We start from the raw sequence: 453,716 nt of genomic DNA, 5'->3' as shown, positions 1-453,716 counted from the left end.
AGTTCTTCTCTTTCTACCATGGAAGAAAGTGGTCAGTCAGAAACTCCACATACTTTGCAGAGGTCATTTTCACACCTTCAGGGACCCAAAAGAGGCCAACGAGCTCTCTCCCCGTGATTCCGGCTCAAAACATGACTCCACCACGTCCTTGCTGACGTTGCAGCCCTGTTGAGACATGGTGGCTGTCCACCAACCATCCACCACTGCATCCATCTGGACCATCAAGGGTTGCATTGCACTCATCAGCAGAGGTGTGGACTCGAGTCACATGACTTGGACTCGAGTCAGACTCGAGTCATTAATTTTATGACTTTAGACTTGACTTGAAAAAATGTTCTAAGACTTGTGACTTGACTTGGACTTTTACACCAATGACCTGGGACTTGAATTGGACTTGAACCGGTTTACTTGAAAAGACTTGATATTTCACCCCAAATATAAAATTTAACACGCATATTATATAGAGATTGAAAATGTGACGTCATTCAGGGGTAAAACCGCAAAGGATTCTGGGAACTCGTGGCAAGAGGTACTAGCACACGCAGGCTTTCAATTAAAATCAGTTATACAGCGATAAAAAGAAACACAAAAATGTCAAGAAGCTGTTGTATTATTAACTGCAATAGCCGGTCGCATGACAGCCACGGGAAGCCGACGGGTAAAGAGATCGGTTGTTATCGGATTACGTCGTTGAAGAGAAATTGTTCGAGCCATGTTTCCGAAGTAACAAAGAGGCGACTGGATTGCAGCCATTCAAAGACCAAATATAACGTCCCAGAACCCTCCAGCTCATAGGTTAGTCTGCTCCAAGCATTTACACGAAGGTCAGTCTGCTGTTGTAGTTAATGCGTCATTTTTCTTAACATAATTGGTGATATAGGTTACAAGCAAGTCTGGCGCTGAACAGAAATTGTCGCGCTATGCTCCTTTATTTATTGTGCATAAATAGTGAATTGTCCTGACACAATATTGCGTTTCGCTTCTGTTATTATGGTACATTGACAAAAACATATACTTTTATTCACAGGATAAAACAGGTTTTTTGTATCACTAATTGCCCAGTACGATTACAGCATACAGTATTATTGTCACTGCTACATTTCTGTGATGGGTACCAGAAATTATTTCCACTACTAATTAATTACCGTTGAGCTCAAAGGTCCTATTAATAAACGGTTAATGAATGTGTATTTATGAAGACAATTTGTGAGACTGGTAAACTTATGATAGGTACGATGGTCTTTCGTTCTACACGGTGCATTTCAAGGGTCTGTACCCATCCGTCGGTAAACTGTACCTGGGCTTGTTGCAGTGACCTGAAGTTACTAAACTTCATGAGTGTATGCACTCACTCCAAGAACCGTATGATTATAAATATGCATATAAACATGCTACGATGAGATAGCTGACTTCATCTAACTAGCAAATGTTGTCCAGGCTACGTTGGTGATGCAGTTTTTTTAATATGTATGATATTTTTGTCATGCGATTTTAAAGCTGGTCCTACAACCGCATCCAAGAATAACATGCGGCTTATCTCAGAACTGTCGGTGAAAATTATTCTTGGAGCTAGGTTTAATTGAGCTGCATTTTAAAGAGGTGGAATTTCACAATTTGTGTATATTTTCTAAGTTCACTATTTTGTCATGTGTTGAGAAAAACACAGATTTAAAAATTACATGGTCTAATATTTACATTTAGCATATAACTGCAACATTATTTTTTCATTTTTTTTTTTTAAAGACTCGAAAGGACTTGAAATTCAAAAACTGAAAATTGAAAATTTCAGACTTGTGACTTTACTCGGACTTTTACACCAGTGACTTGAGACTCGACTCTGACTTGCCTGACATTACTTGAGACTTGACTTGAGACTTGAGGATAAAGACTTGAGACTTACTTGAGACTTGCAAAACAATGACTTGGTCCCACCTCTGCTCATCAGTGAACAGGACTGTTTGAAAATTAGTCTTCATGTAGTTCTGGGCCCACTGCAGCCATTTCTGCTTGTGAGCATTGGTTAGAGGTGGCCAGATATAAGGTTTATGCACAACTGCAAGTCTCTGGAGGATCCTACACCTTGATGTTCGCAGGGCTCCAGAGGCACCAGCAGCTTCAAATATGTGTTTGCTGCTTTGTTATGGCCTTTTAGCAGCTGCTCTCTTAGTCTGATGCATTTGTCTGGCAGAAACCTTCATCATTGTGCCTTTATCTGCATGAACCCATGTGTGCTCTGACTGAGCCACAAATTTCTTACATTACGGTGATCACGCTTAAGTTTTCGTGAAATATGAGGTTTTCATTACGTGTCCAAGGCATTCAACTATTTCACGCTTTTCAGCAGCAGAGAGATCATGTTTCTTTCCTATATTGCTTGAAAATGGTGGTCTGCTTAATAATGTGGAACATCCTTCTTTAGTAGTTTTTCCTTTAATTGGGCTCACCTGGCAAACTAATGATCACAGGTGTCCAAGACTGAGTTTAGTCATCCAAAGAGCCCTGAGACACAATTTCATCCATGGGTTTAATTGAAAAACAACTTATTTAATCTTCATGACACTTAAACACAATTTGCATAATAATTTGGAACGCGGTGTAATGTGGTGTTTGTGTCTCCTGTAGTTTGTGCTTCTTTCACTCCCTCTCTTCCTGCAGGTATTTCAGCATCCAAAGCTGCTGCTAAAAGGCTTCTATTTCTTGTAATATTTGCTTTATTTGCTTACTTGAAGCAAATTGTTGGGTTTTTCTTTGTATTCTAGGGTTTTAGCATTCTGATGTAAAGTGGTTTAAGATTGCTTATGCTGTAATTGGCCAATAACAAGTAGCTTTAAACTGATTTATGCCTTTGGCATTTGCACCATGTGGACTGGGAACGTAGATGTATAGTAGGCACATGGTTGCCAGCAGGTAGAAGGTTATTTTTCTTTTGTAAATCGCATGAATGATTCATTTTGTATTAAACTAGTTCAAGGTCTTGATGTACTAAAGCTATTTTGAAATGCCGCATGCATTTCCATTAGAGATTCACTTCTTCTTAATAGCAAGACAGTCCATAAACCAGTGCCTTTATAAAGTAACTGATGTGTGTGTGTGTGTGTGGTCCAGGTTTTTCTTATGATGCGGGGACCTTACTCTGATTTCACTGTAATATATCAGGGACTATCTTCCTTATGGGGACTAAAACGTACATCAGTAAGTTTTAAATGTTTTAAACGTTTTAAAGGGCACTGTGCTGGTGTCTGAAGCCACTGTTTGTGTACTCCATGTCATTGTGAGGACCTATGGGATTCTCTGATGCTGAGTTTGAGGACATTTGGTGTTTGATGATTATGAATTATTTTCCTCAGTCACTCAAAGGGTTGTTTGAAGTTTTCTGCCTTTTCCACACAGTTACTACAGTCCTGAACCTTTCTAGACACAACCTGATTAATCATCAGAATCAGAATCAGAATCAGAATACTTTATTGATCCCTGGGGGAAATTATTTTTTGTTACAGTGCTCCATTTTAAACCAACATTAAGACAAGACAGACAATACGCTAACTAAGAATAGTACAATATATACATACATACATACATAAGTCACTCATAAATAAATAGTTGGAAAAGAAACATGTGTAGTTGTAGCAGCAAACAGTGTGTTAAGTGGATGCGTTGTACAGGGAGATGGCCACAGGCAGGAATGATTTCCTGTGTCGTTCAGTGGTGCTTTTCGGTAATCTCAGATTAAGCTGCATGATGAAAAGCAAATGTCCACAGCATATTCAACAGGCTTTAACTCAGCAGCTCTAAAAGCTACTGTGAAAAACTCACCAGAGAAACTGATTATTTAATGTTGTTTATTTGCTTCTTTAGGAAATGGATGGGATTACTTGATAATCAAAGTTTGAGGTAAAATACAATGACAGAGAGTACGAGTACATGAGCACAATAATTACAACCTGTCCCTGTATACATTTATACAAGTACTCCGTGTATAAATACGCATATTTGACCAACAGTTTCATCAAAACTGTGACTGTTTGGTGCAGTGACTCCCTACATATTAGACAGTCGAGTATGAAAATTCAAACCAAAGACATCTCAAATGAAATTCCAATAAAAAATAAAAAAAAAACATACTTCCTTCTAAACATAAAAGATTGAACTCCTAGAGCGACCTCCTCTCTGAAAGTAGATTTCCCGAAGTGCATTAAAAACCAGCTTAAGCATTAAATCCTGCGACAAGCTATTTGGAAACCTCAGATGTGTGACAGTAAAACCCTCACCGACACTCTGTGTACCAGCTGTGACGTGTGCGCATGATGAGACATTGATGAGATAAATCTATGTAATTATTTACTTTTCAAAGACAAGTGGTTAATGAAGGTTTTAACATTTAATCAGCGTGGCAGCTGGTGATTTTGTGCTAAAACACTCACCCCAGTTTTAGCTTTTTAATTTCAAAGGTCATTTTGTGGCATTTCACATAAACAGCTTTTTATCATTGCAGGAACATTTCTCTCTCTGTGAGCTGCACGTGGAAAAGCCGTAGCTCTCTTTTATAACCTGCAGGTTGGACAGAATACAGTAATCGGCTGCAGTTCATCCATAAATCTCCACAATTAGTCAGAAACATATTCATTTATAATTTTAAAGTTTAGTAATTATTCTACAAATAGCCGTAATCTCTTCACAAGACTATCGAGAAATGCTCAACAGTATTTAAACAAAAGAAAGCCTCATAAACTCCTCTGTCTATTCTCTTATCTGCTCCAATACAAAAATAAAAAGAGTCCATGGTGCTCATTTCAGTCTTTATGTTGTGAGTCTCTGGAGCAGCCTTCCACAAGATCTAAGAACAGTAGAAGATACTCCTATCTTTAAAAATCCAGCGGTTAAGCCTGGCTTCTATGGGGCATCTTTTAATTTATTAAATGTTCTTATTGATTAAATGTATCAGTGGATACACTGTTGCAACTGTTTTTGCACAAAGTATCCTAAAACTACCTTATTGAACTGAAAGAGAGATAAAATTATATGTTATGCATTCATTTATTTATTAGGTACAAACATTCAGCGCCCACCTCCTATCAACATTTAGGCTGCTGGTGGCGTAAGGGTGTGGAGGATATCTTCTTGGCACACTTTGGTCCCCTTAATACAAAGTGAGCATCATTTAAACACCACAGTCTGAGTATCGTTGCTGGTCGTAACAGAAATTTGTGACCACAGCATATCCATCTTCTAATGGATGTCACAGAGCTCCGGTGATCTCAAACTGGTTTCATGAAAATAACAATGAATTCACTGAACTAAAATGCTCTCCACAGTCACCAGATCTCAATCAAACAGATCACTTTTAGCATGCGGTGGAATAGGAAATTCAGCTTTGCAGCTGACAAATCTGCAAACTGTGAGATACTTTCATGTCAACATCATCCACAATCTCCGAGGATTGTTTTCAGCACTTTGTTGAATCTGTGCTGTGAAGAATTAAGTCAGTTCTCAAGGAAGACGGGGTCCAACCTCATATGAGCAAGGTGTACCTGATGACCTGTGAGCGTGTATTTATTGTCTTTATTATTATTATTATTATTATTTCTCATATCCTCTTTCACTGTTGTATTACTCAAGTAAATATTTTAAAATGAGTTTTCATTATTATTATTTGCATTTTGAATTTCATTAACTTTAGAAGTCTGGCTTCGTTGTTATTTTATTTTTCGACGTCGTGCATGGTTGTACAAACATAACCCCACAGTGGATTGGATTCATTCTGAAAATATTGCTCTTTTTGTGGCTTGCAATTATGGTCAGGTCACTAATGGCTAATCAAAACAATATTCACAATATCATATCTTCAGCTTATTAGCATATAAACTGGGTAACAAAGTTTATTGAGGTCAACAAGAAATATCGTTTTCTTTGTTTAAATCTCTAAGTCATAGCTCTTGTAAAAAACAAACAAATTTATAAATAGATAATAATAATAAATAATAATAAATATAAATAAATAACCCGATAAATGCTACAAATGCAGAGTCCTCAGAGGGACCAGTCAACTTTTTTGGAAAGTGCTGATCTCATGGACTGTTTTGGAAGATGGGCTGTTTTGTTGTTTTGAGTGTGTCGGATGAATTTTAGGAACCATTTTAAACGAATTTTAGGAAGTTTATTTACTTATTGACTTACTTCCTCCCACCGCAGAAACATCCAGCCTGACGTGGACTGAACGCGTTTTGCACTGACACATTTTGGTTCACTTGGAGTTTTATCTTTTCGATAAAAGCTGGAATTGTACAAATTCAACAGATGATTTTCACCAGAGTAAATAAAACTATATTTATAAAACTAAACAAACACCCTTAGTCTTTGCTCACTCTCCCTCTGCCCAACTTCGTGCTGTTTATTTAGTTCCTTTGGCCTGGTTATTCTAGGTTACACCACCTTACATGTTAATTTAGGGGCTTTTGGCTGATAAATTTGTATCTTTTGTTACGGCTTCGTCTCTCCGCCTCCCATCATTAGCCATGACTAATGATAAATTTAAGTGGAGGGGTTAAACAATGCTCTAGGCCAGAATTAATTACTGCTATTTTTATACACAGCCCCCTGTTCTTAAAGGTGTAAAAGTAATGGGACATTTTCCTCACAGAGAGCTTTTCTTTCTCACTTCTATATAAATTCAGCAGGTAAAAAGGTTTTGGAGAGGATTCCATGTGTGGCACTTGCATTTGGATCCATTTGCTGTGATCGCACACAGGAGCTTTTAATGCTTGGTGAAAATAGCCATCATTAGACTTCCAAAGCAAAGCAAGTCCATCAAAATAGATCTGGACCATTAGGAACGGCCAAATCAAGAAAAGCAGCACAGACAGCAGCACACACTGGTAATTTAAAGGAAAAAAAGTTAGAAAAGGCATTGAGAAAACAACAGTGGTGGAGGATTGTGGGATCCTTTTCAAACCTTTACATAATAACCAGGAGAAAGACATCTTGATGCATTCTCAATCATCCAGGAAAGTATCTCCAAAAAGTTGATTCTGTTCATCTGGACGTAGCGTTTTGTCACTCATCCAAGTGACTTCTTCCACGCTACGCTATGTCCAGATGAACAGAATCAACTTTCTGGAGACAGGAGAAAGACACTTTCCAGAAGGAGACGGTTCACCGTGAGATGCAAACGAATAATCTATAAAATATTATGGTTTGAGTTTGTTTTGGAAAATCTTAGGTAATAGGAAAATAGGTGAAGTGACACCACCCGTCACCTCCCTATGAGCAGGATGTCTGGAGATCTTCAAGTCTACAATGTGCCCTCTGTGAAGGTGCAATAACACTTGTGATAACATTCTACATGCATGCATACAACTGGTGTCAGGAGCGACCTTGCTATACTAAAATGATATGATTAAAATATGTGATTAATACATGAGAAAAGAAATTGCCACCACATTAGCCTTAGTGTTGTGTTTGGGTCACATTTTGCCTGATTTATAAGTTTTACTTCAGAAAAATGCAGTTTGTGTCTAATTTGTGTGTTTTATTCAACATACTTTTGGTATTCCAAGTCAAACATAATTGGTCATTAAAAATGAACGGGGGGAATACAGTAATTACCCTAAACAACATGCATGTGTGTGCACACACACATGCGTACAGCTTGGGTTCATTGGCAACCACTACAAAAACTTTTGCCCAGTAGAGTTTCTTCTCCATGAGAACCATTCCTGTGTTGGCATTTCTCATAGACAGTTACAAAATTGTTTCAATAACTCTGAACTTTTCTCATAGCTTTGTTGTATCATGCTTTTTTTAAAGCCTTGCTCACAGGTCACTGCGTGGCAGCTATCACTTCTACCTCTTCTTAAAGTCAATAAAGAGTTCTTTTACTGATGGCATGAAGTTGGCTTTAATGTTAGTTGTAAGATCTTGGGGTTGTTACAGCTTCACCTTGATCACAAACTACGCCACCGTCGAACTAAAACATAACATAAAATCCAATGAGATAGTAAGACGAGTGAATTAAAGACATAAAATGATCTATATAACATACAAACATACCTCGCTGGCTGACCCATGCTTTGAGGCAGAAATGAGCACTTTACAGATACTTTTAAGAAACAACTTTCTCTGAATTAAATTGGCTTCTCTTGCTTCAACTTGCCATGCTCACACATCAACATGGGCGTGCATCTCCCTCAGGTGCACCAGTGGAACCAAAATGCAGTACAATAGTTCCTACATGAGAATTTTCACAATAAATGACCTAATGGCATATAAAATATGCATAGTGCAAAACAAAATACATTAACTGAAAGTAAGGCAGTAAAACTCCCACCAAATCACAAAACTATTGTGATTTCTACTTAAACATTATAATAGGAACATGTTTACAATTTAGCATTTATTCTGCTTCTAGCAATAACACAGTTTTGTGTACTGGCCTATCAAGGTACACTGGTTTGACAGTCCTTTTGCCATCCTTATCCAAGGTTGAATCACTGAGCAAAAGCTTAACCTTTCTAATTCTTCCATCTGCACTTGGATATATCTCTGTTACTCTTGCCAATTTCCACTTGTTCCTTGGAGAATTGTCCTCTTGGAGAATAACAATGTCATTCACCTTTGCATTCCTTTTATCTCTTTGCCAGATTTGTCTCTGTTGAAGATTGAGAATGTATTCCTTTTTCCACCTAGTCCAGAATTCATTGGCCAAAAACTGAACTTGGCGCCATCTCCTTCTTAGGTACAGGTCCTGGCTCACAAATTCACCAGGAGGAGGTAGAATAACACTGGACTTCATCATGAGAATATGATTCGGTGTAAGAGGCTCTAAATTTGGATCATTTAGGTTCTCTACTGTTAATGGCCTGCTATTCACAATAGCCATGACTTCATAAAGAAATGTTCTGAGTGAGGAATTGTCAAGTCTCTTAGAAGTGTGATCCAAAATAGAAGTTAAAACACTTCTAATAGTTCTAATTTGCCTCTCCCAAACACCTCCCATGTGACTTGAAGAGGGGGTGTTCAGAACAAACTCACATCCATATTGTTTCAACTGTTCTTTGTCAAAATCCTTTAGTGCATTCAAAAACTCTCCCTTAGCACCAACAAAATTAGTACCTTGGTCACACCTAATTTGTCTTACATGTCCACGAATAGAAATAAAACAACGTAATGCATTCATAAAGGCATCAGTGGTAAGGTCATCCAGCATTTCAATATGTATTGCCCTAGAACACATACATGTAAAAAGAAGACCATACCTTTTAAGTTCTTTTCTACCCTCTTTTACATAAAAAGGTCCAAAACAGTCAATGCCACAGTAGGAGAATGGGGGTGTTGCTTCCATTCTATCCTCTGGCAGATCGGACATCCGTTGATCTTGAGTATGTCTCCTGTACTTTCTGCAGGTTGTGCACTTGTAGATGTGAGAAGCAACTGCATTGCTGCATCCTGTGATCCATAGTCCATTGGAGCGCAGCTCGTTGACAGTTATTCCTCTTCCTTGATGTTGCACCTTTTCGTGGTAGTGTTTAATAAGTAAAGACGACACATGACTTGATTTGGGAATAATGGCAGGATGTTTGATATATGGGTGCAGAGTTGCTCTTGTTAAACGTCCTCCCACCCTGAGCACTCCCTGCTCATCAACAAATGGACTTAGGCTGTACAGCTTGTGTGTCTTATCCTTCAGTTGAATGTCCTTTCCTCTAGTTAAGTCCTTGATTTCTTTGCTGAATGTGTTTTCTTGTGCAAGTTTTATTATGAACAGTTCTGCCCTTTGTCTGTCCTCAACACTTGTGTTTTCACCCTTTGTTTGGGTGAGTCCTTTAAAATCCTTCACAAATTTCTGTAGACGAGCAATAGCTTTAACCGCTCTTCTCCAGTCTGAGAATTTGGTGAGACGGTCTAGTATTGTTCTCCTTTCTTCTACTTTGGTGTTGAACACATGTACTGTTTTTAGCTCTGGATCATTGGGCTTGACTTCCGTAAACTTGCCATTTTCAACAGGTAGCTCGCTTTGCCACAAAAACTCTGGACCTTTAAACCAGTTAGAGTTGAGTAGCTGTTGGACACTGAGTCCTCTTGATGCATGGTCTGCAGGATTACTTTCAGATGGTACATGATGCCACTGTCGTGGGTCTGTGAGTGACCGTATCCTTTGAATCCTATTTGCCACAAACACGTGAAATCTCTTTGCATCATTATTCACGTATCCCAACACTACCTTGGAATCTGTCCAGAAGTGTTCTTCAAGATCACTTATCTCCAGTTCATTTCTTAACATTGCACGTGTTCTTGCGGCAACTACTGCAGCCGTTAATTCAAGTCTAGGGACAGTAGTGACCTTGGTTGGGGCTACACGTGCCTTTCCCAGGACTAGGGCACAATGAACATCACCCTTTGATGTTACTGTTCTTAAATAACTGCACTCTCCGTAGCCTGTCACACTAGTGTCTGAAAAATGGTGTAATTCACACTGTGCAATGTCTGTGTTTGCAGGTAAGACATGTCTTTGAACTTTCACCTTTGACAGGTTTTGAAGATCTAGGAGCCAGGATTCCCACTGTGTGCTGAGATCATTTGAGAGTGGCTCGTCCCATCCAACTTTCTCTTGACATAACTGTTGCAGGATTTGCTTTCCTCTTAGGATGAACGGTACCACAAATCCCAGTGGGTCATACACTGATGCTATTGTGCGCAGAATTCCTCTTCTTGTCATTGGGTGCTCTTTTACAGTTATTCTGAACTGAAATTCATCAGCAGAAACGCACCACTGAACACCAAGAGCCCTTTCCATTAATGGCTCTCCAAGTGCCAAATCTAAATCCTTAATACTTTCTGCACACTCTTCTCTCGGCAATGACTTTATCACATTTTCACTGTTTGATATGAACTTGTGTAATCTTAGTTTACCTGTGCTACACAGTTCTCTTGCCTCTTGGACTAGTTTTATGGCTTCTGACTCTGACATAACACTAACAAGTCCATCATCTACATAAAAGTTCCTTTGAATGAACCTTGCAGTGTTTGGAGTGAACTTTCCCTCACCTTGCGTGGCTAGATGTTTTAACCCAAAGTTGGCACAGCCAGGAGAAGAAGCAGCGCCAAAGAGATGAACCTTCATTCGAAAGACTGAGGGTGGAACGCTTAGGTCACCATGCTCCCACCACAGGAAGCGTAAGTAGTCCTGGTCTTGAGGTGTTACATGAAACTGGTGAAACATGCGTTCCACGTCACACATTACAGCAACGGAGCCCTTCCTGAACCTACAGAGCACTCCCACCAAAGTGTTTGTGAGGTCAGGCCCTGTAAGCAGGTGCATGTTCAGCGAAGTGTCTTGATATTGTGCAGAGCAGTCAAAGACTACACGTATCTTGCCGGGCTTCTGAGGGTGGTATACCCCATGGTGGGGGATATACCAAACAGGTGTATTACAGAGTTCTTTCTCCGGCACTTTCTCTGCGTCACCACATGCTATCATGTTCGCCATAAAATTTGCATAGTCTGTGTAGTACCTTTGGTCCCTTTTGAATCTGCGTTCGAGACTACTTAAACGTTGCATTGCACTTGGCATGTTATTGGGAAGATCTGGCCTGTCGCCCTTGAAAGGCAGTGGCATTTCATAGTGTCCATCTAGCTTTTGCTTTATTCCTTCTTGTAGCTTTGTAATAAAGCGGACATCTTCTTGCGAAATGCTTGTCTCTTCCACTGCTCTCTCTGTAAAGTCTGATTCAAGTGCTTTGATTACATCTGGAAATGTTACTTCCTTTACTTGTGTCTTGCAGATGTAATGAACCTTATTCTTTAGTTTTGTGGGTGACTCAGTCTCTGGTATAACTTGTTTTACAATGATGCGGTGACTTACTCCAATTACATCATTACCTGTATCACATGAATCACAGTAGCTGATGATGCTCCAACCCAAATCTGTTCTCTGAGCGTATGGCTGGTTTTCTTCACCACATACGACCTCTCTGGGCATTAAGGCTTGTGTGCAGTTGTACCCTAAAAGGAGTCCTATATCACAGTCCAAAGGGGGTGCAATATGTTCAGTGAGATGCTCCAAATGTGACCATGCCCTTGCAGTGTCTGGAGTAGGAATATGACTACGATTAGCGGGTATAAAGTCTCGTGTGTAAACAACTGGTACAGTGAGTTTCTTCTTGGAAAACAGTCCTCTTATTTGCAGAGCTTCAAGTTTTGTGCATGGTACAGTAGTTTTCTTGGATGACATTGTAGATAGATTGAGCTTAACTTGAGTTTTGGTTGTGTCCAAGTTATTTGCTACTTCATTAAGAATAAATGAAGAATCACTCTGTGTGTCCAGCAGAGCGTAGATCAGTACTTCTTTACTTGGCTCATTTTGTGTGGATACGTAGACTGGGACTATTGCGGATGTCTGTGTGTTTTTACTTTCATGAGTCACTCTATTAGATGTGGTCTCATTGACTATGTCTTGTGACTGTGTTACCTGATGCTGGGTTTCCTTCAGTTCACTTACTTGTTGCTCTTTAGGTGGTTCTTTCTTTGCCTCTTGTCTTTGTCTTTCTTCATGCAGGCATGTAGGATGCCGTTTTGAGCATGTGTTGCATGTCATCTTGTTGCTGCAGTTCTTGGAGAGATGGCCACTATTTAAACAGCCAAAACATAATTTTTCACCTTGAATGAATTTGACTCTCTCAGCGACAGGTTTCTCAGTGAACTTACGACACTTGTGTAAGCCGTGTCCTGCTCTTTTACAAAACACACAAGAGACCATGCTTCTTTCAGTAGAGTTAGTTGTGAAGATTTTCACTGTATCTTGTCTCTTAGGAATGGGTGTAGGTTGAGGTTTTGTCTTTGGTTGGTCAAAGTCACTTTGTCTTATGGCTTGGTATGATGTAATGGGATTACATGCGATACTTGCCTCCATTGACAGGAATGTTACAAAGTAACTGAAACGTGGGAATCTTTTGTGCTCCAGCTGGTACTCTGTAGCCTTTCGGTTCCACCTGTTACTTAACCAATCTGGTAGTTTAGCAGCAAGTCTTTGATTCTCAATGCCATCATTGAGAATGTTCAGATTCTCATTATTAGTCATTGCAGATTGGCAGCTTTGTAAAAAGTCCACAAACTTTCTTAGCTCTGCACTATCCTTTCCTGTGACCTTTGGCCAGGTGTGTAACTTGTCTCTAAAGGCCTTAGCAATGACAAAAGGCTCTCCATAACGTTCATTGAGCATATTCCATGCTGCCTCATATGAGTCTTCAGAGCCAATCAGAAAATAGCCATCTAAGGCTTCCTTAACACAGCCACCAACATACTTCTGTAGAAAAAATATCTTTTCGGCAGTGGGAATGTTCTTTCTCTCTATTAGAGTCTGAAAGGACGCCTTCCAATGCTTAAACTTAAGTGGATCCCCACTAAATACCGAGGGCTCTGGAATAGGCAGTCTATTAGCTGACATAGCTTCTGCCAAAACCTTTACAAGCTCACCTGTGCTCTCATAAGTGACATTTAACTCTCTTCGTGGTTGTAAGGGTTGATTAGCAGTATTCTTGGACTCTGTTACCTGTAAGTTTGCAGGGTTTAGAGTGACTCTTTCTTGCTTTACTGAAATGTAGTCTTCCTCATAAACTTGTAGTTTTGCCTGTGCTGCCTTGAGTCCTTTCAGATTTTCCAATCTTTCAATTTCTCTTCTTAAGTCCTCAACTGACCTTCTCCTCGCAGCACTTTCCTCTTGTTGTCTCTTTATCAGGGCCGCTTTCTCCTTTTCTCTTTGTAGCTTGCGCTCAGTTTCCTCCTTTTCCTCTAGGAGACGTTGTGACATTGCAGCAGCTGCTTGCTCTGCGAATATGCGTTTGTCTTCTTCTTCAAGCATTTGCATTCTTTCTCTGTACTTCTCTTGTTCTGTCATTATCTGAAGCACAGCCTTTGTGGCTTCATACTCTGCTGCAGCTTCTTGTCTTTTGGAGGAGGAACCATTAGAAAGAACTGTATTGGCTTTAAATGGACTATGAACTGAGACACTAACAGAGCTAGAGGATGTAAATATAGAGCCTGCATCAGGCCATACAATCTCCTCTTGAGTTTCTCCTTTAATGTGACATTTGATCTTTTGCAAAACTACTGTAGTCACTGATGTGCATTTGTCTAGCTTGGAACGCATATCATGAGGTGGTCCATCCATTGCTCTGTATTCATCATAAATATCATTAAGCTCGGCTGCTTCTCTTTGTACAACGTTCATGTGACCTTCAAGAATGTCAGGTGGATCTCCTTTTATAACAGATTTTTTTGCCACCTTGATTAATGCTTTCCATCTGTCATAAATACTGTCAAAGCGACGTTGCAACCCTTGTAACCTTTGATTATGGAATTCTTTTCCCTTTTCTGTGAGCATGCGAGACCTTTCACTTCTACGTTGCTCTATTTGCACTGTTTGCTCTAAAGAGGTTTCATCCACTTGCCTTGCAGCTTGTTCTGCACTGGGAGCTTCAATTTCTGTCTCATTTGTGTCTGACATTTTGTTTTTCTTGTAATGCATTTATTTGTTGATGCAAAATCTCCCTTTAACTTGACTTGAGTAATGAATTGTGAACTTGGGTGCATTAATTCCCTTCTTGCTAACTTGTGATGCTGTTGTTGTCAGGCTTAACACAGTTCCTTATTGTTTCTCCTTCCTTGTGTCATCTTTCCAAACATAAACTTTAATGTCTGGCTTCTGGACATCTTTATGAAGAAGCAACTGTGAACCTGTGTGTCCATTAACATTTGCAGCAGCTTGGTCCTTGGTGCACTGGCACGATGTTGCCACCAGGGGGCCGGGAATCATGCAGGTCCGAGTTCGACTATCACTTCTACCTCTTCTTAAAGTCAATAAAGAGTTCTTTTACTGATGGCATGAAGTTGGCTTTAATGTTAGTTGTAAGATCTTGGGGTTGTTACAGCTTCACCTTGATCACAAACTACGCCACCGTCGAACTAAAACATAACATAAAATCCAATGAGATAGTAAGACGAGTGAATTAAAGACATAAAATGATCTATATAACATACAAACATACCTCGCTGGCTGACCCATGCTTTGAGGCAGAAATGAGCACTTTACAGATACTTTTAAGAAACAACTTTCTCTGAATTAAATTGGCTTCTCTTGCTTCAACTTGCCATGCTCACACATCAACATGGGCGTGCATCTCCCTCAGGTGCACCAGTGGAACCAAAATGCAGTACAATAGTTCCTACATGAGAATTTTCACAATAAATGACCTAATGGCATATAAAATATACATAGTGCAAAACAAAATACATTAACTGAAAGTAAGGCAGTAAAAGCAGCACCATGGCAGGTCGATATACAGTGGGCCAAAAAAGTATTTAGTCAGCCACCGATTGTGCAAGTTCCCCCACCTAAAATGATGACAGAGGTCAGTAATTTGCACCAGAGGTACACTTCAACTGTGAGAGACAGAATGTGAAAAAAAAAAAAATCCATGAATCCACATGGTAGGATTTGTAAAGAATTTATTCGTAAATCAGGGTGGAAAATAAGTATTTGGTCAATAATAAAAATACAACTCAATACTTTGTAACATAACCTTTGTTGGCAATAACAGAGGTCAAACATTTACTATAGGTCTTTACCAGGTTTGCACACACAGTAGCTGGTATTTTGGCCCATTCCTCCATGCAGATCTTCTCGAGAGCAGTGATGTTTTGGGGCTGTCGCTGAGCAACACGGACTTTCAACTCCCGCCACAGATTTTCTATGGGGTTGAGGTCTGGAGACTGGCTAGGCCACTCCAGGACTTTCAAATGCTTCTTACGGAGCCACTCCTTTGTTGCCCGGGCGGTGTGTTTTGGATCATTGTCATGTTGGAAGACCCAGCCTCGTTTCATCTTCAAAGTTCTCACTGATGGAAGGAGGTTTTGGCTCAAAATCTCACGATACATGGCCCCATTCATTCTGTCCTTAACACGGATCAGTCGTCCTGTCCCCTTGGCAGAAAAACAGCCCCATAGCATGATGTTTCCACCCCCATGCTTCACAGTAGGTATGGTGTTCTTGGGATGCAACTCAGTATTCTTCTTCCTCCAAACACGACAAGTTGAGTTTATACCAAAAAGTTCTACTTTGGTTTCATCTGACCACATGACATTCTCCCAATCCTCTGCTGTATCATCCATGTGCTCTCTGGCAAACTTCAGACGGGCCTGGACATGCACTGGCTTCAGCAGCGGAACATGTCTGGCACTGCGGGATTTGATTCCCTGCCGTTGTAGTGTGTTACTGATGGTGACCTTTGTTACTTTGGTCCCAGCTCTCTGCAGGTCATTCACCAGGTCCCCCCGTGTGGTTCTGGGATCTTTGCTCACCGTTCTCATGATCATTTTGACCCCACGGGATGAGATCTTGCGTGGAGCCCCAGATCGAGGGAGATTATCAGTGGTCTTGTATGTCTTCCATTTTCTGATGATTGCTCCCACAGTTGATTTTTTTACACCAAGCTGCTTGCCTATTGTAGATTCACTCTTCCCAGTCTGGTGCAGGTCTACAATACTTTTCCTGGTGTCCTTCGAAAGCTCTTTGGTCTTGGCCATGGCGGAGTTTGGAGTCTGACTGTTTGAGGCTGTGGACAGGTGTCTTTTATACAGATGATGAGTTCAAACAGGTGCCATTCATACAGGTAACGAGTGGGGGACAGAAAAGCTTCTTACAGAAGACGTTACAGGTCTGTGAGAGCCAGAGATTTTCCTTGTTTGAGGTGACCAAATACTTATTTTCCACCCTGATTTACGAATAAATTCTTTACAAATCCTACCATGTGAATTCATGGATTTTTTTTTTTCACATTCTGTCTCTCACAGTTGAAGTGTACCTCTGGTGCAAATTACTGACCTCTGTCATCATTTTAAGTGGGGGAACTTGCACAATCGGTGGCTGACTCTGTTACACTGCGTCCGCACCTACACAGGTATTTTTGAAAACGCAGCTGTTTCGTCCACATGTAAACGACGTTTCGAATCACCGAAAACAGATTTTTTTTAAAACTCCTTTTTTGCGTTTACGTGTGGACGAGGAATACAGAGTTCGTCACTCAACGTCAAAGGTATGTGCCTTTTTTCACATCACGCTGTGCGCTACGTTATTGTTTACATGAGATGAATTGCAGAATGGCAGATAGAGACAAAATACTGTTAATCTGACTATCTGCAGGTTTTACACGCAGTTACTGTCCCTCCATTTAGAAAGGCAGAGACCTCACAATGTGATTATTTTACGTGTAGTTGTTTTTTTCCTGTGTAATAATGTTCAACATTGCTATCAATACATTTTTCAAAAAATGCCTCTGTGCAAAATAGGTTTAAAAACATCAACAGCTGTGGGATACTGTTTGAACCGAGGGAACAAATCGCGGCAGGATCAGCCTGATGTTATTTGTATCCAGCTGTAACTTTACTGTATGTCAGGAGTAGTTGGTCATTACAAGAAGTGTTTGTGAACTAAAAATCAAGAATGTGGGATACTGTTTGTCCGTGATTTAAACAGCCCAGCGCTGCTCCCGAGTCGACGAAGGGAAAAGCAATTCTGCAGGGGAGACCTACCTTGGCACTTGTGCAGGTGAAACCAAAGGGCAGATATGCTTCACCATATTTTCTAGTCTTTGGCTTAGAATGAAGTTGGTTTGGAAGCATATTCAGCGATGCTTCATCTCCTGCTTTGCATTTCTGTAGGCGGCCATGCTAGCAGTGTCCAAGCGTTTTGTCCCCCCCCCCCCCTTTTCATCCCGTGCCCCCCCTGCCATGACTCTGCACCTCCCCTAGGGGGCTGGCCCCACTCTTTGGGAAGGTCTGGATTAGAGGAGGAAGCGTCGGAGCTAAAGACGGCACGGAATAAAATTAGTGCAATCCAGACCAAGAAATGACTGGTGGGGAGGAATTCAGTGATGAAGAGGACGGCCAAAGAAGAATCAAGTTGGGCTTTCAATTGAAAATATCATCAGGATGATGCAGGGGCAACAAAATGTGCCATATCCTGAATTGATGACATCAGATCCTGCTTTGAACACTTCCTCAGTCTATTAAAACCATAGCAGTAAACATGATCGACTCGGAGAGGAAAAAGACTTACAAGGACAGCTGGAAGGTGGTAACCCAGAAAGACATCAAGCAAATCAGATCAAAGCAGATCAAGAAATTAATCTACCAACAGTTTATGGGATGCAGAGTCTGGTCAGAAAATATTTCAGGCCATCAACTCACTCAAGAAATTTTATTACGCTGTTACGGTGATTCGCTTTGACAATGGAGATACAAGACCAGGTTGCCATCAACAATACAAATTGGCAGTGATCAAATAGGTTTGTGGAGCAGCTACTCATCTGTATCCCAAGTCCAAAATCACAGTCGATGAGCATCTGTCAATCTAAAAATGGTACAAAGATATGGGTAACATATGATGCCAGAACAAGTTATGTCTGGAGCATGCAGATTTATACTGGGAGACCCACCAGTGTAGTTTTGGGATAATTTCCCTAATACACAAATAAAATCTTCCTAGTCAAACGTGACTGGGAACACTACAGGAGTTATTTTTTGTGAAAAGTTTGTGATCAGCAGTACAATATATTTCATCCAAGTATTTCTTAAAGTTGGAAATTCTTTTTTTAGAACTCAAATTCAAAGCATATAAACTCAGATTAATGAGACATACGGGCCACAAATACCAAACAGAAGTTTGAAAATTGTAATGTTCACAAGAACTTAAGCAGATAAAAAGATCTAGAGCAACAAGTAGTGATAGCATATCAATAATTATAGTTTTTATGATGAGTCTTAATGAGACGGTCATTTTTGACAGGAACACAAAGTTGTTTGACATGAAATGAACACAGACAGAAAGGCCCACAAACAATATGATAAGAAGTGAAACATAAAAGCACTGATAGGTTGATTTTTGATTTTATTTTTACTTAGAGTAGCACAAATGTCATCATTAAAGACAAAAAAATTTCTCAACAGGCTTTTAGCATGAAACAAACCAATGTACTGTTAGAAAACTGCAAACTACATTTAGCAGTCTTGTGAACTGTAGGGTTACTTTCTTTGTCAAATTATACTTTGCAATACAAGCTTTAAAAGTTAGTTTTTGCTGTAATGTTGGAAAAAAACAAAAAAACAACAACAAACAAACAGTGGCACAGCCTTCCAAGGGGGCAAGACACTCTGTTCTCAAGCAATGGAAAACATGTTTATTAAATATGTAGAATACCAAAAAAAGACAACTATGATTGTGCTCGGGTCCAACCCTGAGGCCAACACATCTGCAAGTTGTTAAAGCTGTAATTTGATGGAGTTATTCTAGCACATTGTATTTGCAGAGGGAACGCGTAAGTGGTGATAATAATTCATTAACTTCAGGACATTTTCTTTTTACGCTGAACTGTAGCAAAGCAGGGCTGCAGACGAACACGGTGTGCCGGATCGAGGCTAATGAGTTTTCACAACATCACAGCCAAGAAAATATATAATTTAAAATCAAATGCACTCAAACTGCAGGTATGATAATTATGACCGATTAAGCAAGGGGGGGGGAAATCATTCTTACACATGCAAATTTGGGCAATTTTCACAGTGTGAGGAAAAAGAGGACTAGGTGAATAAAAGAGCATTACACAAAAAGCTGCTTAAATGCTAGTAGGAATAGAAGTCATTAGAGCGCCGAGAATGAGCAACAAAACCAAAAAGATTGGGCTTATAACCCTCTGTAGAGCCATATGGGAAGCCCCTATAACGTTAATTGCATCAGATGATCACAAACCGGCTCAGAGGATGTCACTGAAGAGCCCATTGAGAAATAAAGTGATAATAAAGTTAAAAATATTACTAATGCAAGCGGCGTGCTGATGTGTGCATGCGTGCTGAGGAGCAAAAGAAGTCAGATCCCTGGAGGATGGACAGCGAGACATGGTGGAGCTTTGATGGCCCAGAGAACCGAGCTGAGTGCACGAGATGATGACCCTTATGCTGGCCGAGGTCTCCTGCACAGCAACAGCGGGGTCGCGGGCAGTGTTGGTCAAGTTACTTGAAAAAAGTAATCAGTAACTAATTACTTCCCAAAAAGAGTAGTCCAGTTACTTGACTGATTACTTATTTTCAAAAGTAATTAATTACTTAGTTACTTAGTTACTTTTTAAAAACACAATTTACAACCTGAATAGGTGATAAAGCGATAGATCTTTCAGCCCAATTCTACTTTTTCTACATAATCCATCATACAAAATGTAATCAAATGGAAAAGTCTCTTTTTAAAACTTGTTTTATTAGTTTTAATCTTTTAACTTTAAACATCAAGCAAAAATTTAATTATATGCACCATTCTCTGACTTGAATAAATTAGTTTAACATTTAAACCTATTTTCTGCACATTCCAGCACATAAAATAAAATATTTTTTGTGTTTACACTCAGTCTTTCAAATAGATGCAAGTAAAACACAGCAGAAAATAAATAAAGTCAAAGACTCAGCGGTCCTTTTGCTCTATTTTCACCTGTAAAGCAGGAGTGGGGTAGGCGGAGGTTTACCCTGGTGCAGGTGTGCCGCGGCGGTCAGTGGAAGAATCCGCGAGTTTCTCTATGAGTTTCCCATTAAGTCGTTGCGCACTCGGTGCTTGTTTGGAAGTTTAGGGGGTTTTTTCGCTGTAAAAAGAAGTTTTCTTCCCACGCACAACGGACACTAATGTTTTTGTCACTTTTTATGGAATCAAACTCAAAGTAAGGTCAGTACTTCCACGCTTTAAACGCTGCACGCTCATACTCTCTCCCACAATCGATATGTGATCCATTGTTGATCTGCACACAGCTGTTGTCACGAACGTCGCACTCGCTTACGTCACTATCATGAGACATTCTCACAAAAAAAAAATCACGGTTTTAGTAACGCAGTAACGCAGCGTTCCTACGGGAAAGTAATGGTAATCTAATTACCATTTTTGCAATAGTAATCCCTTACTTTACTCGTTACTTGAAAAAAGTAATCGGATTACAGTAACGTCTTACGCGTTACTGCCCATCTCTGGTCGCGAGTTAATGTATTATTCAAGGTAATGTATCCAATATTTATCAGGGTGGTGGAGGTCTGTTAAACGCACAGCCAAGATTCACTTTACCAGGCACGTGCAGAGGGGGGGGCTAGAGGGGCTTGAGCACCCGCCCCTTTCCAGATGGGTGCCCAAAGTGCCCTTTTGATAAGGCAACTTTTTAAAAAAAAAATATTTATTTTTTTATGTGTGTGCGCGTGCGGAGTCCTGTCTGTGCCCCTCAACAATAATATTTAACTATTAATCACAGTTTTGCTAAATAAAAGGATCTGGCTTGCATCAGTCACATGATCGCATTTAACCAATGATCGCCCTCGACGGCAGAACGCGCTGGTTACGAGCCGGGAACGAGCTCACAAAGAGCACGCGCATTTTTAGCGGTCCGGAGCTGTAGGAGAAACACAAGTTAACTCAGAGACACAGACTGATGCGACAAAACCAGTAAGTAGGTGTACAGCATACACTGTAGTGTATAGCACCCAGAGTATTGGCTTATTACGTACACGTTGGTAAGCTGTCTTGTTGCAACTGACGAACTGAAACAAACGAGCGTGCTGTGTGTGCAACAGCGCGACAAACATTACCTGTCCTTTTATTAACTGCACAAGTAGTGCTGGTCACAGCTGCTGGCTACCTGGCTGTCATGGGTCTGTAGCTCTGTCACCGTTTTAGGGAACATATTTAGTTTTAAAGTAAGTTACAGGGCTTTTCCTGCCTTTCTGGAGGGATTATATTTCACTAAAAAACGATCTAATATGCATGTCCACATAATTATTATAATTATAATATATTAAAAACACACGCTGTATTTTAAAGAACATACATTAAGAAGCAGATTATATTAGATTTATATTTTAAATAAGACAAATTTGGATTTTACAGCAGTAAAATGATTGTATCTCTACAGTTTAAAAATGTAATAAGCTTTGCCCCTGCACAGAGTGGATAGTGAAACAAATGGAATCATCATAAATACATTATTTCATATTTATTACTTCCCCCTCCTCATTGCTTTATTATTGTAGCTCTAGTAATAAATAATAATGTAAGGATTCTGGATCAGCACAGTGATGCCCATAGTATATGCAGTATTCTGAAGAAGGTCTAAAATGTCCCTGTGTGTGCATGTGTGTGTTTTATTTAGATGGATTTTTAAAAAAACTATTACTCATGATATAACATTGTCCAGACATGGCTGGTAAGGACATGAGGAGGAAACAGCAGGAGCTGTGTGAGGCTACTAAAGGCAGGGCTATAACATTTTTATGTCATCATTTTATTACAGATTAAGTGCAAGAGTTGTTAGGTGTGGATAATTAGATTATAGTTTATTGCAATAGCAAGTTGTGCCTTGTTCTCACATAGACAGCAAGTGGAGAGTGATATATGAAATGATGGGATGGAAGGAAGAAGAGAAGCAAAGAGTGATTCACAGGCAGAGCCTAAGCGCTGTCACCAATCTTTGAATTTTGTTATTATCTCATGACACTTGTTTAATCAGCTACCATCTCTCCTATGGACTTTTTAATGTCTACAGTCTCAGATCAACACAGCCCTGCCCTTCCCATATTAGATTCTTGATGAATGTGTGTTGTTGTTATTCAGCCTGGTTCAATGTGCCCCTTTTAACTTTGAGCACCCGCCCCTTTAAACCTCTCTGCACGGCCCTGCACTTTACCAATACTTTTTTTTATTTAAACAAATACAAATAAACTAAGAGTACTGAGTCCTGGTTAAAAGAAACAAAAAGGCGGTCCAGAAGAAAGGAAGACCTTCGCAAATGGCTGAAGATGTTTGAGGGTTGAGAGAAAAACCGGGAGATAGTGGTTTCTCCACTTCAACACACCTGCGGATCAGAGCACTGAAAGAACACGAGCAGAGAGAAACAGGGGAGCAATGAGCATGTATGACAGTCTGCCTGAATTAAGTTTGTTTATGAAAAATGTAAATGAACACATGCGGTGGTCGACCGAACAACTTTTGTCCGGCACCTGCAGCTGTTCAAATTTTTTTTTTTTTTTTTTTGCGTAATCAGGAGCACCGTAGAGCTGTAGAGTTACACGATTCACAGCTGTGTAAAGAAATGTAAATTATTCAGACAGATCTGTATGTTTAAAAGAGAGAAAAGGTCTATAGGTGACTGGTGCTTTGCAAATATTTTTATGCTTAAATGAGGATAAAACTCATCTCAATTCCTCTCCTCTTCAGAAATCCTCATCTTCTACCAGTTTTTAATATGAATGTGTATTGCACATCCATGTTTATGTTTGAATCGCCTAGACAAGACTTCTGTTGCCAAAAGTATTCACTCACCCATCCAAATCAGTGACTTCTGTGTATAAATTGAAGCACGTAGGCATGCAGACAGTTTCTGTCAACATTTGTGAATGAATGGGTCGCTCTCAGGTCCACAAAGACATGGATGAGTCAGTTTGGTGTGGAAGAACTTGACTGGCCTGCACAGAGTCCTGACCTCAATCCGACTGAGCACCTTTGGGATGAACCAGGCCGTGTCATCGCTGTGTGTGGGCAGGCAGGAAGAGAGGACCCAAATTGCAGGACTCAAGGACGCGGAAAAAACTCAAAATACACAGCTTTATTGCTGGGATGAAGCAGAAAAACACTAACTAAACTGGGAGTACCGAATAACTGGACAGGTTGGCAGGCTGGCAAACAGAACACACAGAGGGAGTGAGGGCAGAAGACGTTAACGACACGACGCTGAACACTGGAGGATACGCGCTATAAATACTGAGGCAGGAACAAGAAGGAACGAGGAACAGGTGGGAACACAACCGAGACGCGGGGAGCAAAGCTAGACACACAGACATAAGACAGGAACATGAACCTCCAAAGTAAAGCAGGAAACAAGACACACTTTTCCAGGACACGGACTGACAGAGTGAGACAGACAAGACACTGAACTAAACCTGCAATAACAACGAAATACAACCCGAACATTAATCCTAATACAGAAACACACCAGAATAACAGAAACATAGATTCATAATAATAAAAATCAAAGCACCATAGAAACATAAAGAACAATCCATCTTTCAAAAATAAACCAAAACACAAGGAACTCAAAATGCTGGGTCGAACCGACCCAGAACCATGACAGGCCGTCTCGTCCCAGTGTTCAACTTCATAAATCCGCTTCTGAAAGAATGGACATTAAGATGTCACTCAAGTTCACAGGCGTGTGAAGGCAGACCAACCCATTCTTTTGGCAGTATGCTGTATTTACACTCAAGACTTGCCCAGTGCTTTCCAGAATTTGTTTAAGCTCTATACAGAAATTAATTCATGCTTCGGGCTTTCTAAGGACTTCCATCTTTGTTACACTTTCCTTAATAAACAAACGTCAACATATAGAGGAACAATTGACCTCTAGCTGTAAAATGTTCTAAAATTTTTTGTCTTTCAGCTTCTCTTCCATGTAACTGTCATTCTTTCATCCTATAATCTGCATTTTTATTAAGCTGCATTTTTCATGTATTTTGAGGTGACAAATCTTCTGACTGGAGGATGAAGCCCTCCACAGTTAGGGAGATGTGGCTTCATTTCAGCCTAAACCCAACAACACGTTAGAAACTGCTCTCCATTACTCTCTATAAAACAGCAAATGATCTAATCTGGTGTCCCGACACGTACTAAAACACTTTTTCTTGACTTTTCTTTTAATCATCTGCCCCTCATTTGAAGATGGATATTAATATGACCCGTCGGCAATATAAATATCCAATCCCAATTTAATTTCAAATGGAGGAAGGCCTTTCCTCAGGAGAGGGAAAGTTTATTACATGTGCAAGAAAGTAAGCTATATTAAAAACATGTTAGAGCCGACGCTGAGCAGAAAGCATCACTGCACCTCAGACGCTGTTTATGCAGACGGCTCACTCCTCCAGACGGTGATTCACACACCTGTGACTCATCTTATATGTAGCGGGTTTGGATATTGTTGAAATGGCACTGAAACAAAGTTTTGCATTTAAAGTAGCTTATTAAATCTAGGATAATCTAAGACTCTGATATTACTATGAACAATGCTCTGTAATGAATTATAATAGCTTTAAAAGCACTAAAGGCTGACACATTATGCACAACAAACTACTGCTAATGTGTTAATTAGCGACCGTGGCTCAGGGGGTTGGGAAGTGTATCTGTAACCGGAAGGTCGCCGATTCGATCCCCGGGCTCTCTGTCCTAGTCGTTGTGTCCTTGGGCAAGACACTTTACCTTACCGCCTACTGGTGTTGGCCAGAGGGGCCGATGGCGCGATATGGCAGTCCCCAGGGCAGCTGTGGCTACAACTGTAGCTGCCTCTACCAGTGTGTGAATGCGAGAGTGAATGAATTGTGGAATTGTAAAGTCCTTTGGGTGCCTTGAAGAGCGCTATATAAATCCAATCCATTATTAATTAAAATAACATAATAAAGTCATTGGTAAAATGTCCATTTCCCACTGCTACATTTACTACATGTGGTGCTAACACAACTGAAGAATGGTTAATTAACACATTGAGGAGTGTCCGACTGCATTTGCTTTCTGAGGATATATCAGATGTTCTCGGAGCCCTTATCAAACGTAGGAAAACAGATGAGCCTACTTGTGCTTTTCAGTCTTGTTGTGTATTAAACAGTAGAGTTAGATTTTGTCATAAAACCTTCACTTCTGGCATTCGGTGCTTTAAACAACACTGGAGGTGGCAAGAATTATTTTCAGAGCCAGGAGGATGAGTGGAGTGATGAAGCGGAGCCACTCTGAAGCTCCAGGGACCAGACAAGAGAAGTCTCACTGAAGGCTGGCCCTGACGGACAAAACACACGTTGTCAAATTGTCTGGCTCACTGAGCCGTGCACCACATACCTTTAAGGGAATGACCAAACAAACAGGCAATTTCTGTTCCACCAGCTGAGCAATAAAAGCTTTTTGTAAGCATTAAATGCCTGTTTGTTGTTAGTATTTTATCAGCAGTACCAATATGGAGCCAGCAATAATCATAAACAGCAGTTAAATGAAGACAGATAAATGTCTAGTTAAATGCTAAGGTTCAAATTATAATGAAAATCATAAATTATCAGCAACTGGGAAAAGGCTCCCCAAGAAATAACTCTGCAGGAAATAAGTAATAACAAGGAAATAAAAACAGGAAACACAAATAACTGTATGTTCACAGCAGTGCACGCAAATAGACATTTATCGATGTAACTGAAAAATGAAACGAGATCAGACAAATGAAACTATTAACACTAGCAATAAAATGATAGTCTAATATAGTTGTTATTTTTCATTTTATTTAACCTTTATTTATACAAGTAGTCCCATTGAGACCCAATGTCTCATTTACAAGAGAGAACTGTTCCAGACAAACATAGTAAAATTATAACAATAACATATTAAGTTTAAAAATGTATCACAAAATCTACTTTTTTTAAACTGGACTTCTCACAATTCTCTTTAAAGAACTTAAATATCAGTTTGGATACATACGTTTTAATGTGCATGATACATTTGTGCAATTCATTTAGTTGTTTTTTTTTTTTTAAAGAAAAAGCCCACTGATTATATATAGCTCTCAAAAACTCAAATCATATCATTATTATTGTCATATACAGGAAATGATGGCATATCACTATCGGCAATGAAATTCTTAGTCTCGGAGTCTCCTCAATATTGCATAGAAGCAAATATTGCACATAAAGTAACACCTAGATAAAATATAAAGAAAATACATATTTAAACAAACAAGAATATAAGGATACCGTTATGGCCCGTTTAGGGGTGACCAGACCACAGGGTGATCCATCCTTGTCAGCCAGACCTCATCAGCCACATCACACAGTTGTTACAGTTTGATAATGATTTATTTACAATATGTTAGTTTGTTAGGTTATTTGACACTAAGAATGAGCTGCTTATAGCTTCAGAGTGGACTTAACGCCAAAACAACAAACAAAAGGAGCCTAACTCGAGGATTTACCAAGTTTACCTCATCAAAAGAATCAAAGCAAATCCCAACAACTTGCCTCCTTAACTAAAAAAAACCACAGAAAACTATAAAGCAAAAAGGCAGTCCATCCCTACAAACACCTGTATATAATTAACCGCATTGGGCATGTTTGCAGAGGTCTGCTGGTTGGGATGAGCCAAGGATGAATGAATAGCAGTCTATGGCGGTGCCATCATATAAGTCATTTCCAACTAGTTAGCCAGTCTGTATGGTCCGGCCTCTGGATCCACCAATCACGGAAAGGCACCTGCATACTGAGATTTGCATATTAGAAAGAGTATATTCTCGAGCATCTCACACTTCTGATAATCAGTTGTCTGCTTGACGTTTATTCAGCTGTGTAAAAACAGGATTCATACGCCTTTTTCAGGGTCAAATTCAAGCACCTTTTAAGCACTTTCAAGGTCCCTTTTCAAGCTTTTCTAGCACCCCCCCAAAAAAAAGAAAAGAAAAAAAAGAATGCCTGTTTCATTCGCATCACCTCAGTAAGACCATGTGAAAAGACACCTTTGCTCCCCTTCTGTTAAGACATAGAAAAACGCACCACACAAAAATACTGCAAAAGGAAACAGTTGCCTTATATAGGTAGTGTATAAACTCAAAATGCACATTTCATTTAAAAATTAAGATGTGAAAATGTGAACAAATCAACTTGTTGGAGATATTCTTCTCCTGTTGAAAAAAACAAAAAAACCAAAAAAGAAATAAATAAGTCTTCTCATCAGATATTGATGCTTCTTTCCTGTGTAACAAAAAATAGGAGACAGATGTTTGTTTGTTGTTTGTTTTTTAAGTTAATTCCCAATAAAACTGTTTTATTGCTAACTGCATTGCTGTCTGTATTATTGCTGAAGTCCTAAATGATCACCTTTAAAGTGTTTGTGCTAATAACATCATGTCAGACAGGCATGGAGAACAGCACTGACTGTTTAAGTAGTTTAATGTGCAGGTGCTGACCATAAACACATTTTGAATTAAAGCCGGGGACCTTGGTAGCACAGAAACAAGTGGCTATTCTTTGTGACCATATGGATCGGTCCCTCATATTACCATTATTTCACCCAAAGGCACCAAGTTAATACTTAAAAAAGCTGCAGCAATACACACAAATATAAACGGTACTTGGTGACAACTTTGCTTTTAGCCTTTAACCCTCTGGGGTCCAGGGTATAACTGGCCGTTTTTGACTACTTTTGATTTGGCCTCTATATTTCACCTTTAAAAACTGTTTATCTTGCCAATCTGTTATTTACTCATTTTGACATAATGTGTCAGCACAATTTATCTAAATTCAGACAAAATTTAAAATACGAGTAGAAAGTGATATTTTTTGACTGTAAAAACCACAAGCATGTTTAACGAATCATTTTCATAACTTGAAATGCAAATAGAAATTGTAAATTTTTTTTAAAAATATGCACAAGTTTTGCAAACAACAAAGTTACATGGTACTATTTACCTAAAAATGCAGCCAAGGATCAGACGTTTTTTATATAACCATTTAAAACTATTTACAGAACAATCAGGTGTTCTGCATCAAATAAGAAGGCACACAAATTATTTATGCAACTCCACAAAATTGTTTGTGTCCACTATAACACAGATGAGAACAGCACAGGGATAATCCTGCAGGTCTGACAGCAGGTGTGTCACTCAGTGTTTACACTGCAATCTGCCTTCGGTGGCTTTTTTGCAGCAACTGTGACATTCACTAGTAGAACTGACATACAAAACAAAACGACGACTACACTACACACTAACTACACAAGACAACACACTAACTTGAGACTCCAAACACGGTAAACGTCACAAATCTCTCACGTATCAAAACTCTCTCTCTCTCTCTCCGGCCACTCCTAAAACTCCCCTCTCTTCCCAAACAACCAAATGCCACATGTTGCCATATCATTTTTTGATTGGTCGAAGTGGTACATTTTTCCACAAATAAGGAAGGAGTGTTTTTTCTTTCTCTTTTTTCACTCACAAGCAAAGTGTGTTTGCTAGCGCTCTCCTTAGAAAACGCCGTTTTTACCGTTTCTTCCCAGAGTAAACGCCACTGTCTTATTCAAAAAACATCGGTTTTACATGGCCTATCAACACAATTTTAAAACTGGTATATAGTTTGAAGTCCGCATGTTCGACCCAAGTTGAAATGGAGACTCTGGGTCCGTCGACCCCAGAGGGTTAATCAGAAAGCCTTGTTGGCTAGTTATGTATCGGCTAATGTTTAAAGCTTTCACTTGAGTAAATTAACTAACATTACTTAGCAGTGATATGAGTCAAGTTCACAGCATATTCCATAATAGCGCTGCCATACTGCCATCATTTCTCCAGCGAGTTTGATAGCTAGCAAAATAATAATCATAATTTTAAAAAATAGCATGTGTAACGTACACGTAATGAAAAATTGTTTACTAGGACTTACCTATCATGCGACTGGAGAGCGCAAACTCCGCCATTGTCGTTTTCCATCAACACTAAAACAGCAAGCTACAGGTATGTTAGCGCACTCATCCCCGACTATCCGAGGGGGGGGGACACATTGAAACAGACAGAGGCCCAAAATGTAAAAACAAAAAGGAAATTTTGTTTTTACATTTTGCGACCCATTTTAGTTCTCTATCTGATAAAAAAAAAAAATTCAATCAGATAGTTATTTATTGTGAATGAAATACAGTTATATTTTCAAGCACTTTTAAGCACCACATCTGAAATTCAAGCACTTTCCAAACCTTGAAAAGACAACATTAACATTCAAGCATTTTCAAGGAGTTCAAGCACCCATACGAACCCTGTAAAAACTATAACTTTAATCTCAGCCAAACCGATTTACTCAGGAACAAATAAAATACAAAAAAAAAGCCAAACAATAACATTTTTAAGTTATCTAAGTCAGCAGTCCCCAATCTTTTTTGTGCCACGGACCGGTTTATGCCCGACAATATTTTCACGGACCGGCCTTTAAGGTGTCGCGGATAAATACAACAAATAAAACTAGTACCGGTACCGAAAAAAAGAAGATTTATTCATAACACACGTGAAAAGACCCAGGAAAACCGAGTTAACGATAAAAACGATAACAAAATAACGATGAAAACCGATAAAAACCCTGAAAATCATACATTTCACACCTGAGCCTCAACTCTCGCGGCCCGCTACCAAACAACTTACGGACCGGTACCGGTCCGAGGCCCGGGGGTTGGGGACCGCTGATCTAAGTATCTTATATATATTTAACCTGAGTAGCGAAAGACGACGGTGGGTTTGAAAACGATTTGCCGGGAGTCCGGTGTTCTCACGGGCTCTAGTAAGCCTTGCCCCCGGCTAGCTATCGAGCTGGTGGGTAACAGACGTCTCCAAAAACGTCGGAGCGCTTTTGAAAATATGTGGTGTCTTGATAAACTGAGCAGATATTTGAGGTTTACACAGTTACATTCTCGCCTGAAAATATGTTTAACGTTTGTTTTATGGTAAATGGCCTGTATTTGTATAGTGCTTTCCTAGTCCCTAAGGACCCCAAAGCGCTTTACACATCTAGTCATCCACCCATTCACGCACACATTCACACACTGGTGATGGCAAGCTACATTGTAGCCACAGCCACCCTGGGGCGCACTGACAGAGGCGAGGCTGCCGGACACTGGCGCCACCGGACCCTCTGACCACCACCAGTAGGCAACGGGTGAAGTGTCTTGCCCAAGGACACAACGACCGAGACTGTCCGAGCCGGGGCTCGAACCGGCAACCTTCCAATTACAAGGTGAACTCCCAACTCTTGAGCCACGATCTCCCCATTTTATGACCCAGAAAGAATAATAAGAGTAATATTAAAACTAACTAGCTGCTGCCATTGTTGGAAACTGAGCTGGGCTGCGCTATGAATTCTGGGACAGAGCTACTTCTTCTTCTTCTTCGGGGTTTAATGGCAGCTGGCATCCTTGTACATGCAGTGCTGCCATCTTCTGTTTCAGTCCGTTATTACACTCTTAAATCCTCCTGTGTCCTTCAAATGACGCGTCGACTATTAAATCAGTTGTCGACGATTTTGATAGTCGACGTAATCGTGACTAGTCGACTAATTGTGGCAGCCCTAGTGCAATATATTTATCAGCCAAAATTCTTCATTTATCACCCAAAATACATTTTTGTGAATGGGCTCCTGTCTACTAGTGGTTTGAAATCTATCAGATGAATAAAATTAAAATGAAAGCATTTCATTTTAATTTCTACTGATATGTTAAAAAGATGAAATGTATTATTTAAGTAAATAAAAAAAGTTCAGAATCATTTTTAAAGGTTTACCTATAGATATTTGTTTTTCTTTGTAGTGCATCCAGAAAGTATTCACAGCGCTTCATTTGTTGCACGTTTTGTCATATAAAATGGATTCAATTCATTTTTCACCTCCAGAGCGCTCTGTGGCAGGTTATCATCAAGGATGTTTCTTTACATTGCTGCGTTCATCTTTCCCTCTAACCTGACTAGTCTGCCTGTTGATGCTGAAAAAACATCGCTATAGAATTGATACTGCCTCCACCATGCTTCACTCTGGGGATGGTATTTGCCAGGTGATGAGCAGTGCCTGGTTTCCTCCAGACATGAGACCAGAGAATTTTTGTTTGGCAAACTGCAGATGGGCTGTCATGTGACTTTTACTGAAAAGTGGCTTCTGTTTGGCCACTCTATCATACAGGCCTGATTGGTGTAGTGCTGCAGAAATGGCTGTCCTTCTAGAACTTTCACTTCTTTCCACAGAGCCACACTAGAGCTCTGTCAGAGTGGCCAGTGGGTTCTTGGTCACCTCCCTGACTAAGGGCCTTCTGTCCTGATTGCTCAGATTGGCCTGGCAGCAGGCTACAGGAATAGTCCTGCTGGTTTCAAACTTCTTCCTTTACCAAATGATGGAGGGCACTGTGCTCACTGGGACAATGCTACAGATTTTTTTCTGCATCTTTTTCTGTATGTATCTATCAGATCTGTGCATTGATATGATCTTGTCTCAGTTGCTGGACAATTCCCTGGCCTGGTTTGTGTTCTGACATGACGTGTCAACTTTAACTTTGCCCAATCAACTGAAAGTAATGCAGTTGGACCCCTATCATGTAGTGATCAGGGGAAAACGTATCATGACAAAGGCTGTGAATACTACATCTTTGGTTTTTGGTTTTAAAGAATTTGTTAACTTTCATTGTTATCTGGTATTGTGTGTAGGATTTTGAGATGAATAAATTAATGTCATCCTTTTTGGAATAAGGTTGTAACATGACACAATGTGGAAAAAGTGAAGAACAAGTGAATACATTTAATATATTTTGTCCTATGTTTTTATTAAACATTTAGTTTTCTGCACCAAAAGTGTAAGTTTGTGCATGATAAAGTGCAGCGATTAAAGTGTGGTATAAATATGTGTGTGAACATGTGAATGAGGAATGCAGAGGCTCTTTGAGTGCTCAGTAAGAGAAAAAAAGTGCTGTAAATATGTGCACAGCCTTGACATGGATCTATGCTTTCAAAGCCTTCATATATATTTCACAGCAGGCAGCATACCTTTCAAATAATCTGCTTCATCCTGCACCTCACGTCCTATATATTTCTTTACCTACTTGCCTTGCTCTGCAGCTTCCTCGTGGCGAGGATTGAAGCAGGACCCTGGACAGCAACAAATCCAAACAAAATCCATACCACAAGAACAAATGCAGGCAGCCTGATGTGTTACTGTCCTGAATAGATAACGTGACAAGCCTGCTAACAAAAGCCCCCACTTTTCCCGATGAGGTTCAAACACAATGTTCTTGTGATTGCAATGAAAAAGTGGTTTACACACTATAGGTATAATGTGCAGAGAGAGTACTTTAAAGAAGGAATGGTTTTCATTTGACAGCTGACAGACTGGATTGGACACGAGGTCAGTAGTTGCCTCTAACCATTGATGATCTGCCCAGTCCCCTCGATGGGAACACGCTTTTGATCTTTGAATTCAGATTTCAAAACACACCGTTTGAAAATCGTCCTGCTGGTGGTGAACTGAATGTGTAGCTTCCACATGAGAGATAAAACAAGATCAGATAAGTCAACTGCACTTTTACTGCATGACAGACATGTTTTCCATAATTAGAAAAGGGATGAACAGAGGAATTAAAACACTTGTTTACAAGGAACGATGACTTCTTCAGGGGTTTAACAATGATTTTACTTTGATTTTGGAATTGGCTTCAGATTTTCCACTCATGCTCAGTATTTTCACAGGATCAATGACTTTGGGGACCTTCAAAGGTTTTTTTTGTTTGTTTGTTTTTAATCCTACCTGAAAATGATTCATATTTTTAAAATTTGAATACAAAAATTTTGCACATTTAATTTTGCAAGTTTGCTTGAAACATAACGTGCACATATTTGTTATTATGTACTTTGTCCAAGCAGCAACCTCCAGCGTTGGACTATCCCAGCTGCCACAGGGCAAGAGGAAGGGTGTACTGTGTGCAGGTCACCAATCAATCAGGGCTAACACAAAGAGACAGACAACCAATCACACTCACATGATGAATGATCAATTAGACTAACTTCATGCATTTCTTTCGACTCTGGATGCCAAAGTACTCTCGCGAACACTCACTGAAGTTAGTTATAATTTTGTACTTCTAGTTTCCGTGTCTTTGTTTTTTTGTTGGTTGGTTGTTTTGTTATATTTTTGTATATTTTTGCTTTGATTTGCTTTAATTGATGTCTAAAATTGCCTGAAATTGCCATTTTCTTTATTTAGTGGTGATATGACTGATATTAGAAATCCAGTACGTTTTCTGTCAAAGGAACCAGGGAAACTATATCATTAGCATAGGGGTTTTGCACATGCCCTGGGGGTCCAGTCCAGTCCCAAAAGGTCACTGTGTCCATTCACCTGAACTGTACTGACATATTTTTACAAGTAAAATTAAGTCATAAGATTTAGTAATAAGAATATTAAATACTCACCTGTTTTTGTAGCAGAAACCAAGCATAATGTTGATGATTAGATTTTTTTAAAATGAAATAACAAAGTAAATTAATTTTCTGCTGGACCATTCTGATGGCATCATTATGGTGAACACTGTTTAACATTCAGATATGCGGTACATTGGTACACCAAAGCAAGCTCTAGTGCTAAGCCATACTCCAGACTCCATCATGTGAGCATGCTGCATTTAGCATAGTGTTCATGAACGTTACAGGATGCTATAAAAGATCCAGAAATCAAAGCCTTACCTGCAATTACTATAAGTACTAACATTGTAGAAGTACTTGTCCTCTGTGACTACTTCAAACGTAAGACAGGAACAGTGGTTTCGACTTTGAGTCCCTCTTCTGCACAATGCATGAAAATTGGCAAGTATTACGATATTAGAAGCTACAGACCTGCAGTCTGGTCTGTGTGCAGACAGAATATTTTGTCTATTTACTACCATTTCCTGGAAAAAAAAAAAAGGCAAAACGGCGACTCGCCCTGCATTTTAAAAATTGTCTACATGCTGTTGCAAAATGCAAACACAGAGGTGTAGCATAGATATTCCAATCACTGTAAACTACATTAATTTAACAGATTTCTGCACGCCCAAATCGGTTCGAGGTCAGTAAGCACAACCAGAATTCATACATAAGGCGCACTCTCGATTTTTGAGAAAATGAAAGGATTTTAAGTGTGCTTTATAGCGTGGAAAATACGTTGTGGAAAAGAATATATCACGATATATATCGTTACCGCGCATGCTTCAAATTATATCACATTAACACATAGTGAGTGAGAAAGGTGACTAGAAAGGAAAAACTCAATGCATCATGGGAATCCCCAGCAGCCTATGTCTATTGCAGCATAACAAAGGGAGGATTCAGGGTCACCTGGTCCAGCCCTAACTATATGCTTTAGCAAAAAGGAAAGTTTTAAGCCTAATCTTAAAAGTAGAGATAGTGTCTGTCTCCCGAATCCAAACTGGAAGCTGGTTCCACAGAAGAGGGGCCTGAAAACTGAAGGCTCTGCCTCCCATTCTACTTTTAAATACTCTAAGAACAACAAGTAGGCCTGGAGTGCGAGAGCAAAGTGCTCTAATAGGGTGATATGGCACTACAAGGTCATTAAGATAAGATAAGGGCTGATTATTTAAGACCTTGAATGTGAGGAGCAGGATTTTGAATTCAATTCTAGATTTAACAGGGAGCCAATGCAGGGAAGCCAATACAGGAGAAATCTGCTCTCTCTTTCTAGTCCCTGTCAGGACTCTTGCTGCAGCATTTTGGATAACTGAAGGCTTTTCAGGGAGTTTCTAGGACTTCCCGATAGTAATGAATTACAGTAGTCCAGCCTAGAAGTAATAAATGCATGAACTAGTTCAGCGTCACTCTGAGACAGGATATTTCTAATTTTAGAGATGTTGCCCAAATGGAAGAAAGCAGTCCTACATATTTGTTTAATATGTGCATTGACGGACATGTCTTGCTCAGAGAGGGGCAGCCATCTGCTGTGAGCGGTTGTGGTTGAGGGGAAGAATTCTTTGAATTTGATATTTCGGTGTGTTTTGATTAGCTGTAACCTCCCCTGTGTTTCTATGACTAGTTGAGTGTTAGTCTCTTGTCTCTGTGTGTAATTAGTTCAGTTTCTGTTTTCAGTTTTTTGTCTCTTGTACTTTGCCTTTAGTTTTATTTTCAATTGCTCTATTATTTAGATTGAGCTCAGCTGTGTCTTCTTGCACTTATTCAATTTCAAGTCACTTTTATTAATGTAGCGCCAACATCACAACAACGTTTGCCTCCTATGCACTTTATATTGAAAGGTAAAGACCTGACAATAATGCAAAGGAAAGAAAGAAAAGCCCATGTCACAAACTGGAAATGAGAGTGCAGTTGGACCTAAGAGCAGACTCAATCACTTGAAATATTTACAAGATTTATTCATGAGAGGAATCAACTTAAACAGGAGCACGGTCATTAACAGAAACTCTGCACAGGTGACGTGGGAAACCAGGGGGCAGAGAAACAGTCGGGCATGCGGAACACAGGAAGAGCACGGGCTGGAACTTCTGCAACAGAGGAGAGAGGCGTGACTGGACTGGGAAACGAGTGAGAGAAGGCAGAGTGAGAGAGACAAGGCCAACTTTTACAGACAGGTAAGAGAGCGCAGACGGTCATTAGCATCACAGTGGATTCTTTTGTCACACATTAGGTGATCAGTCAAACAGCTCTATTAAATTTATGGAATTCACATTGAGTATAGATGGATATTAAGAAATATGGCTGGGTATCGTCACTGATTTCTAGAATCGATTCGATTCCGATTCACAAGGTCCCGAATCGATTCGATCCACGATTTGATTTGTTTCGATTCGATTTGAATCAGGGAAATTTTGCCTCAGACAGTCAGAAATATTATAATTCTGATCACTTATCAGTACATATCTATATTTTTATATCTATAAAAAGAAAGCTGACGCTTGCGAGACTTGGTCTGGGTTTTTATACCAGATGACATTAAAAATATTGTGCAGTCAAAAACGAAGTGAAGCAGAGCAAAGTTACAGAGGTTTGATTAGAGACACAGCTAAGCGTACGTGCCGGCGGGTGAGAAAGCCACATCTCAGTGATTCTGATCCGTCGGGTCCGCGTTTTGTGTTTACATCTTTGTGCATAATCCGTGTACCTGCTCTCATTTACTGTTTTAGCGGTTTGGTGGTTGTAGAAATTTTGTGAGGTTTAACCTGAGATTCTGGCGTTTCGGGCAAAATAAATTTATTTAAAAATCGATTCAGGTTTTAATGAATCGATATCACGTTATCCAAGCCAGAATCGATTTTAATCGATAAATTGATCATCAAAACCCACCCCTATTAAGAAATATAAAATTTTCACTACTGAATGGACATTAATGATTCAATTCAACCTTAACTATAGCAACAAGTCACATCTGTTGTCTAGAGGCACTTTACATTGGAAGGCAGAGACCCTATACTATTAGAAAATGAATCCCACCAATCAGAGAGCCCACTATGAGCAAACAATCAGCAACAGTGGGAAGGAAAAACTGTTGCAACCTCTGTTAGATCCAGGAAATCTGTTGAGACGCATTAGAGGTTAGGGCAACAGATGCGAGTCTTCAGAGCAGTGACAGTGTGACTTTCGTTGTGCATACTTTAACCTGATTGAGTTTTCAGTTTTCTTACTTGTCAAAATGCATCATGAGTAAAAAACAATCCTTGACATGGTAATGAAAGAGTATTCTCAGCAAAGTTGAGTTAAACAAGTTTTAATGGAAGTTTAAGTTAAATCTTTTGATTTTTACTAATTTTGATTACATCAACGTAATTTTATTACATTAACCTAATCAAATAAGGCCAATTTTGATGAAGCTCCTGACCCAGCCCAAGCTCTCTATGAAGACGAGGAAAAACTCCCCGGGGGGCCAGAATGATGGGAAGAAACCTCGGGAAAGCCAATTCAAAGAGAGATCCCCTTTCCTGGGATGGCTGGGGGGGTTACAGGAATTTCAGGATAGCAAAATTTAGAATTGGCCAAAAAAACCCAAAAAACAACCTTTTCCTGTTAAAAAAAAACCAAAAAAATGAAAGAAAGACAAAAAAAGAAAGTTAGGTCACGTATCACACTTATATGATAATATATGAAATGTGTGTGTGTGAGAGATGGGTTTATCTGAGCCAGGGGTGACGCTGGAGGTCCCCCAGCGTTGGGCGCTTCTCCGGGACATCGGTTAAACACGCATCCAGGAAATTCCGGCAGTCTGGAAAGAAAGAAAGAAAGAAAGGAGAGAAAAGATGAAGATAATAGTTCCAGTGATCCAAGCCATCAGTGAATCTTGAAGTGTGATGTTTTCTTACGTGGGGACAGATGCTCGTTGAATTTCAGTTTGTTTTCAATGAACGTCATGATATTAAAGTCCCCCACATGAAGCGCTTCGTACAGCACCACTCCCATTTGCCACACCGTGGTGGGTCCAGGCCTGTATTTTTTGCCCCAGTAACATTCGGGAGGGCTGTGGATAGGTGTACCTAATAAACAGACACAATTACAATTTCTTCTAAAACAAAAGGCACAAATTGCTACATCTGTGAAGAGCAGGAGCTGAATATGTTACCATAGAAGAAGCAGAACTGCGATTGCTCCGTAGCAAAGCAGCTCAGGCCAAAGTCAATGATACGAACTCGAGGCACATCTGAGCCGGTCTCAATCAGAATGTTCTCACTCTTGATGTCCCGGTGAAAGATGTCTTTCTCTTCCAGGTCCTTTGCTGCATCAACCAGTTGCTTCAGAATTACCTGGAAAAGATGAAAAAGACAGTAATGAGTCAACAGGTTGATGCTTCTCTGATACTCTGTGCTTTCAGTGCTGTACAGTCTAAGGCTCTTCCAGTCAACTTACCTTGGCCTTTCCTTCTGGTAAACATCCTCCATTTTCTCTTATGTATTCAAACAGGTCCACCGCGGGGACAGGTCTCTCCTGCACCAGGATCAGCTCTGTGCCAAAGTCAAACCAGTCCAACAGAGACACAGGAGCCGACGTTCCCACTGATCCATCTGCTTCAGCTGCAAGCTTCAGCAAAATGGCCACTTCCACTGAGACTTCCTTCCCGTTTTCATCCTGATATATTACAACAAAGTGGATGATGAGGAACAGATGTTTCACAGGTGAACGCTGCACTCAGTCCAGGAATGTAAAAACAGTTCAAGTGTTGCACACTTACCGTCACTTTGATGGGGATTCTGTTCTTGGGAACGTGTTTGATGGCTACCTAAAAGACACAGAGCATTGGTGAGCATTTCCTCAGTATGACATCATTAAAGGTGTAAAACGGCACCTTTAATGCTCAGCTGACGATATTATCCGTTATCTGCATTACTGCCTGTCTTACTCCCACCATCTGAACACTTACTGGGAAATGATCTGTTATCCTGTAGCCAGCAAACACTGCTCCACAGCCGCCATTTCCTAGATGGTGCTCCTGCACATATCTGGCTTGGTATTCCCCTGAAAAGACCCAAATGTTGTTTTACTACAGCTGTGACACAAATTACTCTCTGCTGTACCCTAAATGTTCATTTTGCTCTTCACCTGAGTATAAAAGCCAAGCTGCTTGCTACTTACGTTGCTGGTCGGCTGCTGGATTTTGGACGACGTTTTTGGTTTTGTCCTTTTTCTTTTTCTTGGGTGACTCTTTGCTGTCTCCCGCAGACTTGTTTCTGCCATTTTTTGTGCACCCCTTTGTGTTTTGACTGCAGTCTGCAGATGTGGAAAACACCAAAAGCACATCAGCGTATTAGATCATACACACAAATATCTCCCAAACACTAATATCTTAAACCGAGCAACCAGCTGTGCACTTAATCTACCCCTCACTCAACTAATTAGCCTACCTTTACCAGTGTCCACGGAGGAAGACGCTTGCTCCCTGTCTTCACTCGTAGGCTCAGCAAGTTTAATCTTCTTCGGTGCACTGGTTGTGCCCGCTCCATCTTGCTGGGCCTTACGCTTCACTGCTTTGACCTGGTGTGTATCTGAGCTGGTGGAAGGAGCAGCCTGCTCAGTGACCCTCCTTCTTTTTACGGGGGTCTTCTTTTCAGGACTGGCCTTTCTTTTAGCCATCCTGCTCTTAGAGTCTATAAACAACAACAACAACACAGTAGTGAAAAAGAGTGCTCGACATCAGGACCGGAAGGATTTTGATGCCATTTTAGGAAGTATTGGTTAAATTATAATAACAAGTTTATCCTTTTGATAAAAACAGAGCAACACGAGTCCATACTAGGTCTACTAAGACTTAGATCTTCATGACACTTGTTGATCTGTTTTTACTGCTGAGTCCAAGAATAAACTTGTCACATTATTTTACCAAAAGACAAAGTGCCCCATTAACCTTTCTTTGATTAGACGTGTTGTAATTATGTTGTTTTCAGTCAAACATACCCATATGGAAAAGAAATGGTACAAATTTATAAAAGACTTGCATAAGATGTGGCCTACTTCATGCAGTGAATCATATCAGGCTTATATGATTTACTCATGAAAGTGGCCACTTTCTCATTACTTTCATATATTGTTTTAGTAAGTATCCAAAACATACAAGTTTCACACAAGACAGATACAAACTTTATAAGATTTATATATATCTTTTCCATATGGGTAGGATTCAAATGTTTCATTTTATACACAGACTGTCAACATTTTTAGAAAAGTAGATTCTGTTATTTGAGGGATTTTACCCAGATTTGATGTATTTGTTTACTTACTTTGATCTCCTGGATCTTTCTTTTCTCCTGAATTTGTATTTTTTCTCGTTTCCTTTTTCATGTTAATTTTTGAGACCGTTTAAAAGTGAAAATGTCACCGTGATGAGGGAATACTTCTTCAAATGTGTGCGCTTGTCTTTCCTAAGCTGTTTAAGCGAGTTCCGTAAGTGAGCTTTCAAAATAAACTCAGGAGTAGGGATGGGTATCGTTTCGGTTTTATCCGATACCGGTGCCAAACCGGTACTTTTGAAACGGTGCCGGTGCTCAAACGGTGCTCAAACCGGTGCTTAAAGAATGGAGAGCACAAAATTGGTCCAAAAACCTCTCATGTTCAGCTGTTTTTTGTAAAAAGATAACAATGTTAGCCTTTTCTGCAGCTATGGGGCATATATGGCATCACTCTTGGCTGGAAGCAGTGCTTAAACAATGGAAAAAACACAAACTTTGTCCTAAACCTCTCATGTTTAACTGTTTTCCACTTTTTCTTTGGTCTTTTTAGCCTTTTTGGCCAGGGTGAAGCGAGTATCTGCCATCAAACAAGAGGACAGCTGCATGTAGCTATGATGATGTTTGCTAGTTCACCTTACATGCATTAATGTAATAACGTAGTTAGCCTACTCAACGTAAATTACACACGAACAACATTAAGCTACTCACGCAGAGAAGAACGGCTGCTGCTGCATCATCATCCGTCATCATTTCTGCTACACTGGCAGGGCTAGGGGCCAGGACTCTCCTCTTCGTGTTTTTGGGGGATGTTGCATAACAGGCAACCCACCCGCAGTAGATGTGCTCGGTGTGAGGTCTCGCAGCAAGCTATCAAATACGGCGCATTTCTCGGCTTTAAAAAAAACGCTATGCGTCGCTAGGTGTTTCGTCGGATTCGAGGTGTTACCTCCTTTGACAGTATCACAGTATCAGCTTAAAGCACTTGTTGCAGGCTGCTGAGTTTGCATATTTTGCTGTGAAGTACAGCCAGACTTTTGACCGCTTCGCCTTGGACATTTTTAATCTGTAGCTCTGCTCTAAAAGAACGCACGTACCTGGACCCGCCTACTATCCTCGGAAACGTAAAATGATTGGCTAGAAGTTTATCACAGCTCAGGAAAAAAAAGCACCGAAATAAAGCACCGAAATGTGCGCTGCTTTTCGGTCTGGTTACTACCGTTTATGTCAGAACCGACACCGGTACCCATCCCTACTCAGGAGACTATGGCATCAGAACCTTGCCTTTCAGTGACATCACCGACTGCCAGTAAAAGTGCTCCTAAGTAGTTTAAAGAAAAACACTATGGCAGACAAAGCCATAATAATTCATATAATTTAATGAGAAGTCGATATACCTACCTATAAATTTTGTTTTTTAAATTGTGCATTTATTTTTTTATATAGTGTAACTACTGGACCTTATTTCTCTTTTTAAATCTAGAGACAACCACGTTTTTGAGGTTGTATCACCTTTCCCATAGCTATTCATTTGTGTGAATAGCTATGGGTTAACTAGCTATTGGTGTTAATTTACTGATTAACTTATAAAACACATGCTCAACTTACTGAAAAAGTCCCACAGTGGCTTCCATCCTTATGTTGGTTTGTCCAGTTTACGGCAGAACACATCAAACCTGGGGCCCATGTCAGCCCTACTTGCGGCCGTATATTTAAGTGAAGAAATATAAAGCAATTTGGCACTTGAAGAGCCTTTTTTGTTAGCGGGGGATTTATTTATTTTTGAGTCCAATGTTAAAATGCGTTCTTAAAAAAGTTTTAAAAAAAAATTAATATGAAGGTCTAACCCAGGAGTCAGCAACCTTTCTGATGATAAGTGCCATCTAAAATTTCCTTAGAAGTCAACGTGCCATATGATTGCAGTAGCAATAAATTTAATAACGCTCTATATCAACAGTTACACACTATATAGACCAACTTTATAGAATTATATTTGTTCGCAGATGTTGGCATAGAGCAGATCAGCTATTTTGAAACAAAAAATACACTTTTTTTCATTAGTAACAAGAACTCCATAACAGCAAATGAACTGTACAACAGAAAAATATCTCCCAAACACTAATATCTTAAACCGAGCAACCAGCTGTGCACTTAATCTACCCCTCACTCAACTAATTAGCCTACCTTTACCAGTGTCCACGGAGGAAGACGCTTGCTCCCTGTCTTCACTCGTAGGCTCAGCAAGTTTAATCTTCTTCGGTGCACTGGTTGTGCCCGCTCCATCTTGCTGGGCCTTACGCTTCACTGCTTTGACCTGGTGTGTATCTGAGCTGGTGGAAGGAGCAGCCTGCTCAGTGACCCTCCCTCTTTTTACGGGGGTCTTCTTTTCAGGACTGGCCTTTCTTTTAGCCATCCTGCTCTTAGAGTCTATAAACAACAACAACAACACAGTAGTGAAAAAGAGTGCTCGACATCAGGACTGGAAGGATTTTGATGCCATTTTAGGAAGTATTGGTTAAATTATAATAACAAGTTTATCCTTTTGATAAAAAAACAGAGCAACACGAGTCCATACTAGGTCTACTAAGACTTAGATCTTCATGACACTTGTTGATCTGTTTTTACTGCTGAGTCCAAGAATAAACTTGTCACATTATTTTACCAAAAGACAAAGTGCCCCATTAACCTTTCTTTGATTAGACGTGTTGTAATTATGCTATTTTCAGTCAAACATACCCATATGGAAAAGAAATAGTACAAATTTATAAAAGACTTGCGTAAGATGTGGCCTACTTCATACAGTGAATCATATCAGGCTTATATGATTTACTCATGAAAGTGGCCACTTTCTCATTACTTTCATATATTGTTTTAGTAAGTATCCAAAACATACAAGTTTCACACAAGACAGATACAAACTTTATAAGATTTATATATATCTTTTCCATATGGGTAGGATTCAAATGTTTCATTTTATACACAGACTGTCAACATTTTTAGAAAAGTAGATTCTGTTATTTGAGGGATTTTACCCAGATTTGATGTATTTGTTTACTTACTTTGATCTCCTGGATCTTTATTTTCTCCTGAATTTGTATTTTTTCTCGTTTCCTTTTTCATGTTAATTTTTGAGACCGTTTAAAAGTGAAAATGTCACCGTGATGAGGGAATACTTCTTCATATGTGTGCGCTTGTCTTTCCTAAGCTGTTTAAGCGAGTTCCGTAAGTTAGCTTTCAAAATAAACTCAGGAGACTATGGCAACAGAACCTTGCCTTTCAGTGACATCACCGACTGCCAGTAAAAGTGTTCCTAAGTAGTTTAAAGAAAAACACTATGGCAGACAAAGCCATAATAATTCATATAATTTAATGAGAAGTCGATATACCTACCTATAAATTTTGTTTTTCAAATTGTGCATTTATTTTTTATATAGTGTAACTACTGGACTTTTTTTCTCTTTTTAAATCTAGAGACAACCACGTTTTTGAGGTTGTATCACCTTTCCCATAGCTATTCATTTGTGTGAATAGCTATGGGTTAACTAGCTATTGGTGTTAATTTACTGATTAACTTATAAAACACATGCTCAACTTACTGAAAAAGTCCCACAGTGGCTTCCATCCTTATGTTGGTTTGTCCAGTTTACGGCAGAACACATCAAACCTGGGGCCCATGTCAGCCCTACTTGCGGCCGTATATTTAAGTGAAGAAATATAAAGCAATTTGGCACTTGAAGAGCCTTTTTTGTTAGCGGGGGATTTATTTATTTTTGAGTCCAATGTTAAAATGCGTTCTTAAAAAAGTTTTAAAAAAAAATTAATATGAAGGTCTAACCCAGGAGTCAGCAACCTTTCTGATGATAAGTGCCATCTAAAATTTCCTTAGAAGTCAACGTGCCATATGATTGCATTAGCAATAAATTTAATAACGCTCTATATCAGGGGTGTCAAACTCAAATACACAGTGGGCCAAAATTCAAAACTGGAACAAAGTCGCGGGCTAACAGTAATATTTATTGAAATATATTTATTGCTCCAGATATAAGAATGAATCTTTTCTTATAGACTCAAAAACGTTTTGCTGAAAAACTGAATATGGAACAAGCAAAGCCTAATACTAGACAATATATATATTAGCTGTATAATACCAGTAGGCCAGCTCTGATAGTAATTTGGTATGGCTTCGCGGGCCAAATGTAATTAGTCTGCGGGCCAAATTTGGCCCGCGGGCCAGAGTTTGACACCTATGCTCTATATCAACAGTTACACACTATATAGACCAACTTTATAGAATTATATTTGTTCGCAGATGTTGGCATAGAGCAGATCAGCTATTTTGAAACAAAAAAATACACTTTTTTTTTTATCAGTAACAAGAACTCCATAACAGCAAATGAACTGTACAACAGAAAAGTATCTCCCAAACACTAATATCTTAAACCGAGCAACCAGCTGTGCACTTAATCTACCCCTCACTCAACTAATTAGCCTACCTTTACCAGTGTCCACGGAGGAAGACGCTTGCTCCCTGTCTCCATTCGTAGGCTCAGCAAGTTTAATCTTCTTCGGTGCACTGGTTGTGCCCGCTCCATCTTGCTGGGCCTTACTCTTCACTGCTTTGACCTGGTGTGTATCTGAGCTGGTGGAAGGAGCAGCCTGCTCAGTGACCCTCCCTCTTTTTACGGGGGTCTTCTTTTCAGGACTGGCCTTTCTTTTAGCCATCCTGCTCTTAGAGTCTATAAACAACAACAACAACAACAACACAGTAGTGAAAAAGAGTGCTCGACATCAGGACTGGAAGGATTTTGATGCCATTTTAGGAAGTATTGGTTAAATTATAATAACAAGTTTATCCTTTTGATAAAAAACAGAGCAACACGAGTCCATACTAGGTCTACTAAGACTTAGATCTTCATGACACTTGTTGATCTTTTTTTACTGCTGAGTCCAAGAATAAACTAATAATAAAGATTTGAAATAAAGATTTAAATAAAGAAATAAAGATTTCAACTAATTCTTCTTCAGTCATATGGGTATACACACTATATAGACCACCTTTATAGAATTATATTTTTTTCGCAGATGTTGGCATAGAACAGATCAGCTATTTTGAAAAAAAAAAAGACACTTTTTATTAAGAACAAGAACTCCATAACAGCAAATGAACTGTACAACGGAAAATGCAAATGCCATTTATGGTCTCCTCAAAACAATGATAAGAGACATAGGTCTCCGAGTGTCCAGCATGCAGACGGCTACCTGAGGACACTCTTCGTGTGAGAGAAAATCTGCTCACACAGATATGTAGAGCCAAATACTGTCAATAAGGCCTCTGCAATGTTCTGAAGACAGTTAAACTTGTCAGGTAGTGATGTCCAGCAGGTGAAAATGCAAGCTCCATGAACAGGCACACCTATGGATTCCAGCTGTGTTCGTAGTTCTGCAAACTTTGACCCCCACAGAGTCAACCTTTTCAGTTCAGTCAGCTGCATTTCAATGTCATCTGTGTCCAGCCAGATTCCATACCCAAATCCACTTGCTCATTAAAGCTTTCTGGTTTGATCATAAAAGAAAACATTGGTCCATACACCTAAAAGCCCCGAAAACGCATTGTGAATTCTGCTCGAGTCTACGGATGTATCCGTGTATTTCCGCGGTGCTGATGCTGCGCTGAGCGGAGAGCTCCTGAAGCCCTTGAAGTGTCGGAATGTGGAAATTTCAACATCGCTTGAAAAAACTACCAGCTAGCAAAGTCCCTCTCACTGGTAGGCTACGTTATTTTTAGCCAACTACAAGTTGAATCTGGTACATGGGGTTGTTAGTTTAGATACCGTCATTAAGAAGCAGTACAACTAATGTGTCTACGCGAGTTAATTTGCAATGTGCTCCGCTGGCACGGCCATTAATTTTTTAATACACCTTCTCAGATTAATTCACTGGGTGTCGTGCCATCAGTTAACCCTTCGCGTGCCAGCTGCGTGGCAGGAGTGCCCAGGATTGCCGACCCCTGGTCTAACCCATGCAAAATACAGGGCTGCAAATTCCCCTCTTGTCATCTAAAACGATTGCCTATTATTGTCACAAGGGGGCGCTTTGATGCAGTCTTGCTGCGTTACGACCTTGCGTCTTGTGCGCAGGAAGCATTGGCTGTCTCTTCCTATGAGAGCTTCGCAATAATGGCGGTCAAGTGTTTTTTCAACAAAGTATGCAGTGCTGCAAACTAGATAATGAGACCAAATTGTTTTTTTTACATATCAATGCTAATAAGCTACTCTTTTATTAGGCCCCGAACTCTGACCACAAAGGGAATAACGTGTGTCGAGTTATTTGTCCCGGTGAGTCACTCGCTTTCGTTAGCTACCTGTTAAGTTTAGACAATGTATTTTTCTCGCCGATTAAGCTCAGAAACATTTGAAAAAAAATAAACAAAACACCAATACAATCGGGAACTGTGAGAATGTAGTGTGTTGTTTTACTTATCTTGTTGTTCCTTACAGTAAGTACTAGGGGTGCAACGATACACAAAATTCACGGTTCGGTTCGGTTCGATACTTTGGTGTCACGGTTCGATATTTTTTCGATACAAAAAAAATGTTCATGCCTTTTTAATTTGTCATTTATTAAAATTATAAATATATATTTTAACTCAAAAGTACAGTTTTTAAATTTAACCCTAACCCTTGTGCACGTTTTTTATTTTGACAGCGAATGCGCACCTGCGGACCACTTATGTGCAGCCCTGGTTATTTAGCTCGTCATATTGCAGCCACAGAAATTCTTTTGTCCATGAAACCATGAAGCTGCACTTTCTTTTTGCCTTGTAGTCTGATTTGTCATAACTTCTCCGTTTTGTGGTAAGCTTTTCTTTGGCTGTCACTTCTTCACCCTGACCTGTCTTATTTGGCTCAGAAGAAATGAAATATATATCCTCCTGCTTTTACACACGCACTCACATAAGCTCAGCGATTCTCTGCGCGATCAACCTCTCACATGTTTAAGCTGCGGGAGATTTCACTTGTCATGTTTGCATAGTGAGCTAACGATTAATAAGACGATGTCAGAGGAATTGGTGCACAAATTTTCATCACTCACAGATCAGTGCTGTCGCTCTCTATACACAGTTCGCGCGATTGCAAAGTGAAAGCAAAAAAACAAGCGCAAATTCAAACGCGATTTCAATATGTCACATATTGACAGTGGCTCACCGATGCCAATGACATAATTACCCAGCTACATTTCTGAAAGAATGCAAAAGCATTGACATATATTTTTCTTCCTACAATAGCCCGACAGGCAGGGCAGAGATAGATTTTGGTAGCCCGACTGAAAAAAATCGCTAGCCCCAGGACGTCGGGCTAGCGATATTGCAAGCCCTGTATCTGATTGAGGAATCACTCATCTTTGGAAAAGAGAGTTTATTACAGAGAAATGTCTCTTTCCAAAATAAAAGCTATACTATCCGCTTCTTCCGGGCTATATTCTCAGCAGCATAAGGAGAATCATGTGCTAACAGCTGTCTAAATGACTCGGCTAAAGTTAGTAGCATGCTTGTTGTTTTTGTCTTTGCACTAGGATGATGTCGGCGTAAATGTGCAGTCATATTCGTTGTGTTCCCACTAGTGATTTCAGGTTAATCTCGTTGAAATGACCTTAACGCCACAACACGGCAAATCTCCGTTAACGAGCTACCGCCGATCGCCCCGTGCATGGGGCTAGACGGCCAACACGTTAACGAGCTAACTGCGCTAACACACTAGTTCCCACCCATGTAATTGAGCATTGCACGGCACATCCAACATACTGTTTTACTTTAGTCCATGACTCGCTTACCTTCAGGGTCATACGTCACATGAAAACCAAAATAATTCCAAACGCCAGATCTGGAGAGCTTAACTTCTGTCTCGCTAGCTTGCCCTGCGCTCTTCCTTCTGACTATGCTGTCTGTGTTGAGCACTCAGTGGATCTGCGCTCGACAGTGCAGCCTAGGCGGAGTAGTCGAACGCAGATTCACTGAGCGCTCAACACAGACAGCATCGTCAGAAGGAAAGTTGATAAAATAAATTACAAATGTTGTATTGTTCGATACATATGCGTACCGAACCGAAAGCACTGTATCGAACGGTTCAATATCGATACGAATATCGTTGCACCCCTAGTAAGTACAATAAGTGTTTAATGTTCTAAGCTACAGATGGTACTGCCGATGCTAGGTGTGATGCTATAGCTGCTATGTGCGGTTACTCAGGACTCAGGGAGGGGCGGCCCTCTGCTGCTACCGGTTGGTGTGAGAGAAGGAAAACGGGATAAAGACATGCTGTGGAAGAGAGACAGAGATTAATAACAGGTACGATTCAATGCAGAGAGGTCTATTAACTAGGGTTTTGCGATAGAAACGATATACGATAGAGATTTTGACTATACCGCTCTATCACGATAGCGAATGTTGATGATGTCATCAAGCTGCGCCTGTTTTGGTCGAAAGCATCGTAGTGGCTACAACCATTATCATCTGCAAATTATGCTCACAGTCATAGCAAAGAGATGAAGCACTTTTGAAATATGGGGAAAGCCAAAAACTGCGCTTCCTCCACTTCCGTAACATTGATACATTAATGTTGAATTCTCTCGCAGCTGCTCTATTCCCATGTTGTTGCAGTATATTAATAACTAACCTCGTATTGTGGATGAATAATCTCAGTTGTTCTCCTGACTGAAGTTTGCCCCGTGTATAGCATCCTGCTATGCGATTGCATTTGTCCCTGACCACCAGAATCCCTCACGTTAACCTTTATTAACACTTAAGTTGGCTTTATTAAACATTAGATCTCTAGCTGGGAAAACATTTTTAATTAATGATTTAATCACTGAGCACAGCCTTGATTTTATGTTTTTAACTGAAACTTGGTTGGACCAAAGTAACAGTGGAGCTGTTCTCATCGAGACGACCCCTCCTAACTACAGTTTTATCAGTGAGGTCAGGGCGAGCAGGAGAGGAGGAGGGGTTGCTGTCTTATTTAATGAATCATTTCAATGTAAGCAGCTATCTCCTGGAAGTTTTCAGTCTTTTGAATATGTGGCTTTACAGCTGAAGGCTCCATCCAAAGTTGTGTTTCTTAATGTTTACAGGCCTCCCAAATACTGCACAGACTTTTTTAATGACCTCAGTGAACTGCTGTCTGTGATCTGTGTTGATTTTGACTGTGTAATTATTGCTGGGGATTTTAACATTCATGTGGACGACCCTCAGGACAAAGGGACTAAAGACCTGAGTAACACTCTGGGCAACTTTGGGCTGACTCAGCATGTAACAGAGGCCACACATAATAGAGGACACACTCTTGACCTACTGATCTCCAAAGGCCTGAGCATTTCAAAGGTTACTGTGTCTGATGTGGGCCTGTCTGATCATTACTGTGTTTTCTTTGAAAGTAAAATCTCAGCCCACACAAATATATCAACAACAGTGATCACAAAACGGTGTATAACTGAACACAGTAGTGCAATTTTTAACCAGGTCTTCCCATTAACACCTGACCTGTCCAGAGGGTCAGTCAATGAGCTCGTCAATAGCTTCAATGCTAACATGTTAAATGTAATGGACACTATTGCTCCCATTAAGGTGAAGGTTATCTCTGGAAGGAAAAAGTCTCCATGGAGAAACTCCACACTGGTGAAAAATGAAAAAAGAGAGTGTAGGAAAGCTGAGCGCAGATGGAGAAAAACAAACCTCCAGGTTCATTATGACATTTATAAAGAGGAACTTCACAATTATAATTTACAACTGAGGAATGCAAGGAGGTCCTACTTCTCTGACATCATCACTAAAAACAGCCATAATGCTCGGGTCTTATTTTCTACAGTTGACAGGCTAACAAACCCCCCTGTGTCAGTGGCAGCTGAACTTCATTCAACCATGGCCTGCAATGACTTTGCCAAATTCTTCACTGAAAAAATCCAAAAAATTAGACAAGCAATTGGTACATCAACAGCAGATCCAGGATATGTACTGTGTCCACCAAAAAACTGTTTAAACACCATGAAACAGTTTCAACCTATTAACAGCAAAGACCTGGAGGACATCTTAGGTCAACTGAACTCCTCCTCCTGCTGTTTAGATGTCCTGCCAACAAGTTTTTTCAAAAAGGTCTCAAAGACTTTAGAGTCAGACCTGTTACAGATCGTCAACTTTTCTTTATTATCAGGTGTGTTTCCAGAATCACTAAAAACTGCTGTAATCAAACCTATACTGAAAAAGGACAATCTTGACAAGACACAAATGAACAACTACAGGCCGATCTCAAATCTCCCGTTTTTAAGTAAGATCATTGAAAAAGCAGTTTCTCAACAGCTCAGTTACTTCTTAAAACAGAATAATTGCTACGATGCCTTCCAGTCAGGTTTTAGACAGAACCACAGCACTGAAACCGCTCTGACCAAAGTGTTTAATGACATATGTCTGAATACAGACAGTGGAAAAATGTCAGTCCTAGTTTTACTGGATCTCAGTGCAGCATTTGATACAGTTGACCACAACATATTACTCAAACGACTGGAGAACTGGACAGGTCTTTCAGGAACTGTACTAAACTGGTTCAAAACATACGTAGAAAACAGGAAATACTTTGTATCAATAGGTAACTTCACATCTGAGCAGACAAGTATCACATGTGGAGTTCCCCAAGGTTCCATCTTGGGACCCCTTCTGTTTAACATCTACATGCTCCCACTGGCACAGATTATAAACAACAACAAAATAAACTATCACAGCTATGCAGATGACACACAAATATATATCACAATGTCACCAGGAGACCGAGGCCCTGTACAGGCTCTTGGTAAATGCATTGAGGAAATCAATGACTGGTTGTGCCACAATTTTCTCCAGCTAAACAAAAACAAAACTGAGGTAATAGTCTTTGGCGCCAAAGAAAAACGATTACAGGTCACCAGAGAACTTCAATCTATACATCTAAAAACCACAAACCAGGCGAGAAATTTGGGTGTAGTGATGGATGCAGACCTAAACTTAGAAAAACACATTAAGACAATAACAAAGTCAGCTTACTATCACCTCAAGAATATATCAAGGATAAAAGATCTGATGTCTCAACAGGACCTGGAAAAACTAGTCCATGCATTCATCTTTAGTAGGCTTGATTACTGTAACAGCATCTTTACAGGTCTACCTAAAAAAATCAGTCAGACAACTACAGCTCATTCAGAACTCTGCTGCTCGAGTCCTCACTAAGACCAAAAAAGTGGACCACATCAGTCCAGCTCTGAGGTCCTTACACTGGCTGCCTGTCCGTCAGAGGATAGACTTTAAAGTTCTGATGCTGGCCTATAAAGCTCTGAATGGTTTAGGACCAAAATACATCAATGACCTCCTGACCCAGTATGAACCATCCAGATCCCTCAGGTCATCTGGATCCGGTCTTTTATCAGTTCCCAGAGTCAGAACCAGACACGGAGAAGCTGCATTCAGCTTTTATGCTCCTTATATCTGGAACAAACTCCCAGAAAGCCTCAGATCAGCTGAAACACTCAGTTTATTTAAATCCAGGTTGAAGACTCACCTGTTCTCAGCTGCATTTGAATAAAGCACCAAATCCACACTTTAAGCTTAAATGTCAAAACTTACATTTAACTACTGATTTTATCTACTGTTCTGATTTTATCTGTTTTGATTTTATATACTGTTGTTTGTTTGTTTGTTTGTTAATTAGTTAGTTAGTTTATTTGCTTGTTTTAATAAATTTTAAATCATGCTTTTTATTTGTTCTTGTTTCTAATGTCTCTGTAAAGCACTTTGAATCACCTTGTTGTTGAATTGTGCTATACAAATAAACTTGCCTTGCCTTGCCTTGCCTTTATCGAGTGGGAAAAAAAGTTGGCGTTCATCCTCCAGCTTCACTGTGCTAATGTTATGCTAACATAGCTGTGTGGCTAGGAATCGCGTAGCACAACATTATATTCCAGGTAGTCCAACTTCAGTAACCATACAAACACCACTGCTGTTTAGTTTTCTGTCTTCATTTATGTCGGAAGTGGTGGCAGAGCTGTACGTTTTAGTTAGTTTCAAAAATCTCTCAGTCAGAACATGGTATGTCATGTTTAGGTGGAAAGTAGCGAGCTTAACTTCCTGCTAACTTCTAACTCCGTTAAATTTAATAACTTCTGTTTTCATGGATGCCTGGACGTTAAACTTAATTATTACACCTGGTAAAGCAGCAACGATGATGATTTTATTAAAGATTAAAGAATTTAGACCGTTTTTAACTCTGTGTTCGTTTGACTTTGGGACCTGAAATGGACGGCATTTTGGACCCAGAGTATTCCGCGAAGCTCCTACTACGGCAGCCGTAATTCTCTGACAACCCAGCAGTGCAGCTTACCAAAGTTGTACTAAAACATTTTTTAAGATGAAGCTCCTTTGAAAGCGTTTAAAGAAGAGGCAGACTCAGATCTCTTGAACAGGAAAAATCCTCAAGAATGCATTTTTTTTTGCCTCCAACACAGCATTCATATTTAAATTATTTTAGTTTAGTTTAGTCCAATGATAATCAGATTCAGTGAGACACTCACAAGAACAGATCTCTATTTGATGCAGCTATTGTGGTTGTTTGTCGGTGCTAATTGTGTTGACAACCTTTTGGGTAAGAGCATATTCTAATCATTAAAGTAAATCCCAGAAAACAGGAGCAGATAACAACAGAGTTCTTCAACTAAATCTTGGAAACCAGGCGTCCGCAGAAAGCATTATTCAGCACCCAGTATGAGGCTCTAAAGAGCTTGTTGTGAGGAGGTAATAAGTGTTATATTCAAAAGGCACAGAGGAAATGGAAGATCTCAAGACATGAGGGACACAGCACCCTAATTACTTTCCAGCAGCCAGTTTCAGGGAAGATTGTAAGAATAAAACCTGGTACACCTGGTTTGGTACACTCTGGAGAGCACCAAAAATGTCCCTTTCTTTCTTTCTTTCTTATGTATATATCAGTACAAATAACAAGTAGCATAATTGTGAGAGACACACTTCGTTGCACCAAAAGCTCCAAAAGGAGCTGTAAAAATTAATTAACCAAATGTGCATGAAGCATTACTGTGCAGCAGTGTTGTGAGTGTGAAGAACAATGCTTTCTCATCTTGCTGTCATCATTGTTTGAAGGTTTTACAGATCAGATAAAAATCTCTCTCTCCTCCAGTTTTGATCAAGATGTCTCTGTAACCACTGGGGTTGAAATCTTATTCTGTGTTTGGACATAGAAAATATGTTAAGACTGAAGCTAGTGATTTATGTTTATAAAATTTGGTTCAGTGCATGAAGATCATTTCTATGTAATGTGTTGGCCCAGCTGTTAAATAAGCATCTGGATTTGGAACAATTTTATACAAAATCCTTTATCATAATTCAATTAAAAAAATATAAACAGTGGATGTCAAGTGGTGAAAAGCTTTTACTTTTTAATAGTCATTCCAGCTCACAGCTTGACTGCATCATGTCATGCTGTAGCAGATTGATCAGAAAGCGGCTTTAGTCTCTGCTGCCCTCTAGTGCTCAGAATGGTTTCTCCAGACCGTGACTGAGAATAGTTGACAGCACTGATGGGTGAGTGCAGTATATTTTATTTCATTTTATTTTCATTGAATTCATAGTTACCATGTACAAAAGGGAACACAAATTCTTTGGTGGATGTTTGACGGGATTTGCAATCTTTGTCTTGAAAATGTACGCTGAAGTCTTTTGCCCATCCGAAGCCTTGCACTCATCAGATTTTCTAAAAGTGGGGAAAAAAACAAAACAAATGCAAGCAGCCTTATCCCAATACCTTTGCAATAGGCAAAAATGTCCTCCCTCTTGACCCAGCATGGTATCTGGATCTAGATTATGCCAAGAAACTGTGTGCCAGTTTGTCTTGTTTCAAATTCTTATTTTCTTTGGACATAACACATTCTTGTTTATCTCCACCACCTCCTTTAAACCCATTGATTTTACACAACTGAAATTTCAGATGCATGCTGTCATTGTTTGTGTAGCAGCAGTCGCAAACTTTTTCATGACTCCATATCTCTGAATGCTCTTTCTCTGCAGATCCATTTTCAAATTCCATAGTGCATTATGCTGACATTGAATTTACCATAAATATATATTGAAAAGAAACAAATGATTTGGATATGAATATTATAGATACGTTTGTTTTTTAGTTAAAAGCTAAACATATTGGTGGCAGTAATATATTCTCTGTGTTTTGATGCATATTTGTAACAACTTAATCAAAGGCTGTTGGTACTCCCACAAACACATTTTAAGACCAGAGGAGATCTTTTAGAGTTGTAGCCCCCAGGTTGTGGAATTCTTTGCCTTCATTGCATTTATTCTTTTAAACATCAGCTTAAGACTCATTTATTTAGACTGGCTTTTAACTAGATTTTTGCTGTATCTTCGATTGTGCTGTTTTGTGTATATCTGTTTTATATTATTGTGAAGCACTTTGCGGTTCTTATCCTGTGAAGAGTGTAATTACTTTACTGCAAGTATTGTAATTTACTGTGGTGTTCTGGGTAAGCAAAGCAGGCTGTGCTTGTCCTGTGAAATCGAAAAATAGATATAATTTAAAATCTACCAAAGCAAACATGATCTCTTTCTCTGTGTGCATCTCTCTCTGTTGCCTGTTTGCAACCACCCAGTAAATTAGTTCCATCTTGTGGCCACAGTTGAATATTGTCTTCAGGAGCAGGTTTCTATTGTCACTGTCTCTGGCATTGTCATTTCTTTATGGGTGTGTCTGTTTCACATTAACCAAGGCTTGAGTTGAGCAAGGTGAGGGGCCACCAGCTGATCCTGGTTATTTGCACATATAAAATGGTAAATGGCCTGTATTTATATAGCGCTTTACTAGTCCCTAAGGACCCCAAAGCGCTTTACATATCCAGTCATCCACCCATTCACACACTGGTGATGGCAAGCTACATTGTAACCACAGCCACCCTGGGGCGCACTGACAGAGGCGAGGCTGCCGGACACTGGCGCCACCGGGCCCTCTGACCACCACCAGTAGGCAACAGGTGAAGTGTCTTGCCCAAGGACACAACGACCGAGACTGTCCAAGCCGGGGCTCGAACCGGCAACCTTCCGATTACAAGGCGAACTCCTAACTCTTGAGCCACGATCGCCCCACATGCACATTTTGGATAAACATCTGGACTTCAATGGAAATTTGACAGGAAATCAGAGTGGTAGCTGAGCTGCTGCTGGCTCTGTTTTCACTGCTCTGAGATCAGTTGTCATCTGTGTGTTATTGCACACATGCACAGATATGTGTAGCATTAGCAAGTAACTGAGAATAATGTGATTTATCATCCTAAGAAAAAAGTTTTCTCTTACTAACCACCTTGGCTAACATGTGTGATGCTTTGTTTTTTGTTTTTTTGTTTATGAAAGGGTCTGATGGTTGTCTTTGGAAAAGGTGGAATTTAAAAAAAAACCCAGGAAGGTTTATTTTTCTTATCAACAAAGACACACAAAAAATAAGGAAAGGTTGTTTTTTATTGTTACCCAGTCTAATAATGAAAAAGTTTTTAAAATCTCATGGATTAAATGTGCAGTTTATATAGGTGGGAAGTAATGAAGAATAAATACTTGAGTACAGGAACGAAGTATAAATACTGTACTTAAGTAGAATTTTCAGATATCTGTACTTTACTTGAGTATTTATTTTTCTGACAACTTTTTACTTTTACTTCCTACAGTTTAACACAAATATCTGTATTTTCTGCTTCTTACATTTTCATTACTTTAGGTTTAGCACTATCATTAATGGCGTTTGTGCGGGTTAAAGTGTGCCGAGGCGAGTGCGGCTGTCTGTATGTTGTAGACAGCATCTAACTAGCGCTACAGAAGAGGAATGAGCATAAAGGCAGTGATGTTTCTACACAACATAACGTTTCTATCAGCTCGAAAAATAATCAGCGAACACACAAATTGTTCCTGTGCAGTTTGTGGCAGTGTGTTGCTAGCTAAAGCTCCATGGAGGAAAAAAAGTGTGAGCTAACTTCACTCAGAGATGGAGAAAGGCGTAAGAAAAGAGGAGAGAAAAAGGAGAGGTTGGATTTAAAGGTAATGGTAGAATTGTCTTTCAGGAAGCTACTTTTTACTTTCTTAATTTGATTGATTTCAGAGACTGTACTTTCTGACGATTTCTTGAGTATTGGGTGTTTTTTAACACAACGTGCAAAATGTCTGTACTTTTGTCACCTTTGTTAGTTTATCTGCTTTCTAGGCCACCTCTACAGCATAAACTTGTAAAATAAGACATCATATTTCAGCTTCACAACCACATCTTTAGTGTGTGCATCTCTTGGTTGTATGTTCGTTTTACCGTTTATGGTTTATGGAGCAACATCCCCATCTAGTGGCTTTAATAGTGAAGTGCATGTGGTGTTTTATGGGATAGAAGGGGATTAATGAAAAAAACAAAACACACCATACAGCATAATAACAGCAGGCACAGCCAGACCAGCTTCAGGGATTTTGGCCCATGTTGACATGATAGAATAACACATTTGTTGCAGATTTGTAGGCTGCACATCTGTAATCTAAATTTCCTATTCCAGTACATCTCAAAGATGCTTTATTGGACTGATATCGGGTGACCGACAAGCCTATTTGAGTACAGACAGCTCATTTTCTTGTTTATAAACAGTTTGAGAGCTTCTGAGCTTTGTGACATGACGTGTTCCCATGTTAGATACAGCCATCAGAGGATCGGTACACTGTGTCCATGGAGGGATGGGCACAGTCAGCAACAATTCTCAGGTAGGCTGTGGAATTTAAACAGTGCTCCGGCACGGTTGCCCCTCCGTTGGTCTTCCTTGGTCTCTTGTGCGCTGAGGGTCTCTGGATGTCTGGGGCTTGGATCTCCTCCATACCTGCTTCATGCCCTGGAGGACGGGGCTGTGGCTCCCCACACCCTCTAGCAGATCATTACATGAAGGAACCTTTTAAAAACCAGCGCGTCCATGCTCACAGGTGTACACACAGGTGCTCACACACACAAACTACACCCTTTTTGGTTCCTACCTCAAAGCACACTGTGCGCTGTCCATCCAACGTGTGGCACAATAATATTCAATATTTAGTATTCACATAGATCATCGCGATGATTGCTGTTTTTTTTTGCTTTTTTTCTCTTTCTCAACAGGTGATCCAGGTGATTGATATATGTATTTTTTGTCTGTTTGTTTTGTTGGTTTTTGTTTTTTGCCCTTTATCACCGTTCCTCTTCCCCACTGTTTTTCTTTCCCACTTTCTTTCTCCCTTTTCTTTCCCCCAGTCATATCTGTCCCGTGTGTAGCAAGCGAAAATAAAATAAACAATAAAAGCAAGGATGAATCAAATTTGGGAAAGTAAATCTGTTGGGCATCTTTCTTTACTTTTAGACAATAATTCTGATGGCAAAAGAACCAAACGGAACAGGCGAAAAATAAATAAATAAAAATAAACAGTGCTCTGTTTACACCAGATTCTGACCCTACCATCTGAATGTCACAGCAGAACCTCAAACTCATCAGACGAGGCAACGTTTTTCCAGCTTTTCAGAAAACTAACGTCATACCAACAGTTAAAAACCTTTGGAGCGGCCTAGTCAAAGTCCTGACCTGAAACCAATTGAGTTGCTGTGGCATGACCTTATAAAGGCAGTTCATTGCCAATGACTCATTGCCAGTTATCACAAACTCTTGATTATAGTTGTTGCTGCTAAGGGCGGCCCAACCAGTTATTAGGTTTCACACAGGCCCAAGTAGGTTTGGATCCCCCCCCCCCCCCCCCCCCATAATTATAAACACCTTCTTGTGTTATCTTTGTGTAATATTTAAATTCATTTCATCTGAAACATTTGAGTGTGACAAACATGGAAAACAATAGGAACTTAGGAAGGGTGCAATCACTTTTTCACACTACTGTGCTTTAGTGGCCTGTAAGTGTAGGTGTTTCATTGAGTTAAGACCCGGTGACATTAGTGTTTCTAGTGTTTCTTTTCCAACAGAATAAAACACTTCAGCTTTTTAAATAACCACAACACAAATCGTAGATCTTTAAGTTTTTATAAGACTTATAAAAAAGAAAAAACATAACACAATAACCAAGGCATGTCATACATTGTGTTTTTTCTTTGTTTCTCTGTAGAGTATTTACAAAACTGCCTTATGTACAGATAGCAACACCTTGTAAATGGAGAAAGCTACATAATGCCTAGCACAAACAACCAGTTAGCTCAATGATAATATATTTGTTATGTACAATGTAACTGGCAAGGCTAGAGCGAGATAAGGTCAAAGATTCTGCAAAAGGTTTAAATTACTTCAAGTATCCATTTTGAGGTTTTATGGAGGTTTTACTCTGATGGACACAGATTTCCAGCAACACTGAAAAATAAAAATCTGGTCGAGCTGCAAACTGTGTAGTGTGGCTGGGAAAGGACAGAGAAAGAGGAGGAGGAGCTCTAGCCATTGAAAAGGACAAGACAGACAATGCAACAAAAGTGGCGCCACAGAACAATCACTCCTCTGATAAATGCCCATTTTTTAAGTAACTTTTAACACAACCAAGGGAAATCTCCTCTCCACACATAAAGTGATATCCAGCTTATTGGCCTATAGCACCTTTTTTTACTGCTTTGAATGAAAATGTGCAATGGGCAGAAAGACACAAAATCATAGCTAAAACATAAGAGTTGCTCAGGGCAAAATATTTATCCGTATCAGTTGACGTGAAAGACAACAGGCTTCACAACAGCTCTTTGTGATTTAACTAAACATCTTAGGTATCCAAATAGAACTTCACAACATTCACAGGCCGTTTAATTGTCGCTGCCATGAAACCCATTGTCTCCATCACAATGAAGATTCATTTCAATTAATTAAAAAAAAAACTTTATAGTAGCTTCAAGAGCATAACTCATTCATCGTCTAGTACCTCACATGGAAATTAAGGTCCAAATATTATGCGAACAGAATTGCACAGTCAGTTGTATGAAAAAAAAAAACGCAGTTGTTTGAGGACAGATCTGGCTATTCTCTTCTCAGTTAGCAGAAGTTAGGTCTATTCTAATTATAAAGCCGCTATGAAGGAAAGTGTGGCCCCCGAGTGCGGGCCATTTGTCCTATTAACGTCTCCGAGTGCAGAAAACACTAATGCTACTTCACAACGTTCATATAACAACACTGTAGGGATTGGTTTCCTCCTGTGTTTACATTTCAGTTTAGTGTATCCATGTAAGAAGAAGGGAAAAAAATGTCCATGTACAACACAGCACAGGCTGTGGTCTCTCACGGCACGTCTCAAACGGCACCCGAGTCCAAGCGCACTGCTTTTTAACAAGACTTCCACTGTAACCGTCAAAACCAGGACCACCACGAATACTCGAGTGTAATTTTAAGACCTTGAAATGGAGCGGCACAAATTTTTCTTTTTGTATAGCTCAAAATGAAATGCCATCAGGTGCCAAATTAGAAGCCACGTCAAAAACAAACCGCACTGCCAGAGAGCGGTGTTAAATTTAGGACCGTCCTCTCAAAATTAGTGCATTTTGTGGGCAGCAGGTACCATTTGAGATTCTGCTCTGATCAGCTGCACCGAAATAAACATCCTACGGGCTCCCAACCCACCCAAAACCCGCCCCCTCAGCAGACAGTGAGGGGCTGGGGTTCGCTTTCACGCCGCTGATTCTTCTTCAGTAGCTGAATGCGGTTGTGGCAGTAGAACTTGATGGCTCGCCAGTCGCGGTGATTGTTGACCAGCAGGGGGCACTGCTGCAGGCAGCGCTCACAGTCAGCCTTGGCAGGAACGCGAAGCTCATTGATGTTCTGGGTCAGGTGCTCCTCGACTGCAGCGCGCTCAGCCTCTGACCAGGGACGCTTCAGGACCCCTCGCTTTCCTGCAGTGAACAAAAGAGGAACAGAGTTAGAGGTTAAATGATTTTTTAGAGCTCGTACTCTGAATCAAAGCTTATGGCTGAACTGGAGAAAATACAGAGCTGAGAGCGTTTACATTTCTGTTTTTCTGACATTTCTTTTCCATGTTAGCATAAAAACTGAGGTCCAGTCTGATAAAGATAAAGATCTGGTGATGAAACTCAGGAAGATCCACAGATTTCTGAACTATATGACTAAAAGTAAACTTAATACGACTGTAAATTTACTGCCAGTACAGTTAAATTACAATGTGCTGTAAATTAACTAAAAGAGAATAATCTCACAACTAATTTTTTGGCAAGAGACAAAATATTTCTTTATCAACTGCACACATAACAGACAACACACTGTTTAATGAGGAGTGATGCAACTGAAACACTTCATTACCACTTAAGTCAGCTCTAGAGAAGGAAGCACTTCTATCAGAAAAATAACAAACAAATCAAACTTGGAGAGAAAAAAATGACTGTGGTGACAAACTGAGAGAAACATTTTGTGCCCATCAGATTCCACAACTGCTGTTTATTGAGATCGCTCTTTATTTGGAGCTATTAACTAAGACACTACTGATTTCTATGTAAAAAATTATGTCCTGAAAAGGGACAGCTTGGTGTGTTTTTTGCATCCTTTGTGCAGCGATACCAACCATGTCCACTTGTGCTACGTGCTACCAGGCCACCTTTGACAGTCTCTGAGGTTGTTTGCAGTCAGTCCAAGTCAGACTGTGACTGTTTGCAGAAAGGTCTCCTCCTATCAGGTGACCTGTGCAAACGCCTTGTGAACAAAAATGGTTTTGGGTGTCCACCACTCTCAAGCTCTGGGCAACCAATCAGTCACCACAAACTGCGATTGGTCCCAGAATGTGGAAAAAGAAAACATCAATACATTTACCAGGCAGCTGTTGATTTTCTTTTATGTATTTTTTTGTAGATGCAAGGAGGTTACATCCTATTTTTCCTCATGTAACTGCTTTATTAGTTTACTCTAAATGAGGAGATAGCTTTGTCACGCTAAGTGTGTTGAGTGTTGGATGCCCTCTTGGTTATAGTATTCCCAGAGAATTTTTATTATTTTAATAAAGTAGCAATATTTGGTGTCGGTATTGTTACAATATTTGCAATACTATGCTTTATCATTCCCCAAACCCCTAAATATATCCATTACTTTCCAATAAAACTGAACTAAAGATACTTCAAATACGAAACATCTTAATTTTAAATCATGCTTTTTATTTGTTCTTGTTTCTAATGTCTCTGTAAAGCACTTTGAATCACCTTGTTGTTGAATTGTGCTATACAAATAAACTTGCCTTGCCTTAATTATTTGCACCTCCTAAACCTTCAACTTCTTGAGGCTTCTTTGGTACATCAAATGTTTGTGACTTCAACATTGAGCTTTTATTTCCTGTAACTCAACCAGTGAATATTCCCTACTGGGATAAAGATGCACCAGTTCACCTTGGGCTTCACTTTCTCTGACAAACAAAACAGCTTGAACCATTCATGTTGTGAAGTTTCTTTCCCTCCTTTTTTCTTCCTCATTTCACCTTTTCATATTCTAATAATGGTGTTATAAATGCATTCGGCTTCAATTTTCTTGTTAGGTGTGAGTGTTTTTATTTTTAAATCGTATACACACAACTATCTCATTGCATTGTGCAAATGCACATAACACTCGACACACAAATAAACCTGATTTAGGCTGACCTGTGCCTCTCCTGCGGTTTGCGGGTGGAGGGTCAAGAGGAAGCGGAGGGGGTGGCTGGTTGTTCTTGAGCTTCTTGGGTCGTCCGACCCTCCCGTTGTTCTTGCCCTTCCTGACATACAGCAGGGTGGGTGTAGGATTCAGAGCCGGAGCAGGGGCGTGCACCTCAGGCTTCTCCTTCACATTCTCCCCTTCAGATTCTCCCTCCGAGTACGAGTCTGCAGAGTTTCCTGACATGACTGAAAAGAGCAAAGAAGAGAACTTCATCAGTCTGATGTTAAAAATGTTTGTTTCCAATAAACTGCAGTCACACTCAATCATTGACAAAAAACTGAAAGAAAAGTTACAATCCAAGGACAAAACATCACTCATTCACGAGCGGTCCATCCATCTCACCATCCAGTTCCAGACAGATGTGGTTCAGGCTCATTCCTCTGAACAGTACTCCATCCCTCTCTCCACACAGCACGACCCGGCCCACTCTGCCCATCAGGCCTGGGTCCTGGCCAATACCAGCACAATTCTGCGTCACGTGGTACTCCCTCTCAAGGAAGTGTTCGAGCCTCTCCACAGCGCTGCCTCCAAGCTGTCCGGGCTCCTCTCCTTCCCCGAGAAGCAGCAGCTGAGTTAGGATCGCTACCTGTCGACGAACCCTGGTCTGGGTCAGGGCGCGGGGATTGCGGGTACCGCTGGAGCGAGCGAGGCTGCGCAGCAGATCGGTGCCACGCAGTGGCGTGGCAGGAGAGTGGTAGGGTCGAGCAAAAACGTATGGGTTTGCAGGGTCAACTCCTACATCCTGCCGTGTCTGCAGGAGAAGCTCCAGACAGGGCTCACAGTGAGGAGGTAGGATGAGGGGTTGGACACGTCCTCGTTTACCCTGGACTCCGACTCTGGGGAGGTGAGGAAGCACCATGCGCTCAAAGGGCGACAGGGAGGCCTCTAATGGGGTAAGAGCTGGAGGGGCACCAGGTGGAACAGGAACAGGGCATTGAGGAGTAACACGGGCCCGATATTCACTGATGGACAGCTTAGAGACCTCACACTCACGCCGCCGGTTATACAGGATAAGGAGCGCCAGGCTGGAGTGGCAGAGGAGGCGCCAGGCCTCGGCAGACTGCAGCTGGCGAGAGAGAGACAAGAAGGCCGAGTGCTGCAGCCGGCGGAGGTACAGCACCAGAGAGGACAACGAGGAGAGCAGGGGCAGCATGTGGTGACGCCCCGAACCACTGCAAAAAAAAGGGAGTAGGTAGGTAAAAAAAATAATAATCTATACAGCATAGTGTGGCGATACTGTATCAATACAGGAAACCAAATATTGACTTGGACTGACTGCAGTCACTCTCATAAATATTCTTGAAGGTTTGCAGGTAACTTATTTGTTCTTTAATTTATAAATGCAGAAAGGCTCCCACTATAGCATCAGCCTGAATGAGCCTTTGTCAATGAGGACTACTTGAGGGGACTCAACTCAGCTGGCTGCCATATGGTTGTACCCTGCTTATATTAATATAAAACAGGAAGGTGGCTGAGCACAAATGTAAAGTTCTAGTGAATACAAATATCTTTCTGCGTAGAGTGCAACAGACACATGATTGTTTTCTTTTATATTTATAGATTTATAGAAATCCTAGGAAAAAAATGAAGTTAATTGCTATGTTAGCTGCCGTATATGGCTGAGATCAGACTGACTCCTCTTGTGGTAACATTGTGGCAGGTTTTAGTGACAGTGTTGGTACATTTGAAAATCTCAGTTATTTTTTTTTATAAATAATGAAAGTAAATGAAAAATTTAATTAAAAACGGAGGCCGGTGTTATCAGACAACATAATTAATATTTGTTATTATCAGTGTAGTTAGGTGGCATCAGAGGCAAATAGTTTGGAGTTTGTTGTGAGTTCATCATCGCTTCATGTCAGCTTCTGAATTTTGTTTACGCAATGCGTTCAGTGTGTAACGCCCTTAACTTTTACAACTCATTCACTGACTAAGTTACCTCAGCAAGTCCTTTTCCTTATCTTCTGTCCCACTTTCATCTTCTACCTCCATCACCCCATTTTCCTCCTCCTCTTCCTCCTCTTCCTCATCCTCCTCTTCTTTTGGTGGCTGTATCTCTTTGGCCAACTTGGTGCTGAAGGACTGAGGGCACACCAGCTCTACTTCATCCTCGTCTATTGGTCTCTTCACCTCCACAACCTCCACATCCTCTTCATCTTCATCCATGCCTTCCTCCTCCTCTTCCACCTGCCTTTCTTTCTTAAGCTTCCTCATCGCTCCCTTCTTGGACTGCGTCAGAGCCACAGGAGGCGGGCTCCTCTTAAGCACTGACACCGGCACTGCATTCTGTCCTCGTGGAGGAGTCAGAACAGGAGGGGTGGAGTTTCTACTGCAGGGAGCAGGGGATTGGTTACCTGACATGAGAGTGGGCGGAGACATGGAGAGATCCTGAACGCTGCCTGGTGATAGATCTGAACCGCGGCTCTGTCCTGTAGCATGTGACAATTTCGAGCGTTGCTGGGTGTGCGTGTGAGCTGAGGCCGGGTTCGAGTTCTGTGCCTGCAGACGGGGCATCTGCGTGTAGCGCTCGACGAGTGCGGAGCAAACATCGGGCTGATGAGCATGGTGTTTATCTAAGTGGCGGCCCAGGGAGCGGAAGTGGCGTCCACAGTACTCGCAGGTTTGGCGCATGGAGTCTATGGAAACTCCTCCTCTGGAGACATTCGCGGTGACACTGCATGTAGTGTTGGAAGCCAAAGGACCTGGAGGTTTGAACACAGGCTTGGCTGAGGACACAGAAGTGGATGAAGACGAGCAGGGTGGGGAAGACTGCGCTGAAGAATGGGATGAAGGAAACAGACGGTTGTGATGAGGACCGCTCGATGGGGAGACTTGCGGCGGCCTCCCCGGTGGGGTCCGATGGGGGGTCTTTTTCTTTGAAGGAGTGCCTCGACGTTTCTTTCGCCGGCGTATCGCACGCCCACGCGGGCTAGAGTTGTCCTCATCTCCAGCATCTGAGTCACTAGCATCAGAATGGGAGATGGGCGAGGATGACGGGGAGAGGGACCACGACGGGGTGACATATTCCTGCTGCTGTTGTTGCCGCTGCTGCTGCTGGGTGGTCAGGGAGAGTGGTTCCTCCTCCTGCACGTGAAAAACAACAACAAGTGTTAGCCTGCGTTTTTTTTAACAGTAGTAATAAAATTACCACAAAAGTTGTCCACTTTCAAATAACTGAAGTCTTCTGAAGTTCATAACCTTTGTTATTTCCTTCCTGAACCCTTTTTCTTTTCCCTTTAGACATATGTGTTGTACAGATCTGCAAAAATATTCCTAACTTTTATCCTATCCACTTTGAATAAGTGCATTATAGTCAACAGAATTTTTAATAGGCAAGACTGATAAAACCTTGAGGATCAATATGTGCAGGAAAAAAACAAAACAAAACAAAACTACAAGTTGCCAAGCTGAGATGCTTTTAGTTCATGACTGCAGCTCTTGTTTAACTGCTGTAAAACACTGAGAGCTACCAAGTCACAGCTGTTTTCCAAAGCTGTCCACTATATCACTTATTGGCAGAATTACTGTTAGAGATCATACCAATGAAACTGAAATGTCACTGCTCACATAAATATATCCCAACTAAAGGCATGTTTAACTTTTGTTAGTCTGATTAGTGAAACGCTGTCATGGCACAACAGCCTCTTTTCCACTAGTTTTACTCACTTGACTCTACTCAGTTTTTAGAGTTCCCCATTAACTGGTAGTACCTGGTACTGTTTTAGTACCTTCTCATTCGGGGTTCCAAGTGAGCTAAGTTGAGCCAAAACTGTGACGTCAGTGAATGAGTTATAAGAGTGACTTCTTTACAAAAATCAAACCTGCCATTTTTTAAATCCAGCAATGAGAGGAAGTTGTTACACACGAACTAAAACAGTGGTCCAACGTAGAGCTACAGAGGTTTAGCAGCAGGTGTACCATCAACTTGATGTCCACCACTGTTGCCTTTGCGTTGCATACAAATGACGTCACTGGACTTATTGGCCGTGTTGCTATAACAACCCCACCCACACTGAAATGTTCCTCTATTGCAATGGAAAACAACTTGGGCAGGATGCTGAACCTCAAATTGCCACTGGAGTGAGAGTATGAGATTCATAGAAAAAAGCACCTTAAGGCATAAAATAATGCTCTTTATGAATCAGTGAATGGGTAAATGTGGCTTGTAGTAAAAAATGTTTTTTATTTATCAGTTACCATACACTCCACTATGCTCTTATCTTACTTATCTTACTGTGTTTTTGCAGAAAATGCTATTATAGCAATGAAAGTAAAACATGTGAACATCAAGGAGTAATACGACATTGCCAGTTTATTAATTTATGAGATGAAAATATAAAAAATACCCATTTTGCTTTCGTTTAATACTTACAATGTATAGAGAAAACTTTATAAGCCTAATTTAACAAAAAAATTTCATTCATATTTAGAAAGTAATTTAGGGATATGTGAAAAGACAACCAAGAAATTACTCTAATGCAGGGGTGGGCAATCTCAGTCCACGAGGGCCGGTGTCCCTGCAGGTTTTAGATGTGTCCTCGAACCAACACAGCTGATTTAAATGGCTAAATTAGCTCCTCAACATGTCCTGAAGTTCTCCAGAGGCCTGGTAACGAACTAATCATGTGATTCAGGTGTGTTGACCCAAGGTGAGATCTAAAACCTGCAGGACACCGGCCCTCGTGGACTGAGATTGCCCACCCCTACTCTAATGTAATGATCCTCTGGTTTTAATGTCATTTTTAAATCTTTTGTTCCTGGCAAATCACATTTTCTCTGCCCTTTATATGGGTGTGGCTGACAGATCTAAATACTACACTACCCACAAGTCCCTGGTGCCTTTGTATGGAGGAAAAGGAGATTTTAACTTTTAACTGTTGCTAAACTGCAGAATGACATCACCTAGAATTCAACATAGAATTTAAAAGTTTATTCATGCTGACTAGTTTTGCCACAACAACTTGTTTTGTTTACTTATTGATCTAAAAGTTCAATAAGTAAACTTAAGGGATGATTTTATGAAGACAAGCTCTGGCTTTTAAGCACCTTCTAAAGCACCTTCATATTTTGTAATGCTTGAAGTTACGATTGAACAGAGATTTTCATGTTGGGATATGTGCTCAAAAAGTGTCTATTTAAAAAAATTAATGTTGCTTTTCCTTTGTAGACTTCAAAAACAGCCCCTCCTACCCAGTAACTACATGTGCTGCGCAAAGTCTACTTGTCACATCTTTAAAAATTACAACGCTGCGGGGGTTTTTGTTTTGTTTTTTACATCACTGTTTGTGCTTTTAGGAACCAAGTGGTGTTTTTCTTTTACCTTTTTGATATTGTTGGTCTCGGTGTCAGAGCTGCAGTCATGTTGCGCGGGAGAAACAGTACCACGAAAACCCTGCGGGACACAGACCACTCACATTAAAACAGCCAGCACGCTGCACATTAATGTTTGCCATCACAATCAGACTCAGCTGTCACTCAGAGAGCACAAGGATAGCCCTCCACAGTTGGCCCAAGGCGCAAAGGTTGATTATGACGCCAAAAGTCTCAATAACGAGCCAAGCAAAAAGAAGTTCAAATAGACTTGCATTCAAACACTGTCAGCTTCTCATAAGAAATTAAAATGGGATTATCAATCATGCTGGAATGCCGGGTACAGAGCAAATCAATTAACCAATAACAAAAGTCTAACAGAACGTGAGCCGCCTTGGCTCCACTGCAGCCACTGATGTCAATTTCTCCATTTTTGTCAATTTAATCTTCCTAAATGGATTCTGGTATCATCATCCTGTTGAATAAATTGATCTGATCTAATGAGATCCATTAAAAGAACAGATGTCATGCAATAACCATGGCGACTGTTGCTTAAGCACTATAGGTAGAAAGCGAGCTGGAGCTCAACCATCACCATGGTAACCCCATGCCTTGCTTAGCTTGTGTGTGTAACATTAATGTGTGAGCAGTGTGTGTGTGTGTGTGTGTGAAACAGGGATACGTGTTTGAAGCTGATCCAAGAATGTGAGTACATATGGTTGCCTATCTGAAGCCATCAGTGATATTCAGAGTGTGAATGGCTTTCCTTGACCTATCCTCGACCAGCGGTTGGGTTTGGATTAAAAACTGATTTTCCACCTGAGCTTAAAAGGAAGTTTCAGCCAAAGAGTGTATATAAAAGATGGCTGTGGTCTCCACAGCTGAAAAGAAAATGTGCGGTATATCTGCGTTATTTCTTATGGTCAGCAGGGGGAGTCACTTTTCCAGTTGCGAAAATAAGTCCAGTACTTCTAAGTACTTCTCATTCGATCCATAACCTCAGTAAACATTATCTTGATAAATTTGTGGTCTCGCTAGTTTCAGGTCTTATTAAGATGAACATGATGGCTCATGTTCTATATTATGGTCTATCTGACATTTGATTGACAAGACGCAGCTGCATGAGTGTGCAGTGTCCGTAGTTTCTCAGTCAGATCCACCCCTCACTCATTACGCACATAGCTGAGCTCGAGGCTTTAAAACAGTGACTATAAACCAAACAAATAGGTGATGTCACAGAGGCTCAGTCCATCCTTTACATACAGTGTGAAGCTTTTTCCTAGCAAAAAATGGGCTCTTTGGGGGTGACTACGTGTAAGAAAGAGGATTGGCCCATATATAATAAGTCTGTGTTACCTTATTTAAATGAAGTCTGCCATGCCTGACCACTAGATAAATACAAATCTATTCCATTCTTAACTAAATTACTTTTTTAATGTGGTGGTTTTCCTTTGGGGTGAGCCCAGATCTTTTTTTGGGGGGAGTTTTCTTTTATGTAGGCATAAAAACACTGTTTTGTTATAGGTTTGGCTAAGTAGATGATTGAGCTGTAAAGAGAAAGCAAACATGAGCAGCTACGTTCAATCAAAACAAAATGTCCTGTGGCTGCACTGTGCTGTGGTCTATCCTGGCTACTATTGACGAGGAGACCTTTTTAAAACTAATTTCTCCCTGAGCGACTGATAAACACTGGAAAAAAGCAGTCAATCCTTGAACCAAATTTTGGCAACAAGCGCTAACATTTCATCAGGTTTTCTGCATTGTTAGACTGTCTATAGGATCCCTAACATAAGCAAGCACTAATGTGAGGTTAAGGATGAGAAAAAGTCTCGATGTAATATGTGCCATGACACTGACCAGGTTCTCGCCCCACTCGGTTAGGCTGTAGTCCACAGTGATCTCCTCGCCCTTGGTGATGTCTCGAATGGCAATAACCACCAGTCGCACCTGGTTGCCGCAGTGGACCTCTCGGATACGGCAGTTAGGGGAGGGAGGGAAAGAGCTGGCTGTCGGAGCCGGAGCGGAGGCTGTTGGAGCAGCTGGAGCTGTGGACGCAGGGGTCAGAGAGGGGGCCTGAGCTGAAGCAGCGGAGGCTGGGGCGGGGGCGGGGACAGGCGTTGGTGTTGCAGCTGAGGAAGCAGCTGGAGACAGAGCTGGTGTAGAGGATGAGCAGGAGCCGTGCTTGAGTCCGGGGGAGACCTTGTCATGAGCCTGCTCCGATGGACCACTGATGAAGGAGGTGGAGGATTGGAAGTAAAATTCACCTTTATTAAAATAATATTGTTTTTATTATTCTGTTCTGTCCTTATGCTTTTTCCTACTTTCTTAGGACTGGAAAGATGTTGTGTTTCTGCTTTTCTAGCTGTGTTTCAGAATCAGAATCAGAATACTTTATTAATCCTGAAGGAAATTAGGGTTACAGCAGGCAGCACGCTAATGGCGCATGCGCACTTACAAAGGAACCTTCTGACCAACTTTACACAAACATCACATTGGGGAGACATGTCAGAAAGGTAGGCTGGTAGGAAAAAACAACGAAAATACATAACATGAGGTAAGAGGAGGAGAAAAAAAACTCCACTCAGACTGAGCTCCTAGTGCTGAAACAAGTAGCTGCTTTACAGAAAATGAATATACAGTAATTATTATAATTCATCAGTCATTTGAGTCATGTATAAAGTTAAAAAAAAATACAAAAAACAGTAAATATGCCAGGAGTTCATCCACCCAGGGTTTACAGATGCTGCTGCTCTGATTGGTGAATTCTGAGTTGAATTAAAGAAGGTTAGTCACCATTTATTTTGTCTAGAAGATGGAAAGGAAGTACTATTTAATTTACACTCACCAGGGATGAGGAGTAGGCTCTGAATTGTAGAAAGGACTGTCCAGCATGGGACGTTTATTCTCTCCTGCCTCCTTTCGTTCACCTGAGAGCACAGAAACTGTCAGTATAAAAGGATTACAAACATGTGCACAGGGAAACACATGGGCACACACACAGGGCATCACCCCATCTCCTGGAGCAGCACATACACAAGTGCACATAGCAGCACATACACAGTCAAGCACACAGACACATACACAAAACTAGGTCACATGCTCTGCACCCACACCAGTCACAAACACACACCAACAGATGCAGATACATATATCACACACAAACATGAACATGCACAGGTCATTGCTGTAAGAATAATAATACACACACACACACCTGGGCTGAACCTGTGTTCAGACACGCTCTCCTCCTCAGTGGGCGTTACAAAGACTTTCATGGGCGTCCCTTTTCTCTTCCTCCCACAGCCGCGTCTGCAGAAAACAAACAGACCCACAAAAGCACACAATTATCATTTAATCAATTGGCCTACTGGCCAAACTTCACATCAATCAGATATGATCAATAAACTGATAGCCACCTAATGAATCAATGCAGACCACATTGGAGGGCTAACTCCAATATCAGCAAACAAAAATGCACAGTAAGTAGAACATGGTTATTTAAACAGCTCTTCACCGTGTTTGACTGGAACAACAGGAAAATCTAGTAGAGTTTAGGATTTTACACGATCTGCACCGACTGACTAAGGAAGTCGCTCAGTCCAAGTCCAACAAAACTCTTGGCAAAGAGGATATAATCGTCTTTTTCTCACAATTCAGGTTCAGAAATTAAAGAGGGCTCAGGGAGCAACAAATATGTTTTAATTAAGAGGCAAATACATCCCCAGTAATTAGCAGCTAGCCATCCTTATATTATATTCATTATACTTCACTGACCTTCACAGCTTTCCAGATACTGGTTGGTATACATGTTGTGCCTGTGTGCTGTCACTAGGGGGCAGTGTCAAAAATATGTGGCTTACCCCTGTTTGTGCAGCCCTTGGAGAAGACCACAGACAGTGTGAAAGACTAATTAGTAATTAACCAATGAGCACGAAGGTTCACAGTCAGACTTGCACCTCTCTCGTCACATGCAGGTTCAAAACATTGAACTGGTGATGACGAGAACAATCAATGACATCACATCCAGCTTTCATACTTTCAATGGAGAAGACTTCAGTCACAACATACAAAGAGCTCTCTGTAGTTCAGTGAAACTTAGTGCTGAAAACAATGAAAACTGTCCACTGCGGCAAATGGATGTGTTTCTAATGCTGCTTTTTCAATCTTTGATTCTTCTGTAGTGGAAGGGGGCCACAAAGACAAAAAGTAACACGTACAAAACGTATCTCATGCAAACTGTAAATTATTAGACCCTGCATTAATCACTACGGTCTTGTTGTTGTTCTTGGCTCATTAGCACCACCTGTTGATCAGTGGATTAGTCTGATGCCAGCACTGGGATTGTCCCATCATGTGCACAGCATGCACATTACCACGCACCCAGAACTGCACCAACAGCACTTTTAGGATTCAAAAACTTTAGGGCATACTTCATATCAGAAACAGAGTGAAAAACTAACCACAAATTACAGATGTAAGCCACTTTCACACATGAACGTAGGACACTTTCTCATGTGTAACACACAACAGCAGATAGTCTTCACTGGACTGTTTCTCACTACTTGAAATAATCAATAATCAATCACTTGCCACATGCGGGAAGAAGGACATATTACTCCCATTCCACAATCCTATAATTCAAAGTGTGTGAATGGCATTAAAATAAAAAAATGGTAAATGGCCTGTATTTATATAGCGCTTTACTAGTCCCTAAGGACCCCAAAGTGCTTTACATATCCAGTCATCCACCCATTCACACACTGGTGATGGCAGCTACATTGTAGCCACAGCCACCCTGGGGCGCACTGACAGAGGCGAGGCTGCCGGACACTGGCGCCACCAGGCCCTCTGACCACCACCAGTAGGCAACAGGTGAAGTGTCTTGCCCAAGGACACAACGACCGAGACTGTCCAAGCCGGGGCTCGAACTGGCAACCTTCCGATTACAAGGCGAACTCCCAACTTTTGAGCCACGATCGCATTAGTATTATCCGAGACATTGTTCTGTGTGTTATCAGACATAACGCAGAGTCTATAGTAGAAAGCTATCGAGACTGCTGCATTCTTACATGCACCTCCATCTGGGCTGCACTGCATGTGTGAAAACATGAAAATTTACCAAATTTAAGTCACAAATTTTCACAAATGAACTTGCAACACTTTCAAATATGGTCAGGGTATTTTAACCAGCCGTCCTTTCTCACGTGCAGCAGGAAACAGACGCATTCACACTACTGATAATACGCTGTGTGGTTTTAGGTGAGGCGGCATGGAGCATGCAATAGGCAGCACACAACGCCTGCTCATTGGGGGTAAACGGCTGCAGACTGAGACAATGTTCGAATAATCCGGCTACACATAAGACTTTGTAGTAAGGAGCTACTAGGTTAAAGACCCGCCAGTGTCTGATCCCAGTGCCTCTGACATTTGCGTTCTCACATTCACCCTGTCTGATAAATCTGCGTTCAGGGCTGCATTGCATGTGTGAAAATGGCTGTAGCATGGGATGTGTGGTTTATTATTGTTTAAAGTAAAGGAAAAAATCCCACTGGTCAAAGTGATATTTAATTTGAATAAAACTTGCCATTAAATGAGAAAATACCACATTATCCTAATCAGCCCGCCACTTTCCTCCCCCAGAAAGAGATTCAGTAAATAAATAAATACAGTTTAAGTACTGTTGAGTGTCAAGGAGCCATAATAAACTAAACTGAGACAAATCAACATACAACACATAATGACTGTATCAATCATAGTAAGAGCCTGCCATCTTGTGAGTGTTTGGACTCGAGACACCCGGATCAAAACTAAAGAGAGTGCCATTACCCCCATGGAGCCTGAATGCCGCCACCTGTGAGAGCCCAGTATGGCCGTGTGAGATTTTCTTCTTCAGTGTAAATCCAACGCCAAAACAGCCAAACTCACAAGAGCCAAACTGATTCTGCCTCTGCAGAATCTGGGCTAGTTCTGTTACCACACATCTCAATATTGTTTTCCGTCAGTCTATTTTTCACTCACATGACATTGGAGGCTTTTAAAACTAGGCCATAGGAAGATCGTGCTTTGGATTTTGAAGTGTTCATTACTGTCAGTGCGTGCATGTGTGTGTGTGTGTGTGTGTGTGTGTGGGTCTGTGTGTGTGTGTGTTTGCATGCAGACAAGAGAGTGAAATAAAAAAACAGAAGAGGAAGGGGAAAAGGGCTAGAAAGGAAAAAACTGAAGCAGTAGGAAACAGAGAGGGAGAAAAGTAGGAAAAGGGAGCAAATGAGAAAAATAATACAGAGACAGAACAGAGGGAGGGGAGGACAGTCACTGAGGAGATATCAACCAGACCCACTGTCTTTCTATTGATCCACTCCACTCCCATCTCATGATACTGTGTGCACATGTCTGTGTGTTTATGATAGTGTAAAACAAGACTGAGCGCCTTCATTTGCACTCACATATGTAGATTTTCTCCCCTCCTCTTGTTAAGCTTCCCTGTGCCTGTGCCAAACAAACACACAAACCCTGATTTGCAAATAAATCTGAAAAAGAAGAGAAACAACCCGGTAATCACCAACAAATCACAATAGAGCGTTTCAACGTGCATGAAAGCCGAAACGTCTCCTCCACAACAGTTGTGCTCTTCAACTTATCACAGAATTTAAAAAGCCACATGACCGTGCGGCCGACCAGTCGTTACAATAATAACATCCTCTGTGAAAACCAGCAACCCACACGCGCTTTGTGACAACACTCTGCTGTGTTATGTCGCACACTGACAATTAATACACTTAGCTTAATAACCAAATATTCAAAATTTGAGCCAGACAAACATGTTCTCAAAACATATTCGATCAATCGGACATAGCGTAAAAAACTAGCTAGGCTTTTCATATCATAAGAAAGAGTAAATAAATGATCTAGGTACACTGTATGAATAGCACCTGTACTCTCAGTATAACAGAGTTACAAATTTAAGACTTTTCTGTTTTTTTGTAAGCATGAGAACTCGGCCATCTGCTTTAATCTGAATACATTTTACAGGAATTGCTATGCTTGAAATCAGAGTGCGCTAGGATTGTGCAATCAATTAAACTGTTCATTCATGAAAGCAATATAAGTGAGATAAAACGACTATTGTGGCGCTTTGCCATCTTCTTTACTTGTACCAGCAAATTCATTCCTTGGCTGCAGCAGTTTAGCTCGCTTACATTATAGTTGAAATTTGAACAAATCCACTATTTATTCAAAGTCAGTGAGAACTCCTAAATAATTCCATTGATCTTAATACTGACCAAAATAATTGTGATTGTGATTAAATTAAGGAGCCACAATACATTATACTGCACTGACCTGTATTATAGTATTCATCTTACAACATCAAGCCCCTTAAGGCAACTGTTGTTGTGATTTCGCGTTAAATAAATAAAACTGAATTTAAAAAATTGCAGAACACTTGCAGGTTATGGATGTACAGAAGGGTTAATTTTTTTGTTAAAATGGGGAGTGAGTTAACACATAATAAAAAAATGAGTAGAAATCGCACTTTATGTGCCCAGCTGTGATGGCTAACTCTGCGTTCACGCTGTAGTTGACAAACAGCCAGTATTTAAAAAAAAACAAAAAACAGGTTGTGCGCTCCCAAAAAAAAAAACTTCAATCTGGCCTCACGTGGTGCAGTTTCAGACAGCAATTATGTGGATCGCAGGGCGCGCTGAAGCAAACAAAGTCAAAGAAGCAAATATCGTTACACCCCTGATACTTGGTAACTAAACCGGATGATTAAATAACAACGTGAGAATAACAACAGCATGATGAAGTTATAGCTTATCAGAATATGACTGCAGTCATGGGGGACTCTGCAGTGATGCCTACATACTGCCAGAAACCACTCGGGACAGACAGGTTTAGCTTCCCAACAGGTTAGCAGCTTATTTCCAGAAAACCAAAGTTTTTCTCCATTTATATTTTGCTGGATTATTTTGGGTCTTCTGAGCGTCTGCCTGTGTATTCGGTTCTGGTTCACTGAGTTTCTGGGAACTTTCTCGCCAACCAAATCTGTCTCACCTCCACTTCTTCGGCGAGTTGACCCTTCGATATCTCCCTCCATTCCTGTCTCACCCTCTCAATCGATTCTCTCATTCTTCTCTCCCTCCTTCACTCCCAACACACACACACACACACACACACCTCTCGCCAACCCACATGCATGCACAAGTACACAAACAAGTCCATACTCAAGACCCACATATGCGTGAGCACACATACAGACACAGAGCTCATAGAGTCCACATGTGCGCGGACACACACACACACACATACACACACTCATCCCTCCCCCTCCCTAGTCCACATGAATGCACAAACACACACACCCACACACATACGCAAACAGGCGCTCACACACACGCACTCACACACACACACCCCTCCCTCTCAGGCTTACAGGCACGCAAACACACTCACTCTCTGACACACACACACACACATACACACAAAGTGCACACAAATATCCTCTCTCTCTAGCCAAGCTCACATGCACGCACACACACATACCCCTCCCCCTCTCGCCAAAGCTCACATGTGTACACACACACACACACACACACATAGAAAAGCTCAGTGAAGCACACACACACTCTCTCTCTCTCTCTCCCCAGCGCTCAGTTTCTCTCAAATAACCAAACCCACAGTCTCATGTTCCATCTCTGACACACACACACTTTTTCCCTCATTTACACACACACAAAAGCAAGCACGCACACATTCAATCTGTACATTACAGATTCTCAAACTCATGCATATCTGCTACAATTTATTTTCTCCTCCACTGTACGGCACGCATACACACATGTTCCATCAGACCCATTATTCTTTCTCAGCCACAAACAAACAAATACTACGTGTGCTGGCAGATGCAAAGACACACAACCTCTTGTCACGCAACTGTTTCTGCGCTCCACATACATTTGGATTATGCACAATCTCACACACACTCATGCACAAACTCACTCAATAAAGCCTCACATATACTCTGTCCTTCATGCAGAATATTTCCTCTCTCTCTCCAACACACACTCACACACACAGAATCCTCAATAATAAAAGAGATACAAACACACACACTCCTCCCCCTTCTCACATATACCATACCACCCACACAAGGCACACACACACACACACACACACACACACACACATCAACATACTTTTCCTTTGAGCATGCACGCACATACACACACTGTCCTTTCCTCTTTCATAAACAAAGTAGATGCATAAACACTCTCCTTCCCTCTGTATGACACACACAAACATACTGCCCTTGTCTAGGAGCTACACACACATACAGACACACACACAAACCTTGTGTCTGTCTCCCCCTTGACACACACCCCTCCCTTTCTTACTGACTGCAGAACAAACACACACACTCACAGACGGACGAACACACACACACACACACACACACACACACACACACACCTCCTACCAGAACAAATACACAAACACAGAAAACGCACACACGCAGCATATGCAGCTACCAAGCCTTCTTTTTCAGTTTCCAAGACACACACATACACAGCACACACTTAAACTCACCCTCCCCTGCTGTTTCAAAAGCTTGCACGCATGCAAGTGAATGCGCACACACACACATATACACACACGCATGCACATCCTCACCCTGTCACACACCCTCCCTTCTCTTTTCCTCTCTCTCTCTCTCTCTCTCTCTCTCTCTCTCCTGCTCTCTCTCTCTTAAACACACACACACACACTCACTCACTGTGTGCTGTCTCTCTGTGTGCAACACACACCCTCCATCTTCTCTAGCTTTCTCCTCTTTGACACACACACACTCTCCCTCTCTAACCCCCATCCCACCCCCCCACCCTCTGCTCATCACCAACACACACACCTCAGTTTCTTAAAGACACACACTTTCTCTCCCTCACTACTTTCTGCACCATCTCTGACACACACCTCCCAAAAATAATGTTTACTCTTAAGACAACATGCACAATTAACACAATCCTAAACAACTAGCCAACACACACACTCTTTACCAGTCACACATGTGATTGTTATCCCTACTAAAAACACACTGAAACCCACACACTCCTTGGTTTCACATAAACACAGTCCTTCGTGCTTGCTCTCTCTCTCTCTCACACACACTTCCCTACACTGTCTCACACACACACACACACACACACACACACACACACACACACACATGAACACACAAACAAACACTCACATTCCCTCCCCCACTCTCCTAACACACACGTATGCGCAAACACACTCTCCCCTCCCCTTCTCTGTGCCTCTAACACACTTCCCCTCTATCTCTGTCTCTCTCTCTTTCACACACACACACACAGTTACACACCAAAACACACACATACACTTTTTATATGCTCCTCTCACGTACACACTCACACACACATGTCCTTCACAGTCTCACAATCCTTTCTGTCTCTGTCCCTCTCTTGTGCCTCACCGTAGACACACCTTTCATGCCCCACTCTCTATTTACCCCCCCCCCCCCCATCACACACACACAAATTAGTTTCTATTTTTCTATTTCAGTTGCACACACACTCACAAACAACTAGACACACAAAGCACACACACACACACTCTGAAAAACACATTTAAAACACATTCTCTCTTCTTTCAAACACACCCCTGTCTTCCCAACATACACACACTTACTCATTCCCTCAACCACCAAACACACACACACACACTCCTGTTCTCTTTGTCACACACTCCTTGCACACTGTGCTCCCCCTCCCACTCCTCATCTCTGTCTCACTCTCTCTCTCACACACACACACACACACACACTGTCACGCACACACTCTCTCCCCCTCCCATCCCTCACACACACATTCCCTCCTCCTTCCTCTGCTCTAACACACACACACACACACACACACACACACACACACACACACACACAGAGCTGCTCCTTTCTCTCTCACGCTCTCTCCCCTCCCTATGCGTGTGTGTGTGTGTGTCTTTCTCTCACACAATCACACACACACACGAGAGCGCGCCCTACACACAGGCGCGGGCGCGCACTTACACAGAGAGATACACACAGGGCAGCTTTGACAGTACACTAATTCCAGCATTTTTATAACTTTGTGACAGTGAGCAGTGGGATTGTGGTGCTGAAAACTTTTGTTATGTACACTAACACAGAACGTACTATTAACCTCCATCTTTCCCCGCGTACCTGGAAAAGTAACAAGTGTGTGGTGCATGCGTTGTTACTGTAGCTGAAACTGTGTGTCTGTGCTAATTATTCTTCACTCTGTCACTTATCGCACACACACACACACACACACACACATACACACACAGCTTCTTCAGTGGGTAAATTCACTGTCAGACACAACAGTCGCACGCTCGCTCACGCACGCGCGCACACCCCTTTTTGGAGCCGCTTTGTAAGGTGGAATTAACGGTGGAAAAAACAAGGTAACAACGAAACAAACACGCGAGTTTCTCGTGTAATTTCTCTCAAGTGGACGTTCACTCACTGACAAACTCGACGAATGAACTGTAATTGTAACTTTACTTGCATCAAAACACCCTCACGCGTACATGCGCGCACACACCCACCCGACTCTAGCTGTCACGGGTAGGAAAACAGTATGTTAAAGCAGTTTCTTTTTTAAACTATTAAAAGCCTGTATTTCATAGTTAACGGGCTCTCTCACCCCCGTGGTGCTGGTGCTGGTTTCACTCCCTCTCCGTCGCTATCCAGGCTGTGCGGGTCCCGGTACTCGAAGAGTGAGCGTACAGTCTCCGCCATGTTCACGCCAGCAATCGCTGATCTTCGGCCGCCTCACCGTTCAGTCTCTCGCTCTCTTCTCCAGCCTCTCAACTGGCTCACACCAAGGTTATTCCAGACGCTCCCACAGCAACTCGGTGAAGGGGTGCGACGGATGCTAAAACACGACCTGCTGTGGTCTGTCACGGCTCCCCAGTCGGCAAACATCGCACCAAGACACGACTTCACTAAACTAGTGTTTAAATTTCCTCACAACAAGAAAATGTTAAATATCGTATCGCTCACTAAATAGGGTGATGTGGGCCACCCCTACGGGAAAATGGATGCGCCCAGCAAGCAGATGAAAAAGTAGACCGTTTCTCAGAAGCGTGATTAGCTCTTGAAACGAGAGAATTGCAAAATAAATTAAAAGAAAAATATAGTTTCATGTTATTTATTCAAACAAAAGAAAATACAACATACTTATGAGACTGTTTTACTCACTTTTACACTCCCTTTTTATCTACGGGTTTACAAAAGAAACTATACCGCAAAGTGACCAACTTCTGAATGGATTAATAATAATGCTACTACTACTATTACGAATAATAATAATAACAACAATAATAATATGACCTTTAAAATTTAAGTGGTATTTATTATATTTATAAAGAAATTATTAAATATAATTATTAGGACAATAATGCTATAATCTCAGCAGAAAAAAAGGTGATTGCTAAGAATTTATTATGATATAATCCCATCTTGTCTGCTGGGGTTTCACACACCATCATCTCTGAATCCATGCTTTGGCATTCAACTAAATTTTTAACTTGGCTTCTGTATCTGTGCATTTACTTATTTATTTATTTATTTATTTATTTATTTATTTATTTATTTGACAAACCACCATGTATACGTCCTGTGTAAAATAATTAATAATTATATATTTAGTATATTTGGGGGAAAGTAATATAAATCTAATATATATAGATAGATGTTTGGATACTTCCTTTACTCTGATTTCAGTTGGACGACCTTCACATCATAATAAAACAATACATTGTCCACAAAGTTCATAAATAATGGAAACACAATGCTGCGAGTCAGTCATAATTAGGTAAATAATTGAAGAAGGAGTCATCCATTTTAATTTAACATGATTTCTTTCAAAATAACAACCAAATAGCATATATTTGAACTGAGTTATTACAACACTGATAATTACATGGACATTGCATAGCTATTGCAACACAGAGACACATTACTGTGTGAGACTCATAGCTTGATTAGCAGATAGCACTTTAAGTACTGCTAAAATGTGTGTTGTTATATTAACATAATCTGTATTCCACTGTAAATGAACCATCTGAAAACTAAATAAACAACATTTTTATTGGTTCTCAGTTTTCTTGAGCTTCTTTTATTAATATTTTATATTAATATTTTGGACAAATTTGATCAAAGATGCAATTTTTGTCCTGTGTGACATTCATTTAAAGTATTAGTGCTGTCTCAATAACAGATGAAGAGGCAAGATGTAGACAAAGACAGCTTTCATTTCTGTGCAAACTAAATAAAAACATAATGCAGCACATTTTAAATCACTTTAAAAAATGTCAAACCTTTACAGGATTCAAGACCTCTCCGAGGTGTGTACTGCTTTACTCCCTATGATATCTGAGAGAATCCCTCCTTTCTCCGTGCCCAATGGTTAAACATTAACAAAAATGTATGGATGGATCCATGATGCTAGAAACTCATTTTTAAAAGTTTGAACAGTGGCATGTTGTGTTGCATCAACTCTTTTAGCAACAAATTCCAAGCGTTTGATTTATATTTATCTTAGTTGTTTAATAGCTGTGGGACTAACTTCTCTTTTCCATGTTATAACATTCCAGATGTTTTCACTGGGTGACCCATCTGGACTGCAGACCATTTTACCACACTTTTAATAGATGACAGCATATGTTGCTCAAAAAATTGTATGCACTATTTATAATTAATGGTACACCACACCCTCACTGTGTCCACTGATGCAAACTTTCATAGTCTCAGTATCAACACCTTATTTAATGTTTTTCCATTTAAAAACAGCTTTTGGTTGATTTGTTTATTATTTACATTTTACAAAATGTCTTCTTTTTTTCAGAAACAGAGCTGTAGCTATTGAAACAATTTATTAATGTGCCAAATAGTAAGTAAGTAAAATGGAAGAAAAAGGTTTTATAACATTCATACATGTTGCTCAATAAGATCAATAATATGGATTATGTTATTATCTTAAGTCTTTATGAGGATCGTTGTATTCTGATGCCAGATCACCCGTTACTTCCTTTCAAGCATACATGGGGGAGGGATTGCCTGATAGATGGAAACGGCATGGTGATAGTAAACTCAGAGGTCCATTCAACTGAGCCCAATCAAACAAAATAAGTGTAAAACTATTCCTCATTATTTTTGTCTTTGTAACATACTGTGCATATGATGCTCGTTGACAACAAGGTAGCTTTTCTTTGCTTTCTTGTCGACTTTTTAAAAATTATGATTATTTGCTTGTTTTACCATTTATGAGCTTATTGTGTTGTCAGTATTTTACAGGCTAATCTCTGTGCTTCAGTGTCCCACAGCAGTCTTTACTGGTTGACCCACCCTTAATCATACAGATAATAACAAATTAAATATTAAAACCTCTGATTTCATATTATTATAGAGAATAATTCAATATTCTAGCTCATTTTAATAGTTAATTAATTGGCATTTAGACCCATGTGGTGGACCAAAGTATTAATGTGGATTATTTTTGCCTGCCATAAGCACTAGCAAAGTTCACAGGGTGAGCAGCAATCATTATTTTGGAGCTGTGAAGATATTTTCCAAAACTGCACAACGAACTGTCAGTGTGATTTGCATCAGTTGTGGGTATGCAAAAATATCAGCACATCTGGTAGATGAAATAAAAAGGGACAAAGAGAAAGCTTGTAAGTTTTAAAAAGAGTTTTGTGACCTGATTTTTGACTAATACGATGCTGTTTTTCTATTCTCAATGATTTAAAGCAATATAAATAGGTTTTTGTACAACATTTCCTAACATAGGCCTATCTCAGTCCATTGAGGTTAGCTGTTAAGCCTTTTTTAATTTATTGCTCTTCATCATATGTCTCATCAATTCAATCAAGACAGACATAAAAACACAATTTTTCCCTTCTAACTACCACAATGAGCTATCATCACCTACTGAAACCACTCACTGGGTACATGAAATGAAACGTGTGCCACCTCATGTCTTGTTCCAAGTAAATTTGTGAGCGATAACAGTTAGAGAGGAATTTGGAGAACATTTGGAGAATATTTTTCTCAGAAAATAAAGCCAAAGCAAAAGCAAATGCTTTTTGTCCTGTGATTGAAAACTCAGCATGAAAATGGAGGAGGGAACTGTGAAAAATCTGTGGGAAAACCTACCTGGCACTGCCACACCCCAGGAGGAAAAGAGGATGTGCTCAAATTATTTCACGTAAGCCATTCTTCGTATTCGCATTTGTTCATCTTCTTCCGCAGCAGATCGCAAAAAGGCATCTTGCGTGACATGACGTTACTATTAACCTTTGTTATGGACAGGTTTGTCTTTAAGCAGCTCCTGACACCTAACCTCACCTGGAGGACACAGAGCTGAGAGGCAAAGAGCTGCTTGTGATGAAGGCTTTGAACACGAAGCCGGTGTTGATTCAGTCTAACTGCTTCAATGGCAGATTAGATGGTTGTGCTTTCGCTCTGCAACTCTGAGTTTGTGTGTCTGTGTATGTGTCATCGCTCCAAACTGTGGTCCTGGGATTACATACTCTAGCAGAGACTGCCACAAAGGCTGTTTTGAGTACTTTGGCGGGTGTTTAGATTTTTGTCTGTCTGTAGACAGATTTTATTATGATTGCGTCACAGTTGTGCAAGATGCAGTCATGAGCCTTGGCAAGTGCATAACTGAGACTGACGTGTGTCTGTAAAACAAACTACAGCAATGTTTATTTATCCAAGAATTTCTATGTTAAGAAAACTGAAGATATTAAATAAACAACTCTTCAATGGGAATGTACCTTTAAAACTAGCAGCTTCTCCTACTTTGAAGCTCTCTCTGCGATATATAGCAGTAATCAATTAGCAAACCGATACAGTTTATCTCATGTGCTTGGCCATTTAATAGGTTCAATTAGACCAGAGTACTTAAACGAGATGTGATGAGTGTATGAATTCACAAATAATTATTTTTATTCTCTAATATAGAAGAAAGATCTGCATGCATCATCTGGACTCTACAATAAGGCAGGTATTTTAACCAACCTCTTCACCACCACCAACACATAATGGTCAATGTTAAAAAAGTTCAAAAGCTATGCTATTTAGCACCTATTTGAACGTTTCTCTGAGGAAATTAAATAGAACTATAAAAGGCAGCCGCAATTATGCAATAAAAATTAGAGTTCTACTACTAATTACCCACTCAGAAAACTAAAGTGAGACAAACCACTGTAAAATAACAACACCCTCAGGTTTATGGGTATCCCTTAAAGACAACAGGTCAGACTGTTTGTAATGCAACACACCCAAAAAGCCATCACTAAATTTGGGAGAGAAAACATACAACATACAAAAGAAAAGCTGGATATCTAACATATAACACAATAAATGCTGTCACAAAAACAGACTCCAGACCCACCAGATGGCATTACAGCTCTACCACAGAGATGTGCACATCATAACAAAATCGAAAAACAATATACACAGGAACAACACAACCCACTGACCTTAATCACAAACAACAGTCAAAACTATATCCAGGATAACCTCAGGATTTAAAACAATCCAGACTTCCTTAAAAATAGTTAGGATAGGTGTAGATGAAGCCTATCAGTCACCTCAGTCAGGCTGAGATCTGAATTTTGACTGAATCACTTGCCTCAATGCTTTGCTGCTATGTTTGGGATCATTGTCCTGTGTCATGATCCAGTTTGGACCAAGCTTTAGCTGTGGGACAGATGGCCTCTCATCTGACTCTAGAATGTTTTAGTATACAGAGGAATTTATGGTTGACTCAGTGACCGCAAGGTGCCTAAAACAAGCCCAAATTATCATCCTTCCACCACTTTACGGTTGATATGAGATGTATATGGTGATATGACGTTTTTAGTTTTCTCCAAACGTGGTGCTGTGCATTCTGACCAAACATCTCCACCTTGGTCTGGTCTGTCCAAAGCACATTGTTCCAGAAGTCTTGACGTTATTTGTTCAGATGCATCTTTGCAAGCCCAAGCTGTACTGACACAGCCTTTTTCTAATGTACTGCCATTAACTTTAACATGCTAACTATAGAATCTGAGTATACAGGGAGTGCAGAATTATTAGGCAAATGAGTATTTTGTCCACATCATCCTCTTCATGCATGTTGTCTTACTCCAAGCTGTATAGGCTCGAAAGCCTACTACCAATTAAGCATATTAGGTGATGTGCATCTCTGTAATGAGAAGGGGTGTGGTCTAATGACATCAACACCCTATATCAGGTGTGCATAATTATTAGGCAACGTCCTTTCCTTTGGCAAAATGGATCAAAAGAAGGACTTGACAGGCTCAGAAAAGTCAAAAATAGTGAGATATCTTGCAGAGGGATGCAGCAGTCTCAAAATTGCAAAGCTTCTGAAGCGTGATCATCGAACAATCAAGCGTTTCATTCAAAATAGTCAACAGGGTCGCAAGAAGCGTGTGGAAAAACCAAGGCGCAAAATAACTGCCCATGAACCGAGAAAAGTCAAGCGTGCAGCTGCCAAGATGCCACTTGCCACCAGTTTGGCCATATTTCAGAGCTGCAACATCACTGGAGTGCCCAAAAGCACAAGGTGTGCAATACTCAGAGACATGGCCAAGGTAAGAAAGGCTGAAAGACGACCACCACTGAACAAGACACACAAGCTGAAACGTCAAGACTGGGCCAAGAAATATCTCAAGACTGGTTTTTCTAAGGTTTTATGGACTGATGAAATGAGAGTGAGTCTTGATGGGCCAGATGGATGGGCCCGTGGCTGGATTGGTAAAGGGCAGAGAGCTCCAGTCCGACTCAGACGCCAGCAAGGTGGAGGTGGAGTACTGGTTTGGGCTGGTATCATCAAAGATGAGCTTGTGGGGCCTTTTCGGGTTGAGGATGGAGTCAAGCTCAACTCCCAGTCCTACTGCCAGTTTCTGGAAGACACCTTCTTCAAGCAGTGGTACAGGAAGAAGTCTGCATCCTTCAAGAAAAACATGATTTTCATGCAGGACAATGCTCCATCACACGCGTCCAAGTACTCCACAGCGTGGCTGCAAGAAAGGGTATAAAAGAAGAAAAACTAATGACATGGCCACCTTGTTCACCTGATCTGAACCCCATTGAGAACCTGTGGTCCATCATCAAATGAGAGATTTACAAGGAGGGAAAACAGTACACCTCTCTGAACAGTGTCTGGGAGGCTGTGGTTGCTGCTGCACGCAATGTTGATGGTGAACAGATCAAAACACTGACAGAATCCATGGATGGCAGGCTTTTGAGTGTCCTTGCAAAGAAAGGTGGCTATATTGGTCGCTGATTTGTTTTTGTTTTGTTTTTGAATGTCAGAAATGTATATTTGTGAATGTGGAGATGTTATATTGGTGTCACTGGTAAAAATAAATAATTGAAATGGGTATATATTTGTTTTTTGTTAAGTTGCCTAATAATTATGCACAGTAATAGTCACCTGCACACACAGATATCCCCCTAAAATAGCTAAAACTAAAAACAAACTAAAAACTACTTCCAAAAACATTCAGCTTTGATATTAATGAGTTTTTTGGGTTCGTTGAGAACATGGTTGTTGTTCAATAATAAAATTATTCCTCAAAAATACAACTTGCCTAATAATTCTGCACTCCCTGTAGAGTCTGAGAGGTTTTTTGTTTGGGTTTTTTTTGCAGTTTTTGCAGTTTCTCTGAACATTGTACACTTTGTACTTGGGGTGAATTTATTGGGATATTCGTTCCTGGGAAGACTGGCAACTGTCTTAAGTGTTTTTTCAACTTTTAGATAATCATTCCTACTGCAAAATGTTGAACTTTAAATTGTTTACAAATGGATTTATAACCCTTTGTATACTAATGGACATCAACACTTAATTCTCTATGATCATAAGATCATGCTATGCGCACACTCTTAATTCTTGTAAAAGCAGTAATCATGTACTTAGTTTTTCACGCATTTCTTCTGCATTTTGGATTTTTGTTAACATGTCATATTTATTGTTGTATTTACCTAAAAAGATCTGCTAAGGAATGTATGTCAATTTCTTTGGATACGAGAATGTGTAAAGTAAAATTTTAAGTCTTGTAATTGTCTTTTTAACTCAGCAATAGAAAAACATTGAGGAAGACTTTGTGGATGATCCTCCATTTTTGCCAAACACCAGCTTAAACATGTAAAAAGGAAGTAGATCAGACCTAGCTCTTAAATTATGTTTTCATTAAATATATGAAAATTTAATGGAATATTAATGATGCTGATTTATGCATTTGAGCCAAGTCTAGTCGGGCTTCCTGCACTGCTCACTACGGAAGTCTTTTCCCTTGTGACACACAAGACACACAGGTGAAATGTACACATCCTGGTGGGAGCAGGACACTGCAAATAACTGCTCCGTCTGTATTTAAAAGTGGCAGTATACTAAAGTAACATCGCTTTAAAATGTGGCTCTGAAACAAGGATGTTTCATATTTTGACATGTCTGCTACCAGAAATCCTCATGGTTCTTCTTGTAGTATTGTAGGTGGGAGGGATGGTGACACAAGGAGGGGAGCTGAGGAAAGGGTTCAAGCTTCTGGCTTAGTTCAACAAAAAGAGGTCAGCTAGATGTAAAGAGATCACTGCAAATCTCAGAAGCACAAATCAAGCAAATGCAGTTTTAGTGAAAAGAATAATGTGCAGATGCTTGGCAGTAAAAGTGTAAATGGGGACACTTGGAGGTAGAGACAAGCCAAATGAGAAAGCTGTATATATAAAGCTTTGTTATTTGATATTTTATTTCATATGGTTCATGAAAGCTGTAGAGTCATGCATATGTGGTGTAAACTTATATGAGTGAAAGATCCATCCATCCATCCATTTGCTTCCGCTTATCCTTTTCAGGGTCGCGGGGGGCGCTGGAGCCTATCCCAGCTGTCATAGGGCGAGAGGCGGGGTACACCCTGGACAGGTCGCCAGTCTGTCGCAGGGCCAACACACAGGGACAGACAACCATTCACACTCACATTCATTCGCACATTCACACAGATGTCTTATAATTTTAATTCAATTAAAAAAACATATTTTGCATACCTTTTAGGTGCTGTCTGGGTTTATCTTGATTTGTATCTGTTAAACTGGTGTTTGATTTAACCTCCAGGACCTCATTTAGATCAAAATACTCAATTTTGCTCTACAAGGGCCTGATTTCCACTTATGAGGACATTATGCTGCTACTGTTCTATCAAAATTTTAAATGAATATTCTCATATGTGGCTCTTATTTTTCTTAAAAACAAAAATAAGGTTAAAAAAAATCTGGTAATTCTTTGTTTTTACATTCATCCGGCCCCAATATGCCCAAATATCAAAGAGAAATTAAAAATGCATGCCGTGGAAGAGTTCGGGTCTTAGGAGGTTAAAGAAAACGTAGATCACTGAATCAACAGAGAAGCTAAAGTAAAGTGTGACAGTGAGTATGCAACACAGTATGAAAAATATGACTAAATATGGCATGACACGAATCAACTTTCTTAACAAATAAATGGACACTTGAAGAATTCATGATAGTGTTTAACAAGGTACTGGAAACATTCCTCATAGATTTTTTCGTGTGAATTGTAGCCTCAGTTTCCTGTTCTTAATTCAGTTCAATTTAGCTCCCCTTAAGGTGCTTTATATTGTAAGATAAAGGCCCTACAGTAAAACAGAAATGTTGACAAGAGTTGCACCTGGTGTGATCTTCTGCTGCTGTAGAACATCATCTTCAAAGTTTGATATGAAGTGCATTCTCTGATATTCTTCAGGATATTTTGGTTGTCATGAGAGGTTAATTGAATTACTGTTGCCATGCTATCAACTTGACGCAGTCTGGCCATTCTCTTCTGACCACTGACAAAAAATAAATAAAAATAAAATCACCCAGAGGACTGCCACTCACTGGATATTTTCTCTTTTTCAGACCATTCTCTGTAAACCCAAGAGATGGTTGTGTGGGAAAATCCCAGGGGATCAGCAGTTTCTGAGATACTCAGACCAGCCCGTCTGGCACCACTTAAATGACCTCTCCGCCTCATTCTGATGCTCAGTCCAGCAGGTCGTCTTGACCATCTCTACATGACTAAATGCATTAAGCTGCTGCCATGTGCACACACACAAACACTTAGATTTTTGCGTTAAGGTGCAGGTGAAGAGGTGTACCTAATAAAGTGGTCAGTCATCTCTGAATCTGTTTCAGCCACATGGTCGATTGTGTAACAGGTTTTTTGTTTTTAATTTGTGAGTTTATTAAACTGATGTTACGTTACAGTGCAGCAGTTGCTACTGGAGACGGTGCGGTTATGGCCTTCTATCCATCATCATGCTAAGTAACCATGACTTACTTCAACACCTGTGAAGACAAACTGAAAGTTCCAAAGTAAACTACCCCCTAACTCAGAGTGCTAAACTAGTCGTTAGCCGTATGCATGGTGATTTGCATAGTGCCTGATGAGGAAGATTGCCTGTTTTAAGCTGAGACAGTTAACAGTTCATTTCTATAAACCCCGCTGAGCTTTGGTGGTTTGTGTTAGATGGGATTTGCATTCAGCTGTTATTTTTATAATTTAATATTATATTTGCATCTAAAAGATAATCAATACTGATTAAACTCCGTACCGACATGGGCTTTCATGCTGATGATACAAATATAATATCCTCTATGAGTGCACCTGTGCCATGGGATGCATTGTTTTTAATCACTTAATTTATCCGCTTAATAAGCCCCCTTCAATATATTACATGTGTGAACGGGAGCTTGTCTGCTTCTTTGCCTTGTTGTTGGTGTTTTGGGTCTCTTGCCAATCATAGAGCTGACTGTATGTGGTCTGCGTCGGCACTATTACTGCCATATCGCCCCTTTCTTGTGGAAAACATATCATGTTAGCCTAGCTAAATAGGAGGGGAAAAGTTAGTCCTGCATACAAATTCCCCAGTGGTCTGAGCCAAGTAGCTTAATTTTTGAATACTTAAAATGCCCGTTTGTAAGTTGTACAAGCACACTGGCAATTTATTACCCCCATGCTGTGTGAAGATCCTTGGTTGCTTGTAAAATGAAAACTCGTCTCTGCTAGAGACTGAAAACTCTGTTGTTTTGATGTCCAGTGCTTTGATTGTTTTGTTTTTGAGGTTTCATGTGACTGAAATTCAAAAGCCCACCACTTTGTTTAAGTTCAAGGTTCAAACACATTGTGGCAGGGAATAAGCAAAAATCATGCCAAAAATTCAGGCACAAAAAAAGATCAAATTAGAGTACAAACATTATCAACTCAGAACTGGGGACATAACCTCCAGTAGGAAATCACTGGGAAAAAAACAAGGAATGGCTGGATGTTTGCACTGTCTATAAACACAAAAGGAAGCTGATTCCTGTTTTATAGAGCACGATTTGGGAATATCCATGTAACTTCACTCTTAACTTGGGGTTAAAGCTAAAGGCTGTTCACTTCTTACATATGCCAAACATCACCATGGTAACTTACCCTGTAGACCTAACCTACTCTGGAGCAGATTGCTTGAGATTAGAGATCAACAGGTATGATCAACATCACCTCCTAAACAAGCAATTTTCCAGAAAATAGCATCATCATTTCTGGAGGGCCCCTCGGATTCATTGAGCAGGCAGCAGGGGGTTCCACCTTTTTATTGTTCTATAAGCATTAATATATGATCCTAAATCCATGTTTATATCAAGTTTTCATGTAGAATAAGCCTCTTTTCTCTCACTCTGCCAAGACTGCAGCTCAGAGAACAAAACCTGAAACATCTACAGCACATCTAAACATTTGACTTAATGGAATAATTCTCCTGAGCACTGATATTCTGTTAACTTGCACAGTTAGCGTTTTCAACAACTCTCTTTGTTAGCTTCAGATTTTTTGCAATTTATTAATAAAGCGGCTCTTTTGCAGTCTTACTGAGCAAAGCACTTAAAGCACTCACACATTCATATAGCACTCTTAATACTATACTACTGCACAGTGCTTTTCCTGTTACAGGCATTCATACCATTGGTTTGTTTGTTTGCAGCAGCTGTGTTGCTTTCAATCTGTATTATGTGTGTAACCTCATCATGTTTTTCTAAGAAAATGGCGGATGGATTTAAAATCAGATGTGTTGCTCCCAGTGACTGGCCACATACTGCCAAAACCACCCGTTATTGAACATGCTCGAAGCTAGGTGGATGAACCCTGGGTTGCTTTATCAAGGTCAAAACCACCTTCATGTGACCGCTTAGCCTGGTGCTAACATTAGCGAATTCAGTTGATTGAGAACATGTGAACCTGACGAGGGACAAGGAAGGAAAAGCATTAAATATGGGAAGTAAAAATGTAAGGAATGTACAGGAATTGATGATTTCAAAATGAATTTTCCCTTTGCATAGTTTATTGAAAAGCATGATTTAATCTGAAATAGTTGGTACTGTCATCAGCTACAGCTGTTTAACAAGAAGCCTAATCCAAGGGTGTCAAACACAAAGCCCGTGGCCCTGAACCAGCCCATCAACCGGTCCAATCTGGCCCAGTTGATGTCTTTAGAAAATGTGAAAATTTCAAAGACTAATTTCTGATCTTTACCTCTTTTTTTCTCACTTTTACTCTCTTATTTTTCACAAAGACCTAATCCATGACCTGTCATATGACAAAGTAAGAAGGTAAGAGCAAAATCTTTTTTTATTGTTAGTATTAGTTTCCTTTTCCCCCCAATATTTAAAATAGAATTTAACTTTTTTACACAGTAAAGAACAGAGACACTGTCTGTGAATTCACAGATATTTTTTTTTTTTGTAATTACAGGATAAAATACTTCATGTCCTTGAATAGATAAGCCCAATGAAACATGCTGCGCCGTTTCTTCGATTTACTTTCTTTACAGTGTGTGAAAATTAAGAGGTATTTTAAAATGTATGGTTTCTGGGGTCATACTGGATGTGATACAACCACCGGTTGCTAGGGAAGCATGTATTCCCTGGCTGGTTGGAGTGGTTGATGGAGGTGGGGGGAAATTGTTTGAAAGGTGCTGCATTAGAAACCACCTAGTGTTGGCATTGGTTGCTACCAGATTTCAACTGCCTTTTTTATGTTTGTCTGCGAGTACTAGCTAACTTTTAGCCGACTGGTAGTAAACTTTGAAATGAATGCAACGTCAATTGGAAATGGAAAGGACTATGTCCAAGTGCTGCAGCTAATGTGTTTGAAAAAGTGCAACTTTTACTTTAAAGGCAAACGGTTTCCATTCCCAGCTTGTGTCACACTTTTCACAGTTTCACTACAGCTCAGAGAGTAGCTGGTGAGGGGCTGTAGACAACACCATCACTTTCATTTAAACTGCAACATGCTGACAACCAAAGCAATCACAAGGAGCATTTTGCCAAACAGTTGGAGGACACACGTTTTTTCTAGCAACAGGTGGTTGCAAGAGGGTTGCTGACCAGTCTGCAGGCCTGCGTGACTGACTGAGGCCCAAAATGAGTTAATGTCATGTTTTTAATGGTCACATGTCTGCAAAAGCTCAGCAACTGCGCTCGCCGCCTTTATCGGCGACATGCGGTTGCATCTCTAGGGAAGTTCAGGTGTAGGGTTTCAGGAGGGTTCACAGTGTCAACATACCCACAGTGTAGATTTAACACAGAAGTAAAAATCCAGTGTTACCAGTCAGTCTACATTCCCACTCTCACCTATCCTCATGAGCTCATGGATACAAGCAACAGAAATGAGGTTCCTCCAAAGGGTGGCTGGGCTCCCACTCCACATCAAAAGGAGGCAGTTAAGGTAGTCTGAGTTTGATCAAGATATGTCATATGCACCTCCTAGTTAAGGTGTTTTCACTTGGATAAGCAGCAGAAGATGAATGGATGGATGGATGGATGGATGAGTGGACATGTCAGGAATTGGGTGTGTAGTTAAACGTCTTTTCGCAAAAAAAATAAAATGTTATTAGCCAATAGCTTTAGTTGAGATGAAATTAGGCTGTATGTGCTCCACGAGTTGGCACTGTGGGCTAATCAGCTGATAATACATGATCCCTTATCCACAATTGCCGTACAGAACCAAAGCTGACATCACAAACAAATTTAACAAATATGAGAAGTTAACACAAACAAGCCAGCTGCGCCTCTGCACCTGTTAACCTGCACGAGCACCTCCGGTGAACACTGATGAAAACATTTTTTTAAAGCAGACTTACTATAAAAGTTTGTTCTAGAAAAAATGAAAAGTGCCACTTCCCAGTATTTACAGACAGTGATGAAGATCCCGCACAGTTAGAGTATAATTCCTGAGACACACGGGAGGATTTAACAGTCATCAAGAGGCTAGAAGATGATGCAGAGCTGAGATAAGATAAGAAGAAGAAGAAGGATGTGAGAGGAAATGTATGGAGATCTGGGAGCTGCTGAATGAGTTGGGTTTAATTGTAATTCTGCTCTGTTTGCGTGTGCACACTATCATGAACACTTCATCACCCGCACCAATACCTCCAATAAGTGTGCGTGTGTTCACGTACACACAAACATGCGAGCACACACATATGTACTCACGCTGACACACACAGCTACACAATCCTTACTAAAGACAAACATTCACAACCACGTGCAAGCTGTGCACATGTACAGCAACACACAGTTATACAGCCCTTATAAACTACACACAGACACACACACACACACACACACACACAGAGCTCCAATAAAGGACACACACCCTCTTCCACAGCACACACACTGCATTCATTTCCCTTTCATTCAGCACAGGCACATATTGTGCTGCTGTAACACACACACACACACACACACACACACACACACACACACTCACATGCAGACACACACAGACACACAAACACCATTTGCAGAGCTTGCTCCTAGCTCTCCCCGCACACACCCCTCCCCCTCCGTCTCTGTCAGACACACACACATACACATGCACACACACATCACACACAAGCATGCACACACACAATCACACAAACACACACAAGTGCACGCACATTCCCTCCTACGCAGCCGTACTCACACACACACACACACACACACACACACACACACATTCCCTCTTTCCTTTCACACAAACACACACATGTACACGTCTCCCTTATACACCCCTCCCCCATTCTTTCTGTCACACACACACACACACACACACACACACACACACACACACACACACACATGCACACACACGTACATATCCACACTCACTCACTCACTCACTCACTCACTCAGTCACTCACTCACTCTCTCACATAAACACACACACATTCCCTCTCTTGCTCTGCTTCTCTCACTCACACATAGCCACACACACATACACAACTGCACACACAGGCATACACACACTACTGCACACACATTCACAAGCACACACCCATACACACATTCTGTCTCTCCCCTCCCTCTCTGTCTCTCTGTCTGTCTCCCTGTCTGTGTCTCTTGCTCTCTCTCTCTCTCACACACACACACACACACACACACACACACACACACACACACACTTGCTCTCTCTCTCTCTCTCTCTCCTGCCCTCTCCTCTTCTCTTTTTTCATCACACTGTCTCTCTCAGACACACATACACCCAAATGCACACGGATGTGCAAGTACACACAGACATGCGCACAAGTACAGACACACACACACACACACATTTTCCTATCTCAGACTCATTCTATCTCTCCCTGTAACACACACACACTCTAACACACACTCTAACACACACAGACACGCACACACACTAACACACACACACATACTCTAACACTGGCACATACTTTCTCCCTTGCTTTCTGCACACACACACATATGCATATGCACACACGCACACTCACGCACACGCACGCACACACACACACGCACACACCCCTTCCACAGGCATCCTGGCTGCCACTCCTTCCCTAACAACCACACACACACAAACGAGCAGATGAACACATACACACACATGCACATATGCATAAACACATATAAACAAAAACACACCCTTTTGCTCAAACGCACGTCCTGTTTTTTCTCACAGTCAAACATCGACACACACACGCACCGAAAATCTCGCTAATAATGTTCACATTCAAAATGCAAAATAGCAGACATTTTCTTCGTTGTCTTCTTGCACACACACACACACACTGCTCATCACCAACATTTGTGCACCAATCTGTTGTTAAGTAGCACGAATAAAAGAAATAACTGAAATTTTAGCCAAGATCAATTTACTGCAGCCCACGCACACACCCTCACAAATCCGATCAGTAACTTAAAAAAAAAATGTAGTTTTTACACCAAACTATAAACAAAATGATGCAACTGCTGTAAAGCAGTCATGGCGGCCCTAACTGGGAGCTAAACAGTACTGAGTTTGTCAAATTAGAGTTCCTGTTGTCCGACTGGTACTGTAAATTTTCATTCAAACTCCCACTGTGAGGAGGTCTGGTTTCTATTAAGCTGTTTAAAGCCCCTTTTAGACATAAAATAGTGTAAATGATGTGAGTTTACTGTAGCTCAAATTGAAATAAATGGTATGGAAAATGTATTTTATGCATCATTTCATTCTATGTAAACTCAGTGTAAAAAGAAAAAAAGACATCCATCCATCCACACTCCTGACCACCTATCCAGTTAGGGTTGTGGGAGGGCGTTGCTGGAGCCCACAGCATGTGACACCATCTTGGAAAGGCTGCCAGTCCAATACAGGGCTAACACACTGAGAAGCAACTGTTCATGCTTACGCACGACCAATTTAGAATCACTAATTAACCGAGCACTGGCAAACTCCAGATTATAGTGTTCTTACACATAATCCTGGGTTGTTATGTTTGACATACTCAGGCACAAGGCTCGGCAGAGACTTCTGGAGGCTGCTTTTGGCAAACTTGTAAGACATTGGTGCAAACCTGAAAGAGATCATGGTAACAAACCTGGTGAGGCAAACTTTGACTCATCTGTCAGATGGTTCCTCCCCTGGGATTTCACTTCGGGCTTATTGAGACTTACTGTTTAGATGATGTACAGTCAGCATCCATTTCATCAAACCCTGCTAGTACCAGGCGGGATGCCCTTTTTGCCTTCAGAACCACCCTAACTCGTCACAGTATAGATTAAACAAGATGCTGGACATTCAGAGTCCTCAGAGTTTTTGGTCCATGTTAACATGATAGCATCACACAATTTCTGCAGATTTTTCAGCTGCGTATCAATAACGAGAACCTTCTGTTCCACCAAAGCTGCTATTTGATTGAGATCTGATCTGACAGTGGGGGCCTTTTGAATACAGTGAACTCACTGTCATGTTCAGGAAACCAGTCCGAGATGATCTGAGCTTTCTGACAGGGTGTGTTATCCTGTAGAAATAGCAATGAGAAGATGAGTACACGCTGTCCATAAAAGGACAGACGTGGTCAGCAATAGACCACCAGCCTGGACCATTGATATGAGGCAGGATGGATGCATGCTTTCATGTTGTTGTTTACTCCAAATTCTGACCAGACCATCCAAGAGAAACTGAGAGTCAAAGAATAATCTCTATAATCTCTGATGCACTTTTGGTGCGCCTGTGTGAAGTTTCCTGTTAGTACCTGATAGAAGTGGCACCAAATTCATACTCATCTTCTTCTTCTTCCTGCTCCTTTTAGGGGTCGCCACAGCGGATCATCTGCTTCTATCTCACCATATCCCCAACATCCTCTCCCGTCACGCCAACCCTCTGCGACTCCTTGTTCACTAAATATTTTTCAAGGTCATCCTCGTTTTCTCCTACCTGGTAACTCCATCTTCAACATCCTTTGTCAATGTCCAAACATCCCTGGATTATTTCTTTAACTTATCCCTCGACCTAAACTGACCCTGCGATGTACTCACTTCTAATCCAGTCGATTCTGTTCAATCCCCAGGAAAATCTTAGCATCTGGAAATCTGGTCTTTTTTTTTTTTTTTTTTCAAGAAATTTTTTTTTTTTAAATGTTCTAAATAGTTGAAAAAGTAGGCCTGTGAATATATGCAGCACTCTAAGATAGAGCACTGGATTTTGGAATAAAAGAATCATTAATAAAAGATGAAGAAAGTATCCCTTAACTACAGCCCTCCCTATCATCCTTTAATATGTCACTTTCTGTTTACAGTGTTAAAGCAGTGTGTTCAAACTAACTTGTTTCCCAGCTGCTGTTGGCTGACCAGAAATGTAAATGTCAATAACATTAAAGAAAGTGATGAGTACGGTACATCAATTCATTTCATAGACCATCAGAGATAAAGGAAGTTGCTCATGCATTGTTTAAATGCATGCGCATTAATCCAGCTAATGAAATCCCAGGAAGTTTTTCAGTGTGAAAAAACGTTTCATCACTCATCCAGGTGACTTCTTCCAACCACATAAACAGTACAGCTGCATTAATGATTAAAAGCTGTCCCACTACATGACACATACACAGACTCTCATGACCACTGATCAGCGTCCATGTGAACCCTTCACAAAGAGTCGGGGAATGGCTCCCTGCAGGATGGTTTTATAGAAACGGCCTCCTTGACTCCCCACTCAAACAGCGGTGCTTGTTTTGACCATTATGCAACTGAACAGAGTCAACTTTCTGGAATTAATCATACATTCTTTATTACTACAATCTTTACAGCATGCACTATAGCTACAGTGTGTTTGCTGTGTATGAAGCCGTGATGGTAAACCGATCCTCCCTTTGTGTTTTAACCCATTTGTCTGTAGCTCAGTTGGTCTCCCCCAGAGGTTAAAAAAAAAAAAAAAAAGAAGAAAGACAGCGCCTTGTGGTGTGACAAACTGTATTTGTAAAGATCAAACACTGATAAAAGTGTAAAACCGAAAATCAGTCAATCTTAAGAATACACAAAAACAAAATAATTGGTGTGCAAGGAATGTAACCACGGTGCTTTCCATGAAAATGTTAGCAAAGGAAAGACTAAATGTAGTGGTACGTCAGTCCATATCAGACAGATTATTAGGAACGGCACAGACAGAATAAAAGTTTTAAATATGAAGCCATTGAATCTTGAAGTCAGTGTAATACTTTCTAAAATGTGCTGCCTAAACTGACTATTTCCCTTTCAGATATCAAGGCACAGGGCACACAGTCATTGCCACCAACCTTAACTAGAGCCTTCTTTCACTGTGAAAAGCCAGCAGTCAGCTTTTGCAATTACTCAGTTTCTTATACTGGATTATAAAGAATTATTCGCAAGGACTGCGTTATTTAAACTGGACTCTAACTTTTAAATTACATCCCGTTCTTTAGTTTTTGGCCAAATTTGATATACCTCTTCTAACCTCTAATAGCTCTTGGTCTACTTCAAACCAAACCTCTAAAATTTAAAGAACTGAGAACGGAAGACAAGAGAATAAATGAAAAGAAAAGTCAGCCTTGTGAGCTCCAGCAGCAGTAATGACAGAGTAATGAGCAAGAGGAAACATAAACTACATCTCCAACCCATACAGTGTACACAGCAGCCATATTTCATTAACAGTGAATCACATAAAAACACTGCTGAAACTCCAAAGCAGATAATCAGAATGATTTTGTGCTGTGTGGTGTGCGGGTAACAGATGAAGCCAATAGGTTGAGTAAGTCTCATTTTCTCAGGGCCAACATTTCATCTCCGAAATTAATCAGATTTCAAATGACCAAATGCATTTAGGTCTCCTTCCGGTGCAAAAATGTAGTTGGAAAAAAAGCCCGTGAACAGTCGAGGTGCCCCGAACATCACACGGTCTTGTTTACTCCCAGTGCACCTGCCGTCAGTTAACCAGCCCACAGATGCTAAACACAGCAAGCACAGAGCCAAGCGAAGAAAACCTTTATAAAAAGTTGAAATATAAATGGTGCCCTTGTCGTTAGAATAAAAAGAGTGCTTTTGTAAAATACCTGCTAAAACTCTTCCATCAGCCTTTCTGTCTAATTTATCCTCCACATCATTATGGATAAGTGCCTATCTAGGCAAGACTTCCCTATAAAGGATCCCATTTACTTTATCTTCTCTGTTTCTTACCCCGAGCCTTCATACATCTTTAAAGACAATCTGAGTCTTCGGCTAATTTAATTAGCAGCCTCATCCAGGTTAGGCAGACAGGTAAGGTAGGATTTGGGCATCGCTTCTGACTCTGATACTATCTGATACGTGATCAATTTAACCAGTTACTGTGTATGTGACTGCAGACGCAGTCATAAAGAGCCATGTGCCTGTTGTAAAGTACAACTGATGCATGTAGATCATGTAAAACAGCTACTTTTGCATTAAAACAAATAAAAGTTGCACCTCAAATGATCTGTATTAAGGTTTTAAGGCCTTGTTTCTTTTTATAGCACGAGTTTGCAAACTTTTGGCTTTTAGGAGTATAGAACATTTATGCTATACTCCTGCTTTAGAGCCCGAGTCATTGATGAGGTTAGACTGATTTATTTCATTGCTAATAAAGTGCTAAAAAAAACCCACAAACGTAATATTAAATTAAGATACTTAACATCAGAGGAAATTAAGAAAGAAAAGGAGGACTCCAAGCAGTTGCACTATGTAAACACTAGAGGGTGCTGCTAACATATTTTTTCTTTCATGCACTCAACATCTCCAAGAAATGATCTGCATGTTATGATAGCCCCAGTGTTTACAGCTAATATAAATTAAATGTGCCCATTGCTGATCACATGTTTCGTGTGCTGCAGGGCATCCAAAGGAAATCGTTTCAGTTGTATCAAAGGAGACATGTAAGCAAGAAAGAAAGCAAGCAAGAAAGCAAGAAAGCAAGAATAGAGATGTGCTACACTCTGCCATAAATGTCACAGCATGGTGTTTTCCTCTCTCTCATTCATATACATATATGAATGAACAGTAACCCAGTTTTCTCATCTCCCTGTCAGTAGTAATCGGTCTCTTGCAGCTGGCTGTTTCTATTTCTGTTCCCCGTCTTTTACTTTGTTCCTGACGTTGACTGGACCCCTTGCTCTGCAACTACCTTCTCAATACCTTCACCAATCTCCGCCATTTATCTCCCTAATCTTTTTCCTTCCTCATCGACCCTTCCCACATCTCCATCTCATCTCCGAGTGCTTCTCCTGTTCCTGGCCCGCGTGGTCCTTGCTCCTTCCTTGACGATGACCGAGGGCAGTTCTTTCAAGGTGTTGGCAGCCGTCTTGCTCCAGTAGTTGACCTCTTTGTAGACCCGGTACACCCAAAGCTTCAGGTCAAGCAGACCGGTTGGGACATTTACCTGCCAATGACAAGAGGAGACAACCGTAAACCATGCTTTAGTTTCAGTCCAACACTTTCACCTTTACCACCTCAGGACCTACCTCCAAGCCCTCCACACTAGGAGTCAGGGAAGTCGTGCCTTCAGCAGCTTTGAGGAGTTCTCCAGTGCTAAGTATGAGCAGCGGCAACCTTTCTTTCACCAGCTTCCTCTTGTTCTCATACTTGCCCTTCTTCCCACCACCCAGCTCCTCCTCCTCTTTGGCAACAGCTTTCTCTAGCAACTTTTGGCATTGTAGCAACGCCGAGTGGATGCGCCAGAGTTTGTCTCTGGTATCCAGCTGGGAAGAAGGAGGAGGGACAGACACCAGACGACGGTCAGTCACATCCTCGGTGAAGTTCTCCTTCTTTCTCTTGGGGAAGAAAAAGAGAAACGCAAGACAAACGTGTCAGACTTTGTAACAAAAGTGAGGGTTTTTTTGAAAGAATATCAATCAGAGAGAGAGAGATAGAAATAGAAGAAGGGGAAACTGGAACGTAGTATAAGTGGAGGTCTGTTTTCAGCAAGTCATTACATTACTTTCAACTGCAATTTGGCCTTTACAGAGGACCACTGACAATGAGGCAACAGGGACTTCCTCCTAATGCAAAAGGAATTTGCTTGGGATCATTTACTAAGGGCTGTCACATTATAGTGGAATTTTCACTTAGTAAGTCTTTACTGGAACTGGACTAAGTAAACAAGTAAAAGGTTCAAATAACAGACGCACCATAGAAGCAATGGCAAGGTCTTGAATAATCAGGCCCCATATTATCTCACTGACATGGTATCACCCCATTAAAGCACTTCACTCTCAGACTGCAGGCTTCTTTGTGGTTCCTGTTACTTTTCTTCATTCATAATTCTATTGACTTTGACAACATCTCCGACACCACTGGTTGATATGCGGCCCCGAACCATAACAGAGCCTCTACCATGATTTGCAGATGGCTGTAGACACTTGGCCATCTGTAAAACACACAAATGGCTGAGTTGTGCCCCTTTCCCCAATTACCTTTAATACAATACTGACAGTTTTACCAAAAATTTCAAATTCAGATTCATCACTTCATGAGACCTGTTGTCACTAATTTTAAGTCAAGTTCTTGCATAATTTTCCATTGAGAACATTTCAGAGGAGGCTTTGACAAATGGCACGTGGATCAGCTGAAGAGCTAGGTGCATCTCTCAGGTCCTGCGCCAGGTCTTTGCTGAGCTGTTTTGTATTTCATAAGGACATGACTTTCAGTTACTGTTCATCTACTGTAGACAGTCTTTTAGGCCTGATACCTCTTCTTTTCTCCCCCACTTGTCCAGTCAAATTGTGAGGATACACTGCACGCTGTGCAAAGATGTACCGAGTGTTCAGCCAATAGCTCTTTGGGAATCACCTTTTGTGACAGGCTAGTAGTAACAAAATGCCTAGACATGCAATGCAAGTTATCTGCTTAAGACTGCCTTTAAAATAAAATTTAAAAAAAATTACAAGAAGGTTTGGCTCCTTGAAAAGAAAATTGGAAAAATCTTTCTGCCATTCTGCTGAGGCATTAATGTGTAACCCTGCAAGTCAGAACTAGCCTGACACAGCGGCCTGAATGTGGCCTGTGTGCTTCGAAAGTCAGCAAAGGAAATTTATATTTACTCCTGGCGTGAGTCAGGCAGTTATGGATACACCAAGAATTGTTTTCAAAGCCAGAAACAGTGCACTTATGGAGTATTAGGAGTTCTGATAAGCTCTGGAAATGGCTTAAGTGGTTTTCAAGAGGAAATTGATGTTGCAAACCTGGGTTTTCCCACCCAGTATGCAAAAGAGTGGGGCAGCGTGCCTGGAGACAATAACACGATAAAAAATAATCTTCAATAGTGTGCATTTGATTCACTGACACTTGCGTGCCAAAGATTTGGAAGAAGATCTGTTTCAGTGTCAGTGCTTTCCAGGTGTGGTATAAAACAAAAATGCAGATGAATATACACAAATTTCTGTGTGACAAGCTAAGACAAGTCCAACTCGTACATAACATGTTCACTGGAAGGTAACCTGCAAACTGTGAGGGGTGGGGGGAAAAAGGAGAAAAGGGGGTAAATTTGGATATTGGTGATAAAGGGAGTCACATGGATGGAAGTAAAGCAGTGTGCCCGGCCACTCCCTTGCTCCTAGCAAGGCCACATGAAAGGAAGGATGGATAAGGCAAACTGGCAGGAAACCAAGAAGTTGTAATAAACAGTCGCTCTCACACCTTTTGGCAAAGTGAGGCAAGCTGGTGGAAAAGAGATGAAGGCTTTGTGCCCAAGCATTGATGACTGTGTGCCAAAAACACCCACCTATGTCATTCCAAACACTTCACCCCCTCTCTGCTCTGCATTCCTACCCCCTGCTGTCCTAGACATAATTTCCTTCTATTTCAAACACAAACACACACACACTCTCTCTCTCTCTCTCTCTCTCTCCCTTCTTATCTTGCACTTGCACACATCCCTTTCATCATCCTTTTGTACTCTCTCTTACATACATACATACATACACACACTTTGACAGTGTAGCTCCTTGGAAACACACACACACACACACACACACACACACACACACACACACACACAGAATATCTATTAATTTTCCTTTTAACCTTGGCCCATTTCTCTCTGTCACGCACACACTCTTCCTCAGACTTTCTCTCTCTCGCTCACTCTAAAAGCAAACTGTGACCTGCTGGCAGGCTGCAGCCAGTGTGTGTGTGTGTGTGTGTGTGTGTGTGTGGGGGGGGGGGGGGATAAGTTCTTATACTCACAAAGAGTTCCAGTAAGGTGGAGCACTCATAGTGCAGCAGATCGGCTAGAGCAGCGGCCCTTGCCGGCGCGGTTCTGCTCCCATTCGAGCCGTTTATGCCTCTGGTCGACCTCCCTGCCATTGAACCTCAACTTGAAGACGCGCTCACTTGTGGTAGCAGCAGAGCAGACCAGCCCCTAATATACTCCCGGTTACGCCTGCTTCATCCCGATATCATCGGATTCCCGGCTCATTTCAGCCTGCCCATCAGCTCCCACTCAGCGCTGCGTTAATTAGAGCCACAGAGTCAGTCTTGTCTGAGGTTTCCGTAAAACCACTTCGGTTTGTCCGACCTCCTCTGCTTACAGTTCGGTACTTGTATTACAGAGTTTAAGGCCAAATCTCCGCCCTTTCCCCGGGGAACTTGATGCCTGACTGGAGGAATTTAACTGGACAAGCGGGGGCGGAGGAGAGGAGTGAGGAGGAGCTCATCAACTTATTCATGAGCAGCTTATCCGATTTACTGGTAGTGACCGAGCCGAGATAGTCTAAATTTAAGTAGTGTGTGTGTGTGTGTTCCCCAATGATAACAAATAAGAGACCAAAAAAAAAAAAAAAAATCAACAGCTGAAACTAGAAGTTGCCATCATCGCTATGGAGACTGACCTCCTAACCACAGCGCTCGAGGACAGGAGCTCACTCCAAATTAGGCCACTTCCGGCTCGTCACATCATCAGGTGGAACTTTAATGATGTAATCACTTGTGTCTAACAGGAGGATTACCTAATTACGCAAGAAATATAGCGTCGTCTTTGTTAGCGCAGTCATAGAAAGCAAATCATATTTTTAAAGGAAAAACAAATCAGAGAAAATATTTTTTCCACAACCTAAATATTAAATTCTAAGAGCAAAAATAAGTGGAATAGTTTTCAGGAGAACTTCCACAGAAAGGGCAGGTCACAGCTAAAGATTTAAATGTGATCTGCCCTGGGATCTAACTTTCTATATAGAATGGACACTTTATCAGGTATGCCTTACTAATGCCGGATTGACACCGAAAATCATACCACGTTAAAAGTTTAAATCACCTTTTTTCCCCTCCATTCTAATGCTCTTCAGCAGGTTTTCTTGACCGTGCTAAAATGCCTAAATGGACTGGGTTGCTACCTTGTGATTGGCTGATTAGATAGTGGTGTTGAAACCTAGTTAAACAAGTGTACCTAACAAAGTGTGCATAGGCCTAACATTGACATTTTCTCAAACTGGTGCCTTGTTTTGCGAGGAATGTAACTACAGTTATTATTCTCCACAAGAAAATGAAATGAAAATGGACAGTCAAGTGGATTTTTAACTACTAAAAAGAAAATGATAACCAAATTATTTATACAGCACATTTAATGCAAGTAGTCAACAATGAACACTGAATGATAAACAATAAAAAGCGTATATACACTTTAAAAACGGAACTAAGAGAGAATTACAAAATAAGATAACCACTCTAACGTGATTAAAAAAAGGATACATTTTAGAATGATTTTAGGTGATTTGTGACAGTGCAAGGGAAGGTTTACAAGATGGTAGTGATACTTGCTATGATGTATGATTTCGAGACGGAGGCACTGACAAAAAGACAGGAGGCAGAGGTGAAGAGAGACAGCAGTTAGAAGATAAAGTTATAGAGCAAAGTCTGAAGTGGTTTGGACATGTGCAGAGGAGGGATAGTACATTGGACAAATGGTGCTGAAGATGGACCTAGCAGGCAAAGGAAAAGAAGATAATCCACAAAGGGCTGGTGTAATAGAGGAGCATGCCAGAAACAGAGTGACATGAAAGCAGATGATCCGCTGTGACGACCCCCAAAGAGAGCAGCTGGAAGAAGAAAAAGAAGCAGCTTATCTGTGTTGGTCAACTGTCATTTGTGGGTTAGTGGCGTCACAGTTGCAGTACCACTCCTGTCCTGCAGGTGGCAGTGCAGTCTAAACGGGAACGCTGAGCGACGGCTAATGACAGCAGCTAACCTTACAGCAATTTCCCTTGTTTTGTTTATTAAAGAAGGAAAATGGACAACTCTCTTGCCTCTTATATTCACAGGTACACCGTTATCGCTTTTTAATCGGGAGGCAGAGCTCTAACTCCGGTTACAGGTATGAACTCTCTGGTTGGATACGGAGTGTCCTCCGACTCCGACAGCGATGGCGCTGCAGAGGATGTAAACAGTGGCAAAGCTGGGTGAGTAAAAATAAAAATGTATCGCAAACACCACTCGGCTAGCCTGGAATAATAATAACTTCTCTTCGTTCTGTTATTGTGTCGTTTTGAAGCTGTGGGAAAACTTGTGAAGAGGAAGCGCCTTTTAAAAAGACCCGCAACTTTTTGCTGGAGTCTGGTTCCGCTTCCAGTGAATCGGAGGCAGAGGACGAGGATCCAGAGCCCTCACCACCACCTACGTCGGCAGCCCGCCCTTCCAAACTGCCTACTCCTTCACTGGACTCCATCACCTCTAAAAAACTGCCCTCTCCAGCGCTAAATGCGTCATCTGACAGCAGCGTGTTTGCCAACCCATTTAAGGCTCAAGCAGACCAGAAGCTCAGCGCCCTGCAGAAGCACGTCCCCCTCACCATGCAGGCCAAACCCTCCCAGATAGGAGGTAAAAGGATATGCATGTCCTACAGGAAAGATGGAAGGTGCAGGTTTGGGATCAAATGTAAATTTGCTCATGACAGTGACCTCCAGAAGCCAGTCATCTCCACTGACTGTCATCCACCTGAGAGTGAAGAGACACCAGAAACTGGAGGCGGTTCATCTGGCGGAAGGTCCCAGAGGGAAACAAAGGAGGAAGAGCCAGAAGGGCAGCATGTGAAGAAGAAGAGGGTCGGACTGAGTGACAGCTTGATTCCTCCTAAAAGAGCTATGAAGCAATATACGATGCAAAGGAACAGAGAGCGAGCCAATATGTCCTGACTCACTTCTAGTTACATTACGTCTTCCAGACACTTTGATTCAATACTACTTATATCCCACATACAGAGTAGGAGCCTGCCTAATAAAATTTAAACACTCTGATGCAAAGAGTTGGGGTTTGAACCACCAACCACACTGCTAATGGCTCTAACAACTGGACTGCTGCTCCTGTTGAAAAGAGGAAACTGGAGGGCTTTCAGAGCACATTCAATAAAAAACACTTTGGATAAATGTTAAGATGTTTATTTACAACTTTTAAGTGGACTGTTTGCTCTAACACAAATCTAATGTGAGAGATCAGAGAGATGCCGCTGACACATAAAGTTTCTACATAGCTTTGCTTATCAAATTACATTAAACAAATCTTATTGACAAATCAGTGCTTGCTGTTATTTGATAGGCTTACATTTGAGTCGCAGTGTTCAAGGGTACATTTCAGCTCCTAAAAGTCTTGTAGAGTTAAACTATAGGGGTTATCATTTCCTTCAAAGCTGCACTAATGTCATTAAAAAAAGAGACAAAATCTGGAATATGCACAATCTGTAAATTTTGGTGTCTTTTCCAAGTTTTGAAATGTCTTTTTTTGTAGATTTAGCTGATTTCTAACCTTGTTAAATAAAAAGTGTCACAGGAAAGCTGGACAATAAATGAGTGTTTCCACACACACACACACACACACACACACTGAGGGAGTTTATAACTTTCTCATGTGTTTCATGATATAAATTAAACCGATGTAGGAACTTTGATGCTGCACATTACACATTAGATGTGCTGTATATTACTAAGAGGTATGCTATGTTATTGCATAATAGCAACAGCTGTGCAACAAGACCTCATCAATATACACACACACACACACACACACACACACACACACACACACACACACACACACACACACACACACACACACACACACACACACTCATAAGTGGCTAGTTACAGGACTGTTAGGTACAAAGGCAACAACATACACATACAAACGCATATCTTTCCCTGATACGAAGTCTAAAAATCTACCAAATGTGACGATGAGTGAGCATTACATAATATACCAGTGAGCCTACATTTACCTCAAACGTGGTGAAACAGTATGACAGGTCACTGGTAACATAAACTGCCTCTAGATTACGTTCTGTTGGCATCCTTTTTGTTTTACATGAGGGTCTGCTGCATGTGTCTCCCAGTGCCATCAGCTAGGACCTCCCCCTGCCCGGCCTGCTCCCAGATTACACCATCCTCCCCCACCACTTCTGTCTGCTGAAGAGAGGTGGCTGAGGGAGAGGAGGAAGAGAGCACTGGATTGTCCAACATAAAGCTGTCCCCGCTGGTGGAGACGGGAACCTGGCTCTGGGTTTGCGAAGTGGACATTAGAGGAGGGCTCGGGGATGCTGTCTGCAGAGGCTGGAGCTGCTGAGAGGCTGCTAGAATGGGGATCTGCTGGATGTGGGTCTGGGACTGGCTGACAGGCTGGAAGGTCATCTGCAGGATTTGTGTCTGGCCCTGGCTCTGCTGCTGGGAAGTGTATGACTGAAGAGGCTGGAGCTGCGGTTGATGCTGGGTCACCACTGAGTTGGAATGGAGGGTCAGCTGTTGGATTTGGGGCTGCTGGGGCTGCTGGGCAGTCTGCACAAACTGGACGGGCATCTGAAGCTGGAGCTGGGTCTGCTGCTGGTTCTCGGCCGGTGATGGGGGGTCGATAGGGGACAGAGCAATTGTCACAGGCACCTGCATGGTGTGGAGGCTCTGATCTTGTCCCAGCAAAACCACCTGGTGACTCACCTGCTGGGTCACATGACCCATCTGGGAGACCTGAGGCACATGCTGCCCATCCTGGCCCAGCTGGTCCACCTGGCCATCTTGCCCAACTTGGTTCGCATCCAAGCCAGTGACCTCTGCTTGCGCAGGATTTCCCGGGAGCTCCAAGAGAGAGGCAGGGGTTGTGATGAGAGCGCCGGCATTTGCTGCCAGCGCCTCAGCAATTAGCACCTCCGGGTGGCTCTTGGCCTTGTGTGCCACCACGCAGTCCTTCTTCTCAAACTTCTTTCCACAAATAGAGCAGGAGAACTGATAGGTAGCATCAGCATCGTGCTTCTTCATGTGCCAGTTGAGAGATGCCTTCTGGCGACAAGTGAAGCCACAGATCTCACACCTATTCACACCAGGAAGCAAGAAATTTAATGAACCACTGAGCTGAAAATAAACTGAGAAAACAAAACGTGTGAACAGAGAAGTACTGACTGTAGGGGCTTTTCTCCAGTGTGTATCATGCGGTGCACGGCCAGATTGTGGGAACTCTTGAAGGCGCGAGCACAAAACTCACAGATGTAGTCCCTCTGGTCTAGTTCCCAAAAAAAGACTCAATTACAGATGGATTATCCATGTAATTTCATTGATTAGAACTAAAAATAAGCACAGAAACTAATGCATTGTTTTATACCATCATGAGCAGACGTTTACATGCACTCATCATGGACATGAATATTCTGGTAATTTGAGCTTTTTAATGATTTTTCCTTGAACTGTTCTTTTTCCAGGGTGGAATGATTGTACAGCACACATCTTTAATTACTTTAAAAAAACAAGACTTGGGTGCACAAGTTTGAATTTATTTTGGATTTTCTCAAATTCACACAGGGTCAAATATATACATACACCCTGACTAACATTTTGTTAAATGTCCCTTAACAAGTTAAACACATTTGGTAGCCACCAACAAGCCTAATAGCTGGTTATTTGATATATTTCTTAGAAGAATTAGCAGAGGTCATTTAAATAGCTGGTTTCCTGGTACAGACCCAGTTTAGTCCACAAATATTTGGGTTAAAGTTGGGGCTTAGAGAAGACCATTCCAGAAGCTTAATGTTAGCCTGCTTTATCGATCCCAAAACCAGTTTTGATGTGGGTTTCACATCATTGTCCTGTTGGAACACCCAACTGTGTCCAAGTTTCATCTGTTTAGCTGATGACTTAAAGTGGAAGAATGTGGCAGTAGTCCTCCTTCATTATTACATCCACTTTGTGCAACGTACCAGTACCACTGACAGCAAAACAGCCACAGAGCATGCTGCTACCACCACCATGCTTGACAGTTGGTACAGTATTCTCAGGTTTCAAAGCCTCAACTTCACTCCTCCAAATGTCTAACTATAAAACATTTCTCCTGAAGCCATTTGGCTTGCCCATGTAGGCAGCTGCAAATTTCAGCCACATTTCAAGGTGTCAAATTTGGAGCAGGGGCTGCTTCTTTTCTTGGTCAGCGGCACCCTCTTGCCAGCATAAAAAGTATATCTGTTGTACTCAATTAGAATAACCAATGAAACGATAATAGGCCTTGGACTTGTCAAGTTGAAATACACTGTAGAACCTTCAGCAACACTTATTAAAAGATTTGAGTGTTGTGATGGCATCAGCCACACAGGGGTAAATTAGTCCATTTTTCACTCGATTAGTTTTCTTTGCAGTTTTCTTCATTAATATAATTCATTAATCATTTGGTTAAACCTAACACTGGTATTATGAGGCGCGCACATAGTAACATTGTGTGGTTTTTCTAAAATGTTTTGTTATATTAATTATGTTTCTCTTTCTTTGAGTTACCTGGGTTTGGGCGGTGGCTGTTTCCTGTCTGGGCAAAAGGCGTGGCTGAGGACTCTGGGGACAAAATGCCTGCTCAGCAGGACCAACCATGGGCTTACCAGGAGCAGGGGTGTTTTAGGTTTAGTTAGGTTATTCTGTGCTTAGTTAATATGAGTGTGTGTTTTTGTTTCCCCCCCCTATTGTGTTCAAATGGTTTGGCCAAATCATTATAAAAGCTACCCTCATGTGTCTTTGTAATTAGGTCAGTTTGTGAGTCAAGTTGTGTCTCACTTTGTTTTGTTTAAGTTTCTGGAAATTACTTTTTGTAGAGTTATATTTAGTTGACCTGTTTTATGGGCCTGCTAAGTATGGTTTTGAATTTTGTTAATTTTGGACTTTTTGAGGGTTAAAATAAAGAAAACCCTTTTTGAAGATTTTTTTTGCCTGTGTCCTCTTTGCTTTGGCTGCTTGGTCCCTCACAGTGTATGCTTATATTTGAGCCTGTTTTTTAACCTGTGTGGATCAAAGAAAATCCAAAATAAAGTCAAACTTTCGCAGTCAGTTTTTGTTTTTTTAAAGTCATTAAAGTTGTATGCTGTACAATCACTCCACCCTGGAAAAAAATAGAAAAAATTTCAAAGAAATCATCAAAAGCCCAAAATTATAATGACACCCGTGCCCATGATAAGTGGATGTAAACCTCTGAAAACAAATGTACATGCGTACCTGTGTGGTGCTTTGCATGACGCAGCAGCTGCTTCTGTAGGCGGAAAAGCCTCCCACAAGAAGGATGAGGACAAACATACTTCTTCTTGAGTAAGTGCTGGTACTTTATATGGTGCTGGAGTTTAAAGCAAAGAACAGATTAGTTACTGCTGCTTTGTGTTTGTGTGTGTGCGTGTGTGTGCGGCAAACCTGTAAGTAGCGAGGATGAGCCAGCACTGTCCCACATCCTTCCATTTCGCAGCGCACATACTGAACTGGGGGCTTCTTCCTGTGTGAGCGAAGCCAGTTACTATCTTATACTTAACCACCTATGTCTATACAAAGTTCATGACTGATTTCAGATAACGAAGCACCAACACAGACATCAACTTCACCTTCTCTTTGGCAGCCGTGGGGTTTTGTCGTCTTTTTTCCGCCGACCTCTCCTAACACAGCCAAGACAAAAAAATGTAAAAAATGACATAATTGTGTATACCGGGAAATCAAAGCCATGCTCTGCTATATGTGAACACAAAGCCATTGTGAAGTGAGGTACGTTTAAATAAGCACATGTTAAATTTAGAAGGAGGAGCAGCTGGTTAGTATTTTAAAACAGGCAGACTGAATGACTCCGTGTCTTATTGATGACATTTCCAATCACATATGTTTTCGTTCTATATTGAGTACACAATGCAGCTGCACTTACAAAGCATGTATTGTTTGCTGATGCAGTATGCATACAAATGGACCACACTACTTGAAAATCACTGCACTTTGTATTTTGACCCTTGTCATCACTCAGGCTGTAGTGCAACAAAGCAAACAAAAAAACAAAGTCTGAAATTTTTAAATGGTTGCATCAGTACTGAAAGCATTTGACTATGCTTTCTTGTGCACTGCGCCAAGCACTGTGGGTCAAAAGGGCTTGAGAAGCATGTTTACCCTTCTTTCAGAATGTAAACAAATGCTCTCCCTGTGTGCTAAGTCATTACTTTTTGCCTACTCTCTGCCATAGTTTGTTTTGATCCTGTCTCTCTATACTCCCCCTCCTCAGTAGCAGCAGATGGCTGCCTCTGCCTGAGCCTGGTTCTGCTGGAAGTTTCCTTCTGTTAAATGGGAGTTTTTTCTTCCCAGTGTTGCCAAGTGCTTGCTCATAGGAATTTGCCTGATCTGATTGTTGGGGGTTTCTCTCCAATATTGTCACTGGTATTGTTGGCATACCATATTTCTACACTATGTACCTAATCCTTTTTCTGGGATACTAAATGCTGCAGCTTGCCTTAGTCCAGACCTTTGAATCCATCCACTTGAATGAGTTTACAGATTCATCTAGCATCAGATCAATGAACACTGCAGGAGGACTTAAAAAAAAATAAAAAAATAGCGACTACTGCTAATGTCAAGCGGTGCTCCATGATGGCGATATTCTATGAGGCGAGCGCTCCTTTGTTTTTTGCACCCAAAATCCAAAACTCCTCCAATGACAAACAGATGAGCATGTCTGGCAAAACCAGTATGTTGCCATGGCTACACATTAGCATTAACTTAAAACAGTGTTGGGTTTAATTGGATAAATTGGACTTCAGTGATTGGTTAACAAAAGCTGATTAGGAATGGAGGATGTGTAGATGCGTTTGCAGTTCTGTCTGGTTTCAGCTCATGGCACTCACAGTCTGGTACTGCACTTACTTCCTGGGTCCATCCGGATCTTCCACTACTTCCTCTTCAAGCTTTACTTCCTCCTGCATGCTCTCTACATTGTCTGAACCTTCCACTTTTATCTCAGCAACCTCCTTCTCTTTCTTCAGTGGTTTCTCCTTTTCTTTCTTCTCCTTGGGTCTAGGAGGAACTCTGCGCTTTGGTTTAGGAGCATCCCTAAAAAATAAAACAGGAGAAAAAAATTCCAATCAAAAAACAGTAATTACATATGAACAACCCAATCCCTCTCATACAAAACCACAAACCTTTCAACCTTCGGGTCGTAGCTTTGATCATTTAAGTCGTCTCTAAAGGGAACATCTTCCTCGCTGCTAAGGACCTCTTCTTCTTCTACACTGCTGAAAGCGAAACAATAAATTGCAAACTGTTTTTTTTTTTTCTAAAAACGTTCTGCACTGGGTCAAATGATGCATTTGACATAAGCGCACCTCTGACTCTGTGGCTGGTAGTTGAGATTGTCTGGGTCATCCTGAAAAGAAGGATCTTCATCATCCAAGCCTGGTTCAGCAGCGCCGGTGTTTTCCTCCTCTTTCTTTTCACTGTAATTAAAAACACAGACCAAACTCTCCTTAGTTACACATTTGACTCTTTTTTTTTTTACATACATTTTAAACTGAGGGAACAAACCCAGAGTCAAGCTGAGTAAATACGGTGTGTCAGGCTGATTTCTTCTGTTGCTGCTTTTATACTTAGCCTCAGACTGCAAATGTACCAGTAGCAAAACAACATAATCATTAGAAAAACATATTTTCCTACATAAAGAACCTGAGATCATGTGCACAACGAGATACGAGCAATAAATGTGACTTTTTAAAAACTCAGATACAAACGCTATTCTACACAGTAATTCATGACCCATGGAAAGCTAATTCGCCCTTTCAACCTGTTCTCTGTGGAAGTCCCTTTCTGATGACTTGCACACCTGCACTGAGAGCTGGACCCATTCAACCTCAGTTTAATTCTGGAGGAAGAGGACAAAGTAACAGGGAGCAAGATGTGGTGTGGTCACAGTTTGGCTTCTTTATTCTCTCTCTGACAGGACAAGGAGTTACAGTGCAACTATAATTTGACAATATGACCCCAGGTGGTCACTTCAAAGTGCACAGCCTCCCAAATGTTCAAAGGTTGCCCCTTCACTGCAGGCTCTTCCTCTGAAGACCGTCATTTGGTTCGGAGCCAGACACTCCGCTTAGTGATTTTCCTTGATATGAAAGACAGTTCAGCTTGTCACTGAATTTCACAGTTTACTCTCTGCTCAAGTTTTAAGCCCACAATTAAGTGGCCAGAACAGGACTTCCAGGGAGCAAGAAGGCAGTATTAGGAGGAAGTGGCCAAAATTAAGCCATTAAAGCCTGCAAGAATCACATCGTGGGTCACCAAAAGTATACTTACATTTCATACTTGTCTTTATCATCTACAGCTCCTTCCACAGCTGCATGACAGAGAGAGACACCAAAAGCGCTTTCAGCCACTAGGAACGTCATACAAACAACATTTATAAAACAGTAATTTAACTGCAAAAAATAAAAAAATAAAAAAATTGCATTCTAGATCAATTATTTGGAAGCATTATAATGAGCCAGAAACGACAGAATCCAGATGTTTCCCCCCACAAGGAATCAATAACCAGAGATACATGTTCCCAGATGTTTTTGCAAGTTCTATACAAAACAAACAGCGATTGCCCAGATGTTTTTGGTTCTTGTGTGTCTGCATGATTTGGTCTCCGAGTTAAAAAGGCCCCCACGCTAAAGCAGAGCAGCTCACTGTCAACAGGTTGCTCACCAGCTGGATTCTCCATTCCAGGTTCAGTCTTACACATGGGCTTGGCAGAGCTGTGGACAGCCCTGCCAGATGGGGTCTTGGCATGAGTCTGGGCTGAGGGGCGTCTGGAGGGAAGGGCTGGAGTGAGAGAGAGCAGTAGCATGCAGTGAGAGTGTAGAAAAGTGTCATAAAGTGTGACACGGGCCTGACATTAGTGAACACATCAGCGCTATCTGAATCAAAGACATAACTACAGGTAAATAGCATGTGCTTATACTTAAATGTAAAGTGAACAAGGAGGATATAAAGCGGCTTTTATGCAGTTGATTACCTTGGGCATCTGTGGCAGGTTTCTTGGCGTCCTCTTGTCTGCAGAAAGAAGGAAAAACATTGACTTGACGCATTTTCCTGCACAGCACCACAACATCAACATGTTTAACAAGATAATGCATTTCTGTGTTGTAGCACTTTGTAAAATATAGCCCCCTTTAAAATCAGGTAAGTTTTACTCCACCCTTCCCATACAGACAGCAGAAAGGGGACGAGCCACGATGAAGGCGTGCTTTTGACAGGAACCGACTTCACCGACACAATGTGCAAGTAAGGCGGGCTCCTTATAATCAAATGTGGTGGCCAAGTTGAAATAGGGATACTCGTTAAAGAAACAAACAAAGAAAAAACAAAAACGTACTCTGTGCCTTGAAGGCTGTATCCCTCAGCCGAACCTGCAGTATCTGAATTTTTCTTCCGCCTGGAGTTGGAAACTTTCCTCCGCTTGGTCGCACCGGCGTCCGAGCTAGGTTCGTCCTCGTCGTCGTCGCTGCTTTTGGTGTCTTTCAGCCAGGCTGGTACTGCCCTCGTTGACCTATCTCTTAAAACCCGTCCCGAAGTCTGCGGGCTCGACGTACCGCCGTTAACGTCCGCTACAGAAGCGGTGACGCCAGACCTAGGGCGGCCCGCTCCCCGGTCCCTCAGCGCCCTCCGTGGCGTACCAGCTGTACTGGTGCCCGGGGTCTCTTCTGCGGCCTTGTCCTCCGTCGGATCTTCACCTTTATTTACATTCCCGGTTCGGTCACCGGCTGGTTCCATCACCGTGAGGACACTTAGGACCACCTCAGATTCCACTTAAAGTCAGGCAGGTTTACTTGCAAACTGAGGAAAAACGGACCACATCTGCTTTAAAGCCGTTTTGATTGCAGGCGGCCTTTATCCAACAGTAGTGCATTTTCAGTTGGTTTCGTCGCAAATTAAATACATATATATATTGATTAGAAACTACAAAGTTTTCTTAATTATCTATTCAGCAATAAACCAATATAATTTTAAAGAAGCAGACACTATTTTCTTCTTCTTAAAGCTATAGTAAACCTACTTATTCGCCCGGGCCTTGAGCACAACCATTTTGTGCGCTTTGTTGCGTCTCCTTTAAGCCAAATATAAACCGAGGCTACGTTCAAGAGCGGCAGCGCTTTTCAGCAGCTGCCACAACCATCTGGATGGGCTTAACCGCCCGTTACAGATCAACTGAGCGTAACTGCTGTGTTTACAAATCTGCGAAAGCAGCCGCAGCAGCCGCGCGACAGCAGCGTGAGGACGTAGGCTGCCACTGCATCCTGGGAACTGTAGTAAAAAGAAAATAAACGCAGTTTGGATGCTATTTAAGTGTGCTCCTTTTTTTTTTGACGCGATTTTTATCGGTTTTGGCTTAAATATTGACATAAGTATAAGACATAATTAATTTGAAACGACACATACTATAAAATTAATAGAAAATTGGCATAATATTTATTCCCGTCCTTCCACCTAAAATGACAATACAATTTGAAATAGGCCTAGCCTGGGGTATTTTGTGTAACATTCTCAATTAAGTAATAAATTGCCTGTTTGAGCTAAATTATTACAATTTATTTATATTTGTGTATAATGTTTCTTTGTTTTCTTCATTGCTAATGTCCACAATAATCTGCGTTAATAATAACTAAAGCTAACATGGCTGCCACTGAAAACCTGCACTGACTGGTCTGAACAGAAAATGATGGAGAGCAGTTACCACCAGATGGCAACATCATAACACACAAGCTTGACTTTCTTTTGCCTTTATCTACAACGATAAAGCAGGTGACGCTGTCATGTGCTTGCTAAAGTGGTGTGCTGGAGATATTATTATTGGGAAATAATAAGTCACTTAAACTTTTATTGATACACTAGCCTTGAATGCAAGCTACAGTGTGGGGCTGGAGCTGGTGGGAAAACTGTATTTCTTTTCAGTACCAAATCAATAATTTGGTACACTAAAAGTGTCATTATTTATTAAACTGGTGCAGGAAGCTGCTACTGCATGTATTATTAATGCCAGTGTAAAGTCATGATAAAGACTGCAAAGGTTTGTAAATGGCAGTCATAGTAATTAAAATAAGATTGTCTTAAATTTAGGTAATGTAACTTTAGACAAACTATAAAACATAGCATATTACACTGCGAGTGAACAGTGCACCCTTAGCGCTTACAGAGAAATTAAAAGGATAAGTAGCAGCCAAGTGCTACTAATCAAATTCACTGTACTGACTGATCATCAGCAAGTGTGAGCACCATCATTAAAGCAGAGGTTTTGGCAGTTTGCTGGTCTGGAGCATTAAGGTGTGTGTCATCATAATGCCACAACCCTCACAAGAGTTAAGTGCCTCGGTTAGCATGTTAAATGTTAAAGTTCATGATGTTACAATTACAAAAAGACTAAACAAGTAGCCCTTTTTTAAGTGCCGCCAGAAGAAAGCCTCTTCACTCTAAAAAGTACATGGCAGCAAAGCTTATGTTTGCAAAGTTGCATCTGAACAAACATCTAATACCAGCTGTCAAGCACGGCGGTGGAGGGGTGATGATTTGGGTTTCTTACAGCCACAGGACCTGGGACCTGCACTCCGAAGTGACATGAAGAGTGTGGTGCTGGCAGCAAAGCAGCTGATTTTACAAAGAAATTACACTATTGAAAAATATAAAGAGGTTAAACATAATACAGACAGCAATGAATACAGCAGTGTGTGAGCAAACACTGCAGCATGATGTAGTTTTAAAAATGTGCTCCTTAAGTGATTTGGTCATTAAGAGTGTTAATAAAGTTCAGCCTTTATGAAGTCTGGAATTAAAGCTGGTGAAAAGTTAACATACATTAATATCACAACTGATTGACAACAATCAAGTATTTTATTGAGTTAATGTTTAAAATACAGTTAAATTTTGTATTCTTTCAGCTGCAGCCTCAGGCGTTTTTAAGAGTGGGAATAAATATAAAATTATAATTCAATCAAAGGCTTTGTCTACATGCAAGTTTGATACAGTGTTAGCAAGTACAACTAGGCGTCCGGCTTAAGGATCATATATTAATGCTTCCAGAACAATAAAACTGTTGTAAAACTGTTTGCAGCCTACAGAAAAAAAGAATAAAGTTGTGTCTAAGAATCTCCATATTATATTACTGAAGTTTGTAAGGGAAAGGCAAAGACATTAGACACTATTAAAAAAGTTTAAATGATGACACAGTGTAAGATATCGTGTTTTTGTTTGAGGTTGTAATCATCTAATTTTAAGACTTGCTAAAAACCAAATGATTAATTTCTATGTCCTGATAGTAAACCTTATATTGTTTTTCAGATGATATGCTGTGTGTCACTGGAAAGAAAGAAATAAGTGAATTAGGTTCACATTGATCTATACTTATCGGAATTATTTTTAAGGAAATGTGGGTTATTTTAAAATGCTGGGTTTGAGATAGTATTTTGGATAGAGTTCAATGAGTTTTGACTGCTGTTTGGGATTAAGGTGAGCGGTTTGTGTTGTTTATGTGTAAATTGTTTATTTGAGTTGTGCAGATCTCTGTGGTAGAGCTGTAATACCATCTGGTGGGTCTGGAGCCTGTTTTTGTGACAGCTTACATTTTAGAAGTCAAACTTCCTTTTTAGGATGTAAAAGTGTTTCCTCTCCAAGACTCAGTGATAGATATATATAGTTTTCTGTTTTGTTAATTTAGTGGTAGAGCATTAAAAAGCTCTTACTTTTATCACATCTTTAAAATGGCCTCTAATTGTGGTTAGTTAATAAATGATTCAAGTTAATATCCTTGGAGTAAAATAAATACAAAATAGTGCAACTTCAACTTGTTGGGCATTGATCGTTATGGTGTTGATGTAATGGTGTTGAAGACGTTAGTCAAAAGTGAAAATGATCCAAATTAGGGCTGCCACGATTAGTCGACTAGTCACGATTACGTCGACTATCAAAATCGTCGACGACTGATTTAATAGTCGACGGCTCGTTTGAAGCTTAGATCACAAAAGACGCAGGAATAAGTAGTAGAATTTAAGATTGTAATAACGGACTGAAACAGAAGATGGTAGCACTGCATGTACAAGAATGCCAGCTGCCGTTAAACCCCAAAGAAGAAGTAGCTCTGTCCAGTGTTGCCAACTTAGCGTCTTTGTAACTCTCAACAAGCAGCGGGTGCTGTAACGCAGTCAGTTCTTCTTTTACTCTTTTACTCTTATGCTGTTTTGTGGATCACAAGGTTTAAAACTACTTATAAACATACACACACAAAGTAACTCCACCAGAGTGCCTATTTCGGGTCACTTTTGCCGGTCCAAGCCCGGGTAAAGGAGCAGGGTTGGAATTGTGACATTAAAAAAAACAATAATTGCTAAAAGAAATTTATTTTGTAGTTCTAAATAAACTCTAAATGCATTTAGGACGTTTTTTACTCACTTTATGTCTCTTCCATGATGTTATTTCTCTCTCCAACAACATAGGTTACAATTACATTAGCATGACCAATTATGCTAATTGGTGATGACGTCATTTAGCGACTTCTAGCGACTTTTAGGACAACCAATAGCGATTTTCCTTACTGAGGAGTTGGCAACACTGGCTCTGTCCCAGAATTCATAGCGCAGCCCAGCTCAGTTTCCAACAATGGCGGCAGCTAGTTAGTTTTAATATTACTCTTATTATTCTTTCTGGGTCATAAAACAAACGTTTAACATATTTTCAGGCGAGAATGTAGCTGTGTAAACCTCAAATATCTGCTCAGTTTATCAAGACCACATATTTTCAAAAGCGCTCCGACGTTTTCGGAGACATCTGTTACCCACCAGCTCGATAACTAGCCGGGGGCAAGGCTCACTAGAGCCGTGAGAACACCGGACTCCCGGCAAATCGTTTTCAAACCCACCACCGTCTTTCGCTACTCAGGTTAAACATATATAAGTCACTTAGATAACTTAAAAATGTTAATGTTTGGCTTTTTTTTAGTATTTTATTTGTTCCTGAGTAAATCGGTTTGGCTGAGATTAAAGTTATAGTTTTTACACAGCTGAATAAATGTCAAGCAGACAACTGATTATCAGAAGTGTGAGATGCTCGAGAATATACTCCGGTGTCCTGTTATATTTTAGATAGCAAGGAGTTTATTAAACTTCACCGAAACAATCTGCAAATTTCATTAAAATTTAATAAACTAGCATCTTGTCCTTATTTTTAGTTAGCACAGACCTTAAACACTTAAAGCTTAAACACTAATGATAGTTATATAAGAGCAGATGCAGGCTGGTGCAATAAGCTGTACTTTTACGTCCAAATGGATGCACGATCTGATAATCGGTGACTAGTCGACTATCAAAATAATCGTTTGTGGCAGCCCTAATCCAAATACAACTGAAACGCTGCAGTGGGACCTTAAGAGAGCTGTGAATGTGAATGCCCTCAAACCTCAGTGAACTGAAGCAACACTTGTCATGCAAATCAGTTCAGTTTTGTTTATACAGCGCCAAATCTAAACAGCAGGTGCTTCAAGGCGCTTTATAATGTAAGGTAAAGATCCTACAATAATAGAGATAAAACTCAAATATAATCAAATAACCCCCTTTAAGCAATCACTAGGAGACTGTGGGAGGGAAAAACTCCCCTTTAACAGGAAGAAACCTCCAGCAGAACCAGGCTCAGGGAGGTGCAGCCATCTGCTGCGCCCGGTTGGGGGAAGACGGGGCAGAAAACACACTCCTTTAACTTATTGCTGCTAAACGTGGTTCTGAATTGCTCAGGATTTTCTACGAGTCTGTTGTGGCCAGTGCGATCCTCTATGCTGTTGCATGCTGGGGGAGCAGGCTGAGGGTAGCAGATGCCAACAGACTCGATAAACTGATTTGTAAGGCCAGTAATGTTGTGGGGATGGAACTGGACTCCCTCAAGGTGATGTCGGACAGGCGGATGTTGTCCAAGATAAAGACAATGTTGGATAACACCTCCCACCCACTCCATGACATGCTGGTCAGTCACAGGAGCACGTTCAGTGAAAGACAGAGTACCGAAAAGCACCACTGAACGACACAGGAAATCATTCCTGCCTGTGGCTATCTCCCTGTACAACTCATCCACTTAACACACTGTTTACTGCAACAGCTACACCCTTTTTGCACATGTTCTTTTTCAGCTATTTATTAATAAGTGACTTTTATGTATATATATATATGCCTGTATCAATAAAGTATTCTGATTCTGAATCATGGGGTCTACTTCTGCTTCTGCATTTTAGCTCAGTTTGTTGTCAAATAAACAATGACACACTGTAATATGTCAAGTGCTGTTTGTATTTACTTAATTTTAAGATCTGATGAAAAAAATCTGACAAAGGCTTCATTCACTGTTTTTACTGTCTCCATGATCTGCCTGACATTAAGCATTTCTTCACTCTGCTTTTTCTTGGTTACTTTAACAGATATGAGCTAAAATAAACCCTCTTTAGCAGTGTTAAATAAATGTGTAAATCCTCTCCAGTGAGAAGTTGTGCTTGTGTGCGTAACAGCAGCTGGTGAGAGTTCACAGGCCATGTTCATGTGTCCAGAGCGTGATCTTGCTTGAAATGGATTCACTGCTGGCGTTGCTGCCGTCCGACACAGGCCCGATACTCAGGCGTTTTTACACTTTATTCAATTTTAGTAGTTAAACATGTGACCATTTGGCTGAAATCTGAGCCTGCTGAAAAAAAACTTACCTTTTCCTGAGCATACTGTACCACACCACGTGATCTAAATCCTCCTGCTGGGGTACAGCGTGTTTCTAGATTAAAGTTGAGGTGCCACAGAGGAGTTTATGAAACACTGTGCTCCTCCTGTGACATTGCTTAATAATAGTTGATGTATGAGGTCAGACATGGGTTTCCATTCACAGAAGTCGGCGCTGAAGTCCCCTTTTCAGCACTTGCAACCTTTGCCAACTTTAATCCAAGGCTAATGTTTAACAAAGAAAACCAAGTAGACAAAACGATGGACGGCAAGAGTGCATCCTTTCAAAAATGCTTTATTTATCTACTATATCACTATAAATATACCAATGCTGAACAAGGAAACGGGGCCTTCTGATAGAAAAGAGTCTGCATAGGTCTACAAAGGGCACATGTTGGCAATAAAGGCACACACTACGAAGAGTTAAAGATGCTAAACCCGAACATCTAAGTTAAACCAGGCACGCGCAGCTCCATACTGACACAGGAAGATCGTCCTGCTGCCGCTGCTGCATTGTGGGTGAAATGCAGGTGATGGAAAGTAAAGCAGGTGCTGTGAGTGGAAGGGAGAATGCAGTTTTCTGTTGTTAAAACCACGTGAAATTTTGGTGAAGGTTAAATCATTGCCCCATCCACCCATCATTAGATCTTTTAATTATTTAGCCAAAAAAAGTTGCAACACATTGAGCCGGAGGTGCCAATGGGTCGTAACGCCTCGGCGGGCCAGGTTTAACCTTTGATATCGATAACGGGGAGAACTTGGCGTTCCCACTCTAAACACCGCGTCCAGTTCCAAATAGCAAACACAACGTTACACCTAACAAAAGCACAATAACCTCCAATGTTTAACAAACTATTGGACACTTTGGGGGAAAAAAAGAATCTACTTTTGTTAGTCTGACTTTTATACCTAAACAAGGTGTAAATAAAGAAAACAAATAGGTTTTACAATATATTATGCCTTTTCTTCTCACTTCATAAACAACACACGTAATGCATATATTAAATATATCCCGACTTATTGTCATCGTACAAGATCATAATAAGAGCCGTTAACAGCAGTTTGTTTTCTACATTAAATCCAGTTTCAAAGGAGAGAGAGAAGCAGTAAAATGCAGAATACAGAGTGAGATTACACAACTATGGACTAGTTAAGCAGTCTTTTCACTCACACTCTTGGGCCTAAACTTAAAAGCCAGGGAGCCCTCATATTAGCAAATAAAATACCATCGAATGCGGTGAAGGAGAATAATAATAATACAAAAGAAAAAAGAGCTGGTTTACAAATAAAAGGACACTCAAATGTTTGGCATTTTTCATAAAGGATGGCTCTTGTGGAGTGTGACTTCATGATCAGCAGCTGTTTGAATTCGAGTGTTACAATACTTGCATATTCCAGTGGGATGTATTGCTCCCAGTTATTCCCAGTCCACAAGTACACTTGTGTAGATGCACTGCAGAGTTTTCAAAGCGCCCGCTGAGCATTGAGGAGCTGCAGGCTTTATATGAGAAGAAGCACAAACTTTGCTCCAGTTCACACGTTTGATATCTCTTCATCTGAAAGTGGCAACTTCTCGCCTTTTATAAATACATTTACGTGCACCTCGGAAGAGGATGGAGGCAACCTTGGCACATCTGGCTACAAAAGCTGAAACCTCAATACAGTAATACCACAAATCTGCATCATGGGATATACAAATTCTTCTTTGTGCCAAAACACGCGGGCTTGGTTTTCTTACAAAAAGGCACAGTGAAAAGCAGGCAGTTGCATAAACAGCGTGTAGGTGTAAGGCACTGTAGTCAGGAGTCTTTCTAAAGTCCTCAGACTGAAGTGGATGTTAAGGTTTTTGGTCAGCACTGGCAAAAAGTACGAGCTGTTCAAGTGATAGAGTGCTCCAGTCCAGATAGAAAAATGTCTCTCATTTCTGTCCGTAGTTGTTCACAATTAAAAACATCAGAAAAAAACATACATAACTGAGTAAGAACAAAAAACAGCTAACATCTATTCAGTCTTAATCCCCTATTACCGCCGTTTCTTTAAATGTGGAACATTTTCCATGTCAGCTGAACATCATTCAAAAAGCTTTCCAGTTTTCTTTCTTAATTATTTGTTCCCAACAGGAATCTGTCAAAATAACAAATATTTAGCAGGCAACATTTCTTCAAAGAAAACCAACAAATGTGTTTCAATGTATCAAAGAGGAGATAGAGAAACAACCTTGCAAAGCAAAAAAAAAGAGCAAAAATGAGCTAATTATAGGTAAATAAATGCAACCTAGAAAACCTAGAACCTTCATGTAAAACAACCAAAAACACAATAAAAACTACAATAACCAAAAAGTACCAAACAGGCGTGTTCAAAGCATTCAACCAGCATGGACGGACAGCATCACCTACAGCATGTAAAATTGGCTAAAATACTATATAATGATGGGGGGGAAAAAAGGCATTAGTATATCTGAAGACAGCAGTCTTCAGCGGTATTTATCAGTAGTTCCTGTTGTAGTTTTTCTTCCTTACGATTAACTCGTCTCTCTTTTTTATTGTTACTCTGAAAATAGTTTCAAATCTAGAACAAATACCACGGCAACATGGAAAGAGAGAGCGACAAAGAATAGACACCTTAAATATATATCTTCTCTTCATAAATACTTGAACGTACCTTCGGTGTTCCCGTGGTGGGATTCGGAGAGAAACAAAAAAGGCAGAGGGGTGTTATTGGGAGTTGTCGTTTGTTACATTTGTTACATTATTCAGTAGAAAACAGTGATGCTGCCTAATTAGAAACACTATGTTCACCTTGGGTTGAGGACATACCGAGGCCGATAGGAGACGTCAGGCTGTTTGTCACTGTGTGTGCTTTTAATATTTGCTACAAATTCCTTTCGAGCTCAAGTTTGAGATGTTTCTACGTGATGGGACAGACAATGCTGAGATGTAGTTCAGTCACAGGCAGGATCTGAGCCTCTTAATCAGTATGTCTGGTAGACATCATGGATGGGCAGCTGGAAGGCTGTGGCGGGGAAGGCCTGGGGCACCGCGTAGCCGGCGTAACCTCCGTATGCTGCAGCCGCCACGGCTGCGTTTTTCTGCAGAGCTGCCAGAGCTGCTGTGTTGGCAGTGTAGTTTGTGATGGGGACATACCCAGGTCCATACAGACCACCAGCTGCTGGGATGCGCTGTACGTTGTGGGCCACGGCATAGACTGGAGTGATTGGACGGCCCTGCGTAGGGAAAGAAAGTGAATTAGAAAAAGGAGATTTTTAAAGCGTGCCCACAATGCCTGTATTTAATTTACATAAGAAGGGTGGCCATAGCTTCCTTTTACATAGAATTTAAGCCAGTGTGACTTAAACCTGAATTCCTTCTATTGACCAGAAGGGGGAAGCAACTCTGCACAAAGAAATGCAAAAGTTTATGGAAACATGACCCCAATACTCACTTGATCCATGACCTCAGTAAACACTTTGCTGATAGGTTTATGGTCTTAATGACTACTTTCAAGTCTTACTGAATGCAGCATGATGTTTATTTTGTTAAGTATGGTCCCCATTAGAGCCGTAAAGAATAATAAAGCACAGTTTTGTTTTGTTTTTTTTGGGGGGGGGGGGCTTATGTAGCAATGGGGCAGGCTGCTACAGAATGAGTGCGGACCATCTCTTTCTCAGTCAGACCAGCCCATCCCTAATCACAACTGGTTTCAAAACAGCCAGATAGAGCCGTAAAAATCTCAAGTCACGGCTTCACAGTCGCTAAGTTAATCTTTTCTTTAAGGTCTGAATCACACATGGGCTAAGTATGGGCCCTGGGCTTCAACCTGGGCCCCAGCGTCCTTAAAGGGAAACTAAAGACTCCCCAGCCTCCTGTCAATAAATGAAATAAAAGCATTGCTATTGGTGCTTAACGTGAATGATTATAATAAGTCTCTACTGCACCTTCCCTCTACAGCTCCACAGGATAATAGCTCACACATCTGGATGCCCAGTGAAAGATCTCCAGTTCGATTCCAGGGAGAGACATAAATCCTTTTGGGGTTGCAATAGAGGGCATCCGTTATAACAATCTGTCTAACACAGTGTGTTTTGGCAGGTGAGGGAACCTTGAGACGTGGTTATAGAGGTGCAGCGTGGGGAAAAGAACTCCTTAAGAAATAATCCACATAATAACTTGCTTTGCAAGGCTGCGATCAGCTGACCTGTGCTGCTACTCTATTGTTCACTGCTCTTTGTGGATTTGGCCAGCCAAATTCAGCAAGATATAATGAGATGTTTCATGAGCTGTATGGTTCATTTTCAAACCCCCAGACACCATAAAATGAGTAAAAAGAGAGTGAATCTAGTCAGCATCATCACGTTAAGTATCAGTTGATGTGTGATGTAACTTAACGTCACAAAACTGCAAACTCACCAGTTTAGCCTGAACTAACGTCTACCAACCAGCTCAGTAGACCTAAAGTATTTTCATGCAAAGTTTGAATAAGGGAATTTGTATACTTCAAGTATGAGTTCAGATCATGCATCGGTCTCAAAAATGATTGAAAAACTTTGGAAAATAATCTCTCATCGTCTTTCTTACATCTTTCTCCGTTTCCCAGTCCTGCACATTAACGTTTGCTTCTCTTCCTCTCTCTCTCTTAGCTCACACACACATTTAGGAACAAACTGTGCAGAAACAGCTGTTCTGTTCTGAGATATTTGTCAAGCTGCTTGAAAAGTTGACCATGAAGTTACCCTCCTATTTAAAAAAACATCACTCAGTTTATGCTTGCGCTTCTTTTGTAGTGGTATGCAGGTGCTGAATTACAGCCACTGCAACTTTACATGGTAAATGGCCTGTATTTGTATAGCACTTTACTAGTCCCTAAGGACCCCAAAGCGCTTTACACATCCAGTCATCCACCCATTCACACACTGGTGATGGCAAGCTACATTGTAGCCACAGCCAGCCGGGGCTCGAACCGGCAACCTTCCGATTACAAGGCGACCTCTCAACTCTTGAGCCACGATCGCCCCTGCCATCTGCACCATGAACGCATCACAGGGATGAGAAGAAAAAAAAGGATATGATGAGGGTGTAAGTGGGCTGTTGGATGTCATAGCTTTCTTATTACTGAGAAAGTATATCCGTAGTGTTACCAGGAGCAACGGCAGCCACACAAATCTAAAAAATTGAATTAATATAACCGTAATATGCACTGACCTGCCAATCCCACTAAATTGCTCATTATCTGAATGTCATTCCGACTCCCTTTGACCCCGTGAATAATACCCACCTGGAAGGGTGGAGGGGTAGAGACCGCAGGTAGGACGGTGGCAGCAGCAGCAGCAGTAGCAGCAGCAGCAGCGGGGGAGTGTTCGGGGTGCTGCATGGCCAGAGGGTTGATAAGATGCTCCACTGTGTGCACCTTCCCCTCCTCCATCAGCTTGGCTGCAGGAGTGGCGCTGAACACTGGGTACTGCCCACCCAGAGTCTGTAATGCCACTGCACATAGAGAGACACACAAATGAGAGCTTGGATAACAGACTGGAGACAACAGAGCATCATCCAAATATTAACACTACTCAGGAAATAACAGATAAGCGCACACATGCATCCAATCATTTATAGAGATAAAACACTACAGAGGCGAAGAGAGAACAGCACAAACAGGGTGAAGGGTTCAATTTCAGCAAGAAGTGGAAATAAATAAGTTACACAAATTGGCGTTGTGGTGTGATTCAGCTTATGATGGTGCTCAGCTGGGGATTAACCCTAGCACTTCAACACACACACACACACACAGAGCAAACACAACATCAGTCATTGTTTCAGATCCACAAAAGTCTTTTCAATCCTGTGATTCCACACAGACCGGCACCGACACTGAGCTGCAGATTGAGGTCAAATCCTTAAACAAGGAAACATCAGTAACGTCGACTCTACTGAACGGATCTCTGATCACCAAACACACGACACTGACACACACATGCAGTAAATGGTTAGTAAGGTTTAATCAATATGTTGATAAAACAATTAGGCTTAGTAGCTTTAGTCGAAGAATTTGAAGGCTGAAGAATAATTCCAGTGTTTTAAATTTTCCATATCAACATCTTTAAAAAAAAAAATCACTTCAGTTTCTATCTTTCATTCTTGAAAAAAGAAACGTACAGGATTTAGATGATCCACCAACATTAAAATAAACTCAGTTTCATTCCCCCTGCCTGCTTTCAGGAAATAAGGCAGAATGAAAGAAATTGAATTTTTCCACCAGGAAAATGATCCTTTGAAAACAAGACACTTACAACGTTTCTCTCTTAGCTGGGAGAGCAGTTGCTGTAGATGTAGATGTGCTACAACTCTTCATAACACTGGAATCATCCTTCAAGTGATCAGAATAGAGTGGACACAACAGTCTTTAGTTTGTGCTTTTACATTTGCATTTCAGCTCCGATTATGGCTTAAACTGTCATAACGCTCACAAAGCTACAGATAAGACTCAGTGTGACTAGAGAAAAAGCTACCTTCGTTATGTTCGAGCACTTATTAAAATAGAAAGACAAAAAAAGATCATCCATCTGTCAAGTCAAAGTTGGAGACGACTGCATATAAACTGCCTCGAAAAAACTACAACCGTATAAAAAGCTATGTATGATATGGCTGCTGACTAAACCTCTGCACTCCAGAGATTTGGTAACACTTTATTATTCTTATTGATGATTATTATAAAGAAGTGTAGCTATGGTTAATTGATTTTTAGTTAGCTAATAGTTACTGCTAAAGAAATACATAGCAATGTTAAACAGTGGTTCTACAGTGTAGGGTTTATATTTTGACCTAACAAGTGACTGATCCCTGCTTCGATTCTGGGATGTGATGCAAATCTCTAGAATTGCATCAAGACGGGCATCTGGCTTAAAAATGTACAGAATCTAAACCTGGGGAGCTACCCGCTGTGGTGACACCCTACCAAAAAGAAAGCACCCAAAAGCAGGATTGACAGGTTTACAATAACCCTGCAGATAATGTTCACAGATTATGGATAGGTAGGTATTTTTACTGTATATAGTACCATTTGTACATAACACAAAATACTCTTTTTGTAGGGATTTATTAATTCTGCTTTTTTAGTGCTTTTGAGTTTTTGTTTACTTTCTAATATTTCTCCACTTCACGTTTTCTTTTTCACTCTTGTGCTGCTGTAACAAGTGAATTTCCCCAGTGTGTGTTTAATAAAGTCGATCTCTATCTGAAGGAGGGGCGGTGGCGTAATTCACGAGCTCGTGAAATCTTGTCCGGTTTCTCTCACTGCCTAGTTTGTCTTTAATTTGTAGTTTTTTAAAATTGTTTCTATTATAAAAACTGCATAAATTGTAATTTTAGGCCTATTAATATTTTGGAAACATTAATGCTTCTTATTTTATTGCTTGTTAGCAGGGGGTTGCATGTTTTCTCATGTTTCTCATGTTCAAGGAGACACACCATTGGTGTGAACCATTTCTCGTAAATATCAGCTTAAATGGGCTCCAACTGTCAGCATAAAGTGTTACCTGAAGAAGCTCGTAACGGTGTTTTAAAATCACCCTGTGGTGTGTCTGAAACAACCCTTACAGTCATGGCTTTTGTGTTTTAGGTTTCAGTTCACCGCTCATTTAAACAAGCACTGATCAGCACAGTTTGAACCTGAATAACCAGAAAGACAAATTTCTGTTGTGTAAGGAAAAGGAAAGAATGAGGAATGAAGTATAGCCGTTACCTTCAGGTCATGTTGGAAAGGACTGACTACAATGTTGTTATTCTTTACTGTAAATGAAAGAAAGGCCGTCCTTTTGCGCATGACCGTCCAGAAATGACTAGAAAGCTGATTCACAAAAAATGCTCCTCAAATCACACAGGAGAAAAAACTGCGGGCTGGAAGATTTAGTAAAAGCCTTTTTGAGATGGGCAAGAACAGGTCGGGGTTTGTCTATCTCACTGACTTGTGCCATGTTTGATGCCAACTGGGTTGACGGAAGCAGCGAGCTCCAGACTGGGCATCAGCTCATAGGACTTTTCAGGCTGCTTGGTCTTGCCCTCGTGGTAGCGGCTGTAGATGCCACGACCGGCAGAGTAACCTCCGAGGTACGACCCCCGTGGCCCAGGGGTACGATTACCTGCAGTAGCACGACCACGACCTCTCACAGTACCTGCTTAAAATACAATTAAGGGGATATGATGACAGGGGTTGTGGTTTAGGGCAGCAGGGGCAATTTTGGCAAGATGAGTTTTGAAAGTTTCTCAAGACATCAGAACTTGCACACGACTAATTTAACTCATATTTTAGCTAATATTCTGCACATAGAGAAATATTGCTACTGAATTTTTGCTCCGACTTGGAGGTGTTTGGGTTTAGTGTGGCCTCTGTCTCTTATATTAGGTCTATTATGTAACTCCATAATGTTGTCGACTTGTATTCCAAGAGTTTTGCCACTTGGTGGTGAGCTCTCTAATAACCCAGCATGAAATGGGAGGTGACAGCACAGCAGGAAAAAGATGGTGTTAGAAAATGTATAGTTTGTCACATGGCAAGAAGGCTCATTGTTCATCAGAGTAACAAGTAGGAATAAGGATGTGAGAGATTACCATTGTTCTGTATCATTGGGGATCCTTTGGAGAGAAAACCAAAACACAATGATTGCTCAAAGTTAGATTTTCCTGTTATCACCCAAGACCATATTTAAAATCAATCATTAAAGGTGATGGGATTAGCATTCATTGATCCATCAGCTGGTTTTGTATTTCCCTTTTACAACACCAGTTCCAAAAGAAAGTTGGGACGCTGTGTGAAATGTAAATTAAAACAGAAGGCAAAGATATGCAAATCTCACAAACACATGTTTTATTCAAAGCATAGAACAAAGAAAATGTACGAAAACTTCAAACTAAGGAAATGTATTTAAAGAAAGAATCTGATCACGTTGAATTTAATGGCAGCATCGCTTCTCAAAAAGTTGTGACAGGCCCATGTTCACCACTGTAGTATCCATTACGCTCTGAACAACACTCCGTAAACTTCTGGGAACTGAAAAAGACCTGAGAATTTCGATTCCCCTAACCACAGAACAGTTTTCTGTTCTGTCTCAATCCATTTTTAAATGAGTCTTAATCCAACAACAATTCACATAAGGCTTTAACCTGAATTTGTAGATGGTGCATTGAACTGTGTTCACAGACTGTGATTTCTGGAAGTCTTCCTGAGCACATGCAGTGATTTCCATGACAGAATAACGCCTGTAGCGCCGCCGGAGGGCCCAAAGATCACGCCTTCATTCAAAATGAGCTAATTTTTGTCTTTAAAGAAAAAGGTCTTAGTTAAACATTTGATATGCTTCTTCCGATGTCTTCCATTGTGACTAAAATATGGGTTTGTCAGATTTGTAAATCATTGTGTTCTTTTTTTTTATTCACATTTTACACAGTGTCCCAACTTGTTTGGAATTGTGGTTGTAACATAAAAGTGATTTTAAGCCACAAACCCTCATCAAGTTAAAGATTTCTTTAAAATTTCTCATCAAATGAATCTTTAAATGATCATATTGTCCTTTTGAACGTCTGAAAATTTCTTACAGTAAATACTGTTTTCATATCACGAGATCCTAAAATGTTTTGGAGCTTTGGCTCCAACCAAGAGGGTTTTTCATGAAACACTGAATTTTGCAACAGATTATTACTGATTGAAAAAAAAATCATTCTAACCTTTGACGAAGTACTCTCTGTTGGGTCCAATGAGGGTGTTGTAAGGATAACCATAGTATGCCAATGTGTAGGGATCACACTGATAAACGTAGTTCTGCTGAGTAGCCTCTGAAGTGGCAGGAGCTCCCCCCTTTGAAGCCTTCTGGCGTGAGTACTGCTCTTTATCGACAGGTTTGGCGAGTGTCACCTCGATGCAGGACCCTTCTACCTCTGTGCCATTGAGGTTGTCCATAGCCAACACAGCATCATCCCGGGAGGTAAAGTGGACAAAGGCGTAGTCACGGATTTTCTTTACACGCTCTACACATCCAGGGTTAAACTGGCTGAAAATCTAAAGACAAAGGATGGGAGAAATTAAAATCGTGTCAGAAATGTTTTGCATGCTCGAACCCAAATAGCCAGTCGGTCCTCACCTGTCTGATCGTCTCTTCGCTGGTTTCCATCATTAGATTCCTGACATACAAGATCTTCACTGTTTCCATCACGTCTTCGTCTACATCAATCTCTGGCTCTGCCCAGTCCACTGCAATCTGGTGGCCCCACAGCTGAATGCGTCCAGGCATCAGCTTCCTACGAGCCATGGCTGCTGCACGATGTGACTCATACTCTACGAAGGCAAAGCCACGGTTCTTCATCTTGTCTGCAGCGCTGGCATAAACTATCACATCTAATACGCCTTCTGTCACCTTGGAGACCTCTTCCAGGATCTCCTCACGTTTCTTGGTCTTGGGAATGCCACCAATGAAAAGACGGCAGTTGTCCACTGAGGAGCAGACACCCAGCAGCCGCCCAGGCCGCACTTCATAGTTATTCAGCTCCCGCACGGCTCTCTTGGCCTCGTGTTTCTCTGTGTACATTACAAAAGCGTACCCTCGATTTTTCCCATCAAAGTCCATCATCAGGCGCATCTCATAGATGCGTCCTACGGACTCAAACACTGGGACCAACTCATCTTCATAAACATCCCGCGGAATCTTTCCGACAAAGATCTCACAGCCTCGAGGAGGAGATGCACCATTCCAACCGGGAGGGGGACCGTACTTTCGCTGACCATTTTCCTGGACCATACTGTAGCCAGTACGCTCCATCAGGGCCACCAGTGAGGCCTCATTAGGTGCACCAGCAACACCCTCAGGGATGTTGAGCTGTCCATGGTGAGAGTGATGGGCACCAGAGGATTTGGAGGGGGCAACGTTGTTACTCATGGTCGAAGAAGAAGCAGGATCTTCAGCTGTCATTCTGACAAAACCATCCAATCAGATCAGGGCCTGAAGGAGGATAAGAGAGAGATCTGTCAAATTATACTGAATTAAATGGCTGCTGTAAAGACAGAGAAAAAAAATACAGCGGGAAGAAAATAGGCTGATGATCAGAAGACATCATTTAAACAACAGTGACTGATTGCTGACTTTGAGCACAATTTGCATGCATGCAAGATTACCTGACTAAAACAAACCAGCACACATTACGAGGCCTGAACACCACAGTGGAAATACAGCATCCATAAATCCTCAGGGCGCCTTCCCCTATCAGTGGTTTTACAACCTTGTTTTGTTGAGTAACTCAGATCGCTTGCTGACCTCTGACCCCTATCAGACAGATTGAAGGGCTGTAAACCCTGAAACCTCCAGCTCAAGGTTCACCAAGTATGACTAGGTCACATGCTCAGTGCATGTGTGTTTGTGGTGCGCTTGTGTGTAAAAAGTCAGCGAGGACTTAAGCTATATAAGGAATTTTGTGTAACATAAACCCTGTTATGTGACAAAAGGCTGCACACATTCATCTTTGCTACACACAAGCCTCCTGTGTGCACGCTCACCACGTGGCGGTGTTGGATTTTCCATCTCCTTATCAATATGAATGCCATACAGAGTGTGGGTGCAGCTATTAGTGTGTGCACATGTGTGTTTCAGTGTGTCCTCATTAAGTAGTGCAGCCCTAAAAAAGGAACAGAGAACAATCAGAAATCGGCTTCCCGAACATAAACCTCTTACTCTGTTATTTTCCAACACAGCCGGCATTCAGAATGGAAAAATCCACAGGTTTTTAAATCCCCCAAATCATGCTGCATAAAATAGTAAGCAACCAATCAGAACAGACTATAACACTAATTTGATGTGACTCGGTATCACGTAAAAACATATAGACCAAAAAAACAAATACTCGCTACTTAGGCTTTGCTTGGGTTTCTTTGTGCAGCACAAGATTGCCTGGACTAGGATGGAGATAGGTGAGGCAGTCAACAAAGGCAAAACACTAAAAAGCCAAGCAACCATGGTAACCTGCACACTGATCTGACCTGACCCAACATCCCACTCTCCTACAAACAAACCTGTTCACATGTCACTTTGTCCAAGGCTGAATGAGGGGCTTAGAATGACTAGTTCAAACATGGATGATAGTACAAAAAAGGAAGGAAGCTTTAAATGTCTTTTTTAAACAAAGCACAAACTCCCAAACGGTTAGGAAAAGGAAAAGGAAATCACCAAGTGTGGGGAAAAAAAAAAAAATTTCCTCCTTTATCTTTTGCCAGTAGTTCACCACTGGTTGCTGAATCCCGACGAAGGTCAAGATGACATTCATTTATATCTGCTTTTCCAAAATAGTTTTCCAAGAATGGGTCATGGACCTGTTCTTGGGTAAAACTAAGGACAATGTGTGTATTCTAGCTCAGGAAGCAAAACCTTTGAGCATTTAACTGGCCTGCCTATCAGCACACGGGTCTTACTAAGAAATCATGCCGAAGCCTTCCGGGTTGTATCCACAGGTTCAAATTTTTCTGCGGTGCGTGGATTGTCTGAGGTTAATGTTAGAATTCGTATGTCGTGCAAATTCAATGGAAGGTTTCTAGGAGCTGTTGTTGTTGGGAGGTGCTTTTTAAACTAGGCTGCCAAACAGACACTGTCACCTTCAAACTAACTCATACTTGGAAGTATGTCTCTGCTTCCAGTTTGAGACACACTTTTTCAAGTTTTCCTACCACTCAGCTAGCAGCTCTTTGGGGTTGGGGTCCTCTATGCAAAAACTACAAGTAGCTGCAATCTGCTAAAGACCAAAGCAATCACAACTAGGTTTTTTGGTGCAGCACCATGTTTTTGACCAGTATGACTTACTGACAGCTAACAGCCACTCACCGTGTGGGGAATACACATTTTTCCAAGTTTGACCAAGTTGTAACACATCAAATGTGGCGAACAACTGTCCAGCAATGTATGTGTGACCTCAGTAAGACCCCTCTATAGGCTAATGTTAGTCTATAGAAGACAACTTTTTTGTTTAAATATATTTTTTCCTGTGAAGATCAACAGGAAAGCAGAGGGAAAAAGGGCCACGGGTCAGACCCGAACTCCAGCCAGCCGCTTTCAGTATTGTGGCATATGGTTGCCTGCTCATCCAACTGAGCTAAACTGGCACCCGTATCAAAAGCAACCCTAACCCTTCACCTTAAGAAATAAAATCTTCTGCCAGTTGTAGACAAATTATTTTTTTAAGAAAAAAGGGGGATATAAAAATTAATCAGAAAGATGCCTTGTGGGTACATTACACCTGTGTTAATGTACGAAAAATAAAAGTGTCCTAAAATAGTTGCACATATCAGTACATATTTTATGAGGTGGTGAAAACTTGTGATAGTGTATTTTATATGCTTGGACACACTAACCACTACCTTACAGCTTCCTTTGCATGTAGTCTTGTGTTTTTAATCAGTGCAAAGTAATTATAAGGAGACGACAGACGTAAAATCACCCTCGGTAAATATGATTATTGATGGAATGTTCCTTTATGACAAAAAACCCCTAAATGTCTTACATGGTTTGTTGCACTTTATCAGTATTTTTTGTCACTTCACGTCCCTTTTTAGGGCTGCCACTGAAAACATTTATGAAAGTAGTTTGTTTTGGCATGCAAACAAACTATGCAGCATATTCGTCATCTCTGCAGCTCATGACATTTTAATCTCTTCTATTTTTTTGCTTCAGTGTGGTTTTCTTTGTCTGCCCTCCCTCTGTTCCTTCTACCGTGTGAAGTGCTAACATGACTCGACCTCATATCAGCCTTATCTTACCAGGCTGATGACAAAAGGAGGACAATATTCACACTGGGAGTTCTGCTGGATGATAAAATGAAGCTTTGTAACACAGTGAGCTTGACACTTTGTGCACTGAAGCAGTTAGTATTAAAAAAACAACAAATTTAAATCATTCTTCCTGCTTTTCACCACTTCCTAGACATTCCTAACTTCCTCAGTGCTGACCGTGTCAGGAGTGAAGTGAAACTCTGTTGTAAAAATATGAGAATAATTTGCATGAATTTGAGATCCTTTGTGTAGCACATGTACAACACAGCATATTAAATGACAAAAAGCAGCTTGGGGAACATCTTCAGCATTCAATCCTGCATGTGTATAAGTGACAGAGAAAGGCAGAGTGGGGAGGAGGAGGAAACCTGAGGCTGAAACAGGTAGATAATTAACCAAGGTGAACACAAATCACAGCCTTTATTCACAGAGAGCATAAAGATTTACAGATGGTGTCTCATCCAGTAAAGACAAGGAGTTTGAAAAGTTATGACCACTTAGGTGTGGCTCACGTCTTCAGATTTGAGCCTCTTTGTTGGGGCATAACAGGAACAGCTAGTTACTTCGTTAAAAATAATCTACCTTGACATTAAGAGCTCAGAGTTCGCCTGGTCAAAGGTTACGAACTCAGAGCGGCGCAAGATAGAACGACTGGCAAGCGAACAAGCGAAGGAAGTTCAAGAGCGGGAATTTGTTTAGTTAACAGAGCCGAGCTATTCCCGTGAGATTGCTTGCTACGTTACGTTTATGATTGATAGAAGCACCTGATTCTCTGCATATTAACAGCGTGTTACTGGGGACTGAGTTGTTTTATGAGCGGACAGAGAGGCTTTTACAGAGTTCTTCAGGTCGTCATAAACACAGATTGACTTGCAAAATCCATCTTTTTTCTCAAAAGAGCAAGTGAGCATATAACATTATGAATCTGTAGTCAGCTATGAAAAGGAAGGATATTGTATTATTTATGACTTTAGGATTTCTCTTATCACAGGAATATGCATGTACAGAGGTCTGTACAGCGATCCAGAGCACTGATGAAATAGGCCTAAGAAGGCTGCCATCTTTAGCCACACACTCATGTAGACACGTGGAGGAAATTGATTCACAGTCCCCCCAGCAGCCCCCTAACAACAGCGTCGCAAGGCAGCAGAACAGGATCGTGGAAGCACCAACGTTTAAATAAGCCTGAGTCCTGCTGCTTTATACATGCAACACAAACACCAGCCAGATAACAACAGATGTGGTCTGTTAAGGTAAGTTTGAGGTAAGTCCTAAATAACTCAAATACTATTTAAACCATCCTTCAAAGACAGGTCCGTAGAGATAACTGCAACAACAATAATCAACGCATAGTCTCAAGTCACAAAAAGTTGTCATTCAAGGACAGCGAGCGCCTATCCAATCAAAGGGAGCTAGAGATACGGGGAAGTGAGAGTAAAACAGAGTAGAAATCTTGAGAAAGATCGTAGCAGAGGGATGGTGGTGGAAAAGAGAAGAGGAAGTAGAAGCAGAGAGTGGTCAGAGAGGAGGATATCTACCCCTGTTGCTTCACAGCGCTCCGCTGCTTGGCCGCCTGCTCTGGGAGTGTTAGTCCACCTCCATGAGAGACAGGTACAGCAGGGCACTGAGCACAGAGTCCAGCCTCCTCTACACTAAGACACACACACACACACACACTGACCCAAAGCTGCAAGCATGAGAGCTGATGAGGGTGGAGCTAAAACAGGTACTTGAGTTTGTGTGTATCTGTGTGTACATGTGGATGAATCTCATCTTTACTTTTACTGTTATTTCATACACACACAAGCACGTTAACAAAATTTACTCATACATAGAGCAGTATTTATATTTCACACACATATACTGACACTGTGGAAAATATAATTGATGCTGTAATCTCCTTTTCAGACTTTCCATGTACAAATGACATGATTGAACCAGTAATTTTAATTTATCTGCTTACTTAAAGACAAATAAACTGTCAGTGTTCACCAGCCAAGAGAAGCATGCCACTAAGTGACATTACAACCAAGGCCTCGGTCACCCAGACCTAGAGACCTGTTTGCAACCACCTGGCAACCATTGGTCACTAGGGAAAAATATATTGCCAAACCGGTTGGCAAGTGGTTGCTGCCAATCGTCAGGTGAAAGTGGTCACAAAGAGGTGCACAGTCCTGCTCCAAAGCCTCTTTGTGATTGCTCTGGTTACTAGCAGATGGCATGAAAAATGCCAACTTCTCTGCAAACAGTCGCTGACAGTGGCAAAACTGAAAGGTGCTGATGGTTTCACTACCACTCACTGAGTACTTGGCTGGTGTTTACTTGGAAGGCGCCGGCTTGTTTGAAAAATCTGCTAGTGATCACCAAAGCAATCACAAGGAGCTTTTAGGTGGAGCTTCCTCTGCACGATCAAGCTTTCCAGCATCCATTCACCCAGCTGTCCGGGAATATGCAACCCATTTTCTAGCACTTCCTTTAGTGAAAGATAGTGGTTTAGTTCAACAGAAAGAAAAACATTCTTACATATATCCAAGCAGACCTAACAGAGTACTTCTGCACTACTTTTATCTTTATAGTACTTTTACTGCATTTAGGAATACAGCTATATGTTTTCACTGATCCAACGCAGCTGTAGAAAAAAAAACACAAGTCAACAAGTCTTTGTTCCCTGACAAGTGAAAGCAGGTAATGCAGAGAGGAGTATGATGGGAAATTGAGTTTTAATGGGTTTTGAGGGTTTTCTGCTTAGATTTGCAGAAAAGGGAAAAATGTTCAGGAAACGTTCAAACTGGGGTTTGAATACTTCCTCATGTTTGTGCTGCAGTGAAGGGACATCTGAAAATTCTGACTGGAAGCTACCGCTGGAGTGATTTCTGTCATATCAGCACAAAACTGTGACTGTATACAAGTGTGTGCGTGTGCATTCAGGCATTCACGTGTGTTTTTTTTGTACATAACAACGGTGAACGTGTTCCTAGCACAGCTTAACCTAAGCAAACAGCACACACCTACCTGGGCAGTCAAAAGAGCAGATCAAGATATGAGAGAGAGGACGGAGAAAAAAAGTCACACGCTTTCAGATTTTGTTCAAAACAAAGAAAAAAAACGTTCCCTGTGTCTTCTGAAAGGAGCGAGAAAAGAGAGTGTTTGGGGAGACATGAGAGTTACAGTCTGGTGAAAAGCACACTAAGTTTTAGTTGCTAGTGAAACCGACCTCACTCTTTAACGACTGAGTAAACAGGCAAGAAGACAGGGTGTGAAGTATAAAGGCCAAAGAATAATGGACGGACAAAGACTAAAGATTAAATGATAGTGAGATACAAACGGGCTTTTCTGTCTATGAATTTACTTTACAATCACATCAGAAAGAGCTCGCTCAGTACAAATGACACCAAAACAGTGTCTGTAAAGATACCCAGGTCAAAGTATGAATGTAAAGGTGTGTGTGTACATAAAGAAAAGAAGAAGTAGAAGGTGCGGGGGGCTGAGTGTAAAGTAAAACCGGGGTTTCTTCTAAGCCGAGGGGGGTCGGTTTAAATTAAATCATTAACTGTGACTCATTAGTGGGAGCCAATCAGAGCTCAGGCACGCCTCAGAGATTTCAGGTGTTCTGGTGACTGCACAGTTAATCGTTTAGGAGGTCAAGTCAACAGTTTATCGTTTAACTCCACGGGAAGAACTGAGAGACGGCCGAAAAACGCTGACTGTCTCCTCAATGATTGGACACGCTCACTAAATCATTATTCAGGCACCGTTCACACCACGCAGTCATTCGTGTGAGACGACATGTTTTGGAGCGCAGAAAACAATGATTTACAAAGAATTATGAAATAAATCTGCGATCCTGCATATTTTATGATAGTCAACGATTCCCGCGAAAAGCCAAATGACAGAATCATCCATCACATTTGTTTAGCTGCAGCTGATTTGGGAAAACAAATCTTTTGAAATTTGGATATTGCGACTTTGACTAAGAGAAAATTAAGTGAAAATAAATTCTTATGAGCGAAGAACGATCATTGCTGGACTTTCATGTTCATCTGCTGAGAGGACGTATGATCAGTTAAATACATGCATTCACTGATTGGTTTTTGATGTCAGACTAAACTGCTTTTTAAACGTAACACTGCATGGCTGAAACTGACGTTGTGTTTAAGTAAAGCAATTACTTAGAACTAAATCAATCACAGTAATCAGTGGAGAGAAAGAACTTATAGAGCTGTCTTAGACTTTGTAGGATATTTATGATAAGCTGGCTCCCTATTAAGGCCAGGATTAAAAGACACACACACACACAGGAATCTGTTACATAGGCAAAACAATGAATAAGCTGAAATAAAAATCAGCCATAAAACAGTCCTGGTAATCAGTATCTCAGCTAGAAAGGCTGACTGATTATTACATGCGCCGTCTATATAAGTAAATGAGTAGCGTGTCACAAGACCAGAGGTCCCGCTGTTCATTTCTGCGGAGTGATACGACCTGTAGGAGTGCACCACACTGTTCAGGCCACACTGTTTTCCTGGAAGAAAACAGTGTGGCCTATCAGCCACAGAAACTGCTGTAGAAATACATAAAAAAAAAAACATTTCCTGGTGTGATTTTCATCACGTCAAACTGCTTCCAAGTTTCAGGTGGCTCTCACAACTCAACTCTCTCACAGATTTCAGCACACATATTGTTTTTAACTTTGACAAGGCCGAGCGGGATGGTGTCTTTTGATTAGAATGGCACCAAATACAAAGGAGGCATCGTGGTGTCTCTGGCCGCTGTACGGTGCATTATCTGAGCCACAGCACAGCACAGGGAAACAATCAACTTGACAAAAGAGAAGTGAGCACTGCGGCTGACCTCTTAAGACACATGATGTTCTCATGTTGACGCAGCTCAGCTGTCAACATGCTGACGCCAACAGGACGACAGAGAAACGAAGAAAAAAAAAAAAACAGTCGTGAGGCTGAGACAAAGAAATCTGCATTATCTTAAAATGTTTATATTACATTAGCTAAACTCCTGAGAGGCTTTGCTTCTGTCCCTGCGTCCGCTCCCTTATGCCTCCTTCTCCTCCTTCTCTGCACTTTTCCTTCCTCCCATCCATGTACCTGTCACCCTCATTCCTCTGGTTCACCCAAGCTCAAAGACGAGCAGCAGGGAGGGGGAGGAAGGAATGAAAGAGAGGAGGCAAGGAGATGCAGGAAAAAGGGGAAGATTAGAAGAAAAGGGAAGAGAGTCTGAGTGGGGATCTGAGGAGGAATAGACCAGATGGAGAGGAGCGAGGGAGGTTAACGAAAAAAGAGAGGGGGGGGGGGCGCGAATGTGCAGGCCTCCCTCAGTGCTAGAAAGCCCTTCAAAGTGAAACTGGCCTGAAGAATTTCAGGTCAGACGGAGTGCGTAAGTGACCACCTCCAGCTCGGAGTAACTCCACTACAGAGGAAAGATTCCAGCTCATTTACTCCGAGAGCCCCCCTCCACCTCCAGGACCTTCACATTTGTCTCAAATGTCACTCAAAACAGCACAATTTGCGTCCAGCATGAGAATCTAACCCAACATAACAAAGATCCTCAAAGAAAAGCTAAGTCTTGTTATAAAGTATCACAATATACAGATCCTTCATACAGCAACAAAGTCATTACTAATCAGAAGAGCTGCTTTAGCACTCGCAGAAAGGAGCTTTGCCTCTTCAGACAAACACATTCCTCCGGCTAATCAGCTAGCCCGCTCAAGGCCATAGCAGACATTGTTTCAAGCAATTACTACTGATGCTGGCGGTGTCACACTCGTGACACGGGCTCCTTCAGAGTGTGTGTGAGTGTGTGTTTGAGGTTTAGCACAGGTATTTGGTCATGCTTGACACCGAGCAACATGACTTTATTTTGGGATTTTGTTTTTTTTCCCCCAGTGTTTTTCCCATTCACACATACTTCACACACTTAAAAATGAGCTAATCTTCACGTACTCTTGGGCCTACCCAAACACACCGAGAGAGTCAATTCTCCCACAACAGCACGCTTACAGAAGACGGAAACAACAGCGATGTCATTACAAACAGCTGTTTTTTTAGCTTTTCCATCACAAAGTGAACCCATTCATCAACCAAACTTCTGTTATTGTCATTTCTGGTAGTACTTTTAGCACAGAGTATACCCTCAGTGAATGAATGAAGCAGCATGTCTCTCTCTTATGCACACACACACACAAAGCAAACACCTCACCTCACTGGGGTAAAAGTCCACGCATTATATGATGAAGAACCCGGAAGTCTATGGGTAATAATACCAGCTTCTCTGTGTAGCCACTGAAGCATTTTTATCCCCCACCCTGAACACACACACACACACACAGTGGTGTGCCATGCCACTCCACTGGTTCCACTGTAGGGATACCTTGATCTCCATTCCAACCTCTGATTGGAATAAAGACAGCAAAGGCACTTAAACCAATCAGTTTGACTGTGATAAAGTGGTGAAACAGGCCCCTCTGGTAAAATGATCAAGCAAAACTTGACGGATTTCTATTTAAATCGAAACGCAAACAGCTGTCTAACCAGAAACGTCTCCATCAGAAGCTGTCCTGTTAGGAACGTCTTTGAGGCAAAGGCTTCTAGAAATTATTGAGGTCGTCTTTCATGAAGATACCCGTCTGTAACGAGCATGCTTTAAGGAGACTCAAGCAAATTAGATTTTTAAAACAGACAGAAACAACCTTCGGGGTCAGTTTTAAGATGTTACCTGTTTTCCAGACTCAGATGTTGTCGATCAGGCCGAGGAGATGCAGTCTGTGTTGACGGGGTATCTTTTCACACCTATCTAAAACTCTCTCCCTGCGTCCATTCACACTCCTTTGGTGTTGACAGGCTGCAGGAGTTTAGCCAGTCTCCTTGAGTGCCTGAGTCTGTGTGTTTGAGTGCCGAGGTAAGCAAAGGTGGTTTAGTGTTTACTCATTCTCAATGGCCAGAGGAGAGAGGTGGGGCCACTTAGGGCAGGTAACCCCCTCCCTCACCCACCTTTTCTCCCTCCTTCAATCTCTCGCTCTCTCTCTTGCTAAGCAGATAAGGAGTCAGAGGAAAGGGAATGCAATGGATGAAAGGGCAAAGGGTGTGACTGACATCAGAGAAAAGTCATGAGCTTGCGTAGGATTCAGAACAATACACTCCTGATTACATTAAATGAATAAAACCAAAAAAACCTGACGTGGAGTAGAATGATGATCGAGGAAGTAATTACTGGAATTTGCAGGAAAATTTTCCAAATGCCAGCCTTTTTGTCTAAGAGGACAACAAACTTTCACAGTCCCAAAACAAAGCAATCAGCGAATGTTTATTCTACCTACAGACCTTTGTGAAACAGATAAACACACTCTAGCACTCACACAATAAAAGCTCTTCTTTCTTCTTGTTAGGCAACAAAAAACCAACAAAAGATCTCGCTGATCACATCAGCTCGTTCCAAAACCACAGATAGAAAATAAATATGTGAAATATATCAAAATCAGATGATGTTTAAACACCAGTTTTTAATAAATGTAACAGACTGGCAGAGCTAGAAACAACTAAAAAGTGAGGGAACGCCTCTCATTAAAAATAAAAACGTGAGGCTAGAGGCCTTTCTGTGGCTTTGTGAGCTAAATTTCTTTCACACGCTAACATATACTTTAGTGATTGACAGGTTTATTTTATTTTTAATTATCATTGCTAATTAAATGTTTACATTAAATGTAAATGTAATTAAATATCTCAACAAGCTAACTTTCAAGTTAAGCCAAGTTAAGCTATCAGAAGTTAAGCTAAATCATTTAAGCTAAGCTCAGCATGTTAGCTTGGACAAACAAGCTAACTTTGTTTATTTTAATCAGTCCTCACTATTGGGAGCAGTTAGCAGCAGTCACGGAGCTTCAGTCCAGTCTCAAGGCGGTTTGTGGAAAATTCACCAAAAAATGTTTTTTTGTGTGTGTGTTTTTGCGCCGGTAAAAACAAGTTTGCCATATTTTTCACCAGCTAGTAGAGCTATGTTTGTAATTTGTTGGACAAAGATACAGTTTCTGTGCACCTGACAGCTACTTCAGTCAATCAAGCTGTGAGTGGCATGCAGACCTTTAGCTAAGGGGTTTAACAGTGTTCCCTTTTTCTATATCTTCAGGCGTATTTCAGTCAAAGGTCTGTACAGATTATTAACCTAGTGCGGTACTGTAAATCAGAAGAGATTACTTTAGGCTGGAGGCATTTTCAGTTGTATTGAAAGACACAAACCCTTTGTCAAAGTGATATATCCTTGATTTATAGCTCAGGTTCAATCAAGTCAGTATTACAAAAAGTCTGTTAGATATTTCTGGTTTTGCCACAGTGTGTGCACAATGACATTTTTCTGGCCACTCCCAGCGAGTATCATGATTAAGTTTCACCTGACTCTTTTGTTCATGTTGAATTAAATATGAACTGAAAGTCACTTTGGTGGTAACATATTAAAGACAAAGTAAATGGAAATCAAAGCAAAGCAGTCACATTCCAGTCATATTTACCAAAAACACGAGGAAGGTGACAGAGAATAAGAACTGACAATTTACATAACTACATAACACGTAAAGAGAACAGTGCCCTATAATCTTATCAGATGGGATACAGTTACTACAGGGGGAGGTTTGTGCATGTGTGTGTGTGTGTTAGTGCCATTGTACAAGTGACACATTAACCAGTGGCTCTGTTAATGAAGGACAGGCAATCACTGGTTCTTTTGGCAGTACACACTCTCATTATATGCAGATACCCAGTTCAAAGTTTAAAATGGAGAAATCTATTCTCTCTCCAGTGGGGTGTAAAAGGGTTGCTGTGATGGCTATACAGAGTCATAAATTTATTTTAAAGTAGGAGAGCGCGTGACTCAAACACCAAGATGACTTTATGGCTCACGCACTGCCTCTCAAACTTTAAGTAAGCATCTCTAAGGTGCCTTCCTGATCTCACATCAACGATTCATGACCCAGGTGATATTTATACTATGATAATATTATCTCTAATAACTCAAATACACAAATAATCTTTTAAAAATTTAAATAAGAACAAAACATAAGTAGGTTTAGAGATCATTAATTAAGGTTGTATATTTTTTTCAACTATCTCTACAAGAGGAGCTATAGTTAATAGATATATGAATTTGAAAAATCATGGCCGGCGCCAATTGTCCCTAAGTAAGAATCACTTCCTCCAAAAGCTAAAGTGGGAAGCTACTACGGTTTAAACCAACAGCAAGAACAGGGTCTCTCAAATAAAAGTGCAAAACAGCGTGAATGAAATGCAATACAAGCAAAGAGTCACAGCCGAATGAAGAGGAGACACAAACAGAGAGAAAGAGATATGGGACCGGCCCTGCAGGTCTGACATGAACCATTGGAAGCAGTACACAAACGACTTTTCCAACGGACAGTGTGATGTTCAAGTCTGTAGAAAAGCCAGATGTCTTGTTTCTAAATCAAAGTGAGAGCAGCAGATACCAAAAATTCAACACCCCAAAAGACCAACATCAGCTGATATCACTGAGCTGGAAGTTTACTGTGTAAATGTGGTTACACACAGAAAACAAGAATTTAAACAGTTTTATTGGCAGTTTTATTTTAATGTACATCTGACTTTTCTCAGCTCAAGGTTAACCGGTCTGTGCGTTCTGTAACGTTTTTTTCAAATAAAGTCAGTGTTAATTGAGCATGACGTTCGTTCAGGCAGGACAATGCCAGCCCTCATGAGCTGATGGCTCAGGTGATACCTGTGCAAACATCCAAACTGAAAATCTCATACAGTCAGTGCACATATACACACCACTTTGCAACCCTGACTGAATCTGACTGAATCAGTGCTATATCCATTATCATTGACACCTGCGCTGCTCTTTCTGCTTCTGTCCGCACCTCCAGCTTTCAATAACTTGCACATGAAACTAAGTCATACCACCAGATATTTAAATGTTAAGGTTTAGATACTGGCATTGACTTCAGACCAGTGCAAACACTCCAGATGCTCAAACATATGCTGATATGATACAGCCTGTGCACATTTCCATTTGCCTTTGCTAACCTTTAAGAACAATTATTCCGTTTAATGAATCGATCATAAAAACTTCTGCAAAATCATTTAAAAGTATCTGCTGCATTCAATTTGAGAAGTATGATCAGCGCTGCATTTTAGAGCGTTTGAAATTCACGTATAAAGTCAAACATCATCAGCGGGTTTGCAACGAGATCTCGTTGGGGTGGCGTTTAGGTTTTGTGTTGAATGTAAACTTCAGTGTCTTTACTACAGTTAATGCATAAACATTACAGAAATGCCCTGACATGTGTCTCAGCACCGCAAGGTGTCCGTTTCTCATGAAAAGATTTCCACCAGGCAGCAGATCACCCCACTGTCAGAGGCAGCAACTCAACCCGCTTTAAAAATAAAAAAATAAAAATAAAGACAGACTCTGGGGTTTCAGTGTGATGTTATCCATGTTTATCTGTCAGCATGTACCAGTCAGCTCTGACCTAATAACTGTAAAATATAAAATGTTTAGTAGTAGTAAAAAGTACCAGTAAAACTATCCAGTATTGCTTCACATACAGTAGATAAGATCTACTAAAAATCTAAAACCAAAACAGAAACAAAAATATACACAAAAATGCAAAAAACAAAAACAGCATCTCCAGTCCTCCTTCTCCTTTATCACATACAGTTTTGCAACATGCTCTATTTTAGGGTCAGTATCACACCATTAAGTATTTTGTATTACTAAGTATTTTGTCACCCATGCCTTTTGTAGGACACAAGTGTCCTTGTGAAATGTAGCGAATCATAACTGGATGGGAACGGTTTCACTTCAGCATTCTCGTCATCATCACCCCAACAGAGGGAGCAAACAGCACAGGGTGTCAAACACTTGCATATATGTGATTGCACAAAGCTTGTAGCGTGCACGGAGAGAGAAAGATTAAACCTGTCCAGCATAAAGAGGGGGGAAAAATGCTGTTCAGCTTAAAAATGCTCAGATAATAAGACTGCACTGAAGCCAAACAGGAAAAGTCTGGTTCTACTCAGTCTAACACTTCCTCATTCAAAGGGTCACCTCGCATCCTGTAACTGCTGTCAGCCAATCTGCATGTCCCACTTATCGTGAACAAAAATGACTCAGCACAAAAAGAAAGCCTTTTTGGCCTCCTACCGCACAACCGCGCGCTCACAGGACGTTAAAGTCCTGATCTTTTTTTTTTTCTTCCATTGTGATGAAAGAAGTTTTCCCTTTTGCCTAGAATTTGTCAGCTGACACGTTGGTCATGTGGCTTATCGCTAACCAGTGAAAGAGCAGCAGCAGTGTGTGTGTGTTTGTGTGCTTAGCTGCTACAATCACTGCCAAGGTCAAGGAGACCATGAAAGAAGGATAAAGAACTATGAGTAAAAGACCTGAAGGAGCTCAAAAACATGCGGACACCACAGAAATAAAGAAATAGTCATCCTTATGACTGTTAACCGCACTGTAGCCACCTATTATCTGGCCAACAACCAGCAACCGCTGTAACGTCAATGTGGATGAGTGTCCTCCACCAACACGAGAAACAAAACTAACAATCATGTGACGGAGCATGAGCAGCAAGGGCGTGAAATAAGAGACAGACCAGAGGAGATGGGCCAGTTGTACAGGATTAAAGCTGCACTTGTTAAATCACCACTTCAGCTAAAATTCACGCAGTATTGTGCAAAAGTTTTAAGCCACCCCTCATTTCCTTACATTTTGCCTCTAAGGAGCCAGACTTTCTTGGAACATTTCAAAGCAGTCTTGAGCAAGGCCTTAAGATCTTTCAGTGATTTTCTTTGGACATTGGCTCCTTTTCCCACTAATTTCCAGTCCTGTCCCTGTCCCCAGTACCTGACCATCTTCAGAGGAATGTTTTTTCTGTTTGTTGAGCCACTCAGCCCTGACACATTACTCATTCATAAATAAATAAGGCACCTGACTCAAGGGATGAACCAGTGTTGCGTCTACAGACTACTTAGCTTTACCAGCATTGGTACAAAACCACATCATTTGTTCCCATTTCTTTTGTTGAATCTATGAACTATGCCACATATATCACAGCCTGACAGACACAAAATCGTATATTTGCACTACCAAGATGATTCTCAAAGCTGTTAGCTGGAAACTTGGCATATCTCAGCATGCTGCAGAGCGTGTCCTTAAAAATTTGAGGAAACAAAGACAAAGGGAAGACGAAAGAAGAAGTGGCAGGCCTAAAAGCTATCCACAACAGATGAACAGTATCTAAAAGTCATGTCCTTATGAAGAAGGAAAAAAAATCCAATCCTGACAAAGGACCCGAGTGATGTGTCTGGCCCTACACATCTACTGTGCGGGATCATCCAGACAGCAAGAACAAAGAGAGCTTTGAATGTCCTTCAAGAAGCCTGGAGAACTGCTCCTAAAGAAATGACAAGAAAGCTTCCCTAAGAGATTTCAGTCTGTGTTGTAGACTGAAGAAGAATTGTCATTCTGAATGTCTTCTTACCCATTTTGTAGTGTAAAGAAATGAGAGGAGGCTCAAGACTTTTAAATTAAACCACAATAAAGGACACACAGCACTTACTGCAAATAATTCTAACTGATAAAAGAAATCTTGCGAAACTAGATGCACTTTCCTAAAAAGAAAAAAAGAAAAAGAAGTCCAGTAAGGACAACCGGCCAGTGTTTGTGAAGGACACTGAGCGCACAGACATTCAATGTCAAGGATGTCAGCAAACCTTTTATTCTGGAACCGTTTTCCAAACGTGACGCAGCGTTTTTAATGGCTGCTCAAACAGCAGTTCAGCGTCAAAATGTTTGCCCTGGTAATCGTCAGCAGTCACCAGTTAACTTTGTGAATATTTGCATTAACAGGGCAGCAATTTTGATATGTTCACTGTAGTACAAACGCGTGGTTAACAGTCAGAGCCTCTGATTGGTTGTCTTATCATATACCAGCAGTAGTAAGCATCACATGTCTTTATGAATGGAGCATCACCTATAATCAGTCCACTTCCATAAATGTACTGTATGTCATGCTTTAGCATACAAGTAATGCATCTTTTGTCTTTTGGCATCATCCCTTACTTCCTGGAAAGACTGAACAATCTCTAGCTAGCACACCTAAAGAAATGAAAACACACACACACACACTCGGTAAAGTGAGAAGGGAAGGTAGGCAGATAAGAACAGAATGAACAGAATGAAAAGCGGATGGAATTCATCGCTGTTCTCGACAGCTAACGCACAATAGCTGTTCTGCTAAACAGTGTCATGCACACCGCCCCGAAACAGAGGCTTAATGACGTGAAAAATACAAAGACATCACCCTGAGAAACTAAAGCAGTGTGAATTCCACCTGTTCACCTGCTCCCGTACTGAAACCCCTAATACAACAAAGGGGAGGGAAGAAGGGGGGGTGTGGGAACATAAGAGAGAGGGAAGATCAGAGAGAGAAAGAGCCCGACTGTCTGCATATAAAGAGTGTGTGTGTGTGTGTGTGTGTGTGTGTGTGTGTGTGTGTGTGTGTGTGTGTGTGTGTGTGAGAGAGTGCTTCAGTGTGGATACTTTGTCAGTTTTGTGCATCAGTTCAGATTCAACCTACGGAACATTCCATTCTGGCACAGTGTGAGTCTGCGTGTGCACATGTTTGTGGTCGTGGTTTAGATTTGAAGAATACCGGAAAGTAGTGGTTAAATTATCTGTTCTTAACATATATGTAAATGACTTTACTGTCCTCTTAAGTGATGGAAATTCAGCCCTGTGTGTCTGCGTTTGGCCTTATCAGGAGATCCAGTGCAGAGCCGTGTGTAGCTTCTTTCCCTGCAACAGACTCACTTACACACAAAACACACCCCTCAACAACATCCACATTTACTCGCCCTCCCTGCCAGTATCAAACCACCCTCTGCACACACACACACCTTGCCTCTTGGCCTGCTGTCCAGACAACTAACCCATTGTGTGTAGCAACAGGTATGCAGAGAAGAGTCTGTTTGAGTACATGCAACAAGAAACTTGGTGTGTGTGTGTATGTGTGTGTGTGTCTGTGAACAAGCTAAAAGGATACCTTGGCATTTTTTCCCCAAGTCTGTTTCATAATGATTCCAGCATGAGCTTATGCACTTTACTTTTGTTTTGTAATCTCTGCAGCTCCTCTACGAAAGCACCTGAAGTTTAACTGTCTGTTGGGACAAACGTAGGGTTTGTCCTACGTCCCTTACATTAGAAACCGGTTATGCCACTGCTAATATGGACAAATACAGAAGACAAAGCATCATACATACGTTTGTGAACCTGTCTTATAACATGTCTCCGACCTCACTCGTTTAACCCGAAAGGGCGCAAGAGGAGGATTTAGGAAACAAGCAGTGAAATGAAGCACGATAACAGCATTAGTGTACGAGCAGGTTTGGGGGACAGAAGAGGGAAGGGAGGGAGGCGAGCAGGATAGGAGGAGAGGATGGAGGGTTCAGCGGTGTCACCGCACTGGGGGGGTGGAGGGGTTACTCGTGGGTCAAAGGTTGAACAGCACAAAGGCAGAGGGAGAGAGGGGAAAGGGGGGAAGAGGAGTGTTGATCCAGCCTTCGCAGTGAGTGGAAGTCACCTGTTTACACACTCGACAGTTCCGCCACGCTCACAGAAGGAAGGCAGTTGCACAATATCACATCTCAAAGGCACAGTCTAATTACAAAGAGGGGAAAAAAAGACTTTTTCACATTTAAATGTTGTGAAATCAGTCTACACAGACAGATAATCCGAGTTTTGAAATAACTGTCTCCTTATCGTGGTTGACAGCGTTCATGTGGTCAAAGAATGAAATATAAATGATCCCTTTGAACACTAATCTTCAGTGCTGTTCAGTGGAAGCACTACATATTATTAACTATATCTAGGAGGTGAACACAAGAGTACACAGTGTAAGAAGCTAAGTGGTGGTGGCTGGGGTAGATAGTGGAATTAAGAGTTTGGACAGTCTGACACTACGATTTATATTTGAAGTCCTACTTGCATGTTGATTTAGGCAAAAAAAAGTATGGTTAATTAAAGTGGCAATAAAATCAATGCAGATATCTTTCAATTATAAAAAGTGTACCAATGCTTTAGTTGAGTTGAGAGTAAATAAACTGTCAGCAACCAGTGAACAGGTGACCTATCTAACTGTATTTTGGAGAAAGAATTTTTTTAATTTAATGAAGACACAACTTGCATATTCTGCTACGTATCTACAGAGCAGATTTAACACATATGTATAATCCTGCTACTAGACTTCAGAGGTTTCAACTCCTGATAATGTGGTTTTTTCACACACAGCACAGCATTTTCCTCAAAATCTACTTCCGCAAACAGGATTAGTCCGTTAACTGTTCTGGACAGACATGTTGGTGCTGAATTTCTTAAGTAAAATAATCACCACAAACTGGTTGTTTGTGCTGTCTTTGCAGCACAGCAGGTTTCACCAGTACAAAACCACTCAGAAATAACTGAATGCGGAATCATTACATGGTAATAGTTCTCCAAGCTTTCATAAATATGTTTCAAGGAAATGATTTTATCCTCAAAAGTTCCTGCTTGAGAACATTTCAGATCTACAAAAGGGTTTGATTCACAGCTGAACATTTCTGATTGGTTTAGTAATTGAGGGATAACTTTTGTAGTAGCACAACAAGAGCTGCTCGCTTTTACCAAAAGAGAGACAATCTAGAGAATTTGTCGATCCTTTAGTTATTGATAAACAAGGCTGGAAAGAGCATGTTCATCATGATAAATGTCAGAGGACACCTTGCAGAGTAGGTAGTTTAGCAGCAACTTGCTTTGTTGCTTGTAAAGTTGGCTGGCAGACTTTGCGTTATATCTGTCCATGCAGAATACATTTTTTTAGCTTTCTCTGGGTACTTAGCAAAAAAGAGCACACACAGAAGGCTTATTTTTGCATCTCGCACCACTCTTTCAAGAAACAGTTGCCTTTGAGCTGACTGAACTGTGGTGATGATCTCTGCCTGGAGGTCAGAGAGCCATCAGAGGAAAGAAGGTAAAAGAAGAAGAGTGAGAACAATACAGAGACCTGGGGTTTTCTTGACCTGGTCATGGGCGTAGCCATCCTTGGATAAAGCTAAAGTTACAGGAAGTGCTTGGATGAAATATCCGATTTACATAATGGTTCATCTTTCACAGCAAAAATTCACTTTAAATCACCCAGTGATTATCTGTGAAGTTTCAGTTGTACAAACAGACCCTTTGACCATAGCATTTCACTCAATGCGTAATCTATAACTGAAGAGTACATTTGTCGGCTTATCCACGTTTGTAACATCTGAACAGTTTGTTAAGCAACTGGACATCTGCTGACGTTACTTTTTATCCTGGCTGTGCGAAAACAGCCGTCATGTTACCAAAGATAAAATATAGATAAACAACAACGTGTCTGTGTCGTGTTTGTTGTCTGACAGTATGGTGATGTCCTAATCTCTGGATAAGGACAATCTCTGCGAGGTCCTGTGCTTGTGATGTTACTAAGTGCAACCCTGGTTTTCATCCAAGTGTAACTTTAAAGTGTGAAGGAGGTGTCTATCCAATCAGAATCCAGGATGGCTGGATTATAGATTTTGCTCCTGATTACAGCTAGCACCCATCGTCCTCTCAGTACAGATGCCGTTAGTTATGAAAATAATGTCCTGAGCTCTCGAGCATCACTGCCCAGGGTTGTAACGCTTTAGTGACTGTTGTCACTGTCTCATTATGGCTATGGCTAACGCCACACTGGTAAGAGCTGGTGTGGTTATCTACAAAGTTCACTTGTGGGTCATATAGTTTCTCTACTCCTTCCACTGCATAAATACAGAGTTGGCGAACCTGACAGTTAAGCTCAGTGTCTCTGTGCAGCTTTTGCTGTGTTTTGAAGGTGATCGTCTGTGGTCATGAAGCTATTTAATGCTTCAGTTTTGAAGCTAGCGGTCCTACGTTTCAGTGCCGACTTGAGTCGGGGGTTCCAGATTGAGTGAGTGAGGGGTTACTTTGATGCCCCCTAAGAGCCACATGAATGCTTGACTCATAGGTGTTACTTTCTCCAGTCGTCTCAATCAAAATATTCGACGGCCTTAGCTAAAAGCTCAAACACTTCAAAACAGTAACTCTAAAGTCCTTTCTGGTAAAAATGAGACTACTTTAGCATTACTAAGGATCTGTGCATGACACGCTACAGTTCTCTCAGATTAAGAGGCAGGAACTAAACAGCTGTTATCACTGTTTTAGCTTGGACGGGAGGCTGAAGGGTTTAACCCCTCATACCCCTTATTTGGAGGGATGAGCACAGATGAATGTGTTGTGCATCTCAGACTGAGAAGAGCCTGTAGCAGAACATTTTGCAGATAATAAATGGCTCATAGCAGAGAGATGGCAAGTCAGAGTTGTTACCGCTCTCCCTCAGTGGAGGATGAGGGGCTGATGTCATTGCTGCAGACAGAATTGGTCGGGAACTGTTCTCATCTTCTGAGGGGGGGAGCGGGTTTAAACCTTTTGCTAAGGAAAGAGTAACAGGAGCAACAATAGCTGAAGGAGTTTGATGGGAGAAAACAGAACTAATGACACTCCATAGGGCTTTTCCAATATCCTACGTACACTTAACTGAAACAGAGCCGTAAGAAGAGTACGCTGTGGAGGACACCTCTGCCCAGAGGTTAAAAAAAATAAAAGTTAAGAGCAGAAGAGGGAGGACAATAAGGGAGCTGGGGTTTTCTTGACCTGGTCAGAGGTTTAGTCCCAGTGATATCAAATCACAGCTACGGTTACAGGAAGTGATTAGAGGAGGGATCCAACCATTTACCTGGGTCGTGTTTCAAAGTAGTTTTTATTTTTTAAATCAGCTAATTAGTTCAAGATTGATCTTCAGACTACATTTATGAGATTCAATGCTTTATGGAAAAATACACGCTCACTCTTACACCCTACAGCCAATTCAGAATCGGTGATTAACCCAACAGGCATGTGTTTGAACTGTGGGAGGAAGCCATGCAGGTGCAAGGTGCAGGGAGAACATGCAGACTCCACACAGAAAGACTCCCGGTGGATTCAAATCCAGGATTTTATTATATAATATTATATAATAATAATTATATTTCATTAAATCTCAACAAGCCGTTTGCTAAAGCAGGGATGTTAAAGTCATTTTACATAAAGGGCCACATAAAGTTTAAGTGGGCCAAACGAGTGAAGCTCTCTCTTTCTGTCAGTGTAAAGAAGTTTAACATTAAATCCCTCAGATAAGAAAAAGTTTCAAGTTGCAGTTTCAACAGCTCATCTCACTTTTTCTACACAATAAAGAAATGTGCCTGTAGTAAATCAAAGACATCTGTCAGCCTGATTCATTCAGCTTAAATTGTAAAAACCAGAAAAAGATCTGGTAGCTCATCGCCCAGACCATCCTGTAATTATGAAACAGGACGTTTATTTTAATTCACAAAAAATCTTTCTTTTTCTTTCATGTTTCTTACTGTGGAATCATTGCAAAACAACACAAAACAGGAATTTCTATTGTAGAAAATGAAAACAGAAACTATCTTTTACATAATTACTTGGGTGTAGTGTGAATGGCCACGGGGGAGGGCTTTTTTTGGTAGCAAATACTGTAAAACTTGTGAAAATACAGATGCAAGCCCATGATTTAAGTCCTCCTTCACATTTTTCCAAAACCATCAGTGGGCCAGATTGGAGTCCTCGCCAGGCCGATTCTGGCCCTCGGGCTTTATATTTCACATCGCTGCTCTAAAGTGAAACAAACCCTAACCAAAGCGCTTGAGGCGTGTATTATAAAACTAATTCTTTCAACAAATGTTTTTTTCAATGGTTTTTAAAAACATCATCACTTTTGTTCTGTTTGATAGACTTTCAGAAAATCTGATTTCATGAATTGAGGAACTGGCCCTTTAAAACTCCTGATGACTACTGTTCCTCCAAATTTATTTGTCATCCTCTCTGACAATCTTCTAACATTTCTTTTCCGCCACGTTTCTCATTCTCAACCCTTATTTTCCATCTTTGTTACAAGAGGAAGAGACAAGCACATTATAAATCATATGTTCCTCTCCCTTTTTTTCCACCTGTACTTGTTACCCTATTTTTTTAAGCTCGGTTCAACTTCCCTTCAGCTCACTGCTGTTCGGTGTTTGGCCCGATCAGAGGGGAGCTGAAGAGGGAGGTGGGGGGTTGATAAAGGGGAAGAATGTGGCCATTGTGCTTTCCCGGTATGTGTGTATTTGCGACAAACAGAAAGAAAGAAAGGGAGAGAGAGGAGAGCAAGGCTGATCAGATCTTGTTACAGGTGTTTCATAAACAACACAATAGCACTAACAGGTTTCCTTCTGCCTCTCCGCTGCACTCGTTACTCTGCAGCTCTAGATCTCTGCCTATGTGCTGGTGGATTAGGCTTACGGTTTTGTCGCGTACACACCACACTGAATCTGTGCTTCCCCATCATGAGCATAAGATGATCATGTGACAGACATGTGACATGATCATGGTGCACGCTTGTGTCTGTGTGAGTGTGCAGTTTATGCTGTTTCTCTTCCTTATGCTTGAGGTTTGCTGAATAATAAAGTCCAATCGGTTTCTTGCTTTAAAAAAACTGATATGTTAATTAAATAAAAGATCTCTTCCTGTTGCCTTCTGGTTTAAGAAATCTGTCTTTTCTTCCTGAAACTAGACAGGGCCAAAACACAGCAAAAATAAATTCAAACTAGGACAAACATCGAGATATAAATGTATGTCTTAGATGACGTCTGCTTCTGTGCTTTCCACTTGTGGAATGTGATACAGCGAGTTGAGAGATAAGCGCCACTCGGAAAAATGGTTCACCTATTGAACTTGGTTACACAATCAGTAACGAAGCCACAGCTACTGTCCGAGACGGCGACACAGACAAACGCAAAGCCCCGATTGAATAACCCCTTCCATATGCTAACCATTCAACTGGTTTCTATTTTTGGCTTCGGTTTTTACATCAGAATGTCTAAAGAAGCCACGTGTCACCACTTCATCAGGTCTGACCAGCACTTCAACACACACACACACCTTTGAAACACCTTACAGGTCCAGGTATTTACAGTATTCACACGGAAGCTGGCCATCTGTACACAAACATTTCGTCTTGTTTCCATCACTTCAGAAGGCAGCAAACTGACTTATGCTTATTTCCTGAAGACATACCCTCATGCTAACCTTAAACTGGCTCTAACCTGAACCCAAACCTGAACTGAGGTCACTGAAGTTAACTGAAACTAAGCTAAAGAGTAAACTAGTGAGAAAAAGAACAATTCAATTAACTGAGATAAAATAAACTTCTGACAAATAAAACAAACGTACATGGTAGTTGTCTTTAGTTTTTGTCAGTTTGGTCAAATTTGCTCAGATAGTAAACGCGAGGTCTGTGCAAATGTTTACCGAGACTGGATGTCTACAAGGCTGTGAGTGACAGTGGTGTGTTTGTATTGTAGAAGCTAATCTGATCTAATCCCTGACAACGACCTCCAATATTATAGAGAAAAATAATACTGAAAAAAGCAAAAACCAGACGCTCTCATTGGATCTCAGAGAGTGAGCAGAGTCTAGCCTGGTTAGTACTTTGGCTGTAAGCTTCGTGTGGGACTATGGTGCAGTGGTTAGCACTGTTCCAGGTTTGAACCCCAGCTTATCTACCCCACATGGACGTGAAGTAGATGTAGACAAGTGTAGACAAGTAGATAAGTGTATAGAATAAAGTACAGTATGGATGTATGGTTAAAATGTGACTTCTAGTCTAAAAGCACTTTAATAATCTAACTTAAAATTTTCCACCCCAAAAAAATGATGAAGGAATAACTTGGTCAACCGGCCCCATACTGCATGCCAAACTGGTTACCAGGAAACAGAAACTAAAGTTAACTTCAATGCAAGTACAACTTAAATTACTGTAAACTGGCATATGACTTACTGTCATTTTTACACTCTGATTTCCTTTCAACTGACATTTAAAAGTCACACATAGTATATTATTGTACTTTGAATGCTTGCTTGAATGAGCTTTAGCATAAATAAGATTTGAGGCATCACTTACTGCATTTCCTTATGTGGAGAAACACGTGAATATTTCCAGAAACTACAGCTGGACAAATGACAGCTTGGCAAATTTGAGCGGATACCCTCTGTGTCAGTGAGACAGTTGTTCTTGAAAAGATCAGCTGGATGTAAACTGTCACACACACACAAAAACACACAGACACACGGGTACACACACGCACAAACTACTCTGCTTTCATATGCACACATATATACTCGAGCAGCTAAGTCTCGTTTGCACAACAACAGGACACCCAAGGCTAACTGGCGCCCTGCTCGACCAGTTTCTGAAACCCACACACACACACACACAGAAGATGACAAGACAAGAACACATAGAACACACACACACACACACACACACACACACACACACACACACACACACACACACACACAAATAAACATTCAGTACTCGCTCCGTAACCTTGCAGTGAAGGTTACAGCAGTCAGTTGGGTCAATGTGAACACTGGACCAGCTGAAGAAATGTCCTTCCAGATTACCCACTGTGTGAGTGTGTGTGCATGTGTGTGTCTGTGTGTGAGTGTGTGCTGTTAAACCTCCAGGTGAGAAAACACACCATTGCTCTCAGCTACATTTACAACATAACTGTTCAGACTGAAATGAGAGAGAATTTCTGAAAAAGAAAAAAAAAAAAAAAAAAGGGGGGGGGGGGGGTGCACACACGATGAGTTCCCAGCCAACCTGTAGGATGATGGGACGTGTAGTCACGGCGTCGGCGTCAAAAGGCAACGATCCGGCTTGTCACTTTCTCATCTTCCCCTCCTGCCTTCTATCTTCCTTTGTACAGACAGTCAGGTTCTCTCCGGCTCCGTGTTCGCTGTCAGGGCACTTCCTGTCTTCAATGACAAGTCCCCCAAAGCACAATGAGAAGAGATCTCAGACACTTCTGTCAAACACACTGCACACACACACACTGCACACACACACACACACACACACACACACAGAGGAGAGGACGACTCAAAGTTTCTCTTCTCCTTTTGGTGTTTTTTTGGATTCTGACTCAGATCCTCTCTGTTTGTCCTCTCCTCTGCTCCAGTCACGACAGCGTTCGTAGACGTAACAGCGGGAGACGGGAGAAGGAGGCCGGTGCACAAGGTCTCGAAGTGGAGGAGAGAACAGGAGGTGACAGAGTTGAAGGAAAGCATTAGAGAGAGAGAGGGAGGGAAAGAGGGAGGGAGCGAGGGAGGCCACTGGTAATTAGTGAGTCTGTACCTGACTCTCACTGACATAAGCCCCACATTCCTCAGAAGCGAGAAGGGGGGAGAGATGAGGAGGGAGAGAGGAAAAGGGGAAAAAGTTTGGAACACACACTAATCATCCCAGGACACACATCAGAGAGGACCCTCTTCATCCCAACATACACACAACCACACACACACACACACACACACAAATCTGTCTTCCTTACAGCACAGCATAACTGTCACGGCGCTCAAGTCAAGCCTGCATGATGTTCAGCGAAGGTGCTGCCGCTCCTGAAGCTTCGCCGTCTGTCACCTAAACGCTCCACACACCTGCTTTTAGTCCCCTTTCTTTCTTCTACCTCTCTCTCAGCTCGTCTTTCCCTTTCTGTTTCTCTCTTTCGCTATGTGTATGGTGTACACACTGCCAGCTCCTAAAACTCACCAAACCAGAATCTGACTGCCCATACCCCCAGCACACCTCCTCCCTGCCTCCTCCTTCCTATCATTCCGGATAGGAAACGCTATCCTCCTGTGGCCCTGTCCAATCCAAGTGTGTGTGTGTGTGTGTGTTTGAGTGAGTTAGTGCGATCAGCCAGACCTGAGAGAGGAGATTCAGCAGCAATCCTCTAAAGGAGTTTCCTGCACACCTACCACATGATCGCTCTCATCCACCGCTTGCTTATTAGTGATGATCACACACGCTCATTCACAAATACACACATACACCCCTGAGGTCACGATGACATGCTGTCTTTACACTGTAGTGTTCACCTCTCTGACGTGCGTGCTGCAGATCCCTCTGTAATGACACCTTTGTGTAATAACAACCCACTCGGGCACTCTCTCAGGTTTCTTGTGTTTGAATTGTCAGCATGAGCGTGACAAAAAGCATGACTGACAGCTGAAAGGGAAATCCAAACCTTTAAATGTCCAATATAAACAGTTTCTCACTTCTGTTAAGGAGGGTTATGCCGTAAAGCTGAACAGAAAGTAAAAACTGTTTTTTCTTTCTACTCCTTCACACAGTCCTTCCTCGTCTCATGCACTTTATCCTCTTTTCTGATCTTTTCAGAAAATGTCATACTTGTTTGATCATGTTATTGAGGTTCAGCAACCCTCAGTCACAGTATTCACTTCTCATTCAAGACTGCGTAAAGTGTATTCCTGTATCTCTGTGTGTGTGTGTGTGTGTGTGTGTTGGTTACCCTACCTGAATTCCTTGGAGAGTTTGGCGTAGGCGGGACCAAGCGCTTCCTTCTTCCTGATCTCAGGTACGTGGCGAGCGCGACGTCTTTGTGACAGCCAGTTGTCATGGAGACAAGGAGAGAGCGCTGTGCTGAACAGGAGTGTCCGCGGTCAGCCAACCAGCAGACTGAGAACAGAAGAGAGAAGTGAGGACGCTGGATTTCTGTTTAGTGTAACAACACACACACACAGAAACACACACACACAAACAGTAGGGAACTTGCGAGCATGTGTGTGTGTGTGTGAGTGTGTATAGGAAACTGAGATTGAGTCAGATGTGCTCACACAGAGAAATAACGTTTCAACACAGCGGCTGAACTCTAGCAGGGAGGCGGCCGGGCCGTTGATTAAGTTGCTCAATACTTTTTGACTTTAATGCTTACTTAACAGATTTCACACAATCCTTAAAAAAACTGCAAATACAAAAGCATATACACGGCAATAAGTCAGGCTTCTGTAACTGCAGCAGGCTGTGCAGTTCACCCCAAGTAATCTAAATACATCACGATACAGGTTTCACGGCTGATTGTTTCCTACTCTACTAACATAAGAGGAAGCGGTGAAGAAGCACAGATTAAACAAGTTTTAGCCACCATTGCCCGATTCTAGAGTAAAAGTAGATAAAACCCACCTACACCCTGGAACAGGGTTGCACCAGCCAAGCGTAAGCCTAGTCTTAACTACACCCAGTCCCAGTGATTCACATTAATTGCTGGGGTGGATTTTTAATGATTTTCTGGTGTCTCACTAACTTATAATTTTGGCTTTTGCAAGCAAATAAAATGGAATAAAAGAAGAGGTGATTTCACCACTTCAACACTGGAAAAGCAAAATTACTAAAGCTGTGCAAGAACGCACAGGTGCAGAGTCTAGTTTGGTAAGAAGAAGAAACAACTCGGAAATCTGTTCAGAAAACAGTGGAAGGAAAAAGTGGAAAGATGTTCAGCTGCCGTGTTGAGGTCCAGTCGCAGCTCTTCAGTAGCTCTTTCCTTAGAGAATCGAAACAGCTCCCCAGTGCTGTATCTGTCCATCCCTCACAGCTCTCTACTCTCTAAAAGTCTTATTGTGGAGTCGGTGTCATAAAAAAGCTGATATTTTAACTTCACGTGTGCTCCTCTGCAGGTTCACGATTCACACCACGCCCAGAAGAACGCATAATCCTATATTGCACAACAGTTAAAACTCTTATGTCAGACTTAAGATGCTAAGATAAAACTGATTACGCTTAAGACCTGTTGTAAGCTCTGCTGTTACGACCAGCCCGCTGTGCCTGAAGTTTGGTGGTTTAAAAAAAGTAAAATAAATGGACAGACGCAAGTTCATCGTAATGCTTTGTGGAAAAGGCACCCACACACGAGCGCACATTTTGTATATTCTTTGCATCTTTCTGCCTTTGGTCCGGTCCTTATTTATTCTCAGTCAGAATGTGATCAGGTGACTGACTCTGCCATTTTAGGATCTTTCACCTATTTATTCTTTAAAGCTTTAGTAATGTGCTGGGCGTCTGCCAGTAGAGAATCAATCGAACAATCAATGCCAGAGTACCTGTTCGACTGGTGACCTGCTTGTGTTTTTTCTCTGCATATTTGGATAAAGGCTGATCTTTGTTTCGTCGTTCCACAGACATTTGCCCCACATCTTTACCCGTTTCTTGTTTTGCAAATTCCAACCTGCCTAATAACCTGCTTATAGGGCTTACCTGGGGTTTGTGTCTCGTGATGAATCATCTGACCTTTCTTGCCTACGTACCAGGAAGCATTCTTGACTTATTTTGCTGTCTCAATATATTTAGAGGGTTTTTTTCTCCACCATCACGTAAAATTATTTTTCCAGTCATCCACACTGACTGGAGTTCCTCAGGCTTTAATATAATATGACTTTGATAAAGCTTAGAATTTAAGGTAGCATCTGTAATTTCACATGCGAAGACCAAAAAAAGCCCAAATATTTATGGTCTGTGTCGTATAAGGCATGCATATCCGGGGAGTGGGGTGGGGGGGGAATTTCCATAATTTTATTATCCAGCAAATCGCTTTTACTCGTTTCCTAAATAAACCTGTGTTTTTTCCAACCACAACCATTTTCTTTACAGGGTGAACATCCGCCTGCACAGACTTGCTTTAGTTAAGTGTTACGTCACAGTGAGTGGAAGATCATAGCTGCTTTTGAGTACCATTATTGATGTGTGTTGATACAGGACAGGCTTTTGAAAGTTATAAATCCCCACTGACAATATAATAACTCTGACACGAGATGAACGAGTTTATGGTTTAAAGACCATCAGCTTTTGCAAGACCAGACTTTATGAGGTGGATAAAGTTTCACCGGCATGGTCTGTGCACGTGAGGTGAAAATTAAAACATTAAAATATATTTGTTGCATGTAGTTTGTTCTGTAAAAATCAGTCTGGTATGTAGGACTACAATAATTATTCATTTCAGATAAATATGTAAAATGTGTTTTGTTTATGGCTTGTGCACACTCTGTCAGTCAATTTTCATACACAAATCATGCTGTTTACGCCAGAAATAGATCAAAGTGCTCCAACAGAAGTTTTAAAAAGTCATTATGAGGACTGAAGTCTTACTGCGTGACACTGATCCGGCCTCCTATAGCAATGCTTTCTGTGACGGGGAGGAAATCATTACCGATGGATGTCATTTTCACAGATAAAGGCAGATCTATTGAGTGCAAGGGTTGGCATTGTTTAAAAGTTTACAGTGCTCATATCATGTTTAACGGTTGGAGGCTTCCAATAAAGAGTAGTCGTTCATAGGTCACGGGGAGATAAAAGTGTGATCATATACAGTTCACTGTGTCAAAGGAGGGAGGGCGGCTTAAACTGAGAAAGCTCCATTTGGCTTTTTCCCATTTAAAATGGCATAAAACACAACATGAAGCTGATTACAGTATAAGTTAAGCTGAAAAATCTGTTAAACATACATTTTCTTGTTTACAAAAGGAAAGAAAAGGAAATCCTTTAAGTGGCATCTGTAAACAAACCAGAGTTGAAGGATAATCGAGGTTAATTACCACCTGAACTATTTCCGTATTTAAGGTTATGCTTTATAGCTTCTCCTCACTTAACAAGACAGATTACGACAAAAAAAATAGGAAAACAAATGAGAAGAGTCGTTATTTTAACGAAGTCTCACACTCACTGGTCACTTTATTAGGTACACCTTACTAGTGCTTGGTTGGACCCCCGTTTTTGCCTTCAGAGCTTCCTTAACTCTTCATGGCACAGACTCGACATTCCTCAAATTTTAGTCCATACTGACATGATAGCATCACAGTTACTGCAGATTTTTTGGCTGCACATCCATCATGTGAATCACTCATGTCATCACAGCCCAAATGTGCACTGTTGATTTGGGATCTGGTGACTATGAAGGCCATCTGAGTACAATGAACTCACTGTCGCGTCCAAGAAACCACGTTAATGATCTGCGCTTTGTGACATGGAGTGTTCATGGTCAGCAACAATACTCAGGCAGGGTGTGGTGTTTAAATGGGGCACAGAATACCCCCCCCCACACACACACACACACACAGACACACACACAGACACTATTACACTAACACCAGACCCCTGAACCATTCACAGAAGGTTGGACGGACCCATGGTTTAATGCTGTTTACGCAAATTTCTAACCGTGCTATTCAAATGTTGCAGCAGAAATCGACACTCATCATACTAGGCAATGTTTTTGCAATCTTCTATTGTCCAGTTTCGGTGAGCCTGTGTGATTTGTAGCCTCAGTTTTCTGTTCAGTATTCTGCTGTTGTATCCCATCGTCTGTCTTCAGAGATGACCATCTGCCTTAGCTGTAACGAGTTTAATCGTTTAAACAAATTTAAACAATGCCAACTCTTGCACTCAATAGAACTGCCTTTATCTGTGAAAATGACATCCATCGGTAATGATTTCCTCCCCGTCACAGAAAGCATTGATATAGGAGGCCAAAGTCAGGAGGCCAAATGTTAAATCTCCCCACTCTCCTCCAACATTTGACATCAATAAAGCATTTTCACCCATAGACTGCCGCTTGACCAGCCCGAACGTCTCTGTAAACACTAGAGATGCTTGTGTGGGAAAATCCCAGCAGGTCAGCAGTTCCTGAAATACTCAGAACGGCTTGTCAGGCAACAACCAAAGTCAACAACCAAAGTCACCTGAATCACCTTTCTTCCCCATTCTGATGTCCAGTTTGAACTTCAGCGAGTCCTCTCGGCCATGTCTACATGCATTTAGTTTCTGCAATGTGATTGGCTGATTAGATATTTGTGTTAACAAGCAGCTGAACAGGTGCACCTAACAAACTGGCTGGCGAGTAGTCATTTCAGCAGATTATTTTTGGCACTTTAAGTTATTTAAGAAAACTAGAAAAAGAGAACACCTCAAAATCCTGCACCCTTCATTAAACTTGTAATTTACAGGCACAGAGACTTGCACATGTGCACACAAGAAAGCACACACTCCCCATAATAAAAACCTCAGACCATGCCCTCGTTCCTACTTAATAGAAAGAGAGATCTGAGACACTGAGAGGAAGCTTCCAGCTCTCCTGATACTCTTATGACGCCTCACAATGGCGCACAAAGGGATGAGGCAGTTTAGTTATTCACCCCCAACAAAGTGGGTCCAATCAAGTTGTCACGCACACAACAAGGAGAACGGAGAAAGGTGGAAAACTTGGATCATGTTACTAATGTGAACTGGATTTACGAAGTCTATCAAAAGACCGTAAGTGCTGCGACTGCAGTTCGCGTCTCTCTTCAAGACCATAATTCTAGTTAACAGATTTTGACGCAAAGACTTTGTTTTAAAGTCAGGTAAGTGCGATAAGAGTTAGATTTGAACAAGCTTCCAGGAAATTAATCTAAGCCAGTGTAATGTTGCCTGAAGCTATATAAACACTAATATGCACAAATATCCTTGAAAAATGTGTCAAGTGTTTAGCAGTGGGTAAAACTAAAAAGCTCTCCTTCAAATATTACCGCCTGCATCGTGGGGTAGTTAAACAAGAACTAACAAGGAAGCATTATGATGGGAAGCAACAGCATCAGACCTGGAACCACTTGTGTGCACATTTTATTTACACAATGTGTGAATGTGTGCGCAGCTACAAAGCGTATCTCTGATGTCTCATAAGTATGTGAAAGCCAATAAATGCATAATGGTAGGTATTGTGTGTGCAGGGAGATATTAGAGATCGGGTAAAAACAACTTGCTCTCCCTTATTGTGTTTGATGCTGAAGAACAGTGAATGAGACAAGCAGCCGTCACAACTGTACACCAGGCGTGGGCAGCATTGTTTCTGAGGCTGACACGGGCTCAGCAGAGTTCATCGTGAACTGAAGCTGCTAAATGTGGTTCATGTTTCTGCAAGAAGCTGAAACAAGAGCTGGACTCGACACATGAAGAGACAGCTGAAATGTCTTCCATTGTTTGTCTCATAGTATAACTACCAAGCTCTACAGCTTTTATATTTTTTCAGAGGTTTAGTTTTTCTTTTATGACATCGGAGCCATAACTTGTGTGCTACAGACTGTATATAAAATATTGACATAAACACAGAGATGTGCAGTCCGGTTTTGGTGTCTTGGAGGCCGATTTAATGAACCAGCCGTAGAACAGATTGAGATACCAAAGGACCGTTTCAGATGATCACAGCTTAAAGTGCAACCTTCCTTTTAATTCTTTTTAAGCCCGATGTGGAGGATCGTTTTTAAAAAATGAACATCATGTTGTCTTCAATAAGACTTGAACTCGGCAGTTGAGTCCATTAGCATATCAGTGAAATGTCTGCTGCCGCATTAGTGCGAAATGTGTCTTTTTCTAAGCTTTTATACAGTTTGACTTCTTTTTCCAACCAGAAGAGTTACCTCAAACTGATTCTGTCTGGCCTCTATTTTCAGACCCTGAAGCCATGCTCATCCTTTTTATATTTTAAAAAAATAATAAAACAAGAAACAGAATAACTTGAAAAAGCTACTTTTTTCAGAACTTAATCCAGAAAGGTAAACTTTCGTGGTTATGGCTTACAGCTCGTGAAAAATCAGCTATAATTCTGAAGATCAATCAAAAAGGTTTCAACAGAAATGTCAGAATAATGAAAATTCAGTACAAGGTTCGAGCTCCTTTCTGTAAGTGTCTCCATCGATGCAGCGTGGCAGCGTGGCACTTCGGCTGAGGCGTTACTGAAGTCCAGGTTGTTTCATAGTGGCCTTCAGCTGGTCTGTGATTATTCGGTCAGGTGTTTCTCATCTCTCTCTTGACAATACCTCGTAGATTCTCTGAGTTCCGATCAGGAGAGTTGGCACAGCATCAGCATGTTCAGCAAATCATTTGTAGTAGGTTTTGGCTCAGTGGGCAGGTACTAAGTCCTCTTGGAAAAGGAAGTCTGCATCTCCATAAACCCAGTCATCAGAGGGAAGCATGAAGTGCTCTTAAATCTGTGTTGACTTTGGACTTGATACAGTGGACATACCACCAACAACAGCAGCAGATGACATGGAAACCCAAACCATCACAGAGAACGCAAACTTCACCCTGGTCTTCTAAAACCTTGTATTTTGTGCCTCTGCACTCTTCCTCCAGGATCTAGATTTAATTTCTATTCATGGTAAATGGTAAATGGCCTGCATTTGTATAGCGCTTTACTCAGTCCCTAAGGACCCCAAAGCGCTTTACACTACATTCACACACACACATTCACACACTGGCAATGGCAAGCTACATTGTAGCCACAGCTGCCCTGGGGCGCACTGACAGAGGCTCATAGTTTTATTTTTCACAGTTTAACAGGACTTTGGAGCAAACAGCCCAGTTCTTTCTCTCCTTAGCTCTTGTAAGATGTTTCTGACACTGTCTCTGGCTCAAGAGTGGCTTGGTATTAGCTGCTCCTGTACTGAAGATGCCTGCGCGTGGTGGCGCTTACTGCACTGACACCAGCATTAGTGCACTCCTTGTGAAGCTCTCCAAAGTTACTGACGTCATGTTTTTAACGTGCAGTCATCCGTGTTGCTTGTGCACCTTTTCCAACCACACCTTTCCCTTCTATTAATATGCTGTGATGCAGCATTCTGTGAACAGCCAGCTTTTTCAGCAATGACCTGCGTTTTCCCCTCATTGTGGAGGATGTCAAAGATCATCATCAGGACAACTTTCAAATCAGCAGTTTTCCCACTGACTGTGCACTTTATGTGTAATAACTATAGAATATGAACGTCCAACTTATTAAAATTGAATTAGGAAAAAATAAACTTTCTCAATGATGATCTAAGATTTTCTAAAGTTGTTTTTGATTGTTTTGATTTCTTTAGTACGCTCCGCGGTTATGATTCTGCTGGGGTTTCATGACAGACGAGGGCATTCTTCAGCCCTGAGCTGACTCACCTTTAAACTGAGCTATGACAGCATTAAATTGTCTTGAACACGATCTCTAAATAAATAGAAGACACAGCCGTCTTCTATCAGGATGGAATCTGCCACAGCCGGCCCTACCGGCTTAAAAGGAAGTTTCATTTGAATTCCTTGGTCATCCCCGCTCGACTAATGCCACGAGACTTACGAGAAGTCTTTGATTTTGTCAGGAAACAATTACAGCTATTTAACTGATTACACAGCCCTGTGTCGTCTTCTCACCCGGCAGGTGCTCTGACATATCTAGGAACTCGCTGTTGTTGGCTCCTCGGCACAAAGTTGCCTATGTTCACGAGCTTTGCCGGTTGCGCTACAACATGACGAGGCATGTGTGTGCACATGTGAGTTAAACTTGTTTAACAGCAGAGCAGTGTGGCGGGTCTCTAGGAAAATGATAAGCATTGCGTGTGAGTGTGTAGCGCTAACAGTTTCTAATTGTGTCTTGATGAGTGACAGAGATCAAGCCCAGCCTAATTAGCACCACTGAAATTCTCTCTCACACACACACACACTCTCATATACACAATGAATACACTGTGTAGCCAAAAGTATGTAGACAGCCTTGTACAGGAGAACACAGGAATCCTGGATATGTGTAAATGAAATACATTGTGCCTTCCTCCCCCTCTAAAGACCACAGATAAAGTATTTGCCAAAAAACGTGTCAAAATGTTTAACAATGAGATGTCAGACTTGTTTTTCATGATAACCAGGAGCCACCTGCCTGGTTGCAACCTCACAGTGAGGACACACGTTGAGGAAGTCATCCTTCAGCAAATAATAGTCCCACGTAATGTGGTAAGGACATTTCTTGCTAAAAAATAGAAAATATTTAAACAAAAATTTGAGACGTTCAAGTGACGTTAGAACCAGGCCAGCTGTTTATCTCCCGTTGTCCACCACCTGCCTCGAGCTCCAAAACGAACGCTTAGATAAAAAGCACCACTTGTCTTCTCGTAAATCTCAGCATCTAAAAATGCCAAACCACTTGTTTAAGAAAAACGTAGCTATATTTAGAGACTCGTCTGATTCAACAAGGCCATGAATCAGGGGTTAAACCGCAGCCTTCACCTTTCAGACAAAGCTCATATCCTATAGAAAGCACTCTCCAAGGAGTGACTGCTTGTGTATTCATGCCCACAGTCCCAAAACAAGAGATTCCAAAATAATATGTGAGTAATGTTTATATGTCCACAAAAATGGGCCATAGAGAGAGAAACATACAAGGCTGTCGCTCGCTGTAGATCAACTCAAGGTCACTGAATTCAACCACACAAAAGAGCGTGAATGCTAGATCTGAGTGAATAACACCGGTTACGTTGATTAAAAAGGGGAAAAAAACAACAACCATGGGGGAAAGAAACTCCTCCGGCACTGTACAGCTTCCTGTAAAGATTAGACCTTTATTGAGAAAATTCCAGGTCGGCTTATGGCCGCACAACCCGCCGTCTCCAACTGGGCCGATTATTGAATTTAATACACACACAAGCATCCTCGCGCGCACGCACACACAAAACATACAATGTAACTAGAGCCCTGTTGTGAGGCGACATCGATGACGCGTGTTGGATGGGATTATCCCTCCAGCTGTACTCTCACCCGCAGAGAAGTGAGGCTCATTTGGCCCCACAAAGCTCACTGTGGTTTTTCCACACACTGATAAATCCCACCCCTGCTTTTTTCCAGCATCTTCTCCGGCTTACAAGGTTAGCCTCAATGATTTATCATGTGTCATCTTGGTTTATCTCTGCTTGCATCGGGGCTGACTAGCCCGATTTATTTTTTGAAAATAAAAAATATGACTTTGATTCATAACTTGTTAAGGGCCAGAAGCCAAAAAGTGGCTTTGAAATAAATCACTCACTCCAGCAGTAATTGTGCACCGTGGCTCAATAATCCAAGAAAATGTCTCCCTCTGTTGGTCTGACACAAATATTACAATCATAGCGAGATAAATGACTTTTTATGACTGTTAGCAACTTGCTTATAATAAGGTGTCATTTAAGCATTTAGAATGCAAACTGCAAGAGTAAAAATAAAATTCATCGTCAGAAGACAATGCTATGGATAGGGTGGAGGCACGTAATTCACTGTGGTCACCCTTAAAGCGAGCAGCTGAAGGAGGAAGGCAGAGAAGAAGAATCTCTACTGATTTTTATGCTAATCTTTGGATTCTCTTGTTTAATTTAAAGTACATCTTTGATTCAGCTGAAAATTTACATTAATTGTGTGAAAATAAACCGAGTCCAGTGTTATTTTAGCTAACACTAGTACAAGCCCTTCAGTATTGTTTGGTTTCTTTGGTCTGCTGGTGCTGTTCGCCATGAAATCACAGACACACAATCCTTTTTAAAGTTGTTGTAGATGCATAGCTATATATTCAAAGGAAAGGGGAGCATTTCGGTCACTTGCTAGGTGGTTATTAGGCAACATGATGACACAATATATCGAATTCAACTCTTGGTAATCTAAATAAGATTTTGCCATCACGATTAAAATGATGTGATCCTTGTATTAGGTGCTGCGGAGCCATAAAAGGGAAAAAAAACCAGGTAATTTAAGCCTGTTGCTAGGTGGTTGCCAGGCAATATGATGACATCACAATATCTGACATCGATGGCAATCATAGACCATGAAAAGTCAATGACACATTGTGACTGCAAGGGACTACAGGGCAAAACAAAAGTGGGTGAAGTGAGCGGGATAAACTTTTCTCACCTTAGAGGTGACTGAAATGAACACTGATGAGACTACAGCGTGGTTACTACTGGACACTCCACGTTGCAGTTGCCTAGGTAACCCTCCAATGTATTTACGCAGGTGTAGCAATGGATGTATGGAAAAAAAAAAAAAGAAGGGCCAGTAAGTACACGGGGCGTAGGTTTTTGTGCTTTAACACGCAGCATATTTTGCAGCCATGGCAGTTTTACTTATATAGTAAACTCGCTGTGCTTGTAAATAGCTTTAGTGTGGTAAATATACCTGTTTGACCTTTATGGCTGACAACACTGTGCTTGTGATGAATTACAGAACAAAGAACATGTGGCATAACTAGACTTCCTAGCCTCCCAGCATGAAAAGACATGCTGAGGTGTGAAGGGTTTAGTGAAATCTCCAAGACACTGAGACTGAGTGAAACCTGTCAGGCCCTTTGAATACTCATTCTCAATACGTGACTCACCATTTAAAGCACCGTGTCTGTTTGGTTTTGTGCGTTTCTTGGTTGTTTTTGCATAATCCATCAATTAAAAATTATAAAAAGAAAAGCCTTACCTGCTGACATGTGCTTGATGACTTGGGGACGAGGATTTTATAATAACACATGGCAGGAGTAAAGGTTATTTCAATAAGAGCGTGTTTCCTCATGCAACACTTGGCTGATGTAAAATACTTTGTGAGGGAAAGAAAATGAGGAACATGGTAGAAGTCAGTTTCATTTAAACTCTGTGAAGTTCCACAAACCTGCTTTTTTTTTTTTTCAATAGGAGTGACACCTCTGAAGTCTGATTGTATAGAAGCCAATGTGAAAACAACTCATAGCTTCCTTAATCTGTAACTTTAGTAAACACTTCCCTGATGAGTTAATGGCCTGAGATTTACGTTTTAATTAATTGATTTATGGGCTTTGGGCTTTTAATTGTTTCTTTGAGATGAAATTGACAGAGAAAGAAGCCCCTGCTCCAAAATCAACAACTTCAAGTTCCACTGAAATCTGCAGCTGTCTACATAAACAAGCCAAATGCCTTCTGGAGAAAGGATTTATGGATAGACGAGACAAAGATAGAGCTATCTGACCACCATGACAAGATGTATGTTTGAAGGAGTAAAGATGAGGTTTTCAAACCTAAGAACATTGTATTGGTGGTCACGCATGGTGGTGGTAGCCTCATGCTCTGGGGCTGTTTAGCTCTCAGTGGTCTTGAACACAGTTGGGTGTTACATCAGGTCAAAGATGAGAAACACTTTTAAGAAAACGATCTTGGAATGGGTAAAACAGGCTAACATGAAGTCTCTGGAATGATGTTCCCAAACCCTACTGAAAACTTGAACTATGCTTAAAAGCTGGGTCCATGCCAGGAAACCAACAAATTTAGATAAACTTTACCAGTTCTGCCATGAAGACTGGTGAAATATCTAGCCAGAACTATAGCAGAAGCTTGCTGATGGCTACCAAAAGCATCTGGTTGAGGTGCATCTAATTATATATTAATAGGGTATGCATGCATATATTTCAGCTTGTATTTACAATTTTGAACCTGTGTAGATTAGAAAAAAATCCAGTAAATCCAACCCTGATGCTGTCCATCCAACAGATGCATGCTGTATAATCATGTCACTCTGCAAAAATACCAAACCAAAGAAATCATTAAAAACCCAAAATTACGAGGACATTCATATCCATAATGAGTGTATGCAAACTTATGACCACAACTGTATGCAAAGGTATCGACTGTGAGGTCACCAGGTGGTTGACATTGGCATTTTGGAGCTTACCATCAGCTAACATTATTGAGCTGCACTGCAGTCATAAAATGCAAAGACACATATCGGCTAGTTGATGCTAAGCAAACACAAAAAACAAAAACAAACAAAACTATAATTTCACTCACGACAGCTGAAGTAGAAACTTCTCAGATGGTCCATACCTCACAGAAATTCATGGCACTAATTAAATAATCCATTATAAAGAGTCTCCGACAGCAGGCATAGGGTGCTTCCACTGGATTAGCCTAGCAGTCGGCTCGGGTCAATTAACATGGCCACGCCCCTAACACGTTTAGCCAGGCAGATGAGTGAACAAAAAAAGCAAAAAAACAGTCGTTATGAAAGGGGAAGCTAAAGAACGTTTCTGCTTCCAGGACTTAACAAGTTTAAAATAGCATCCTTATATGTTCTCTTTTCGCTCTGAAATATTGGAACAAAAGCTCATTAGCCTGCTCTCTGCGGGGTCTGCATACTGCTGAGTTCCTTATTAACAAATCACTCAAATTCAGCACTGTTGGAAATGACACGTTCGTGTACTTAAATGAACCTGCAAAAGTCTGACCTAGTGTTGAATTTACAATCCCGATTGTTTAAATACATTCTTCGTAAATCTGTGAAGATAAGACGTGCTTATACATCTTATCTCTGCTTTTGCTAACCTTGAAGTTCAGAAAGCAAGCACGTCCGTACAACACAGATATACTCGGCAGGCTATACGTGCACTGAATGACACAGGAACCCAACACTGACTGCAAACGCAGGTGGACATTGTCACTATGCTGTGACATCAACCCCTGCAATGTGTTTTAGACATGGAATAAATTAATGAATATGTTGGGTTATGGAGCCTCAGATGAACATATCTGACCTAGAGAGTGGAGACTGATGAAGTGCAACACAGACACACATTTCAGCTAATTAAATAATAAAATATCACCAATCAAAAAATGAAGTTCTCCGATGGTCTGTAATACACAGCAAGCTGTAATATTTGTCAGATGATTCTATTATCCGATTTCAATTCTGATACCCAATTTTGCTGTGCAAGAAACTGCACAATGACAATAAAAAGCTCTAAGTCTATTAAAAATGCTTTAACAGCAGCACATACCTGTCAGTCAAAGCAGCCACATGTTAACATGCTTTTTAATGCTGTGAGGTTGGACATTTAACAGGTGAGTCTGTGGGGATTTACTCAGTTCTGAGCCCAGCCCTAAAGAGCCATTAGAGAAACTGGCGTTTTTAGCACTTCTGCATTTAGCTTCAATTTTTCAGCCCCACAGACTGCAGCCCGGCGCCCTTTTGCATCCTGTTTAAAGCATCTCTAAGCTGCCTTCAAGCACCTATGTGAGCTTCAACCATGAAACCTAGTAAAACGTTACAGCTTGCAAATCAAAAGGTAAATGGAATATACTTCTTTTTTTTTTTTTTTTACTTAACTTGAGACTTAAAGGTGTTTTCTTACTACAAGCCTCAGTCACCTATTCACTCAAATACTTTTTCTATGCCTAAGCATATAAAATTCACAGACACACACTGATGGGTGCATCAGGGGCAACTCGGGGTTCAGCATCTTTCCCAAGGAAGCTTAGCCACAGGCTCAATAATACCAATCAGAGGGAATTCCAAGTGTCTATTAATGTGCATGAAAATATATCCAAGGATTATGTCCATCCTTTATATACAGTCTATGGCATTAGCATCACATCCTGTTTTATTACCAAATGAAAAAATATTGTACTAGTATGTTGTAAGTCACAAACAGCTTCCCCAGCTTTGCCTTATGCTGCACTGCACTTCTGTGCTCAGTAGGAGGCAGTGACATCAGATACCTGTGAAGCCCCCCCCCCCCCCCCCCAACGCTGTCACTTATTAACAGGTAGTACAGTATGAAGGAAGTGTCCAGCTGCCCTGGACACATTCCTGTGTGTAATGGTATCCAAGATAGTTTCTCATATTTGCCAGCAAACACAGACACTCAGCTTTGTGGTCTGTGGTTCACTTTGATCATTTTTTAAAATATATTTAACATGATTTAATAAATGTGTGACTAATGTAACAGTGAAAATCCAGGATGATAAAGTATTTTATGTTTTGTATGTTATACAAAGTATGTTATGTATTATACTGTATAGCTATCTCAGAGGGGGGTCAGGCCTCCTTCATTATCATATTGTTGCCATGGCATTTCAAACTCTCTCCAGAGGGAAGCCGTGGATGACAAAGAGGTGATGAGAGGAGTGAAGTTCTCCAATTCACTGGGACAGCATATAATAGCCGGGGAAGAGTAAAGAGCACACAGGCAGATCCAGGATACTCGCTCAGAAGATGAGCGTTGTTCCCATGAGGAGAGTCCTGAATGACAACGGTAAGACCTGCTATGCAATTTTAAACAGCCCATCATCCTGTATGCAGATTACACTAAGCCGCTGTAGCCTTTTCTTCCAGTGCTGCTCTTCTTAAGTGGACTTAGGGTTTTTCTTCTGCAGGAAACTGCTTGACACTCATTAAATCACTGCTGTTTGATATTCATTAATTTATTCCATTTGCACTGACATGGCCTTATTGGACACGTTTCTGGTCAATTCCGGCTCTGTGTTTAAACATTCATGAGTGCCGTAAAAGCCGATTACACTGTGTCTGTGTTTCTCTCTATTAATCCAGTTTAATTAGAGCCAAGTGGTCCCTGAACTTTTGGATGTTAAGTCTCAAAGAAAGTGATGTCACCCAACACTAAACACTGATTAAAACTATTGGGTTAGCTAATGTGTGCCTCTTTTCTATCATTTCATTACATTTTAGACAGAAGAATCTAGGTTTAAGGTCAGAGTAAAGGTTAGAGGTCATTCAAGTAGTTGTTAAAGTTAGAATAACTCTGCAGGAAAATAGATGGAGGTCAATGTAATGTCCCCTGAAGCGATGGAAACACAACTGAGTGCATGTGTGTTGGTGAAGCAGCTGCACACAGATGGTTTTAGAGGGTCAGTCAGAGGTGGACCTTTGTGCAGGGTCAGGCAGCGGTCCATTATTTATTCATGCCGACGTATCCGAAAGGCCGCCTAATTGCACCAGGAGGAGCCCAATTACGCACAGGGGCCTGCGGCCGCTCTGTCTCACATTCACAGGAAAGTGGGAGGTGGATCACATGTCAGCTATGACCGATGCTGTGCGTCTTATTTACATTTGCAGAGCTCGGGTTCAGCTCTGTAAACACACAGTGTTTGTGTGTGTTTATATGCTCGCTGGAACAGCAGATGCTGGCAGGAGTGCCAAACAAGAAAAGACAAATGTTGTCAGATAGACTGGAAATTGCTTACAGAACCTCTTGACAAGTGTTTGTTTTTTCTCTGATCATGACAGGCAAAGGTAAGGTGTTTACGGTGCTGCTGGTTGTGTATTTGTGTAACATGAGCACACATACATAGTCTTTGTGTTACAGTGGGCTCCGGCGAGGATGTGAATACGAGCTCTGGGACGGAGAAGGTGATCAGCAAGGAGCCTTTCTGCTCCCTGCTCCCTCGACTGCATTCATCTTCTCAGTCTACAGGTGATATCCAGTCTTAAAACTTGCACTACTTATCTCATATTGTATTTACCAAACTGCAAGTTGCAAGAGAAAACTACAATTTTTGCAGAACTTTCATCTTGTGAAAAATTAAGCATACAGCATTTTTGCTTTCATGGTAATTTAGAGGGTAAGTGGCAGGAAAATGCTGCTAATTAAATACTCAATTAACTGACTGGTCATCAGTGAGTGACAGCGCCTATATAAAAACAGAGGTTTTGGCAGTTTGCAGGTCAGTATTAACACATGCCAAGGAGAAAAAACATTTGCAATGATTTTAAAGAAGCAATTGTTCCTGCCATCAGTCTGGGAAACCCAACATTGTACAGTGAGATTATTCACAAGTGGAAAACATTCAAGACAGTCACCAGTCTTCCCAGGACTGGACATCCCAGCAAATTCACCCAAGGTCAGACCGGGCAAAGCACAGAGAAGCTCCAAAAGACCCCCAAAGCAACATCTCAGGCTCTAAAGGCCACAGTTAGCATGTTAAACATCAGTGTTGATAACAGTACAATAAGAAAACGCCTGAACAAGTAAGGCTTGTTTTGAAGAGTTGCAAGGAGAAAGCCTCTTCTCCCTGAAAAAGAACACGAAAGCAGATGCAACTTTGTAAAGTTACATTTTTACATGTTTGAATACAGAGCAAAGGAAATCTTTAATGTTATTATTAATACCTGCTTTTAAAAAACAGCTGCCAACAGAAACTAACAATATCTAACAAACCCGACACTTTTCTCTCTATTCAGATAATCAGCACCGTTCTTGTATCGTCTCTCCAACTTCCTCCCTCCACCTCTCTCGTGCCGCCTTTGTTTTTCCTCAGCCTATCATCTATCTGATCAGGTTTACCTACAGGCTGCAGATATTTTCCAGCAGCTGTGTAGAGACAAGCCAGCCAGCCAACATCAGCGTCTACATTATGGAAAAAAGACGGAAACATCGCTGCTCAAGAGCGGGGACAAAACCATGGAGAAGCATGTGTTCCAGCTTGCCTTTAACACACTTAAATGTAAGATTACAGTGAACTTCTACAGTGAACGATTTAGAATAGCGCACCATACTTTAACCATATTTAGTTTTATGAATGCAGATGAACTGTACTGTATATCCAGCATGGCGGGAGCCCACTGGTGGTTAAACATAAAGTCAGGGGGAAATTAATTTGATCCCCTCTACTGCCACCTCTGAGGACTTTACCCAACTCCTAGGGATAAGGTAGCCTTATCTCTATAATGAATAACAGAGGAGAGCAGCATATGTCAGCTCCAATATTCACTTTCTGAATAGCATCTTCAACTGCAGGCAGCAGATTAAATAATATATAGTCATACATTTCATTTCTCCACGTGACTGCAAATTGCTTGAGTGGAAGTGCAGTAGATGTCTGTTTGGGAGGTGATAAGAGAGTGCATGTCATGGGCAGACACACACGCACACACATATAAATTCACTTTAAAAAGCCACAAGTGCGCATATAGTGAAAAACACAACGTTTTACATACATTATTTGACCATTTAGGTGGCAGCAAGTTTTTCCAGATACCTGTCTTTTCTTTTTGGTTGTCCACAGCCACCTACAATGTAGGTAAACAGAATTTCTTCTGAATACTAAAGCGCAGCATTTTCTATTTTTGCAATAAACAGTTTGTAAAACACGCATCATTGATTCTCTATGACAAAACAAGAAATAATCATCCTGATTTTGAACATAAGACAGCATAGTGACTAAGTGTCACTACCTATTTAAATGTTCTGTAAAGTTCCTTATATAGGTTCATCCTTCACTTTAACTCGTGATATATCTAGAGACCAACATTGTGCAGTCGTTTGATACTATGTGAATCTGTTCCCATGTCACCATTTCCAGTCACGAGGTGTGTCAGTGTCACTATGACAGAACCAGCTAACCTTAAAAGGCTTGTTTCTTATGGGTAAAACATGGTTACATTTGACTGGCAACTTGTTTGGTTATAGAATGATTCTGGGTAGACATCCGCATCTAAATGATAAATCTCCTATACTGTGTAGCATTTAGGCTACTTTAGCCTTCCCACTATTGGTGCACATCTGCAAGCCACTTTACACCCCACCTCCACTCCTAGATCCCCCTTTTCTTCCAGACTTTATCAGTCACATCTGTTGTCATCTCTGTACCACTGGCAATATCATGACTACAGCAGCCTCGACTGAAACACATTTATGACAATGTATCTGCATGTAAAGGGAATTCCTGTTTTAGTGTGTATTGCATAGTGAACTTGCACAGGTCTCTGGACCGCTACAGAGCATAGCAAACACCCCCCTTCAGTTCTTGCCCAGCAACACGAGTAAAGGAAGGGAAGGGGCAAACAGATAGGGTTGGCGAGCTGCTTTTGAAGTGTTGCTGCATGTTGCATTTTTCATTCACTGGATAGAATTCTTTGTCATGAAAATTGCATGAATATCTATGAATGGAATATAATATTTAAAAAAAAAAAGGTTTTTCAATATAAAAAAAAATGAATACTGAAATCCTACAGAAACCAGTTCCAGATGCCTGCCACACACACACACACACACACACACACACACACACACACACACACACACACACACACCAACATGCAACATACTCACTCTAAATTTGGGTATTGGCCTGGTTATTGCCACACAGAGCTGGTAACCATAACAGAGCATTTGGCAGCTAATGAGGCAGATATTCTCTCAGGAGGAGGTAGAGACAAAATTAGAATTAAAAGAGGTGAATTTGGACTTACATTTGTCAGCTTATCAGAGGCACGACAACAGCTGAACACTAAACTTTCTGCATTCATTTTTTTAACCACCTGGTACCGTCTTGCTGACAGAGCTCAACAGTGACTGAACACTGTTTTAATGGCTCCAGTTCCAAAAGTGATTTTCTGGAATAAGCATTTACTCCACTGACAATGTCTAAAGTCCTTATAGAAAGACTTTTAAGCCTTGAACCAACCAGTTATGACTCATGGCAGTGAAAGAGATAATTTAGATCAAAAAATAAAATGAGGCAAAAGTTACAAGACATGTCTACATAATTACTGTCTGCATAATTGTCTACATAACTACCCAACCTATAAGCAAAACTATGCCAGATTTCACAGGAAATGAATTCCAGCCTTGTCAGATTTAATCCTTTTTGTGTTGTTTAATAGCTTTTGTTGTTTGTGTGCACTGAAGTGTACACAGACTTACACATTTCCATGGTAACAGCAATCACAAATGTCACTGTTTCAGTTCAGTACTTCTTTCATGTGAAAGCGCAAATAAAATGCAAACACAGGCTTGTGGTTTCCACAGGAGCTCGCAGTAAGTCTACTTTGGATGCTCACAAAATTATGGCTCATAAACAGGTTTTTTCCTTCGTTTTACCACCGGAACCTTTCTGTTGAGCTCTCATTGAGTTCCATTTGCCATAACCTCATGATACTTTAGCACTATTGTGTTTTCTGCTGAACAGGAACACTCGTTTCCAGAAATAATTTTCTCGTTACTCTGAGTAATTTCTTGGCAGCAGGGACAGACTGACAAGATAATTCAGGCTGGTTATTTGACTCCATCCCAGGCCACTTAAACTGACACTATGTGTTATTTAATACTGCCTCCATATCATAATTTCTGCTGCGTCTGTTATCCCTGTATTGTTGTTGTTGTTCCTGCATCATCGTATGTAGCAATGTTGCAACTGACCAATCACATTGCTGTGATGTCATAGCTTTGCAATGTGGTCGGGGGAGTGAACAGCATTTCTTTTTTTAGAAAATTAGTTTCAAGTGTTTTATATATATATCTATATGTATATTTCAATAATAACTATATTATTAATGAAATGAAGCTGCACCAATCAGATGTTCTAACATCTCCATCACCACTGGTTGAAATGCAACCACAAACAATAACAGAGGCTGTTATCGTTCTGTTTTTAAATATTACTTCAACTGGATATATGGGAATGATTCCTGTTATTGCAGCATTCTGCTAGAAACAAAGTGCCTTGAGACACAAGTTAAAATCAGTGCAGTGCTGGCTTCTTGGAAGCAAAATTAAAAGAAGTGAGGGGTGGCTCCACATGTGATTAAAGTGTTTTCAGTAAACTGTTTTTCCATGTTTAGCAACAAAATTGTGTCCAAAATAAAAGTGAATACGTGTGTAGACAGTTGTCTGCATCCATAAGTGTACAAAAGGAATAACTGAACAGTTTTTAGGTTATTATACATGTTATTATATGTGTTATTACTCCCCTCAGGCTCAAATTCATGTTGGTCTGAAAGTTATTTGGATTAAAAATGCAAAGCTTTGGGACAAAGAGCCTCTGAACCTGAGTTTTCAAGGTTCTGGCTGCAGGTGAACCCTCAAAAACCCTCTAGGAATACACTAATCAATGCACATACTAATTTATAAAGGGACCCAGTGACTTACAAAACAAATAGCCTGCCTGTTTTAAACAGAGATACGCAGTAAGCTCAAGGATTTTTGTTTAGCTCTTTTCATTTTTAATTAACTCTGATGGGCACTTTAGCATTTCTTCTTCATTCTTCCCCCCTCTTGCTCTCTCCCTCCTGGAACTTTTTATTCCCAAATTCATTATACCAAAAGTTTTTTTTTACTTTATGTGTAAAGTAGCAAGTAGAGATTGAATGACTCATACTGAGTCTTTTTAGAGGTCCTTCTACTCATTCCTGCGCTCTACTAATGCTGCTCAAATTCACCGTCAGGGCACAGGGAAATATCCCAGCGTCCAACATTGACTGGCAGCGACTTTGCAGGCTCTGGCATCTGTAGTTCTGACTCTGAATCAGAAATGATTGTGTATTAACTAGAATAATAACCAAAACACAGTTGCTGTTAGCATATCAAAAAGACACATGACCTTGGTTCAGCTGAAGACAGAGCTTCAAGATATCAGCAAATAGAGCCAAACTGTCTATATGACTAAACAAGTGACAGAGTATGATTATCCTCCGCTTTGATGGACACTACGATTCAAATTTCTCTTAATTCATTAAAATTCAGCCGATGTTTTTTTTCCCTTTGTTCATTAACAACTTTGTTTTCCTCCTAGATCAAGATTTACTTGAGGACATCATCTCCGACAGCTGCTTCCATACTTCGCAGCATATTGTGAGTCCCACCAGATTTGACATTTGGGTGTTTACAGACTCAAATCCAATGGTTTTTTTTAAAAAGAAAAAAAGAAATACGCTCACACACTGAGTGTGTGAAACAGTCTGGGAGTTATCTGTCTTCAAATGAAGTGTTTGTGGCCGTATGAGCGCGATTCATCCGAATATTGCGGAATGATAGCGAGGGAGGCAGGGACGCAGTTAAAGGCCATTTGTATTCAGACGTGTACATGGTCTGGCTGGTTATAGGTGGCAAGTGATACACACAAGGGAGAGGCAGACACACTCTCTCTGACTGGGAACCATAAATTATGCTGTGAAACACTGCGCTATGACACATACATGGATAAGAGACTCGCTCCGCTCGTGTGTGGCTCTGTGTGGGAATGATAAGTCGAGGGAAACGCAGAGAATGGGCTGAGGCCGTTAGTCTGCGAGTGCGACTATAAAACCACCACACAGCTCTTTATAATTCAACACACATCCTTACTGCAACATACATATTCTGCCTCCCGCACACACACACACACACACACACACACACACACACGCACAACCTGACAAAAAGAGTGCATGTACACAGCCATAAGGAAGAGTGCAGACGGACGTGCTCATCATTTTTACTTTACTCTTTGGTGATCATATATTCCTGTTTTGAAGAATGAAGGGAACCCTTAACTTCAGCTTTTGTGAACATTTCACTGCCTTCTAACTCCTTTGTTTGGTTTTCTGGTTTGAAACGTCACCGTTTTGACTCAGTGTGACACAGCGTTTGGATTAAAGGGAGGCTCAGACCTCTCAGTAGAGAGCTGAGCTTCCCCTCAAGCTACAACATTTTGAGTCAAAGGGCTAAAACAAGAGAAATAAATAGCCCAGAATGTTTTTAAAAGAGGGCAGGATGTTACACAGTGGTGAACAAGGCCCTGTCCAATTTTTTTGAGATGCATTGCTGCCAGTAATTCAAAATGTGCTGATATTTTTCTTAAAATAGCACATTTTCTCAGTTTACTCATTCGAAAACATATTTTTAAAATATAAAATACGGTTTTATAACATTTGCCCAGGTTTTGTTTTTTTGCCCATTTTTGCACAGCAGTCCAATTGTTTCAGGACTCAGTCAGTAATAAAGCCCTGCAATGTTTTTCAGTCTGACGACTTGCTGCCTTTGGCGATGGTGATGCTGTTCGACTTTCAGGACAAAAAGTTTTCTCCGTGTGAACGTCCAACGATAGAAGGGCAAGAACCCATCCAGGAAGTCAGGAACCTGGAGAAAAGTCTGCACAGGTGTGTGTGCGAGTGTAAAAGTCACATGCGAACAACAGAAGTTTATTTATGCATAACCAAATAACCAAAACTGAATCAAAGAAACATGAAAATGGGCTCTGCTGTGTTTTTACAGATGTAAGACCAAGCTGGCTGCCTCTCTAGCTCGCTGCAGAGTGAAGCAGAATCTGCAGAGTGTTTCCTGCTTCCTGTCCGACAGCGTCAGGACCAAACAGCACCGAGCAAGAGGTCTGCCACAGTGCGCATGGATCGACACTCTCAAGATCAGGTAGGTGCTAGTTTCAGCATGATTTTTTTTTTTTTTGGCTTAATGCAGCATGTGTTTAATGCCTGGTAAAGTTTACTGGTGGTTAAAGCAGAATACTGACATGCAGCTAATCGGAGGGCACTGGTGTCTCTGTATTACAATCTAGTCTCCTGTATCTGTACCTGGTGATGTGTGTCTCTGACAGCATGTTTTGTCCTCTCCCTGTAGTCTTGACGAGATGTGTGAAGCGTTACAAAGCGCCGGTTTGTGTCAAGCGGAGAACGAGACTGAACTCGCGGAGTTCACGTTCTGCAGGGACCCCCTCTGTCCCGACACACTCATCTTCTCGCAGCATCTTCAAGCTTGGCTCCAGCACAGCAGCCTCACCGCCACACGTGTGCTGAACATACAGGTAGAAATCTGGGTGTGCCTATATTTGAGTCTTAAGAGCTTAAAAAGAAGGTGAGAAGACTTCGTCAGAGCTTTTCGGAAGACATGTCACCTTTCATCCAAGAGTTTTCTTCAGTATTAAAAATTAAAGGTGGAGAGTCTCAGGTATTAGTCCCTTAGGAGGTGGCTGTTGACTCGCCATTAATGTGTAGCTGAGTCTCCAGAGTGTACTTGCACTTAAAGGTCAAAGGTCACTCTTTCAGGGATGGCAAAATGGCTTGAAAGAGGAATATAAGTGACCATCATCGAACAGAGGTGGTGGCTTAGGACACCTGCTGTCACCCACCTACAATTTATGTCTTGAGATCCCTTACCAGACCTCAACCCCCACTCACACTACGCGTCAGGTGACATAAATAGCTCACATGATTGGGTAGGGCATGGTCTGACAGTGCTTTCCCCCAAAACCTCTGGTGATAATGACCCCTGCCTTTTTTCACCCCTTGTGGGGTGGGTTTCCTTCCTTTCAAGCTCTTAAGGCCACCATGACCAGGATAACTGAGAACCTGTTTTCTCTGGGGTGAGCACTTGAACATAACCTTAGCAAACTAGAGCAAAGAGCGGGGAAGAGTGCTGGACTCATGAGGTGTTCTCACACGTAAACTCAAGACAACATCAGGAGAGTCAGGTCAGAACAAAGTAGCACACAGCAGGCGATCTTTGGGATTGGGCACATTCTCACCACTGGAAGTCTTTAGTTTAGGTGAAGATGCTGCCTGAGACGTGGGAGGTGTGGATGCCACAAATCAGACAGTTTGTAGTAGAGAGCTGGTAGATTAAAGCCCCTCAAGTGACTCGACCAGGATTTATGTTTTCAAGCAGTGGTGCTTATTGGAAAATGCATACAGACTAAATCAAGAGGAGTGAAGCCATTGCAGATGTCCTTTAAATCTGCATTCTTTCTAATGATCAGCAGCGGGAACTTGCTCTGGAAGCAGAAGTATGTCAGATTGCATAAAAGTCTATGAGATTAAAGCTATCCCTTACTTGATTTACCTGGGTAAATGCTTTCTTGATGGATGTACGGTCTCAGAAAAACCTTCTGGTATTATTTATTACTGCCTGATGGGAGTCCTTAGTTTCTCAGTCAGTTCTAGTCATAACTGTGAAGTCTGGTTTCAAAGAACAAGATGGTGATCACCAACAGCTGACGTCATTCTTAGAGGGGACTAGAGATCTGCTTGTAAATCTGAAAGATTTAAAGTGAAAGCTGAAGGTAAGAGTTAAAAGTGAAAAAGGATTCAGCGAGAGATAAAAATCACTGCATATATTCAGTTTAAAGAACAGCAACAGTGGAAATCCAGCTCACTCACTGTTTTTGTCAGCTTTTCTACTGACGGTCATTTTAGGTCCAGATTTTTCAGATCATTAGCAACACGTGCATTTAGCGTGAGCGCTGCGTGCTCCTCTATAAAATACTTAAATTAAGAAGGAAAAGGTTACAGGAATCGAAATCAGCAGAAAGAAACACACTCAGTCTGTATGAAGGCTGCCTAATAGTCTTTTTCTAGGTGGAAAGCATTTCACCGCTGTGCGATAAAGTGCAAGTTTTGGCCTTTGATCCAGGCTGACTTCCTGTTGTGATGTGAAGTCTGAAGTCTTGAGTTGAATGACTTGAATTCGATTAGCTGCACAGCGGTCCGTAAGTCCGGAGGGGCCAGCTTCTTTAAGGAGAAAGTAGTCCACCGATCTTGTGTGAATAGCAGACACACCTGTCTGTCTGTCTTTGTAGGACAGGAGCGTGTGCGTGGCAACAAGTGTGTTACGCCCCCTGCTGTTTGATAAAAACGACGTCCTGCTAGTGGGGGCCTTCTCGGCCATGACCGTGGCACACGTGGCTGTTGTGGCTGCTGCCCGCTCGGTCCGAGTGCTGGTGTGTGGCGCTGATCACAACCCCTCACACAAAGAGGAGATCCAGGAACTGCTCACACAGATGGACTTAAAAAGTGAGTCACAAACACTTCAGATTTACTGATCTGTCCCTGTTGCTGCTGATGTCGCTGTATTTGTCCTTTAAGCTTTAACATTCATGAACCCTAACCCTGAGTTTTGAATATTACATATGATGGCAGCACAGTGCCAACACTAATCCGATCACTCACATGTTGCTCTACATCCTGATGTAGACGTTCGTGTCCTGTCACAAGCGTTTTACGGTCTGGATGACGTAGATGCCACCGTCCAGCGAGTAAAGGTCATCATGGTGCTGCCTCAGTGCTCGTCTTCTGCCCTCAATGACCCGGTGCCCGCTATCCACAGTGAACATGGAGGTAGGGAAATATAAGAGACCCCAACCTCCTGTTTCAATGAGTAAACATAATATATGTCGTTTTGTTTAACATTTGAATATTATGCAGTCATGTCCAAGTAGAGTTAAACAAGGGCAGACGTTAAACAGGTTCTCCTCTGCTGACAGACTGGGGTCTGCTGCCAGATTTGTCCCATGGTTCTGTTTCCAAGAGAAAAATAAACTCTCTGACCGCCCAGCAGGCGAAACTGCTGGCACACGCTCTCACCTGTGAGTAAATACCAAGCACACACACTTTTCACCAACCGAGCTACAACTTAAACACGTTATGTATTTTTGTTCCTGTTGGTAAAAAATTCATTTATTTCCTTCATTCATCAGTCCCAAAGGTTCAGACTGTGGTCTACTGCACACGCTCAGTGTATCCCGAGGAAAACGAACAGCTGGTGAAGAGAGTGTTAGAGAAAACACACACTCACCCCAAACTGCTGCCCTACAGGTACAACAAACACACTCGGCTGCATCTTTATACAGTTGTCTGCTTAATAGGCATTTAATCCTTTTAGTCATATATAAATATAAAGTACTTTTTTAATCCACAGGCTTAAACAAACACAAGCGTAATGAGGAACCTACAGGGCAGTGTAGCAGGAAACAGGAAGCACTTAAACCATCTCAGATACTTTCTGTTTAATTTGATGGTCCTTTTTTTTCGTTTTATCTTTTGGCATCATTCGTTAATTTCCACAGCAAATAGAAATGGGAGCAACGAGCAGCCCATCTTCTTTTCTAGGGCTCAGCTCACCGTGCAATAACCACAGAAACCAAATGTCATTTTAGCTTTTTTAAAGCTAAACTGTTCGTTTTCTCTTATTGCAGCTGGATTATTATCTCTGAGTCCAAACACAGATGGTAGGACAAACCCTTGCATGGGGCTCATGTGAGCAAAAACTCACAAAAGCTATCAGATAAAGCATGCTGACATTGATAAATTCACTTTATAAGCTTGGAAAGCATGTGATTCCAGCGGATACGGCGGTTTGGGTCACCATTCCCGTGCACGGATTTCTAAATAACCTATTATTTTTACCTTTCTATAAGAGAGTGTGTGTGTAAGAGAGAGAGAGAGTCTGTCAGCAGGCTGATGACAGTGTAAAGGATCAGCTGCTGTTACTGGTGGGCCTGAGATTAATCCCGCAGTCGGGGTAAACGGGGCGGAGAAGATTTCAGAGTCTGTTTCATGCCTGCTGCTCCACAAAAGTCATTTCCTGCCATCCGTCCGCTTAAAGGAATCCAAATGTTATTAAATCAGCTCACATAAGCTCTTTTATCAACTTGCGTTAGGATTTTAGGCACATGTTTGATCTCTGTGTTTCCAGTATCTGTTCTGTGAAGACACAGATGTTTCAGTTGTTTTTACAAGGGATGACAGTGCACTGCAAACACCACTGCACTTCAGCGAAGTTTGGAGGAAGGAAGTAGCGATCAGTACATAGCCAGGTTTTTGACACGGTTTTTGTATGTTTGCCTCCACAGTGGATTTGAAATCAAATGGTAAATGTGTGATTGAAGCACTGACTTTCAGCAACTTGCATTAACTGTTTAGGAATGACCGGCACATTTATACACAGTCCACAGAGGCTCGAATGTACTTAGACAAGGGACGAGCAGTTTCATTGCCAGGTGATGTCTGTTCCCCTGGTATTTCATGACAGTGTTGAACTTTGTATTTTATATGAGGCCCATAGAGATGTCAGTGCAAGTGGGGGAAGCCGTCATTAGGCTGAAAAGCCATAATAAATCTATCACAGAGAGCAAAAACATCAACAGAGGCCACAACCTGGTATGTTCTTAAAAACAAGGAAATTCCTTTAGCCGGCTCAGCAACACCAAAAATTCCTGAAAGACCACAGAAGTCAAACAAAGTGGGATGATGACAGAATTACAAACAACTCAAGAACACTGAGGGAGGCAGGTGAGTCCTTGTCAGGATCTACAATCAAGAGATGTCTCCATACAGACGGTTTATAACAAAGTGCAAATCACTGGTTACACTGAAGGACTGGACGACCTGATTAGACTTCAGCAGAAAACATCTAAAAGAGCCCACACAGTTCTAGGAAAACAGATTATTTGGACAGATGAAACCAAGATGAACTAGAAGAGAAATATAGAAAAGGAGGGGAACTGCTTTTTTCCCCAGATAATGATCAGATTATCAGCATATTGACATGTGCATGTATGGCTGCCAGTGAAACTGGGTCATTAGTGTTTATTGATGCTGTGACTGCTGTGATAGAAGTAGCAGGATTTATTCAGGGCAGCATGGTGGCGCAGTGGTTAGCGCCGTTGCCTCATAGCATCACGGCCCTGGGTGTTTGCCATAGGTGCGAATGGTTGTCTGTCTCTGTGTTAGCACTGCAGGAAACTGGCGATCTGTCCAGGGTGCACCCTGCCTCCCGCCCTATGGTAGCTTGGATAGGCTCTGCCCTTCTCATTTAAAATTAAATTTGTCCAGTTAATGCAATACTTTTGTTAAACCCTCCAAATTAAAGCTAAAAGTCTGCACTTCAGTCACATCTTTACTGTTAGATTTAAAAATCCTCTGTGTTGGTGCACGGAGGCAAAACTGCAAAAACCTGGATCAATATCAGCCGAACTGTACATTCTGCTTCCACACATGTGACTCCAGTCATGTAACTTAACATGTGAGCTCACAACCCATTATAAAAGCACGAGCGTAGTTTTATCTTAATAGCTTTTAGTGGAGATGAAAAGTTGCCCCACCAAAAATCTGACTGTGTGTGTAAACACTCGACATAAAGAGCACCCTGCTTTCACAATCAGCATTGCATTGAGAATTTTAATGCGAACGAAGGTCACATCTGCACATCGTCTCCATATTTCAGCAAGATTTAGACAGCGCTTGGTCCGCTGAGATTTCTCATTCAACATTTCCTAAAATATTGAATCCTGAAGGGAACTTGGACCAGAAGTATGGCCTGACAGCAACAGCTGCGAGGCCCATAAACAAGACTGTCCTTAGGCTGTGAACAGGACAATCTGTCAAGAGACACCACCCACTCCCATCCACTTACATACAGGAAACCTTTGTGCCTGGAAACTACTGCACTGACACTGAACTGCAGGATGCCCACGTACTGTTTCATGTGACTGCTGTTGCTTGTATATCAAGTAAAACTGCTAGCAACATTGTTTTTCAAGAACTTCGCCACGGCGCTAGAAAGTTTGAAGAAAAGCTGAGGCCGATTAAACAAATCCTGTTTTCTTTATTTGGTTGTCAAAATAATTTATTTCTCTTTGGTTCAATTTCCAGAAGCGGGCAGTTCTTGTGCGCGTTACACAACCATTTACTCACAGCAGGGGAGCTCCGAGTTCTGACGACCAAGTGCCAATTTAGGAAATTTGTTTGTGACTGAGGGCCGCACAGGAAAAATACATCAAAACCATTTAGCATTCGTACAGTCTCTGTTCAGAGAACTGCGATTTATGTTGGTATTTTTTACTATGGTTTACAGCCTTGGTGGTATTTTTATGACCCCTGCTTTGTCAGTAGCTCTTAGGAGGTTTTAGTTGGCATCATGGCTGAAACAGAAGAAAAACACCCCTATGGTTTCATATTTGATGAACTGTGTAGTGATCATCTTTCACTGGCTCATGAGCCACACACACTGTTCCCAAGGACCACAACTATGCATCCTGAGCTTACAGTAATCCTCTTCTAAATAAATGCATGTGATGATGACGAATCAGTGTGAAAATGTTTTCTTTTTCTTCCCGTTCTGTACCGCTCCCTCAGGGTGAATGGTCCAATTTTCCCGGACGACTCCTCATCAGGAGGCGAAACGGACTCGCACAAGTTTTTCAGGCTCGAACCATCGAAGGTCACCAACGGCTGCTTCGTCGCCAGACTGTCCCGACAGGTGAGACGCATGGGAGGAGAAAGCGTAAGATGAAAGTAAGAAGAGAATAAAGGACAAGGCTGCTTTTAAAGGACTGAGATTTTGTGATGTGTGTAGAGTATTTACACGTGTGCGCGCATGCAATTGCTTTGCAACAGGACCTTCTAGTAGTGCTGAGGCTGCACTTCTTTGCTGTCTGACTGCAGGGAGGTCAGTCAGCTCTGTGAGCCTGCGCACGCACGCACGCACACACAGTAGGTAGATGTGTGTGTGTGTGTGTGTGTGTGTACCATTGCTCTGTAAAAACACTGCAGCAATATTCCATAAAAACGAGACAAGCTAAAGATGAAATGCCTGTGAGCCAGTGAAACATTTCAGTACTCCAGAGCCAAGATGAATGGATAATTCTCTGTGTCGCTCTTTCAGCTTTTCCTCCAAGCCCTCAAGCCTTGTTGCATCACCTCATTTGCCCCCTCCCCTTTCTTGCCTCTTGCTGCACTCATAAAAAGAGGGAAAAATACAACAGAAGGAGCTGCTGCTCCTTCGATCACCTGCAGCTCGAAAAATGCTGCAGTGAGGTCCATACAGCCACAACAAAAACTATTCAATCATGTTGGGTTTATAATGGTTTACTCATGTATAAAAATGCATTTATAGGAGTTGAAAGTAATATTTAGTAAGTCCCTAGTAACGCTGATCCTTTAAATCTATTGTCATAAAAGAATGTTGCAAAAGACAAAGAAGCTTTAAAAAATTTGCTTCTGCAGTGATGCAGATCTACATGCTAAATGTTCACATCTGGAAGTAAACATGGAAAAGATAAAGTAGCATCTTGAAAGCTGAAGGATGAAACGAGTTTAAAACTCCTCGACACCTTTGAGTGCTGAAGAAAAAACAAGAAAGTGCCTTTAAGTGAAATCAGACATTTGACAAGAAGAAAAATGACTCTTTATGGAGGCAGAAACGTAAATTGACATGCATGTACAAGTACACAACAAACCTGTTTGTGCAGACAGTAAACTCAAACGCTGGATGCTGTAGGACAAATGAGAGTGAGAAGCAGAGCAAACACCACCCGTGTAGTCTGCTTGTAGGTACTTGTCAGTGTGAACAAGCCAATTCCTTCAGCAGAGAAGCACTGATTTGAGACATGGCTGAAGGATCGGTTAATAGAATAACAGTTGAAATATAGCACATCCTGCACTCTGTGAACAAAGAGGACATAAAAGTTACCAGGAATCATTCTTAAATTGGTCTTTCTTCCTGGATTTGTCCCACAGACACACACACAGAGTGTAGCAAGAGGCACAAATAAGATATTTGTAAGATATTTGTGTGTGTACATATATATATACACATACATAATAAAGACCAGGTGATTGATGTGCAGGAAAGGGTTTCATTTAAACGTTCTCATGCAGAATGTGCTGCTGGTTAAAGAATCATTTCTAATGCAAATCGTATCTTTCTAACACAAATGGGCACGCTGCTGCAGACACCTCTGTCCTGTCCAGCTCGCTGCGGTAATTTAAAATCTAATGATCACGTCTAATTGGATTGACGACCACTACAGCGACTACAATGAACACAGAGCTGGGGCTGCAGATTTTGTTACACTGAAGAGATACCTCATCGATGCGTGCAGATACACAGAAATTAAGAAATGAGAACCCGTCCTCATAGACGAGGGGACAAACTGCACCTGTTCCACATCTGGGAGGTTGTTGAGCTCTATTCCCCTCTCAAGTATCTCCAGTATTTCCTCACAAATTGTAGATTTAGCATTTTAATTTAAAAATGTAAGGGTGTACACACGACTCAAGGAGCCGAGCTGGAAGCTCTGTGTGGTTATCAGTGCTGCTTTGAGCTAATAGCTGAATAACAATGAAGCTTTTGAAGTGGTCACATTTTCCTGCTCAATCAATCAACCGGATAGGTGAGATATTTCGGCCTGGACCAAAGTGGTAGACCAATGATCTTGTCACTGAGACTTAAAGTAGACATTTTAATTAGAAAATGATTCATCAGCCTGAAACCTGAAATATTTTATCTGTTAAACACGTGTGACGGGCTGCAATCAGTCATACCGCTCTCCAGTAAACTGTAGTCTTCTGCATTTTACCACCACATTGGCAGCGCAATTAAAGTTCTGAGGCTTATAAATGACTCAAAGCGTACAATGCTGTCAAAGTAAGAAAAATGGAAAACTGCAGAGACAGATTAAACTCTCAGGGGTGAATAGAAAATGCATTTGTAATATTTTTAAGCAGCTTTCATAAAAGAAGAGAAAGTAAATGATGATTCAGAGAGACTGTGACAGAAAACAGACAGACCGAAGGTTCGGGAAAATTTAATGGGATTTCTTGTTTCTGCACTGCCGATGACAACCTTTCACTTCTATCCATATAACACTCAGGCTGTAACGTACAAAGTTCATTTGCAGTCCTGTGAAACACTGAGCACGTCCTTTTAGCAGCCAAGTGCTGATAATCAAATGCATTTGATTGAGTGATCATCAGTGATTGTGAGCGCCTCTGTAAAAGCAGAAGTTTGCATAATGTGCTGGTTTTGAGCATTCAGGTGTGTGTTTATGTGGATTTACTTTGAAGCCACAGGACCTGGGCACCTTGCAGTCATGGATTTTACCATGAGCTCCTCTGCACACTGACGTATTCTAGAGTCAAAAGTGAGACCATCTGTCCAACAGCTAAAAGATGGCCTAAATCGGGCCACGCAACAGGGCAGTGACCTCAAACACAGCAGCAAAGCTACACCAGCATGACCGAATGCCCGCAAATCTCAGTGAACTGAAGCAGCGTTGTAAATAAGAGTGGACTAGAATTCCCCCACAATGGCACGAGAGAGAAAACCTTTACTTAATCATTACTTTGGTTATTGCTGCTAAAGGTGGTTCAGTACATGACTGAATCGTGGAGTGTACTTAGATTCGCACGAGACTGCAGAGTCTCTGTGCAAACTTTCTTTTCCACAGGGTTATTTGTGTTTCAGTGTGATGGGGAGTTATACATTAAAATGAATGTTGCCAAGGTGACTTCATGAAGTAGTTTTGATTACATCATTTTTAGACAAGAGTTATTAACTAACACCAACAAGCTTGGTTAGCAAGCTGCACAGAGTATAAATACACACAGAGATAAATACGATCTAATTTGCACAAAGTAACAAGAACTGAGCACAGACTTCTTCAGACCGCAAGACAAATTTACAAAACTTACAACATGATAAAGATGCCCCCGAACTCAGAGTTGGTTGCCCATTTGTTTTATACTGAGCTTCTAATCTGTGCATTTCCTCTGTAACATGAGTCTGTGGCACTAACACACCTTCTAAAGCCAGTCTGGAGTGGCAGTGTGGGGAAGCTACACTATGACAATTTTCAGCCCGAGGGCTTGTCAACAAAATTCATCTACCCCGAATTTATCGCTTATCTTCCCTCACCTTTTATTTATGTATTTGACTGGATTAATGGCCCTGAAGCTTTAACGCTGGATGATTTTTCGATTGGTCCTGTGTTTTCTGTCCAGATTAAAAATAGTTTCTCTACTATCCACACGGGATAATCTGTAATTAATTTGGCAATGCTCGTACATCTGATAGGATAAACCGAGATAAATTTCAGAGAACTTCTGAGTGCAGGTTGGTTATTCAGTACTTAAAGAAGAAAAACTGAAGTTTTACTTTGAGGGCTGGCAAACATTACAAACACATTAGCATTTTTGTTGTAAGCAGGGTATCATTGTGATGATAGCATTCAGTCCAAAACCAGCTGTTTTCTCACATGGGCATAGAGAGGAAACATAAGTGGTTGTAGACTGTGATCATCCTGGTGCCTTTCAGATGATATTCTTTATTTGCTGCCATGATGCGGTGTAAAAGCCTCCTCCCCCTCCTCTGCAAGTTCGCCTTATGGCTGTAGCTCATTTCCACACCATTGTGTTTTTATTGTGTAGATGTCCCCTGTGCTACATTTTAATGCATTGTGGCTTCACATTAAATCTTCAAACTGCTCTTTCTTCTTCAGGCAGATCCTACTAAGGTGGAAACAGTCCAAGATGTGCTGGCAAGGGCGGCGGCAAAGGGCCTCCTGGGCGGAATGATTCCCGAACAATCAAAAGCTGCTAAAAAGGGGAAAAGCAAGAAGAATCGAGCAGCATCACCCAGCAGCAAACCTTCATCCTCCTCCAGCCTTGAGAGGGAGACGGGAGGAGAGCTGCCAAATGGACGAGATCCAGTCACACCTTCAGGAGATGAAGAGGAGAAAGGCGAGGGAGATGATGAGGAGGAAAAAGTGGGCGAGACAGAGAAAGAGGGGGAAAAGAAGAGGAGGGGGCATAAAGGGCGTAAGCGAAAAGGCCATTCAAAGCAAAGCAAGAACACTACTGTCTCCACGCATGAACCTAAAGGCCACAAGAAGAAACAGACAAAGAAAAAAGTCAACCAATCACATCACAAGAGGCGTCGGACGAAAAGCAAACCGAGACGAATACCTCGCCTTACACTAGCTTTAATGTCCTCTGCAAAACCCTCCAACCACTTGTCTCCAATCACAGCTCTGGCACAGAGGATGAGCATCAATCCAGCGTTTAAATCACAGCAGACATTACTCAGCACGCCTTCCCCCGCTGGAAAGCATCCTTCAACCGCTCTTCCTGCCATACCCGCTCCCCACACCGCCTCCACGGGACTAAACACACAGCCTGAAAGAGCACAGGAAACATCGAACGACGCTGCTAAACCAGCAAAAGAGGCGGTCAGAGCTGACAATGTGGGGCTGCCACCAATCTCTCTGCGCAGCAGGAGTGGCAGTTCTGGCTACAGGCCTCTGTCTGGGACCCTCAACTCCCAGCAAGGCAACATGTCTACGTCTTCATCCTCAATCTCTCTGCCTGATGTATAAAAAAAAAGTATTCTCACGGATGTACTAACTGGAATGTACTAACGCCACATCAAGTGCTTTTTAATTATTACAATATTTAAATTATTTTGTAGCCATTTCTGCTGCTTAGATTTGTTTTTTAAATATATGTGGCTCACTCATAAACTAGATCTTCTAGTAATTTATGTTGACTAATACACAAATAAATTACTAATTGGGCCACAGTGAAGTTCAGTGAAGAGCAGGTTGCAGTATTTGTCAGGCACAAAGTGTAACTACTGACCTGATTGGTACCCATCTATCAGTCAAGGTGGCCACACAACTGAAAAATGCAGAACTTGACATGATTTAGATGGTTTATCATGTCAAAATTAAGTGCTTGGTATAGCTGTCATGGAGGCCTGGCTTAAAGGTGACATATGCTCATTTCAGGCCCATATTTTCCTTTGTGGGATCTCACGGTTGTTTTACATTCACAGTTTAGAACTGTTACATCACTACATTTTCATTTTTGCTTTTTTCCTCCAGTAAAATGATGCACATCTCTTTAATCTTCAGTGATACAAAAACAAAAAGTTTCATGGGAATAAATAACTCTTAATGACTCACGAGCTGCAGACAGCTGGACTCTGATTAAGCAAGAGACCGATCACAAAAATAGCTGCAAACACACACGCGCACGCACAGGTTTTATAATGCTGTTTATTCTCACAATTGGTTACATTGATAAAGTGTACAAATCAGTGAGCAGCAAACGGAAGCAGACACATCCATCAGTGGGAAATGGATAGTGTATATATGTGTGTGTGTGGGCGTTGTTTATGTGCAAGACTGACAAGAGATGCAAGGAGTCCACTGCTGCTACAATCCTCCTCCTCACCCTCCGGTCAGCGGTTCAGACGGAGCAGTGGACTCCCAGCTCTCGGTACACTGTACAAGGTGAAGATATAATCCATAACCTGCTGTGTTCTGCAAAGCGGAGCTTGTTGTAGCGTTGTGACTAAACCGGGGACTGAGACGATGACAGTCATGAGACTTTACTTGCCCCAACTAATAAAAATCAGTATATACCTTTTATAAAATAGAATAAATAAAATAAAAAATATTTCTGTTCAATACATACAGTCTCTCTCTCTCTCTCTCTCTCACAACCGTCCCAGAGCGTGCGAGGCTTTTCATGACTTTCCGTTTCTCCAGATCAAAAGAATGCATAGATAATTGCTAAGTTAAATTCAGCATCAACTTAACTGCCAACTGTGAGCGCTTCCGATCGCCTCCGTGTTCATTATCTGCTCTCGTATTTTTCTTTATCTACAATGTATATCAGTATTTTACACTTTGGCCATTTGGTGAATTTTCAAAAAATAGAAAAGAAAAAAAAAAAGGCATTTCATTAGAGGAAAATAACAGGCAAAGAAACACATTAAAGAAAAACATAGCTTATAACGATGATTAATGCCAAATGTTACATGAAATCAGTATTATGTACAGAAAGTTTTTGTCATCTCGTTCACATTTCAGCATCCTTGTGACAAAAGAAGAAATCATCTCCGTTACTAAAATAGTTTCTTTAGGTTCCCCCGTGGAGCCAACAGACGAAGTGCAAGACAACATGCTGACCGTTAGCTAAGCCCCCCCCCCTCAAGTTACTGCCTCAGCCCCTGTCAAGCATTTCTTTGTTTTTTTAGGCCACTTATTTATCACAGAAATGTGACGCAGCACAAACAAAAACAGGCAAAGACGAAGACCGGGAATCTCACAAGTCAAGGAAAATACCCGTGACTTCAACTCAGCCTCCTAGTAGATGTGCCTAGTTTGAAACTCCTATGTCGCCTCGTTCTCAAGTTTCTGAAAACTTGACCTCTGACCTTGACGTCAAAGTGACTGATATTCAAACTTGTCCAAGACTTTTAGTAGATGCAGCTATCGCATCAAATCCTACGTCACCTTGTTCTCGAGTTATCGCCCTCACAAACTTAGGTGTCCAGGCCTCACAGCTACGAGGGGAAACCCTCCGCTCTGCACAGCTGCACCCACCCGGAGGACTGACCTGGACGTTCAACCAGAAAAGTTTGGTGACTTCTGCATTGGGTCTCCATAAGGTAAACTTTTTTACGAATGTGCTACAATTGTTACTGCTCCCTTATTCACAGCAGGTAGCTTCATGTGTTTGATTTGGAAGATTTGTTTGTTTTTATCTTTTCCAACTATGGGATGTCATTCCAGACACGAAGGCATCTCGTCCTGGGAACTTGTGCATAGTTACTGAACCACAAACAATTCAAGGGACGGCTGCAGCTCGACATCTTCAAAATCTTCATCTTAAAAAAAGAAATCATGGAATTGTGCAGTATTAATCTGGAAGTTTTGAAATTTTAGTTAAAGCAAAAATAATGAATTTTGGACTTTAGATTTTTAAATGCTGCGTCACATATCTGCAGTAACTCTTGAAAGCGTATTACGCGCAGACTAGCATCTCCTGCTAACAGCAAATGTTCAATTTTGGACCCTAACAATGATGAACGTCTTGAACAGACTTTATATGTTTTATGAAGAGTTGGACCATATTTTTTTAATCCGGCTGTTGTTTTAACATTAGGCAGTCATTTTGAACCAGCTGCTAGCAATATGATGCTAAATGTCAGAGGCCAGGCTACTCCTTCTGGCATAAAAGTTGGTGTCCTCAGTAGAAAGTGAGCCATGATCCATTCTGCACCGACCTTCTTAGTCCCAGGATAACCAATCAGGTACACACAGTGAAAAATGTACCACCATACTGCAGCAGGTTGAAATACAAACACAGATTACAATTATGCTTTAGTGTTTCCATTTCTTTAAAAGGAGCCTATAAAGAGAGGACAGAGCTCTGATGTAGCAGCATCGTCTGGAAAAGAAGCCGAGAGTGAACCCAAAGCTTGACAGGCTCTAATCAGGGGGTTTAGCAAAGGGTCGCCTAACAGAGTATTAATCTGCTGCCCCACACCCAGGAGGGAGATGCGTTGTTGTGAGGATCTTATGTGATTTTTAGGTGACATAAAGGACTTCATTAGTTATTACCATACATCCAAGCTTGTCAGATATGTGATAATAAGGAGCTAGCAGGTGAAACTGGAACTCTGCACAACACAGACACAGAGCGAGCGGTTTCATTACACTGATGAAATCAGACGTACAGTGAGTAAGGAAACACAAGGCGCGTTCAGCTGAACACAATCCTGGAGACAGACCGATATAGAGTCCATTAAAGTCCGTCAGTCTGGGTCAACACGTCTCTCTGCTGGCTTTCCTCTAGAAAACATCCACAGCTAAAGAGAAAATTGTCCTCTCTCTTTCTCAAATCACAGTTCACATCAGCTGTGGACTAAAAATCATCACAACCACACCCAGGTATAAAAACGCATTCCTCAAGTGTTCCTCCAGGCTTGTTTGTGTTTTTTAATGCCACCCATGATCTTTATTAGTTTAAATGAAGTCTGATGACCGATACTGAGGTGGGATTTAAAGGAATAATCCGTCAAACTTCCTCCAACATGTGTATTAAAGAGCAGCAGCATGCTGAAGGTCTCCTGTGTTTGGAGCAGCACTGTACTAGAGAGAGAGAGGGTCAGCGCCACCCGCCCCCATCTCGTTCTCCGTTATGGCTATCTTCTGTCATTTCCTAGAGGGATGAGAAAAGAATAACAACGTAAACAAGGAAATGCGCGAAGTATGTTTCGGGTGAAAGGTCACCACTCGTTCAGACACGGGGCTGACTCTCGCACAGCTGATGAGAAAGAACGAATAAGACAGGATAAACGAACCGTGCGACTTCTGATTTCTCACCCTCGAGTCTCTGAAAGCAGCAGCAGTGTATTGATATTGTATAGAATGATTCACATTTAGATAAAAAGCTCATGCAGGGTCAAGTGGTTGGAGGGTGTAGACTGAAACAAATCTCTTTATCTTCCAATGATCATCCGCTGATATGAAACTTTTCATCTCCTTACGGTTACAGTCTACTGAAGATGATGAGCAAGAGAGCTCGGGGGGGGAGGACAACCCGGTGGATGAGGTTGGAGGAGGAGTGTGGCCAGGTGTGAAAGGTCATGCTGTCAGCACAGGCACAGACACAAATGCACAAAGAGCACGGAGAGATCAGCAGCAGCAGCACACAGGATCACTTCCTGCCCTCTTCTCCTCTGCTGCTGTGAGCTGAGGGGAATGAGACCTACTTCTATGTACACCATCGCCTGCATGGCCGGCACTCAGGTGGTCCTCTTCAGACGTGGGGTTGGTGCCTTTTTAATTCTCACTTATTTGGAAGAAACAGACTTGAATTGCGGCTCAAGAGCCAGTTAACTCTTGAGGTGAAATTCCAATTTGCTTCCAAACCAGTGAAGGAGTTGTGACAGGTTAAACCCCCCACCTCCAAAAAACCCAAGGGTTTTACTGCGTTTCCATGGCTACTGGGGTCTGTGGTGGTGACGGGTTTTGGCAGCGATGCGTCGAGTTACTATGGTGACTTGGGGCCGTGGTCGAAAGCCGGTAGTGTTTCACCACGGTTACTGTGGCAACTCTGTGACAGGTCTCTTCTGTTTGAGGGTGTCGATGAGAGACAGGACGCCTCGCTTCACACTGGTCGACACCCGGCGGGACACCGAGTCGCCGGGAGGCAACGAACCGCAGGCCTTCTGGGAGGGCGGTCGAGCCACCAAACACTTCTGATACCGCAGCTGTAAGAGAGCGAGGGAGAGAGAGAGAGAGCATAAATTATGGAGAGTTACAACTGCTGAGGATACGACTGTGGAAGGGGCAAGTGTGTGTGTGTGTGTGTGTGTGTGTGTGTGTGTCCGTCCTTGTGGGGATCAACAGCCCTTTTAGGGAGCGGTCCCCAATACCTGGGCCTCGGACCGGTACCGGTCCGTGAGTCGTTTGGTAGCGGGCCGCGACGAGAGTTGAGGCTCGGGTGTGAAATGTATAGTTTTCAGGGTTTTTATCAGTTTTCAGAGTTATTTTGTTATCGTTTTTATCGTTAACTCGGTTTTCCTCGGTCTTTTCACGTGTGTTATAAATAAATCTTCTTTTTTTCGGTACCGGTACTAGTTTTATTTTGTTGTATTTATCCGCGACACCTTAAAGGCCGGTCCGTGAAAATATTGTCGGGCATAAACCGGTCCGTGGCACAAAAAAAAAAAAAAAAAAAAAAAAAAGTTTGGGGACCGCTGGTTTAGGGGAACAAAATCCCAGTCCCCACAAGTTTGAAGGCATTTTTGAGACTTAAAATGTGGTTTTAGTGTCAGGCTTATAATTGGTTTATGGTTAGGTATAGGGTAAGGGTTGGGTAATCATTTAAAAAAAAAAAAAAAAGCATTATGTCAATTAGATGTCCCCACAAGATATGACCCAATGTGTGTGTGTGCATTTGGAGGGTTGACTGCACCAGTCAGACTGCACCTCTGCTAGCTGTGATCAATAGTAATGACTAATGATTCTTGTCACCATCAATCTGTGTGTGTGTGTGTGTGTGTGTGTGTGTGTGTGTGTGTGTGTGTGTGTGTGTGTGTGTGTCTCTCCATATATCCAAAGTTCTGATGTGTGATCAATAGTGCAGTCAGCAGTCGACCACAGCAGAGGAGGGCGAGTAACCTCCACTAATGGGATGCATCGCAGCATAAACAACGCAGATGGGACTCTGGGTTTGTGATCACATTATACTGATGAAATGGAAACACTGTGAAGGTATTACGGCTTTAACACAACTGTTATTACTTCAAATCCATATACAGTACATCCTGTTTGAGAAGTTTTCAGCAGAGCAGGAAACACCGCTGTGTGCAATCTAAAGCATTTACCATTTAAACAGAAAATCTATAGCGGATAACCTGCAAGGGCATCCACTGCAATTTAACTGCTTTATCCTGATCTAAATGCATGTTTCAAACCAGCAACGCTTTGACATGGGGTCCCACTGCAACTTGAGCAAATCGTACTGGTTAGAGCATCTGTCAAGACTGAACAATCAAACCCCAACTACACTACCGCCAAGGACATCCACCTTCAGAGAGAGGGAGGCTCTAAAGATCTTCCCGTCTGTAAAACCTCTGCATCAGCAGCATTAACATCAGCTGGTAAATAACTTAACAAGCTCTTTGTTAAGTGCAATCAAGAGTTCAGAGATTTAATTAAGCTACAGAAAAAAATGCAAACGGCTCAAAGTTTCTCTTCTTTTACCCATTTAAAGTTCTTTTACATCTAACTCTTAATCCATGTACGGACCACAGAGCTGAATTTCAGCTTGTGTGACTCACCATACAAGCTGCCTGTACGGCCTCAGACACGCTCCCAGCATTGGGCTCACACCAGAAGATGTGACAGTCGAAACGATGGCCGCCAGCGTCCATGATGAAGGCAAACGTGTGCACGTCACGCCCAACGCCCATGAAGGACAGGAAGCGAACACGACACTCTACCAGCACATCCTCTTCATCCTGCGGACAGAAAGTCTGAACTCTTTAGGCATTAGGTATTAAAGAGCTCACTCTCATCAGTAATTTATTTAAACAGCTACAAACAGCAGCTGGGCTGTTCAAGCTGAACGCCGTGACTTCTTCACACACACGGGAGTGGAGTTTCTGTGTGAGCTGCGATTCATCGCTCGGGTCAGCGGCTTATTTTCTCTCGCTCCAGAATGCAAGGTGTGTGTTTTTTTCAGCATTTTTCTAGAGTAACACATTGAAATAAACAGTAATCTTTCTGATGAGGTCTGAAAAGGTTGTGCTCATTGGAGCCCTTCCTGGAGAGCAGTCTCTTCTATATGTGTCTCCAGAGGTCAGGAGACCAGTCGGGGCTCTTTTATAGGATCAAATAATAATAATAATGAAACCAAATGTAAAGCAAAGTTTCACACAGTGTGATTACAAACTGCTGCTTATGCAACGAGGCGCGGTATATCAGCCTTGGCCAACACCGACAGAGGCAAATCCAGGTTTGCATGAGTTAAAATATTTCGACTTTGGTGGCAGCTTAGCTTCATGCTGCTGTTGGTTCTTCAGTCAATCCTGGAGAAAAGCAAAGTGAAGTCAAGTGTGAAAAGTGTCCACCATTATGGGGTTTTTCTGTTTCTCATGTAAGTCATGAATGCAAAAGACGCCTTTTCCTGTTCCGACCAGCAACCAATCAGCAGTCCACATACACACACACCGTCACTCATTTTGATCTGTGTTGGTTTGTGGAGGATGGTGTATGTGTAGGTTGCACACCCCGTTTGCATATGCTCTACATAATCAAATATGCACGCAAACACGATACTATAAATCAAACATTAGGGGGGAATATTCGCGAGTTTCCAACCGACTTCACGCGAGTAAAACGAGGCAAAACTTTGCTTGGTGTTTGGTGTGACTGCATCATAAGAGCTCAACAACATCAGACCTGTCTGACCTCGTCTTTGCTGATGGTGACCGTAGCGTCGGCTACATTGAGGGCCACCGGAGTCCAGTCGTCTCTGCTGGAAGAACCGATCAGACTGTCTATAGCTCCATTCAGTATATCCATGCCTGATGTAGAAGGTGATAAAACAAAACATTTGAATTAAATAAACATTCAGAATCAACATTAACATTTCATCACTCTGTGTGTATGTGTCACACCAACCTATCGGTCTGGCCACAGGCATCATCCCAAGATAGAGCACCTGAAACTTCTGAACCAGCTCCGTCTTTGGTGTGGGGAACTCTGCTGAGGAGAATTCAACACACATTTGAATTGGTGCTCATAAGAATACATAACATAAAGTACACTGAACTGCACCACAATTTTACAATAGAGGGTGTATTAAAATTAAAAAAATAAAATAAAAAATCATTTTAAAAGGCTATTTTTTAAATTTTAAATATACATTGCCTAAATTATACATTTTACATATGAATCTTCATCCAGATGTACGGCATGTGTCCATATGATGGTCGGACTTGCCTCATGCGAGCATGTTGTTATGCTACATACCAGCAACAATGTGAAACTCACGAATCGCCTCTTTCTCACAGTACATGTTTCGATCGTTACCGGTGAACGACTGTGGAATTAAAGAGTGCTCGCGCTTTAATATTTGAACTGGTATCTTTGAGTGTTTGCTGCCATCATAAATAAATAATCTCCAAATGTAGTGTTAAATATTTTAAACAAGACTTCTGTTGAAATATGTCACAGTAGACTAGAAACACATGTTTTCTTACATCGTAAAAGTTATTGTCAGTAACCACAGCGGTTCTATTTGAGAAGCTGACATGAGCAGACCAGTCAGAGAGAGAGAGAGTGTGTGTGTGTGTGTGTGTGTGTGTGTGTGTGTGTGTGTGTGTGTGTGTGTGTGTACACACAGTGATTAGTTCAGCACAGCTAACGTCGTCTCTCTTAGAAAGACTGACAGGTGACAGGAAATAACAGAGTGAGTTATGACAGGAAGCGGATGCTCGTCGTCACATCTCTCATTAAACTGACTGAAAAACAGAGGCACAGAGTCTATTTTTACCATCTGTCGGACATTTAAAAAATTTTTTTTAAACTTCCTCCTTTTTTGTAAATCTAAAGGTGAGATGATGAACTGCACTGGACCACAAACCTCTAAATCTGTCAAGTGGAAAGAACTGCTAGGCAACCTGTGGCGTTTTTGATCGTTACTATCACACTTGGTGCAGGTTTCTCTCTAGTGCACTGATTGAAAGTTGGTAGGCGTGAAGCATGAGGAGCAGTAGCAGCACTGGTCGAATGATGGAGAAGGAGGCAGCAAATTTTATGAAAAAGAAAACGCATTAAACCCCTGTCAAAATTCAAGGCTGCAATAATAAATCTCTCCTAAATCATCTTGTTATAAATTCTCATTAACTAAAAAGGACATTACGATAAAAAGCCAGCTATTTTCTGACACATTCAGTCTCCCAAATGGCCAGTTTGGACGCATCTTCAGTGCCACAGAAATGATAACTCCCCGTGCGTCTATTGACGCAAGACAGTTGTCACATTTACTCCCTCTTACACACACAGACAGACAAGGAGTTGCTTTGTGTAATGTATGAAGCCTACCTTGTAAAGGGAGATCGAGTCCTGCCTGCATCCTGTCATGGAGGGAGCCTCCTGCCATCGCTTTGGCATTCTTTCTCTCTGTCATTATCTGGAGGAGAGGCAGGGAGGGTTAGAGAGGGAAGCAAAAAGAAGATACAGAAGTATGAGGAAATGGCATGTAAAAGAAAAAAAAGCCAAAGTGATATGCCGTGACAGAGACACAGGGGAGGAGAGCGAAGAGACAAAGCCGAAAAACAACAGAACGTGTGAGAGTGCAGGAGGATGGGTGAGAGAGGGAGATGAAAGCATAAACACGAAACCCTGGAAATGCTTCACCCTTGATACTGTCATGCTGTCTTCTCATTTCACCTGAAGAGCACAGAAGTGCACTCACACAGACACACACAAATTAAGCAGGTCACACTCCTCTCTCCAACACAGTGATAGCCTTTTCTCCCGAGCAACACACACGACGCTCACGAAGCAAGTAAACTGCTTCACCCATTGCTTTCACAAACCCCACTTAAAAACATCAAACGTATGTTGTCGTTTTTTTTTTTTTTATGCTGGATTAACAGGGTTCTTACACATTTTTCAGGTACTTTTTAAGCACTTTCAAAGTCCATTTTTAAGCTTTTCCAGCACATTACCAAAAATAATAAAAAAATAAAATAAAATAATGCATGTTTCACTTTGCATCACCTCAGTAAGACCATGTAAAAATTAAAACAAATAATCTCAGGTCGACTTAAATGTCCTTTGTTCCCCTTTTGTAAAAACAGAAAAATGCACCACACAAAAATACTGAATAAGGAAATGGTTGCCTTATATGCGTATAGTGCAGAAACTCAAAAAAGACATCAAGTTGTTAGAGATATTCATCTCCACTTGAAAAAAAAAAACAACCTCACAAAACAAGAAAACTGCACCAAACGTCACAATAATACACAGCAATTGTAATTGCAGAGAAATACTGCATTTATTTTGGTCATTTCATTTTCAAGCAAGAAGCTCACCCTTTTTGAACGGAAAGACAAAACAAGTGAACTGGAAGGGGAAAAGGAGAAAAGGAAAAACGATGCTGACAGATGCAGAAAAGGATCGATCAAATGGCGAGAAACAACTCAGAGCTCATTAAGGGAATGTTGTTGGAATTCAATAACTTTAAGCGTAAAAAAACTGAAATGCAGGCACAAAAGCAACAAGACAAAATACATGAAGACCTGCAGCTCCAAGAAATCCAGAGTAGAAATACGCAGTTAGAAGACAAGCACAAAGAAGTACAACAGAGAAATGCAGACATGCACAAGGACAAGCTGATACACGAGGCAGCATCCAAACAACTCAAAGACAAGCTTGAAGAAAAACAAGCAACATTAGAACAGGTGGAACAAAGATGCAACAAACTTGAGAAGCAAAGCACCGAAACAATCGATGAGTTGAGAACCCTCATCCTGGAGAAAAAAAGCGCTCGGGGAAAAGTGCATGGAAAAGAAGAAAAAAATGCTTCGGCTTGTTCCGGAGGAAGGACGCTACTGCTTCCTCACCTGATGCAGCCTCGTCTTGCTCCACCTCTGTTCACCCCCCCAACCAGTCCCGGCAGTTGACTGCCCCCTCCTGAGCCTGGTGCTGCCGGAGGTTTCTGCCCGTTTAAAGGCAGTTTTTCCTCCCCACTGTCACCTAGTGCGTGCTCAGAGGGGATTGTTGGGGTTTTCTCTCCTCTACCTTGTTTCCTGATTTACTTGTTAACTTTTCGTTCTTACCTCGTTTTAGCTTGTTTCTTTATTTACTTGTTTAACTTTTTCTTTATTGACTTGCTTGTTTAACTTTTTTTAAACTTGTGTAACAAAATAATAAACCAATTGCATTAATCCTTCGAGTATTTTTCATCTAATCTTGACAGAATTTTTCCAAAACATTTTCAAACATTCAGATCTGTCTTTTATTTTCTTCTAAATGGTGAACTAAAAACTCTGGAACAAGGTTTGAAACACTGAAACTGTTTCAGCTGAAACCGGCAAAGTCATGCGTGTGTGTGTGAGACTCACAGAGGACACTGTGTCACTAGTTAGGTCATCATGTTTGGGCTCAATCACTCCAAAATTATTTAGGCCAAATCTTTAAAACGGTGTCATTGCATACACATTTGCAATTCATTCAATCGCACAAATGCAGAAATTATTATTTGCAGTATCTCATCTGATTTATTGTGAGAATGTCATGCCCAAAAATGGGGACAAAAGCGTTTAATCGTTTATAAGAAGAGGTCAGAAATATAAGTGCTGACATCAGTAGTGTCCACAGGAACCTCTCAATCTCAGCTAAAAGCTCATGTAAACCATTTCTGCAACCACCAAACAAAGCAAAGACACCAAACAGTTAAAAGAGCAGTTACCTCACCATGAAAGGTAAGGTAAGATCCATCTTTTGATTTATGATTTTCTGGAATTAAATGTGAACTGAAATTTTTTTTTTAAAGGTGTTATATGCTATAAAATACTTTTAAATAAATTAGGTGAGGAAAATTAAAGATCCAATTTTTCTATGTTTGAGTCACAGTAACTTAGAGTTACTACAGTTTCAAGCACCACATCTGACATTCAAGCACTTTTCAAACCTTGAAAGGACAATATTACAATTCAAGCGTATTCAAGGATTTCAAGCACCCGTACGAACCCTGGATTAAAGACTTCAATCAAAATAAATCTTTATTAGCAACCAATTCTTCTTTTCTTATCAGTTTTCTATAAAACAGACCGACTAGGGGGAAAATAAAATGTTGTTGTTAGATGTTGTTAGATCGGGTGTGATGAATATGGAGGGGGAGGAATGGCTCCTCTACATTTTCAGCTAAAAACACTTCAGAGGCGAGCATTAGTTAAACCTTCTGAAAAATAAAATATTTTCATCTCGACTGCATATAAATGAAGAAATCATTCGAAGGTCTTTTCAGACGCTGAATATAAAGTTCGCCTTTTAATGAGGACAGTCCATTAACTAAACGTTCAAAGCAGACAACAAACACGCAGTCTGAATACTGCCCTTTCAGCCCTGTTTGAATTCACCTGTATTCATCAAACACAGCAGAGAAAGCTTGCTGGTAACTGTGTTTGGGAGTGTGCTTTGACTGTGTGATGGATGTTAAATAAGATAAAGCACTGCAGCATTTCTTCAGCACCATGACTACAGATTAATTTTTTTGCTTTATGGGTTTTAAGATGAGCTTGCGTGCTGAATAATTTTGTGCTTTTAAAAACATAATAAAAAAATTAAAATCCATCAACACTACATTTTCTTCTCTGTGAGCCTTTATGTTGAGTGGGAGGGAAAACATTTGTCCAACTACTTGGCTAGCTTCATCACATCCGTCTGCCAAAATCCCAAAGTTAGCCTCCTGTGTCTGGAACCTCCTCCGGCCTGAACAACTCACCCGGGAGCAGATCTCGTGCAGGCTGGTGGCGATGGCTTTGGCTGGTGTGTCACAGCGGAACACATGACATTTCAGGATCCTGGTGTTTTTATCCCTCGCCACATATGCAAAGTCCCTGAGAAGAGGAAAACACAGAGTTGCTTTACAAAAAAAACAAACACACAGTCACAAATGGAGATGAGGTTTGCTGGACGAGTTTGGTGCTACTTGGAGAAATTTTAAAACAAAAATGTGTGTGTCTACTTTTGAGACTGACAGGTCTTTGAGACAGATGAGAGATGAAGTGACCTTTTGTAGCGGGATGAATATAGGACGGACACATGCACACACACGCAGAGACGACAATGGACCCCAAAGATCAATAGAGCAGCGTGATGCAAGAGGGAGTTGAATAGAGTAACAGCAGGAAAGAACTTTCCCCTGGGCCCACTGGAGCCGAAAACAATTTAACTCAGCTGAACAGAAGGAACGGAGAATAAAAAGGAGGAGGGAAAGAGATGGGATGGAGAGAGGGATGAAGACACAGGATACTTTAAAAAGAAATGTAGCTGCAGCAAATTAAACCAGAGCATCACACACACACAGACACACACAAAGACATAAGCCAATGTAAATAACTCCCTTCAGGCTGTGTTTCAATATGAGATGTAATAGTCAAACAAGGCCTGAGGGCAGATTCTCAGGGACGTTCTCCACGAGACATTCCTATTTACGTACGTGTGTGTGTGTGTGTGTGTGTGTGTGTGTGTGTGTGTAACAAAGTTAAAAAAAAAAAAAATACTTGTAGACAGACAAGGACAGGGGATGTGACCTTCATTTCCTCCATGTCTGAATGCATGCACGCAGTGGTACAGAGTACATCAAGAGCCACTTTCAAGATGAAAGAAAATGAGACGGAGAGAGGAAATTAAACAATAAAATGATGTAGAGGTACTCTACAGGAGGAGCATTGCAGACTGAAAAGGAAGGAATGCGTTTACCTCTCTCTGTATCCAAGGAAGCAAAGAAGGAAAGGAAGACAGGTTAGTGGGAGGGAAAAAAAAGGGGGAGAGAAAAAAAATCCATCGCACCAGTGAGCGTTATTGCCGGGTGACAAAAGGTTGCAAAGAGATGCACTTTCACATAGAAAATTAACCTTGAGTGACATATTCACTTCTCCTGCCGTCGCCTTCTCTAACAGAGTTTTAGTGGCGGTACGGTAAAATGCACGTATATATGCACACAGATCTCAGCAGCACTGCAGGTGATCTTAAATGCAGAGTTACTCTGAGCTAAAATTATATATGGAATATAAAGGAAAAGAGAGAAAATGGATGAAGAGAGGGACTCAGGGTGACGGAGAAGTCAGGTTGTGAACAGTTAGCCTGCTGAAGGCTTGCATATCCTTAAAAGACATAACGAAAGAAGCTTTTTTTAAGCCACATAAAAAAATTAATTAAAAAATTAAAAAAAAAAAAAACCTAGAGCAAGAGAGTGGGTGACTCGAAAAAGGAAGGAGAGAAAATTGGAAGTGAATTGTAACAATGTACAAGATAAAGATAAAAGCCTAAAGACGAGAGCAGAATAAAAGACCCCGAGATGAGAAGAACATAAAAGTCAAAGGAGGATTGGAGAGAGAGGGGGCGGGAGAGAGAGTGGGAATGATGTCTCATTTCTAATATAATCTTATCATCATGCCAACGCCCCTGAAAATGTCAAGGTTGCTGTGAGGATGTGTAATCGGTGGTGATAATGAGTTTCGCAGCACATGAAGAGAGGGCTCTGGGGGCTACGGTTCCAGTGCTGACACAACCACTTCACAGGGGTGTGTGACACAGAGAGAGGCAGAGAGAGGGGAAAATCCCAGCTCTGTGCAGGTTTCAATACAATCCACATGCTCACAGACCGTGACTCGTACAAACAAAAGAAAAACTGGGCTAAAAAACAACAACAACAAAAAACAACTTGCATAAACTTACACCAGCATGTAGTCGTTAATTTAAAATCTAAACTGGAGTTCATTTTTGCTGACACACTGAAAAAATTCTTATCTTGCATTTTTAATCAAACACGAATTACACTGTTTGGAGCTTCTCGCTGTTTTTTAAAAATCCATTTTAACACGAAATAAAAGCTTCTTAATTAAACTTCTGCACCTAAACAGACCCTTAACAAGACGAGCCTCACCTGTAATCACCTCCATTACATGTCAGAAGGGCTCTTTTGAAAGAGCGTGAGAGTAAACAAGTATTTTTCCTTAAAAAAAACAAAAAAACAAACTGTAGTGATAAGCACCTCCAATTACACACATCTCACAAAAAAGAAAAAAGAAAAAAAACACCCTCCAAAAGGCCTCTCATCTGTGGTTTCTCCTCCTTTTCTTTGTACTTTAAACATAAGAGCAGGAGTGATGCTTCCAAAAGTGAGGATGAGGTGTTTAAATGTACTTACAGGGTCTGTCGTCCTATCCTGGCAGGTAATCCTGTGACCGGCAGGCGTATTTACAGACTCACACCATCAATTTCTGGTGATACCGAACTGCAATGCACGCGCGCTCTCCTCAACCTGTCTGCTCCACACCCTGTGAGCACTAACCATGCCTCCCCCTCTGGCAGCCTCATTCCCCTCTCCCTCTCTCCTGCCAGATCCCCCTCCCTCTGACCACCTCCTCTTCTCCTCCTCCCTTTGCTGCAGCCCACTGTTCAGACTATCCAGCCATATGTGACAGATCCCAATAAAGTATTTGGAGAGGGGGAAAAATTGCTTGTGGTCCATGTGGTGGAGGGATTTTCAGCTTCATTATACGGAATAACATCGACACCTGCGCGATTACGACTGCGTGGTTGTGAATGAAAGAAGAGAGACGCACCCTCAAGGCAACAGGATTGTGAGGTTCTGCATATTCCAAAAAGCTTTTAGCCTCATCCCGTCTCCTGAGTACACTCGTCATCGCGCGCACGTGTGTGCCAGCTCTTATTATACAGTAAGCACCAACTGTTTCAGTCCCCAGTCACCCGGCTGTGCCTCATAACCTACATTCTGCAGTGTGCATGCTGCAGCAGTGCACAGCGTCCTCTGCTGGTTGCCCATGGCTTAATTTTAACCTTCATATGCCCAGAAAAAGGCTCCTTTTCTTTTAATATTTATCTCATTCTTACTTCGGGAAGCTCAAACCAAGAAGCTGCCGGGTACAGTGACAGCATGATGTCAGTGAAGCCCAGCCAAGCTGCGGTGAAAGCGAGGGACAGACAGTCAGGTGGGGATTTGTGGTGAAAGAGAATAAAGGCCACTCTCTGTGTCATCCTCGACTTTGTAGTGATGAATTAATCTGACATTAGCTCCCCTTCATCAATCACCAACTCCCCCTCTTCTCCACGTTAACTCTGCCACCTGTCTGCTTGCCCTCATTTGTTCCCATGACCTTTCACTGAGCGAGTGTTTTAAATTCGCCATCGACTTATAAGCCGAAGCGTTGAAACGCTAAACAACAAAAGGATGCTGACATCAATGAGTCAGGACCCAGATTACCGCTAAATATACAGAAATCTCTCTGAACATTTACAATCCAGGGAATTGATTTTGAGCACAGTGTGAGACGTGCTTTTATACACACTGTAAATTATTCACGGAGACGAGAAAAAGAAAGTCAAATTTAAGGGAAAAATAAAAACAAACAAAAAACCCACTAACCTGCCATTGTCCCGGCCAACGCCCCAAACTCGGATGCTCGCGATTGGCTGAGAATGAAGCACGCTGCGGTCCATGGGGTCGACTAGGTTCAACATATTATTCTCCAGCATGAGGTACATGTCCTTCCCCTGGGCACACAAACACACACAAATCCTTCAGAGCTCATCATAAAAATATGCAATCCTTATTTCCTGCAGCGAGAGTCACAGCAAAAATATAAAAAAAAAACTAAACAACAGTCCTTTAAATGCCAGCGGCTTTCAGTACAACTGTTGCATATATTTATTTATCCGTGTGTACATGTGTGTCCCTGTGAGCTCTCTAGCTTTGAAGGTCTCTAAATAAATTATAAAACCCTAGAAAGAGGGTGCTGGGAGATGAAAGGTTATTAAAAGAGGGATCGAGCCCTCTCTGTCCATTCTGTCGCTTCATATTAAATAAAAGCGCACCGCAGAGAATTGATAGCACTGCTCTACTTCCCCATATTTCAGGAGGCATTTATCCACGCTAACTGATGCTGCTCCTTTCTTTCTTTTACGCTTTTCTTCCGATTCATCTTCCTAAGCATTCCCCTCCTCTCCTTCTAATAGCTGCAAACACGATGCTCTTTATTTTAAACAGGAGAGTCTTCATCACCTCTCCCCAGATGCCAACGGTGTCCCGGATGTCGTTCTTGCAGTAGGACAGCTGTCGGATGCAGTTGTTAACAGCGACGCTGCTCTTTCCAGGAGCCAAGTCCTCCTCGGCCATCTCCACCCAACCCAGAGAGCGCACGGCGAAACACTGAAAGAAATGCACACAACAGATGATCACACCATCATACACAACAAATACAAAGAAAACAAGGAAGTGGAAGAGCATCCAAGATTTGAAGGACTAAAAAGTTGAAATTTCTTTTAGGAATCACGGATCCCTTGGCAGCTCCGAACCGTGACGCTCACACGTGTTGGGTATATTCTCCTTCCAGCAATGTCATTCCTTATTAATGCCGTTTTGTCACTATGGGGCATAAGGTTTACAAAGTTTTAGAGCTACCAGCAGCTGGTTTGCTGTTACTTTTTTTTCTTACCTCCTCTCAACACTAGTGCTGAATGTCCTGTATTTGTACAGGACACAGTTTGTTCTACATCTTGCATCACTTTAATATATTTTCTAAGCTCCTCTAAGCTTGCTGTAATGGACAATGAATGGTTCAGGTGTATGGATCATTCTCAAGAGCAGGCTCTGTTGGTAAATACGCTGCGCTTGCCTTTAGCAGTTGTGGCTTGTGTGGAAGAGTGAGCCATGCAGGGTTAGTCTCAGGGTCAGTCTTCTGCCTGTCCACATGTTGATGCAATCTGCTGCTACTCTGTCTTACCAGTTGATTTTGAATCAGAGAAAAGAGGGAAAAAAGCACTCTGAAGAACAACTGAGACTAAAAGCTATTAAGTGAAGAGCATTAATTTAATAGCAAAAAAGTAAAGTAACTTTTTTGTACACAGACAGCAAGTTTAAAGGTCATATGTCCCTGTTACCTTTAACGGTAGCGTCACTTTGTTTAAAACGACACATGAGATTGGAAACTTGTAACCTCTTAAAGATGAAACCAAACAAACAAACAACAGAAAAGATGAAGAAAACAGAAGAAAGTTAAAGACAAAGAGAGGAGTGAGACCAGTCCCTCTGCTCTCATAAAGTATTCATTTGATTTCTGCAGTCCGTTCAGAAAGCACTCTGCACTCTATATAGGTCAGGGAGGGAGATGGAGACCGTCACAGTTAAACTGACTCGTGGCAAGTTTGTTCTAATGCAGTCATGTTTCCACTCATGCTAGGCTGAAACTGCTTTAGAGTGAGATCTAATACGTAATTAACTTCTTCTTTTGTAGGCAGAAAAATGATCACTCCAATCTTAAAAGAGCAATGGCTGATTTGCTTCTCTGTAACATGTGAGTGTGCGAGCGTGTTGCCATATCAAAAGCCTGAGCTGCAGGCATGTGTTTGTGTCTGGTCTTCATCACAGTGTCACTGCTGCCTAAGGACTGAAGGCTGGGACACCAACCAACCCACTGAGTTTTAACTCTGATGAGCCAAACACATCTCGAACCTTTTTCAGAACTTTAACAATTAATAATAATATTACTACTACTATTAATAATAATAGTAATAATACCACCACCATCAGGGGAATCAGAAGCAACAGTGGGTACAAAAAAAGACCAAATGAGGAAAAAAGTTGGGAACTAAAACAAAATTTAAATCCTCCTACATCTTAGTCTGCTGACGGTTCTCATCTATGACCGGTTTCATGATGTCACCAAGATGCCTAGCAAAGCTAAAATGACCCATTTGTTGTATTTATGCACATGTAACACTTTGTAAAAGTATCGTATCATTTTCATTTCACTACTGTAAAATCTAATTTATCAAATCTTTTGATATATCCAATTTATATTGATATTTGTAGGTTCAATATTACATTACAACACATCACTTCACACATGACCTTAAGAAGGGACTATATCAAAAGTTCAATGATAAATAACTCCATAAATGTACATAAGGCAATGTATCTTGGGCATGTATCAGTGTGTTTAATTCATGGCAAATTATTAAACAACCAATCACCTGCAAGAAAAGTGCTCATAAAATTAAATGAAATTTTCTTCTCTCAATCTATCAAAATAAGGGATGATATGTAAAAACTGTCATATGTCTTATAAATACCTCACGAAACTGGGTGGGAAATGAAAAAAAAACAAAACAAAACAAAAAAAACTTATACAGTATATATATATGATAGTGTGCAAATACCAACATGCATAGGTACATGCATAAATGTAATGAATGTGTACAAGTTTTTGTGCTTTGTTGTCCGTACATTTTGTGGTTGTTGTGGATTGTGTTCATTTATTTTAGTCTCACTGGAATTTGCTGCAGCTTATGACAGAATGCAGTGGGTGTGAGTAACACTGCAATTTAAAATTTAACTTATGGCCCAAGGTGACCTTTTGCAAATGAATGCCACCCTCCACAGTAGTAAGTTTTACTGAGCCTGAGACTCCTTAAAGGCTTAAATGTCTCATTTGAATTTCTGGTTTGGATGCTTAAAGAGGGTCCACCACTGCACACTTGTATTTTCCTCTTCCACCACTGGGGGGCAAGCTTTCTCTTCTTTCAACAACAGCAGCAGATCATGAGTGCTGGAAAGCCGAGTGTAACTTTAACCATTTAAAGGAACTTTAGACACTGAAAAAATTGAAGTACTTTTATAAAAAGTAGCGTGTTTGGCACTTAAATTCTAAAATGATCTTTTAACCTACTTCATACCATTTTTTTTTTTTTTTTTTAAATATAGAGGCAACAGCTACATAACAACCTCACCTGATTCAGCCTGTCCTGTGTCTAAGACCACACATTATAAAGACATTCGAAGGCCAGTGCGTAATGCTGACCTTCATGTATATAAAGTTTAGAAAAAGGGTTTTACCTTTGCCTCGGGGTCACTGTTAATACTGCTGGATTCTTCTTCTTCTGCTGCTGGACGGCTCCTGAAAATAGTTTAAACATAAGAGAACTATTAGCTGCTTTGTTAGCAAGGTTTCTGTCTGATGTGTGAATTTACAGAAGCTACAAGCAGGCGATACACTAGCAGAACATGGACCCTTTTCCTGAAGAGAGGATCTAACTGGCTGCTTTGGCTGAACCTGTTACACTTTAATTAAATACAATCTCCAAGAAACAAAGAAGAGATTAAAATACAGGACAATCTGTTTAATAACTGCAGCTCTGGAGGCTTTCAGAGATTCATGCACAGAAGCTGGATGGATTTGTGTGTCTTCTGTATTTTACCTTAGCTTGAGTGACGCGTAGCGAAGCGTAGCACCCTCAAACTCTTTCAGACTGGGGTCCGGGTTCACTGTGGCTGCCTGCAGGTCCTGATGCACATATGTGAAAATCATAGCAAAATAAGCCTCTGTATCCAGCAGGGGTTCCACCCTAGAGCATCTTTTACACATGCAACCTGGAATACTGTATGAGAATATAAACCGATTGTGTCTTCTGTCACTGAAACACTCTCCTGAATTAAAAAAACAAAACAAAACTGAATGATCCAACAGGAGTAAGTGCAGCCAGATAAGATCCTGATGAAGACATCCAGATTTAACAACAAGAAGATGAGCTGGCATTATCCTTTTAATGTTAATATGGATGTTCCTTATGGATTCCTACTGTTTTTATAAAAACAAAAAAAAAAAAAAAAAAAAATTACTCTATCTTCTCGTGTGGTTGTATTTCTTCCTCAGTCCTCCTAAAAAAAAGATCATTTTCACAGGCTTGCTGGTCATTTTGCTCCAGCGAGATATGTGGCAATGTCCAAAAATATTACCGCTATAAACTGAAACACCTATGTGTACCCGTCATAAAATTCATGGGGTACAAGCTCCTGTGGTAGAGGCGCTACAAGACACGAAATAGATGTAAATTCTGACCCTTCAGCGTGAATGCCAGCATGCATCCAAGTGTGGAGCGAATGCTGCTGCCGGATGGATAAATGGCATTGGTGTGTTATGTGTAATGGGGCATGCTGCATTCAGAAAGAAAAAGGTTTATGTGGTATGTACACACACTGGTGTGTGTGACTACGCAGTCAGATCTGTGCCACCAGAACAGAAAGATGAAAATATATTACTGGCGTATGTAAAGAAAGAAACAACCTAATGTGTCGCTGGAGTGGAGTAAACAGACATGTTCTTACACATCAGGCATGATCAGAGGCTGCGGTTTGTGCAGATATTTTTATGTTAAAGCATCAGCCACGCATGCTTTTTGCCCAGGCAGTGAACTTTAGCACAGGATGTATAAATGCACACACTCAAATAGCTGGTGAGGTTAGACCAAGAACAAGACTCACTGACACCGAGTGCATTATACTTGCCTTCCACATTTCACTATCAATTTTTCCGCCAAATTCACTCCACACCTGTTTCTATATTTGGCGTTAAGACACAAACACACACACACACAGTGGCGGGTCAAGGATTGAGAGTCAAAGGTTGGGTGGAGAGGGGGGCAAGGGGATAAAGACAGAACAATGTTGTTAGCTAACCAGCTTACTCTACACTCAGACGGTGTTGCAATAACGAGCAAAGCAGCAAAACGTTTCCTAAATAAAAGTAAAAGGGCCAAGAAGAGTCCAACGGGACTTTCCGGGTTTTCCCCGATTTGTTTTGCTCCCATTGAACATTCACCTCGCTACTGAGAATCTGTCGATTCTTGATTAGTAGAATGTAAGCGACACAAACATACAGGACCCATCAGCAAGTGTTTAGACCGTGACACCATTTCTGTTGTTTTCAAGCTTTACTACAGCACAAAGATACAGTAATTACACTGAAAGTGTGCAAAGAGATGACAAAAAGTAGAAAAAGACATCAATATAACTAGAAAATCATTATAAAAGTCACACTACTAAAAGCTATAATACTAGATGTTATAGTGACTGCAGCTGATGTCCAATGACCATTACACTTGTTCCCAGTCTTTGCCCCTTGAAAGCTTACTAGGAGCTCTCTTCTGAACTGAGGGGTGAGTCTCTGGTTGTCAAATGTTGTCTTTATGGGGGAAAGCATGCTGAAGTACAAGGTTAAATCAGTGTCAGAGTCCAAACACTTATTGACTGCTCTATATATGATACAAGGAGTCAAATACAGTAATATACACGTACGGGTGCAGAGGAATTATTTACAGAACTAAGAAAAAAGTGAAAAAAGATGCTACAAGTCTGAGGGCAGATTGGGACTCCTACCTTTTCCTCATCTTCGTGACGCTGAGAGCAACACTCTTGATCCACACCCTGCAGAGACGTGGAGCGCGGCTAAAGAGACATCAGAGAGAGAAATGATGAGAGTCTGTTTAGTGACATCCTGCTGCACCATGTTGGTCCGTCTGCCATTTTAGCTTTTGTGCAGCTGGGTGATACTCGAGCAGTCTGGAGGTCGATCGCATCAGATGGATGTGCCAGAATCAGATTGAGGCACATCCATCTGTCAACATCAGTCCATTCTCACTGGATCGATATTTTATCTACATGGGGCCGCTCTCTATCCATCTCCTTTCCTCTCTACATTTCCACCTATCATTCTACATGATTGACTGATTGATCGGCTCAGTGTTCTTGTATTCTGCTACCAGACTGGAGTGTTAACAGTGCTCTCCCTCTCACTCCCTTTGCCCAGCTGCCTACATTTAAATAAAACTATATTGAAACCCAGACAAATGCACTGCGCCGTTTAAAACTGGCACATGGAAGCGTGAAAATAACTCTTGCAAACCGCGATGAACATCACAGACTCCTGTGAAGTACAATGTAACACAAAAACGACGGTGGCTTACAAAGTAACAGCTGTTCACAAATCCACATGTGGGGAGTGTGGGCTCGTGAGTGGACAGAGGCTCCACTGAGCTGTCAGAGGTGGTGCTGCCCGAGCGAGTCGACCCCCTGAAGAAGATCTCGGCCTGGCATGACTGTAAGCGCATGGAAACACAGAGGTATTAAAAAAATAAAGACACACTGTTTAATCCATATTTATTGGAGTCAACAATGATTAATGGATTCAAGAAATCCATTTTTTCCCATCTTGTTTAGGGAAATGCTCGTCATTTGCACTTGACAGAATTACTGTCGGCAGCACCGACTGGTCCTCATGTCAGTTGCATAAATACAAATTGTAAAAATACCTGTTCATGAAAACTCACAGCAGCATTAAGTACAAGTCATGTACATATTATTCTGAGAACAGCAGCACAGAGTGCTTAATTCACTTCCAACACAGGTGTTATTACAGTTTTCCTCATAATTATTCTGTGCTGTGAGCGCTTTTGTTGATTTATGCTAATCCAAAGCTCAAAATAAACATTTTCATTTTAACCGCTGTGACATTTCCAGTTTTATTAATGCTTAGCTGTTATTAAGAGTTGAGGAGTTTCATTAGCAACTAAATTGCATTGTAGCCAGTAATAGATACACTACCTTCACTGCATTAAAGTTTGACTTTATTACTTTGTTTTTAAATCAAATTGTTTGACTGCATTACTTTCCCTTCATCTCTTCATGTATGCTGTGAGCTGATTGCCTTCGTCAGAATCTATTCTCAACTACAAAAAGAAAGGTGTGCTGTGGTATCTGGCACCAAGATGTTAGCAACACATCCTTTAAGTCCTGTAAGTTGTGTGAGGTGGGGCATCTGTGGATCGGACTCATTTCTCAAGCAAATCCTACAGATGCTAAATTAGATTGAAATCTGGGGAATTTGAAGGCGGGGTCAACACTTTAGACTCGTTGTTGTGCTTCTCAAACCATTCCTGAATCATTTTTGCTGAAAGAGGCCATAGCCATCAGGAAAGACCGTTTCCATGAGAGTGTGCACATGGTCTGCAGTAACGATTAGGTAGGTGGTACGTGTCAAATTAACATCCACAGTGGTCATAATGTGAAGTCTGATGCATGTCCCTCACCTCGTGGTCTGGAGTGGGTGAGGGGCTGAGTGAGCCCAGGGAAGGTTTACGTGGTGTTGAGGCTGAGTGGTCACCCAGGGCCGTGGACTCCATCTGTCCAGGGGGTTGTGGATGAGTGGCGGGCCGTTCCCACTGAGTGGTGCCTGTAGGAATGTGCCAGTAGTAGATACCAGCCATGTCTGTAATCTTTTTCCATCCTGGAGGCAGGTCGGGGTCTGTCTGGAATGACTGCTCGCTCCAAATATCTGGTGGAAGAAAATTGTGAATGGATGGATGTAGGGCCATCATTCTCCTGCTCCGTTTCCCCCAAAACTTCCCGTCTCTGTGGCTGTTTTTGCACCATACAGTTAATTCAAAGTGAACCCACATTGAGCTACGTCAACAGCTGAGCTGGATTACCGGCATCTGCTGCACCTGTCCCTTTTAACCAACCATATCTCCATGTGCACAAGAACGCCTGTAAAGCACTTCTGTAGCATTTGTTAAACAAAGCCCTACACACTTTTTAAATGAAAGATATCACACGGGCAAAAAAAAAAGAAAAGAAAAAAATATCAAACACAGATATCAGGATTTCTCTTACATCTAAAGCAGCTGAGACACTTTCTCAATGAGCGACCCACTCAGTACTTAAAACATATTACAGTTTATTCAGCGTGACACAAATGAGGAATTGTTCTTCACTGGCCCTGGTAATTGTGTTAGCTTCTTCACTGAACCCTGTTTTAGAGAAATGTGCCGCTTGATTTCCATGGGTGTGTGATCCGTTGTTCTTCAATTTAACCTTAAACTCCTTGTAGTACCAAATTATCCTACCTATGGTATCTTGGAGCTTCTAACAGTAGAATGGGAGGCAGAGCCTTCCGTTATCAGGCTTGTGGACCATCTACCAGTCTAAATTCAGAGACAGCCTCTTTTCAACTCAAAACTTTCAGGTGACCCCGATCTCTCAGTTATGCTGTTATAGGCTCCCAAAGCAATAGGACTTCCTGCGAGCATTTCCTCTCCACCCACCATTAAATTGTGTCTCATCTCTCCCATAGTGGTGACGTTTTCCCCTTCACATTTTTATACATTGGAAAGCTATAGGTTAAATATGATCAAAGCAACATAGTAGTTAAACTTCATACACAAAGCTGTTCATTGTTCGATATACAGCCTAATGAAGTGGAAAGAAGAGGGGCAATACTCAGTAACAGTAAAGTGCATAGAATTAAATACTCATGAAACCCTGTGGAGAAGGCAGGATTAGGACCCAGACGCAGGACTCATGAGACAAGAAATGACCTCAAAACAGCTTTAATGGTTGAGTCTTCCTTAAATACCCCAAAAAAAACCCCAAAACCCCTAAACAGGAGCCAAGAATACAAATCCAGGACTATAAGGAAGCACACACACAAAAAAAAAAGAGAGCACACAGTATAGGGGACGACAATAAATACACACATGGTAATGAGAGAAAAGGAAACAGGTGGGAAATACAGCAGCAACAAATCAAGAATAACGAGACAGGGGAAGTAAAACTAGAGACAAGAGACAAAAGACTACCAAAGTAAGACAAGGACTAACAGATGGCAGACTCACACATGTGAAAATGACATAGAAATACCAGAAATATGGACAGAAGACTGAAGAAACAGAATGAGAACAGAAACAGGGATTAACAAACTAGTGAAGGAACTAAAGACACAGATAACAAGAATTTCATGAGAACCTAAAAAAAGCAGAATTACCATCATAAACAGAAGGCTACAGAGCTTGACGGCTACAGAGCTTAAGGACTTGAACTGGAACAAAGAAGTAACACGAAAGGGAACTCGTATCAGCAATAAGGAAAAAAAAGAACCATAAACCTTTAGAAATACCAGAAAGCCAGATTATCAACAATACAGAACAAAGAACTCTAATACACAGAAAACCTTAACATCAAAATCCCAGGTCCCAGACATAAGATAACACAGAGTCCATATTGACTGATCATGGTTATGCGTGCACCATCACCACAAATGTCTCTTTGTCTAATTTCAACCAGAAATAAACTTTTCTGAGTGCTGTACGGGCTTAGTAAAGTTAATTTGTTTTTTTAAATGAGCTTATAAATAAAGTGCTGTACTAATAAAATGAATAAATCAGAGCAAGAAAATACAGAAAAAAGTAAGACAAGGAAAAAAAAAAGTAAAAAAAAGTGTCAAAAGCTCAAAGGATGTGTTTTACAGGGGGCTTTAAACATGTCAAGTGTTGGTGAGGTCCTAATGGTGAAGAGGCGACTGTTCCAAAGTTGAGATGCAACTACAGCAAACGTCTCATCTGTGCTTTAGTCTGCTTCTCAGAATGTATGCATGTGCAGATTTATGTGAAAATTAAACTTTCCTCCACCAACAGAACACAACATCAGCAAACAGAGCAGATGTCTGTTAGCATAATTTATTGGGCAGTGATATATTTAGAGGAGCTACAGCTGTTACCTTGAAAACACATGTGCGCACACAAACACACACTCTGTGGAGATGGAGTACTTAAATTAATTTTTCTTCACTCTTGGACTAAAAGTCATCTCATGTGAAGGTTGCAGTTTCCTGGCAGCATGCACATGCACACACGCACGCACGCACACACACACACACACACACACACACACACACACTGAAGTATTGATGGGATCTTTGTGTTCCTGTGTGGAGATGATGTCGTGGCAGACGTAGTAAAGACGATCCCAAACTCTGTTGGGGGTGTAGCAACTCATAAAAGTGATATAAGCTCCAAGGGGCCGGTCAGCTGGTGCTGCATGTATTTATGTACGTTTGTGTGATTGCAAGGCGTTCTTGAACTGCTGACCATGCTGATGAAACGCAGCGAGTGGGCCCGTTGCCACGACAGCAGGCCATATGTCATTGTGACAACGGGGTCGGGCCAGACTGTGATGGCACTCAGACACACATGCGTGCACACACAAGTTATTAAGACTCTCAAAGAGCATAAATCATAGAAAATATAGAAAAACGCACTCGCTGGGAGATAAGGACATCCTTTAGGGTGGTGCACTGACTGCTGGGAGTTGGAGTCTTTTGAGAATGAAAAATAGGTCAGAGCAAATAAAACTACAAGAGAGAGAATCTGAGCGTCTCCATCTGCTTTGAGCGAGAGGAAAGATGGTGACTTAGAATGGGTGCCAGCATGAGATGACTACTGGATGTGGATTAATGCATCTGCATAAACAAAATTAGAGAGAAAGACTGAAAGAGAAAAGAGAGGAGATCTCTGGCTGGAAAGGTCTGAGGGCTACACAATGACTCAAAGTTATCAGTGTCACTCTCGGCAACGGATGTGGCAAGTAAGGAAACGGCATTAGGAGACTTGGTGTGCTTGCACTGATGCTGTTAAAGTGCACCTACGCAGCTGGTGGAAATGGGGACCTACGTAGCAGTTAGCCTGTGATAGCCTCGGTTAGCATGCAGCTGCATGCCAGAGTACAGTTGAGCAGGGGGAGGGGGAGAGCTGCAAGCTTCTGGAGCAAAACACATACAGACACACACTTTCTCAGCAGATAACACCACACATGCACACCAGCATTGACATATTAACACAGCATGAACCAACCAGACTGTTTCTGCAGATGATGTCATTACAGAAATAAACTTCATCCCCATGTAGGAAGACACAGACACATGCATGCTCAGACAGCATTGAAACTCAAAGACAACAGTCCAGCTTCCGGCCAACTCTGTAAAAATGCACCTACCCTCGTAATTGACAATCACAATGGCCAGCATGTAGTCTTTTCCCAGCATCATAGTTAGCTAGCTGCCTCTCATACAGCAAAACCCAATGCTGTAACCAAAGAGAGAAGCCCAGACAGAGATGGAAAGAGAGAGAAGGAAGCAGAGATCAGAGTGAGGGGGACACCGCAGCAGAGGGGGTGAGGAGACCAAGAAGGGAGGGAGAGAGAGAGGAAGGGAAAGAGAGAGAAAGAGAAAGAGAGAGGAGGGGGGACAAATCAAGGCAGAGAGGTAGAGAAAACATGACGTGACGAGAGAGGCAGTAGGAAAAAAAAAAATGGGGAGAAAGAGTGAATGAGAGGAGGAACAAAAAAAAAAAAAAAGGATGGAGAGCCTGCGACTGAGGAAAACAGGAGTGAAAGACAAACATTTATACGGGGGGGGGGCTGTTTCCCCCTGCAGGCGAGCTGTGTTTGCTGCTTGTCTCTCCCCTCTCTATCTAGAGCATCAGCCACATCAACAAGAAGACAAAACAAAACAAAAAAAGCTCTACCCTCCCTTTCCTGTTCAAAACCAAACATGCAGCCGGGGCACATGGAAGGAGGCTAAAATGTGGCACAGTCATCCTTATCGAATTTCTAGGTTGATTATTTTCTCCCTCTTTTTCAGCCTCTCTTGGTTGTCCTGGCAACCTCCAAATCGGCTTTTATTCAGCATCTCATCCAGTGGAGGTGCGAGGACGAGGTGGGTCAGAGAGGTAGAAAGACATGTAACTGTCTCAAACACACTTTGAGCATCACGCGTTGCTTTTTGGCACTAATCACCATTCAGTTATACTGTGCTTGAGTTAAGGGACCAACCTGGCCGAACACTGGTGTACATGTAGTTGTCCCCTGTCACCACAGCCAGTAACTGTTTCCTACAATGGTTGGGCAATGGTTGTTGGTCCTTTAGCTTAGCTACTAGCTTGAGTCAGAACAGAGCAGGAACTTTAATTTTGTTTGCTCTTTGTGGTGAACTCCACTGTTCTCCACTGCTGCTCTAATCAGCATTGGTTTTTGGACAGACTACACAGTTGCATGTCCCAAAATACTTCAACTACCTACACAAACTATCATGAATGCTGTACCATGAAATCTGTTTTACAGCACAGGATGTTATGTGATAATGTTAGACTTCTATAAATAGGGCTTGAAGGACCCTCTTAGACTCTGTATGCAGAGTGTGTGTGTGTTTTGACACCTTTGTGGGAAAACAGGGTCATACCAACCCTCTAGCCCACAATCCCCACAGAGGAATCTATCACACTGCTGGGAAAACAACACAGATTTGTCAACGTGAGTTTGACAAAAGCAGATAGGGGGCACTACAGTATGGGCAACTAGGAGTTGGATAGATACACTATACTGCCAAAAGTACTCTCTCATCTGCCTTCACACGCACATGAACTTGAGTGAAATCCCATTCTTAAATCATAGGGTTTAATATGACGTCAGCTCACCCTTTGCAGCTATAACAGCTTCAACTCTTCTGGGAAGGCTTTCCGGAGGTTTAGGAGTGTATTTCCGGGAATCTTTTCACTATTCTTCCAGAAGCACATTTGTGACACTGAGAAGGCCTGGCTCGCAGTCTCTATTCTAATTCATCCCAAAGGTGTTCTATCAGGTTGAGGTCAGGTCTCTTTGCAGGGCAGTCAGACTCGCTCATCCATGTATTTATGGACCTTGCTTTGTGCACTGGTGTGCAGTCATGTTGGAACAGGAAGGGATCATCATCAAACTGTTCCCACAAATTTTGGAGCATGAAATTGTCCTAATGCAGTCAGGGAAGTACCGTTTTCCTGGAAATAGCTAAACCCAGAGTCATGCGTCAGATTGTCAGACAGAGAAGCATGATTCGTCAGTCTAGCAAACACGTCTCCACTGCTCTACAGTGCAGTGGTCGCATGCTTTACACCACTGCTTGGTGATGTAAGGCTCGGATGCAGCTGCTCATTCATGGAAACTCATTCAATGAAGCTGTCTAGTCACTGTATTTCAGCCAAGCTGAAGCCCACATGAAGTTTAGTGGTCCTGCGACCTCTGCACACTATATGCTTCAGCATCCGCTGACTCCAGTCTGGGATTTTACGTGGCCTACCCCTCGTGGCCGAGTTGCTGTCGTTCCTAATCGCTTTCACTTTGTTATAATACCACTAACAGCTGACAGTGGAATATTTAGTAGCAAGGAAATGTCACAACCAGACTTGTTGCACAGGTGGCATCCTGTCATGATACCATCCTGGAATTCATGTAGCGCCTGAGACCGACCCATTCTTTCACAATGTTTGTATAAGCAGTCTGCATGCCAAGGTGCTTGATTATATAGGCCTGCGGGGATGAAAGTGACATATACAATTTAACTAGTCATTTGCTTCCTTACTGAGCTCCTCACTACACACATCATGGTCCTGGTTCTCTTTTTTAAATGACATTGCAAATAAGCAAAGATGGATCTGAAAGACTGTTACTTTCGTTTATTAATTTTCTGTATAGAAACAGGTATGTAATATGAACAGTGCCATACACGCCAGCATTTATAGCCTTAGCTAATTTGCGATGCACATCCCTAGATGGGCTTTTATACACAATGAAATCCTGGACAAATGAACACATGAAAATGTAATCCTGAAATCCAGACAACACGACAGTAAAACTGTAAAAATGCAAGCTGCTGGTATTCCAACTTGTAGAGAAATGAGTTACACAGATGCTCAGAGCTTTCAACTTGAGACTGTGAGTCATCAGAAAGCCAAAAAAAAAAAAAAAAAAAAAAAGCAGCAGTACAACTCACAGACTCAGAAAGACGGCACTGTTTACAGCCGAGACCACAGCCTCTTCTTTCTGTTAATCTGGAGGCTTTGTTTATATGACAAGCTATGAGGAACACTAAAGTGCCCATATGGTTATGTTGCAGGACCGGCTGCTGTTCTGCAGGAGCACGGATGTGTTTTGCTCGTCTTACACTAAACCACAAGTTTTAAGTGCCCAGAGGAAAATCTCCATACCCAGATTTTAACATAACGCTGGCAAAGAACAACAGTGAACTGAAGAGACCTGCAGACGTAGCCAACATGCAAATGCAAGAAAGCAAGAGACCCGCAACAGATGGAGACTCTCAAACTCTAAATATCACGCAAAAGTTTATCCTCACAGCTTTGTAACAATGAATAATAACAATATTAATAATAGTTCATTAGATGGCAAAACTGAGTAGCTGTTTGCAATCTAAACAATACCATTTTTCCCAGATATTTTATATCTAAAGGTTTAAACAGAGAAATTATCTACAAAGTAACCAAAGACAGAGAAGAAACATACAGATGTAAAGTAGGGCTACATCTGATTTCTTTTCTATGTCTATATATTAAATATTAGTCAGCGTCATCATTATGCCCATCATTACAGGATGAGAGGAACAGAAATTGAACAACTAAGAATATCTCAGTCACTCTGTGTCTCAGGGATATTACTTTTTCTGTATTTTAATTAGTTTTTAAGTCAACTTCTAGAGTTGCGCTTCTTTCAGTTACATTTTTATTTAAAATTGTTCAGTATTAGTCTTAATTAGTTTTCATTTTTAAAGTTCAGGATTTGCACACATAGGGAAGGTAATTATTGTAGTTGTTAAAACTAAAACTATGTTAGACTAACAGCAGACTACAGCTTTTCTCTTGACCCAGCTTACAGGTTCTTATGGAAAGGTTATCCATTATCTAATATTTGCAGAGACCAGATGCTCGTATTCACAGATATATAATAGAGATGAAGCTCAAGGTAGCTGATCAATACAGACGAATACAAGTGCAACAGGGGAGAGGAAAGCAGCTCCATTCTGTGGAGCTTTAAGATGAGGGGGGAAAAAAAACATCTAACACACCAAGATATTGGCAGCTAGTTTATGCATTAAGTTAAGCCTGGTTCACACACATATGATCAGGATGAAGCTGGAAACAGGACACAGCTGATCTGGCACACCAACCCCCATGAGGTTACAAGGGCACTTCCTGTGCCTGAGGGATTCTGGGAGATTTACTGGAGGCTGGAGTTTTTGTTATTCTTTTTAAGCAATGCTTGAGCTCTGCATATCCATGAATGGACACACACACTCTCAGATGTGCACGCACACACACTCTGGGTAAATGGAAAAATGTCATCAGTAGAGAGGACGGTGAAACCGCTAAACAGCAGGAGGGGGAAAACCCCCCAAAACAAAACATACCACAGTAGCTGACATAAGACTCACATAAAAACTACACTGAATATTTGTAAATATCAGTAACGTTTGCTGCATTAAGGCTTCATGGGCTCTGTGTGTGTCTGTCCGTGTGCGTACCTGTCTCCTCTGGCGAGTTGCTCTCCTGGGACAAGGTAGTCCAGCTCAACTCTTCGTCACTGGGGTTCAGATTCTGGATGCGGTTCAAAGCACAGTCTGTCTTTGCGCCAGTTCTTCTGTCCTTCTTCGTCTCTGGAGAGGAGGATGAGGAGGAAGAGGAGGGGCAGGAGACCATGGAGAGCAGGGGAGTGTCTTCTGGACTGGCTTGCTTGGGTGGGGAAGGAGGAGGGGGTACTGGAGAGTTCTTGCCAGATTTGAGGAGCTTGAGGTTGGAGTGGAGGTCAGAGATGAGCTCCAGGCCTGGAGAAACTTTGTGGTTCTTCACAGGGGGTTCACTGTCTACTGTCAGTAAAGGCTTCGTCTCCTCATCTTCCTCTCCCCCCACCATCTCATCTTCCTCGATCTTCATCTTTAACATCATTTCCTTCTCAGACAAGATGCTGATGTCATTGGTGTCCTCTGAGTCAAAGTCCAAATCAGCCGTGCTGCTGCTCAGTTTGAGCTCCACAGTAGTGTTTATGTTACAGTCCAAGTCAGGCTCTGTCGTCTGCTCAGCCTCTACATCACTGTGAGTATCTGGGTGAAGGTTGGCATCTTCCTCTCGATCATTATTAGTAAGAGTGCGACTGTCTTGTTCCTCTGCCACGTTGACATTAAGGTCATCTGCTATTATTTCTGAATCCATCAAATCAGGGTCAGTTGTGTTTTTGTTGTGGTCCTGGCCAGCTTTACGAAGCTGGTTCACCCCATTCTTTGCTAGTTTGGGATTGTTGGGAGTGGAGGACTGTGACGGGGATGACGATGGAGATGATGATGCCGATGAGGGCGGCACCACTTCACCGAGGCCCATGGCGGCCTGGATGCTGGTAAGCGCATACTTCTTCCGACATTTGGGAGGAGTGGCGGAGCCTTGTTTGATGACATCGCTGGTGAGGAGCTGGTTGTGTGAAGAGCGAAGGCTGAGTGAGGTGGGGGGCGTGGCGGCAGGGCCGTTACGATTGGTCACGTCTACTGACATCATCGTTGCACCAGACAGATCACCTGAAGCAGAAAAAAATAAATAGTGAATTTAAAAACCTAAATATCCACGTGTTAATACACAGACAACGCACAGGTGAGACATCACTGTCAATAACATCTATATGTTTGTTAAAAAAAAAAAAAATTACTATTTCATTTTCTTACATATTATGTTAATTTATTCATGCTGCTGCCAATATCGACTGTTAGGTTCTCCATTTGCATTCGCTGCGTGTGTCAGACTCATAGTACGTCGCCTAAACTTTTTCGAATTTTGTTCAACTAACCACCAAATACAGAATGAACAATTTGAGAAAGCACTGCAGGTCCCTAGTTGTGTTATGTAATTTTATTACGTGCCATCCTAAGATGTTATGGCGCCATTCGCCACTAGCCTAGGGCGCTGCAAGGAAGAAGGTTCCTGTTACTAGCAATGCTAATGTTAGCACTTGTGGGAATAACGTGTGGCACTGCATGTGTGTCTTCAACCTCATCCATTAGCGTGGACTTAATTTTGCCAATATTTTTACTTGTTTTTATCCCAGAAACTAGCAAAACCAGGAACATTGCTGCTGTACATCCACACAATGGATTTGAAATGGAAAAAATCAAGACGTGAATGAGCAGGTGGACTTTCAGCTGAAATTCAAGCTTTTTAAACAGGCACGCTTAGTTGAGCTAAGGTCGGACCCATGGGTTGCTTTTGTAGTGCGTTTTGAGTTATTATTGATCTGTAATATAGATAACCATAGCTTTTGTGGGATCTGGGCAGATACTTCAAGCAGCAGTCATATCACGATAGACTCAGATGCATAACATGCCCGCGCCATAACACCACCTTACCACGATGGACAGATGTGGTACGCCTCCAGTCTTCTAAATACTGTTCTGTTGCCACCGTTTTCATACACATTCCAGTTGATTTAATCCTTTCAAACAGTATTTTGATCTTTTCTCTGATCTAAACTCTGATCTCATGTTTCTATTTAAGCGTCAGTGGTTTGCATCTTGAGGTAAACTCTCCGTATTTACATTCATGAAGACGACTGTTGATTGCAGACTTTGGACTATGACACCTTATCGCCTACAAGAATGCTCTTGGCTTGGCCAAATGGTGCAAAGGGATTTTGTTTACTCCACTTTAATTATCTTCTGTCGTCTTTGAGGCCTTTTGCTGTTGCTGAGCTGGCCAGTGCATTCCTTCTTTTTGAGAATGCTCCAAGAGTGGTGGTTAAATCAACAATTAAGTTTCTGCTATCTCTCTGATAGGACTGTTTTGTTTCAAGTCTAATGAAGCCCTCCATCGCTTGCATCAACACCTCTTTGACAGTTCTCATTAAGAGTTATCAAATACAAATTAAACACTTTGATCGTGCTGAATAATGAGGAAACAAAAGACAAGTGGCTATAAAAAGGCTTATCAAACAACTAGCTGATTTTTTTTTTTTTAGCCTGTAAAAAAAAATGGACATATGGTTTAAAAAAAAAAAAAAAAAAAAAAAAAAAAAAAAGCGGAAAAAGATCAACAACAATTGTGATTCTTAAACTGGCAATGCAATAGTTTTTCGCGCATCTTAAATTTAAGCCAAAAGTATATCCTTTGATTACAGTCTCATTTCAAATCAATTGTGCTGGTGAGAAGAAATAACATTTTAAAAATGGTTTAAAGTCAGGTCCATAATAATAAGTGATGTGCATGTAACAAATTATTAAAAATATATGTCATTTAAAGATTAATAAGAAAAAGGTCAGCCATCTTCAGCAGTGAATAAAGTCCAGTGACTTTAAGAAAAATACATTCTGTTCTGTTAACTTTTACAGTTTGAGCTGCTACAACATGTCTTTTATTTTTACTCATTAATGCATAAACGCGCTGCTACCAGCAGCTTTTAAAGTGGAATGTGGAGTCACATAAATCCACAGAAGTAAGTAGAAAGTTCTGCAGGTGACCTAATAATACCAAAGCACTAATTTATTAGCACAAAGATGGCGGTTTACTTCATTCTACCGACAACAGCACAAATAATAGCAGGTCAACAACGAGCAGCCTTTTTGAAGAGTCGAGTAATCCACCAAATATTAAAGCCTAAGCGCAGGTTTTACGGGTGTTCGAGAGGCAGCTGAAGGAGAACTGATGTGTTTTGATATAAGGGTGAACTCATCTGTTGAAAATTGATGGGGGCCGTTTAGTCTTGTTGAGACAGCTGTTCATGAGAGATAGTTGAAGTGCAGGATTTATCAGGGGAAAGGCTGCTTTATTAGAAAGACGTTTGCTGTATAAACCTGAGATTTGAATACTGAAATCTGGAAAATTTGGATTTCTGAACACTTGGATACAGGAGAACACAAAACATCTATGCCAGCGGTCCCCAACCTTTTTTGCGCCACGGACCGGTTTATGCCCGACAATATTTTCATGGACCGGACTTTAAGGTGTCGCGGATAAATACAACAAAATAAAACTAGTACCGGTACCGTAAAAAAGAAAATTTATTCATAACACACGTGAAAAGACCCAGGAAAACCGAGTAAACGATAAAAACGATAACAAAATAATACTGAAAACCGATAAAAACCCTGAAAACTATACATTTCACACCTGAGCCTCAACTCTCGTGGCCTGGTACCAAACGACTCACGGACCGGTACCGGTCCGAGGCCCGGGGATTGGGGACCGCTGATCTATGCACAATTACGAGCATAAATATGCACATTTCTATTGTCTCTGCATGCCAATGTGATCTTGCAGAATTTGTTAATGTACAGAGGTGCACTCCTGCTACATGGTCGACTCTGGATCTACTGTAGACTCAGGATCTCTGACTGGAAGTGTGACTAAAACCCTGAAACACTGCAAACGCACCAGAGCTCACTGTAAAAATGACTTTGCTCCTTATCTTATCCTTGCGATTCTCCTCCTCCCTCCAGCACCCCACACCCAGCTCTGCTTCATTAAAATACCAGCATTACTTAGAACCCAGGATTTGTGGGTCTCTGCTCTAAAACAGAGACTCGGCAAAGAGTCAGAGGTCAGAGCTGAAGCTTTGGTACCCTGCTCACAGCTTTGAGCCATCCAGCCATGCCAAGTACACTCTGATAACATCCTACCCTCTAATCTCAAATAAATGAATACTCCTAACAGCAAGTATCACAGCCACATCTGTCTGTGATACCGTCAGTGTTAAATTCAGAAGAAATTTGCAGTAAACTGCATGCTTCAAACCTTAGTAAGACATGACTGCATGAGTCATTGAAATACTTCACTCCAGAAATGCCTAAAAATACATAAGAACAACCTCTAGATTTCAATTTGACCACAACTCTCGTTTATGACGTTTGAATTGTCACCAGATTAGGTGAATGTGGTCACTTTATTTCTTCACTTTGACAAAAAAAAAAAGCGGGGTTGCTCGGTTGCACCCCAGAACATGTATAGTAACATATTTTAATATTAAAATATGAGGCCATCTGTCTAAAGCTCTGTCTGAAGCTTAAATGAAACTGGGTCGTTTAACAGGACAATGATCCCGAGCACGTCAGCAAATCTACAAAAGAATGGCTGAAAGAGAAAATAATGAAAGTGTTGCAATGACTCGCAGTACAGACCTCAACCTGATTGAAATGCTGCGGTGGGAACTGGGAGAGGTGTGCAAAAATGACTGCTTCAGTTTATCGAGGTTTGCAGGCAATAAGTAAAGATGACCAGACCAAAATTCCTCCATAATAAATGTGAGAGACTGATAAAGTTGCTCAGAATACAAGTTACAGTCGCTGTAGGTGGTTCAACAAGCTACTGAATCATGTGCTTAGTTTTTCACAGGACTGAATGACTGTACTGTATCAAGAGAATGTTTTTAAGTACTCCAAATTATTTGTTTTTGTGACCCAATAATAAACAGACTGAAGGTGTGTGTGTACGTACCTGACAGGTCTGTCATACACTGGCTGTGGTCACTGTTCAGAGTTATGTGGACTCAGATCTGAGGGGGGGGAAAAAAAGAACAAAATGATCAGAAGAAGAATGAAAAGAATTACGAGAAGTTGTTGGATTGCCCACAGAGACCGCATTCATCCATGTGAAACCCACTGACAGCTGGTTTCTATGGAGACAACACAACACTGTGATAAAGCAAGGATGCTGGCCACAGAAATCAAAATGATTAAACGGAGACTATGAATCAAACATGGAGGAATCAAAGAAGAAATCAGTCGATAGGGATCTCAGACGTCTTCCATACTGTGTCCCTCACACACACGGACCTGAGTACGTCTGATTCTGCATGTATAATACAGTAATAAGGGAGACGGAAGAGGTTTCTGAGACAGCAGAAACTAAAGTGGATATCCAAAGCATTTCTGAATAATTAAACAAAACACACATAATGATAGAGCTGCGGTCAGGGGTATAGAAGTTATGTTAGCAATGCTAATCTACTGTTGCTGTAAACACTAAGATAGTCCAACAATGCTTCCTTCCTATCATAAAGCTAAGGTGGTATCTTAAAGGTGGGAGGAACCTGGAAATGATCGTTTTCTTATCAGGTTTGAAGTCAATCCAAACACTGAAGCAGTCCACCTGAGTCACTCCAAGGAAAATCTGTCAGTGCATTTTTGATGAAGACTAGCACAATTATATATTTCAGCGGCCTACCCAATTTTGACCTACCATAACGGTAGGTCAAAATAGGGAACTTTTGAGGTCGTCTTATCACTAAAAGTTATTTAGACAATAATTCTGATACAGGAATCACAGCTCTAAGGCAAGCCTGAAAACGTAGGTTAAAGGTGAGACATGTGCTATCCAGTAAAAAGAATCTCTATATAATATTATTCCTACATTATTTCAGTTCAACAGCTAAATCACATGCAAGACTTTAAAAAAAATAAAAAACAGAAACAGGCCTTTATTTTCAGTCACTACTACAAGAAAAACAGAAAAGCACTTAAAAAAAAAATAGCTGTTGCATACCTGAGAGCTAAGGATGGTGGAAAACTCCAGGATGGAGCAGGTCCATACTGGTAGTCAATGGTTCTTTCTTCATCCAATCATGGCTTTACTGAAGCAGCAGCAGCAGCAGCAGCAGCGTCCTGAGGGAGAGAAACATGAAATAGGATTAATGAGAGAGACTGAGGGACGGGTGAGCAGAAAGAGCGAGAGGTCTGAAGGGCACAAGAGGGACAAATAATAAAGACATCAATTATTCACAACCTCAATCAAACAGGAATACACAAGATGGGTGTGTATGTTTGGATATATATATGTGCATGTGTGTGAGAGAACATAAGGTTCATTTTGTAGAGAGCTCATATTTCTCTCTTTGGTGCAGTCGGGCCAAACCTTTGCTGACTGGAACCATCATAAACTTAATGCCGCCGGAGGCTTGTAAACTCTCCTCTGCTTTCCAACACACACGCGCACGCACACACAGCAGACTTTTGGACAGTTCTTATTAACACACAACTATGAGAAGCAGAGAGAAAGATAATGAGTATAGTTAGAATGGACCATAAAAAATCCCACTTACATCTGGCTGAAGGGCTGGGAAGACCCTTGGACTGATTTTAGGGTAGGGCTGTTCGATATAACGATATATATCGGATGACGATATAAAAACGTCTATAGTTTCATTTTAGGCTATCGTTTGTTTCGTGGTGTCGCAAAATAAAGTGTTTACGGCAATATTTTTTCATCGTTTTGATGGTCACTGTAGTGGCTATATTAATTTCTTAAAGTTCTCTCTTTCTCTTATATTTAATATAACCACACTACAAGCGCCTGTTTTTATGCGTTGTTGTTAGCAACAACGACGGTAACAGCATCGCGTGTTCGCTTGTTTATTTTCCACATAAACCTTTCACAATAAAGCTCAAGATCCTGTTGAGACTTCAAAATAAACTGAATCATGTGAAAGAGTATGCAGAGTATTTATGGATGAAAAGCAAAAAAGAGCTGTCAGGTGCTAAAAAATAAACCTTAGACTCAAACGTTAGAACAGGCTTTTCCCCGCAGCACGCTGTGTAATAAATACTCAAAGAAAACTGCGGCCGTTACAACTTATGTCTAAAAATGTATCGTTTCATGCATCAGTTAAAACACTCGTCTCCAGGTACACGACGCACAGCTGGAAACACTTCACGCAAATCGAACAGCCTGAGATTCACAGAATTTACAGAAAATGTAAAATTTGTGATTTATATCGTTATCGGACGATAGATGTCTTATATCGGGATATGAGATTTTGGTCATATCGCACAGCCCTATTTTAGGGTGTAAAAATTGTAATAACTTCAGAAACTGTTTACCTCATAGCACGGTTATGTTTAAAAATCATCAAAGTGGCTTACGGCAAAAGATAACTTGGAAATCAGCCCACCTAAAAGATGTTATTGCATCATTGGATAAACAAAAAATCAATTTTTTAATGGTTGCTAATTTCAGAACAAGAATAAGGGATTCACGACCAAAATGAGGGTCCCAGCCCTGTGATGGGTCATGAAAGTACTACAATTTGGCCACGATAAACCATATATAGTATTAATGTATTCAAAAAAAAGTCTTTTGTAAATTATCTTTAAATTTGAGTTAAAGATTTAAATCTTCAAAAAAAAAAAAATACATAAGAGAACTAAAAATCACCTTCAACAAGTAAATCGCCAGAAGATCAAAACCTACTTGATGAAAACACAGATTAAATATTTCATTTTAGGCTTCTGTAACGTTATCATTAAAGATTTGAGTGGTACACCAAAGATTTTTGGATTTCCAAATTAGAGATTTGTCTCTAATAATGGTAACAAACTGCTGTTCTGTGGATTAATCTGTTGGGTTCGGCGTCGTTCTGCGTTTGCTGCCACGAGGCAGAAGCAGCTATTGGGAGAGCTAATGTAGCATTTCACACCTACAATGCCAGCAGCTTTACTTTGCAAGTTTCTTACTTGACTGCAAAACTGTAGGCGAGTGAGTTCACGCAACACTCGCAACACAAAGATGTTTTGGCTTCTTTCTTGTGCTCCTCATTCGTCTTACCGAACCACTCGGAGGGAGGCTGGTTCAGAAAAACCTGTTGGAAAGCTTTTATAAACACTCATGGCAACATAACCCTGTGTTGTGAGTGTGATTAATATCATGTCACGTCATTTGTCTCCTATTAGCAACACATGCAATGCGTGTCTGAGTGTGCAAAAGAACAAAAATCTAACTAGCCTAAAGCTTCACTTTGAGCTGAAATGTGACCAGTGAAAATAAATGCAATACAAATTCAGTGAATTCTTCTTCTTCTATGTATCAGATAAAGTTGCATTGTTGGTTCATGTTCAAAACGAGCCACGGCTAAATGCCAATTTCAGGACATGTGCTAAAGTGGAAATAAAGGAACCAAAGCAACAGAGCTGCAAAACATCCCATAAACAACAAAAGGTCTCCAAGCTCACATCATTTTTCTACAGGTTTACATAACTGAGCAGTGTTATGAAGTTCACATACATCCATGAATGTGATTGTCAATATTATTTAAAACTTGAAACATTGACACCAATCTGAGTATCAACTTACATAACAGTCAAACATCTGGTTTGTCTAAGTGTTACAGCAACTGTGATAAAACACTCACACATCTGAGGAGAAGCTGTATAATTTTCACCAGCTGCACATACTCTAATGCTTTTTTCATTTTAATGGTTTATGTTGGGACACGCAAGATCGAATGGACTACACTATCTGCCATATCAGGTGTAAGGGTTTAAAAACTCCTGGGAACAGCAACACTTTAGGAATCACACCGTGAGCAGGCACAGATGCGTTTTGAAGGCAACTCAATTTTCATGCATAATCTGAAAATAGAAAAAGAAAAGTTCAGACAAAGAAAGAGGGTTGGTGTTTAAAAAAAATTGAAATGTTGCATTCTGGGATTAAAATTACAAGGCATGCTTGGTTACTTGGATCCTGCTGCAACAAGTCTGCATACCAGAGAATATGTGAGACTTTGTGGGTATTTGCACAAAAGGGTGTCCACACTGAAAACAAATGGATAGCTTGCTGCAGAGTCTGGCAGTTTGGATATTTGCCTTAAACCTAAGCAGCATTTGCAGTTCATCCTTACGCCTATGATTTGGGAGAAGGCTTGAGGAGAAAGGAGGCCATAGCAGTCTAATCTCAATTTTTCTTAGTTTGTTAATACACACAACCAGATCTATTATTATTATTATTATTATTATTAATAATAACAATAATAATGATGATAAAGTAATCTGCACCAACCACCACCTCACTGGAAATCAAGTCTGCACTTCCTCTAATGGCCTTTTGAGCCAGGCTTCACAATCGAGTCAATGCACACAGACTCTAATGTCAAAATGCCCAGCTCTTACAACACCTGGAACCCTCCCGTGTCCTCCTAATGTACTCTTGTTTTCACACATCACTATATATCAATAAAAATGTGGTTTGACAACTAATAGAAAGGGTAGGCAGAGACCACCCTCATTAACTTCTGATGCATGCCCAGTCCTTTTGTCCTAAAAGCAGGCCTGAAATATGACAGAAACTATTCAGTTCAGAAGAGATCATGAAATGCTTATTCCTAGAAGGCTTTAAAGGGGTAAATAGAGTACAAAAAAAAATAACCCTTTTTAATATTATGGGGGAAATAAAAGAACTTCTGGTCCTATGAATGTCTATGGGGAAAACAGTCCTCAGCTTTGACCTCTGTAAGCCCTTTCCCAATGAGTTTATGGGCTCAGGCACTCATTACGGATCATAGAGAATAAAACACCAAATCCATTTTGTGAATTTGGATTATTCTAATATTTAAATAAAAGAAAAAAAAAAAAAAAAAAAGGATTACCCAGGATATGTTCGTATAGGCATGCAGTTTCAAGAGTCAGATCCACCCCACGGTTGGGGTATCTGGTTTCAAACCCTGAAAATGCTCATTTCATTAAAAAGAAAGCAGTAGGCGACTTCATGATGGCTACATCCATCTTTTGTGCTCACTACGATCCAGACACAGGGCTCCACCTCTACCAACTGGAGTCACTTAACTCGACTGCGCTGAAAAAAACAAAAAACAAATACAGGGTGCTGTTTGGTGCAGACCATTTAAATTTGGTCTAAACACTTTGATGCATAAAACTGGAGGAGTTTGCCTTTAAAGTTTCAAGTTAGCACTTAAAAATCGGTCTTTTCATTTTAAGTCCAGCGAGCTAAAGTAGTAAAAGACAACAAAAAAACATCACTGTCCAAACACTAAATACAGACTGCACCGAAGATGCCATATCATTATGATGTTTTTAAAAAAATAAAAAAAATAAAAAAAAAAAAAAAAAGAGGAGCTGGAGCTACAGTTCAGGAATGCACTAAAACGATAAGTCTGAATACCAACTACATCTGGATCTGGGCTGCATCGGAGCGTCAGCACCTTTGAAGCACTCCTTGCAGTCCTCTGTTGTGGATGGTGGTGGTGGGGGGGCTATACATAATTAGAGGGCCTATCTGCAGGCAGGGCAGCAGTGGTACTGATACATATAGGGACAGACGTTCAAGCTGAGACACAGACATTTAGACAAAACACTCACCGGGAGGGAGGGGAGGGGTTGGTAATAAGATCTAGGATGTGTCACAGTCTGGCACTGACCTTTAACTTCTGACCTACAGGCCAGCCCACTGAGTGTGTGCTGTTTTTTGTGTGTGTGCATGCACTTAGTGTCGTCTGTATGTCGGAGTGTCCAGATCCTAAAAGAATGAAGGAAGCAGCTGCAAACACTCCATCGCTCTCCGTGTCTCTGTTTCTTTTTACGTGCGTGCTGTTTCCAACCACCGACACTCTGGACTGAGATTGCTTTTAAATTCATACGCCAGATGGAAGCCTGCCAGCAGTTTGATGGGCTTCATCCCTCCTTCCTGCACCTCCCTCTCAAAGTTTCTCACCATTCTAGTTCCCCTGCTAATCCCACTTGACTTTTACCTTTCCCCCCCTCTATCCTATTTTCTTGTCCAATTCCCTCTCTTTTCCGGGCTTCCACCTCATTCATCCTCTACCTTTCAACCCCTCACTCTTCTCTTTGTCAAGAAGAGAAATGCTGTCTTTTCCTCAATAAAAGTGAAGGGGGTCTGTAAACTCACATAAAACCACCCATTTCTCGCTATAACGCTGATTTACAGCCCCCTCCCCTCTCTTCTCCCCCACGGCTCGTGAGAAATCCCATCTGTTACCGAAAAAGACTCACAAGAAAGCAAAACTGTCGCAGTCAGAGGCCAGGCCGCCGGAAACAAAACGGATGGGTTCAAGCCAGCAAGACAAGCCGAGCTATGCAGAAACAGAAAATGCAGCGGGGTGTTTTTCTGACTTTTTGGATTAGGACGTGAAACTGTAAGGCAGCTGCACAATAGCAGGCAAACTTCCCAGATCTTTCTTGGCTTTGTTTTCATTGGCTGCAGAAAAGCCCAGGCCTTCAACACGTAGCTGCAAACTACTTCCACGACAAGCTGACAACACTACTGCCCAAAACACATGCTGTCAAAGGTGCAGAGCTCCTCACGGCCCAACCACCCGTGTCCTAGGGCTGCTCGATTATGGCAAAAATGATAATCACGATTATTTTTACTGAAATTGAGATCTCGATTATTTGACGATATTTATTTAACCCTTTAAGACCTACTATAGAACCAAGTCCGCCAGAGATTTTTTTTTTTTTTTTACATGTTGTAGTGCCATTTGTGGGAGCATTTCAAGTTGCTATACAACTGTTATAGCCCATATTTTAATAATATGTATGCATTAAGTCCATAGTAACTACATTAATTGCAAAAAAGTGCAATAAACTACAAAAAAATTGAAAATCGTTTTTGTTTTTTTTACATATACTTTTACTTGGAGAAATTTAAGAGGTTTATCCCTCAAAACTTTAAATACAAAAAAGTTGCACAAAATAGTTTACAACAACAGGAAACTTATTTTGAGTGTCTTCATAGTTTTATTTTGGAGATACACCAATTTTTATACACTGCAGGAAAAACAAAAAAAAACAATCCTATGATGCAAATTTGCAAAGAAAACAGCATGTGCATCAAAATAAACTATTTCCAGCAGTGAAGTTTGAGTTCTAAGCATCCCAGCAACTATTCAGAAAAGTCAAACATGACCAGTATAGGCTTTTAAGGCCTACAAGTAAAAAAACTACATTTCCGCGAAAATGACGTCACTTCCGGTTTCGGCCAGGAAATGGCGGACATGTGATAGTTCGCGCTGACGTCTGTTTCAATGTGGGAAGTGTTACGAACAGCTGATCAGATCGGCAAAGCGTGTTTCTGGAATATTATGTTTTTGTTCCTGCAAGCGCTTTTTATGCAATTTTTGCAAAGCTATATGTGGAAGGAAACCGTGACCGAGAGCTGATGGCATCAGATGTAAGTACAACTCCTCCGGATTCATATGCAAAACAAATTATTGCACTAGCTTACACGGTTCAGGTTCTACAGGGATTTAAAAATAGTTACACAACACGGAGCATGCTGCTCTGACCGGCTTTAAAGGGTTAACAATGACTTTAAAAAATAATATAAAATAGTGTGCAACACCACTGAAGTTTTTTTTACCTCTCTTTTCAACCAACGGCAGTCACTCTTCTCTCCAAATAACTTCTGCTTAGCTTTCCGAGCTTCCCTCGGGTCCTCTTAATCAGCGGTCTCCAACCTTTTTTGCGCCACGGACCGGTTTATGCCCGACAATATTTTCACGGACCGGCCTTTAAGGTGTCGCGGATAAATTAGGGAGGGGCTAATAATCGGCTCAGTCATTTTTAATGATCGTTGAAAGCCCAGATCGTAATCGTGATTAAAATTCGATTAATTGAGCAGCCCTACCGTGTCCCATTTAATGTTGCCTACTACATAGCCTACATCTAAACTACAATGATGCACTGTTGAGCTGTTCTACTTTTTCAAGAGGCTGAGGAGAAACAAAATGAGGAAGAAAATGTAATAATAATAACAACAACAACAATATGCAGATGATGACGACTTAGACGAAGAAGAGGAAAAAAAGCAGGTGGAAGAGGAGAAGTAGTAGTCGAAGAAGAAAAAGGAGGAAACTGACAACTGCTAGATGAAGGAGTAAAGGGAGATGAAGTAGAAGAAAAGAGGGAGATCAGAAGAAGAAGATTAAGAAGGAGGGAGAGGAGATGAGGAAACGGGGGGGAAAATGAGAGGAAAACAAGCTGTAGTAGCAGAAGACCTGAAGAGGAGGAGAAAAGAAAGAAGAAGTGGACGAGGATAGGTAGAAGATGAAGGAGGAGAAGGAAGAGTGGAAGTAATGCATGCAGATGAAGATAGAAGGAGAAAGAGAAGAAGCAGTAGATGAAGAAAAGGAAAGACGAGGACGATAACACGAAGAAGAGCTAACTTGGTTAGTTTTTGCTAGATGTATTTTACGCTTCTTCCTTAGAGATCATTATTTATGATTTATTGAAGATGCTCTTTGTAATCTCATTTGGAAAGCATCGTCATGGTGTGTGTGTGTGTGTGTGTGTGTGTGTGTGTGTGTGTGTGTGTGTGTGTGTGTGTGTGTGTGTGTGTGTGTGCGTAAAAACAATAAAGAAAACATTAACCATTTACAAAATCTGGTTCCACAGCTGCAATCGAAGCTAGACGTCACTGTGCGTGTGTGTGTGTGTGTGTGTGTGTGTGTGTGTGTGTATCCTTGAATTGTCAAAGCGGGAAATAACAGAGACAAAGTAACACTTTGAATGGTACTGCAGCCTAAACAAACAACCTTATGTACACACAAACACACACATACACACACAAACAAAGCTTGCAAACAGAGCTCCAAGTTGTGAGCATGCTCACACGGCCGTGCTTCGTCTAAGCAGCAGTGATGTATAGAGAGTGAAGGACGGACACAAATAGCTCGATGTTTAAGGCACAATTAAAGACTTACAGCATCTGTGTGTGTGTGTGTGTGTGTGTGTGTGTGTGTGTGTGTGTGTGTGTGTGTAGCTATATCATTTTCCGTGTGTAGCTATATCATTTTCCGTCCGGTGTGGTTTCCATGGGCGGGACGGTGAGAGGGGGGGAAAAAAAAAAAAAAATTACCACAAAAGAAAGGGAAGGAGGGGGGAATTTTCAGGGTGTGCCAAAGAATCTAAGGCATGTGAGGGTGGGTGGGCCAGGGCCACTGTGAGGTGGGGGGCAAAAAAAAAAAAAAAAAAAAAAGACTAATTAGTCAACAGGAGGAGCAGACAAAACACAAAAGCTACATGCCTCAAGAATGAAGGTAAGTAATGAGCATTTGTGAGCACATGTGTGTACACATCCCCCTCACTGACCCAGAGCAAACTGAGCTCTTCAACACTGCCGGTGACAGTGAATGCCCTCTGTATGTATACTTGAAAGTAAATGGGTCAGCTGTGACAGAAAACACATATAGAGTTACTTATTTAACCATAACTCTCTCAACACGTCAGCCAGTCAAAGGCGCAGGACTCCAGAGACACACACACACACACTGCTCCTGATGAAACGAGCCCAGATAAAGTCAGGAAGCAGCTGGGGGTGACAGGGGGTTAAAGAATTATATAACACACTTAGAAAATGAGCCCAGAAAACATTCTGCAGGGTTTGAAATCTTTTGATGTAGGAGTGAAAAAAACCGTTTCAGAAACAAAGCCAAGAGACCATTTCCTGGATTTGGGAAACTTGGGACCGAGTGTGCACCAACCCCTCCCCCATTACCAGACCCCTCTTTCCTGTGGGTGAGCACGGAGGTCGAGGGAGGGGGAGAAAGGGTGCACCACGAATACAGTGACACTGAGCGAAACGCAGTAACGCAGATGAGCCGGTCCTGCAGCCAGAAAGACTTTGACGTAATGAGACCACAGCTCTTTCCTGGACCCAGCGCTGACGGCAACAAGTAGTGCCAGGAGTGTGACAACAACACGTTTATAGTGCAGCCTGTCATGTGCCTGCAGCTCGGGGTAATCGTTTTCCATTTCATGGTTACAGGATTATATTACAATATCACTTTTTTCCTCATTTTCAAATACCTTTTCTTGTTTTTTTATGTTAAGTACTCTGTATTATTAGTGATCATAACATCTGTTGAATGCCTAAAGTACTATTCACTCAAAGAGTCAGTGTTACGTTACTCAACCAAAGTCTGATATGATGACACCCCACTTTAAAAATGGGTTAAAGAGGAGACACTCTGGTGTGATTCTGAATCCAGCCCTCAAAGTGTTGGTATTGTTGGTTTCCACTGGCCATTGTCATCTCCTTCTCTTCTCAGCAAATTTTACAATCTATATAAGTAAACTTGAATAAGCTTGAATACTTAAATCCTGAAGAGTCGATGTGTGATTTAAACCTCGTTGTGAATTTTTCTGAGCTGTATATTTTAACAACAGAAGATTCTCCTCTGGGTGAAGGCCAAAACGTAACATTTGAGAGCAAGTGCCTACTGCTTTTTTTTTATATGCCTGAAGACCTCAGACAGTGTCCTTGCAATAATAATGTGGTTAGAAAGTTTTTAAAATCCCAGCAGAGCATCCTCTTTGCTGTCCTCCTTGTTTAGGGCTGTTGTTAATAACCAGTATGGAACTGGCACTGGTAGCTAGGTATTGATAAGCAGCTAGATAAGCAACGCTGTTATGAATACAGTGGGGCAAAAAAGTATTTAGTCAGCCACCGATTGTGCAAGTTCCCCCACCTAAAATGATGACAGAGGTCAGTAATTTGCACCAGAGGTACACTTCAACTGTGAGAGACAGAATGTGAAAAAAAAAAAATCAATGAAGTCACATGGTAGGATTTGTAAAGAATTTATTCGTAAATCAGGGTGGAAAATAAGTATTTGGTCAATAACAAAAATACAACTCAATACTTTGTAACATAACCTTTGTTGGCAATAACAGAGGTCAAACGTTTACTATAGGTCTTTACCAGGTTTGCACACACAGTAGCTGGTATTTTGGCCCATTCCTCCATGCAGATCTTCTCGAGAGCAGTGATGTTTTGGGGCTGTCACCGAGCAACACGGACTTTCAACTCCCGCCACAGATTTTCTATGGGGTTGAGGTCTGGAGACTGGCTAGGCCACTCCAGGACTTTCAAATGCTTCTTACGGAGCCACTCCTTTGTTGCCCGGGCGGTGTGTTTTGGATCATTGTCATGTTGGAAGACCCAGCCTCGTTTCATCTTCAAAGTTCTCACTGATGGAAGGAGGTTTTGGCTCAAAATCTCACGATACATGGCCCCATTCATTCTGTCCTTAACACGGATCAGTCGTCCTGTCCCCTTGGCAGAAAAACAACCCCATAGCATGATGTTTCCACCCCCATGCTTCACAGTAGGTATGGTGTTCTTGGGATGCAACTCAGTATTCTTCTTCCTCCAAACACGACGAGTTGAGTTTATACCAAAAAGTTCTACTTTGGCTTCATCTGACCACATGACATTCTCCCAATCCTCTGCTGTATCATCCATGTGCTCTCTGGCAAACTTCAGACGGGCCTGGACATGCACTGGCTTCAGCAGCGGAACACGTCTGGCACTGCGGGATTTGATTCCCTGCCGTTGTAGTGTGTTACTGATGGTGACCTTTGTTACTTTGGTCCCAGCTCTCTGCAGGTCATTCACCAGGTCCCCCCGTGTGGTTCTGGGATCTTTGCTCACCGTTCTCATGATCATTTTGACCCCACGGGATGAGATCTTGCGTGGAGCCCCAGATCGAGGGAGATTATCAGTGGTCTTGTATGTCTTCCATTTTCTGATGATTGCTCCCACAGTTGATTTTTTCACACCAAGCTGCTTGCCTATTGTAGATTCACTCTTCCCAGTCTGGTGCAGGTCTACAATACTTTTCCTGGTGTCCTTCGAAAGCTCTTTGGTCTTGGCCATGGCGGAGTTTGGAGTCTGACTGTTTGAGGCTGTGGACAGGTGTCTTTTATACAGATGATGAGTTCAAACAGGTGCCATTCATACAGGTAACGAGTGGGGGACAGAAAAGCTTCTTACAGAAGACGTTACAGGTCTGTGAGAGCCAGAGATTTTCCTTGTTTGAGGTGACCAAATACTTATTTTCCACCCTGATTTACGAATAAATTCTTTACAAATCCTACCATGTGAATTCATGGATTTTTTTTCACATTCTGTCTCTCACAGTTGAAGTGTACCTCTGGTGCAAATTACTGACCTCTGTCATCATTTTAGGTGGGGGAACTTGCACAATCGGTGGCTGACTAAATACTTTTTTGCCCCACTGTAGTTATGCAAAATGGGCAGTCCTGCACATTCAAGAGTCGTCGCACTTTACTACACTTAATATAACTAGAGAAATGGTCTGCATCACTGAACTTTCTTTCTTTTTTAATGCTCCACTACCACGGTTTGTCAACTACCACTAAACAACAGAAATAGAAGAACATGCTAAGGTCCATCCAGTACTTTCATTACAGTCATTTGAGAGCAGTGTGGGGTGGGGGTCATCTTTGGTCATCAAATAGTTCACAATTAAAACTGAATACTCGTTTGACTCACGTTGCTAGGCACCCAAACCAAAGAGTTCATCACTCAAAGTCACCACGGGAACAGCATCTATAGCTCAAATATCAAGACTGAATCTGAGGCTACAGCAGCAGGAAAAGGTGCTGCGAGTCACTTACTGGCACGATGAGCTGTGTCATGAATCCACAGGAGTTACTGCTCTCAAATTTAACTGGTGGATTAACAGGTGCTGTTTGGTATTCACCAGCTGTCAACCGTATGAGCTCGATCACTAACGAGCCTATGGCCACTCATCTACCTGAACAACATGATGCAGTTCCCAATACCGCAGAGAACATCGCAGATAAACATTAAAAAGACAGAGTTCACCTCCCCATTGTATTAAACAATCACACTCTGTGCCTTTTACCACATTTCTTACACTTTACACATAGTGCAAATTCAACACTGTCTGACACACTCATTGAATTAACATCCGTTAGTTACAGCTGAGTAAATCTGTTGGCGTCATGTGTCAGCAAGCGTCTCAACATCCACCTGGCCAGGACACCCCATCTAATGTTTTGGTTAAGTTTTGTTTCAGCTACATACTTAAAATGAGGGAAAATGTGCAGAAAATAGAGAGGTTCCATTTCAACCAAAGTCTCATACATTAATTTGTTCAAACACTAACATCCACCAGATCATTGGAGACCTGCTTAAGCAGCGATCACACCCTGCTATGGACATAGACAGCTGTAGATATCATGGACCATTAAGTCCACTAGAACAGGAATGACTAAAGTCCACTTTAACTAAAGGGTGCACAGTTGGTGCACTGTATGTCTCCATAGATAAGGCTGTTTTGATCCAAAAAGCTGTCCAGCATGCAGATGTCCTCCCATGTATATAACTATAACATGCCTCTTAGGGGTAGTGTTAGGTTCTACTTTAGCCATGTGCTAAACAAAAGCCTGAAGATTACACCTTTCCAATCAAGTCCTGTTAATCCATTTTGGCTTTACAAGTCATCTGCTATAATATTTCCATTTGGGTGTGCCAAATGGAAGGAAATGCCATTAAAAAGGAGCAGATGCGAAGCCAACTCTAGCCCAAACCAGGTCACTGGTCACCTGGTGGAAACTAACCCAGAGAGGTTAACCCAGTAAAAATCACAGGTTACCAAATATAATATATATATATATATATATATATATATATATATATATAATATAAAAGTTCCAGGTAAAAATGGGACGCTGAACTAAAATTCTGACTCGCTCATTCACTCTTTCATCTCACTAAATACCGAAAATATCTCTTTGCAGACCAAAAGGAGAATAAATAAAGTGTTCTCCATATTTTTATTTCTGACTCAGGTTATATTTATACTATCAAACCTCATGCTCCTGTCATTTCTTTTATCAATATGAGTCAGCAAAAAGCAAGCACTTCGATCATTAGAGCTTCTTACTACTTCTCACTTGACTGCAAACATTACAGCTGCTTCATATTCTTTTGTTTGGTAGAAAGAGAGGATATTGGCTATTGGAAAGCCACACCTTTCCCCTCTGAAGAAACACATAGAGGGGCGGACAGACATGGCTGTGCACAAAAGGCCTGTCAGATCCAAGGCCAGGGCAGAAGCAGTGGAGAGACTGCGTATCCTATATATAGCCGAAATGTGACAGGACATCCGAGAGGACAGGGAAGTCTAGACACAAATGGCACAGCACTTAATCAAACTGTGTGTGTGTGTCTTCAGCACAGTCTTGTTATCTCACCTTTCATTAGACAGCCTGTGTCAAGCTGTTGCATGATAATGCCACAAGATTGTATTAATATCACAGCCTTGTGTGATCAAAATGGCTGGAGGCTCGGCCTTTATTTGCCAAATTAAAGGGGGGGGAAAGGAAGGAAGGGAGACAGAAAGACTCAGAAAATGAGAGAGAAAGCAACGGGGTACTAGCGTCAAAGATGTGAGGAGAGTTGGTGGATCAGAGCGAGTGACTCATCAGAAAAGGAATGTCCCATCACTGCCAACGAAACTACAGACACCGTTGCAATGATTGCTCCATCGCCAATACTTTAAATCACCCCATCTCTGGCTCTTGTCACCTCTTCCTCCTACACAAAGCCTGTCTCTTTCTCCCTCTGTCTCTGTACTGCTTATCGTTGTCGTTTCCCAGCTTAAGCAGGCCATTCTTCTCCTGCTAGATATTGCTTTTGGATGGGGATGACAAAGCTAGCTAAACCACAACTAGTGGACCAGCTCTGCACCACCCCTGTTAGGAGCAAACAGAGGTCGAGGCCGCCAATTCGTTTATTCTAACGAGTGAGTGCAAAGCCAATAAGCAAATTCCAGCACTGTGTGGTTAATCAAAGCGACACTAGTCAATTAATTTAAATTTTAATCCCCAATACAAAGTTGTTTTAAATGCAACTGCGGTTTTATGAATCACAGTAAAGATATGGAGATGAGGCTGGCACCGCATCACATCCTTACCACAGATGTTCGGTTATTTATACTCCCACCACAGGATATGATGTAGGCATAAAAAACAAAAAGAACACCACCACAATGACTGCACACATGATTCAACTTTTAGATCACCTGTCATCCTGTGCATTCACCACACAGGAATTTACAGGCTCTGCCCTTCCACATCAAGATGGAAGAAAGGGTTCGTGGCAGTTTTACCATTTCTTCTGTGGGATTTTAAACCAGCCGAAAAACCCCTACAGATAAAAAATAAACAAAAAACAAAATCAGTGTTGCCTTCTGCTGCTGATCTTGGCACACAGCTGATGTAGAAAAGACCTAATATTTGGCTAAAACTAGTTTTCTCATACACTTTCAGGGATCAAGTGACCTGCATTATCGAGTGGCATCAGAGAAATAGTTTTCAATTAAAGCATCAGTGGGAAGGTGATGAAGCAGGCCTCGACTATGATCTACGATAAGTCAATTTTTTCAAGAGGCATCCTGTGTCTATTTTACATTTACTATTATGTTATACATTCACTGTGCATATCAGTGTCACTACTGAACACTGAAAACAGCAGCGTCAAACATACACTGCCTGGTCCAAAAAAAAAAAAAAAGTCACACTAATATTTTGTTGGACTGTGTTAGCTTTGATGACAGCACACATCCACTGTTCCATTATAAGCTTATGCAATGTTACAACACTTATTTCCATCTAGACTTGCACTTTTTCACCAACATCTTGCACTGATGATGAGAGTTAGACCGATACATTAAGTCTTCTTCAGCAAATCCCGGTTCTTCAATGAGATTAAGGTCTTGACTCATTGGTGGCCAATCCATGTGTGAAAATGCTCTCTGAACCACTCTTTGACAGTTAGAGCCCAACGAATACTGGCGCTGTCAAATATAATTAAAATATCCCTGTGCCACAAATGGATGGAAAAAGCTGGGCTCTCAGTATATTCAGGTAGTCAGCTGACCTTGTTTTCTGAACACAGACCACCTAAAAATTACAATGAAAATTGCAACCACAGGCTTGCATGGTAGGTACTAGGGATGGTCGATGCACCACCACTCTGGAACAGGGCAAATCTGGACTCATAAGACCACGTGATCCTTTTTTCATTCCTCCACAGTCCAATCTTTATGCTCCTTGGCAAACTGAAACCTGTTTTCCCAGTTAGCCTCATTGATAAGTGTTTTCTTCTGGCTACAGAGCTGTTTGTTCTATCGTTAAATTTTTACAATTTGATTTCACCAAACATATAAATGATCTCCAATCATTTTCAAGATTTGTGCCAATTTGCAAGGGAAACAGTAAGGGCTTAACATATTTTTGCACAAATGTTGTTCTTTATATGTGAATGTTTGGTTCTTTATCGTATCTCCTGGCTAAATGCTTAAAGCACTAATTTCAGCTCTGCTTGCTATTATTAGTGCACTGCAAATATTTTGCTTGGCAAGCCCTTCAGGTTTTTCCCCCCACTCCTAAAAATTCTTTATGAAATCCAATTACCTGCTAACAGAGGAACACCTGTCCATTTACCCAAGTGGTCCTTGAGACATGGAGTCCAGACTCTCACTTCTATCACTTCTTAATCCTTGTTTAGAGACAGCCCAAATCCTTGAACTTTTTTTAAGTAGGCCAATTTACAGTAGCACCTGGGGCTCTGGCCTTTATAGCCACTTTCATATCATATGACTGTGTGTGTGCACGTGTGTTTGTTTAAAAGCCAAAAGGAGGCGAGAGGAGGGAGAAGGGAACGCCAGACCAAAAGCCAGAAGAAGAAAAAACCCTTATGCAGCTGAACTGAAACTGATGGGTGTATACAGGGGAAAGTGCAGCCATGTGGAAAAGACAACATCAGAAACAGAAACATATAAACAGGAGAGTCGCAGAAAAAGCCCCCCCCCCCTTTCAAAAGTAGAAATCCTGTCCATCCTCGCCTCATCCTCAGGTAATTTGGAGGCAGAATAACGTGCATACTGATGACCCGATCCCAGAGCGCTCTGACAGCAAGGAGACAGTCCATCGGCGAGGCTGCCAGGAGCCGACACGCTACACAAACAGAAAAACACACAAAAAAAAAAGAAAAGAAAACAAAGCGGAAAAAAGTGGAGGGGGGAAAAGGCGGCGATGAGGAGCAAGCATGCGGGCGAAAAGCTGTCAAAAAACAGGCGAGACAGACGGACAGATGGAAAGATGAGAAAAAAAAGGGGCCCTATCATCTGGCTTCACACCCCGCAGGATGAACAGGGCCTCTGTGCTCCTTCCCTGTTCAAACACACCTCACGGCTGTCTGCTCCCTGCAACAACAATGCGCGCACACACACGCATGCACGCACACACACACTGCAGCCTGCCTAACAGTGGGCACAATAACCCTATTGAGAGGCATCGATAGGGGGCTGAAAGTGAAGAGAATGAGATGCTGAAAAAAGATTGACAACTCACACATACAGTCTCCCGGACCCAGCAGCACACATAAATCCACACAAACAAATCGTAGCGTGGTTATCCTGCCAGCATGACAGCCTGGGATGAATCTACTCTCTGCTGTCCTTAATTCATCATTCATCTGTCCAATCTGGTCACACACACCACACACACACACGACTAAAAATCACACACACAAACAGTTGTTTGGTCAGGGGCGGACCAGAAGTATTGTTACACAAGGGAAGAAGGGTGGTGGTAGCGGATCTCCGAACTCTTTATCTGATTGCTCACACACACCCACGCAGAAACGCTCAGTCACACAAGCATGTACACACACGCACACTTTCACCACGCTTTCTCGTCAGCTGCTGTGCATGACCCCGACCACACACAGACTAACGAGTTGGTGCTGCAAGGCAAGAAAGTCCCGGGATCGTTCACATGCAGGTTTATCGTCTTTCCAACAACTGCACCCATTCTGCTGAGGACTGTGGCTAGCGCGGCTATTGAAACATATTTTAGGCTGTGCTCAAAGCTTTGCAAGGTGACAGCCTGGATTAGGGTCAATCAACCAAATGTGACAAAAATGCCCACCTGAGCCCCTCCATCACACGATTCAAGTATTTTTAATGAAGGCATGCAAAACTTTATCTACATACTAGGTCCTCAAATTTTGCTCTTTTTAAAAATCTTTTTTTTGTTGTTGCATTTTTAGCCCTTATAATCCCAAAAGTACAACAACTAGCCACATAAAGGGCTAAAAACAAACAGACCGTCTCTGATGTCCATGCATGTTCACTTTATGACGATTCTGAAAAGCTTCTTCAGCACCTAAAGCCATTTGATCAGCTATTATATGGAATATCTGAACACTCTTTCACAGATACCAGTCATTAACAAAAAAAAATGACTATCTCAGAAATCATTTTCACACAGCTTAAGGATGAGCCTGGTATTAAAATACAGGTTAAAATCGAGACCTTTGGGAGGTGGTTTAGCTCCCTGGGTTGAGTGGGATACCAATATGCCGCAAGGCCACCACAGATCATTTCCTGCATGCTTTTCACCTTACTCCATCTTCCCGTCCTTTCCTATCTGCCTCACAGAAAAGCAGAACTTCCACAGGCTAAAGCTTAATTTGACCCAAGTGCAACTTTGCCAGTGCAACAATGATATATGCTGCAGAACTGATGCTCGAATCAAAAAATACAAAATAAAAATAAATTTGCCTTCAGAATATAACGCTAAGATTTTACCTCACCCTTACACTGCAGTAAAACTGATTTGAAACCAACATTTCATGAAATTATTAAGGGTCAGAAATGCTGAAAAGGTTTTGACATTCATCTCATGTTCTTTGACTGTAAAACTGCTAAACTTCTAAAATCCTGATTCTTCAGGGGTCAGGTGCCATGTGTTGATTCATTTCATATAAAAACGAGACATTACCGACTTGCGCTTGCATTCTGTGCATGTGTCCAAATCGTGCAGCAGCACGCCTTCCTTTGAGGATGAGTTGGCATCTTGAAAGCGAGGAGCTCATACCAAATATTACCAGAGCTAAAACAAAGACGCACTCAGGAACAGTCTGCAGTGCTTGGCCCAAAACTCGACCCATAAATGTCCGAGTCACTTTTTCCACACTCAGCAACTCCTGATTGCTGTATAGAAATGCTACAAGAGGGAGGGAGGGAGGGCAAAGGAGCGAGAGAGAGAAAATGACGAGGGAAAAGAAGGATGAAGCGACGACAGAGGCTGGCAACACAGAGAGGAGCAGAATATAAACCAACTTAACCCAAACCCAAAAGCCCTGAGCAATTAGCAATGACATCATGTACACGCATGCACGCACGCACGCACGCACGCACACACACTGCAGAGAAGGGCTAGGTTTGAATGAAAAGCAAGACAGCAGGGTATAGAGGCTGCAAGGATAGCGAGGGAGGCGAGGCAGAGGATGACAGTGCACCATTTCTACTATGGTGGTACAGCCAGTGACACATTCAGTTTTGCAATTGCACAAATGAACTCACCAAACCGACACCGCCACAACCACAGCTTAAAATAGAGAGCACAAGCTGTTTACCAACAAAGTGCTTATAAAAAATAAAAAAAGGAAGCAAAGGCAGGAAAAGGGAGAACTGGGAAGATATTTAGATCAGACTCAAAGCATGCTTTACTCATGAGGCTTTTTAACATGACTGCACCTTTGAAACAGATACACCAGTAAGTAAGTACCAGTGCAAATGTGATGCAAAACAAATACAGCAGAGCCAGGAGAGAAAGGCTGGCAGTGAAACCTCAGTGGTGCACTCTAAAAGAAGAAATCGGGTCCTCTGACAATTGGTGTTATTGTCAACAACTTCAGCACTCCTTCTCCTCATAGGCTGCAATATATTACATGAACTGTGTCCCGAGCGTTTACAGTCTTACCACAAGAGTCAACAGTGACGCTCCCTCTAGGTGTTTATGCACAATCATTACATATCCCAAACTCTCACTCTCTCCCCTCTCTCTTTCTCCTCCCTACCTCTAAGAAAATTAAAACAGGAAAGCTATTCACGTCCTCCTCTAGATTCTTTATATCGCAAAAACATAAACATGCAATTAAGTGGCTCCATGTTTGCATAAAACAAACAGCCGTATCTTCTCAGGGAGCTCTGGCAGAAACAACCAGAGGAAGGCTGGAAATGATTAGCTAGCCACAACCAACCAGGACCAAGCACCACTGCAAGTCCCTGACTGGGCTCCCAGGGGTTTCTGATGGCCTACAGCCCCACACACTATTCAATGTAATATGCCTAAGTGAAGAGAATACCCCCTTTATGCCTGTTTGTTTCACAATGAGCCTTTTTATTACTTAAATTGTTGCTGTAAACAGAGCACGACATGGGAATGTTTCCAACCTCTGGATGGAAACCACAGGACAGAAAACTGGCACAGGCTGAATTAATCTGTCAGCTAATTAGTTCCAAACAGAAAATTAATAATTGATTAAAGGTTTAAGCCACTGTTGGAGTGACAGACTGATACTTGTTGGATCAATCATCTTAAATTTAAATGATTTACTATACAACTGAAGATGTGAGGAAGGTCACATTGTTGCCTGATCCACGAATAACTGATAAAAACACCAATCTAGGCTTTACTCAAAATTTTCTGATTTTTTTTTTTTTATTTTGGTCACTTGCCGAAATGAATATTATATCTTACTGACTTAGCTTAATGCACCAAACTGGCTAGTTGCCTCATATGAAGGTATTTAGGGGTGTGAAGCATAAAAAAAGCCTTGTTTTTGTCTTGAGGTTGGCCAAGTTTGGATGATTGGACAGTTTCCCCCGTCTCTTACCTGAGCCTAGGCCCTCTGCATGAAGACGACACACGTTTAAGAGCCGTTAGGTGCCACAAAGGTTATTTTACACGTATGTTGTGTCCACCGTCGGACGGTTCTCCTGTTTTTCGGTCCCCTCGACACAGCGGCTGAGTTAAAAAGTCAAGCTGGAGTCAGCGGCAGCTGCCTTGCCCGCGACCGTGCTCCGTTTACGGCTGCGCATTGAACGTGTGACTCCCTGAACGCTGTGAGAGCTCGTCCACGGACACCGGGAAAATACGTGACAATAAAGTGAAAGAAGCATACCCTGGGTCCCGTAAATGCCCCCTCCCCTCATCTGCCGCCCCAGCCTATCCTCCTATACCACCACCACCTTCGCCAACCGTGTGTAACACAGCGGGCCCCTCAGATGCCAATCACTGCGTCGCCCGGGGAAGATTACGGGAAAAGTTAACTCCCGTTTTTCATTTGAACGAGACGTAAAACGACCGCAAGTCCCTGCGTTGAAGCGAAATTTATCGGCATACCACATCACTCACCTCTTCTCCTGCGGGTTCACGTACTCCTCGCAGAGCTCCTGTCTTTTTTCTCTCTCTCCACCCCTCCGTTCTCGGATTGTTTCCCTTTTCTCCTCCCTCCCAGATGCCGCTGGTCTCCGGCAGGGGGAACCGGGGGACGCTGCTCCGGAAGCAAACGCTCCTCTGTTTTTACTGCCTACGCAGAGAGCGGCTCAATATTAGCGCTTTAATCTGTGATGCCTGCTGGCAGCTTTAAATCAAGAGGTTTCAGTAGCAAAGATGAACTGTTGGTTAGGAAAGCATTGTCCAAAAAAAAAGTGACAATGAAAATGTCGACAGAAAGCATGATTATTCCTAACACACGAGATGGGAAGGAATAACTGCAGAGAATAGGTTAAAATGTATAATATAATAATAAGCAAGCATAATGTGGAAATTACTGTATAAGCAGTACTGTGCAAAAGTCTCGAGACATCTTAATTTCTTTCTGAAGATCTTCCAGAGTTTTCCTTTGGACATAGGTTGCTTTTTCACTATTTTTTCAGTTCAGATCTTGCACCTCAAATTTTTCAGAGTTTGTTTGTTTGTTTGTTTGTTTGTTAAGACACTTAACACATCTTTAGGTACACACAATTTGTTCTCATATCTTTAGTTGAAGTCATATAAAATGCCAATTGGGGCTTTATATAGCTTTATTTTTCAGCACGAGAAGCATCCCAAATACACCGCGAATGCAATAAAAGCACACTCGGATAGAAAAACACATCCAATGAAACTATCAGTCAAGGTTTGGCCTCCCCAGAGCAAAGACCTAAACACTATTAAAGTGTTGTGGGATCATGTTGACAGAGAACAGAACAAAAGGCAGACAACATCCAAAGACAAGCTTTGAATGTCCTTCAAGAAGCCTGGAGAACTAAGACTACCTAAAGAAATGACAAGAAAGCTGCCTGAAAGAGTTGAGGCTGTGCTGAAGAATAAAGGTGTCATACCAATTATTGACTATTGACAAGCTTATTTAAATTGTTCAAACTCTGTTTTTGCCATATATACTGAATTTTTATGTACGTTTGCACATGTTGGCATCAGAAGCTGGTTTTCCTTACATGCACAAACAACCAGCACTTCAACGGCATCTAAGTCTGGACCTTTGCTTTCGACTATACCATTTTATAACATCAGTTTCTTCTATGTGGAAATGATAATTGTTTGAATGAAGCTATCAGCAATTTCCCTTAGACATCTGCAAGCACTGTTAGATATGATCCGCGCTTAATAGTAGGTATTAGAGTCTTCTCTTTATAAAGCTCAAAAATGTCTACTGCTGCTGTGGCCTCCCTCTTTGATTTGTCTGTCTGTTTTCACTAGCAAACTACAGATTTGCTCTAATGCTCTGTGAACAGTGAAGACTTTCTCCTTGCAGGTCAAATTAGTGGCAAATCCATGTTATTGTAGATTCTTTTCATTTTTACTAGATACAAACACTTTTAAGCCTCAAGCAGTCTGCTCTTGGGCTGAATTTTATAGGTGTTTGAAATCCTCAGCTCTTGGAAATTTTTGTTTGTTTATATTTTAAATCCTTTCCCAGATTCACACACTAGCTTTATGGTTTTAAGGTATGATAAAGTTAGGGGTGTACTTACCTTTTCTATGTGACTAAACTGTTATTTCATTCTTTTCAACTGTGAAAATAGTACAAAATGTCTATGTGTCTTTGATCCCCTTATCCAAGCACTGGTGCAGAAAAAAAATCTAATATTTGCTTGTTCAAGTATGTTCAAAAGGTTAACTATTACTGCAAGTACAGTGTAAATAAACCTGTTTTTGTAGCCGTTTGTACTGATAATAAGCAAAACTGTGCAACAGTTGAGCCACAAACAAAAACTGACTGTGTGAAATGAACATACTTATACGTAGGCTATACCATTTTGGTTTTGGCAAATTTTAAGATACATTTCATAATATACACAAATGAATGCCATATAAGATCTGGCAACAGTGCATATTTAGTTAAGGCTGAAAAATATAATACATAAGCACATACACAAATTTAAAAAGAAAAATCAGTTCAATTCAATAAAAGTTAAGTGGGCATAATCCAGTTTAGGCTGGAGCCACGCTGGGTCTATTAAATGTGGAGTTTAATGTATGCTGGAGTTTATCTTTGAGTCAACACGTGTAGTGAAACATTTCTGTATTTAGAGGATTTAACAGGTTGCTTTTGACTTTTCCTCTGCTGCTATCCATTGGTCATGATAACATTTACAAATTAAACATTTCTATGAGTTGTAGTTTGCAGTGAGCGCTTTATGTTGCCCCCTTAATATGAATAATACAAATAAAGACAAAACTTTATTTTATTTATTTAATCATAAAATTAATATGGTGTCATTCAGCATAGACCAAATTTGGGGAATATTCTTTTAAAATTATGACACCTGGTGGTGAAATCTACTTACTACACTGTGTGACGTGGTACTTAGGCATTTTGAATTAGTCCAAACTAAATCACATAAATGGGTCTTTATTCTAAAGTTATTTTGTGACACACTGTGTCAAGTATTTATAACTGATCATTTGATTTCACAAAGAAAGTAACGCTTACATGGTTAACAATAAAATAAAGTAATGTTGGCGATTTTACTAAAAAAAAAATCTAAACAAACAAACAAACATCAAAGTGGAAAAACGGAAATATTATTTATTTACTTTAGCAAATATTTATGCTAAAAAAATCTACTGTCAGCTTTGAGGATTAATAAACAGAGGCAATACGTTTTCCAACTACCTGTTGTTGGAGCAGTAACTAACTAACTACCCAACAGCAACATTTAACTATTTGGGTGCAAATGATGATATATATATATTTTTTTCTTTAATTAAAAACCCCAGTTGGAACTGCTGGCATGGGCTCCAAATCTCCAGTAGCCTCCATTACATGAAATGTAGTAAGTGTATTTAAGTAATGTAAATCTAACTAATCTAAGGAAAATGTTTACTTTCAAGATGAAACACGGGTGAATCTGTGAATCATATCTTACACATATCTCTCATGAGTGATATCACATCATTCCTGTCACAAGATAGAAGCTACATTCAGTTTTTGCAAAGTTTTTTTATATATACTATATTTATATATTTAAGTTTCACTGAAATTAAAATGTTTTTTTCCACCGGAAACCTGGCCAAGAGGACAGCAAAAAGGAAAAATTGCAACTAATATAAACGCCTGCTGCTATTACTCCAATCCTCCAGGGGGCGCTGTGATAAAGCCACCGAACAGTTGCAGACCAATCACCGTTTTCCAGCAGTTTGAACAAGAAGCGGGTTGGATTATTCCGATTTCTAGCAAGACAAGAAAAAGATAAAGCTAGCAACCATGGATACAGGCTAAAACTGTTATTACGCTTGAGTTAGTTGAGAATTAGTTCTTCGGTTACGCTTTATTAAAATCATTGTAGTGGTTTGGTGGTTTTGCACAGTCAACGGTCGATATATAAACCTGTCAGACTGTGGCTTACTCCTGTGTGCTCCAGCCGCGGTAAATCTCCAGTTGTAGTTTATAAAAGTTTTACCTTTTGGCACGGTTGTTGCTGGGAAGTCAAACATGAAGCCAGTAAAGCCGCTATATCTGAAGACGTACGGGAAACAGAGGCGGAAGGTGTCCGCCTGGATCTCACCTGAAGACCGCAAGCAGGCCTTCGACAGCACCCCGTCCTCCTCGGATGTCTCCGTCTTTGAGCCGTCCAAACCTCAGAGGATAAGGTATGTTTATAATTTTCTTTACTAAACCGTCTTTTCAGTATTTTCTCTACATTATGGATCACAAAAACTGTGCAGCTACTTTTTAGTTTTAGCTTATAAGAAATATATTATTGGTGTGTATGGAAGCCACAGAAATGCCAGTCCATACAGTCACATATCTGAAGTCTTTAGTTATTAATATATTTATAAAGGATTCGTTTTATTATATTTTTACTATATGAAAATATAGTTAAATATCTTAAATACACCAAACTGTAGCTAATTAAAACAGTGGCAAAAATGTAGAGTAAATCAACAGTTTGTACATACATAACAACCCCCTGTGGACGTGTGCAAAGTACAGTTTAGTTGTCAATCAGAGTTTCCTGCTCTGATTGTGAGCCTGACTATCTTCTTTGCTTCATCTGCTTTTCATTTAACAGGGAGAAGAGCACCAACGCCTTGACTGGAAGAACCGTTCGTCCTGCCAAGAAGAAAGCAATGCTTTGTCTGACTGAGAAGAGTGTGGATGAAGAGGACATGAGCAATGAGGAGAAGGCACCTCCTCTCCCTCCACCTGCTCAGCAGAGCAGGACAGCCAGGTCTGTGAATATTGTAATAAATGGTAAATAGCATTGCAGTCAGTATTACTGCATTTGAATTATTAGATTATCTTAGGCTAGAAAAATATCCTTGAAGTAGTTTGCTTTTTTTTTGTTGTATTGTATGTGTGAGTGGTGCACACCATTTCTTTCCCTTCCTTAGAAAGAAGAAGAGTAGTGTGGCCAGTCGTAGAGCAGTGCGTCCTGCCAAAAGAAAGACCATACGTTGTATAATGGAGACTAGCAGCGATGAGGAGAACAGCAGGATGCTCGCTCCACCTCCTCCTTCTGTATTAACTCAGCAGAGCAAAACAACCAGGTCTGGGCATTTAAAAACAACAAAGCAACAACACATTACTAAAATGACAACGCATGTTGAGAGTTTTGGGGTTCTATTAAATATAACCACAACTGTGAATGTAAGCAGAGGTTTGACATTTCTGGCAAACTGAAGGCTGATCAAACAGTTTTCAGCAGTTTCTGTGAAATGTATTCCAAAAGCTGCAGTTTGCAGAGTCAGCTCTTGAGCTGCTTGTCTAAATCAATATCAAATGTAAAAAAATATACTGACAATTGCACTTTGGCTGCTCTCAGAGTTTAAACAGATGTCTCAAGTGAAACTTACTTTTGCCAGAGCAGTCCCAAAACAAACTCAAATTTATAATCATGCAGAGGAAAAACATCTTTACATTTGAGATGCTGGAACTACTTTTTAAATTATTAAAAATGAGTTGTGAGTTTTCTATCAGCAGGCTTTTTGATACAAAATGTTTTGCATTACTTTGACTTGTTTCTGCCTAACTTCTCTCTTTTTACTCTCTTTACTCTCTCTCTCTCTATTTTACTCTCTACCTCAGCACTTTCAGCGTTTGGTTTGCAGTGAGTGACTATTGTTAGCCATTCACAACTTTTAAAGCATCTCTTTTGCATTTATTTGTCTGTTTGTGAAATGATTTGTGTCTTTTCCCGTTATCAGGACGAGCCGGCTTGTGTCTGGACACAGAGTTTTGATGAAGCGGAGGGGCCAGCAGGTTCCTGTCACCACGGAGAGTGAGGAAGAAACGTCTGCACTAAAAGGCCACCGAAATTCAGATAAAATGAGGACAAACTCAAAGTGAGCATTCATGTCTTTAAGAGCTCTGTTAAAAGCCTGAACAGAAATGTCATCATTATTTGCAGTAACCTTTAGCTCTCATCCTCTCTTCTCCTGCTTTCTAGTGTTTATCCATCTTCTGCAGGCCGCTTTGTAACCCAACGTAGACGAGCCGCTGTGATTAAACCCAAAGTCCCCAAAGCATCTGTCAGTATACTCAGCTCCTCAGATGACTTCACTTCTACAGCCTTTCCTTACAGCAGGTCTTCCAGGAAAAGAAAACTGCCTCCGGCATTGGGGCCGTCAAGTGCAGAGAACTCTATGAGCGCTCCCTTCCGAGAGATATCTCTCAACGAGTTGGCAGATTGCAGTCTTGGACCCTGCCCCAGGAAACCCATCTTCTGCTCTACACCGTCAGCAGGATCCTTCAGCAAACGCGGGAAGCTTAAACCATTTTCAGTCAACAATCTGTCCTGCACTCCTCCATCCATGTCAGTAGACGGCATAGTCTCCCCACCAGATTGTTCGCTTCACTGCCAGCAGACAGACACAGACCTACCTGACCACATAGAACCATCTATTGATTTATTTTCAGAGCCCAAGAGAAGAAGTGAATCAAAGTCTAAAAATGAAGGCAAATTACAGAGTGCAAATCTGCTGTCTGCAGACAGTGGCAGCAGCAGTCAGTTTGTATCTGCAGCAGCAGGAGGGTTAGATTGGCTGATCGAGACGCTGAAGGAGAAATGTTTGTCCACACGCTGCACCGTGCCGCTGGAGAGATTAGACTTGTTCGCTGAGCTGAGCTGTGAAACAACCTACTCATCCTGTCTGGGACATTCAAACTCACTGCACAGCCGACAAACAAACAAACAGCCTGTGGACAGCAGTGAAGCGGTCGATCTGTCAGAGTCTTTAAAAGCATCGTTTTGTCTTCATTCATCAGGTACAGTCAATGATATCCGTAATAGTTTTGACCAAGAAGCTTCAGTGAGTCGGAGTTGCAACACTAACATTTCTCCATTAGTTAACTCTAAGCAGTCAGCCGAACACTCGGCCGCATCACCTATGGAGCAGTCAGAATCGGTATTTTATATTCAGTCTATTCATCACACAGACAGCAGCTCTGAGATTATAATGAGCACACATTTGGAGTCCAGCAGCACCGTGCAGACAGTGGAAGGCGAGGCTATAGTGGCAAAGAGTAAAAGTCTTACTAAGAGGTGTTCAGTCCAGATGAAGAACCTGGTTTTGTCACAAGAGCAACTAAAAGGCTTCTCAAAGCAGACAGAGGAAGATTTGGGTAAGACACAATCAGCCAAGACAGAATGTGCAGCAGATCTCACAGCAGGGCTGAAGGAGAAATGTCTAACAGATAACATTATTGTTGGGATAAAGAGAGTAAATTTGTCACTGTTGAAAGAAATTATGAGTCCCAAAGGTGCTCTGCTAAAACCAGCCGGAGATGTGCCCGACTCAGCTAGTGACGACCAGACAAAGACGGACCACTTGTCGGAGAGCGATGACAGTAAAGAGACGACTGCCTCGAAAGCCAGCGTGAAGAACGGACGTTTGACTACTTCTGAGGATGAGAACGCCTCAGACAGAGAAGTTGTAAAGAAGAGAAAAAAGATGCCCGTGGTTCAGAAGGAAAAGAAACAGCGGAGCGCATCCACAGACCGCCCTGGGACGACGAGGAAGGCGTGCGTAAGCGGCATGAGCGTGAGCCGCTGGAAAAACAAAGGCAACGCCAGCATGCACATGATCAGGAGCAGGGCTGTGGACTGTAGCATCAATGAGATGATCCCCTCACAGCACAAGCAACCAAAGGTAAGAATCAAATTCAGAGTGACAGCTGAAACAGTAGGCTCGCATGTTCAGCAGCGCTGGATGGATAATGAAGGTGATGGTTAATGGGTTCATTGTTGAAGTTACCATTTAAGTTGATGCTTTTGCTTTTCTGTAAATCCCTCCAGTCAACAAATGATGCTGACTATTAGAGTATTAATCAGATGCAGCTGCACTAATTAACCTGCACATTTGGTTTCCCGATGTCTTGATGGTAACAAGTATTTGTTACTGAGCCACAAGAGTTGAGGCTCGGGTGTGAAATTTATGGTTTTTAGGGTTATTTTTTTTAGCCATATTTTTTTTATCATTAACTCGGTTTCCCTGGGTCTTTTCCTGTGTGTTATGAAAAATCTTGTTTTTTTGGTACCAGCACTGGTTTTATTATGTTGTATTTATCCAGAGTAATAGTGGATGTACTGGACAAAGGATGTTTAATATGGAGCTTCCAGGTAGGAGGAAAAGAGGAAGACCTCAGTGAAGGTTAATGGATGTAGTGAAAGAGGACATGCAGAGGGTTAGTGTGACTGAGGAGTGGAGATGGAATGAGATGGAAGCAGGTGATCGACTGTGGGAGAAGAAGCCAACTCTGACTGAGTTTAGAGGGGGACTTTTTGACCCCATCTTATTTTACACACACACACACACACACACACACACACACACACACACACACACACACCACTCAATACCACTACAAGAGATAGAGGGGGTGTCTGCTCTCTCAGCCTGTACCAGAGTTGAGTTAAAACATGCCAACGAAGCTAGTGACCAGATAATTATTCTTGATGTTGAACATGTGGTGTGACAAAAGATTCTAATTGGCTTCCAAGTTTTCCAGCTTACCAGTATCTCCTATTTTTGCACTCATTGCTGCATTTATAAAGAAATCCTGCATCTCACCAACATCACATTTCTGGTGATGGGTAAGCATATAATGTTTAGGTGCTCTCACACTGTAGCGAGCACAAGCTTCCATGTAGCTGCAATGTAGTTTGGTTGTATTCAAAGGAAGGCAAATGTCCATGCAGCCAAAATCTCCAAAACTGGGCAAATTAGCATGAAAATAATCTATCTATATACAATTTGTGGATGAATTGTCCCTTTAGTGCCACAAATGATTACTTCATTTGATCTCCAAACCTCATAAAAACTATTAAGCTATTGACTCTTCCCGTAAGTGAAGAAGCAGAATATTTCTGATCACAGAGCAGATCTGTGTTAACTCTTAAGTTTTTCTGTCACGATCCACCGAGCACTAATCAAACATTTAAAGGCTTTTAAGTCATTTAACCTAAAGCCTGTTGTATGTGCTATATGTAGGAGTTTTTGGGCTCTACCATGAATTTCTCCACCCCGGTGAAAGCAATTCGGCTCAACCTCTCATCCCTGCTGGCTGATTTCACACCAAACACAAAAACCTGGAGCCGGATCAAAGCCGCCCTCTCTGTTCATCGCAAAGGCTTGGGTAATGATGTACACTCTGGTGTTTGGATTTTAAGCTTTTAGTTTGACTTTGAGAGTCCTTACACTCTCTCTCTCTGCCCCCCACCCCCTCATTCCCTCTCCTTAGTGCTGCTCACTCCGAGGAGTTTACGTCTATCAGCGTCAGGCTCTCCTGGGAGGACGGACACTGCTGATCTCAGTCGGGATCTCTTTACCACACCCTTACGGACGCCACTCCCCAAGCGGCTCCGGTCACAGCTGCTGGGCCAGCATTCCCTGGTATTAAACGCACATAAGTTATATATTCAGACTTTCTGTTGGTTTCTCTGCACTTTGCATTTGGGTCGTTAGACCTGATGGCGTGACATCCAGGCTGTGGATGCACGTAACCTCCTCCCACTTGTCTGTTGTTGAAGGTTTGTGAAGACGCAGACCTGTCAGACGCAGAGAAGGTGTATGCTGAATGTGGCCAGCAGCGGCCTCTGCCCTGGGAAGAGTGCATTCTCCCCCAGCGTATGAAGCAGTGTCTGAAGATTGGAGAGGGCACCTTTGGGGAAGTCTTCTCCACCAACAACGAATCAGGAGACACCGTCGCCCTCAAAGTAAGCACATTTGAGTGTATGTGAACAACATGTTTTAGAAGTGTAGCGTTGACTGAGCTCTGTTAGAGAGTTACAGATGTGAGTTGTATCAAAGAAGGTAAATATTGTGCATTGTTTTTCCTTTTCTGGCCCTTTTCTGATCCTGAGCTGGTCTTGTAGTTTTTAAGTAGTAGAAAAGAACGAAAAGGGAGCAAAGATACTTCAACATGAAGCTCAGGAGGCCAAAATGAATCAATGAAAACACAAAGGGGGCATTGATGATGGCTCAGAACTAAAAGGGCAGGGAACAGGCCTGTAATTTGTAGTATAAACCAATTGAGTTATAATGTGCTTCAAAAATAAAACCACTAATGTTACTGAAAAAACTGCAAACGTTCAACACAAGAAGTCCCACCCTGGATTGTATTTTCAGATCATTCCAGTAGAGGGGAGTGAGAAGGTGAACGGAGAGGACCAGAAGACCTTTGGAGAGATTCTCCATGAAATTATTATCTCTAAGTAAGTAACCGCAGGTACACACTGCTCACTATATGCAGTCCATTTGCTGTAATGCTAGAGCTTATAAGGTCTGTATGTTTCAGTACAGTGATACCTAATGGTGAACCACATCAAAGTACTCCAGCTGAACAGCTCTAATGAGCAGTGTTTGTGTGTTTTGTTTTGTTTTCTTCTACCAGGGAGCTGAGCAGCCTCAAAGAGAAGCAGCACAACCAGACCCATGGTTTTATTGGACTCAAAGAGTAAGTATTTTCTTTGGTCTTTTTTTCTGTTAGTGCCTCAGTAGTTTTGAGTCTTAATGTGACTTTGTGTCTATTTTTCTCCCCATAGTCTTCACTGTGTTCAAGGCTGCTACCCTGCAGATTTCCTGAAAGCGTGGGACACATTTGACCAACAGAAAGGCTCAGAGAACGACAGACCAGGTCAGTGAGACAGAGCTCATTATAATTTATTCACAAGAACATGTTTTGTGTATTTCTTAGGGTTAGGGGTTAACTTACTTCTATATTAACTTCTCTCTAACTAAGATTCAACTTAATTTAATTATTAATGTTAAAAAAGTTCTTGCCCAACTTGCTGTTTTTTGTTGTTGTTGTTGTTGTTGTTGTTGTTGTTGTTTTTGTTTGTTTGTTTGTTTTCTTTATGACCAGCTGTACATTTATAGATTTTAATTTTTTTTTAGTCACACCTTAATTGTGGCACAGATTCACCAAAATGCTGGAAACTTTCCTCAGAGATTTTGGCCGTATCCACATGCCATCATTGCATGGATGCTGGAGATTTATCAACTGCACATCCATGATGGAAATCTGGTTTTACCCCATCCCAAACATCATCTATTAAATTCAAATACGGTGACTTTAGAGGCTGTTTCAGTTCAGTGAACTCATTGTTGTGTTTAAAAAACAAAAACAAAAAACAGTTTGAGATGATTTGAGCTTTGTGACATAGTGTGTATCCTACTGGAAGCAGCCATCAAAGATGGGTACACTGGTCAAAAAGGGATGGATGTGGTCAGTGGTGTTTAAATGATGCTTGGTAGATATTAAGTGGCCCAAAGTGGCCCTAAAAAAATGCCCCCCACATCATTAGATCAGTGCTCCCCAAATCACACAACACACCACCAAATAAAAATGTCACAAAAAGCATATTGATAATTTCCCCCCTGCACACCAGTCATAGTGGAATTGGGTCAGTTTTTCCCCAGTGTCCTTTTTTTTTTTTTTTTTGCTTTTTTCTGACCACTACTCGTGCTAGGGCCTTCATCAGGGTTGGGTTTTTCTGCAGGACCCAGGTCAGATCGACTTGGCTGTTAATTAATTTCTTCTTTGTCTTCTTCTGTTTTCCTGGCAGTTGGTACCCATTTAATTAGAGCAGGTAGTTGTACTGCCCTCTAGTGTAAGAGGATGTAATTGTTCTGCCTGTTGTTAAAAATCTATTTGTCATAGATTTTTAACAAAACAAAAACAAATTTTTGATTAAGAAAATAATATAAAGCCATTAAAAAATATTTTAGACTTTCTTTCTAAAATGGGGTCATAAATGAACCCACTCGGTCCCTAAAATACGCAAATCATGTGATTTGGGTTTCTCTTTTTGTGTCTTTGCTCAGATTTCTTTGAAAATGACCAAATGTTCCTAATCCTGGAGTTTGAGTTTGGCGGCATCGACTTGGAGAACAGCAACGGAACGGTAGGGATCAAAGCTTTCCCCGTGTCTTTGTGGAAATGTTGAGCTTTTATCTGCCACCTCAGTGACTGTTCAGAGATACAGAAGGTAAAGCTGGTAGCTTGGAGATAAAACTACTTTTACATTGGCTGAATGTAGAAAGTACACAAGCTGAAAGTGTGTGTGGTCAGTTAAAGCGCTTTGTATTCAAATTGTCATTACTGAAGATTAAGCTAAAAAGAAGCCTTTGCTTATTTCACGTTCACACTCTCAGTAAAAATGTTTTTAAATTTTAATGACGAGAGCGGCTGCATAAAAATAGCAAGTTCTTGAGTCGAGTCATTACAGCTTAATGTCAGCCAGACCATAAATTACTGCACGCTGGAGGTAATGAGAGAAGATGATGAACATCTTAAAGAAATTATTTGCTTCTGAAAATTCTTGCGGACTAGTGTTATCTTTGGCACGGCTGGACTTTTTCTGGCTTCTAGAAACTTAAATTGCTGTTACACAACATTCACATCTCATCTCCCTGCAAGGTTTTATGAATATTTTCTGACTTGAGGTCTTACACACGCTGAGCACCTTCTTCCTGACTCTGACGTCTGAATGTGTCGACATGAAGACGACACATTCAGGAAGAAGGTGCTCAGTGTGTGTGGCACAGGTGCTCGGACCTCATGACCTGTTTTGTTTTTTGCACTTTTTCTCACTGCACTGATTATCGGGTGAATTTGCAGGGATGTTTACTCGTGGGGAAATTGGATGCCTTGAATGTTGCACTTAAATAGTCTAAAAGACTTTGTCTAATTTATACTCTTGTTGTGTTTTCAAGTTGGCATCTTTAGCGGTGGCGAAGAGCATCCTTCACCAGGTTACTGCTGCCTTGGCTGTTGCTGAGCAGGAGCTTCACTTTGAACACAGGTACTGACACACATTGATAAATTACAGCACCGACTGACAGTTTCCCAAGAAGACTCGTACAGATGCAGTTTGTTCCCCGCTAACAAAACAAAACCCTCTAGTGTTTAGAAGGAAACTAACAAATGTTCAGCTGGAACTCTACTCTAACAGTTTAACCCTACACACTGTTTATTGCAGGGACCTGCACTGGGGAAATGTGCTGGTCAAAACAACCAAGCAGAAGACGGGGAGCTTCCTCATCAATGGAACCACCCACTCTCTGGAAACCAGAGGGGTGCTGGTCCGCATCATTGACTATTCTCTCTCCAGACTAGAAATCGGTCAGATATTTTTCTACTTGCTTACTGTCATACTTTGAATGGATTGTGTTATACACATAGTGAATATTACGTAGTGGTTCTAAAATGTTGCTTTTGTGTTGTAGATGATTTGACTGTGTCCTGTGACATCTCAAATGATGAAGAGCTCTTCATGGGACAGGGAGACTACCAGTTTGAGATCTACAGACTCATGAGACAGGAAAACGGGTCAGTCCATTAAGTGATCAAGCATCTATGTGCCATGTAACAGGAGTCTCTGTGTAGTAAAGGCTTAAAGTCTTTATCTCACTCTATGTCTCTGTATCTTTCTATAGCTGTATCTCTATACATCTATCACTGTGCACCTACTAAACAAAACAAACTAGAATAAAAATATACAGTAAATATTTTTAGTTTTTGTCCAGGTCAGTTTCATCATACTTTTCAATTAAACCAGAAAGAACGAGTGATTTGTTCATTTGTCTGAGACTGAGATGATGACATGGAGTCAGTTCTTTGTGTCCTGAAATGACGAATACCACCAACATTATAAATAAACTTAACTGAAATGAGGAAACAAACCTGGAAACAAAATGAAACCAGTGATACTGTTAAACTTGAACTGGTTACGTTCTAGTAAATTATAATTTTTCTTTGCTATTATGTAGGATTTCTTTTTCTTTGATACGCTCATAAAAACATGTTTGGAATTATGTCAAATTTAAAAAGAAAAAAAAAGAAGGAAAAAAAGCAGTGAGGCGAGGTTGCATAATTCCCTGTGAATCAGGAGGTCAGGACATTCCCTGCCGTTGGCCTTTTCTCCAGAGCACAAATGTCAACCTGATTTTACGTCGTGGGCCACAGACAGCCCACTTTAATCCTAAGTGGGTCAGACTGCCCTGTCTGTCACTGTACAGAAGTTTAACTGCACATTTAATCTCAGAGTGATCTCAATATAAGGGAAATGATGAGAATATTCTGTTGAGTTTCTTTAGACTCAAATTGTGAGAAATGCTTAAAATTACAACAAAAAACCAAACAATTCTGGTAGCTCATTGCCCACACAGTCCTGTAATTATAAGACTAAAAGTTTTTGTTAATTCACAGAAAAGCTGTGGAGAAAAAAAAATCCCTCACATTTTATAAAGCAGTGCAGCGGGCCAGACTATTAGGTCGGACTGGCCCCTGTGCCCTATGTTTGACAGCACTGCTTTAGAGTGTGGGTTCACACTGATGATGTAGCCGTCTCAGAAATTCACGTGTCAAATATGACACTCTTGGCATTGTTAAAGTTCATGACAGCACAGTGAGAAATGCAGCATTGTTGTTGATTTATTGATCCTCTCATGCTGTTTGTGTCTTTTATCAGGAATAACTGGGCTGCTTACCACCCTCATACCAACATACTGTGGCTCCACTACCTTTGCTCCAAGCTGCTTTCTATGAAGTACCGCGGCTCAGGGGGGAGGACTGCCAAGGACATGCGAGAGGAGCTGACTGGTTTCTATGACAATGTCCTCCAGTACAGTTCAGCCACAGAGGCGTTGCAGAGCTGCCCCATGTTCCAGTAGCACGAGGATTCAACGCAAAGTGTGAGGAAACTCACACAGACCATTTTTAGCACGAAGGGGGTGCACTGTTTCTTCCCGTTCGTCCTCTGTTAAGACAGTGTTCCCAGTGGACGCGCCGGCACAGGAGAGTTACTTAGAGTGTAATGCAGACAATGCTGTCATAAAACAAGGCTCATTAAAATGACTGAAGATTATATATTGGTGGTCAGTGGCGCTTCTTTATGTTGTTATTCTAATAAATCCATTCACTTGTTTTTTTTTGCATCCTAAGTATAAAATTTGAAAAAGATTATCATGATAAATTTTTCTTTCTTAATCTTGTAGCAATGTGGTTCAGTGTTTGCAGTCTGCATTGCTTCTTAATCTGTTACTTGGTGTAAATTAATCACTACCTTCTACATGGCCAGGTTTCAGCTTTTCTTTCATTTTTTTTTCTCTGGTTAATGATGAAACGGTTCACAAACATGTGATGTGATTTCATTTGAAAAGCAGAAGGGGTAACAAGGGGAAATAGAAGATTAGATCTCAAAACTATGCTATGTAAATGTAGTGTAAACGGGACATTTAACAGGTAAATCTGGCAGAGGATTCACTTCTGTGTGAAGCATTATAATCAATAAATGCTCATTTTAAGAGTTCTGAATGTTTTTATATAAAATAAAAGTCTGTAAGAAGATGTAAGAAAAAAATGAAGCATGTTAAGTTGTTATTACTGTGTACCAGGGTATTTAGATTTATAATTGTTTTAGTATGGTCGTATATAATAGTAATCAGAACTGTCACCTCACAGCAAGACGGTTCTGGGTCTGTCAGCGTTTGTACGTACTCCCTGTGTTAGTTTTCTCCAGGTGTTCCTTCCATAGTCCAAAAACATCCATCTTAGCTTAACTGATTATCCTAAATTGGCCGTGAGTGTGAATGTTAGTCAATGGTCATCTGTCTCTGTGAATGTCCTGTGATATTCTGGGGACCTGCCCAGGTCCCGCGTCCTCCTGTGTACCCCCTCCTCTCCCTCTAAAAGAGCTGGGATAGGCTCTGCACTCCCGTGACTCTGAATTTGATAAGCAGTTAGACAAAGGAATGGGCTGAAGAAGGGCTCCCTTTATTAAACTGATAGGGAATGTATTGTACTGCATTAAAATGCCAGCAGAAGGAAATCTAGTGGATTATTCGGAGCCCAGTAAGCTGTGAAACATGTCTCCAAGTAGTAAACAAAGTATAACTAAACTGCCTTGAAGTAGTTTGGGTTTATTCCTGTGGATAACCATCAAGAAGAAAGCTTGGTACACTATTTCCCTCCAGAAAGGTGAGATGTCTCCAAAACAAAAATGTATATTATCTTTGAGTTAATAACTTTTAAGTCCTGAGATGACAAAAATAAGTCAGTGGTCAGATTAACAGCAGTCTATAAATCATTTTAACTAATACCTGAAAGGTGATTATGGTCGTCTTTGGAACAGCGAGTTAAAATCGTTTGATATGTCGACTATTTAATTTGATAAATTGGTCAGTAACAGATTTTTCTGGGTAATTTATCAACAGAACTTACAACTAATTATAAATCATCCTGGTAAAGAATTTCAGCTACTTCAACATTATAAATCCACCTACTGTGCAGTACTTGCAGCGGGTGGAGTACACTGCACGTTGTCATACAAACGACACATGATGTGAATCTTTTTAGTGATACCCTGAACCACGGAGAAGCATCTGAGCTTAAGCTCAAAGAATGTGATACACAGAAAAAAGACGCACATACAAAAACAAAATAGTTTATTCAATTTCATCATTAAGATTATTATACATTTTTGCATTGAAACAAGCTTCATTTTGGTATGGTGAGTCGTGTGTGTCCATTTTGATGTGGATCTTGATTGAATATGTTCAATGCTTCCATACGCAAAGAGACACTTGGTTGCTGTTTTTTTTTTTTTTCTTAATGAACACCTGCCTGGAATCGTTACACGATGGGATTAGGGCAACAGTTGCATTAAAAAAGGAAGACGTCCTTTAAAAAAAACAACATATGGCGACATTCCAAACTATACAAACAAGATCCGGCAGGCCAATGTCTGAGAAGAGGTCAGGCATGTGTTTGAGAAGCACTTTTTGGTTGAGCTTTGAGGCAATGTTTGAAATGGCCTTGCTGGTGATGAGCCCATATGTCTGTTGATGTGTTTGTCTGTTTTCAAGGTTCTCTGTTTGTGTGTGTGTGTGTGTGTGTGTGTGCTTGAGTCTGGGAAGCAAACAGATGTGTATAAGAAGCAATGAAGTGGATATGAAATGTACCTGCAGCTGTTGTATGTGTATGTGTGTGTCTGTATGCTTGTATGCATTTGTGCTCAGAAGGAGAAGTATTTGGTGAACCACTCCTGCTTCAGCCCTTCTGTCCCCCTCTGCTCCAGGTATGGCCCCCTGCACCACACAAGACGCAGACAGGTTTAGTGTTTTAATCACAACTAATTCAGAAACATGACAGGAAGAAAAACATTCGTAACATTTTATAACACGTCCCACGACTAATAATTCCCCTGTAATTAAAACAAATCTCAAAGGATTTTATTTGAAATTAAAATGTTATTATATCCGCATACTACTACTTTAAGGTAGGTACACTAGAATAAAGTTGGTAAGAAGTCAGAGGTTTTTACAGGGATTTAAACTACAGCGTAAGCAAAAAGGTAAATAATAGAATATCCATCATGTACATCTACTTAATGAATATTGAATAAAAAAAGTAAAAAGACAAAATTAAGGCAATTTGTGCCCTGAAAAGTACAGTGTGCGATGTAAGATGGGAACACATTGTTTTTATTCCAAATTAGTTACCTCATACTTAAAATTACTTATGGAGTCCTAAATTTACATAGTAATAATGCTAATAATAATAAGTAATTACAGTATAATTACTTCCTTGTTCCTGTAAAAACTCGACTTACCCCCTTATGGTAGTGTGTCTACGTTTAAGTATTTGTATGCAAATATAATTACATTACAATTTTGAATTAAATGACATTTATTACAGGTTAATTACACCTTTAGTTGTTATGCTAAGGTGTTCAATTGCAGTCAGAAAAGAGAGAAAGGAAAGCAGCAGGACCATGACTGTTTCAGCTTATAAAGACTGACATTTACTGAATACCTTCTTTAGGACAAGACGTCACCTCACTGGTATTTACACTATATTACAGCTGTTAGACCTTTGGTACATCTGTGGTTCATGAGGAAGAGTGGGCTGTGTACCAATTGGAAGGTCTGTGGCTCAAGCTCCAGCATGTTCAGGTGTTTTTAAAGAATAAAGTGTTGCATGAGTGAAAATGATCAGCCGATAAAATGGCAGCAACTCAATGCCTTTAGGTATGTAGACATGGTCAAGACCACCTCCTGAAGTTCAAATTGAGCATCAGAATGGGGAAGAAAGGTGATTTAAGTTACTTTAAATTTGGTATGGTAGTTGGTGCTTGAAAGGCTGAAGCGTCTGATCTGCTGGGACTCTCCTTTTATTTTACAGAGAATGGTTTGAAAAAGAGACAATATCCAGTGAGCGGCAGCTCTCTGTTAGAAAATGTCTCGTTGATGACAAAGGTCAGAGGAGAAAACTACAGTAACAGGAGGCGTGCTACAGCAGCTAAGAACAAGAAACTGAGGCTACAGTTGGGGAAGGCTCATCAAAACTGGACAATAAAATATTGTACTGAACATGACTTTGAGTTCACTGAACTCAAATGGCCTCCACAGTCACCAACAGAGAACCACTTGGATGTGTTAATAGGGGCGAGTCACGTTATGGATGTGCAGCCGACAAATCTGACAGTTCTGAAGACAAGACGGGATCAAACCTGGCATTAGCAAGGTGAACCTTGGATCGTTTTATTTAATGTCGTCACTAAGAATTATTGTTGTATTTGTATGCATAAATCCTCAGTAGTCATAAACTGATTATTACATGATCACACAGCAATGAGTACACAAGGTCAGGATAACATCCCTCTTCAAAATGTCTGTCTTAATTAGACTTTTTGTGACTGCATTGTTTCATCTGTCTTGATCCACGACCTCCGTAAACCCTGTTCTGATTAATTCATGGACTCATGGACCATGAAAGGTTTGTCTGTAAATTATGATCCACATTAGAGTCACAAACCGCTGAGCTAACAAAAACACAAAGCCGACAGACCAACATGTGACATCACAGAGTCTATGTGCTATCTTTTATATACAGTCTATGTTTGCAGCAATGGTTTGCACTGTTGCCTCATTTGCATGTTCGCCACGTGTTTGCGTGAGTTCTCTTCGGGTACTGTGACTTCCTCCCACAGTCCTAAGACATGCAGTTAGTGGGGTTAGGTTAATTGGTGATTCTAAATTGCCCATGAGTGTGAATAGTTGTTTGTCTCTCTGTGTGTTAGCCCTGTGAGAGACTGGCCATCTGTCCTGGGTGTACCCTGCCTCTCGCCCTATGGTAACTGGGATAGGCTCCAGCCCCCATGTGACACTGATTAAGGTTGGCAGTAAATGTCAAAGTAAGATCCACATGAATAGGAAGGTTGTAAAACATGATTCTGTAGCGGGATGATCGGCGTTATTTATTAATCATGATGTAGTTAATTACTTATTCAGTACTTAAAGTTGCATTTGTAGTAGTACTTGCAAGAATGAGACCAAATTTTGCCACCATGACAGACACAAAGAGTCACAAATGTGGAAACATCACCAGCCACGCTGTCATGGAAAGTGATGACTGCTGGTAGGGCAGGTTTCCATCAAGAGATCTGCAGCGGACAGCTACAGCTGGCTCATCTTGAACTAAGCGCTGAGATTAACACAGACTGACAGCTGATTAATCCCGACATCCAGTTCATGCCAGCGATCTGAGTCCTTGTTGTAACAGTTTGATTAATGTCATCACTAAGAATTATTGTTGTATTGCTCCCTCTACTTTTTATCATATTTTCATATCTTTATATAAAGTTCAAAAGGTTGTTAATACAACTTGTTGAACATGTGATATCCCTGGTAAGGATTAAGTCGAAAAGTAAAAAAATATTAAAAATAAGTTTGATTTTTGGTTTCTTATCTCACCCTGAGGAAGTCAGCTGGCTGAATCAAAACATTCATACCTGATTGAGTGGGCCTGCAGGTGTACGTGTGGGTCCAGGCAGGAGGGGGACACGTATCGGATGCCCGTCTGAGGCGAGGGGCAGACGGGGAGAGGTGCCGTCGGCGCCGGCGTCGGTGGGATGCAGGAGGTCCGGGTTCTGGCGGAGCGAGAGAGGGAGGGCGAGGAATGCTGGGTGAGGGGGAGGGACGTGTGTTTGTGTGGGAGAGAGGAGGTGGAGTAGTGGGGCGAGGTTTGAGGGTGGGAGGAGGACTGGTGGGGGAGGGTTGAGGAGGAGTGCTGATGGACGGAGGGGGAGGAGGAAGACGAGGAGGAGGAGGAGTGGGGCACAAAGATGCTCCTGTTGTAAGTGCCGGCCGTGGAGATGCTGGTGACACGAGGAGGCGACTCGGCACGTTTCCTCTGTGGAAAAAAATAAATAAATAAAAATTGACACATAGGTTAGAGTTTAAAAAAAAAAAGGATCAGTTTTTCAGAGCGCTCAGTATAACCAGCAGAAATCTGGACCCACTGGTTGCGATTTATGACTAATGGGGCAAAATCAGTCTCTCTTTTGTTGCTCAAACAAATGATTGGTTAGTTGCACTCAGACTACAAGTGGCCTGTAAGCTAGAAAATCTCCTACTTGCAAATTGTGCATATTTACAAGCACATATCTGTTTAAAGGAGGCTTCGCTCTCACATCCAGGCCCACATATTTTATTCTTGGACAGCTTTGCATGACTGACAGTTCAAAACAGTGCTTATCCATTATTATTATTATTATTATTATTATTATTATATTTAGCTTTTACTGGGTGTTGGTGCAGAGCCTTGGTTCATCTTCTGTCTGAAACAAGCTGTTGAAGCTCCTCTCTCTTTAAGGTCAGCCAACTTTCTTCTGATTGGCTGCTACTCAAAAGCAAAAGATCCAAACAGCAGGTGGCCAAGGTGTCTGTGCTCACAGCCAGAGCTGCCTCGCAGATCCAAGAGGAGAAAAAAGCAAAACTGAGAATTTAGAGCAGTCTGAAGCTTGAGCTTCTGGCTTGAATTTGGCTGTTTAGACAACCGACCTATATTTAAAAAAATGTACAATGTTGTGTAAATGTCGTGAGTGGCCCTTCATTTCTTTATTTTTTGCAAGAAAAATGGGAAATAGGTGCATTGATTTATAGAAACGCGCAAACAAGAATAGAGATAACAGAGGTTGCAGAAGTCTAATAAGCTTGAAAGTCAATATTTGGTTTGACCACCTTTATTCTTCAACACAGCTGAACTCTATTAGACAAGCGTTCTTGTTATTCCTTTAAGTGGTCCTCAAGAATAGTTTAGGACATTCAAAGCTCTTCTTTGGATGTTGGCTGCCTTTTCCTTCATTCTCTGTCATGATGAAAAATGAAACTGTTGCCAGTCTGATTCTTTCCAGATGGTGGATCAAAATCTCACGGCACTTTTTTGCATTCATAATCAATTTTGACAAGCTCTCCAAAACCACCGGCCAACTATGACAGACCCTCCATCATGTTTTCTAGATGTCTGTAGAGACTCACTGTTGTGCCTCTCTCCTGACCTCATGCATACATACTGACAAAAGTTTGAAGCAAAATGTTTAAATTTGGAGTAATTATTTGATGAGATATGTTGCCACAGATTTTCAGTCCATTTCTTGTTTCATTTGGCATAACTCAGCCTTTTCAACCTATTTCCCTTCCTTAAGAATGGCTTCTTGACAGCCACCCTTCAACTGGGACCACTTGTGATGAGGATTCAGTGAAACATAGACGGATCTACTGAAGGGCCAGGAGCATCTTTCAGGTGCCGTATCAAGTCTTTGCTGTATTTTTTTCCCTATTTCTTAAAGATATAACTTTCAGATAATGTTCGTCTGCTGTAGATGGGTTTACTGAGATATAGGCTTTTGGCTTACTGTGGTATCTTTGGTAGTTTTCATAGACTCAAATAAAGAACTTGAATAAATGTTTTTGCAAAAGTCTCCTAAATTTAAAACGAGTTCTTTGTGTAGTCAGGACACTGGTTCATCCAATGCCATTTGAACAAACAACAAACAAAGAAAAACAAACATCCATCTGAGCGTGAAAACTCGGGTACATTGGACTGAAAAATGAAAATGAAAAAAAGCTGCAAATGTTCAAAGAAAGACTAAGAGACCTTCAGAAAACCTGGAGAACTACTACGCAAGACCACTCTTAAAATTAGTTTATGTTAGTGTTATGTTGGTAAGTTTATGTTGCAAAGCAAGTGCCCACTAGTCAATTTAGTGAAATGAGTGAAATTAGTAAAGCCACACGTGTTCAGTTATTATGAAGGCCACCATAGTTCATTTTCAGCCACATATTCTGTCCTGTAAATACTACACATGTATTAAATCATACTCTGAAAATAGTCCCCAGCTAAATGCACATTTTATCTTTAAGTAGTAAGTTTGATTAAATCGGCAGTTAAGGAAAATGTTTTATGTCCTTTATGATTTATATTAAAACGAAACAGCAGAGTCTGAAGTGTTCAGTGTTTCGGCGTTACAGGAGAAGAAGACACATCCCGAAATAAGTGTAGTTTTACTGAAACTTCTCAGTAACAAATGCATGGACATAAATACAAAAGTTGGTGGCCCGCAGCCATCATAGGAGCCTGTCGACAGGCTGCAGGTGATGATGCGTGTCAGCATTTTTAAATGTACCACGCCAGATGGTCGGTAAGCACAAATCCACGACTGACACCAAACAAGTGCAAGTGAAGGCACACAGAATCCTGCACTTTACAGCAGCCTCGATTTATTAGTCACACTCCTGAGAAGCTTTGATTAAAGACGCGAACGCCTCAAAATCGATTTCATCATGTTTGCACGTCAGCTGATAACAGGTCAAACTAAAAAAAAAAGAAAAAAAGAGCTGCATAATATAAGTTCCCACATCTTTCACACATCTGCGTCTTTAGTTGCCAAATGCAATGTTAGTAAAAGCCGAGTGATGATGGAGTTATTGCAGGGAGGGCAGGCACACTGGTGACGTGGTGAGTGGGCGAACTTCTGCGTTTCACTGTTTCGTGCCCCAGAAACCGAAGCCGGCTTCGGCCCAGCGAGCCCTTCTGGTTGGATGGAGGCTCACTCTCACGCGCGTGAGCCGAACACACAAACTCACCATCGTGGTTGGCGTGATGCTCCCGGGGCGGGACTTGCTGTCACGGAGCCCGAGGCTACTGTTGTCCCCGGCAACAGGAGGGTAGAGCTGCAGCTGATGCCTCTCTTCCTGGAGGCAAGGAGGACAAGGAAGGACTTTCACTGGCCTTATTCACAATTGTTTCTGTTGTTGTTCTTGTTGTAGGGTTGGAGTTGTGTCTGGAGGGTGTAAATGTTTGCTAAGCTGCCTCACGTCACACAGATGGTAGATGCAGCACTCAGTCAGAGGACACTGAAAAATGTAGTTTTCTCCTACGCACACATGACCGCTGATGATTAATGAAGGCACTGTTCCACTGGGTTTAGTCTGAGTCATTTAAATATTTATGGTTTGGGAAAAATGCTCATTTATGCAGCCAGATTTTTAACTCCCAGTCTCAACACACTGTGTGATTTTGATTTTTAGCTTGCTACTGTTAGAGTTTGGATCAGAGCAGCTGCTATAATCAGTCTGTCTGTGTTTAAAAGATTATTTTTTTGGTATATTTTTTTCTTTAGAGAGTGAGTTTTAGCAACTAAACACTTTGAAGGAAATCAAACCAGGGATGCTGCAGTCAGATGGGACCTTGGACCACCTCAGTCTCCAGAGGAAAACAAAGCAACTGCTAAGAAATCAATACAAGGCAACATTATGCTAAAGATACGTCAAGAGGAATCACTGCAGTGAGTCTGTGCTACACCGCGTGTTTTAATGCTGACCCATACAGTTGTGTATATCAGACAACGGGCAAGATGTAAGTTAATTTAAGTGTTCATGTAACTTTTTTAACACATCTTTTATGTTGGTTATACTTTTACTGTAGCCAGTTAATCAAGTTATCCAACACGTGGACCTTTGCTCATTTTGTTCAAGTCCTCTGCTAAAGAAAAATGGAAGGTCATGGAAGCCATGAAGTTCCTGGTGCTCGGGCCAAACCTCAGCGCAGATTCTGCAAGGGTGTCATCAGGTTTTAGTGCAGTAACTAAAGCACTACTGTAGTGCTTCCAAAATCAATGATTGATCAATGCAATGATTACCTTTTTAACCAAAAAGAAAATTATGAAAGAAAAGTAGTAATGCACATGGGCAGGTTGTAGGGCACAGGCTCATCTAAGCAAATCTTATCTTTAACCTCCAGAAAACTTGCTTATATTTTTTTCCATTGTGGTGTTCCCAAAGATGAAGAAAAGCCCATCAGCGGATCAGTAAGATAAGATAAAAGTACTGTACATCACCACCTATACATTCCACTTACAGGTGGAGCTTGGCCATGGAAGCCCATATCAAGAAGCTCCTGGCGCACAATGTTTGTGCCGATTTTAATGACAGAGCAAGTTTGGAGCGCTGCAGTTATTCAGTCAGCAGAGCATTGGTGGCTTTTACGCCTCGGTGGCAATGGGGCCGAAAACACAGGGGTGGTCCAATATATTTGTCCATGTAGTGTATTAATACTTAGCTATATTAGCTGTATTGCTTTGGGGGGGAAAAGTTTACACACATACTTCTTTTAGCTGCATCTGTCTCTCATCTAAAGAGACAATACAAACATTTAAAGATTCATTTTGTTAGCAAATCCATTAAAAAGCCTCAACTAGCCAACTTTGACAGGCCAGCTGTGGCAGTCAGCACTATTTTTAAAAAAAGGCCACAATTATAAAGTCTTATTGTTTAAAAGACTGACTCATTTCCTAAAACTAATGGGCACTGTAGTTTTCAGCAATCATTATTCAAACAGGAGTAAATAGGGTAATTAATGAGGACTATTTTCTGCCGAGTATTTATACATATTTGCTGTGTGTGTGTGTGTGTGTGTGTGTGTGTGTGTGTGTGTGTGTGTGTGTGTGTGTGTGTGTGTGTGTGTGTGTGTGTGTGTCTGCAAGTGCAACAATGGAGTTCTATGGCACAGATGATGAATAAATAATAAACATCAGACTCTTTTACTTTTTTCCTTTTGCGAGTCACACTGTGTCTCTGTTAGTTTTACTTCCTGTCTCTGTCTTCTTCGCTCCACTGTGATTTTCTTCTTCACTCTTATTGGTTTTACATGTGCTTAATCAGTCATTTAGTTCTCCGTTTCGCAGTCCTCGCCTTCTCCCGGTTGTATTTCAGTCTGTCTATTTCCAGCCCGTGTTTCTCGGCTGTGATCCTGACAGGTTACCATTTCCTGTTTGTGCTCGGTTTAGTTTCTGCTCTCTTTGTAGTATTTTTGGATTCTTTTGAAAACCAGTAGAGCTTTAGTCTTCTGTCTTGGATTTATTTTTTATTATTTTTTGTAGCATCTTTTTGTTATTTGGTTCCTTTTGCCCCTTTTTTTCTCCTTTATTTAAACTACTGTTGTGATGTTTCGTGAGTTTGTCGACTTCTACTTCTCCTGAAACTTTTCATATTATTTTATTTCTAACACAAATTGGCCCATTGGCATGGCAAGAGCAACGGAAAGTTGTGTGTAGTTTTTTACAAACCAGTAAATAAATTAGATGTATGTTGTTAAGCATTATGGGTGAAATGGTTGTAATTTTCCAACACTAACTATCACATTTAGGTTAGAAGAACAAACCCCAAAATTGCACAAAAAATGTTTTTTATATTCTCTGAGGTCTCTCATACAGGAAAGAAAATTCTTTTTACTATAAAAGCGGTTAAATTACTAAATATTGTAGTAAATGAAAATAAAAAGGTACAAAATAAAGCAGAGTTTTACTTATGTGATTTCATAATGAAAGCTCTGATTCTAGGTGTGACACTGCACAGCGTGTTCCTCTACATGTCTGAAAAAACTGAATGTGTTTGATCATCCCAAATCGGATATTTTCAGATGTATGCAAACTCATTCCCATTCTTTTACAACAAACCACCAAAACTGATCACAGATACTTCATTTTTTTGTCTGATGTCACCTGTTTTTTCTGGCACCATTTGGGTTTAGGGTGGCAACCTTAGAATTGTGAAATAATCGGTATATATTGGTTCAGTTTGTGCTCTTGCTGCTGATACAAAGACTTTTTCTGTTGAATTGAAAGCAAAACAAACCACCGACCCAGCTAACCCTGCTGAGAGATGTAACTAACTACTTACAGCTGGAAAAGGGAAAATTGGGACTTATTCTTTGGGATATCACAACCCTTTATTGACAACTTTAACAAATCCAAGGCATGAAAAATCTGTCTGTATTATGTTCTTTAACATCCTTTTTCTCCTACTGTTGTTGTTGTTTGATCTTCTGTAATATCTATGCTCATATCGTCAATAAAGAAAGTTCAAAAACCAAAAAACCTAAACTAAATCTGACTGTCTCGATGCAATTAGGGAATACAGCCCTAAAGACAGGCACGATGGGCGGAAATTTTAGATTTGAAGTTTTTTGATGAATGGATTCATATACTTTTTAACAGTTCTTGTCAGGGTTAGTTGGAACAGTCAGACTGTGCTGAAATCAACAACATATCTTGTGGGACTGTATCAGGTATACTCACTGTTTTACATTAAAAAGTGTCTGATGTTGTCCAAGTAAAATCTATCTATAAGTATTTTTGCAGTGAAGCATGCCTAACATATCCAGAGTACAGGGATGCACTGCTGCAGAAGCCCTGATGCTAACCATAGAAAACTATACTTATAATATCTGCCACAGATAAATATAAGTAGATAAAAAACAAGTTGAACTATTCAAAAAAAAAAGTGCTTCTGTTTAAATAACAGGATCATAAACCACCCCACTCGGTCATTTTTGGATCTTTGAGGGTTAAAAAAGTCATAGGTTTTGCGTTAATGTGATGGTTTTTGTGTGTGCTCTCACCACTAATCGTTTGATGAGCTGGTCTCTCTCCGTCAGCCTCTCCTGGAGTCTCCCCAGCTGCAGGTCGTCACATCGAGGCTCCCTCCGCCTGCAGCGTTCCTCCCGCTCTCGCAGCCTGCAGTTAAATCATATACAGAAACACACACCTTTCTCACATACCTGCACACCTTTTCACCCCCATACATGCACACACACACCCCCGACCCCTCCAGCCCTCCGGGTGTCTTATCTCCTCGGGTCTCTCCTCTACTCACTCATTCTCCAAGGCCACGATTCGCGCCTGCAGGTGACTCTGCGCGTTGCTGTATTCGGACACCAAACTCTGCATCTCCCGCTTGTGCTCCCTCCTGATCTCCTCCACCTCCTCTCGCCTCTTCTCCTCCTCCCGCTCCTTTCTCTTTTCCTCGTCCAGCTCCTCCTCTTTGATGTCGTCCTCTTTTCTCTCGTCCCAGTGCTTCTGCGACTCCTCGAGTTTCTCCATTTCCACTCTCAGCTTCTCCACCTCCTCCTTCAGACGTTGTGCTTCTTCCTCCAGCTGGGCGTCCCTGTTCTTCCTTATTTCTGCGCTTTCCTCTTCTTTCTCTTCGGCCTCTGAATTCTTTTGCACTGAGCTAAGAAGGACACAGCAGAGGAAAAAAGTGGAAACAATGGCGCATGTGGCATCTTTAATACAAAATAAGAGGTGTTTGCTGGTTGCTAAAAATCTACACAAAAAGAAGACGTACACGATACCTCTGCACTATTTTGCCATATACTACAGTACATTTTCAGTAATGTTGTCTACCAGCCAAATAACTGCATAACTATAGTCTAATATAATCCATTTGCATCAGCTAACTAAACTTTGAATGATGTGCTGTAAAGACAGATGTGTCTCCAGTAACAGATGTTGCTTAGATAGTTTTGCCAAGCTTAGCTTCACAACTGATATCTGGAGCTATGAAGTGTGTCCAGACAAATGTATTATTCACAGCTTAGCTGTTGAAGCGAGGGAAAAGACAGCATCAGATTGGTATCAGTGGATACTCATGGTTGTGATGTCAGTGTCAAAGTATTTACCCGAGAGGTGAGGGTGCATACAACGTGCCCTGAACACCAAATTCTCAGGTTTATCCAGACCAAAGGTGTCAATTTTTCTTTTCTGTCTATATCAGAGGGACAGTATGGAGACACAGTAAAAGAGACGAAGCTGAGATGGTTTGTGCAGAGGAGGGATAGAGAATATTTTGGACAAAGGATGCTGAAGACGGAGCTGTCAACAGGAGGAAGAGCTCAGATAAGATTTGTGGATGAGTGAAGGGTCAGTGTCACAGACGAGGATGCTAGGGATACAGTGAGATGGAGACAGATGATCAACCGCGGCAACCCCAAAAGGGATCAGCCGAAAGGAGGAGAAGAATAAGAAGAGGACTGAAGTAAAAGGATATCCACACAGGAAGTTACCAGCGACAATCCGAGACCACAGAAAGTCTGTGACGTTCAGCAACTGCAGGAATAATGAACGAAATAACTGGTGATGCAAACTGGGTGGGTCCTGAGTTAAACCTTTCTCAAAATCTTTGATTAACGTATGACAGAGTAGTAGATACATTAGAGAGTTACGTAGGCAACCAAGCACCAGCTACAAAGCGATGTGTGAAGAGTGAAACGTTTCCTGTGTGGACAACCCTTAAGATATGTACTGGTCAGAGTCTGAAAGAGGGACTTCTCTTTTTTTAATAACTGTAACGTTCTGTTTGTTAAACTACAGGACAAAGTCTGAGTGATGAGCTGCCGGTTCATTTCTCAAATTTATGTCTTAGAAAGTGGTTAAGCCGACGGAGCAGGGCTGACAGATTTCTTTAATAATGTGGAAAAACTCAGAGGTGCTGTTTAAATTGCACTCATTTTTCTTGAGACATCCCAGGCTTTTCATCATCACTTTCATAAAAGGATGGCAATTAAATGTGAATGTATTTAAAATGCATTTACACTAAAGGAAAGGGGAAAAGATTTGGAGGTCTTCCTTGGGCAACATTTTTTTAATGGACCAGCCCGCTTAAGATTATACCAGCTGTATGCGGCCAACAAACTAAAATGGGTTTGACACCGCTCTTCTAGATCATGTGCTGGATGTCATGGCAGATGGCTGCCCCTCCCTGAGCCTGACTCTGGTTCTGCTGGAGATTTCTTCCTGTTAAAGGGGAGTTTTTCTTTCCCACTGTCGCCAAGTGCTTGCTCACAGGTTGTCGTCTAATTTGGGGTTTTTCTCTGTTTTACTGTAGGGGCCTTCCTGCTTTTCACCCCTCAACTTCATTGTGGTGAATAGTAAAGTGAGGCCTTGCGAAACAAACACTGAAACATTCGAGGCAACGCTGTCTGAACTGTATCGAAGTTTGGAAGCAATCACCTCTTTCCACAGCAACAGCTACATCCTAGTTTTTTCTATCATATATTGTGAAAGAATGTCACAGGAAAGCTACATATTACACCAGACTCTCAATAATTATGATAAATAATTATGATCACCATGTGTTTTGGAGAAATCCGCAAACAAGCGAAAAAAAATTAAAAACTGGGATCATTGACGATAGCGAGCTGTGTCGCTAATGAAGTGTTTCAGCAAATATTAATGTAACCCTGTTGTTTTGACACACGTGAGGCTGCTTCAGCTGCTTATTAAATCAGTGTGGTGCAGGAAAAAACATGTTATAAGATAAAAGTCTGCTGTGCTTCTTGTGGTAGCCACACAGGAGATACTTGTGGGAGATGTTTCGTCCACAGTGGAATGAAGTGTTAAACAATGTAGCTCACGATGCTTACAGAAGATGAATATTATTGTTACACTATCACATGACTAATGTTATTATTTAACTCTTTTGTTACTATTTATAGTAACAAATATTTTTTACTTTTTCCAAGTCCAAATGCAGCACCAAGACCTTTTGGGTCTCAATTTGTTGTGGTCATGTGACTTGAGTGTTTAGAAACATTTGTAAGACTGGTGGGTTTTTGGGTTTTTTGGGGGATTTTGACTTTATTCTGTCTCCTTCGTCCTCTTCCTCTGCAGCTGTCACAGGTTTGGGTTCGGGTGTGGGACTTCATTTCCAACATCCTGGTCTGTGTTCAGAGCTCCAAGGAAAAGTTTAGCAAACTTCCTCCAAACTTGGATGAGATGACGGGTAAACGCGAAGCTCCAGGGAGGAGCTTTGGCTGGCTTAACATAGAGACTGTGAGAAGCTGGGAACAGCTAGTGCAGTTAAAAATATACAAGCTCACCAGTTTGTTCGCTCTTGGTGTTATCTTCCTCCCCTGTCTCTGTCATCATGTTTGGTTTTAGTCTTCATGTCTTTTAGTTGTTTTCTCTTTTACTTTGAACATTAGTTTGCTCAAGCAATTTGTTGCAGTTTTGCTTCATTTTTCATGTTTTCCTTTCTTTTTTGCCCTCCTTTGTTACTGTCTGCCCGCCCTCATTAGCTCCGTGTCTGGATCGAACCGCAGTCTCATCCTCAGTCAGCTCTCTGTGTGTGGGTTTGTGTGTGTCTTGTCTGTTGTGTTTTGGTATCCGTTCACCTTCAGTTCCTACCTGCTTGTTAACACAGTAATCAGCTTTTTAAAATAAAGTTTGTTTGATTTTTGTTCCATTTGCTCAGTTTTTTATGAACTCGTTTTAAGTCTAGAGGTGATAGATCTTTTAGAGCGGTGGCCCCCAGGTTGTGGAATGCTCTCCCTCCATCATTACGTTGCCTTGATTGTATTTATTCTTTTAAAAAGCAGCTTAAGACTCTTTTATTTAGATTGGCTTTTAATTAGATTTGTGCTGTGTGTTTTATTATTAATGTATTTTATGTATTTCTGTTTTATATTACTGTGAAGCACTTTGTGGTTTTTATCCTGTGAAAAGTGTTATATAAATAAATTGATTTGATGTTGATTTGATTTAATCTGCATTTGGGTCCATGTCTGATTCTGGCACAATTAACACATTCGATTTACTTTAGCTGCCATGTTTTTGCTTGGTTCGCTAAGCTAAGTCATTCATGATTTCTTATTTTACGTTGCTGCTTCCAGTGTGCCATTCACTGCAAATTCATTTAGTTGTCACTTTGGTCCCAGTTGCAAAACAATTCCATCAAACTATTTAAACTGACAAGAAATTAGGTGGAAAGTACTTTTGTGAATGCCAAACATTCATAGTTTCTCTGTAAAATCGATGGCTTTCGCCTTGACTGATGGACTCAGTGTTACCGTCCCTACCTTTCCTTTAACTGCTTCTTCAGTGCTGCGTTTTCTCTCTGCAGCTCCAGCATGGCGCAGCGACTCTCGTCCAGCTGCCGCTCAAACACCTGATACTGGTTCTGCTGCTTCAAATCCTTCACACACACACACACACACGAATAAAGTAGTAGACAACAGAAGTTGACTTGCTGGAGTTACAGGCAATGAATCACAGGTATTGAGGCCAAGAGGTGTGTGTTTGTGCGCACACGGTGTGGGTGATTTACCTGTTGCAGAGCCATCATTTGTGTGTGCGCCTGTAGTTGAGCCTGTAGGTCTTCTATCTGCTGCATGTGTCTCTGGGTCATCTGTCTGCTCCACTCCGTGTGCTGCTGGGTCAGCTCTGCTCGCTGCTTATCTGCACACACACACACACACACACAAAACCACATACCGAAAACAAAATCAATGGGCCCCACTGTTACAGGTACCCTTCTGCTGTTGCCATGGTGAAGTGTATCCATGGCAATGGCAACTTCACTGTTGAATTTATAATCTCAATGCAATGTGTATATCGTTGTGCATGTGTGTGTGTGTGCTTGCTTATTTTGCTCATGTAGCTGTGTACATGCTATCCAGAGTGTGTTAATGCCTGCATGTGCTTATGCTAATGCTAATGGGTGTGTGTGTGTGTGTGTGTGTGTGTGTGTGTGTGTGTGTGTGTGTGTGTGTGTGTGTGTGTGTGTGTTACCCAGCTCCAGGTGGTGCATTGTCTGAAGTCTGTTCCTCTCAGACAGCAGCTCTTCTTTTGCCCGTCTCTCTAACGCCTGCAGCGCCATAGCATGACTGTGTCTCTCTTCGGCTAGCGACTGCGTTTGGGGCTCCTCCAACAAATGAACACATTTTTTTTTAGAACCACAGCAGCAATTCTTCTTAAGCTCACAAAAACCCATTGTTGCAGTAAACGCGCACACACACTCACAGACCAACATAATGTTGCCTATTCACTGCGGCACTTTCATCAAAGCTGCTAAATTATTCATCACAGAGAAAATCTATGAACGGGCGCGCGTAGGATTTTTAAAAATGACTGTGCATCATGTGCGTACCTGCAGCAGCTCCCTCAGTTTCTTGTTTATCTCCTTTGTGTCTTGGACCTCCTTCCTCAGCTTGTCAATTTCAGGATTCACGTGGCAATCATCTCCCTGGCCTGCCTTCTTTTTCTCTGCCTGCATTGGTGACAAATTGGGAGCAAAGGATTTTTAAGGCTCTCCATGCTGTCAAAGTAATCCTGAGATAATGGGTCTGCAGCAAGAATTAAATGGAGATGCCACTTTTGTTTTAGGATGTGCATACTCAAACAGAATAAATAAGCAGGCTTATGGAACAAATTAGAAGAGCCCTCCAACAATTTAGCATCGCACGCCCAAAAAGTTGAACGGATTACATGAAACATCCCGACTTTAACTTTCTAGAGCGCATCCAGAGCTGTTGTTTCCTACACTTAAAATACAATAAGAGAGACTCTTTTTGCCTCGTAAACACCCACATCTTTTAAAGTCCTCATTCAAGTTTGAAATGCAGGATTTCTGCCATACAGAAAGCTACAAGACAAAGCAAAGGCGTGATGGACACAAAGTCAGGGTCGTGTTCTCAGACTTGGCAAAGATTAGAGTTTACACAACTGTTTTTAGAGGCTACAAAGCACTTAACACAGCTAATAAACTGACCTGGATATGTATCAGGTAAATTTGTATTATGTAAATTTAAAATTTAGCATGTGTGTGACTTTTTACCCAGGCCATCTAACCTCTTCTGGAAGCCAACAACTCCGACATACCCCTTGTGCCAAGGGAAGAGAAGCATGGCCTAAGCTTGGCAAAGGGCTGCTGTCCCTGATGCATCCATCTGAGTGAGTGTGTGTGTGATGGTTAAAAAGCGCTTTAAGGCACAGAAGAATAATGTGGCCTGAAGTAAAAATTGCTTTGAGCGCTCCGTTAGAGTAAATAAATACCATGGCAGAGCGTGTACAAACCATCGCTTGGATTATGTGTCACATTTATTAAAGCAGGAAAATCTACAAATGCCTCCTAGGAACAGCACGTTAGTGGGAGATAAAAATGGGCTTGGGAAACCGAGTCAAATTTCCTAAAAACATTGCAGAGACCACTCTGGAACCTGGAAGGACTGGATGGGCCAGTGATAGGAAAAAGGGGGAAATACAAACTGGTGAAGAAGCAAGTGTTCAAATTGGGAGATTAATGTGAATTGCTTTGCAAAGCCTACAGCTTCTGGGTTATCACGTAAAAAGAAAAGCCATCAACAGAGTGTGAGCAGCAGTGAAGAAATCCTCAAATGACTTCAGATCACTACAGACAAGCCAGAACCAATATAGGACTAATATCTCATGGATACAGGCTCAGAGAACAGGATGTAAAACAAGGGTCCCCAATCCCAGTCCCAGTTTAGATGTGTCCTTGATCCATCACAGCTGATTTAAATGGATAAATTACCTTCTCAACGTGTCTTGAAGTTCTCCAGAGGCCTGGTAATGAACTAATCATGTGATTCAGGTGTGTTGACCAAGGGTGAGATCTAAAACCTGCAGGGACACCGGCCCTCGTGGACTGGGATTGGGGACCCCTGATGTAAAAGACCCAAAACAACCGATGACCCTGCTGAGGATGCAAGTGATGCTTTTCTCCATCATTTAGGATGGAAAGCTGAATATTTTTTTGGGTCATTGGTCTGTCAAAACAGGATGATGACATCATCTTTGCCTCAGGAGGGGAAAAAAATATTCAACTCAACTATGAACATTGCAGCAGTTCCATTAAGAGTTAGTCTAGGGCTGTCAAACCGATTTAACTCATGCACAACATTCAGCCCAATTTGATCCCAAGAGGGCTCGACCACTAAAATCATTACATAATAATAACCTAAAAGAAAAGTCATGAAAATTACACTGTCCATATTTACAAAACAGAGATTTACAAAGGGGAAAATATGTATGTATGTTTCAACAACATGTCTCCCTTTGTCTCAGTTTGCTGTCGTTACAAAGACACCAATTCATCATCAATTGAACAAACGCGTCAGCACGCCTCTTCAGCCAAGCTGGTGTGGCAGGTCGTGGGTTTTCAGCAAGAGCTGCAAAGCTGACAATGATTCAGACCTCTGGCTCAGATGAAAAGAACAGTTTGGACAGCCACTCCCATGATCCCCAGCTTCCATAACGGCACTTCCAGCGGCCGAAATCCCACCGTATTTATTTTAACGCTGGATCCCAGCGCTGCTCTGAGAACATGAGTCACGCAGCTCTTTTGCAGTGAATGAACCTTAATTGCACGTCTCTGTTTTTAAATAAATATGCCTGATTCAATATATCAGCTATGCTGCCAACCCGCCTGATTATTTTTCATCTGTTCAGGCAAAATTTGAATAATGAAGCCAAAGCAGAATGGCAAAACAGCCTGATTACGTTTCTAAAGAGACAATCAGGGCCAAGCATCACAAATGGGTTTCTATAATTCGATTTGCAGAGGGCTCACCTGCGACTCTAGCTCGGTGAGCTGACCCTGCAGCTCAGAGATCTGAGCCTGCAGCTCCTCCTCCCGGCTCTGCCATCTCTGTTCGCTCTCGGCGACGGCGGCGTTCATCTCTATCCTGAACTCTGCTCTGAGACGATCCTCGCACTCCGCCCTGGAGGCATGCATCAGAACAAAGAGTGAGACACAGCTAACCTACATGCAAAATGACTTGTTAAAATGTCTTCTGGTTATATGCCATCTAACATTGCAAAGCAGTTCCTATTTATTTTTTGCAGCAAACATGCAGAGGAGCATCCAATTCCATAAAGCACATAAATATAAAATCTGAGTTTTATATTAATGCATTGCCATATTAAGATAATAAGATAACCTGTTATACCGTCAGCTGACAGGTCGGTTTTTAATGGGTGTGTTTGAATGAGGGGGAAAAAAAGGACATGTATTGAAGGGGGAACTGCGTGTAAACTGATAGTTTCGAGTGATCAAACACATTTTAAAATAAATGCAGAGGGCTGGTTTTTGTTTGCGCATATGCTCTAATTGCTGTCGGCACATGGTGAAAAACAGGCTAATAAAATACATCTGTCGGGGAGGGCAGACTAATTGGTGATATTGATTTAATTTTCATTAATGTGCCGACACCGTTTGCCAGCTCACACAGAATTTTTTCTGCTGCTACATCTAATTCCTTGGCGTGCGTTAGCTCTGTTACAACACGGTCCAAGTCAATAAAGTTTATTCAAACTTGAAACGAGCTTCAATTCGAGTGATTTCCTTCCTGACTCTGATGTTTCCCAAAGATCATTTAGGTGAGCGGGGGGGCTGATTACAAGCAGACTTTGTAATGGAAGCCTGAGCAGCTTTGGAAGGTCTGTGTTTGATCTGCTACCTGATCCGGTCCTCTGTGTGCTTCTGGTTTTGCTCTAGAAGACTCCTCTCCGTGTTCATCCGGCTCTGCTCCAGGACTTTTTCCTCCAGCCGATGCCTGTCAGCTTTCAGGGATGCGATCTCTCTCTGGTGCCTGTCCCGCTGCCTCTCGGCCTCGTCCTGAATGCGAGCCAGTCGACTCCGAGCCTGATGGAGCTCTTCCTCCAGACGGGAGCACTGCGGTCCACCCGAGGATGGAGCATCGGGGGTCGCCTTGTCTTTCTTGTCTTTATGGTGGATCAGTGACTCCAACCTACAGATCTGAGATCACAGGAACATATCTCTTTCTCTTCACATGTCACAGGAACTACAGCTGATGTTTTACTCTCAGTTAGCGTAACCTGACTTCTAACCTCACTGGTGGCATCTTTCAGTTTCGTCCTCAGCTCCTCTCTTTCCTTCTCCATCCTGCTGCGTAGCTCCTCAGCAGCTCTCCTCTCCTCTTCCAAACGCACGCACACCTTCATAAAAACATTCATCCTCATCAAAACTATTATTACATTAGCAAAGAATCTCCTTTTTAACACTCGACCCTACCCTTCTGTCATCTTCTTACAAGTGAGCCTAATTAATAATTAGTAATAATGAAGTGAACATGATAAGAGGGCTCAAAGGGTAGGCAATTATATGATAAAATCTTTAAATTTCTACATTTACTGGGAGCAAAAAACGTCTATTAAATTTCTCTTTTGGTTCAATCTGGGGGCGAGAACTCTCCCTAGGGGGGTCACAAGAGAATTAACTGGATCAAAGGAAAGCATTTTTGCTACACAAACATAATCGTTCACAGATTTTTTCCCACAATCCCTTTCTTTCAAATTACTCTGAAGATATTCAGGTTAAAAAAAGAGGAAACTTTTGTTCAACATCGTCAGTTGCTGACAAGCGACGCAAGCCCAAAATATTTAGAAGCTCTGTTTTAATTAGGCAGTACCCCCGCTGAGGCTCGACTGTGCAACTCAGGCGCTGCGTTTCTGTGAACTTCAGTAACCTGGTTACTGTCGACGCTCCTCGGTGGCCCGAGCCGCGCAAACTTTTTCTCAGGTTTGTGGATTAAATGGGTGAACTTTTGCCTCGACCCTCATGGCTTACGGTATGTGGTTGACTTCAGGCAGGGAGATTTTTACTGTGTTGGCAACGGTTTGTGCTCATATCAAAAATAATTACATCCAAAGAGTGACTGAAACTAAAAATAATGAAGGCTGTGTTTTTCGGATTCCACAGCAGGACGTTTTTAAATTTGAGATGCAAGCAGTGCACATTATAAAGAATCTGTGTCTGGTCCTAATACAGAGCCAGTCTCCTCTTACTTCTTAGCACCATCTCACTGGGTTCCAGTGCAAAATTACTAATGCTCATTTATGATATATAGCCTCAGTTTTTAAATATAGTAGCCAAACAGGTCAGGTCACTAAGTGGTATCAAAAATGCAGCTTCTTTCTCCAGTTTTCCTCTCTAACCTGATTTCTCCTGTTATGATCACTGATGATGTCTGTTAAAGTTAAATGCAGAGAACTCTTTGTGTGCCGACACATGCTGACCTCTTGGTTGGTTTTCTTCTCAGAGCTCAGAGCTTCTTGGACGCCGTTTAATTCAGCCGCGTGTCTCCTCATCACCTCCTCTATCGCCTTCCGCACCTGCTCCTTCAGTCGCTTCCTGTCCTCCTCGGCCTTCTCCGCCAGCCTCTTCTTCTCCTCCTCCAGCTTCAGCTGCACGCCGGCTCTCTCCGCCTCGACCTGTTCGATGTTCTTGTCGAGCTGGGAACGAATGCGGACCCTCTCCACTTCCAGCTCTTTGCGCAGGCGGTCCACCTCTTCCTCCTTCTCTCTCCTCACACGATCCTTGACCTCTTCCAGCTGTCTGTGGTGCGCTTCCTTTTCCTCGTCTCTTTCTCGCCGTATTCGGTTCCTTTCCTTCTCGAACTGATCCCTCTCCTGCTCCCGCTCCCTCCGCAGGCTCTCTCGTTCTTTTTCGATCTCCTTCTGCAGTTTGTCCCGCTCGTCGTCCGCGTGCTTCTGAATGCGACGCAGCTCTTCTGTCTGGGCTCTCACCATCTCTGAGCGCAAACTGGACAGTGCTTCAGCATGCTATAAACACACAACACAGCACACTCATTCATGCTGTGCTTATATTTTTGTCCACATTGCAGTTTTACCATATGTGCATGTGTATGCGTGCTTACCTGGCGTATCTGCCTGGCGTGGTCGCTGTTGCGGCCGCTGCTCTGCAGCTCCAGCTCTCTGTTCCTACTCTGCAGACGACTCACCTGGCTCCTCAGCTCCTCCATTTCAGTGCACACACACACCTCACAGCCTCCTCGATTCAGCAGCTCCTCTAACACACAAAAGTGATTGATTGATCGTCTATAGCAGAAGCAGAATGGATCATCTGACCAGTTCTGACTGAGGAAGGGTTTGAATTAAAACCCATTACTGTGCAATAAATAAAACTCAGAGTTTTGTGCTGACGGGGTGAGATGCCAGTTTGATGAAACTGTTTGCCTTTGAGCAGGAATGAATAATTTGTTACATTTTCTCTACATATTATGGCAGCGTGAGTGGAAAACTTAATTAACGGCGGGTTTGAATGAGGAATGGGGACGTGCACCTGGCACAGCTTCAGTTTTTGCAAGCTCGCTTCGAGCAGGGCAGGTAAGATTGACAGGTGCGAGAGGCAGACTACCTGCTCTGCTCTGCAGCTCGTCTTCCTGCAGCAGCAGCCGCTCCTTGGCTACAGCGAGCTCCTCTTCAGCCCGCTTGGCCACGCCCTCGGCCTCAGACACACGCCTGCGATCCAGCTCCAGCTCTTCCTCCAAGTCCTGCAAGGGAGGGATAAAGGCCAGGAAGGAGTTTAGCATGAGGGCAATTAAGGTCAGGCGATGCGGAATAGTACTGCATGTTGACAAAAGGCCACGAGGGAATAGAAAAGGAAAAAGAAACAGACGAGAAAGAGAGAGAGAGAGGCTGACAGCAAATTTGACACAGATGAGGGAGGAGGGAGTGAACACAATCAGACAAACAGAAAAAAAAATGAGGGATGAAATGTGGTGAGTCAGGGTGCTGTCTTGCCCAGCTGCGAGCCTTTAATGGTCTGCTGTGAGGACTTACTGCATGTCAGCTCCATGCCAGCTCTCACAGGGCTTCTTAATGCTCATGCGTGAGGTGGTGCAGCGAATCTATCCTGCTCCTCATTAGCAGCTAGTTGGCAGTGGGAATAACACTCAGGGAAGGCAGCTTGTGGTTAGACAAGCAAGATGCCTCCCCCACCCCCGCTCACCCTCCACCCCCCAGCTCTGCTTCTACTTCAGTCCCTTCTTTCCCATCAACACTATTAGCTGGGCGCATCAGAGACAGGAAGCTGCAACATTTCAATTTCCCTTCCCAGCGTTGGATTATGCACGCAGGGACGAGAGAAAAGGCGCGTACCTGTATTCGCTCTTGCAGCTTCACTGTGTTTCTCTTGCTCTCGGCTAGCCTCTCCAGGTGACTCTCCACCTCTGCCTCGGCCCTCTTCACCCTCTCCCGCAGAGCGCTGTGCATCCCTTTCTTCTCCTCCTCTTCCCTCTCCTCCCACCTCTGCCGCTCTTCCCTCCACTCCGCCTCTATCTTCTTCCTCATTTCCTCTCCCTCCTCGTTTAGATCGTTCACCTTTCGCTCCCATTGCTCCCTCTCCTCCTTCACGGCTCGCCTCTTCTCCTCCTCCGCTCGACCCCTCTCCTCCTTTAGTGCCTTTAGCTCCTCCAGGAGGGCTTTAATCCTTTCCTCACACTGCTCCATTTTCCTCTCCTCCTCCTCCTTCTTCTTTTCCTCCTCATCTTCTCTTTGCCTATCCTCCTCCTTCCTGTTTTTCTCCTCATCAACGACTGTTTTCTGGAGCTCCTCGCACTTGGCATCCAGTTGCTGGATCTGCTCCTCAGCATTCTCCAGTTCTTTGCTCAGTCTCAGGTTTTCCTCCTGGGCAACACTGATCTGGGCCTTGGCCTCCTGCAGGTTTTCCTGCGCACCCTGGAGCTTTTCCTCAAACTCTTTTCTTAGCTCTGCTTCCGTTTCACGCTCCCTCTCCTCCGCCTGGATGCGGAAGAACTCAAAGTCCGCCTGCACCTGGAGCCACAGAGGACGAGAGAATAACTCACACATATAAACCTTTGGTAGTGACAACTTTCCCTAAAAAGCACCTAATTTTTCTCCAACAACTCTCGGAAAAGCCTTTCACACTTTGTTCCATGCTACAATGACACTTATGCAATAACAAATGCATGCTTGTTCAAAGGTGTTTCACTGTGCTGAGATCTGGGAACTGTACAGACGGCTGGAGCGAACAGTGTGGACACAGACTATACAAAACATTTGTAAAAGGCCAGACTGGCCAATTAGTAGTAACGCTGTGACATTCACACAATACTCAGTATGTGGCAACACATCATTACCAGCCTGCAATGTCGAGCTCAGGCAACTCAGAGCCGCAAAAAACTTCTTCAAAAGTCACAAAACCAGAAATCAGAAAGAAGCCTCAACATGCAGCAAGCTGCAAACATTATAAACCAAGGGGGGAGACACTGTGTGGGTTTCTTTGACATAGCTCCATATTAGTTATATTAGCTATACAGTTATATAACTATGACTTCTTTTTTTTTTTGCAAAATAAGCCTTATTTGAACCCAAAGATTTGCCGTTTTCTGGCATTTATGGAACCCTTATTCTTAATAGTTAGATCTGCAGTAATGTGTGTTGACACTGTTCGATACTGTGATAACAAATAAACAAATACTATATGCTTATTAGCTATCCATTCACTGCTAACATAGACTCCAGGCACCACTGCTTTTACTGAAAAAATGTTCACATGCTAGGAGTTTATAAGGAATAAAATTATTATTTTCCAGAGGTGAATTTCAGGAATTCTTCTGTAACATTGTAATATTTATGCAAAAACAAATATACACTGCAACACTGCTCACTCAGCAGCCACTTTGTTAGCTGTACCTAAAGAGTGCTGTGAAAATATCCCAAACAACATTACACCATCAGCAGCCTGAACCGCTTATACACGGCAGAAGGGAGCCATGCTTTCATGTTTTCGATGCCAAATTCGGACACTATCGCCTCAATGTCACGGCAGAAATCGAGACTCATTAGATCAGGCAACATTTTTCTAATCTTCTGTTGTGCAGTTTTGGGGAGCTCATGCAAACCATAGCCTCAGTTTCCTGTTCTTATCTGACAGTAGTTGCACCTAATGTGGTCTTCTGTTGCTGTCGTCCTTTGTGTGTGTTCAGAGATGCTCTTCTGCATAGCACCTTCTTAACAAGTGGACATTTAAGAAGTTACTGTTGCCTTTCTATTAGCTTGCAGCAGTCCTGCCATTCATTTCTGACCACTGACATCATGAACAAGGCATTTTAACTTCACCTCACTGGATATTTTCTGTTTTTTGGCCCATTTTGTGTAAGGCTTAGAGGCGGTTGTGCGGAAGATCTCAGCAGCAGTAGTCTGATTTAAAAAGTGCCAAAACAAGATAATACTACGAAACTAAAGATGTTAGAGACAAATTTTACTAGCATAAGTGTTATGTTTGTGATTATATAGATGTTATGTCATTTATGCTCATAGGTACCTGTGAGAGATATCATGCAGTGTTTTGACACACTCACATTCTCATAGTTTTTGCACCAGTGGCGCTACGACACTCGTCTGCTCTAAAGGCGATAAGGCTTTCTTTTACTGGCGCATTAATCCTGTTCCAGGTTGTTTGATGTGTGCCACTTATCGTTGTCTGTAGCCTGTTTCACTTAAAAACACATCCCTGTGGTTCATACGTTGAAAGCCTGTCTACGTGAGTCTGGTAGGTTTGTACAGGTGTTTTCTTGTATCAGACCCGCGCTGATCTACATGCTTTGACTCGAGAAAATGACAGTAGGACATGAAAAAACATGACAGATGCCAGACATGCCAGACAGATAACAAGGAAAAACATTTCAAAATAAAAGTTTTAGGTCCCTGTGTGCATTTTTTATGTATTTAGTTGTTAAGACGCTTTTTTGTTTCCCCCCGCGGACTCGATAGGAAAGCCATGTGGGTGTTTACGATTCATGTTGATGTTTTATTGTGGTGCACAGCATATAAATTATGAAGACTGGGTAAAGTAACGGGCTTTCTGAGCGAGGCTGGCTGCCGTAGGTCATGTTAGGGCCAGGTTTGATTTGCTGCCCTCACTGGGAGGTTAGACATTAAATTACATAGACACAACAAGGACCCCGACCCCCAACCCCATAAACAAGGACTCACACATGCACACACCTGGGCCCCGACTCGCTGCTGCTCATCCAGAGATTCCTGCAGCTCCAGGAGGCGTGTCCTCAGGGCTGACCCCTCCCCTTCGTGGCACGTCTCCATCAGGATCCGGTGCAGCTCGTCGTGGTGGGCGTTGCTCAACGCCTGCAGGGCCGCCTCCTGCTCCTCATTCTTCATGTTCAGAGAATAAATCACCTGGAGCATCAGCAACAAGAGGGCAAAGATTCAAGAGCTGTGCACATTTAAGCCTTCAAGACACAAACACTAAAAATTAGAAAGATATTAATCTATGTTTGCTTGTTTGTGTCTTCTTGCCTCCCTGCATTATTTTTCCACTTGAGTGTTGTGTATATAAGGTGGAGGAAGAAGGGCATCTTCTAAAAAGTGATGTGAAAAACATTTTTTTTAAAATGTTCAACTGTTTTGTTTTGTTTCACTGTATTTTTTCCTCTATTAAATGTGCGAGCCATTGTTAAATAAGCATTTTGACTACAGATTATAAAAAAACATTCACTAAAGCTCGTGTCCATTAAAAGCAGCAGCTTATCCTCTCTTTAAGGGATACATGACACTTTATCTTTGCAGATAAATGCGAACTAATCACCACTCATGGATGTTTTTAATGTTAATGCATTGCTTATGCTCATCGCAGTGTGTTGAGTTCATGCTTCAAACTGCATGCCTTTGACTCCCTCAGTCTTGGAAAGTTAATACCAGACTTCTTTGTGATTATTTTGAGGTGTCTTTTTTTCACTTGCTGAATGGTGCTTGAAAAGTCCACATTTGTATCCACTCTACAGATACGTGATATTAGATCACTTACCTCCATAAATAAACCACCAAGTCTAATATTTTTTGACTTGCTTGGTTAACTCCCCTTTTTTTAATCCACCAAAATCTGATGACTTCAGAATCCATCAAGCAACGCAGCAGAGATCCCAAAGGTCAAGAGACTGAAAAAAATGCCCTTTTGTGTAGCACTTTTATTAGTTTTGCAACCAAATGCAGAATATTTGAAACCTGAATGGTGAGTCATTGTTGAGAGATATGGAGCAAATAATGAATTTCCACAATTTGATATGAAAAGATTAAAAATGACCTTGGCCACCTTGTTAAAAATATGCACGTATTGAGAGTAAAACTTCAATATTTTATGAGGGTTTTCAGTCTCATATGAGCAAACCTGGTTATATCCTTATGGCAGCTTTATGCTAACAAATATTACAGCAATACAGTGTTTTATCACGTATATCCTGTTACAGTGATAGAGTCACATATTAAACAGGGGCTGTAATGAGGGCAGGATGTGTATAAACAATCACCTGTGAGCTAAAAGCTAATGTTTCAGTCTGCTTTCAGAAACTATTTCTTCTCCTGGATCTCATCAATATGATGCGGCACCATTGTGATGCCTCACAGCTGGGTTTGAATCCTCTGACCGGCTAGGACCTTTCTGTGTGGAGTGTCGCATGTTCTCTTTCTCCCAGACTCAAAAGGCATGCATGTTAATTTCTAATATAGTGCCATGGCTGTAGCCTGCCTCTCATTCTATGACAGCTATAAGAAATATAAGAATATAAGAAAATTGATGGATGGAAAGTTTTAATAATGTCAGAGGGAGAATATATCCTGATCATCTTGGGCACACAAGGTTGCACAAACCGTCTGTTTGTGAAAGACAGCCAATCAAAAGAGAGTTGGATTAAAGAGAGAGGAGTTCAAACTGGCTGCACCAAGAACCAGCTAAAAAAAAAAACAATTTTGTACTGTGAATTATGCAAATGTACCATAGCGGAGACCAAAACTAAAACTATAGAAAAGATGGGAAGGGGAGACAGATCTCCAGCCGTTGCTAACACAAAGACCCAGACAGCCATTTACACCTAGATTTGCTAATTAGCCTAAACATGGATGTCTTTGGACTTTTGGTGGAAGCTGGAGCGCTCAGAGAGAACATGCCAACTCCTCACAGAAAGCCCAGAGGATTCAACCCCAGGACCTCCTCGCTGTAAGGCAACAGTGCTCTCCACCAGTCAAAATAATATTCGACTTTAAATAGTAACACTGACAAACTGTGTGTCTGAGCCACGGACAGTCAGGCTTTATGCAGCGATGCCTGTCAGCATGTATGGAGCCTCCCTTCAACCTCTCCATATAGAGCGCTACTAACCTATGAAATACGGCCTGTTTCTCCCCACTATTCACTTTACCCCCTGCGCCATGTCATCATCTCCTCCTGGTGACCCTGACGTCTCACTTATCCACTTGCAGAGGTGTGTGCGTGTGTTTGTGTGGACTCACACGCATGCGCGTACTGTATCCGGGAGACACATGGGCTCATATTTTACTCAGACGCCTCTCTGTCTGCAGCTGGTACAGGCCTGCCGGACATTCCCTGTGTCCCTGTCTCTGCCCAATGTGTGTGTGTGTGTGTGTGTGTGTGTGTGCGTGCGTGCATGTCATTAATCCTCTCTCACACACATTTACATTACCTCGACACTGTCAGTCTCCAGTAATCTGTTATGTATTTATTGTAAAGCAGGTTTTGGTATTGGTGTCAAATGTGAGATTTCTCTATCTCCTGTCCATCAGACGCTGGTGGAGTATGTCACACCGATGTGCAAACTTTAGCAAACAGTGACTCATGACAGGGAGGAATGAAGAGGACTCTGAAACGGGGACAGGCTCTAAGGGGGAGGACGTTCTTTGCTGTCCTCTTTGGCTGGTTTGAAAGTGAGAGCATAGAGAAAAAAAGAGATTTAATGAAGGTTATTAGATAATACCTATTAATAATGCAGACCAGTGGTTCCCATCCTTGGGTTTGGACCCCTGAGGGGTTACAAAGTACACCTGCAGACACCTGAACTTTACACCCAACTCTGTTCGTTAACATGCTGTCGAAACAGCCTGCACTCTTCTGGGAAAAGTTTCCAAATCAGAATCAGAATTTCCACAACATTTTGGGGTCTGACTGCCGGGATTTGCTCCCATTGAACTAAAACAGCACACGTGAGGTCATCTACAAATGGTACATGATACAGCCTAGCCTGCAGTCTGCATGGCAATTTATCCCAGAGGTGCTGGACGGTGTCGAGGTCGAGGCTCTGGAATTTTTCAGCACCAAGCTCATAAGCTAAAAGATGTGAAGACTGATGTCTTGGAAACAGGATCTAAAATGGTTACCACACATTCAGATAGATTTAAGAGGGACCTATTAGTAACTTTGCATATTTGCCATATCGAGTACATCTGAAGTATTGACCTACGAGAGTCACCTTTTCATTCCTCTGAAAATTAATCACATGACCTAATCTAAGAAGGAAAAGTGATCAGCCCAAGCTCACTCAGCGATGTATTAAGCAGCTATCGCTGCTTTATCTTTAGAGTTACAGGACAGGTAGGAAACCGCTGATCTAAATCTGTATGACATGTTTTATCTTTATCATAAAAGCAGTGACATCTATGCACTTGAAAAATCCACTCTTGTTCTATTTCATGCACTCGGGTGGGGGTTGGAGGAGGCTTGCTGCTACTCTAGAAGTTTGCTGCCTTACCTATTTAAAGTATAGGTAGGATATTTATATGTCACTAGCATGAATGAGTCACTTAAGCGGCTCCGTTTGTCTGCTACCGCTGCGCTTACCATTATCTGTTCATTTTTATTCACGCAGACAGTGGCTGCTGTTTAGCGTCAGCTCACTTTAAGGTCAGATTTAAGGAAACCCGCTTTCACACAGTTAAGTAAAACTACTACATGCCATCACGAACAGTATTTATCGGATTTATTTTAGGAGGTGGGATTAAAGACAGCTTCACACTTTGATTCAGCTCTCTGGGTTTAAATCTTTGGCAGTTTGGCCAGAGAGCGGCGAGAGCCCGCCACTGCAAATTCTGCCTCGAGATCCCCTTATCGATCCTGCCGGTCGATAATGTTATTCATGTGGCCTCACAAGCCAGTGCCCGTGCTCATTGACAGTAACTTCATAGTCAGCAAAGCATGAAATTAATATTCTGTCTACAGTGTAAAGGAGAGCAAGAGACAAGGCAGCTGAAACTGGAGTGAGACGTAGACTTGACTCGCTCGGTGCACAGAGGAGAGGTTAGGCAAAGAGACAAAGCAAGCGTGCACACAAACACACACTCTCTTACATCAGCCGCCCTCTCCCACTCTCACACATACCTCCACACATATCAAAGAGGGTACTGGGTGTGCTGGATTACAAAGCAGGGAACACAGCGCCTAGTGTACACTCGATAGGGTAAGTGCAGGAAATCCAAAGACAGAATTAGAGCCACCAGTCTGACGTGTAGGTGTGCACATAAGCACACACTTTAATATGCTACTGTTGATCTCTGTGAGTCATGCAGAGACACTACTCCTCTCTCTGTAGTCGCGTTTGTGTGTGTGTGTGTGTGTGTGTGTGTGTGTGTGTGCATGCAACCTTATGTGAACATTCACAACAGCTGGCCTGACACGGTCAGCTCTCAATTCCTTCCCATTGGCTTCTTTTGCCATGTAAACACACTCCGACGTGCTGCTGTTTTATCTTTAGCAGCACCCATTCAGCCAGGGCAGACTGCTCTCACTGATGGGGGGAGAGGTGTGTGTGTGTGGGGGGAATCGTGCAAGTCGGGATGGGTGAGTGGAAGAGAGAGGCAGACGTGAGGAGGTGTGTTAAGTAGAAGCCCATATGTGCGGGTGTGTTTGTGCGTGTGTGCCTCCATGCACACAGAATATGGGTTATTAAATATATAAGGTTACCACAGCTGACCCATTTCCTACTTCCTCTCCTCTGCTCTCCACCCCCCAAACAACTCAAATAAACCATGTGCCACATGCCCAGCATCCCAAAGCTCAGGGGAAACCAAACACACCAAATATGTGTATCGATGATTCTTATATTTCAGCCGCGCTCCGGGTTTCATTTACTGTGGTCGCCCCAGAGCTAAAGCGGGGCTGGCATGGCATGCCATGAAGTTTCAGAGGAGACAAAAACAAGTCCTGGCTTCTGTGGAGGGAGATCAGGGTGGAAAGGAACAGAGGGGCCACAAGAGGCTGAAGGACGGGGCTGGCGAATTCTCCTAACAAGCACAGACACAAGTGCTGACCCCTCATCTGTGTCATCTTTGTTTGCCTGGGCCTGTGTGCATGATAGGAAGTCCTTTTTTTAAAGACACAGAGGTGCATCCACAAGGGAAGATGAGAAGTGCACAGTCATCAGTAACTGTCATAGCTCAACAAGCCATGGGTCATGCCCTGCTTCTGTGAGCATTATTGTGAAGATACAGAGAGGGTGAATCCTCACATGCAGCTGCTGCAGCTGTTAAACTCCCTGATAAACACAGAGAAATGCCATGTTGGTGTACCAAGCTGTTAATTAACTGTGGGGATTCATCTGTTTCACACCACAGTTAATTGATAGCACACCTTTGGAGTCGTTTTTCTCTCTGTTGGTCAGACAAAGAAGCATCACCCTGGGCTCTGGCCCAGCGAGCTGTGGAATTGTTTTAATATCCTAAACGCCCAGATTATAAATTGATGCACGGTGAAGGTAATCCATAAATCTACTGATTGATTAAAATTGCATCAGCTCTAATTGCTGCCTGATGTCTGGTGCTCGGGATCTGCAGCTGTCAGTCACGAAGCTGATCCAAGTTTTCCCGTCGTTATCCCGAGAATGTAAAACGTGTAGACCTATGTACCGACTTTATAGCTTCTATTACCAGCCTGCTCCTTTTTAATTACTATTTATTTATTTATTTTAAACTACGGATTTCATGTGTATTTTCATTTATTTTGACGCGCCGTCCGTGTCTGAGTGTGAGGCAGCCAGCGGATCATCAGTCAGCCTGACAGGAGTGACATCCGGGCGGCGCGCCTCCCTCCCTCTCTCGGTGTCACCGGCGGGTCTTACCTTGGTGAGCTGAGCGATCTTCTTGCACATCTTGCTGTGCATTTGATAGTCGTACAGCTCCTGCTCGATGTTGGAGAACTCTGCCGCAGTCCCGTTAACGGCGGAGCCCGGCCCGGGGGGCTGTGCAGCCTTGCCTGAAGCCATAACGAAGCCCCCCAGGGGAACTTCCCAGCCCGGAGGATAGTCAGAAATGATCCCGCCGCCTCGCAGATGAAAATCCCCACCAGAAATCGTGTCAACTTTTTTACTTGCGCATCTCATTCCCCCGTCGGCACACCCTCTCCCGCGAACGGCATCTCGAGTAATCCGCTGCAAAACATTTGGGAGTAAATCGCCGGGGCTCTCCTCGTGCGTTCCCGTTGTTGCCCCCCTCTCCTGCTGCCCGCCCGGTGATCGCCGAGGTCACACGCTGGAAGTCCATCGGGGACGCGCTCGCGCCGACCGACCCTTTCCCTGTTGTCAACGGATTTTTTCCCCTCCTTCTTAGTCTACAGGGAGCGCTGGAGGATGAAGGCGTACAGTCCGACCACCTGTCTCGCGGCAGGGGCGGAGCGGGGCGTGCGTATCCTATGGAACATTACCGGAGACAGCTCGAGAGGCGCACTGCTGCAGTGCTGCCCCGCCCCTACCGGAGCTGCTGTATCAATGCCGATCAGCGCGCGGATGGGAGGTGGAGGAGGAGGAGGGGGTCTCTGGGGTCCAGTCGTGTGATTTTACTCCATCAGTCAGATAAAAGGGAAGCACTGAGGGCAGTGTCAGTTGCTGTGGACTACGAGCACACGATAAACCACATGCTTTGACTGTGGACTGATTTCATTGAAAAAAAAGAACAACTACTAGCACTCACTATAAAGGGTGGATTAGCACAGATGAAGGAACTTCCCACACAGTCATTTGTTTCTTAAACACACTACTTTCCAAGTACACATGCACACCTCGTTGTCTCAAAGAAAACCCTTGCAAGCAAATGAGAGCGCAGTGACTCACTATACGAGTGGACTCCATTTACTAAATATTCATTTCTCCACCTTAAAGGTGTAGCCTGCTCCAGAAATGTGTTGCTGCGGTTTTTCATAGCGTTTGGTGGACTGACAGAGACAGGTTGAAAAAAAATGCAGCAGAGTGTCAGGATGTAATGAGAGGATCCAAATGCAGGGACATTAACATGATTTTTTTTTTCAAGGGTTATAACCGACCAGAGGGAGCTCATGGGAAATCAGAATATGCTTTCAGAACTAAAAATCACTTGAAACTGGTTGAAAATCTAGTGAATTGTAATGATTTTAATGTGCACAAAGGTAACTACTGACAAAAATACAGTGGACTCTTCTTTTTTTAAAGAAATTAAGGAAAGGTACGTGAGAGGATGTCCATCGTTCAAAACCAGGCTTTTAAACCAATAGATTTTACTGCATGTAATATTATTTAACATTATGCAGATATACATTTTCAGTGATGTGTTGACGGGGAGAAAACAGTTTTTCCGGTTGTAATTTATCTGCAATTTTTGTCTGTTATTGCATGGATATAATAGCACAATATGTTTGGAGGTGGGGATCAAATTTCAATGTGGTGGGTGCCTCACCCCTTCCCAAAGTGGGCAGGGCTATATATACACACAGAAGACAGAATGAATGACAAAACACAAGGGTCCAAGGTGGAAAGGACATGGAGAGGGCAGGCAGTCACAACGTAGGATAAATGTGATAATCTGAAGTGTCTAGTTTTTGTAATTGTGTTTAAGGATAGATCATTTTTGGTCCTTGCATCCTTTTTATAAATGCAATGAATTTACAGATAAAGTTGAGCCTGTGAGGCACGTTATCTGTTAAAGTGCTTGAGTTAATTATTGAACACTGTCTTTTAAGTTCAAATCTTCAATTTCTAATGCAAGATTTTCTTGGCCTTTAAGCTGATGCTGAAGTAAACCCTGATATGATAGGATCAACTCAAATGTGTGTGGTTATTCTGGAGAAGGGTGAGATATGATACCGGAGATAATATGGCACTTTTTCAGATCGGCAGAAAACCTTTGGCTTTAGCTGTTTGCATAAAAAGTGTCACAAATAAGCAACAATAAAAATGAGAAAAATATACAATTCAATTAAACTATCCCTTCACAAAAAAAGCAGTTTTCTCAAGGCGTTTTATATTGCGAGGTAAAGACTACAATATTAGACAAACTTAACAAGCAGATGGTCCTCCTATGAGCACACCCTCGACAATGATGAGAAGAACATCTCCTTAATTAGAGGAGACCTCCAGCAAAACCAAGTTCAGGAAGAGGCAGAAATTGACCATTGCTAGTTTGTGGGTGAGCATGGAAAATCTCATTTTTGTTCCCTATTTCCACAGTGCCAGTGAATTATGGCACAAAGTGTACATGATATCAGAAATATACAAAACCAACTTAACCATTATAACATCCTCCTTGTTTAGGCTGCTTGCATCAACCCTTTCACATCCGAGTGTTATTCAAGCACAGACATATACAAACATTTATGACAGAGCAGTTTGGCAGGATAATACCTGCTTTGGCCAGACCTTCTGTGCCACTTACGTTTTTCTGATAATTTTGTTGGACACAGTTGACTCGCACCGTCTTGGGCCTAAATCTCTCAGTTTCTGAAACATTCCTCTTAAACATTTTTCTAAATGTTCCCCAGGAGAGTGTGTGTGTTGCTGTGCCACCTTTATAAATCCAGTTTTGATCTAATGACAGCCCAGTTTATTTGAAACAAACTGATTATTGGGCCACATTCTTTGGTGGTTCACATTATGTAACAAACAGGAGAAACTAGGAGCAGCTAACCAAGCCTTTAAATATGTAGACCTAAATGATAAGTCATTGTGTTTATTACCTTACAGTTAATTCAGAGTTTGAATCTCAAACAATTTCTTGTCACCTTTGCAGGATTTACAGACATACACAGGGGTATTTTTCATCCCTCTGGCTTCTGATGCTGTAGCTATGTGGTCTAATGCAGGGATAGTTTGTCCCCGTATTGTATAAATATTTAATAAGATAATACACCTTCATGATAATCCCCGGCCTACATGCACACAGGTCTAAAGCAAACAGTCTGACAGAGTGCCATCTATATTAAATTAATTTCCAAAAATAGATGCCATAAAATAAGGAGCCCTCTCTGCCTGTGCAGAAGCATGTTTCTGCCCTCCTTATGGGTGAGCTGTCCCCTCCACAGCTGTCCAGCAGCTGTGGCCCTGGACACTGGCTGCATGATAATGACAAATATATTACACATATGGGTTAAATTATAAACATCAGTACAACAGAAATTCATCCACATGATTACCTAATGTATTTATATAGTTTTAAGGAGAATAAGTTTTCAGTTGTTATAAAGTAAAAGAGATGCTTTCATAAAAGTGGTTAGTCACCTCAGTTAGTTCCTTGCAGGAAACCAAGCTAAATAAAGTTTAAAAAAAGGTAAGGGTTAGCAAAACAAACAAACACAAGAACTCAACTAATAATTATTAGTCTAATGCCATTTTGAAGTATAAACATAATGCAGAGGAAATCAAAAAATACCCTTAAATTACATTTTTGCATATCTACAAAATCTGTTAAATATTTCAAAACCGTGAAAAAAACCATCAGTGTTTTCTCAGTGGGTTTGATCTATAGAATAAAACCTCCAAATATCTTAATCACACTATCTTTTAATATTTCCCCAGTAAAACATTAATATGACATCCAGCATAATTCAGTAGCCATCTTATTTGACAATGGGTTGATTGAATTCAACAAACTGATAATGATATTTGACTAATATATTAGGCATATATACATTCTGGCATCCATAAGTCAAACTTTTGGGCTAGTATTTCAAAATTTAAATTTATTTACTCAGAATTTTGAGTTAGAAAGCCGGATTGCATTTTAAATTTTTTTTAAATTAATTATTATTATTTTTAGTGGCAGAAACAAGCTCTTTTTAATTAAAACATTTGAGAAGCTTTTATTATGTTGTTTTCTCATTAAAACAATTATTGTAATATGGCAGCGACAAGAGGTCAAATATCCATTGTTCGATTATCAGATTAAATAAATAAATAAAAATAAATAAATAAAATTTTTTGTCTGCTATATCCTCCAGAGAATCGCTTACCCGCTTGGCATACACAGGGATAAACCATACACGTGACGCACGTACGTACGCAAACATCTCAGTTCTCGCGAGAGTAAAATTCAAAAACAGGCGGTTGTTCGTTGAGAAGAAAACTAACCAAGAGGTACGTTTTAAAGCTCACGCGTTAAGCTTTTGGCTTTAATACTACTTTTCATGTCTGATAATTATAAAACGCCTCTCTAGGGACTTCGTCGTGCGTGACTTAATTACGTTGCGTTGTGTTTTTTTCTCGGCTCGTTTCACTGGTAATTCTCTCGAGGTGGGTTTAGGAAGCTAATGAGACACCAGAGACCATCAGGCGGCTTCCTTTACTGCTAGCTAATAGAGACATTTCTGACAGAGTTTACTCTAGGTAAGCCTGCTTCGGCTCATTGTATCGCTGTCTGTATTAGTTTAGGTTTCTGCGAAGGAAAGATGACGGCGGACAACGAAATAGACATCAAGGAGGCGTTTCAGCGAGCTCAGAAGGGCCACAATAACAAGGCAAAGCTGGTGGCGAGCCTCAAGAGCCGCTATAACAAGGTACGAGATGATGCTTTCTTATCAGTCTCTTCCTAAATGTCTTTCACATTATCCTGGATTAATGAGTGCATCGTTTAATATGATAAAATAACTCGGTTTATACGAGAATGTATAAATGCGCTTTCTTCTTAGAAGAAATACAGTAAAGTGAAATTAAAGCTTGTACACAGGTTTTCATTCTCCGTCACATCTATCGGTACTCTCTGTATATCCTCTTTTACTACGTGCTTGAATCTTCTCTGTGGTCTTCCTCTTTTTCTCCTGTCTGGCAGCTCCATCTTTCTTCTTTCTTGCTTAAGTTTCTGGAAGTTTGAAGTGCTTGTAAGGTGTTTGTATTAAACTGTTTGACAGAAAGCATACTAATCTCAGATTAACTGAGATGTCTGGATTGTTAAATAAGTCTTTCAGATGACCTGGGTTCTTATTATTGATCTCATAAGCACGGACCCTTCTTTCCTCTGTCTCTTCCTTCAGCTTGAGGATAAATCACTGTTCCATGAGGAGTTTGCGCACTACCTGAAGTATGCAATGATTGTCTACAAGCGTGAACCTGCAGTTGAAAACGTCATCGAGTTCGTTGCAAGGTTTGCTTCAAGTTTCCAGTCTCCACCTAAAACAAACGAGGAGGGGGAGCAGCAACAAGAGGAAGAAGAAGAAGATGATGATGCTGAGGACGATCATCCATTTCTGAGTTTCATCTTCAACTTTCTGTTGGAGGTATGAACATTATAATGCTAGTTTATGCCTGTGAGCACTGTTTTCTGGTGTTGTTAATGAACTGACAAGCAAATTCTTGACCTATTGATGATGATTTGTTAAAAATGTATCATTTTTTTTCTTTTTTAAACAAATCTGTTAACCACAAAAATTAAAACTTGTTCATTTCTGATTTTGCTCTGACTTTTTGAACACAAAGGCTTTGATGTGATTCTTGTCTATACTGCCTCTCAATTTTATTTTGTGGTTTCCCATATGACTTCTTTCTATTCCTTATGTATTCACATCTGTTTTTCCTCATACACTTATCCTGATCCAATCCATGTTCACAACTACTCTTGTATCTCTGCCTTTTCCCTCCCAATCTGAGTTTTGTGCGTTTCGCTCTTATTCTAATGACCGTCTCATCTCGTTTCCTGCCTTTCTTTCTTCTCAGTCCCACAAAGCCAATAGTCATGCAGTACGTTTCAGAGCGTGTCAGCTGATCAACAAATTGCTGGGCAGTATGGCTGAGAATGCACAGATTGACGATGATCTCTTTGATCGCATCCACCAAGCCATGCTGGTCCGTGTCACTGACAAATTCCCCAATGTGAGGATTCAGGCTGCTTTGGCCATGACCCGCCTTCAGCAGCCAACAGATCCAGACTGTCCGACCATCAATGGTTTGTTTTTTTAAATGCTGAAATCTGTGACTTATTATCTAAAATTATGTGTTGAATCCCCATCCTCTACATGGTCTTAAATTCTTAATCTTCTCTTGAATCTCACTTCTTAGAAAGTAATTATTGTCACGTGGTTGTTTGTTTTTGTGTTTGTGTATCTTTGTTACTGTCACTCTAACTGCGGAATTATTTTCTATTTCTAGCGTTTATGTTGATTCTGGAAAACGATACTAATGCCGAGGTGCGACGTGCCGTTCTGTCCTGTATTGCAATGTCCCCTCGGACCCTCCTCAAAGTACTCAAGCGCACTCGAGACATCAAAGAAAATGTTCGCAAATTGGCGTATCAGGTACCTATGAATGTAAAAATATGTATCCACTGCAAGGGCTGGTTGATTACGGAGATTTGCACTAAAACTTCCATGTGTGTTTCTATTTAAGGTTCTGGCTGACAAAGTTCACATTAAAGCCCTTAGCATTGCACAGAGAGTAAGCCTACTGCAGCAAGGCCTCCATGACACCTCAGGTAACACTGATTTTTGTGGTTAAATAATACTACTTTTATAAAGATGCATTTTTAACTTCAAAATTTGCACTTAAAGTAACGCAAAACCCTAATCAAAGCTGCTTCTTATTGTTTTAATTATTAATACACAAGTTATTTTTTCTTCATTGTCAAAAATGTTTGTTTATACAGCAAAAAGCTCTTTGGAATAATGAGTGATCTAAAATTTAAAGAGATTTCTTTACCAAATATAAAATGAAAAACACACTGGAGAAGTTGAGCCCTTTTTTACCCCTCGGCTTTTAAAGGCTGATGGGGTATTGAACTTTGACATCCAAGTTTGTGAATTCGATAACTCGACATCAAAGCAACGTGGGGCTTTCAAAATGATACCAGAAGTGTATCTACCTCACAATTTGAATCTGTGACCTTGACCTCGAGGTCAGGTTTTCTGAGAATCTTGTGAAGGCAATAACTCGAGAAGGAAGTTGCCTTGGATTTTGAAATTGGTAACATAAGTGAATTTACTAAAAATCTCGGACGAGTTTAAATCTCAGTGATCTTGACCAGAAGGTCAGAGGTCAAGTTTTCCGAAAATCTTGTAAATGTGATAACTTGAGAATAAAGTGACGTAAGAGTTTCAAATTGATACCGTCGGTGTATCAACTAGTGTGCTGAACTGGGCACCGCTAGTATTTTTGTTCGATTGATAGGAATGGTCCTGCTGTATATGTGTCTGATAGCCTGTGTGCTTTTCAGAAGCGGTAAGGGAGGTGGTTTGTTCTCGTTTGTTACCGGCCTGGCTGCTTCGGCTGGATGGGAACATCATTGAACTGCTCCATAGGCTGGATGTGGAAAACTGCGCAGAAACGGCTCTGGAGACCCTGAAAGCGATCTTCAAAAACATCCCGACTGAAGAGCTGCTGCAGAACCAAGTAGAGCTCGACAACAGGTACTCCCACTTCTCCCTCTGTCTAACAAATAATAAATAAAATGTCTGAAGTTAGAGATCATCGTGTGTGTTTTTTAACAGGAGGCTGATCCCAAAGGACAGTCTGACCTGTGAAAATGTGCTTTACTGGAGAGCCCTGTGTGAGTTCATCAGGAGTAAAGGAGATGATGGTGATGAAATGCTGGAGCAAGTATTGCCAGATGCAGCCACTTATGCCGACTACCTCTGTGGGTAAGAAGAGCCACTGTTATTGGATTATAAATTGTGGTTTTCTTGCTTATTGCTGTGCTGTGTAAATTCTGGACCAAGTAACTTTTCATATTGGTGGAATTTATGGAATATTTTATTGGGCACTTAATGTGCTTTTAGTTACTTTGTGGTGCTTTATTTGGGAAAAAAAATACAGTTGCCATAATGATTGTGTTGTAACTCTAGGTATCTGAAGGCAGGTCCGGTGTTCTCAGAGGAGCTCGTTCTGTATGTAACTGTGTGGCTAACTCAAAGCTTATATAACAGCGAGGCTAACTGACTGCTTTTTGTTAAACTTCACCTGGCTATTATAAAATATAGTTTTACATCCAGACAAGTTAACCTGCTTTGCTCATGGTCAGTGCACATAAAAATGGGTGTGTTACAAGAGTAAAACGTGATACTTTAAAAACAGTAGTAATCAGTTTAACACGCCCTTAGTGTGCAGCAGGTCAAGTACAATCCAATCCAGGTATGTACCAATCCAACTTTTTCCAGTTGTGAGAAAGAGTTCATTAGGACTTTTTAGTCATAGCAGCTGAAATGTCCACAATTTGCAGTTAAATTAAATTAAACAAATCACAAATAAAAGTAGTTAGTGTAGCTTGAGTGAAACACCTCCATGCTGTTGTTGCGTTGCCATTAGCTCTCCCACTCTCCACAGATCGTCATGTTGTCACCGACATCCGACCAAATATCGGATCGATATCTGGAGCTCATGTTTAGAGCAGCCTGAAGCCTGAGCTTGCATGGACTTCAAAACACTCACACTGAACCCATTAGTTGAAACTTTTGCCATGTTTAATTTGAACATGCACCAGTGGAACAATAAAGAAAAGCACGACATATCCACCTTCATGTTTATTTTTTTAAATAATGTTATTTGCTTTTGATGGGTACCATTATCCTTCGCAGTCCTTGTTAAATTGACGTTTTCTGTGTCTTTTGTTTATTAACAAGTTAATTATACAGATAAGTTATCTCATTTGCAGCAGCAGGTTTCTTTTTGTAATCCTCTAGACTTTTATCTTTTATAGTAACAGTTGTGGTTTTCAGCAAATATGAAAACCAGACAATTATTGCACCGCATTATTTTTGTAATGATGTTGTTGTTTGGTTTTGTTGCCTAAATTGGTATCGTGGTGCTTTATGCCCCTAACTCTCTGCCAAGCTGTGTAAGCCAAAGCTTTTTATTTCTTTTTTTATTTGAGTGATATCTATAGTCCAAAGAAATCCACTTTATAAAGTTCTATTTTTTCCAAAGTCTGTGGGTAATCACGATCTCAGTAGTGATCCAAGTGATCATAGCTGATTTTTGCCATACTCAAGCAGACTGACAGCTCATCTGCTACCCTTGCTGTGCACTGACAGAGCTGTTTTATCACCAGTCTAGTGCTTGTGTATGTAAGTGTGTGAAATACTGACGTGTGATATGCTCTGCAAATGAATTTGATTTAACTAATTGGCAAATCTAACATTTGTCTGCTCGTAAAATGGGTTTATTAATTTGAGTGAGGTGACAAGTAGCTGGTTGGTTAAAAGTCACTCCACCGCTGACTGATAACTGGCTCTGCTGCGTGACATTTGGGAGAAGCGTTAATTTTGTTTATGCTGTCAGGGTAGCGGAATTATTCTAAATGAATGGGCTCTGAGAGCTGCTGTTGTCTGACTCTGACTGTTGTAGATATCTGAAGGCCGTGCCTGTGCTGTCCGAGGAGCAGAGGGCCGACTTTAACCAAGTGGAGCTTGTCATGACCAAAGAGTTCATCTCGCAACATCTCATCCATCTCATTGGTTGTCTGGACACCAACGAGGAGGGTGGCAGGTAAGATGAGAACAAGGTTGAGGAATGTGAATCGGATGCAAAATACCTTAAAATGCATGTGGAAATCAGCTGGGAAAGAGGAAGGATGTTTTTGGAGGGTGATGCAAACAGTCTGGTATTTCATTAATCAGCATGTCCTAACAAATATGGCCCAAAATGGTATATAAGTCTTTTAGAGCCCCCTTCTGATGTTTCCTACCCAAACAGCAGGTCAGAAATAAGAAACAAGTGTATGAGATCTTCATATTGACAAAACTCATACAAGAAAGTATTGTCTTTTCTTTGTTTGAGAAATGACTGCAAGTAAAGATTATTTTCTGACAGGCAGCTAATAGATAAATTAATGAATAAATTTCAGACCCAGATTAGCTGCTGTGACAGGTTAGACAGTGAGCTGACTGTTTGGTTAAATATTAAATTAAATATTGTTTTGATTTGTTTGCCTGTCTGTTTATCTGGATAGCTCAGGAGGCTTTGGTCAGATTTGCGTGAAATTTTACTTTTGGGTTTCATCCCTCGGAAGTAATAAACCTGTGCAGTCAGTCTAGCTTTGGAACTAGATTCTGGTTCGTAGTGGCAGCTTGAGGCTTAGGGTGTAGAGCGGGTCATCTAATAATGTGAAGGTCACTGGCTTTATCTTCGACTCCTCCATTCTGTGTGAATGGTGTGAGTGTGTCTGTGAACGCTAGTAGTTTTTAGGCTTGTGACTCTGAGACTGCTCTTGTTTATATATAAGACTTAATTAATTTGGTAGGAGATTCATAATGTTAGTTTTTTGAAGTCTGTTTATTCATTTAACGGTTGAGCTGTGCATGTTCGTAGGAAGCGTGTACTGGCTGTCCTGCAGGACATGTTGGCTCTTCCTCAGACTCCCTCCTCTCTGGTCTTCCTCCTCACTGAGAAGCTCCTCAACCTCATCTCCGATGACCACAGACGCATCCAAACTGTAAGTTAGGCTTAAACATGAACTTCACTGTATAGTCAGTTGTCATGTTATCTAAACTCCCCTTTTGCACACGAGGGGAAATATAAATGTCACTGCCCTTTATGAATCCAGCTGACAGACCAATTAGTCAGAAATGAAATGATAAAGGCTGTAGTTATTTATCAGTGGTTCCAGATGGACACACACCGGGGTCTTTTTGTTTGACGTGTCAGAAAATATAGCAGGTTTCCTCTCAGCTGTGGCATCATTGACCCTCAGATTGATGTTTAAATGAGCTGGCTTTGTGTCGCACAGGTGGCAGAAATCATCTCCGACGTGAGGGAGCCCATCACAGGGGCCAGTCAGCCAGTGGATGAGAACGAGAGACGCCGGCAGCAGGTCCAGGTGGGTGACACTCTGCCAAATGAAAACGCCCAGAAGCAATTTGATTCTGGAAACCCGTCCAGTTGTCTCACTGTGATTAAATAGAAGAGCTAAACAGCGTCTTTGCACAATTCTACTTTATAGAAGTTAAAAGTGAGAAGGTGACAAAAAAAAAATCCCTTTCCATTAAAGGACACCATGTAGACTGACGACCAGATTACAGTCTAATAATTTCTTAATTAGTTGGATTTTTGCCTTTTTTTTTTTTGCTCTCTGCTCCATTTATATTCCTTCCCTTTCTGTTTCTTTGTCCTGCTCTACATCCAGCTGGCAGATGGTTTATATTTAAGGCCAAGCCCACTTAAACTAGCGGGGTGGATGGTGAATGTCATGTACGCTAAACGTATCTTTGCCTGGTAAATCCTGGTTCATTAGCTCTCCCTTCTTTGCTTCATTCCCTTTGCTTAAGCTCCATGCACACGTACGCTCTGAGGGAATTACTCTCAGTTGTGACTGTACCTTAGTTTCCTCACTAAATACTGAAATCTGTTGGATTCAAAATGGCTGTTGAGAAAGTTAATCCTAGCCCAGGTGTTCACTTACTCTGTCCGCTCTGTGCACCTGGTCTCTCCCATCTTTTTATTCTTCAGTGAGTAAAGGCAAAGAAGGCTCCAGAGGGCTGTAGCCTCTCCAGAGCATCAGCTGTTGTTTTTCCTGTTTGCGGAGGTGCAGTTTTCCATCTCAACAGTCCTCTCTTGAGCGTGCTTCAGCTGAAGAATGACCCTCCCCTCTTATTTTTATTGTCTGACCTGTTTGTGTTTTTTTTTTTTTTTTTTTTTTTTCTTTCCCTCTTTTCGCTCCCAGCTTGCAGAAGTGAAGGTGCGTATCTTAGAGGCTAAACAAACTCTGGAGGACTGCATCTCCGCCCAGGAGTTCAGCCAGGCGGCAGAGCTGAAGAACTCCATCACAGATCTGGAAAATCGCAGGAACCAGATTCTCCAGGACATTGCTGAAAGCAACCAAGTGGCTGACAAGGAGGTCCGCACAGAGAAGGTATTAAGCTACACAGAAACATCACCTCTGCATTTAAATGTACAGTTTTTGCTCAGCTCTAGCTCCATTCATGGACCTCTCCTTTTAAGGCAACCCCCTGTTTATGCCAGCTCTGATTTGTTACCCCTTGTAAGCTGAAGGTTTCCCAAGCAGACAGGAGGTATGGGGGCTTGCTTCTGCCACTGGAGGGAAAAATGCCAACCCTAAGTCAAGATTTCTGGATATTATCTCAATATTTTGACACAATCACTCAAACTTCTGAGAAAATAACTTAAAATGGAGAAAATGGCCTGAAGTTTTGATTCATGAAGTCGCGATTAAAAACCAAATATTTCTACATATTGGTGCCAAGTTTCCATGGGGTGGAGTTAGTGAGCTCAGGGCCAGAGCTGCATGATGGCTACCCCAAATCGCTGTCAGCGTGAATCTCATTGAAATGACATTAATGCCATAACCGCATTAACTTGGTAAATCTCCGTTAGCGAGCTAGTGCCGATTGCCCCGTGCGTGGGGCTGCACGGTGCTAACGTTTTAAAGAGCTAACGTGTTGACACCGTGCAGCCCCACGCACAGGGCGAGCCGCGCTAACTTGCTGATGAAGATTTGCAGCGTTAGCGTCATTTTAACGAGATTAAAGCTTACAGCACTAGTTACACAGTTTATAATAATTTCAGTATTTTTAGATCCCAACAAGCTGAGTCATAAAGACAACTTTTGTCCTCGTTGTTTTGTTTTTTTAATAAACCGTCATACAGGCTTCACATGTGGAGATTTTGGCTTTTCATTGAATTTGTCCCTGTTTTTATACATCATAGGGTGTGATGCAATAGTTTTACTAGTGCATCCCCGTGGAGATCAGATCTGTCTGTATGTGACCCATGAACTGAAATTACTATGACCTGACCTGGTTTAGAGAAGCTTGAGCTTTTTGCTCACTCACCTCATTATTTGAAACCTTGTTCGTATGACCATCCATCTCCATATGAGCCAAACGCATCCATATGACAGAAAATAAATGCGTTTTAATAAAATGAAATGGTGAATATGGTATGTGTTTGTTTGCTTTGCAGAATGATCCAGATACTCTTTTGAGGTGTCTAACGATGTGTGCTGAGCTGCTGAAGCAAATGAACATCAAGACCCGGATTGGTCCAACCACAAGCGCCTTAATGTCTTCACTGGTAAAAACAAAACAAGCACTTGAGTTTGTGTCGTAACTAAACATGCAGATCTATAGTAAAGGCAGCAGGATCGCCTTTTCAGATCTGAGTTTGTACATCTGTTTTTCCAGAAACCTTCAGTTTCTTTCATGCTAGTGTTGAGCCGACGCCACCCTGTAGAAAACAAGCATTTAAAAATATCCCTTTTTTAGGACACGAGCATGAGCTGTATATGAAAGTTTATTGAGGTCACAGATGAAGGGAGCCAGAGGGTGGTTTTCCCAAAGACTTCAATGCACATAACCAAACAGCTGATGATGGTTCAGAGCTGGCAGATTCTCTGAGTCTTCAAACTTTGCTTCAGTTAGATGCTCATTCAGACGATTTATACTTGGTGGGTGTTGAAACAAACTGATAGCTGCAAAGCAGAGGCGGGCTATGACGAGATACCACCGTAGTTCCAGATTGAAATTTCAGCCGTTAAAAATGTGATGCAGAAAAAGCAATTAAGGGGAACTGAGGGCGCCAGAAAAAGATCTGTGAGACCAAGATAAGTTAGTGTTGAATAAAGAGCTTCATGACTGGCGGGCAGGAAGGCAAAATAAATGTCAGCTATCACAGATGATATGTGGCACAGGATACTCTGCACAGATAGAAGAAGAAGAAGAAGAAGAAGAAGAAGAAGAAGAAGAAGAAGAAGAAGAATGGATTACCCGACCTATCATCAAATGCCCTCTTTGAGGAGAACTTAAACATCCTGTTTGTACAAAACTGCCTGAAGACATTTCAGAACTGCATCTCTCCAAACAAGGGACACTAAATCCACAGAGCGGGCGTAACAATATGACCACTGATGGCTGAAGTGAGTAGCACTGATTATCTCTTCATCATGGCACCTGTTAGTCGGTGGGATATATTAGGGAGTGAGTAAACATTTTGTTCTCAAAGTTGATGTGTTAGAAGCAGGAGAAATGGGCAAGTGTAAGGATTTGAGTGAGTCTGGCGAAGGCCAAATATTGATGGCCAGACGACTGGGGCAGAGCATCTCCAAAACTGCAGCTGTTGTCGGGGTATTCCCGATCTGCAGTGGTGAACCAGCAACAGGGTCAGGGGCAGCCAAGGCTCACTGATGCATGTTGGGAGTGAAGGCTGAACCAACAGACAAGCTACTCTAGCTCAAATTGCTGAAAAGGTTCATGCTTGTTCTGATAGAAAGGTGTCTGAATACACTGAGGATCGCAGGTTATTGCTGTTTGGGCAGCAAAAGGGGGAACAGTATTAGGCCATTATGTTATGTCTGATCGGTGCATACAGACTGGCCAAACATTTTCATTTTTCTTAATATTTATCACATAAAAAGTATCAGGGGATTTCACAAGAAAAATAACAGACTGTTTTTGCTGCTGATAAAACTCAAGACCACAAAGTCCAAAAGCTGAAGATTTTCATATCAAGTTGTTTACAAAAAAAACGAAGAAAGAAACTGTCATCTGTCACCAATCAACAAATAAATAATTCTGTATTCGATACTGAGGTTAGATGGAAGTTTTTGACCAATGAATTCATGTGTTATTTCTTCTGTTTTACAAATGTGTTTTTCTCATAGACCCTATTTGTTTTATTCTCAGAAGTGTGTCACGTATGGAACGCCAGGACTGCCATAATGAATTAATTAAATACACCATTAAATAATTAATTAAATGTGGCAATAATTAATTAAAATTGGAATTAATTAATTAAATAAATAGTTATGACACATGTAATTAATTAATTATTGACACATTTAATTAATTATTTATGTGTTTCACATTTTAATTAATTATTGACACATTTAATTAATTAATTATTGACACATTTAATTAATTATTTATGTATTTCACATTTTAATTAATTATTGACACATTTCATTAATTATTGACACATTTAATTAATTATTTAATGATATATTTATTTATTTCATTTTGGCAGTCCTGACGCCTGGCTCTCGTCATGAAATAATTTTATCTGTCAGCCTCACCCATCAAACTCAGGGGGCGGGGTTAACGCTGCCCATGCAGCTTCTCTAACATTTGATTGGTTGCCATGCAAAGTAAGTCAAAACAAGTCGATCCTAGAAAATCGATTGCTTGTGTAGACTTGGGGCAGCCAGTTATCCCAGAATGCAGATCAAATCACAGGCAGCAATGGTGGTGGTGTAGTTTTAAAATACCCCGTTTTTCTGTCACCAGCTACACTTTTAACAGTGTTTTAGCCGCGAATGTCACGCCGTATGTCTGGTCAGGTTGTCAATATAGAACATGTTTGCAAAAGTGCTCAGATGTTTTCAGAGATTTCACTAGCTCTGCTAACAGTTAGCATGCAGAGTGCACCGAGGGGGTTACGTTAACCGGTTTGTTTACATATTCCACTCTCCGTGTTCCACATGTTGCATTCGCAGATTCTCATTTTCACCGAACGATCGTCTCTTTCCGCCTGGTCTTGTGTCTCTGTGCTTCTGTAACATAAAGAACGAGCTGACATTTTTCTCACGAAACCAGCGATCAGCTCAACAGACCCTCAGTTTACCTGCATGCATCCTCCTCCTCATCTGTCAGCTGTTTAACACCTGCTGCTAATTCAAGAAACACGCCTACGTTACCTGGTGATAGTCACAGTTTAACTGGGCAGCCGGTGCTCGATATAACGCAATGTCAGCGCATTTTTCTGCACAAGATAAGTAAATATAGTGTTTTCCCCGAGCGCAGAGCTGCTGGAGCTCGTTTCCTTACAGAGCACTTGTGGTGGGGCGTGGTCTGCGGGGCCGTGCGGACGCACCTGCACGGCATCCGCAATCACGCCCGCCGTGTTAAAACACGGGGACTCAGGGGTTGGTGGTGGTGTGGTGTGACGTGAATCAAATAAAGTTGGCTCTGAACGTCGCTCCGTGGTCCCGCCGTGCCTTATTCATGCCACATTGGTGCCGAAACCCAGGAGACGGCATGGCGGGTACCTACCAGAGCCAGGAAAGGAAAGAGCTGGCCGAGAGGGTGGCCGAAATAGCGGCCACCCAGCGGAAGCAGGCGGCGGAGGTGCGTCGCCAACAGGAAGAGCTGCGGAAGGAGAGCGAACGCCACCTGGGGAAGATGGCAGAGCTGGCAGCGCTGCTCTGGGCCTGGGCGCCACCCCCACAAGTGTGTCCCGAGGACAGTGAAGCGGTGGAGGAGCCGTGTGGGTCACCTCGGCAGCCGGAGGTGGTGGACGAGCCACGCGGGGGTCCGAGCCTGCCGGAGGAGGAGGAGCAGCCGGGTGAAGGGCTGCTCCTGCCGGGAGCGGTGGAGGAGCCGCTCCAATCGGAGGCCGAGGACGAGGCGGGCGAGGGTCTACACCTGCCGGAGGCAGAGGAGTCGCTCCACCCAGAGGTGGGCGAGGGGCTGTGCCTGCTGGGGGCGGAGGCGCAGTGCGGGGAGCCGCTCCAAACGGGAGTGGCGGAGGCGGTGGCGGAGCAGCTGTGCGGGGAGACGGAGGTCCCTGCTCCAGGGCAGCCTGTGCAGCCGGAGTTGGAGGCAGAGGAGCGGGACAGCCCCGCTAGGCCGGGGATCGGCGGGCTGGCTAGCCCAGCCTCGCTGCCACCAGTCGATTCTGCGCGCCTGACGTCTGCCCAGCCGCCTGTGTGCAGGAGCGCACGGCCATGCCTGTGGGGCCGTGTCCGCTTGCTACGCGGCCGACCTCCGGACCAGCTTCGCCGTTGCCGCTGGATGCGCGGGCGGCCACCAGAACGGACGCGTCCCCGTCGCTTGGTCAGGGGCTGGGGCGCCGATGTGTAGGGGCCGAGTCTCGCCCCAGTTCGCGGGGGGGGGGGGGGGGAGTAGGTTCGGCCAGATTGCTCCCCGGCCTCAATCGGGCGATGGGGGTATGTGGTGGGGCGTGGTCTGCGGGGCCGTGCGGACGCACCTGCACGGCATCCGCAATCACGCCCGCCGTGTTAAAACACGGACTCAGGGGTTGGTGGTGGTGTGGTGTGACGTGAATCAAATAAAGTTGGCTCTGAACGTCGCTCCGTGGTCCCGCCGTGCCTTATTCATGCCACAGCACTTTATAGGCGAACAGCTTTATCAGCGGCTGATGTCCAATCACCGGCACACAGCTTTCAAACCTCAGCTGAGTTTTAGCTCTCAGTGGTTAAACGCTGGACTTCATTCACTCAGGTTCTGTCTGTCGGGTCACGTTTACTTCGCTGTTTTATTTACAACTGAGCAAATCGGTTTGGCTGAGGTTAAAGTTACGTTTCATAACTGCATAGTTTCACAGACGTTTAATGGTTCACTGGCACATGTGTTAGACTGAACTATCATCTAAATATCATCTGTTTTTTAATAGTTATTCAACTGTATTCTAAGCACCAGCTGTCTGTTAGAATGTGATTTTTTTTTTTTTTTTTTTTTTTTCTCTCTCTGTTGGCAGAGGTATAAAAATGCGCAGGAAAATCTGACGTGCATGGCAAACTTCACCGACGATATTTAGGGAGGAATAAACACACATCAAACATAAATGAACCATTTGTCTGTCTCCATAATTGAGAGAATTTTCTCTTCTTATGTCAACACTCTCTCTTTTTTTTTTTTTTTGCTTTTTCGGTCATGTTATGTTTACCTGTCAAAGGCTTGTTACAAACTATGAAACACATCGTGCAGACTTCTGGATGTTAGAAGAAAACTAATACTGCTCATGAATGAGACTAAAGGCAGGAAGGTGTCCTTTAAAACTAAACATGTTAATAGGACATCCCTGTTTATATCATAGTTTATGATATAGCATGTGTATTTCAGTAATAGCCTGCTGAGGCCACTATACGTGCTGGCCTCATATCAAATGTGAAGGCAGACTGAGTCTATGTTTGACGTTTTTTATATCTAATCTTCCTTTTCAAACATTTAAACAGCAGCGAGTCTGCAGCTGAGGGAATACAAATTCAAATTGTCGGAACAGGTTTGCTCGTTTCTTGGATTCATTTGGTGATTTATTAAATGTATAACTGTTATTCTAATCTGCTGCTGAGTCTCTTACACTTTTCTTTATGCTGTATATTTTCACGTCTCTGGAATAGTTGGCAGTTAGATAGTCAGCTGGGAAACTTTGTGTTAACTCATGGAGCTGAGGATATCGTGGATATGCTGACCTCGCTGCGTGGTGTACAGAGCGAGGTCAGCATGATTAATATTCACAATAAAAATATTAGCCGAACATCATGAAGTCTGTGTTTCATAGTGTCGAACAACCTTTGTACAGTTAAAGCCAGCAGTTACTACATGACGGAAACACCAACGTTATCTCTTTTATGTGTTTATACACAGGTCACGCTGATTACTGAACAAAAACCCAAAGATCAGATGTTAAACAGATTTATTTGCTCTCTCTCCTCCTTAAACATGTTTTTAATGTTAGTTATAATTCAGAATTGGCGACTGAAACACGTAGGACACATAAGAACATCAGGAAATAAAACATCGATAAATATAACCTCAGTAAAAGAAGTCAGCGGGGGTTACTACAGCTGTGTACCGGGGCCTGCGCTTTGTCGGTGGGATTGCTTGCGAGGCGAGCGGGTCTATCCCACGCTTTGCCGTGAGACTGGGACGACATCTCCGAAATCATCGAAACACTTTTGCAAAGAGGCTGTATCTTGACAAACCGACCAGACACATGAAGATTAAACCACTACATTCTCGGCTAAAAAAATATTAAAACGGTATTTGGTGACACACAAACAGGGTTTTTCAAAGCTCAGTTCTGTTAGTTTCAACATGCCGGTTGTTGTGTGCTAGAAACAATGGCCACCAGGCCAAAGCAATGGTTTTGACTCGATCAGCGTTAACCCCGCCCCCTGAGTTTGATGGGTGAGGCTGACAGATAAAATTATTTCATGATGAGAGCCAGGCGTCAGGACTGCCAAAATGAAATAAATAAATATATCATTAAATAATTAATTAAATGTGTCAATAATTAATTAAATGTGTCAATAATTAATGAAATGTGTCAATAATTAATTAAAATGTGAAATACATAAATAATTAATTAAATGTGTCAATAATTAATTACTTAAATGTGTCAATAATTAATTAAAATGTGAAATACATAAATAATTAATTAAATGTGTCAATAATTAATTAATTACATGTGTCATAACTATTTATTTAATTAATTAATTCCAATTTTAATTAATTATTGCCACATTTAATTAATTATTTAATGGTGTATTTAATTAATTCATTATGGCAGTCCTGGCGTTCCATAGTCACGTACCATTTCTCAGCTTTTAAAATTTCATACAGTCATAACTTATTTTGATGAGGGGAATAAAACACAGACTTTTTAGGTACTGACACGCTGGCTCGCACTCTCAGAAATGCCCATAGTAGTGACAATATTTTCATATCACGTTTAAATGTACACTGTACTATGGATGTCATGATGAGGCACATCTGCAGTATTTGTTCTAATAGCGGTTAACAGAGGTTAAAGTGGTTTGAATCGGGTCATGCTGTTTCACTCACTCGGTTCTCCTGAATTCGCAGCTTTCTTTGTTAGTGATGCTGAACTGTTGGTGGTTCAGTCAATAAAACCGGCCCCTGCTGGTACTGTCCATGAATCAGTTGGGCAAGAACTGTCCGAAGTTTAAGGTGTGGAGCGAAACATCGTACATGTGCTGACAAGTCAGGTAGTCTGTGAGCTTGTGCAGAATATTGTGTGTGAATCCTGATGACTTGGAGCACTATTTGCTGTTGCTCCCGTAGGGAAGTTGAAATGTCAAAAAATGTCATTTAACCCTTTGCCTTGGTTAAATGGGTTATAAAGGAACTGTGGTCAGTATTAGGACCCTACATTCTGTTTCTTTTAAATACTTCATTGACGACTGGAGTCTTTCCTGAATGTTTTAAATCAGCTGTGGTAGTGCCGATCTTGAAAAAGCCTGGACTGGATGTTGACATGGTTGCAAACTATAGACCCATCTCACATCTGTCTTTTTTGTCTAAGGTCTTTGAAAAAGTGGTTTTTAAGCAGCTCACTGAGTATTTGTCAACAAGCAATCTGTTTGAACCATTTCAGTCTGCTTTTAGACCAAATCACTCCACAGAAACAGCTTTAGTAAAAGTGGTAAATGATCTACTGGTAAATGCAGACAATGATCGCACTTCAGTTTTATTACTGCTGGATCTAAGTGCTGCGTTTGACACTGTGGATCACTGCATTTTATTGGATAGGCTTGAACATTTTATTGGAATTACAGGAAATGTTTTATCATGGCTGAGATCTTACCTGTCTGGGAGGTCTCAGACTGTTAGTTTTAAAAATGATCTGTCCGAGACCTGTGCAGTGAGGCATGGGGTCCCTCAGGGCTCCGTACTTGGACCATTGCTGTTTTCTATGTACCTGCTACCTCTTGGTGTTCTTTTACGTTCTTGTAACCTTTCATTGTTACGCTGATGACCTGCAGCTTTATGTTCCTTTAACCATTGGAACTGTGCTGAAGTCTCTAAACTAGAATGTTGTTTATCTGCAATTAAGGGCTGGTTATCGGATAATTTCTTGCTTCTTTTCTTGAAAAGAAAGAGTTGATGGTCATTGGGCCACACAAATTTCAGCACTTGTCCCAAAATTTCATCTTGAAAATTGATGACAGTGCCATAAATTGCAGGAACAAGGTAAAAAACTTGGGTGTGTGGTTCAACATGGTGCTCTCCTTTGAATCTCATGTGAAAGAGATAACAAAGACTGCCTTTTATCATTTGAGGAACATGAGCCAGAATCAGACAAGTTTTGTCAAGCGACACTGCAGAGGTTCTTGTCCATGCATTTGTGTCTTCCCGTATTGACTATTGCAATGCTCTTCTTTCTGGCCTACCAAAGAAAAGTTTTAGAGGTCTACAGATGGTGCAAAATGCAGCTGACCTTTTACACCTTTATGCTCCATCTCGTGCTCTCCGATCTCAGGACTCTGGCCTTCTAAAAGTTCCTAAAAAAGACAATTGGAGAGCGTGCTTTTTCTTTTCGTGCCCCGTTTCTGTGGAACAACCTCCCTCAAGATATTCGGCAGGCATGCTCTGTGGAGGTTTTTAAAACTAAGTTGAAGACACATTTGTTCACCTTATCCTATATGTCTTAATTCTATGGCTTTTAGTTTTTAAATTTTTATTGTTTTTAACTTTATTGTGTCTCTTACCTGTATCGCTTTTATTTTATTTATCCCTTTAGTTGTACAGCACTTTGTTTGAAAGCGCTTTATAAATAAAATTATTATTATTATTTCACACCCATTCATCAGTAATAAGCCTATATTACAAAACGTATGTAAATAAATAACAGCTGTTATCATTTATTCTTATCTGTTACTAACAATGCACAGTTTATTAACAATGGTTAAGTGTTAACCTTATTGATTGCTTTCACTGTTTTTTCCTGCATCTCAGATCCTGCCCAGCATAGCAAGCGCACACCCTGCTGTCCGCAACATGGCTGTGGTGTGTTTAGGAACATGTGCTCTGCACAGCAAGGAGCTAGCCAAAACCCACATGGTCCTGCTGCTACAGGTAACTTCTTATAGATGTGTTTCAGATACCTGAAACACTTTGTTTATATGTGTAAGGATGCTACACGATGAACAGAAAGTTAAGCCTTAATATCATTTCCACACTTAAATTGCTGCTTCCCTTCTAATCGGATTAAATGATTATTAACCTCGTAAGTCCCAAACTCTTTCATGGCATGCATTTTTAATTTCTCTTTGCTATTTGGGCTGATTGGAACCTGATGAATGTAAAAACAAAGAATTACATGATTTTTTTTTTTTTTTCACCTGATTTTTGTTTCTGAGAAAAATGAGATTTACATATGAGGGCATTCGTTTTAACTTTCGATAGAACAGTGACAGTATAATGTCCTCGTAAGTGGATATCAGAGCAAAATTTAGTATTTTGGTCTAGAGAACCCAAATGATGTCCACATATGTGAACGCCAGGTCCTAAGAGGTTAATGACATTAATAATTCAGTTACTGTCAGTCTTTCTGCAAAATAAAATAATTGCTAATTAATCTCTTTAAAAAAAAAACATGTAATAAACTAAACATGACGCCTTTAGCTTAAGAGCTGTGCTCAAACTAATCCTCAGTTATTTTGTAAATGTAGCTAATTGCAAAATAAACAACATTATGCAGGCTGGAGGGGAGTCGGGGGGGTGATTCTAGTCATTTTTGTTCACTGACAGAAAACGCACATGTATTAAAGGCTTTCTTGATTCAAAGTGCTCTGTGTGTATCTGTGTGTTTCCAGATAGCTCAGCTGGATGAGGTAAAGATCCGTATCAGTGCTCTGCGGGACATCATCGACCTGCTGCTGCTGTTTGGCTTCCAGCTTCTCTCTGAAACAGCTGCCACTGAAGCGGCCCCGCCCTCCCAATCCTCACCAGAGAACCAGGACGATGACATGGCGGTTGCAACTGATGAGAAGGCGGACGTACCAGAGGACACCGCACAGAGTATCCTTGTGATGCTGTCAGAGTTCCTGGACAGTGAGGTGAGGCTGAGATATTTTACTCCAGAAACTACAGTATGCATGTGGGTGTTTATAGATGTCTGATACACGTGCTGGGAACATCCTTCAGGTGTCCGACCTGCGGACAGAGACAGCGGAGGGCCTGGCCAAACTCATGTACACGGGCCGCATCTCCAGCGCCAAGATGCTGTCCCGTCTGGTGCTGTTGTGGTACAATCCCGTCACAGAGGACGACATACGCCTGAGACACTGCCTCGGCGTCTTCTTCCAGCTCTACGCCCGCGAGAGCAGGTCACTAATGTGCATGTTGAGTGATGTGGTCACTTTTATTTGGCATGGAATCTCCCCCAGCTGATCATGTGACATGAAAATGGTGTTTTTATGCTTCAGGGCTCACCAGGAAGTCGTGGAGGAGAGTTTCTTGCTGACCGTTCGGACTCTGATGAACGCTCCGGCGACGTCTCCGCTCGCTGAGGTGGACATCAACAATGTAGTCGAGCTTTTTGTTGAGCTGACTCGCCCGGGAGCTCTCATTAAACCTTCAACTAACACTGAGGTGAGAAACATCGGAGACTGAGGAAGAGACTCAGGAAGATTTTAAATTAAACCCAAATTCCAACAAGCTATTTATAATCTTATTATATTAGGAGTGTGGATTTACTGTTGGGTCTGTGGCTCTGTTCAAGGAAAACACCAAGGATGTTTTTATTGCCTCACTGAGCTTTTCGTTATACATCTTCCCTGAAATACCAGCTAACAGTCTGCAAAATGTTTCACACGATTACTGCAGGTCAAGTAAGCGTGAGCAGAACAGTGTTATTATTAATCTCTGAATAATTGTATTTGTATACCTGTGTATGTCTCAGGAGGTGTGTGTCCATGACTACATGGCTGTGCGTATCTGTGGCGAGATGCTGAAGGACCCCACAGCCCCCGAGGTGCGCCTCTATGCAAAGACTCTGAGCAACCTAGAGCTCAGCAGAGACGAGACCGTCAGGGAGGACCTGCAGACGCTGCTGCAGCAGCTTGTACAAGTGAGCCTACTGCTATCGCACCACTGTAACGTAGTCCACGTGATATTGGCAACAAGTTCACCATATCAACAAAAAACGAAATGAAGGCCTGGAAGAAACAAAAGGTGGAAGGAGACTGAGGGAGCCACACAATGGGCTGGAGGACAACCCTTAACGAGGTTGTATAAATAAAAAGCTAAACTAAGGTACTGCCAAAAAACAGCAGACTGCTAAAACTTGACAAAGAAAAGGAAAAAGAACATAAAGGAGGGACCTATAGATGCTCAGGAGCTGCTTGGTCTGGGAGAGACCGCAAAAGCTTTCTCTGAGCTAACTTTAAACAGAGGTAGAAATTCGTTAGTTACTCCACCCAAAAAGAGAAGATGCAAACACGAGTGAGAACTAATCACAAATTATAGCTAAAGCTGTGAAAATTGCAATTAAAAAAGCTCTTTGGGTTTTTTGTTGTTGTTGTGTTTGTTTGTTTGTTTTCAACCAAAAAAAACAAAATCAAAGTATTGAACATGTTCTGTTCATTTCAAGCTCCATATTTTATATCCTGGGACTGATTCACAGTTTAAAATAATCCTTATTTACCTTATACTAAGACTTTGTGCAGCTACTCGGTTTATCTGAAATAAGCTCTTTTAGCTCTTCTTCCTTTAAGCCAACTTCTGCTGATTTGTTTTGTCCTTGCAAACAGAACGTTTAAACAGCAAGTGGGTGGAGCTGTTGTGGTCACATTTAGAGTGCGACTGTGAGCACCACTGTCTCAAATGAAGATATTAAAGCAGTGTGATGCCTTTGACTTTGATTGTGAACATAGCATTAGCCACTGTAACGGGACACATGAACGACATCATAGGTCCATGTTGTGTTTTTAAAAACAGTTGAAAATTTTCCAGAATTAACTACACCTCTCATTAGAATAAAGTGGAGAAAACAGCAGCTCCGACTTTATGAACAAAATGTGTTTTCTGTGGAGTTGAAGGTCAGCTAAACTGGGCTGTATTATAATGTAATACCAGCTTGTACCACAAGGTGGATTGAGTCAGTTTAATCTTCATTTAAACAAAGTCAACGAGAACGTATTCCTCTTTACCTTTTGCCAGGACACCGTTGTAAAGTTTCTTGAGGAATAGTTAAAAGGACGGGAGGAAAATGGCACTATAAGTCCAAAAACATTTTAACATGCTTCCCCCCCCTAGTGGTGAAAGTGTCACGTGTGTGAATGTCAAAAGACAGAAATCATCAAGATATATAGAAAAACCTTCACAGCAGTCCATCAAACCGAGCTCATGTAGTGTGGAGCACAGAGCTGTACCTGCATATCTGTCTGTTAAAAGGCCCATTGTTTAAGTTCACCCCTTTCCCTCCTCCTTTCTTTCAGGTGGTGAAGGATCGTGTCTGTCTCCGTGCTCTGGAGAAGATGATTTATCAGCTGGCGGACTCAAAAGAACAGGCTGAGCTCCTCAGCACCACTGCGTTACAACCCCTGGATGTCAATGCAGATGGTACGTATGCAAACACAGACTTTAAATAGGAATGGCCATCTGATATCCCATGGAGCATCTCCAACTTATGTTACCTCCTGAGTGTGTGTCTAAATAGATTTAAAATGCTAATTTGTGACAAGCGCTCCTGCAAAAGGATTACATGACTTTACCAGCATGTTGCTAAGTAGATTAAAAATGACTCGCTCCGTCCCATTCGGTGTTTGTTTAGATAAAAATGCAGCAGGCTGAGGGCGGAAATGCAGAAAAATGAGTTCTCTGTTTGCTGTTTCCACAGAGGCTGCGGCAGATGATCCATCAAAATCTGCCAAGAGACCCAAAAGAGGTAATGCAGGGGTTTTTATATGCTCGTCTAAAACCGCAGTCCTTCAGTGCCACTATATTTTTAGAGCTCCTCCTCTCCTGCCCGAGGCAAGAAGTTGAGTCAGCACTGGGAGGTAACCCGAGTCTTTGTTTTCACAGGTCAGAGGAAAGCGTGCACAGCCAAAGGTGGCAGAAAGCCGAACAGGAGGGCAGAGTCGTCAGAGGAGAGGCGAGTTTGCTGATTTAAGCAAAATAGAAAACACCCATTCAGTAACATATTCATCACAAGTGCATTTACTCATTTTCTCGTCTCACCGTCTCTCTTTGGCTACAGCGATGGAGAAAATGTCCCAGAGTCGGCCTCCATGGTGCGTCCGTCACGGAGGGCCAAGACTGCAGCTCTGGAGAAGACGAAGCTGGACCTCAACCCTCTTATCAACCAGGAGGCCAATGTGTCCTGAATAAAGAGATTTACCTTTCTGTATCGACTCAAGTGTTCAGGCAATGAGTCATATTTACCCTTAAGTTACATTTTTGTTGTTTAAAGTTTTGTCATTTTAATCATTAAATAAATGTATCAAAGTTAACAAAGCTTGTTCTCTTTTTAAAAATTTAGTGCAAACATATCCTGATAACTTTTAACAGGGAAAAAAGCAAATCACCATTTCACACAAGAAGCAAAGACAAAATGTTTCTTTTGTGTTCATGTTTTAATGCCCTGAATAACCATGTGACCTTTCTAGATTCCCTTACCAGTTCCCTCTCTACCAGTACATAATTAAACCATGTTAATCACCACGAATGTGAAGAATTCAGAGAGGTCTGATCTCAATCATTGAAATCTTACAGAATAAAAATGGAAATGGTATTTCAGTTTTGCTTGAAGTTACATACATTTTCTATAAATTCTTAAAGGGAGAGTAACAAGTCAGGTTTTTACGGTAAACAAATAATTATACTGTAAGTAAAGTGTAAGCAATTTTAAGTATTTCATGGTAATTTTATGGTATTAGAATAATGTTTTCCCAGCACGTTGTAAGTATGCTGTACTTTTGGACTGGATTAATCTTGCATTTTTATATATTTATTTACTTTTACATTTTAATTTAATATTCATGATGGTTTTTTTTTTTTTTTTTTTTCCCCCACCCCCCCCTCCCCCCACTCTATAGTAATCATATAGTAGGGATTTAGAACAGTTTATTGTTTATGTATTTCTAAATTGTGTTTGAACTGTAAAAGGAAAAGTAATGAGTTGGACTTAATCACAACAAACTGATAGCCTTTATTGTGGGCCACGAGTGTCAAAATGAATTAAATACCAAATTAAATAATTGTGTTTTAAATGAAATTACATGTAATTAAGTTTAAACAGTTTTAATTTAACAAATTTAATGATGTATTAAATCATTTTGGCACTCAAGGCCCTCCACACCGCGAGTATGTTAAATGTGTGGTGTATAGTTATTTGTGGGAACTTTATTTTTGTTTTTTTTCACTTTGTTTTCTATTTACATTAATACATGTAGACACCCTGTAGGGTGTTGCGGGTTCAAATATTGAGGGTGAGCACAAAAACAACAATGGTCCAGGAGAGTCGGTCAAACAATGATTTTTAATGAACACACGCGTGGGGAGATGAACACTGCGCACAGACAGCATCGATCTCCGGCCAGTGATACACAAGTAGTTGTTTTTATAACATCAGGGTATTATTTATGACGCCCCCTCATGCGCCAAAGCAGATACAATACAATAAATGTTGACGACTTTTGACACATTTAAAAGGACATCTTCTCCGTCTCGAGGCCAGGCGCTTCCTGTTAATCTTCTGACTCTCACTTATCTCCTGGAGCAAACTGTCCCTTAGGCAGACACAATTTTGCAGTCACAAGCTTTTGCAAACTATTATTTGAACTCTTACCTAAACATGAGTCTAACTACTGTTTGTGTGTGTGTGTGTGTATGTGTGTGTCTCGACCTCCAACGCACTCAGCCTCACCCCGCCCGTTGACGCTTCTGGCCTTTTACCAGACAGAAGCTCTCTGTGATAGGTGTAATAATCTTAACTAAGAACATGTGTAATCTATTGAATAAATGCTTTGATGAAATGATAATTAATGTAATGGTAATGATGGTTATGAATAGTAGCAGTAAAAATATTGCCCTGATCTCCACAACGGTGTTTACAGTGACTGCAAGGATAACCACACTACTGGTTGAAGAACTTATTTACTATGACCCTGGGGTCCGTTCTTCGTACCTCGCTAAGTAAGTTAGCTGGATTTGATTGTTGACGATTTCGCGTGATCCTGGATCGTTCGGTTCCCCGAAGCTCATCCGGGACTTGCTGTCATAGCAACAGATCCGTAAGCGTAAACCTGCTCGGGAGCAGGCTTACTTTATGTAAACAGGATTAGATCGCGGCCACTCAGGTATGTCCGCTTCATGTATACGAAAGCAACAGCGATATTTTACCACTGTTTTACCAAAAATAAATATTATCAATGTAACTAAAGATAATGCAGTACTTGATCCTTTTATTGATGTCACACAGATACATACAGGTCATTTCCTAAAAAAGGGAAATGTACTATTAATCATTCTATTTCATGTATGTGATTATTACAGATGTAATTCATATTCTAGAGTTGTAATTGTAAATTACTTCGTGTAATCAAGATGAGAAACCAAGGCTATAAAAGCGAAGGTGGATTTGGGAAGTCTGTCGCAGCCATGTCCTGTCCGTTTACGCGAGCCACCCATTGCGGAAGGTGCAAGATTGATAAGGAGAGTCCTCAGAATTCAGCGTATATTGCGGGATAGACAGGATCCTTTAGCTCAGCGCGACAGTGTGCTCATAGAGAGATATCGATCTTCCCGTGAGGATATTATTTACTTAACCAACTTGTTGACGAGGGGGTGCAGGACCACCACCTGTCTTTTTTTGCTCTGCCCTTTTCTTGGTTGCTGTTATAAACAAACAGATTATTTCAGGGTCTCTTTTCAAGAGACTAAAAGCAATATAAGTGATAAATATTACCATTCTGTAGAATATTCTTATATTTCACTTTTACTTGTTCCCATGTTCTAGTGGCTCCACAACAACAAATGAATGAATAACTCACACCTCTCTCTGGTTATCTCAAAAGACTCTTTATTGGTTCAGTCACAGACACCTGTTTGTTGCATCTGTATTGGACAGTATAAAAACACATGATAAAGAAAATATACAACAGATGTATAGCACCAGGTTCTTCAACAAACAAAGGGCTGATGGTTATTTATCAAATGACAGAGACTTGCCCACCTCCTTTATGTTGAAACGGCAACCATAGTGACATGCATACAACGGTAGTCGGGCACAACACACCCTAAAGGGTGAAGTTTTTGACCTACAGCTGGACACCTTGGATCTGCCGGTCTCTGGACAGATGGCAGAAAAACAATGACATTGATCCAAGATTAGTGTTACCCCATCAACTCTCAGGCCTAGTCCTAGCTGAGCTCCTGTGGAGGTCGGCGTCCCTTGCTGCAACTTAAGAAAATAACAGAAAATCCAGGGAAACAGTGACAACTCAACATTTAAAAAGTAAATAATGCTATTACGTGTAAGAGGAAAAAAAAAAAAATTCTTATATTTTTGTTTCTCTGATGAGACCAACGCAGGTGGGCAAACATAGTTTGTATAGCAGAATCCTTTAAGATCACATTACATGGCTATGGAAACAACTGAAGTAACATCCCAGGCCACTGGTACTCATGTACATCCATTCGTCTGTCAGCAATAAAATAATTACTACATACTGATAAATCATCTGGATTTGTATTGCACCAAACAGATTCTAGTTTTACAGTAAGGGGGGGGGGGAGTGGTAGTGGGAGATGGGATGTGCAAAATATGGGAGGAGGAATCTGCGTAGTGGGATTAATCTCAAATATAGAGCCCCTTTCAGACGTGCACTCTTCGCCTTTGATCTGACAGCATGAAAACACGTAGGTTTCATGTGCGAAGGAAGACCCCGGTCACTCTTCTGTGAAAGCCACGACGGCAAAGCTTTTACTAATGTTGAACTTGCAACATTAGTGTATCAACTTCTACACTGCATGCGTCGCATTGCAACTTAAAAGGAACTTGCGAGATTAGGACAGCGACCGTATCGCGTGGACCTGCGAGTTGTTGAGCTCTCAAGTGAAAGACCTGAACAGAAATACCAGGTACACAATGAGATTTTATCTCGCCAACTCTGTTTCGAAACAACAGCAAACATCTCTCTGAGCCTGTGCAGGCGAGGCAGGGTACAGCTCTCTCAGCAGGATACATGCAGTAATGGGTGCGTTCCACTTCCCACGTAGGCAAGTCTGAGTGATGTAAATTGCATCAGCAGATGGTGTGCAAGACATCTGCATGCCTGCCAATTTGCAGTGATGGCATAGACTTGCCCGCTGAGATGCTGCAGTTTACAAACAACATGTGCAGAAAGTAACAGGAAATGCTACTCGTCAGTGGTGTCTGCAGCTACAGACACACACACGCTTAAGAAAAATACCCTGTTCATAGTGACAACAGCAGAAATTAATAGTTAAACAGCTGGTCAGGGAAAACTCATTTTTCCCCAGTAACTGGTGGTTGCCAACCTGTCTCTAGGATCGTGCCTAAATCTATGAGACAAACGCCCACACCCTCTTCACAGCTCAGTTTTTCAGATGATTTTGTGGTCCCAGTCGTCGGTTTCACATCATACTGAATAAAACGTAAAAATTCTAGTCATTCAAAGTTGGGAGGTCACTGGCTAAATATTTGTGAACAACAAGCGCAAAAAAAAAAAAAAAAAAAAAATCACAGATTAAATACGAGTAAATTGTGAGAAACAATGTAAAAGCACCCTACGTCTGACTGACAGGATGTCAGCACTTTAACGAAAAGCCAGCGGTGCATATATCACGTCTGAAAGGGGCTCAATAGTGCAAAAAGTCGATCTGACAGCAACATACAGTATATGCTTTGGGTGAAAATAATACGTTCTTAGAAAGATAACTGAATAAAAACAAGAAAGATCCCACAAACCATGAAATTAACCAGAAGCTATGTTCTACAACTGCATAATGCCATTTCTGTCACTTCACAGACACCTCTGCATTTTGTGGGGAATTGACAACTGAAAATGCTCTTGAAAAAGAACTCATGACATCAAATATTTGGTTTTAGTACAGGCCAATTAGTGCATTTCAAGACACACTCTTACAGCTGTGGCCTTTTCACAGATAGCTACTGGAGTTAAGATTGGGTGTTAAGTGAACTGAAAGATTCCTTCATTAAAAGCCTGTTTTGGCTACTTGTTTGCGACAGCAGTAGAGAAAACAAAAGGCTCGGATTAAGAGAAAGTTTCAAATCAAATTCCAATATACTTTAAGCAAACCTAAAATACAAAAGCAAATATTAAATTACAAATTAAACATTCAAAACAGTGCCAAAGTACGAGTCACTATAAATAAAATAAGTGGGGGTTTTAGAGCTGGCATTGTGGCTTAAAGTAGTAAAAATTATGATAAATGTCAGGTTAAGATATACAGTAAGGGCTCATTTCCGAGAAGAAGTGTTGGTCTTAGTATCAGTAAAGGTACATTTTTAGGGAGATGGCAGTCGAGCTTTCATTCCTCTATGACCACTCTGACAGGGTTCACGGTATAAGCACTCTTTCCATTAAAACTCTGAAGTAACTATTATATTGATCTACTATACACCTTCAGAAAGACAAAGGCAAGATGACAAAATGTACATACATATCCATGGATAAAAATAGTGCAACATCAAGCTTTTAAGTTAGACTGCTACATAGCTGCTGATTGTAAGACTGAACCATACTGAGATGGCCAGTCTACGTGGTCAGCACAAAGTCCAAAGGCACCACGTTAAACCACAGTCCCTTTCCCAGGAAGAGGAGGCCTCATGCTTCAGTTAGCTTTCTGTCAGGAAAAGATAAAAGAACAAACGTTTATTGGGTAACTTTTGCATGGGCAAAGTCAATGCCTTCAATTCAAAGAAAAGAAAGAAAAGTAGTTACCAAGGACAAAGTCACGCCATCTCGGCCCAGTCAGGCCCCTCATTCGCGATTGTCTCAAGATTTTCGCTGGTGGTGGTTGTGGTGGTTCAGTAGACGCAACCCTGGGACTCTTGAATTTTCTTTTCTGCCTCCCTGCTGGCTTTGCTTCCTGCTCCTGGACTGATTTTGATGCAGAATCTGCCAACTCTTTCGAGGCAGTCCTCCTATTAATGCTCCTTTTTCTTTCAGTTTTCACAGCTTTAACGAATCTTACCAGTTGCCTGTCCTGTTCTGCAAAGAGGTATGCAGAAGGTGACCCTTCCAGTGTCACAGTACAAGAGTCCCACTCTTCCTCAGCCGATTCGCTATCAGGAGAGTTGATCTTCCTTAGAAACACCCGGCATTCTTTCAGCGTTTCAGGACCCCAGGCTTTGGAGCAAAGGTTCTGCTCTTTGTGTACATCCACGAGTTCCCGAGTTTGGCTAACCGAAGAGGCGGCAGAACCGTTTTCCAAACCAACAGAGTGCCGATCGTTTGTGGATGTGTATAATGCTTTACGTTTAGATTGTAGTCCAGTTACTATACGTTCATTTCTACAACATGATACTGCTTTTATGTTTCTCCTGTCCCTAGCCCCATTTTGCCACCTATCCCTTTCTTTCCGGGTTAGAAAACGTGTCCTTGCTCTAACCAGAGTGGCTTGATATATACTAAATGCTTTGCCTCTCAACGGCTGGACTTGGCGAGTGCGCTTGCTTGCAATGCTTAAAGTAAAAAGTTGTCGTCTGTGTGTTGACACAGCTGCTTTGTTTCTCTTCCTCAGCCGTCTCTGAGCCTTCTGATGCTGTAAAGGGCTTTTTGGCACCATTTTGGCAAACTTCTTGATGTGTTTGCGGAGTCGCTCTGCCTGAGGACTGTGGCAAACACTTTTTGCATTAGCAGAACGAGGGAAGTGCATAAGTTCGTAACGATTACGGGAGCTTGCCTTCTTGACAATGGCCAGAGATTGTGTCTCGGTGGTCTCCATAAACCAGGAGCAGATCTGCTGCATGCTACAGGACCTTGGTTTGTTGGGCGAACAGTCAAACAGTGTTCGGACCACAGAGGAATGATTTGAATTCTTGGCAAATAAACTGCTGTCTTTAGTGCCTAGTTTAGAATCGAGGGCCAATTCTTTTTCTTGGTTGTCCACAGCGTCTGAGACCCAAGTGTCAGAGATGACTCTTATTCGTCTGGCGAGCTCCTGGTTCATTGTCTTTTCCTCAGCTGATGCTGCCCACCACCTTAATGTCTCTTTAGACCTAAAGATCGAATCAACAGATACCCCTGCCAATCTGCTTACGTCTAGAGAAACGCCCTTCTTCTGTGGTCCACATGACTTTCTCTTCTCACCTGAAGTTTCGAAACTACTTTGCTGCTCATCCTGTCTCCTTTCACTGTTTGCCTTGTTTAAAAGAAGTTGTTTAGAGCGTCGTACCAGCGCATTGCTGCGGCTGTATGATGTAGAGGTGGCAACAGCATGCAAAAAGTGTATTGATGGCTTTCTCACTCTCTTGGAGTGTCGTACTACAGGCTGATTGGGGAGTTCATCTTTACTACCATCCTCTGTTTCTTTCCCTTCTTCTTTTTGACCCCTTTTGCTCATTAACTGATGACTGATTGTCCTGGGCTCTTTGGCAGACATGAAGTCTTGTAGAAGTACTTTCCTAGGAGCCAGCATTTCAGGAGACTGCCTATTCTCTTTATTGATTTGAATTTTACGTTGACGAGGTGACACTGTGGTCACTGTGACTGAGATTCCAGAGATTTTAACCTTTGCAGGTCTACCTGGTTTCCTTGAGCGAACAGAATCATCATGCTTTTGACATTTGATGTTACTGCCAGATTGAGGAGCAGGCCTTTTCGCTGGTCTGACAAAATCCAACTCCTCTGAGGTTGTTTTAATACTACCTGAGCTGGTCTTAGAGTTGTGCAATAGATTTACGGCTCGCCAAGCGTCATGAAATTCTGTTTGCAGCTGGTCAAAGCCCTCTGACACCAATCGTTTGTTTCTCCTCGAACGGCCATATACGACTGTTATCTTGAGGTTTTTAGTTGTATTCTCCTCAATATTAGGTGCCAACTGACATTTACCATTTACCATTTTAACATTTTTAGGTTCGGAATCCAAAGTCTTCTGCTTACGGGGTCGGCCAATTGGCCTTTTTGCTTTTTGCTCCAGCTGTGGTCCCAGTTTCTTCGGACGCCCAGGACGCCTTTTTGGTGGAGTGGTTTCATGAAAAGAAGTCGAGTTACCTGATAATCCCTGGCTGTCAGCTCCAGCTACGCGCTTAGTTGGAGTACCTTCACCTGATCCTCTGGAAGCATCTTTAGGTGATGAGGAAGGGGACCTGGGCAAAGAAGGAGACTTGCGTGGTGAAGAACCGTACTTGGGTGTTGAGGAACCAGATTTGGCGGGTGACAAAGCACACTTGGGTGTTGAAGAACCAGACTTGGATGGTGAATTAGCAGACCTGCGTGTTAAGGAAGCAGATTTGCTTGGTGAGGAAGAGGACTTCGATACTGAAGAATCAGACTTGTATGGTGAATAAAGAGACTTGGGTGTTGAGGAACCAGATTTGGCAGGTGACAAATCACACTTGGGTGTTGAAGAACCAGACCTGCGTGTTGAGGAAACAGACTTGGCTGGTGATGAAGGAGACTTGGGTGTTGAGGAACCAGATTTGGCAGGTGAAGAAGCAGACCTGCGTGTTGAGGAACCAGACTTGGCTGGTGAAGAAGATGACTTGGTTGGGGAACAAGAAGACCGTATGCATGAGGCAGAAGATTTTAGTGGTGAGACAACTGATTTTACTTGTGATATTGCAGGCTTTTTGCTCTGGATTGTGTGCTTCTGATGTGTCCCTGACCATGAAGACTCTTCACAGGGATCAAAATGTTCTGTTTGTGAGCCAGAACCAGAGCCTGCTGATTTGAGACTGTATTTAACTCCCTCTTTATCCTTTACTGGTGATACAAACATAAGTTTAATTGGACTAGTGTACTGGACTTGGGAATTTTTAAGACTCTCAAGACAAGTATCAGAATTTATAGGGACATCCATATTTGATGAGTCCTGTACTCTTTTTGATGATGCTGATCGTAACCGTCCTAAGAGAGGGACAACACTGTCACTACTATTGTTCTCTTTGCCTGAGCGATGTTTTTTAGGACTTTGGTCTTTCGCAGTCACAATCTGTGGAGTGACCTGGCTTTGACTTTTCACTTCCATGTGAGATAGTTCATGTCCTTTTTCTGCTGACTGAAAGGCAAGCTTCCCTGTGTTCACACATGAGGACAAAGAAACGTCATTTCTGGATTCTACGTTGGCATCCTTAGCATCTGGATCTTTTGATGACATATGATTGGTGCTAGATGAAGCCTTGTCCTTTTGTGCTTTCTGATTGAAGATAGGTTCAGAGAAACACGCAACAAAGAACATACGTCTGGGCTCTGTGACATAGGAGGAGAACCGCGGTGGAGGGACTATATTTCTCCTTGATCTTCTTGCACCCTCAGAAATGTTAAGCAGATGACACACTCTCCCTTTAATAGCACAAGCTTTCCTTTTACCTGATCTTTCAGCCTCAGTGGTTTCACTTGATGGGGATCCCTTGTGGCTTTTGTCATTTGTAGAACTGCAACCCTCACCACCTTCTTTGCAGGACAAAACACACTGTTTAGCTGAGCTTGTAGCCACTGTATTCACCTGTTTTTGTACACTTGAACTTTGTTGGTCATTGTTGTTCTGTATCTCAGGGGTGCATTTAGGTTTTTCAACATTCTGGCGATGACGGGATCTAGTAACGGGTGACTTGGATTCTTTGTCTTGGCGACTAAACAGCTCACTCAAGCTGTAATCACTGGGACTGCTTGTGCGAAGCACTGTGGTGATGATCTCAGTGACATGGGCATCAGCACGAAAAGGCAGGTTGTAGCTGGTTGAGGGAGATAACGGCTGCTCCTTTTCAGAAACATAGATAGCCGTAGAAACCAGAGTAGGGTCCTTGTCTAGAGGTGTTATTGTCTCCAGTTTCTCACTAAAACGATCCATGACATCCTGCAGTGAAGTCCCACTTGGATTCTTATCAGCCTGACTTCTTTCAGCGATCTTACTTTCAGCATCTTCTGTAGTTGCATTGACATCTGAGGCTTCGTAGCTTGCAGTTACAAAACTCTGTACCATGAGATTAACATCCTCCTCTTGGTGAAGCAGAGAGGGTGGGTTTTCATCACATTTCTTACCGAAATCTGATGGGATTGGGGAAAGAGGGGGAGGAGAGGGACTCTGCTCTCTCTTCAGAACAGGACAAGGAGGGTCTCCATCTCCTACCTCTCCATCTGTTGTTTTCTTGATTTGGAAGCTGCGTTTCTCACAACATATGGAAGAGGACAAGCATAAATTAGAAGAGGGTGTGCAAGGCGAATGGAACGATGCAGGAGAGGCTGCAACAAGACTCTGACACGAAGTGCAATGCAGCTTCTTGGAACATAAAACAGTGTCCCTTTCGTTCCTGAGCATCTCTTTTTCATGGCAAGCATACTTGAGGATTTGGTAGATTAAGGATTGGTGAGCTGGGCAGAGAGAACTCAGAACATCATCCAATGTGGAACATTGACCAAACTTAGTCCCTCGCTGTTGCTGACCTGCCTTGTCTTCTGTGAAAGATGGCACCGGGGAGCTAGAGGTAAAAGGTAAAAACTGGAGTTAGAATGTTTTACTCACAAAGTTTCAAATGAGAAAAAAAAAAAAGAAGAGCATGCACACAAAATAATGAAGACTAAAAATTTCAGCAGCAAGCACATTTAAGTTGCATTTGTTCCATAACAGCACTGCCTGAAAGTTTGTCATTTCTGACTTCCATATATTTTATAGATGAGACTGGAGTTCGTGCTGGTTGCAAGACTGCACCCGCATTATTAGAGTTAATGTAAAAATGTGATATGCAGCTTAAGATGTAGGCAACATATTGTGATGAAATGATGGTAATGTATCCTTACAGAAATCAATGTTTGAAATAAGCTTAAGAAGAAAAAAAGTTACACAGTAAATTTTTTTGGCAGTAGACTTGCTAGCCATCAATAATGAAATAAAATGAACTCTGAATGGTACAAAACTTTCAGCTTAAATAATAACATTTGGAAAAAAAAAAGTGGAATGTAGCTTGTAGTGCAAGATGTTTTTGTGGTTTATTACACCAGGAAAACGATATTGTAAATGCAGCCTATTTAGCAGCGTTTGCCGTGTAGTTTTTCCCCCAAATGCACTTTAATTTTTGGAGTGCCACTATAATGTTGATGTATTGCAGAAGGAAGTGACATGATGCATTGCTCTACATTGTGTGAATGTGTGTGTGAATGGGTGGATGACAGGTTGTGTAAAGCGCTTTGGGGTCCTTAGGAACTAGAAAAGTGCTATACAAATACAGGCCATTTACCATTTTACCATTTACTGGATTCTAGCCCTTGTAAAAAGTTGTAAAACCTTTGATCTGCAGTACAACTCTCTGATAACTGTAAAGCAAACCATTATTCTAGAAAAAAAATAACAACAGGCGATTGATTAAAGAACTGTTTTATTGATTAGTTGCTGAAGGCAAATGATAACATTCTGCTAACAGCAGAAGGAATGATTGAAGAAACGCTCAACTTAACTTTTTTTTTTTTTTTAAACCAACAGCACTTTCATCAACAAACCAACAGTTCAAAAAGCCCTCTAATTTTCATAACAGCCAGCAGGTCCAAGAAGTAAGATATTTAATTATAGAATCAAGTAACTGATTTAATATCAACCTATTTTCAAGTTTTTACTTTTTCTCTCCAGCAATTTAAGTACTGTTTGCGGCCAAACCATGTCAGGTTTCAAGAGGCCAGGTTTAAGTGTTACATTCTGTAGTGTTGAGTCAAGTTTCCACTGCAGGAACTTTTCACTGAAGGAACCAGGGTACAATTACAATTCTGGGGTGTACCTCCAAGAGAGTCCTTGCTCAGGAGGTAGAACAGCAACTTTGGTGGTGGGGTTCAAGCTAAACTTTTCTGACCGACTTGTTAAATAATTTCTTCCAACTACTGGGCAGTTTGCTGTATTGTTGTGTTTAATTTAAAAGCGGTGGTGGTGGGTCTCGAACAGCCATTGCTGTTTCATACATGAGCAGTTTACAGCAATTTCATGTTCTTTGTCTTGTTTGACAGGTTGCTAATTTTCAAAAATAGTGCTTATTCAACATTTAACCTAACAGCATTGAGCCCCACTTGAAGCTTTTCTGGGCAGGAATATCTACCCTCACAAATTAGTCCTACAACTGGAACATATACAAAGGTGTATATGTTGCAAAACCACCTGCCCATCTCCGCCTAGTTTCTGCGGTGGAAACTTTCCAAGTACTTTAGGTGTTACAGAGGCTATATTGTTGAGTTTGTTATGACAAATTATTCTTTAAAATCATTAAAATAATTTAATAGTAACAAAATCACTAAACAATCACAATAGTCAGCAGTATAATTTCTGGACTAAATAAATTATATGAGCTAACATTTAAAAGCATTCATGCAATTGTAGCAATACACATTTCACAATGCATCAAAGTGCCCCGTTACAAATCAAGAACTACCACAATATTTAAAAAAATAAAAAAATAAATCACAGTTCTGAAGCGCAATCAATAAATAAATATGCCATAACAACACAAAACAAGTTTCTAGAAAAAAACAATTTTGTTTTATAAATCATAGTGCAATAATTGATTTATGCATAAATAGCAGAATTACGTTGCCTCAAAGATTTGCCAGCAGTTCAATCAAAAATTAAAAAGCCCTAATCTCAAAGCCCAAGTGTGTTCCCAGAATTAGCTGCAATTAAACAAATACAATGATGTCCTTTTTCAATTTCTCAGGGCGTGTTCGGAGTCATTTTGATATAAATAGTAGATAACTCCCAAAATAGAGACATGCTGTGCTGAGCTGTCGCCATAGAGTACCATGTACCGCAATAAGAACAGACATTCAGAAGTGGAGACAACATTTGCACAGCTGGAGGAATTACAAAGGTTGAAATGCCACAATTTTGTGACTGAAGAACTTTTAAAAACCGACATTAATAACAAAAAAAAAATAAAAATCTGTAAATGCCGCAAGACAGAATTTCAACCTTAAAGGAAAAAAAGAAAAAAAAAAAGATTTTACACGCCACATGGCTAGTTTTTTTTTAAAGTTTAAGTGTTGTTGATAGCAGTGAATTTACATTTCGCTGTTTCTTGAGAGATAAAGAACTCATACAGATTTTAAGCTTGATTTGAAACCTAACACTGGGCTATAGGCAGAGAATGTTCAGAGGTATATATGGCAACAGGTTAAAGACGGTGAGAGAGAGGGGGGGGGCTGACATTGCAGCAAATCCAAAGTAAAGCAGCTTTGTGTGGGTAACCCTGAAATGCTGCTTTGGTAGTAGCACTGTTAATGGAAAAAAGCCCATTCTAGAGGCAGACATGAGTGTAGACGAAACTTTTAGCATTTTTACAGACGCAGACAAAGAAGCCTTAAAAGCCTGACACTGAATAGCCGCGTGGTCGCCGTTTAAACATTTCACTAAAAACCTAAACTACCGAAACCTCCAGTAGCTGACACAGTCGACCATCTATAACATTAAGACTACCCATAAAACAAATATTAATATTAGGCTTAACGGTATTACTGTTAAAACGTTAACTGAAATGAGTTTTTCTTGTAGCTACGCATCCATGTGCCAGGAAAACAGTCCCGTAAAAGTTAAGCAGCGGTCATGGTATGAGGTTTGCAGTAATACAGCTACAGTAGCAGAATTAGTAAATATCTGTGATAATAAAAGAACATCTTTCACAAACGGTACAAATACACAATAATATACAGTTCCCAAGCTTATCAGTGCACATTTAAAACATGCTGCACGTTTGCATTCCAACTACACTCAATACAGTGTTTAGATTAGCTTGTACAGAATGAAAGGAAATATGTGGACACAAAATGGCTTTTTTAAGCTAATCTCTTGTACAAAAACTCATAATCAAGATGTAGCCACCACAGCATATATACTGTACAAGCTCCCTGTTTGTAGAGGTCTCTAACAATAGAAATGAGTTTTTAAATAGTTTTAATGGCTCTAAGTCACTTGAAAAGCCTAGGTATACATACCCAGAGAGATAGAAAGCTGCAAATCACAATCATCAATGCTCCATTACCAAGGAGCTTTAAGAATTGAATTAAACCTGAATAACCTAATAACCTAACAGCTAACAAATATGACAGTCACACTTTATTTTTCAGCCTTAAAAGGTCTGCAACTGTGTTTCTCATACTTGAGTCTTGAGCAATCTTTTTGGGCAGCCATCATTGTTTGTTTTTCCTCCTTGAGAAAAGGATGTACAACACAGTACAACTACCCTGAAGGTAAAATAATTTGATTCTATATCACCAACAGATTCTCGTTTTAAAAAAGCCTTTGTTTTTAATTCTGTTGATCAATCGTGGTAGTAAAAATTACTAAGTGATCTAATGTTAAACTATGAATACGTTACATTTTGTTGAACATTAACTTATCGATGATTTAATTAGATGTAATCACATACTGGTATCTTAATAACCAAGCCACGAAACTCCACAGCAGTCCCAAACGGAAAAAAACAAACAAACAAAAAATAGAAAAACAGTATTCTGACAATAGTACAGTGAAACGAAAGGAGATGGTGAATTAAGAGGTTCAGTACCTCAGGCTCTGATCCGAATTCATTTACCACGTTGGTCTATCCATAAACAAAGTAAACGATCTAAATCATTCGTCTAGATCAAGATGAGCAGGACTTCTACCTGAATAAAACAGTACTGTTTATGGCTGCTTTAACCAAAGGACTCAGAACGAAGCAGGAGAAATACAGCTTTAAGTATGACTATCACATCACAGACAGAGTTAAAAGACCTGAATATTAATATCAGTGTAGTTTGTAAAGGCATGTGTTGTGTTTTAACAAGTGTCTCCAGAAAACATTTATCTTGTAGGAGGTGATGTGTTCAAGTGTTGAGGTGTTTTTGAGGCGTTTGTGGTCTAGAACCTCTTTGCGTCAGCAGCTGAGGCAAGACTCCCTGAGTTAGTGGAACTGGTCGTGCTACCAGAACCAGACGAGTGAGAACTGGACAAACAGAAGTTGGCAGATTTCTTCTTAGGTGGGTTCTTCAGTGTTCCAGTACGCTCTTTCACTTTGTATTCTAGTGTGCTATGGGGCACCCCATAAACCCCCTGGGCTTTAGACACACTCATGCGACCAGCCATCACCATGGTGATGGCCTCCTCCATCAGTTCGTGGTCATACTGGCGGTACCTCCCACGCTTCTTTCTAGGTTGCTTGTCTTTATCCCGGCAACCTGCCCCATCTTCTGACTCATCCAGTGAGGATCCACGTGGTCCCAGGCGATGAGGTGACTGGCTGGCACTGCCTGGACATCCTTGTGCCAAGAGTGGAGGTCTGAGTTTGAAGAGAGATGAAGGTCTGGCAGCTGCTGTTGATGAACTGGCAGTACCTTCGCTTGATGAGGTACGTTGATGTAGGTTTTCAGCTATGCTGCAATTCTCAGCTGACACTGACCTTTTGTGGTCAGACGCACAACGAACCTGAGGAATACGCAGGGGTGTGGGTGGCTCCAGACTGGGGGTGGGGCTTGGAGGGGGCTGGAGAGCATCCCTGAGCTGGGGAAAACAGTGAGGGAGGGTCTTCTGTAAACTACCCGGCTGATAAAAGGCAAGAACAGATGAAGGGAAACTAAAGTCCCCATGCTCCTCGACAGCACCTCCAATTTCTGCTCGCTCTGCCCATGCTGCCACTTTCTGCAAAACAAGGCGTGCTTCGCCACCCAGCATTGTTGACATCACATTGCATGATGTCACTTCATCCCTGATATCTCTGCTTCCTGCTTTAAGCTGATGCAGCACTCCCAGCCTCCCTTCAGCCCAGCCATCCAGACCCTGTCTCAGGGTTTGAAGGGGTATTCCATAAAGCAACGCAGCCCGCTGCTCCTGCAGCCTTCCTGATCGTATATCCTTCAAGGCCTTGGACAGCAATCCCTCAGACAGCTCCCAGCTCCTCTCAGTGTATTCCTTCTGCCTGCACTGCCTCCTAGGGATGTGAGGACCAAACAGCAGGGTCAGGATGGAGGTGATGGAGGTGGTTTGATTTGTGGCATAGGGGACAAGGGGGTGCAGAGCGAGGGGTCCACTCCTTTATGCCTTGTGTTGGTAACATCACTGCGACTGTTAGTTTCATGTCTGTATGTTCTCAGTCTGTTTGTGGGCCCTCACACGCACGCACACACACTGCTGCTGTGTGTCTCTCACACACAGCAGCAAAGCCTCTTCACGTCCAGGTGGGACAGTCTGTGAATGGCTGGGGTTACTTTGGTGCTCACATAAAACCCCTGTAGTTTTGGGATATCCAGTGAAAGTCCTACATGCTTGAAGATTGGATAATCAAACTCATCATTAATGTATTAGTAAAAACGGACGTAAAATGGTTGTGAAGTACTGAAATGCTCTCCTCATTATACAATCCTGAGCTGCTGGCAAATGTTATAATACGGCCATTGCTGTGACGTTACCGCTCAAGAGATAAAAGAGTAAACCCCATAGAACCACAACACCAAACACAAGCTAGCTCCTCACAATTTATTACAATTACTTGAACCAAAGCACTGCTAAAACAGGAATGTGTGTATTTCAGGCTGAACAGGTGCTATTTAGCTGAGCAGTGAGCATGACAGTAATAAACACAGTGCTCATGCTAACCTCTTAATCTTTGGCATGCTATATAGCTGTTGTTGTACCACACTCTGAAATGTGGATTTGCTGCAAACCAAAGTGATTTTTCTAGTCATAGGATATGGGCCATAGTTATGTAAACGGCATTCTTGTTTTTGTGAAGAAGACCCAGATTTAACTAAGAGTAGGGATAAGTCAATAGGCCAGACACATTAAAATGCAGTCAGAGAACTACAAAAACTTACCCTGATCCCCTGTGATTCTCTGATGATGACGAAGTTGTTGAGCAGGCAGAGTTCCGGTTGGAGAGGTCCAGCACACCATCTGTTACAAGACAAGTGGTCAGAGTCTGAGTGCCAGTTGTTTGGTTCCTTCAGGAGGATGCCCATGTTACAGTCAGACATAACATTAAATTTTATATGCGTGCACTAAATGCGTTCTCTACCTTCGATCGTGTTCTCCTCCTGAGTTCGGTTCACTGTGAGGTCCAGAGGGGCGTCAGATGCTTCGGACGCGTCAGACAAGGGTGATGAGGTCCTTGTGACACCATTTGTATTGGTGTGGAGCAGGCACTTGGATGCATACTCCTTAGCAAATGTGGTTATCATCTTCTTCATCAGCTCCTGAGCAATCTGAGGTATGTTGGAATCACTGCTCAGGTGCACATCTAACAGGAGGAGAAAGAAAAAAAATACAATTAAAATCACTGGTTTCAATTTTAACATGCATTATTTAAAGGACTAGAAAACTGATCTGAAAAACTGATCTAGAAAACAGTGTTTAAACAGCGTTTTTAATGAGATATTGAAATTAAATCCACTGTAACAAAAAATGTCTTCTGATGTTACCACACTAGAAACAAGTCTCAAAAGCATCCTAAATCTTTGGGAACACTTAGTGGGTCATGAATAGCAGAGATTTGACATGCCAATTACACCACAGTAACCGCAATGTGTATTAGGTCAATAATGTAATTCAGTTCATTGTGTACATCAGTAGACAGGAACTGTGAGATACTCCTCTCTGGTTATTCCCCACATTAATATTTATGTCAACTTTGGCAGCTGTTTTCAGTATAGGAGCTCTTAGTATATTAACAGTTCTACATAACAACGAGGTTGTCCAAATCCACCTGACTCACCTTTCTTGTGGAACACAGCTTGGAGGAACTTGTGTGCTGATTGGGTGCTCTCAGAGATGGTTGGGGCCCGACAAGGTGAGTAATCAGAGGGGGAGGAGAGGGGCGACGTGGCTGCAGGTGCTTGATCCTAGAGAGGATGATAAAGAGGAAAAAGAAGAAGATACAGAGACAGAAAGGTGATTACTTATTTAGAATTATTTTTTACTCTAGGGTGCAGAGAAAAGAAAGACAACCTCTCTGAGGCTTATCAAAACTAAAGTCCTTACACTAGATTTGTCCAGGAGCACGTTGCAGAAAGAGCACGGAGAGCAGTTTGATTCTGGAGACCAGTCATCTACCTCTTCCGGTTCACAGTCTGAAAGACACAATATCGCATAACCATGTATTACAGTACTGCTGATGGATCAAACCAAAACTGACAACAGGCAGCAGGGGTTTCTATTCTGTTTCCTTATACCAGCCACTTCAAATGCTGCTGACACAATACTAATCTCATTATGAGCCACGCTATCATATATAGACAATACACACGGAAGAATGACTAGAGTTTTTCCATAAGTGGCATCTAAAAATCAATTAGCTGCTAATGTTGATTTCAATAGAATGGTTTTGATTAACAGTTTATCATGCTTGTCTTTTTTATAACCAGTTAAAGTGACCGTCACTCCTGCCTCAATGAACTCTACATAACTGTTTAACACCCCCCTTTTTTAAGGCGACAAAATACACTGAACAAGAACTGCTTTTACAGCTACTCTCAACCAGAACGTTTGTTGCAGTAGCTCATCTATTGCAGATCAGTGCCTGTAAAATGACAAATGTGACCCTGAACACAAACTGTGTGAAGCCCACAATCAGTTTGATTTAATTCCAACTAATACTGTAGAAGGTGTAGTGAATCGTGTGAATGCGGACAGCAGAGGTGGGTAGTAACGAGTTACATTTACTCCGTACCTTTTTTGCACAATACTTTTTACTTTTACTTGAGTACATTTGTGAAGAAGAAACTGTACTTTTACTCCACTACATTTGCAAAATTCGACTCGTTACTTTTTAAAAAAATACTTAGTTTAACACATTAGATAACATGCCGCCAGTGGAGTTTCCAGTAAATTTTTTACCAATCAGATGTGGCCATGCAGTCACATGACCAGTTTGAAACTGTGGCGGGCAGAGCGGCCCGAGCGTTTCAAAGTAGCGGACACACGGAAAGAAGAAACACATGAAAACATGGCAGAGCCAACTGTCTACGCTAGAGCTGAAGAGGATGAACACCCTTGGCCTCATATACAAAGAATGTTTTGCTTAAAAGCAATACTATATATATATATATATATATATATATATATATATATATATATATATATATAAATATTATATTGCACGAACGTGATAATTATATTGTATGAACATGATAATTATGTATACTGTAATAACGTGATATTATATTGTTCAAACGTGAAAGGTATATTGCACTAACATGAAAAGTATATTGTTAGAACAATAAACTTTTCAGGTTATAACGTGATATAGCTGTATTTTTCTTTTGCCTGGGTGGCAGCTCTACGCTTACGTACTCGGATGAGCTTGCCACAGTTCTACAAGTTGTGCCTCCATCTCGTGTCCATATCAAACGCTGCTCCGCCTTTTCACTTTCATTTCTGTGTTTGTGCATGCGCAGTTTGAGAGGGTGCGTTGAGGGGCAACAGGATTTCAAACAGGTTTGATGTTCTTGCGACCATACGATTGATGATTGGGAGCTGGTCGTGAGATCTTAATTGCTTTTCGTTACCCCATGTATACTACACGATGCACAACACACGGTTAAGGCGAAACTCGGGCCGATCCCCAAAACGGTTGCGCGACTGAAAAATCGGCTCAAAATGGGCCAAAAAAATTTGCACAGTGTATGCCCAGCTTTTGAAAGCTAGCTTCATCCGTCTCCCTCCCCTGTGGTTGGAAGGGGCGGGTTTTTATCTTTTTGCAGCCAGACTGAGGTGTTTGCCTTCTCAAGACAGCCATGGAGAGATTAGAGGCTACATCGTAGCTCCAGTCACGGCTTCCATCACTGTCTTTCTCGTCTTTCCCAGAGTAACAGCCAAACAGGAGGATCTAATGGCTAGCACTGCTTAGCCTTGCACGCGTTCTTATTTTAAACTTAATCTGGAATTCATTGCAAAGTGTTTGTGCGGGATATGAATGACAAGATTTTGTTTTTCAACAAGAGTTGGTAAAAAAACATCTCCAGTGTGATCAAATTTTCTTGCCAAACATCCGCAGCTTGGCAGTGTATACAGCACTATAATGACCAGAGCTAATTCTTTTGAAAACCATACATCATACAGGTCTCAACTTCATCAGACATAACCTAGACACAGAGCTGGATGATGCCAGTACAAACAGCGGCCTAACCGACGAAGATGATGGATCCATGGGGGCAGGAAAGCCAGAAGCAGGGGAGCTGGAGAGGTACCTTTCATGTCCATTCACTGGAGGTGTGGATCTATTGCATGGCTTTCCTCACATTAAAAAGCTGTCAATCAAAATCAATACAGCTCTTCCTGCATCTGGAGCTTGTGAAGGACTTCTCAGTCATGCAGGACTCCTGTTCATTGCTTAATAGTTACAGCTTCACAGAAAGAACCTTGAGAGCAAACTGCTGCTGAAGCTTAACCATCACTTCACTGAGTGAAGAAATGGCACATTTTTGCTAAATATCCAGAAAATGCACACCCATACAACTTATGGTAAACTGAGCTGCCTTGTATGTACATATGTTGAAGATGCCTCGTTCTAATGTTTTCTCTGAGGCTGCTGTGCCATTTGGAGCAAAAATGAATATAAAGTTTACAGCATATCTTGTCACTGGAAATTGTTTGCACTGTTTATATATTTATATTATTTACTGTAGGTATTGGTGGAAAAAAGCTTTATGTTGTGAAAAACTGAAATCAGAATTGTGCCTTATTTTGTTGATGTTTTTACATATATTCCTTTTGAAAATACTAAAATTTGTATATTTATTTATTTTTGTTTGTCTGATAACATTTATTTATAAAATAAACCGGACATTTCAAACAGTTACTCACTACTTGAGTAGTCTTTTCACCAAGTACTTTTTTACTCTTACTTGAGTAACTTTTTTGACGACTACTTTTCACTTTTACTTGAGTAATAATATTTTAAAGTAATGCTACTCTTACTTGAGTACAATTTTTGGATACTCTACCCACCTCTGGCAGACAGACACATGATGCCTCATCATGGTATATGCACAACTCACCTCTTGTCTGATTAGATGACATAGCATTAAAAAGAATACTGAAAATATAATTTTCCAACCTTATACATTGAGCTGTAAATGTATAACAGAATAAAATGTCCTATAAATTATATATTTTATATTATCTGCATATGACCCATTACCCCAAATTGTTTTAGATACATTTTAAGTAACCATCTTGCTCTAATCCAAGTGTATATTACATGAATACATCACTGATTGAAGAAGTGATTAAAATCAGACTTTAGATATGATGCTGCATTAAATGTAAATGCCTACAGTTGCCAGTAATTTTACTGTTGCCAATAGTGTGCTGCACGCTTGTATTTAAAAAGCGGCATCAGCTGCCACTGCATTTGACTTTTTGAGCTAAAATGTTTCTGAGGTTGGATGTACCTACACCCATCAGCAGTTTACTTCATATCATGGAAAGCCTTGCTATGATTTTCTTAAAGGTACATGTAATATCAGTTTTCCAGAATAATTTTAGACCGATGCCTAAAATACTATGAATTAAAGTGTAAAGGATATTTTGGTACTTTGAAGGCACAATTTATATGAATTAAGTATATTTTAATTTCATATTGTTAGTACCGTATTTTTTTGGACCATAAAGCGCATTAAGCGAAACAAGCATTAGCATTTATCCTCCAGCTTCACTGTTTATGTTATGCTAACATAGCTATGTTGCTAGCGATCACATAGCACAGCATTATATACCAGCTAGTCCAACTTCAGTAACCCTACAAAAGTCACTGCTGTTTACTTTTCTGTCTTCATTTATGTTGGAAGTGATAGCAGAGCTGTATGTTTATATTTTTCACAAATCACTCACTCAAAACGTGGTATACCATGTTTAGGTGGAAACTAGCGAGCTAACTTCCTGCTAACTTCTAACTCCATTAAATTTAAGAAATTCTGTTTTCATGGATACCTGGATGTTAAACTTAATTGTCACACCTGGTAAAGCAGCAACGCTGCTCATTTTATTAAAGATGAAAGAATTTAGACAGTCTGTAACTCTCAGTGATGCCGCAGTGTTCGTTTGACTTTGAGACCTGAAGCAGACGCAGCTTTGGACCCAGATTACTCCGCGAGGCCCTTGACTACGGTACCCGTAATCCTCCGACAATACATCAAGCGGTGCGACTTCGTAGCTAAAGTTGTACTAAAAGATTTTTTGTCAGATTTTTGAGCGCTGTGTACCACATAAAATTGGTTCAAGGTCAGTAAGCACAACCGGAATTAATAATTAAGGCACACTGAGGATCTTTGAGAAAATTAAAGGATTTTAAGTATGCCTTATAGTGTGGAAAATAAATTATTAAGGGTGGCAGTAAAAAAAATGTTGCACAGTGGTGTTGCGCTGTCTTATCATTCATTTAAGATAGATTTTTTTTCCCACCCTGATCTTGTCTCAAATGAATGCCTCACTGAACAAATCATCCACCCAGCCAGGAGTCTATCACGTCATCTGACTAGGTTCCAGTGTAGCCTAACTCAAACTCCAGATGACACTGCAGACTTCAATGAGATCCCAGACAGTGTCAAGCAAGCTGTATGTTTTGGCTGCTGGTGTCCACAGAGTGCTAGAGGGATGTGAAGGCATGATCGAAGCTAATAAAGGCATCAGAGAGACAGAAAGTAAGACTTTCTTTAGTTTTTTCAGGGATCTACCAAATTCTGGTGTTTTAGGTTAGATTTATTTGACTTCCAGGTTCGATATTGTGCTCCTTCCTGATATAAGTACAAAGGGTAGTGGCACCATGGGTATGTTTTATGGTGTAACTGCATGCTTTATATACTGCAAATATTTTGTGAAGACCTTTGTTCTTGTGAGGCTGACATACTGGTGGTGCCTTGGAGCACACCGTAAAGAGTGACGGAAGTTTCCAGGGCGTGGGGGCTTTTGTGACGCTGAGGTTGTTATGTGACTGCAGAATTTTAGTAGGTGAGAAATGGGTCACACATAAACACATGGCAAAGGCAAAGAAGATTAAATTTCAGCTGATACATTACAGTTTACTCAACATGGTTTTGGGAGCTCTGGAGACTCTACTTTTCAGCATACTGTACAGTCATCTGACACAGAAATGGACTCTATCTCCTCAGGGCTCAGTTTTAGGCTTTTGAAAATCTAGTCCCTGATTACTCCTACCACAGCTTTAGGTCTAACAAAATATTGAAATTAGAATACCAGAAAATATTTAGACTTGCCTCTAGGATCAGTGAAACTGTATCATAATTTGTTAACAATGGTTGTTAAATAATCTAATAATGCAATCTGCTGTGCTTTCTCTCGAGGTAGCATAGAGCATATATATGTAAAATTATGAGTTAAAGAGGAAGTGGACTGCTTTTAAATGAGCAGGAAAAGAATCGTTTTTGCTATTTTTGAGTCCTACTTAAAAACAATATACGGTTAAAATTACAGTCAAATGGGAAGTACAAGTATGAATCATACTGAATACGTAGTTTCTGATTCAACTACTTAAATAACGTAATGAATACCAATCAATAGCTAAGTAAATCCCACAACAAATGCTAATCGTTTTTGGTTTAAAAGCCTTAATATTGGTGACACATGTTTGAGGTCTGATATTATAAGAATAGATATGGGACAGCGTTGGGAAGACAAAAGGCATGGCAAGAATAATGATTTGTTTGTTTGGCAATATCATCGCTTATGCTGAAAATAAATGTACAGTCCTCTTATAGTCACAAGCCAATGGTAAAGAGCATATACAACCAACAACCCACCATGAAATAAATTGAGGTCTCTCGGCAGCGGGCCATAAATTCCCTCCAGAATGCTTTCAAACCCTGCAAGACAAAAATGGGAGCAATCCATCAGTGCTGATACGAACAAGTGCATGGTTTAGGGCTCCAAGATCTGAGAAAAATCTGCTCTCAAAACTGTTTACTATGTTGTCATTTTCAGGAAGACAGAACAATTTAGATGTTTACAATGAACTCTTTATAAACCTTGAAAAACACACATACATGATTACATGTAGGATGCCATTGTCACAACAGTTTAGATCAGAGGTGTCAAACATGCAGTGTGAATATTACCGTGAAGTTGTTATTACTCCCATTTAAAATTTCCTGGTGTGGTGTTAACAGCATTATTTCACAGGAATTAAAATGTAACTGTAGATACAGGCAATTTATTTAAATCACAAAAACAAATGTAAAGGTTTATTTTGTGCCTTTTTAACTGTGATACATACAATACCAGACGATGCAAAGAACATCGAGAAATGCTGAAACTACATCAATCATCATATTTGCAAAATGACCAAAATAATTTGATGTCTGACAAAATTTTACGGGAGTCTTCTATATTTTGGGTGATGTCAGTTTTTTGCTTTGTTTAAAAATAAAAAATAAAAAAAAGATCGAGTTTTTTTGTGACCAAATGGACAGTGGTCTTATAAATCCGGCCGACTTGAGACCGGACTGGACCGTATATGGTTCATTAGCTAAAACGAGTTTGACACCCCTTGTTTAGACGTTATACACAGTAGGAAACTGACTTACGAATAGGTGCGCCAGCCTTATGCTAACATCACCAGCTGCTGTAGCATTAAAAACTACGTTCAAATTAGAAGAGAGCCCGAGAAAAACCGTTACCGGACACCACTGAAATGAATGCTTTCCTGGCATTGCACTGACATTAGCTTACTTAACGTAACAACAACATCCTCCCGAAATAACAACAGCTTTTAGCTAAGCACTGCTATAGCATAGCCATCGAACAATAAACAATTATAACTGTATGTTACTAATATAACTGATTGTGTTATGGTACACCGATAGATAAAATTACATATCTTGGTTGGGCATATGCATTATATCTTATTGGTTACAATCCAATTTAAGACAGAAATGAAACGACCCAAGAAAGCGCTAACGCCGGCGAAGGGCTAGCAAGCGCAGACAAAAGGAGCTAGCTAAGCAGCTGTCTTGGCTTAACTGAACACTAAAAGCAGCCACATCAGTAGCTGCTAGTTAGCTAGGAACCAACACAGCTCGGGTAGCGATCCCTCTGTTGCCGGACAAAACCATTCACTACATGTTTTATTTTTTACAAAATACTAAACTGCATATGAACCATACCGACGCAGTGTATCAATTTGTAACGCCAAGAATCAAGTTCCCGCCGAAACAACTTCTTTTCTGCCATGCATCTACACTGCAGCGTCGTCATTCTTCGTCCTCTGCCCCTCTTTCTCCCCTGTTTGCGTTACAGCCGCTGTGTATTGTAACCGCTGCGGTGCATTTGTCGCCGCTACCCGATCCGTACCTGAAACCCAATCCGACCACGCATGCGCGAACCTTACCTCACTTCCTCTCTTTGCCAACATTTCCTGGAGCACGATTAAAAAAACAAAATTTAAAAATGACCGTTGTTGTAACGCAAACAAATTACCAACATGATCAGTGCAAGCAGACTAGATGATTCATAGAATTATGAAATTACTAACGGCAAATTTATATATGAAAGACTCTGTCCCAACCCTTTACGATCCAAGGTTTCCACTGTATCCATGCAGCCTACTGTGGAGGTCACAAAATATGGCGCTCCAGAGCGGCTGCAGCCAGACCCTTCTCAACATTTTCTGAAGAGTTGGTTCCCTTTCTTCTTGAGTATTTTGCAGAAAGCATAGGAAACCAACAACTTCCCAGTACAATGCATCAAGGTTTGACCAGGTTGATTCCAAAGCCTAATAAGGAACTATTAATATTGATAATTGGAGACCAACTAGCTTATTAAATAACGATTATAAAGCATTTGCTCTAATTTTAGCTAGTAGACTTAAGATGGTTCTTGACTCGGTTATTGATGAAACACAATCTGGCTTCCTGCCCAAAAGACACATAACTATATCAGATTGGTTTTAGATATTCTGGATTATTCTGACCTAATAAATAGCAATGGATTCATATTATTTTTAGAATTCCACAAGGCCTTCAATACAGTGGAGCATGAATTTATATTTCAAGCTCGAGATAAATATGGTTTTGGTACTTACTTCTCTTCAGTGATTATACAATAACAGTAACAACAGTATTAAATTAACAAATGGTACTTCACCCAGATTTAACATAGAAAGAGGGATAAGACAAGGCTGTCCCATTTCTCCATACCTTTTTTTGTTAATTGCCCAACTGTTGTCTAGTCATATGAAGTCAAGCAATATAGAAGGTATATGCTAATTGGCAAAGATTTACTCATAACACAGTTAGCAGATGACACCACATTATTCCTAAAAGATGAACATCAAATATCTATTGCTGTTGAAACAATCTCCACGTTTCCCAAAGCTTCTGGACTGTACTTGAATATTCCTAAATGTGAACTTATGGCAATAAAAGAATGTTCGAAAACAGCTTTGTGTAACATTCCAATAAAACAAGAAGTTCGCTATTTAGGTATTCTAATAACCAAAAACCAGGAAAGAAGAATTACTCAAAATTTCTATCCTATTCTAGAGAAACTCAAAAACAGATTTACTCAGTGACTCTTAAGAGATTTATCATTAAAAGGTAGAGTATTAATAACTAAAGTAGAAGGCATCTCTCGTCTTACATACGCAACATTGGCATTGCACCTCGATAATAAACTCATAAAAGAGTATTGATAAGTTACTCTTCAACTTTATTTGGGCGGGTGCATTACCACCACCTATTGGAAGTATGAATGAGGTGTGCGTTGAAGATCCTGTGGACCGGGGCCTCTGCCACTCGTTCACAGCACACCCTCACTATACATTTAGGTGCACCAGGTCTGTCCAGCATCCTCCTCTGCAATCTGATCCAACTCACCACCAGGTGGTGAGTTGAGAGGTCAGCCCCTCTCTTTACCCGAGTCTCCAGAAAATGTGGAGTGGTAGTATGCAGAGGAATGAGAGGTCACAGAGGTCACATATCATTCAACCAGGCAAATGATTGTTTGTTCAATTGAACAAATTGTTTACAGTGGCAAACATATGTAGGCATTTATAGATAGAAACTTTATCGAGAGTCTCTCTTGCATTAAAAAACACTAAGGGACAATCACAATGTGATTACAATATTTCAAACCACTTATTTAAGTGTCATTTACTTTATCATGTACTTAGCTAAACAAAAAGTATTTAAAACTGTGTTTCGCAAATCAGTTAAAAATGCAGACCAGATGATTGTCTACTGACCAATCAGTTCTCTGGAAAATAGAGTCACCATTTTCTGAAAGATCCCTCAGACCTCTGTATGCCGATGCTGCCACTGTCACCCCTTTCCTGTCCAACACGGTGTGGGATTGCGTGACTGCTTATCCCGACGTCCAGTGTTAGGGTAAATTAATCCAGAAATTAATCCAGAACGATACCCTGGATATGCTGAACTTGTGTCATAGTAAAGGCTTCAGGATATAGAGTGACAAAACAAAAAGTGAACTTAATTTAAAGTAAAAAAAAACAAAAGGAGAAAGAATGCAAAGGTTCAACAATGACACAAACAACCCATGCACAGGAATATAGTACACATACACAAGGAGCATTCGAGGAACAACAGAAAACCAACAAAGCAAAGAGGGGGAGAGAGGGCTGACCAAGGAAGTGATAACCGAAAGGGACATAATGTACATAATCAAGACAATCACGAGGGAGAAGTAAAACTCAAGGCACAAGCAGCTGTAAAGATCCAAGTAAAACCAGAAACAACAAGATAAAATACACAGACAAGAAAATCACAGTGATAAATACAAAGGACCATTAAGAAGTCTCAAAACCATGAGGCAGTGATGTCCCAACATGGAAATGCACTACTACAATACTGAAACCACAGCAGTGACAGAAGATAAAACCACACAAAAATCTACACCAAAACACAATAATCGATACCTGACATGTAAGAAGACAGAAACTCCCTAAAAGAATGTGAAACTCAGACACGACAAGTCAGACACAAGCTTAAAAGCATGCCCGATATCAGGCACCACACAATTCTGTTAAGTAAGCAAACACAGACTCCTTGCCTGAACTACATGTGGACCATTTGTGCTTATAAGAATAATCAGCTCACAACAGCCCCACTCTGAGCAGGAAAACCCCTGACATTAAAACATTTGATGTGCCACAGTCAAAGGTCAGATATGTGATTTTTGATTTAGTGAGAGTAAAAAAGGAATACGTGGCATACTTGACTATTTTAAAAGTCTATTTAAACTCCTAAAATTAAACTCAAATCATTGAATTAATAGCTTGTGATTTCATAAATATATTCGCTGTGATGTTTTTTGTTTTTTTAAATATCGGAACAATTCTGCACACAGCATCTGGTGTTTGGCATGACTAAGAAGGATGCGCGACACACCACAGAGTAGTTTTTGTGCAGATTTGACATAAAATGCAGACCAAAGCTGTGTGGTTACTTACTCACAGCACATTTAATGGAGACATTGTTAATGCTAAAATATACCTAACATTGAGTGTTATGCAGCTGTACTGTATAATGCAGCGCTATTGCAAGGGAGTAAATATTACCCTTGAAAGAGGAAGAAAATGAAACTACACACCACCTGTTTTATCTGAGTTACATATCACATATCTGTACAAAATGAGATCGTATATAAGGATTTAACCACTGCCAAACAGCAGCTTGACACTTTCACAGTTTCACTTTAACAGCAGTGAAACTGCAGCAGCGACTGTAGAGTTGCGCACTGTTAAAGTTCACCTCATTGAGCACAGAAGATGCACAGGTCCTGTTGGGGGCCTGGACTCAAGCCCAGGTGGTCTGTGTGTGATTGGATCTATTGCTTAAGCCAATGAAATAAAAATAAAAAAAATCAAGCAACTCAACATAAAAGTGCATCATTAGTTATTATTACTTTCTAGCTCTATTTTTCGTCTTGTCTCCCTCCACTCACTCCTATCTGGTTGTGGCAGATGGCTGCCCTCCCTGAGCCTGGTTCTGCTGGAGATTTGTTCCTGCTAAAAAAGAGTTTTTCATTCCCACCATGACCGAGTGCTTGTCATAGGGTGTTGTCTGATTGTTGGGGTTTTCTCTGTTTTATTGTAGGGTCTTAATCTTTCGATAGGGTTAGATAGGGTTAAATCCCTTGAGGTATCTGCTGCTGTAATTTAGTGTTACATGAATAAAACTATACTGAGCTGAATCAAACTGTTTAAAAACTGTAATTTCTCATGCTGTGATCTGGTTGAAGACATTACCAGTTGTATAACAAACACAGCTGGTGGAGAGAGAGAGTCTATAGCTGCCGTGTGAATATGAAGCAGACTTATAACCTTGATTTTGAAGCTAAAGTATAACAACACAGATGGGAAATGCTGAATCATAATTGAATGGAAATTAATGTATATTGCATTGATTACTTATTCTATGAAGCTCGTGATCATTGCTTCTGTTTAATATCCTGTTATAAGGTAGTTTTTTAAAAAATATTCTCTTCCATGAATTTCAATAACATCTGAATGAGAACGGCTTACTTTGTTTTGTGTTTATGTTTTCTGAACATTGATTGCATGTATATGTGCGACCGCAAAGGTAGCTGCTAATGGGGATTGTAATAAAGCAGAAAATCCAAACAAATGCAAATATTCTCACTATCCTCAGTGTCATCACACTCGTCACAGTCAGAGTGACCGCATGAGGGCAGCAGAGCGCTTTCAGGATGTGAGGGTTAGGCGCACTGTACACAGGACATGTTTGGATTAGCAGAGTCGAGTGAATTCACCATTATTACTCATCGTGATTACAGAATTCTATTATCTGACACTTTATAAATATAGTTTATTTATTTACATCCAGCTGCGGCTGTTCTGTCAACAGGGGAATCAAGCTGCGGACGTTAAAGAGGCCCAAAAGCCCCAGTTTCACTGTGTCACTTTTGAAAATTGTAATTAATTGCAAATCTGATGGGATTACATGCCACTAAGGCACATCGTGCTCCTAAATCACTGACTTAAAGGTATATTTGTACAGTCTGAGGGGATGAAGGATGTATGCAATAAAAATAAATAAATAAAGGATTTTGCTTTTTTTCTGTGTGTTTCTCCATCTACACTGTCTTAAGTAATGCGCAAAGAATGCAGGGTCTGCCTTTGCTGAAACCTTTTGCTTCTCTCAGGGTCCCCTGATAGGTTAATCCAAACCAATAATGGGGAACCCCAGAAGGTATGTGAACAACAAGGGCAATCAAATGGGCTCGTGGAAAGAGACTGTGGCGGGGACAGAGCGGGGAGGCCGACTAGAGGACATATGAAATAGTTATGAAGAGCGATGGAGGGCTGTAGAGCAAACGGGGAGACGTGATTGAATGGTGAGCGTGGAGGAGGCACAAGTGTCACAAGCCCAGGTGGAATTCGTTGTCACGGTGACTTAGGGCGCTGTTGCTGTGGAGATGGCGATGAAAGACGGCAGTCTGGTGAATGGCATTTCTGGGCCGGAGCGTGACCAACAGCATACAGCCCCGTGTGCCCTGAGGGGGGGCGGCAGAGATGATCGTGTGCAGGGTCACCACATTGCTGTGGCTATGTGCGCTTTACTTTCAAGCATCCATGCATCACAGTGCGTGCACGTGAGTGTGTGTTTTAATGCCGGCGTGTATGTTGTGTGTCAGTGTAGTACACTGTATCTCCAACATGTATTGAGCGATCAGGGAAAGAGCAGCAGCTTCCCACCTCAGTGGTGGGCCCTCTGCTGCCTCTGCAGCCACCCCGAGGACCTTTTAACACCTCAGTTGTCACTATATCTCATTACGACAATGCACACAGCCGTAACTGCGGATAGGCCCTCTCAGAGGTGTGGGCCTGTGAGAATAACTGTGTAAGTGCACACCTGGGTCTTGTTATTAAGTTCAGAAGAGGGGCACAGTAGCACTACATTTTAATTTCCCTCAGTTGAACCAGCTCTCAAAGTCCAAACACAACTACCCGATTAAATATAACCACAGGATGAATAAATCCCAAGAACTCATTACAACCAAGAACAAAGCATATCCTTTAAAATAACCACGGAAAGATGACAACCAAATTATCCATCTTATTTCCCCTAACTCCTTCCTCATTTACACTTTTTCTGCCCAGATCTCATCCTGCTGGTTTCCCTGCTCTAATTCTCTCTGTTCCCTGAAGAGGGCAGTGCGAATGATGCATTTTAGGATGTTTCAAGTGAATTTAATTTACAGGTGCATTTCCATGTGCCCATAGACTTTTTAAGGATGATTAGAACCAGTTCTCCATATGCCGTAAAAGAAACACCTCCCATGTTTAATATAAGCAAGATTTACCTGGTATTAGTAGGGTTTTATTGTTCACACTAACAAATAAATTGGCTCGGCATGTTTGCCTGGTATGAACTCACTCTCTTCGCCCTGTGTGCCCTAGAACTGACTGTGACGCATGTTTTTCCATGCTTTTTTCTTGTTTCATCCTTCTTAATTCTTGGCGTCTTGTTGAGTTTACCAAATTGCAAGTGAAGTCACAGGGGGTGCACAGTTCTGTGACCATTAACCTCCTCCTCCTCCTCCTCCCCACATTCAGACCAGTGGGGGATGCTTAGTTTTAAAAATTTAGATGAATTAGAGAAACACTCAGAAGCTTTGTGTCTGAAAGCACAGGCTTTGTGTCAGTTTAAAGGCTGAGGATGCAATTTGTGCTAATACCTGGATCAAACATATTTAATCCTTTGTGAAAAAATCAAAACAAGCCATTTAGCGGGGTGGGTGTCACCCCGCTAAATGGCTTGACTTTTTCATTACATTTTTATTTTAGTTACTTTTGCAAGTACACAAAAGAAGAAGAAAAGGAAGTCGATTTTCAGATAACCATGTTGCTCTTTCTCCCACCTAGCTTGAGCTTTTTGTTAAATTTTAGTTAACCATGACCAAATTCCATTTAAGTTGAGGGAGTCCAGGGATGTGTTTCTGACGTTGCACAGATGCACGCCGTACTTTTAGGAGAGGCCTTTAAACGAGTTTTCAAAAATCATTCATATAACCTTCGAAAGCTTTGGCATTGTTTTTATGAACGCATATGAAGGAGACAGGAATATAAATGCAAAGAAAACAGGTATGGAAATAATTACCTAGGTGTTTTCTGAGTGCACGTGCTTGTGCAGTGCGTATGGATGTGTGCATGAGTCCTGAGGGAGGGGTAGTATTATGGTTGGAGCATGGCCATTGTGATTATTACAGAGATGCCGTATTCCGTTCCCTACAGAGTCCAGTGTGAACCCTCACATCAGCTTCCCATGTCCAAACAGACAGGCGTACTCACTGTTGAGCAAGTGAATGCATGAAGACATCTGTTTAGAATTCCTGGCTTTAAGTGAGGTACGGTGGTCACTGTATGGGATGGTAATGTTTATTTGTGATAGAGCCTTTCTTTGCATTCCTTCACAAAGGTCCTCGAATACATTTTTGACCACCCAATATATATATATAGCCTACATTTCTGAAGCTATGCTCTTGATTTGGGCAATTGGAAAAAATGGATAAGAAAGGCAAACAGAAAGAGGAAGGAAGGTCAAAGAGTTTGAAAAGAAGTTTTTAATTTGAGTTGGAGATGGTGTGTAGACATGCATGCAGAGACCTGGAGAGCTTTACCGCTGTGCAGGGAGACACCAAACCGCTGTCGATTTCAAGAAGTCTTTCATAACTTCTGTTCGGTCCAACTGGTTTCAACTGACCCCCATCTCTCTCCCTGCCTGTCTGAGCTGTCTGTCTTTTGTGCTTCTGGGCAGCTCTATAGGTAAGACGGGGCTCAGCGAGACGTGTGTTTTTCTGGAGGTAAAAGGTAAAAGGCAGCTCAAGGGGCTTATGCAGCACAGGAGCACTACGAAGGATTATCATTAATTCTGCACACAATGAGGCACTTGACTTTGAAGACAAATGCACACGCACACACATACACACACACACACGCTAACCATTTGAGCTGGGTAAAGGTGGACTGCGGAGGGGGCAGGAAGGTGGAGGGTCATTTTAAGTGGAGGTGCACAGGGGCAGACCTTGCCCCAGGGATGAGGGTAGAAGGAGGTGGAGGGGAGAGGAAACAGCCAAAGTAAAAACACATGCAAGGTCAAGTGTTCTCCTTCATTTAGCATATAATGGAGGAACAAGCTAAAAAAGAACCACATTGCTGTCAGACTTATCAGTCTAGTTTTTTCCCCCCATCTGCTCCTTCACTTGCCTGAATTATATACGGATTAGGTCTGTTAATCTGTGAAGATTTTTTCTCTTCTAAATTGTGGCCGAGAGAGTTTCGATTTAATTGTGTAGATAAGAACTGGGTCTCTTTTATACAGGTTAGGTATGTGTTGCTTTTTAACCAAAGCTTGACTTTAGACGAGCATGTCGAGTGTTTGATGTGCTTCTTTTCTCTCTCCAATAGCAATGTATCGCCAACTGGTTTTATTCTGGTTATATATGTTAAAGCAAAGCTCCTGATTGTCTGTGCCATTTTGCTGATAAATCACTGTCCAGCAGCAGCTACGTCACTATTAGTGCAGTTTCTTTCTCACATCTTCCAAGTTCTGTTTGGACTCTGAATGCAAGTGGTTATTGTGAATTTCAGTTAATGTAGACGTCAATCGACTTTTGATTTTTTCTTGCCTATTAACCACAGTTAACTGCAATATATACCCCACCGAAAGAAGTTTTATTGCCATCCTGATGCACCTAAAGATAACAGATTTTCTCCCCATCTTCAAAGTAACCATTTCAAAGGCGAGATCACCTATAGGCAATAATTTTGACTAAGCAACGTTCACCAGTGTTTTCAAGCAAGAATGCTGAGTGTTGTCTTTGCAGTTAAATGAATGCTCACACCATTAATATTTGTAATTTGTACATTGTAAAATCTAAACTGACTATACAGACATAAAAATCGGAGTAGTTTGCAGTTTGGAATCACATCTGCACCTTATTCTTAGAATTGGTGATATTTTAAACGATGTCCACTGAATGTAGCTATAACAGGACTGAACACATTGGACAAGCAGCTCGAGGTAGTTTGTTGCTTGTTTAGATTTTGTTTTTCTATTTTAAATGTCATATTGTACACGCTAAAAAGATGTTATTGTAAAACTTGTGACATGAAATCTGGGACTGTGGTAGTGGGACCATATATAAATATATAAACTTGCCTTTTTTTAATATCAAATGTGTAAGTTCCTGCTTTATTATTTCTCTTATTTGTTTTACGCATCACAGTTTTCTTGTAACCTTTATTTACCAGAAAGTGAATTTTTTTTTAAAGAATATCTTTTGCAACAGTCTTCTGGGTTAAGTTAGCGAGCATTAACTGAGCATGCTTTTAATTTGCCAAGAAGTCAGAATTCCCAGAGAAAACCTTCACAAGCAAACTCAACACAGAAGGGCCCCTCCCAGGTTTTAAACCCAGGACCTTGTTGTTGGTGCTAAATACTGAGCCACCGTGCTGCCAGTTGTTTTGTGGGAGTCAATGATTTGTAAAGCGCTGATTTATGCCTGTATACAACTAACCAGATTCTCAAGCATCAGCTGGCAGTGTTATTTACAATCATTTATGGAAGCAACTATAAACAGCTGTGGCTTAGACCAGATACTGAGCTCTCCTGCGTCAATGGCAGACTCAAAAAAGACTGTTTGTGAGGTCTGAGAGTGATCCAGGCGTGTCTGTGAGACTCGGGATATGAACATGTTATTGTGGAGGAAGATGGGAACAAAAAGAGTCACCTCCATGTGCGATGTTTGCCCTGTTAGGGAAATGAAATAGTTATTTGATATTTGAAGATGTCAGTGCTCATAGACTGCCCATAAATCCAGACAGCTGTGTGTGTGAATCTGTGTGTGTGTGTTTGTGTTTTATGTAATGCAGTTATGAAGATTCTGTTGGACTCATGTTTCTGATAAGAGCTGTGACTTACTGATAAGAGGGAAATACAAGACAGCAATGGGGTTGTTTCTCTCTGCCTCTCTCTGCCCACTAGCTTGTATGCATATCATTCTCTTTAGCTGGCTTTAGGAGCGCTTGGACCTTATTTTAACAAATAATTACCCTTATTGATTCTAAATGTTATCTTTTTAGCTTTATGTAACGTGTTTACTGTGAGCAGCAGTAATATCTTATAACTATTGTTTGTACAGATTCAGACGTCTCCATCCAGTTCTAATCTTTAGTGAGCTATTCCTCATTCATAATCTGGTTTACTCAAATACAGGTTTCATGATGATACTGCTACAAAAAAGCAAAACACCAGTAAAGTCAATCCATTTTCCAGGATACGTCTATCAAGGTTTACAAGAGCCTTCACAGGACGAGTCCTTTTGGTGTCACCAAAAGTAAATATAACAGTCAGTGGATCACCAAAGTCATTTTACTTTATCCTCAGAGCAGCATGGATATACCTGTAATGCATTTAGAAGTTGCTAAAAATAAAATATGTATGGTGATATCCATCACCTTTGTTTGCTTTTACACCCAAAACTCCACACCACACCTGAAACACACTGCACTTCAGTGCAGCGTTATCAAACCCAGTTTGTGCCACGTCTCATATTAATGTTAGACCAGAACATCTATAAACTGACCACAGGCAGTATAAAAGCCCAGATGAAGCTATAGATGGTTGGTCATACATCAAATTATCAGTAAAGGCGACGGTGAGAAATGTCACCATATTTGACACCACTAACAACTCGGCCCACCAATACTAGATCCATAAAACAGATGATAACTATAGACTGCACATAACAGATGTATGTAGCCACCATGATATCATCCATCGATTTATGGACTCCAGAATTTGCAAATTAAAGATTAATCTCATAAGTCATGGCGCACTGATCTTCCCTATATAAGCTGCCTATATAAGTTAAGAGTATCACTGTCTGTATTGGTATCAATAATATAACACTTGGTGCCGGATCAATACAGAAATTTGCAGTATCACACCTGAGTACTCTCTTGTCTTCATTTGTCGGCCCTCATAAGTTACGGTTCTTCAAATGTGTCCTTCTGTGTACAAGCTTCCGTTCGGATGTGGAGGGGATTCCCACGCACAGGCCTGGGCAGTCCTTAAGATCCTGACTGTGCATCCTGGAAGTTGAAGACACTGGCTTCCACTGAACGTTGACTGGTTGACAAGTGGGCCAGAACAGAGAGGGGAGCGACAGCAGAGTTCATCTAGAACAGGAGAACTGTGAAAAGGTGAAAGATTTTAGTGGTTTCACTTAACTCATCTGTGTGGCTGATTGGATAACCAACAACACTTTAGAGATAACAGCTTCCTAAATCCACAACTAGGATTAGTTAGTCAGTTAGTGTGATGATCAGATCTATTCAGCAACCATCATATAACTGATAATAATTACGTGATAATCTGTGAAATGTACCTCAGTTTAGGTGCTTGCAATGATTGTTTGGCTAGTTTAACCATTAAATCTGCAAATGGAGCTTCAGACAGATGTGCATGAGCAAATGCCAGAATGTGCCAACCTTGAACACAGGTTTGATATGATAGTTCTCCACACCAGCAAAATGTTGGAAAGAAGAAGTTATATGGAAATCACCTAGTAGGCAGAAAAAAAGTCTGGTCACACCGTTATCCATGAACACTGATAAGGAGAATCTGGAATGCACACAAACCGATGTCCTCCTTCAGTCTGTGTACACAAGCAACCAGGAGACGCCCTTTGCAGAAGCTGAGGACAGCTTGGACACCATTCAAAAGCCAAGCACAAACATGGCCCTGAAGCATGATTGGCAGCAACACCAGAAGTCACCACTGTAGAGGTCAGTGAATCTAAGCTGCAATCACCAGAGCTCGTCACAGTCGAGAACATTACACATTACAGTGGACACGGTTCACTCTCTGAGCTGATTAAATGCAGTTTTTGTAGATCTAGACTTGGAGTACCTTTAGTACTGAATAACCCTTATCAAAGCAAAAGAGTGGCCAACAGTGGGCACAGATCTGGTACAATGACTCTCTAAGTCATCAAAACGTTAGAAAAAGGCAGTAAAAAGACAAACGTTAGAGCAAAGCTGAACCACGCAGGCAGGATAAAATCCGCTCACCCCTTACCTACAGAAACAGGCAAGGAACATCTGCAATCATCCCAGACTCATCATGCTCTCCTTTAGTATGTGAACCCAGGATGTGCAGGAGACAAACTTAGAGAAGACAAGAGTATCATGGTTGAAAAATGAGAAGCTGAAGAGGAGAATAATAGCTAGCATTATCAGTATTTATCATTTTCTATTGCTGCCGGTGCCAGAAACCTGAGTAATGTTTCAGAGAAAGAAGATAAAGTGATAAAGTATAAGATTCTTGTAACAGTAATATCTAAGTAAGCTTCCATGTCATAGTGGGTTTCACTCTCCAAATCACTCCATTTTCATTGCCACCTTTTGTTCTTTCGTGCATGACTCCCAGAATAATAACTCCTCTCAACTTTCATTTATTGGCATCAATCACTGGGTTCAATTAGACAGAGTTATAAATGCCACTTGCAGTTAAAGTGAGTGGACTCATGTGGGGCTTCCTTCTGTTTAATTTACTGATGCTTAGGCGCCCAGGCTGTTGCTGTCATGGTCCTGAGTCTGAGGACTCAGTGTTTTTGTCATGGTCCTGAGTCTGAGGACTCAGTGTTTTGTGTTTCCTTATGCTTTTGTTCATTCCGAGTGTGTATTCTGTTGTGATTTTGCCATTTGTTAGGTTTCTGTTCTTTGCCTGCCTGCTCCCACTTCTCTGTGTTCCCTCTGTCTGTCCATGGTGTTATTGTGTCTGCTCATGAGTCTGCCTGTCAAGTTCAGTGTCCTGTCTGATTCTGTGTCTGTTAGTTTCCTGTTTTATTCTGAAAGTTCATGTCTCATGTCAGTGTGTTCAGTTTTACCTCTCCCCTGTCTCGTTAGCCTTATTGCTCCCAGCTGTGTCTCCCTCCTGTGGCCCATTCCCTGATTACTCCCCGTGTATTTAAGCCCTGTGTTTTCCTGTGCTCTCTGTCGTGTTGTCTGTTTAGTTCCATGTCAGTCTGCATTATTCTGTTACCTGGTATTCAGTCTGCGGCTCTCTGCCATCTCTCTTTGTGCATTTCGCTCCTCCTCCCGTGAGTGTTTGGTTTAAGTTCTGTTCTTTAGTTTTCCCAGTTTAGGTTTGTTTACTCCCCGCTCTGCTCTTCCTGTTTTGTCACCTTCTCACCGCTGTAAATAAACACTCACTCGCACCCCAGCCGGTACCTGCATTTTGGATCCTTTTTTTCAATACACCACACGACTGCTGTGCAGCCGTGACAGTTGCTTCTGGTTGGTTCCTAAAGACTTCGACTTTGCAATGGTGGCATCCTGTTACAGCATCACGCTCAAATTCAGTCGAGCTTAGTGTCTAGCAACAGCTTTGGCTGTTACCAATCAAAACATCTTAACCAACCAAAAACAACAGAGCAGTTATAATATTAAAAAATATAGAGAAAATGCTCCAAGTAGAGTTTTGTGCATGAAAGGTGACTGTCACAAATGACAAATGGTGACTGTAGCAATGTCAGTTAAAGTGTAGCTAAAGTGGGACTGTCTGGCTGATACCAGCAACAGATGTTTAAGTAAACTCAAGTGTCTGTATTCATAACGTTCTGGGGTCAACAGCAAGGATTCAGTGGTGCTTTTTATGTTCTCATGCAGACATTGTGCTGTTGCAGTTCGGCAAGGTGAGCGCATGTTTGCTCCAGTATCACCACAGACCCAGATGGCACTGTCAAGACGCACGCAATGCGATGCAGCAAGGCAGTCACCACGTGTGCTGACGCAGCCGTCACCTCTGACCTCGCAGAACACACAAAAAAGTGCACACACTCCCACACCGCTCACACTCAGAGAGTCCGAGCCTCACACATAAATTTTTAAAGCTGAAAATGATGTCAATCATGACGCGCGTTAATGTCGAGCAAATGGGCGTCAGCTGTGATATATAGCTGGACTGCTGCAGACACAGGCAGCGGCGAGATAAGGGAAGGTGGAGCGGAACGGCAGTGTAACAGTTGCCATTGTACATCATTTACACTTCTAAAGCAGAAAATGTGAGCTGCTTCTGCATATCTGACTTTGTGTGTTTTTGTCTTACAGCCCTTTTTGTGTCTGTGTGTGCTTGCTTTAATGCTTTGTCTCTGTGGTGCAATTCGTTAAAGGGGTGAGTTTCTCACATGCTGCACTTTCACTGATGACCTTCTGTCTCTAGTGTCTTTAGTGGAAACTTTTCAACGCCTCTGTGTCTCAGTTATATTCCTTTCTGTTAGATATATTAGTGAGAACCCTCAAAACCTCCTCCCTTTCTTTCTGTCGCTGTAATAGAAAAAGGTTTATAAGGCTCGGCAGGCCTGGCTAATCTAACCCACATGCCAAAAGTGCGGTGCCCATTCTCTCTCCCGCACTAATGAAGCTAACACAGACCCTGAAATTTACGCTCGTGTGTGTGTGTGTGTGTGTGTGGATGGGAATGGCAGATCTGGCAAAAGAAGCTCCACCTCAGTGTGGGCCAACAGTGACACAGCAGGGAGGGAAAGTAGGAAAGTAGAAAGTTTCTCACTTTAAATCAATTATGATTTACACCCACCCACACACGTATATGTACACACATGAGCACACGAGTTCATCCACTCGCAGATGTTTCAGTTAATTGATTGCGAATGTGCGGCGCGTAGACTCATTACTAGTGATTGGCTCTAACTGTGTGGTGTGTTTCTGGCTGACGCTAACAGACCACACAGCAGTGCTTGCCTGCTTCCCCGCCCACACAGACATAATTCAATCAAGAATTTATTCTAATGCAACTATGGTGTACTGCTTTATATCGTATCTTTTCTTTGCATGTGTGCCATGCGATGCTGGGAATGTACGTGCGATTGTTATGCGTGCCAGTGTTGCACTGGAGAGCACACGCTGTTGTATAATGCTGGATATGTCTGTCAGTGACTGAGTGTGTGTGTGTGAGAGAGTGTTGACTGATGGAGTGTGTGTGAGAGTGACTAATACCGGCCAAGTCATCTCACACATTCACAATTCCCAGCTTGCCACCATGACATCCAGAAAGGACTTCAGGAAACTAGGATGGGATGTCTTTGTGTAGATGTGTATGTGAGACATTATAAGCGGGACACGTTTTATGGGTTTTTTTTATAGTGGAGGAAGTGAGGAAAAGGGAATTTGTGGAGATTACACCAAGTATGTTGAGTATGTGTGTGTGTGCTCTATGAATGCACATGTGTGAAGAGTGAGGGTGTGACAACTGTTCCATATGTTCGGACCACAGTTGGTGGGACATCCTGTGGAGCTTGGTAACACAGCAGTAGACCGTGTACCCTTTTGACACATGTATGCCTGTGCGTGTGTGAGTATATACTGTGTCTGTGCCCGTGTGTGTGGGTACATGCGTGCGCTGACAGGATTTACTATTCGTCAGTCCATCTCGTCACCACCTCGTAAGTCCTAGGCCGACTGAGATCCTGAAACAGGCTAAAAGATTCACATTCACTGATACTGCAACTGTAGCGGCACTTTGTACAAATGTCTGTTGTGAGTGATCCTTGTCACCAAATAATATAAAGTTGTGGTGAGAAGTTTACGTCCAGTCATCATGAGCATGAATGTTATGGTAATTTTAGGTTTTTAATGATTTCTTTGAACTGTTCTTTTTCCAGGGTTTCCAGGGCTTTAATGACTTGAAGAACTGGGTGCACAGTTTTGAACATAATTTGAATTTTCTGTAATCCACACCGGGCAATCATGAATCACAGGTGTAAAATGACGCTCCAGTCTTCATCAACAGGGACAGATGGGCGCATGTATCAAGACTCAGGTTCATGGGGATGTTCATCTCCATGGACAGCCAACACCACAGTGCTGTTGCAGCAATGCATGTTTTCTTAAGAATGGTAAAAAAAAAAGCTGGCCTTCCCTAATGAGTATTGCTGATCTACTACCGCTGCACCACAGAAAACCTTGTAACCTACTGTATTTGTATGCGCAAATAAACATCTGCAAGAACCCTACACACCCATGCCACAGAATATGTGAACTTCTTTCATCCAGCAAATGTGAAAGATCTTTTCATGCATGAACAACTTCATCCCAAGAATTGTAAATAAGTAAATTAAGTGCCCCTAGTAGAATTGTTTGCAGTCACAATTAAAAATACCTCTCTGCAAACCTTGAATGAGAATTTACATATTAGAAAAGCCGTTCTTTTTTTTTTTTACCAGTTTCCCCTCTAATGACAGCTGCTGTATCTACTGTGTGTGAGGGGAGGTATGCACAAATACAGCACACAATCATGTTTGTTTGGCCTTTGGGAGGGAACAAATTTCCCACGTGTGGGACTAATAAAGGTTATCTTATCTTATCTTATCTTAACTAACTAACATTAATACCAATAGAAAGTCTCTTAGCCTCATACCTCTATGATAAATAGCTATTTAGGGGTCATCTGTAAATTAGTAGAAGTGAGAGAGTGAATGGGTGGGTGAAAAGTATGATGCTGGAAATGCTGAATGGGGTTACCCAAACAAAGATGCATTTGTGCAAGGCCCCAGTCACATAGATTGGTTGGCAACTGCCTGGCAACCACTGGTTTCCAGGGAAAAACAAGTACTCCCCAACCAACTGCGAGTGGTTGCTCTGGCAGTTACTGTGAAACTGATTGCTAAAGCCCAAGTCATGCAGGCCTACAGACTGGAAATCCTGGAAATCACTGGTGACTAGGGAAAAATCTGTATTTCGCAACTGTTTGGCTAATGACTGAAAAGTTGTGGGCATTTTCTGGCTGCAAAGAGGTATATAGTGCTGCACAGAAAACCTTCTTGCAATAGTTTTGTTGATAGCAGATTGTGATAGTTGTGTGCTGTTTTTAAGGAAGATGCTGACTTATGACCTTATCTGCAAATACTTGCCATTTACTGGCTAAAAGTGTGATGCAAACCAGAAACAATGTTAACCTTCAAAGTAAAAGTTGTGCCTTCTTAAATATGTGTGGTGCAGTGGTAAGGCAAAACTTTTACTATGAAGGTTACGGTTTGTGTCGTACTTTTTCAAGTTTCACCACTACTCGGTAGTTAGTTAGCAACTGTTTGGAGACAAGTTGTCTTCCATGTAAACTACTGTCTGCCTGCTGAGGACCAAAGCAAGGTTTTTGGTGCAGCACCCTCTTTGCAACTTATTCCACCCAGCCCCAGCTCACCAACCGGTCGGGGACTAAACTATTGACTTCACATGCTGGATTTGGATATTTTGGATATTTTCCTGTAGCATCCTTTTGTTTATACACATTTTTAAACAATTAAAGGAATGTAAAAATCCATGTTCATCCTTAACATTACAGTGGACAAGCAATGATTTAGAAAGTTCAAAGTTAAATGAATAACCCTTAACAGTTGTCACCAACTGAAGCTCAAAGAAAAGTCTAACAGCCTAAAACCAAGCACCATATTTTCTCTACAGCAACTGAGGTGCACAGTTATTTTAGAAGTACCAGAAAAGGCAAAGCACACAATTACATTTCTCTAAGCAATTTGTGCAGCATAATTTAGTGAAATTCAATTATTGCAGTCCAATTGGCCACAGCTTCTTCAGTCTGTAACATCAATGCTGGTTGAAGAGGAGCTCGTATAGAGTCGTTACTGGCACCAGGGTGAATACGTAAAGAGACAGATAGTAGATAACCGATACTCATTTCAGTGTTAATTGTTGAACAGATTGAAAAAAACAACAACCTCAGATACAAAATAGCTGCACTATTTTGAGGACTAATTTACCTTGTGGGTGTTTCTATTTTTCTCTTACTAAAGGCATTAGAAACAGGGATAAAAGATAAAGTGCTCATATCTTGCATTTAAATGTTGAAAACCCATTCATAAATGCATTAAACTCAAATAGTATTAATACAATAATGTGTAAAAGTCACCCCTCATTTCTTTACATTTTGCTTCCAAGGATCCAGACTTTATTGTAATTTTTAAAGTGACCTTGAGCAATAGTTCTCCTGGCTTTCTGGAGGTCTTTCAATGTCTTCTTGTTGGACGTTGGCTACTTTTTCAACAACAGGGTGATCCCCAAAGTGTCTTATTAACCAAAAAGTTGGCATATCTCGGTATGATGTCTATTGTGTCATTAAAATGAATTGAGAAAACTGGACAGGTGGAGGACAAAAGAAGGAGTAGCAGGCCTAAAGAAATACCTACAGCATATGAACAGTCTGAAAGTCATAAAACAAAATCCAGTAAAGACCTGTCACAGAAGATAGCCTTCAGCTGAGCCATCTAAACCAAAATCTCATCAGAAATTGTCTCAATGGAAGCGTGGCTGTCAAAAAGCCATGCTTAAAGAAGGGAAACAGGGAGAAAAGACCGAGGCAAGCCAAATCACACAAGAACTGGGCTGAAAATCACTGGCAGCTTGTCTCATGGAGTGATGAATCCAAATTTGAAATTTCTGGTTCAGTAATTGCCAATATGTATGGAGGAGGTCAGCAGAAAGGTACAACAGTGTCTGCAGTCATTTGCATAGCACTGTGGAGTCTCTGTCCTGGTTTGGGGCTGCGTTTGAGCCAGTGGTGTTCGAGATCTCGTCAAAATTGATGGAATTATGAATGCACAAAAGTACCAGTAGATTTTGATCCAACATGCAGTACGATCTGGAAAGCCTCGGATTGGCAACAAATTCATTTTTTCAGGATGAAAATAATCCCAAACACTCTGCCAACACATACCTGGATAGAAAAACCCACAATTGAACACTGTCAGTCATGGATTGGCTTCCCCAGAGCCTGAACCTCAACATTATTAAAGCAGTGAGCGATCATCTTGACAGAGAACAGAACAAAAAGCAGACAACATCCAAAAAGTGCCTTGAATGTCACTCAAGATGCCTGGAGAACTATTCCCGAAGACTGATTAAAGAAATGATAAAAAATCTGCTTAACAAAGTTCAGGCTGTGCTGAAGAACAAAGGTGGTCCTACCAAATATTGACCTTCAAGCTTGTTATTGCCTTGCCTATGGTATTTCCATTAACGTTTCAATCACTGCACCCATTTCCTATTTTCCTAGCAAAATGTAAAGAAATGACAGTGCATAACTCCAGAGTTATGCACAGAACTGTATGTTCAAAGGTTGGTCAAAACCTTTGGCCCTTTGGCAAAAGCTGTTATTATCTTTTGTCATTTCACTAACAACCCCAGTGTAACCTACAAATGTCATGCTGTATAACATAGAGAGTGGAAATTTTTTTGTGTGTTTGCCAATAAATGTGTGTGTATGAGGGCTTTATGGATCAGGATGACTTTCCCAGCTCCTTCCCTGCCTGTTGATGCAGTCATGATGTGAATACAGCATCACCCTGCAGAGAGAGAGAGAGAGACAGGAGTGTCTGGAGCTTGTCAGTCACACAGTCAGACAGACAGACTGACAGTCAGGGCTGTCACACTGGCCCGCTCCCCTTGGGAGGTGATGTTGTATTCTGTGGTGATGTTGGCCTAAGCTGCAGTTAATCCCCCGAATTTCACCTACTGCATATATTACACAAGGACAGATCTGTAGCCATTTATTATTTCCCTCTTCATCAAGTTTACTGCACTTCTTCATCAAGTTTGCCCCAAAGGCCATATAATCAACATTTTTATGTTAACAATAAATCATATGACCTGAACTCAAATAACCATGCCAGTAATAGTGTTTCTGTGAGCTCAGTGTTTGCTCTCCAGCCCTCAGCTTAATTGCTTTGCTTCACTCTCGCTGCAGTTTGTACCCTTCACATTAGAGCCATCTGGTGAATGTGGTGAACATTTAGCTGCAAAAGAATATTTATTCCTCTCGCCATGTGGTTGGAAAAAAGAATCAAACGATTCAGGTTTGAGATCACATTCACACTTTGTGTTGTTGACCTTTTGGCAATAAAACAGCCTAGATTTTTAATTTCTCAAAAGTCTTATTTATAATAGAAGCAAATATAACCAGACATCCAGATTATTATTTCAGTTGTTTTTTAATCACATACCATCCCACTTCATCTCATCCTTTGTCTTGCTCATAGTGCGTAGATCAAACAGTGTCCAGATGCTCACAGATGGAGGGCTTCTTTGTCCAAAAGGGGAAGCGATAACTGGAGAACCTCTTTGTGTTCTGATGGGGGAATCGATAGAGCTTTAGCAGGCCTGATTCAAACACATGGTTCCACTATTGTCCATCTGGAACTCATCTCAATATTATCTGCATGCTTTGGTCTTAAAAATAGTAGGGAGAGAAGTTTCAAAGTGTTGACATGGTCCACAATCATGTCTACAACCTCAAGAATTAACATTGAAATCTTCCTCTGTTTTTTCTGCGTAAGCACGCTTTCACGGGTATTTATATGTGTATGCCTTTGCATATGTATGCTTGCAGCGGGGTTATTGATTTGCAAGGGTGAATGCATGCTGAAATTCAAGGTGGGCTTTCTGTCTCGTCTGTTCCCCTTGGCTGACAGAGCTCCCTGTAGATCTGCATGTACTCCACACACCCTCTGTTCTCTAATTCATTAGTTTCAGTCTCACACAACTATCAAACACCATCATCTGGCATGGAAGTAGCTGCTGAAGCTAGTCTGCAATTTCACCTTTGGGGAGGGGAAATGCAGAGCGCAGCATACTAAATGCCCTACAGATGTACAAAGTGTAGCTTCCACTTTTTTCTCATTTGAACCGTAAACTCATGCTGCACTGCTGATGCTTAGGAAAGAAAATGTCTCAAAAGCTGTGGTTGTGTTTTGCAATACTATTTATTTCAGTTCATATTTCAGTCATATTTAAAAGGTGTTTATACTATAAAATATGGTTGTATACATTATATTGAGTTGTATACATTAGTTGTATATAGCAGTATACTGAGTTATACTAAGCTGTACAGGAAAGTCATGCCCTGTGTTTTGAAATTCCTTTGTTATTTGATTATTTTGACTTAGAACCAAAGTTGAGAAATTACACAACCGTCATTTATTTATTGGCTCAGCCCCAATTTCATTCAAATTTCTACCAGTTTGGATCAGCTAAAACAAATAAAGGTCACACCTATTTTCCACCGACCTGTTTTGAATAATAATCAATTCTGAATAATTAGGTTTAGAAACCTCATAGTATCTTAATATCCCAATAGAACGCTTTGCTCTCATACTGCTGGCTTAATTGTGGTTCCTAGGATATTTAAAAGTAGCATGGGAGGCAGAGCCTTCAGCTTTCAGGCCCCTCTTCTGTTGAAGATTCAGGAGACAGACACCCTCTCTACTTTTGAGATTAGCCTTAAAACTTTCCCTTTTGGTACTTTTTGGATGTTTCTGATACATTCAAGAAGGCCGCAATGACTGTAAACAGTAGTAAAACTGTAAACTTTTAATTTGTACTGCCACTGTGTAGTTTTACCATACACAGAGCAGGGATCAGGCTGTCAATGTGTTTCTTTTAAGCGCGAAAAAACAAGTACTACGTGGGATTGCTACTGATACCTGGAGGGCTCGACCTTGCTAAGAGCCTAAACAAATCCTGTTTTTCGTCAGTGTTTTGGAACGCACCAACTCTGGAGTGACTTCACTACTGAGTGCGAACATCCCAGTTCTGAGATATCTGGAACGTTGCATTAATTATTAGTTATTATTAATCTCTGCCTCTCTTCCCCTGTGTGTCTTTACCCTGTCTCCCTCCCCAAATTCCCAACCAGTCCCAAGAGATGGCTCCCCTTCCTGAGCCAGATTCTGCTGGATGTTTCTTTCTTTCTCTGTTAACTGCGAGTTTGACTGTGATCTTGGCTCTGAGTCTGCTTTTTTTTGGTTGTGAACCAAGCCACGACTGGTGTTGTGATATGGCACAGCATAAATAAAATAAAATGAGTTTTGTACTATTTATCCTGCCATGCTAGCAATAAGCCATTTCTGTCTTGTGTCCCTTGAGAACAAGTGCACATAACAAGACATCGGAGAAACAACAATTTTGCAGTGGTTTGGAACTGTAGGCATCACATTGGGTGTAACTTTGGCGACAAGGCATCTGTTAGTGTCTGCTACCATTGTCACTGTCACAGGACGTGAAACCTCCGAAGCAAATAGCAACCTCTGGGACTGGAAAATTAAAATCATACAGAAGTGACAGTTTGGGGAGTGGTCACTTAAGGCTGGCTTTAAAAGACAGACAATTTCCCATAAACTCCCATGTCTAAAGATCAATTTTAGAGTATGCAGTAGCTATAAAAAAGGCTTAGGATTCTACAGCAATGTTTTTATTCTTTTATTTTTCTTAAAAACCAAACAATGTCGGGGCTATTTTTTCCTCACTCCTTTGGATTTTATAAGGGCTAAATGTTACGATTGTGGTAGCTCTGGCATGTGTACCCAGCCAGAGTTTTTTTTTTTTTTTAAATTTAAGAGGAAATAAAGAATGACCACAAATCAAACCCATACCAACACTTGATAACATGACAGTTGAATCAGTAGATCTGTTGTGCTTATTGTTTTGTCAGTGCTGGTGTGATCGCTGTGCCACAGTTGTTTCGTTGCTGCTTCTTGGCTAATTTTCAGCAGCATCACAGATGACTTTTGTCCAGAAATCAACAGTGTCCCAACATTATTTATAGAGATATTAGTGAATGGATGATAATGTGTGTTAAGATACACTCATTAATAAGAAGATTTCAGATGTATTTGTGGGCACATTTATGTTTTAAAATGGTTATCAATTATTTTTTATCATTATTGTGGTTCTGAAATTAAAACTGGTACAGGGTCACTTTTGTGTGTTATTGTGCATCACAAAGTGATGCATCACACAAGAAAGGTGGCTACACAGCATTGTATCTGGTTGTGAAGATACATTGACAGACAAGGGCAACTGATTAATCTGTGGAGTCCTTCTTCATCCTTCTGTGGCGTCCTTGCTTTCCAATTTATTGTTGTTCTCAGCAGTGCAGCCTCCATGTGGGAAGTGACGTGCACATAAATCCCCCAAACCTCTTCTTTTACCAAAGTAACCAAACTGAGGTATACACCAGGGTTTGTGTTTGAATGGAGTCTCTTTCATTGTTGTCTTGTGCAGTGTTGCTCTCTTGTGAATATGGTCTCTAAAATGATGCAATTTAAAGACGAGCTTAAGTTTACTCTCCTGTAAAGCTTTCATTTTCTCCTTGCTCAGGGACCAGTAACATCACCACACACTGAGCGGTGCTAAGTGACCTTTTGAATGTTGACCTCCTTTTGAACAGGGAACTACAGCCAGGTTACCACACCACAGCAACAGACTGTAGCAGGCCGGTCATCCTCAGGGCCCGCCTGGTTAGCCACAAGCAGGATGTTTGTGTATGTGTGTGTGTAAGAGAGAGAATGACAAGCTCTTTAAGTTTGACCTGCACTAAAAGGTCTAAACGAGCCTCAGGACACCCAGCCCCAACTCAATGTACACACACACCCACACACACACACACACACACACACACACACACACACACACACACACACACACACACACACACACACGGAATCGCGCTTGGTTCCCATGGCGACTGTGTTCCAGTGAGTGGGATTTTCCAGGCGGCACTCCACAGTCTGTCCTGGAAGTTTTCTTTGATCTAAGTGGGCAGATCAGCCCAAAGGGAGGACAATTCCTGACCTTTTACTCACACTACACACACACACACACACACACACACACACACACACACACACACACACACACACACACACACACACACACACACACACTTTTGAACCTCATTCAGCTCCTACAGCTGACCTTAACATCAAATATAGTGAAAAAAATAACAATTTATGATTTTGGTCACTTGAACAGTCGTCTATTTAATAACCATCAGATTATTCTTTTGAAACTTTTTTTATTCTTTGCTTTGGTCTTGGCCCGTTTCTTCTTCGCTAAATACTGCAGTGCATCCAGCAGCTGGTTGCTAAACAGATTTGTCTGCCATTAGAGGGTGGATAGGTAGCATTTGCTCAGAGAGCACCATAGAAGAAGCTGATAGGTAAAAAGAACAGCATTTATTTGGTAGTTTGCACTACAAGCCATTATAATCAATTCATGCTTAGAGAATACACTTAGAACTAGACATTCAACTCTTTTCATCCACTGACTGTGTGAACACATTAAGGTCTTTTTTCTTCTTCTTTTTCATTTGGTGGAGAGGGTGGGTGTTAGGTATCTTGTCAAAGACGCTTAGATATGCTGAACAGAGGAGCCGTGGCTCTAACCAACCATCTTGAGATTAGAGGATGAACTAATCTATCTCCTGAGTGGGCCACATATGCATATGCACAATGAAATAGAAAAGTAGTGGGTGATAAAATGAAAATGACACAAATTTTAAAATGCCACGTAGACCTTGATGAAAGGGCAAGGTCGGAGAATGTGGTTTTGTCATTACCAAAACATCTATTACATATTGCTGTATGTAGGGCGAAACTGAAGAGTTGTCTAAGAATTGGTACATGGCCTGTATTTGTGTAGCACTTTACTAGTCCCTAAGGACCCCAAAGCGCTTCACACAACCAGTCATCCACCCATTCACACACTGGTGATGGCAAGCTACATTGTAGCCACACCAGTAGGCAACGGGTGAAGTGTCTTGCCCAAAGACACAACGACCGAGACTCTCCAAGCCAGGGCTTGAACCGGCAACCTTCCGATTACAAGGCAAACTCCCAACTCTTGAGCCACGATCGCCCCTAGGCCTCTAGGTAAGAAAGTGGTAACCTGACAACATTTCCACTTTCCAAAAACATGTTAACCTTATAAGATGCAACAGTCATTTGTTTTTATAATTCTAGAAGACGCTAACAACTGCTCTGGTTCCAGCTGTCTTTAAGACGTCTACAGAGAAAGGGTGGACTACATGTTGGTTATAAACTCTCGGTGTCTCAGGCTGACTCAGGCACCAGATTTTACAGTACTGGCAATGCTTCATATGTGCGTCTGTGTTTGAAGGTGAAAGTGTACTGACTGCAGACATTATGAAAGTTAGTATGATTCTACCTCATCCCACTGACACATTTATTATCTGTTTGAAACCTGTGCTGAAAAGTCAGACACGCAAGTTTTCATCATACAGAAGAAGAGAACAGGAACGCACGCACGCACACACACACACACACACACACACACACACACACACACACACACACACGCAGCTCAATACTTAGGACCCACAAGATGGCACTGCGATATCCCGGCGCTACTTTTCGTGTCAGCTTCATTCAGTGCCTCTGTCCAAGTTAGAAGAACGGGGACCTCGTGTTCAGCGAGCATCGTGGAAAAGCACCAACTTTCTCCCAGTCACAGTGTCAGCTAAACAAGTGAAACTGAGCGAGAGCTATGAAAATAAACATTGGTGAATTCTAACGCTTTAAAAATATATTTACCAACAACATTATTGAAAGTGAACACACATTTTTATACATGGGAATAAAATATTTAGTCTAACATCACGGTTTAAATGCTTTAAATGGAAACAAAAAACCGTGACTTATTCTCTGCACAGAGTAAAAGCAGTTAGCCCAGCACCAAAGCCTGCTCGTGAATTTGTATGTGTGAAGTGAACTTAATGATGCACTTGACAGTAAAACTGCATGTACTAACTAGAGAAGTTATATAGCAAACGTTTGGTTATTACTAACGGGCCCAAACATGTAAACGCACACGCAGTGGCCACTGGTTTAGGCTGATGGAGATGACTGATCACAGGCTTTGACCCCATAGCCACATTTCCAAACACGCTCACAAATGTGAATGTGAGAATAACATAAAAAGAATAATCTGTGAGCTTCCTAATAAGTCATAAGTAGCAGCCATAATCACTTTTACATCAACACATTGCGAGTAGTAGGGCTCCATGATTATGGCCAAAACGATTATCACAACTATTTTTATCAGTACTTCGATTGCAGTTATTTTTGACAATTACTCATTGAATTTGGTGACAAAAATGTTTTTATTTCCATGTCATAAACACTGCATTCACATTTTTCATTTTTGCAGAAATCTTTGCATCAAAATAAAGCAATTCCTGTTCATTTAAACAAATTGAGTGCATCTCATAGAAGAAAAAAAGTATAAATGAAAAGATTTTACAGTACAATACAATACAATACAGTTTTATTTATATAGAACATTTAAAAACCCGAAGGCACACCAAAGTGCTTCACAGTAATATGGAGAGTCAGCATGAGTCAATAACAGGGTACAAATCGGGCACTAGCACAGACAGGATAGAGGCACTAACAGACCAGAAGAGTTAGATAAATACAAAATCTGCTAAGAAGACAAAAACAGCAGTAAAATGAATAATAAAATAATAAATACAGAAGAAGAGAACAGGAACGCACGCACGCACGCACGCACGCGCGCGCACACACACACACACACACACACACACACACACACACACACACACACACACACAGATCATCTTTGAACAGAGAAAGGGGTTGCAACTGAATACTCGAGAAAATTACCTCTTAGGCCTTTTTTGAAATGCTTTTTCTTTACCTTCTTTACCTCAATTGTCGAGAAGAGACGTGAAGAATTTACAAGTACTCAGGAAAAGAGAATTGCAATTTTCAGTTCTCTGACTTGGGTGGGCTGTGCTGAAACCAAACATGGAAAATGCACCTTAAATAATCCGCGCTGTGCCCTCATATTGTTTTATACAGGGTGGTATAAACAAACAAAGAGGGTGAAACTTAAGAAAAGCAATATAGATTGTCAGCCACAAACAGTCAAATGAGATGTTTAACACATTTTAATTAGTCCATCCATCCATCCGACCAAACTGGGTAGTAAAAGAGCAATTTCTGGTGATATCCTAACAAGGAACACTTTCAAGTTTCTCTGGGGAGATCCCAAGGCTCTAACCCTAACCCAGGCGTGATGAGATACAATCTCTCTCCAGCAGGTTTTGGGTCTAACTGGGGTTTCTTCCCAGTTTCCACTCAGCGTGCCTTAGTTAGCCTGCCCAGCAGGCATCCTAACCAGATACCTAAACCACATTGACTGGTTCTTTTTGACACTGAGGCCTAGTGGCTCTACTCTAAAGTAGAAATAGCCCCCACACCATTACATCCTCTGACACCAATCACGCCATACTTATATGTTGTTTATGCCAAATTCTGAGTTTATACTCCAACAGTTGCAGGCATTTTTCACATCCTGTATGGTCAGTGCAAATTTCTTGCTCTTAGCTGACAGGCATGCCACCTGGTGTGATCTTGTAGATGTGGCTGTAGCACATCTGCTTCAAGAATCAACATTCATAGAAGTTATTTTGCATACCTTGGTTTTAACGACTAGTTATTTTAATCACTATTGCCTTCTTATCAGTTCAGAGAAGTCTGACCATCCTCTTCTCATCTCTGGCATCCACAAGACATTTTTCTGCCAATTGCTCGATATTTCTCTTTTTTGAATCATTCTCTGTAAATCCTAGAAATTACTTTTTTCTGAATTACACAGACATGTCTGTCTGGTACAAACAACCACGCCATGCTCAAAGCCCCATAAATCACTTTTCTTCCCAATTCCAAAGTTCAATTTGAACTCCAGCAGGACATCTTGACCTTGATTGCACAACTAAATGCAATGTCTTCCCACACATTGCATTTAGTTGTGTATCCATAATCATTGGATCTTTGCATTAAAGAGTAGTGGAACCAAATAAAATGGCTGGTAAGTGTACACTTAAAATCTTTGCTCTTTTTACAAAGGAGATAATGAATGGGACAATTTGAATCATACCAACCTGAAAACATGCTTTGTAAAGTCGTGCATTTTGCATGTTGTGCATTTTCTGGCTCATTCTTAGGAGCTAGCTTCACATGGCCATTAGAGGAACGGTGTTATTTGAAAGTTTCAAATTTCAGACCTGTAGGGCACATCTCTGTATTTAAAACACATAAAGTTCACTTGTTACAAAACAGGCCAAAAGTTTTTTTTGTTTTCTTTACAAGTATGCAGAGAGCTGCAGCCACCATGATGCATATTGTTCTTATTATACTACCTTTTACACTTGGTGCCCTTGTACTGTAGTAGCTGTGTGGATAACTCCTACAAATTGGAGACTACACAGATGTCCACACAGAACCTCCTGTCCTGCTAGCACAGTGAGAATCTGTGCTAGCGGGACCCTCGTAACCCTAGTAAACCCTCGTGTACTTGCACATACAGAAAGTATGACTTTGCTGTTAAAGTGAGAGCGGTTTGCTCATTGCGCTCTCTCCCCCCTCATTATTCCCTGTCATTATTATTATTATTTTCATCAACACAACCAAAAAACCCACATTATTACACATTATAGCACAAAATTGATCACACATCATTTATCATTTTATGCTTTTGCCAGCTGGAAAAATATAGCAGCATTTATTTATTCATGGGTAGAGAAGGGGTGTGTTCAGATTATGGTATTGGACTGGCACTGATCTCTTGTGTGTCATAACCTCACTTTCTGTGTGAGGGAAAATTTCCTGTAACATTATCCTGAAATACATGCTCGATGTCTGGGAAATGTTTTCAGAATGTCACAATTTGGGGTTTCTGCAGACACAGATTCAGCATCCGAAAAAATATATATATAAATGATCAAAAGCTGGAAATATGAACGAGAGGTCATGTCTATCTTTGTCTGTCAGCCTCGCCCTCTTTCACAGTTGTTCGCTTGTCTTTGTTGGAGAACACAGGTTCCTCTCATTATTCAAGTGGTAATTTCCTCTCTACTGAGTGACGTGTCCTGTTAAAGTCATGGCTAAAGGGTGAGTTAACAGACATTCACCTGGAGGGACTGGGTGACAAACACACAAAGGTCAGTGCACAGGTTATGGAGAGCTTTGCCTGAATACTAGGAAGCGCAGTATAGAGGAGTTAATGATCTTAGAAGATGATAATGGTTACTTGGGTCCTACAACCACCTTTATCCAGTTTGTATCTGGTTAAATATTTACAGTGATACGATATTAAGAAGGTTTATGCTTGTGTGTATGTTGGCCACAGAAAGGCACATATTTGGCCAGTGTTTCCCTGAGCTCTCGAATCACATTCACCTTCCAAGAAGCTATCTGGTCTTTCAACATGCATATCTGAAGAAGCATATCTTGGTTTTAACTTGGTGAACTGACTTTTGTTGTAACTTTAACTTTATCCCATTATTTTCACGCGGCCTGCATCAAAGTTCCATTTAAAAATGTGAAAAAAAGCCTGCACCGACAATATGACATCACACTACACAGCGCTGTTGCTTTTCACCTTTTTGCAGTTACATTGTGTTTACAGTTGAATTTTGTGTTTCCAGTTTGCTGCGGTTGATAAACTGTGAAAACTGCCACAAGTCACGCAAACATGAGCATGTTTTTCCATTTAATTAGGCTTCACATTGTTGCTCAGTTTTTCCAAGCCCCTTTAAGAAAAAAAAAGAAGGCCTGTCTCTAATGGTGAGCTGATCCTTTCTGTGGAGAACTGGGAAAATGACCAAACTCTACTTTGATATTGTTATCTTTGCTGTCACTACTGCTGTATCTCAAACTAGTGCTCAACAACAACTTTCGCTGTGGAAATCCGCACGGGACGCTGACATATTTTACAGACACATCAGCATTAAATTATTTTCTTATTATTCAACAACCCTCACAGCCCCTTCAAAAAGATAAACCACTCAACAACTTGATATTTTAATCGCAGTCATTGTGATGATGTCGCGGTTGTGTCCAACTCGTGGATGTAACAGAAGACGGAGCTGCAAGGGCCTCTTATCAGGCCTATCAGCAGGTGGCCTTTTGGTTTAGTAACTCACACACACACACACGCGTGCATGTAAGCGCACACACATACATACCACAATGTATACATACAGCAACTTTTGCACAAGCCTCTTTAGGTAAAATACCTTCGAGCCAACAACTCCAAATCAAGCCACCCACCCCCAATGCACACACTCACGCGCTCACATACCTTGGAGTAAAGCGAGCGTATCTGAGCGCTCGCAGCTCAATCCCCCCAACCCCTCTCCCCACGTTTAATCTGATTTGACGTTCAGCAATACGGGGACACACATACGCCACACATGCATGACATACTCCTTAAATACACACACACAGAAGGAGGAAGGCGTGTAACGTTTCTGAACTGCAGTCTTGTGTAAACACCTGCCAGTAATCTAGCAGCTGAGATGAATCCAGATGAAACATAGCCTGTTCTCACAGTTCCTCTTACAGTTGGTTTCACTCGGCGTGAACTCAGCACTCCCGACTCAAAAGTGCACCGATAGGACCCCGTCACTTGCGATTCTTTGCAATGTTCGAGCCTTCGTCATGTTCCGTTATTGTTCCTCTTCTCAGACTCTCAGAAGAACGTCTGTGGAGGATCCAGCAGCAGTACCGCACAGGATGCGGGGTGGGGATTTTCGGCAGTGGCTTCCACAAAAGACTGGAGGCTGTCTTAGGATAAAAGCCTATTTCATGCTCTCCATGGCCTGATTCCAAACCTCCGGTTCACCAAAAGTATCTCAGGGATCACAAGGGCCAGCTTTGGGTCAGCAGACCAAGGTGCATGTTCTCAGGGATTTAAGGACTCTGAATGTGAGCTATCCTCATCTGTGCCACTTCCAGAAGAGAAACATATCACCTCCTTCAAAATATTTTGGTACATTCACCACCCCTTACCACCCCCAAGTGAATCAGCCTTGATCCTTTTACCTCCAGTCTTCTTATTTGGCTAATTGTTTTAGTTTAGATAGGGATACAGGCCATAAATCAACATTCCTGGTTGCCAACCTGGCAAACTATTAATTGTACACTTTTCTACCTCAGTGCAAAAAAATAATTTTAGAGTTTTGTCTCTTACTTACCCAATAACTACTGCCAATGAAACAGACTGCACTGACCATCAATAGCCCCAGGTTGCACCCACACAAGGCAATCCGTACTGTACCCAAACCCATTTGACCCCGAAAGTCCAGTTTGTTTGAGTAGTGTGATTGCTGACTGTGCCAAAGTACGCCAACGCTTGCTCGCTGACAGCTGTGCTAATTAATTAACAAATCTATACTTAGTGCAAGAGGACAGCATGCCACCACTTCAAAAACAGCCCCAATTAAATGACCAAATGAAATGATAATGCGTGGTTTGTGTGTGCGTGAAAGAGAGCAGACATGAGAAAGGAGCTGAGATGATGAGAAGAACTGACACATACTTGGGCCTGGATCGTTAAGCACAGTGTGAGTGCAGGACAGTGGGAATGTGGGGATTGTTGTGTTTGGGTATGGTCCACAGCAACCATACCTAGCGTGAATGCAGCCTTAGTGCCAACACATGATGATTTTTACCTGCGGGCGTCCTTGATCACTGATAATTAGCTTTTGTTAGCTTCTCAGCTAATATGTGATGGTAAACCCACTCAACAATAAAACATAGAGCAACTGACCACTTCATTAGATACACCTGTTCAGTTGCCTGCGTGCAGCTATCTAATCAGCCAATCACATGGCAGCAACTCAAAGCATGATCAAGACCATCTGCTGAAGTTCAAACCGAGCATCGGAATGAGGGAACAAAGTTTGATGTAAATGAATTTGAACTTGTCATGGTTGTTGATGCCAGAGGGGCTGGTCTGAGTATTTCAGAAACTGCTGATCTACTGGGATTTTCCCACACAACCATCTCTAGTTTCAGAATCTAGTGTAAACATCAAATCGTGGATCCATCCTGCTTTGTATCAATGGTACAGACCGGTGGTGGTGGTGGTATAATGGTGTGGTGGATATTTTCTTGACTCATTCTGGGCCATCATTTACATGCCACGGCTTACTTGAGTATTGTTGCTGAACACGTCCATTCCTTTATGACAAAAGATTTCCAATTTTCAGATGGGTGCTTCCAATGGAAAAATGCAATGTGTCATAAAGCCTAAAACGATCTCAAACTGGGTTTTTGAACATGACAGTGACTTCACTGCACTCAAATGGACTTGACAATCACATTTCACCAATAGAGCACTTTGGGATGTGGAGGAATGGGAGATTCATATCATCAATGTGGAGCTGACAAATCTGCAGCAACTTTATGATGCTATCGCGTCAATATGCACCAAAATCTCTGGGGAATGTTTGCGACACCATGAAGAATTAAAGCTCTCTCAGCTCAAAACAGCCACTGAAATTCTGCTTCTCATAATGTTTTTAGAGCTGTCGTAGACGTTCTCGCTGACAGGAGCCTATGCCAGTAAGAAAATGAAATATAATCCAGGAAGTCCAGACAATTTAATAAAAAGAAAGAGTTTTAAGCTTATTACGTACCAAAACGCTGCACAGTGATTTATAATACCACTGCACAGGGCTGGATTTACCAACTCTGGAAATTTATCACAGAACAAGTTTAATGTGACAACTTGAAGACATTTACAAAACTAACTTTGCAAAGGAAATATGCAGAAAACTGCAAATTTGCATTGGGCAGTTCAGCAGTACGAAACTGTTTTGTTTATTTGTTTGTTTTGCTGTAACTCTCAGTATGATGAACCCAATCTACTCAAAAGCAGAGAGGGAGACAGAAGAGGAAATGCCAGAGAACTTGAACTGCTTGAAGCATGAGCCTCAGGCAATAAACCACTCAAAGCTTGTATTCAGCAGATAAACATTTGCACACTGTTAACTCAAATTTTCAGAGAAATTCAATATTTAAAAACTTATGAGTAATGACGCTGAAACTTATATATAATATAAGAAGTTGTCTTTGAGACTTCAAACCTTGAAACTTTGAGCCACTTTAAAACCTAACCTGATTTCTCCAAATGATGATCCTTTTGTGCGTGATGCTGAGCATCTCATGGTTGGTTTTGAACCTGCAATTACCTATCAATGATACTGATAACGTGAAATTTTGCCAGACAATTGTCTCACTTCCGCAGCTGTATGATGACAGCAGTCAAATGTGAGAAGAACAATCTCTAATCAAATATTTCCTCAAAACCAGGGACAATAGGAAGTGTAATTTTCCACTGATTTGCCACACCGTGGGCAGGATTATTTTTCATGATAGCTGTGACTGCAGTGAGCATGCAGCACTGGTTTTTGAAGGTCTTCCAGCTCCACGCCCTGTGAGAAAACCTCTGTTTTTCTTGACTCTGGAAAGCGATTTTACATTCTTTCCTCAGGCCAGAGGACAGAAGGGGAAGCCACAAAGTGGGAAAGATACTGTAATGACAGTATCAGAGCTCAGTAATGATAGCTGCAGGGTTCAGGCCTAATCCGCAGAGTTGCATATGCAGTGCGATTGCTACCGTGCTTCGGCTGATGAGGCTGCTGATTGACGGCGTGGAGCAGCCAGGTGAGGTCAGCTTTCCGGGATGAGATTCATTTGCCTGCATTTACATATCAATCTATTGAGTTTGAGTCTGGGATCATGTAGGAATTGTCATTTCATTTCATATTCAGACCATCAGAATGCTGCATGGTATACGTCCTGTATATGGAGGATGTTAATTTCTTTAGTCGTGAAGAGGCTGTGTGTGTACAAGCGTGCGACACGAAGAGGGAATATCTTCCTCCTACCTGATATGATGTTTGACATTTCATTTGCTATTCCTGACCGGTGAGGTTAATAATGCTACCAAAAGCAATCACGGATGACCACACATACACACACAAACAGGCACAGGCATAATACATGCGCACACACACACACACACACACACACACACACACACACACACACACACACACACACACACACACACACACACACACATTTGCCCAAATGCATTCCAATCATGTCAAAGTAGTCAAGTGGCCATAAATAAGATGTCATTTTAAACCAGGAATTTAAAACTATCTCCACATCACATCCCATCATCGGCAGGAGTTTTTTTTCCATCTACAGCACACACACACACACACACACACACACACACACACACACACACACACACACACACACACACACTAGACTGAAGATAGAAAGCAGATCTCTGTCTGTGTGTGTGTGATGGTTTGGATCCAGATGTTTGCAATACGCAGTATTTGATAGGCATCTTCCAAGAACAATACCACAGCCAACATGAACACGCCTCGGTTTCTACTGTGTTTCTTTCTGGCACACACACACACACACACACACACACACACACACACACACACACACACACACAGACAGGCTATGGTATATTTTTTCAGTGTACGTTGGAGCCGTAACCTCCTACCATGGGCCAGTATTAATGGGAGGATTTCTTGTTGTTATAGTGTAATAAGGGTGACGATCAACAGGTGGAGATAATGGAGCTTAGTTTCATTAAGCCAAAAAAATCTCACACACACACACACACACACACACACACACACACACACACACACACACACACACACACACACACACAGTCTCTGTGCAACCTCAACGCATCAATAAATTACATCAGATGCATAGATTACCATTACAAATCCTTTCCACAGTATCAGACACTGTACGTCTTCCTCCTGTGGATTAATGTCTCGTTTCATCAGCATCCAAAACAGCTTTGGATTGTTGAAAGTAAGAAAGTGAAGAGGAAAGTAGTAGTACAGTTGAAACATCGAGAGGTTTGGGCTTCTTTTGCGTGGGGGGAGTTAGACTGAAGAAGTTGCAGGTGGGCTGCCGGCATATGTGTAAAAACCTACTTGTGAACTTAGTTGTGCTGATTTAAGTGGATATGTGCCAGCATGTGTGTGTGTGTGTAGAGGCCCAGCATTTGGCCAGCAAGTCAACTCTCCTGATAGATATTAAATTTCAACCACAGATAGAAAACTTGGTCCTGGAATCGACTGGACCCAACGATGGGAGCGAAAGGGGAAGAGATATCACAGGATGAGCGGCTGACGAGAAAAATGAGTCGATTAAAAACATATTCATTATTTCAAAAGGGAAAACTGGAAGCCAAGATGCGAGTGTGGAAGAGCGAACAAACATATGTTTTCCATAAATTGAGTGAGAAGTCCACTGAGTTGTAATGTTTTTTATTTACTAAGAAAGCAGAGAGAGAGACATGGGAGGGGATGTCTGGAGGGTCTGGGCCAGTACATGAGCTGGGAAACCAACCACTGAACCTAGGTTTGTGTTTACATTCTCTTTATTTTCATTTTTACTGTGTACATATGAATATAGGACAGTTTGTTGATAATTGTTCTTCCTTCTCTGTGGCTGAAATAAATTGTTAGTGAAAGCATTTCCTCATGTGTGCTCAGAGGCTCAGATTATAAGTCAGCAGGAGAGCTGCTAGTGTTATAGTCAGGACTCGCTTCGCTCCCCACAGACTTACAGACGCTGGGGGTCAGTCAGCTTCTCACCATCTTTGGCTCCGCCCCCAACTTCAACAGAAATTCATGGTTCTGTTGGTTTGTGCAGCTCTTTGTGTATTCAAAGAGAAGGATTATGGGAAAATCGGCACAGAGGGTATGGAATTGCATTTGCATGCAGTTCTCCAAAATGATGATTTAGGTTAACTGCTGACACTGGGCTTATTAGGCAACTCATATACTGTAGTAGCTTGTAGCATATACAAGAGTAGCTCACGTTACTGGTTGTTCCACATATTTTTTTTGTTATCCGCTCATATGACTCTACCAGCACCAACATGTGGATCTGGACCTGCTAAATAAAACCTGTTCTTGTTTCATGTCATGTTTGCAGTCTCTAGTTTCTGTTGATATTCTGACCCATCTTCTTAGTAATATCTGGTTATCATCTTTTGTCATGTCTTCATGTCTCTCTCTCTATGTGGTTGTCTGGTCTCCCTGTTAGCTGTGTCAGGTGAGTCTTCTGTCCTCTGTCAGTCATGTCTCTGTGTTTGTTTACCATCTTATTTTGATAGTCTTGTCCAATGTGCATTATGTTCTGCTTTGCTTCCCTTAGTTCGTTATTGGATTTTGGTGTCTTCTCTTTGCTCTTGTTCCTTGTCATGCTGTCGACAAATGTTTCCTCATGTGTGTGCTTTGTGTGTTTGGTATTGTAACTAGTACAGTAAGATCTTGGTTCCTGTTCAGTCAGAGTTCTTCTATTTCACTCCCTGATCTTTAGCAATGAAGGCATTTTGAGTTCTGGCTTCTTTGTGATCTGCAGTTGGGTCCACACTCTGCCAGCCACACACCGACTCATGAAATTAAGGCTGACTTTTGCTCACTAGACAATAAATTAACCTTGGAATTAACCCATGCAGATGAGGAACAGTTATGAGTTCCTTTGATCATAGCCTGGTTAAATTTGATTCTTCTTTTTAAAGCAGACTGACACATGGTTGGTAAAACTGGAGGAGGTAAATGTTAGATGCGGTAGGGTGGTACAGAAATTGTTCTCTGATTAAGAATAATAGATTTGGCCTAATCATATACATTTGATTTGCTGATCTTCAGTGAGAGTGAGCATCTACACCTTTTTAATGGTTCTATATAGCTACTAGTAAAACTAGCTGTAGCATTATCCACATCATTTAGACTGTTAGGTTTAGAATTACTGGTTGAGCAGAAAGCAGGCGACCTCTGCGTCAATCCTTCTGTCTCCACAGCTCCTTTCATCTTGTTCCTTCATGCTTTTGCTTCTTTGGTGAAGAAAAAGAAGAAGTGTGAAGGGGTAGCTATTAAAGGGGAAATGAAACACTACACATATAAAGGTTAACTTACGCTGCTGAACCCTGCTCTAAAAAACACTGTCTGTAAAACTGGATTTAAGAAATTTAAGAAATCTAAGTGTTGAAGTTAAAAATTTGAAAACATGTTTATCTTGTTTATCTTCTGTGACTAAGGAACTTGACGTCATGTGGTTGGTTGGTTGCGGCTAATTGACTTACATTAGTCTATGTTAGCTAGCTAGGGACAGAATTGATAAGTCAGAGGAAAACAAGGACACTAAACCCAAAAATCAGTTTAAAATTATCGCATTTGTGCTGCCCCTGGAGTTTTTTTATTAAGAAACCGAGGATATACTGTCCACTTTCACTGTTTGTCTCTTTAGCAGTATTTGGCTGTTCGCTCTTTGGCTAGCTGCACTCAAACAAAAAAATCCAGTTGTCAGTCAAAATGTTGGAGTTTGTAAGAACAGCGTGGAGCGTGTAAGAATGTTTGGCACTGACAGAAGATGGCACTAAACATGTTTTTAAAACTTTAAGCACTTCTTTCTTAAATCCAGAGTTACATCTATGTCAGTTTTTAAGAGCAGGGCTCAGTGGTGTAAATTAGCCTTTATATTTGTAACGTTTCATGTCCCCTAATTCAAACTTGCCTACACAGCATGCCATTGCCTACAAGTCCTCTTCTTCTCCTTCATCTTTGGTGTACTACAGTGGGGCAAAAAAGTATTTAGTCAGCCACCGATTGTGCAAGTTCCCCCACTTAAAATGATGACAGAGGTCAGTAATTTGCACCAGAGGTACACTTCAACTGTGAGAGACAGAATGTGAAAAAAAAAATCCATGAATCCACATGGTAGGATTTGTAAAGAATTTATTCGTAAATCAGGGTGGAAAATAAGTATTTGGTCAATAACAAAAATACAACTCAATACTTTGTAACATAACCTTTGTTGGCAATGACAGAGGTCAAACGTTTACTATAGGTCTTTACCAGGTTTGCACACACAGTAGCTGGTATTTTGGCCCATTCCTCCATGCAGATCTTCTCGAGAGCAGTGATGTTTTGGGGCTGTCACCGAGCAACACGGACTTTCAACTCCCGCCACAGATTTTCTATGGGGTTGAGGTCTGGAGACTGGCTAGGCCACTCCAGGACTTTCAAATGCTTCTTACGGAGCCACTCCTTTGTTGCCCGGGCGGTGTGTTTTGGATCATTGTCATGTTGGAAGACCCAGCCTCGTTTCATCTTCAAAGTTCTCACTGATGGAAGGAGGTTTTGGCTCAAAATCTCACGATACATGGCCCCATTCATTCTGTCTTAACACGGATCAGTCGTCCTGTCCCCTTGGCAGAAAAACAGCCCCATAGCATGATGTTTCCACCCCCATGCTTCACAGTAGGTATGGTGTTCTTGGGATGCAACTCAGTATTCTTCTTCCTCCAAACACGACGAGTTGAGTTTATACCAAAAGGTTCTACTTTGGTTTCATCTGACCACATGACATTCTCCCAATCCTCTGCTGTATCATCCATGTGCTCTCTGGCAAACTTCAGACGGGCCTGGACATGCACTGGCTTCAGCAGCGGAACACGTCTGGCACTGCGGGATTTGATTCCCTGCCGTTGTAGTGTGTTACTGATGGTGACCTTTGTTACTTTGGTCCCAGCTCTCTGCACGTCATTCACCAGGTCCCCCCGTGTGGTTCTGGGATCTTTGCTCACCGTTCTCATGATCATTTTGACCCCACGGGATGAGATCTTGCGTGGAGCCCCAGATCGAGGGACATTATCAGTGGTCTTGTATGTCTTCCATTTTCTGATGATTGCTCCCACAGTTGATTTTTTCACACCAAGCTGCTTGCCTATTGTAGATTCACTCTTCCCAGTCTGGTGCAGGTCTACAATACTTTTCCTGGTGTCCTTCGAAAGCTCTTTGGTCTTGGCCATGGCGGAGTTTGGAGTCTGACTGTTTGAGGCTGCGGACAGGTGTCTTTTATACAGATGATGGGTTCAAACAGGTGCCATTCATACAGGTAACGAGTGGGGGACAGAAAAGCTTCTTACAGAAGACGTTACAGGTCTGTGAGAGCCAGAGATTTTCCTTGTTTGAGGTGACCAAATACTTATTTTCCACCCTGATTTACGAATAAATTCTTTACAAATCCTACCATGTGAATTCACGGATTTTTTTTTCACATTCTGTCTCTCACAGTTGAAGTGTACCTCTGGTGCAAATTACTGACCTCTGTCATCATTTTAAGTGGGGGAACTTGCACAATCGGTGGCTGACTAAATACTTTTTTGCCCCACTGTATGTATTTAGCCGTTCCTTAGCCACGTACTCCTATGCATTTTTAATGGATTAATTTAAAGTTTACGAGAATGCATCGATTAGTTGGAAAATGTACTTACACACTAATCGATGTATATTTATGTGTACAATATTTTTTCTATTAAATATCTTTTAAAAAGATGAAAGTAAAAACTGAAGTGTAGAAGGAAAAGCCTTTCTGTTGAACAGAAGCATGTTAACCCAAACGCATCTAAGACACAAACAGGTACCTTAAGTCTGTGTTTTGTTTGAAGTGTTTTCAGGGGCACGTTGACTTCCTCTGTTGATGGAGGCCTGTTTTATCCACTGAGGCAGAGCAACAGATACCCGTGTAATCAAATCTTCTACGCTAGGGCCACGTTTTAGAGCCAAATCCTCTGCAAGCCAAATTTATACAAATGGGCCTCTTTTGTTCACAGGATACAATACAGCCCCTCAATTTACGACTGCACTCCGAATGGATGCAGACGCACAAATGCATCAAGGTGTAGGCGAGCAAGTGCACACAACACACACCGCCGCGTTTGTGTGTGTTGTTTTTTTGAATTTTCATTCTCTCCTTCGTTTTCAATTACACACATGTATACACAGCCAGGGCAAATTTTATCCAGCGTGTGCTGCTCAAAACTCTGGGTGCAAGTAGAGATAGTGAGGGTGGAGGAGGTAAATCAATGGCTGTGCAGAGAGGCTGTGTTCCCTATTAAAGAAAAGGCTGACGCACGCACTGGGCTGCGCCTGCTAACTGACAGCTGTAAAGATGAACAATGAGACTATCTTGCTCCATAACCTGGAAAGAGAGACCTTTTCTCAAGCCTGTTACGTACTCATTCTCCGTGCCGCCGAATTGCATGTTCGTGTTTTATTGGAGTTTCTTTAAAAGGTGAATACAACCCAGAACACTTTATTAGGACAGTAAGTGGAGACAGACCGACATCAAAGGAAAAGGTCGCAGGTGCTCATATGGATATAAAACCGGGATAAATATTCAATAAATCCATATCTGCTGCCTTTAAATTGTAGAATTTACTCAACACTGGAGTCACACTGAATTTTGAAAGCAGGCAGGCAGCAGACTTAAATTGCATGGATTTTCCCTTTTTCTGTACAGTTGTATTGTTAGAGGCTCTCGCTCAAAGGGCTTTGTAAAGCCATGAAGTCAGGCCTAAAGCCGGTATCTACAAGTGTCCTACCCATTCCTTCCCTTTCCCTCTCGCTCTCCTTGTCACTAGTTATCACAGTCAAAGTCCAGCTGCGGCATTTAGGCTGGGAGCTGTCACAGAGATGTGTCGCCATGATGTGATGCTTCACACGCTTTGTGACAAAACCGCCAGCAGTTTTTCCACATGTGGCACCAATAAGTCTTTCAAACACACACACACACACACACACACACACACACACACACACACACACACACACACACACACACACACACACACACACACACACACACACAACCGTATTTACTTTATCATCTACTACCTGCTGAAGCATTTTTCTCCCTCTGGTTCGTTTATATTCGACCTGACACTGAAATATCAGCTCAAATTTTCCTTGTTCTCGCTTTCCAGGAACATTTAGACCAAGTAAAACAACAAGAAACACAGTTAGAGCAGATTGCTTCTGTCCGTTCATATTTAGTTAAAACTTTGCTGTTCACTAATGACTCTTTGGCAAGCTCGCTAATAGCTTCTTGTAGTCTCAGCTTTGTCATAAGCTGTCACTGGTGGCATTTCCACGAGCCTACTTTGTGTGCTATTTCTAGTAGCAGCAGCAGAGAGCGAGAGGATGAATGTGACCAGAAAGGGCCGTGCAGTCAGCATATATGAGACTTGCCATTAAGGCCAGTGTTCACATTCAGATGTTCTTGTTAATTAAGCAGTCATGGCGTTTCTAACATCCCCAGAACAGCTATGTCACATCTTCTGTGATGCTGCCTTCTTTACATTCGTGGGAAACAAAAATATGGTCATTAGCGCGGCCTAAATTTAAAACTTTGTTTAAACTATCAGAACACAACTTGACAAACTGGGAGCATGCGGTTAATGACAGAAAGATGTTTTTCCAATGCGATTCTCAGAAAAACGTGTGATTTATGAGCCACCTCGCCTGCACAAACTGTTTGCATAAAGGAGAGCAAGCTTTCAGAAGTTACACAGCACTAACATCAGCTTGTGGGCAGCTATTTATCTTCCTCTTTTTTTTTTTACGTTACAAAGCATGTAACCAAATATTCGCCTGTGAATATTTTAAGATGAATGTAGTGTTTTTTTGTTGTTTTTTTTAACCACGCAAATACAGGAACAGGGAGATGTTTCAGGGACAAGATTTCTTTTTACATCATGCCTTTTGCTGCAGCTCTCCTTGACGACAGACTGAGAAGGGAGGTGATGGAAAGTGAGCTTCTTAACACCGTCTTTCCTTCAGCGGCATTTAAACTTCAGTCTGTGTTCATGTTCCAGATGTTGTACAACTGAGAGAAAAGTAAAACACCTCATGGCACTGCTTATGGTTCAAAACTGTTTATTTTTAAAGGTTTTTTTTTTAGAGGAATTGTTCCATCCATCCAGTTTTTTCTTGCTTATTTGAGTCTGGGTGGTGGGGGCAGACCTCCCTCTCTTTGGCTGCCTTTTTCATTTCTTTTGCGGGGACATTCCCATTCCCAGCCAGGTCTGCCTCGGGGCTTTCTTCTGGTAGGACATACCTGAAACACCTCACCTAGGCGCTGCACAGGCGTTCTGGTCAGATGTGCAGACCACCTCATGTGACTCCTTTTGATATGTAGGAGTAGCTTGTAGTTGGTCTACTCTGAGTCTCTGAGCAAGACCTAAGCCACTACTTTTCCACTTGTATCCAGAGCCAGAGTTTTTTTTTTTTTTGCCAAATCACAACAGCAGTGACGTCAAGGTGTTTTATATTGTAAGGTAAAGACCCTACGATAATATAGAGAAAACCCCAACAATTAGCAAGCACTAGGTGACAGTGGGAAGGAAAAACTCCCTTTTTCCTCTTGCAAAACCAGTAAGGGCAGGCCAACCATCTGCCATGTCCGGTTGGGGAACAGAGTAAAAGTACTTACATTACTGCAGACGAAATGCCAGTCTGTCTGTCAGTCTCCTGCTTCACTCTTCCCTCACTCCTCCACTTGAGCAGCCAGTTGTTCCAAATTAAGAGTGGACACTTCACCCTTCTTCCAGCTGAGAACCATGGCCTCAGATTTGGAGGCTTCACATTCAGCTGCAAACTTCCCCAGTACAAACTGCAGGTCATGACTTGTTCAAGCAAACAAAACCACATCATCTGCAAAATGCAGTGATGAGATCCTCAGACCACCGAACTCAATACCTTTCCCTCCTCAGCTCTGTATGGAAATTCTGCTGATAAATATTAACATATTGGGTAACAAAGGCCGCCCTGGCAGTGACCAACATCCACTGAACTGAAACCTAACAATATTAAATGAACAGGACACCTTGACATTGTGCTACATTCCTGTTAATTAGTCTTTATTAGTGTCAAGTACTTGCATGATGGATGTGAATAAAACTTGTAGAAAAGTTATGAGATGTCGCTTTTTCCCCCTGTGATGAATACGGAGCAAGTTTCGCCATGACTGTGCAAGGAGATAACATAGGTTTCTGTCCAGTAAATTATGACTGGAGTCTGTACCTACAGACTCAAGACTGAATTCTCGATTGCTCGCCATATAGCCAACCTGGCCAAACAACCCTCACACGTCCCTTGTCTAGCTTCTATTGGTCAGTTTACAACCATTGCACCTTTGTGTGTTCATTCTAGTAGTCAGGCACTGATTTAGGGAGCTGCTTTTGTTTTGCATTTTAATTGCTGGCGGTACACATTTAGTTTGTTTATTTATTTGTGATAAGACAAATTGGGTTTGAGAAAAAAATTTAAAACTCTGTAGTCCTAACCTGACTTAGTATATAGTCTGACTGTGCGGTCAAATACCTTGCAACAACTAGCCCAATAAATCATTCTTTTGAGTTTGTACTTGTTCTCCCCTGAAATAGTTTAAAAATTATGTTAAAAGAACCCAACATATCTTGCTTCTTTACAAAAATGCTTTTCATTTTTTCCTCACTTGATAGACTTTATTTATCAGAAAATTTAAATCAATTTTCTCATTTTGTAACTTATTTTGAATAAGAAGAAATTTGTTTCACAGAAAGGCTGAAAATGTTGAACACTTTCATGTATTTGAACCACTAACACAAACTGTCCTTCAGGGTCAGTTAGCCTCCTTTGGCCTGCGTTTGAAATGCACTTATTTATTTTTAGGCATGACCCCGTGTGAGGGAAAGGCACACATTCTGTCACCGCCTTCATAAAAAAGAGACAAGAAGCCAGTGGCGACAGAAACACACACTGATACATACACACAGGCAAACCTCAAAATGGACAGAATGATTTGAGGTAATACTTGGGTCGAATTGATGTGGTTGAGCCTGATGAGGATTTCATATGTGTGCGTACACTTGGACAATGAGCCAGCTGTTAAACTATTACAATGACGAGATTCATGCATACACATGCACGCATGCACGCACACACACGGACACACACAGACTGCCAAAAGTAAAGCTGTAACAGAGACAATATGTGCAATAAGGCACCATTAAATAAAGAAAGCAGCTTTAAAGAAATATTAAAAGAATACCTTGTCTGTTGTATTTCAGTCACACAGTGTCATGTGTCAGACCAACGTCTGAGTATTTGGATGTGATGTATGGGTATTTGTCAGCTGAATTAACTCTAGAGTTTGTTGGTTGATTATGTCCAAGGCTAAAATAATATCAGAAATGTGTGTGTGTGTGTGTGTGTGTGTGTGTGTGTGTGTGTGTGTGTGTGTGTGTGTGTGTGTGTGTGTGTGTGTGTGTGTGCGTGTGTGTGTATCTGTTTGGCCTCTATTATTCAGTTGCAGCCCATTCCAGCTTGATGCCTCTGAACTTGTTGGGTGTTCTCAGTGTGCATGTGTCTGTGTGTGTGTGCACATACTTTCATCTGTTTCAGTTTGTACAGTTTGCCATCTCTTATATTTTAGCTTGCTGATATGCATGTGTGTGTACATACACAGTACAGAAACGTTCTCAGTATGTGGCTGCATGCCCACAGCTGCTCAACGTTGGAAAATGCGAATTATTTCCCTGCCTGCAGGTCTGCATCTAGTTAGTCGAGTGCAGACCGTCAAAGTGAACATCAACCTCAAACCAAACAAAAACAACACGGGCCACCATGCCACCGCAAGCCCTCTGTGTCTAGCCACAAAACTCTTACGCACCCCTTTCAAATGTCAGCTTGATCAAAGGAAGACATTTAAAAAAAGAAGTCTGTAAGGGTATAAAAGCACACCGATGGGTGCATTATGTTTTTCTGCAGCCATTTTACTGTCTGCCTTATGTTTTCTAAATTGAGATAATGAGGAAATATTAGTGAATATCTCACATGTCCAAAAACAGTAATGCTGAATGTATCCATTTGATCTACAGTGAAGGCGAAGTGTATTTGTTTCTCTACTTTCAGAAGTAGCACTGAAACCAATGCCAAAAACTTCAGGTCCTGAAGCTCCAAAAGAGTCGATGCATGTGTTCACAGCCTAGTACAAAAAATGATTTTGGTCTCTTCATGACAATTTCATGGAAGTTTAATCTAAATGATTTTGATTGAGACTTAAAGTTTTTGCAATGAAAGGAGCAGGGCAGCTTTTACTGATAGGAGGAAAGCTATACCCATCATAACTAACTGACGTAAATTACTGGATCGGATATCGGAGAGAAATAAAATAAAAAATGTAATCCGATCCATTAAATATCAAAAAAGCACCTCACAAAACTTGCAACACAGCGTAACTCTCCTCATAACCGTAGCACATTGGAGCAGTGTGCTCACGTGATAGAGCGGCTGTGTGTATTTGTAGCTTTGCTACCAAACCGGCATTTCATCTCCGAGGAAGTTATCCCAGAGAGAAGTAAAGCAAGTGTGTAAGTTCATCTCTGAATGTTTGTAAAGCATTCCCGCGTTAAGCTTAACAACCATATATGGAGCGACTGCCTCTTCTCTCCCCCTCCCTCTCCTGCTGCTACTTCAATCATGAAACTGATCAATGATCAGCTGATCGGCTTTTCTGTCGCGAGTCCGTCTCTCTTGTTTGTTTATCTCCCACTTCGCGCCAGAAAGAGGAAACCAGCGGCTGAACAACAGCAGCACGTTTAAGCTTGATAATCTGTTGTTAGAATTTATTTAATATTACTTTTTACAGCAGGATCTTTTTCTACGTAGCTGACGGCTGTAACTGTGCAGGGGCGGATCTAGCAAAGTTTAGCCAGGGGGGCCGATAGGGCATGAACAGGGAGAAGGGGGCACAAAGACATACTTTTCTTTCTTACTCTCATTTAAAATGTCGAGCTTTTAATAAATAATTATCTGAATCTTACACCCAAAGTTTTAATCTGATGTAAAATGTATAGAAGTCCATTACTGTATATAGTAACTATTAAGTCTAATATACCCTGTAAGCTATAGTACTTTTTCCTTTGGGAAGGTACCATCTGTGAAAGATGTTGAATCTATTTAATTATTCTTGAAAAATAATTTATTTCTGGGCATTTTTTTTCACACTGCATCAAATTAAAGTTGATTACGTCGATTAAGCATCATGAGGTGGAGGGTGGTTCCCTATTTTATTTTTTTTATTTTTGCTGGGAGTTTTAGAGCCCTATTAGTTAGGTTGCTTACTCTTTAAAATACCAGAATAGGGAGGATGGAGTAGGTTTAAGTTTATTAGATTGATGGGTTTTGCTGAACTATGAAATATTTTGGGTGCAGTGCATTTTTTGCATATAGTTATAACAGAATAGCTTTAGGTTTTTTTTGTTTTTTTTTAACTTGAGTATGAACTTATACAAAAAGCAGCAAAAAAACAGTTTTGTTGATTAAAACACACTATATCGGATTCATATCGGTATCGGCCGATATCCAAATTTATGATATCGGTGTCGGTATCGGACATAGAAAAGTGGTATTGTGCCATCTATAATTATAACATGTTGGTGCTCCTGTTTTGGTGAGTGAAATTCCATCCATCCATTTTCTGGCTGGAGCCTATCCCAGCTATCATGGGGTGAGAGGCGCCTTAAATTCTCTTATTTTATTTGTATGTCATTTTGTTGAAATATGAACACCTCTGGCTTAAAAAAAAACCATGTGTCACGGCTGGCGGAGGGAGCCGTGTGGTGTGGAGGAAAAGGAGGACCCAAGATGCAGCAAACTGATGATACGAGTGATGTTTTATTTACAAAGGTGGTGGTGGCAAAAACAGGCAACGAGGTATGAGTAATTTACAAACGGAAACCTAAACTGGGAGGAACTAAATGACAAACCTGAGACCATACAAAGGGGGTGCGGGGCAGAGGGACGCAGAGACAGGACACCATGGAACGCAGACGAATGCAGAGATACGCAGAAATACACGGATGAATGCAGACGAGCCGACAACCAACACAGACCGACACCCACTAAATATACACACACACAAGGTAATCAGGTAATCACACACAGGAGGGAAGAACAGCTGAACCTAATACACATGAGGACCGGAGGAGACAAGCTGAACACCATGACAACAGACACAGACCTTCAGAACAGAACAGGAAATCCAGAACACGAGCCTTCAAAGTAAAACAGGAAACACAGACTGATTTACAACACGGGGACATGAACAGAGCACCAAGGACAGACACAGGTAGGGCTGACAATACACCAAACTACAGGTTCAACCCTAAACTAATACAAATCACAATAAACACAAAACGCTGGGTCAACGACCCAGGACCATGACACCATGATGGCGGTGGTCATAAAGCCGCAATCAACACCTAAAATGGGATTCCACAAATTAAGGAGGGATATTTGAGTTGGATATCAGTTTGATTTTGACCCAAAAAGCTGGATTGGATGTTGGTGACAGTGAGCCAATCCATGGTCTGACCCTGTGTTTATGTCATCACAGAAAAGCAGCAGCAGCTAGCAGCAAACCCAACGGTTTGGAGGTATTTCACTCCACTACAGCAGCAGCCTCGGTTTGTGTGTTTGCAAAAGTTTTTTACTTAACTTAAACAGTTACAAAGTGAGCTGATATGACTAAAAATGGTAAACGGGCCGGTTCTTATATAGCGCTTCACAACACTACTCTCAACATATAAACATGCCTCGTTCACTATTTTCTTTGCTTTAGTGCTTTCTGTCTAACATTCACACACATTTGGATGCACCCAATGGGGAGCAACTTAGGGTTAGTATCTTGCCCAAGGATACATGGCATGCAGACTTGAACAGCCAGAGTGTGAACTACCAACCTTACAACCTGCTCTTCCTCCTGAGCTACAGTCATCCCAGATCCAGCAACGACGATGATTTCTTTCTCTTGATTCGTTGTTTATGTTCACTCTTGTTGGATTTGGCCACAGAGTTTGCAGTTTGCATTAGTTTGCAGTCTAATGACTCTCACTTTTAATCCATATAACATCAGTGCAAAACAAGATATAATGAGTTATGTTCCCAACACATTACCAAAACTGCCTGTCCACAGATGCACTCAGGCACCCGGGATTATTGACCTTTTAAAGCTGTGACACCTGAGCTGTCTTATGTGCTGGCTGCACGCCTGAAGGTTTGCAAATACAAATGTCATAATGTCAGTAAATTTGGACTCAAGCACAGGACTCGGAGACTACAAGCAGTTTATCGGCTTATTTACAAAAAAGGCTGAACAGGTGAGTAAGGTAGAGGTGCTTCCAGGGATTTTTATTTGCTTTACTGTAGCAGACTGCAGGTAGGGAAGCAAGTAGACCAGAGGAATCAGGAGAGAGCATAGAGGTGGGAGGTGGAGAGTGGGCAGGCTGGTGTCGGACATTTAAATGTTCCTAAGTGCGGTGGCTCAAGTTGGTCTTTAAATATTACAGGCTAAATGAGCTAATGACATGCAGGTCAGAGCCTGGGAAACTGGAGAGCCAGCCCGAGGTAAGCAAAACTAAGGAGCCAGCACACTGCTCCACCTGAGAAACAAGCGATGGAGAAAGAAAGAACAAAGAGAGAGAAGGGAAGAAAAACACGCAGAGGCCCTGCCAGGACCATGATGATGGGTAGTATTGTTGAGTTGTTTTGTTTTTCATTCCTTTCATTTTGTATTGTTTTAACTTGATTCTATTGGGTTTTGTAAGGCACTTTGTGACTCTTGTCTGTGAAATGCACTGTATAAATAAACTTTGCTTGACTGCTTATTGTGGTTTTATAAGTCACCGGCAAAAAATGTTGCCCTGACGACAGGGGCGTCACATAAACACAAAATACATTTGTGTGTGTGTCAGTGTGGAGGGCATTTTAATGCTCAGTTTGGATGACATGTTGACCTTTTGCAAAGTGGCTTCATTTCTAGAACTAAAGCAGACAATGGCAGGATGTGAGCTTTTCGAGCCCACCATCCACCCTGACAGCCTCCTCAACACATTATTCCATGAAGAGAAAGGTAAATCAGTCTGCAAATATATGCAAACATAAGAGGCCAAGCCACAGTAAAAGTATATAAATATAATTTCTAAAAGACAGTTTGGTTCCATCGAGTCAGCCTTGTGGTTTCATGAGTGTGTTTAGGATGAAGGAAACAAGGGTGTAGAAGGCTGTGACCTCCTCACACACATGCATCCTCCCAAAAAGAAAAAAAATCCTGTGAGCCATCAAGTGAGTATCGTGATATCACTTCCTTACCTAAAATAAAGTTTATTAAGCACCATCACACTCCAAGTTGCAATTATCACTAGGTGGTGCAACCGTAACTCTGGAATACCCCTGCTCTTATTTCCCAGATTTGCTGCTGGCAAGCTAGTCGTCAAAAACAGACTCATCAGTGAGTCACGAGGAAGGAAAGACTCCCCGTAACCCCCAGCCAACGAGCAGACAAGAAGGAAAGAAGAGATTCACGTCTTATATTCTTTACAGTGCTCTTTGTGGGTGCTGTTTTTTGAGCTCTGTTATGTCTAATAAAGAAAGAAGCCAAGCAATCAGCTCCCACAAACACTCCCTCTCCTGGCAGACACACAGGGTTTCTCACTGGGTGTCGTCATCTGGCCAGCCCTAATCTCCAGTGTCTGCCGTCACCAAGCTGACCACTGACCTGGGCGATGGCATGTGTGTGGGTGCCAGGTGGCTCGCTCTCATCTAACACACAATGGCTACGGAGCAGTGTGTGTATTTTTGAGTGTGTGTATGTGGGTAGGAGGGCTGATTCGTTTTCACTTTCCCATGCAGGTTTCCAGTGTCCCAGCGCCTTCTCACCTCCCATCCTGGCACTGACTTGATGGAGTACACTTGCGCTTACAGACCTGGCCTGCAGGGCTGAGTTAGAGGGGTAGAGTAGCGGGTGGGGGTTATAGGGTGTTGAGTGGGGGTCAGTGTGTGGGTAGTGGGTGTTTCCTCTTGTATTCTGGATGGCTTCACACAGATAATTGTGTATTTAGCACTCTGGAATAGTTTTGCTAGGTGTGGACATTATGACTGGGTTAAGCTGTAGAGACACACACATGCACGCACAAACACGCACACAAACAGCTGCTGGAACACTTAGTGGTGAAGCCATATTTGCAGAAATCACAGTGACAAGCGGTATTAACCCTAAATGTCAGCATCAATTTCAGTAAGAGAAGTGCAGCACGTTATGTGGCCCCGGCCAACATTTGGCTTGGCTGGAACCTACAGGGAAGGAAACCCAACTCTGCTTTTTAAACACACTGCTCTTAATCACAGTTTAAGTTTCCTTTTATTTTATATTTTATCATGTTTTGGTAAATGGTCGAGAATCTGGATGTTTTACTGTTAAGGTGCATGATTTATCAGGGTTAATGTGACTGTATTTCATGTAGCTGTGACTGTGGGAATAACTCACCTTTATGAGCCAAATTTTTGTGATCTTGTCATCATGTGGTTTGATTTGCACGTCCCATACATGTCAGCAAGCTTTCAGTTGGTTCTCAGATCTTGTCCGCACTGAAGGAGAATAAAAAAATGCATCCTGTTGGCCTGGTGGTTAAAATACACACAGGTCCTGCCGTGTGAACTGTGCGGTCTTTCTTTTGTATTCCTGCTGTCATCACAGAGAAGACAGAGAAGTGTTTCTGATCTGATTATTACCTCGTTTGTCTTTGACTTTCAAAGCTATTAGTGTTAAAAAAAAAAAAAATCATTTTGTGATTAAAACTGAGGCGTTACGTTTCTTCAGAAATCAGGCAGTGCAGATGCGGATAAAGCGAGAAAACTGTACAAGTAAGGAAAAGTCTGGTAACTTTGTTATGATGTGGGCATACATGGATGGCATGGGTGTGGTCCACTACTCTTCTTACAGGGAAGTAACACTGCAAGTCAGTAAAAAGATATTATGAGTGGTCTCTTTAATGGCTAGCAACAGTAAGTAGCCTAATAGCAACCTCCAACAACCACTCACCAACTGATTGAGGAAATACCCATTTTTTCTTCAGCAACCAGAATTTGCCATACAGTTGCCATCCAGGCTCTAGACCTGTGTAACTTGGACCTTAGTTGAACATGTATGAACTAACTCTGTTCAGCCATCTACAGGGTGGGCCATTTATATGAATACACCGTAATTGTCACGGATTGCCGAGGCAAGCCGTGTGGGATTGTAGGAAAGGACCAAAAAGGCAGCAGCTCTGGTGCAGGTGAGTGTTTATTTACAGTGGTGGGTAAGTACAAACAGCGGTGGCGACAAAACATGAAACTGGAGACCTAAACTGGGTAAACTAAGAAGACAAACCAGAATGAGGATGCAGGGAGGTCCGGAGAAATACATACGGGAAGACGCAGGGAGACCAAGGGGAAACAACACAGACGAACCAGCGATTACCAAGACAGAAAATACAACTTAAATACACTCAGAGAACACAGGGAGATTACACACAGGTGGGAGACACAGCTGGGAGTGATTAACATGACGAGACCAGGGAGGCAAACTGAAAACACTCACATAAGACGCAGACCTTCACAATAAAACAGGAACACACGGGGGGGAACAGGGTAAACACCAATTAGAGAACAGAACCAAAATCGCGAAGAGAAAACACAAAACGCTGGGTCAAAAGGACCCAGGATCATGACAGTAATAAAACGGGAATGGTTGGTGATATTAAAGTCCTGTTTGTGGCACATTAGTATATGTGAGGGGGCAAACTCCTCAAGATGGGTGGTGACCATGGTGGCCATTTAGAAGTCGGCCATCTTGGATACAACTTTTGTTTTTCCAATAGGAAGAGGGCCGTGTGACACATCAAACTTATTGGTAATGTCACAAGAAAAACAATGGTGTTCTTGGTTTCAACGTAACTTTATTCTTTCATGAGTTATTTACAAGTTTCTCACCACTTATAAAATGTGTTCAATGTGCTGCCCATTGTGTTGGATTGTCAATGCAACCCTCTTCTCCCACTCTTCACACACTGATAGCAACACCGCAGGAGAAATGCCAGCACAGGCCTCCAGTATCCGTAGTTTCAGGTGCTGCACATCTCGTATCTTCACACCATAGACAATTGCTTTCAGATGACCCCAAAGATAAAAGTCTAAGGGGGTCAGATCGGGAGACCTTGGGGGCCATTCAACTGGCCCACGACGACCAATCCACTTTCCAGGAAACTGTTCATCTAGGAATGCTCGGACCTGGCACCCATAATGTGGTGGTGCACCATCTTGCTGGAAAACCTCAGGGAATGTGCCAGCTTCAGTGCATAAAGAGGGAAACACATCATCGTGTAGCAATTTCAAATATCCAGTGGCCTTGATGTTTCCATTGATGAAGAATGGACCCACTATCGTTGTATCCCATATACCACACCAAACCATCACTTTTGTTGTTCCAACAGTCTTGGAGGGATCCATCCAATGTGGGTTAGTGTCAGACCAATAGCGGTGGTTTTGTTTGTTAACTTCACCATTCACATAAAAGTTTGCCTCATCACTGAACAAAATCTTCTGCGTGAACTGAGGGTCCTGTTCCAATTTTTGTTTTGCCCATTCTGCAAATTCTGTGCGCCGATCTGGGTCATCCTCGTTGAGATGCTGCAGTAGCTGGAGTTTGTAAGGGTGCCATTTGTGAGTAGCTAATATCCACCGAAGGGATGTTCGACTAATGCCTCTCTCCAGTGACATGCAGCAAGTGCTACGCTGTGGGCTCTTGCTGAATGAAGCTAGGACAGCCACTGTTGTTTCTTCATTAGTGACAGTTTTCTTGCGTCCACATTTTGGCAAATCCAACACTGAACCAGTTTCATGAAACTTAGCAAGCAGTTTGCTGACTGTAGCATGGGAGATGAGTGGTCTCGTAGGGTGTCTTGCATTGAAATCTGCTGCAATGACCCGGTCACTGCGTTCACCAGATATCAACACAATTTCGATCCGCTCCTCACGTGTTAACCTCTTCGACATGTCAATGGCTGTGAACCAAGAGAAACTTGTAAATAACTCATGAAAGAATAAAGTTACATTGAAACCAAGAACACCATTGTTTTTCTTGTGACATTACCAATACGTTTGATGTGTCACATGGCCCTCTTCCTATTGAAAAAACAAAGGTTGTATCCAAGATGGCCGACTTCTAAATGGCCACCATGGTCACCACCCATCTTGAGGAGTTTGCCCCCTCACATATACTAATGTGCCACAAACAGGACTTTAATATCACCAACCATTCCCATGTTATTACAGTGTATCCATATAAATGGCCCACCCTGTAGTTAATTCAATTCAGTTCAGGTTGCTTTTCTGTCATGGTCCCCGTGCCTGCTCGGCTGGCCCTGTGTGGCTACATGTTATGTTTTGTCTTTTCTCTCTCTCCTCTCTCTCTGCTCGCTGCCTGGGCGGAGCTCATTGTGAGCTCCCGGCCTCCACCACCTGTAGGCAATCACCTGTGGCTCTTCACCTTGTTTGCTCCCGCTACTTAAGGCAGTGACTGAGAGCACCTCGCCGCTGGACTATTGAATAACGCTCGTCAGTGCTACTTTAGCCTCAGCCAGTTTTGAGCTCTGTCCGTGAAAGTTCCGTGCTAACCCTTGTTCTCTGTATGCAGATTTCTCGTGTTTGGTTTGGAGACTCTGGACGCTTTTCCCGACCCCGCTCTGCACCCCTGGGAACCCTGGCCCCCTTCTCCTTCACCTGTATATAGTGCACCTGGAGTGTGTAAATAAACCTGTTTTTCTGAGATTTCAGTCTGCGCCGAGTCCTCCCTGCTTCTCCGTGACATTTTCTTTATATAGCGTCAAATCATAACAACAGTTCCCTCAAGGTGCTTTACATTAAAGGCAAAAACCCTAAGATGAAAGACAAGACAACTTTGATTCCATTCTTTAAAGGAAGAGAAGGTGCTTGTCTCCCAAATCCAAACTGGGAGTTGGTTCCACAGGAAAGGTCTGCCTCCCATTCTACTTGTAAAAACTCTAGGAACCACAAGTAAGGGATTTAAAAGGGAGGCGATGAAGAGAAGCTAATATGGGAGAAATATAGTCTGTCTTTTTATTGTCTTCTGGTACTCTCGCTGCAGAATTTTTTGGATCGACTGAAGGTGTTCAGAGAGCTTTTAGAACAGCCAATAATGAAGAATTCCAATAAAACAGAAGTAACAAATGCATGGTCTATTTTTCGGCATCTTTCTGAGACAGGATGTTTCTAATTTTAGGAATGTTGAAGAGATAAAAGAAAGCAGTCCCACATATCTGTTTAATGTGCGTGTTGAAGGACATATCCAGATCAGAAATGACTCCAGCATTCCAAATCTGAGCGACAGGGTTTACAGCTGTTTGTGGACAGCGAGAGAGCTATGGAAAATTGGATTGATGATGTCTGGCAGTGGCCCGCCTTGCTATTTGTGATGCTGACTTTGTGTCTGTAAGGTTGCCACATTTAGAGCACCCAATATTATATTTCACAGTAACACCACAGTTAGTACTGAACCAATTTATTCTGTGTGACCACCACCTAGAGAGCATCAGTTAGCTAAGCAGTTAGCCAAATCTTTTCATGCTGCTGGAAACAAAATCACTTTCACTAATAGATCCACTTCTGATGACGTGGCAGTCAATACACAGAGTCATTCAGAGGCTTTCTTTGTGAAGTAAAAGTTGGCATTCAGTTTCCCAGCAGAGGACTACACAGGACGTATCCCAAACTTCCTAGATGATGTGAAAATACCATCAAAGGTAAGTTAAAACTAGACATTGCTACTAATCACAGGAAACTTGAAAAAGTGCCTGATCACCCACTGCAGTAATAACAATCTGTTGACTTTTTGTGTGGACAGTGTTTCTCTCATCATCATCCAAACACCTAATTAGGGAACTTGTTTTGGAACAAGGATGTTCTGTAAAAACTTGTAGAATTAGTGCCGTTGTGCTTTGAAGCCAGCGGTCTATTAACACTTACAAATACTACTTAGCACTGCTAAACTGCTCACAAGGGTACCCCACACACATTGTCTCACATAAACACAGTCTCTGTGTTTTCAGTGCCACATTGCTGAAATGTGCCTCATACACGCCAACAGATGACACAGTTATGCATGTGTGCATGGCTGTGTGTATTAATATAGGGGAGCAGAGACTGTCAGAATGGCTTTTGTTAACAAACAGCCTTGAGGGACACACACATGGGGTCTGACTCAGGGGAAAAACTATTAGTGCCATCAGGGCCCAAAGACTCTCCACAGCAAAGGACCAAAAAAAACCCTCTTGTGAACGAAACCAGACTCAGTCTCACAACTGTGACAAAGATAAAATGCAGCACAGAAAGTTTTATTACTTTATTCATACAGTGTTAAATCTCCAGGAAATGTTTGCAGGTTAAAAACAATCCACTGAGTTACTTTCCCATGCACACCTATCATGTTAAATTGCTTTCTTTGTGTTTTCTTTCTTTTTCTTTTTAGTTCAGAGATATAGCATCTATAGAGTATATTGAACATGACCTAAAATCAGTCAAGCGTTTATTTAGAGTGAAATATTCTTCATGAGAAATAAAGCCAAGTCAGTAAGTATGCAGCTGAAACTGAAATAAACAGGTAACACCGTAACAGAAAGCAAAATAATATTTCAAACAAAGAAAAAAATTGAAAACGGATAAAGTTAAAAGTGTTCGTGCCTCTGAACAGGCCACTTTAATTCAGCCACACATACAGTTAGGTCCAGTTAGGATTTTGGACACATTTTTGTAGTTTTGCCTACGTAGGCCACACAACCACAGTGGATTTTAAGTCAAACAGTCAAGAAGTGACTGAAGTGGAAACTTTCAGCTTTAATGCAAGCGGTTTAATAAAAGTGTTGCATTAGCTGTTTAGGAATTCTCAATATGAGGTCCAAACAGATGCTGATGCATGTGAAGGAGGCAGAAAAGAAAAAACCCCCAAAACTATCAGAAACATACCAAAAACTTCAGTAGTGGACAAACTGATGATCTGGTACGTTCTTTAAATTAATGATTGCTTTAGCCAGCGCAGTTCTGAAAAAAATTACTTTGGCAGATGAGCTTAAGATTAACTCGTACCAGAATGATGGGAAAAGTACGGAGAAGAAAAAGAACATCTCCTGATTCAAGGCATACCGCATCATGAACGGGATATTCTCCAATCGCCTGATCATTTACCTGATCTCAACCCAACGGAGCGTGCTTTTCACTTATTAAAATACAAAACTGAATGCAGAGCAACAGGCAGCAACCAAAAGCATCTGCAGTGAAGGCCTGGCAGAGCATCACAAGGGAGGAAACACAGAACGTGGTGATGACCACAGGTTCAAGACTATATGCTGTCATGTGCAATCCTTATATTTAAAATGAATTACTTGCCTCTGAAAATTGAGGAACTTGTATAAAAATAAACTAAACTGTTTTTGCAATACTTTTGTTGAACCTCTTGAATAAAAGCTGAAAGTTTACATTTCAATCACATATTGACTGTCTGATTTAAAATCCCACACAGAAAAAGACACGTGTCGGTGTTTAAGGACTTATGGACCTGACTGTATCTCTGATGATTATTTTTAATATCTAGCAATGTGGGGTTTCAAGAAAAATGTCAAAATATTACGAGTTCAAACTTTGATCATAATTGGTAAAATTTCTTCTGGAAATATTCAACCTTAATTGCTTGTCAACTTTTTATTCTTTAATACTTGACATCTCTCGCTATCTCCCGTTATTAGCAGCGTTTCTGTCCTCAGACTTTCATCAGACAAAAGTAATTTAGACAAAATGTCAAACTTTTTCATCCTACGCACAAGTCATTAAGACCTTTTTTCAATCTGAAGAAAGAAAATACTAACTAACCTTTGTGGAGGAAGGTTGTAGATGTGGGTTAACTCAGACACTCAGGCAGTCTCTTGAGTGTGTCATTGTTGAAGTGTGGAGAGACAGTCTGCCACAATAAACTGACAACCTGCAATACACATTCGTTTTATTCCTGTGTCGGCTTGTTGCTTGACGTGCGCTCTGTGGCCCTCGGGGTCGTATAAGCCCCGCATGTGATGTTTTTTGTTTGTCAGACGAGGCTACAGTGGGGAAACTGGTACACTAATGACATATGACAAGGGTGCGCAGAGTTGACCCAGTCTCAAACTTTCTTCCCTTTTTTTTCTCCTTTTTTACATCAGTTTCTCTGTCTGTCTCTGAGCTTACTTGACAGCAGTTGTGTGGAGGGAAAACCCTCCAGTATTGTTTTTCCATGTCACTGTGAAGCACTGTCATCCAGCCCTGGCCACTCTTGCCAATAGTCATCAGCTGTGATTTCTTTAACATGCTTGTTGTTAGTAAAGACTCTGCACATTGCTCCAGTGATGTAAAAGCGATGAATGACTGGTGCCACAGATTTTTTAAAGTGAGCTCTACAGATCTTGTTCTGATTTGAAATGAGCTAATTAGCTCTGAATTACAAGCAGAAGACTGTAAGTAAGGGCAAAAGGGCAGGGTGGGATGTGTGTGTGGTGGAGGGGGCACTTTGTATAGAAGAGCTGAGTGGGTGAAAAGCAGGATAAAGTAAGAGGATGTGAACCAAAAAGAGAGGGTCAAACAGAGGGTGATGGAGGGTGTGTGTGAGTATTTGTGCGTGTGTCTAGTGGGGAAAGAGCATGATAATTAGTCCATTAATCATCTGGTTTGAATCACCGAAGGAGCCCCTGATGCCTTCAGGATAGACACATCTGTATGTGTGTGAGTGTCCAGGTATGCTGAGTACCGCGGCATAGTTGGTGACCCCATAAAGCGCCGCCTGCAGGAGAACACTTCTCCAGAGCCATAACTCAGAGTCTTAACCAACCTTCACAGGGATCCTGACGCAGCGCTGATCTACACTGCAACCACAGACGGGAGATTCATGCCCGTCCACTGTCTATGAAGCAACGACCCACAAAGTCCATAAAACTTCCCACGGAGGACTCCTAAACCGTCCGAGTGGCTGTCCTGGGAGAGTTTTGAGTTCACTGTCATCACAGCAGCAGTTGCAGCACATTTTCACCTTGCAGAAAGTTCCAGAAAGTGCCGTTATATCGAGTTGCACTCTCTGTTTCACAGCCCACATCACAATGGTTTAAACTACTTGCATGAAGGTCTGTCTCTCAACTCATCATTTTTTTAACATACAGTGCATTTTTTTTTAACTTAAACCACAATATTGTCCTAACCAGCCTACAACAACTGCTAATGGATATTTTAAATTAGACACTGTAGGTCTCTGAAACAGGACCTTTGTCACCAAAGAAACCAAAATAGCCTCATAGCATGTTATAAGAGAATGTGTTGTGTAATCAGCAACGTGCACAGTGTGGCTAAGCATCCCCCTCACATCTCTCCAGAAACATCTGTTATCTCTCCAAATATTATTTACTGTGTCTGCAGCAACTCAGCACAGAAAAAGTAAACTGATTGGAATAAATGAATCGCAGAAATTAAAAATAGAGTTATTTTTGGAGGCTTGAATAAAAATGTTGGAGTTTCGGTAACTTAATGTAGCTGTGTCGTGCTAACAAACTCTGTAAAAAACAAATCTTAACAAGAAGCACTTTGAGAACACAAACTTCTGCCAAGGCATCAGTTACTTTTAGTAGAAGATTATTATATTTTCTATATATTCACTTTTTGACTCTTTTAATATCACTCAGTGGATGAGAAAATCAACCCACACGAAAGGGCATATGCTGGACTTGGTATTGTCATATGGACTGGATATTTGCATCACGGACATTAATGATGCTGGGATTTCGGACCATTTCCCAGTTATATTTGATGTTCAGTTATGCAATATGGAACTGAACTCTGAGGGTCCACTGAGCCTATCGCGTCTGATTAATTCTGAGGCTGTTGCCCTTTTCTCTGCGGCCTTTGCTAACTCTGCCTGTTACGATGACATCAGTAATGCACCTCTCTCAGTTGATGGCGTAGTCAACTCTTTTATTTCTACATGTTCTTCTATTTTGGACACTGTGGCTCCAGTAAAGACTAAACGCCGTAAAACCTCTCGCCAACTCTGGCTAAATGAATCCACCCTCGCTCTTAGACGTGAATGTCGTCGAGCTGAGAGGAGATGGAAAAAAGATCAACTTCAGGTGTCCCTTGACATCCTGCATATGAGCCGGTCTAAATTTCAGAAGGCTGCCAAAATGGCAAAAACTTCTTTTTTGTCGAACATTATTGCGACTAATAGTCACAATCCTCGAGTTCTGTTCAAAATCTTTAACTCAGTGGTTAATCCCTGCTCTGATGTTTCGATGGGTGCCTCCCCGGCCCTCTGCGAAAAAGTTCAAAATTATTTCATAGATAAAATCTGTTAAGGGCCCCACATTCTCCGGTAGTAAATCAAGCCCCAGTTTCTGAATGTTCAACGGTTTTCCAACAGTTTGAACCTGTGTCATTCTCGACTTTAAAGGAAATAATTAATAACCTGAGAAGCTCAAATTCTCTGCATGACATTGTTCCTTCTCGTATCATTAAGGATGCATTGAATACAATCGGGTCCTGTATCTTATTTTTAATGAACTCATCACTGTCATCTGGCTATGTTCCGGCTGTCTTTAAACATGCAGTCGTGCAACCTGTTATCAAGAAAGGCAGCCTTGATTGTAACACTCTAGCAAATTACAGGCCAATTTGTAAACTCCCTTTCATGTCAAAAATTTTAGAGAAAATAGTGCTTCAGCAACTACAGGCCCACTTAGAGAGAAATGGTATAAGTGATAAATTCCAGTCTGGATTTAGACCGCGTCACAGCACCGAAACTGCCCTACTAGGAGTTCTCAATGACCTTCTTCTAATCGCCGACTCTGGGCGCTCTGTGGTCTTAGTTCTATTGGATTTGACTTCAGCCTTTGACACGGTTGACCATGATATCCTTTTGGCAAGGTTGGAACAAGTAGTAGGCCTTAAAGGAAATGTTCTATCATGGTTTAAATCATATTTCTCTGAGAGGTCGTTCTCTGTCATGATGGGAAAATATTCCTCCTCTTCTGTCCTTTTTCGCTGTGGTGTGCCCCAGGGCTCGGTATTGGGTCCTGTGTTGTTTTCTCTGTACATGCTGCCCTTGGGCTCCATTTTTGAAAAACATAATGCCTTTTTTCACTGCTATGCTGATGATATTCAAATCTACCTCCACCTGACTGGGGATGTTTCATCTTCACTACATCCTCTGTTTGATTGTCTGAGGGATGTCAAAGACTGGTTATCATGTAACTTTCTTACTTTAAATGAAAAGAAGACAGAAATGATCGTTTTTGATAGAAATATGCCTCTGGGACAACTGACTGGCACATTCGGGCCTGTTGCTAACCACCTCACTGATGCTGCTAGGAATCTTGGAGTTTTCATGGATAGTGCCTTCAAACTAGATAAACAGGTCTCTACTGTGGTAAAAACCAGCTTTCACCAACTACGCCTAATTTCTAAGGCTAAACCTTATATACCACGCAAAGATCTGGAGAAACTCATTCATGCTTTCATCACTTCAAGACTGGATTATTGTAATTCTCTCTACTTGGACCTACAATCTTCTCTTCTTCAGCGTTTGCAGCTGGTCCAAAATGCCGCAGCACGTCTCTTGACCGGCACTAGAAAGTATGATTCTATCATTTACATTGGCTTCCTATTAAATACCGAATTGATTTTAAAATTTTATTGTTTACTTATAAAATCCTAAACAATATGGCACCTGACTACCTAGCTGATCTCCTCTGTCCGTATAGCCCTCAGAGAGCACTAAGATCATCGGGCCAACTGCTCTTAGTGTAACCTAGGTCTCGGCTGAAGGCCAGAGGAGACCGTGCCTTTGCCGTTGCCGCACCCAGGTTATGGAATACTCTTCCTCTTCATATTCGCGCATCAGATTCCATTCAGTCTTTTAAATCACGCCTAAAAACATATTTGTTTAACCTGGCATTCAAGGCTAATTAGGGTAATTTACAGCTTGCTTTGCATTTAGATTATGTAATTATTTTATATTTTATTTATATCTGTAATTTATATTTTATATTGTGATTTTTTATCTGTATCATGATTTTACTGGAAAGCACTTTGGTGTACTTCGGTCTTTAAAATGTGCTATATAAATACATTTTGATTGATTGATTGATTTTTGAAATGCACTTAAAAAACGAGTGCAAAATGCAGGCTTTTGTTATTTGCCATGTTGAAACCCATTTTAACCTACTTAACATAATTTTGACTACAATTATTTTTTTAAATTATTTTTGAATATCTAGCATTAGTTTCATTGTTTAGTAAAATCAGTTTAAATGTTTGGTGATAAATATCAAGGGAAAGGAACAATTTTTAAAACATGTTTCTTTTATTTTCCAGAAAAGCAAAATATATTTAGGATAACTGTTCATGCATTCAAATTGTTCTGCATTTAAATGGTTATAACCTGTTACTGTCTTGTTCATAACAAATTTATAATAAAGTTAATAAACTAATCAAAAAGCATCCCATGCCAACATGTTCTTGTCAATCTAAAAATGTATTGTAACACATTATTATTACTTTGACCTTCAGATCAGTCTGTTGACCTTGAACAAAAGGTCATACCTAAAAAGTTTTATCAGAATTCACTCAAAACTTGGTATTTCCAGGCAGGAAGAATCACATGCAAACGCTATGAAAAACATAGCGTTAAAATTTGTATTTATTTATATTTTAACCTTTATTTATACAGGTAGTCCCATTGAGACCCGATGTCTTATTTACAAGAGAGACCTGTTTCAGAAAAACACATTAAAATTACAACAAAATAAATTTGTGAAGCCACAAACTGTTGACAGCGTTGCTACATAGCAGTAATCATTTTCACAATGACCTCTATACCACTAAACTTCCTTTTGTAACCACATGCGTTGCTCCCTGCTAGTCATTACCAAAAATGGTGGTGTGAGGGACCCTGAAGCGACATGTATATCCATCTTTTATATATTTTACAGGGTTATGTTGATGCTACCATTGTAGCCTTTCTGTTAATGTCCACCGCATATGGGGATGAACCAGCTCTCCCCTTTACTCTGGGCCTTGAAAGATGATGAAATGCACTCACCACAGTGTCCACTCCACAGCTGTTCTGGTGCTCTTAATCATATTCCAACGTCTTTCTCAGCAGAGGAAGTAACACAGTCGACCTTCAGCCAGCTGCAGACCAATGCCCAAGGTTGGCTAATCAAAGACTTTGTTGTCTGTTAGAAGTTATTTGAACATACTGCAGAAACTGCAGCTGTTTGAAGGGAAAAAAAAAGTAATTAGTACGTATCAGAGTCCAACATTGAGCTGGGTAGGTAACAATGAAATAAATGCAACTGAGAAATCAGAGTAAAGCATTTTTTTTTAATCTGCTGCATTTGCAACATCAAAATCAGCCTCCAGACTGACATTTATGTTAATACTATTGGTCCAATTAATAAAATATTAATATGTTTACTCATTATTAGTATGAGTTCTATAATTTGTCTATAATTAACTTATGAAGCCAAGTTTACTGCAAAATCTTGCATAGCAGTCTCTGGTCAATGGGTGTAATAATACACTTTTTTTGCATATTTGTCAGACTTAAATACTTTTTCATATTAGACAATCAGAACCTAAATAAATACTAAAAGCATTTCTTTTAAAATGATTAAAGGAGCAAAGTTACCCTAGCTTTCCTGACTCTGAATGAGAAGTAACTTCCCTCTAAACCTAATACTGACTACTGACTAATAACTTGTTTCACATTTGAAACAATCCCGTCTTGATTATTCCTGAGGTTTTGGGGAAAATATTCTGTGGATTGACTCAGAATATTTATCTTCTCTTTATTTATATAAACAACATCTACCGCCCTCATTTTTTTCTTTTTTCACAGTGTGACTCAGTGCATTAGTTAGCAACAGCACAAACACACCAAACAATATTGCAGCATGGGCATGCACGCAGCAGGACAAAATCAAATTGATTTGAATTGTTCTACATTTTGCCTCTGGTGACATCTCATAAAGTGTAAGTCGTGGTGTGACACATGACTGCTGTTTTTTATTATGATCAAAAATAACTGTTATTTATAAATATTTTTATTATTACTCATATAAGATTAGACTGTTACAGTCTAATGAGTCTATAAGATATTTTAGCTTAATTTAAAAAAAAATAGCTGAAATAAACTTTGAGAAACAGAGCCACTTGTGTTCTTTCATTGCACTGCATCTTTAATGACCCTACTTATTTTTGTTCTCTTGTTGCCCTCAAGGCCCATATTGTAAACTGGTTAGGTTTAATTAAAGCAATTCATGAGGCAGTGTCAGAAAGCTACATCTACATATCTGAAGCAATGGGATACCATTAGCTAATTCCTCAAGTAAAGACAAAGCATTTTAAAGTGAGTGACCGTTTAGTCTTATTTTATACCGTTACAATAACAGGGTGTGAAATGTGAGTAAAAAGGTAACAGGCAAGTTTGTGTACTAACCTTTGCTGGATGAGGTGATCTGGACTGTACTGAACTGTGATCGAGCCTATTTGGAATTAAGTTGGCGAGATCTGCGGGACATATAAGACGTAAAGGTTGGCCTTCACTCCGCAAGGTCTAGCAACAACTTTATTAGGTGTGTCCGGGTCTTTGAAAAGAAGTGAGTTTGTTTCAGTGGCCATCATTTACCCAGACACACTCCGCTACACCCCTGACTCACACGTATTTCTGTCTTTTACATCTGGAACAGCCTCAGGACGTGCGCTGAAGTCTAATGGTGTTGGCAGGCCACTTGGACTGGTCACTGGTGTGCTTATGTAATTGTGTGTGTTTGATCACTGGAAAGTGTGTGTGTGTGTGTGTTCACGCTCCTTCACCTTGCTTTAGGCGAGGCATTACAGTGAGAGTTAAGGGGGCCTGCTGTGAGGTCACATGCACTCATACAGCTCCTCCTCAAAGAAGGCATCTTGAGGTCAACAGCCATGTTGCAAGGAAAAAGGGAGGTTTAGACCTGGACAGATATTGCAGACTTGACATACAGCTTTGAGGAGAATAAGATGCAATCGAGGCAGAGAGGACTGACACGTGTATGAAGGGAGAAAGATTTTTATAGAGGGTTAGGTAAGCAATAAAGAGGTTTTGGGGAGAGTTGGAGAGTTTATGTAGGCTGGAAGGCTCGATGTTTATTTAAGTCCAGTGGGAACACCTGTAGCTTGAGCAAGATACACAAACAAGCTGTGAATAAATTGTGCTGGGTTATTAATCTCTCAGTGGTAAATTAAATTTCTCTTGTTTACTCAGAACAAGGGCAAAATGTTCACACAAGACTTTGTGAAACGCAGGCTTTACTCAGACATGGTTTTTAAATCACTGTAAACTATCCAGGGCTACTTTAGTTTGTTTTAACTTTATTTTATTTTATTATTTCCAACAAGCTGGTACAAGCCTGATGCTACATTACCAAAGCAATTTTTTTTTTTTTTATCACTGTCACATCTTTTAAATACTGCATTTCAATTTTGGTGATCTTACTTTACGGGGAGTTAAAGAGACCCAGAAGCCAAACATTATTCCTGTATGAATAAATTATTATAACAATCTCTTTTCCTGATCATAAAGTTCAGTGACTCCACACATGAAAAAAAAAAAAATCAAAAAGCATTACCTGCTTTAAATTAGCCTTTAATCTTGGCAGAGTCACTTTCATCACGCTTCTTAAACGTCCTGTTCTCAGCATTTGCACACATGACGCTTGCTGGAATTCGCTACAGATCAGGTGATTTGCAGGGAATTTCGTGTACCTCAGTGTTTCACAAACTTACCTGTTACCTGATGCGCTGTATTGTTCTTTGACATTGTGACTGAAAACTCTTGATTTGTCTTAGGGTTGTAGATGTTGAGCCAGATCTCATTACCAGTGATAATTATTGAGATGAAAGTTGGGCTAGTAAGACAGACAGGTGGATATTTGCTCTCTGCGATGAGTATGTGCAGCGATATAAAACAGGCAGCCTACTGGAAGTGGTCCAGAGCTGCAAAACGAGATAAGCTTGAAGCGTAAATGAACTGGAGTAAATTAGGACTGGCATTTGAATTTGTGGCACAGTCACTTGGAAGTCATAGTACAGACAGATACACCGTATAGACACAACTATTGGGCCAAACCTCTTAATATTTTAATTGGGTGTCTGATTACCAGAGGTAGATGAAATCGATATGCAGTCTGCCTTTACAAACACTTCTGAAAATGGGTTGTTCTAAAGATCAACAAGCCATTTTGTGAAATTTCTGTCCTCCTACGTCCGTCTGCCTGCCTATTTTTTTTGTGGACGTCTTTACACTTACATGGGTGGCTGTAGCTCAGGAGGTAGAGCACGTCACCTACTGATCGGAAGGTTGGTGGTTCGATCCCTGGCTCCTCTGGTCTTCATATCAAGTATCCTTGGGCAAGATACTAACCCCAAGTTGCTCTCTGATGTATCCAATGGCATGTGAATGTACAGGGAGAGCAGAATTATTAGGCAAATGAGTATTTTGTCCACATCATCCTGTTCATGCATGTTGTCTTACTCCAAGCTGTATAGGCTCGAAAGCCTACTACCAATTAAGCATATTAGATGATGTGCATCTCTGTAATGAGAAGGGGTGTGGTCTAATGACATCAACACCCTATATCAGGTGTGCATAATTATTAGGCAACGTCCTTTCCTTTGGCAAAATGGGTCAAAAGAAGGACTTGACAGGCTCAGAAAAGCCAAAAATAGTGAGATATCTTGCAGAGGGATGCAGCAGTCTCAAAATTGCAAAGCTTCTGAAGCGTGATCATCGACCAATCAAGCGTTTCATTCAAAATAGTCAACAGGGTCGCAAGAAGCGTGTGGAAAAACCAAGGCGCAAAATAACTGCCCATGAACTGAGAAAAGTCAAGCGTGCAGCTGCCAAGATGCCACTTGCCACCAGTTTGGCCATATTTCAGAGCTGCAACATCACTGGAGTGCCCAAAAGCACGAGGTGTGCAATACTCAGAGACATGGCCAAGGTAAGAAAGGCTGAAAGACAACCACCACTGAACAAGACACAAGCTGAAACGTCAAGACTGGGCCAAGAAATATCTCAAGACTGATTTTTCTAAGGTTTTATGGACTGATGAAATGAGAGTGAGTCTTGATGGGCCAGATGGATGGGCCCGTGGCTGGATTGGTAAAGGGCAGAGAGCTCCAGTCCGACTCAGACGCCAGCAAGGTGGAGGTGGAGTATTGGTTTGGGCTGGTATCATCAAAGATGAGCTTGTGGGGCCTTTTCAGGTTGAGGATGGAGTCAAGCTCAACTCCCAGTCCTACTGCCAGTTTCTGGAAGACACCTTCTTCAAGCAGTGGTACAGGAAGAAGTCTGCATCCTTCAAGAAAAACATGATTTTCATGCAGGACAATGCTCCATCACACGCGTCCAAGTACTCCACAGCGTGGCTGGCAAGAAAGGGTATAAAAGAAGAAAAACTAATGACATGGCCTCCTTGTTCACCTGATCTGAACCCCATTGAGAACCTGTGGTCCATCATCAAATGTAAGATTTACAAGGAGGGAAAACAGTACACCTCTCTGAACAGTGTCTGGGAGGCTGTGGTTGCTGCTGCACGCAATGTTGATGGTGAACAGATCAAAACACTGACAGAATCCATGGATGGCAGGCTTTTGAGTGTCCTTGCAAAGAAAGGTGGCTATATTGGTCGCTGATTTGTTTTTGTTTTGTTTTTGAATGTCAGAAATGTATATTTGTGAATGTGGAGATGTTATATTGGTGTCACTGGTAAAAATAAATCATTGAAATGGGTATATATTTGTTTTTTGTTAAGTTGCCTAATAATTATGCACAGTAATAGTCACCTGCACACACAGATATCCCCCTAAAATAGCTAAAACTAAAAACAAACTAAAAACTACTTCCAAAAACATTCAGCTTTGATATTAATGAGTTTTTTGGGTTCATTGAGAACATGGCTGTTGTTCAATAATAAAATTATCCCTCAAAAATACAACTTGCCTAATAATTCTGCACTCCCTGTAGTTAGAAAACAATAAGTATAGAGACAGTGCTTGTGAGAATGGGTGTGATTGGGTGAATGTGGCATGTTGTATAGAGGGCTTTGAGTACTCTGGAATACATAGTAAAGCGCTATATAAGAATAAGTCCATTTACATTACAGTGCACCAACTATACATGCAACATAGGTGGTGGACTTCAAAGAAGTATAACAGGAATTTGCATTCTTTCTATTTGTCCAGGTAAAAGTCTCATTGAGATTACAGTCTTAATGAGACCTAGCCAGTGACTACTGGGCCTTTGGGGGTCCAGCTGTCCGTGTCTGTATCCACAATGGAGTATAATTGAGGCTTATGTGATATCACTATGCAAGGCCATGGCAGACCATGTACGGGGCTATCAAGTGATGAGGCATAGAGTGAGTAAAAGTTACTAACATTCAGTTAACCTGTTTTGTACGGTGGCCCTGAGAGGCCAAACGGACTGCAACTTAAGAAAACACCAGCAATAAGAAAAACGCTGCAAAAGCACACAAAACACAATGGAAATAGGAAAAACAAAAACAGAAATAGGAAAAACAGATTTCCAAAAGCACAAGGGAAGTATTCCTGGGGAGACAATAACCCGACGGACCAGTTGCAGGAACCAAAATATGCTAGGTAAGTGTGTTTTAATCTCATGATTCATATAATACTGATGATGGATTTTTAGGCTAATAGTTAGGCTAACACACTTACATCACATCTTTTCTTTCCGATAGACCCTCCACTTCTTTTAAGTGTCTCCCAGCGCAATTCTTAGCATATTTTGGTTCCTGCAACTGGTCCGTCAAGTTATTGTCTCCCCAGAAACATTTCCTCTTTTGTTTTTCCTATTTCTGTTTCCTTTTGTTCTATTTCCGTTTTGGCATTGACATCAGCACAAAAACTGTGTGCTGGGAGCTTCAAGGCATGGCCAAGCACCCCTTGACTGTGTAATGTGTAGATGGCTCAATACTTCTGCCCATGACATTTTACGGGAGTCTAGGTTACATGATTACTTATGTCACTTTTGCATCTACATTTTGCCACAACACAAAGCAGATTTTGTTAGCTCTAGTCGTGCTATCTATCATGGATCTCATCTGCTGTGCGTGTGGCCATTTAAAGCAGATTTAAAGCAGATTTTCTCTACCACACTTTGGAGAAGCTGTTTATTTCAAGCACATCCTGGCCAACAAAAACTAAGTAACAGCATTGTTTTTGTTTCATCAGTTCAGAAGAATTCAGATCAGCCGTGCTTCCCTTCTCTCTTCTCTGGATTTGTTTTCATCGTTGCAAGAACCTGACAAGGATATCATTAATTCGATAAAGACTTCCTCCTCCTTTGTAATAAAAAAACCTCTGTGTAAACACAGCAGAGTGGTCCAAATCAGACACTGTGCAGATTCACGTCTTGGTCCCTGATTAACATCTCTGGCTCGTACTATGCGGTGAAAACATAAGGCCCAGCAGTGTTTTATTCATTGCAAAGAAATGCATGGATGAACGATTACCTCCAAATCTCTGTGGAGCTCATTTCTGAAAAATGTATGCCTGCAGCTATGTGTACGCACACACACACATACATACACTAACATATGCACCTGAGTACTGCCACAGAAAAGTGTGTGGATGTCATTTACACATAACATGAACCAAACATGCCTCAAATACACACTTGGTCACCTTTTCTAGGTCTGTGGGCCATCTGTGGCAACAGCAGTGGTCTTCTGTGTATAAAGTGTAGACAGACACGAGCGCTCTCTGATGCTCTTCCAGTCAGACATACCTTCACAGTCTGGATCAAAGCTGGCCTATTTGCTCTTTGGGTTGCAGAAAATCATCAGACCTGATAATAATGTTTAAAATTATTGTGGTTGATTTTCCATTTTTCTATTCAATATTCACTGTTTTGGCAAGGATCGTCTTCCTGCACCTGGAGAAATGATGTCTTTACATGTCAGTTCTCAAAGATGTGAACGATGATATTTTGAATGATTTAGTAAATGGATCAGTGTGTGTGTGTGTGTATGTGTATGTGTGTGCGTGTGTGCACGCGTGTTTTGCTATGAGGTCCCAACATTCCTGAGTGGGACAGTTCCCACAGATTTGCTCAAAGAACCAAATGTCACATCCTTTCTGTCCTTCTAAGGACAACTCCTCACTCTCTGGTGAACTGGTGCAGACGTGTAAATGTAGAACTTAAAACAATAAAGACAACTTTGCAGGACAAAGAAACCTTTGAGGCAACAGAAGTTTGTTCGTTTTACCTGAAATTAAGAGGGAGGAAATGTTTGGGTCGTGTCAGTCTATGTGTTCAGATTATTTTTTCCAGCTCTATGATTTTGCCATTTGGGTTTTCATCCACAGAGCACCTGACCATGTGAGTAACGATAAGTCATGGGGGCAGACGGGTCTGTTTTATTAATCATTACTAACTGTGGACTCAACACAGGGGATGGATTCAAATGGCTATATTTAAATGTCCCAAGAAAATTCAAGTATTTCCTAAAATAAAAACTTTTGCAAAGCAGTTAAAACAGGAAGTGATTTATCACATCAGTGAATGTTTGTCTAATAAATAAAGTTAATGTGTTCATGTCGTAGATTAATTTTATGAGGAAGCTAATCACTAATTTCAATAAGCAATAAAAACAGTCAACAGGGGAAGGCTATAACTGTAGATGTAAAAAGTCTCATAAAAACATTATGTCGTGTGAAGCAAGTTTAAATGCTTAAAATTGGGCTATACAGGGAGCTGGTTTAGCTCAGTACGTGAGCAAGCAGTCTGGGTTCGAGTCTGACCCACGGCCCTGTGCTGCGTGTCTCCCCCACTCTGACATTCTGCTTTCCTGTCTGTCTTCACAATTGCTATCCAATAAAAGCAAAATGCCAAAAACAATCATATAAAAAACAAACTCTAGACCAACCTGCCAGAGGACGCAAGCTATGATCCACTTGTAGAGCAAAAGAGTGATGGCGCTTGCCAATGATTAATCAAACCTGCAAAGGAAAGAAGCGAGATGGCTCTTCAGTGAGCTGGCACAGAGGAAATGTTGTACCCCAGCATGTTTACTGAGCTCTTCCCTTTAGGTACGAACTTACTTATTACTCTGTAGAATGTTGGAATGTGGTTTTTGTGTGTGTGTGTGTTTTGGTAATGAGCTGACTGTATTTTAAGTATTTTGAAAGCATTATTCTTAGTTAAATTGTCAACAGGTTGGGCAGCTAGCTGTACCTTACTTGCCTGTGTGAAGTCGCGGGTTAGAGAGGTTAACACCAGAGGCCTTGAGTAAGTCATTCAGCGTAGGGCTGCTCAATTAATCGAATTTTAATCACGATTACGATCTGGGCTTTCAACGATCATTAAAAATGACTGAGCCGATTATTAGCCCCTCCCTCATTTATCCGCGACACCTTAAAGGCCGGTCCGTGAAAATATTGTCGGGCATAAACCGGTCCGTGGCGCAAAAAAGGTTGGAGACCGCTGATTAAGAGGACCCGAGGGAAGCTCGGAAAGCTAAGCAGAAGTTATTTGGAGAGGAGAGTGACTGCCGTTGGTTGAAAAGAGAGGTAAAAAAAACTTCAGTGGTGTTGCACACTATTTTATATTATTTTTTAAAGTCATTATTCAATACATTGTTATTGTTAACCCTTTAAAGCCGGTCAGAGCAGCACGCTCTGTTTTGTGTAACTATTTTTAAATCCCTGTAGAACCTGAACCGTGTAAGCTAGCGCAATAATTTGTTTTGCATATGAAACTTACATCTTATGCCATCAGCTTGTCCTCGGTCACGGTTTCCTTCCACATAAATTGCATAAAAAGCGCTTGCAGGAACAAAAACATAATATTCCAGAAACAGGCTTTGCCGATCCGATCAGCTGTTCGTAACACTTCGCACATTGAAACAGACATCACCGCTAACTATCACATGTCCGCCATTTCCTGCCCGAAACCGGAAGTGATGTCATTTTCGCGGAAAATGTAGTTTTTTTTACTTGTAGGCCTTAAAAGCCTATACTGGTCATGTTTGACTTTTCTGAATAGTTTCTGGGATGCTTAGAACTCGAATTGCACTGCTGGAAATAGTTTATTTTGATGCACATGCTGTTTTCTTTGCAAATTTGCATCATAGGATTGTTTTTGTTTTTCCTGCAGTATATAAAAATTGCTGTATCTCCAAAATAAAACTATGAAGACACTCAAAATAAACTTTTTTGTATTTAAAGTTTTGAGGGATAAACCTCTTAAATTTCTCCAAGTAGAAATATATGTTAAAAAACAAAAACAATTTTCAATTTTTTTGTAGTTTATTGCACTTTTTTGCAATTAATGTAGTTACTATGGACTTAATGCATACATATTATTAAAATATGGGCTATAACAGTTGTATAGCAACTTGAAATGCTCCCACAAATGGCACTACAACATGTAAAAAAATAATATAAGCTCTGGCGGACTTGGTTCTATAGTAGGTCTTAAAGGGTTAAATAAATATCGTCAAATAACCGCGATCTCAATTTCAGTGAAAATAATCGTGATTATCATTTTTGCCATAATCGAGCAGCCCTAATTCAGCGGCTCTAGAACCGCCATAGGTGGTCATTTTGGTCCACTTGCATTTGATAAATCATATAAGGCTGATAAATGAAAACCTCATAATCTGATATTTCATGACTTTTCATAAAATAGCTTGCACTCACATACACATAATTACAATCATATACAGAAATGTAGGCTCAGTTATAAAGGTGCAAAAAAAATCTGTCTTAGACAGAAGAGGCAAAGCAGGAGACAGACACAAGAAACAATTTCTTGGTGCAGAAGTGGGTCAATGAACTCATCACACACAAGGACAGCTGACTGTCAGCACACAACATCCTCAACACATTTTCATTTATTTTGTTTTACACTTTTAAACTAGCCGCAGAAGCTGATGAACGACCTCTTTAGTTTCATCGTGACATGTGGTGTACATCCCAAGGTTTTACCTGCATACGTCCATCTGCTCAGTGTCCTCTTCAGTCATGCAGGTCACATAATTGCTACTATTAACTATATGCAATAATTAATTCATTAAAATTTGTTGTATTAAATTGTATTTAAAAAAATCAAAAACTGTGAGGTCTGTTTTAAATGCAGGGAATACATGCAGTAAGAGCATTTATCTCTAAATTGTTCTTTATTTTAGCATAAAAAATACCACCTTTAGTCCAGAATTCACTTTTAACTTAACAGTAATTAAGTCATTCAGATGTTTGAGCTATTTTGCTGTTTTGTTGTACCGTTTGTTCATTAGTAAATTCAAAAATATATTTTAACGTTACAACCTGTAATGAAATAATCTAAATAATTCCTAGAGCATAATTCTAAATGCTTATTTTATAAAATCTTTTAATTATAATTCGAGACATTAGATGAATATTAAAAGTACCTAACTTCTTCAAGATAATACCTCTTTGCCATTACAGCTGGTGCTGCAGGATGGGGTCAAAATGACCACCCTCTGCAGTTCTACAGTCTTGCTATGTCTATATGTTTGATTACATATTAATGTGTGTATTTGTGCAGCTTTTAATGATAGTGTAGTGGCGTTTGCATTTATATGGCGCTTTTCTTCTTCTACTGACAACTCAAAGCCCTCTTAACAGTTCAGATTTTAACAATATGTTGACAAGGCACTCTATTCTATCCAGTTAAAGCAGTTTATCAACCTCTCATCTGTGGCCACTTCAGAATCACCAGTTAACATTTCTATAGTCTGTGGGAGGAATGTAAAAAAGAGGGAAAGATACACAATTGCATATAACTGCTTGATTACAACAAACCATTCTGACTGGCTTCCTTCAAGATTTAAATCTTTCACATATTTCAAACATTACAAACCATCTCCCATTGAAAATGCTTACCTGGATGATTGAGCGTGCAGCAAGACATTACAATAGTTTGCCTTTTAATCTAGTATGCAATTCTTTCCAGCTGAAGGTTTTGAATATTATCCAGTGCATTACATTTGCTTCATGAGCTTTCTTCCCAACAACACTTTTTAAAAAGACTGAGGTTTGTTTGTTATTATTAGATGTGTTACCATCTGGATTCAACTCAAATAGAACTCACTTGGGGTCTGATGCAGGGGTCTTGAAAATGTGACACCAGAGCTGCATGTGTCTCTTTTGCCATCTCCAGTGGTTCTGCGTGACTTTGACAGAAATACTGGATGAATACAAATAAGGAAATGAACGTTGCTTTTTGTTTTCAGCAGTTCTTAACATTTTTTCCCCATTAGTCATTTTTCTGACATTTCTCTTTTGAGCTCTTCCTAAAATCTTTTAGTCCTTCTGCACTGCCAAACACAGGGAAATATGGTTCCATTAGCCTCTGTGTTTTTACTACATATGCATTTTATATGTTTTATTATATTGATTTCACTTGGCAGGTGTTCCATATATTCACACTGACCAGTTACAATGTGCTAATCTGAGCTTGTATTTCGAGTCTGCCAAGCGGCTTAGACTCCAGTTTCATAATGTTGCTTTCATGCATTTAGCTGAGTTGGATTCCTAACTTTATGTGTAAGACAAATCTAAGAGAATATCAGGATTGACCTAAATTAGGGCTAGGCGATATGACCCAAAATTCATATCTCGATATTTTTTAGCTGGATGGCGATATAAGATATATATCTCGATATTTTTTTAAGCCATAAAGTAAGAACAAAAAGAGAGTTCTTAGTTAAAGCTGTGTCCCAGATGTCACACAGGCACTTTTATTAACATACAGCACAGATGTACATGAAAAATTACTCAAAAATAAATTATGAGCATTCATTAAATAATAATGCTCCATGAATAAAATAAAACAATGTTGTTTTTGTGCATAACAAAAAGCTCACAATTGTGCAGTCAAAATGTAAACTAAAAGACGCTGAGCGTAATAACAAAGACAGACAGATTTCACAGCAGCTCTATTTCCAAGTTTTACTGCGTGACTGACAGCCTGGAGTTTGAAATCCACTTCATAACCACGTACGTCTCTTACAGGTGCTATTTATGGTCCTTATACACACACAATACGGTAATATTACGTTGAAGCACAGTACGTATCACTCCGCGAGGCTCCTCGGTAGCCGTAATGCGCCGACAATCTATCAAGCGGTGCAGCTCCGTAGCTGACCAAAATCGTATTCAAACATTTTTGACAGATTGCTGAGCGCCGTGTACCACATAAAATCGGTTCGCGGCCATCAAGCACAACCAGAATTCATACATAAGGCGCTGTCAACTTTTGAGAGAATAAAAGGATTTTAGGCTATGCAGCCCGTAGGGACTAGCGCGGTTAGCTCGTTAGCATGGTTAGCTCGTTAACACGTTGACGCCGTCCAGCCCCACGCATGGGGCGATGCGCAGTAACTCGTTAACGGAGATTTGCCGTGTCCATCTTGTCGCTGCCTGCACGTGAAGCGATGGGGGAGGAGGGGGAGTTGTGTTCAGTGAAGGATAGAGGCGAGGCGGAGTAACGTTGCGTAGAGACAAAAGTAGACGAAAGAGAGGCAAACTTGCGGCTCCACAACTATAAGTATAACGTAACATAGACTATATCGATATAAAGGATATTGTCACATCTTATATCTCGTATAAAAATATATATCGATATGTTTTAAAAACTCGATATATCGCCCAGCTCTAACCTAAATGTTGTTTTCTTAACACTGTGAAATGTAAGAAATGAATACACTTAAAAATAAACATATACTCTGTCATTCATCAGTTTCTCATGAATTATGTCTAGTAAAGCGCTATATAAATACAGGCCATTTACCATTTACCATGTCAGTAAACTGCGATAAAAGCTTCTCAGCACTGAACGTTTACTGAGAGTGAGACCAATGCGAAAAGCTGGCTGCATGTTTGTACTCAGCTACAGTTATTATTTAGTTACAGTTATGAGAGTGGTATTGTTTTGGCACTGATTTTGTCATCTGGTATGAAAACAACCATTTGATCATCATTCATCCCATGTTTGCCCAGTTTCTGTACTTTCTGTGCTGCTCACCAACAGTCAGCATTGGTACATTCCCAGTTATTTATTTATTTTTTTGTTATTTCTCCCTCCAACAGATGGACTTGCTGCCCGAGTCTGGTTCAGTTGGAGTTTTCTTCCTGTTTTCTCTGCATGGTCAGCGACTGCTTGCTCACATTGAATCATTTGGTTCCTCTCTGCTGAATTATAAAGTCTTAACCTTACTTTACAAAGTGCCCTGGGATAACAAGTCACGATTTGGCACCGTATAAATAAAACTGAATTCAATTTACTCGTTATGTTTAACTGCTTTGGACAGGCTGCTGCAGTTTGATTTCACATCTTATGTAATGAGACAACAGAAATTAAGGACAGGACAAATAAAAAAAAGTAACTATCCAGTCCCACAAGAATGCACTTCTTCAATTTGTGGTTTAGGCAGAAATAAAACGAATGTGTAATTTTAGAAATTTATTTCTACGCAGGCGACAGAGTGAAAACAAACAGTGTCCATTAGGAGAGGCTTTTAAAGCTTTGCCAAGGTCAAATCTGAATTTAAGTTTCCCTTAAAATCAGATCTTATCACAATTTATTGGTAGAAAGAAAATTTTGTTGTCAAAATAATGATGTTTTTCTTACTTTATTGTAAAGACAGCTGCTCTTGTGCATGCTTGTGTGTGTGTGTGTGTGTCACAGTGGCAGCAGATAATAACTTTGTATAATGATACCCTTGTGTGCAATACTCCTCTCTCTCTCTCACATACACACTCTCATGCATATTTTTTCCACCCAGTGTGATTGTCCAAGTGGCTGAAGGTGCCAACAGCCTTAAAACCACAGGAAAATTGCATTTCGGATTCATAAATTCAATAGTAATATGAATAACAGCAGATTGGAGGAAGGGAACGGGCTGTTTTCCCAATGACGGCTAAAACGAAACTAAATGTAAAGAAAATGACTTTCCGCAATCTAAGTGCTCCTCAAATTGCATCTCAACTTACAGGACAAATAGGCAGTTAAAATAAAGTTGCACTTGAACCTTGACGGTCACTTCGTTCTTAATGGCTTACTCCCAAGTGCGTCTTCGAATTATTCAGAGGTCAGTAAATGTGAGTCGTGAAGAAACGTACATAGAGCAGGCTGTTTGTGGCTGACGCGTAGCGCTTTGAGGCTGAACAGAGACTTTGCATTGCAGCATCTGTTCCCTGTGCTTGTTTTAAGAAAGTGTGCATGAGTGTACATTTCCTTGCGCGCGCACACACACACACACACGCTCGTTTTCATATCTTAGTGAGGACATCTTATTGACATAAAGCTTTCCCTAGCTGCTTACTCTAACCATCAAAAATGAATGCCTAATCTTAAACCTCTGCCTAAACCTAACCATAACCTAATTGTAACCCTGACACTAAAACCACATTTTGAACCTCAAAAATGCCTTCAAACTCGTGGGGACAGGGATTTTGTCCCCATAAGTGACTGTAGGTCCCCACAAGTATAGTAGCATGCCAATTTTCTGTCCTCACAAAGATGTCTAAACATGTACACATGAACTCACACAAACACACACGTACCCACATACACAGTGTCTGAAGAGAGGAGTAGTTACTTGGCGATGGTGGTTGTTCTCAAAACATTGTTTCATTGCTGGCATTTTTCTATGGCTCTAAATCTGGGTCCATGTTTGTTGATGCAAAGGGTGGAATGGAATTTTGTGTGTGTGTGTGTGTGTGTGTGTGTGTGTGTGTATATATATATATATTAGGGGTGCAACGATACACAAAATTCACGGTTCGGTTCGGTTCGATACTTTGGTGTCACGGTTCGATATTTTTTCGATACAAAAAAAATGTTCATGCATTTTTAATTTGTCATTTATTAAAATTATAAATATATATTTTAACTCAAAAGTACAGTTTTTAAATTTAACCCTAACCCTAACCCTTGTGCGCGTTTTTTATTTTGACAGCGAATGCGCACCTGCGGACCACTTATGTGCAGCCCTGGTTATATAGCTCGTCATATTGCAGCCACAGAAATTATTTTGTCCATGAAACCATAAAGCTGCACTTTCTTTTTGCCTTATAGTCTGATTTGTCATAACTTCTCCGTTTTGTGGTAAGCTTTTATTTGGCTGTCACTTCTTCACCCTGACCTGTCTTATTTGGCTCAGCAGAACTGAAATGCTTTTACACACGCACTCACATAAGCTCAGCGATTCTCTGCGCGATCAACCTCTCACATGTTTAAGCTGCGGGAGATTTCACTTGTCATGTTTGCATAGTAAGCTAACGATTAATAAGACGATGTCAGAGGAATTGGTGCACAAATTATCATCACTCACAGATCAGTGCTGTCGCTCTCTATACACAGTTCGCACGATTGCAAAGTGAAAGCAAAAAAACAAGCACAAATTCAAACGCGACTTCAATATGTCACATATTGACAGTGGCTCACCGATGCCAATGACATAATTACCCAGCTACATTTCTGAAAGAATGCAAAAGCATTGACATATATTTTTCCTACAATAGCCTGACGGGCAGGGAAGAGATAGATTTTGGTAGCCCGACTGAAAAAATCGCTAGCTCCGGGACGTCGGGCTAGCGATATTGCAAGCCCTGTATCTGATTGAGGAATCACTCATCTTTGGAAAAGAGAGTTTATTACAGAGAAATGGCTCTTTCCAAAATAAAAGCTATACTATCCGCTTCTTCTGGGCTATATTCTCAGCAGCATAAGGAGAATCATGTGCTAACAGCTGTCTAAATGACTCGGCTAAAGTTAGTAGCATGCTTGTTGTTTTTGTCTTTGCACTAGGATGATGTCGGTGTAAATGTGCAGTCATATTCGTTGTGTTCCCACTAGTGCTTTCAGGTTAATCTCGTTGAAATGACCTTAACGCCACAACACGGCAAATCTCCGTTAACGAGCTACCGCCGATCGCTCCGTGCATGGGGCTAGACGGCCAACACGTTAACGAGCTAACTGCGCTAACACACTAGTTCACACCAATGTAATTGAGCATTGCATGGCACATCCAACATACTGTTTTACTTTAGTCCATGACTCGCTTACCTTCAGGGTCATACGTCACATGAAAACCAAAATAATTCCAAACGCCAGATCTGAATGAGGGTCAATTTGCCTGTTGCAAGGAGAGCTTAACTTCTGTCTCGCTAGCTTGCCCTGTGCTCTTCCTTCTGACTATGCTGTCTGTGTAGAGCGCTCAGTGGATCCACTGAGTGCTCAACACAGACAGCATAGTCAGAAGGAAGAGCACAGGGCAAGCTAGCGAGACAGAAGTTAAGCTCTCCAGATCTGGCGTTTGGAATTATTTTGGTTTTCATGTGACGTATGACCCTGAAGGTAAGCGAGTCATGGACTAAAGTAAAACAGTATGTTGGATGTGCCGTGCAATGCTCAATTACATGGGTGGGAGCTAGTGTGTTAGCGCAGTTAGCTCGTTAACGTGTTGGCCGTCTAGCCCCATGCACGGGGCGATCGGCGGTAGCTCGTTAACGGAGATTTGCTGTGTTGTGGCATTAAGGTCATTTCAACGAGATTAACCTGAAATCACTAGTGGGAACACAACGAATATGACTGCACATTTACACCGACATCATCCTAGTGCAAAGACAAAAACAACAAGCATGCTACTAACTTTAGCCGAGTCATTTAGACAGCTGTTAGCACATGATTCTCCTTATGCTGCTGAGAATATAGCCCGGAAGAAGCGGATAGTATAGCTTTTATTTTGGAAAGAGACATTTCTCTGTAGTAAACTCTCTTTTCCAAAGATGAGTGATTCCTCAATCAGATACAGGGCTCGCAATATCGCTAGCCCGACGTCCTGGGGCTAGCGATTTTTTTCAGTCGGGCTACCAAAATCTATCTCTTCCCTGCCCGTCGGGCTATTGTAGGAAGAAAAATATATGTCAATGCTTTTGCATTCTTTCAGAAATGTAGCTGGGTAATTATGTCATTGGCATCGGTGAGCCACTGTCAATATGTGACATATTGAAATCGCGTTTGAATTTGCGCTTGTTTTTTTGCTTTCACTTTGCAATCGTGCGAACTGTGTATAGAGAGCGACAGCACTGATCTGTGAGTGATGAAAATTTGTGCACCAATTCCTCTGACATCGTCTTATTAATCGTTAGCTCACTATGCAAACATGACAAGTGAAATCTCCCGCAGCAAGCTTAAACATGTAAGAGGTTGATCGCGCAGAGAATCGCTGAGCTTATGTGAGTCCGTGTGTAAAAGCAGGAGGATATATATTTCATTTCTTCTGAGCCAAATAAGACAGGTCAGGGTGAAGAAGTGACAGCCAAAGAAAAGCTTACCACAAAACGGAGAAGTTATGACAAATCAGACTATAAGGCAAAAAGAAAGTGCAGCTTCATGGTTTCATGGACAAAAGAATTTCTGTGGCTGCAATATGACGAGCTAAATAACCAGGGCTGCACATAAGTGGTCCGCAGGTGCGCATTCGCTGTCACAATAAAAAACGCGCACAAGGGTTAGGGTTAAATTTAAAAACTGTACTTTTGAGTTAAAATATATATTTATAATTTTAATAAATGACAAATTAAAAAGGCATGAACATTTTTTTTGTATCGAAAAAATATCGAACCGTGACACCAAAGTATCGAACCGAACCGAACCGTGAATTTTGTGTGGCGCGATATGGCAGCCTCGCTTCTGTCAGTCTGCCCCAGGGCAGCTGTGGCTACAATGTAGCTGCCTCCACCAGTGTATGAATGTGAGAGTGAATGAATTGTAGTGGAATTGTAAAGCGCTTTGGGTGCCTTGAAAAGCGCTATATAAATCCAATCCATTATTATTATTATTATATATATATACATCCCAGTCATCATACGCCACTTCTAGTCATCCCCAGTCATGCATTCTGTATTTATTTGAACTTACTGATGCTTTGATTTACAGGAACTTCTCTTTTATTGATATTATTCCCATCATATGTCTTCTTGTGCTCACCGTTTCCCAACATTTCTCTCAGTTCACTGCTTTAACAACATCTGTGTTTTTAGCCTTTAAACGGGGGGAATGGCGAAGGGAGAGTGATGAAGAAACTTAACACACGTTGTGCTCCACTAATGTAAAATAACAAACAATACAGGAGTGGTGGGATTTACCAGAGAACCTATGATACGGTATTTACATGTTACTTAAAGGCCTTTGAACATGGGATGCATAAAATCTGTGCAAATATTTTGTGTGGTAAAACTATTTTACTTTCACACCGACTGCTTAAATTTGCTGGATGAATTTGTGGCATTTACTTTTCCGAACCAAGCTCGATTTTTCAGATTTATCGCAAACAGATTTGAACAATCAGACCACTGCATTTGGCAGCAAGTGTGCTGTAGCTCAAAACGTGGACTGGTAATGAATATACAAAATAGTAAAATAATGGTATTTTACCTCAGAAACACAGTTACATGCTGCTCCGTGTCAATCAAGGCTTTGAAATTATTTCTCTGCCTCCTCAGATGCGGTACCAACTCTGCCAACAGGACCCCAAACTCCCCCACTGACATCCTCAAATATGTACGAAAGGGGTTGTGATACAGCTTCAACTGCTGTTTCAAACCATGAAACTTGGTTGAACCCAGAATCTCAGTTTCTTCCTTTTCTTGTTTAGAAAAGTCAGGACCAGCTCATCATCTTTATCTTTCTTGAGGACAGTGCGAAGTTACACGACAAGCTTGCATTGAAAAAATTCAGAATTTCATGTGTTTCATGTTTTTTTTTTTACCCAACACGCTCTGTGTGTAATGGCCTTAACTCATCTGCCTCCACCTCAAACTATCCCTAGCATCTTTTACTGTTACACCAACCCTCTGCTTGTCCTCCACTCTACCACTGTTGGGTATAATGCATTCATAAGTAATTTTCAGTCACATTGTCAATCACGCAGTACTGTAGTGTAACGCTACTGTACTAAATTCAAAAATTACATTGCAGTTACAAATAGGTCATTACTTGTGTTACAAAGGTCATTCAATTTTCAGTTGTTCAGAAAAACATGTATTTTTCTTTTAGAGCGGTCACCCTGCAATTAGCTGACTTTAGTTGGTCTTCAAGAGGTGGGAAATGTGGAGTGGTTCACAGCTTTTTAGGAGTTGAGAGACAGAAATTTTTAAAAAATTTATTTTGCACAAAAGTACAAGAATGTAATAGTGAACTGCAAATTGTGTCCAGGACAGAAACAACTGCATTATGCTGCTAAACCAACTACAACTATGTGCAAGCATCTACAAAGACAGCATGCTAAAACAAAGCTTGCCAAGAACCTAAAGTGATGTTAAAACTGAGTGAATGCCGACCCCAACCCAGCAGCCAGACCCTGAACTTCAACAGGAAACAGTCAGCGATGAGCAGTCAGTCTGTTGTTTTGAATGGTTAATTACAGGAATTTAAAGACATCCCACTTTTGCTATTTCTGCTCCTTGCATCTAAACTGTTACACCCGCCTCCCTCTTATTCACACACATGTATTCTGTCTTGTTTCTACTGACTTTCACCCCCTTCTCTCCAGTTCATACCTCAACTTCTGCTCTCTCTAGACATCACAGTGTCATCTGCAAACATCACAGCCAAAGGAGACTCCTGCCTGACCTCTCAGCCTGTCCATCACCGTTGCAAACAAGAAGAAGCTCATATTTGATCGCTGATGTAATCCCACCTCTACTTTGAACTACCTGAATCTGTCACTCCTCACCACTGTCCTGCACCACCATCATATACTTCTCTGCAAGTGCTGACTTCCTCATACAGTACCACAGGTCTTCTCTTGGTACCCTAACATATGATTTATCTAGATCCACAGACACAGTGCAACTCATTTTGACCATTGCACCTGTTGCGCTCTTTCTCAGCATGAGGCCATACTGCTGCTCGCTGATCATCACCTCTCCTCTCAGCTTAGCTTCAACAACTCTTTCCTGTAGCTTCATGGTATCATCAGCTATTCACCAGCTTTATCCCTCTGTAACTACTACAGCTCTGTACAACACCCTCGTTCTTGACACCATTCGAAACATTTTGTGATATGACGAGTGTTTAAAAATCAAATATCAAAGTGTATTGTGGTTTTTGTAGCATGGGTGTTTCTTGATAAAAGCAACACTACTAGCACCTGTGTCTCTCCTGAGGTGCACAAAATGGAAAAATGACTTCCACTGGAAAAATTATTAGATTTAGCACAGCTGGGCAGCTTGTTTTACCATTCTGTGTAAGGTAATTACACAGTAATTATTACAAAGTAATTATTACACAGTAATTACATCGGAGGCACAGAAGGTGATAAAAATAAATGAATAGCTCAGGTGTTCTCACTAATCTCTACATTCTTCACGCTATCTACTAACTTCATAACATAGCTGGAACAAAAGGGAATGATCTTCACCAAAAGAAAAAAGAAAATTCAATATTACCTGTCACATGCTTGTATTTGTATTTTTCTATTCATACATTCCCACACACATACACAGTCACACAAAAACAAGTTTCCCCAAGTTCATAGGCCAGACCCTATATCTAATCCCTGGCCTTTAGTGAGACAGAGGACTCTGTTCTCTCCACGGCCACCATGCTAATCTACCCTCCAAACTACAAAGGCACTCCAGCCGACTGCACCCTGCTTCTACAGGGATTATCATTCACTTATTGAACCGGCTCTTACGGGTTCAGAACAGTCGGAGAAAGAAAAGAGAGAAAGCAAGGGAGAGAGAGAGAGAGAAATGCAGTATACAGTTTAGAGGGGAGCAAAAGGCACAAACCCACTTGAGTTTATTTTCTTTCAGTGAACTAAAAGCGTGAATGAAATGTTAATATAGGAGAGCTGCAGTCCCACGTTCTCCGCTCAGATAAATTTCTCCATCTGGCGATGAAAGTGGAGAGGAAAAGGGGTTTTGACAAAAAAAGACAAAGACCGAGCAAGAAGCCGGAAAGAAAGAGTAAAAAAAGAAAAAAAGAAAAATAGAGCGGGAGCGACCTGGAATGTGGGAACAGCCAGTGAAAGCACCCCATGTAATTGGCAGTGTAATCCTTGTAAAATAACCAAGCAAAGGTGGTGTGTGCATGCATGTGTGTGGGTCTGACTGAAGTTTGCAGATCTCCTCCCACTTTTTTATGTACTACACAACCTTGACTTTTTAAAAATATTCCATTTTCAGTTCCTTGAAAGCTGACTGAATTTGGAGTTGATTACACAGACTTGAGAGGTGCCATGAGAGCACCTCCGCACACACAGACACACACATACGCCACCATCCAAATGCCTCGACTCACCCCATCTCTCTCTCACACATCTTCCCCCCCAACTGTTGGATTTAATTCTAGTCATGCTTTCATTCTTGTACAAAGCATGCCAAAACTGATCGTTTACATGGTGCTACGGAACCTCTCAGGAGGACAGTCAAGGGTAAAATCGCCGTGTTAATAGGATGAGGTTCATCTACATAAACTTTAGTGAATTAGTACTCAAGTCTTGCAGACATAGGCGTTACATGAGATTTACAGCGTAAACATTTTTTTATCCCGATCCTCAACCAAACAACAATAACAACCAAAAACCCCACACCGGTCCACTTTTAACCGCTGACTTTGGCACACATGATCTATTTTTATGTGACATCTTGTGTTAATTAAAGATTGCCTTTCCTGTGTTTCTGTTTAGGCTCAAATCGGTTTGATGTTTGACTCGCAGTGACGAAATAAAACTTCCCTCAAATGGATTTAACCAAAGTAACAAGCCCATTTTGAAAATGGAAGGAGTAGAAAGTACAGATATTAGTTTAAATATGTAGGGACTAAAAGGAAAAAGAGACCCAGCCAGTGACAGACAGTTGATAGATCTATGGGTTGAGTTGTATGACACAGTGGTGTTGATTAGTGGACGAGTAAGTGCAGTGGGTTCGGGTTTTCTTAGGTTGGTGCTTGGTGTTAGCTTAGAGAGCACCAGTACAAGTACAAACATTCTGTACTTAAGTAGAAGTACAAATACTACTGTTAAAAATACTCTATTAAAAGTTGAAGAACTGATGAAACTTTACTCAAGTAAAAGTAGCAAGTACAGCCTCTGAAACGTACTCAAAGTAAGAAGGTAATAAGTAGTCAGAAAAAAAAACTACTCAAGTGCAAATACCTGAAAATTGTACTTTAGTAATGAAGTATTTGTACCTTGTTACTTCAAACCTCTGGACACAGATTAGGGGAAGGTGTGAGTGAGAGCAGCGAGGAGAACAAACAAAAATAAGTGTTTCCATTTCCAGAACTTCACTCAGCACCTGTGTGGATGACTGTAGGTTAGCGGTCCTGTTGTGGTGTGTGAGAAAGAAGTTACCGGAGCCACAGAAAAACCCTCACTTTAGTCAGCTGTAAAGACTGTAGATAAGCAGAGGTGGAAGGGGGGCTGGACCATAAAAACCTGATCCTTGCTGTGGGGCTTCCTGCTGTGTGGGACGAGCGAACACCACTGCTCCACAAGCATCTGTACAGTACGCAGTGCATTTTTCTGAGCATCATAAACGCCCACATTTAACACTGTACTACCAGTAAAACCAGTTAAATTATAAATAAAATCTGGATCATATCCCAGTTGCCATGGGGCAGGAGGCAGGGTATACCCTGGTCAGGTCACCAGGGATAACCAGGGTCACAGGCAACCGTTCACACCTATGGGCAGTTTAGAATCACCAATTAACCTAACCCCACTAACTGCATGTCTGTGGACTGTGAGAGCTAGCTGAAGTAGTCAGAGGGAATCCACAGGGAGAACATGCAAACCCCCCAGAGACAGGCTCCAGCCAGATGGCTGATTCAAACCATCAAACCCAATGACCTCTGGGTATCTTATTATGAGGCAACAGTGCAAATCACCACGCGCCCCCAAGTGCAAATTTTATAGGAAATAAAAGAGCATCCCATTATGAACTCATCATCAAATTACAATAACTTTTAAAAGAAATCTGCTTTATAATCATCTTGTGTCTTTTGTTGCAGACTATTTGTAAAAGTTTGGGAACACCTTTAACAAATTACAGTATTCCCTAATTGCATGCTGTAGGTTTCTTATTTGTTCTATGTAAATTTGATGAGATACAGTATAAGGATACCGGAATGTGATTTTTGTGACACGTTCAGCACATTGGAAGTCATGGAAAAATGTGTGGAAAACACAAGGCGTACTGGCTCACTGTATCTCTGCTTAAATATTATTTTTGTTTCTGGGACTGGCTCGTTCTGTCACTGACCTGTTTGTAACCTCTTTGTCTCCATCTCACGCTCTCCTTCATTTCAGAGAACAGTGATTACTGTGCGGCTGATTCATTGTGGAGACCCTACACCACAATGACGTAGGTAGTTATAACAACTATTGTTCGAGACGATGACTACTGTACGGTCTCCTTTATTGTCTTTCTGTCATCCATCAAGCATCGTGGGTCAGCGTCCGTAGCCTGTGCACAGAGAAAAATCACGCACTGATTACGCCTCCAGTTATGTCCAGACATATTACGTTCCTCTCCAGCAACATGTATCACCTAATCCATGTGTAACTTATCCCTGATGAATACAAACTCCTGATCAAATATTTACTGAAAGTTCATTTGGTTTTACTTTGTATTTTGGCTCCATCCCTCACTGATAAATTTTGTTTCTTGCACCATAATTCTAATTTCCTGGAAATAAAAAAAAATAACAGATGATATTTAAAAGTATTTTCTGAGTACTTGGCTCTTGATGTTTGTGTGTGTGAGTACGAGGCCTTGCATGCGGGGGTTTGTGTATGTGCTTGTGCATGAATTAAATTTGGCTAAGTGTGTGGAGGGACTGACCTGTTGTAAGTACAACATCCACTGTGTGTGTGTGTGTGTGTGTGTGTGTGTGTGTGTGTGTGCATGATGTCAGGCCGATATGTGGTTTACATTAGTCCTGTTTGATGTCTCCATCAGAGGCCTCTCTCCTCCTACTTCAGCACTACTGTTTGATCTACACCAATCTGGTCCTGATCACTCTGCCTTTGTTTACTTTCAAAGACACTTTTCATTTCTCCTTGTTTCTTTAACCCCCGCTCACCCACTTTCCCTGTCACTCAGGCTCTGTGTGTGTGACTGTGTGTGTAGGTTTGAATATCTTTTGTTCTCTGGGATATGTGTGCATGTCAGAATAAAATGTCACTCTTAAACATCTGTAAAGCTCTCCTGTACTGGATTTGTTCTTGTTTTCACAAATTTCCTTTTCCATTAAGTTTGAGGAAAAAACATCACTTTTGCTCTTGACACTGTCATGAGGTACTGATTAGAGATTATGATTATGATTTGAGATAAACACTCGCTTTACTCTGAGTCCAAGTGTTCTTAATCAAGTGCTGGTAGATATATGTCCACAAGTCTTACTCCCACTCTCTCTGATTTACACGCTAGTACGCACATGAGCTTTAATCCTGTCACAAAACTCAATACAATTGGACTCATCAGAGACTAGCATTTGGGGTGAACTCCTTAGAAAAGAGAGCAGAGTAGTGCCAGAGTACATAGGTGGGGCTGTTTGGCTTGATGGTATTAAGGCAGGGCAATGAAGGCAGAAACTCTGTGAGGGCCGGGAGGACAGCAAAGAAGGAAAATGGGCAGGAGACCCCTGACAAAGCTGACAAAAGCTGAAGGGCCTTAGGAGGCTGGGTGAAAGCCTGGCAGCATCCTATCAGCAGAAGTGAACAAACTAGATATTTAGGTATCTTAAAACACCCAAGAGGATACAAGAACAGTCAGAATTCAAGTGGGTGTTAGAAGACAGAACAGACTGTCCCTGAAGCAGCGTAGCAGTCAGCCAAGAGATTTGACTCTGGCACAGGTGAACCAACTGCTGACTCTGCACTGGCTCATCAGACTGCCCTAGACAAGGAGCTCAGATGCACTGACAAAAGACAAATACAGGACTATATACACTTGCCAGCCACTTTATTAGGTACACCCATTTAACTGTTCGTTAAAGCAAATATATAAGCAGCTAATCAAATGGGAGTAGCTCATTACATTTTAGGCATCTAGACATGTAGGACAAAATGATCTTATGAGGTTCAAACCGAGCATCAGAATGTGGAAGTCCACTGGCTGCTCTGAGTATTAATTTTATACTGTATACTGTATTTACTATATACTGCTTATGTGGTGGGATTTTCCCTCACAAACATCTCTAAGGTTTACCGAGAATGGCCCGAAATAAAAGAAAACAGAAAAGATCAGCTGATATCAAAGGTCAGATGACATTTACCTGGCTGCTTCAAGCAGAGAGGAAGGCAACAGTAACTCAAATAAGGTATTAGAACTAAGGTTTGCAGAAGAGCATCTCTGAACACAAAACACAGAAGCCACTCCTGCTTGCTAAGAATAGGAAATTGAGGCAACAATGCAGGTGGGATCACAAAAATTGGACAATGGAGGATTGGAATGATGTTTTCTGGTCTGATGACTCTCAGTTTCTGCTGGAATATTTGGATGTTCAGGGTCAGAATTGGGGGTAAACAACATGAAAGCATGGATCCTTCTTGCATCATATCAACGGTTGGGGCTGGTATTTGTGGTGTAATGATGTGTGGGATATTTTCTTGGCACACCTTGGGCCCCTTAGTACCAACTGAGCATTGTTTAAATGCCTGAATATTATTGCTTTCCATGCCCATTCTTTTATAATCCCACTTCACCCATCTTCTGATGGCTGCTTCTAACAGGATAATGCACCATGTCACAAAGCTCAACTGATCTGAAACTGTTTTTTTAACATGACAAAGAGTTCACTTTAATCAAATGATCTCCACAGTTAACAGGTCTCAATCCAAGAGAGCACCTTTGGGAGGAAAGTGAGGATCACATCATAGATGCAAAGCCAACAAACCTACAGCAACTGTTTGATGCTGTGATGTCAACAAGGCCCGAAATCTCTAAGGAATGTTTCCAGCACCTTGTTGAATCGATGCCACAAAGGATGGAAAAAAGGAGTCAAAGCTGTATTAGCAAGGCATACCTACTAAAGGGACCATGAGTGTATATACACAAACAAGAAGCTCACTGGAAAACAGCTCATAGGAAAGCAGTTAGGGTGGGTCAGGTAATCCACCAGGTGGGAAAACACAGGTAGCAAATCCAAGAGAAACACAGGTTTCATGACATAAAAACAAAAAAAGCAACCCCAACACTATAACCAGTGTTGGGGAGCAACGGAATACATGGCGGGCGATCGTGGCTCAAGAGTTGGGAGTTCGCCTTGTAATCGGAAGGTTGCCGGTTCGAGCCCTGGCTTGGACAGTTTCGGTCGTTGTGTCCTTGGGCAAGACACTTCACCCGTTGCCTACTGGTGGTGGTCAGAGGGCCCGGTGGCACCAGTGTCCGGCAGCCTCGCCTCTGTCAGTGCGCCCCAGGGTGGCTGTGGCTACAATGTAGCCTGCCATCACCAGTGTGTGAATGTGTGCGTGAATGACTGGATATGTAAAGCGCTTTGGGGTCCTTAGGGACTAGTAAAGCGCTATATAAGGCCATTTACCATTTACATGTACCGGTGTTACATATTTAAAATACAAAAAATGAGTAACTGTATTCCATTAAAAAGGTGGTATTCAGAATACAGTTGAAATAAAGGGATTACACGGCGGTCTTTTCTTGTTTCATATGTTAGTCTATGCCCTCTCTATATCTGGTAATTATAATAAATAAACCCAAATAAAACATGCATTAAGAGGCTCTAATGCCTGGGTCTCAATCTCATGGCCCATGTCACCTCTACTTGCGGCAGCATAATGACGTGAAGAAACATTTTAAAAAAGTATTATTCAAAAATTATTTAAAATGAAAGCAATAGGCAGAGTGTTACAGGCATAGCATGTATGAAGCATGTAAATATAAAAATAACCACTGCAGCCAAGAAGAGTGTTCTAAGTAAGCTATTAATACTCGACTGTACACTGTATTCGTGTTTTCCTCCGAAACAATTAGTCCGTTGGAGCAGCCTTTCAACACCTCTGTCTGTCTCTCGCTAGCAAAGTTGATCCAGACAACAAAGTAAAGCTAGCTTTCGGTTACGAGACCGACACAGAACCCAACTTATTAGCCAGAGGTCCCTTTACTATGGTTCGGAGCAGCGTGCCTGTTTTATATACTCGTGGAATAGTTTTCTATATGAGATCGCTGCAAAAAGTGCAGCCTTACCTAATGTCCACCTTACTGTTACTCATTTTATATTAGGATTTAAAAATCTAGTTGCTAGTGGTATGTGGAGTAGCCTTCAGTAATAGTAATAAATCACACAGCAATAGTACATTCATGTAGTTGTAGTTATTGATAATATATGGAGTAATCGAAAGTATTCAGAATGCGTTACTCTCATTGAGTAATGTACCGGAATACATTACACAATACATTTTGGGGGCATGTATTCTGTAATCTGTAGTGGAATACATTTTAAAAGTAACCTTCCCAACACTGAGTATAACAGACAAGAATACGGCAAACAAAAGGAGACAAAGACAAACAAACCAAAAGCTTAAACTAATATAATTCTTGTGTTCCTCTCCCTTATTCTCACTTTGTCCTCTTCAGTGCGTTCAACAAGCAGCATAATTAAGTAAGAATATGAAGTTAAAATGTGTGGATTTGAGACTGAGTGCCTTTGATCTCTCATTTTGGAGGAGAACCAGACTCCACAGACTACATGTGTGGTCCAGAAAATTTAGCCATATCAAGTCCTTATGAAACTAGTGCTGGAGAAATATATTTTTAAAAGTAATTGATTTCAACTGTTACCAACAAGATTAACAAAGATGTCTGGTATATTTCATCACAACTGCTTGTCTGCTGGTCTGTCTGAGAAAGCAAATTAAACGATTTCAGCAACTGCATTTAAACTGAAAACCTTTTCGTGTGACTAAACCCTAATTAGAACTCTCAGAGCAGACTCCAAACATCATTAAGGATTACATTTACCTACATCAGGCCTCTCAACACCTGCAGATCCTCCACAAACAGTGGGTACAGATGGATATGGCACTGTCTTCCCCATATATACACTTTCCTCCTTTCAAGAAAATCTCTTTATCTGACTTAAACCTCCCCACCTACCACTCCTCTCAGGCAGTTGCATGTCTAAGACCCATTAATACTGAAAGCTACAGACATGTAGGGAAATTCTTCTTTCCAGCCTAATCATTTGTCTTCAAGTAGCGCCTTTTTCACCCCACCCAACTGTGGAGGAAGCTCTGTGTCTCATATGGATAAGCAGACACAAAGATATGAAGAAGAGGCAGAGTGGGGCAATTTATGTCTTGATAGAAGGGAAAAGTGTAACATGGACGGGGGAGTGAAGACAACCTGCAGACAAAGAGCCAAAGGAGTATTTGAGTGATCAGTGTTTACACAGTTATAGTCATCCAGGCGTGTTCTGCTGCTCATACATGAAGTACAATGATGACATAAGTATGTACACATTTCTAGCTCCTCTCTGTTTGCCCCTGATTAGCTGTGTTAACATCATAGCAACCGTAACGTGTAACTATTGTTTGTGATTCAGGATAGCTGCTGTCACCAGGTCAGGTTGGGGTCAGTGATGAATGTGTTGCCACAATGATGCGCATGTGTAAGCTAACACATTAGAATTTAACCTAGTTTTCCAACTATTCAAAACGTGGGGCTCTGAGTGAAGAAAGTATTCTTTTACAGCCTTTAAAGACAAATCCATTCCATGTGTGACAGTATCTGTGTGGTACAAATTAAGCAATCACTGCCTAATTAAGTAATTCTTTGGAGTCAAACCTTAAACTCTTAAACGTTTAAATCATCGCCGCCAATCATCTTACCACTTCTCTGTAATGGAAACCGCACGGTGGAGGAGTGAGTGCTGATTAGATTGGATGTAATTAGGTCACAGGAGTTTAAGATAATGAAAGTCAGCGTTGCTTTGCTGTCGTCCCATGTGTTCAGGGTCCTGTGGGACTGAAACAGGCCTGTTAAACTTTATTAGAGTGAATGGGCTTCCAGATTCTGCAGCGCAGTGAGCCTGGGAGAAAGGCCACAAACAAAGACCATAAACACAACAACAGTCTATTGTCTTAGCGAGGAATGAATGGATGATGGAACTGACGAATGAATGAACGGCTTGTTCGCTCTAGAGAATGGAGATCAGTGTTCAGCAGTTATGCATTTCTTTGTAATAAATTACTTTTATATTATTACTTTAACTTTCCTTTAATTAGTGGGTTATGGGATTCAAAGTTAAAGTAGTCACTTCACAGTCCCTAATCCTGTCCTGACAGTCACAGTTTTTTAAAGGAAGAAAAATCTCAGTTTGACGAATTTAATACTACTGCATGCACCTTCAAAAAAGGGCATTCATTGAGTGTCCCCCTTAAAAGTGAAAGTCTTTGCTGGTTGCTTAATTACGGAGGCTGAGAGATCAGCCAGTGACCTGAAAAGCATCTGTTGTTAGGGAAAAATGTGTATTCCCTGACAGGTTGCTGGTTGTTGCACCTTATGATTGCTTTAGTTCTCTGCAGTATACTATGGCTGGCTGCAGTTTGCACAGAAGTTGCAAACTTGTCTGCAAACACTGACTAAAGAACCACTCTCTAGTAGTGAAGCTTAAAAAACTGTGACACAAGCCAGAAAAAGAAAACTTTTCTTCCTTCAAAGTAAAAATTGTGTCATACTCCTGAAACCAAGGCATTTGAAAAGGTGCCATTTTGCCAATGAATTCATGCTTCTATGTTAAATTTATGCCATAGGTACATCGTAACTGCAAACCCTGCTGAAACCCTACACCACAGCCTATCCTGTAACCTGACGTGGACTTAAAAAAAAAAAAAAGGTAACTATACACTGCCTAGATGCTGTCTGCACCCATTGTTTTGACCTCTATGCATTTCCTGCTACGGTTTAACCAAAACTTTTGAACAGATCAGTAAGTGAACGATAATAATCGCCTCACTATAATGACTCTCAGATGTCTGCACATTGCTGGAGAGAGATTGCTGAAACTATGGGAATGGACGTGAAGGAATGTAAACAGAAATGGAAAAACTTGAAAATATGCTCGTCTCCAAAAAACAAAAAAATAAATAAAATCTCATAACTGTACACAACCACAAAGTAATTGGCACATAAAACACCACACAAAAGAATAAATACTGACAATGATGATGACTCTGTTCCAGTTGCAATTGCGCTACAATCAGCTAATTTAAATTCATATATCAGAGGAGAAAAATAGTAGCGATGTTTACAGTGTGAATATAGATATTGCTTTTAATGTTATTGCAGAAAAGGAGGAGAGCGCAATGATAAAGTGCAAACTGCTTCCAGGCCAGAAACAGCTGCTTTTTACTGCTAACAGACTTTAGCTCTTTGCAAGCTGCTGCGCAGACGGCATGCTAACGCTAAGCTAGCCAAGAACCCAGAGTGATGTTAAAGCTGAGAGAATGGTGACCTCAGCCCAGCAGCCAGACCCTGAACTTCAACAGGTAACAAACTGTCGATCAGTCTGGCTGCAGCCTCCATTTCTACCTGTTTATGTTTCTACAGTAGCATTACTGTGGTGATCGCCTTCAAGTCTCTTTGTGCTGGATTTTTGCTTTGCTTTGTGCTGTTAGCCTTGTGTTCATGCATAAATACGAAGAGAAAGACGTGTGTATCCTCATTAGAATAGGGATTTGTGTTGGTGTGTAGAACTGTAGCTGATAGGTCTAAGTTGTCAAGTGGTTATTAAGAGACTGCGTTTCAGGACATTTCACGGAGAAACACCAAGAAATGTAATGAGTAGTTTGAGAACGTTTTCTCAACGTTTAAGGAAAGTGTTTTGTTTAATATGTTTAATAATTGCCTTTTTTAGCGTAGTGCTTAGCGATGGTGGTTACGCTCAAAGCGGAGTCAACCAGAACCCAATGATAATCGATAAGGAATCGAATCAATAAGTGATACTGATAATGGTATTGGAATAGCTAAAATCTTACCAATTCATATCCCTAACGATGAGATGATGGCCACCTGTACAGCTCACATCGTAGGATTTGAAAGATTCACTGCACAACAATAAATCAGTTGTTAGAGAGTAGTTGGTGAGCGTTTACAAACATGTTAATGATGTCTATGCTGAGTGACTCCACCTGCAGCAATTACACACTTGTTCTGACAACATCTCCTCCTGGAATTTCAGGTAATCATTTCTAACATTGCAGCTTAGGTTCAAAATAATACTAATAATTATTATTATTTAGTAAATATAACATTTAATTCAAATATTGGACTTTGAAAACGAAAATTGTACAACTAAAGTTAGGTCACGTACTGTCATCAAACCCCCTGAATTGAAGCTGAAACTGCACTCAGCAAAAAAATCTGCTGACTAAAAGAGTAAAGTAATGAGTGTATTACTTTACTTTTGCTACTAAGATTTTCAAGTGAGTAATGTGCAGTGAGTAACCGTTTATGTAACCTGCTAAGCACCAGTGCAGGCAGTAGTTAACATGGAGATGAACTGTGATTTATTAAAGCTTTCTGAACCGCACACTTGCCTTTTCTTGATAGCAACAGTACATAGAGTGTTAAACATCAATCACTTATGGAACCTTAAGCAAGGCCACAAAAAATACATTGAAAAAGAAAACATTGACTGTTTCTGTCTCTTTCACACAGTAGTTTCACCAGCACAGCTGTAAAGGCAGGATTATGGTGATTTTGGTGTTTCCAAAACCATCACTCACTTATTTTCATTAGAGGAAAAAAATAACATTTAATGTGGTTTAAACAGATTTCTTTTATAAAACACCTCTTCATTTCTTAATTGTCTCTTCTCTATATTGCTCCATAGCAACTGAGAATGAGTCAATGGCAAAGTTAAGCAGTAGAGTTCCTGCATCTATCTTTAGTAAAGACCACAATGAGTTCAAAATATTATGAAGCCCTCAGCTTCATAGATGCACTAAAGCAAACTAGAGAAAGTTAGCGTCTTTTGTCGTGACTCACTCAGTGGTCTGTTGACTCTTGTGTTGTCCACAGTCTTTCTCTGCTCTGGAGGCCTAATTTATCAATCCCTTGGTGCCTATAAGCGTTATCAGTCAGTGTCTGAAGTAGTTAGTGAGAGACAAGGTCCTTCAACTGCCTGTCCAGTCATCTGAATGAATGAATGAGTGAATGCTTTATTGGCCATATGCAGGTTGCCCCGCAGAGGAATAGGACACCCCCCCGACTTCACATGGGAATACCGTCGGCGATCGGCAGCGTTACAGAAAAAAACACTGAAAAAGTACACGACAATGGGAAAAATACAAGAGGAAAAAAAGAGACCTCTTCTCACGCTGGGCACCTATGGGAGGACAGCATGAGAACAGGAAACAAAAAAAACTCCTCTGCACAGAGAGCACATAAATGTCCACATTACAACATTAGAGCACGTGACTGGCCACATGGGTTGGGTAGGGGGTGAGGAGTAATCCGAAGGAACACAGCAGTCGTCCTACACAGCGCTACCATTCCAGCGCGGCACATAGACCCGCCGTCTTCCCCCACAGGAAACAAGCATCGAAGGCGTTTGGAAAGGGAGGGGGTAAGTGAATTCAAACCTTTGCAGCAGATTCCCCTTATTTTCACCTCCTACACCACTTCACCATTTGTTGGTTTTGTTCCACTTATCCAAAGTCAAGTCATGGTGCAGAAGGCTAAGCAGAGGAGTCCAGCAACATGTCCACTTAATAACCTCTGAACAAGCTCTGGGTCTCGCCTGGGGTCTCCCCCTACCTGGGTGTGCCTGGAAAACCTACAAGGGAAGGCGCCCTGGAGGCATCCTGATTAGATGCCTGAATCATTTCAGTGTGCTCCTTTCCACACAGAGAAGCACCGGCTGTTTTCCAGGCTCCCTCTGGATGTGTGAGTTGCTCACTATCTGTAAGCCTCAGACTACCCATCCTAAAGAGGAAACTTGAAGCAGTCACTTATCACACATTTTCCATCACTGCCCAGAGCTCATGGCCAAGTCCTTTTTCAATTAAAATGTCGCAGCCTGGCAAAACCAAACCTAAATTTGTAAGTTTAGATCACACATGTCCTCAAAAACAGTCAGTTAAACAGATTTGTATAGTGTAACGGAATAATTACACATTTACACATTAAAATAATTTCATTGAGAGAATGTTGGCTTGAGGGAGGTTTGATGTGTAATCTCGCTTTTTAAAACATTGGTCTCAGAGCTAAGGTTTCCGGTTTGCGTCTCACTTTGATAAGTTTGATTCCTGCTTGGTGGTTAGCTAACAAGTGTCTGCAGGTAAGTTGGCACCTTCCATGCAAACCACAGTTTTTTGGTGCAGATCCCTCTTTGGTTTCAACCCGCAACCTCCAGCAACCATACATGAACTGATTAGGGAATTAGGGAATATGTATTATTCCCTAGTGTGTGGTTGGTTGCCAGGTTGCTGTCTGCTTGACTGAGGCCTTACTGATTAGGCTTCGATGACTGATTAGTTTCTTTCCTTTGTGATTACTTACCAAAAGATGTAGGGCAGAAGAGTCCCCAAGTATCATTTAAAAGTTCCACATGGCACCACATGGTAATTAAAAGAGGGGATAAAAGAAATATCCATCCAGTCATCCTCTTAAAAGAAAGAAAGAACATTCTCAATAAAGATACCAGCAGATTTAAGCCTGGGACCCTCTTGCTTTAAAGGGGGACTGTGGTAAATGGGCTATTGTTCTGCCCTATGTGTTTGACTGTTTTAAACAAAGTTGCTGATTTGTAGAGGATTTTGCTTATGTTAATAAGATCTACTGTAATCTGTTTGCTTATTTGATTAGTTCTGTTGAGTGGACCACCTTGAAGAATCATATATCTTGTAGATCAAGCAGTGGCAAAAAATAAAAGACTGACTGTTAACACCAGAGGTTGCTGTTGGAAGTTTATGCCACCAATGTGTTCAGCAGCGTTTTTAGGTTGTTGCGTCATTGCTCTGCTTTGGTGATGCGTGGATGACTTCTGGGGAAGGATGGTCAAATTTCGGAAACAATATTTTCGTATTTGTGACGGCATATTTCAGTCACCATAAACGCCCCTCTTTAAAAAGAAAATCCCACCTCAGAGAGGATAAATTATGTTTTGCAAACAGCTGCTGTTACTGTACTGGAAGTAAGCTGCGGTCCCAGTCATTCATCAGGAAGAGCTGCATGGATGTAATAAACCCCCCATGGGGATCTGACTTTTTTAGTGCCTGTGCTGATGTGGGTTGTAACATAGCTGTGTGATCACTGTCCTGATTAGCTGATGCATCTATCACTGAGTGTTTAGACGAGATGAACAGCTCTGCTGATGGACATGAGGTCACTCCCCTGTGCAGGTGCTGAAGGGTTGGGAACGCGTACAACCCAAACACACATCACTATTTCTGCACATTACCACCGCAAAGTTGTAATCAGAGTAATGTTTATTTGACAGCATGACAAATGGTAAACAGTCATCGCGCTGCCCATACTCTGGCTGGTTTTTCCTCCGAGTGTCTGCTGATGAAGTCTGAATTTTTGTAGGTGTTGTCTCAACAGTCGATGTAGTTCTCCACAAATTTTTCTCACAATTGTTTCTTTAGCCCGGTCACACCCCCTCCTCATTTTTTTTTATCATAGATTACTTGTGAGATGTGGAACAAAAACAGTCACTTTGTGTGATTATGCTGCTCTTGCTATAGTCTAGTTTTACCAGACAAAGACCAGACTGCAGGTAAAATGTTTCAGATGTTACAGATAACTGTGTTCTAGCCACCTCTCAGTGTCTGCGTGTCTCTGCTTAAGGCACTAATCACTGCAAAGTCAGCAGCAGCAGCAGCAGGTGGCGATCTGTGTGTCTGCAGCCTTTTAGAGCTGATGAGCCTCCAGAGCTTCAGACTGATGGCTCCACTCACTCTGCCTGCTCTGGGACTAATAATTTCCTGTGATTTGGGAATGTTGTGTTATAGGCATTACAGCCTGTTAATTAATCTTGCATGTAGAGCATTTGTGGGGTTGTGTCATCACTATTCAATCTGATAGAGGTGGACGTCTTTTGCTTTAGTGCATGCGAAGTAGAGAAAATGTCTGTATAACCTTCAAGCAACGTTTGCTTTTGTCTCTCTCCACCATCTCTCTCTTTCCCTGTCTGTCTCGCTCTTTATGTCCGTCCATGTTTCTCTCTCTTAATTGTTTCCAGAGTGTTTGTTTGGAAATTCGTTGAGTTCTCCATCACACGCAACCAGGATCGCAGCCAAGGCATTCCCCTCTGTAGTGACACACACACAAACACTTACACAGAGAAAATGCAACATTAAATCCTTCAATTCCACTCTTGTGATGTCACTATATGGCCAGTGTGTATGTGTAAGACTGTGCCTGCGTGTAAGTGTGTTAGTTAGTGTTGCATGTACCTGCCTGTTGGTATTAAGCGCATATATGAGGAGGGAATACTGATAATCCTTTTTGAAAATATATATAATTAGGCAGGATTTCTTTTTGAACACAGACACACACATGAAATGTTTTTGTTTCCATCGCTTCAGAGTGATGGAAACTGGCACTGAGATCACATTAATTTGCTAAAGACTTCCATAACCCAAAGTTTAAACAACTGAAAACTAACTCTACCCTTGATTTTCCAGCATGTAGCTATTATTTTACAGGCCCATAATCTACAGTATAATGCTGTCAGCTGTTGAGTTGCCATTATACTGTTATTTTAGCTTCCCTCTGTAAACAGTTTATTATTGTAAACTCTATTAAAGTCCTGTAGATCCATAAAAATGCCATTTCTCAGTCTGAACATGGTCTCCTGCATTTCCTCACTGTTCACTCTGTATTTTTTTTTTGCCTTCTTTAAATATGACAAGATATCAGGGATATCTAATGCATTTCCCCTGCTCCCTATATGACTGTCACAGGAATACTGGTATATTAATTTTATTACCTGCTGGTTGTACTCACCAAATGTGGTAAAACTCTGGTGTCATCTTCCTGGTCAAAACCAGCCACAATATGACCAAAAACAGACTTTGAAGCTGTTTCCACTCTGAATAAGAACACAAGAAGACAAGAAAGTCTAACAAGGATTTTCCAGGCTACGTTTAAGAAGTACCTCAAACTGAGGTTTGGTAACCGTGACGAGACATTGAGAGAAGACCAGAGAACAGTTAGTCAATGTTGAAATAGTTGCTGAGGAATTATTTGTTACAGGAGCCTCTGTCATGGTGGCCCACAGCTAGCTAATCCTTACCACTGTTCTTGGTCACACAACCACAGGAAACCACACTGCAACAATGAAAAGAACAACAAAAACACAATTAGACTCAAGTAAATGTTTTAAACAGTTGTCCACAACGGAAGTGTTTCTGTTGTTATTGCATTTAACTAAAACTAAAAACTGAAACGAGATGTGAAAAAAACATTTTAGTTGACTAAAATATAAATAAAAACTAGACCTTTATAAACTAAAAGAAAAATATAAAGGAAATAGTAATAAGTTAAGTATTTTTTAATTAATTTATTATCCCAACTTACCTGATGAGGCATTCATGGGCATGTTTCATGGCCACATGTAAAATAAGTATTTTGGTGAGTTTGTTTTAAAGAATATCTCCATCCTATTGAAGAAATACTGGCCAATCAAAAGCCCACAAACAACAATATGGTGCACAGTCTGATGTTAACAAAGGAAATAAAGATGCACACGTTTGATGTTGCAAAATCTCACTTTTCTCCACATGTAAAAACAAACATTTAAAAACATGAGCAGTTTTTCAAGTTTACGGGTTTGCATATGACGAAAGGCTGAAATGTATAGAAATATATAGAAAAGGCTACATTTACCAAAATACCTGTGCACACGTGGACTAAGCCTGAGAGTTTGGATGTTTGCGAGACTGACAGCCAGCCCCCTTTAACTCTTTTTTATTAGAAAACATTTACTGATTTTCCTAAAAATTGCCTCCATGATATGCCCTTAATACGAAAAGACTAAAACTAACACTGGCACTATTAAAAAAACTATTACTTTTCAAACAATAAAAACATACTCTAGTAACTTATTAAATTAAAAGGCTCCAGCTGCCTAGGTAACCCACTAATGTATTTACCACCCCTTCTTATAAACCGTATTCAGTGCTGTCATTGGAAGTCGCTTCAGTCACTCACCTGATAGGTAAGAAAAGTTTAACTCACACACACGTTGAATATAACTCACAGTCTGTGTTTATTTCACTCGTTTTTGGTTGAAGTTGTTGAATGTCGTTGCTTTCTGTGATTTGTCATCACCACGTTTCTGCAAATTTCTACTTATGCGAATGCCCTATAACTTCAACATTTACCTACATTACATTTTGCAGTTGAAAAAAATTCATGAAGTCGTAGAATTCCTTTATGATTTTTGGTAAGAGTTTGTTGATATTGTCATATGATAGCTGTGTGTCAGGCAGAAATTGGACCCAAATACAGGACCTGGAGACAGAATGTGAACTCAAAAGATAGCTTTAATGCTGAAGTCTTTCCAAAAATGCAAAACAATGACAGACCTGGATCTACAAAGCCAAAATTTATGATTTTTCCAGGGAAACACAGAAAAGGAAGACACACAGCCACGCGACAAGGGACAAGGGGAGACCCAGACAATAAATACACACAATATGACAACGGGAGATGAAATAAGTGAGAGAACAGCTGACATTATTTGCAAAAGAAGGAGATAAGGAAGCAAAACTAAAGTGCAAGTGATAGAATAAAACAGGAAATAACTAGCATCAAAACAGAAATTCAGACATCCAAAATTGACACAAAGAGACTAAAGACAGACACTTAGGACTGGAGGAACAGGAAGGGATAACAAAAGGAAACTAACAAACCCACTGTCAACAACTGCTAAGCAAGGACCTAAAGGCGCAGAATAACAAAAAGCTCATAAGCACAAGGAAACACATAATAATTAACAGACAACTATGCAGCTCAAACATAAATCCCAACTCTTAAAACCGAAAAGAAATCATGAACTACAAAAAACACAAAACACGATACTCGCAGTGTTTTTTCCTCAGAGGTTTCATCATCTGGTTACTTTTACAGTTTGTTACAGTTTATTTTAAACCTTTACTCCAAAATGTCTGAATTTATTGATCCATATTGTGGGGTCGTCCCAACAATGGGACCATCCAATACACACACACACACACACACACACACACACACACACACACACACACACACACCAGACCCTGGTGTTTGTGTTTGTGTTGTCATAGTAATGCCACTTGCTCTTTGTGTCTCTGCGGTTGCAGTGGAAAAAGGTGAGAGCACCACCCTTCCCTTTCCTCTTCTGACAATGCTGTGCCTTCGCCACCATTAATCTCCTCCCTTTTCTCTACTCCGCCTTCTTACCTTTTTACTTCTTTTTTTCAACTATCAGAAACTTCTCAAGTGACATCTTCAAAGCTTCTCTCCCGCTCATCCTCCTTCAACCACCCAGAGACAAATATTAGGGTTTCTTTCATTTGCATTCCTTACCAACTGTGCACTTCCCTCATCGTGTTTCATTGAGGCAATAGGTCAATAGGTCACAGCATACACTCTCAGCAGGAACTCCATTTCCTATCATCCACTTCACGCTGAGCTGAACCTGTCCTCATGCTGCGGTGGGATAAAACCTCAGGAGTGAATGATGAGATCTGACACATTAGAAAAGAGACATAAGGATATACTGAGTGAGACGTGGATGTGGCGAGAGATATGAAGTGGGACGAAGGAATAGGAGGCGGACAGAGGGGAACAGAGAGGGGAGGTGGTGGTGGTCGGAAAGCAGAGAAGGAGGGCTGTGAGGGAAGGGTGGGATGTGAGGTGCTTTCCCAGTTCTGGTCTTGAATTCATTGTTTGACAAACATGTGGTCTGAATTTTGTTTTGAGGCAAAAGAAAGACGAGATTACACAGTAGTGCTCAACACACAGGTCACACACCGCATGGATGCACACTCTCTGCATACATGATTGTTGGCTCGCTCCCTTGGTGGATTCGGGATGGCTTGGACCTCCTTCTTATCGAGGGGGTGCTGTTGGGTGGTTCTTGGAAACCCGGGACCCTGGGACCCTGTTCTCATACCAGGGTGACCAACCTCCGGTCCTGTGGGATTTTGGCCGTGGGCACCCAATCAGGGGCGTCCCTCCTTCTCCTGCTGGAATGGTTGTGTGAATCTCATCGACATGTGTGGTGTCAGGTCTTCGGTACTCTTGGGGGCTGCAAATTTTCAAATGTATTTCAATAAAGCTTAGCATGTTTTTCAAAACATAATTTTATGTATTTCCAGCTTATCTATCCATCATCTGATTCCCGTAACGCAGCTGTCAGGTAAAACCCCCTGATAGGTGGAGACATGGTTGTTTAGGAGAGCTAATTGGGTAATGGTTCTTTTCCCAGATCTTTCATCACTTCTTTGCTCATCTGGTTTCAATCGTCCAAAAAGAGAGAAAAAACAAAAAATATTGCCTCAGCTTACTGACTTGCTCCATTTTTTTCTTTTCCTTTGTTTTGCTACTTTTTTCATTTTCTGTCATCTTCTCCTTTGTGTAAAATAGGGTGGGGGGGGGGGGGGGGGGCAATGGCGTGTCCAGCGGGGTGGCCTGGGGGGGCACAGGCCACCCCCCAAACCAGACTGGCCACCCCAGGTGCCACCCCAAAGGCAAAACAATAAAATTCAATCAAATATCTAATGTCCGATTATGTTTTCACGGTGACGCTCAGATATCCGAGTGTAAGTGAATGCAGCATCGCTTCTGCGCTATGCGCATCACGTTAGCAAAGGTAGGAGACCCAAGCGCGAAAGACGGCACTGCAGGAAACAATTTTTCGGTGAAAGAAAATGAGGACAGAATAAATGTCCCGGTAAGTAATATTAAGTTTGTTGAGTTTAGTAAACTTCGGTGAAATTAGAATACCAAGGAAAAAATAACACTTAAAGAATTATTGCAGCTGTGGAATATTTCAGACAGTAGGCTACTGAGGGCAGCTAACATAAGAGTTATGAGTTATAAGATATAATCTAAGTCGTAACATTGCTGTATGGAGCTGCAGATTTGGTTGCAGGTTAACATAGCTGGACTGGCCATCGGGCATACCGGGCATATCCCCAGTGACTTATTTTTTATTTTTTTTGTAATGGCATGAACAATGAGAGGTGGTGGATTGGCCAGATGCAGGTCGATGTGTAGAAATAACTCCGTTGTTTGGTGGTGGCTATGACGGGGCTTCCACAGAGGCAACAGGTGGATGAGGGAAGGGGAGGCAGGAGGAGAGACCCGAAGCAGCCGCCAGTCCGAGTGTCAGGTGAACTGAACTTCAGGTAAGAAGTTATGACCTGCAGTCTATCTGGGTCAGATATAAACCAAGTTTAGGTGGAGTTTATTTTCATGTTGCTGACTTTTTACTGTCAGTTGCAATAACTCATACTGCGTTCTAGCCAGTTTGACGGAGTTTTTATACAGCTGGGTGGGTGCTATGATGTTACTGATAGTGAACTTTATTTTATTCATAAGGTTAGTAGAGTTGCCAACGGCTCCTTAAAAAAATGGAATGGTCCCTCATTCAGAGAAAATATTACACGTTTCGTACTGAGCTGAGAAGAGACGCAGTTTGTCCCGGACTTTAGCTAGAATGGAAAAAAGACACAAAGCTGGATTTATTCTGTCTTTATGCTGCACAGCTGCCTCTTCTCTCATTCTCTCCCCCTCCCTCTCCTGTTGCTACTTCAATCATGAAACTGATCAATGATCAGCTGATCAGCTTTTCTCTCTTGTTTGTTTATCGCCCACTTTGCGCCAGAAAGAGGAAACCAGCGGATATTGCGCTAAACAACAGCAGCACGTTTAAGCTTGATCAGCTGTTGTTAGAATGTATTTAATATTAATTTCTAGTATCAGCTGATGTTTGCTGGAGCCACAGCTGTAAAGCTGCTGGTCATGATGTCTGTTTAGATATGTGGTGAGAGGGAAACATGAAGATGAAACCAGGAGATGTCCTTACTGAACCATCAGAGCTGAACAGGTGATGGAGAAACAGGTTTACCTTTTAGGTGACATGAATGAGTTGAAGTTATCAACTGTTTCTGAGAGATAAATAACACCAGGATCCTTTTTTATGTAGCTGACAGCTGGTAACTGTGCAGGGGCGGGTCTAGCAAAGTTTTGCCAGGGGGCCAGGTAGGGCATTAACAGGGAAAGGGGGGCACAAAGAAATACTTTTCTTTCTTATTCTCATTTAAAATGTCTCGCTTTTATTAAATAATTATCTAAATCTTACAACCAAAGTTTTTATCTGACGTAAAATGTATAGAAATCATACATATACCAACAAGACTGTACATCACTGTCACAACAGCATTTGTTTTCATTCAAAGGCTTTATGGCTTTACTACCTGGTGGGCCGGTCTCTAGTCAAAATGCCCAATTTTTTTGTCCCAGTCCAGCCCTGCAGGTTAATACTGGCAGTGTCACCATGCCAGCTGACTGTATTTTATCATCAGCCAGTGTTGTTCTTTATCAATATTACCAAAGTTTACCATAAGGCAGCAGAGAAAGTATTTACTTGCTTTCAGGTTTTATTCAAATGTTAGTCTTTTCAGTTGTTTCCCCACTTTTTTCCTGTTTCAAAATCAAACACCAGTTTGTGAGAAGATTATCTTCTTTTTTTAACAGGCAGATAAAGTTTTACATTGGAACTGGCTAATTTGTCAATTGTTTGTTACAAATGTTCGTATTTTAATTTTCAAAAATGTTTTTGCCCAAAACATATGTGCACTATATGTCAGTAAAAATACTATGCAAATATTGATGTCCTTGAATGCTGAGTAAGCACTGACAAAGCACTGATTGTATCTCTTGTACTTTATCAACGCAGTATCTAAAAACTTTGCACCGTAGTGGTTAAAATCTCATTCTAATAAGAGTTAAAAGTGCATTTGGATATTAGGTTTATAGGATTATTGAATTATGGTTAAGGGTTGGTAGAATTTTTTTTTTAAACATTATCTGCCAATTAAATCTGCCACCCTTCTCCAAATCTGTGCCCCTACCTGGCCCCCCCAACAAAAATTTTCTAGACACGCCACTGGGTGGGGGGGGGGGGGGGGGGGGGGGGGCGGGGGGTCATACTACCTTCAAAATTAAGTACCCTGCCAATGTTTGAATGCACTGAGTGCAGTCATATTTATATTTGAAGGCTCAAAGCGAATTTGGATGAAGGCTGTCCAAATTCTCCTCCAAATGCGCCCTCCTTTTCCCCAGATTTGAAAGGTGGGTCGGGTGTATCCCAGAATTAATAGAGCCAATTCCAGTTCCCAACAATGGCGGCAGTTACTTAGTTTTAATATTACTCTTATCACTCTTCCTGGGTCATAAAATAATAATAATGTAGGTGTGTAAACTTCAAATATCTGCTCAGTTTATCAAGACATCACATATTTGCCAATTTTCTAGTCCTTAAGGACCCCGAAGCGCTTTACACTACATTCAGTCATTCACACACAGGTGATGGCAGCTACATTGTAACCACAGCTGCCCTGGGGCTCACTGACAGAGGCGAGGCCGGCCGACACTGGCGCCACCGGGCCCTCTGACCACCACCAGTAGGCAAACATGGGGTTAGTATCTTGCCCAAGGATATTTGGCATGCAGCCAGGAGGCAGCCTGGGATCGAACCACCGACCTTCTGATTAGTGGCTGACCTGCTCTGCCACCTGAGCTACAGCCACCCATGATGCAGACAAATGACTTGGTACCCATCACTGCAGCCATCATGTTGTGGTGGAAGAAGATCATTTTGTTGATATCAGTGACTCAGTTTCTTAGTATACATTAGTTAATGCTGCCACATTTAGGATAAGAGTCGCATCCTTTGAAATGTTCATAGCAATTAGATCCAAGTCTTTCACATAGAAATCACTTGACAGCCTGTTAAAAGGAAAAAAGAGAATAATTTTTCAGTTGTGTTACAATCAGTTAACACATTTAAGTGTTATGTGTTCGGTGAAACACCATCAAGAAAGAAACTTTTGCTGCTCACTAAACAAACATTTTTCAGTCTGGAGATAGAATTAGGATGATTTATGTACTGCGTCATAGGGTTAAAGCAACATTAGTTATTCTAATGCAACAGAAATGCATTTCTCCATCAGCTTCTCTCATCACAAATCATCAGTTCTCCTTTTACATGTATGTCGCATGTCAGCAAAATCAAATATATTTTATAATTATTTTTTCCTCACTGTAATGCCGACATTCAAAGAGTTACCATAGAAACAATGTTATTGCTTTGTAATCCAAGATTTTCTTTGTGACACTTTTTAAAAAGGAACCCTGCCTCTTAAAGAAATCCTATAAATGGCATTATTAGAATAAAAACTTGAAAAATATATGTACCTGAGCATGATGTGAACAACAGTGAAAGCACACAGGAAATTATTCCAAATCAAGACGAGCCAAGAATGGCACAAAGTCATTGGTGTATGTGGAGCCACTGCTCCTGTGTGCCAGCTGAGTGTTTGCTGGAAAGTGCTATGCTTTCTGTCATCAGTTGTTTGATTTGAGCATATGGATCAAACTGTCTCTTTATGATAACATGTTAAGGATTAAGTTAAGGATCACCTATCTTAATATAGTCTGAGCAAATATTTGGACCATGAGATAACCATCGGTTTACCAACTTTTCGCGACGTCTAGTTCTGGTTGAAAAATAGTTCCAAAATAAAAGTTGTACCAATGTCAGAAATGTGACCTCAACACTGGTTTGAAGTACTTCTTCAAAGTCACCTGGACATCCTTGTTAGACTTCCCAGCAAGATAATTTTTTAGAAAACATTAGAATGAAACAAAATGTAAAAAAAAGAAAGAAGAAAAAAAAAATTCTTTATATAAAAAATGAAAAAGAGAAAAAAACAGACCTCAGTCTCACAATCACAAGCTTTTCCTGTTCTGCTGAGTTAATTGGCTTCACATCCAAACTGCAGCATCCCTGTGCTTACAATGAGGACCAACTATTCACTGTATGACATCTGTCTAATGCTTTAAGTTCAGCATGCAATAAACGAGACTTCATTTAAATGTACATAAATGCCAAAATGGGTTAAACAGTTGCATGTGTATAAGAAACAGGCCAAAGTAATGCTAGTCTGTAGTCCATGCACTAACTAGATTATTTGTCTTCAAAAACAATCCATATGCTCAATAATCCAAACTATAATTCTTACTTTTAAATAGCATCATCTGACTAGCGCTCTAATCTATGTGGAAACAACCTCAAGCATCAGTCCCGGCTATTAGTCACGGTTTAATCAGAGAGATAACATCCCTATTTCAACCATGTGTGTGAGTCGCCCTCTACTCTTAAAAAAATCCAACACATGAAACCATTACTCACACATCTGTTGCCCACTGTTTGGCTGCCTTCCTTGTATTTATATCTGCCTGAGCAGACTGCTAACCTAACTGAATTGCTCTATGATCTGGTGTAGTGACTGTTAGTTCACTGCCAGTAGCAGTACCTGGTACTGTATAAGGGATGGGGACTGTCTATCACTTCCCTTACCTTCCATAACTGGAAGAATCTCTTAAGGACTAAGGGACTTAATGTGAGCGACCCAGGTTGCACTGCACATGCAAAGTAATGGCAGACTTTGTAGCTCATAGGTATTAAACAATATAATCATTCATTTTACCAGCATGCTTTCGTAATAAAGGACATTTATATTAAGACCCACAAGTTGAAATAGTTGGGGTTGCTTTTATGTAAAAATGACAAAATATGTCCAGTAGATGTTGAAATTAGAAGTTAGAGCAGCTTTAGCTGCAATAAGCTGCAGACAAATTTGTGAAATGGAATGTCTGGGCATGGTTGAAGGATTTG

General features: G+C 41.3%; 12 protein-coding genes and 4 long non-coding RNA genes across 42 annotated transcripts; 7 read left to right on the top strand and 9 right to left on the bottom strand.

Moving 5' to 3' along the window:
- Positions 1 to 497: 497 nt before the first annotated feature.
- Positions 498 to 38,621, top strand: LOC309707752. The gene is made up of 3 exons (XR_014277063.1): positions 498 to 795; positions 36,059 to 36,217; positions 38,535 to 38,621. It is a non-coding gene; the product is annotated as an uncharacterized lncRNA (long non-coding RNA).
- Positions 36,226 to 52,883, bottom strand: LOC309707742 (uncharacterized protein). The gene is made up of 11 exons (XM_082535240.1): positions 52,596 to 52,883; positions 44,785 to 45,027; positions 42,476 to 42,718; positions 39,473 to 39,715; positions 39,204 to 39,338; positions 38,992 to 39,086; positions 38,803 to 38,850; positions 38,481 to 38,699; positions 38,197 to 38,377; positions 37,940 to 38,110; positions 36,226 to 37,842 (listed from the first exon to the last, which is right to left on the bottom strand). The coding sequence occupies exons 1-11, from the start codon at positions 52,609 to 52,611 to the stop codon at positions 37,751 to 37,753; spliced, it is 1,686 nt and encodes a 561-aa protein (XP_082391366.1). The 5' UTR covers positions 52,612 to 52,883; the 3' UTR covers positions 36,226 to 37,750.
- A 5,497-nt stretch (positions 52,884 to 58,380) lies between these two features.
- LOC309707679 (uncharacterized protein) lies at positions 58,381 to 79,411 on the bottom strand. 2 transcript variants are annotated; one of them, XM_082535152.1, is made up of 9 exons: positions 79,054 to 79,410; positions 70,548 to 70,642; positions 70,179 to 70,260; positions 69,191 to 69,560; positions 67,344 to 67,415; positions 63,963 to 65,107; positions 62,366 to 63,195; positions 61,972 to 62,208; positions 58,381 to 60,228 (listed from the first exon to the last, which is right to left on the bottom strand). In XM_082535152.1, exons 1-9 carry the CDS (start codon positions 79,146 to 79,148, stop codon positions 59,975 to 59,977), a joined length of 3,180 nt encoding a protein of 1,059 aa, XP_082391278.1. In that variant the 5' UTR covers positions 79,149 to 79,410; the 3' UTR covers positions 58,381 to 59,974. The 2 variants fall into 2 exon arrangements, with proteins under 2 accessions (XP_082391278.1, XP_082391279.1); XM_082535153.1 differs by lacking the exon at positions 67,344 to 67,415 and having other exon boundaries at positions 79,054 to 79,411.
- A 17,765-nt stretch (positions 79,412 to 97,176) lies between these two features.
- On the bottom strand, positions 97,177 to 103,110 carry cntf (ciliary neurotrophic factor). The gene is made up of 3 exons (XM_082537541.1): positions 102,435 to 103,110; positions 99,713 to 100,021; positions 97,177 to 99,630 (listed from the first exon to the last, which is right to left on the bottom strand). The coding sequence occupies exons 1-3, from the start codon at positions 102,552 to 102,554 to the stop codon at positions 99,457 to 99,459; spliced, it is 603 nt and encodes a 200-aa protein (XP_082393667.1). The 5' UTR covers positions 102,555 to 103,110; the 3' UTR covers positions 97,177 to 99,456.
- A 1,244-nt stretch (positions 103,111 to 104,354) lies between these two features.
- LOC309709130 (uncharacterized protein) lies at positions 104,355 to 106,008 on the top strand. Its single transcript, XM_082537582.1, has 2 exons — positions 104,355 to 104,641; positions 104,734 to 106,008. Exons 1-2 carry the CDS (start codon positions 104,559 to 104,561, stop codon positions 105,371 to 105,373), a joined length of 723 nt encoding a protein of 240 aa, XP_082393708.1. The 5' UTR covers positions 104,355 to 104,558; the 3' UTR covers positions 105,374 to 106,008.
- Positions 105,601 to 119,645, bottom strand: zfp91 (ZFP91 zinc finger protein, atypical E3 ubiquitin ligase). Of its 3 annotated transcripts, none has more exons than XM_082537580.1 (13): positions 117,899 to 119,645; positions 113,835 to 114,295; positions 113,475 to 113,512; positions 113,165 to 113,281; positions 112,772 to 112,811; positions 111,808 to 111,918; positions 111,625 to 111,717; positions 111,350 to 111,535; positions 110,056 to 110,106; positions 109,871 to 109,949; positions 109,682 to 109,796; positions 107,618 to 107,717; positions 105,601 to 107,528 (listed from the first exon to the last, which is right to left on the bottom strand). In XM_082537580.1, the coding sequence occupies exons 2-13, from the start codon at positions 114,230 to 114,232 to the stop codon at positions 106,532 to 106,534; spliced, it is 2,325 nt and encodes a 774-aa protein (XP_082393706.1). In that variant the 5' UTR covers positions 114,233 to 114,295; positions 117,899 to 119,645; the 3' UTR covers positions 105,601 to 106,531. The 3 variants fall into 3 exon arrangements, with proteins under 3 accessions (XP_082393706.1, XP_082393705.1, XP_082393707.1); XM_082537579.1 differs by lacking the exon at positions 117,899 to 119,645 and adding an exon at positions 114,516 to 116,616; XM_082537581.1 differs by lacking the exon at positions 117,899 to 119,645 and having other exon boundaries at positions 111,625 to 111,714; positions 113,835 to 116,616.
- An 826-nt stretch (positions 119,646 to 120,471) lies between these two features.
- Positions 120,472 to 169,723, bottom strand: rbm47 (RNA binding motif protein 47). 13 transcript variants are annotated; one of them, XM_082537354.1, is made up of 9 exons: positions 169,579 to 169,723; positions 157,505 to 157,666; positions 155,789 to 155,943; positions 130,316 to 131,170; positions 129,903 to 130,233; positions 128,790 to 128,813; positions 128,147 to 128,356; positions 125,464 to 125,672; positions 120,472 to 123,415 (listed from the first exon to the last, which is right to left on the bottom strand). In XM_082537354.1, the coding sequence occupies exons 4-9, from the start codon at positions 131,138 to 131,140 to the stop codon at positions 123,164 to 123,166; spliced, it is 1,851 nt and encodes a 616-aa protein (XP_082393480.1). In that variant the 5' UTR covers positions 131,141 to 131,170; positions 155,789 to 155,943; positions 157,505 to 157,666; positions 169,579 to 169,723; the 3' UTR covers positions 120,472 to 123,163. The 13 variants fall into 13 exon arrangements, with proteins under 13 accessions (XP_082393480.1, XP_082393492.1, XP_082393487.1 ...); XM_082537366.1 differs by having other exon boundaries at positions 128,147 to 128,353; XM_082537361.1 differs by having other exon boundaries at positions 155,789 to 155,939.
- A 2,058-nt stretch (positions 169,724 to 171,781) lies between these two features.
- LOC309707721 (putative methyltransferase NSUN7) lies at positions 171,782 to 191,230 on the top strand (the record flags this gene model as incomplete). The annotated part of the gene is made up of 13 exons (XM_082535202.1): positions 171,782 to 171,821; positions 172,893 to 173,000; positions 173,845 to 174,030; positions 178,099 to 178,157; positions 179,307 to 179,443; positions 179,559 to 179,711; positions 179,919 to 180,102; positions 181,873 to 182,086; positions 182,267 to 182,410; positions 182,557 to 182,658; positions 182,770 to 182,887; positions 186,209 to 186,332; positions 190,354 to 191,230. 13 exons carry the CDS (start codon positions 171,782 to 171,784, stop codon positions 191,227 to 191,229), a joined length of 2,445 nt encoding a protein of 814 aa, XP_082391328.1. The 3' UTR covers position 191,230.
- Positions 191,231 to 191,892: 662 nt separating this feature from the next.
- Positions 191,893 to 249,370, bottom strand: apbb2b (amyloid beta (A4) precursor protein-binding, family B, member 2b). Of its 4 annotated transcripts, none has more exons than XM_082535232.1 (18): positions 249,228 to 249,370; positions 228,919 to 229,037; positions 227,872 to 227,929; positions 222,930 to 223,970; positions 214,840 to 215,084; positions 213,718 to 213,849; positions 213,131 to 213,199; positions 212,261 to 212,311; positions 211,174 to 211,259; positions 210,812 to 210,872; positions 207,980 to 208,126; positions 207,344 to 207,471; positions 203,675 to 203,789; positions 200,266 to 200,353; positions 198,841 to 198,924; positions 198,619 to 198,743; positions 197,496 to 197,675; positions 191,893 to 195,920 (listed from the first exon to the last, which is right to left on the bottom strand). In XM_082535232.1, exons 3-18 carry the CDS (start codon positions 227,885 to 227,887, stop codon positions 195,750 to 195,752), a joined length of 2,739 nt encoding a protein of 912 aa, XP_082391358.1. In that variant the 5' UTR covers positions 227,888 to 227,929; positions 228,919 to 229,037; positions 249,228 to 249,370; the 3' UTR covers positions 191,893 to 195,749. The 4 variants fall into 4 exon arrangements, with proteins under 4 accessions (XP_082391358.1, XP_082391360.1, XP_082391359.1 ...); XM_082535234.1 differs by having other exon boundaries at positions 198,628 to 198,743; positions 249,228 to 249,369; XM_082535233.1 differs by having other exon boundaries at positions 198,841 to 198,921; positions 249,228 to 249,369.
- Positions 249,371 to 252,500: 3,130 nt separating this feature from the next.
- On the top strand, positions 252,501 to 263,692 carry haspin (histone H3 associated protein kinase). The gene is made up of 16 exons (XM_082536843.1): positions 252,501 to 252,971; positions 253,394 to 253,552; positions 253,716 to 253,871; positions 254,529 to 254,666; positions 254,771 to 256,472; positions 257,814 to 257,958; positions 258,064 to 258,215; positions 258,353 to 258,538; positions 258,951 to 259,036; positions 259,216 to 259,278; positions 259,367 to 259,458; positions 260,649 to 260,728; positions 261,540 to 261,628; positions 261,806 to 261,948; positions 262,053 to 262,155; positions 263,297 to 263,692. Exons 1-16 carry the CDS (start codon positions 252,814 to 252,816, stop codon positions 263,496 to 263,498), a joined length of 3,654 nt encoding a protein of 1,217 aa, XP_082392969.1. The 5' UTR covers positions 252,501 to 252,813; the 3' UTR covers positions 263,499 to 263,692.
- A 1,562-nt stretch (positions 263,693 to 265,254) lies between these two features.
- On the bottom strand, positions 265,255 to 297,093 carry fam184b (family with sequence similarity 184 member B). 5 transcript variants are annotated; one of them, XM_082535227.1, is made up of 18 exons: positions 296,449 to 297,093; positions 290,528 to 290,728; positions 287,669 to 288,343; positions 286,926 to 287,061; positions 286,426 to 286,577; positions 285,785 to 286,330; positions 284,597 to 284,704; positions 284,206 to 284,504; positions 283,317 to 283,467; positions 280,875 to 280,994; positions 280,517 to 280,649; positions 280,053 to 280,183; positions 279,805 to 279,920; positions 275,823 to 276,179; positions 275,569 to 275,695; positions 271,755 to 271,862; positions 268,619 to 269,019; positions 265,255 to 265,913 (listed from the first exon to the last, which is right to left on the bottom strand). In XM_082535227.1, the coding sequence occupies exons 1-18, from the start codon at positions 296,707 to 296,709 to the stop codon at positions 265,841 to 265,843; spliced, it is 4,095 nt and encodes a 1,364-aa protein (XP_082391353.1). In that variant the 5' UTR covers positions 296,710 to 297,093; the 3' UTR covers positions 265,255 to 265,840. The 5 variants fall into 5 exon arrangements, with proteins under 5 accessions (XP_082391353.1, XP_082391354.1, XP_082391355.1 ...); XM_082535228.1 differs by having other exon boundaries at positions 275,569 to 275,683; positions 296,449 to 297,092; XM_082535229.1 differs by having other exon boundaries at positions 290,540 to 290,728; positions 296,449 to 297,092.
- A 3,514-nt stretch (positions 297,094 to 300,607) lies between these two features.
- Positions 300,608 to 322,490, top strand: ncapg (non-SMC condensin I complex, subunit G). 4 transcript variants are annotated; one of them, XM_082535330.1, is made up of 22 exons: positions 300,608 to 300,705; positions 300,995 to 301,124; positions 301,599 to 301,841; positions 302,278 to 302,506; positions 302,710 to 302,855; positions 302,947 to 303,031; positions 303,770 to 303,962; positions 304,044 to 304,193; positions 305,896 to 306,036; positions 306,859 to 306,982; positions 307,277 to 307,366; positions 308,210 to 308,398; positions 309,469 to 309,579; positions 318,003 to 318,122; positions 318,863 to 319,105; positions 319,194 to 319,375; positions 319,475 to 319,640; positions 319,951 to 320,118; positions 321,488 to 321,611; positions 321,889 to 321,936; positions 322,074 to 322,143; positions 322,249 to 322,489. In XM_082535330.1, exons 2-22 carry the CDS (start codon positions 301,017 to 301,019, stop codon positions 322,373 to 322,375), a joined length of 3,057 nt encoding a protein of 1,018 aa, XP_082391456.1. In that variant the 5' UTR covers positions 300,608 to 300,705; positions 300,995 to 301,016; the 3' UTR covers positions 322,376 to 322,489. The 4 variants fall into 4 exon arrangements, with proteins under 4 accessions (XP_082391456.1, XP_082391458.1, XP_082391459.1 ...); XM_082535332.1 differs by having other exon boundaries at positions 300,610 to 300,705; positions 301,000 to 301,124; positions 322,249 to 322,490; XM_082535333.1 differs by lacking the exon at positions 300,608 to 300,705 and adding an exon at positions 300,712 to 300,861 and having other exon boundaries at positions 301,000 to 301,124; positions 322,249 to 322,490.
- A 2,559-nt stretch (positions 322,491 to 325,049) lies between these two features.
- On the bottom strand, positions 325,050 to 347,522 carry lcorl (ligand dependent nuclear receptor corepressor-like). Of its 2 annotated transcripts, XM_082536208.1 has the most exons (8): positions 347,321 to 347,522; positions 345,959 to 346,021; positions 340,182 to 340,270; positions 339,916 to 340,042; positions 339,220 to 339,441; positions 339,020 to 339,098; positions 327,980 to 332,679; positions 325,050 to 327,881 (listed from the first exon to the last, which is right to left on the bottom strand). In XM_082536208.1, the coding sequence occupies exons 1-8, from the start codon at positions 347,409 to 347,411 to the stop codon at positions 327,874 to 327,876; spliced, it is 5,379 nt and encodes a 1,792-aa protein (XP_082392334.1). In that variant the 5' UTR covers positions 347,412 to 347,522; the 3' UTR covers positions 325,050 to 327,873. The 2 variants fall into 2 exon arrangements, with proteins under 2 accessions (XP_082392334.1, XP_082392335.1); XM_082536209.1 differs by lacking the exons at positions 325,050 to 327,881; positions 327,980 to 332,679 and adding an exon at positions 333,556 to 338,136.
- Positions 347,523 to 358,361: 10,839 nt separating this feature from the next.
- LOC309709427 lies at positions 358,362 to 418,242 on the bottom strand. The gene is made up of 6 exons (XR_014277508.1): positions 417,516 to 418,242; positions 416,680 to 416,752; positions 410,190 to 410,260; positions 408,789 to 408,962; positions 397,116 to 397,216; positions 358,362 to 358,391 (listed from the first exon to the last, which is right to left on the bottom strand). It is a non-coding gene; the product is annotated as an uncharacterized lncRNA (long non-coding RNA).
- LOC309709251 lies at positions 400,138 to 400,438 on the top strand. The gene is made up of 2 exons (XR_014277457.1): positions 400,138 to 400,225; positions 400,305 to 400,438. It is a non-coding gene; the product is annotated as an uncharacterized lncRNA (long non-coding RNA).
- LOC309709428 lies at positions 417,003 to 427,512 on the top strand. Its single transcript, XR_014277509.1, has 3 exons — positions 417,003 to 417,322; positions 421,868 to 421,925; positions 427,289 to 427,512. It is a non-coding gene; the product is annotated as an uncharacterized lncRNA (long non-coding RNA).
- Positions 427,513 to 453,716: the final 26,204 nt, after the last annotated feature.

Source organism: Aulonocara stuartgranti (genome assembly GCF_965226115.1).
Source record: "Aulonocara stuartgranti genome assembly, chromosome: 6".
NCBI classification, from domain to species: Eukaryota; Metazoa; Chordata; class Actinopteri; order Cichliformes; family Cichlidae; genus Aulonocara; species Aulonocara stuartgranti.
The sequence above is the reverse complement of the archived record's forward strand: the minus strand, read 5'-3'. Positions and strand labels throughout refer to the sequence as shown.

Excerpts from the sequence above, each read along its gene's own strand:
- zfp91 (XM_082537580.1), bottom strand. The coding sequence starts at position 114,232 with ATGGAACCAGCCGGTGACCGAACCGGGAATGTAAATAAAGGTGAAGAT. Across the intron at positions 113,513-113,834 it reads TACAGCCTTCAAGGCACAGA|ACAAGAGGACGCCAAGAAAC; the intron begins GTACGTTTTTGT and ends TTCTTTCTGCAG. Across the intron at positions 113,282-113,474 it reads ACCTGCCACAGATGCCCAAG|CCCTTCCCTCCAGACGCCCC; the intron begins GTAATCAACTGC and ends CTCTCACTCCAG.
- lcorl (XM_082536208.1), bottom strand. The coding sequence starts at position 347,411 with ATGACGACGCTGCAGTGTAGATGCATGGCAGAAAAGAAGTTGTTTCGG. Across the intron at positions 340,271-345,958 it reads AGACCTCAATTTATTTCATG|ACTGTGAACCGGAAGAGGTA; the intron begins GTGGGTTGTTGG and ends TGTGTCTTTCAG. Across the intron at positions 332,680-339,019 it reads GAGAATCACAGGGGATCAGG|CTCCCCGGTGCCATCTTTCA; the intron begins GTAAGTTTTTGT and ends TTTTACCTCTAG.
- ncapg (XM_082535332.1), top strand. The coding sequence starts at position 301,017 with ATGACGGCGGACAACGAAATAGACATCAAGGAGGCGTTTCAGCGAGCT. Across the intron at positions 301,842-302,277 it reads TCTTCAACTTTCTGTTGGAG|TCCCACAAAGCCAATAGTCA; the intron begins GTATGAACATTA and ends CTTTCTTCTCAG. Across the intron at positions 303,963-304,043 it reads CAAGTAGAGCTCGACAACAG|GAGGCTGATCCCAAAGGACA; the intron begins GTACTCCCACTT and ends GTTTTTTAACAG.
- apbb2b (XM_082535232.1), bottom strand. Across the intron at positions 215,085-222,929 it reads CAACTCGCCAGAGGAGACAG|ATATTTGGAGCGAGCAGTCA; the intron begins GTACGCACACGG and ends TTCTTCCACCAG. Across the intron at positions 213,850-214,839 it reads CACCCACTCCAGACCACGAG|TCATGCCAGGCCGAGATCTT; the intron begins GTGAGGGACATG and ends ATGCGCTTACAG.
- cntf (XM_082537541.1), bottom strand. The coding sequence starts at position 102,554 with ATGGCAGGGAGGTCGACCAGAGGCATAAACGGCTCGAATGGGAGCAGA. Across the intron at positions 100,022-102,434 it reads CCACCTTACTGGAACTCTTT|AGAAAGAAGGAGAACTTCAC; the intron begins GTGAGTATAAGA and ends TTCTTCCCCAAG. Across the intron at positions 99,631-99,712 it reads CTAGTGTGGAGGGCTTGGAG|GTAAATGTCCCAACCGGTCT; the intron begins GTAGGTCCTGAG and ends TGTCATTGGCAG.
- LOC309707679 (XM_082535152.1), bottom strand. The coding sequence starts at position 79,148 with ATGGCGGAGACTGTACGCTCACTCTTCGAGTACCGGGACCCGCACAGC. Across the intron at positions 70,643-79,053 it reads CCAGCACCAGCACCACGGGG|ACGCGGCTGTGGGAGGAAGA; the intron begins GTGAGAGAGCCC and ends TGTTTTCTGCAG. Across the intron at positions 60,229-61,971 it reads AAACCGCAGGAGAGGCACAG|GAAAGCGAGGGGTCCTGAAG; the intron begins GTCAGCCTAAAT and ends TGTTCACTGCAG.
- haspin (XM_082536843.1), top strand. The coding sequence starts at position 252,814 with ATGAAGCCAGTAAAGCCGCTATATCTGAAGACGTACGGGAAACAGAGG. Across the intron at positions 258,539-258,950 it reads GAGACACCGTCGCCCTCAAA|ATCATTCCAGTAGAGGGGAG; the intron begins GTAAGCACATTT and ends TTGTATTTTCAG. Across the intron at positions 259,459-260,648 it reads CTCAGAGAACGACAGACCAG|ATTTCTTTGAAAATGACCAA; the intron begins GTCAGTGAGACA and ends GTCTTTGCTCAG.
- LOC309709130 (XM_082537582.1), top strand. The coding sequence starts at position 104,559 with ATGAACTCTCTGGTTGGATACGGAGTGTCCTCCGACTCCGACAGCGAT. Across the intron at positions 104,642-104,733 it reads GTAAACAGTGGCAAAGCTGG|CTGTGGGAAAACTTGTGAAG; the intron begins GTGAGTAAAAAT and ends GTCGTTTTGAAG.
- fam184b (XM_082535227.1), bottom strand. The coding sequence starts at position 296,709 with ATGAGATGCGCAAGTAAAAAAGTTGACACGATTTCTGGTGGGGATTTT. Across the intron at positions 286,578-286,925 it reads CGAGCTGCAGAGCAGAGCAG|AGGAGCTGCTGAATCGAGGA; the intron begins GTAGTCTGCCTC and ends TTTGTGTGTTAG. Across the intron at positions 284,505-284,596 it reads TGAAAGATGCCACCAGTGAG|ATCTGTAGGTTGGAGTCACT; the intron begins GTTAGAAGTCAG and ends CTGTGATCTCAG.
- LOC309707742 (XM_082535240.1), bottom strand. Across the intron at positions 38,851-38,991 it reads GGATAACAGATCATTTCCCA|GTAGCCATCAAACACGTTCC; the intron begins GTAAGTGTTCAG and ends TGTGTCTTTTAG. Across the intron at positions 38,700-38,802 it reads GAATCCCCATCAAAGTGACG|GATGAAAACGGGAAGGAAGT; the intron begins GTAAGTGTGCAA and ends GTAATATATCAG.
- rbm47 (XM_082537354.1), bottom strand. The coding sequence starts at position 131,140 with ATGACAGCTGAAGATCCTGCTTCTTCTTCGACCATGAGTAACAACGTT. Across the intron at positions 130,234-130,315 it reads GCGAAGAGACGATCAGACAG|ATTTTCAGCCAGTTTAACCC; the intron begins GTGAGGACCGAC and ends CTTTGTCTTTAG. Across the intron at positions 128,357-128,789 it reads CCCAATGATACAGAACAATG|CAGGTACTGTGAGAGGTCGT; the intron begins GTAATCTCTCAC and ends TTGTATTTTAAG.